This window comes from Schistocerca piceifrons, chromosome X, assembly GCF_021461385.2.
Source record: "Schistocerca piceifrons isolate TAMUIC-IGC-003096 chromosome X, iqSchPice1.1, whole genome shotgun sequence".
Taxonomy (NCBI): domain Eukaryota; kingdom Metazoa; phylum Arthropoda; class Insecta; order Orthoptera; family Acrididae; genus Schistocerca; species Schistocerca piceifrons.
In genome coordinates, this window is record NC_060149.1 from 291,249,652 (window position 1) to 291,826,367 (window position 576,716).

The 576,716-nt window shown below is 42.1% G+C and overlaps 1 protein-coding gene, 1 non-coding gene and 2 pseudogenes across 2 annotated transcripts; 2 read left to right on the top strand and 2 right to left on the bottom strand.

Annotated features, from left to right (window-relative positions):
- Positions 1–61,050: 61,050 nt before the first annotated feature.
- Trnat-ugu lies at positions 61,051–61,125 on the top strand. The gene has a single exon. It is a non-coding gene; the product is annotated as a tRNA-Thr (tRNA).
- Positions 61,126–135,186: 74,061 nt separating this feature from the next.
- LOC124721304 (facilitated trehalose transporter Tret1-2 homolog) lies at positions 135,187–448,871 on the top strand. Its single transcript, XM_047246213.1, has 9 exons — positions 135,187–135,228; positions 275,321–275,465; positions 361,544–361,679; positions 365,316–365,501; positions 366,967–367,065; positions 391,577–391,764; positions 403,295–403,498; positions 414,511–414,697; positions 448,457–448,871. The coding sequence occupies exons 1-9, from the start codon at positions 135,215–135,217 to the stop codon at positions 448,846–448,848; spliced, it is 1,551 nt and encodes a 516-aa protein (XP_047102169.1). The 5' UTR covers positions 135,187–135,214; the 3' UTR covers positions 448,849–448,871.
- Positions 157,604–157,721, bottom strand: LOC124723669 (annotated as a pseudogene).
- A 51,805-nt stretch (positions 448,872–500,676) lies between the features above and the next one.
- Positions 500,677–500,794, bottom strand: LOC124723657 (annotated as a pseudogene).
- Between the last annotated feature and the right edge of the window lie 75,922 nt (positions 500,795–576,716).

Genomic DNA, 576,716 nt, shown 5'->3' on the forward strand with positions numbered 1-576,716 from the left:
TCGTCATCTGTGTCCTTTTAACTTTATGTCGACTTTTCTAACTGCCGCCCAATGAACGTCCCCATGTCAGTGTATATTTTAACTTCCGTTTTCTCCATTTACTATGTTTTTATATGGCCACTTTTTCGCCCTTGCTTTATGTATAGCTTCCTCTTTTTATTTTTTGTAATGCCACTCGGCTGAAGAGCAGCGGATTGTGCCACTGCCCCATATGGGCAGGGGAATGAAATCACAATAAAGAAAAGAAAAATACAGCAGCGAGTCAGTCAGGTTGGAGCCCTTACAGTGTTTACTTGCAAGTATGTGCATGTCATTCATTATGGTCACGAGTGCTGCTCTGCATTGTTTAATAGTAGTGCATAGGTCTACTCTGATTTTTAGTTTGCCATCTAAGGCACCATTGTTTTTCATACATGTCCAATTCTACTGGGGAGTTAGTGTACTTTGTCTGCCAGGGCCCTGGCTACATCAGTAGGGCCAAGGCATATCATGTATAGGGCCAAGGATGGAAATCCGCTGCTAGGCGACTCTCCCACTGCCCCTTCACACAGCAATATGACAGCAGCTGATCAACGTTCATCCCAGCCAGCTGCCAGAGGCACCGATACTGACATCAACAAACAGCTAAGGACCAGGCGCACCATGCTTCCCACTACAAGTCACCAGTAATCACTGACAGAGATACTGATTCATGAGAACCCTGTCCACAGCCTCGCGTGAGAGACCAATCTTCCTCTTTGTCTTCCAACGACTTCCTGGTGATAGACATCTCACCCAAAGATGGTCATGCCATGTCAGCCCCCAACGTTGAAACAATCGACCACCACGTGAACACCCCATCATGTGCTGCTTCATCTACACCATCTCGCTGGTGTAACAGGCCTTCTGGGGACTTCAGCCTGGTTGCCGCCCCCCTCCCCATGGTCGAAAATCTAAATGGTCTTCCACTCACACACATCGCAGCAAGGGATTCGGATTGAGATGCCTCCACACCTGGAGCTGCCGCACCTGTAGGTCTTATGGAACAGAACATGGGTCCCCCCATCGACCGCACTTCTCAGAATCCACCGCCACCACCACCACCAAAGAAGAAAAAGATCCCTCTTATCATGGTTTACCATCCCACGAACTACATTAAACTGAACCCTGAACTGCAAAGCATTATTACAGGCCAACTGTGGGCAGTTTACTGGAAAGACCATATGAAGTATCTGTTTGACACAAAGGACGATTATTTCCAAGCCCTCAACTTTGTGAAGTCAAGGGCAATAGACTACTACACTCATCAGGCTTCTGGCAACAGACGAACCAAGATCGTCATCAAAAGCCTTCCATGCGAAATTACAGAAACAGACATCAGGTATGAAATGCTCTGTCTCAAGTACCTGGACCCTTTGGTCCACCAATACAGCGAGATGGATCCTGAGACCTGCAAGTTAATCCCTATGCCCACCCATGTTGTCTCCCTTATTAGGAGGGAGAACGTCGAACTCATTTACCAAATCAGGTATCTCCTATGCACCAAGGTGCATACTGAAGCATATGAAGGCTGCAATGGCCCCTCCATCTACTGTAGGTGTCAACATTTGCCACTGTCTTTTCGGTGTGTCAAGTGTGCTAGCTGACGTGCGTTAGAGGAATGCAAGCACTCAGCCTCAGAAAAACCCACATGCACCTGCTGTTCGTGCGCCACTCACGACCCCTACCATCTGGCTTCCTGGAAGGGTTGCCCTATACACCATAAGGCGATGAAGTCTTACTGTCCTCCAAGAAGGAAGCCAAGGACGAATCGGCCACACATGCCATCGTCGAACTGCACCCATTTCCCCATCTTAAGCGATAAGCCCAATAACCATCAAACCACAAAAGCTCAGAAACCTGACGTATCTGTGACCCAGGAACCCTCTTTGGCTCCATCTTCTACAACCGCCTCCTCTGCTGCAGCTCAGTCTAATCCTGCTCATCCGTCCCCTGTGACGAATACCAATGCCCACCAAACAGAAAGACTGTCTTAGCCTCCTCACGCCCACCCATTCAAGTGGCCCAGCCCTCTGTTGTGGCACCTTCTCCACCAGTCATTACAACCAGCCCTGCCAGCTGAAGGGCTAAGCTGCCCACCCAGGATATTTCCCCACTGGTGGAGACAGATGCTTCTTTCTAGGATGACATGAGAGAGATCCCCCAGATAATTTCTCTGTTCACGCAGCTCCACATCAGGGCTGCCATTCGTAAAACAGGTCAAAAGATCCGTCGATCAGAGGACGGGCTCAGAAGGTCATGACCTTTGTAAATAGGTTCAGGTAGATATTGTTATAACGGCGAATCGTCCACCACACGACCATCAGCCCCTCAGGATCTAGTTGTTTGTATTCTGAATGCTAAAGGCATTAAACATATGAATACTGAACTGAACATCTTCCTCTATGACCACCCTGTGGACATTTTACTTGTCTCCAAAATCCACCTCAAACCTGCAGACGATTTTCGTCTCCACAACATAGTTTTCTATCGCACTCACTGACTCCATTTCCAGGATTGGAGCATGGAACTTTTCCTGCATAAGACTCTCGAGCACAATCACAGGGCTCTCCAACTGCTAGAAAATATAGAGGCTATGGCAGTCACTGTTTCTACCTCCCTTGGTGCTATTACTTTTGCTGTGGCGTATTTGAGTCCTAACCTACCACTTCTTGAAGCGGACCTCCATATGTTGACATCATATTTTGACAAACTCATTGCAGGAGAAGATTTGGCTTGGCATACTCATCTTGCTAATCCCAAGAAAGACTCCTACTTGAATCGAAAGATCCTCGAAACTGTCGATTTATGGCCCTCACTCTCCCGCCCATATACCAATTCACTCTGACTGCCAGCCAGATGTTCTGGATGTGACCATCTTCAAGAACATTGAGGTGCAGGTTTCGTTGGGAACACTTCAAGAACTGGCCTCTGGCCTCTGACCATGTCCATGGTGCTGTCATTTGTCATCTAGTGAAGTCATCTGAAGATCAAAACCAATGGCAAAATGACTTAGATATGATACCCGCATGGCGCGATAAGTGGCAGTTGTCTCTAATAAGGAAACGTATAAACTTATCCACATAGGTACTAAAAGAAATCCGTTAAATTTCGGTTACACGATAAATCACAGAAATCTAAACTGATGTCGCTCTGTCTTTAGACATCTGTTCTGCCTTTACGATCACAGATTGGGAAAAATTTTGAAGGATCCTCAACAACACCAAATGGCAAAATCTCAACCTGACGACGCCTGCCAATCAGGTTGCCACTGTTGATTACCTGACCACAATAATCCAGAAAGCAATGAAGACCTCTACTTCCATTGTCTCAAGGGCTTTAACCCCACTGGATGACCGGACTCCCCTATTGCGACAACTGAAAATCCAGAAGAACCACTTCTTCAGGTGGTGGAAACTGTTTTGTGACCATTGGGATAAGCATTGCATGAGGCGTCTCCCATGGGAATTCTGCCACTGCCTTGCTGATTGGAAAACATAACAATGGGAGGCCGAGATGTCCGCCGGTCTCCTCCAACACAAATCAGAATGGGCTGTTGTCCAAGCCCTACGGCATTCCACACTTCGGGCCAACCATCCCATCCACACAGTGGGTGGCTCAACTTGTGTGATAGAAACTGTGGCTGATGCATTTGGGCCCAGAACCAACTGCTCGTCAAGGACCTTACACATGATGAACTCCAGGATGAACGTGAAATTCTGGTGGCCGTTACCTCTTTCAGACAGAAACCAATCTTTCTGCCCCTCAGCTTATGTACTCAGCAGAAGTCCAGAGGATCGTCCAGTAGAAGTGTGAGTAGTCGGCTACAGGTCTGTATGACATCTTAAATGAACACCTCCACCGGTTCCCACGCAAGTGACTGATGTTATTTATCAACATCCTGAACTGCTGTTTCAAAACCGGACTTTTCCCCCCATAGTGGAAGCAGGCCAAACTAATTGCCATCCCCAAACCCTCAAAGGATCCTACAGTCCCTACAAACAACAGTACCATTAGCCTTTTGATACCATGGCAAAGGTTCTAGAATCTTTGATCCTCCACTGCATTTCACAGTCTCTGCCGTTGGCTGGGAATATCTATCCATAACATGTCGGATTCGCTTTCCACCTGTTGCCTGAACCCAAAGTTTTTAGGATCATGGAACATGTCAGCAAGTGCTTTAACTCCACCATTTCGACGCCAGCGGTTTTCCTGAACCTGGATTTTCGTGGTCAGGTAATCAACAGTGGCAACCAGATTGGCAGGTGTCATCAGGTCGAGATTTTGCCATTTGATGTTGTTGTGGATCCTTCAAAATTTGTCCCAATCTGTGATGGTAAAGGCAGAACGGATGTCTAAAGACAGAGCGACATCAGTATGGTGCAGGAGCACCAGGACACAGTCATATATCTACATCCAGATTGTGGATGTTTCCCTCTACGATAGAACCTTCTTCGTTACTCATAAAGGAATATGCTCAATCTTATGCCACATGTCGATGGTTAAACCTTAAGGTTCTGTGTTGTCCATTAACATTTATGTTAATGATATGCCACTCATCCCACGCTGCCATATCATGTGCATACTGATGGGTTGCAGTGTTAGTGATTTATTTGTTGCCGTCATTGGCGATGAGATGTCACTCAGGATGCCTCGATTAGTCTCATCTGTTTTGACTCTGCAGGAAATAACTGTGCTGAATTCAGAGGAGAACGGTATTTGTAACATTCACTACAGGATACAACCGCGCCCCACCGTTGAATAGCTTCAGCCATTTGAAGAGGGTCGAATTGTGGGCCAGTGGGAAGCTGGATGGGTATATCGATGGACTGCTCCACATGTTGGGCACAGTGCATCGGCGGTGTGTCACTGCTTTCAGCAGTGGTCTTTGGAATATTCACATACCTGCAAACCATATTCGGGACGCCCATGTAATATATGATCAAAAGTATCCGGACACCTGACGAAAAATGACTTACAAGTTCGTGGCGCTCTCCATCAGCAATGCTGGAATTCAATATGGTGTTGGCCCACCTTTAGCCTTGATAACAGCTTTCACTCTCGCAGACATACGTTCAGTTAGGTGCTGGAAGGTTTCTTGGGGAATGGCAACCCATTCATCACGGAACGCTGCACTGAGAAGAGGTATCGATGTCGATCGGTGAGGCCTGGCACGAAGTCGGCGTTCCAAAACATCCCAAAGGCGTTCTATAGGGTTCAGGTCAGGCCTCTGTGCACGCCAGTCCATTACAGGGATGTTATTGTCGTGTAACCACTCCACCACAGGCCGTGCATTATGAACAGATCCTCGATCGTATCGAAAGGTGCAATCGCCATCCTCGAATTGCTCTTCAACAGTGGAAAGCGAGAAGGTGCTTAAAACATCAATGTAATTCTGTGCTGTGATAGCGCCACGCAAAACAACAAGGGGTACACGCCTCCTCCACGAAAAACACGACCACACCATAACACCACCACCACCAAATTTTACTGTTGACACTACACATGCTGGCAGATGACGTTCACAGGGCATTCGCCATACCCACACCTTGCCATCGGATCGCCACAATGTGTACCGTGATTCGTCCCTCCACACAACGTTTTTCCGCTGTTCAATCGCCCATTGTTTACGCTCCTTACATCAAGAGAGGCGTCGTTTGGCATTTACCGGCGAGATGTGTGGCTTATGAGCAGCCGCTCGGCCATGAAATCCAAGTTTTTTCACCTCCCTCCTAACTGTCATAGTACTTGCAGTTGATCCTGATGCCGTCTGGAATTCCTGTGTGATGGTCAGGATAGATGTCTGCTTATTACACATTACCACCCTCTTCAACTGTCGGCAGTCTCTGGCAGTCAACAGACGGGATCGGCCTGTACGGTTTTGTGCTGTACGTGTCCCTTCGCGTTTCCACTTCACTATCACATCGGAAACAGTGGACCTAGGGATGTTTAGGATTGTGGAAATCTCGCGTACTGACGTATGACACAAGTGACATCCAATCACCTGACCACAGTGGAAGTCCTCGAGTTCCGCGGAACGTCCCATTCTGCTCTCTCATGATGTCTAAAGATTACTGAGGTCGCTAATATGGAGTACCTGGCAGTAGGTGGCAGCACTATGCACCTAATATGAAAAACTTATGTTTTTGGGGGTATCCGGATACTTTTGATCACACAGTGTATATAAACGATGTAGAGACAAACTAAACAGCCGTCTTAGACTGTCTGCAAATGGTGCTGTCTTTTGTCATCTAGTGAAGTCATCCGAAGATCAAAACCAATGGCAAAATGACATAGATATGATACCTGTAAGATGCGGTAAGTGGCAGTTGTCTCTAATAAGGAAAAGTATAAAGTTATCCACATAGGTACTAAAAGAAATTCGTTAAATTTCTGTTACACGATAAATCACAGAAATATAAAGGCTATCAGTTCAATTAAATACCTAGGAATTATAGGTACGAATAATTTAAACTGGAGCTATAAAATAATTAATGTTGTGGGGAAGGCAAACCAAAAACGGCGTTTTATTAACGAAACTCTTAGAGGATACAACAAGCCTACTAAAGAGGCTGCCTACACTACGTTTGTCCATCGTCTGCTAGAGTACTGCTGTGCTGTAAGGGACCTTGCCAGATATGATTGACCGAGACATCGAAAAAGTCGAAAGAAAGGCAGCTCGTTTCGTATTATAACAAAATAGGGTAGATACTGTCATGGATATGATAAGCGAACTGGGATGGCAATCATTAAAACAAAGGCCTTTTTAGTTGTCGCGAGATCTTCTCACAATGTTTCAATCAACAACTTTCTCCTCTGAATGCGAATATATTTTATCCTAATCCAACCTCCATTGGAAGAATTGAACATTGCAATAAAATAAGAAAAAATAGAGTTCATAAAGGAAGATTTAAGTGCTTATTTTTGCCATGTGCTATTATAGAGTGGAGTGGTAGAGAAACCTTCTGAAAGTGATTTGAAGAACACTCTGCCAGTCACTTAAGAGTGAATTGCCTAGTAGTGATGTAGATGTGTGCATACAACATCAAATAATTACGTACTATACTTCCACTTCTGCCACACCATCATCATCAGTAAACTTCATCTCTCTGTAATGGTTACTTTAACGAGGCAAAAATATTATGTTACAGAGCGAATTAAAGGAAAAGAAACACATCAAACAAAAAATATTTTAGATACAAAATTTATTACAAAATGTTTAATATTTTCGTAAAATAAATCAGAGTTAACGTTGACTAGCCCTTACACACAATGGAGACATATGAATCTAGTTTTAATCTTCAATAGATTTTGGAATATTATCTATTGCAAATAGTAGTTTCTTACAAAGGTCCATTGTTTGCGATGTGATAGGAGGGACACATACAGCGCAAAAGCGTAGAAGCCGATCTCATCTGTTGGCTACCAGAAACTGCCGACAGTTGAAGTGGATCGTAATGTGTAATAGGCAGACATCTATCCAGACCATCGCACAGGAATTCCAGACTGCATCAGGATCAACTGCAAGTACTATGACAGTTAGGAGGGAGGTGAAAAAACTTGGATTTCATGGTCGAGCGGCTGCTCATAAGCCACACATCTCGCTGGTAAGTGCCAAACGACGCCTCGCTTTGTGTAAGGAGCGTAAACATTGGACGATTGAACAGTGGAAAAGCGTTGAGTGGAGGGACGAATCACGGTACACAATGTGGTGATTCGACGTCAGGGTGTGGGTATGGCGAATGCCCAGTGAACATCATCTGCCTGTGTGTGTAGTGCCAACAGTAAAATTCGGAGGCGGTGGTATTATGGCGTGACCGTGTTTTTCATGGAGGGGGCATACATCCCTTGTTGTTTCATGTGGCATTATCACAACACAGGCCTAGGTTGATGTTTTAAGCACCTTCTTGCTTACCACTGTTGAAGAGCAATTCGTGGATGGCGATTGCATCTTTCAACACGATCGAGCACCTGATCATAATGCACAGTCTATGGTGGAGTGGTTACATGACAGTAACATCCCTGTAATGCACTGGCCTGCACAGAGTCATGACCTGAATCCTATAGAACACCTCTGAGATGTTTTGGAACGCCGACTTCGTGTTAGGCCTCACTGGCCGACATTGATACATCTCCTCAGTGCAGCACTCCGTGAAGAATGGGCTGCCATTCCTCAAGAAACCTTCCAGTATCTAATTGAACGTATGCCTGCGAGAGTGGAAGCTGTCATCAAGGCTAAGGATGGGCCAATACCATATTGAATTCCAGCATTACCGATCGAGGGCGCCACGAACTTGTAAGTCATTTTCAGCCAGGTGTCCGGATACTTTTGATCACATAGTGTATGTAAGCTTCTAGATATGCATAATCGAGGAAACTCAATATCGAATATGTGTGTTTTATCTCAATTTCAAAGCAACAGGAATGTGCATATTCAGGGCTCTCAAATCCCTCCCTGCATCATTGTGCTGCATGCATTATACTGGGTGCGCACAGTTCTTTGGTTACAAAAGTAATGTAACTACTGCCCTTTTAAGATGTGCATGATAATCCAAGCCGGCACAACTAAAATGCCAAAACAACCATCGGAGGTCGCTGGAAAGAGGGCGTGATAAGATGAAGATCCAGCTGAATGCTGCATACTGCAACTCTGTTAAGTGTCCAGGTGGGGCTTGCAATATTGACACTATAATGTTATCTATATTTTCTATTCTTTTAGGTCTTATGTTTTATTTGCCACAATGACCATAAACTTTAAGCAATAACTGATGCTTTGCGAAGCTTCTCTTAAATAGATATTATTTCATTATCATGTGAATTATCACCCATTGCATTGAAAACTACCAAGAAAACCAATCGCTCCACCAATTAATTCGGATTATTCGATTGCGAACGTCAAATGCGTTTTCATTCTCTCTGCCCCATGGTTACACATAAAAAGGCACATACGTCGCTATTGTTGTCATATTACAGCAAAACTACTACTAACTGCCCTCCATGTTACAGGAAAAATTTCAACACTGTAAAATTAATTTGAGGTGTGTCCACCCTTCACCTTTATGATGGTGCAAATTCTACTGGGAAGACTTTCAACGAGGCATCTGAAAGTCTGTGAAGGAGTGACAGCCCAATCATCCTCAAGAACTGAAGCCATGGAAGGTAGTGATGTTGAATGCTATGGTCTGGAGTGACGTCAGCGTTCTAACTCATCCCAAAGATGTTCCATTGCATTCAGGTCAGGACTCCGGGCAGGCCAGTCCATTTGAATGTTATTTTCCACAAATCATCGTCCCACAGAAGCTGCTTTACGAGAGGATGTATTGTCATGGTGATACAAACAATCATCGTCTCTGAACTCTTCCTCTAATGCATGCAATACTCAATGTCGTAAAATGTGTTCATTTCCTTCCACATTTAGCATTTCCTTAATCACAATAAGTGTGTCACGCTCTGACCAAAAAAAACATTTCCACATAGTATCATCACATCCTTCTCCTCCGTACTTCATTTACGGCAGGTAACGTTCACCACTCCATTTCACTCGTTCTCAGCCATCCACATCACCACCTCAAGTGTTGCTAGAATTGACTTAAGAAATGTGTAACATATGAACAGCTGCTTAACCTTTGCATCCCAACCATATTAAATATCTACACGCAGTCACTGTGCTAAGTGGACTGCTGACAGCATTCTGCAACTCACAAATGATTCCTGCTGCTGAATTCTTTACATTCAGCCTCTGCAATAATCGACGCGTCTTGTCTGGAGGTTCATGAGGTTTGTCTGGTGTTCGTTCAGCTGTGGTTGTTGTTTTATGTTGACGCTGACATACTCTTTCTGCACTTACTCATGTTATAGTACAGGAACTTTTGTGTTTTCCCGATGCATTGCGTTTGTGTGTAATACATTTTCCCTAGGAAATAAATGTCAGTGTTGGACATCACCTTCTGTTCCACCTTAAGTCTTCTAACTGGTCTGACCCGGTTTGTCATAATTACCTCTTCATTAGTTTTGCGTTACATAAAATTTAAGGCATAGAGCGTGATGCCTCCTTTATCGGCTCGCTCACGTAGACTACAGCGAGAGGGTGGCGGTGTGCTGGTGAGCAGCAGCTGAGAGTGATAGGCGCTGTTAGCGGATCTTCAGAGATTTGCTCATGCGCTGTCGAGAATTAGACAACTGAGTTAATTTCACTGAGAAATTATAATTACTGCCAGCCAATGTAACATGCCAGCGCAGAGGTGAGATAGTCACGTCTACATTTTGAGTTGCTTGAATCTGTATATTTAATTCTCGTTGCTTGAAATATAGAACTGCAAATGGTGATAGCAGCGATGGAACATTCCTTGGTTATGCATATCTTGAGGGCACGAATGCTTTCAAGATTACATTCCTTTGAAATGAAGAAAGGGAATACGACGTATATGTTGACAAGACAGGACTTAACAGCTTTTTTGCCTGTTAAAACGTGTCTGGAAACTGGGGGAACTTGCTGAATAGACTTTTCAGACGAGATAAGAAATTACAAAAGTGCACATGTGCAAACTCTTTCCCTCACCACTTGCTGACTCAGCAAGGAGGTGGGTTAGAAAAGTGCAGCTTTCTCTCGAGGAAAGGTATTGATGTTGTCATCAAACCACCAACACCATTTAATGATTATTCTTAGAAGGTCACGTGTACAACCAAAAAATGAAAGTTGATACATATGTATTACTATTAACACTTCTACTACAGAGCCGAGCCTCACAGGCATGACGTTCAAATTTATTATGTCTTTTCTACTCTCTCCATTTGCTTCAAATTTTGCACAAATATTCACTTATACTACTGAATCCAAATTTTTCGGACTATCTCCACTATTATTACTGAATACTTATGATGTCGATTGGTATGTCACCTGATTATGTGCTGTAACTACTCTAATTTTTTTCTCAATGTTGCAGATTCTACAAACTGCTGGAGAGAGCAGTAACTGTTAGTCATTCGACATGCGTGGCTTACTGAAATATTTCTGCTTATTTAAGTCAATCTCAGCCTATCATTAGGTCGTTTGTTATACATGTATGAGAGTTGCATTCCTTGTCTATGAGCCGGCCGCGGTGACCGAGCTGTTCTAGGCGCTTCAGTCCGGAACCGCGCGACTGCTACGGTCGCAGGTGCGAAACCTGCCTCGGGCATAGATGTGTGTGATGTCCATAGGTTAGTTAGGTTTAAGTAGTTCTAAGTTCTAGGGGACTGATGTCCTTAGATGTTAAGTCCCATAGTGCTCAGAGCCATTTGAACCTCGTCTATGAAGGAAACCAAATGTACCCCCTTGCTATAACTCAGATGCATTTTATACAGTACTGCAGAATCAGCAAGCAACTGCCGTTAAGTACCCGGACTATCATTATAGAATCTGCTGCGATAGGATGACTGCAGCAGCTAATACCCAATCAAGGAAGAAGAAGGAGACGAATGAAGACCGTCAATGGAGGAGTCTTTTGATTGGCTGGACTTTGTTGTCATCGTCGTCATAGTCAACCTTGAGACTAAATTAGTGTTATAAGTGTATTAGTCTAAAGTTAACAATAATAGGTGAAATGGCACTAAAACACTTTACAATGGATACAATTAGTGTTCTTGCATGAGTTGCTGTTGAGATTGTCTTTAGAAATGGAATAAGCACAGGTACAATAGATAATGGGGCTCAGTTTAAAGAGCCTATTTTCAAAATTTTTAGAACAGAGTTAATGTAATTAGCAACCTCTTAGAATCAATATTTTGCTAGTTTGTAAGTTTCTCTTGCCCATATCAGGTGAAGAAAAACAAATGTATCTCAATACAAAGAATGCAAGTTCAATGGCATCCAGAATTAATGATGATCAGTACGCGAATAATGTCACTGATAACGTGTCAAAAAAACTTACGACTTTTCAAGAGAGATATTCCTGCTGGATGTTGAAGGAAATAATTAAAATGTGAGTCAAGCTAAATTAAAATAAAGAGTTTCATACAGGCATATACACGAAACAATATAAATTAATAGCAGATAAACACACAGTGATCAGTGATCAGTCATATAACAATCCCGGTTTTATGTGGTCAGTTTTATCCAGGCTGTACACAGTAAATTGGAACGCACAACGTGTTACTAGAATTTTCCATATGTAAATGAATTAAACTTTGCCAACATACCATTTTCTACATAACTGAAACATGCTCACATTTTCGAAAAACGGATTGAAGACCTTTCTGGTAACATCTACAGCATCCAATACTCAGGTTACGAATGGGTGACAGTGGAAGACAAGAGAAATGAGAAAGGAATACGAGTGGTACAGCTACATATCAAAAAGCACCATCGTGAGAAACATGTAAATCTACTGATGCTGCAGGTCGCTGATGCAGATGTATGTCATTTCTATTGCATAAAAAACTTGTCTATACTACTCATTGTGAGTCCATCCTGATGTCTGCAGGTTGTCTGTACTACATTCATTCCAAAGAAAAGTTTATAACGACCTTACACACATCTGATTTATAAGATGCCAGTTGCAACGCGAACTAAAGGCCTCACTATGGAATCTAGCCTATCGTACTTATTCTGTAGCATTTAGTGAAAAACTGGAGAGTCTTTCTAACTTGGAACAAAGTTTAACATTTAACTTCTCTCCTTAATTTTAAATATCGTTTTGATAATTAATGTTTCAAAGGGAAAAATGTGTGTCAGTGTATATCAATGAATCAAGAAGCAATACCAACTCACCCTGAGAACTTTCCTTCTCAAACTAAATCACTCTGCCATCCAATACCAGTCGCCAGTCCTGATGGAACAAAGTCTGAAAATAATTCTGTTCACCAAACTTGGAACAGTTAAACAATTTATCTTTCAATATTTGTAATTTTAGCTTTTAGTACCTGAATAAAATACAAAATTTGTTTTCAATAACTAATTTATGAAACTTCCCGAATAAATATTAAGTTAGTTATTCTTTCCAGACTGATTTTACTTTTGTCTTGAGAAACTAAGCAATGAATTTAACCAATAACTGCTACAATGCGACCCATAAAAGTCATATGTCTCCACTTTCTTACATAAATGGACCACACAAATATAGTATTATGTGACTCTTTCACTAAGCGAATTATAATTTTAAAACAGGATTTAAGTAAACTAAATATAAGATACTTGAAATAGCAAGTTAACACCTTTGATCCAAAATCACAGTCAAGACAGTTTGTGTTACCAAATGTCTGTCTTCCCTGTTACATTAATAATTTCGAAATAAATTGTCAGTAGCTTGCCTCAGAAACAGTGCAGTTGAGAATATGGTGCAAAATTGCTTCCACGCTATCTTCATGTCTCATATTATTTAGACAGACCAAACACACGACATTTTGCAGCTTTTGGAGCCATTCTTGAAGTAAGTAATAATTCGGTCACTTGTGAAAAGTGCATCATTGCGTGATCTCACTCAAACACTGCTAGCTGGTTACTTCTCCCGTTTCAGTTTTTCTGCATTCTCCTCGTTCCATAGAAAAGGACTACCAAAAACGAAAACGACAACCCCGGTTGCTAAGCCTATACCGATGGTGTACTCTGGGTCAATCCACTGCACATTGCTCCCGAAGAAAAGACGTTACAGAAACGGATATGATCAAAAAAGAGGCTTGTCAGTTCACAGATCTAATGGCTTCCCAGTTTCGTTAGCTGAATACCTCTCTTTGAAATATAATAAATTCAGGAAGAGAATAGACTTCTCAAATATGACTGTTTTTAAATGCGTAGGTGTATATCAATGAAATAAAGTGTTGAATTATTAATATCAAAAACCTTTTACAATTCTTTCATAACAGAGCTCTCCCCATATCCACACTGAAACAATCACTAATAATTTATATCAGATGCTGAAAACACACTACAGAAATGTAAATGTAACGCTGTTCCGTTGCAAGTTAGATGCACATTTAGTTGACTGGACACAGTCTAAACAGTCAACTGTATATTGCCAAGTGGCAAGATCAAACTCATAAAGTTTACCATGCTCAGAAACAAACTGAACTGCTATTTCTAATCTATGATGATATGGAATGCATGCTAGAATCTGTTTCTACTTGCAGTTGTAGAAGTGATTCTTGTTCGTATTCCCATCAGGTACGTACACAGTTCATCATAGCCAATTACATACACTGTGGCTTTAAAGAGGGATATTACGAGCTTAAACTGTACAGTGGTACCGATAGCACGCCATGGTTCACGGAACAATGGTATGTAATCACTCAGAGTATGAAAGACTTTTTATTGCAAAATAACATCTGGAAAGCTCCGAAGAAACATTAGTGTTTCGCTTGGCAGAAGTCTGCTAAATTTGTCAAGGACCGTTCCAGGAAGGCGATATTAAGCACAGAGACCACTGTCATCTCACCAGTGCATATCGAGGCACAGCACATGCCAGTTACAATGGGAATACAGGTTTCACTGTATAGTCTCCGTCGTATTCCACAATCTGAGCAATTATGATCGGCATTTCGTTATCATGAACATATGCAAACAAAAGACGATAGATGACGACAAAGACATTATATTAAATCCAGGTTACTTTTCTCCTCTACCATTTAATATGGAAAAATATAAATCATTCACAAAAAGTGTTGCAGTATTTCACCGAGAGATACACTGAAATATAAATTTCCGAATTATGAATTTGCTAAATTTCTTGACACACTTACTCAAAAAGTGTGCATCATACTCGAAATCGTATGAACTCTAGTTAGTGTGCACATATTTTCTTCATGATCAAGAATTTACTGTTAGTAATCACGAGGAATTTTTTATGAATGCGTATGTGAATCCCTTTTACTGGAAGAACACTTATACTCACGTGGAAAATTTAAGAGTGTTAACTGGAAAACCATAACAGAGGGCGAGTACCAAAGATCGAGCAATGTATGAAATGTATTCAAGTGTAAAAAACTTGGAGACTGTTTTGATTTGTGTTTAGAAATTGAGATGGTACTCCTTATTGACGTGTTCAAAAGCTTCCTCTGTCTATGCCTCAAAACACATGAAATGAATCCTGTGCATTACATTGCGTCATTTGGTTTAGCAGGGGACGTTCTACTGAAAACTACTAAAGTGGACTTGAAGCTTATTACCGCACTGAACAATTCTAATTTGCTGAAAGAGGCACTAGAGGAGGAAGGGACTTGCCATTACCAACAACAGATTTATGAGCTGTTATGACGATAAAATTGACGAATCTTACATCACATATCTTGATGTGAATGCCCTTTAGAGTCGGGCTATGTTGCAGTATCTTCCAGTGACCAATTCTGTATGGCTTTCACCAGAGAGTGTTGAAACTTTTGAACTGGAAAATGTACCAGACGTTTCCGACATAGGGTACGTCTTAGACATGGCTCTCGAATATCGCAAGCGTATTCGAGAGTTTCATGGAGATTTGGCCTTACGTCCGTAGAAAATGTCACCATCAGCTGATAGTATGGAGCCTAAGAAATTATTTTCGACTTTGTATAATGAGAAAAACTATGTTACTCACTATAGAAATCGAGAACAGTGTTTTTTTTTTAATTCACTGTATAGTGTCCTTTAGGCTAGCACCTTGGATGGAGCCATACATTGATATTAATGAACAAAAAATGCATGAGTGCAAATAATGATTTTGAGGAAATCTTTCTCAGACGGATGAATAATAGTGCATTTGGAGAAACCTTGCAAAAAGTGCGAAAGATATAGGAAATAAAACACCTGGAAAGGCAAATATGAAGCAGCTGCACTAATTGCGAAACCAAATTTTCAGACTAGTAGTATTTTGAACAAAAAATTAATTGGTACTGAAGTGAACATGCTCAATGTAGCCTTTAATAAAGTCATTGCCGTAAGAATGGCCAGTTTGGGTATTTAAAAAACCGTTCATATCGACTTTCAATATGGATACACGTTAAACAAGTTTCTGGACAAATAATGTAAAACTTAGCTACACAGACACTGATAGCTTAATCTGTCATATTATTACAATTACAAATATATACAAGGATTTCAGGAATGATATCCACACAAGATGTGATACTTTAGGTTTCCCTTTGAATAACAGATTCATTATTCCACTGATGGAAACAGAAACTGAATTAATTGAAAACGAATGAACTGTGAACGTATTACAGAATTTGCGAGTGCATAAGCAAAAATATATGTACTCAAGATCAAGACTGAATGCAAGCTGAACTCAGTAGTTGAAACAATTCTGCAATATACAATTCAATGGTAATACCATGCATTTTCTGCTATTAAACGACACAAACTAGGTTTATCAACACAGGATGATAAATATTTTATACTTCCAGATGAGACGAACAGACTGACTTGGGGTCAGTACCACATGAAAAATTATGTTGATGACTGATTTTGTTGTAAATACTTGAAAAAGGTAAGTAATGTGAAATGTGTATGTGTGTGTGCGCGTGTGTGTGTGTGTGTGTGTGAGAGAGAGAGAGAGAGGGAGAGAGAGAAAGAGAGAGAGAGAGATAGACAGAGAGAGTTTTTTCCTTCCCATTCGCTCTGTAGTATATAATATTGTTTGGACTTTATTCAAGAGAGATAGACGGAATATCACATAACATTACCAGAGTATACTAGTGTCGTCTGTGTTAGAATTCCAGCTGGGCATGTTATCAGACACTTCCACCTGGGAGACGTACCATTCCACCAACGTTTTGGAGAGGCTAAGGGGTGTTACTCATCCTGTCATGGCGTCGGAAGCCATCAGGAATGACTTGAGGTCACGGCTGGTGGTGACTAAGGGACAACTGTACGTAACAGGAACCTGCGTCCTCATGTGTATCGTGGTGCAATTTTTGAACAGTATAATGGTCGTCCACAAATGGCACGAGTTTCTATGAACTGTCTGGTGGTGCTGACGTACTGCCGTGGCCAGCAAACTCCTATATCTGCCCTACAAAACATTTATGGGACCAGCTCGGATGTCAACTCTATCCCAATGCCAGTATCCAGTATATCAAGGACCAAATATAACTGGTGTGGGCCAGCTTGCCTCAGGAGAGGAGGATACTACGGTTTTATGACACCCCAATGGAAACAATGCATTCATCTAGGCAAAATGGGTGCGTGGTCATACCGATAAGTGATCTCATACTGTCAAGTTCTTCGTAAATTTGACTCGATTTTGTAATCACTGAAATAACATCGCATACCCTCACAACCTGTATGTTTCATTTCGTTCCCTCCTTTTGTGGACCGAGAGAGGTGGCGCAGTGGTTAGCACACTGAACTCGCGTTCGGGAGGACGACGGTTCAAATACGTGTCCGGCCATCCTGATTTAGGTTTTCCGTTAGTTCCTTAAATCGCTTCAGGCAAATGCCGGAATAGTTCCTTTGAAAATGCACGGCCGACTTCCTCCCATAATCCGTTGGGACCGATGACCTCGCTGTTTGGTTCCCTCCCCCAAATCAACCAACCAACCGGTCAATCCTTTTATCGGTGCTTCTTCCCTTGCCCCAATCTGTTTCGGCTTCTAGTGGATTTTGACTCTGCATGGACAGGTTACGAACTAATTCAGTTGTTTTACCATGTTATTTTGGTACGTGAATAAATCTGGGTATTTGTCAAGCTCTGTGTGAAATACTTAAAAAATTACACTGTAATTCTTTATTTATTTACATAAACAGACTCTTTATAACTGCAACTAGTTTTATCGGCGCCATGACCCCAGCGACGAGATATACCTATGTAAAATGTAAAGTGCATTTAAATGTCTTCAATGGCGTTCAGAAGCCCGAAAGATAGCTAATGGAAGAATAAATGTTTTTGAAAATATTGTATAATCGGCGCGTCAGAGCATTAACACAAAGCATACGCTAAAGGATTGGACACACAGTTCCTTGGTAACAAGCAGCTGGGCATTAAATGCTGGAACATGGTACGTAGAAATACTGAAATACACGCAAGGGGACCAATATCTCGTGCTCTAAGACCTCCCTCAAGTGGATACTGCTGTGCAGTGTTTCCCTCAGTACTTAGGAGCCAAATTCTGTTGTGGTATCCATAATTTACCCATACCAGCATGGCTGACATTTGCTGGCTGTACTGCTAAACAATGCAGATTATTAGAATTCAGTCGCTTCAATAGCATCTTGTATGCTGCCACCACTGTTCGACAGGCTGAAGCTGAACAGTTTCTAGAAATCTCTTCTTCAGTATTCAGTATGGCAGTGACTTAAGTCGTGTGCCTATGGTAGACGAGGGTATTTGTAGTACCTAGAGAATGGAAATCGATACAATGGCGTGCTGGTCACAAGACCAGCCCGCAGAAGACGGCCAATAACGGCTGACACTGTCAATTCAAAATCCTTTGCAGAGCTCCAGAGCAAGCTGTCACTATGGACGACGCTATACAGTCCATGGTAGCCGCAAGGACAATATGAAAGTCATCTCGTCTAGTGGTCACATCGTGTGCTATAGTACCCACTCATCGATGAATATGACCCTGTTTTATCCACTGTTTCCATACCTGTACCTCTGTCGTAGCTGCAGTTCTTGTACCGGCATAGATGCATGACGACAACCCTTTCCTCCCAGATGACAATTAAGCTTCGTTCAAACTTACTTGCAGTCTGATTTTGATCCTTCTGACATCTACGAAACACTCTGGTGATTGGATTCACGTTTCCATTTCATTTGAAAAGGGCGGGCATAATGGCCACTGCCTCGAAATCGTCTCACAAGGGGACCGTGCTAACTCGTCATCACTGATTTCGCCAAAATTTTTGGGACATGCAGGGCTTGACCAGAAACGAAATTGATGAAAATTGGAGATCCAGACGACAAAAAAAAAAAAAAAAGGTTCAAATGGCTCTGAGCACTATGGGACTTAACTTCTGAGGTCATCAGTCCCCTAGAACTTAGAACTACTTAAACCTAACTAACCTAAGGACATCACACACATCCATGCCCGAGGCAAGATTCGAACCTGCGAACGTAGCGGTCACGCGGTTCCAGACTGTAGCGCCTAGAGCCGCTCGGCCACGCCGGCCGGCCAGACGACAAGGCGTTTAGAAACAATGGCATAGCGGAAATAGCACAAAACGGTAATCCGAGGGTCGACGGGTCGAGTCCTTATGAGCTAACTTCTTTTTAAGTTGCAGTTTATACGATGCTTACACTGCAAGTAAGCAGAAATAATGCTCAATATACTGCATTTATTAATATTTTCATAAAAGGCATGAAAAGAAAGGCAAAGGAAAATCTGTGATTCCAAGTAATTTTCCAAGAAAGGACTGTACTTACAGCGTCCACGAAGACTTTGCAAGAAGGGATTGTAATTAATGCTTACAGGACTACGTATTCCTTTAGTTTCAGTTTGACCCTCGAGCAGCCCTCAGCAGCTGCACGCGAACAATAGGTTCCTTGAGCATGTCAAATCGGCCCATCGGCCGTTGGGGACGCACGCTACGGCGACGGAGCTAAGTCACTTGCTGGCTCTCGACCGAATAACGCGAATTATTCGACGATATTGTGAGAGCACAGCGAGATTATTGTTTTTCTATAGAAACTTTAAAACAACCATGTAAGTACAAAAATGTGGCGTTTGTACACTGACGGAAAAAAATCGTAACACTAAGTAGGGGTCGTGCGACATAAACGAAAGTTGGTAGGCGTGTTTCTACATCTGAAATATGTCTATTCAGATTTCATGCCAGTCGCATAAGAGTGGCGCTAGTAGCGCCACTATGAGGATGCAATTCAGGTTTGCTTCAAATACACGCTGTAACATCCGTGAGCGTTAGTTACCTTCGAGATTGGACGTGGTGAGTTGATGTTAGTCAAGTTTGCCTTTGAGACGACAAAGATGGCATTATCACCACGTCACTGAGGTTCAACGACGTTTGTAATAAGTCTACGAGAAGCTGGATGTTCCTTCTGCGATATTGGCATGAATCTAGCCACCGTACATGATTGCCGGCAGCGGTGGTCACGAGAATGTAAGGTCGCAAGAAGAACCGGGCTCGGGACGCTCACATGGCATTACCGAGAAAGAAGACCACCGTGTTCGGCGTATGGCTCTTGCGCAACGTGCTGCATCTGCAGTATCAATCTGAGCAGCAGTTGGCACAACAGTGACGCAGTTAACTGTTACAAATCGGTTACGCCAAGGACAGCTCCGAGCCTGTCGCCCTGTAGCGCACAGTCCACTGACCCCAAACCTCGTTGTTATCCCACGCACCCTGACTACAAAACTGTATGTCAATCTGGTGATTCGACCTGTTGAGCTGCCATTCATGGACAACATCCCGGGGGGTGTTTTCCTACAGGAGAAACCTCGCCCAAATACCACTGTTGTAACCCAACATGCTCTAAAGATGTTGCCTCGGAAAACTGCTCCTTCCACAAACAGCATTAACCGCCCCTGTACTGGCTGACCAAGTACCACAGTATGAAACTCCATCCCATAAACTGATATCCGGCACCTGTGCAACACAATGTGTGCACGTTTGCATTCTTGCATTTTACATTCTGGCAGTCACACCGGTTATCAATGTACCAGCATTTCACATTTCCAGTTGCTTATCTCGTGCTTACATTAACCTGCGATCTTGTGATGTTAATCACTTAAATATGTTACCTAGAAAAATGTATTCCCGAAATTTCATTACTCTGCATTAATTATTTTGCGATTTCTTTTTTTTTTGTTCAGTGTTACTTTTGTAATATCGCGAGAAAATTGCTGCTACCACTGTTTTTACGATGAATGTACCCCAGCACCTGTAAATCATCAACCGTAAAATAGTAAATGTATTTACTTTTGTATACCATGTTGTAATGTACGGCTTGCAATCCCTTTCTGGAAATCTATTTGCAACCTCGAATTTTCCTTTGCCTTTCCTTTTACATGCTTTCTAGGCAAATATTAATGAAGACAATATACTGAGTATTATTTCGGTTTAGTTTCAGTGTAGTCAACGTAAAAATTGAAAGAAAAATTTCCGCATAGGATTTGACCCAACGACCATCGGTTTTCCGTTCTGTACTCTTTCAGCTGCTCCAATAACTGCCTGGAAACTGCGCGACCCGCATAATAAATGTTTTTTTCTAAATGCGTGGGCGTCTGGAGTTCCCGCTTCAGTCACTTTTATTTCTGGTTAATCTCTGCATGCACCATACATTTGGACAAATCGATGATGACGAGTTATCGCGCTCTCGTTGTCAGTTACGCACCATCATATTGAGAAGGCATTACCTCGCAGGCACGTTTTGTACGATCTTCTGATGAAAGATAAGTTCTCACTTCATGTAATGTGTTACAAACTTACATTACAAGTTAGCTTTTTCTAATATAAGCATGTTGAAATAGTGATTACTAAAGACTAAATTCCCATGTCGACTTTTTCATCTTTGGAGACTGTCTGCAACTAACAGCTTTTGTGGAAAGATGTCTAATGGGCACAATGCCCAGCCAGTAACCAATACACCAGCCCAGAATAAAAAGTTTTTCTTCTGTTTTAATTGTTATTTACGTGCACAAATATACACGATAAACCATAACAAATAATGGTATCATTAATAATCAATCAAAATACAATTATTACCCAATAATATTATTAAAAATTATTATAAGTGGTAAAAATGTTTTTTTTTTTCATACAGCGACGGTGTGCACATTATAGGGCGTGCTGAAAAGTAATGCCTCCGATTTTTTTTTTGTTCTTTTCTCAGTATCGATGGACGTATTACATGTCACGCATATTATCCGGTTGACTTTCCCGCTTCACTGATGCAAACAGCATTCCTTTGTCGCTAGAGGGCTCCGAATTGTAACGTCTAACTCAGCGGTGTGTAACGCAACTATGTCAGTGCGTGAGAAACAGTGTTCTGAAATCGAGTTTCTAACCGCAGAAAACGTGCCTTCAGTTGAAATCCATTGAATATTGAAAGCTATGTACGGTGATGAGAGTATCCTCATCAGTAATGTGCGACACCTGCAACAATTCAATGTCTTGAATTGAATGTCATCGATCATCCTCCATACAATACCGACTTGGCCCCATCCGATTTTCATCTGTTTCCAAAACTTAAACAACACCTTCGAGGACTTCGCTTTAATAGTGATGAAGTGATGCAAACAGAGTTGAGGCTGTGGCTTTGTCAACAAAGTCAAACATTCTACAGTGACGGTATCAACAAATTGATATCTCGTTGGGAGAAATGTCTTCGTCGACTGGGTGACGGTGTTGAGAAATAAATACGTAGACATGAAGAATAAAGCTGTAGAATGTTAACAAAATTTGTTTCATTTGAAATACTTTAATAGCTTTCACAGAAAAAATTCGGAGGCATTACTTTTCAGGAGCAGAGGAGACATTCAGTCATGGGATCCATATGACATGGAGAGAGCAATGCAGGCAGTGTCGGAGGACATGGCTTTCAAAACTGCTGCAACCACCTATCGGATTCTAAAAAATACGTTGAACAGGAGAGTTTTGTAGAAAACTCTACGTGCTACTGACAACCAGAAGGTATTTGGAGGGCACCAGTCACATTTGAAAAGGAAATTTACCATCGTTTCCTGTTATTGGAGACAAAGACATTTTGGTACGACAGTTAGAGCTCAGCGCGGCGCAGCATTTGAAGTGACCGAGACGAATAATCTTACCCATAAGAATACCTGTATGGTTGGAAATTTGTGGATTACTAATTTCCGTACGAGTTTTCCAATAATGAGATTGTGGTCAATTACTGTTTGTACCAACATTTTCTCTAAGCTTTTTTTAATCACTTTATTTTACTTTTCCTATGTAGTAATAATGATCTCTTTCTTGAAGAAGTATGTTATGTAAATATGTTTTTACTCTCAACAAATAATTTATACTGTAAATAAGTGCTTTTTTCTCTCAACACAGGTTTTCTAAGTTAAAACTGGTTTTTTACCACTTATTTCGTCTTTTGTAGCTCTGTGGGCATTATGTTCCACCCAGTCAGGCACAATGATCGCACACGTATCTTTTAAATTATATATTTTGTATTTATCATTATTAGATTACAGTTCTCCCTATTCTAAACAGATAATAATCGGAAAGTATAACTGTTGTTCCGAAAAAGGTTATGAAACAAAAGAGCCTGAATCTGGCAGTGCTACCGAGGAAGGTAATGCAGTGGTTGGCACACTATAGTTGCATTCGGAAAGATGAAGGTTCAAATCCCCATCCAGACTGAATTTTTCCGTGATTTCCCTAAATCTCTTACGACTTCTTTCGATAAGAACACAGCCAACTTCTTCCCCCGTCCTTTCCTAATCCGAACATGTGCTCCGTCTCTAATAACCACGCTGTCGGCGGGACTTTGAATTCTAATAATCCTTTTTTCCCTTCCAGCAATGGTGGAAATCCTTAATCAAATTTTCTACATTAGAATGGCCGCGACAACAAACCCAAGAAAACTGATACTGTACTTCTCGTTACTAATCTATGGCACTGACATTAGATGCCTGTGGAAATAATGTTTCTTGAAGTTCAAGCGAATAACTTAATCTGTGAATAAATATGAAAGTAAGCTAGTGTGGAAAGCATGTAGGATGAAAGTTAGCTGCTGAACTTCAAATTATTTATTGTTGTTGTTGTGGACTTCAGCCAGAACGCTGGTTTGATGCAGCTCCTCACGATTGTCTACTCTGTGCAAGCCTGATCATATCTGCATAACTTCTGTAGACTACATCAATTTGAAGCCGCTTACTGTTGTTAGGCCTTGGTCTTCCTTCACAGGTTTTACACTCCCCAGTTACATTATTGTGATCACCTGTCAGTCGGCCGCGGTGGCCGAGAGGTTCTAGGCGCTTCAGTCCGGAACAGCGCGACTGCTACCGTCGCAGGTTCGAATCCTGCCTCGAGCATGGATGTGTGTGATGTCCTTAGGTTAATTAGGTTTAAGTAGTTCTAAGTTCTAGGGGACTGATCACCTCAGATGTTAAGTCCCATAGTGCTCAGAGCCATTTGACCACCTGTCAAAAGGCTGAACGACTTCTTTTTGCAGTGTGGTCCACAGCGAGCAGTTTAGGCGAGGCAATGAGGTTCTACAAAGTACCGACAGGGATATGGAGACATGCTGACTCCAGTGCCGTGGCCAGTTGCCCTATGTTTATCGGTTGAGGATCCATGGGGCGAACACTCAGATTTAGGTGGATCCACAGATTCTCATTTGCGTTTAACACCTGACAGTCTTGTGGCCAGTAGAGTGCGGTAAACTCATCGTGGCCCACTTCGAACGACGCTCGTACACTGCAAGTTGTTCAAATGGCTCTGAGCACTATGGGACTTAACATCTGAGGTCATCAGTCCCCTAGACTTAGAACTACTTAAACCTAACTAACTTAAGAACATCACACACAACCATGCCCGAGGCAGGATTCGAACTTGCGACCGTAGCAGCAGCACGGTTCCGGACTGAAGCGCCTAGAACCGCTCGGTCACAGAGGCCGGCACTGCAAGTTGTGTGACACGTTGCGTTGTACTGCTGGTAGTGCCATCGCGACGAGGACAAATAAACTGTTTGTAGAGGTGGTCATGGAACCCAAGGACAGATGCATATTTGTATTGATCCATTGTACCTTCTAGAATGGCGAGAGCACCCAGGGAATGTCACGAAGATATTCCCCAGACCATTACACTTCCTTCTCCGGTAGGTATTTTTCCGACGATTGTTGCAGGCTGTTTGCCTAAAACGTGATTCATTTGAAAAGAACACCTGTCGACAAGTCAGCGGGCGCCCAGTTATGGTATTGGCGTCCAAATTCCAGTCTTCGTCCCCGATGAACAGCAGTTATGAACCATGCGCCTGCAGCGGAGACCCAAAAGCAGCAACGTTTGCTGAATGGTCACTATTGGTAGCCCCTTGGTTCATATGGACGGTCAGTTGCTCAACAGTTGCGCGTCTATTCGCCCATACACATCCCCGCAGCCGTTGTTCACCCCTGTCATCTGTGGCCCATGATGCACCACATTTGCCTTGGAGCCTGTTCTGGATAGCGCCATTTTGATATGCACGGAATACTTTAAGTATGGCTGCATGCGAATCGTTTACAAATTTAGCCGTTTCAAGAATGCTTCCAACCTTGGCCCGAAAGCCAATGATCATGCCCATTTGAACGGCAGATAAACTGCTCGGTTTCCGCATTACGTCAACAACTACATTGTTTTCCGCATTTCTCCTACGCGCTTTATATATCTTTCCGTGTTAGTGCGCCATCTGCCGTCTGTGAGTGGTCACTGCGCGCTGACATCAACCATAAGCAGCGGTCACATTTATGTGACTGGACCATATACATCCCTCGTTTCCCTCCATTATCAAATTACTCTAAATCTAGGAATGCAATAAACATAAGTTGCCCTTTCTGTAGTGTGTCTTCCAAGACGATAGTGTCAGTATTGGCTTGCATATTTCTCTAAGCAGCGATGAAAAAATTTATGTTCGAAGGTCACAATAACCCCTTGCTACATGTCGGTGCTTATATACCCGCATCGAAGTCGCACTGGGTTACACATACGCTGCAGCACCGGCCTCAAGCGGAAACTTTTCGATCGGCTCTTATACATTTCTCCAGAATTTCAAATGATTTTCCCAGAGGTCGACATCCACCAGTCTTTCCATACATCTGTAAATAATTCCTGTCACCATTCTGCAATTATGTCTGATTGACCTGATAATTCAGTAATTTACGAATGTGGCAGCGTCTGCCTTTATTGGAATTGGGATTAGTACATTCTCTTTTAACTCTAAGAGGATTTTGCCTGTTTCACATATCCTGCACATGAAGTTATTCAGTTCTGTGATGATTGTTTCTCCCGAGGATATTAACAATTCTGAGGGAATGTAGCCTACTCCAGGTGCCTTGTTTTGACGTAAGTCTTTCAGTGCCTGTCAAATTCTTCTCGCTGAACCATACCTCCTATCCTACCTTCATTCACTTCCTCTTTTCTTTCAATGATATTGTCTTTAATTGTTTTTTCTTTGTGGAGCACTTCTTATGTATTCCTTACACCTTTTCAGCGTTCCATTCTTCGACTAGTACTGTCCTGCCAACTGACCATTTTAAAATTCTTATAGCTCCTTGTCTTTTCTCGATAGCTTTCTGTAACTTTCCTATAGACAGCATAGTCATGCATACTTCAACAGTCTTTAGCCATTCCTGCTTTGCCATTTTACACTTTCCGCTAGTCATATCATTTCCTCTGTGCTGCTTCACTTGCCGCATATTTGAAAACTTTTTGTCACGTCAATCTAATTTAGTATCTACTGCCATACCCTAAGATTTCCACTGGACTGTCTTCTTGCGCACTCGATCCCCTGCTTCCATCACTGTTTCATCGCTCAAAGCTTCCCATTCGTCTTCTATCGCATTCCTTTCCCCTGTTTCAGTCAATCGTTGCCTAATAATCCCTTTGAAACTATGAACATAATCTGTTTGTTTCGATTTTCCAGGTCCCTTCCCCTTTATTTAACACGTTTCTGCAATTTCTACAGTTTCAATTTGCAATTCGTAATCAATTTTTTATGGTCAGAGTCCACATCTGGTCCTGGAAATAGTTTGTCGCTTAAAATTTGGATAAGAAATGTTCGTCTTGCCAGAATATTAGGAGGTCAGAGAAATAATTCGTAAGTAAAAAGTTCGATACTTTGCTCCGTTTCCGAGATAATTAGCGTTGGAGTTGCCGTTTTGCTCGCAAACTGTACCTGGCAGGCCACTTGTTCTCATAGCATTGTTGTCCTCATAGCATAAACGATAGCGTACAAGACTGTTTAGCCTCTGGCCCGAGTTCGATTCTTACTACAGTCCCATGTCCATATTTGTATCGCTCCTTTGTTAGGTTTTAGAAACCAAGCGAAGTACACGTCTGGCTACACCGCCTCTGCGCGGAAAGGCCTGATTGTTTAACTACAATACTATTTAACTCGGAAACGGTACAACATATCGACTTTTTTGTTAACAATTATTCCTCAACACAGCCTACCCTGTAACACTTTTGAAAGCTTCTCAGACTGTTTCTGACCACCCTGTATATTCTATCTGAAACCTCCAAGTCTCTTCCACGTACACAACCGTCCTTTATGAGTCCCCAAGTGCTAGGCTTGATTAAAACGCTTTTTGGAAAAATTCTACCAGGAGGCCTCCCCTTTCCTACCTTTCCCACAGTCCATGTTCTCATTCTATTTTTTTTCTCCTCTTCCTTTTCCTATTATTGAATTCCAGCCCCTAAACAATTAAATTTTCGTTGCCTTAACTGTCTGAATAATTTAATTTATTTCAAGTATATTATTTTAGTCTCTTCATCATCATCGGAGCTATTAGGCATACATGATACTTCGTTATTAACACCTTCAGTGCCCCCCCCCCCCACCCCCCGTGTGTGTACAAATAAGGTTCTCATTTTTTAGTAGATTCGAAACGGATGAAGCAAGTAACTCAAAAACTACAGTCCACTTGAGACATCCCTCAAAGAGAAGCGATCGCTACATCAAATGATACCATTTTGCCCTGGCCACATTATCCAGTGGCAGCCCATCGATCTACGTCTGTCGTTGCAGCTTAACGAATTGAGCTCTTAACGAACCGCGTCGCCTTCAATTGAGAAGCGCCGTTCTCCTTGACAAATGTTTGCTCTCGCAATGTCAACAGAGGACGCATCCCGCCTTTATAATTAGCGGTTATTGTCGTTATTGGGAAAGAAGATCCTATGATGAACACGATATTATAATTAATGAGTCTTATCGTGTTTCAGTATCAACTCACCAATTATGCTGTAAGCTGAAATTCTTATTATACTATGAAGATGGTATTACTACTCACGTGCATCAGAAGCATTTTCTCATTTCTTGAAGAATAATCCGCGGCAGTGGGTATATAGCGCACAAAGGTATGACAATAAATACAGCGACAATTGTATCAGTGTTTACAATAAAATCGACAATCATTTATAGTGACTGCTTGCAGAAAATATTGTAACGACTTAAAAATGTTACTACAAGCGCCAATAAATTGATGGTTGATGATATGCTACTGTAATCTTAGATTATAATCCAAGAATAAGGGATGTGGCGAAGATAGTGCCGTGCATTAAGCTGGAAGGTTAAATAATCCATTCGTTAAAAGGAATGAATAAAAATGTTACTGAGACATATAGAAACTTCAGTGATAATTTCTTGTCTATTGTGGGTAAACTGAACTAACACCAAAACTTATTGTATACCAACAGTCATGTATATATTACGCAGAACGTATCTTTCAGGAAATGGCAAGACATGGAGCAATACTAGAGTAACAGAAATTTCAATGATATCTTTTTATCTACTGTGGGTAATCTGAACCAATACCAAAACTTCTTGTATATCAGCACTCATGTTGATACTACGCAGGACATATCTTTCAGGAAATGGCAGGACATGGAGCAATACTAGTGTAATAACAAGGGTACTGAGGCAATTGTCAATCTTGTGGTATGTAAATATTGAAATGAATGGTATCAAAAGCGGGATAGAGAAGATGTCTGCGCCCTAAATTTGCTGTGAAGTTACATTTATGAGCAACTGAATTAGAGACTTCTACCTATTAGCATATATCATTTCCATTTGCTTTGACAATGGTGTTGTGACTTGGCAAGACAGCCAAGCCACTATGAGGTAGCCAAAAGGCACGCGTTTAAGCTCACGCAGGCTGGCGTGAGGTCTGGAACAGTTAAAGGAGTTGAGTCTAGTAAAAAAAAAGTACGTAGCTTCTGGAATACTTAACTTTAATCCATAATTGGTAAACATCGGTCTGACGGTACATGCATCACAAGATAAATAGCAAATGATAATGGCGCCTTGCTACGTCGTAGCAAATGACGTAGCTGAAGGGTATGCTAACTATCGTCTCGGCAAATGAGAGCGTAATTTGTCAGTGAACCATCGCTAGCAAAGTCGGCTGTACAACTGGGGCGAGTGCTAGGAAGTCTCACTAGACCTGCCGTGTATCGGCGCTCGGTCTGCAATCACTGATAGTGGCGACACGCGGGTCCGACGTATACTAACGGACCGCGGCCGATGTAAAGGCTACCACCTAGCAAGTGTGGTGTCTGGCGGTGACACCACAAATGGATTCCACCAGCCACCGAAAACCCTCATAAACCATAACCCTTCAGCTTCAAACCACAACTCTTGACGATTGGGTTTCGACGTATTCGTAACTCGACAACGGCATGCACCATGATTCAGCTGCCACTCTAGAGCCGTGTAGTGGTGGCCTACCTGCACCCATGATAATGCCTGTACCCTCTGTCGTGTGTTGACAAAGGTACACGTGTTGACGGTAAATTCTGTGGTTCAAACCGAGGAGGTATCTTATGAATGCTCACTGACTGTTACTATCTAACACTGAACTGCCAAATGCTTTGCTGCACTGCGGCCCAGCAGTCCACCTTTACGTTCCGCGAACGCTACTACTGTTATATGTCCATGGCAGTTGACGCGGGAGACGCCGGATTTACCTGAACAGAGGTACTCGCTGTACCCCCTTGACTTCGCCACACGTGGAAGACCAAAAGACCAAATGTATTTTTTGAACTGACCACATCCAAGTGACATGACACACTGAACTATGCCATTCGTCATGACGACAGGAGTGTTCTCCACTCTCTCTCTCTACCTATCTATTTTATCTCTCTCTGTCCCCAGGAAGGAAGAAAAAAGATTAGGGTTTAGCGACTTGTGCGCGACATCATTACAGATAAAACAGAACCTTCGGTTCATACCGACTGCTCCGCAAATTGCAGCTCCAGTGCATCGCTTGCAAAAATTGCCCCCTTTCTTTGGACAAATGAGTGCCAAGTAGCTTTTCAAAAACATAAAGATTCATTGCTCACTGATCGATGCTTCGTTCACATTGATCCTGACAAACCAGTTGCATTGCAAATTGACGCTTCCTTTTACGGAATCGGGTGCAGTGCCTTCGCACAGAATTGGTGATAAAGACAGACCTATTGCTTTCGCATCAAAAATGTTATCCAAACCTCAGAGTAACTATTCACAAATTGAAAAAGAGGCTTTGGCTATTGTGTATGATGTCACCTAATTTCACCACTATTTATATGGCAGAAATTCTACTTAGTAGTTGCATTTCACGACTTGTTATCAAATATACAGATCGGCTTTAGATGTCGTTTAACAACAGAAAATGCTATATTTTCTTTTCTCTGTGAGGTACTGGATGAGTTAAACAAAAGGTTTCTATCGCTAGGCATGTTTTTTGATTTACACTACTGGCCATTAAAATTGCTACACCACGAAGATGACGTGCTACAGACGTGAAATTTAACCGACAGGAATAAGATGCTGTGATATGCAAATGACTAGCTTTTCAGAGCATTCACACAAGGTTGGCGCCTGTGGCGACACCTACAACGTGTTGACTTGAAGAAAGTTTCCAACCGATTTCTCAAACACAAACAGCAGTTGACCGGCGTTGCCTGGTGAAACGTTGTTGTGATGCCTCGTGTAAGGAGGAGAAATGCGTACCATCACGTTTCCGACTTTGATAAAGGTCGGATTGTAGCTTATTGAGATTGCGGTTTATCGTATCGCAACATTGCTGCTCGCGTTGGTCGAGATCCAATGACTGTTAGAAGAATATGTAATTGGTGGGTTCAGGAGGGTAATACGGAACGCCGTGCTGGATCCCAAAGGCCTCGTATCACTAGCAATGAAGATGACAGGCATCTTATCCGCATGGCTGTAACGGATCGTGCAGCCACGTCTCGATCCCAGATTCAACAGATGGGGTCGTTTGCAAGACAACGACCATCTGCACGAACAGTTCGGCGACGTTTGCAGCAGCATGGACTATCAGCTCGGAGACCATGGCTGTGGTTACCCTCGACGCTGCATCACAGACAGAAGCGCCTGCGATGGTGTACTCAACGACGATCCTGGGTGCACGAATGGCAAAACGTCATTTTTTCGGATGAATCCAGGTTCTGTTTGCAGCATTGCGATGGTCGCATCCGTGTTTGGCGACATCGCGGTGAACGCACATTGGAAGCGTGTATTCGTCATCGCCATACTGGCGTATCACCTGGCGTCATGGTATGGGGTGCCATTGGTTACACGTTTCGGTCACCTCTTGTTCGCATTGACGGTACTTTGAACAGTGGACGTTATATTTCAGATTTGTTACGACCCGTGGCTCTACCCTTCATTCGATCCCTGCGAAACCCTACATTTCAGCAAGATAATGCACGACCGCATGTTGCGGGTCCTATACGGGCCTTTCTGGATACAGAAAATGTTCGACTGCTGCCCTAGCCACCACATTCTCCAGATCTCTCATCAATTGAAAACGTCTGGTCAATGGTGGCCGAGCAACTGGCTCGTCACAGTACGCCAGTCACTACTCGTGATGAACTGTGGTATCGTGTTCAAGCTCTGTTTAACTCAATGCCCAGGCGTATCAAGGCCGTTATTACGGCCAGAGGTGGTTTTTCTGGGTACTGATTTCTCAGGTTTTGTGCACCCAAATTGCGCGAAAATGTAATCACATGTCAGTTCTAGTATAATATACTTGTCCAATGAATACTCGTTTATCATCTGCATTTCTTCTTGGTGTAGCAATTTTAATGGCCAGTAGTGTAACTAAGGCGTTTGATTGTGTTGATCAAAAAATATTGCTCCAGATGTTGGATCATTACGGAATACGTGGAGTAACTCACAGTTGGTTCACCTCTTACTTCAGCAACAGACAGCAAAAGGTCATTATTCACGATGTTGAGAATGTCTGTGATCTGGGATCTGAGTGGCGTACAGTCTAATTGGGGGGGGGGGGGGGGGGTGAAGGGGGGGTGCCCAAGGGATCAGTGTTGTTGGGGCCACTCCTGTTCCTTATTTCTATAAATGATGTGACCTCTAGTATTACGGGTAACTCTAAAATATTTATGTTTGCTGATGACACTAGCTTGGTAGTAAAGTAAAGGATGTTGTGTGCAACAGTGGCTCAGTTTTAAAGGCCTAAGATATCATGGCTTGTAGAAAATAAACTAACGCTAAATCACAGTAAGACTCGGTTTTTACAGTTTCTAACACACAATTCAACAAACATCTTCTGATTGGCTCCGACATAGACTTTGACACTTTTGCTGCGTCTTGTGGTCACATCGATGTTGCTTCAGCCTTTTCCGCTGAACTACGAGGGTTGTCCAAGTAAGTTCCAATCTGTCGCTAAATGGATACCACAGTGAAAATCAGAAATATTTTATTCGCAAGAGGTACTTACACTTTCCAGATACTTCTCTACATAGTCACCACTCCGACTTAGACATTTGTCAGAGCGTTATACTAAATTTCCAACACCATCGTTATAGAAGGCAGCCATCTGTGCTTACCGATAATTCTCTACGCTGGTCTACAGCGCGTAGCCTGCCTCCAAGTGTTGTCTTCGTATCCAGCGTCTCATGTGAACAGAGACGATACTCAGGACGAGACAATTAGGGCTGTGTTGTGGGTGATCGAACACTTCCCATCGAAAAGGCTGCAGGAGCGTCTTCACTGACCCTGCAGAGTGCGGCTGAGAATTGCCATGAAGAACGAAGTGTGTGGCAGTTGTGTTAGATGGGCTGCATTCATTATGGCGAAGCCTCTCAGAGGGCCGTCCTGCTTGGCGGGAGGCATTGTTGTTCTAGGCACCTTTACTCGCTCACAGTGCGCTCACAACTGAAAGAGCGTCCTGATGCGACCGACAGTCATACTAGAGACACTACCCAACACATCTGCGCACAGCTTCATCGGGTTTTTACTTTCCGGACAACCCTCGTATAAGAAAATTGCACAGGCCACTGAAATGGATCCAGATTTGAAAATTATGCTAACATACGTTCGCACAGCTTGGCCTCGTTCCTTGCATAACATAAAGAACTCTGTAGTGCGCCGATACTTTGCACGTTGGCACAGCCCTGCTGTACAGAAAGGTTATTCTTGTTGATAATGACAGTGGACAGTCACGTTTGTTGATCCCTACAGCTTTGCAGAAAGGTGTGTTGCAGTTACTTCAGCAAGGACACTGGGGGATTGTTCGTACGAAACAGTTAGCGCGTCGACACTGTACTTGGCACGTTATGCACACCCAAGTAGAACAGATGACGTCAAATTGTCACGCATGTCCTGAAAATCAGTCCACTTCGCGACAAAAATTCTCTGCTTGGCCACAGTCACAATCACCATGGCAACGTGTGCACATAGACTTTGCGGGACCTTTTTGGAACACCCATTGGTTGATTGTGGTTGACTAGTATAGCAAGTTTCCTTTTGCTGTGCAAATGACCTCGACAACGTCACGTAGCAGAAATTCAATTGTTGTCATCGATTTTTTGCCTAGAAGGTTTACCTGAAGTAATAGTGTCAGACAACGGATCTCAGTTCACGTCAAATGAATTTGAAACATTCTGTGAACGCAATGTCATACAGCATTTCACTAGTGCACCGTTCCACCCACAGTCAAACGGTGAAGCGGAACGTTTTGTCAGAACCTTCAAGCAGCACATGGCCAAACTTCGCTCCGCACACACCAGGGATCAAGCATTGCAACTGTTTCTCGCCTCATGTCGTTCGCACCCGCGAGATGGACCATCGCTGGCGGAACTACTACGAGGCCGCTGCCGTCGGACACTGCTCCACCTGCTTTACCCTCCTCAGCACCCGGCGCCGAAGGAAGGCCGCAGGTATCGCTTCGCTCCGCATGATATCTTTGACAGGGTTTTTAGCGGCAGCAAACGGTGGGCGCGAGGCGAGATCCCCTGTCGACATATCACTTGCATGTATGTTCTTTCAGGTCCAGATGGTTTGTAGCGCGCCATCAAAATCAACTTCGCCTCTATCATGTACACAATGATCTTCCAGTTCTGTTTCCCCAGATTCACGGATCCAGAGGACAGCGCGGCCACAGCAGCCGCCAGAGGGTGTCATCGCGACACCGCGGGACGACGCCATGGAGACGGAACCTTCATCACCTCCGCCGCCTCTCGTCCTACCGATGGAGCTGGACCCGCCTTCTTCACCTGGTCCATGGCAGCAGGAGGTGGATGCGTACCCTTCTAGTCTTTTTCCCGGGGACGTTTCCGCCAGAGCGCACGCCGGATGGTGTACTACGGCCGGAAGCTTGACGTCCCCTGCAGCCACAGCTTCCGGCCCGGCTATGCGCCTACATTCCTGCCTCCCCCGCCGTGGGCGCACTTCCTACACGACGACGGTCCATCGCTCTGGGGGGGGGGGAGGGGAATGTTCTGGCGTAACCATAAGTTCCAGAACGAAGAAGAAGAACGCTAGACCAGACGACGTCCGCCAATAGCGCGCTGACCAGGACGTCACCATGATAAGAGTGGAATCTAACCGAAGTGAATATAAACGCCGCTTCTGCCAGCCTCGGCCAGACATTAGTGAACAGTATTCACAGAGTATTAGCACAGCCTAGGCTCTGAGCACTATGGGACTTAACTGCTGTGCTCATCAGTCAGCACAGCCTAGCAGAGAGTGCTATGATAGCTGTTATTAGTGATCCACAAAGTGTGTGTAAAACTTGCATGAACATTATACATAGAAAAGGACTCGGATTTATGTTGTATGTCACCCATTGCTTGTGACACCATTGCTATTTCAAAGTTAAGTATTGTCAATCTGCCTTATAGAAATAAAACTACTAATGTTATTTGTTTGATTTGTTGTATAGCATCCCAAGAATGCAGAATCCCTTAGGCACCCTATATGAGACGAGTGGGCAAGACCCCACAAAGAATATGAGGGATTTAAACAAGATCAACTTGTTATTAATGCTTTTGAAAAAGTTAAACAAAGAATTTAAGGTTTGGGAAATAACATGTTAAAGTCTATTGAAAAATAGGGAAGTGATAAACCATTAATCCATTATTACAGCAAAACTCATGTTCATAAGAACTCAGAAAAATTTGAAGATATACCATCAATTGATTATACAATAAGCAAATCAGAAATACAAGATGTATTAAAAAAAATATGAAGAAAAAAATAAAAACGAACTGAACAAAATGTGAAAAATAAGTATGACTTAAGGAATATGAGATATATTTACAATAGTGAAGACAAAGTTTTTGAATTAAAAACTGTTGATATATTTAAACATATTGGTAAGTTATCAGTAAAATGAGATTGTGATAAATTAATTATTTGTGAAAGACAACATGATTGTACCAGATGAATTAATGAATCTTTTAACTAAAGATATGTTACTATAGACGATAAAAATACAAAATTTGATTCTAACAATTTCCAAACTACAAAAATATATTATTTGACTTGAGAGATCTATTTTCTGAAAAATCCGAATTAAATAATACCAGGTAGAGGTATTAAATATAACAATTTGATAAAAGTAATTTTTGAAGTTTATCTTCAAAATTAGCACAGATACTAAAGAAAACGAGAATAAATGTGAGGTACTAATACAATATGTACATAAAAACCATTTGAAAATATTTGTGTGAATGATGTTAGAGATTTGATCGCCAGATTGATGATAAATTGTGGTGAACAGTTATCTGAAAATAAGAATTATCATAATGAAAATGTTGTTATATCAAAAATGCTAACTAGCAAGTTCAATGATGCAAAAAGTATACTTTATTTGTTTACATTTTTGAACAATTAGTTCATACATTTTGGAAAAATGAATAATATGGTAAAGGATTAGTTAACACATTAATTAGTAACTAGTATTTCAAATGCAGCTATCTGGCTATAATTATTGTGGTCCAGGACAAAATTAGAAGAAAGATTAGCTAGAGGAGATCAAAGTACAAATAAGCTAGATGAAGTATGTAACAAACATGATATTTCACATAAAAATCACGAAGATTTACAATCCAGACAGTAAGAAGCTAAACAGCTTTAAGAAATCACAAAAGAAAGAATGTTTTTTGAAGATGCATAATTTGTAGAAAAATTAACTGCAACCATTACAAAGTTTTATATTAATTTGTTAAGCTATGTGAATAAATAACTTCAGCATTGATTATATTTTTTTATCTAGTGGAAAAACTAAATCAAAAAATTATAGTTAAAGTAAGTAATAACGAGTGACATAGCATCGATACTTTTTAACTGATGCTCCAAAAATAAAGAGGGATAAACAAGAAATTGGTGGAAATTTGCTCATAACATTAGGTACTCATATTATGAAAAAATCACATAAAATTTAATGAAAAAGAAAGAACAAGCAAGTTTAACACAACGTGAGGGTGTTTTTTTTAGCAGTTTTACTATCATCATTAGGAGCTATAGATTCAATAGCTTAGAGAGCAGCAGCTGTCACTAACTCATGACAAAAAAGATGGAAAATTAGCAGAACAAGAAAGTTGTAATCTAGTACAAAATGGTTCAAGTTTAATAAAAAAGTTGGAAAAAAAACTTAATATACATTCTAATGCACTAGGTAAGTTTGATATAGAAAAACTGTTGAGTGTTGTTACGACTGACAAATTACCTAATAAACAAAAAAAAATTGAAGATGGTATAGTTAATTTAGACACTTCAAATCATATTGGTGTGCACTGGATATTTTACTATAAAACAAACAATAAAAATTATTTTATTTATTGGTTACAATATATCAGAACAACTAATTAAATTTTTAAATAAAAATTAATTATATAAAACACTGAAACAAGATTATGATGAGGTTATATGTGGCCATTTGTGTATATTTGTGCTAAGGCTATTGTCAGATAATAGAGAGTTCAATGATATTTTGAATATCATGAATGAATATTTTCGGAAATAAAATAAACATGCAAAGTATTGCAAAAATAAAATTAAGAGAATTATAAAAATAAAAAAGGAATTAGAATCACAAATTGAAAATTTTCATTGCAAGATTAATCAAGAAGAATTTGAAGAAATCAAAAATTAGATTGAAAAAATATTGACTAAAAATAAAAAAAATAGTTAAATAACTTCATAGCAAATTGAGTAACATTTTTGAAATAAATAAAAGTTACATTGATTTTAATGACAGAAGATTTGTAGATATAAACGATTCAACTGGTAAAAAAGACGTAGTGAAAAAAAGATATTCAGAATATGAATCAAATAATCTAGCTACAAAACTAACACAATTTAAAAACCATATCACTAAAACACATCTCCATGAAAAGATTAATAATCTGAACAGAGACTTTGTTGATTTAGTAAAAATGTGGTATATGATAAACAAATGCCTGAAATTTCATTTATGACTTGAAATAAACAAATAATGTACGAATTTGACTGTGATTTTTCACTGAAAAAATTATGACCAATGTTAAAAATATAAATAAAGAATTAAAAGTTAACCATTTAAACATTGCATTAGTTGTATAAATACTATTAAAACTGTAGATGAAAATGTGAAAATAATTTAACATGGCGAAGTTTTTCTTTAAGTTTTAGACTTGGCTGCGTAGACAGCGACTTTTTACAAATTAAAGTTAAAGCAGTTACAGACCTCACCCACAAAATTTAAGTCTATTGACCAGGTTTCAACACTCGTAAGAGTACCTTCATCAGAAATCGAATATTCATATTTGCCTATAACATAAGTACAAAATTGAGGGAAATTTTTTATATAAAAGTGTATGTACTGACTAACAGTACTAGAAAGAAACAGTAATTAAATGTCATGTATAAGATAAATATCAAGCGTTAAAGGCCTTAGTCACAAAAATTTTAAAAAGAATACATGGAAGGTGAGCCACTATGGGCTGCTCATACATATAAAGCCACAAGTAGCAACAGACTGAGGCAACCTCTTTAGCAAGTGTTGGCAGGTGTAAATTACAACAAGAGGGTCATCTAGTAGCTGTAAACATAAGTAGGCTACTTAACATTTAAAATATAGACTGATGAATGATAAGATGAACAGTATTTAGTGTATGAACTGACAGGCAAAGCTTTATTTGAAAGCAGCAGACATATTAACTTTTTGTTTATGCAAAAGCTTAGACATACAGTTTGAAGACTGAAAACTGATTAACAATACAAAAAAAACAGTACTTACATGTCACATATAAAATAAATATTAAGGAAAAAACTCTAGTCGCAATTTTTCAAACAGAATGTGTGGAAAGCAAGACACTATGGGATCTTTACATTTGTCGAGCTACTGGTGGTATCAGACTGAGGTGCCCGGGTTAACAACTGCGGGCAGGTGAACATCGCACCAAGAGTACCATCTAGTTGCCACAAGTACAACCTGGCTACGTAACATTCAAATAAGGACAGACGAATATTATGATGAAAACCATTCAGTGCATGATGTAAAATGCAATATTTTGTTTGACAGCAGCAGATAAGGTAACATTTTGTCTAAATCAGAACTTAAAAGTATAGTTTAAAGGATGGAAACACCATTATAGAAAATACAAACAGGGCTGAATGACACAGTCTGTAGAAAAACGATATAACATGAAATGCAGCCTATATAAACCGATTAATAAACGAAAAAATATGAATTGACTAAGACAGAAAACACATTTTAGTAACTGCATGAGGAAACCCAAAATCAAATATCAAGTAACAGCTTTATACCACTGAATAAGTTTTTATTATGTAATTGTAGCTGCTCATTGAGAATGAGCCTATCATGTCGATAACGATTTTAAAAGTTTCTACTTCATTGAGAATATCGAACCTACACGCTTTCTTCTCGGTTTGCAAAATGTTGATATCGTGAATAGTTTTTGGAGCAAACGATGAATTTTGGGTGCTATTGCCAATTTTTCTAAAAAGAAAATAGCCAACAATAAAAAGTAAACCATTAGATATTTATTAATTTAATTTAAACCTGACTAAAAGTGTATCTATTATTGTGTTTATAGACATTTTAAAATAGTATACAAAAAAGAAAAAGCAAAGTGAAAGGAATTTTTGTAAAAAGTTAGTTTTGCGAACTGTTCAACAGAATTTCTTGAAACAGAAGATGTTAAATTTTCAGTACCAATTAAATAGACTGAAAGATGTTAAAGAAAAATTATGAACAAGAACTACAAAGAACAAAGTTTCAGAATGTATATCCTGCAGAAAAAGCTGTAAAAAGGAAAGATGATAAAGCTAATGTCAAATGATTAGGATTTGATAATTCAGATACTAATAAGGTGAATGGCGATAAATTATTTTCTAAAAATTTTTGTATATAAATGGACAGAATGTCTAGAAACAAATTTGCATAATCTTTTTCATCTCTCTGTTTATCCTGATGATGATGATGATTATAATTATGATTATGATCATATCAATATTCATAAATGAGTTGACTGATAACTGTGTCAATTACTTATTTAATATGAAAGCTGATGAAATATGTGTTTCAGAAAACTGAACAAAATTTTCTTAACTAATTAATAAGATGGTGTGTAACAATTCAAAACATTGAAATAATTTGAAGGACAAACATTTTTTATATTTCCTTTCATTCTTTGGTATAAATTTCTAAGCAACTTGGATGACTATTTTTATTTCAGTTTCATTTCTTTGTGCTCTAATGAGATAACAATTGGCTTCACAGTTACCATCAAACAGCTTCAAAAGAACAACCATTCATTTTAATTTCTGATTAATGTTTGGGATACAAAATAAGGCTCTATTCTATTTCTTTTTTCAATTAAGTATTCTCCACACTCATTTTTAATTTCACTACATCCTCTTTTAATTTGATGATGTCATTATGTAGGGTATTTATTGTTTCTGTTTGATGTATACACTAAACTTTAGTGTGCATTTCTTTATCTGTTAATTCTACAGTTTGTTGCAGTTCTTACACACCTTATTTCAAACTGAAGGTAAAACATGACTAGGTACCTGCCTTTTTAAATTTTTGTACTTCTTCTGTTTTAGATAATAAAATAAAAGTATGTTATCCAGATTCGTTGATAAATATGGTATTCTGAAATATATGTTGCACCCATCTGGTAGAGGGGTTTAAATTTTCTAAAACATTTTTGGCATATGCAGCATTATTTTTTCTAATTGTAAGATTTTTAGTTTCAGATTGTGAAATTTCAGCAACATCATTAGCTTGAAACCAAGGGTTGCTTTTTCATAAACTAAAAAAAACTATTTATTTTTACAAACACATTTGTTGTGAATGACAATATCTATAAATGACTACATATACTAGAAAATTTTTTATTAGAATAAATAGAATTTTTAAATATTACTAATTTTTAATATCATTTAATTTTTCAACTATATCTTACAATAGTTTTAAAGAATACGTTAGGGAAACTTGTAAATTGATTACTATATTGATATTTTTTGTCTTATAAATGTTTTCTATTAAATGGAAGTGATTATGTGACTGTTAAAACAAATTTCAGAGCATGTCAAAACTAAAAATTATTAAATATGCAAAATAGAAAAATCAACTGATAATATTAATCTACAAAAATATAAAAAAATGGTTATAGAACATCATGTAGACAGTCTAATGGTATCATAAAAACTGTATCACAGTAATGGACCTGTATGTATGTGTAAAACATATTTCTAAATGTTATAGGACATTTAAACATTTTTCCAGTGTTGAACATCCAAGGATTTTATTGTGAACCCAAAATTTGAAAAGCTGAACATGATAAAAATAAAGAATGTATTAATTGTCAACAAAATAAATATTTTAGTTCGTTCTACTAAAATCCACCATCTAAAGACAAACATACAAACAAATATAGAAACTGTATTCAGAAATATACCAAAAAAAGATATATAGAATTAACAGAATTCAGTTCAAATTCAGCTTAGATAACAAAGAAATGAAATAATTATCAAGAAGTTAAAAATTTTGATTGTTTTGACTCAAATCCATCATAAAAGATACACATACAAGTAAATGTAAAAACTGAGTTCTAGATCATATCAAAAATAAGAAATTGGTGATATGAAGCAGTTTGATACCAGTTAAAAATAATTTAAAACATCATTTATACAATTAAAATCAAATATATTTTATCTCATATCCAATACATTTTTATTAATTCTTCATAAATTCTTAATTACAAGTTTTATTTTTCTGGTAACATTTATTCTCTTATAAGGAATAAAGAAATCAGGTGATAATCAAATCAGCTTGAACCCATTTCAAATTAATTTAAAACTGTAACTTTAAATTATCTTTATCTTGAACTCATATAATGATTAATTATTTCATCATTCATTTTGTTTTGTAATTTTTAACAATTTTGCTTGCTTGAATACATTTTGATTCCTAATTTTCAACACCACTATTTTTTAATTTCCTAATAATTTTTTCCCTTTCATAAGACAACTACATTGAGAAACTTCACAATTGCACATATGAATACAGAAATGAGAAATTAAGGAAAACGATTATGAAAAAGATTTTTCAAGCTCATGAATAATTCAGTATTCAGAGAAACGATACGAAATATTGGAAATAAAGTAGATATGGATGTAGTTTTAGATGCAAAAAAGATGAAAAACATATAGCAAAACCAAATTCCAAAGGAGAACAATATTCAATGAAAATCTTGCACCAATTCACATGAATAAGACAAAAATTATATTCTACAAGCCGATTTACATTGGAATGAGCATATTCAATTTATCTGAAGAATTCATATATAATTGTCATTCTAGAGTTAAGAAACCACAATACGGAGAAAAAATTTGATCTATGTTATCAATATACTGACAACTGCATTTATAATAAAGATAAAGAAGATTTTTTTGAAGATACAAAGAAATGTATTGATCAAATTGATACAAGTGATTATCCAATTGACAATCTTTATGACATTACTCTTGTAAATATAAAAGTATTAGATAAAATGGAACATGAATGTAATGGAAAAATAATGAAGGAATTTTGTATTTAAAGATCAATAATGTATGCTTAGAAAAGCGGTGGCATTGAGGAGAAAACTCAGAAGAAGTTAAGAAATATGTTGTAAAAATAATGGAAGCTTACTATATTATGAAGACTGTTTGTTTAATAATACTGCACAACATAAACATCATATTTAATTTGAAATAATAAACATGTAATTTAATCTGTTGAGGTTAATAAAAAACCACGTCCTCATAATGACAAAAGATATGTGTTTGGGTAATAAAACAGATATATTAGCTGTAATATTGCTTAATTAAATAATTCATATATGATTTTTAGGTTTAATACATTTTTAATTTTCATATAACTCACACTTGATACTTTTATATTCTCCACTAAAAATAGATCAGTTAAATGTTCTTTACTACACAATCATCTTTAAATGTATAACATCAAGAAATCTGAAAAAATTATCTTACAATACTTTTCAACATAGAATGTGTGTGATAGCTAAAATTTTGACATATTTATGAAATAACACTTATGATGTTTCATTAAAAATATTGTTAACATTTAAATTCTGTAGCTCTTCCAAAACTATAAAAACCCATTTATATTGGAAAAAATATTTTTAATGTAAAATTTGTAATGAAGTAACAGAGTGAAAGAAATGAAAAAACGTATCTTGTTTTATTGAATTCTTCAATTTTCTTCTCCACATTCTTAAGGAAAGAAGAGGTGACAATGAGTAGATTATTTGAAAATTTTAAATCTTTATACATTTTTTTCTTTTTGCTCAAAATTTTATAGTTTTTTCTTAAAATCCTTGGAATAAGTTCCGAAAATATTTGGACAAATGAGACAAACTTTCGGAATTAATAGTGGAAATTCTTGAATATTGATTAAAATACTCAAAGAAATTATTGAAATGTTTGATAAATCACTGATAATGCTTGAAAAAACCGTTACATTGATTGATAAAAGTACTATTGTTTTTCGTTATAATCGATTACACTTCATTGTTATTAAAATCCGACGTTTTTGTAAAATAGTGTTCTTTGATACCTTTTGTTTGAAATTCCACAATATTCTGTATTTTTTTCCATGATTTTAAAAAAGTTACAGAACTGCAACAGTAACTGTAATATATATATATATATATATATATATATATATATATATATATATATATATATATACTCTCAGCTTGCATATCTATAAAAGACTAGTACATGTACTTAAAGGCGAACTTTTCCCCATGATCATCCACTGCCATCCACTTGCAGTTGTGATGATATATAGTCCTTAGTCTCTTGTTGTTAGTAAGAGAGTTTCGTCATGATAGGTGGAAGTGGGTCAATGTAGGTGGTCAAATACGTTTTCTCACACACTGTATTTTTATGAAACTCATAAAATGTTTTGAGTGGCGTTTCAAGTGCCAGTGAGGGACAGAGATGTATTCGGATTCTTCTAGAAAGTATCTGTTGAACCGGATTTTTCCAGAAAGTTTCAAAAACTTTTAAGATGTGTGTCACTGAAAATTTCGATTTTAATCTCTTTTAGGATTTTGTAGCACGTTCCAGAATTTACTCTCATAGAAAACTACACACCTCAAAAAACGCTTTGTATCACCTCGGTTCCGAGAGTTCCGGAACCTGTACAGAAATTTGGAATAGAGATCAACATAAATATTATTTCCGCCCTTTTTATTGCTCAAGAAAACCAGACATTGCATGTTGTACCACCATACAGTGAGACCTTGCAGTACACACTGGTATCTCTAATACCTAGTACCACGTGCTCTTGCATTGATGCATGCCTGTATTCGTCGTGGCATACTATCCACAAGTTCATCAAGGCACATTTGGTCCAGATTGTCCCACTCCTCAACGGTAATTCTGCGCAGATTCCTCAGAGTAGTTGATGGGTCACTTCGTCCATAAACAGCCCTTTTCAATCCACCCCAGGCATATTCGATAGGGTTCATGTCTGGAGAACATGCTGGCCACTCCAGTCGAGCGATCTCGTTATCTTAAAGAAAGTCATTCACAAGGTGTGCACGATGGGGGCACGAATTGTTGTCCACGAAGACGAATGGCCCGCCAGTATGCTGCCGATATAGTTGCACTATCGGTCAGAAAATGGCATTCACATATCGTACAGGCGTTACGACGCCTTCCATGACCACCAGCGGCGTACGTCGGCCCCACATAATGCCACCCCAAAACAGCAAGGAACCTCCACCTTGCTGCACTCGCTGGACAGTGTCTCTAAGGCGTTCAACCTGACCGGATTGTCTCCAAACACGTCTCTGACGCCGCGCGGGATTAGCCGAGCGATCTCAGGCGCTGCAGTCATGGAGTGTGTGGCTGGTCCCGACGGAGGTTCGAGTCCTCCCTCGGGCATTGGTGTATGCGTTTGTCCTTAGGATAGTTTAGGTTAAGTGGTGTGTAAGCTTAGGGACTGATGACCTTAACAGTTAAGTCTCATAAGATTTCACACACATTTGAACATTTTTGAACGTCTCTGACGATTGTCTGGTTGAAGGCACATGCGACACTCATGGGTGAAGAGAAGGTGATGTCAGTCCTGAGCAGTCCAGTCGGCATGTTGTTGGGCCCATCTGCACTGTGCTGCATGGTCTCATGGTTACAAAAATGGACCTCGCCATGGACGTTGGGAATGAAGTTGCGCATCATGCAGCCTATTGCGCACAGTTTGAGTCGTAACACGACTTCCTGCGGCTGCACGAAAAGCATTATTCAACATAGGGGCGTTTTTGTCGGCGTTTCTCTTAGCCATAATCCGTAGGTAGCGGTCATCCACTGCACTGGTAGCCCTTGGGCGGCCTGAGCGAGGCAGGTCATCGACAGTTCCTCTCTCGCTGTATCTCCTCCATGTCTGAACAACATCGCTTTGTTTCACTCCGAGACGCCTGGATACTTCCCTTGTTGAGAGCCCTTCATGACACAAAGTAACAATACGGACGCGATCGACCCGCGGTATTGACCGTCTAGGCATGGTTGACAGACAGCCCGAGGCGTGTACCTCCTTCCTGGTGGAATGACTGGAGCTGATCGGCTGTTGGACCCCATCCGTCTAATAGGCGCTGCTCATGCGTGGTTGTTTATATCTTTGGGCAAGTTTAGTGACATCTCTGAACAGTCAAAGGGACTGTGTCTGTGATTCAATATCCACAGTCAACGTTTATCTTCAGGAGTTCTGGGAACCGGGGTGATGCAAAACATTTTTTGATATGTGTATATAACAATTAAAAAAATTCACATTTCCATTCTGGGGGATGCTTAGAGCTAAATACTCGCGAAATTCCTTCAATGTTTAATCAGAGATCTATTATTAACATTGTCAGGCGATTTTCGTCAAATGCTGCCTGTCATTCCAAAATTAATGACAGCAGATTAAATAAATGCCTCCTTAAAAGAGTCGTTAATACGACAGCATGTAAAAATAATGAATTTAACAACAAATATGAGAAGCATATCTCAGTAGACCACAGAGTGATAGAATTTTTCAAATATTTATACTATTAGGAGAAGGTACCTATCAAAAACACGAAAATTCTGGCCAAAACATACTGAGAAATAAATTGTGTAACATCGCTGAAACAACTGAGCAGCTCATCAGCAAAATATACCCTGACATTGTCGAAAATTATACCAATTCAGGAACGACAAAAAACGAAATTACCAATGACATCAGCAAGACCGTCCAAGAGATGATTCTAGGAGCAGTGAAAATTTACATGTTGATCGATACCATGACTGATGTAAACGCAACTGTATATTTTCTTACTGAATTGCCGGCCGGTGTGGCCATGCGGTTCTAGGCGCTTCAGTCTGGAACCGCGCGGCCGCTACGGTCGCAGGTTGGAATCCTGCCTCTGGCATGGATGTGTGTGATGTCCTTAGTTTAGTTAGGTTTAAGTAGTTCTAAGTTCTAGGGGACTGATGACCTCAGATGTTAAGTCCCATAGTGCTCAGAACCATTTTAACCAACTTACTGAATTCTTAATTCGTTGAATGTTTTGGGAATGCCATTAGACTGCCTCAAATTGAATGCTACTTTGCCAGTCATTTTACTGTGCAATCTGAATTTACTGAAACTGTGTAATGGTATAAGACTCTGAACCAAGCACCTGCAGAATAACATCATCGAAGTCAGTATAGTGACTGGCAAACGAAAAGGGCACACAGTATCTATACCATGAATACCTTTATGTCAACTGGATTGCCCTTCAGTTTAAGGCGATTGCAATTTCCGGCAAAACTGGCTTACAGCGTAACCATCAACTAAGCACAGGGTCAAACATTATGATAGTGTGGTGTTTACTTAAAGGAATCATGCTTGTCACATGGCAAACTGTACGCTCCAGTTCACGAGTTGGAACACTTCAGAATTTTTTCATTTATAATCTGAACAATAAAACTACAAATATAGTGTATAAGCAAGTGTTATGAGAAGAATGAAGATATAAATATGTATATAAAATTTTCGATTGTGAGCTATTTCATTTAAATAATAATTATTTTATCGCATCGTTGATTAGTTAATGGAATATGCGTCTGTATACATCTGATAGGGAGAATGGTCCTCATACCATCTATTATGCTGACCGGGGCACTGCCGAGTATAGCAACTAATACTATAATAAAATGCTATGTAGACATTTACTGTAAGTAATCCCATCACCCATTCCTATTTTCTATAATTTCCCCGATTTTGTTGGAATACCCATGCCTACTTTCTAAAATACATACAAAAAAGTGAAATGTAATGAAATCTTATGGGACTTAACTGCTAAGGTCATCAGTCCCTAAGCTTACACACTACTTAACTTAAATTATCCTAAGGACAAATACGCACACCCATGCCCGAGGGAGGACTCGAACCTCCGCCGGGACCAGCCGCACAGTCCATGACTGCAGCGCCTTAGACCGCTCGGCTAATCCCACGCGGCCAAAAAAGTGACTGTAGACGTTTAACCACTGCTGCAGTGCATTATTTTTAGCATCATAAACAAGTAGCATAGTACGATATTTTAAGAAATATGCCCACATATTGAGTAAAACAAGTCCACGATGCAGCAAAATGCGTAGCCTGCACTAACAATGTGTGACGACACGATAGGGCCATCCCTAGTAAACTCAAAAAAATATCTAGTCACAACATACGGATAAATCTATGCTTTAAATCTATTTCCCCATTAGCATAGGTAAGGAATGCACTTTTATTTAAAAACGCGAGGAGGAGATTTAGCGCTCACTTGACAGAGGCGACAACCACGGCCTGACCACCCAAGACTTGGTGCCCAACACTCTGTCGCGACCTACCGCAATGAAGAAGCTACCGGCAGCCACGTGTGTCCGTTAATATCACCAACAACCATGTGAGGCTCAAGTCGTGACACTGGCCATGATGCAGAGATCATTTCCCTCCCCTCCCCACTCACACACGCTACAATTTCAACCACACGTGAATGACACGAGGTGAGGTTACTGCACCACTATGATAGTCGTGGAATAGACGGTGATCTAGGTTGAGGTCACGCTCTCTTATCCTCTTATAGGCCAACAACAATCAGGCCACCCACCATTCCCCACTCCATTTTTTTACTAGAGCCTCGTCATTCTTGTTGCAGATTCGGCAGTAAGAGGAATGAGCAGAGTCATCCTACTTAGAAAAGACAGCAAATATTCAGTGATGATTTTCTACGTTATAATTGGAAGCATTAACTACCGTAAAATACTAGGAGTAACCATCTGGAGAAACTCAAAGCCTGTGCTGCGTTCGGATTTATTTGCCTGAATCCTAAGGGTACGTACTTCATCATCCACTAAAGGAGTATGTTTAAAAACACCTATTAAATCTTCCTTTGTGAGTTGAGTAGTTGCATGTCGGTCTGAGACCCTTTGTTTAATCGGCATACACGATGATTCAAGAGTAACTGTACACACTTAGTGTGTGTAATTTATGCATCAAAATCAGAGTAAAATGTTAAATACAGTTTTGTCTGAAATTGCGGGTTATGACTCAAAATTTCATTTCTGGTTGGCGTGTCGTGTTCGCCTGCATATCGACTGATGTAGCTTTCTACACCCTTCTACAGTGCTCGGTTGATTATATGAAATTCCGTCTTTACTTGACTTCGGTGTGGTCCGTTATACTCTATGACGCTGTTGTGGTTTAGTGGCACCAGATACACCATTCTGTCGGCAGTTCATAGACAGCAGTAACTGTGTACTGTATGATGGCGTACTCAAACATCAATCATGTGGATATGCACCTTCCTTACGGGGCACGAGAGGACAATGCACGAGCATCAGGACGATGGTATATGGAAATGTTTCCAAAAGAGGAGTACCAAAACATCAGACTTCAACAGCTGTGGACATGTGGACAGGCGTTTAACGGAATATGGCATTCGTCGTGCGCCATCGTTATGTCGGCTTCAACTGGGTGGAGTGGGTGTTGAGAATATACTTGAAATGGTAGGGAAAGACGCTACAGTAACTACTTATCGTATAAACGCCACTGTAGGGGTTCCTCAATCAACTGTATGGCGTCTGCTTCAGAGAAAGTAATTCCACCTACTTTAGCAACAGATGGTACAAGAGCTGACACCTGTAGATTACCCTAGACGTCAGAATTCTGTCAGTGTTTACTAGAGCGCCATACTGCTCATTCACGGTTCAGTCAACAGGTACTGTTTATGTATTGTGAATGTTCATAATATATATGTGTGCGCATATTAAAATCCTCGCACAAGTACAGTACAAGGATATCAACATTGTTTTGCAGTGAACATTTGGTGTAGTATAGTGGACAGTCAGTTACTCGAACTGCATTTTATTCCACAGCGCCTGCCTTGTAGAGTGTATCAACAGTGTTTGGAACGTGAATTGGGTGATCTGCTCAATGATGTCCCACTCGCTACATGAATAAATGTATGGTTTATGCACGACGGTGTCACTTCACATATCAGTCAGGAGGCAAGAGAGTATGTCAAAGTTGCTTATCCCGATAAGTGGGTAGGTCGAGCAGGACCAGTTGCTTGGCCTGCCATATCTTTGGATTTGAGCTCACTGGACTTCTACTTCGGGGCCGTCTCAAGTAGCTCTTGTATGGTGTTTCAGTCGAGAATGTAGCACAACCACAGCGTCGAACTGGTAATGGCTGTGCCACTGTGCAAACTGAGGTGAACGGAGCCTGCAACAATCCCGGAGTAGTAAGACGTTGAGCACCTCACTGTCTTTGTCTACATCGACATCATTTTGAACACGTTCTAGAGTAAACGTACAGTATGTAGTTGTTTTGAATTTCTGACCCTTTCCTGTCACTACTTTCTGAGAAAAATTAATTTTGTGGTGTTTTCGTTGCACTTGTTATCCCTACTCCACTGCATAACTCTGAGATAAATCAGTTTGAGACAAAACTTTATTTGGTATTTTCTTCTTATTTTCATTCATACATTACACACACGAAGTGTGTACAGCTACTTTCGAATCACCCTTTATAGTGACAGGTATCAGAAGGAGCCAATTAAATGAGACAAATGGAAAAAATTGGCCAAATTCAACTATGACTCACACACTCAGGGTTCTGTACAAACATAACTATGTAGGAGACGAGATACTGGCAGAAGTAAAGCTGTGAGTACCGGGCGTGAGTCGTGCTTCGGTAGCTCAGATGGTAGAGCACTTGCCCGCGAAAGGCAAAGGTCCCGAGTTCGAGTCTCGGTCGGGCACACAGTTTTAATCTTCCAGGAAGTTTCATATCAGCGCACACTCCGCTGCAGAATGAAAATCTCATTCTGGAAACATTCCCCAGGCTGTGGCTAAGCCATGTCTCCGCTATATCCTTTCTTTCAGGAGTGCTAGCTCTGCAAGGTTCGCAGGAGAGCTTCTGTAAAGTTTGGAAGGTAGGAGACGAGATACTGGCAGAAGTAAAGCTGTGAATACCGGGCGTGAGTCGTGCTTCGGTAGTTCAGATGGTAGAGCACTTGCCCGCGAAAGGAATAGGTCCCGAGTTCGAGTCTCGGTCGGGCACACAGTTTTAATCTGCCAGGAAGTTTCATATCAGCGCACACTCCGCTGCAGAGTGAAAATCTCATTCTGGAAACATCCCCCAGGCTGTGGCTAAGCCATGTCTCCGCTATATCCTTTCTTTCAGGAGTGCTAGTTCTGCAAGGTTCGCACGGGAGCTTCTGTAAAGTTTGGAAGGTAGGAGACGCGATACTGGCAGAAGTAAAGCTGTGAGTACCGGGCGTGAGTCGTGCTTCGGTAGCTCAGATGGTAGAGCACTTGCCCGCGAAAGGCAAAGGTCCCGAGTTCGAGTCTCGGTCGGGCACACAGTTTTAATCTTCCAGGAAGTTTCATATCAGCGCACACTCCGCTGCAGAATGAAAATCTCATTCTGGAAACATTCCCCAGGCTGTGGCTAAGCCATGTCTCCGCTATATCCTTTCTTTCAGGAGTGCTAGCTCTGCAAGGTTCGCAGGAGAGCTTCTGTAAAGTTTGGAAGGTAGGAGACGAGATACTGGCAGAAGTAAAGCTGTGAATACCGGGCGTGAGTCGTGCTTCGGTAGTTCAGATGGTAGAGCACTTGCCCGCGAAAGGAATAGGTCCCGAGTTCGAGTCTCGGTCGGGCACACAGTTTTAATCTGCCAGGAAGTTTCATATCAGCGCACACTCCGCTGCAGAGTGAAAATCTCATTCTGGAAACATCCCCCAGGCTGTGGCTAAGCCATGTCTCCGCTATATCCTTTCTTTCAGGAGTGCTAGTTCTGCAAGGTTCGCACGGGAGCTTCTGTAAAGTTTGGAAGGTAGGAGACGCGATACTGGCAGAAGTAAAGCTGTGAGTACCGGGCGTGAGTCGTGCTTCGGTAGCTCAGATGGTAGAGCACTTGCCCGCGAAAGGCAAAGGTCCCGAGTTCGAGTTTCGGTCGGGCACACAGTTTTAATCTGCCAGGAAGTTTCATATCAGCGCACACTCCGCTGCAGAGTGAAAATCTCATTCTGGATAACTATGTATGTACACTGACGCGAAAAAAAGTTGGTAGGTGTGTTTCTACATCTGAAAGATTATGTCTATTCAAATTTCGCCCCAGCTTTAAACAGATTCTGTAACGGTCGTGAGCGTTAGTTACCTTTGAGAATGAATGTGGTGAGTTTAAGTCACTCAAAAATGCGTTCAAGGCGACAAAGACACCATTATCAACACGTCACTGAGTTTGGCGAGGTCATTTAATAGGGACACGAGAATCTGGGTGTTCCTTCTGAGATACTGCAGAAATAGTTGGTGGGAATGTAGTCACTGTACATGACTGCTGGCAGCGGTAGTCACTGGTGTGTATGGTCGGAAGAGGATCCGTCTCCGGGCAGCCACGTGGCACTACCAAGAAGGAAGATCACCGTGTTTGTGGTATGGCTCTGTCACATCATACTGCATCTGCAGTAGCAATCTGAGCAGCAGTTGCCACCACAGTGACACAACGATCTGTTACAAATCGGTTACTCCAAGGACACATCCGAGCCAAGAAGCACTGTAGCACACATTCCACTGATCCCAAATCACCGCCATCTGCGACGTCAGTGGTTTCAAGCGAGAATTCGTTGGAGGGCAGGGTGGAGGTCTGTTGCGTTTTCTGATGAAAGCTAGTTCTGCCTCGGTGCCAGTGATGTCCTGGCGTTGGTTAGCCCGCATCTCGTGGTCGTGCGGTAGCGTTCTCGCTTCCCACGCCCGGGTTCCCGGGTTCGATTCCCGGCGGGGTCAGGGATTTTCTCTGCCTCGTGATGGCTGGGTGTTGTGTGCTGTCCTTAGGTTAGTTAGGTTTAAGTAGTTCTAAGTTCTAGGGGACTGATGACCATAGATGTTAAGTCCCATAGTGCTCAGAGCCATTTGGACCATTTGGCGTTGGTTAGAAGGAGGCCAGTTGACTGCCTGCACCCAATCTATCTGTCTTCTAGGCACACTGGACCTACACCTAGAGTCCGGGGTGCGATTTCGTATAACTGCATGAGGAAAATCGTGGTTATCTCACGCTCTCTGACTGCAAATTTGGGTCTGGTGACTCCACATGCTGTGCTGCCATTCATGAATAGCACTGCAAGGGGTGTTTCCAACAGGATAACGCTCGCCCACATACCGGTATTGTAATCGAACATGCTCTACAGTGTGTCGACCTGTTTGCCTTGGCCTGCTCGATCGCCAGATTTGTCTCCAATCGAGTACATGTGGGACATCATCGGATGACAACAGCAGCGTCTTCCACAAATAACGTTAACCGTCCCTGAATTGACCGACCAAGTGCAAAATGGTTCAAATGGCTCTGAGCACTAGGGGACTTAACATCTGTGGTCATCAGTCCCCTAGAACTTAGAACTACTTAAACCTAACTAACCTAAGGACATCACACACATCCATGCCCGAGGCAGGATTCGAACCTGCGACCGTAGCGGTCACGCGGTTCCAGACTGAAGCGCCTAGAACCGCACTGCCACACCGGCCGGCGACCAAGTGCAAGAGGCATGGAGCTCCATCCCACAGACTGCCATACGGCACCTGTACAACACAATGCATGCACATTTGCACGCTTTCATACAATATTTTGCCTGTTACACCGGCTATTAATGTACTAGCCCTCCACATTCGCAGTGGCTTATCTCACGCTTGCATTAACCTTTGATGTGCAGTTAATCACTTAAATATGTTACCCAGACAAATGTATTCCCGAAATTTTACTACCCTACATTAATTATTTTTTGTGTTGCGATATTTTTGCGTCAGTTTACATAGTTCATCCATCTCGGGACTTGAGAATCTCGAAGATTTTTGCCTGTTATCCATATCGATACTGACAAGATATCGCTTCCAGAAATTCCAAGACGGTATCAAAATCTTTACAGCACTTCTTGAGACTAGCTCTGATATAAAAGAAGAAGCGATCAAGTGTAGAGCGTAGGCTTTCCGTGGACTGCCACCAGTCTCTACTGCTGCACGGTACAGCTCCGTGAAAAAGGGAAAGCGCACTAATTAAATTAAATCAGTACCGTTGACACCAGATTTGGGTCGTTCAGATAATTACCTTTCGATTGATATGCATCTAGAGTTGATTAAATTGCTATTTCATTAGTCATCATAATTAATCTTTAATTGCTCTCTATCAGACTAATTTTCCCGACGATCTGAGACCACCTCGGCCTGCCTAACCAACGTATTATGGGCTCCTCGGGGCGGACGAATTTTCTAGGTCCAAATTTGATTAATTCTATAATATCGCAAGATGACGATTATTGGCAGAGTTTAGCCAGGTTTCGGACTCAGGCCGGGCTACTTGCAGCAAAAGGACACTAGAGCGCCCACCATTTTCACGGAAGATGCCGCCTATTCAGCAGTCCCAACCCCTGGTTCATGGCTTATCGACGCTGCACATGGAAGCTAACGGTAATCGCAGCGCTGGTTAGGTTAGCTACACGTTCCTCTTCTTGTCGGTGAAAGCCTATCGTGTCGAAGGCTCCTCGGCCACTGAAGTGACGAGAGACGCCACGATAGCCGGTTCTGACTAGTTAACGAGTTGAACGGAGGTGAGCAGTTACGACGGTCGTGAGTTCGGAACCAGCAGCCATCTTCGAGTCGGTGAGCATGCTTTGTGCGCAGTATGCCGAGCGTGATTCAGAAGCGTTCGTAGTTATGCAGCTAATCATTCAGTACGCAATAGACCGATGGCTATTTAAGGTGACACCGAACTACTTGTTTGAATTGCCCTGGCCGGGCTTCCGTTACCGTTCATATTAGTGAAGAAAGTTCTCTCTCTTTTCTCTCCTCGCACTCTCTCGAAGTTTAAGAGCTGGACCGTTTTAATTTAATGCCTTACATAAGGTAGAATGTTTGTATTTTATGTTCTTGTCCTGCAGCAAGAAGCAGTAGAAGCTGGATGCATAAATTTAAAGTTACACTCGTGTGTCAGGGTATCTCGCCAATTTATTATGTGTTTATTGGAATAACAATATTGTATATTTTACCAGAACAGACATTTTCTCATGCCTTTAGCTTCCCTGTGCTGTCCTATTGATCGTGGTAATTAACGATCAATTGAATCCCTGCTATACGAGAATTAGTTCGGTGCCAGTCACTGCTGGGACGGCAGCCGACAGTTAGGCGAATGAAAAACCTCACCGCATGCGTGGAAACAGAGGAATCGTCTACACATGTAGTTATTTAGCCACATCTCTGCAAATAAACCTTCATTTGTATTCGCGCCATCGTCTACAGGAGCCAACAACCACTACACAGGGGACTTCAGTTTATAGATGTAGAGAGAGAGAAGATTTAATAAAATACGAGTATATTTATATTTTTTACTTACTAAAACATCACTTCACCTTACATTTTATGTTTGCATACACCAATATTATTTAGTTATGGTCTTTGCTGCTACTGTGGAACCAGTGTGTGAGTCCTACTCGTACTTGGTGAGTTATTTCCATTTGTTACGTTTTAATTTGACTGCCTCTTATACCTATAAATACATACCTCTTAAATGAAGGGTCTCAGACCAACGCACAGCTACTCATAAAGGAAGATCGGTCTGATAGGTGTTTTGTAGCGCACTTCTTTTGCGATTGATGAAATACACTCCATTAGGATTCAGGCAAATGAATCCGAACCTAGCATTGGTTTTGACTCACTCCAGATGCTTACTCATAGTATTTTACGGTAGTTAGTGGTTCCAGCTACAGTGTAGAACGTCAGCATTGGACATTTGAAGCCATTTTCTAAGTAGGATGGGAGGGGTTGAGGAAAATTATTTTTAATAATACACCTGTTATTAAATTTATTATTATTATTTATAGAAATAAATACCTACACCCTGATCCCGAACAAACATATTCCTTTCGCTATGGCATACAGAGCAGAAATAACAATACTATTTATATTAAGATGGGCGAAGGTGAGGATGGGAAATCGCGTAACTGAGGAATCTGAAACTGTGACAGAGTCAGGCAAGGTGATGGTTTGTCCCCTATCCTTTTCAACTTTGCCCTCGAGAAGATCGTACGCGAGACCTTCCAAGAGAACGAAGGGATTGAAATCAAAGGAAAGAGACTGCCATACTTAGCCTATGCAGACGACATCTGTTTAGCTCTCTAGGTCCGAAGAGGAGTTGAAGCAAATGACCAGAGCACTAAAGGAGGCTGTCAGCAAATTTGGGTTAAACATAAAGCAAGCCAAGACAGAGTACCTCGTTATGATGTGTAGTCAAAGTCAGACTGCTGGTCATCTGCAGTCACTGCAAGTGGGAGACCAGTCCTACAAGAGATTGCATGAATTTAAATACCTAGGGGCACTTTTCACTGAGAACTCGTCATGTGAAGCAGAGATCAATGCCAGAATACATGCAGGAAACCGATCTTTCCACGGCCTAGCACAACTGCTTCGGTCCATATATCTCCCCAGACAGTTCAACATTCGACTATACAAAACCCTGATCAAGCCTGTTGTTCTATATGGCTGTGAGACATGGAATATTCGGAAATAGGACTTCCATAAGCTGTTCGGTCCGGTTCTGAATGCAGACACAGGGGAATGGAGGATCAGACACAACCTAGAGCTTGAGGAACTATACCAGCAGCCCAGCGTAGCAGGAACTGTCAAAGCAAAACAAATGCAGTGGGCGGCCATGTGGCCTGGATGGAAGATCACAGATAGCCTCGATACCTCTTGGGCCTCGGAACCTCATGGATTTCACACCCACGGGAAAGAGACCCCCCAGGGAGACCCAAGAAGCGTTGGAGGGATGGCCTCCATGGAGATTTGAACCAGTCATCAATAGATGTGGACGGATGCCGGGTAGCAGCAATGGACAGAATACAATGCAGGAGGAATCTTGTAGCAGTGTGCAGTCCGCAGGGCCAGATCATGTAGAAGAAGACGAAAGGTGAGGTGCAACTTGATTACTATTGACCCAGGAGAAGGTGACCCCATCCTAGACCCTCATTTATTTCAGAACTCTCACTGTGATATGATGACCTTGCCATATATCATGGATAGGGGGTGACATCGATCCACTATTGGTACTGTGGTTCCATGACTTTGCCACGTGTCAGATTTGGGGGGGGGGGGGGGGAGATTAGGTCATATCTTTCGTCTCAATGTCAAGGTCATCATATGCTGGTACTTTGACTTGATGACTGCATCCTGTGTTGGGGGAGAAAGAGGCTTTTATCTTATCAGTGACCTCTTATCTCAAGGTCAAGGTCATTTCGTACACATCCTACAACACTATTAAGGGACCTGTTTAATAGGCTGGGAATTCTTACGACTTAATAGTACATCTACTGACTTATCTACGTCGATACTCCGCATGGTTGAAGGTTCCCTGTACCATTACTAGTCATTTTCTTTCGTGTTCCACTTGCAGACACAACGAGAGGAAACTGACTGTCTATATACCTCCCTATGAGCCATAATTTCTCATATTTTATGTCCATGGTCCTTACACACACTGTACCCATCAGGTTAGCTCGAGTAGACTAATTGTTTCCCGGGCAGGTACGGGGTGGCGGCAGCAAGGGCATCCAGCCACCCCTTAACATTAACATTGCCAAATCCGTACCTAACCATGCCGACCCTGGGAAACCGCGGGTTAAGGCACAAGCAAAAGAAAGAAAGGTCCTTACGAACAGTGTATGTTGGTGGCAACAGAACCGCTCTGCAGTCAGGCTCAAATGCCGGTTATCTAAATTTTCTCAATAGCGTTCCTAAAAAAGACTGTCGCCTTCCCTCCAGGGATTCCCGTTTCTGTTACCGAAGCATCGCCATAACACTTGCGTGTTGTTCTAACCAACCGGTAACAAAACTAGCAGCCTGTCTATGAATTGCTTCGATGTACTTCTTTAATTTGACGCATCCCAAAAACTCGAGCGTATTGAAGAACAGGTGGCCCTAGCGTCCTACATGCTGTCTCCTTTACAGATGCACCACACTTTCCTAGAATTCTCGCAATAAACCGAAGTGATCCATTCATCTTTCCTACCAAAATCCTCACATGCTGGTTCAATTTCACATCGCTTTGCAACGTAATGTCCAGATACTTAAACGACGTGACTGTGCCAAGCAGGATACCAACAATGCTGTATCTGAACATTACAGCGTTGTTTTTTCTACTCACACTCATTAACTAACATTTTTCTACATTTAGAGCTAATTGCCTGCCATTCATCACACCAACTAGAAATTTTTTCTCAGTCATCTTGTATCCTCCTACAGTCGGCCAACTTCAAGACCTTACCGTACACCACAGAATCATCAGCAAACAACTGCACGCTGTTGCCCGCCCTGTCCGACAAATGTATCTAGAGAATAACAGCTGTCCTATGGTACTTCTCTAGGTCGCTCCTAACGATACCCTGTCTCTGATGAACACTCGCCATGGAGGGCAATATACGGGGTTCCATAACTTAAGAAATCTTCGAGCCACTCATATGCTCGTACCTTCTTTAATAGTTTGCAATGGGGCACTGTGTCAAACGTTTCCCGGAAATCTAGAAAATTGGAATCTGCCTGTTGGTCTTTGTCCATAGTTCGCAGTATATCATGTGAGAAAAGGCCATGCTGAGTTTCGCACGAGTGATGGTTTCTAAAACCAAGTGATTCGTGGACATAAACTCCTCGGTCTCAAGAACATTTATTGTATTCGAACTGAGAGTATGTTAAAGGATTATGCAGCAAACCGATGATAGGAAAAGGGATCCTTACTTCTGCTCTTCTTATACACAGGAATCAGCTTTGCATTTTTCCAGTCACTTGGGACTTCCTACTGAGCCAGAGATTAGCGATAAATACTAGCTAAGTAAGGGGCCAATGCCGTAGAGTTGTTGTTGTTGTCTTCAGTCCAGAGACTGATTTGATGCAGCTCTCCATGCTTCTCTACCCTGTGCAAGCTTCTTCATCTCCCAGTACCTATTGCAACCTACATCCTCCTGAATCTGCTTAGTGTATTCAACTCTGGGTCTCCCTCTACGATTTTTACCCTCCACGCTGCCCTCCAATACTAAATTGGTGATCCCTTGATGCCTCAGAACATGTCCTACCAACCGGTCCCTTCTTTTAGTCAAGTTGTGCCACAAATTTCTCTTCTTCCCAATATCTTTTCATTAGTTATGTGATCTACCCATCTAATCTTCAGCATTCTTCTGTAGCACCACATATCGAAAGCTTCTATTCTCTTCTTGTCTAAACTATTTATCGTCCATTTTCACTTCCATACATGGCCAACTCCATACAAATAGTTTCAGAAACGCCTTCCTGACTCTTAAATCTCTACTCGATGTTAAATTTGTCTTCTACAGAAACGCTTTACTTGCCATTGCCAGTCTACATTTTATATCCTCTCTACTTTGAGCATCATCAGTTATTTTGTTTTCCAAATGGTAAAACGTATCTACTACTTTAAGTATCTCATTTCCTAATCTAATTCCCTCAGCATCATCCGACATAATTCGACTACATTCCATTATCCTCATTTTGCTTTTGTTGATGTTCAACTTATATCCTCCTTTCAAGACACTGTCCATTCCGTTCAAAACTCTTCCAGGTCTTTTGCTGTCGCTGATAGAATTACAATGTCATCGGCGAACCTCAAAGTTTTTATTTCTTCTCCATGGATTTTAATTCCTACTCCGAATTTTTCTTTTGTTTCCTTTACTGCTTGCTTAATATACAGATTGAATAACATTGGGGATAAGCTACAAACCTGTCTCACTCCCTTCGCAACGATTGCTTCCCTCTCATGCCCCTCGACTCTTATAACTGCCATCTGGTTTCTGTACAAATTGTAAATAGCCTTTTGCTCCACCGCCGTAGAGTTCGCTACGGAAAACCGAATTGCTATTCCATCCAGACCTAGTGACTTATTTGGCTTGCTCTGAGCACTATGCGACTTAACTTCTGAGGTCATCAGTCGCCTAGAACTTAGAACTAATTAAACCTAACTAACCTAAGGACATCACACACATCCATGCCCGAGGCAGGATACGAACCTGCGACCGCACGGCCACAACGGCCGGCTGACTTATTTGTTTTCAACTCTCTACTCCAGGGATGCCCATTACTATGTCGTCTCTATGGTAGTCTGTTCGATGGTCAAACGACGGTATGTTTGTACAATCCTCCTTCGTGAACGATTTCTTGAATGTGAAATTTAAAACCTCGGCTTTTGTTTTGCTATCTTCAGCTGCCACACCAGACTGGTCAACAAGTGGTTGGATGGAAGCCTTATACCCCCATTGCGATTTTACATAGGACCAGAATTTTCTCGGGTTCTCTGCCAGGTCTTTTGCTAAGGTATGACGGTGGTAGTGGTTGTATGCTTCGCGCACAGATCTTTTAACAGACGCACAAATCTCTACTAACCTTTCCTTGTCATATGCGTGTTCTCTTATGAACCGAGAGTGCAACAGCCTCTGCTTCCTCAGCATTTTCCGAAACTCGTTTTTAAACCATGGTGGGTCTTTTCGGTCCTTGCTGGCCGGGGTGGCCTAGCGGTTCTAGGCGCTTCAGTCCGGAACCGCGCGACTGCTGCGGTCGTAGGTTCGAATCCTGCCTCGGGCATCGATGTGTGTGATGTCCTTAGGTTAGTTAGGTTTAAGTAGTTCTAAGTTCTAGAGGACTGATGACCTCAGATGTTAAGTCCCATAGTGCTCAGAGCCATTTGAACCTTTTTTTTCGGTCCTGAAACCACTTACTTGGCACATACATAATTCTCCAGACCACGATTTACAACATGCTTAAACTTTGTCCATAATTACTGAAACTAAGTGATGGCAGTTCACTGTCTATGTGAGATGCTAACAACTGTTTATCTCCTCTTTCTAAAAGAAACACTCTCCTAGCCTTCTTAACTGATTTATGAACTTTCATAACCATAGTTGCTATGATGACATCATGATCGCTAATCCCCGATTCTATACTGATGTTGTCGACAAGGTCCGGCCTATTTGTAGCTGCAAGGCCTAAGATATTTCCATTTTCAGATAAGGTGATCAAAAGTATTTCGCATGACTGTCTGCCTGTACCCCTGCAGTGAATCCATAGATATCCCAGCCTATACTTGCTAGGATAGGGTCGCCTCCAACTAGTAATGCATATCTGGATATTTACGCGCTACTGATCATTCTTTTAATTACTCTTGAACTGTCACAGCAGAATGGGTGGCCGGTAAAAACAGACAATTAACGTTTGCTGTTAATAACACGGACTTGTTTCAAAAACAAACAGCACCATCCTTCCAGTATACAGAAGGCCTTCATTTAACAAGAATATCTTTATGATTATAATGTGTTGGTCAGACGGGACGTCCAGCTGCCTGGAGATATGAGGAAAATAGATGCTCCTCGGTGTATAATGCTAGTCGAGAAGGGCTCTCAAATACCACAGCATAAATCTTGGATGCAGCCGTCCCTTAACCGTCACCTCCTTTCCTTCGTGTAGATAAGGAATGTACGAAGACAGTAACTTGTTCTCGAAAGAACAGTTACTGTTGATGACCGTGCAGCTTTTCCCTGGAATAAATGATGACTAACTGACAACCTCAGCTGCCGACAGTTGTTGTTGATATACCTCGATGTGTTGGGAATGTGAGTCTCACGGGAAGCGTGCAAGGGATAAGTCGCTGCAGTCGCGCTGTTCATCTGTGTCCTTGGTGGCTCAGATGGATAGAGCGTCTGCCATGTAAGCAGGAGATCCCGGTTTCGAGTCCTGGTCGGGGCACACATTTTCGGCTGTCCACATCGAGGTATATCAACAACACCTGTCGGCAGCTGAGGTTGTCAGTTAGTCATCATTTATTCCAGGGAAAAGCTGCACGGTCATCAACAGTAACTGTTCTTTCGAGAACAAGTTACTGTCTTCGTATATATAGTTAACGGCTACCCAGCCATTGACCTTCGTCTGTGCGAATGCGCACAGGTTGCCCAAACTCTTACAGGAATCGCCAAAGCGTGCGCGAGTAATGAGTGGGTGGGCAAATGTCTATAAGGTACAATACATATGTAGAATTGTGGACAGTCGGGAAGGTGAGTCTCACGAGAAGCGTGCAAGGGATAAGTCCCTGCAGTCGCGCTGTTCATCTGTGTCCTCGGTGGCTCAGATGGATAGAGCGTCTGCCATGTAAGCAGGAGATCCCGGGTTCGAGTCCCGACCGGGACACACATTTTCGGCTATCCACATCGAGGTATATCAACAACACGTGTCGGCAGCTAAGGTTGTCGATAAGGAATGTCTTACCTATAGAGAATCTCTCCCGTCACAATGACCATTGCAGCAGCGGGCTTTTTGTGTTACTGCAGATGTTTCAGATAAAACATGCTGTGTGAATACCCTGGGCCAGGTGGGACGGTTACTGACAAGAAACAGTTGAATTTTAACTTGATTTAGCTATATTCTTCAGTACCTAAGGTCAGTAGCTGGTGGTCTTGCAGTTAGCGTTACTGACTCTCGACCACAGATCCCCGGATTAGGTTCTCGGACGGGACGCATATCTTCTCCACTTAGGACTGGGCGTGTATGTTGTCCTCACCATCACTGACACGCAAGCTGCCTAAGTGGAGTCAAGTATAAAGTCTTGCACCAGGCGGCGAAATACCCAAATGGGGTTCCCAACCAGTAATACCATATGCACGTTTCATTTCAGCACGTATGAAAGTTGAGTACCTGGTAAATGAGAAAGAAAGACAATCGTTCGTAATTCAGATGATCTCGGAAAAAAACCACAGTAAGAGAGACTGGGAGTTGTTATCTAGCCATGAGAGTGCTAAGGATTAGTTGCAAGTGGCGACGTACACCTTACTACTTACCAACGTGCCAATCGCAAATGTGAGCGGCAAGTCGTAGCACTGATCCTACTTGTGTGTGGTTTCCATTCTGGTCTATGCCACATCTCTCGATGCGACGTAATTTATTGTAAGCGTGGACTCTGCAAGTTTGACTCCAGCGTAATGGAAGCGAGTGCAAGCTGTTATCTAACATGGTGGCAGACTGCTGCGCCAATGTACACATTTCGATGAAACGAGTGACTGAATTCCGCGAGTGAGCCGAGTGTTGCGGAGTGCGGTGTCTCCAGCAGTTCTATATCCTGAGTATTGTGCCTCCGCGGCTAAAAGCATAGTCCCCATTGCCAACCTTACAGGGTGGCTGCATTCCAATACCCTTATTGTGTCTTTATGGCGAGTACGAGGACTTTTTTAGCTCTAAGGTTGCCCTTTCCACGTGGCACAAACACTCAGATATGGAGATTAGCGTCTCCTTTCGCGACCCAGTGGGCTACTCACAAAATGAGAACACATACGACTTTTCCTAATTCCCACTGCCATTTCAGAATTTTCAATAAAGTGATTTATTGTAACCGCATAGTGCTTCTGACGCCACTGCCTGATAGTCCAATCCTTCCAAAATACATTGGTAGTTTCAGAACTTCAAGTATAACTGATTTTCTGGTAGAAATTTGCATATGAAATTAATATACTTGTTTACTAACCACGAAATCAACTCATGACTGCGGTCGTTCGATCTGTAAATTCACCAGCTGTCAGAATCTCTGATCTAAATTTAATTATCTGGATTTATAAAGGCACTTTCTTTGTTTAGGCTAGATGAAGCTGTTATTTCGACCTTGCCAACGTGAGTGTGAATCGCCCTTGGAAAGTATGATGGACAACACGACGGTGCGGATGGGCGCCCAGCGCATGTTACTGGTCTGCTGAGACGCACAGAAACGGCGCTAGGCAAAGGGACCTGACAGATTGAGGACGCAACAGAATATGGTGCCTTGCAGATCTGAAGGAAACTAAACAGCACTCAGCGCTACACAGCAATAAGTTTAGAGTGCAACATTCATGTCGGGCGCCTATCTTCTAGTGTGTGAAAAGAGTGCACCACACAAGTTCAAAGAAAATTGCTACCACATTGGAATAATTCAGTTGGTGGGATATAGAATCTTCACGTTTGGATGCAATACTCCATCGGTCTATGCAGTGTGTTAAGAATTTCTTTCAAACACTTCCTGGCCAACTAGTGACACTTGAGAAGAAAGCACAGTGTGCTGCTCCAGTCCTTCAACTGTATCAACAGAACTTTTGAGGTGCCCCAGACAGAATAATTCAGAGGATTTATTTTGCTCTACCTCTCCTGTGTGGTGTATTTACTGTTGCTGAGTCGGCCATAGTGCCAATTTAATCTCCACTGCAGGGGCAGTTTTTGTACATATGCTATCGACTGTACTTGTCACACTTATTATACAAATGGTTTAAAATCGGATACAGTTGTCTGAAGCTACTCTCCACCAAGAAATAAAAAAAAGATACTTCTCAATGCAACTTATGATGGAGTAGAACCATATGTTTCAATTATAAGACAAGTTGGAGACCTATTTCTCCCGTGCAGCATGCTGAGAGTTCATATACATTTACAAAATGATCCAGATGTTATGTTACGAAATTCAATGTCTTGGTCACATAATATTATACTGGAACCGATTACCGGTTTAGGCTTTTCAGCCATAATCAGATCAAGAAATGAGGAAATATAAATAAGCCGGCCGCGGTGGTCTCGCGGTTCTAGGCGCGCAGTCCGGAACCGTGCGTCTGCTACGGTCGCAGGTTCGAATCCTGCCTCGGGCATGGATGTGTGTGATGTCCTTAGGTTAGTTAGGTTTAAGTAGTTCTAAGTTCTAGGGGACTGATGACCACAGCAGTTGCGTCCCATAGTGCTCAGAGCCATTTGAACCATTTAAACCAAATATAAATAAAAACATATCAGTAGATTTACCAACCAAAAAATGAATTTTAAATGTGCGAATAAAATAGGCAAGTTACCTAAAAATCTATCAGCAGCTGGTAGGTGCATAGTCAGTACACAAAAGAACAAGAGCACGGAATGTATACTTACAGATTAAATAAAGCCTACAATGATCGGTGCTAGTGATGTTAGTATGATACCAGTTACACACAAGTGAAAGTATACACATATAAAAATATAGCATATACACTGTTCTGCTGTCGGAGGCTCGAATCCTCCCTCGGGCATGAGTGTGTGTGTTGTCCTTCTCGTAACTTAGTTTAAGTTAGATTAAGTTGAGCGTAAGCCTAGGGACCCATGACCTAAGCAGTTTGGTCCCATAGTCCTTACCACAAATTTTTTCCACTGTTCTGCAAAACATAAGGACGAGACACATAAAGTAACATAACATATTACCAACTCGGTGGAAATCAATAAAGGTACAGTAACATGTTGCCAGAGGTCTCCCTGTCGTGCACAGAAAGCTAGAAGTCACATGGGGTGAAGTCAGCGTGACTGTAGTGCCCTTTGGGGCTGGCCACACAACACGAAGCAGTTGAAGGAACGGGAAAAGACAGTATATGTCAATCACCGAGCAATAATGGTGCAACGTGGTGGCGTTTTCATTCCGACATGGCCCGGAAACGGCATTTGGATGGTTTCATATGGCGAAGATACATCGGTAAACTGAAGAAGGGTGAAGTGTGACGAGTGAAGCCCAGAAGTTTGGCATTGCTCACAGGATTGTTTCACATGTATGGGACGGGGGTGGGGGGCGTTTGGAACCCCAGGCACTGCTGCTCGAAAGAGAAGAGGTGAATGACCATGTCAAGTAAAGCAGCAGACGATCAGACGATCGCTTCATTGTGTACGAGACAACAAGGTACCCATGTCAAATAGCAGGTGCAGCTGCAAGCACATTTAACAGTACTGAATACCCACGCTCCATGCTCCACAGTGCCACGATGACTGCATAGGTGCAGTCTCTTTGCTTGACGATCAGTACGTCGTATTCCTTTGACAATCGAACGTCGGTGGGACCATTTGGTATGGTGTGAAGAGCATAGGGGCTTGACAAACGAGGAGGTCGGGGCACATGCTATCCTTGGATGAGAGCAGATTCAGCAGGAAGTGCTTCTGAATGTACACTCATATGGCGAGAGGTGGAACATGTGATGCATCAAAGAACATTGTCCAACATGAAAAGTTTGGTGTTTCAGGCCTTATAGTGTGGAGAGGCATGATATTGCATGTTCTTACTGACCTCCAGATCACTGAACACAGAATACTCAGCAGTTAATGTTGTTGTGACACTGTGCTCCATCCCCACATGCATCTTTTTGGGGGCGCATTCAGCCCTGACTTCAATTTTATGGGTTACATTGTGTGACTGCATCAGATTACACAGCTTCTTACCCCACCCCCTTTAATATAGGACAATTGCTGTATGTATAAAATGACAGTAAACTCAAAAACTGGTGGGAAATTCAAAATAGCCAGGGTTTTCACCCCCACTCCTATGGCATCACTGTGGAAGTGGGGCTGTTGTCGAAGTAAAAGCTAAGAGACAAATAAAAAAATCCAGTACCGTGCATTATCATACTGGGAAATGTAGGTTACTTGTGCTATGTATAGAATTCAATGGGTTTTCCCCTGATGTCTCTATGGAAGTAGGACGCTTGTGCTAAGTATAGAATCCAAGATGGCTAACCTGGGATACTAGCACAGTCTTTATGATCTCAGAATCCAAGTTGCTAGGTCAAACGGAAGTAATCAGTCTGTTTACCTACTTAATATGTTTTTCTCAAGCTATTATTCGTTCTGTATATAATGCAGATCAGTTATAGAATTTCAGGACGCTCCCCTCTGACATCACCATTTAAACAGTTGTCGCCCTAAGTTTAAGTTTGACAGGAAATTCAAAATGGCCTACACATATGTCATACAATATTGTATTATTTCAGTTGAAAAATCGGATGATCACTTTTCCTCCTAAGTTTGAGTGACTTCTCTTCTGATGTCACAGTTTAAACAAGTTGTTTTGGAGCTTACTTTAAAACTGTATGGTTGTCACTATCATGTTTTGCAGTAGGAAATATTGCATGTTTATTTAACACCAAGGGGAAAGGGCCCTCTATACTAACCCTTGTGCTACCATCGCCACCTACGCCATCGCTGCCTTCGCTGCCACCTGTCCACGAGCCTCCACACTGTCCATGAGCCTCTGCATCATGCATGACAGCAGACTATACCCATGGGTGCCGTGCTACTGGGCCGGGCCACAACAGGTCTCCGTGCCACTGGTTACACCCTGACTGAGGCAGTACTCATGCCCACCACAGTAAGTGCTACTGTTGCACCGCTTATGCTGCCACCACCACTGCTACCCATTCTGGTTCCAAGTTGTCCACTCAACCCGTCTACCTACCCATCAGTCTGTCCGTCTGCCAGCTCGTCCACCCACTACTGGTGCAGCACATGACGTTACACCAATGTCCGTTAACCCTCACCCTGCTACTGGCTAATAGCTGCTGCTCCAGCCACTGCCACTGGCAACTCACCTCTACAGCGGCTTAGAGGTGACTAAGCAGTACCCCAACTTGCTGCAGTGTTGCAGCAGCTGTTGTGTGATCGCGTGACACAGCCTTCTGACTCAGCGATGGCTGACAGCCGAACTTAAATGTCAGATCATCCCACTATCTGCTGAAGGCATTGATGCCACACCCCCCCAGCCAGGGTACATGAGTAAGTCAAGAGGTATTCCCTCCCATGCATGACTGGAATCTCAGACGTGTCACAGCCAGCCTGTTATTTGTGATGCTAGGGTTGCCCCCTGTTTATAGCTAGCCTACTTTTTCACGATATGAAAATACTCTTAGAAAAGTTTCTGTTTATAGCCAAGACAAAGGATATTTTTGCAAACTGCTAGATATATCCAAGATATTTAAATATATTTTCATCCTACAGTCTGCTGTGTCTCTGCTGCTCCTACTGCTGTCGTTGTATGCATCCCCAGTGTTATTTCTGGCCGTAAAAAACCATGCACGAGATTTTGATTTTCTCTCGCTCGCTATGCGCGAGCTGTTAGTTGTACAGAAAAAATGAACAATACCTTTTTGGTAGGAAATACAATGTAATTAAATTTTGGGTTGGGATACATTTTCACTTGAGACCACGGTTTTCGAGTTATTCAAGAAAAACGTCTAAAATTGACCTTCAAATGCAGCTCCACCCCCACATTCATCCCTCACCAGTCAGGATTTCTCGCATGTTGTTTGTGGCACTCCCTCCTATCACCGACCAGAAGTCAGAAAGAATAACTTAATGTTTCAACAAACACTTGACAACATAACTGAAGAGTAGTTTAAGATACGTTCACCATAGATTAATTCTCTCCATATTGCAGAGTACAAGTCACACAGATTCACCACACTTGAACGCTTAAAGTTGCTTGACAGAGGTATATATTCGTTCTCCCATTGCTTCATATGCAAATGGAATAGCAAAAGACAGCAACTAGCAGTGATATTAGATATTCTCCACAATGCGCTGTATGCAGGCTTGCTACACAACAAGAGTGTATCAGAGAAACGCAGTATCAACGTGTTTAACAACACTTATCACACACACCAGAGTTCACACATCTCATGAACTGTAATGGTGCTTGTACAGGAAAATATGCTAAATAGGTCCACATCAGCAGAAAACTGCTTCCCAGCCTCTAGATGCACAATATGGTCTTCTTATAACCCCACGTGGAGAATACTGTTACATAGTCTACATCACACAAAGCATACGGCAAAGGTTCTGGTTCTAGGGTGAAAAAATACTCAACAGGACTGGGCAGCTTTAAATGTAAGCTTAATAATGTATTCCTCTAGTAATGAAACTTTATAAATTCATCTATAAATCCCAACAACCTAGGTTGAAGACAGGTCACAACACAGCACAGAACTATATAGCAATCCTCTATGCCAGGAGGAATACGATGTAACTGTTGTGAGACCTATTTCCAGCAATACGTCTCTTACTAACGCTATTTGTCGTGCACAAATCTTCAATTTCCATAACTGTCTGACGTACTTTCCCGTTTGGTATTCGATGGCAATGATTTTAAGTGGAGGGAAGTAAAATCGTGAGCATATTCTAAGGAATTGCTGAAAACCAACGATAAAATGTATGAGAATGACTATTACACAACTCCATAGGAATATGTGAGAAACATGCTCCGGGAACTTAAACGGAATCCCATCGAAGAACGACAAAGTAGTTCCCCCAAAACTATTTGAGATAAAGAGTTGTGAATATCAGAATGTAAGAAAGACAATACCAACAGGAGTGACTTAAACAATCCAAAATTAAATGCTCGTACACAATATAGTACCAACAGTAAATCTTACTATAAATTTAAGCACTCTTATTGTGCCTCGTCTGTAATTCCGATGGTATTGTAGAGCATTACGCAGAGAGCTCTCAAAACTATTATCAATATGTACATGTGTAGTCATGAAACTAGAGGTGTAGGAGACAGATTTTCTGGTACAGCTTCCCACAGTTTCGTCCAGCAGATCAACAGATGGTTATAGTCGACCTCTTCTTTGCAGCGTGATTTCGAGCTACATGTAAAGCACCATCATTGGAATTTAAAGTTAGCCTTCACCTAAATTATAGACGTTTTACGTTATACGTAAGACTGTAAACACCAGAGTGAACCGTGATGCGTGATGTCAGAAAAAGTAGTCTCATACTTGTCAAAGCTATTGATGGAGACGTCATCTGTTCCTGCAAGGACATTGCCGCATTATTCACGCGAAAACGGTTGCCATACAAACCAGAGAACTGAATCTTAAGCTGGTAAATCTTACATAAGTCTGAGAGAAATCTTTGGGTGTGATATGAAACACCCATATACTTCGTGTGCTGCGTGTGGAATGAGTTCGAGACCTTCTGAACCATCCTACTTGAGCCACTCCACATCTTTAATTCAGAAACATTTAACTAATAGATTACATTGTATAATAACAGCTGACTATAGTCGAGATATTCTACGGAGTGTCATTTCAGATCAACAGTTAGGCAAACACTTGATCCTGTAAGTGTTAGTGCATCTGCTACCGTTAATAATCTGTTACCAGAACTAACATACCTGAAAGAGGGCAAAATAGGAGCTACGTGTCACACTCTACTATAGACGTATAGAGGTACCGTATCTTGTGTTACGGTAACGTACACAGGTCCATGATACATTGGAGCAGAGCACACAGAATTGTCGCCAGATTTTATTTATTTATTTATTTATTTTTTTAAAAAAAAGCATGCTATTTCTAGTCTGCCCCTATATCATCACCCTACCCTACAAGTAGCACCCAGCATGGCCATGTCTAAACCAGAAGCACATTCCATCAGCTATTTGTAGCTGCCCTATTTTCACCCCAATACTATTTCAAGTCTACAAACACGTTTCTCACCCGCCTGGAAAGTAACACAGTAAACCACGCGACAGGGTACTAACCATCACGAACCCGTCCCATCAAAGCGTCTTGTAGTATCCACTGTAATATCAGCGTAGTCCGCAGCTCGTGGTCTACTGGCTAGCGTTGCTGTCTCTGGATCACGGGGTTCCGGATTCGATTCCCGACTGGGTTGAGGATTTTCTCTTCCCGGGGATTGGGTGTTTCTGTTGTGTTGTCCTCCTCCACCATCTCCCGCTCCTCCTCCTCCTCATCATCAATCGTGACAGTGACGAAACTGGTCTGTGTAAAGTTGGGAACATCATCATCAACAGCGTAAGTTAGTCAGCACCAAGCGCACTTTAACTTGTAAGTTTGATCAGTAGTCCTACCATGTGTGCCTTGTAATTTTATAGAACAAATCTTTGAGTATTTTGATATATAATACCAGAAACCGTCACGGCTGATTTATTGTTATGAAACGAACGGTCTAGTAGTTAAATTTTCTGGTACAGGTTTTGCAGTTTCCCCAGACATATAACTATTACCAGGTGTCTTCGTATCACATTACTGCAGTGTTGGGAAGAGTCTGCGACACATTTGACTGTCAAGAGAGTAAATTTCCGACGAGAGAGCGAATAGATGCTTCAAATTCTAAGCAAAATAAGCATAGGTTACATGGAAAGTATTGTGATAAACAGGATGTAGAAGGAACTATTGGAATGTAGGTTCAAGAGCGAGTGAGATGGTTTGATTGCCAGGTTGTAAGACAATGTTACAGCCGTACGTACAGTTTGTCATGTTCTGATGGAGCAAATATCTGGAAAATCGCTGTAGCTTCCGGATCTTCGATGTACATGATAAACAGTAGTTGACTAGTGCTGTAACTTTGTCTTACCACATGTCAATCAAACCATCTCGCCCGCTCTTGAGCTTACATTCCAATAGTTCTTTCTTCATCCACTTTATCACAATACTTTCCCTGTAACCCATGCTTATTTTGCTTAGCATCTGAAACATCTACTCGCCCTCTAGTCGGAAATGTAACCTTTTGACAGCCAAATGGGTCACAGACTCTTTCCAACACCACAGTAACGTGATAGGAAGATACCTGGTAATGTTTATATGTTGGAAGAAACTGCAAGAAGGCGTACCAGAAAATTTAACTCTTAGATCTTTCGTTTCACAACAATAAATCGACCTTGACGGTTATCTAGATACTTTAAGAGGTTCTATAAAAGAGAGAGCAAATATATGTTTGAAATTGTAAGCAAAATAAGCATGGGATGCAGGGAAAGTATTGTGATAAACTGGATGAAGAAGGAACTATTGTAAGGCACACATGTTAGTACTACCGACCTAACTTAAAAGTTACAGCGCGCTTGTCGGTGACTGGCTTATGCTGTTGTTACAGTGGCAATTACAAGACACTTCGATGGAACAGGTCCATGCTGGTTAGTACCCTGTCACGTGGTTTCCTGTGTTACTTCCAAGGCGTGTGAGAAATAATAATGGGTGGAAATTAGGGCAGCTACAATAGCTGATGCAATGTGCTTTTGGCTTAGACATGGCCATGCTGGTTACTACCTGTAGGGTGACTATATAGGGGTGAACTAAAAATAGCATACTTTGTCAAAGCAAAGTTTGGAGACAAATATGTGTATCCTGCTCCAATGTATCATGGAGCCATGTGCAGAGTGACAGTTATTGAAACATATGAAATAAAACCGTCATAAATCGTGAGCGGTTTGCGTTAGAACGTTCAAACTGTACGGTTGTCCACGAGTCATGATGAGAATTAGCAAGCGCTGTATGGTTTGGTTTAACGACGAAGCCCACTTTCATTTGAATGGGTTTCTCAATAAGCAAAATTCTCGCATTTGGCGGACTGAGAATCCGCATTTCGCGATCGAGAAGTCTCTTCACCGTCAACGGGTGACTTTGTGGTGTACAGTGTCCAGTCACGGAATAATTGGTGCGTTATGCCTTGATGACACTGTAACTACCGAACTGTAAGTGAAGGTTTTGAAGGTGATTTCATCTCCATTATCCAAAGTGACGCTGATTTCGACAAGATATGATTCATTCAAGACGAAGCTCGACCCCATCGAAGCAGGAGACTGTTTGATGCCCTGGAGAAGCATTTTGGGGGTCGCATTCTAGCTCTGGGGTACACAGAGGCCACTTGCATGAGCCTCAATAGGCCGCCATATTCTCCGGATCTGAACATATAAGACTTCTATTTGTGGGGCTATAGTAAAGACAAGATGTAGAGTAATAACTCCAAACCGTTGCTGAGCTGATAGCAGCCATTCAGGAGGTCTTCAACGGCATCGATGTTCCGGCACTTCAGCGGATCAGGCAGAATTTCGCTATTCGCCTGCGCCACATCACGCCAATGCTAGGAACCATATCGAACATGTCATAACCTAAATCCGAATATCTGTAGTGACGTTTACATGTTGAATAAAGTGTGTGCACGCCAAAGTTTGTAACTAATTTACGTTTATTTTCATATAGTTCAATAATTGTCACCCTGTATGTTGCCATAACACTATATACGGTAATCCTATACGCTTCTAGTAGAGTGTGACACTTAGCCCCTATTTTGCTCTCGTTCAGGTATGTTAGTTCTGATAACAAAGATTATTAACGGCAGTAGACGCACTGACACCTATAGGACCAAGTGTGTGCCTGACTGGTGATGTGAAATTACACTCCAGAGAAGATCTCGACTATAGTCAGCTGTTATAACACACTGTATTCTATTAGTTAAATGTTAATGGAGTAAAGACGTAGAGTATTTCGTATACGGTGGTTCAGAGTACCACCAGCTCTTTCCATGCCCTGCGCACAGAGCACACAGACGGAAAAAATAGCAACATCATAACATCATTAATATAGAGAATGAAATTTCGGGAATTCTGTCTAGATAACATATTTAAGTGATTACATTGCAAGTTAACAGGTTAATGTATGTGTGAGATAAGCCATTGCAAATGCGAAATACTAGTTCATTAATAATCATTGTAACAAGCATGCAAATGCGCATTCATTGTGTTGTACAGGTACTGGAGTTTGTGAGATGGAGTTCCATGCCTGTTGCACATGCTCGGTCAATACAGGGACGGTTTATGCTGTCTGTGGATAAGGCTCGAGTTGTCGTCCTATGATGTCCCACATGTGCACGATTTGGCATAGATCTGGTGATCAAGCAGGCCAAGGCAACAGGTCGACACACTGTAGAGCATACTGGGTTACAACAGCGGTATGTGGACGAGCGTTATCCTGTTGGAAAACTACCCCTGGAATGCTGTTCACGTATGGCAGCCCAACAGATCGAATCACCAGTCTGATATACAGTTTTGCAGTAAGGATGCGTAGGATAACCACGAGAGTGCTCCTGATGTCATACGAAATTGCATCACGAAACATAACTCCAGGTGTATATATCCAGTGTGTCTACCACGCAGGCAGGTTGGTTGTAGGTCCTCAACTAGCCTCCTTCTAATGAACTCAATGCCATCACTGGCACCGAGGCAGAACCAACTTTCAGCAGGAAACAATAGACCTCTACGCTGACCTCCAACGAGCTCTCTCTAGAAACCACTGAAGTTACAAATGATGGTGGTTTGCCGGCCACGGTGGCCGAGCGGGTCTAGGCGCTTCAGTCCGGAACCGCCCGACTGCCACGGTCGCAGGTTCGAATCCTGCCTCGGGCATGGATGTGTGTGATGTTCTTAGGTCAGTTAGGATTAAGTAGTTCTAAGTTCTAGGGGACTGCTGACCTCAGATGTTAAGTCCCATAGTGCTCAGTGCCATTTGAACCATTTGATGGTGAAACTTCCTGGTAGATTAAAACTGTGTGCCGGACCGAGACTCGAACTCGGGGCCTTTGCCTTTCGCGGGCAAGTGCTCTACCACCTGAGCTACCCAAGCACGACTCACGCCCCGTCCTCACAGCTTTACTTCTGCCAGTACCTCGTCTCCTACTTCCTAAACTTTACAGAAGCTCTCCTGCGAACCTTGCAGAACTAGCACCCCTGAACGAAAGGATATAGTGGAGACATGGCTTAGCCACAGCCTGGGGAATGTTTACAGAAAGAGATTTTCACTCTGCAGCAGAGTGTGCGCTGATACGAAACTTCGTGGTAGATTAAAACTGTATCCGCTATATCCTTTCTTTCTGGAGTGCTAGTTCTGCAAGGTTCGCAGGAGAGCTTCTGTAAAGTTTGCGGAGTAGGAGACGAGATACTGGCAGAAGTAAAGCTGTGTGGACGGGGCGTGAGTCGTGCTTGGGTAGCTCAGGTGGCAGAGCACTTGCTCGCGAATGGCAAAGGTCCCGAGTTCGAGTCTCGGTCCGGCACACAGTTTTAATCTACCAGGAAGTTTCATATCAGTGCATACTCCGCTGCAGAGTGAAAATCTCATTCTGGAAACATTTGATGGTGGTTTGGGGTCAGTGGAATGCACGTTACAGGGCGTCTGTCTCGGAGCTGTCCTTGAAGTAACCAATTTCTAACAGTTCGTTCAGTCACTGCGGCGCCAACTGCTGCTCAGATTGCTGCGGCAGATGCAGTATGATGCGCCAGAGAGCCATTCCTCGAAGACGATGGTCTTCCCTCGCGGTAGTGCCAGGTGGTCGTCCGGAACCCGAGCCTCTTGCAACCGTACCTGCCATGTCTTTCTGCAGTATCGCAGGAGGAACAGTCAGCTTCTCCTAGCCCTATTACACCACTTCGTTCAAACTCAGTGAGGCGTTGATAATGGCGTCTTCGTCGCCTTAAAGGCAATCTTGACTAACATCAACTCACCACGTCCTATCTCCTTGGTAACGAACGGTCACGACCGTTAAATCGTGTATTTAAAGCAAACCTGATTTTCATCCTCATAGTGAAGCTACTAGCGCTACTCTTAAGCGACTGGCATGAAATTTGAATTGACACAACTTTTCAGATGTAGTAACACGCCTACCAACTTTCGTTTATGCCGCACAACTTCTTCGTGGTGTTGTGATTTTTTTCCGCCAGTGTATTTGCGTGTTTTAGATCTGCGGAGCTGCATTGTCGTCCGAGGTGATCACACACTCAATTAAGAGCTATGTTCGACCTTTTGTGATGTTCAAGGGACATTCATAAATCGCAGTGGCTTCATTGTAATTATTGTCTTTGAATAAAAGTGTCATTTCTGTTCGTTTCATTGTGTATTTCTTTCAGCTACCTTCTGTACTATATTGTAGCAGTTTTTTTTATGTTTGGTCAAAGTTTCATCGAGCTACGTTCTTGGCATTGACACGGCATGTGAAATTTATTTTCTTCCTTCAGCTTTGCACATCAGTGTATTAGAAGACGTAGAAAAGACTACTGTCTATACATTTCTAAAATGTTGCATAATCTATATCTTTAAAAACAGACTAATTTTAATAAATGTGAAAGCTATAGGTTAGATCATTTCACGTGTGATATTAGAACATAATATATTACATAAGAGAAAAAGCACAAAAACAATTTAAATGTTCCTGTGGGTAATATCTATACAGTCAAATGGTAAAGGTATGACATGACGAGCGGTACATTGCATCACAGCTACAATACAACTTTATACATGATACCATATAGTTTAGGATACTGAATCGAAAGTAAAGATTTAAAAAAACTTGAAAGCATTAGATGTGAATGTAAGATGATTTGAATAAGAATTTAAGAAAATAAATAGTGGTACAAAGATGGAATTAGAAAACGACGACTTTGAATGTAAGAGTACGCCTATTCCTACTCCCGTGTCGTCAGCAGTCCGATGCGATGAGGCTGATTGACAATTGGTGGCTGTTTGAAAGAATTCATAACTCACTGCAGAGATGGGTTCAATATTGCATCCATATGCTGTGACTACACTAGGAATAACTTCTTTAACAAATGTATCTGTAATATGTAACGTGTTGAAGTAGTATTGTATTTTTTGTTAAGGTATACCGTGTGTGGAACTTGAACCTATTAGATGGAGCCTTATTCGAAAAGTATACATTTAAAATGCATTTGTTATAGCTAGGGGAATATTTCGTAGTGAAGTCGGTGGCAACAAGTAGCCAAATTTTCGTAATTATCTCGCAAACGACTCGTTTTTAGGCACATGTCTACTGGGGAGTTTTTTCTTCTGTTATCATCTAGTGTACTTTCATCTGTGTCAGTTTTCGCTATTAATTACGATACACTATGTATATAAGTATTGTAGGTGTGTGTTTCATGCTGTTGTAGAAAACCTACTAAAATGTATTGAAAAGAAGAAAAAGCCATGTATGTAACGAGGTCATGCCATTTTAATTAGAAGTTGTTTTTTGTATCGTTTTCCCAAATCACTACAGGTGAAAGCTAGTTAGTTAGTTAGCTAGTTTCATGTTACATGGATAACTTTGCACAATAAATCGAAATGCTGTGGAACGAGTCACTTAAGATTCACGTCGCAAATACAAATATGGCTGCATGCTGACATTTATATATTTTTTTACTATACAAATGTGAGTTAACAGTTACTACCCACACATTTTACACATTACAGTAATAGAGATTCTCCTACAGAATAGAAGATCAAATTTTACTTCGCTGTCTGCCAGATATTTTATATCATTGGGTAACTAATCAAAAATTCCAGCATTGTGCATCCCTTTTTGTGCTAAAGATAACCTTAATTAATATGGAGTAATTAATGTCGTTTTTCCTTCTGTTATTGTAATTATATACATCATTGTTCCTTTTGAACTATAGTGGATTATATACAACAGACTTCAAGACAGAATAAATATATTGTGAAGCAGAAGTCAGAATGCCTAATTCCTTAAGCAGACGTCTACGAGATGATCATGGGTGAGCACCGCATATTATTCTTACAACACATTTTCCTGCAATTAAGGCTTTCTTTCTTAAAGATAAGTTGCTGCAGAACATAATTCCATATGACATTATAGAATGAAAATATGCAAAATACGTCAGCTTACTAGTTTCTCTCTCTCCAAGATTTGCAATGATTCTTTGTGCAAATGTGGTCGAATGACTTGTTTTGGGAAATCCAAAACGTGCTTTCTCCACTTTAAATTCTCACCAATATACACATACGAATTTTGAAGTCTCCACCCTCTTTATTACTTTATTACTTATCATTGGTGTAGTACCCCTAGAGGCGCAGAACTGAATGTGTTGTGTTTTACTAAAATTAAGGGTGAGACCATTCGCAGAAAACCAGTCGTGATAGTTTAAGAACATTATTTACCATTCCTTATGTTTCGTATATATGTTTGGATAGATTATAATACTAGTGTCATCAGCAAAAAGAACTAATTCTGCTTATTGTGTATTCAACGGAAGACCGTTTACATGTATGAGAATCCCAGTCAGAATTACGTATATTAGCTGAATTACTAAGTAGTACTTCGTGCATTCTTTTGGTTAGATGTGACATTATCCGTTGGTTGGCTATACCAACAATCCCATAAAACTTCAATTTTTGTAAGAGAATAATGTGAATCACTCAGTCAAATACCTTAGATAGGCCGCAGAAAATACGAACCACTGCTATTTTTTTATTTAATGCTTGTAAAATTTGATAAATGGATAAGATTGTAAACTGAGGCAAGCTCTTGTCCATATGTGTTTATTACTATTATTATTTTTTATTTTAATTAGTATTTTATTATGGAACATCATTAGTAAACATTTTATTATTCTGACTCCTATCTTGGCAACGGAACAAGTCATAAGAAAGAGTAATTTGGTGATTTAATGAAGAGGGTAGGTGCTGTATATCATTAATATTCACGTACTGGATGTCAGAGTCAAGGCAATTTACTGAAAAGCTGGAAACATATGAGGCGTCATGCCTGTTAACGCTTTTGAAAGGATAGACGAGGCGTAGCCCGGGTTGAAACTACGAGTGTCAGACGTATAGATGGGAATGGAATTAGTGGATATGCAGTGACATACGAAATGGCAAGAGTCCATACCGTTGTGATGTGCTGAACATGTAGTATAATGAACAAGTCGTGGCAAATGAAAATTTGTCCCAGATGGGAACTCATATCAGAATTCCCTACTTTTCGTGAGCAGTCACGAAGACTCTTTCTTCTTGTTTTCCTAATATTCTTCGTTTTTGAGAAAAATAAATTTTCTTCACCGTCTTGTCAACCAAAATTTGTTATTCCTTCAAAACTGAGAAGACTATTAACTCCTGCAACATTAAACTGAGGACTATTCTCTTATCACTGCAATTGTCCTTTTTTCGGGATACACATCGGTGCGAAAACTAGTTCAGAAGAACGACACACGTGTTAATTCACTAATTAAAGCAAGGAAAAAAAATAGACTCCTGAGCTAAAACTAGCCACTAAACAGGGGTTTATCAGCCAGTTAAGGAGGTTGCTTGAAGAAGGGTGAGGACAGTGAAGGATACTCGCGGGGCTATTTAGGCCAAGGTTAAGATGAGAAAGACGAAATTGTGGAACAGACGTCTATAATTCGACAGTGTTCTGTTCTGGGGAATGCCACATAACTGATGAAGCGTGGAAGCATAGTACCTAAACCATAATGGACGAATTCACCAGTCAACACGCGCACTACTAAACATATCGAAAACTCCAGTCCTATTGGACAAAGAACGACAAATCAAAAGTCGCTGGAGTCGACTTTTCCCTAGCCCAACTGTAAAGTGTAGGCTGGTCCCCGCAAACGAAGGTATGCCCCACGCAACATACAGGGTGATACACAACTGACCAATAAAATTGCTACACCAATAAGAAATACAGATGATAAACGGGTATTCATTGGACAAATATATTATACTAGAACTGACATGTGATTACATTTTCACGCGATTCGGGTGCATAGATCCTGAGAAATCAGTACCCAGAGCAACCACCTCTGGCCGTAATAACGGCCTTGATACGCCTGGGCACTGAGTCAAACAGAGCTTGGACGGTGTATACAGGTACAGCTGCCCATGCAGCTTCAACACGATACCACAGTTCATCAAGAGTAGTGACTGGCGTATTGTGACGAGCCAGTTGCTCGGTCACCATTGACCAGACATTTTCAATTGGTGAGAGATCTGGATAGTGTGCTGGCCAGTGCAGCAGTCGAACATTTTCTGTATCTAGAATGGCCCGTACAGGATCTGCAACATGCAGTCAAGCATTATCCTGCTGAAATGTAGGCTTTCGCAGGGATCGTATGAAGGGTAGAGCCACGGGTCGTAACACATCTGAAATGTAACGTCCACTGTTCAAAGTACAGCCAATGCGAACATGAGGTGACCGAGAAGTGTAACCAATGGCGCCACATACCATCACGCCGGGTGATACGCCAGTATGGCGATGACGAATACACGCTTCCAATGTGTGTTCACCGCGATGTCGCCAAACACGGATGCGACCATCATGATGCTGTAAACAGAACCTGGATTCATCCGAAAAAATGACTTTTGCCATTCATGCACCCAGGTTCGTTGTTGAGTACACCATCGCAGGCGCTCCTGTCTGTGATGCAGCGTCAAGGGTAACCGCAGCCATGGTCTCCGAGCTGATAGTCCATGCTGCTGCAAACGACGTTGAACTGTTCGTGCAGATGGTTGTTGTCTTGCAAACGTCCCCATCTGTTTGCTCAGGGATCGAGACGAGGCTGCGCGATCCGTTACAGCCATGCGGATAAGATGCCTGTCATCTCGACTGCTAGTGATACGAGGCCGTTGGGATCCAGCACGGCGTTTCGTATTACCCTCCTGAACCCGCCGATTCCATATTCTGCTAACAGTCATTGGATCTCGACCAACGCGCGATACGATAAACCGCAATCCGATCTTTGTCAAAGTCGAAAAGCATTGTTGGAATAGCCGCGTAATCATAATAGGTAATCTTCCACTGTGCACAATGGCTCTTTTCTTAAAGACGAGTGAATTGTGTCTAATGCATATTTGTATAGCTGAAAGGTGCCATAACTTCGGCTTACCTCTTTTCATTTATTCACCTTTAATTATTCAATAGGAGGGGAGCTGAATTAGATTAACGGGAGTCATGATAGTACAACGTTTGTATAACATGATTTCACTTACTCTTCTTAACCTTTTGTAATCTAACGTGGTACTGGATGTATTAGTTCGCTTTGTGGGCGAGCTTTGGAAGTGAGAAGTGCTATGAATATGAGACAAGATACTTGAAGTGAGGCTCGGCGAAACCAGCCGCAGGGAACCGTGCACACGCCAGCCTTCGCAGAAACATAGGGAGGAGAAGTACAGGTTTAACGTCGTTGCCATGTCTTGGGAAGGAGGGGGGGGGGGGATCGGTGAAGGTCGCTTTGCCGAATGGTGAGCAGGCGGAGAGACCATTGTCTGTTTTATAGCCCAGTCTGCGTGATGGCCGAGATAAAAAGCCTTCATTCTAAAAGACGGAACTCTGTCAGCGTGTGGTAGGCGCTAAGAGCTTGTTAAAAGAAATACATGAATAGATAACCATCTACGGCTTCCGCAAAAACATAACGAAACAGCTCTGGCCTACTTAATCTAAGTTCCAGCAAAGGCAGCAACGAGCCTCATCGATAGTTTTTGAACATTTTGACAGGAGCTGTAAAGCAAGACTAGCTGGTGGCTGAATGAGTACCGACTGGTGTGTCATAAATGACTTTAGGAGAATGTGAAATTTAGTAGGAAGTTTGTTTTAGAAAAGAGAGGATGAAATTCAATTCGTTGGTTTGTTGAAGTTTCGCCGTTTCTTGGCGCGATATTTTCTCAAAGAAACAGTTACGCCATTGGCGAGCTGTACCAACTTTTGAGAGAATTGGTGGATGCGTTTTGTTGATGGGAAGAAAGGAGCAAACTGCATTTTGGACACTTAGAAAATATCAGATGCTGACAAGTTGCGGACAGGCATAATTTTTTTGACTCTTTATAACAACAATTGTGTTTTATAGCAAACCACTTAGTACACTTAAACCTTGAGTTTCTTGTCACATTCAGTCCTCTTCAATGGCCAATATTATGCCAATATTATGTCAATTCCCCCACCCTCAGATTCACTGCTAGGGCCGAAATAAATTATGGCTTCAGTAAATCAGCACTGAATCTTAAGGATGTGCTTGATTTATGATTAGTTCAGATCCAGTTACATTTCACTTTCTTATTAGTGGGGTTTTGCAGCATGTAGGTGAGTGTAATGGATGTGCAGTGTGGTGTAATTCCTGTGTTGAGCAGTGGTGATGATGATGAGAGAAGGGAGAGAGTAAAACCCAGTGCTGATATGTAGTATACTGCTCTCAAATAACACCAAGGGTGCCACTGAATTTAATCCATGCCAGCTAAACTGATATTGGCTTAATGTGACCATCAGACGGACAGATCACCGTCAACATTGTCACCTGTCTTCACTTAATGAGACATTGCAGAGACATTTTGAATGTAGTCAAGGCACTGGGGTAAAGATAGGTGATGAGGACCCCTATGTCACTATCCCTGCTCCGTTTTCCCGCTAATTACTGGCAGTGAAAATTTCGTCCACTATCAGGATACGAAACAGCTTATCTCCAAGTCGAGTGCCAGTGTACACACATGTGTTAGCAGCCTCAGCAACAGAGGTAGATACGCCACAGGAAACAATGTCTGTGTGAAGACTATGCTGGTGGAGCACTGTGCTGTTAGAGTAGATGAGCGTGGCCCCAAGTGTGACTCAGACAGAGTAATTGACATTTAATCCTACTATTTCTGGACACTTCTACCAGAAATTTTCTCATGGGCTATGTGGGTATAGTACTACAATACGTCACAGCCTGGCAAGAGCAGTCATAGAACTCAAAAATACAATACTTGAGAAAATTCAACTTTAAGAATTAATTCTGTAAACGTTATATTGAAATAGTATAAGCTTTCTAAGTTATATTGAAGTAGTATAAGATTCCTTTAAGTTTGAAGTAAGTATTGTTGGCAATAAATTCCGTCATATTTTCCATGTACACTAGGGCACTTCACTTGTAGTTTTCAGTGACACTTTTCATGCCGAGGTGCAATATGTTCAGCTTCTCATATCAAAATGAAAACCTTATGATGTTCTCTTTAATTAATAACATTAGAAAATTCGATGGATGCATACTTACAGAAAGAAATTGTCGTTTAACTTACAAACTTATGGTATTTGGAAAAGGATGAGATTAAGCAACCTCATCCAAAGGTGACTGAAATGGTTTTCATATAATGTTGGTGATGGCGTAAGAATATCCTCAGAAATACCAAAGTAGGTATAAAAACCTTTATCTCGATGAACTGGAATCATACTAGCACAACTAATTTGTATGTTATATCATACAGTTGAATGATGTATGGCAGAATGACACTTTATAAGCAGGTTATCAAACCTGTTAGAAACTAAAGACAAGCAGTTGCGAAAAACTGTTACTCATTAGAATGAAAACAATATCACCATGGCCAAGCATGAAAGGAAATTGACATGTATTTGATAAGTAGACTATTTCCGAAATCGTAAAGAAAAGAAGACAGTAATAACTGGGAAAAACACTAACAAGCTGACAATAAAGTTACGTAGTTTGTTACCGCACTAGAAAACTTTCAGAAGACAACCCAATGAAACGACAGTTCTAACATTCTGCGTGGTGTCTGTTTGTTCTATATCGTGTTTCCCTACCACTTTCGCGCAACGACGCTCTGAGCGTGTTTTTTAGGGAATTGACTAGTTTGAACCTGGGACCTGTTGCTGGTAAGGAGACGCCAGACCACACATGACATGTAGAATTCAGAAGAGTTCAGTGAGACTAGCGATGATATAACCAAATACTTAATGATTTCAGCGTCAGCTCCACTGCACTCCCTGTAAAAGAATCTTAATACTAACTAAATTTAGTGGAAGGGGTTCAAGGCTTTCCTATTTTTAGTTAGCTGGTAAAATAACGTCGAAAAAGCAGTTAAGTTTACCAATGGAACTTTTATTCTACTTACAAAACATTGTTTATAAATTGCACTATTGAAAAAAGGAAATGATTTAATGCAGGATGGTAAAAACCAACTGCGTTCAACAAAAATGTGAACGAATATTCCCTGAGTGGGTTTCCAAGTTCTACAATGGATCGAAGGATGACCTATGCCATATCACATTTATAATCTAGGTTTAAATTAAGTTTCACAAGAGAGAAAACTATCAAAATGGTCTACAGTGACCCTCAATTATCGTTAATTACTTATCTAACTTGTTGTAAATTACAGTGGCAGATGTGGCTTCTCTATAACTATATAACAGAAAAATCATCGCGTTTCAGATTTTTACTTCAAGTGGCAAGTGTGAACACCATGAGCTTTAATTGACGATCGACACTAGTGTGTGGTGTAACAGATGAGACTTCTGCAGTTCTGAGTGAAGCTTCATGCGCTGTTATGCGGCATCGCGTGCGTTCATTACCTTGATGGTGTTCGTCAGGGGGCGGTGGGCAGCACAGCTCCGCTCACCTCGCCGTCTCGGAAGCAACTCTCTCCGAACTTCTCCTTACTACAATTTACCAAAGTTGGTTTAAAAAAACTATCTGGCTGTGTTTTCATCTGACCAGTCAGGGTCTCAATGTTAACCTTAAGCTCCGCCTACAACAATTCTGTCTATCCAATGAGAAACGTTATACTTTTCATGGTGGGGCAATGTTTTTAAAGTTTGCAACGTAACAGAGACGCGAAAAAGTCTCACGCTAAAACTTGCAGCTGGTGTGGTCCTTTTAGCGTTATCGTAAGATCTATACTGTTCTTCTGGAGGGCTCTAGCTTTTAACATGGGCTGGGGGGTGGTCCTGACGTAACAGAGACGCGAAAAAGTCTCACGCTAAAACTTGCGGTTGGGGTGTGGTCCTAGCGGTTACCTGGCGACGTGGTGTCCGTCCCTTATCGTAGGGCCTTCCAGCTTAACACAGTTCTGCTCTCAGCTTCTGTTCTCGTTTCTCCCCTTGGAACTGCGTCTGTCTCACGGTGGGAAGGTATGACATGCATTTAGGCATTCTTGTGTTAGACTGTGGCATTCCATCTGCTCACTCGTTACTCATATTACTTTGGTTAATTTAATGTCACGATTTATTCGGAGCTATGTGACATACTACTGGATTTGCTTATCACGTCAGGGTTTTCATAGAAGGTGTTGGACTTGCCTGACACCTTACTTATCACCACCCTTCGAACTTAATTTTTGCACTGAATTTAGGCAATGATTGAATCGTTGTCTAAGTCAGTCAAAAATTATTCCGTTATCTAAATTTTGTTGCCTACTGTTCAGCCACGTTGTTCTGTTCTATGCTAGTTTGTATTACTAATTCCTATTTTTATATTCTTCCACATTATTATAAAAAATATGTTTATATTGACAAAAGAAGAATATTTTTATTCTATTATGATTATTATTTTTTTAAATTATTTTCTTTCTTTATTTAATTGTGAAGTTTGTTTTTTTAAGAAGTTTGTTATCGAAAGTGAGGAGTCTTTCACATCGATTTTCTTAGAAATATTGTTTTTATAAATGTAGTAATTAAGTAAAATCTATTCCTAACACATTTTCTAAATATCATGTACAAGTAAAATGTATTTGTTTCTAGACACTCATTTCAACATTGTTACACTAACAAATAAGAATTATTTCCAAGAATTGCTTTGACAAAGAAGTATACATACACAGGTATTGAGATATTATCCTAACAAATGGTACAAATCTTTTAAAAAAAAAGGGAAAACAACTAACAAGATAATTTTTTATTCTTTGTTTTTATAAGGAGACAATAAGTAAACTATAGTTATTCTTTTATTTTTATGAGGAGGAAATAAGTGGCATATAGTTGTAGTGTTTATTATGCCTTACTTTTGTTCTTTATATATTGTCCATTTCAGAACTAATGACTTATTTTTGTCGACAGTCTATTTTTTACTTAAGTCCATAGTCAATGACTGTTATTTTGTAGTTTATTAGCTGTCTGGTGTGCTTAACTTATTTAGTTTTTCACACATTTCTTTTGCACAATTTCCACATCACATAATTTGATTTCACACATTCACACAATCCTATGAATGTTTAAGCATGAGGTTGGCGAATGTTTTTTTGCATGAAGGTGATGGACTTGAGCGAGATGGATGTGGGCAAGTATTTGATGTACAGCTTCGTTCATCGTTCCTTGTTGGCTTTGCAAGTGTGTGTTGCTGTTGTGGAGGACCCATAATGGAATGGATCTGTGAGTGCAGAATCTCATGGTTTACTGGCTTTTTATGCGTGAAAGTCATCGTGATGTGTCGCTGAAAGCGGTCGTTTTTGGTTGTAATACGTCGCAGACGACTAGTTTACAATAATATAGGGATTTGGGAAGGTATGTCGTCTATTCTTCACCCATCTTCTTTCTTGGTCTCAAACTTGTTAATCTTCAACTTCTGTTCTTCCTGCCTTTTCTCTGCTTCTTACTGGCTTCTTGGTTCTTCTCTGGGCAGGATATGGAAATATTTATTGATAACTAGTCGCTTCGAAGTTCTCCTCTTAGTAACAGTTTGATAAATTTTTTGAGCGTGTCATTTTTACTTTGTGGAAGTTTACTTCAGTTTCGTGCATCAGCGTGCTGTTTAATAGCAGTAGTGTGACTTTTACACATTTTTCTTTTGCCAATGGTGGCTTGCCCAAGTGGTCTTCTGGTCAGGCCGTTTTTTGCTCTCTCTGCCGAGTCGGAGACCCTTCCGGCGTTCGGCGTCCCGTCGTGCCTCTGCAGGGCTCCGCCACTGTGCGGCTCCGTGTTCCGTCCCAGCAGGGTTCCGCCTAGGGGGCAGATTTATTGCCCACTTTCGATACAAGGGCCTTCTGTTGGTCTCACTGTCCTTTCCGTTCTCTCGATGCTTCTGCCTTGTAGGAATCGTGTCTTGCTAATTACGTCCTTTTCTTTCTTGATACTTCTCTCATTGCAACTAGTGGGTCATTGCATCTCGTCCTTGCTGGAGTTTTTACAATGGTTCTTACAAATAGTTTTACTTGTAATCATCTAACATATGTCTAGTACCTACACTGTTTTACGCCTTCTTAAAAAGCTTTACAAATTTCCGCGCCCTTTCCATGTTACAATTCTAAGATATTTTGAGTCTTAACTTATACAAGAAACCTCAAATTCGTTTTTTATTTTTGTGTAGTGTCGTGGTGTATAGCATATTAGTATTTCATGCTGTTAGACTATCTGCACTTTATCCCTTCACCTTAATCTATGGTACTATTGGTGTTATTTTTGTTTTTGTTTTTATTGAAACTACTTTCTTTTTCCCACCTTCCTCTCTCTTCATTCTTCTTTCTCCTGTCGATCTTATCTGCAACATAATCTTGAAATATTGTGCTGATTATTTACCAGTAATAAAATTAATCTTCAAACTTTTTGATATGGCTCACATGGTGAAGTCCTAAAGTTTTGCCTGATTTTGGGTTCATTAGTTCCACAGCATTATCATGAGCAATTCGGCTAGTTATGACAGGTCCTTTGTATGCAGCGTAAAACTTACGTATTTAGTGTTTCTGTTTGCTGGAGAGTTGGTGTGTTTTTACAAATACTTTCTGGCCTACTGAGAATGTTCTTTTAATTGCTGTTCTATCTCCTCTTTCTTTTCTTTTAATGGCTGCCTTTCTGATGTTGGAGAGTGCTGTTGCTATGACTTGTTTGTGCTGTCTACGTGGTACAATAGGAAATCTAACATTTTCTCTGGTTATGTTTGGGGGTTCAATATTTTTAAGTACAGTAACTGGAGGTAGTAGTGTAGTGCTATGTGGCATTTCATTTATTACTTCTTGAAAATCTTTAAGGTATATATCCCAAGTGTTGTGTCTTTTGCCTGCATATAATCGGCATAAAGTGCCTATGTCCTTCATAGATCGTTCTGCTGGATTTACACTAGGTTTGTACTTAGATATGTAGATGGGTTTTATTTTGTGTTGTTTTAACGTGTTCTGCCATTGACTGATTTGTATTGTGGGCCATTATCCGAAATTATTCGTTCCACTCGACCTACTTGTCTGAGAAAATCTTGTCTAAATGCTTTACTTATAGAAAGACCTGTTGCCTGTTTTAATGGTGTCAAGGTAACATATTTAGAAGTAAGTTCCAAAACGACAAATATGAAAATATATCCATTTTTTGTGCATGGGAGGGGCCCCATCAAATCTGTTGCAGCTATTTGTTGTATTCTTTTAGGGATTATTGGAAACATAGGTGGTTTGGTTTAGAAAGTGACGTGTTTAGCCCTCATACATTTTTTGCATTTGACTAATACTGTTCTAATTCGTCTTTCCATATTAGGAAAATGGCTTGTTTGTTTTATTTTTAAAAAGCATTTCTTTGGTCCAAAGTGGCCATTACTTAAATGTGTATACCATATGTGCTTATTAATTATTTCATCTGGGATATAAATTAACCATTCATTCGTTGCAACATTTCGTCTAAAATATAAAACTTTGTTTTTTACGAGATAGTGCTGTCGAATGTCTGGAAAATCCTTACTTCTCCACTTTTGTTTGATTCCTAGTATTTCGGGATCCTTGTCCTGTTCTTTGCCTATGTTTTTCAATGCTGTCGTAATGTAGTTTTCGATAGGTACTTGTTTCATATAGTACATCTACATCTACATTGATACTCCGCAAGCCACCCAACGGTGTGTAGCGGAGGGCACTTTACGTGCCACTGTCATTACCTCCCTTTCCTGTTCCAGTCGCGTATGGTTCGCGGGAAGAACGACTGTCTGAAAGCCTCCGTGCGCGCTCTAATCTCTCTAATTTTACATTCGTGATCTCCTCGGGAGGTATAAGTAGGGGGAAGCAATATATTCGATACCTCATCCAGAAACGCACCCTCTCGAAACCTGGCGAGCAAGCTACACCGCGATGCAGAGCGCCTCTCTTGCAGAGTCTGCCACTTGAGTTTATTAAACATCTCCGTAACGCTATCACGGTTACCAAATAACCCTGTGACGAAACGCGCCGCTCTTCTTTAGATCTTCTCTATCTGCTCCATCAGACCGATCTGGTACGGATCCCACACTGATGAGCAATACTCAAGTATAGGTCGAACGAGTGTTTTGTAAGCCACCTCCTTTGTTGAAGGACTACATTTTCTAAGCACTCTCCCAATGAATCTCAACCTGGTACCCGCCTTACCAACAATTAATTTTATATGATCATTCCACTTCAAATCGTTCCACACGCACTCCCAGATATTTTACAGAAGTAACTGCTATCAGTGTTTGTTCCGCTATCATATAATCATACAATAAAGGATCCTTCTTTCTATGTATTCGCAATACATTACATTTGTCTATGTTAAGGGTCAGTTGCCACTCCCTGCACCAAGTGCCTATCCGCTGCAGATCTTCCTGCATTTCGCTACGATTTTCTAATGCTGCAACTTCTCTGTATACTACAGCATCATCCGCGAAAAGCCGCATGGAACTTCCGACACTATCTACTAAGTCATTTATATATATTGTGAAAAGCAATGGTCCCATAACACTCCCCTGTGGCACGCCAGAGGTTACTTTAACGTCTGTAGACGTCTCTCCATTGATAACAACATGCTGTGTTCTGTTTGCTAAAAACTCTTCAATCCAGCCACACAGCTGGTCTGATATTCCTTAGGCTCTTACTTTGTTTATCAGTCGACAGTGCGGAACTGTATCGAACGCCTTCCGGAAGTCAAGAAAAATAGCATCTACCTGGGAGCCTGTATCTAATATTTTCTGGGTCTCATGAACAAATAAGACGAGTTGGGTCTCACAGGATCGCTGTTTCCGGAATCCATGTTGATTCCTACATAGTAGATTCTGGGTTTCCAGAAATGACATGATACGCGAGCAAAAAACATGTTCTAAAATTCTACAAGAGATCGACGTAAGAGATATAGGTCTATAGTTTTGCGCATCTGCTCGACGACCCTTCTTGAAGACTGGGACTATCTGTGCTCTTTTCCAATCATTTGGACCCCTCCGTTCCTCTAGAGACTTGCGGTACACGGCTGTTAGAAGGGGGGCAAGTTCTTTCGCGTACTCTGTGTAGAATCGAATTGGTATCCCGTCAGGTCCAGTGGAGTTTCCTCTATTGAGTGATTCCAGTTGCTTTTCTATTCCTTGGACACTTATTTCGATGTCAGCCATTTTTTCGTTTGTGCGAGGATTTAGAGAAGGAACTGCAGTGCGGTCTTCCTCTGTGAAACAGCTTTGGAAAAAGGTGTTTAGTATTTCAGCTTTACGCGTGTCATCCTCTGTTTCAATGCCATCATCATCCCGTAGTGTCTGGATATGCTGTTTCGAGCCACTTACTGATTTAACGTAAGACCAGAACTTCCTAGGATTTTCTGTCAAGTCGGTACATAGAATTTCACTTTCGAATTCAATGAACGCTTCACGCATAGCCCTCCTTACGCTAACTTTGACATCGTTTAGCTTCTGTTTGTCTGAGAGGTTTTGGCTGCGTTTAAACTTGGAGTGGAGCTCTCTTTGCTTTCGCAGTAGTTTCCTAACTTTGTTGTTGTACCACGGTGGGTTTTTCCCGTCCCTCACAGTTTTACTCGGCACGTACCTGTCTAAAACGCATTTTACGATTGCCTTGAACTTTTTCCATAAACACTCAACATTGTCAGTGTCGGAACAAAAATTTTCGTTTTGATCTGTTAGGTAGTCTGAAATCTGCCTTCTATTACTCTTGCTAAACAGATAAACCTTCCTCCCTTTTTTTATATTCCTATTAACTTCCATATTCAGGGATGCTGCAACGGCCTTATGATCACTGATTTCCTGTTCTGTACATACATTGTAAACTGGTCTTCTGCTGCTTCCAAACCTATGTTATTGGATGCACCCTGTGGACATCGTGATAAAGCATCTGCCAATACATTCGCTGGTCCTGGTATGTGTGTAATAGTGAAGTCAAATTCTTGTAGTATTAACATCCATCTGGCTAACCTCCCATTGAGTTAGTTTGGCGGATAACAGAAATTCTAATGCTTTGTGGTCAGTGTATACTTTTGTTTTTCTTCCGAATAGGAAGTATCGAAAACGTTGGAAGCCCCATACAATGGCCAATGCTTCCAGCTCCGTGACTGAATAGTTTTTCTCGTTTTTTGTGAGTACCCGACTGGCAAATGCAATTGTCCTATATGATCTTAGCCCTGCCTGTTCGTATTCTTGGAATAAAACAACTCCTAAACCTGTTTTCGCGCTATCAGTGGCCATACAAAAATTTTGTGTTAGATCAGGATGTGCTAAAATCGGTGCCGTTGTTAGTGCCTTTTTCACTTTTCAAAATTCTTCATTGGCTAGTTGATACCATACCCATGGCGTGTTTTCTCCAGTCAATGCACATAGGCGTGGTGTTGCGAGAGAGTCGATCCAAATACATTTTTATAGAATCCGGCGAGACCTAGAAATCCTCTGAGAGTTTTCTTATTATATGGAGTACAGAATTCTTTGATTGCCGTTAGTTTTTCTGGGTCGGGCATTACCCCTTTCTCGGAAATTATGTGTCCTAGAAATTTGACCTCTCCCTTTCCAAATTTGGATTTTGTTATATTTACTGTGACCCCATGCTCTTTCATGATCTGTAAAAACTGATTTAATGTGTCGTTGTGATGTTCCCAAGAGGGCTCTGCTATAATCACATCATCAACATAACAAGTAATTTTTTGTAAAATTTCAGGACTGAGTATAGTATTAAATCCCCTAATAAACGCTGCTGATGATATGTTTAAACCAAATGGCAATCGTTTAAACTGGTAACATCTATCGAATACGATAAATGCTGTAAATTTTCTACATTCTGGGGCCAACTCTATTTGCCAGAAACTACTCCGTAAATCAATTGATGAAAATATCTTAGCACCGTGGAAGTTTTGTATCAAGTCCTCTAATTTTTCTAGGCGATCTGTCTCAGTGATTATGATTGTGTTGATCTGTCTGGAATCAAGCACTAACCTGATGCTCCCATCTCGTTTTTGTACAATATGGAGCGGGCTGTTAAATGTGGAGGTAGCTGGTTCAATAATATCGTCATCCAACATTTTAGATATCTCCTGGAATACTTTATTCCTGTAGCTTAATGGGATTGTATAGGGTGGTACTCTAAATGGTTTGTGCTGTTTTACTTCGAACTTATACTGAAACTGCTTAATACTGCCAGTCTTAGTTAAAAATACCTCTGCTTTATCTCGTAAAATACCCTCTAATTCTCTTTTACTGTGTTCCGAAATACCTTGAACTTCTTGCAATTTTTCGTCGATTTCTTTATGGACTTCTAACATGAGTAGAGGCGATTCCCCCTTTTGTGCATACCATTCTAATTCTTCATCCTCTTTATCTCGCGTCATTCTTAATTGTTTGTTTATAACTGGTATTTCTTCTAATTTTAGCTTTTGCTCAAAGAGAAGTGTGACATTCCCGAATGTTACGCTACCTTTCCCCATATCTATTATCGATCGTCTCTCATTTAAAAAATCTGCACCTATAATCAAATCTACAGTTAGTTTAGGTGTAACCACGAAGTTGGCTTCGATCTTTTGACCTTGACACGAAAGAGTTAACCTTGTTTGTCTCGTAACTTCCGCAGCATTGTTTCTCATAGGACCTCTTACTTTAATCTTACGTGTTTTCAGAACTGGCAATTCCTCATTGGCATTACACTGCATGAATAAAGTTTCTGAGATCGCAGTCAGTTCACTTCCGCTATCAATTACAATATTGACTGGGATATGCTTTGCCATGGCCTTCACAATTGGTTGAATTTGAAAGGATTGGTTCTGTTCTTCTTCTTGCATCAACGAATCCTCCACTGAATCATACATGAGTCTTTTTAGGAATTTCCCTTGTGAATTCGAACTTTCTGTAGGATAAGCTTCGACTGCTACTTCTCTCTTTTATTTCCTCTTCTCTGTTTCTTCCTTCATTTACGCTTTCTTCAACATCCTCTACTTTTTCCTCATCCTCGTCTATCTTCTCCTTCTTCGTCGCTACTTCCACATAATCGCATCTAAATGCTCTAATTATCGCTTCATAACTTCCTTCATTATGTACGTTGGGTTGTGTGCCCACTCGTAACTTATTTTCAACTTCTGTCGACTGCGCATTATCCTCATTGAATTCGCTTTCCCTGGTTTCCATCTCAAATAGCTCTGCAATACTCATTACTTCGTCCTTTCCTCCTACATTCGTTGTGCATGTCTCTGGTAATTCATCTTCCTCGTCAGTATTCTCCCAATTAATTTCGTCCCAACACGATATTGTTATTTTCTTGTCTTCGTTTTCATCTGGTCCCTGCGGATTTGTTTCTTCCTTCTTCTCTTCTCGTGATAAGATTTTTACTTCTCTGTTCAAGGTACTGCAATTGTCCTGGGTCGGTGCGTCATTCTCTTTGGCATGGGCGCTTAGCTGTCAATTCGAGCGTTTATGAGGGTTTGGTGGTCTTACCTCCACCTCTTCTATCTGTATTCTCTTTTCTTGTTCAGCTTGTTGATAGTGGTTTCTTTGTTGATAATTTGTCGATCTATTGGTTCTCCAGTACCCGTTCCGGTTGTCGTTATTCGCTCAGTAATAGTTGTTGCCGTTCCTGGGTGAATTATAGTTATTGCCATATTCTCTTCTAAATCCATAACCGGTTCTTTGTTGAAATCTATTGTCGTTTCTTGGTGCTAAGTTATCACGTGGTTCGTAATTATTGTTTCTTCGTACTGTCTCTCGTGGATTCCACTGCTTTTTGCTTTCGTTTTCACGTGCGCTTCGTCTTTTTCTTGCATCATCTTCCGAAAATATGAACTCTAGTTCCCTTAGAATACCTTTAAATGCTTCGACGTCATTGCCTCCGCGACCTACTAATGATTGCTGGTATTTCAATGGTAGCTTCATCGCGCATAATTTAATCAACTCTCCGTCACAGTATGGTACATCTAAGCATTGATTTTTCTTTGCCATTAATTCGAAAAATTTCACGAGACTCTTCTCTCCTGAATTTTCAAAATATGGGTTCTGTAATAATTCGTACTTCACTTTGTTCTGTGCTTCGCTGGACCAATATCGTGAGAGAAACTTTTCTCTGAAATCTTCGTACGATCGGCATGTCGCTGCAACATTCTGCATGGTTTCTGCGACTGTTCCTGACATGTGTGCACATATAAAGTCTAATTTGTGTGCTAGCGTCGAGTGTTCTGGTAATCCTACTCGGAATTGATCAATAAAAGTTCGAAGATGTAATGAGTTTCCTTCTTGAAAGTGTTGAAATTTTCTGACTGAGAAAATGATCGTTGTCGTACTTCGTCATAGTTCCATATGAAATTCGCGATTCTTCGCCACTTTTGTTTCTGATCATCTCTCCCGTCGTTGTTTCCGGTTGTGGTAGATCCATTGGATATTGTCCACTTAACTTTCGCCTACCCTTGCGTAGTATCGTTGGAGTGGTACGCAATAATTTTCTTCCAACGGTTGTGAACGTGTAGCTGAATGCATTGCACTATACTCTTCGCGACCTGGCTTTCCATTGTCAGGTATTGGTTCGGTATCTTGTCTGGCTAACCTTGCTGCTTCATTGCACGATCAAAACTGTCTTGAAACATATATTTGTGGTTCCACATGTGTTTGTGATGACGTTTGTTCATCAAGAATTTCGAAACGTGTTTGTTGCTGTGCAGGCTGTCTGATTTCACGTATGTTACTTTCCGCCTGTGATTGGAATCGCAAATGCGTAATATCTTCGTTAATTGCTTGTTTTTCCGGTGCTGTTCCCGATAGGGATGTGGGTGCAGACTCTGTGCTTGTTCGATCCTGTTCACTACGCTCTTCAATGGTTTGCAACAACTCTGTTCGCAATTTCTGAAATTGTCGCTTCGTTTGCGCTTCTATTTTGACTATGCGGTTATCACATCTTTTCAGAGCTGCTTTTGTGATACGTTTGTGTGACACACTGTTTTCAACAATTTCACGCGCTGTATCTGCTGCTTGTCTAGTAATTTCGTTTATCTTTTTCTCTAGTTTCTTGACTTCTCCGTGGGTGTTGTTACGTAATGTTTTGATCTCGTCCTGAGTGTCATTACGCAATGTTTGTACGTCCACTTGTACCTTGTCAATGTCTGTTCTCAATTGATTGTGACCTGTTATTAAGTTTCCTATCACTTCTCGAGATTCTTTGGCTTCGTCTTCAATATGACTTAGGTGTAACTGAATTTTTTTGTTTTGTTCTTTAATCGCACGCATTTGTCTCGTGGTTTCTGCAATTTGTTTCGTCGTTTCTGCATTTTGTTTCGTCATTTCTGCATTCTGAATTTTAATTTGGTTCGCAATTTCCTTATTTTGTTTTGTAATGGTTTCCGTCATTAATACTAATAAATCTGGCAGATTGGTGGGTTCTATTGCGTTTTCTTCCGACGTCCTACGCTCTGTGTTTTCGCCAAATTGTTGGTTTGCAACCGATTGCATTGAACTGTGCTGTGACACGTTTCTGCTCGCATTCCTTGTACTCTGTGGTGAGGGAGCTATGATTACTTGTACTATGGGTTCTACGTATTCAAGACGCAAGTTAGAATCCTCATCGACTGTCTTTCTCTACTTTCCTGCTCCTCTGTCGTATGCTGGCTTTTCTGTGCCTTGGAGTACATTATCCTCGTTATGGTGCGTTATATGTCCTATTTCTCGCGATACTGCATCGTCTGTTGTACTGGTCTCCATTCTCTGTCCATTTTCATGCAGGGTCTCTACCTCAATTCGGTCAAGGTCTCGATCTGCCATTGCCAATCTTTCCGAATCCCTTATTTTCTGTTTTAAAAGCAATTCACGCGCCCTACTTCGCGTCAACATGCGCTCATACGATCTCAGGCGTATCATAAACTTTTTTGTTCACACGACTTGGCACTACCAAGACTGACAATCCATTCACTTACTTGTTGGGTCAGAACCAACTTGCCAACGATGTATCCGCCACCTGTGCGTTTGCATTGGAGAGAAAACTTAATTCTAACAATATTAAAATTCACAACTTAATTATGCTATTGTCTCTGCCAGAATGTCTCACTTTTATTGAATACTTTCTTACTATCTATAGCTGCAGCTACTGTTTTCGACTATTTATAACGTTCAAAAAATTTTTTTTTATTACGAAAATTTTTAACAGGATATTTTTCTGACCTAGTTAGGCATGTGGTCAACCTCCAATCATGGTATTTTACCATCCTGGCAGGGTCGCCATTTTCTAAACATTCTGCATGGTGTCTCTTTATTCTATATCGTGTCTCCCTACCACTTTCGCGCAACGACGCTCTGAGCGTGTTTTTTAGGGAATTGACTAGTTTGAACCTGGGACCTGTTGCTGGTAAGGAGACGCCAGACCACACATGACATGTAGAATTCAGAAGAGTTCAGTGAGACTAGGGATGATATAACCAAATACTTAATGATTTCAGCGTCAGCTCCACTGCACTCCCTGTAAAAGAATCTTAATACTAACTAAATTTAGTGGAAGGGGTTCAAGGCTTTCCTATTTTTAGTTACCTGGTAAAATAACGTCGAAAAAGCAGTTAAGTTTACCAATGGAACTTTTATTCTACTTACAAAACATTGTTTATAAATTGCACTATTGAAAAAAGGAAATGATTTAATGCAGGATGGTAAAAACCAACTGCGTTCAACAAAAATGTGAACGAATATTCCCTGAGTGGGTTTCCAAGTTCTACAATGGATCGAAGGATGACCTATGCCATATCACATTTATAATCTAGGTTTAAATTAAGTTTCACAAGAGAGAAAACTATCAAAATGGTCTACAGTGACCCTCAATTATCGTTAATTACTTATCTAACTTGTTGTAAATTACAGTGGCAGATGTGGCTTCTCTATAACTATATAACAGAAAAATCATCGCGTTTCAGATTTTTACTTCAAGTGGCAAGTGTGAACACCATGAGCTTTAATTGACGATCGACACTAGTGTGTGGTGTAACAGATGAGACTTCTGCAGTTCTGAGTGAAGCTTCATGCGCTGTTATGCGGCATCGCGTGCGTTCATTACCTTGATGGTGTTCGTCAGGGGGCGGTGGGCAGCACAGCTCCGCTCACCTCGCCGTCTCGGAAGCAACTCTCTCCGAACTTCTCCTTACTACAATTTACCAAAGTTGGTTTAAAAAAACTATCTGGCTGTGTTTTCATCTGACCAGTCAGGGTCTCAATGTTAACCTTAAGCTCCGCCTACAACAATTCTGTCTATCCAATGAGAAACGTTATACTTTCCGTGGTGGGGCAATGTTTTTAAAGTTTGCAACGTAACAGAGACGCGAAAAAGTCTCACGCTAAAACTTGCGGGTGGTGTGGCCCTTTTTGTGTTATCGTAAGATCTATACTGTTCTTCTGGAGGGCTCTAGCTTTTGACATGGGGTGGTCCTGACGTAACAGAGACGCGAAAAAGTCTCACGCTAAAACTTGCGGGTGGTGTGGCCCTTTTTGTGTTATCGTAAGATCTATACTGTTCTTCTGGAGGGCTCTAGCTTTTGACATGGGGTGGTCCTGACGTAACAGACGCGAAAAAGTCTCACGCTAAAACTTGCGGTTGGGGTGTGGTCCTAGCGGTTACCTGGCGACGTGGGTGTCCGTCCCTTATCGTAGGGCCTTCCAGCTTAACACGATTCTGCTCTCGGCTTCTGTTCTCGTTTCTCCCCACGGAACTGCGTCTATCTCACGGTGGGAAGGTATGACATGCATTTAGGCATTCTTGTGTTAGTCTGTGGTATTCCATTTGCTCACTCGTTACTCGTATTACTTTGGTTAATTTAATGTCACGATTTATTCGGAGCTATGTGACATACTACTGGATTTGCTTATCATGTAAGGGTTTTCATGGAAGGTGTTGGATTTACCTGACACCTTACACAGTCTAAATGCGTTGTCTGATACATCTGCATGTTTAGCAGTAGGACTGCATTTGGGTCTGTAAAAATAAGAGAAGGCAGTACTGATAAACTCCTGTACCAAATCCTTTAGAGGCGTCATTTGGCAGATGAACTGCCGTCTAAAACCATTTGGATATCGGAGATACAAAATGGATAAAAAATCCTGAACATGTGGTTACATAACAGTCCATCCATTATTCATAATGTGATGCAATAAGTTCTAAACATAGGCTCGGAATCCAAACCCAAGCCGGCCAGGGTGGCCGAGCGGTTCTAGGCGCTACAGTCTGGAACCGCACGACCGCTACGGTCGCAGGTTCGAATCCACGGTCGCAGGTTCGAATCCTGCCTCTTGCATGGATGTATGTGATGTCCTTAGGTTAGTTAGGTTTAAGTAGTTCTAAGTTCTACGGGACTGATGACGTCAGAAGTTAAGTCCCATAGTGCTCAGAGCCATTTGAACCATTTTTTTCCAAACCCAACAAATAAAGCAAAGAGCTCCGATGTACTCTCGTAATCAGGGTTATGAGCTGCAAGCAAAGCGACCACATATTCTATCTAAACTACTGTCTGCCTTTGCAGCAAACATCAGAAGGGTAATAAGATCGAGTGGAATGAGCAGAAAGTAGATAGTGTCGGAAGTAAGGCGGGTACCAGGTTGAGATTCAATGGGAGAGTCCTTAGAAAATGTAGTCCATCAACAAAGGATGTGGCTTACAGAACACTCGTTCGACCTATACTTGAGTATTGCTCATCAGTGTGGGATCCGTACCAGATCGTTTTGACGGAGGAGATAGAGAAGATCCAAAGAAGAGCGGCGCGTTTCGTCACAGGGTTATTTGGTAACCGTGACATCGTTATGGAGATGTTAAGCAAACTCAAGTGGCAGACTCTGCAAGAGAGGCGCTCTGCATCGCGGTGTAGCTTGCTCGCCAGGTTTCGAGAGGGTGCGTTTCTGGATGAGGTATCAAATATATTGCTTCCCCCTACTTATACCTCCCGAGGAGATCACGAATGTAAAATTAGAGAGATTTGAGCGCGCACGGAGGCTTTCAAACAGTCGTTCTTCCCGCGAACCATACGCGACTGGAACAGAAAATGGATGTAATGACAGTGGCACGTAAAGTGCCCTCCGCCACACACCGTTGGGTGGCTTGCGGAGTATAAATGTAGATGTAGATGTAGATGTAGAAGTGACTTCCGCGCTATTTATTTTCCCCTTTGCAATCAATCAATAAGAGATTCCCTTTTGCGCCAAAAAAGTCTGTAAATACCTCAAACAACCGTTTTTGCATTACGACACAAAGCTTTGTAAACTTTAATTATTCTCCCAAAATGCATTATATTCTTTTTCTGATATCTTTGATCAGCCATTTTCAACTTTCGAATTGCATAGTTTCTCAATAATTTCATCTGTGCCTGCAAGTTGGGACATACCTTTTCTAAATCATTTTCAAGAGAAGTGCCATTCTCCCCATTAAAATTGAAATGTCACAAAGATGGAAGTAAGATGGTTTTGGGCATACTGACACAGACTCCACTGTTGTCAGATTTCCCCCAACGATCAACCACATCCTTCTTCATCCCCCCTCCCCTCACCTACCCCTGTAAGCCAATTGCCTTAAAAATAAATGCCAGGGAATTCAAAAACAGAAATGGTTGGGGATACTGGTGCACAGCCATTATGGTTACCGAATTCCCACCCCCAAAGTCACGAAGGTAGCGAGCCAAGATGGTGGCCATTATGACATCAAAGTACGAGATGATGATCCAAGATGGCGGTCACTCCAAGATGGAAGATGGCCAAATGGTTAACAAGATGACAGATACAGGAAGTGCAATATAGATTCACCAAGCCACGATGGCTGCTACAATAAAATCAAAATCCAAGATGGCAGAACTACCTCACCAGCTGTCAGGATCACCCAGCAGTGTGTTCTTGGCTCTCCTCACCTATACATTTTTATAGTGGAAGTATGGAGGTATCTGTGTGCATACAAGCCTCATCAGTTGAATCATCTAGCTAATTCATTTCAGAATGTTACCCTTCACCACTACTTGTCATGTGTGCATCAGTGTGTATCTAGCATTGGATCTAGATTTTGAAGATATATTGGAAGGTGAAAATAGTCTTCAAGGTATGAAGGTGATATTACCTGGCAAGAAATGTACCAGTAATTTAAAGCATATCGAGAATCAGCCTGACTACAGTGAATCACCTCAAAACATTGGCGTCAGGACGTTCATTACATCCATCGTCAGAGGTAGTTCCACAATGAAGCCAAGATGACAAGAATTGGGCAGAGTATATATTTAAAATGTGCTCTGTATGTTGCCATATGGACTGCTACGGATACACTGAGTATATGGTAGCCATCGGCCATAGTGCCATATGACGATGTTGGTGAGTATGTGATACAACATAAAGTTTGTGCAGTTGAGTAGTTGGACGTATGCATAAGTTCATTAAGACTATTAAATTCAGATCTCCTAGTTTACTCCTATACGTAGAAATTCAACATAAGGTGAATTTACTGGCGGTATTCCTGCAGCTATCGTTGTTCCAGAAGGCCTCAATGCATTACAGGCCAAATTTAAAGCTTACAAAAACCAGTTATTGATAAAATATTGCTGTGAATAATAACTATGTTTTAACAACATACAAATAATAATCTTGCCAAAACATATATAATAAACAATATTTTTTTTTACAAAATGGTAACAGGTTTTATTCCCCCCCCCCCCCCCAAAAAAAAACCCTGACTTTTTACGTCTAAAATGAGCGAAAAGTTTATAAAGATTGACAGTCACTGTAGCTCAGTCTGTAAGGTAATTTATTCTTAAACAGAGGTTTATACAAAAATAGAGTACTGATTAAGCTATAATGACTGCGCATTCTGATAATTATTTTATTAAAAAAACTGATAATACATTGAAAAAATTTTTAGTTGTTCCTTTTTACAACTATGACAAAGTGTTTTAATAGAAGAGTCTTTCTCTGGACATTCTCAATTCAAACCGTAACAACTATACTTAGAAGTAAGTATATCGCTGTAAAACACTTAAGGTAATTTGTGAAAGCTGTGTGAAATACTACATAAAAAGGAATTCAGCCGTTTAGTAAAAAAATAGTGAATTATATTCATATTACAACACTTTCTGTAAGTTTTTTTATAAATTTCAGAAATGAGTTTACGTACAATTTTAGATCTAAGCCACTTGAGTAAGTAGTAAGCATTAAAAGCATTAACAGTCTCTTTCTTATCGAATCCCTGGCTTGGGTGGTTGTCCTGTCGATGGTCATGACAGGGGTGAGCGTGATGATGTTGACTGCCCCAGTTGGAGTGATCATGATGGACTTTGAATTGATGGAAGACCGCTCCTGATGATTCCAAAAAAAATTCATTCGTTTGTTTTAATAAGTGTAAGTGCGCTGATGACATCGCTGTTGGGCACACATAAGATCCAAACACACACACACACACACACACACACACACACACACACACAGATTCCAAAATTGCTAGAAATAGACACAATACATAAGTGTTGACTCCTAAAAGTCATATACAAGTGCAAATCATTTTTACATTAACTGGTACTTATGCAACCAATCATCTCCATCTGTACCAGAACATATAAACTTTATCTCATCTTCTTCGAGTATTTACAACACCACCTCACCCCATTCCGACATATTTGTGTCTCAGGGCTTCCATAATCGTATTGCACCATCATCATTATCATCAGAAACCTGGCCATTGCTGATGTACCAGCCCATCACATACATTACATTACTGGCTTGAATTTTCTAAAAAAAGATGACAGCATGTAAGTAACAACTGCACACCTACACACAAACACACACACAAATACACTGTGTGTTTGTGTGTGTGTGTGTGTGTGTGTGTGTGTGTAGAGAGAGACATATTACTTACATGGGGGGTCAGCTGTATAACCAATGCAGTGCCTTCACCCTGTGGGCTCGTCCCATCATTCAACAGACCTGGGAAAGATGTAGCGGTTTTGCCTGTGATCGGATCCCAGTCCAGAGAGCACACAGTAGGTGAACCCAGCACACCAACATCATTCAAAAATGTCGGATAACCATTTTATGCAAGCATAAACTACACTGAGCTGACCAAAGTCATAGGACAGCGATATGCGCAAATACATACTGTGGTAGTATCACGTACACAAGGTACAAAATGGTAGTGCATTGGTGGAGCTGCCATTTGTAGTCATGTGTTTTATGTGAAATAGTTTCCGATGTTATTATGGCTGCACGACGGGAATTAACAGAAACTAGGGATTCGTTAGGGAATTCAGTATACCGAGATCCACAGTGTCAAGAGTGGGCCGAGAATACCAAATTTCAAACATTAACTCTCAACATGGACATTGCAGTCGTCATCGGCCTTCACTTAACGACCTAGAGCAGTGGCGTTTGCATAGAGTTGTCAACGCTGACAGACAAGCAGCTCTGCATGAAATAACCGCAGAAATCAATGTAGGTCCTACTACGAACGTAACCATTAGGAGAGTGCGGCAAAATTTGGCGTTAAAGAGCTATGGCAGCAGACGATGAACGCGAGTGTATTTGCTAATTGCACGACTACGCCTGCAGCGCCTCTCCTGGACTCGTGACCGTATTAGTTGGACCCTAGACGACTGGAAAACCGTGACCTGGTCGGATGAGTGACGATTTCACTTGGCAGGAGCTTATGGTTGGGTTCGAGTGTGGCGGAGACCCCACGAAGCCGTGTACTCAAGTTGTCAACAAAGTACTGTGCAAGCTGGTCGTGGTTCCATAATCGTCTAGGCTGGTAGGCTGTGTTTACGTGGAATGGACTGGGTGCTCTGGTCCAACTGAACCGATAGTTTACTAGAAATGGTTATTTTCAGTTACTTGGAGACCACTTGCAACCATTCATGGACTTCATGTTACCAAACAACAATAAAGTTTTTATAGATAACAAGGCGCCATGTCACCAGGCCACAATTGTACACGACTGGTTTGAAGCACATTCTGGAGAATTCGAGCGAGCGATTTGGCCACCCATTGAACATTTATGGGACATAATCGAGAGGTCATTTCATGCACAAAATCCTGCACCATCAACACTTTCGCAGTTATGGGCGGCTATAGAGGCAGAATGGCTCAGTATTTCTACAGGGGACTACGAACGACTTGTTGAGTCCATGCCACATAGGGTTTCTGAACTATGCTGGGCAGAAAGAGATCCGACATGATATTAGGAGGTAACCTATGATTTCTCTGAACTCAGTGTACTTTCAGCATCTATATACGAATTGGTACATATATAGGCAATAATAATTGCTTAGCGGTATTGGGTCCACCACTGCACCCATTTCCTATCTCTGGACTCTGTATCATCACCACTAACATGGCTAGGATATCATCACCCTTGAGTGGGGGTGGTATGATGTGTATATCAGACGAGGACGTCTACATCCCTCATCACCCTGTCTAGAATAATCAAATAAACATTTCATGGTAAAAGTCAGATTAAAACTGATGTAAATTCCACTTGTGAAGCTGTGACTTATCCATGTAGTCGCCAACGGTAGAATGGCTGGGAGGGTGTACTGGCACAGTCCTCCAGTTGCCTTCGAGACAAGGTTCACGTCCTGTGCCTAGATCTTTGGGTGGAAGTTAAAAAGACATATACGGCAGACATGAGGCCACAACCAGGAGCACATGGGACATTGTTGCGGCAGATGGGCGTCACGTCAGGCGCAGCAATGCACAGGAGTTTGTCACGGCTGGCATCTGGGAGCCAGTTCAGGTCCATTGACACGTAGGATATTCTTGTAGCTAAGGGAGACTGATGGCAGACATTTAGGTGTTAGATCAGGGCTGGCAGCGCACAGGAGATCGTCGCAGCTAATAGGGCTGGCAGCAGATCGTGGTTGGTGCTCATAATCATAAGATGCAGTTGTTTGCGGCGGACACATAGTCTGGAATTCCTGGTGGTGGGTATGGACGCTACAAATTTTCGGAAAGAAACGGCATTCCTTCCTGTTTCCATGCAGTACAGTTCGATCACTTAAAAACATTTTAACATCGTAATTGTAAGAGCTCCTTAATGTCTTGCATCACCTGCTTTATGTCTTTAATGTGTCTATAATTAAATACTGTTACTCACATGTCGAAGAGCGACCCAAAACGTTCCCAAATGCTTAAATAAATAGATCATGTAATATGTAACTGTTTAAAATATCTCAAACAAGCTATCTCACCATTTTAAACTTTGGTTTTTTTAACTGCCCGACATCTTACATCGGGATGTCATAGAGGTATAGGATATGCTTTAGGTGACTCTGAAGGCTAGTTCAGCCATCTTGACTTTGCAGACCAATACGACACTTCTCACATCCATAATCTTGGTGACCCTTTGACCTTCTACCATCTTGGTGTAGCCGCCATCTTCGAATATCATTCTGAATTGTGATATCATAGTGGCCGCTGTCATGGATCGCCATTTTGGTAACCTTGGGGTGGAGGAAATGTGGCAACTATGAGATTGCGCCAGTATCGCTAACTTGTAGGACAACAGCCCATCACTGACCTTGACGTTCCTGCCATTTATATGTAAGACAATTGGCCTAGACGAGTAGGGGTATGGAGGGTTGAGATGGGAGTGAGATGGGTGACCTTAGGGGGAGACCTGGTAATAATACAGTATGTACTATTATTCCTCAAAGCCCCTCACTGGTGGCAAGCAACGAAGTCAAATTCACATGAAGTGTACTACATGATTGGATATGGAACTGGTGAGCATTTCAATAAAACCACACAAAGTTTGCTGAAGTAACGTAATCTAAAACGAAAGATGGTGCAGCAGGCTTCTCATTTAGATATCACGTCTGATTGTTGTTTATGTTTTAGAAGACTGTGTTATGTCTTGCGTAATAAGGTGAAACGCCATCCAGAATATGACATAATTCGACAGCAGCAGGATTGTGGCCTTTTAGGATGTGACTTTAGTATCCCTAGCTATTGCTGCTCCAGTTAGTTGTGATAACTTAACTGACATCGGAATAGTTACTTAATTGGTTCAGGAATCATACTTAAAGCTACGCAGGTTCTCAATGGCCCACATGGCTAGCACATGAGAATACAGACATTGTTTCCTCAGCTGTGCAGTATCATACAACCACATCACGTACCAGGATGTGGGTTGGTGTGCAACAAGACAGGTGTCCAAATGGACAGTGCGCAAGAGATGGAGTGCTGTGACCTACCAGCATGGTGACCATCGTTGTAGCTGCTCTAGACATGGGAGGAAAGAGAGGTGCTCCCACAGTAGTGCACACAGCGACAAAACAACACAGGAATAGCAGATCAGTCCTGGTTCTGCATACCGTGTCACGATGGACACATTCGTATGTGAAGGTTCCGAGGAGAACAAATGTTGCCAGATTCCATTCGTAACTGTCATGAAAACAAACACCTACAAGATGGTATTAGGTGCCGTTGGGTACACTACACAATCACCTCTGGTTCGTATGGCTGGGAATTTGACAGCAGCCACTAGATTTCTAACCTGTTGAGGTCAGTGGCTGTGCCCTCGCTTCGAAATCTCCAAGACGATATCTTTCAACAAGAAGGCACAAAATCACATCTTTCCCATGCTAACCCGATCTCCATCATTACGAGAAGTGTGCAACTCTGGCCTTGGTCATAACGTTTTACAGATCTCACATCCATTGAAAACATTTGGTCATGGATAGGCTATAGACTGTTACACCAGTGCCGACCACCCAATACAATTTATTAACTGTGGCATAGACATGGAGTGATGTTCCCATATCTGTCATCCAAGCATAGCTTAACTCAGTGCCTAGCTGTTTTATAACCATGGCAGCTACCAGAGGTGACAGCTCTTCATACTAAAATTCACACACTGTATATCCCCATGGCACCTATAAAGATAGTTAGTTCGTCAATTAGTTACACATCTTGTGCATCACATGAATGATTCTTTTATCGAAATGATGTGGAACGGTATAGTTTACAGGATAGGTAGCCAAGATTAGTGTTAACATTGATAGGACCATATTAATTTTCAGTCCTACTCATGCAATTACTCTTAAAAACATTTTTATAGGGGTTACCAGATTTTAAACAGAAACTCGTCTGTGAAATCGAAGGAGTTGTCCAGGAGAAATGATTTTAGGTTAGCTTTAAAATGTAGTTTGTCACCTGTCAGACATTTTAGGTTGTTGGGCAAATGATCGAGGATTTTTGTTGTTACTTTCCTATCCACTGAGAGCTTTAATAATGGACAGTAAAGGTCACTTTTCTCTCTGGTACTGTAGGTATGGAACTCACTGTCCTTAAATTATGATGGATTATTTATGACGAATTTCATTAGCGAATATATGTATTGTGATGGCGCAGTTAAACCGCCTACCTCCCTGAAGAGGTGCCTACATGACCTCTGTGGGTGAACACCACGTACTATCCTTGCTACTCGCTTTTGTGAGTTATCCACATAATTATTCCATAAGAGAGTATTGAATGGAAATAAGCTAAATATACCAGGAGATTAACTGATTTGTTTACACGATTAACAGTTTTGTGAATAGCAAAAGTGGCTGAACTTAATTGTTTGAGAAGCTCAATAATATGCTTCTTCTAGTTCAAGTTTTCATCCATTTGTAAGCCCATAAATTTGAAGCATTCTGCCCTACTTACTGACTCCTGCTCATGTACTACACTACTGGCAATTATGACAAATATATTATACTAGAACTGACAAGTGATTACATTTTCATGCAATTTGGGTTCATAGATCCTGAGAAATCAGTACTCAGAACAACCACCTCTGGCCGTAATAACGGCCTTGATACGCCTGGGCATTGAGTTAAACAGAGCTTGGATGGCGTGTGCAGCTACAGCTGCCCATGCAGATTCACCACGATGACACAGTTCATCAAGAGTAGTGACTGGCGTATTGTGACGAGCCAGTTGCCCGGCCACCATTGACCAAACGTTTTCAGTTGGTGAGAGATCTGGAGAATGTGCTGGCCAGGGCAGCAGTCGAACATTTTCTGTATCCAGAAAGGCCCGTACAGGATCTTCAACATGCGCTCGAGCATTATCCTGCTGAAATGTAGGGTTTCGCAGGGATCGAATAAAGGGTAGAGCCACGGGTCGTAACACATCTGAAATGTAACGTCCACTGTTCAAAATGCCGTAAATGCGAGCAAGAGGGGACGGAGATGTGTAACCAACGGCACCCCAAACCATCACGCCGGGTGATACGCCAGTACGGCGATGACGAATACAAGCTTCCAATGTGTGTTTACCGCGATGTCGCAAAACACGGATGCGACCATCATGATGCTGTAAACAGAACCTGGATTCATCCGAAAAAATGATGTTCTGCCATTCGTGTACCCAGGTTCGTCGTTGAGTACACCATCGCAGGCGCTCCTGTCTGTGATGCAGCGTCAAGGGTAATCGCAGCCATGGTCTCCGAGCTGATAGTCCCTGCTGCTGCAAACATCGTCGAACTGTTCGTGCACATGCTTGTTGTCTTGCAAACGTCCCCATCTGTTGACTCAGGGATCGAGACGTGGCTGCACGATCCGTTACAGCCATGTGTATAAGATGCCTGTCATCTCGACTGCTAGTGATTCGAGGCCGTTGGGATCCAGCACGGCGTTCAGTTTTACCCTCCTGAACCCACCGATTCCATATTCTGCTAACAGTCATTGGATCTCGACCAACGCGAGCAGCAATGTCGCGATTCGATAAACCGCAATCGCGATAGGCTACAATCCGACCTTTATCGAAGTCGGAAACGTGATGGTACGCATTTCTCCTCCTTACACGAGGCATCACAACAACGTTTCACCAGGCAACGCCGGTCAACTGCTGTTTGTGTATGAGAAATCTATTGGACACTTTCCTCATGTCAGCACGTTGTAGGTGTCGCCACCGGCGCCAACCTTGTGTGAATGCTCTGAAAAGCTAATCATTTGCATATCACAGCATCTTCTTCCTGTCGGTTAAATTTCGCGTCTGTAGCACGTCATCATCGAGGTGTAGCAATTTTATTGGCCAGTGGTGTACATCAACTGTGGGTATGATTCCATTTGTTGTGTTTTTTCTATTTAAGGAGATTCCATTTTCAGAGACCCACTCAATAACTGTTTTGAAATCGTCATTTGCAATTTCTTCTGTTGTTTTCTCTTTGATTTACTTTATTATGACACTACTACTATCTGCAAAAAGTACTAATTCTTCTTGTTGAAGGTCATTCACATATACACGGAATAGGAGTGGACTCAAAATCGAACGCTGTTGGAGTCCCTTTGTGATTACTCCCCAGTGACTAAAATTGTCTATCCTTCCAACATTGTTTGAATTATTCAGCACAACGTTTTGCATTCTGATTGTTAAGTGTGATGCAGACCAGCCATAAAGCCATCAAGTCCATAAAAGTTTAGTTTCCTAAGAGAGTAACACACTCTGTATAATCAAATGCCCTGAAAAGATCACTAATAGCCAACAGGCGATATTTTATTATTTAAGGCACGTACTTTTGACGAGTGAATGTATCCTCAGTCAAGTGTCCCTTCTGGAAACTGAACTGTGACATGTTAAGTAAATCATTTCTATGTCTGAGAGTACTCTTGAGTATATCACTTTTTTGCCTATTTTGGAACAAGATGTCAGCAAGTAAACCGAATGACAATTGTTTTAAGTATTTCCTGACACATTTCTTATAAAGAAGTTTAAAAATTGCATATTTTAACCTGTCTTGAAATATCCCCTATGCCAGTGATGCATTACATAATATATCACTAAGGACATTATTTATTAAGTTGGAAGAACTTTTCAGAACTCTGAAATTCCATCTTCAACCACATGAGGGTTCATTTCTTTTAAGAATTTATTCATTAAATTAAGCAAAGGATGTAGGTGCTGCTTTTAGTTGCTTAAAGTTTTGTGGAGTGACATTTTTAATATATTTTCTTGCTTCTTCAACTGAACCATTTAATCTTATTTTTGCTGCTATATTCAGAAAGTAGTTGTGCAAAATTACTTGCAGCTTGTGAATTAGTGGTCAGAAGAATGTCACTTAGTTGAACTGGTGTGGTATCCTGTACACTGACTGGATGTCCTGTCTCCGATTTAACAATATCCCATTTAGTTTTAACTTTATTCTCCACATTATTTATTTCTGGCAGGCTTACTTGTCCTTTAATGGATCTCCTGGATAACTTTTTAGAAAAGCAACTTTCAAATTCTAACATAAATTCACTGTCAAATAAATTGAATTTGATGTCACCATCTGTTTCTATAAAATACCTCATCCCATATCAACACTTTTAACTTACTCTTAAAACATTATATCCTGTTCTCATTGATACGCCTCACTGCTTTGCATGAAGCTCCCTCAGGACCATATTCACCATATTGTTTATTTCCATTAAGTGTGCATCATGATCAGATAATCTATTAAAATTGTTTCAGCCTGAGCACTGTCTACAAAAATGTTATTGGCCAGGTCCTGCATCTTGCTATACAAGAGATGACTATTGAAATTAGATTGAAAGATCAATATAATGAGTCTAGTTCATTTTTCTGGTCTTTATCTTTTAAGAAATCTTCATTGAAATCTCCACAAGCTACAAAATATTTCTTCTTGTCTGGAAGGTAGCTCAATAATGCATCTAGGTATGTCATAAACAGCTGAAAGTTTCCTAGAGGGGATCTGTAGACTGTCACAATTATCAGAGAGGTATTCTGCAATAACAACTCACAAGCACATGTTTCTACGTTCTGATCAATGAAAAGCTATTTGTTTTAGTATCTGCGACTTTGTGTCCAACTCTTAAATATGTTGCAACCCCTCCTTTTGTCATGCTACGTCCACGAGAAAACGATACGTGGTATTTAAGATCTACATGACTTATTACAGGGGTTGTTGTTGTTATCTTCAGTCCAGAGACTGGTTTGATGCTGCTCTCCATGCTACTCTATCCTGTACAAGCCTCTTCACCTCCGAATGATTACTGCAGCCTAAATTCTTCTGCATCTGCTTAGTGTATTCATCTCTTTGTCTCCCTCTACGATTTTTACCCTCCACGCTTCCCCCCAATGCTAAATTGGTGAGCCCTTGATGCCTCAGAACATGCCCTTCTTCTAATCAAGTTGTGTCACAAATTCCTCTTTTCCCTAATTCCATTCAGTACCTCTTCATTAGTTACGTGATCTACCCATCTAATCTTCAGCATTCTTCTGTAGCACCACATTTCAAAAGCTTCTATTCTCTTCTTGTCTAAACTAGTTATCGTCCATGTCTCACTTCCATACATGGCTACACTCCACACAAATACCTTCAGAAAAGACTTCCTGGCACTTAAATCTATACTCGATGTTAACAAATTTCTCTTCTTCAGAGACGAATTTCTTGCCATAGTCAATCTACATTAAATATCCTCGCTACTTTGAGAGTCATTTGCAATGTCAGAGTTCCAAAGAGGGCATATTGTGGGAGTCCGATTAGCTGGAGCATTATTGACCAAGACAGCCAACTTAGTGAATGTTTCAAGAGCAACTATTTCAACAGTCATGACAATCTACAAAAAACATGGAAAGACATCATCGTGTAAACGTTAGAGTGGGCGCAAATCAGAACTAAATGACAGATGTCGTCGTACGCTAACACGAATTGTGTCAAAATAACACAAAACTACGGCGGCTAAAGTGACTGCAGAGCTCAATAGCCGTCTTAGATACCCCGTATCTATCGACACTGTCCGCCGAAAACTCCATAAAGCGGAAATTCATGGACGAGCTGCTATACCGAAACCATTAATGACGACAACCAACGCAAAGAAACGTAAAACATGGTGTCAGGAGCATAAATCCTACCCAGCTGATCAGTGGAAACACGTAGTATGGTCCGACGAGTCAACGTTTTCGTTATTTCCAACATCGGGCCGGGTTTACGTCTGGAAAACGCCAAAAGAAGCCTACGATCCCGATTGCTTGATTCCAACGGTTTAATATGGAGGAGGAAGTGTGATAGTGTGGATAGCCATATCATAGTATTCTGCTAGTCCCATAACTACTCTCAAAGACCGTGTTACAGCCAACAATTATGCGAAAATTTTAGGAGATCAGGTGCGCCTCACGATTCAAATGATGTTCCCCCAACAATGATACCACATTTCAGGACGATAATGAACCCATTCACATAGCCAGGACAGTACAATCGTGGTATGAGGAGCATGCAACTGAACTGCAGCGTCTTCCCTGGCCAGCACAGTCCCCGAACTTGAAAATTATCGAACCCTTGTGGCCGGTATTGGAGCGCTGACTCCGGAGCAGATTTCCTCCTCCCTCGTCACTACAGGAGTTAGAAGAGGTTCTGATCGAAGAGACTATACAATCATTATATGCCAGTATTCCAAGAAGAATCGCAGCTGTATTACTGGCGAATGGGGGCCCAAACTTTTATTAATAAACCATTCCCAATTAAGTACAACTGTTCACATTATTTTGCCTGTCCCCTATACATCGTGTTCAGAGAGGCACAAAATACCTGTCACTTCAGAAAACTAATTTTATTTTTCTGAAAACTGTGACACATATTATGGTACCATTCTGCTCCAGTTTCTTTCAATGCAGTCTGTGTGTAACATGATTCAAACCTAAAATTTGTGCCCGTTTGACTCCAATAGTCACAGGAGCGTTGTCCTATTTTCTTGTGGCTCCCTTTACACCTTCTGCAAGATGCTCAACTAACCTATATTTCCCCCTCCTATTCAGTTGCAGTCCACAGTTTGTGAATCCAATCTCCCAACTGCAGCAGCAGGCATGGCACAGCTATGAGACATTGTTGCAGTCAAAAGCAACCCGCTAAGCTCTTTGTTGACATAGCTAACAGCCGTGTTAACTCAGGCCTGGTCATGGCACTTAAACTTCCCCAAACTCTACACAAGAGTGTGCTGTTGCCGTTCCTATTTCCTCCAGGTTACCTTTTAGCGCTATATTCTAAGTTGCTAGTCGGTTTTTTTTCTGCTCCACCTATACAAGGTGAGTCAGGAGGAAAGGTACTTTCTCTGAGGCGTGATAGTAATAGTGATTCTGAACAAAAAACGTCATATAAACATACGTCCTGTTATTAACAGTTTCCAAAAAAAGTAATGGATACAGTGGAGAACAGGAACATCGTGTTTTAATGTTTTGTTTAATTGTGTACATTTCCTCAAAAAAGAAGTTTAAAAGATTCACCATCAACTGCAATGCATTTTGCAGCTCTTGAACACAGCTGTTATGTTGCTGATCTGAGTTCATTCCTACCGTCCTTTACTTGAGCACACGCTTTTAAATACGAACGAGAAGTTACTCCTTTGTGTCCACTCTGCGCTTGTAGACTTTGCTCTTAAGCCAAGATCGGTTTACCGCGGTGGCCCAGAAATAACTCCATGGCGACTAATCCAACGCCCATGATACGTATCAATGAGATACTGTGTCACTGGCCATATGGAATGTGCAGTAGCTACGTCGTGCTCAAAGTATGTACGACTCATGTTGCTAAAAGAATATCCCCCAGGTAGTCTCGTAACAGATTTTGATGGAAATCAAGATACGGTACTCCTTTAAGACGGTTATCTAAACCAAATGTATCGATGAATTGGTCATCAATAACATTGCACGGTAAGTGAAGTACGCTTTGAAACGGCCAATAAAGACAACACTGCGTGGCCTAATGTTGCTTTAGTTGCATTCACATGTAAGCACAGATGAAGAAGGACATTTGACTGACGCCCGCGATTTTCGAACAGCTGCATGTCTGATACGGTTAAGAAAAGGTCATATGCTCATTTGGAGTTTTTTGTTTAGGAGCACCAATACTACCACCCTTCAAAGCTCGTACCTTTCCTTCTAACTCACCCTGTATGGATACCTGATCCTTTGACCAAAATCTCTGCACAAGGCATCTATGTTCACTGTCACTGCTTGAGCTTGGAACTAGGTTTCACGATGCTTGTGACTTAGTATTCCAAATCTACATTTTCCTGTAGCAATTGGCTTTCACCTCACTCGTGAGGGTTGCCTAGCAGAAGAATTCTTTTCCTTCTACGTGACATTTCTTCAGACCTAGCCTTACAGTCGTTCCTACGACTCAAACCCAAAGAAGCCCCAAGCCCGCACGGAATTCACCCAGAAACAATCAGGAATACAGCACCGCAGATCATGCCATTTCTGACTGAATTACTAAATAGCGCCTTACAACACAAGATACCCACAACATAGAAATCTGAAAATGCAGCAATCATCAAGAAGACTGAGGACAGAGACCCGACTGATCTGAAGACATACAGATCTATTTGCTTGATAAACACGTTGGCCAAGGTTCATGAGAGACTGTTGTTGCACAGATAGCTCTTCAGCCTCAGCCCCCACCAATTCAGTTTCAGACCACGGAAATCTATAGATGACCGCATTAACAATGTAATAATTTTATTTAAAAAAGCGGATAAAATGTCACTAGAAGCCTTCCTAAGAGACAATCTCCAGTCCTTCCGAACTTACTATGCAAATGTAGACGAGATGTGGCTCAAATTCAAAGATATAGTAGCACCAGCAATTGAGAGAGTCATACCTCATAAATTGGTATGAGATGGAACTGATCCCCCATGGTACACAAAACAGGTCCGAACGCTGTTGCAGAGGCAACGGAAAAAGCATGCGAAGTTCAGAAGAACGCGAAATCCCGAAGATTGGCTAAAATTTACAGACGCGCGAAATTTGGCACGGACTTCAATGCGAGATGCCTTTAATAGGTTCCACAACAAAACATTGTCTCAAAATTTGGTAGAAAATCCGAAGAAATTCTGGTCGTATGTAAAGTACACAACCGGCAAGACGCAGTTAATACCTTCGTTGCGCAGTGCCGATGGTACTGTTACCGACGACTGTGCCGCTAAAGCGGAGTTATTGAACGCAGTTTTCCGAAATTTCTTCACCACGGAAGACAAATGGAATATTCCAGAATTTGAAACACGAACAGCTGCTAGCATGAGTTTCTTAGAAGTAGATACCTTAGGGGTTGTGAAGCAAATCAAATCGCTTAATACGGGCAAGTCTTCAGGTCCAGATTGTATACCGATTAGGTTATTTTCAGGTTACGCTGATACAATAGCTCCCTACTTAGCAATCATATACAACCTCTCGCTCACCAATAGATCTGTACCTACAGAATGGAAAATTGCGCAGGTCGCACCAGTGTTTAAGAAGGGTAGTAGGAGTAATCCATCGAACTACAGACCTATATCATTGACGTCGGTTTGCAGTAGGGTTTTGGAGCATATACTGTATTCAAACATTATGAATCACCTCGAAGGGAACGATCTATTGATACGTAATCAGCATGGTTTCAGAAAACATCGTTCTTGTGCAACGCAGCTAGCTCTTTATTCGCACGAAGTAATGGCCGCTATCGACAGGGGGTCTCAAGTTGATTCCGTATTTCTAGATTTCCGGAAAGCTGTTGACACCGTTCTTCACAAGCGACTTCTAATCAAGCTGCGGGCCTATGGGGTATCGTCTCAGTTGTGCGACAGGATTCGTGATTTCCTGTCAGGAAGGTCGCAGTTCGTAGTAATAGACGGCAAATCATCGAGTAAAATTGAAGTGATATCAGGTGTTCCCCAGGGAAGCGTCCTGGGACCTCTGCTGTTCCTGATCTATATAAATGACGTGGGTGACAATCTGAGCAGTTCTCTTAGGTTGTTCGCAGATGGTGCTGTAATTTACCGTCTAGTAAGGTCATCCGAAGACCAGTATCAGTTGCAAAGCGATTTAGAAAAGACTGCTGTATGGTGTGGCAGGTGGCAGTTGACGCTAAATAACGAAAAGTGTGAGGTGATCCACATGATAATATTGTGGGGAAGGCGAGCCAAAGGTTGCGTTTCATTGGCAGGACACTTAGAAGATGCAACAAGTCCACTAAAGAGACAGCTTACACTACACTCGTTCGTCCTCTGTTAGAATATTGCTGCGCGGTGTGGGATCCTTACCAGGTGGGATTGACGGAGGACATCGAAAGGGTGCAAAAAAGGGCAGCTCGTTTTGTATTATCACGTAATAGGGGAGAGAGTGTGGCAGATATGATACGCGAGTTGGGATGGAAGTCATTAAAGCAAAGACGTTTTTCGTCGCGGCGAGATCTATTTACGAAATTTCAGTCACCAACTTTCTCTTCCGAATGCGAAAATATTTTGTTGAGCCAAACCTACATGTAGATGTAGATGTAGATGTACTGCAAACAATACAAACGACACAAGACAAATATGTAGTTGCGATCTTAATTGATATAGCCGAAGCCTTTGCTAACTCTGATGGCCTGCACTATTCGCAAGATTTAGGGAAATGCACATACCCACATCGTCATATTACAGTCTTCTAGCCTACTACAAAAACAGAGTTGTAGAATGTCGTGCAGGCCATCAGAGGGTCGTCAAAAGAATTACGAAAGGCTGCCAACAAGGGTCTATATGCGGTCCCATATTGTGAAACATCGCTGTAGAACCTCCTTTAAACACTCTTGATGACGACAACAGGGTGACAGGAGTAATTGTGTATGCAGACGACGTAATGATGATTATATCGGCCACCTCAATAGCAAATCTTGAACTAAAGGCAACACAGATATTGGAAAAAGTAAATAACTGGTGTAACAACAACAAATTTCAAACAGCAGCCAACAAAACTGCGTACGTACTGCTAAAGGGAGCATTACAAAGAAACCGAAACAATCAGACTTGACAGTACCATCATACAACGAAAACTTACGACAAGATACCTAGGAGTATATGTTGACATAAACTCTCATTCAAAGACCACGCAAAACTCGCAACTGAAAAAGCGACGAAACTGATGCATAAACTAGCTAAACTCAACACTGCGTATTTTAGACTACCACTTCAGATGATACGAATCTACCATATCGCCCTGTTTGAGTCCATTCTGAGCTTTGCAGCCAGCACACGGGCCCATAGTCTCTGTCTCGCATAGCACAAAACCATAGTATGAAGCGGACAGAGAAGCATCCTTTTAAAAATATCATAAGTGTTTGGGACAACATCTATAGAGGCATTATGCGTCGTGCTGGGTGTATACCCAGTAGACATTCCTGTAAGTTTCAGAGCTGCAGTATACTGGATGAAAAATGGACGATAGGACAAAGTACAGCAAATTACTTGCCAACAAATAAGTGACAAGAAACAACTTAATGAATTGCGAAATGACACCCAGCCGACCGAATGGGACACAATAGATAAAGGACGCAGAGTATACACATATTTCCCGAACATCTGAGAACGAATGAACATGAAATACATAGATCCGACACACGGCATGATCCACTTTCTTACAGGACATGGACCGTATCTACAACATCTCCATCGCGTTGGACTAAGTGACACAGACACATGCAAATGTGGAGAAATCGGCACAGTGGAACACGACACACTATATTGCGACGTGTTTAAACACATACAACCACTCCATCACTTTTGTCTCTCACTTAATGTAATTAAATTAGTATCTCCTTTCTCCCCATCTCACGTAATATGTCTCTCACACTTCAATATTCCGTGACTCGCTCCAGTATCCCTGTACTGAGTAAATAGCTTTTAAAACAATCTTCTGCTCATGTGACAAGTGTCACGACCTTTACAGCACACTCTTTTGATGCAGTCCTCCCTCTCTCTTGGGAAAAATTATTCCAAGACCCAAACTTGCACCCTCACTTCCCCACATAATTTGTTCTAGATACTAGCTTCTGAATTATTTAGTTATCCAAATCAGAATATATCGTCTATCACAAAGCACGTTGCACCGAACTATCAAACCCAATGGCATACTAGTAATTATCAACTCTACTAATTCTATTTTACTCTTTCCACAGGTCAATTTGACAAGTACTTCTTTAACCACCCGTTCTTATACCTGGAAACGATAGTAGAGACACAATATCTCTCCTGTACCACCTATATAAGATTTTCGAAAAGATGCTCCTCAGCAGACTCTTCCTGGCTCTTGACGAACAGATCAGTTCACAACAGGCAGGCTTTAGACCAGGCGAAAGTGCTGGCGCACACGTTCTCATTCTCACTCGATTCAGTGAGGATGGATCTGAAATCTGACAAATCAGAGGTGTAGCTTTCACTGATCTCAGTGCTGCATTTGATACATTGAACTACGGCATATTATTACAGAAGATGTTGTGCTCAAGAAGGACTCCACACCTACCAGTTTTGTGTAAACTTTGCTACAGAATCGAAGGTTTGTCGTTGGCCTTCAAGGTCAACAACGTAAATATAGAATACAGAAAAATAAATTGCTCCAAGGAAGCATGCTGGCTCCATTATTATTCAGAATTTACACTAATGACCAACCACTGTCCAACAACACAAAAAGTTTTGTCTATGCAGGCAACCTGGTAATAGTTTACCAGAGTGCAACCTTCGAAGAGGCAGAACTCATTCGTCATAGCGCCCAGGAGGAACTTGGCACATAAGGCTAACCACCTAAGATCAAACCCATCAAAATCCCAGTTTTGCGCTTTCCATTTCTAGTACAGTCAATGGAAAAAACTGGAGTAGTCACAAATTTTTGAAATCCTGAACAACGCTGTGCGAGCGTTGGCGTGAGGGGGTGTTTACATATCACGTATATTCGTTTTTATTGAATAACTCGAAAACCGCAGTTTCTAGAGAAAACGTTTCCCAGTATAAAATTAAACTACATTAAATTTCCTACAAAAATGGTTTCATTCATTTTTTTCTAGGACTAATAGTTTCCATGTTGCAAGGGAAGGAAAAGCGCAGATTATTAAAAACGTGGTTTCAACGATATATAATAAATGTTTATCTTTAAATGAAGTGGGTTAAAAACAAATATTAAATGTCTGTACCACATCTAAGTGTCTTAAAGCCGTATTAACTGATGCACTGTGTTCCGACGATGTAACAGTGTATAAGGTGGGGGGAGGGGGATCTGTGACGTCACTATGTCACGATAAGTAATTACAGGGGCTTCTCAAAGTTATGCCGACCTTGCACAGCCCACTCTATCAATCACGGAGATGCGGTGCGCAGACGTGCCCGGAGGGTGTTTATTTTCAGCGCGCTAACACTACAGCATTCGTAGTGGGGGACGTTGCCTGTCCCGGAAGAATACTACAGCTGCCGTAAAGGGTGAGTAAGAGCCAGTTTTTCTTCTAGCAGTGTAGAACAGTGTGCAGAGATTTACAAAGAGTCTGCTTATGCGCATTAGTATTATTAGTAAGTCATATCTGCATTCCGTTTAGTGTTAACGCATTTTGCGGAAAATAAACATCCAACGGGCATGTCTGTGCACTGCATCACCACTCGATATTGATTCATAAAGCATGCTGTGGAGAGTCGGTATAGCTTTGTGAAACATCCTGTAATTGCTTCTCGTGACATAGTGAGGTGGACAGAGGGGGGGGGGGGGGGAGGGGGGTGAATCGCCTGATCGATCTTAAATTTGCGGAATTATGAAGGAGGGAAGGGCATGATCACAATCTGGTGACCTGCCTTCCCTCGCGCTCCTTACCCCACGCACCATCCCCCCGCCCTTCACTCTGTTACACCCACAGAACACATTTAATGTTTGTTGTTGACCTACTTCATTTAAAGATAAACATTAATTTTATACCGTTGAAACAATATTTTTGATAATCTGCGATTTTTCCTTCCCCTGCGATGCGGAAACTGTTAGTCCTAGAGAAAAAATTAATAGGAACTTTTTTTGGAAATGTAATTTAGTTTGCTTTTGTGCTGGAAAACATTTTCGCTAGAAGCCGCGGTTTTCGACTTATGCATGAGAAAAAAAGCAACCTTTAAATCCCAACCCCCCCATCCTCAACCGAATGCTCACATCCCATCGGTCAGGATTTTTAGTATGCTGTTCGTGACACTTCCTCCCTACCACTGTACAAAATTTTTCGACTATAATAAATTCTTTCCGCAGTCGACATTTTTTAGTCTTCGTTGACAGGGCTACTCAGGAGCAGAGAGAAGTCGAGGAAATTACATTTCTCTCGGAATGGAGTCCTCTTGGAACACTCTTTCACCCCAAAGCACCAAGGAGTAACACTGGATCTCTCTCACACTTTTAAAACACACTGCTCCAACATCAAGCATAAAGTCAGTGTCAGAAATAGCATCCTGAGGATGTTACAAGCTACAAATTTTTGTGCAAAACAGCAGGTTGTTAAAACCACAGAAGTGGCTCTGTGCTGCTCTGCTGGAGAATATGCATCCCCTGTGTGGTATAGGTCAGCCTATGGCCTGGCCGTAGACCCTTAAATGAAGTTTGCAGGTTAATCACTGTATGCCTGAAACCAATCCCTGTAAAAAATATATACTGTCTTGAAGGCATTGCACCTCCATGTATTCGTCGAGGAGTCACTGCTGATCAAGAACGACTAAAGGCTGAGAACGTTGAAGCTCACCCTGGACATCAACAGTCTCAACAAAGGCTGAAATCAAGGAATTATTTCCTCCAGACATCAAAATCTTTGGAAGTACCTACCTCCAGATAAGACAAGACTTTCATTGTAGACATCACCCTGCTGGCTGTAATGAGGACTGGTATGTTTGGGGGTCCCTTAACCGAGTAGCAACTGGTGTCGTCAGGGTTAAACCATCGTTTAAGTCATGAGACTTCACATCATAGGACAGCAATCGCGACTGTGGCCAAATTCGGAAGTCAGCCACATGTTCCGCCGTTTCTGCCGATTTTCACGCTGAGAACAAGATCTATTGTTTACCAGTGACGAAGTCCTAGCTGTGGCTCAGTTTTGGAGAAACGTTATCTGAACATGGAGTTGGTCAATTCCTTTGCTTGTTAATTTACTTTTTATGATCTATGTAGATATAATTATGATTGTTATGTAATCAAGTGTATATTTATCTGTGGAACTGTATATATTTAGCGTGCTTCTGTCACGAGAAAATAAATAAAAATCTACCTCTTTACATTTTACGCCGTATACTCGCTCCAGTAACTCCCCATGAATGGCTGTGGCTTCCAAACTCTTTTTGCATTTAGAGATTTTCTCTAAAAACATCTCTTACTACCGATCTTGTGCCCAACATTAATAAAGCATACACAGTCGTGGCGACAATACGTATTAACTTGCCTTCATGGATAGGGTTGGTGATATAATCACTTACTGCGTACTTTGCTACTTCAGAAGGAAAGAAGGAAAAAAGTTAGGACTTAACGTCCAATCGACGATGAGGTCTTTAGAGACTAAGCATAAGCTTGTATATGGCAGGAGTGGATAAGGAAAACTTTGTGACCTTTCCAATGGAACCCTCCCGGGATTCGACTGAATCTGTTTAGAGAAACCGCGAAAAACTTAAATGTGGATGGCTGGAAGGGAATTTAAACCCCGCCCCTCCCTATGCGAGTCCACTGGCTTTACCGAATTTTTTTCGGGCGATTTCTGAAATCTACCGGACAACGTGTGTACTTAACATGACTCAATCCGCGGCTAAGCGTCTGACTTGCGGCATATGGTTCTCTTTTATCAGCGAGCTCTCATTCTGTCTCAATAAAACTCTCAATTGTTCGTGCTCCAATTAGAGCTGTCTTGCACGTGGCTTGCGAGATTGCGCACAAAGTGCCCATAGTGTGAGCAAAAGAACTAACCTTTGTAGAATAAACTGCAGTAATAACACTTGTATTGTATCAATTAGGACCCACTAATTGTTTAAGGTGGTGGGTTGTTTATGTATCATATATTGAAGAATAAAGATTTTTTTTTAAAGTGCTGTTGTACTCCACACTCGGCAAATTTATACCAACTGGCTGGCAAGTATAGCTAAATTTGGAGCACATTACCAATGCTGCGATACTTGAAATAAGATAAAGTCCCATGAAGATCTTTGATGTCATGGTGCTTTACACCACCACTTAATAGTATATAGATAGATATTTCATACAGAAACTTTTATACGTGGCCCCATCGACGCATGACACAGCGCAGAATGCTACTTTTTCCTGATTGAGAACATACTGACTGACGAGCGAATTGTGTCGAACAGTAATTCCTTTTATTCTAAAACTACGTTCTTAGCACTGTAGTGAAGCTTTGACGATTATGCATAAATGTTGTAAAGGGTATAAGCGCAGATATTTCTATTCAGCACTGAGGGCGGTGTACTGAACAACATTACATCAGCATTTACGTTATTTGTAGACTAATAAGTATAGTCACTACAAGCCGTACGTTTTGGGGTTGGTTAGTGGGTCCTCGTACAGGTGACAAGAGCAAGCCGTTAATGCTTATTTTGTCCCGGGCAGCAGGTCAGATGGTGAAGTGTGGATGCGCGGACGCAAAACGGTTAGTCTATACTGACAGGTTGGGTTGATTTGACGGGGGATACCAGACAGCGAGGTCTTCGGTCTCATCGGATTAGAGAAGGACGGGGAAGGAAGTCGGCCGTGCCCTTTCAAAGGAACCATCCCGGAATTTGCCTGGAGCGATTTAGGGATATCACGGAAAAACTAAATCAGCATGGGCGGACGTGGGATTGAACTGTTGTCCTCCCGAATGCGAGTCCAGTGTGCTAACCACTGCGCCACCTCGCGCGGTCTATTGATAGGTGTAGTCCACTTAGTGGTGCAGTACAACCATGCAGAAAATATCAAGTCGTAAAATTTGTGACGCGTTTGTGGGAAGGCTGCTAGAAGCAGAGAAAAAACTATTAACACATCAATGTGTGCACATATTAAGGTACCATATACACAAATATATGCACTTATACACGTTACACATTGTATATTACGCCCATTCTTTGATACTGACAGTTATATCCAAAACCTACTCAGTACTATTTCCATATTCAATGATATACGTACTTTGTACCTCTTCTAAACGATGCTAAAAACTTATTAGAAAACTGCGGCAAACATCTAACTCATTTCTCTGAAGCAAAGATGTACTCTAACTTCAGCGTCACCAGTGATCTTCCTCATCTGTTCCCGAGGTTCGAAATGTTTCACGACCACCCTTCAATTGACAGCCTGCCGGCCCTAGAGGACTGCAACATCAGTCCCAATTGAGTCTTTCCTCAAGTTCCTCGTGCACTGTGTTTCCTAACTTCTCTCTCACTTGACCTCGGAACAGACATATGTAAGGCATAAATTTTAAACAGTAATGACAAACATACTTCTTTCACTTTTTATTAGTATTTAAATAAGGTTATATTCCTCCAAAAATCTGAAAAATAAAATCATTCAACATTTAAAAATATTATTGGATGTTTAAAACAGTTTTTGGAATTTTAAAATTGTACATCCTTTCAAGTTATGAATTTAGGATTGTTATACACAGCATTCCACATTATTACACATTTTAGTGCAAATTCAATCTAATAAAAATGACTGCCCCTTTTTGCGATACACATGTTACAGATCCGTATTTTCTGAGCAGTCTTCACATGACGGTACAGAATGAGACAGACAGCCACTTTCCGTATCTTTTGCATTTTTTTTGTTTTTTTTGTTTTGTTTTTGAATTTATGAAATCGATAACTCTGTTTTCTGGAACCACGTTTTCCTCAGTAGTAATCCAGGGTAGCCGTGCTCCCAGGTGACGAATATTCCTTCTGAGATTCTTCTGGTTATCTCCCTGTGCCGTGTGTAGTCTTATCAATGCCTAACCCAGCTGCTTGAGAAATAGCCGCTTTGAAAGTCTTTAGATATCCAGTCCTGTGTCTGCTTTGTGTACTACAAATGCATTTAAACCAGCAATGTTCAAGATGGCACGAAACACGTACGATGACTGGCCTGTTTTTTGCCTTCCAGCGTTATATTCTGAACACATGACATCAGCCACATCCCAGAAAATTTCGGGAATCGTTGGAGCAAGGACTGCTTACGGTTACTCAGGAGCTTCCACCAAGTTCAGAAAGTCGGCAGAACCCAGAAGATCACAGTCGGTGACATGGTCCTTCTCCAAGAAGACATCTTGCCCTAATATCCTCGTATATGGAAAAGTGCGAGGGTAAATGACTTACGAATTGGCCGGGACGGACTTTTTTTTTTCTTCCTCACTACTCCGGAGCGAAGAGAGATTATCAGGCCGATCCAAGTGGTTATATCGCCGCAGTTTGTCCGGGGTGGGGAGCGTTTCCGGGCACAGTAGTATTATGTATTATAATGGTTTTGTATGACTTTTCCGCCTTAGTAAATAAAAAAATGTTCTTGTTGTTGTGAAAGCAAGAGGCACGTCTTATTTATTTAACTTGGAATTACAACGAATAACTTGTAAGAAACTTGCCGGTTGTTGTCCGACATACAGTTCCAAATTTTTTACATAATATGTTTTTTCATCTTTCGAGATAAATAGAGATAAATATTTTCATGTCATACTTTCCAAGTTTTGAAGGATTGTACATTCTCAAAGAACAACGCTCGGTAATAGAATGTAACATTTCATCCACAGTAAGGTATTCACTTGTTGTGTAATGCAGTCTGCAGTTTTTTGGGAATCCCTCCTTGACATCACTAAGGGGCCCACATGTCCTTTTTAACGTTCTTCTCTCGTGTGAATATTATCTAATGTAACACATCGCAAAAGATAAAGAAATCTTCGCAATGAGATTCTTGGAGGGAAAGTATATGTTCCAAGTGTCTCAAAATTCTTCCATATTCATTTTTCCTCCATGAAGAACGCTAGAAATGTACAAAAGTCCCAAAAATGCCTTTAAGTCCTTTTTTTTCAAGTTTCTGGTGGTATTTTTGTCACTTTTTATTAAGAAATCTTACGTGATCTATGTACGTGTTTGTGCTCTCTAAAATCCAAGCCGAGCAAAGCATCGTCAACGAACAGTTTCCAGGCCTTGACAATGATATTAGCATTTCTGACTTCGCCATTCACACAAGGAAAATGAATACCGTAACTATATTGTGAAATGTGATGCGGACATTTTGGTTGGGAACATTTTTCAGTCATTTAGTTTGTCCATCTCTCGACACTTTACCGAGCGAGGTGACGCAGTGGCTAGCACACTGGACTCGCATTCGGGAGGACGACGGTTCAATTCCGCGTCCGACCATCCTAATTTAGGTTTTCCGTGATTTCCCTAAATCGCTCCAGGCAAATGCCGGGATGGTTCCTTCGAAAGGGCACGGCCGAGTCCATTCCCCGTCCTTCCCTAATCCGATGAGACCGATGACCTCGCTGTCTGGTCTCCTCCCCCAAACAATCCAATCCAATCCAATCCAATCTCGACACTTAGTAAGATGATGATTCACTGGAAGAGGGATCGCAATCAAACACACTAGTTAATAGAGAATATCGATTAGTGTTAGCATCAGTATCTATATCTCAATAGTCAATATCACATTTTAATAACAGTTTTTCAATGTCTTTCTGACTTAGTGGATGCTGCCAAGCCAATTTCGAACCGTTTTATTGCACGCAGTCCCGATAGCAAGAGAAGTGCAAAACTGGAAAAACCTGACTTAACGGACGAGCTGGGTGTCTCAGGCCCACAACACCTTCCTTCCCGAGTCAAAAATGAACTGGCAAAGAAAATGGACTGATAAGTAATCGCCTCTAGGTGCGTTAACTAACAGCTACGATGAAAGACTTACTCATAAGCAGCGTACCTTTGTGGATATTTTTAAAACAAAATGCGCTTGAGTCAGAGACGCAGCCCGTGCATTCCAGGGTTAATATGGCGGCATGTTTCTGGCTATTGTTCTCATTTCCTCAGGCATGTCAGCCCATCTCCCTGCTGCTTAGCAAGTTCTGCCACACTAGCTGACTGTTGCTTGTTGACAGTGTCAATTTCTCTGTCAGTAGCGTTTGCGCTTGTCGCCCTCACGTGAAGTGTAAGGTAACACTACAGTTGCTTGATCCTGCATACAATGTATATCTGCTGCAATGTTTATCGAGGATGAATCCGACCTCCACAGTGAAAATGTTGGAGGTTGTTTAGGAATACCTTCTGAGTATTTTGATGTAAGGTATCCATGGTTTCCAGCGACTTCTTACAGAGAAATTGCATTTTGTTTGATTTCTTACTCACTTTATCCTCGTGTCTGTATAGCATTAAAAATATCTGCACAAAAGTGCATATTTCAACAGGGTGTGCTATGGACCTTGTTCCGAAACAAACTTGTTCCGTTCACTCATTACACTTGGTGTTGACAGCAGTAAAGCTTACTCTTCGCCCAGGAGCTGGTATTCAGTACTGCTTGGTTCTGTCTCGGTTAGTTTTCAGATAGCGTTAGTTGCACTTTTAACAGTGATAAACAGCAGTATGGATAGGTTTACTGATAATGATTTGACCTGTATGCACCTCATTGTGGGTTTATTGAAGGCAATGGAAGAGTGGCACAACGACTCGATGCTGAGCTGTTTCCACGATGACAGCAACCATATTGGTTTTCCATCTGAAGGTTGTTATACTACTCTTTGTTTTTTGCTTTACATTTCGGTGACTACCGACTCTTTCACTATTATGAAGGTATTATCATAGAAGTAAAGCTAATTGGGGCAACAATGAGTCACCATTAAATTATTATTCCGTAACGAGCCACCCGAGACAGTGCGTCCCTTACACTAAAATATTCGGCAAGTATTCTTTAACAGCCTTCACAATATTATTGCTGGAGTTCGAGTTCAACCTGTATATTGCCGTTATCAGACACAGTTTCCTACTACTCCATAATGACCAAATTTTCCAAAGCATTATTAACTTTTTCTGAGACCAAAAGCAGAGTATTTTCTTTTGTACAAGAAATAACGTTCTCTGGACACAAAAGCTTGATCAACACTACAATTTATCCAACAATATAACCATCATTAGGAACAGACATATCAATACACATCGAACTTAACAAAACTGACTCGCACCCACGCTCTCCGTCCAATTGCCCATACTAAAACTGACATATGATGGAATAAAAACGTTACAGTCGTAATACGAACTCTGCCTCTCCGTACTGCCTAGCTTTTATAAAGCAAATCTTGCTTCTGCGTAACCACACTTCACTTCAGTTTCTCTAAGTTGTACGATGTCCGTCAATTTGTAATACATCGAACTGTATTAATAACGAATTGTCCATCGATTGTCAATTTCTTCCATTTTCATTGAGTGCCAAACTACAAAGAAGTAAAATCTTTAGTGCATCGTGCTCAGATAAACTTGTAACTTACGAACTGTTATTATTATAGGCTTCACTGATAGTCATCAGGCGCTTACAGGCACATTTAAGAAATGGTGTAATAAACGGTGTGGTTACATTTAAGACGAGTATCATTCAAGACAAAGTAACAATACGACAGGCATCAACCAATCTTAAGATAGTTCATAGAAACGAGAAATGTTTATCAGCAATTAACAATCAGAGCGATTTGCTTAGGTTTAGAAGACAATGGTGAGTACAGGGCGATGCAATACATCCGCGCATACGGCGGACTCATTAGCGGCGTCTTCTCTGCAGCTCCTTCACCAAAATCTGTATGTTGTTTGAGAATGATGCCACTGAGTGGTTGTACACACCTCACCTAACAGGTAACAGTTATTGGCCCTTAGGATGAGCACTTCGTTGAAGCTAAACAACAGCATTCAAAGTCGATTACTTCGGCCCTGATGAAGGCGTGACCGGGGGAATACCGGCATCTTAAGAGATTTCTCGTTTTATTTCGGAATCTGTCACTTCCACGAAAAAATTCATAGCACCCTGTGTGATCCAGAATGTTAGATACATAGCTGTACCAGAAAAATTGAAAAATGTTTAATACCTTCGAAGCGACATAAACATTTTCTTAAGCCTACAACTTGTCTATATTGCCCCGAGTACCTGGGTAATATCGACACCTTTAGTATGAAATACAGCCAGAATAAAATTCTTGTTCTAAGAAAATAACACATTTTATTACTTTAACAAGTATCAAAATACGTATACAGGTGTTCAAGTTGGAGAGATATAAATCGACTTCAGCGTTATTGAAGCCTATAACTCTGTTGATACTTATCGCTGATGATTTTCTTAAGCTTGTTTCAGGATTTCTCGGTAATATTATTGAAATAGTGCTTAAGGCTTAGTTTGCCGGAAAGGTCATAGGAAATTCTCAGCGTCTCAACCAGGGAAATGAAATATAATAATTGTGCCAATGTAGTCAAATGACATTAATTTTTGTTCTCGTTCAGGAGTAAGAAAATAACTTCTTCCTGAGGAATGTTGCATGTCGGAATTTGATTTTATTCTATCATATACTATAATTTTATTGTGTTCAGCTCCTTTAATATGATCTTCAGTGATTTCCCTGACTTCACTAAACTTAACTCAATTTCAAGTGTTTCTTCGATGTCATTAGCCCCCTCTGATTTTCTTGTTCTTGTCCTTGCCATCTGAAATTACGTGTAAGGCGTTACTTAACTGCAAACAACTTCTTTTCTGAAGTTCAGACATGGGAAAATATCGATGCCCGGTTGACATTGCCGCATATTCGTCTGTTGATATTACCCCACTCAGACATCAAGGCAGTGACCAGACTTCAATGGCACTGCTATTGCTCGAAAATTTACAAAATCAGTGCTGAAAGACGCACTAGAAAACATAATATCTACCTACATTATAATTATTACATTTAAAAAGTATTGAAATGCTTACCTCAGTTTAAGCGTAAGCCACAAACAACATCAATATTCAATAGAAACCAATTTTTAGCACCACAATAAGACTGTCGTTTACAAGGACTTGTCGCCTCTGCAGCCAACTTTTGTCATTGCCCGCTGTGTTCCAGTACTAACTCCCACTGAGGAAACGATGGTGTCGATATTGCCTGGGGTGTCGATATTCGCCCGTTCTCCCCTGGAGGATAATTGACCTTCTTCAGTTTGTGTGAAATACAGCTCATGTGTTAATCAGAGGCCGGCCGCTGTGGCGGAGCGGTTCTAGGCGCTTCAGTCCGGAACCGCGCTGGTGCTACGGTCTCAGGTTCGAATCCTGCCTCGGGCATGGATGTGTGTGATGTCCTTAGGTTAGTTAGGTTTAAGTATTTCTAAGTCTAGGGGACTGATGACCTCAGATGGTAAGTCCCATAGTACTTAGAGCCATTTGAACCATTTTGTTAATCAGAGTCGCTGCTTAGCTTCCTTTATCTGCCGCTGTGTAGCAAATACGAACAGGACCTAAAGGCACCTAGGCGCTTTCCTCAAGTGGCTGACATTGCAATGCCACGAAGCTTATGACTCTTCAGAAAACACGGGCCGCACTTGGTCAATAGATCGTCTTCTGCAAACGTCCTCTGCGTGGACAATAGTAAGTGCCTCATCTCCAGATCAGCTAATTTGGATCCGTGTCACGTCGCAAAGTCTCTCTGGCCTGGGAATGTATTCGTTACACTGCGCTGTAGTCAACGGCTACCACAGGTCGACCTTTGGGAAACATAACAGACTCGTATATGTCAACACAGTAAAGTCTTGATAACCGATTTGAAATACTGAAATGGATCTGAAAAGCGTATGTACACAACGTGAGAGAGAGCGACCACAAAAATAAAAATAGGATCACGCAATGTCAGCTGACAGACAAATTTTATATTTTCCTCGTTTTAATCTCTCATGTTCTATAGCATAATTTGAGCCAAAGCAAGCGCATAAGCGCATTCACAGAACTCGTCACAACATCTTGAAGTATTATAAACTCAAATCCTCCTTCACGGTTTCCTGTCTGTATACGAACATTAATCTCGAAAACTGTTGTAGGAATTATGATACGGTTTCCATTAATAGATAGACTGATCCAAGAATAAAATTTATGTATCTAGTTTATAAATATCTTAATGATGGCTGTATCATATGTTTATTGTTATCTGTTCCATATTTCACAGGCGTTTGGAGTGACACCTCGTGTTAATGATGGAAGCCGCGAGGTGGTAAGCTACAGAGGAGGTGGTAACTTGGCAGGACAAGCAGTGAAGTAAACAGCTCCCGCAACCCTATATAAAGGGTGAGGCAGAAAGGATGGACGTTTTTAGAACAGCTAGTATTCAGGCTCAGCCGGTCGGAGTGGGGGGGGGGGGGGGGGTGGTGATGTGGTAACGTGATCGGTAGCTCCTGCCATTTTGTTTAGTCAGGATTATGCAGCCGTGGACCGTGCAGCATCGCGTGTTTAGCACGACTGTGAGTCTATCGTTGCAGTGCAGCGTGAGTTTCGTCGACATTTCAATCTCGCTAGACATGATAGTGTTCCCACTCGTAACACCATTTTACATTGGGTAGAATCATTTCGAACACGAGGAACAGTTATGAACAAAAAACCACCAGGAGCTCTTCACACAGTTCGGACGCAAGAAAATGTGGAGAGAGTTCGGCAAGCCATATTCCGTAGTCCTGGTCGATCTGCTAGAAGACACTTGACTGAGCTGCGCCTCAGTAATCGCTCAGTAAGGTGTATTTTGCACACTAACCTAAAATTTCATCCCTACAAAATGGCCATTGTGCAAAAATTAAACCCAAGAGATTATGAAGAGTGGCTAAACTTTTCCAGAGAAATGGAGGCCATATTTGAGCAAAATGACAACATTATTTTGCTTATGAGTGATGAAGCTAATTTCCATTTGGATGGAATAGTAAATCAGTAAAACTGTCGTTATTGGGCACGTGAAAACTCAAAACTACTGCATGAGAAACCAAATACATAGTCCCAAGGTGACTGTTTGGTGTGCTGTGACAGGTACAGATGTTCTTGCTCCATACATTTTCCAAGACGAGAGCAAGAACACTGTAACCGTAACCTCTGAACGACATAGAGAGATGATCACTGAATTCTTCCTACCTGAATTAAGAAGAAAACGTACTCTTATCCGGCGAGTGTGGTTTCAGCAGGATGAAGGTACAGCCCACACCGCAAGATTGACTATGGAAGCAATTAAGACTGTTTTTCGTGGTAGAGTTATTTCCCAGTTCGGAGACATTCATTGGCTTCCTCGTTCCCCTGACCTATCCATATGTGACTACTTTTTGTGGGGTTACCTCAAATGACGTGTGTACGTGCATAAACCCCGTACACTTGAAGAATTGAAGGAAGCTGTTCGTGTGGAAATCGTCCAGATAGACAGAGGCATGTTTCAGAGCCAACTTCCGAGAGCACCTTGAGAAGTGCATCGCTGAAAACAGCCGTCACCTGGGAGATGTTTTCAAGCATTAATTTTGTTAAATGGCAACATTATTTGAGTGTTAAAAGTCCCTCGTCACGCGTTTCTGTCTGTGTATGAAGGTTAATCTCACGAACTACTGTAGGGATTTTGTTACTGTTTTCAGTAATAGATAGACTGATTTATGAGGAAGGTTTGTGTATATTATTTATTACAGCTATGCCAGACAAGTCACCTGGCCGTAGATGCTTACTGCCACCCGTGCCAAGCGGCGCAGGTTGCTTGTATCCAGGTTCCTTGGGGTTACTTTTTATACAAATCTTCTGTTTTATTCCGGCCTTGTTAATTTTGCAACTCAGATCTTCAAAAAAGGAGGAAGATCATCATCTGCATGAAATTTCTAAAAATCACCTCTAATTCACCTATCCCATCCCTTAAGCAAGATGGATTATACTTTTTAGTGAAACTGAACATACTAGACTTTCAAAATAAGAGAAAATTTGATTTCTCTGTTTGACTTGTAAAAGAAAACTGCCCTGTTCCTACTTTTCCAATGGTGCCATTTTTTAATATTCTTTGTAACACCTAGAATGATGGTGTTTTGGTCAACACCCTGAATTAATATTCGGGAGGAGAGTTGTTCAGATTAGGATTTTTCGTGGTTTCCCTCAGTCGCTTAAGGCAAATTTTGGAATGGTTGCTTTTAAAACGATACCACCTAATTCCTTCCCAATCCTTACGATCCTTCTACAATCCGGGCAACTCTCCGCCTCTAACGACCTCATCATCGACAGGACGTTAAATCGAAATAGTCTTTCCTGTGTCTCCAATGACATAAACGATGCCTGACTCTTCTTCGTGTTCTGTGTCCAATTATGTCCCTACACTGACACCGGCGACTTGGTCCGCGTCCAATGGGTTATGTACGTATTAAGAGCTTCATTTCCTTTTGCAGTGCACCGTACTAATATATTTTGGAAGTAGACTGGAAGATATGAAATGGCTTTGAAGCCAACTATTGATCTAATAATACGTTGATTTTATACCAGCAGCACGACATTGCTGTACTTTCTATAAATACTGAGTGAATTTTTGTATTTAGTCGTATCTCACTTAGTATTTTAACTAATTTTCATCCGAAAGTTGCATGTATGAGTTAACAGGTATTCCGTCTGGTACTGCAGACCTCGAGTTTGGTGATTAGCACGTTACCTAACATAACAGCTCTTCATTCACATTTGCAATCAGTTTCTGAATTTATTCTTCAAGTTTGGAAATTCGCACTTCTTTCAGAGCTGTTATTATCTTGTGCGAATAGTTACTTTCAGATCGAAGCCTATTACGGCATTAACTTTCTGCTACGCTTCCTATTTCTCACAGCTGGCTTATTTACGTTCTGTCAGTGGTTTTTAGGTTTTTTTTATATCTTTGGTACAGCGCGCTATCTTTCGCAGATTATAATACACAGATGTCTCTTCTCTCGCGATCAGGTTGGTAACTCTCGAGCATATTTGTATTTTTGCAACTGTTGTCATTTTATGGTCGCTTTGATTTCATTTTTTAAAGATAAATTATATTTAGTTACCGGCTGCTGGACTTTAACGGGATTTCCCAGCTTTCTAGAAATACAGCATAATACATTTAGGTGTTTGATTAAACCATGAGCTAATGAGTCAGTGATACAACTGGTACTGCTTATTTGTAACAACTATTTTTAAGGAATAACGAGTCAATGCTTAGTGCACCGTGATTGTTACCTAAAACTCCTTCTTACGAGCAGAAAAGAAAGTTAACTAACCACATTGAGGGCAGACACTTGTTGCAAAACACTTTTGCTGCACCACTCCTCCCCATATCGACTCTAGCTTCACCCACACCTCGCATCCCCATTTAAAATCAATCAAATTAAAGTGTGTGCACTATACTGAGGCTCACTGTTCGTAAATCACTTAATTGCTGGACTCCTTGCTTCTGAACTGATAAAAATTGGAAGACCTCTGGCTGCCAACGCTTTGTGTCTGACCATTGTCACTGATACTACTACTACTACTACTACTACTACTAATAATAATAATAATAATAATAATAATAATAATACAGTGCAGGCCCTACAGCAGTTTAGAAGTCATTCTGTATTTACTGTTGTTTTGTGGCGTCAGTTCATTTATCGCTGCAAAATCAATAACGAAGTAAGTTCTAAAGTGTTTCATGAACTACTATCAAGTGGAAGAAGGCATTTTCATCACATATTTAAGCATGTGTGATGATATGTCTCAATTTTGATGTTATGAATGTATGGAACAAAGTACAAAGCACGTTTGTAGTGGATGGTCTATGTGAGGAAGATATAGTTTAAACATTCACTTCACAAACCGTGGTAAACTCCATCACATTGCGTCACACGTTAATACCGGTACTAGTATTTGAAAAAAATGTAATTAGAGGTAAGTTACGTTATCAGTATTACAGTATTACGAAATAGTGATAATAGTAAGATACTTTAAAAGTTTCTGTCTCAGTAGGGCTGTAGCATGAACTACGTCGAAATACGACATTTCTTTAAGAAATCAGTTCCAGTAGATGCAATGTAGTATTTATTTGCATGTATTTATATATTTCTGCACGACAAGCTTGTCTGTTTCAGCTTACAATGCCATTTTCAGGTCCACATGTGAGAGTTGTGAATAATGAATCTAATTTACATCTTACTTATGATCAAGAACGTATTCTTAAAGATTACGTTTCTACTTACGTCTAGGTGTAGTTGACAATCGTATGGCATCCAGGGACCAATTGTGAGCTTTTTGTTGTGGAATATTGTTATTATAATCACATAGCTGTTATAATCTTGTTATATATAATTTGACACCTACTAGACAGTTGGGACTCTTAAATGCTACATATTTACGGATTTTTTTTTCTATTTTGGATCATGCATGACTTCCAAAGATAAAAAAAGCGTAGGTATATAGCATCTAAGGATCCGAGTTGGCAAATAGCTGCCAAACAATTAGTATTAAGAAAAATTTCATATTATAACAGCTGTTGTTGTTGTGGTCTTCAGTCCTGAGACTGGTTTGATGCAGCTCTCCATGCTACTCTATCCTGTGCAAGCTTCTTCATCTCCCAGTACCTACTGCAGCCTACACCCTTCTGAATCTGCTTAGTGTGTTCATCTCTTGGTCTCCCTCTACGATCTTTACCCTCCACGCTGCCCTCCAGTACTAAATTGGTGATCCCTTGATGCCTCAGAACATGTCCTACCAACCGATCCCTTCTTCTAGTCAAGTTGTGCCACAAACTCCTCTTCTCCCCAATTCTGTTCAATACCTCATCATTAGTTATGTGATCTACCCATCTAATCTTCAGCATTCTTCTGTAGCACCACATTTCGAAAGCTTCTATTCTCTTCTTGTCCAAACTATTTATCGTCCATGTTTCACTTCCATACATGGCTACACTCCATACGAATACTTTCAGAAATGACTTCCTGACACTTAAATTAATACTGGATGTTAACAAATTTCTCTTCTTCAGAAACGCTTTCCTTGCCATTGCCAGTCTACATTTTATATCCTCTCTACTTCGACCATCATCAGTTATTTTGCTCCCCAAATAGCAAAACTCCTTTACTCCTTTAAGTGTCTCATTTCCTAATCTAATTCCCTCAGCAACACCCAACTTAATTAGACTACGTTCCATTATCTTCGTTTTGCTTTTGTTGATGTTCATCTTATACCCTCCTTTCAAGACACTGTCCATTCCGTTCAACTGCTCTTCCAAGTTCTTTGCTGTCTCTGACAGAATTACAATGTCATCGGCGAACCTCAAAGTTTTTATTTCTTCTCCATGGATTTTAATACCTACCCCGAACTTTTCTTTTGGTTCCTTTACTGCTTGCTCAATATACAGATTGAATAGCATCGGGGAGAGGCTACAACCCTGTCTCACTCCCTTCCCAACCACTGCTTCCCTTTCATGTCCCTCAACTCTTATAACTGCCATTTGATTTCTGTACAAATTGTAAATAGCCTTTCGCTGTATTTTACCCCTGCCACCTTTAGAATTTGAAAGAGAGTATTCCAGTCAACACTGTCAAAAGCTTTCACTAAGTCTACAAATGCTAGAAACGTAGGTTTGCCTTTCCTTAACCTTTCTTCTAAGATAAGTCGAAGGTCAGTATTGCCTCACGTGTTCCAACATTTCTACGGAATCCAAACTGATCTTCTCCGAGGTCGGCTTCTAACAGTTTTTCCATTCTTCTGTAAAGAATTCGCATTAGTATTTTGCAGCTGTGACTTATTAAACTGATAGTCCGGTAATTTTCACATCTGTCAACACCTGCTTTTTTGGGATTTGAATTATTATATTCTTCTTGAAGTCTGAGGGAATTTCACCTGTCTCATACATCTTTCTCACCAGATGGTAGAGTTTTGTCAGGACAGCTACTTGATTATAACAACAATCTTTCCCAACAGAAGATTCGCAGTTGGCCCCTGGATGCCATATGATCGTCAACTCCATCTAGACGTAAGTAGAAATGTACTGTATAAAAATGCATTCTTGATCATAAGTAAGTTGTAAATAAGATTCATTATTCACAATACCCACAGGCGCACTAGAAAATGGCACTGTAAGCCAAAACAGACAAGCTCGTTGTGCAGAAATATCTAGATACAAAAAAAAAATGAGTATGACATTGCAGCTACTGGACTTGATTTATTGAAAAGAGATATTCTACAAATAGTAAATTTTCGTGCACCCTTTTGAATTTAGCTCTGAGAAAATTAGATTTTAATTACCGCCAGGTTGGAAACCGTCGCTATAGATGGAACACAAGAGTGGATTATGCAGGGACGTGGAAGGAAAGACCATCCTGGCACTTGTGTTAGGAGATTTAGGGACAGCACGATGTCTGGTAGCGTGTAAGGCGCCAGGAGATGCTGTAGCGACCGGCGCTCGGCCGCCCGGGTAAGCGTTTTTCATGCCTCGCCGCTGACAGGACGAACCGTTACTGAGCAAAAACGACAGTGAGCGCCCGTGCGGCTCGGGTGTCTCGGTGAGGAAGACGCGGCTGTTTTTAAAAATATGTGTACTGTCGTTTCAAGCAACCTTCGCTTTGCAACTGTTATGTTCATTCGTTCGGACTGTGAGAAAAACCAGGCAGCGCTCATTTTGCTTGTCCCTACACTAGAAAAAAGAAAATACACTATTGACCATTAAAATTGCTACACCACGAAGATGACGTGCTACAGACGCGAAAATTAACCGACAGGAAGAAGATGCTGTGATATGCAAATGATTATATTTTCAGAGCATTCACACAAGGTTGGCGCCGGTGGCGACACCTACAACGTGCTGACATGAGGAAAGTTTCCAACCGATTTCTCATACACAAACAGCAGTTGACCGGCGTTGTCTGGTGATACGTTGTTGTGATGCCTCGTGTAAGGAGGAGAAATGCGTACCATCACGTTTCCGACTTTGATAAAGGTCGGATTGTAGCCTATCGCGATTGCGGTTTATCGTATCGCGACATTGCTGCTCGCGTTGGTCGAGATCCAATGACTATTAGCAGAATATGGAATCGGTGGGTTCAGGAGGGTAATACGGAACGCCGTGCTGGACCCCAATGGCCTCGTATTACTAGCAGTCGAGATGAAAGGCATCTTATCCGCATGGCTGTAACGCATCGTGCAGCCACGTCTCGATCCCTGAGTCAACAGATGGGGACGTTTGCAAGACAACAAGCATGTGCACGAACAGTTCGACGACGTTTGCAGCAGCACGGACTATCAGCTCTGAGACCGTGGCTGCGGTTACCCTTGACGCTGCATCACAGACAGGAGCGCATGCGACGGTGTACTCAACGACGAACCTGGGTGCACGAATGGCAAAACGTCATTTTTCGGATGAATCCAGGTTCTGTTTACAGCATCACGATCGTAGCACCCGTGTTTCGCGACATCGCCGTGAACGCACATTGGAAGCGTGTATTCGTCATCTCCATACTGGCGTATCACCCGGCGTGATGGTATGGGGTGCCATTGGTTACATGTCTCGGTCACCTCTTGTTCGCATTGACGGCACTTTGAACAGTGGACGTTACATGTCCGATGTGTTACGACCCGTGACTCTACCCCACATTCGATCCCTGCGAAACCCTACATTTCAGCAGGATAATGCACGAACGCATGCTGCAGATCCTGTACGGTCCTTTCTGGATACAGAAAATGGCCAGCACATTACCCGGGCGGCCAGCACATTCTCCAGATCTCTCACCAATTGAAAACGTCTGGTCAATGGTGGCCGGGCAACTGGCTCGTCACAATACGCCAGTCACTATTCTTCATGAACTGTGGTATCATGTTGAAGCTGCATGGGCAGCTGTACCTGTACACGCCATCCAAGCTGTGTTTGACTTAATGCCCAGGCGTATGAAGGCCGTTATTACGGCCAGAGGTGGTTGTTCTGGGTACTGATTTCTCAGGATCTATGCACCCAAATTGCGTGAAAATGTAATCACATGTCAGTTCTAGTATAATATATTTGTCCAATGAATACCCGTTTATCATCTGCATTTCTTCTTGGTGCAGCAATTTTAATGGCCAGTAGTGTATGTATTTCCGAAAGAGGATCTAAGCTGTTGTCTTCTCGTATGCGAGACGAGTGCCTTACCACTACGCCACCATACGAAATCGTCAGCCGCCACGATTTCGCTGTGGCAGATGGAACACACGAGTGCTTTGTGATGCGTGGTGTCGGCAACAGGCGCGGTGCGGCGCTAGTGGCGGCTGGCGTCTGGGGGCTGCCGGCGACGCGGCGGCTGCGTTGCGTGTGGGCGACGCGCAGTCAGCTGGCCGCAGCGCCGGGACATGGACGCCGACAGGTCAGTGCCATTCGTACCTTCACTACACGCCTTTCTCGTGCCCACGTCTTGCTGTTTCGCGCTGGTTATCGAGAAGAGACCATTAGCAATTCAAAATTAATGATGCCTTTTTTCCGCCGACTCTTCGCTTCCTTTTTCTCTTTTACGAACAGGAAAACCCCGTTCTAGAACTCGTGCGACAGTGAAATCCTGGGCTCGCATTTGAGAGCGCCGGCTTCAAATTCCGAGGTGGTGGTACGCGTTTGGCTTTACATTTAATGTTTCGCTCACATCACCCAATGAACGCACTACACGAAGCTACTCTCTTCAACGACGTGGCGTTTCCTACACTTGCTAAATCCGAGCTCATGTTCGACTACCGGTTCGGTCCCAGTACTTAACCAGAAGTAAACTTATATCCTCCATTCCAGTCGTGGTTATAATAATTTAAATATATGGTTGGATTCTCGGTTTGGTTGCCACCACTTTTCAGCGTTGTTTGTTGCGCTTGTTGTTACTACTGGTCTGGTTCTGTGCATTGTAAGTGTGCTGTCTACTGACATCTTCCCAACTAGTACTTTAATAACGCACTAATTGTTCGGATATTTAGATATTTGATGTTTACAGTGTTTACAAGTACGAAAAGTAGCCGTATTTAAACGGAGGAAGTGACTAAGTACTCCATCGTTATATATCTTTATTCCTTAGTCGTTCTAATTTTTGCAATTAATTCTTACATCGATGTATTAGGCCTAGAGCTCAGGATTATTCGTCACATTTACATGCCTGGAAGTGGAGACCTAAGAAACAGTCGTTTGAAATACGTAAGTAATAATACAAAGATTTCACCCAGGTATCGACACAAACTTTAAGAAATAATTACTCATACTTGTCGTTTATCACATTAAAGAACATAACGTTCAAAGAAAGTTAACCACCTTCCACCAATTCCTCCCCCCCCCCCCCCCTATTGTCTTTCTCAGAGACAGTAACTAATTTATTCCACCAAGCACGTTAAAGAATAGTTATCCTTGTACTCTCTCCTTTTACGCTTTCAGATTTTCGCTTGATTTTTTTAATATACTATCTAGTAGTGGGCGTAGTAGAAGTTGACTTGGTAATTGTTCAGTATGCTTTTCACTTCACCGGGAAGTTAGACATCCAAACAATATATTTGACTGAGCCTTACCATGAACTACACATGTGCAGATGGTTCACGAACATTTAATGTTCTTATCAGTTAACTGAAATTTGCGCGTTAGTGGTACTCATATACTGATCTGTTCGAACAGCTTTACTTGAAACGCAATAGTTTGCTAAACAGAGAGATAAGTCAGAGAGCGAGCGAATCAGCCTGCCGAACTAACGACAGCTGGTGTGGTACACTGGCCTTCCCAAAAGTCTTTCAGGGGGTTTTCGATGATAGTTTAGACAGAGTCTGAAATGGTCCTTAGCCACCGCCTTGGAAAATATGATACACTTGCAGTTTATATACCGATAAGGTAACACGCAGAAGAACGTTAGATGATTGACAGACAGATCGAGCGCACGACTTCTCTCCCTGACGTTAAATGACGGCTGTGGTGACAAAAAGGACATCCAGCCCCAAAGGAAAATAAATCAAATAGCCTATGCTAAATTATGACTAACAGCACACGTCGTACGACGGGTTAAACGCTAGGAAAGACAGGGAGAGAGCTGCTTGTATGACACCGCGACAGAACTTGGGATTACCGACGGTAGCCCTTAGCAACAGCGCCCGCTTCGCTGCGATAATCGATAGTAGCATGAATTGCAGGAGTGCCAGCTCGACGTGGCTCGAGTCCAGAGTGGATGTTCTTTGATCGCAGTCTTCTTCTGCCAGCAGATTCTAAGACCAGTTTCTAACATCTTACAAATGTGTAATTACGTGCCACTTGCACTATGCGAATCGAGAGAGCTTTATGCACAAAGAGTTTTTTTTCATTGTCCTTATCCTGAATTGAAAAGATACTCTATTATATACGTAGTGACATTAAAACCGTCTATGTTAGGTAAGGTACCCTATTAACGAATTTCCAACCCGCCCTGGTAGCCATGCGTGTGGAAGAACCGTTTCGTGGACACTGAGGTACGCCGGCACCGGATCGAATCCGGCCGGCGGTTTAATGACAGGGGTCGCTGTGCCCGCCAGCCTCGCTGTGGTTTTTAGGCGGTTTCCCAGATTTCACTAGGTGAATATTGCGCTGGTATCCAAGCCTCGCGTCAGTTACAAGATACGCAAACATTACGAAAACTTGCGCTCACTTTCACATGAAAAATACAACATGCAGACAGTTGGCGTACACGTATTACATCCTGGGGAGTAACGGGGCGCTGCTGCTACGGTCGCAGATTCGAATCCTGCCTCGGGCATGGATGTGTGTGATGTCCTTAAGTTATTTAGGTTTAAGCAGTTCTAAGTCTAGGGGACTGATGACCTCAGATGTTCAGTCCTATAGTGCTCAGAGCCATTCGAACCATTTTTGAGTAACGGGGTGGCGAGAGGAAGGGTATCCGTTAATAAGAATGCCGAACCTGTCTCGATGTAGGGCAAAGGCACAAGGAAAAGAAGAAGATTTGAGACATTCCCCTGCATCTATTTCTTAGGGGTGAGTTTTAATTTTGTTCATTCACCAATCAGTCAACTACTGATAATACAGGAAGGTGCGCAACACTAAACAGCAAATTTGCTACGTGCAGGTACATATGCTATGCTTGCACGTCCAAGCGTCTACAACTTGAACACATTATTTGAGTTAACGAAACTTAAATATTGTAAATTGAGCTCAAAGTAGGAATGCTTGTTGTTCTTCAACTCTACGTGTGCTGCTTTACGTGTACTGGAATAACATTGCTATAGAATATTTGCAATGCACAGGCAGTCATTCTTGTATCACCTCCAGTAATTCAGTTTATTTCTTATAAAATCAGATTAGATTAATATGACTGGTTGATTTCTCGTTACAGAAAATGATGATATCTATTGATTCGTATTTTCACACATCGTTGACGTTACGTAAACATTTGATTTTCAGTACTTCGCAGCGCAGTAAACTAGAACCACGGGTAGTCTACATAGTCGGACCCGAATGAGAAGCCTGAGCTGCCTGCCGATGCCGGCCGGAGTGGCCGAGCGGTTCTAGGCACTACAGTCTGGAACCGCGCGACCGCTACGATCACAGGTTCGAATCCTGCCTCGGGTATGGATGTGTGTGATGTCCTTAGGTTAGATGGGTTTAAGTAGTTCTAAGTTCTAGGGGACTGATGACCACAGTGCTCAGAGCCATTAGAACCATTTTTTTGCCTGCCGATTCTGCATTTTGACACGCTATAAGTCTTTTCTGTTTGTAAAAAAAATTTAAACATTACGTGACTTGTGCGAGTTCCGTGAGCAAAATCCGTTGTTAATGATTAATTTTTCCCCATAACGGATCCAAGTCAACCAACAATGCTACAGCTTCTGTGATTTTTTTTCGGGTGGGAGGGGGGGGGGGGGGGAGGAAATTCATGTGACTGGAGGAATCATTCAGAGAGGGTCGATACGGAATTTGTCCACACTCTTTGCCTGTACGGAATACGACAGCTCGTGTGGACACATAAGTGGTTTCGAGAGTATAGTATCAACATCGTAAGAGTTTGAAAAACATTTTTCAAGACGCTCACTCCCGGTTGAGTCAGAGTTCCGCCTCCAAGGACCTCATTGCTCGCATCAGGTTTAACAGCAGCCATTTCTTGAGTTAGATGTTACATCAGATGTTTTAGTCATCAATTGACTATCCTGGGCAACTGATAGGCCTATTTGTTCATGCGTCTATGTTTGCAAGCTATTAGATACACAGCTTGGGGTGTTTCCAACCTAAATCAATAGTTACTTTACGTACTACTTTATGGAAAGGAAAGAACGAAAGTTTGAGTTCAACGTACCTTATAAATCGAGAATCATTAGGGACTGAATACAAAGTGTGCTGGACAATGACAGTGAAAGGAATCGACCTTGTCCGTCTTGAAAAAATAGGTTTGGCATTCCTCGAACGAGATCCATATTAAAAGAAAAAAATTGATTAAAGTCCGTTTACGAACTGAGCTCAGTGTGAGCATCTGGCAGTACGCCAGAGCGTGTGCTGCCGGTAACACCCTCTGTAGTCGCAGACGCTGAGAAGGACTTGCACGTGCTCAGCCGGTGTTAGTGCGGAGGTCAGCAGCTGACGCCTCGGGCTGCGCGGCCACTTCCTGGCCACTCGCCCCGGAGACCGGCATGCAATCTTTCCTATTTATCTGGACGAGTACCAGCTTGTTTGTCTCACTCCCACTTATCCACTCTGCAATCGCACACAAACAAGTAATGACGACTTTTGGGTTTGTATTAAACTAACCTGTCTGTAACAGATCGGACTTTTAGAAATAAAAAGGATATTTTAGCTACAACAGGCACCGTAGGAGAGCATATTTGGACCTAACTCCTCCCCCCCCCCCCTAGTCCCTCCCTCCGATGTCTCCCACAAATTACGAGGAATATCTAGATCTAGTACACACCAGACTCATACCTAAAATCTAGGAGACTGTTAAAACGTTTATAGAGTATCACTGCCTAGCAGTAGCTTACCGTACATGTGACGAACCTTGTGTTAGAATACATAGCCGGCCGGTGTGGCCGAGCGGTTCTAGGCACTTTAGCCTGGAACTACGAGACCGCTACGGTCGCAGGTTCGAGTCTTGCCTCGGGCATGGATGTGTGTGATGTCCTTCGGTTAGTTAGGTTTAAGTAGTTCTAAGTTCTAGGGGGCTGATGACCTCAGATGTTAAGTCCCATAGTGCTCAGAGCCATTTGAAGACATAAAACAAACTCAGTTGGTTCGTTCTAATAACACAGTATAACTGAACGGAATACGACAGCTCATATGGACACATAAGTGATTTCGAGAGTATAGTGTCAAGATCGTAAGAGTTTGAAAAACATTTTTCAAGGAGCTCACTTCCGGTTGAGACTGCTCTCTCTCTCTCTCTCTCTCTCTCTCTCTCTCTCTCTCTCTCTCTCTCTCTCTCTCTGTGTGTGTGTGTGTGTGTGTGTGTGTGTGTGTGTGTGTGTGTGTGTGAGTAGGTGAGAGAGACAGAGAGAGAGAGAGAGAGAGAGAGAGAGAGAGAGAGAGAGAGAGAGAGAGAGAATAAATAAGAGCGTTATCACATCCCTGTTCAAAAGTGGTTCAGGCACGCAAATTCCGACTCAAATTGATTTTGCTTTTTACAACACTCAGTTCAAATGCAGCTAAGGACTCGAGAGGGACGTAACAGTCAGAAAAATGTTGTGGTTTATAGCTGAATATCTGCTTCAAGTTCTTCATTTCTTAAGAATTTCCAGTGGTGTTTCGAGCCTGTTATCGACATTGTGGCTCATTCTTGGCTGTTTAACGATAGGCTGCTTTCTGTGTGAAACTTGTAACATATATTACACGTTTTAGGTTTCTATTTCATCCTGCTATCTTCAGGGAAAATTTCATCGTAGGATAATGAGCTCTTCGGCTTCATTTACTCTTCTCTTCGTGGTTGTAAAGAAAGCTATTGCTCACAGTAGGAAGTGGCGGCGATCTGTGAGCCCATCTGCCAGTATTGAAGCCACATAACTTTTGCACATTCTAACAAACAAGAGCGTCGTTTACGCTATCTGCCTATGCACAGCGCAATCCACGTTTTGATAGACTTTATTCTGATGACTTTAACTTTGGGGGAGATAGACAACTAATGATACTTGACTATAGGGATGTACAAAATCATCCACAAACCATTTCTAATTTGGCAAATTTGCTTGTCCGTGGAGTTCATCTATCGCGTGAATTATGTGGGTCTGGAGTCTTCTGTCTCTCGTCTCGAATGGCTTCGATGACGACAGTACGTCAAACAATCTTCTTCATATATGCAGAATGTAACAAAAATGTACAGCAGAAATTGCAGCACGCATTCCTCACACGTAGACTAAGAAATTATGTTACCTGAACATGGATCTGGAAATGCTTTGTTTCCATGTTACAGCTCATTTTCTCCAACCCAATCATGGAAAACACACAAGAACAGAACGTTACAATAATGGGGAACACGCACTCTGGTGACATCTGGTTACGTTGTGCATCGTTAGTGCTTTTGTTATACATGCCCTGTTGCTATGCGACGTCATTACTTCTTTACAGATAACATCAATTGTTTCAGTGATCAGTACGATCGTTGCAAGCACACAGGCTACTGCATAGAGCTAATCTTAGACTTGGCTCCTGCAATGGCAATGTACACAAATGCAGAGATGGCAGATGCCCATTTGCACGATGGAGCACCTCCTCATTTTAGTGTGAATGGCCGTCGGCTTCCAGATAAAAGATTCGGTGACATATGGATACGAAGAGATGTGCCAATCGCCTGGCCTCCACGCTCTCCGGACCTAAACACACTGGACTTTTATTTGTGGAGGCATTTGAAAGCGGGGAACCTCAATACAAGATATTCAGAGTCTCCTTGTCCGTATTATGGAAGGCTGTGAAACCGTACGCAATACTCCAGGGATACATCAGCGCATCCGAGGTTCACTACGACGACGGGTTGATGCATGTATCAATGTCCCCGGAGGGCATATTGAACGTCTTCAGTGAGAAAGAGTTGAATGTGGTATGCTGGTGCATTCTGATCGTGTACGTTTCCTGTGATTAATGAGTTGAAGAAAATGAGTTGCAACATGGAAACAAAGCGTTTACAGACCCATGTTCGTATAACTTAATTTCTTCATCTACATTTGAGGAAAGTCTCCTGCAGTACATTTTCGTTACGCTCTATAGTGTTTTCCAAACGATATAATCAAGGCGAGACTGGTCAATGATCCCTTCGGTCGGTGTAGATGCACATCACCCTCGAACTCTTACGGGAATCGGCGAAACGCCGCGAGCGATGAGCATATTGGGAAGGGGCACTACGTCTGTAGTGTGTGGATAAGCTGAGAATTTCGGTCTGACGGGAGGCGTGCTATAGTAGTCCGCGTATTTGCGGTGACCGCTCTGTCCGGAAGGCTTAGTGGTTAGAGCATCTGCCTAGTAAGCAGGAGATCCGGGTTGCAACCACAATCCGGCACAAATTTTCAACTTTTCCCTTGATATAAATCAATGTCCAGTACGCAGCTACATGTCGTTTATTCCTTTGTGTCTTGATTTTTGATGGCTGCAGGATCAAAATGGTATCTGTTCTTTCGGGCATGTCCGGAAAGACACCATATATATATATATATATATATATAGGGTGGTCCATTGATCGTGACCGAGCCAAATACTTCACGAAATAAGCGTCAAAACGAAAAAACTACAAAGAACGAAACTTGCCTAGCATGAAGGGGGAAACCAGATGGCGCTATGGTTGGCCCGCTAGATGGCGCTCCCATAGATCAAACTGATATCAACTGCGTTTTTTTTAAATAGGAACCCCCATTTTTTATTACATATTCGTGTATTACGTAAAGAAATATGAATGTTTTAGTTGGACCACTTTTTTCGCTTTGTGATAGATGGCGTTGTAATACTCACAAACATGTGGCTCACAATTTTAGTCGAACAGTTGGTAACAGGTAAGTTGTTTAAATTAAAATACAAAACGTAGGTACGTTTGAACATTTTATTTCGGTTGCTCCAATGTGTTACATGTACCTTTGTGAACCTATCATTTCTGAGAACACATGCTGTTACAGCATGATTACCTGTAAATACCACATTAATGCAATAAATGCTCAAAATGATGTCCGTCAACCTCAATGCATTTGGCAATACGTGTAACGACATTCCTCTCAGTAGCGAGTAGTTCGCCTTCCGTAATGTTCGCACATGCATTGACAATGCGCTGACGCATATTGTCAGGCGTTGTCGGTGGATCACGATAGCAAATATCCTTCAACTTTCCCCACAGAAAGAAATCCGGGGACGTCAGATCCGGTGGACGTGTGGGCCATGGTATGGTGCTTCGACGACCAATCCACCTGTCATGAAATACGCTATTCAATACCGCTTCAACCGCACGCGAGCTATGTGCCGGACATCCATCATGTTGGAAGTACATCGCCATTCTGTCATGCAGTGAAACATCTTGTAGTAACATCGGTAGAACATTACGTAGGAAATCAGCATACATTGCACCATTTAGATTGCCATCGATAAAATGGGGGCCAATTATCCTTCCTCCCATAATGCCGCACCATACATTAACCCGCCAAGGTCGCTGATGTTCCAATTGTCACAGCCATCGTGGATTTTCCGTTGCCCAATAGTGCATATTATGCCGGTTTACGTTACCGCTGTTGGTGAATAACGCTAAATCGAACGCGTGCAAAAAATCTGTCATCGTTCCGTAATTTCTCTTGTGCCCAGTGGCAGAACTGTACACGACGTTCAAAGGCGTCGCCATGAAATTCTTGGTGCATAGAAATACAGTACGGGCGCAATCGATGTTGATGTAGCACACTCAGCACCGACGTTTTTGAGATTCCAGATTCTCGCGCAATTTGTCTGCTACTGACCTGCGGATTTGCCGCGTCAGCAGCTAAAACACCTACTTGGGCATCATCATTTGTTGCAGGTCGTGGTTGACGTTTCACATGTGGCTGAACACTTCCTGTTTCCTTAAATAACGTAGCCATCCGGCGAACGGTCCGGATACTTGGATGATATAGTCCAGGATACCGAGCAGCATACATAGCACACGCCCGTTGGGCATTTTGATCACAGTAGCCATACATCAACACGATATCGACCTTTTCCACAATTGGTAAACGGTCCATTTTAACACGGGTAATGTATCACGAAGCAAATACCGTCCGCACTGGGGGAATGTTACGTTGTACCACGTACTTATGTTTGTGACTATTACAGCGCCATCTATCACAAAGCGAAAAAAGTGGTCCAACTAAAAAATTTATATTTCTTTACGTACTACACGAATATGTAATAAAAATGGGGGTCCTATTTAAAAAAGCGCAGTTGATATCCGTTTGACCTATGGCAACGGCATCTAGCGGGCCAACCAGAGCGCCATCTGGTTTCCCCCTTCAAGCTAGAAGAGTTTCGTTCTTTGTAGTTTTTTCGTTTGATGCTTATTTCGTAAGATACTTGGCCCGGTCACAATCAATGGACCACCCTTTATATACATATATATATATGGGGCGGGGGGGGGGGGGGGGCGGCAGGGGACGTTGATTTACATCAAGGGGAAAGTTGAAAATTTGTGCCGGATTGTGGTTGCAACCCGGATCTCCTGCTTACTAGGCAGATGCTCTAACCACTAAGCCATACGGACACACTGCTCATCGCAAATGCATGGACTACTCTACTACCTTAGCACGCCTCTCGTCAGACACTCCCCCCCCCCCCAAAAAAAAGGGTCAAATGGCTCTGAGCACTATGGGACTTAACATCTGAGGTTATCAGTCCCCTAGAACTTAGAACTACTTAAACCTAACTAACTTAAGGACATCACACACATCCATGCCCGAAGCAGGATTCGAACCTGCGACCGTAGCGGTCGCGCGGTTCCAGACTGAAGCGCCTAGAGCCGCTCGGCCACACCGGCCGGCGTCAGACCCAAATTCTCAGCTTATCCACACATTACTGACGTAGTGTCCCTGTCCACTATTGCGACAGAAGCAGGGACGTTTCAACATCAACGAGATAAATGGCTCTGAGCGTCATGGGACTTAACTTCTGAGGTCATCAGTCCCCCTAGAACTTAGAACTACTTAAACCTAACTAACCCAAGGACATCGCACACATCCATGCCCAAGGCAGGATTCGAACCTGCGACCGTAGCGGTCGCGCGGTTCCAGACTGTAGCGCCTAGAACCGCTCGGCCACTCCGGCCGGCTCAACGAGATAACTGGAGACGGAAAGCAGCTTCGGCTTTTGCAAGGATGGGGAAGAAAAACAGCTCTGTCTGTTTCAGATGAACTATCCTAGCCTTCACCTTAGAAATTGAAGGAAATGGTAATCTGTATGACCGTATTGGAGGTTGGATCTCGCTCCTCCCACATGTGAGTCCGGAGTTATCATTGTGCCACACCATTCTGCACTTTGTAGCTGAACACAGACGATACAGTCTGCATTCGCAGCAAGTTTGTTATTTATATGAGCTCGTATCTTCAAAAATGCTTTCTCTTCTACTACGGGCGTACCGTGTATTTCAGTCTACACAACTACTGCTGCTATTACTAATCATATATGAAAATCAAATAGGCCGAAATTCAGCATACAGGCAGCTGACATACAGCTTCGAGACGTGTACAGACCTGTCATCCGTCACAAAAGCATCCAAGTTCGAAAATAACTTTGACTGCACTGTTTCGACTGTGAAAGCAGTGGCAGTACTTTCGAGACTATCTTAACGAAATTCTAATTGGCAGTCGTGCCAAGACTTCGTTTGAGAGATGATCGCTCATCAGAGAACATTAGCATTAACTTGGTGTGTGAAATGCGCTTGGGAATAGGCTGAGGGGCGCTGGTCGAACATTACAATATACGAGAGTGGAAAACTATCGGCAAACGAAATTCAGACAAGTTGTCGAATGAGGTGACGCAGTAATTAACACAGTGCTCTTGTATTCGAGAAGGGCATGATTCAAATTCATGTACAGCCATCCAGACTGAAGTTTAAAAAATAAAGAAGCACTCAAGGCAAATGCTTGGACTGTACCTCTGAAAAGGACACGTCCGCTTTCCTTTCCCACTGCTGTCCACACCCGCGTCATCGACGGTATATTTATTCCTACTCTGCTTATCTTCAGATGAGCTGGCGTACTGCAGCATCTTCTGTTTTCAGACAACTATTGTCCGAGTCGTTCCCAGAAACTGCAGACTGGCAAGCAACGGTCGCTCTCTTCCCTGACACTGCTGCCACACCATCAGATGATGTGGGCTCTGCGAAGTCACAAAAGCTCCAAGTCAAGGACCGATGAAATTCTTTATATGACAGTTAAGACTGCAGGACGACCACTTAAGCTCCTATAACATTAAATACTTATTTCGAATGCTTTTTAAAGTTTTTGCAAAACAAGACCGGTAAGCCGTAATAGGTGATGCGTATTTCGGTGCGCTTCTGGCGGCAGTGCCAAATAACAGATTTAGGAATTGCGACACGGCGGTTACCCGACCTTCAGCGTGACTCTCGTCTGTGAGGGCAGTGAGCCGCTCTAGTTGAACTAGCGTGTTTCCTTCTGACTTCTGGTATCAAAACAAAAAGGCTCGCAAGCATTACTGATCTTTCGTTAATCCTTGCTTTTTCGTCTGTTCCTCATACTTTAATTCTAATTTCATGATTTCCTGAAGTTGCTAAACACATATTAACCGCCTTCCCCCATATTTTTTACATATGCAGTATACGCTAAATAAAAGCTCCTCCAATTAAACGGGAAGATTTTATGTATCTATGGGACACACTAGGGATGTGGTCGGAATGAAGGTTACTGGGCCCCACCATCTGCACGGCGTACCGTTTAGGTGCAATGAATCGTCGGTCGGATGATCGACGTGGTTACGCACTGAAAGATAGTATCTGAATGATGAGAGTTTGGTGAAGCCACGACGCAACTTTCGGAGCCATTTTTAAATTATGCGTAAGCAGCTTGTTCCATCAGACAATTCGACTGGAATGTTGATAAGCAACCTCTAGCGAGTCGAACCGACGTTCAAAGAGAAAGGCGGTAGTGTAAAAACTCTTCAGACCTTTGAAAACATCGCAGCAGTTCAACTAGCAGCGGTTTAAAAAATCCATGTCGATCAACCACGTGCGATGCCTTACACCTTGGAATAAGTGACTCGTAAGGGGAAGGGTTCTCCAAGAAGTCTTCAGAGTGTGTAATCTCTTAATTGGAGCGACTATCAGTAATGAACCGTATTCTCCGATCATATTGTCAAGATTCTTGATGAAAATCACATCAAAGTGAACAACACGTGGATTAGTGTCCAGAAAATCAATGAGCAGCCGGCCCTTGCAGTTAAAGGAAAAGGTAATCATGACTTTCCCGCAGTTGGCGTGGCTGTTGCATCGACTATGCTGCAAAAGTTTCACCCCCATACAGTCCAGATCTCTCCCCATGAAATTTCCATATTTGATAGAGACCTGAAAGGGAGACATTCGTGGCTGTCGATTTGCTTAGGACGAAGAGGTCGACGCCAGGGTACAATCTTAGTTCCGTAGGCAACCACAAACAAAAATGGCTCTGAGCACTATGGGACTTAACATCTGAGGTTATCAGTCCCCTAGAACTTAGAACTACGTAAACCTAACTAACCTAAGGACATCACACACATCCATGCCCGAGGCAGGATTCGACCCTGCGACCGTAGCAGTCGTGCGGTTCCAGACTGTAGCGCCTAGAACCGCTCGGCCACAAAGGCTGGCCAACCACAAACATTTTTCCACAAAGGCACTGACCGTCTTATCTTACAGTGGTATACACGTATTAACAGTTACGGCGATTACATTTGAAATAATAAACATTTTACTTACTTTTTTCCATCTGTCTGTTTTCACTTGACTGCCACTTAAATATGTAATAAAATAGTAAAAATTGCTTCTTCAGTAACCAACGGAAATCTTCTCATTTCATTCTCAGACCCTGTATTCTCAGTGTAAAACTGGATGTATTGCACATTCTCAACTTCAGAGAGGTACCATTTGCAGAAACCATGAAATAGTTTTTACAAGAACATGATGCAAAATATTTTTTCCTAAGGCCCATTATGGATGCAGCAACAATATCCGTGTTTAAAGACGAAAAACCAAATTTATGTTTCTGGCATCCTCTATCTGTGTGGAAACTAGTTACCGCTGTGTCTTCAATAATATTGCTGCAAAAATCAAGAAAATGCTGTCAGCAAACATAATAGATTTTTTTCACTTCATAGGCTTTACGAGGTACTGAAGATCAGTAGCAAGAGGTTTCCTGTGTTATGAGACTATAAACCTACACAAAAGATCAGAACGTGGTTGCTCAACTGCTAAGGCAGTGAAATTTCATTCGAGAGGAGTGGGGTTCAAATCCCGCCCTTCCATTTCAAAATTATATTTGCTGTGCTTACCCTACATTACTCAAGCCAACTGCACGGATGGCTCCTTTGAGAAGACAACCACTGATTTCTTGACCTATACTTGTCCAGTCTGTGTTTGTACTCCGTTTCCGATGACTTCGTCGTTCATGGAACTTTAAAGCTTGGTGTACCTTCCATCCATGCACAAGGACAAACTTACGTTCCAAACTGTTATCACTGTCCAGAGAAAACATGAATTTCGTCTGTACGAGGACTGTGGTACCCCATCGGACTATGCTTCATACCGTTGACGTTTCCCTCTACTAATTAAAGAAATCAGAATTTCCTGTGCTCATTGGAGATGTAGCTAAATACATGAGGCGTTCAACGAGTTTGAAAGCAAAATGCTAAGAAGTTTTGGTCTTATGTTAAATCAGAAAACGTTTCGAAGTCGCCTGTCCGACACTCTGTGACCATAATGACATCCCCAGACAGAGGATGACACAGAGAAGGCCAAAATACTAAAAGCTTTTTTCCAAAACTGTTTCAATGAGGAAGAGGGTACTGTGGTTCCTCCTTTAAATCGTCGCACGAATGTCAAAATTACAGATATCGAAATCAATAATTACGGGACAGAAACACAACTGAAATTTTTCAAGAGACGAAAGGACACTGGACCTGATGAGATAACAATACCATGCTACATAGAGTATGCGACAGAAGTTGCTCCTCTTCTAACAAAGGTGTACCGAAGGCCATTGTAAAAAAGTGGAAGTCATTTCCGTTTTCAAGCAATAGGCCTATCTCTATGACATCGGCCTGTGGTAAAATTTTCGAACATGGTACATGCTCGCGTATTACGACATTTCTGGAAACAGAAAATCTCCGCTGTAGGAATCAGCATGGGTTCTGAAAACAATAGAACACGGTATGTGATTCTCAACGGTGAGAGATCTTCAGACGTAAAATTAACTTCCGACGCGCCCCGTGGGAGTGTTATACGGGGTTCCTTTTCCGCCGTGTAAAAAGTCTAGGGACTAATCGATGAGAGGATACGGAACAAAAAAGGTCTAATGAACTTAAGTCAGGAAATGCATAGTTTCCGTACTAGAGACCATTTATTCAGTCATACTTTGTTAAAGAGACTGCGGTCTAATACCATGCAGCCACAGTTACATTACGCATGGGTTCCTCCTAGAGGGTGGTACGTAATGCCCTAGTGCCCTCTTCTGCCTTAGTAACTGCTAATGTGTCCGATTCACTCCTGTTGCTGACTCACCTTGTAGTGGATGCGATACAACGTTGTATGCAATGGTTCCGTATTCGAATCGAGAGTTTGCCGATATGGTGATTACTTACGGAAAGGCAAATGGCAACGGGCGGCGGGCAGCAAGGTTGTATTAGGAGACTTGTCCCCTCCGACAACAACCACAGAATTCAATGTTTGCAACTGTGTTTCACCGTTTGTCTCAGACAGGTTCGTTTCAGGAAGCAGGAAATCGTGAAGGACGTACCCGAAATGTTCAGGCATCCGACTTGGAGGAAAATCTGCCTAACACTGTGGAAGGCGACCGCAGTATCAGTACCAGGCAGTTGGCCCGCCAGTACAGGGTAACCCAGGCAAACGTGTGGAACGTTCTCTAGGACAATTGTTACTACCGTATTTTGGGACCAACCTTCCTTCCGCGTCACCTAACAGGCTGGAACTGTCTGCGTTCCATGCGGGTGACTTTGCCTCCCCTGCTGGAAGAAGTACCACTGGTGATTCGAAGGGTTATGTGGCTGCTACATGATGGTGCTCCAGCCCACTTCGCCATTAACGTCCGGACGCATCTCAGTCGTGTCTTCCCTGGTCAATGGATCGGAAGAGGGGGTCAAGTTGCACTGCCTGCTCGTTCACCTTGTCTCAACCCGTGCGATTTTTGGTTATGGGGCCACCTCAAAAATATTGTGCATGCAGAGCCCATTACAGATGTGGAGACACTGGAGCAGCGTATTCATGCTGCCTTTGACACTGTTCGGAAGCATCCTGTCCGATGTGAACGTGTGAGACAGAACATGTTACGGTGCGTACACACTTGCGTTGAGGCACGTGGAAACCATTTACAGCACGTACTGTAGCTGTGGCTGAATGGTACTGCACGTATTAGACCACAGTCTCTGTAACGATGTGTGACTGAATAAATGGTCTCTAGACCTTTTTTGTTCCGTATCCTCAAAAATGGTTCAAATGGCTCTGAGCACTATGGGACTTAACATCTCAGGTCATCAGTCCCCTAGAACTAACCTAAGGACATCATACACATCCATGCCCGAGGCAGGATTCGAACCTGCGACCGTAGCGGTCGCGCGGTTCCAGACTGAAGCGCCTAGAACCGCTCGGCCACCCCGGCCGGCAGACCCCGTGTATCTAGAAGTATGAGTACGGAGCGAATTAAAAACGCCACATAAAACGAATAGTTGGTAAGGCAGATGCCAGACTGAGATTCATTGTAATAATTCTCAGGAAGTGTAGTCCACCCCAAAAAAGAGATATCTCACAAAACACTGGTTCGACCAATACTTGAATATTGCTCGTCAATCTGAGATCCGTAACAGATAGAATCAATAGACAGACTAGAAAAGACTCAGCGAAGAGCAGTACGTTTCGTTACAGGTTCAGTTAGTAACCGCAAAAGCGTCACGAAGATACTCAGTCAACTACAGTGATAGGCGCTGCGAGAGAGGCGTTCTGCATCACGCTGTGGTTTGCTGTTAAAATTTCTAGAGCGTACGTTCCCAACAGCGTATACAGACTCGAATTCACGCAGAATCTTACCAACATTCGTTCTTCTCGCAAATTCACGACTGGAACAGGAAAAGGGGGAAGTGATAGTGACACACAAAATAGCCTCCACTACAAAACGAAGGTACACTATGTGATCAAAAGTTCCCAGACACCTAACTGAAAAAGACTTAAAAGTTCGTGGTGCCCTCCAACGGTAATGCTGGAATTCAATATGGTGTTGGCCCACCCTTAGCATTGATGACAGCTTCCACTCTCGCAGGCATACGTTCAATCAGGTGCTGGAAGGTTTTTTGGAGAATGGCAGCCCATTATTCACGGAGTGCTGCACTGAAGAGAGGTATCGATGTCGGTAGGCGAGGGCCGGCACGAGGTCGGCGTTCCAAAACATCCCAAAGGTGTTCTGTAGGATTCAGGTCAGGACTGTGCAGGCCAGTCCATTACAGCGGTGCACAGCCGTCGTATTGAAAGATGCAATCACCATCCCTGAATTGCTCTTCAACAGTGAGAAGCAGGAAGGTGCTTAAAACATCAATGGAGACCTGTGCTGTGATAGTACCACACAAAACAACAGGGAATGGAAGCCCTCTCCACGAAAAACACGACCAGGCCATAACACCACCGCCTCCGAATTTTACTGTTGGCATTACACACGCTGGCAGATGACGTTTACCGGGCATTCGCCATACCCACACCCTGCCATCGGATTCCGTCGCTCCACACAACGTTTTTCCACTGTTCAATAATCCAATGTTTACGTTCCTTACACCAACCGAGGCGTCGTTTGGCATTTTCGGCGTGCTGTATGGCTTATGAGCAGCCGCTCGACCATGAAATCCAAGTTTCCTCTACTCCCGCCTAACTGTCATAGTACTTGCAGTGGATCCTGATGCAGATGGAATTCCTGGTTGATGGTCTGGATAGATGTCTGCCTATTACACATTACAAACCTCTTCAACTGTCGGCGGTCTCTGTCAGTCAACAGACGAGGTCGGCCTGTACGCTTTTGTGCTGTACGTGTCCCTTCAAGTTCCCACTTCACTATCACATTGGAAACAGTGGACCTAGGGATGTTTAGGAGTATGGAAATCTCGCGTACAGACGTACGACACAAGTGACACCCAATCACCTGACCACGTTCCTTGTCCGTGAGTTCCGCGGAGCACCCCATTCTGCTCTCTCACGATGTCTAATGACTACTGAGGTCGCTGGTATGGAGTACCTGACAGTAGGTTGTAGCACAATGCACCTAGTATCAAAAACGTATGTTTCTGTAGTTGTCCGGGCACTTTCGATCATAGAGTGTACCTTGTGGAGTGAAGTGAAATGGATAGTAGGAGAGTTCTGTTACACAGCCTGAGGCATTCTCTGTGTTCAGTGTCGGAATTTTGTACTTTTACGGAGTTTCTTTTTCACAAGAACACCGGTAGCGTACTCAGTTATGCTGTTCTATGACTTCTTACCATTACTAACTGTACACGTAAATCATATACTGATCATCATTATTTATTCCTAGACACCTGTTTACTTAACTTAAGCACAGACATATATACTCGTGGACATTTCACATTTAATTACGTAATATCCTGTACAATAGGCACGCATATGATTGTCTCATTGTTCTGGCGGCAAGCGATGTTGCTTACTCGGAAGTTTAGAATTCAGTAACCAGTACATGCTCCATGATTATTACGAGACGGGCAGTCTGGAACTGAGTGCACTTATGAACGAGCTGGGTCATTTGAAGGAATGCTTGCATATGTACAGGCAGCGTCGCTGGTACCATTCTCACCGAACCAGGGTCACACCTAAAAACTTAAGCTAGGCTTGTTCCCAGTCTGCCGCTTGCGCGACAAAATAATATACTCTTTTTCTTATTTTTCTTCCTTTGTCTCTCCCACCCTTTTCCCTTTACCTTTTTCCTATATCAAAGTAATGGTCGCACTGCAGCGATTAGAATAAAATTTCTCACACATATTGTGATGAAAAACACGTTCGCGTCATTAGCTACAGTCAGTACCAGGAGTATTCCTTTGTTGTTACTTAGAAAAGTCTTCGAAACTCTGACAGGACAGTAGACAGGAGGGGGAGAAAGCAACTTTGGGAGTCGTCCCATAGGTAACGGCAGGGCTCTTATGCAACAGGTTACCATTGCAGACCAGTGTCCGTCACGCATTCCTCAATGTTGCGCGCTAGACTACAATCGCAGCAGTCATTATCTGCTCCTCAGTACTTTCGAGGTGAAGCCATGCGGGCTGGCCTTCGCGAGGCCCGTTCTGCACGCCAGTCTCTGCGCTTTGTTCGTGGCGGTATGAACGCACCGATAACTTGTGAAAACCTTTACATGTTTGGTTGATCTTTTAAGATATGCGTACAAGCGCTCTATTTGCCTTCCTGGTAGTAAGGCTGTGCTTTTGTTGTGAAACTGAACACATTTACTGCTTCAATAACGTTTATCATGTCGAGAAGACAATAGCTCGGCGAATTTCAACAGTAAACTCGTTGAGAGGTGTATTGTATTCTCTCCATAACCATGGCCCGCCTTCCTTCCTCCGGACACATACTTCACTCGACCGCCGTGTCCTACCAGGGCTCACTGCACCTACTCTGACGTCCCTAACCCTCCTGATCTAACAGTTCGTCACACCTCACGCCTCCACAAAACTAATCATCTCTGAGGTTGACTGGCTCTCTAAGAGTATAGTGCGAAGGGTACCAATGGATTTACTGGATTGGCGTGCGGTATTGTTGTAATGTGCAAGGGTTGGTGGTGGGAGAACATGGGAGTCTGAGTTTGTGTAAGAAAGGACGAGGTTGTCCCATAGTGACGTAGTTGCGAGAAAAGGGGAACAGCGCTTCAGAGCTCCCGTATAGAAAAGGGTAGATAGAGGGATAGGTTAGATCTGATAAAATGGATTGATGCTGTGTTCGATTTCATTTACTAGAGCTGAGAGCCTCTCACAGAAAATTGGAAGAAGTTTGGAGAGTACGTAGGTGTATGATCACAATGATGTTTTGGTGTAGATACTGCAATGTACCAGGACTGGGAATTAGTAAAGAAACGATGGAATTGTGTAGGTTTAGTTCATGGAATTCATAGGTGTTCAGTGCTAATAAGGATAGACGGGAATTTTATGAACCGATGATGGATTCGTTCAGGGAGGGACAATTGGATGGTGACTGCTAGGTGCAGTGATTAGTATTCAAGAGTATTCAGGGAGTGACAGAGTTTTATTGAAATGGAAATAGGGCGGATAGAGGATTTGTGGATATGTAGTCTGGTGGAGAGATACAATCCCCAGGCTCGGCCAGTTATTAGTTTTAGTCTGTTTCGGGCTTGCTATAGAAGAGTTAATATAGATTCCATGTTAGTTTATAGTTAGGGTTTAGTTCCCAGTATTTTGTTGTGTTTCTTAAGCAGGTTGGTTTTAATTGTTTTAGTAGAGTTCATGGGTGTGAAATCTATGAGTCATCCTTATCCCAATCGTAAAGAAGAGTGCGTGCACAAATAGGGATTTGTTTTTCAGGGAAGGAACGAATATTGTGGAACAGAATGATAAAATAATACCGTGCCATCGGACGTTTGCTCCACCACTGAATTGATGTATATATTAGTGTTTTATCGTTGTATACACTTAATCGCTTCTTTCTGTAATTGCATGTCGTTTTCACAGATAGTAGCCAATTCAAGCGAATTTTTAATAATTCATTCTGCATGGAGCACTGTCGTGGTCTGTTCCTTCCCTCGCCGTTAACAAACTAACATAACATTCCTTCTCTGATAAAAACCGTTCGACTGGTCAGTAGACTACGAAAAAAAATAAAAAATAAAAAAAATATTTTTCGATTCTATACGTTAAAAGACATTTTATCCGTGGAATAATGATTTATTTGCATACTGTGTGGACATGTATAACAATTTCATTGCACATTGGCACACGTATGCTATTCTTTAAATATCTGCTATAATAATAAAGTGTTTCACATTTCACTGCGAGAATACGCGTTTTCATATGAACAACTGTGAAAAAATAACACGAAAGGCATCGCCTAAATTTAATCATTGTCAAATATATCAAGAGCGGAGCTTTAATAACTCATCATAAGCGAAAAATATCATAGACTTCATTAACTGATTCATATTACAGGCCTATCGTGGAGATTTCGACTGTTTTTTATGTAACGTACAAGGGCTGAACACAAATGAAAATACCGGGACAAATGCATTCTCGAACATAAACGCAGATGCTAGCGAAACTTGCACGTTGAGTTGTTGTGTTTGACCACGAATGACACCTGTACAATGTCCTCAATATAGTGCAAGCGTCAATCGTGTTCAGAACAGTGTTCTGGGTAGATGTGAGTGCATTAAGACGAAGCTAAGTGAAATTGAACGTGGACACATTCTTAGTACTCGTATTTCTTCTGTAACCAAGGTAGCCGTAGTGTTTTATGTTTCAAGAGGCATCACATTGAAGAATTATACCGTATATAGGGAAAACGAAAAACATTATCTGTTAAGTGACAACACGGACGAAATTAGTTGAGTGATTATAACAAACGGTCATTGAAGAGGACTGTGACGAAAAATAAATGGACGGCAGCTGCAGAAGTCACTGCAGAACTGAATGTAGCACTAGCGGACTCCGTCAGCATCTATAAACCACGAAGGGAGCTCCATAAGCTGGGAAATGCAGGACGACTGGAATTCCAAAACCTCTCATCGATTATGTAAATGCCCACAAGATAATAACGTAGCGCCGTAGCCACAAAACCGGGACTATGAAGCAACGAAAGAATTTCATATGGTCAGATGAGTCTAGTCTCACACTATTACCAACTTCTGGCCGACTTTACGTCCCAAGAGTGAAACAAGGCGGCGGTTTCGGTTATGATTTGGGCAGCCACATCGTGGTACTCCATGGGCCTTGTGGGTACTATGCAAGGTCACATTACTGCCAAGGGTTATGTGACCATTTTGATTAATCAGATCCATCCCACGATACAAAGTTTGTTCCTCAATGGCGATGCTGTGTTCCTAGACGTCAGAAGTCCGGTTCACACATCCGGTCCAGAACTGATATTGTGGGCACGAGGATGAATTGTCGCCACTACAGTTACCAACATCTCAATATTACTGAGCCTTTGTTGTCTGCTTTGGACAGAAGGGTGGGTGACAACTATCCACCTCCATCATCGTTACCTAACGTGAAACTATTTTGCAGGAAGAAAGGTATAAGATTCTCTTGAAGACCATACAGGACCTATATTTATCCGTTCTGAGACTACTGGAAGCTGTTTTGATACCAATGGTTTTCCTACGCGGTATTAGGCATGCTATTATGTTGTGTTTATGGTGTTGCCAAATTTTTGTCCATACCCTGTAGGATTATTGATAATATTTCTTGAATTACGCCTGAAAGTAAAAGATAGTTTCTAAACAACTCACACTTCCATATATTTTCAACTTCACAAGGGATGATTTTAAATTTTTTTGTACAATTAAGGGTCAGAGGGGGGAAAGTCAAAGCATTTGCTCTTTTCTAATACTGATAATGACCGAGCTTCCACGTATTACCTTTAAACTTTTCACGTATTCCTGACCAATGCGGAACATATTTCATAGCAGTATGTAGAAGAACAATGTCCGTTACTAGACTACCTCTATGCTACACTAACCAGTTGCTTTGAATAACTTATTTGCAAGCTGCTGATAGGAATTGTTGAACGACAGAGATCCAGTTCTGCAGTTATTTCTGTGAAACAGAAATCATTTAAGGGAATTATATAATCTAGATGTAATAACTGAAACACCTTAAGACGTCATTTAACTGGAGTTTCAGTATTTCCTTCCGTTAGATTTTTTTTTTTTAATGTGTATATTCCGTTATTAGGGCGGAACACACTGGTGTGGTTTTGAACTGGACGAGAGAGAACTCTATCCATAACAGATGTCGTAGATTTTGAATATAACGAAGAGCCCAAATCAGACAATGGTTAATGTTTCGTTGCCTTATTCAGTAAGAAATTAAGAGACGACGGCATTTTAAACACAAAAAATAGTTACAAAATTGACAGTGTATGCCAGAAGGAGTATCGTAAGCATAAAACCAAATTATCACTAGTCTTACGTTTACTTGTAAAAGTGGAAAAAGTGTTAATTGTCTTAGCAATAAAATTCCCGTCTGAAAGACTAAATTTCTAGCAAAACAATGAAAGCGAGTCCTCCTCATATAGCTGGTTCTATGTCACACATGTACTGTATTACTATCACTAGATATTTTAGTACACATCAAAAATTATATTGTTAAATTCCTCTGTTTATCAGCACAAAATAAAACAGAGGTAATGCAGGTGTACTCCGTCTTCAGGCCACGAGTCGCCTACCGGGACCATCCGACCGCCGTGTCATCCTCAGTGGAGGATGCGGTAGGAGGGGCGTGGGGTCAGCACACCGCTCTCCCGGTCGTTATGATGGTATTCTAGACCAAAGCCGCTACTATTCGGTCGAGTAGCTCCTCAATTGGCATCACGAGGCTGAGTGCAGCCCGAAAAATGGCAACAGCGCATGGTGGCCTAGATGGTCACCCATCCAAGTGCCGACCCCGCCCGACAGCGCTTAACTTCGGTGGTCTCACGGGAATCGGTGTATCCACTGCGGCAAGGCCGTTGCCAATTACAGAATAAGAAAGTAGGAATGCGCGTGCGTTACTGAACTGCATAGTGAACGAATTATCGTAACCAAGATGGAAGCAATGCCAACACCCACTTCAGTACGAGCTGCAGCTTGAAAGTAAGTTCCGCTGACCGATAAAGAAAACGAAAAGAGCCCTAAGTAAGAAATATTTATTGGAATGTTGATATAGATTCACTGGTTACTTCTCAACATAGTCACCACCTTTGCTGAGGCATTTGTCAGAACGACCGAGCGCGGTGGCGCAGTGGTTAATACAATGGACTCGCATTCGGGAGCAGGACGGTTCGAACCCACGTCCGGCCATCCAGAATTAGGTTTCCCGTGACTTACCTACATCGCTCCAGCCAAATGCCGGGATGGTTCCTCTGAAAAGGCACGGCCGATTTACTTCCATATCCTTGCTACATTCCGAGCTTGTGCTTCATCTCTAATGGCCTCGATATCGACGGGACGTTAAACCCAATCTTTATTCCTTCCATCCTTGTCACAACGGTGCACCAGCAGTTGTATGCCCATGTCATAGTAGCCTACCGCCAACGTCTGGAGTCACTTCAGTCTGCACCTCAGCGTCGTTATGGAAGCGCTTCCTCCAGAAAACGCTTTATGAGACGGAACGGATGAAAGTCTGTTGGGGCATAGGGCGGATGGTCGAAGAGCTCCCTTCCAAGCTGATTCAACAAATTTTGTGGGGTATTGGCTGTAGGAGGTGTTGTATTGTCATGCACAAGCTTAATGAATCTTGTCAACATCCAATGTCCCTTGTTCTGGATCGCCCTCCCCAGATTTTTCAATGTCTGACTTACCGATCAGCAGTGACGGTGTCTCCTCGCTGTAAAAACTCACACAGGAGGACACCGCGTCGATGCCAGAAGACAGCGCACATGATTTTTTTTTTTTTTTTTTTACAAAGACTGTCTGCCAGAACCTGGTCTTCGCAGGTGAGCCACTATGCCGCCTCTGCTTTGACCGTTGTTTTGCTTCTGGTGTGGTATGCGACAACCGACAACCACATCTCATTCCCAGTGACAACATGACCGAGAAACTAGTCACCTTTCTCTGAGTACCACTGCATGAATGTCAATGCTGCGGCCGGACGTTTGGTTTTGTCTTCATCTGTCAGTTGCCTTGGCACTCCTCTTGCACTCACTTATGAAAATCAAGTCACCGGGAGACAGTGTTGCGCACCAGCGAGCGAGACATCTGGGGGAATTGACGAGAGAGTGAGAGTTCTGCAGATGTGAAGCGCCGGTTCTGTAAAACTGCTTGCCGCATAATTTCCATCAGTTGTGGTGTCACCGCGGACGGTCAGCCACTACGGTCTTCGTCGTGAATATTGGTCCGTTATTCATCGAATTGCTTGCACCATCGTCTGACCATACTGTCGCTCATAACGTCGTGTCCGCACATGCGGCACAGTTGGCGATGGATCTCTCATAGAGTGAATAACTGCATGAACCTCGCAGTTGGCGGGAGACAAGACCAGAGCGGCTACTGTGTGGTAACCGCTGTCTTCACAAGGCCGAAACTGCACTGCATTATTCTCACGTACCTCCTCTCTACTCCTGCGCATGCATATTCCTATCCGACTACTCATACCATCTTTGGATGCGATCGGAACTTACTTTCTGGGTGCACTTTGTCGTACAAGCATTTATGCCTACTAGCTCTGCCGATGACGAAGAGTTTTATAGAATGTAGATGAAATTAAAAAAAAAATAATCATAGTATTATGGAAGACAAATATTTAATTGTGACGGGGGACTAGAATGATAGTAGGAAAAGGAAAAGGAAAAATGGTAGGACAACATGGAGTGTAAACAAAGTTTGTGTCTGTTTAAATTGTACTCTGTAAGAGGATTCTGCTGGTTCGATATGAACAGTATAAGTTTAAATATTTATGACATGTGCTTTTTTATAGATTACTCTTCTGTAAAAAATGGCAATAGATTGGTCTCTATGTCTTTATACATAGCCTTCAGTCACTGATGTCCTACGATGTACACGGCGAATCAATTAAAATTTGCACTGCAAATATTGCGGAAATAGAAAGTGCTATTGATGTGCGGTTTTCACAGAATGGATTGGTAGTCGGGGCTCGTATCGTTAGCCAATCAACAGATTGTAATAATACTTAGAAAGTGTATTTTTTGTGCAGACATACACTTTTTAAAATGGAACAATGTCTATTGACATTAACAAACCAAAATTAGGTTAAATTATAGTGTCGGTGTTCTTTGTTGCAGAATGACAAATCAGTAACTGTCAGAGAAGAGATGCAAAGCTGTAGAAGCATACATGAGTATGGGAAAGACAGATATCGTCTATAAGAATAGAATACAGATCTTTGAAAAAAGGAGAAGCAACTGTATCAATAATTAGAGCTCAGATGATAGGCCAGTACTAAGGAATGAAGAAAAGGCTGAAAGGCGCAAGGAATATACAGAAGAGCTATACAAGGGAAACTAACTTGAATACAAAACAGGGAAGAGGAAGTAGATAGATATGAAACGAGAGCTGTGTCGATACATGGCACCTGGCGTAGATAATACTCCCTCAAAATTATTGTGATTCTTGGAAGAACTAATCTTCAAAAAAATCCACCTTATTTGCAAGATATACGAGACAGATGAAATATTCTCAGATTGAAAGGAAAATGTTACAATTCCATTTCGGAAGAAAGCGGGTGCAGACAGGCGTGAATATTATAGAACTGTTAGTTTAGTTAGTCATATTTCCAAAATACTGACACGAATCGTTTGCAGAATAATGGAGAGAACACTAAAAGGCAACGTCGGGTAAGGTCAGCGCGATTTTTCGCGGAAGTATAGGAACACAAGAGGCAATACTGACCTTACGACTTATCTTAGAAGATAAATCGAAGGAAAGCAAAATATGTGAATGGCTTTCTTATATTTAGAGAAAGGTTTTGACAATGTTGACTGTAATACAATCTTTGAAATTCTGAAGGTAGGAACGATAAAATACAGCGACTTAACGGTTATCTACAACTTTTACAGAAACAAGATTACAGTTAAAATAGTCGAAGGACATGAAAGAGAAATTGTAACTGAGAAGGAGGTGAGGCAGGTTTGTAGCCTCTACTTCATGTTATTCAGTTTCTCCGTGGAACAAGCAGAAAAGGAACCAAGAAGAAACTTCAAAAGGAAATTAAAGTCTGGAAAAGAAGCAAAAACTTTGAAGTTCCACTATGACGCAGAACTATGAAAGAAGGTACAGTTGAACGTAACGGATAGTGTTTTGAAAAGATGTTATTAGATGAATATCAGTAAAACTAAAACAAGGGTAATGGAATGGAATAGAATTCAGTCAGGCGATGCTGTGGGAATTAGATCAGGAAATGAGACACTAAACGTAGTAGATGAGTTTTTCTACTTGGGTAGCACGGCCGAAGTAGAGGGCATATAAAATACAGACTACCAACAGCAAAAGAAATGCGTTTCTAAAAAAAGAAATTTGTTAAGATCGAATATAAATTTAGGTGTCAGAATGTCTTTTCTTTGTGTATTTTTCTAGAGTGTAGCTGGTACGGAAGTGGTAGATGTACGATGAAGTATTCAGACGAGAAGAAAAGAGAAGGATTTGGAATGATGTGTTACAGAAGAATGCTGGAAATTGGAGGGGTAGATCAGATAACTAATGAAGTTGTACTGGTTCGAATTGGAGAAAAAAGAAATTTATAGCTCATCCTGACTAAAAGAAGGAAGCGACTGACAGCACACACCCTGTTACTTCAAGGAATTGTAAATTTGCTAATGGAAGAAGGTGTAGGTGGTGAAAATTGTAGACCGGGGCCACGGTTTTACTACAGGAAACAGGTACAGATGGATATAGATTGCAATGATTATATAGAGATGGATAGCACTGCACGTAATAGAATAGCGTGGAGAAGTTGCATGAAGCCTTTCTGCAGACTGGACTACAACAACATCATGTATAATATACAGTGACTGATAAAAAAAGGTGACTCACCCAGAAAGAGAGAAGGTATCAAAATGAAACTTCACGTGTTAAGAGGGTGTATGACGTTATTCCAGTGATTACAGTACCATACCAACTTAACAATGAACTTGGCAGTATGATTCCATTTATCACTATGACATTGCACCCCCTCTTGCCTTGTTGCATGTACTGGTTCGTTTGGGAAGGATATTATAAAGCCGTTATATCTTCTCCTGAGGTAAACAGGTCCACAGTTGTTGTCACTAATCCTTGATAGCCTGGATACTGGGACTGGGACGGAGTTAACTTTCGGGGTGGTTCACACATGTCCTATGATGCAGAGATCTGGGGGCTCTTACTGGCCATGAGAGTACCTCATGGTCACACAGACAGTTCATGGATACAAACGGCATGTTTAGACGAGCATTATCCTGTTGAATGGTACCACGATTTTGTCATATGAGAGGTAACACATGAGGACGCAGGATGTACGTGACGTAACATTGCCGTCAGAGTTCCGTCAATCACTACTAGCCGTCACGAAGCCATACCAGGTGGCACTCCACACCATCGTGCCAGGAGTAACGTCGTCGTGCCTCTCCAGAACAGAGGAAGAATTGGACCGCATTCGCCAGCGATGGCCATCGGGGGAGGGGGGCGGGGGGTGTAGTGCAGAACTGCGATTCATTGCTGAATACGAGAGTTGCCCAGAAAGTCTTGCGCCGCATTTTTTCTTCAACAATTCTTTATTGAACATAATGAGAATTACACTCACGAAAGGATGGTGTTTTATCTACACAGCCTATTTTTCCATGTGACCTCAATCCCGTTCTATGGCCTTCCTCCAGCGCGAAACAAGGACGTGTATGCCCTGTCGGTACCAATCCCTGTCCTGGTGGCGGAGCCAGTGCTCCACTGTGTGAATCAACTCTTCATCGTCCTCAAAATGTCTTCCACAAATGACATCTTTTAATGGCACAAACAAGTGGAAGTACGAGTGGGATAGTTCAGGGCTGTCAGGTGTGACACCAGTGGATGGTCTCCCCCGACCACTACAAATCGTGGAGCTCCGCCGAACCGCCTTCTGATGTCCTCATCCTCCGTGCCCAGCGACTAACTATACTTCCGTCGACAGCAAAGGCTCTATAGACTTTGCACAGGCATTTGTGAATATTCTCCACAGCTTCTTTCTCTGCAGTGAGAAGTTCAATGAGGGCACGTTGCTTGTAACGTACATCACCAACAGACGCCATTTTTAAACTGTCTTGCAGCTACGCTATCTGTCGGAAGTGACGGAAACTTGGCGCTCTCCCTCAGGAGACTTCAGATGATACATGCACTATGTATTCAAAGTATCCGGACACCCTCAAAAACATACGTTCTTCATACTACACTACTGGTAATTAAAATTGCTACACCAAGAAGAAATGCAGATGATAAGCGGGTATTCATTGGACAAATATATTATACTAGAACTGACATGTGATTACTTTTTCACGCAATTTGGGTGCATAGATCCTGAGAAATCAGTACCCACAACAACCACCTCTGGCCGTAATAACGGCCTTGATACGCCTGGGCATTGAGTCAAACAGAGGTTGGACGGCGTGTACAGGTACAGCTGACCATGTAGCTTCAACACGACACCACAGTTCATCAAGAGTAGTGACTGGCGTATTGTGACGAGCCAGTTGCTCGGCCACCATTGACCAGACGTTTTCAATTGGTGATAGATCTGCAGAATGAGCTGGCCAGGGCAGCAGTCGAACATTTTCTGTATCCAGAAAGGCCCGTGCAGGACCTGCAACATGCAGTCGTGCATTATCCTGCTGAAATGTAGGGTTTCGCAGGGATCGAATGAAGGGTAGAGCCACAGGTAGTAACACATTTGAAATGTAACGTCCACTGTTCAAAGTGTCGTCAATGCGAACAAGAGGTGATCGAGTCGTGTAACCAGTGGCACCCCATACCATCACGCCGGATGATACGCCAGTATGGCGATGACGAATACACGCTTCCGATGTGCGTTTACCGCGATGTCGCCAAACACGGATGTGACCATCATAATGTTGTAAACAGAACCTGGATTCATCGGAAAAAATGACGTTTCGCCATTCGTGCACCCAGGCTCGTCGTTGAGTACACCATCGCAGGCGCTCCTGTCTGTGATGCAGCGTCAAGGGTAATCGCAGCCTTGGTCTCCGAACTGATAGTCCATGCTGCTGCAAATGTCGCCGAACTGTTTGTGCAGATGGTTGTTGTCTTGCAAAGGTCCCCATCTGTTGACTCAGGGATCGAAACGTGGCTGCACGATCCCTTACAGCCATGCGTATAAGATGCCTGTCATCTCGACTGCTAGTGATACGAGGCCGTTGGGATCCAGCACGGCGTTCCGTATTACCCTCTTGAACCCACCGATTCCATATTCTGCTAACAGTCATTGGATCTCGACCAACACGAGCAGCAATGTCGCGATACGATAAACCGCAGTCGCGATAGGCTACAATCCGACCTTTATGAAAGTCGGAAACGTGATGGTACGCATTTTCCCTCCTTACATGAGGCATCACAACAACGTTTCACCAGGCAACGCCGGTCAACTGCTGTTTGTGTATGAGAAATCGGTTGGAAACTTTCCTCATGTCAGCACGTTGTAGGTGTCACCACCGGCGCCAACCTTATGTGAATGCTCTGAAAATATAATCATTTGCATATCACAGCATCTTCTTCCTGTCGGTTAAATTTCGCGTCTGTAGCACGTCATCGTCGTGGTGTAGCAACTTTGATGACCAGTAGTCTAGGTACACTGTGCTGCCACTTACTGCCAGGTACTCCATATCAACGACCTCAGTAGTCATTAGACATCGTGATAGAGCAGAATGGGGCGCTCCGTGGAACTCACGGATTTCGAACATGGTCAGGTGATTGGGTGTCACTTGTGTCATGCGACTGTAAGCTAGATTTCCACACTACAAAACATCCCTAGGTCCATTGTTTCCGATGTGATAGTGAGGTGGAGACGTAAAGGGACACGTACAGCACAAAAGCGTAGAGCCCCACTGTCTGTTGACTGACAGAGGCCGCTGATAGTTGAAGAGGATCGTAATGCGTAATAGGCAGACATCTATCCAGACCATCACGCAGGAATTCCAAACTACATCTTGATCCACTGCAAGTACTACGACAGTTTAGCGGGAGTGAGAAAACTTAGATGTCATAGTCGAGCAGCTGCTCATGAGCCACACATCACGTCGGTAAATGCCAAACGACGCCTCGCTTGGTGTAAGGAGCGTAAACATTGGACGATTGAACAGTGGAAAAACGTTGTGTGGAGGGACGAATCACGGTACACATTGTGGCGATCCGATGGCAGAGTGTGGGTATGGCGAATGCCCGGTGAACGTCATCTGCTAGCGTGTGCAGTGTCAACAGTAAAATTCGGAGGCGGTGGTTTTATGGTGTGGTCGTGTTTTTCGTGGAGAGGGCTTGCACCGCTTGTTGTTTTGCGTGGCACTATCACAGCACAGGCCTACATTGATGTTTTAAGCACCTTCTTGCTTCCCACTGTTGAAGAGCAATTCGGGGATGGCGACTGGATCTTTCAACACGATCGAGCAGATGGCTCAGATGGCTCTGAGCACTATGGGACTTAACTTCTGAGGTCATCAGTCCCCTAGAACTTAGAACTACTTAAAACTAAGTAACCTAAGGACATCACACACATCCATGCCCGTGGCAGGATTCGAATCCGCGACCGTAGCGGTCGCGCGGTTCCAGACTGTAGCGCCTAGAACCGCTCGGCCACTCCGGCCGGCCACGATCGAGCACCTGTTCATAATGCACGGTCTGTGGCGGAGTGGTTACACAACAATAACATCACTGTAATGGACTGGCCTGCACAGAGGCGTGACCCGAATGCTATAGATTACCTTTGGGATGTTTTGGAACGCCGACTTCGTGCCAGGACTCACGGACCTACATCGATACCTCTCCTCGGTTGGCCAACACCATAATGAATTCCAGCATTACCGATAGAAGGGGGCCACGAACTTTTAAGTCATTTTCAGCCAGGTGTTCGGATACTTTTGATCACATAGTGTACGTAATGATTCGCATTCGTAGCATTGTTTCCGGCTGAGAAAAAAAATGCAGCGCTTTTGTTTTTGGGCAACCATCGTACATTGGCGGGCGCAGATGTGAAGGAGTTACGTCGTGCTTGGTGCACAGTACGGCGATCTTCTTTTTGGGTAGTCAGACGTGTTCGGCCGGAACCTTGACCTTCCTTCACGTTTCCATGTGGTTCAACTTCGGGCCACTGTCACATATGAATGTCCCAGAAGTCTGAATATTGCACGATTCGATTAGCGGTAGGAAGGAAGATTAGTATTTAACAGCCTGTTAATATCTAGGTCGTCAGAGACGGTGCACAAGCTCGGGTTTTTTCAAGGATGAGGCAGGAAATCGGTAGGGCCCTTTCAAAGGAACCATCCTGGCAAGTGCATGGAACGATTTAGGGAAACCACGGAAAAACTTAAATTAGGATGACTTGAAGCGGGTTTGAACCGTCGTCCTCTAGTATGCGAGTGCTGTGTGGTAACCAATGCGCTACCTCGCTCGGTCCGGCTAAACAGAGACCCACTATGGGGCGCCTTTAAAACTCCAAGTGCTGATAACGATGTTTCACACGACTATGCGGCATCTCTGTGTCCTTCATAGAGTTAACTCAAAGTTTGACGCTGTTCTCGACACTTGTATACTCTACCATGCCCGGGAAGAACACTAAATACAAACGACACTAACGCACTGTGGTGGCCGTTCTACTTGCCACAGGAAACTGCAATTGCAATCATTTACATATCCGCCGATAGTGCGGACGCGTAAAGTTACATGTCATGTTAACCATGTCTTCTGTGTACTTCACTTTTTTTTCGAGCTATGTAGTTCGAAGAAGTTTGCCCTTACCCTTTCACGAGACGAACGAAGTTAAATGTCAAATTTTATCCCATTTGCAAATTCTGTTTAAGAGACCCCTTCGGGCTAAACCATAATCAAAATTAACATCAACCGAAGTTCCATTCAAAGATTATGTGATGTGATGACGTCGCTTAGCAATTTCGTTACGAATCTTTACTACATTTATTTCAGAATGAAGCGTAGTTCGTTTGGATTTTAGAAATGGAGCAGTAGTTTAGTTGAACTAGGATAAACGAGGAAATCGGCCGTGCCCCATTCGAAGGAAGTGAGGAAGACACATACACTCGGATTGGGGAAGGATAGAGTAGGAAATCGAACACGTCCTTTTCAGAGAAACCATTCTGGCATTTACCTTAAGTGCGTTTGATAAACCAGGAGAAATTTAATTTCAACAACCGGACGGGAATTTCAACGACTGTCCTCCCGAACACGAGTCGAGTGTTGATGACTTCTCCAATCATTGTAGAGTCTGGACATGTTCTCAGTCTGCGGGAGGTCGTATCTTAAACACAACTGGAATGGAATGAGGAAGGAAGGAAATATCTTGCACAACCAAGGACGACACCAGAAAGTGACAACGACAGGTCGGCCCTAGCAAAAGTGAGAGCAACAGCAACACGTCAGCAGATATCTACAGTGGGGAGGAGTGGAGACACACAAATCTTAATGTACGTTATCTGAGAGCGGTAGGGCTCGGTTGCCTTCTGACTGTTCGGTTTTAAAGCCGCTTCATTATTAAAGGTTAACAGACCTTAAACATCAGTTAGTTTTATTCGTGTATTCTGCAGACAGTAACTACAGAGCCTTTAATTTGTGACAGGACTATAAAGTATTTAAATTAAAGTCAAGAAAAAGATTTTACTTTTTTCCATGATGAAATTGCACTTCCCAAATCAGTAACGATTTCTATCAAAGGCTTCTTTTAGCGAAAGCTGTATTTTCTGGCACCAATCAAATTTTGAAGTCTGTTATGGAAACTGAGTGACGTTTCGAAGTATAATTCTCCCTGTTTAAGACTACAATCTCACAACGTTACATGAAAACAGTTTTTAGTTGTTTATTTTTTACAAATGGCTGTAATTATTATTTCATTTTAATTTCATTGCAGATAACCTGTTACCGCTGGTATGTGTGAATTCCAGCAGGTTTTAGTACATTGTATGAAAATATCATTTCCCTTTTGTATGTCACGCGTCTATAAAATTCAGCCCTCGTAGGTGAGTGGTCTGTGCGGCTGACTGCCTCTTAAGACCCGGATTCGATTCCCGGTATTACCCGGGATTTTTCCTTGGTTGGAGGACTGTTACGGAGTGGATTCAGCCTCGTGAGGTCAACTGAGGAGCTACTCGGCCGATTAATAGCGGATTCACGATCATTAAACACGACGACCGGCAGAGCTGTGTGCTAACCACATGCCCCTCAGTACTGCATCCATTGACGTCATTGGAAGAGGCTGACAAAGCGATCGGTCTGGCCCAATTGACCCGTCTATGGTCAGAAAGGGCAACTGTCCTTAACTTTCCTCACTTTACACCTGTAAAAATTTCAATAAACTTTTATTTGGCTTCTAGTCGATCTCTTGCTGAAATGAAAACATAGTATCAGATGAATACCCTCACTTGCTAATATGTATGTAAGATTGCAAGGCTGCTGCATTTCACGATCGAAATCATTTCTGAAAGCGCTGCCATTCTGGCCACGTCAAGAAAAAGAAAGGAACTAGGAATAGGAAAATCCACATTTCACCAGAAAACTATTTGCTTATATGCATCTGCGAGTGCAATAAGTGACGCAAAACTGGGTACCATTCCGGTATTATTGTCGATAGGCACAGAAGATATGCAGAAAGCATACTGTCAGAAACTCACTTCTCTCTACCATTGCTGCGTTGCTTTCGGCCCAAAGTCTGGTTTAAACCAAAATGTGCGTGGAGTATAGGCTTTCTCTGCGATTTTGGCTGATGAAATATTGTCAGGTTATCAACCAAGTCGTGACGTCGAGTTGTCGCGTTGTAGCAACCTTTCGACGAGTTTCTTACTCGTTATGTTCAGGTGAAGTGTCGGGTCCATGTCAAGCACGTTTCTTTATAGCAGCTGGACCGCAGACCCCTCTGCTGGAGGCCCACGGGTTGAGGAAACGTTAGCGACAGCCCCGAACATTTGCACAAGCCCCGCCCATTTACCCCCTCCACACCTACCCCCGCCACACCAACCAAGAGCCCATCAATATGATCTTTGGTTGTCCTCGTCGCTGTCGTGTTTTTGTTCGTCGTTTTTTTGTTTTACCGCGGTTGTTCATACTAGCAGTGTTGTGCTGTTAGTACTTCCTGGCATTTTGTGTAATACTGTCAAAATGAAACATAGATATGCACTCTCAATAAAGTTATCTTACACAAGGTACCTAATCTTGACTGTTGTGGCCAACTGCTGTCAAAACTGATCTCTAACAGACTGATATCTAACACATTAAAGTACAATAAGATGTGTTGGAATGACACTGACGAAATTATGTACATATGTTTAACAATAGGCAGCTGTAAAGCTCTCAAACACTGAAGAAGAACTCAAAGTAATCTCGTGTCTGCTATAAGCAAGCAGTCATAAGAGTTCACAAGTAAAAATTCACCCATTACACAGGCAAATATTAATGAAGAATGTCACTGTATAAATATCTGACTGCTTGCATTACGCATTTCTACATTATCCCACTCTTATATTCTTTAGTCTTCATGAGGTAATCAGAAACAAACCAAGACATCCACTTTGCCTTGTTTATGCACAACATTGACTTTAGACAATCGAGATAATGGACAGAATCCTTGGCGATACTATCAATTAACATTTCCCAACAGAATTTCTTACACTACACGAGGTGACGGAAATTTGCGCTCACTGCAGTTAACAAATATCAGACTTTTTGATATAGTGCAGATGAAAGCTCATGAAATAAAAAAGACAGTGTGGATACCATTTTTATTTTTCATTCTTATTGATGATTTTTCAACTCCCATATTCAATGAACATATTTCTAATTCTTTTCACAATGGTACCGGAAAAACTGTATTTCGTACTAACTACTGATTTTCTCCCTTGTTATGACTGGCATATCTGTGATACGAACAACTTTGATGTTGGAATTTGCGGCAGACCATGCGCGGAGCTTAGGATATGGATTGGTGTGGAGGGGGGTGATTGGGCGGGACTTGTGCACCGTCCGGGGCTGTCGCTAACGTTACGTCACGGGATGGGCCAGGCGCGTGCCACCGAAAGACATGTCCTGGCCGGTGTTGGGGAGCGGGGGCTGCAGGGGTGTTCGTGCATCGAACCCTGGCGCTATCGGTCTATTCCGTCCATTTCCTATACCGCTTTAACATCAGAGCGTTCCTGACGTATTTTTGCTAAAACCACATCCCATGCCGAGCTCAGTTAACTGCTGTCCCAGATGATAAGATCGTCAAGTAACTTATTTCCACTGCTTCTTAAACGACCTATTCCCACAAACGCATTGGCGCGGCTACCACCTTTGTGTGTTCAAAAAGAAACATGTGTCCTTCGTTGATGTTGTTCTCTGCTATTGCAGAGTTGCCGGTCTATCAGAGGTGAAAGCTCCTCACATGTGCTGAACACCGCTGCGTCTGGCAGATGTACTGCCTGCCACACTCGTGACATGCTGTAGACGCCAGGTGCCTGTAGCCCTGATTGGTCTTGGGCTGACACAAGCATATTCTTGATTTCAACCGTTAAGCAGAAAATTATTTTAATGTTGCGCTTCTACATCATTATGGCAGTTTTGGCTGTGGGCGGCCCTGCGTATGAAACGAGTGCCAAGTGTTCGATTTATTCTTCTGGGTTATTTTCTTTCTTATTCTAGCTCAGTTGGAAATGCATATTACTTGTACCTTCGTGTAGCCTTTCATACAAAAGTTTTCACACAGATGCTGTAACTTACAAGGCAGACTTGCCTCGTCGCATATGCCTTGCTGTCTATGTAGGGTGGTGACCACAGATTTGCGTTTCACTGGATGGTGGCAGCTATTGGCTGTTAGCTACATGTCCGTGTGTGTCTGCTTTCTGCAGACAGAATATCCCAGCGTAACATCATGGGTCTTCTTTATCAGAACGTCTACGAACGGTAGGCATCCGTTTTCTTCCACCTCTATGGTGAACCTGACGTCCTGTATTCTGTTATGTTGACAAAGGAATTCTTGTAGGTTTTATTTATTTTTTATTTATTTATTGTTCCGTGGGACCAAATTAAGGAGAAGTCTCAATGGTCATGGAACGTGTCAATACATGAAATTATAGCACGATATTGGAAACAGATAAAATGAAATATAAAAAAACATATTCCGGTGACAAGTCGTAAATTTAAATAAAGAAAATCAACAATGTAACACTGGAATTTGCTTAATTTTTTAGCTCTTCCAGGAGCTCCTCGACAGAATAGAAGGAGTGAGCCATGAGGAAACTTCAGTTTAGGCTTAAAAGAGTTTGGGCTACTGCTAAGATTTTTGAGTTCTTGTGGTAGCTTCTTGAAAATGGATGCAGCAGAATACTGAACTCCTTTCTGCACAAGAGTCAAGGAAGTGCATTCCACATGAAGATTGGATTTCTGCCTAGTATTAACTGAGTGAAAGCTGCCAACTCTTGGGAATAGGTTAATATTGCTAACAACAAACGACATTAAAGAAAATATATACTGTGAGGGCAATGTCAGAATTCCCAGACTATTGAATAGGGGTCGACAAGAGGTTCTCGAACTTACACCACATATAGCTCGAACAGCCCGTTTTTGAGCCAAAAATACCCTTTTTGAATCAGAAGAATTACCCCAAAGAATAATACCGTACGATATAAGCGTATGAAAATTTGCGAAGTAGACTACTTTTCATGATGAAGTGTCACTTATTTCAGATACTGTTCTAATGGTAAATAAAGCAGCATTTAGTTTCTGAACAAGATCCTGAACATGGGCTTTCCACAACAGCTTACTATCTATCCGAACGCCTAGGAACTTGAACTGTTCCGTCTCGCTTATAATATGCCCATTCTGTCTGATCAAAATATCGGTACTTGTTGAATTGTGAGTTAGAAACTGTAAAAACTGAGTCTTACTGTGATTTAGCATCAAATTATTTTCCACAAGCCACGAACTTATTTCATGAACTACGTTATTTGATACTGTTTCAATATTACACACAAGATCCTTCACTATCAAGCTGGTGTCATCAGCAAACAGAAATATTTTTGAATCACCTGTAATACTAGAAGGCATATCATTTATATAAATAAGAAATAGCAGTGGCCCCAGCACCGGCCCCTGGGGAACGCCCCACTCAACAGTGGCCCATTGGGACTGAGCATCACTACCACTCTCAATATTGCGGAGAATTACCTTCTGCTTTCTGTTCTTAAAGTAAGAGGCGAACCAATTGTAAGCTACTCCCCTTACTCCATAATGGTCCAACTTCTGCAGTAATATTTTGTGGTCAACACAGTCAAAAGCCTTCGTTAAATCAAAGAAAACACCTAGCGTTCGCAACCTTTTATTTAATCCGTCCAAAACCTCACAGAGAAAAGAGAATATAGCATTTTCAGTTGTTAAACCATTTCTAAAACCAAACTGAACATTTGACAGCAAATTATGTGAATTTAAATGTTCCAGTAACCTTGTATATACAACCTTCTCGATAACTTTAGCAAACACCGATGGCATAGAAATAGGTCTATAATTGTCAACATTATCCCTGTCTTCCTTTTTGTAAAGTGGCTTCACTACCGAGATACTTTAATCGGTCAGGAAACCGACCACTCCTAAAGGAAAAGTTACAGATATGGCTAAGTACTGGACTAACATACATAGATCAATACTTCAGTATTCTGCTAGATACCCCGTCATATCCATGAGAGTTCTTGGTCTTTAGTGATTTAATTATTAACTCAATCTCCCTCTTGTCAGTATCATGGAGGAGCATTTCAGGTAACAGTCTCGGAACAATTTTTTCTAAGAGCGCTATATAATTCCCTGTTGGGACTAGGTTTCTATTTAGTTCACCTGCTATATTCAGAAAGTGATTATTAAATACTGTACATATATGCGACTTAGCAGTAACACGGACATTCCCACTACGCACTGATTCTATATCCTCGACCTGTCTCTGCATACCAGCCACTTCCTTTACGACTGACCATATGGTTTTAATTTTATCCTGAGACTTAGCTATTCTATCTGCATACCACATACTTTTTGCCTTCCTAATAACATTTTTAAGCACCTTACAATACTGATTGTAATGGGCTGCTGCATTTAGATTTTGACTGTTTCTACCGTTTTGATATAATTGCCACTTCGTTCTACAAGATATTCTTATACCTCTAGTCAGCCACCCAGGCTGCCTGTTTGTGCCAGTACCCTGTATTGAACGTTCTAACGGAAAGCAACTTTCAAAGAGCACGAGAAAAGTCGTGAGAAAAGCATTATATTTATCGTCTACTGTATCAGCGCTATAAACATCTTGCCACTCTTGTTCCTTGATAAGGTTTACAAAGGTCTCTACAGCAACTGGATCAGCTTTCCTAAACAGCTGATGACTATATTTAACACGTGTTGCAGCACAAAAATCTTTTAGAGTTAAAATTTGTGCATCATGATCTGAAAGGCCATTCACCTTTTTGCTAACAGAATGCCCTTCTAGTAATGAGGAATGAACAAAAATGTTGTCTATGGTTGTTCTACTGTTCCCTTGCACTCTCGTTGGAAAGAATACGGTTTGCATAAGATTATATGAATTAAGGAGGTCTACCAGCATCCTCTTCCTTGCAGAATCACTTATACAATTAATATTGAAGTCACCACATATAACTAACTTTTTGTATTTCCTATAAAGTTAACCAAGAACCTCCTCTAGCTTTAGCAAAAATGTTGTGAAATCGGAGTCTGGGGATCTATAAATAACAACAGTTAGAAGTTTAGCTCCGTTAAATTTAACCACACCTGCACAACATTCAAACACCTTTTCAGTGCAGTACTTTGAAACATCAATTGACTCATATGGGATGCCGTTTTTCACATACATGGCTACTCCCCCACACCAAAGAGGTCCTCGAAAAGCTGCCAGCCAACCTGTATCCTGGTAAAGGTTCAAATGGCTCTGAGCACTATGGGACTTAACTTCTGAGGTCATCAGTCCCCTAGAACTTAGAACTACTTAAACCGAACTAACCTAAGGACATCACACACATCCATGCCCGAGGCAGGATTCGAACCTGCGACCGTAGCGGTCACGCGGCACCAGACTGAAGCGCCTAGAACCGCACGGCCACACCGGCCGGCTCCTGGTAAAGGAAGCCTCTGAATTATCTCATTTAAGAAGTGTTCAGATATACCAATAATTTCAGAGTCAACATCTATAAGCAGTTCACTAACTTTATCTCTAATACCTTGTATATTTTGATGAAATATACTAATGCCCTCATTACTCGCATACCTAAGCTTTGTCAAAAGTGGTTCCTTTGTTAGAGAGACTTCCCTTAAGCAGGAATACCTATCAGCTGACTTCAATCTAAAAAAGGTGCAGCTCTAACACCCACTACTGTAGGAATTTTCCCATGAGTGATACCACCAACCCCACCTATGCTGTCACCTATAAGCTTTGCCAACCTCCCCTTCCCATACCTGTTGAGGTGCAGGCCATGTCTAGTGAAACCCGTCCTGCTGATAGACTCCACCGACACCACTGAAATGTGACCCATGCTTTCTGTCGTCAGCGCACCCCCAAGTCTCATGTTATTACGCCTGACGGCTGTATTAAGATGAGGCCGATCGTGACGCTGAAACAGTTCCACACTATGCGGCCATAAAATGAAAGTGTCGTCCACATGTCTGTACAACGCCTCTGGCTTCAGGCGTGCTGTTTCTAGAGCATTTTCCTCGAAGTGTTCCATGTACAGGTTAGCAATGCCTGACGCTACAGGGGATGTCATGGCGACTCCATTTATCTGTTCATAGAATTTTCCATCAAACTGGAAGTAGGTGGCAATGAGGAGGTGTTGAAATAGTTTAATTGTATCGCTGTCAAAGCGACTCTCTGGCACTTCCAATCAGCCGGCCGGTGTGGCCGAGCGGTTCTAGGCGCTTCAGTCTTGAACCGCTCAACCGCTACGGTCGCAGGTTCGAATCCTGCCTCGGGCATGGATGTGTGTGGTGTCCTTAGGTTAGTTATGTTTAAATAGTTCTAAGTTCTAGGAGACTGATGACCTCAGATGTTAAGTCCCATAGTGCTCAGAGCCATTAGAACCATTTGAGCACTTCCAATCAAATCTTCTAGCGGCACCCATGACGAGAGATGTGGTGCCAAAGCTGACTATATCACCCTTGTCCAGAAGTATCTCGTAAAGCACTGTCACAAATTCTTTCGAATTATTGACCAGGTGTGGATAGTGACCCACGAGAAGTTTTACTAGTGTTCCAGGTGTTTGCCTATGTTCGAGAAAGTGTGGTGTTCACTATCGGATGTAGTGGAACTCACTCTTTGTGCTTTTGCTGGACGCCATCAAGCCGTGGTTGGTACCTTTGATCTGAGGTACAGAATTCTGATCATGTCCTTTTCCAGTCTTGTGCTTATAAGGTATGAGATGGTCATCTATGTCACATGTGGTGTAGGATCCTTCTTCATTTGTTTTTTTTTTTGCCGGATGCTGTAGTAGCATAAAAAAGTGCTCGGACGACTGCGTCATTGTCCTCACGAAGGTGACGTATAGCCCTGCATTCTACCGCTGGGACGTTACTGTTTGGCAGTTTTGTTTTGTCAAGGAGCCTGCAGGTCTCTCTTCTCATCTCTTTGCCAGTATTAAAGGTGAGCACACAGATGGCTTTCTCGACGCTGCGCCTCCCAAGTGGTGGGACGGAGGAGGGGTCCGGCCGTTGAGTCGTGGCGGTGCCTACTGTTCCTTCCGCTGCCTCCGCCGTTTTAACATCAAAGCGTTCCTGGTCTAAAAAAATGGTTCAAATGGCTCTGAGCACTGTTGGACTTAACATTTGAGGTCATCAGTCCCCTAGAACTTAGAACTACTTAAACCTAACTAACCTAAGGACATCACACACATCCATGCCCGAGGCAGGATTCGAACCTGCGACCGTAGCGGTCACGCGGTTCCAGAATGAAGCGCCCAGAACCGCACGGCCACACCGGCCGGCATTCCTGGTCTATTTTTGCTAAAGCCACACTCCATGCTGAGCTCAGTTGCCCCTTTTGACAACATCGTCATGTAATCTTATTTCCACTGCCTCTTTGATGACCGAATGTCAGAACCCGTTGGTGCGGCACAGCACCTTGATTGTCCAAAACAAACATGTATCCTTCGTTGATGCTGTGCTCTGCCACTGCAGACTTGATGGTGTTGCAGAGGCGAACGCTCCTTACCTGATCTGAACAGCACGGCGAGATGCATCTTTGTCTCTCGCTAATGTACTGCATGCCAAACTTGCCGTCATCGAGCAGGCGATCCGTGGACTCCCCTCTAATACTGCCGAAGAGATAAAAAGGGAGACCATTTGGGTCCTTGATAAAGCCAAAATACTGAACAATAACGTCTCACTGGCCAAATGCAGAACTACAATTGTCCTACATGAGCACAATGACACAGTCGTCCTAGCAGCTGACAAACGCAATTCGACGGTGCTGTTACGGTCAGACGACTATTGGCAGAAGATTGAGATGCTATTACAGGATCTGGCACACAAACAAGTATACAAAAATCCTACACTACATTTGGCAAGGCAGACCGTCTCAAGAACTCAGGACTGGACAAGGATATGATAAGACAGCTGTACCCCAGAGCACTGGTACCATAACAGTTTTACAGTTTTGCGAAAATACACAAAGAAGAGCTCCACTGCGCCCGATAATGAACACAATTTCTCCAACGCGTGGTATAGCCAAACACCTGACACGGCTATTTAAACTTGTCGTGGACAGTTGTCCACGCCATCTCAAGAACTAGACAGAATTTGTGGAAGTGCTTCAAGAGACAAGTTTGGACAGACCTGATCTCCTAGTCAGCTTCGAAGACACGTTTCTCATCACATGGGTACCGGTAGAAGATTTGATGGTATTACTAGAAAATCACTTCTACAGTGACATGGTATAATTGTTTCGACACGCACTCACCACCATCTGCTTCCACTGTGGTGGGAGGTTCTACGAACAGGTAGACGGAGTCCCCCTTGCAATCCCCTCTATCCTCAGGCAGCGCTAATTTGTGCATGCAACACTTCGAGAATAAACAGCCCTCGCGACCGCGTACCTTTTCTGCAGCTATGTAGACGGCACATTCATAGTTTTGCCGCAAAACCTAGACGAGTTTCCGTGCAACCTTAACAGCATAAGATAACGTCAGGTTCAACATGGAGACATAAGAACATCGATGCCGATCATTCCGAGACATGGTGATAGACGAGAATTCTGACGACACGAAGGAACAACTCGTCTAAAGAAAGAAGTCACACACAGACCTGTACTTAAACGCCAACAGCTGCCACCATCCAGTGCAACGTAAATCTGTGCTCACCATCCTGGCACACACAGCACGAGCTATATGCAGCAAGCAAAGTCTGCCTACCGAGTTGCAGCTTCTGAGCGAAATCTTTCGCAAGAACTGGTACTCGGAGTGAAAAATAAGACATGCTCTCCAGCCGAGCAAGAAGAAGAAAGAAAAGAATTCAGAAGAAGAAACCAAGCGCCTGGCTTTCCTTCCATTCGCAGGACCGTCCACAGCCAAGACTGCCAGCGCATCTGGCGCCTGCAGCATCAGCTGCAAGCGTGACATGCACAAGTCTGCAGTGGCAGAGCACAGCATCAACCAAGGACATACGTTTGTTTTTGAACACATAAAGTGCTGTGCCGCCTGAACGGGTTCTGATTCCGTAGACAAAGAGGCAGTGCAAATAACCCGTCGACAGAGGAGTCTGCGGCTAGCTACTATAAAGGAACGAACTGGATGTGAACCCGACTCTTCGCCTGTAGCTGACGAGTAAGAAACACGTCGAAATATTGAGACAATACGACGCCACGACTCGATTGAAAACCCGGGAAAATTTCATCAACTCAACGTTTTCAGCCCGTGTATCGCTTGCGAACACTATAGCGGCGTTTTGGTTTTTAACGTACGTATCAAGTAGAAGCCAACCTCGGCGAAGATCAGTTTGGATTCCGTAGAAACACTGGAACACGAGAGGCAATACTAACCTTACGACTTATCTTAGAAGAAAGATTAAGGAAAGGCAAACCTACGTTTCTAGCATTTGTAGACTTAGAGAAAGCTTTTGACAATGTTGACTGGAATACTCTCTTTCAAATTCTGAAGGTGGCAGGGGTAAAATACAGGGAGCGAAAGGCTATTTACAATTTGTACAGAAACCAGATGGCAGTTATAAGAGTCAAGGAACATGAAAGGGAAGCAATGGTTGGGAAGGGAGTGAGACAGGGTTGTAGCCTCTCCCCAATGTTGTTCAATCTGTATATTGAGCAAGCACTAAAGGAAACAAAAGAAAAATACGGGGTAGGTATTAAAATTCATGGAGAAGAAATAAAAACTTTGAGGTTCGCCGATGACATTGTAATTCTGTCAGAGACAGCAAAGGACTTGGAAGAGCAGTTGAATGGAATGGACAGTGTCTTGAAAGGAGGATATAAGATGAACAACAAAAGCAAAACAAGGATAATGGAATGTAGTCTAATTAAGTCGGGTGATGCTGAGGGAATTAGATTAGGAAATGAGGCACTTAAAGTAGTAAAGGAGTTTTGCTATTTGGGGAGCAAAATAACTGATGATGGTCGAAGTAGAGAGGATATAAAATGTAGGCTGGCAATGGCAAGGAAAGCGTTTCTGAAGAAGAGAAATTTGTTAACATCCAGTATTGATTTAAGTGTCAGGAAGTCATTTCTGAAAGTATTCGTATGGAGTGTAGCCATGTATGGAAGTGAAACATGGACGATAAATAGTTTGGACAAGAAGAGAATAGAAGCTTTCGAAATGTGGTGCTACAGAAGAATGCTGAAGATTAGATGAGTAGATCACATAACTAATGAGGAAGTATTGAATAGGATTGGGGAGAAGAGAAGTTTGTGGCACAACTTGACCAGAAGAAGGGATCGGTTGGTAGGACATGTTCTGAGGCATCAAGGGATCACCAATTTAGTATTGGAGGGCAGCGTGGAGGGTAAAAATCGTAGAGGGAGACCAAGAGATGAATACACTAAGCAGATTCAGAAGGATGTAGGTTGCAGTAGGTACTGGGAGATGAAAAAGCTTGCACAGGATAGAGTGGCATGGAGAGCTGCATCAAACCAGTCTCAGGACTGAAGACCACAACAACAACAACATCAAGACTACAATATCGAATAACGAAACAGTGCTATTTCCTTTATATGACATTGTGTGAAAGCAGATTGACACAAATGGTCGTATCTTTCCTCGCATCGACATTAATAAACTACTATGATGAAGTTAATAAAATTAGTACACTGTACGAACATAATGCAACGCACTTCATAAACTCTGTGAAATATGTATCTGAATATTATGCACAGACGATTAACTGCGTGTCATTTAACATTCACTGTGCGACGTACAACATTCCGTGTGAACCCGACCTCTGTCGCAAAAAATTCAGAGATTTTACAATAATTTCTGAGTATTTTGGTAGAAGGTTTTATAAACTCTCGTCGCCAGGTTTGTAAAGGCCTCGTCGCTACTACTGTGGAGGCCGAGTTGCCACTGCTGTTACGGTAGGTTGAGTTTGTGAGTTCGTGAAACGGCTTCTGGTGCAGTACACCGCTAAGACAGTTTCTAATCAAAAAGCCGCCTCAGTTGCGAAATGTTACTGGTCTTTACCCAGGTTTCAGCTAGAGTAATCTATCCTTCTTCAGGAGCATAAAATAAACTAATACATGCCAGAATAGGGCACGGTCAAACATAAAAAGCTAAAGTACCGTGGGGTACCATGGCAAGCTACGTTACTTAGCGACCCCAACGTAGCGTCCGCGGCTAACCGACCGCTTTCCATGAAGTGGGGGCCTGAGCTGTTCCTCAGCAAAGAAACGTAGTTTGACATGGTACCACGGTACTTTAGCTTTTTATGTTTGACCGAGCCTTATTCTGGCATGCATTAGTTTATTTTATGCTCCGGAAGAAGGATAGATTACTCTAGCTGAAACCTGGGTAAAGACCAGTAACATTTTGCAACTGAGGCGGATTTTTGACATATCAATTTATCACAGTTGCTGACAGGGCTGTAACATGTTAAAAATTCAAAGACAACTTCTCCCTGCCACTATTAACAGCTACGCCCCAGGGTCACGTAACAGGATGGGAGAACGAAGGTTCTACAACACTAACAAATTAGTAACGAAGTCACACAACTGAGTTGAAAAAGGCTTACTTATCTTTGTGACTCGTCGAATAATGAAGTCTCCAACACTGCATTTAATATAACACAAAAAGGCCCTCAATGGCTAAGTGCAAATAATCTTCGGTAAACTTCACTGTAGATAGCAAATGTAATTTACAATGACTGTTCACTTCTAAGAGTTCACAAAACGACGTTCCCTATCTAAGTCAGCCCTGGACGATGCTCTATAACCAAGTGGGCGAGAGCTGCTTTTCCATCTTCCGAGTAGGCTTCTGTCTGTTGTCGTCCCGTAATTGGCGGATTTTACTCGACCGGCAATTGGCCGAGGCGAAGTCGATATCTTCATCCTCAGCGCCGCCCGTGGCGCTGGTGGAACTCGCGCTAGTGGCGAGTCTCTATGGCACTGGCATCATCTCGCATCTTTGCACCTGTGATGCTTTTGCCCTGGCTGTGTCTTGTTCGGACGACACACAAGAAGGAACCTATAGTTTCCGAAGGTTCGTTACAGAATAATAATGTAATTATGATTTATTCGATTTGATGCCTATGGTACTTTTGTTTATGTGAAAAGAGCCACAATAGCTTGTAATATGCATGCATCACGGCATGCAAGTATCCACTTTCTCGTAGGAGTCAATGTGCAGATGCAAAACTCCTGTGGTGAGATTGCCGTCGCTGCAGTAACAGCTCAGCAAAACGTTGTTCTGCCGCTCTTCCATTGCTTTCAGTGATCCAATATATGAGGTGCACATTGGTAAGCCTATCCATGCTGCTGTGTATCGCTGTCAATGTAGTTAACTGCTGAATCGAGGTCTTTCCAGCGATTTCTGCCAGATCATCGAATTTTAAGCTGTGTCGGGCGTGGCCTGTGCTTGGATGGTTAGACGTCCGGGTATGCAACGAGCTGCTGACCATTTTCATGGTGCCTTTGCGGCAGAGAGGACAGGAAGGGTGGTGGCGTAAAGTTCCTGATCAAAAGGTTTGCGCTAATGTCCTGGATTAAATTCAAAACCTTTCCGCAGTGTCTCATGAAGAGAGGGAATGTGACAGTGTCGATGGTGATCATCTGTCAGATGGGGACATTAAGCTCAGTGGCCCCCTTGGTGCTCTCGGATGGGGACGTTAGCCTCGGCGGCCCCTCTTGGTGCTCTCGAATGGGGACATTAACCTCGGCGGCACCCTCGGTGCTCTCGGATGGGGACATTAACCTCGGCGGTCCCCTTAGTTCTCTCGGATGGGCACATTAACCTCGGCGGCCCCCTCGGTGCTCTCGGATGGGGACGTTAACCTCGGCAGCCTCCTTGGTGCTCTTGGATGGGGACATTAACCTCGGCGGCCCCCTTAGTGCTCTCGGATGGGGACATTAACTTCGGCAGCCCCCTCGGTGCTCTCGGATGGGGACGTTAACCTCGGCGGCCTCCTTGGTTCGATCAGATGGGGACGTTAAGCTCAGCGGCCCCCTTGGTGCTCTCGGATGGGGATGTTAAGCTCGATGGCCCCCTTGGTGCTCTTCTCTCACCGTCTTCAACACAAACATTACGTTACACTACACACATACCCGTTACAGTTACAGACCGACTTGCGCACACAGCTTTCATACTTCGCGAAGGATAGGGAAGACTTTTCTAATTAGGTTGCTGAACCTGCCCTTCGGGGTCTCCTAGCCTTTCGTGCTATACGATTTTACTTTTCTTACTGTTCACGTGAAAAGGATACTGCCAAATAAACAAACCAGAGAGAAACAAGCCGTGCTGAATCCAAGCACGACGGCGAAGGGTAAAGTGGGAATTACTGTCTCCACTAACAAGTACTGTGAGTGAATGGCGCAAGTTCGTTTCCAAACAAGGCTCACACTGCACATACTGTCGGCATTTGCGTTGTTGTCTAGGTCTTTTCAGTGCAATATATATGCAAAGTTTAATAATGGTAAAAACTCAAACAAAGTCCAAATAAGTAACAATGCGCCGCAGACCACAGATCTTGATACCAGAAGGTACAGAAAATATTCTTGAACAACCTCCGAAATTTTGTCTGTGGAGTTCGTTACATCTTGTATATATCGCAGTTAGACAAAATTATGGATGAGATAACAGACGACTAAAGTTGTCTAACAGCCGCAAAATTTGATAATTTGTTGCATTTAGTGATAGAAACAACTCGACAGTGGCTGGAAACGGTGTTTTAATACAGATGGTGTTTCCAGTTTGTGTCTGGCGGTCTCGGCTTAGATTTTCCACCACACGAGCCCACTTCATGTAAATTCTCGGATTGTTGTTTAAAAAAGACTATGACTGACCCATTCTACTATCCTTTCATATCCGAGTTTGTGTCCTACTTCCAGCGGCTTTCACCTCCCTCAAAAAAGCAATACTACTGACTTACAAAATCAATGACATTCGTGATTGAAATGCAAAAATGTGATAATTTCATGCTATGCTTTCAGTTCGTGCGTAATGCACTAGCAATCGGTTTTCAGTAACTACAATATCTGATTCTGTCGATCCTACAGAAATAATTCTCTTTTCTTTTCTATTTGAATTTATTTTATTTTCTTTGAACAAAATAAGATAACACTAACGAATAAATTTGCACGCTGATTGTCCTGCTAAAGATAGGTCGACATAAAGAAAATTTGTCTTTTTTGCCATCAATGCATCGCCTTTCGACGTTTTCACCGGAACATTTGTTACTTAATCAAATTTGTCTTCACTGTACCCGCTAACAGACACTTTCGCCCTATTCGTAGAGTGTGCACGTCGTCTCCCATAGTAGTCACGAAAGATATTTCTTCATGAATGTCTGGAAATATCAAGCCACAGCTGTGGGGGAGCACCTGGTGGCCATTTTGTGAGATAGGTGATCAAAGACAACTGGACTCGTCGTTGGAGGTAGAAAGCGGTTAAGACAGTCAAAGTATATTTGAGTGAAGCAAGTTTGAATTCCTTTCAGCTGTCGTAACGTACATATGGATATGATTCTTTTTTAGCGAAGACCGTTCCAGGTGGCGCAGCGGTAAACTCCTTGTCCGTAAACAAAGTTCTCTTTCAACACGAAATAAATTGAAACGAGGTGCCCCTAAATTGTTTGGCTCTTGGTTGTCCAGGTGAGCGACCACATACGGTCACTCAATCTTCCACTCAAGTTAAAAATTTATGCTTCCTAAAACTGTAATTATTAAAACATGAAAAGTGGGTAATCAATACCTTTAGGTGACACACGAGAATTGGGTTCACATTCCGTTCAATCAACAGAATTCGCAATGAATATCGGCAATCTGTTACACAGAGTGGGCACGTGAGTATCGTAAGTCCATCATGAGATTGCGTGAGAGTGAGGGTACCTTTCAGATTTAATTGCAGTCTTTTTTTCAGCTTTCATCCCTGTAAACTAAGCTGAAGACTGTGGCCAAAACTCCAATAAAGTTCAAGTTTCCGATTGTTCACTCTAAATTATTAAGTTTAGGTGCTACCACATGAAAACTGTGCTAAGTCGAACGCGATATGCCACACGAATAATTATGTGCCAATGCACGCTGATTTTTATTAAGTCTGAAACTTGCTGTTCTGCACCGAACTGTCTAAAGTTAAATGCTGCAGCATTCTGGCCGCCCAGAATCTATCTCTATTTGCACTTAACTTACCGACTCAAAATACAGATGAATCCAACTCAGAAAATCATTGGCTCATACACTACTTCTCACTCTGCCCTACTCTGCCTCCAAATCCCATACCTTTATTGGCCAAATACAGGAAGATTATGATAAAAACTACATATTATAACCTACATTAATACTAATGGCACCACACTGTGCCACTTTCAAAGCCGCATCCATCGACACCAGACACGGTGGTTTTTGCGTTTATTGCTTGACTGCAGCAGTCATTTATTAAATTTCAGTTATCGTAAGTTACTACACTTTGATTAATTTAAAATGAATCATTAAAACTAAGAATCCATAGGATTTTTTCTGATCTTACTCCTTGTGATGACAACATGACCTAACTTTACCATTTCTTGCTGAATATGAAAATTAGTGATATCTAAGATTTAAAAGCTAATTAATTCTAGCAAATAGGCTTTGCCCAGTTTCTTGATTGAGACACAATGTTTAATATTATTATTTTCTATGGTATGTTATAGTTTACTGTTGTGATAAGTTTTTATTTTACTCTGAAATCAATTACTTAACTATTATTACAATTATATGAAATAAACGCTTGAATTTTGAATATTAATCATACTTTTCCTATAGCATTGGCCACCTCGTGAAGCAGATCGTCGAATAGCACTTGCATTACAGCTGTGACTGTTCCTATTGGAGTTATCAATTTTCAAAGTAAATGTTGAAACAGGCTCTTTAATTTTTTCATGACTAGGTCATTTATCGTCGAATGAAAGGCGCTACTTTTTTAAACAGTCTGTATATTTTTTCTGAGTGGAAATGTTTTTAGACTAACAAATACTGTCTGTATTGGTGGAGGTATCGCAACTTTATACTGATAGATTATTGAAATGGCGGCAGTCTGGGAGCACCGAACTACAGCTATTAGGTACCGTCTTGGATGTGAAATTTCTGGGAATTGCTCTTGACGAGCTGGCCCGGCGCACACTGTTGTCAGTGTTGGCTCGCCCACTCAGGGTCCCTGGCCAGGGACATTGACGTTTGCTGTCACCTCGCTGTGTTAGTCGGCCACGCCCACCTTCGTTCAGGGTTCGCCTATCCTAAATCAGGACACACGCCATCATGCCAAGTCTCAACCTCACTTGCCTTTGGGAGTGCAGCAGATTAGATATCCGTCTAGCCATACAGATTTAGGTCTTCTGTGGTTTCCCTAAATCCATTAACGCAGATACCGAGATCGTTCCTTTGAAAAACACATGGCCGATGTCCGTCTTTGTCTTTTCTGTCCCTAATTACACTGTCGTCGACGTGCTTTTTTTTACAATATACCACTACAGTTGCAGCAAAGCAGTCTGTTATGTTGCACTGTCAAGAAATAAATGTGGTATTTCTTGCGAGTACAGATCCGGATGTCTTCGATGAAACAATGCTTTCCACGGAGAATGATTTATCTGGAAGTTTCTGATGGTATCTACCAAATGCTTCTGATTGCGCTGACGTGGAGTATGACTTAAATTGTATCGAAACAGAAACAAAAATGTCGGAACACGCAACGAGTAAATACATCATTTTCAGTAGCAATATATTTACTATGAATACGCTTCTAAAGGAAATTAAGTAGGGAGAATGTTATACTTTGGAACACTTTTCAAACTTTCGCCTCTACCCAGCCCTGTAATAGAAATTTAATATATTTTTATTCCATTTTTAAATGATAACATTCGCTTTATGTATGGTGCAGCATTTTTCTGAAATTACAAAAGTTACTCCGAAAAATTAAGGTTTTTTTTTTTTTCAAACCTGAAAACATGTTCCGTGGCTCGGAGTCTAATACTACAGTTATCTCGACGTCCTGTGATCAATCTCATGGAGAAAGCTTTTGACGACGCAGCCTTATCCGTGCTAGGGAAAGGTTTAAATTTTGCACCGACTCCCAAGCTTTAGCTGGTGGTTGATTTTATTAGTTCTGTTGAACATGCTGTATTTAAGCTACCTCCTAATGTTGTACAGGAGGCTAAGAGGGAGGCATGTTGCGTGTTTACTAGGGCACGTTCGCCCGAGAGTAAATAACTGCAACTGAGAGGGATGCCTTACGTTCACTTATAGTTGATCGGATATTATTATTTTACCTGTGGACAAGAGCAATGCTACAGTCGTTTTCGACAAGCCGGATTACATTGAAAAGATGCAGTGTCTACTATCTGATTGGGCGTATCGCAAGATCCGTGCTGACCCCACAAAAAGTGTTGAAAGAAAGACTGACAACCTTCTGAAGAAAAGTTCCTTGTCGCGGAAGACTATCGAGAGTCTTAATACTTATTGTGTCGTTCCTCATAGGTTATATGGCCCACCGAAGGTCCACAAGGATGGGGTTCCTCTTCGGTTGATTTTGTGTACCGCTGGTGTTCCAGCGTATCGTGTAGCAAAACAGCTTGTACTCTGTTGAACAGAGCTCACTAGTTGGTCGGTGTGAACATCACATTAAGAACTAGGCTGCTTTATTACGTCGATGACAGGGAATGCGTTTGAATGACGCCCATATTCTAGTAAGTTTTGATGTCGTCTCTCTCTTCACTCGCGTTCCTCTGTCTGGTACGTTACAGTTAATTGAAGCTGAACTTGGTGTTGTATTACCGAACATATTCCGACATGTGTTGACTTCCATTTATTTGTTATTCGATGACCAGTACGATGAGCAGACGGATGAAGCTGCAATGGAAACCCGGTATCACCTATTGTTGGCAATTTGTTTACATAAGTCTTCGAGGCTCGTGCCTTGGAGGCGGTGGCTTTGAAACCTGTGTGATTTTTCAAATATGTAGATGAGACTTTTGTTGTTTGACCTCATGGCAATGAGAATTTGGACGAATTAATAGAACATCTGAATTCAATCCAGCCGAATATTTTTTCACGATCGATGTGGGAATGGATGGCTGCCTTCCTTTCCATGATGTGTTGGTCAGGAGGAAGGTTGATGGTACGTTGGGACGTGCCGTTTATTGGAAGCGGTACTCACAATGACTTGTATCAACGGGGTGATAGTTGTCAGCATCCAGCTCAGCGTGATAGAGCACTTCGTACCTTGGTTCACTAGGCCCACGTCATCTCGGACCGAGTATTTGTCAGTTGAGTTAGCCATCTCGAGGTTACCTTTCGGCAGAAAAGTTATAGATGTGCGTAGCGTTATCGATCAACCGTGCACCGGGTGAATGATGATAATACAGTGGTGGCACCAAAAAAAAAAAAAAAAAAATGGTTAAAATGGCTCTGAGCACTATGGGACTTAACATCTATGGTCATCAGTCCCCAAGAACTTAGATCTACTTAAACCTAACTAACCTAAGGACATCATACAACACCCAGTCATCACGAGGCAGAGAAAATCCCTGACCCCGCCGGGAATCGAACGCGGGAACCCGGGTGTGGGAAGCGAGAACGCTACCGCACGACCACGAGCTGCAGACGGTGGCACCAACGTCTACGCCCTTTTTGCCATACACAGGGAGCTTTAGGTTCCGTAAGATGATCTCGGTTTGCATAAGGGGGGTGTCTATCGTATTCCATGCAATTCTGACATGCGATACACTCCTGGAAATTGAAATAAGAACACCGTGAATTCATTGTCCCAGGAAGGGGAAACTTTATTGACACATTCCTGGGGTCAGATACATCACATGATCACACTGACAGAACCACAGGCACATAGACACAGGCAACAGAGCATGCACAATGTCGGCACTAGTACAGTGTATATCCACCTTTCGCAGCAATGCAGGCTGCTATTCTCCCATGGAGACGATCGTAGAGATGCTGGATGTAGTCCTGTGGAACGGCTTGCCATGCCATTTCCACCTGGCGCCTCAGTTGGACCAGCGTTCGTGCTGGACGTGCAGACCGCGTGAGACGACGCTTCATCCAGTCCCAAACATGCTCAATGGGGGACAGATCCGGAGATCTTGCTGGCCAGGGTAGTTGACTTACACATTCTAGAGCACGTTGGGTGGCACGGGATACATGCGGACGTGCATTGTCCTGTTGGAACAGCAAGTTCCCTTGCCGGTCTAGGAATGGTAGAACGATGGGTTCGATGACGGTTTGGATGTACCGTGCACTATTCAGTGTCCCCTCGACGATCACCAGTGGTGTACGGCCAGTGTAGGAGATCGCTCCCCACACCATGATGCCGGGTGTTGGCCCTGTGTGCCTCGGTCGTATGCAGTCCTGATTGTGGCGCTCACCTGCACGGCGCCAAACACGCATACGACCATCATTGGCACCAAGGCAGAAGCGACTCTCATCGCTGAAGACGACACGTCTCCATTCGTCCCTCCATTCACGGCTGTCGCGACACCACTGGAGGCGGGCTGCACGATGTTGGGGCGTGAGCGGAAGACGGCCTAACGGCGTGCGGGACTGTAGCCCAGCTTCATGGAGACGGTTGCGAATGGTCCTCGCCGATACCCCAGGAGCAACAGTGTCCCTAATTTGCTGGGAAGTGGCGGTGCGGTCCCCTACGGCACTGCGTAGGATCGTACGGTCTTGGCGTGCATCCGTGCGTCGCTGCGGTCCGGTCCCAGGTCGACGGGCACGTGCACCTTCCGCCGACCAATGGCGACAACATCGATGTACTGTGGAGACCTCACGCCCCACGTGTTGAGCAATTCGGCGGTACGTCCACCCGGCCTCCCGCATGCCCACTATACGCCCTCGCTCAAAGTCCGTCAACTGCACATACGGTTCACGTCCACGCTGTCGCGGCATGCTACCAGTGTTAAAGACTGCGATGGAGCTCCGTATGCCACGGCAAACTGGCTGACACTGACGGCGGCGGTGCACAAATGCTGCGCAGCTAGCGCCATTCGATGGCCAACACCGCGGTTCCTGGTGTGTCCGCTGTGCCGTGCGTGTGATCATTGCTTGTACAGCCCTCTCGCAGTGTCCGGAGCAAGTATGGTGGGTCTGACTCACCGGTGTCAATGTGTTCTTTTTTCCATTTCCAGGAGTGTATATTGGTCAGACTATCAGGACTGTGGAGGATTAATGTGCTTTGCATAAGCGTCACACTCGTTTCCAACAGCCGAGCAGATCTGCTATGTATAACAACACGGAGACTCCGGTATGCATTTCCAGCTATTGAGATAGGCATTTTCGTAATTTATTTATTATTTTTTTTCGTAACAGTGTTTCACGAAAAGTACGCCGTCTTTCCTCCAGGAGTTCCCGTTTTAAATTACGGAGTATTTCCGTAATACTTGTGTGTTGATCGAATCTACCAGTAACAAATCTAGCAGCACGGCTCTGAATTGCTTCGATGTCCTCCTCTAATCCGATCTGATGGGGCTTCCAAACACTCGAGCGGTACTTGAGAATGGGTTGCACAAGCTTTCTATACGCGTTCTCCTTTACAGGTGAGGCGCACAGCCCCGTAATTCTCCCAAAAAACTGAAATTGAGCATTCGCCTTCAATGCTACCGACTTTTATGTGCTCATTCCGCTTTATATCGCTTTGAAACGTTACGCCTAGATATTTAACCGACATGACCGTGACAAACAGACACCACTAATGCTGCGGTTGAACGTTACAGGATTGTTTTTCGCACTCATCTGTATTACCTAACATTTTTCTACATTCAGAGCAAATATAAATTCTAATCCATCCTGTATCCTCCTACAGTCACCCATCGACAACACTTTCCCGTACACTACAGCGTCATCAGCAAACATTCGTAGATTGCTGCTCATCCTATCTGTCAGATTGTTTATGTGCATAGGGAACAAGAACGGTGGCATCACACTTCCGTCGGGTATTCCTGACGATAAATTTACTGTCGGCTCTTGAAGACAAAATTCGTAATGACTTCATTACGAGGAGAAACAGTACGGTGGATAACAATGAAATATAATGATAATTATTTCTCTGATTACAGATTGCGCGTCCACTCAACATCGTTTTTTGTGGCATTCAATTTCTCTTCAACAATCCTAGATCCGTCATGGCACTCATTGTTACCTGTGTCGGTACTAGTGTGTCAGAGGCCTTTAAGATACCTCTCCTCTGTTGACTCACTAGATATGAATGTCATCAAATTCAGCCCATCCTAAAATCTGTATCCTAACTAAAGACATAATCTTTCAGACAGCCGTGACCACTCGTAACTCTAAAGAAGAAAGACGCGTCTGGGTTACCTGATAATGTTTTATTGCGACAACCGTTTTCGACCTGCGATCCAGGTCATCTCCGATCCAAAATTCTAATTACTTCAAAGTGCAGCTTCTGAGCGAGGTGAAGATCTAGAGGCCAGTGTCGCTGCCCAAAACCGGTTATCCTAATAAGCCATACTATGTAACTCAGATTGTGTCCTCCTTTATGACCATAATTCATATCCAGTCATAACTCAATAATGAGCAAGGTATTGAGATATTACCCGTAAGGATATCAGCTACGATGCTGTTTAAGCGTTCTTGGAAAGGTTACTGGTTCAAGATGGTGCTTATGTAATTGTTATGTTAAGTACTATCTTTTCAGAATTTACTTCCCCACCCCCGGTAGCTGAGTGGTCACCGCGCCAGAAAGTCAATCCTAAGGGCCCCGGTTCGATTCCCAGCTGGATTTTATCCGCTCAGGGACTGGGTGTTGTGTTGCCCTCATCATCATCATTTCATCCCCATCGACGTGCAAGTCGCCGAAGTGGCTTCAAATCGAAAGACCTGCACCCGGCGAACGGGTTACCCGACGGGAGGCCCTAGTCACACAATATTTATTTATTTAGAATTTAGTTGCAAGTTAATTAGTGTTTGATTTCGGCTTAGTTCGCCAACGACAGTCTTACTGTGTATTCGTAGTTGTATTGTCTCTAATGACCTCTATGACGACCATAATCTTCTTTCCTTCTTCTTCTAAGCTGTAGAATTTGAAGAAAGTAGTATTGAAATTCATAACATGCATATTTAAGAAGAGTTGAGAGAACATTTGGTTGGTACAACCAACGGAAGAACAAAGTATTGGTGAGAGCAAGATCAACAAGTGTCCAGCGATAAGCGTAACTACAGTTTCAAGTTTTTTTGGCGCCGTTGGCTACTGAGGGAAATCTCAAACCCCATCAAACAGAACATATCTTTTCAGCTGATTTCACGTTGTGTTAACTGTGAAAGGTACTCTTGAAGTACTTTAGAACCATTAAACAATCAGTTAACAGACTTCGCACAAGACATTGTGGCGTTAAAATCAACTACAATAATAAACCATATTATTTTTGCAGTGTTAATAACTCAGTATTTTTCTTTGTAAAATACCGTAGAAGTTTTAATTTACTTCAGAAGAAAGTGAAAACAGGAATTATTAAAAAATCAGTCAAGTGTATGGATTCTGGACATCCTGAGGCGGTCAGGGAGCTCTGATTTACCGATGTTGAAAAACTGTTACTGTAGTCGTGGTTTACCCAATGATCCATATTTAACGTATAAGTGGAAACATACATATGTGGCTTAGCGTCCACAGATACCTCGGACTGGTGTCGTTTCGCCACGTTTACGCCATTTCGCATGCCGGATGTACCTGGCAGTGTAGCGTCGGAAACGGAAGGGAGGTAACGTACCAAAGTGACTCACTGACCGACTGCAGTTTGAAAGGAGTCGATAATCAAGTATTTGAGCTCCACAAATCTACCAGGTTCAACTCTGGTATTCATTCCGGGAAGAGCTCAGGCGACATTGCCTCAATAGCGTTATTTGTCAGAACGTGATGTGCATTGACACAATGCAGCGACAGAAGCTGTTCATTCTCTGATGCGTTTTTCCGATGTCATTTCAATGTCGCAGAGTTTAATTTAACGTAGTGGATTAGTTTCCAAATGCAGTAAAGCGTTAAAAAGATTATGACGAGGCAAATCACCGCAAAATGAAGATGTAAGTTACACAAGCTGTGGACAATAATATGGAAGGGAATCGACCTTACTGAACGAACAGTTCCACTTTTCAACATAAATGATATCCGGAAATCACGGAAAACCCGCATCAGGAGGCGGGACGGGGCGGGGATTTTAACCCTTCTCTTCCCGAATACGGGCATAGCCGCTTAACCAACACGCAACGTCCCTCTACGCCTCCACAAACAATGACTTAACTAACATTGCACCAGATTCGGAGGAAGAATACAACCAGACTTACATGCAGAAACGGAATGCCCTACATATAATTACACTGATTATAGTCATATTCCTGGAGGTGGTATTCACCGAGATACGTCCATAGTACACAATTAACAGCATAAGGTAGTAGTTGCCATTAATATCGGAGAGATATATGTCGAGTCGTGTTTCTTTCTGCAGTGAGTCACTAAAATCTGACGACGGACTCATTTATATCTCGTGGGGAAATGACACTATGACGTGGTACAAAGGGATGGTGAATATAAGGATAAACACGGGCTGATATACGGAGATCAACGTCATTTGAAATGCCTATGAAAATTTTGAGTTGCAGAGGACCTTCTATCGCTTATTCTGTTCTATGCTAGTGCAATCGGCACTTCCTTGAATTTCTTGGACGAAAATACTCGTCTCCGTAAAACTTATTAATGAACGGCACACTGCAGTGTGAGAATATCATTCGAATGCCGTGGGCAGATATTCGTGGGAAATAAAATCCAATGAATACACTTCAGAAGTATATGATGGATGTGTCGCAATTAGGTGATAAATCTGCGGAGCCTGAAGAAACTAAAGGTTTTTTCTACTCGTAACACAGTAGCCCACTACAGCTCGTCAGCATATGCCGCACTGAGATCACACAGTTTGATAACTCCCTGGCTATCCAGGTTTAGGTGTTTCGTGGTTTCTCTAAATTACTGAAGGAAAATGGCGAAATGGTTCCTTTGACGACAACACAGTCGAATTCTTTCCCTATTATTGCTCAGTCGGTCTATAATGGTCTCGTCGTAGACGGGGTATTAAACTCGCCGTCTTTTTACTTGCGCATGACTCTGCAGTTAACTCTTCTACTAAACACATATTTACCTCAAGTAGGTTACGGCAAGTGGTCAGGAATTACAGAGTTCCTCCATTCCTTTTCACACGAATATTGTACATATCTGAAACTTTATCCTTGTTTGTTTGATAGATGGTTCCAAAGCTGCCAAATTATTCGGCACGACCGCTAATGTCTTAAATAGTGTACTTAATCCTGCGTATGACAGACTGTTGAACTATGAGATTTTAATCCCAGTCTAAACATTTCTTGTGATACTCTCCAAGAGTACAGCTACAAGTATATGTTAGTATGGGACAGAAAAGAAATTTCCGGCTCACCTTGACTAAAAGAAGGAATCGGTTGATAGGACACATGATAAGGCATAAATGAATCGTCTGTTTGGCAATGGAGCTACGTCTGAGGGGTAAAAATTGTTGAGGGAGGTCGAGTGTAAAACCCCTTACTATATTACCATAATATCAAGTTAATGTTACAGTATTTATAACCATGATTGTGTAAATAATGAATTTTAAGCAATTGGACTGTTTATTTTGTATCAAAAACACAAAATTGTTTTATACAGGAGAATACAGATTAGAAGGAAGCAAGGAAGATTACAGTTTAACTTCCCGTCGACACCGAGGTCATTAGAGACGGAAAACAGGCTAGGATTGTTTCAAGTACGGGGAAGGAAACATGGCAGCATTTGAGTGGAACGATTTACGAAAATCACGGAAAACCTAAACCTGGACGGCCGGATGCGGATTTCAACCGTCGTTCTGCCGAATGCGAGTCCAATGTGCTAACCACTGCACTATCTCGCTCGGTATATAGACTCGAAAGCAGTATTGGAACAGGGAGTCGTTTGGCAGTTATAATTATTTGTACCCACGTAGAAATACATCCGCCAGTCCAAATAAGAGATATAATTTGGAAATAAGTGTTAATAATTCTATACTTCAGAGATTCATTAGATAAAATGGAACCTGCTGGTATAAATCTCAAGCGTGGAGAGATTCGCAAAATCAGTCACTGTCAACTGTTGCTACACTCCTGGAAATTGAAATAAGAACGAATTCATTGTCCCAGGAAGGGGAAACTTTATTGACACATTCCTGGGGTCAGATACATCACATGATCACACTGACAGAACCACAGGCACATAGACACAGGCAACAGAGCATGCACAATGTCGGCACTAGTACAGTGTATATCCACCTTTCGCAGCAATGCAGGCTGCTATTCTCCCATGGAGACGATCGTAGAGATGCTGGATGTAGTCCTGTGGAACGGCTTGCCATGCCATTTCCACCTGGCGCCTCAGTTGGACCAGCGTTCGTGCTGGACGTGCAGACCGCGTGAGACGACGCTTCATCCAGTCCCAAACATGCTCAATGGGGGACAGATCCGGAGATCTTGCTGGCCAGGGTAGTTGACTTACACCTTCTAGAGCACGTTGGGTGGCACGGGATACATGCGGACGTGCATTGTCCTGTTGGAACAGCAAGTTCCCTTGCCGGTCTAGGAATGGTAGAACGATGGGTTCGATGACGGTTTGGATGTACGGTGCACTATTCAGTGTCCCCTCGACGATCACCAGTGGTGTACGGCCAGTGTAGGAGATCGCTCCCCACACCATGATGCCGGGTGTTGGCCCTGTGTGCCTCGGTCGTATGCAGTCCTGATTGTGGCGCTCACCTGCACGGCGCCAAACACGCATACGACCATCATTGGCACCAAGGCAGAAGCGACTCTCATCGCTGAAGACGACACGTCTCCATTCGTCCCTCCATTCACGCCTGTCGCGACACCACTGAAGGCGGGCTGCACGATGTTGGGGCGTGAGCGGAAGACGGCCTAACGGTGTGCGGGACCGTAGCCCAGCTTCATGGAGACGGTTGCGAATGGTCCTCGCCGATACCCCAGGAGCAACAGTGTCCCTAATTTGCTGGGAAGTGGCGGTGCGGTCCCCTACGGCACTGCGTAGGATCCTACGGTCTTGGCGTGCATCCGTGCGTCGCTGCGGTCCGGTCCCAGGTCGACGGGCACGTGCACCTTCCGCCGACCACTGGCGACAACATCGATGTACTGTGGAGACCTCAAGCCCCACGTGTTGAGCAATTCGGCGGTACGTCCACCCGGCCTCCCGCATGCCCATTATACGCCCTCGCTCAAAGTCCGTCAACTGCACATACGGTTCACGTCCACGCTGTCGCGGCATGCTACCAGTGTTAAAGACTGCGATGGAGCTCCGTATGCCACGGCAAACTGGCTGACACTGACGGCGGCGGTGCACAAATGCTGTGCAGCTAGCGCCATTCGACGGCCAACACCGCGGTTCCTGGTGTGTCCGCTGTGCCGTGCGTGTGATCATTGCTTGTACAGCCCTCTCGCAGTGTCCGGAGCAAGTATGGTGGGTCTGACACACCGGTGTCAATGTGTTCTTTTTTCCATTTCCAGGAGTGTATATAGCTCTCTACAATGAGATATTAACAGACAAGGAAACCTCTCCCTCACAATAACGTTTGCTAACTGAACTTCTAGCTTTTTCGTGTGATACCCATTCAAGTAATGAGCAAACCTACTTCTAGAATATGGGGGCCATCTCAGTACAATAACACATGCCAAAAATTGTTTGGAACGCTGGCTCTCGTGAGTGTGGTACCAGAGATACCAGAGGTACCTAAAGTACTATTCTGTCCTGTGGATCCTGTCTCCTCTGCAGGAAGCACGGGATCTGTCATTAGTCGTCTACTCGACTATGAGTGGCATGTCACTGGTAAGGCTAGGTGTCCTGAACAGGAGAGACAGGAACAAGGGACAATTTGTCGTGTTACACCCATTCCCGTAAGCAACAATCTACATCTACATCTACATCTACATCTACATCTACATGGTTACTCTGCAATTCACACTTAAGTGCCTGGCAGAAGGTTCATCGAACCGTTTTCATACTATTTCGCTATCATTCCACTCTCGAACGGCGCGTGGGAAAAAGAAACACCTAAATCTTTCCGCTCGAGCTCTGATTTCTCTTATTTTTTTATGATGATCATTTCTCTTTTCTTAGGTGGGTGTCAACAAAATATTTTCGCATTCGGAAGAGAAAGCTGGTGATTGAAATTTCGTAAATAGATCTCGCCGCAAAGAAAACCGCCTTTGTTTCAGTGACTGCCACCCCAACTCGCGTATCATATCAGTGACACTCTCACCCCTATTGCACGATAACGTGAATCGAGCTGCCCTTCTTTGTACCTTTTCGATGTCCTCCGTCAAGCTTACCTGGTAAGAATACCACACCGTGCAGCAGTATTCCAGCAGAGGACGGCCCAGTGTAATGTAGGCTGTCTCTTTAGTGGGTTTGTCGCATCCTCTAAGTGTTCTGCCAACAAAGCGCAGTCTTTGTTTCGCCTTCCCCACAACATTATCTACTGACTTCCACTGACACTGGAAATGAGAGAGTGAGACTCATTTCAGCTGTCGTGAAACCTGCAGTGTCCCGTGCGAAAAGCAGGCCAGAGCAAAAGGGAGGAATCTATTAATCATCGGCAGCCCAAACGTACAGTGAATAATGGTGCCACTTAGGAAAATAGCAGCAAGGGGTGGGAAGGAATAGCAGGAATACTCAGTGTGTATGCCTGGGTGACTTCATTCAACATGTTGAATAGACTATTCCGGCAACCACTGAGAGAACAGGGTGCAACCAAGTGCAGATTGTGTCGTACGATAGAACAAACGATGCCTTTCGTCTGATCTCCGAGGTCATACTTGGATCACTCCAGCGATGGGCAGAGAAGGTTGAAACGACCACTATTGCTCACGGAGTTTCAACAACGCTCACACTTTGCACCATTGTACCCAGACTGATCATGGCCTCTAGGTTCTGAGACGAGAGAAGGAACTGAACCGGAGAAAAGCTAGGCTATGACTTCCTGGACTTTTGCCATTTTGTTGAGAAATGTACGGCCGCCCTAAATGTGTCAGGCTTGCACTACACATCAGAGGTAACTGACTGTGTGCGGGAGTGCACACAAGTGTTTGTTAGATTAAGCTATTCTTCATATAGTCCAGATGACGATAGATGTAGGGGACCCAGAAGAATCAGTATAAAAAGAAAAGAAATGCCTCCTACAGTAGAGGGTATTAAAATTATACTAATTTACTGCCAAAGCGTTCTCCACAAAGTGCCATAGTTTGAAGCACTATTAAAAAGCAGTGTAGCTCACATAATACTATGTACAGAAAGTTGATTAAAACACGGAGTTGATAGAACTCATATTTTAGGGGAAAATTTATACGTATATTGAAAGTATAGGAAAATGATAGATAGAGTTGATGTATTTGTCGCGGAAGACAAGAAACTCAACTCCGCCGAGATAAGAACTGAAACTGGGTGTGAGATTGTCTCGGCAAGACTCAATATCAACGGTGAGCATAAAGTTATAATCGGATCGTTCTATCGACCACCAGACTCATCTCCTCAGGTAACCTAAAATTTTAGAGAAAACTAAAGTTAACTAGCGCGTAAGTTCCCCAATCATACTGTCATCGTTGCAGGAGCCTTAAGTCATCCAACGAACAACTTGAAAAATTACAATTTTGCAAGTGGTGGGCGTGACAAAACGTCCTGAAAAACTTTACTAAATACATTCTCTAATAACAGCGTCGAACAGATTCATCGGAAGCCCAATAATGATGGAAATATATTGTAAATAATAGCAAGAAGCAGACCTGTCCTCTTTCAGGATTTCCCCATGGAAACTGGTATCAGTGACCATGAAGCAATCGTAGTAACAATGATTACAAAGTACACAGGGGCAAGTAAAACAAGTAGAAGGGTTCATATTTTAGCAAACTATATAAATTGGTGTTAGTGTCGTATCTGAATAAGGAACTCGAAACACTAAGCTCTGGAAAGGAACATGTAGAAGAACTGTGGCTGAGGTTTACAAGAACAGTTGATCATATACTTGATAGATACGTACATAGTAGAACAGTTCATAATGGGAGGGACCCTCCATGGTATGCAGTCACTGCAAAGAAACTTTTAAGGAAACATAGTCCAACTACGTAAGAAGTGTAAAACAAAGCATAGAGCTATACATAGGGCGATGCTGAATGAAACGCGTTTTGCTGTCAGCGACTACCGTAGCAGAGTATTATGGAAAGATCGGTCACGAAACTCAAATTTTGAACGTATGTAGAGGCTGTTAGTGGCACTGAAGTTAATGTCCAGACACTCATGGACGAGACAGAGGCCGAATTGCAAAAGCAGAAACGCTGAACTCCTTTTTCAAATGTTCATTTGCAAACGAAAATCCGGGGATATTGCCCCAATTTAATACTTGTAACATTATAAAGATGGGTATATAGATATTAGTGTCACTGGCGCTGAGAAACAGCTCAAATTACAGAGCTCTAGAGCCCGATGGAATCCCTGTCACATTCAATACCGAATTTGCGGCCGAGTCAGTCCCTCTTTTAATCATAATCCACCGTAGATCCGTCGAACGAAAAACCATGCCCAATATTTGGAAGAAAGTAAAGTCACACACGTCTACGAGAAGGGCAGCAGAAGTGAGACACAAAACTACCGTACAGATTCCTTAGCATCCATTTGTTGTAGACTCTTACAACATATTTTGAGCTCAAACGTAAAGAGATATTTTGAACATAGTGACCCTTATGCCAACCAGCATTGATTAATCATGTGAATCCCAAATCACACTTTTCTCACATGAAATCCTAAGCGCCTGTCAGCTATGTGCAGTATTTGTCGATTTCCGAAAAGCATTTGACTCCGTACCACACATACGCTTATTATCAAAAGTACGATCGTATGGGATATCAAGTGAAATTTGTGACTGGATTGAGAATTCCTTCGTAGGGAGAAAGCGGCGTGTTACCTTGCATGGAGAATCAACGACATACTTAGAAGTAGCTTCTGATGGGCACCGTGGATATGTCTTGAAATATTTGTTGTTCGTGTTTTATACTAATGACCTTGTTGACGATATAAATAGTAACCTAAGATTTTTCGTAATTGATACAGTTATCTATAATGGAAGCAGCACAGATTTTCAGTCGGATCTAGCTGAAATTTCAAAGTGACTTGCTTTAAATATACAGAAATCTAAAATTGTCCACTAAAAAAAAAAACGAAAAAAACATGGCATGCTACGACTACAGTATCAGCGAGTCGTGATTGGTTTCGGTCAACTCATGGGTGTAATACTTTGTGGGGATATGAAACGAACGGATCACAGGTTCACAAGGGAATGGTCAGTCCGACATGTCGAAACCTGCCCTGAAATTTTTTATACAGAAAGAATACACTGAAAGAAAAACACTGTCAAAATTGTAGATACTAAGGCACATTTCAAGTATTTTTTATAAATGCTGAAAATTGCCGAATTCGTACCTCGACAGGTGGCTGGAGAACCGTAAACTCTTACCGCAGCTGTAGCAGACAGCACATGCTCAACGCGGCAGGCGGATATCCTTGGTTGTCTGAGCGATTCTAATTTATAAAGCGAATTTCAGTTATCGTCGATTGTTTCTCTGTCACAATTGTTCACAGTTCCTATTCGCTAGAATTTTCAACTCATTTAATATTCATAATAATTAACAATTCCCTTTGCGATATCGCTAAGTGTTAACATTGGAGATGAAACTGAATTAACTTTCTTTGTGTTTTCTTCGTATATTCTTGCTAATAGTGTCTGTCCTTGTGCAGGTTCCAGAGGTTCACAGTAATGTGGGATCGAATAATATTTTAAACCTTGCAAAGACGGAATATAAGGAACGTGGTGTGCAATTGAAATCACGTACTTCTACTGACACTCTAAATATGTATTATTTATTAGTTAATTTCTCGGAAATTCATTCTAATGATGTCAACATTTCCTTAGAAATTGTGTAAACATTAGAATAAACAGGAAATAACTCTAACGATTACGTAAATTGTGAATGAAAGATGATTATTGTGCTATTTAAAGTCCGGAACAAAAATACAGTACCTTTCTACCCCACAGAAAACACGTACAATAATAGCTTTCAGTGACGAAGAAAAACCTGTAAATTATTTGGTTAAATGATGGAGGGAGAAAGCGCTTACTCTTAAGCAGTGTACAAAGCCTGTTTCGTTTCGTAAAATCTGAACGTTAATTTTACAAATGGAAGAAAGGTTTACATGAAGAACCAAATATGCGCCAAAATGAAATTTCGAAAAGTGTGAAAGAAAAACTATTCGCAAGATTTAGAACAACACATGACAGTCAGTGCACCGTTACCAAGGGATATCTACGAGACTGGGCCCTCTGGTTTCACAAATTCAGGAAATTATACGGGAAAGGAAGTCGCGTACTGGAAGTAAACGTGTAGATATTTCATGAATGAGTAATACGGTATGAAGATAAAGTTTCTTGTTATCACTTAAAATGCTGTGTATAAAGCCAATCAGTCAGGTTTCGTAAAAAAAACTGCATCCAAACCGCACTTTATCATTTCGAGCGAAAAAAAAGTCCCGCTTGTGCAGTCAATACATACATGTACATACATACATACATTAATCCTTGTTCCATAGATCATGAATACAACATTTCGTAATGATGTGGAAAGTGTCACTTTAACGTAAGTTTTCTTTAAACAAAATAATTAATTAATTAAACCTTTTACAGTTACTACTTCATATCTAAGAATTCATCTATTGAGTAGAAGGAGTTGTCATTCAGAAATCCTTTTAATTTGCTTTTAAATATTGGTTGGCTATCTGTCAGACTTTTAATACGATTTGGCAAACGACCAAAGATTTTTGTGGCAGCATAATTCACCTCTTTCTGTGCCAAAGTGAGATTTAATCCAGAATAGCAATGACTGCTATGACATATTCGTGTACAAGAATACCAGTGATAAGTATTAGGTGATTAACGTTTCCGCAGCTGTAGCCATCTTGACGGACCTCACTTCAAATTAGGACAAAAATTTAAAAAAAGTCTGTTTATTTGTAAAAATCTTGTCATCTACGTAGCAAAATCTAGAAAAATGGGAGAGAATAATGTTTAATTCTCACCAGTTGCAGATATTAATTCGTTGCTTTTGTTGGACTCTTCACTTGGATATAACGACACTTGTGTCTTTAGGATGATGACGAAAAGACTGTCAATGTAATTCAGATTCCACTCGGAACTAATAATGTGATTCAGCCTCCCAATAAAGAAATGTTTCCACAGTGTAGTTTTTTCAAAATTGTCAGACTGTTAATGTAATTCAGATTCCACTCGGAACTAATAATGTGATTCAGCCTCCCAATAAAGAAATGTTTCCACAGTGCAGTTTTTTCAAAATTGTCAGGCAGTATAATTTTCGCAAGTTTTGTTAAACGTCAGTCATCTGTTCATTGTCAATTTACATCACCACGTCTTACGAACTTGATCAAGTGTGCTCGGTACACATCAATATATGCAAAACAATGGCCACCACCATTTCTTACTCCATTCTAGTTCTCTCTCAATAAAAACTAATAATTATTTGAATTGCCTGAATGTCATAAGTTTTCTTTTATCATGTGTCCCTGATGTAAGGAAAAGTTTGTTTTTATCATCCAATACACACTTCGCACTGCAAGAAACAAACAAGGAATTGCTTCATTGTTAGTAAAAGATACATTATTTAAAAATTATTATAAGATCTGTACTGCTATGTCAAAAATTTAAAGTCCCGATTGATGGAAGTCGTCTGTAATGGAACGTCACACACTGCCTAGATTTTCTTACCTCTGTCAGTCACTTGTGTAACAATTACATCTCCAACAGCTTAGCTATCGATATAAACTGCAAGCTGTTCAAAAAGTTAATGATTTGAGACATTTTTTGTGGTTTAACTCCTAAAATTTTTCGTGTTTGCACTTTGGACATCACGCTACGCTGCGCCACGTTCTCTTGTCTCGGCTGCGTCTGCTTATTCGCTAAATCGTGCGCCAGTCAGGAATGGCTGTACAAACTGCTTTTACAAGCTGTTCTTCATGCGGAAAAACCGAGTAACTTCAAGGTTTTTTGAACACTCGCAATGCGCCTTAGCAGCTAAAATTTTGGCAGTGTGTTTCTTTAGGTTATTATTCCCGCGGGAAAAATTTGAATGCAAGTTTCGACATGGGTTGGACCATTCTCCTGTCAATTAAGGTAAAGCAGGTAGCAGTTTTCAATTGATTGGTACAATGCCATCGAAATACAGTCAGTCTACAAACAACAGTTATTAAAAATTACTCGTGCAACCCTTCCTAGAGTACTGCACAAGTGTGTGGGGCACGCACCAAATAGAACTAACAGGACATATTGAATGTATTCAGAGAAGGGCAGAATGAATGTTCACAGTTTTGTTTGATACGTGAGAGGCTGTCATAGAGATGCGCAAGAAACTGATTTGGCAGATACTTGAAGATAGAAACAAATTATCCCGAGGAAGCATACTTACAAAGTTTCGAGAACCAGCTTAAAATGATGGATCTAGGTGCATTGATCAGCCAAAACATTATGACCATCGCCCACCGCGACGTTGGATGCCACCTGGTGGCGTTGTGGGCACGTGACACGGTAACAGAAGTACGTAAGCAGAGCAGACGGGGACGGGGGATAATCCTAGAGGAGATATGGGCTGCAAATGGGGAAATCCATTGAGACAAGCGACTTTCACAAAGGGCGTATTATTATTACGCAGAGCCTATCAACGAGTACCTTGAAAATGGCGAAGCTGGTCGAATTTTCACGTGCTACTGTCGTAAGCATTTACAGAAGGGGCTAGAAGAACAGTGAAACTACCGCTAGGTGCTGAATGGTTTGACGATTCTTCACAGAAAGTGGGGTTTGGAGGCTTGTCTGCTCTGTAAAATAGAATAGATGGTGATCTGCCGCATCTCTGCCGAAAGAGCACAATGCTGGTGCACGCACAAGTATTCCGGAGCACATGGTTCATCGTACATTGCTGAACATGGAGCTCCGCAGCAGACCACCTCCAGGTATCCACAAATTCACTCGACGACATCATCAATTACGATTGTAGTGAGCACGGGATCATCGGAATTCGACCGTCGACCAGTGGAAGCATGTCGGCTCTTCGGGTGAATCACATTTTTGATGGTCGTCTCCACAAACGCCGTCATCGAAACGTGCACAGCGCCACGACGCAGACTGTTGGGAGCATTATTATGCTATGGAAGGCATTATCCTGCACTTGCGTGGGACCTGTGGTAGAAATCGAAGACACGATGATAGCTGCGAACCACCTGTATCCCTTCAGGCTTGATGCCTTCCCGGATGGCAGTGTCATCCTTCAGCAATATAATTGTCCGGGTCTCGGAGCAAGGAGCGAGCTACAGTGGTTTGTGAAGCATTAAAGTAAACCCACGTCGATGTCTCGGCGACCATACCCTCTTGATGTAAATCCTATGGAACCCACCTAGATCGCTATCGCGCATCGTCACAGCGTACGCATATCGGGGATCCGATATTTATGCGAATTGCATGACCTGTAAGCAGAAATCTAATGCCCCATACCTCCACAAACCTACCAACAAACTGTCAGATCCATGATAGTGATGTATTTCGTTCCAAGGACGACAAACAAGCTATTAAGCAGGTGATCACAATGTTTTGGCTCCTTCGTGTACATACTACTAATCTTCACGTATCGCTCTAATAGGGAACGTGAGGACAAGATTAGATTAATTACAGCGCTCACAGAGATCTTTAAACAGTTGTTCTTCTGTGTTCCACACGTGAATGTAGCGGGAAGAAGCCGTGATAGATGGTAAAATGGGAAGAATCGTCTGCCATGCACTTCACTGTGATTTTCAGAGCCTGTGTGCAGCTGCAGAAAGCTTAACTGCATTATACAGTATTCACCCATTGAATCGCTTATTTATTTAAGAATGGCTTCAAAACAGAGTGGAATCGGATGCTAGTTCTTTTCTGCTACAAGCAAATGTTTTCTTTTGATTATGTAATGTAAGAAGTGTAGTCATTCTTTAACGTAACTAGTTATTTTACTCATTTTTAGCTCTCCAGTTGTTGTTATTCACAAAATTAGTCTTTTATAATTAAATTCAACGTTATTGACACTCAGATAACTTTTGGGATTAGGGATAGTACGTAACATAGGTTGCGGGACGAAGGTCTCGGAACACATGAAGATTAAATTCCGCTAATGTATTATATGATAGCAAAGGAGATACGGATTCATGTATTTTTACAAATCCAGTGGAAAAGTACATTGCCTAGAGCGACGATGTGTTGAGCTACGGCGGCGATAGCGTTGACTAGTATTGCGTAAGCGTAGTTCAGCACACAAATTGCTCTACTATAATTCTTACTTCCATATCCAAACACCATAGACACATTCCACACCGGAGTAAGTTGGTCAAGCGTCTGTTGTAGGCTTATTTCCTGTAAAATTGAAGATAATTTAGCCTCGCTTCCTGCCAGCATTTCCTTTCCTGAAAAAAACAATTCTACCTATCAATCCCTATGCATGGATCAGTAAGACTACCAACATTTTTTCATCCATAAGTCAAACATAAAAATATTTCTCATTACGACATATAGTGAAAAAGTGTATATACTAACCAGCCAGAACATTATGACTACCTACCTAATAGCCAGTATGTCCACCTTTAGCACGAATAACAGCTGTGACCCGTCGTGGCATGGAAGCAATAAGGTCTTGGTAGGTCGCTGGAGGGAGTTAGCAGTTAGCACCACATCTGCACACACAAGTCACCCAATTTCCGTAAACTCCGGGGAGGTGGGCGATGAGCTCTGACGCCTCGTTCAATCACATCCCAGGTGTGATCGATCGGGTTCAGATCTGGCGAGTTGGAGGGCCAGCACATCAATTGTAACCCGCCACTGTGTTCCTCGAGCCACTCCATCACACTCACAAGGCACATAATCTTGTTGAAAAATGCCACTGCCGTTGGGAAACATGGTCGTCTTTAAGGGGTGTACGAGGTGTGCAACCAGTGTATGATACTCCTTGGCCGTCATCGTGTCTTGCACGAGCCCCACTGGACGCATGGGTGCCCACGTGAATGTTATCCAGAGCATAATGGAGCCGCGACCAGTTTTTCTCCGCCCTGCAGTACACCTGTCAAGGAGCTGTTCCCCTGGAAGAGGACGGATTCGCACCCTCCCATCGGCATTATGAAGATGGGTTGGGATTCATCAGATGATGCAGCACTCTGCCACTGCGCCAATGTCCAGTGCCGATGGTCAAATGCCCATTTCACTCATTATTGCAGATGTTGTGGTGTTAACAGTGGTACGTGCATAGGTTGTCGGCTGCGGAGGTCCATTGTTAGGTGTCTTCGGTGCACTGTGTGCTCAGGCACACTTGTACTCTGACCACCGTTAAAGTCTAAGGTTAGTTCCGCCACAGTTCAAATGGCTCTGAGCACCATGGGACTTAACAGCTGAGGTCATCAGTCCCCTAGAACTGAGAACTACTTAAACCTAATTAACCTAAGGACATCACACACATACATGCCCGAGGCAGGATTCGAACGTGCGACCGTAGCTGTAGCGCGGTTCTAGACTGAAGCGCCTAGAACCGCTCGGCCACCGCGGCCGGCCCACCGTAGTTGGCCGCCTCTCCTGTTTTACTAGTCGGCCCAGCCTACGTCGTCCGACGTATGTAATGAGGGGTGGTCGCCCAACCCCAAGTTGTCTGGGTGTTGTTTCACCTTGGTTTCGCCACGGGTTGAAGACACTCACCACAGCACTCCTCGAGCACCCGACATGTCGTGCGGTTTCCAAAATGCTCGTGCCGAGCCTCCCCGTCATCACATTCTGCCCTCGATCAAACTCATATAGATATCGTGCCTTTCCCATTTTACAAACGGACAGCACACTCACTGACGTTACATGCACCGTGCGTGTGTCTGACTAGCAGTCATTCCTCGCCAGGTGACTCTGCTGGACGGGTTTATATCGATAGTACGTCGATGGTCAAATGTTCTGGCTGATCAGCGTACATTTATGAACAGACAATAAAAAGACAATAATAGGCACAAAGTGTTGGTGTTACAAGAGGGCCGGCCGGGGTGGCCAAGCTGTTCTAGACGCTACAGTCTGGAATCGCGCGACCGCTACGGTCGCAGGTTCGAATCCTGCCTCGGGCATGGATGTGTGTGATGTCCTTAGGTTACTTAGGTTTAAGCAGTTCTAAGTTCTAGGGGACTGATCACCTCAGAAGTTAAGTCCCATAGTGCCCAGAGCCATTTGATCCATTTGTTACAAGAGGGCGTTATATTATTCTTTGGACTGAAGACCAGAACAACAACATAGTGCTTACAGCGGCATTGTATACCGGTGTCTCATTTAAGTTTTGAGTTCTTGACTAGTAGTTTGTTCGAAGTCTATAGCCACGACCTATTTGGATATGTGTTCGTGCGACATACTTTGTGTTATGCGTCAAGGTTGTACTTGTTCGTTACTGTGTATGTGATGAGTGCTTGTGAGTGTAGCATAACGTTTCTGTTCTTATGACAGATTGTGGAAGTGAAAAATGAGGGTGCTGACTTATTACGAAGGAAATCAATCATGGTCTTCTTGACGGATACTTCCCAGCAGTCACGTGAAGGGATTTAGGGAAATCGCGGGGAACCTAAATTAGGATTACGTTTGAAGATTGAACATTTTTCTCAACGAAATTTTTAATTCGCCTGACTCCTCATAAAAAAATTATAAAGCACTACTTGCGTTTCGTGGAGTAAAAAGTTTTCTCTTCTCCTGTACATAGTTGTAAATTAGTGTCACGTGATCAAAACAGCGCGTTTGTTCCGAATTACTTGCGCTTCTTCAATGGGCAGAGGGAGCTGAACTGGCAACGTTGTTTACTGCGGTTGATATTATCTAGGTAGCCTCCCAGAAGGTGCGCCTCACATCCACTCTGTCATTTATCTTTTCTAGGCTTAAATTTATTCTTCTTCTTGTCCTTCAGAAAGTTTTCCTGGCGCGAAACGCGGTGTTTCCTTTCCGTCACTGTTTTCTGGTTGGTTCATGGCTATTTCTGACCACGACAACAGAACAATAAGAGAGCTGATTGGTGTAGCTGCGATTCGTTGACCCTGTCTATTGGCGGGAGAGCAGAGACCAGAGTGAGTGGCGTGTCTGGGCGCTGCAGCTTGCCCAATGACGCTCACAAAGCCTCCAGCACAATAGCAGAGGCCGCGGACACTGACGCTTGAGGTTGATTCTCGGAACGACATGTGTCGCGCAACCCAATTCGTTCTGCATGATATAAACGAGCCTGTTGCTCCATAAAGCGGACATCTGTGTGAATCTCCCTCTGAATTAGGTGTCTCGGGTGCGTGCGTGGAATGTAGCGCTCTTCAGCCTGAGTATGTTATTTCACAGTTCTTTGTGTTGCTCCGATAGCTTGGTACAGCTTCCTGTATTACCTCACATAGTCTGATCACAAACTATTAGCAGTTATGCATCTCATAACTGAACAGTGAACAATAAACGATAGTTAAGTCTGTGAGACTATGATGGAAACTGCACTGCAACAAGCTTTACGTAGAAACACCCCCGTTCTCCATACCAGTGTTTCATAAAGAACTGATGATACCGTGTTTCGATAACCGTTACTACTTACCACCGCATGAAATTACCGTAACTGTTAACGTTTCTGTATACAAGAAAAATGTTTGGAATATTGTAATTGAAGGGACATGGAAATGAACCCAATCTAACAATACTTTTAACACGGTTCTCAAAAATATACGACAAATACAATAAGCATCCGACAATTACATCGAAAATACAAAAACTATGTCTTAGGTACAAGCTTCTCCCTGCCTCGAATGAGTGCAACAACTCCACTAAATCAGCAAAAACAAATTTGTCGTTTTCAAAAATGGTTCAAATGGCTCTGAGCACTATGGGACTTAGCTTCTGAGGCCATCAGTCCCCTAGAACTTAGAACTACTTAAACCTAACTAACCTAAGAACATCACACACATCCATGCCCGAGGCAGGATTCGAACCTAAGACCGCAGCGGTGGCGCGGTTCCAGACTGTAGCGCCTAGAATCGCTTGGCCACCCCGGCCAGCTTGTCGTTTTAAAACATTGTATTTCAGTATACGCACACAAATACTTGATCTTTTTAGATGGTAGGAATGGTCCCATAACTGCAAAAAATGTAATATTTTGGCGAACAATATGGTTACTTTATTGCTTGAAAGTCTCTACAACTATATCAAACTGATATTTGGCATAATACCTCCAATAAGCAAGTTCATTGCCTTGAGATTAAGTGAACAAAATGAAGAGCTGAAAATTAACTGCGAAGTTTCTTATGAAACCAGCATCAGCTAAATTGTATAAATACACTGCTCTGCAAAACTTAAGAACGAGATAGATAACGTATCGTAACATAATTAACTAGTCAGCGGAAAGAAATCAAAATGTGGGAGCATGTTGTAAAAGGTCTCTCAGTCGAGCGCAGAAAGTCGGACGTTAGGTGGCGTGAGGTCAGCGTGACTATAGCGGCAAACGAGACAGGCCCCGCAACACACGGCAGCTGAGGGAACGCGAAAACCCAGTGTGTTTCAATCAGCGAGCAGTCACGTTGCACTGTGGTACACTCACTCCGTCTTCAGGCCACGAGTGGCCTACCGGGATCATCCGACCGCCGTGTCATCCTCGGAGGAGGATGCGGATAGGAGGGGCGTGGGGTCAACATACCGCTCTACCGGTCGTTTTAATGGTATTCTTGACCGAAGCCGCTACTATTCGGTCGAGTAGCTCCTCAATTGGCATCACGAGGCTGAGTGCATCCCGAAAAATGGCAACAGCGCATGGCGGCACGGATGGTCACCCATCCAAGTGCCAACTACGCCCGACAGCGCTTAACTTTGGTGATCTCACAGGAACAGGTGTATCCAGTGCGGCAAGGCCGTTGCCACGTTGCACTGTGGCGGTGTTCTTAATTACAACATAGCCCGGAGGCAACATTTGGATGACTTCACACGGGTAAGAAACATCGGGAAACTGGAAGAAGGACGAAGTATGACGACTGTAGCCCAGGAGTCTCTACTGCCGCTGACAATGAGAAGCGAAATCTTGTTTACTTTGCTTACTTTCGCTCTGCTGTTTCCCGTAATATGACGCTGTAAAATCGCTAAGGACTTACTCAGCCGAGGAAAGGGCGGTGAGAACATTCTATGGAGCCTGGATGCGAGCTTCGTGTCGGTTGTTGTTCATGAGACTCCGAATTTTAGCTTTGCCATTGCTTTTTGTATAGTCCGTTATGATGTTCGTTGTTAATAATATCGACTCACTGCATCTTAGCCGGCCGCGGTGGCCGTGCGGTTCTGGCGCTGCAGTCCGGAACCGCGGGACTGCTACGGTCGCAGGTTCGAATCCTGCCTCGGGCATGGGTGTGTGTGATGTCCTTAGGTTGGTTAGGTTTAAGTAGTTCTAAGTTCTAGAGGACTTATGACCTAAGATGTTGAGTCCCATAGTGCTCAGAGCCATTTGAACTAACTGCATCTTACACTCAGTAAATACGCGTCATAAAAAGATTTTTGCCTGAATAACACTTCCTCGTCCATAATAATGAAAGGGGAGTACTTTTCTTCAGTTCTCTTTTTAGTGGGCTCTCTGCAGAATGTGATGTCCTTAGGTTAGTTAGTTAGGTTTAAGTAGTTCTAAGTCTAGGGGACTGATGACCTCAGATGTTAAGTCCCATAGTGCTCAGAGCCATATGAACCATTTTTTTGTTATATCTCACTAAGCGAGGTGATAGTGTCCATGTAAAACGCTCGGGATGAGCGTGAAGTACCACGGCACTTGGCGCCCGCGAGAGACAGTGGATGTCAGCCTAACCGGCGAGCAGTGAGTCTAAACTCACAGCCAGAGACCAATACGGGAAGTATAAGAGTGCGGCAGCGCGAAGAATTCAACACCTATGAAAAAGCGAGCAAAGGACGAGTAAACAAGATCCGGGCTCGCGCTAGCATGCGACTGACTTCGGAGTCCACGTGTTCGAACCAGAAAACTACGACTCCAGAAGCACGGTCCAATGTGTGCGACACTCACGCCGCTTACGGTGGAGTCGCGAATCACTCCGATTGGACTGCGAAAAACTTCTCGACTGACATACATGACTCTGGTGGGGAATTATCCCAGCACTGGCCTTCTTCAGTCACGAAAACAATGTTAAACATAAATTATGATGGAAGTACGCCGACGTGAAAGTCGTTCGTCTCGAATGCGAATCCAATGGGCAAACTACTTATCCACCACGCAAGTTAGACTCAATAACATATATTCTCCCTTATGCTGCCATTTTCACATCCGTTACGGATGCGTCATTAGATGAAATCTCGGGTCTATTTACGATGATAAAAGTTCGTCCCACGTCTTTTTACGTATTCATACAGATGATATGAGTGACCTACCATTTCTTCTTGAATGGTACCATTACTATTTTGAAAAAAAAAACAATATTGTTTATTGCACTGAGCCCACAAGGAAATTGAAAAACTAAAAATTTGGGGTGTTTTTACTTACAAGCACCAGAGATCAGACTGTTGCCACGTGAACGTGACCTAAAGCTGCAACCTCAGTGTAGCACCTTGCCGACGGAACCATACCCGTATTCGTCCATTTCCACCTACGAATGGGACAGATCGCGAGTAGTCTGGTTAACAGATCCATTTGTCAGACATGTCAGTTGGTAAGTTCGGTTTAGTGGGCAAGTCGGGTTAGCTAATGATTCAGCTTGAGAGTGGACTGCTATATTTTCTAGATGATCACTGTCGTAATGCACTCTTCATCAAAGCTGATGCCATCGTCGACTTGCTATCTTACGCCACCGTACACAGTCTTCCTGAGACATCAGAGTTTTCTCGTGTGACAACTTCAAGTAGCTCCAAATATGCAGCAATTTCCGAGATCGAGGTAAAAGTCTCCCTTTTCCTATAATTGGTCCTTAACGAAACGACATACATCTTGTAGCCCCACTACAGTTGAACTCTCACTCCCTATTTGCTGTCCAGTCACATGTATATATATACCACAAGATTTCGTAACGACTGGCCAAGAACTTCACATGACCACAATATAGGTTACTGTCTGACAAATTGGCCTTTATGCAGTGTTCACCTAATACAGTGCTGCGCTCTAAACGTGTTTCGTTTCCGTTTCTTGTCTCACTCCCTATGAATATTTGATGTCACTTATTCCTTTTGACCAAGAATTCTGTAATTTTTTATCGGGTAATTTTTTTCAGTTCTTCTATAGTAAAATAATGAACTTGGATTGTACACTACAGAGCTTTACTAGACATGACCAGAGTTTTATTTGGTATTTCATCAGGATTACACAGGCAGGGGCATATACAGTTTAGCGCGGACTCCAACGCACAATGTATGTTGACATTGTTCACACACGCAAAGCACTGCCGGAGACGTAAGTAATGATAACAGCCAGAAACGACTAACCTTGAATCAAATTTCGAACATCTGCATGTGTAGTCTGACACTTGTTAGCCAAGCCAGTTTATACTGCCTCTAACACAACTGCGATATCTAGTGTAATAGTGCAGTGAGCTGTAAAAAAAAAAAAAAAAAAAGAATAGCTGAACAGCTATAGATATGGATAATATCGCTTGAGAGATATTTACACTGTGAGGCTAGGGAAGCTCATAGATGAAACATAATACAAAAAGACATTATTCAGCAAAAAGTTGTTTTAGGTGTGGGAATAGGTGGAAGTCAAACGGTGACAAATCTGAGGTGATTCTTCCATTCATACTTAAAAATCTCTCAGTGTTTCCATTGCATACTCCTGATGAAAGTTAAATTTTATTTCTTTTAAAATATGGACCTCTTTTCACGTGTTGTTTCATCCACTTCATCGAAAAAGCTAGCCTATTATTCGCCAGTTATTGTTTTGCCCTTGCAAGTTAATCAGTAAGAAAATTCCCGTACACAGCACAGGAAACACTGGCCACGTTCTTTATGGCGTGTGAAATCGTCCTCGAATTTTATGATTATGGGTCACCGGCCTTCAGCCACATCTTTGACTGCCGTCTTTTTGCAACAGTCCAAACACTGTTCATATATATGTTTTCGCATTTGCTTTTAGTCAATACTCAACAAATGCGGCAAAAATCTTGCAAAACGCTTTCTCATGGTTAGTTGTACATATAAAAAGTATTACACTCTTTTTATCCATTCCTACGACGCCAGATATTACAGACGTCATTAATTACGATTCATCAAGTTTGGGTGAAAACAAACATTTATATGAAAATACAGCACATTTTTTCACGCGGACAAAAAATACACAAACGAATATTTCCAAAAGCCTTATAGAAAGAACAACTAATCAAGACAAGCTGACACTTGATTTCCACGTCATGCACGAAAATAACGAAGACAAAATCGTCTGTGGAAGACTAAGGAATTTCCTCCTTTTCCTCGTATAATATTCAAAGAGACCGGTGTGCAAACTGCTTTTCGGAATAAAGGACGTTGTTGGACTAGTCAGCCTTGCAGTGGGTTCAGTGAAAAAGATTACAGCATAAGAACAGGCAAAGATAAAGATTAGAATGCGTAGCCTATATGTCAAGGTGAAGAGACTGGTATAACTCAAGGAGAAATGCAGGAATTCGACAACCTGGCTAGATAATGCCCAAGTTTTCAGGATTTGGGTAAGGTCTCGTACATCGCGTGACAGTGGAAAGCACTTATACTCTACACAAGTTCAGTCTCTAAGTGCTTTGTAGCAAGTACTGATAACAAAAACAATGCACAGTTTCGTTTGCAGAAAAGCATGTCAAGAAAGCTCAACACACACGTTCGACCAGTGCCAAAAGTATTTAATAAACTCGACACCGGAAGACGAAAATGCGACAAAACAGCTGCAATGAACTTCTTATCAGCTATATGGTGTCTGTCAATGGGAACGAAAGCTTAGCAACGATCGTAAGTGCTGCTGGCGGTGTAAAGCGATACGATTGTTCTCTGTGTCCATTACTTTCGTATAGTACTTAATCTTTATGGAAGTGACGGGAGCGTAACAAGGACAACACACGCGTATTCTAAAGCGTATAGGTGCAGGCTATTTGTCAGGCATTCCTTTCACCCATCATCGTTCTTATTCATGTTGGTATCGTTACTATCGAAGTAAAAACGGTTCTGTACTGTGGTCAGACTTTATAGGCTTTTAGGACGACCTACATTCCTGTTTCTTGTACGATACGTGTGAAATACAAGCTGGCCGGTGTGGCCGAGCGGTTCTAGGCGCTACAGTCTGGAACCGCGCGACCGCTACGGTCGCAGGTTCGAATCTTGCCTCGGGCATGGATGTGTGTGATGTCCTTAGGTTAGTTAGGTTTAAGTAGTTCTAAGTTCTAGGGGACTGATGACCTCAGATGTTCAGTCCCATAGTGCTCAGAGCCATTTGAACCATTTTTTTTTTTAAATACAATATTTGCCCAAATATCACTCGACATTAATTGGTGTTTATTCCAAAGACGCCAGCAAAGAACACACTAGCACGTAAGATCCTCATTGCCTACCACAGAAGAGTCTAAAGTTCGAGGATAACTTTCCACTATGTTCTGGTACACTAAAGCTAGAATTTGCATCTGTAATTCGAGAAATATAGTGAATAATTTTTTGTGGTAAGTTCCTACAGGACCAAACTGCTGAGTTCATCGGTCTCTAGGCTTGCGCACTACTTAATCTAACTTAAAGTAACTTACGCTAAGGACAACACACACACACACACACACCCGAGGGAGGACTCGAACTTCCGACGTGGGGAGCCGCGCGAACTGTGGCAAGGCGCCTGAAACCGCGCGGCTACTCCGCCTGTAGTGAATAGTGTCGGCCCGTATGCGATTATTTTATCCAGCCACCGTGCAAAGTGACGCAGTGGTTGCAGTTACCTCTGTTTTTCCTACACCTGTTAAAACAAATGACGATACGATGGTATCTTAAAAAAAGTCACGGTCATTTTCTTTCTCCATCCTTGCCCAATTCGAACTAACACTCCACATCTATTAACTTTGTCATCGACATGAGTTAAACCTGAATCTTTCTTTTTTATAGTTCATCACACTATTCTATGGGCTCAAACCAGGCTATGAGCAGGCCAGTCAAACACACTCTATTAAATCTTTTTTTGTTAGGGGACCCTTATCATTTTGTATTGGAAAATGTTTGAATCCCAACTGTAGCGTATGTTATGGCGACTTGAGAGCCAAGCCATTAGTTCTGGCCGATGTTAGGATTTTATTAGTTCATCTGAGACCCACATAACGTACTGTAAACCACCATTCCATGTACTTTCCACTGGTTCATGGATCAATGCCGAGTTCGTTTTCAGCAATCTAAACTACATTACGTAATTGTTCTTCTACTTAGCGGATTCTAGAAAGCAGCACGACCATGGAAATTGAATTCTGTCATCAAACTCCTGTAGTCCGTAATCGATGGTCGAAGGTTCTACGTGACGTAAGTATTCGCCGATACCGGAGAAGACGCTATCTATAAAAGTATCGACATCTCTATAGTAACGCTGAATACCCTGAATACGGTAATGCATCAGTCATGGAAACAGATTTGTGTCATCGTGGTGCTGTCCAGTTGAATACTATTGTCTATAGCGTGCCGTAACTACCGCTGGCCTCGCTATCTTGTAAACGGCAGTATTGCTGGCGTCAATGACGTCCTCTAGGGGAGAGCGCTAATAGCGCCGGCAAGCAGATACCTGAATCAACACAAGTTGATAGCCAGAAACCAACATCACCACAAACACCTGTGTCAAATTATACAAATTCGGGGTCTTTGGTAACAAGACGAGAGGAATCCGTCAACAAACAAGATATGAGAAAAGTCTTACAATGACACTCGTGACTGGCGGAGTGACCCATACTACCATCCAGTCGTTAAGAAACGCAAGCTCTGTTTCCAGAGGAAGGGCAGAGTGAAGGGAAAATGCAGAATGACAAACATTTGGACTTGGAGCGGGACTCAAGGAATCATTTAGAAACAGCTGGACCTGGAACAGATTTGCAGCAGCAATTTGACTGATATTTGTGAATCAGTCACCACAGTCAATCATAAATGTTTGAAAACCACAAAAGACAGTCATCTGTACTGACTGATGTGCGGGTGACAGCACCAAGTGGGAACTACCCTCTAATTCAGGCCAACTATGTAGTGGACTGACATGGCAACTTTTTTCCTGCATGTCAGCACTGCAAAAATCTGATGAGACACGAGAATACATAGCTAACAGGCCTGTATATTTGACGCTGTACCATATAATAGTGATAGCTGCCGGACTTTTGAATGTGTCATGATAATCACTGCACTTGGAGGTGCACGGCTGTTTATCACAGCAGCGCTACCCACCAGATTCTGTTCATTTCTTATATCAAATAGGGTGCTAAGATGTCGTTACACTTGCTGCTAATGCCGTAACGCTGAATTAAACTTCACGGAACTTGTGTCCTCGGCTACGACCAATTGAGAGGGTCAGAAACAAAGAGGTACAGTGAAGTTTCCCAGAAAAATAAGTTATCTGAAGTCTATTCACCGAGAGCTGGGACGAAACATAAACAGTGTCACATGAGCGACTACGCTCGTTTCCAGAAAAAGCATTCGGTGTTCGCGTGATGCGTAGGGGTGTGGAAAATCCTTGGCGCACGCTTTGCAGCTGGCGGCGTTCGGCTGGCTGCCGAGCTGTCACAGCGGACCGTGAGAAACCTGGGCAACAATGTACGAAATAAATTTAACAATAATGTTAAAATAACGTTAAACTGAGTTGATTCTGTCGAAGCAGGTTTATTTTCATTCAGGTTGCTAACAAAACGCTCCATTCAAACACAATTAATTGTTAATTTTAATAACAATACCAGTAATAATAATGATAAAGGACGAAACAAGGTTCACTCTGTCGAACTTGAACTGTTTTCATTGAGGTTTATAACAAACCGCTCCTCTCTCTCCTCTATAATGCAGTCTAATTTCCACATTTGAGTTTCCACTTTTTCTACGACATGGAGGACGCACTTGTTCCAATCCTTTGCAGTCACTGTTCTTACTGCTTCTTCTAGCAGTACTTTAACTTCCAGCATTTTGTATGTTTTGTTTTTCGCTGCAACATAGCCTTTGATTCTGGCCCACACTAACTCGATGGCGTTTAATTCACAGTGGTACGGAGGAATCCTGAGAACAGTTTTCCCTGCATTCTTCACCATTTCATCTATTGCGTATTCGTTGTGCGCTGTTCTGTGATTTTTAACTATATCTAAAAGTTCTTTCTTCAACATACTGTCTTCGAAATCGATGTTTTTAGATTTTAGCCACTCTGATATTTCGTGCTTATTGGAATCCGCATTGGGAACTTTTTCTTTTCTCCGAGAATGGTACGGTGCGTTATTAAGAACAATAACTGCATTTTCCTGAAGCCGAGGAAGAACATCTAGAAACCACTTCTCGAAGGTTTCGGCGCACATCTCCTCATGATAATCTCCACTTTTCTTGGATTCGAAAGTCCGCAAACATCCTTCAACGACCTCTGCTTTGCTGCCAATGTGTGCGATAATCAGACGTTTCCCTTTACCTGATGGGTCCTTGCTTCCGGTGGATAATCCGGACAGAAACGCTTGTTTTGAGGAATTTATAGTGTCACCTACCCAGACGTAACTTCGCGTATGTCCTGCGTTCACCCAGTCTCGTCCAAATAGTAAATGGGTCTGCCTTCATCTCTCAACCGTTTAATGGTTCGAAGATAACGCCGCCTCCATAAAATGTCATCCCTGTCTATTAGCATGTTATCGCGCCCATGCCGGACATATTTGAAATTCATTTCTCTCAATAACTTATAAAATGTAGTTCTCCGAAAATTGCCCAGATCTGCATCTTCGTTCACGACTGTAAGCACTTTGTCAATTGTTGGCAATTCGTTACGAAAAAGAAAATTGGTGTACTTTCCTTCGTATCGCATTTCTATCGAAGTCATCAACACTTTCAGAAAGTTTCTGTCGTAATTTTCCTTTCTTGGGAGACTGCAAAGAGTGTGTGGTCTTGTACTCACTTATCACACGATACACTGAAGAACGTCCAACACCTGTAGCTGCAGCTGTTTTCGAAACAATGTCACTCATTGACTGCTCTGGATGTAACAGTTTCGTTTTATACACATTAACACCAGAAGAACTTAATGATTTCTTCTTTGCTCGCTTCTTTGGTGGATTCAGTACTGACACTTCGAACTCGCTCGCTGAATCCGTGGATGACATAATGAGGACACCCGTATGTGATGCTAATGAAATAAGTGAATATATAAAATAAGAAAGCATGCTATGCTATTGGATGCGCTCATAAACAGTGAATGCTCAGCGTGACTACAAACACATATACTTACTCTAATAATAAACAACTATTCTTTCAGATGAACTTCAGATATCCTGAAATCGCCGCTATACAACACCCACTAACGAGCTCACACCTGCAACTGAGACGGCCACACTGACTGAGCGCCGCGCCTGCGAACCGCACAGTGCATCGCTCATAAAGGACAAACGGTTGCACCCATCGCATTCGAACAAACTACAAAATTAAATTCAAACCTTTCTGAAATTTTTCTCGCTTACCCCTCCACAAAAAAATTTAAAGGAGAAAAGTCTCTCGCTTACTATATTTCGGATGATGATTTGGTGAAAGTTCTTCATCAGACGTGAGATTTTAATTTATTACTTCACTATTACTGACTATTGGGCAGAAAATTTGCAGACGTCATCAACATATAGTACTGAAGACAATTATAAAATTATTTTGCTGTGCGACACACAGCTTAGGAGATATGGCGTGATAAATATAGAGTAACACGAAAAAACAACTTTTCCTGAAAGCTTAAATATTTCTCTTTTTCAGTGACAATAAGTTTTAATGTAATGTAAAAAAAGGTGTCAGAAGGTAATTCTCGGATCAGTTTATCATGTTCAGGTGCCAAATTATAAAAAACACGACTTTCATTTTTTAATTTCTGACGCCCCTGCCTTGTACACCCCTCGAGGGCAGCGCTGTGGTCACGCGCCTTGCCGTCAATGGTTTCGGTGAATGGAGTTATAGAGCATGGTAAAGCGTGTAAAATTGTTGTGGCAAAGGGATAAAAGTGAAAGCCCACTCTATGCTGTTCCCTAGTGAACGAAAAGAAAACTAGCTGCAAGATGTCACGAAACAGTTGGCACTAACGAGGTACATTTGTACTTGTGTCTAGAAAAACCTGACAGAAAAGGCAAAACTCCCACGAATGTCGTCTTGTCACCTCTGTAAAACCAATATCCAGAGATTAAACTTCCTGAATATGAGGGGCGTTTGAAAAGTCCGTGCAAAAATAAAAACTACTTACGTGTTTGGGGTAAACCTTTCTTATTTTGCGACATAGTCTCCTTTTAGACTTATACACTTCGTCCAGCACTGTTCTAATTTGTTGATTCCTTCCGAATAATAGGAATTAGCCAAGTCCGTAAAATAGCTATTAGTTGCCACAATCACCTCCTCGTTTGAATAAAATCTTTGTCCCGCCAGCCATTTCTTCAAATTGGGGAACGAAAGGTAGTCCGAGGAAGCCAAGTCTGGAGAATAGGGGGATATGAAACGAGTTGGAATCCTATTTCCATTAATTTTGCGACCACAACTGCTGAGTTGTGCGCTGGTGCATTGTCGTGATGGAAAAGGACTTTTTTGCGGTCTAATTGCCGGCGTTTTTCTTGCAGCTCGGTTTTCAAACGGGTCGATAACGATGAATAATATGAACCTGTAATAGTTTTACCCTTTTCCAGATGGTAGATGAGGATTATCCCTTACGAATCCCAAAAGACAGTCGCCATAACCTTTCCTGCCGAAGGAATGGCCTTCGCCTTTTCTGGTGCAGATTCTCCCTTGGTAACCCATTGTTTAGATTGATGTTTGGTCTCAGGAGTATATTAATGTATCCATGTTTCATCCACAGTTACGAAACGACGCTTAAAGTCCTACTGATTCTTCCTTAACAGCTGCAAACCATCCATGCAACACTTCACACGATTCCGTTTTTGGTCAAGCGTGATCAATCGCGGAACCCATCTTGCGGATAGCTTTCTCATGTACAAATGTTTATGCAAAATATTATGTACCCATTCATTCGAGATGCGCACAGCACTAGCAATCTCACGCACCTTAACTCTTCTGTCATCCATCACCGTATCATGGATTTTATCAATTATTTCTGGAGTCGTAACCTCCACAGGCCGTCCAGAACGTTCAGCATCACTTGTGCCCATATGGCCACTCCGAAAATTTTGAAATCACTTATAAACTGTTCTAATCGAAGGTGCAGAGTCACCGTAATGTTAATAAGCTTCTCTTTAGTCTACTGAGGTGTTCTGCCTTTCGTAACGTAATGTTTAATCACCACACGAAATTCTTTTTCGTCCATTTTTTGACAATCACTCGACTTCCTTGATTCACACGAATGCGAAATTTAAAGAAATAGACCAATATGGCTGAAAATTGGTGTGCGTTCTTTCCAACGATGCTACTAACTAAACATGACCTCGATACGCGCCGGTGGTGCCATCTCTCGGACTTTGCACGGACTTTTGAAACGCCCCTCCTACAAAAATTCTGGGCTTGCTTCCATTTATCCTCCCTATCCATCATGAATTCTTCTGTTCACTCCCGCATGAAGAAGGACAATAAAAAGAGCAACTACAGACGACCCACTTGAAGAACATAAACCAGATGGTGAGAAGGACTTTCTGGAATCAGATTGTGAGTGGGTTTTGTTGCCAAACTGTGGGGAATAATATGGTTACTGGAATCCTGAAAAAAAGACACATGCTTTCAGAAAGGAAAAAAAAATTATCGAACGTGCTTTATAATTTCGGAAGAAATAAAAAGAACCATGGCATTAGGCGTACAAATAGCGTCCTTTCAAATGTATTATGAAATATCAGTAATATTTTGGTTGTAGGATTGCAAGCTATTAAAGAAGTATAGGTAAGGCTGTCCTCTATCTGAAATTTGGTATGAACACACAGCGCTTTACTACACATGGTCTTGCTGGAAGTGATATGCTCTTGCCTTCTCCAACCTTTGAACTGTCTTACTTTTTCATTCGCTACTCTAATGGAGCTGGATGGGCCATTGAGAGCGACAACTGAACTGGGCCTAGATGCTAACTACACTACTGGCCATTAAAATCGCTACACCAAAAAGAAATGCAGATGATAAAAGAGTATTCATTGGACAAATATATTATACTAGAACTGACATGTGATTACATTTTCACGCAAGTTGGGTGCATAGATCCTGAGAAATCAGTACCCAGAACAACCACATCTGGCCGTAATAACGGCCTTGATACGCCTGGGCATTGGGTCAAACAGAGCTTGGATGGCGTATACAGGTACAGCTGCCCATGCAGCTTCAACACGATACCACAGTTCATCAAGAGTAGTGACTGGCGTATTGTGACGAGCCAGTTGCACGGCCACCATTGACCAGACGTTTTCAGTTGGTGAGAGATCTGGAGAATGTGCTGGCCATGGCAGCAGTCGAACATTTTCTGTATCCAGAAAGGCCCGTACAGGATCTTTAACATGCGCTCGTGCATTATCCTGCTGAAATGTAGGTTGGTTGGTTGGTTGGTTTGGGGAAGGAGACCAGACAGCGTGGTCATCGGTCTCATCGGATTAGGGAAGGATGGGGAAGGAAGTCGGCCGTGCCCTTTCAGAGGAACCGTCCCGGCATTTGCCTGGAGTGATTTAGGGAAATCACCTGAAATGTAGGGTGCAGGGATCGAATGAAGGGTAGAGCTGCGGGTCGTAACACATCTGAAATGTAACGTCCACTGTTCTAAGTGCCGTCAATGGAACAAGAGGTGACCGAGACGTGTAACCAATGGCACCCCATACCATCACGCCGGGTGATACGCCAGTATGGCTATGACGAATACACGCTTCCAATGTGCGTTCACCGCGACGTCGCCAAATACGGATGCGACCATCATTATGCTGTAAACAGAACCTGGATTCATCCGAAAAAATGACGTTTTGCCATTCGCACACCCAGGTTCGTCGTTGAGTAGGCGCTCTTGTCTGTGATGCAGCGTCAAGGGTAACCGCAGCCATGGTCTCCGAGCTGATAGTCCACGCTGCTGCAAACGTCGTCGAACTGTTCGTGCAGATGGTTGTTGTCTTACAAACGTCCCCATCTTTTGACTCAGGGATCGAGACGTGGCTGCACGATCCGTTACAGCCATGCGGATAAGATGACTGTCATCTCGACTGCTAGTGATACGAGGTCGTTGGGATCCAGCACGGCGTTCCGTATTACCCTCCTAAACCCACCGATTCCATATTCTGCTAACAGTCATTGGATCTCGACCAACGCGAGCAGCAGTGTCGCGATACGATAAACCGCAATCGCAATAGGCTACAATACGACCTTTATCAAAGTCGGAAACGTGATGGTACGCATTTCTCCTCCTTACACGAGGCATCACAACAACGTTTCACCAGGCAACGCCGGTCAACTGCTGTTTGTGTATAAGAAATCGGTTGGAAACTTTCCTCATGTCAGCACGTTGTAGGTGTCGCCACCGGCGTCAACCTTGTGTGAATGCTCTGAAAAGCTAATCGTTTGTATATCACAGTATCTTCTTCCTGTCAGTTAACTTGCGCGTCTGTAGCACCTCTTCTTCGTGGTGTAGCAATTTTAATGGCCAGTAGTGTACTTAATGTTGGCTCTGTTTATTTCTTGACAAGTGGAAGGGCTTCATTTTATTTCTCCTAATTAGCAATTTATTTGGAAGGGCTTGTGGGGACAGCTCCGCCATTTACCTCACGACCAAGGGAAACCTCCAAAAACCGCGATCGGGGCTGCTGGTGTCTCCACCGTAGGTCGCTACTTTACTGCGCGCAGCGCAGTCTGCATAGCGTTACACATTGCCGCCGTAAACTGTTCCATCAGTCGCGCCACGATAGGCTGTTGTAGTGAGATGTTGGTCATGGTGACGCGACATGACTTTGCAGTTTGCAATCGCGCGCCCAGTCATCTTCGGCGTTAGACGAAGAGATGTCTCTTCAGCGCGGGGGCGAATGTCGCTTCAGCTCGCTCGCGGCTTCCCTTACCATTCTGACTGGCAGGTGCGTGCGGCAGGTCGCTCGATTGGGCGCGTCCGTACCGGCGGAGCGTCGCTTACCCAACAAGTTATAGGGAGACCTACGGTTTGACATGGACTCCAAACCACGTTGGAGCTTGGTAACAATAAGTGGTATAAAAATTAACATATCATTGCCAGAGGTGAAAAAACTGGTAAGTGACTAGGACTAACTGGGGATTGGATCCCGGAACTTTGGAACACACTGAGCCACCAAGTCACACTCCACGCTGATGAAAGATTCAGTTCAACGTCCCGTCGGAGCGCAATCTCGGTTAGGGCACGAATATGAAAAGGAAGCGGCTGTTTGCTTTCAAAGGAGCCATCCTTGCATTCATCTCAGTTGCTTCGAGGAACCCACAGAAAGCCTCATTCTAAGTGGTTGGATAGTGATTTCAAGCCCATTTCTCTCGTATGCGAGTCCAGTACCTTAAGCATTGCGCTACTGCTTTCAGTTCATGCAGCTGATATCTTCTCTGGGAACAGGCTCGGAAACAGAATAATTAGTTGTTTGCACAGGTGATTCGCAACAGCCATGGTGCTAGCCGTGGCTAAACCAATTCGCTACAATCTATTAAGCTGTCCATTTCGCTAGGTTTATGGTACGCTGTACTTACATTGCTGTTGTAGTGAGATGTTGTTCATGGTTGTCATTGCGGACTGTTCGTGCTATCTCACGGCTTCCCAATTAATTCCACGCTTCTTTGAAGTGCATACTTTGTTTTGCTCACGCTTTCTGTCAAAATTCGAAATTAGATCGTTGTCGTTTTCACACTTGCTTCAAAATACGAAGTTGGAGCTTTGAGAAGGTAAGAGATTGTAATGTCAGTGCCAGCTTCATTCCACTTATATGTGTCATATGATCGAACTGTGCTTATAGAGATACGAAACCGCCCCTTTATATAGGTGACCACACACGTGGGTATTATGTCGCTCAAGTCCAAATTGCAGCTCCCTGCAGCTGCTTCAAGAGCCTGCTACTATAGAATTGTAGGTGCGTAGGTAAATGACGGTCGGTGACACACGATAATTTTTAATTTAATGTTTATTCACTGTAAATCACGTTTAACTTACAATTCTTAGCTATTGTCGCGCTTTGTGGACATGGTGCCGTATCTAAGTATTCCGTAGGAGCGACTGAAGAAAAAAAGCACTCAGTCGGTACCAAACTCCCGGCTTACGCGTGTAAAATAGCAACCACAGTCTATTTCAGTAGGACGGAAATCGACGTTCCGAACCAGAGCAAAATCGTGAAGTTCACTGAAATTTTGTTAAAGTCCTCCAGATACAAATAACTTTAGAAATTAGCTTTAGCTCCTATGAAAAATAAGAATTTTTCTAGCATTCCGTTGCTTATAATGTTAAAATTCTTAGTTCACAAGATTCCGCACTTTGAGTTTACTCTATCTACTGCTAAACAAACGTGCAACGCCTAACTGAATAGCTATAACTCATCACTGATGGAGAGCCGGATGGCACACACCTACATTTGTCCTTCTTCTTACAAGCAGAGCCATGTAATCTGCAAAATAATCTACTTGCTTCGTTGGATCTATTCTACAAACAATAGTGCACAACGTGTAAGCCAAGGATAAGCTGCGTGAACAGCTTGATGTAATAATGTAATTTATTCATTAATTGAATAACTGCAAACAATTTTGCCCATTTAAACGTTATTGATTACATAAAGCTGCAAGTTCTCAAGTAGTAGTTTGGTTGTATTATATCGTATTCCGATTACACAGACTATAAAATTCCTAGTGAGCGTAGGTTTTGTCGCACTGTAAAATGTTTCTGATGTAGTCATGGGACAGAGCTTAAGGTATAGTATCGTACAAGCTCACTCTCACCGTTTTTAATGTAGCTCAGTCTACTAGCACCTAAGAAGCACGTTAACATTAACAATAAAGTCGCAAGACACTAGAACTCACTTTTTGTTTCCTGGCATCGAATATGACCAAGTACAAATCACTCCCACAGATTACAAAATATCACATATCGTTGCAGACTGTTGCACATTCTAGTGAAAGTTTGAGAGTCTAGCAATCACACGTCTAAGTCCAAGGGTGACACTTGGGAAGATTTCTAAGATAGACTACGCAGCTCTTGCCTTAAGCGGTTTATTGAAATTACGGCAAACCTGAATCTCGATGTCCAGACGTGAAACTGAACCATCATCTTCTAGAAAGGGGTCCAGAGTCTTAGCACTGCGCTATCAGCACAGGTCGTAGGAAGCGACGTTTTAGTAGAGAGACCGGCTACCACTGACTGGGCCGTGAAAACATTAAAGAACATGTTTGTGAACCTAACTGTGACGGCTTACAAGGATAAAAGTCTGGCTGTCGGTGCAACAAACTTAATGTAACCGGACTTTGAGGAAACTATCGCGGAATTTTCCGTTGTGTCACGGGAGCAAGAGTTGGGGTTGAGTGCTGAAATGCTCTGTACAGAAGTTTTTGGTGGCTGTAAGACTTGTAATGGCAGAATTAAAGGATGCCCTGGCGCAAAAGGCGCACGTGACAGATTTTGTGAAAGGGGCGTATTTTTTTATTGGTTTTCACTGAAGAGGACTGGTCGCTCACATATTAAACATGCCAGTGAAGCACAAATATAGTAAAGGCTCTCACGAATCTCATAGTTACTAACCCAACTGATGAAATTATCCAAAACCAAGCACGTATTGATCAACAGCGTCAAACTGACTTCGAGCGCACTGAAAAGATAAACTCATAGACACAGTTAACGAACAGCCCGATAATTTTAACTTATGTTGTGGATATGATGATAACAGCTCTGAAAAGTTAAGTGAATTGAAATGCAGAAGATTGCATGTTTTGCACCAATAAAGAGATAATCCTTTCAGACCATCGAGGTTTTACAATTCATCTTGTCGTTACCCAACAGGTAGCCATACAATCAACTGATAAGAAAAGTAGAAGAGAAGATTCTCACTACACGAATTGGCCTCTACCGCCCGAAATGGAAGGTGAAAGATATTAGGTAAGAAGCAATTTCATGCCATGGCAGAAATGAATTTTTTGGAGTGAACATATGTAGCAGTAGTTATGCAGTTTAGAACTAGAAATGAGTGTAGCGTAGTGAAAGTTTTCTGTGATTTGTAGTCTGGTGTCCTAGTAGAACTGCTTAGTTTCGTGTTTATTTTGAACCTCAGGAAGGGTGAAACAACAAGAGATGGATGGAGCTGTACGCCTAAACATTTATCGCTTACGTTATTCTGTGTTGTACCCATTGCAGTTTGTTTTGTTGTAGTAAGACATGTAGTTTGATTAAGAAGCATATGTCAATATTTTGTGTTATACTGCTGAAGGAATGAGTAAAGCGACACTCATGACGTCTCGCAATGGCAGTTTAATTGTGGCGAATGCACCACAATGCTTCCGGTAGTTTTGTGAGAAAAAGTAACGTTATAGATAAATTTTGTGTTAATTCTTGTACATTTATCCATGTAACTTTGGCAAAGGACTCACAGTTGCGCAGAATGAAGAAGCTATTACAGGCACCCTAGATACATTCAGAACAGATGAATATATCGAGATGCGACTTTTGGTAAATTAAAAAGGACAGTTCACTATTTTTATGATGTTCGCAACTAATTTTTAAAAATTTATAGCTGACCAATTGTGTTACCAATATTGTTTTTTAATGAAATTATATAGACTTTCTGTGATATTGGAAAGAGCCTTCAACGACCGCCCGTAGTTACGAGAACAGGTCATACAGAGAACTGCCCTAATGAACCACGTTACTCACAAGGTAACGGTCTAATCTCACATGTCGAAACTTGCCCTGAAATTTTTTATACAGGAAAAGTACACCGACACAGACACAATGACAGAATTTAAGCTGCTAATTTTTAAAAAATGTTGAAAGTTGTCAAATTCTTAGCTCACCATGTGGCTGCAAAAATGTACACCCTTACCATAGCTGTAGCAGGCAGCACATATGCAACACGGCACGCACATATCCTTCATATCGGTAAAGAGATAACATGGCACAATGCGATCGTAATTGGTAAAGCGAATTTCAGTTTCCATTGATAGTTTCACTAATACAGTTGTTCAGTTACTACTCGCTGGAATTTACAACTCATTTAATATACATAATAATCAGAAGTTGCCTTTGCAGTATCGCTAAGTGTTAATAATGGAATTTGCATAATTTCAACGTGCTGGGTAATGCGGGACAACAACTCGTTTTAGATTGTGATGCAAAAAGAGACAGCCAGAATTGTAGCTTGTTAACGAATATTAGTTGGGACGATACACATACGTATCTACGTTATTTACTGCCATTTTGGATGGACATTTTGCTTGACAAACATTGGTTGGTTTGAGAATGAGCATAGCCCGAAACCGGCCACCGACAAAATAAACACCCATTTAGTTGCAACAATGGCTGCATCATTTGCACCATAAAACTGAATTAATTTTCTTTGTGTCTTCTTCGTATATGTTTACCAATAGCTTCTGTCTTTGTGTAGGTTCCAGAGTTTCGCAGTAATCATCATCATCATCGTCATCATTTAAGACTGATTATGCCTTTCAGCGTTCAGTCTGGAGCATAGCCCCCTTAAAAAATCCCATGATCTCCTATTCAGTGCTAACATTGGTGCCTCTTCTGATGTTAAACCTATGACTTCAAAATCATTCTTAACCGAATCCAGGTACCTTCTCCTTGGTCTGCCCCGACTCCTCCTACCCTCTACTGCTGAACCCATGAGTCTCTTCGGTAACCTTGCTTCTCCCATGCGTGTAACATGACCCCACCATCTAAGCCTGTTCGCCCTGACTGCTACATCTATAGAGTTCATTCCCAGTTTTTCTTTGATTTCCTCATTGTGGACACCCTCCTGCCATTGTTCCCGTCTACTAGTACCTGCAATCATCCTAGCTACTTTCATATCCGTAACCTCAACCTTGTTGATAAGGTAACCTGAATCCACCCAGCTTTCGCTCCCATACAACAAAGTTGGTCGAAAGATTGAACGGTGCACAGATAACTTAGTCTTGGTACTGACTTCCTTCTTGCAGAAGAGAGTAGACCGTGGCTGAGCGCTCACTGCATTAGCTTTGCTACACCTCGCTTCCAGTTCTTTCACTATGTTGCCATCCTGTGAGAATATGCATCCTAAGTACTTAAAACCGTCCACCTGTTCTAACTTTGTTCCTCCTATTTAGCGCTCAATCCGTTTATATTTCTTTCCCACTGACATTACTTTCGTTTTGGAGATGCTAATCTTCATACCATAGTCCTTACATTTCTGATCTAGCTCTGAAATATTACTTTGCAAACTTTCAATCGAATCTACCATCACAACTAAGTCATCCGCATATGCAAGACTGCTTATTTTGTGTTCACATATCTTAATCTCACCCAGCCAGTCTATTGTTTTCAACATATGATCCATAAATAATATGAACAACAGTGGAGACAGGTTGCAGCCTTGTCTTACCCCTGAAACTACTCTGAACCATGAACTCAATTTACCGTCAACTCTAACTGCTGCCTGACTATCCATGTAAAGGCCTTTAATTGCTTGCAAAAGTTTGCCTCCTATTCCATAATCTCGTAGAACAGACAATAACTTCCTCCTAGGAACCCGGTCATATGCCTTTTCTAGATCTATAAAGCATAGATAAAATTCCCTGTTCCACTCATAACACTTCTCCATTATTTGCCGTAAGCTAAAGATCTGGTCCTGACAACCTCTAAGAGGCCTAAACCCACACTGATTTTCATCCAATTGGTCCTCAACTAATACTCGCACTTTCCTTTCAACAATACCTGAGAAGATTTTACCCACAACGCTGATTAAAGAGATACCTCTGTAGTTGTTACAATCTTTTCTGTTCCCATGTTTAAAGATTGGTGTGATTACTGCTTTTGTCCAGTCTGATGGAACCTGTCCCGACTCCCAGGCCATTTCAATTATCCTGTGTAGCCATTTAAAACCTGACATTCCACTGTATTTTATGAGTTCCGACTTAATTTCATCCACCCCGGCTGCTTTATTGCACTGCAATCTATTGACCATTTTCTCCACTTCCTTAAATGTGATCCTATTTCCATCATCATTCCTATCCCATTCTACCTCGAAATCTGAAACATTACTGATCGTATTTTCACCTACATTGAGCAACTCTTCAAAATATTCCCTCCATCTGCCCAAGGCCTCCACAGGATTCACCAGTAGTTTTCCTGACCTGTCCAAAATACTTGTCATTTCCTTCTTACCTCCCTTTCGAAGACTGCTAATTACACTCCAGAATGGTTTTCCAGCAGCTTGACCCATAGTCTCCAACCTGTTTCCAAAGTCTTCCCAAGATTTCTTCTTGGATGCTGCAATTATCTGTTTGGCTTTGTTTCTTTCTTCAACATAACTTTCTCTGTCTACCTGAGTTCTAGTATGTAGCCATTTTTGATACGCCTTCTTTTTCCTTTTACAGGCTGCCTTGACTGTGTCATTCCACCAAGCTGTTTGCTTCACCCTACTTTTACACACTGCTGTTCCAAGACATTCTTTAGCCACTTCTAGTACTGTGTCCCTGTACCTTGTCCATTCCTTTTCCAATGACTGTAATTGACTACATTCAACTAACTGGTACCTTTCTGAGATCGCTGTTATGTACTTGTGCCTGATTTCCTTATCCTGAAGTTTCTCCACTCTTATCCTCCTACATATGGACCTGACCTCCTGCACTTTCGGCCTCACAATCCCAATTTCACTGCAGATTAAATAATGATCAGTGTCATCAAAGAATCCTCTGTGTCCCTCACAGCCTTCCTGAATTCCTGATCTGTTATTATATAGTCAATGACAGATCTGGTTCTCCTGCCTTCCCAAGTTTACCGGTGAATGTTCTTACGTTTAAAAAAGGAGTTTGTGGTTACTAAGCCCATACTGGCACAGAAATCCACGAGTTGTTTCCCGTTCCTGTTGGCCTCCATATCCTCTCCAAATTTACCCATAACCTTTTCATACCCTTCTGTTCGATTTCCAATCCTGGCATTAAAATCACCCATGAGCAGAACACTGTCCTTGTCCTTTACTCTAACAACTACATCACTGAGTGCCTCATAAAAACTATCCATCTTGTCTTGATCTGTCCCTTCACAATGCGAATATACTGACACAATCCTAATTTTCTTGCTAGACACTGTCAAATCTATCCACATCAGTCGTTCGTTTACATACCTTATTGCAACTACGCTGGTTTCCATTTCTTTCCTGATGTAAAGCCCTACACCCCATTGTGCTATTCCTGCTTTGACTCCTGACAGGTAGACCTTGTATTCTCTCACTTCCTCTTCTTTCTCACCCCTTACCCGAATGTCACTAACAGCTAAAACGTCTAGCCCCATCTTACTTGCATCCTCTGCCAGCTCTACCTTCTTCCCAGAGTAGCCCCCATTGATATTAATAGCTCCCCATCTCATTACCATTTGTTTGCCATGTCTTATCTTAGGAGCCCCTGGTTTGTGAGTTAGAGGTGGGACTCCGTCACCTCCAAAGGTCCGAGGCATTTTGCTCTGATTGTTGCCAGCATCATATTGAAAGTACCAGGGAAGCAGGTTGCTAGCCTTACTTGCCCCGAGTCCCATTGAGTTTTACCCCTAACGGTTGAGGGACTAACCGGTGGATTTGGTAGTCTTTGCCGCATGAGCACAAAGGTGACCACGACTCAGAATATGTCCGAGATGCCCAGCCTTATTCCAAAGTAACTGGTATCCCGACTGTCGGGACCACTTACTTGGCCACTCATACGTTGCCCGTGGTTCATGAACTAGGACATGTCTACAGGAACCCACACCATGAACCACTCCGCAGTAATGTGGTATCCAATTAATGTTTTCAACCTCGCAAAGATAAAATAAGAAGAACGTGGTATGTAGTCGAAATCACTTACTTCTCCTGACGACCTGCATATGTGTTACTTATTATTTAATTTCTTGGTCATACATTCCATTCCGTTAGAAATTGTGTAAACAGTAGAAGAATCCAGAAAGAACTCGAACGATTCCGTGAATTCCGGTTCGAACGATGATTGCTGTACTAATTGAAGTCCACAACAAAAATAAGGTACCTTCCTGGCTCAAGAAAAACGTGTATAATAACAGTTTTCAGATAGAAAAGCCTGTAAAATTTTTGGTTAAACAAAGGAGGGAGAAAAAGCTTAAACTTGAGCTGTCTGCAAAGGCGGTTTCGTTTCGTAAAACCTGAAAATGAATTTTATAAATGGAAGGAAGATTTATACGCAGTAAGAAATACGCACCATAATGAAACTCACAAAAATCTGAAAGAAAAACTGATTGAAAAATCTGAAACTGCTCGAGGGAGTCAGTGTACCGTTACCGAGGTATATCTGCCAGACTAGGCCCTCTGATTTGCAAATGAGCTGAACATCACTGATTTCAAGGCTCTTCGGCCTGGTTAAACACAGGCAGAAAATTATACGGAAAAGGAAGTCGCAATTTTACGAAATTTACTTCAAGTAAATGTGTAGAGGAGATGTCATTAATACGTAGTGCTATAGGCAAATTCGTAGCTTCCTGTTACCCCTAACATTTTTGTGTATAAAGCCAGCTAGTCGGGTTTCCTGTAAGAACTGCATGCAAATCACACATTATCATTTTGAGGAAAAAAAGACAGAGTCGCTTATCCAGTCGATGAATGCTAAGACACATTGGTAAACAACAAATCCAGAGATACGTATCAGTGAATTACTGTTTCCGCAGCTTTATATCTGTCTTTAAGAACCTCAAGGCAAATTATGGCCGAAAAAGACTGATTAGTGGCAAAAATCATGTAATCGCTGTCGCAAAATCTGGGAGAATGAGAGAGAATAACTTTCCCTACTACATCCAAAATGTCTTCTTACTAGTTGCAGAAAATAATTCATTGCTTTTGTTGGACTCTGCGCTTGGACATATCGACCCCTTTGTCTTTAAGAGAAATACGAAAAGATTGTTAGTATAATTCAGATTCCACGCAGAACTAGCAATCCATTTCATTATGATTGACCCCTGACTTTGAGCTCATATCCTGGTTACATCGTCTGACAAACATCGATGTGTTTTACCTTGCCAGGAATTTTGGAAATGTCTACTTTTATTTCATGTACGAATATTACACTTTAGTTGAAAGGGGGGCGAAATACGATGTAATATTTGAGAGAGAGTGCTTTTTTGAGCATTTTTTGGTGAGTCTCAGCTTTGAGGAGTCATAGAAATCAGACCGTAATTAGGAGAAACATTTCCTTTGCACAATTTAAAGATACAAACTTGTTACATTTGCATGAGAATTTCCGTTATTTTCTGGTTATAATGTCAGACGCAAGACGCTGAGACTGAGCTCACCTTTGTAGCTATTGTGGCAGAGAAAGCACGGGCGCAGAACTTGAACTTTTGTTGATTACAGTGTATATCGTTACTAGTGAATACTCCCCGTGTTTCTCAGTTATGAGTTTGTAAAGCAGTTGCGTTATTAGCTGCAATATATGTGAGGATGTGTTGGAGCATAGTTGTTACACCAGCGCGCTGCCATTGTTGTAATGTGCGATGAGCCCCTATTTACTAGCAAAGAATGGCAAACTTTGTACTACTATTCCAATACAGCATTGCCGCGTTCAGTTGTAGATGCGAGTAGAGTGAAATAACATCGGTAGAGCACTTGATCGCGAAAGGCAAAGGTCCCGGGTTCGAGTCTCGGTCCGTCACAAAGTTTTAATCTGCCAGGAAATTTTACATCTGCAGCAGTTTATCTATCGCTATGAACTGCAAGTTACACAAAAATAATGATTTGACACATTTTCTGGTATGTGTACATTGTGTACATTGGTCTTCGCGCTATGCGGCGCTACGTCCTCTTGTCACGGCTACATCTGCTTATTCGCCGATTCCCGCACTAAGCGCTGTTATAAGTGGTTCTTCGTGCGGTAAAACTGAGTAGTTTAACGTTTTGTAAACACTTGCAGTGCTTCATAGCAGCTAATATTTTGAGAGTGCATTTCTTTCGGTGTATTCTTCGTGTGTGAAAAATTTCACAATAGGTTTCGACATGTCCGATCGGACCATTCCCTTGTCAGGAACGATTCGTATGTTTATTATTATGACTGCATATCAGATGCTCAAAATGTTGACATTTACAATTGATTAATGCTCGAAATGTCGACCTTGAGCGATTCCGGGAGGACAATACTGCACGTTAAATTCCGTCTGGACTTATTGCAGCGGGAGTCGATAATGTTTCCTTTTACACCTCTTGTTTTCAGTTTTCCCACATACAAAAGCCCAGAAGTATTAGGTATAGTGAGCCGGCCGGTGTGTCCGAGCGGTTCTAGGCGTCTGTCAGGAACCGCGCGATCGCTACGGTGGCAGGTTCGAATCCTGCCTCGGGCACGGATGTGTGTGATGTTCTTAGGTTAGTTAGGTTTAAGTAGTTCTAAGTTTTAGGTGATTGATGACCTCAGATGTTAAGTCCCATAGTGCTCAGAGCCATTTGAACCATTAGGTATAGTGAGCGTGCAGGACATTTTGTGTTCCCAAACAATCGATCCAACCATCTCCAAATGCTCTGCTAAGAATATCTGTGTAGAATAGCGGGGTAGTTGGTCATATTGGTACCGCATGGATTGCTTTATGCCTCATAGGATGTCTACCAATAACTACGGCAGCATATCTGTTAGGAGACGTAAAGACTTACAACTATTTAGAGTCCCATCAATTAAACAAGGACCAGTTGGTTGCATATCTCTTGCTTTATTTTTTCATTGAGCTATTTTATTTCTCACTCTTCCAGCTTTTTGAGTTTTTATAATGCTCGCCAAGAGAGATTGTGAGTACTTGGCACGATCATGGTTCCTTTCAAAATACAGTTTCACCAGTTCTCTAACAGTAAACATGTTTAAACATTGTGAAAGCCTAAATAGCTTCATGAACAAGTTTTATCTTCGCTACAACAGCAGAGGCACAATTTTGTGACTCAAGCTCATTGTTAAAAACAGTAACCTTACCTGAGTTACATTTGGAACAGTAAGATAGACGTTCGTGATACCCCTTCTCCTTATGGTGAGACTGTGGTCTACAAAATGGTTCAAATGGGTCTGAGCGCTATGGGACTTAACATCTGAGGTCATCAGTCCCCTAGAACTTAGAGCTACTTATACCTAACTAACCTAAGGACATCACACACATCCATGCCCAAGGCAGGATTCGAAACTGCGACCGTAGCGGTCGCGCGGTTCCAGACTGAAGCGCCTAGAACCTGTCGGCCACATCGGACGGCGACTGTGGTCTGAGCCGCTGTTAGCTTCGAAAACTCTTTCCAACGCCACATAAAAAATATACTTCCTTTATCAAGAAATGATCGGTGTCACAAATTGGCAGCTGTAAACGTTCAAAATTACTTTCGTTACTCAGAAAATTAGTGAATTGTCCGCTTAACTTAGGAAAAATAGCACCATGTTGTGCTATCTTATCGAAAGTATCCGGACACTTGTTGTTGGACATTAATATGGGTTCTGCGCACCCTTCCCTTTATGACGGCTAGAGTTCAACTAGGGACACTTTTAATGAGTTGTCTGAATGTGGAGGAATGTCAGTCCATTCTTCGTCAAGAGTCGAAACCAGAAAGGTAATAGTATTGAACGTTGGGGTCTGGAGCGAAGTCGACGTTCTAATTCCACATCTCTTCCACTGCGTTCAGGTCGGGACTCTGGGCAGGCCAGTCCATTTCAAGAATGCTGTTGTCTACAAACCACTGCTTCACAGATACCACTTTATGACAAGGTGTATTGTCATGCTGACACAAGCAATCATCAGCTCCGAACTGTTCCTCTGCTATACACAGTGCACAAAGCTGTAAGACGTTTTCATATCCTTCCGAATTTAGCGTTTTCTTAATTGCAATAAGGATACTATATCCTAACCAGGAAAAATACCCCAAACCGTAACAGCACCTTCTCCGTACTTCACTGTTGGCACTACGCACGATGGCAGGTAACGATCTCCAGGCATTCGCCGAACACAAACCCTTCCATCGGTTTCGCACAGTGTATAGACTGATTTACCATTCCCGGTCACTTGTTTCCAGTCCTCTGATGCCTAGCCGCATCGCTGCTTACGTCGCTTAGCGTTGACGACAGAAATGTGTGGTTTATGAGGAGCTGCTCGACCAGTGTACCTGATTCTTTTTAACTCCATCCGCACCGCCATTGTTCTACGCGGCCTGCCGGTAGTGCTTTGAAACTCACGCGTGACTACTTCAGCTGATTTCATTCGATACTTTACAGCCACCTTCCACAGTTCTCGACGGTGTCTGTACGGTCAGTACTTGAAGTCTGCTGGTCTTCGTTTAGTTGGGATTGTTCTTTCACGTTTCCACTTCACAGTCACGTCACCAACAGTCGATGTCGCCAGCTATAGATGGGTTGAAATATTCCAGACGGATCTGTTAAACTCGTGACATCCAGTGGCTAGTCCACTTTCGAAGTTACTGAGCTCTCGTGACCGACCCATACTCCTGATACTGCTTTTCTACTGGCAACACAATACATCTATCTTCCTTTTATACTGACGAGTCCGCTTCTAATGACATCTAGTAGCCAACTACGCATTACGCGGGGGTCCTGAATACTTTTAGTCAGGTAATGCACACTACTGGCCATTAAAATTGCTACACCAAGCAGAACTGCAGATGATAAGCGGGTATTCATTGGACAAATATATTATACTAGAACTGACATGTGATTACATTTTCACGCAATTTGGGTGCACAGATTCTGAGAAATCAGTACCCTGAAGAACCACCTCTGGCCATAATAACGGCATTGATACGCCTTGGCATTGAGTCAAACAGAGCTTGGATGGCGTGTACAGGTACAGCTGCCCATGCAGCTTCAACACGATACCACAGTTCATCAAGAGTAGTGACTGGCGTATTGTGACGAGCCAGTTGCTCGGCCACCACTGACCAGACGTTTTCAATTGGGGAGAGATCTGGATAATGTGCTGGCCAGGGCAGCAGTCGAATATTTTCTGTATCCAGGAGGGCCCGTACAGGACCTGCAACATGCGGTCGTGCATTATCCTGCTGAAATGTAGGGTTTCGCACGGATCGATGAAGGGTAGATACACGGGTCGTAACACATCTGAAATTTAACGTCCACTGTTCACAGTGCCGTCAATGCGAACAAGAGGTGACCGAGACGTGTAACCAATGGCACCCCATACCATCACGCCGGGTGATACGCCAGTATGGCGATGACGAATACACGCTTCCAATGTTCGTTCACCGCGATGTCGTCAAACACGGATGCGACCATCGTGATGCTGTAAACAGAACCTGGATTCATCCGAAAAAATGAGGTTCTGCCATTCGTGCACCCAGGTTCGTCGTCGAGTACACCATCGCAGGCGCTTCGGTCTGGGATGCAGCGTCAAGGGTAACCGCAGCCATGGTCTCCGAGCTAATAGTCCATGCTGCTGCAAACGTCGTCGAACTGTTCGTGCAGATGGTTGTTGTCTTTCAAACGTCCCCATCTGTTGACTCAGGGATCGAGACGTGGCTGCACGATCCGTTACAGCCATGCGGATAAGATGACTGTCATCTCGACTGCTTGTGATACGAGGCCGTTGGGATGCAGCACGGCGTTCCGTATTACCCTCCTGAACCCGCCGATTCCGTATTCTGCTAACAGTCATTGGGTCTCGACCAACGCGAGCAGCAATGTCGCGATACGATAAACCGCAATCGCGATAGGCTACAATCCGACTTTTATCAAAGTCGGAAATGTGATGGTACGCATTTCTTCTCCTTACACGAGGCATCACAACAACGTTTCACCAGGCAACGCCGGTCAACTGCTGTTTGTGTATGAGAAATCGGTTGGAAACTTTCCTCATGTCAGCACGTTGTAGGTGTCGCCACCGGCACCAACATTGTGTGAATGCCCAAAAAGGCTAATCATTTGCATATCACAGCATCTTCTTCCTGTCGGTTAAATTTCGCGTGTGTAGCACGTCATCTTCGTGGTGTAGCAATTTTAATGTCCAGTGGCGCATATTTAGTCATTACCCTCCCGTATAGCCGTGGGTATTAAAGCACCGCTTCAAGGGAAGTGCGCCCGCTACGGCTCGAATCCACGCGGCTGATGAACGACGAGAAACGGTGTGTCAGCCAGTCTGGATTTGGTTCTTAGGCCGTTTCCCACATCCCACTAGGTGAAAATCCTGCTGGTACCCAAGTTACGTCTCAGTTACACGATTCGCAAACATTTAGAAAACCTCAGCTCACTTTCCCATGACTGATACTACTCGCAGTGCGTTGTGGCACACAAATTCCGCTCAGGAGCCATGTCGACCCTGCACTGATACAAGACAAAGGTACAAAAAAAGGAGATTTTGTATTTAGTCGTTCTGGATTTATTTGGAGTGGCCTCCCTCAGCTGTCTCACCCTTTATATACAGGATGTATCAAACCGATTTATACTAAATTCGAAGGATTTTAAATGGTATCTTCGTAAAGAAATTATGTATAGGAACCGTTGTCCAGAAACGTCACCGAGCGAGGCGGCGCAGTGGCTAGCACACTGGACTCGCATTCGGGAGGACGACGGTTCAATCCCGCGTCCGGCCATCCTGATTTAGGTTTTCCGTGATTTCCCTAAATCACTCCAGGCAAATGCCGGGATGGTTCCTTTGAAAGGGCACGGCCGACTTCCTTCTCCGTCCTTCCCTAATCCGATGAGACCGATGACCTCGCTGTTTGGTCTCTTCCCCCAAACCAACCAACCAACCAGAAACGTCATCCAACGATAATATAGAGCCTCGAAGATACAGGGGCGAAGACCAGCTTATTGGTTACCCTTTTTGCACCAAATGTTTGTACTGTGACGCACAGCTTAGCAATCTCTGCAGTGTTGTAACAGGCAGAGTGGTGTTCGTTCCGAACCACTGCGAGAACTTCCGCTCAAACTTACATTTACTGCGAAGTCGCCTTGCAATAGGCGTCGACCACTATAGCTCCCACACTTTGCAGTGTCGTTCGATTACGCTTCTGGACATGGGTTCGCGTCCTCATTTTGTTTCTGAAGACAGCCTGTACTACACCTTCAAGGTGTTATTTTTATTTTATTTTATTTTATTTATTTATTTTTTTTTTACGCACACGCGCTGAATACTTAGGTTTCTGAGCGCACGTGGGTGTTTTCCAACATGAAATACGTTCATGTAAGGTGATTTGCATAACTCCTCATTAAGATTTGGTATATTTCTCGAAGGTTCCTCCTCGCAGTGTTTCTTTGGTTGTCATTGTCTGATGACCACACAGGAATACCTCCGCCGGCACAGGAATACGTGAGAAGAATTACAGGTATTTGATTATCGAAATTTCGTAGCAGATTAAAACTGTGCCGGACCGGGACACGAACCTGCGACCTTTGTCTTCAGCGGGAAAGCACTCTGTCAATTTGTAGATTTTATTTTTTATCGACTGAGCTTGACTCGCGACTCACCCTTACAGCTGTACCTCCGCCAGTATCTCATCTTCCACTTTCAAGGCAGTTTCAAATCAGCACACATTTCAGAGCAGAGAGAAAATTAATTGTTATTCTTTATCATTTGTCTAAAGTATATTACTTCCTTTGTGAAGGAAGTATTGTTGTTGTCATTGGTTCAATAATTTTTGTTGTCAATGAAGTGAGTAGCTGCAGACGGAACGCTAGTAAATGAATAATTCTATAACTAAAACAATAGCCATGTTTTCTGCTCCTGACTGTATATCAGAGAAATGTTTATTGTTTCGCATGATGTCTGTAGTAAACTAACTATTCCTTTAGATGTGTCACATGGTATACCATTTGTTTTTATATTTCTGGTGTGAGAACATATAGATGACAATGATTCTCGTAAATGTATTCTTGTTGCGAATGTTCATAATTACTTTCGGATTGTTGTTAGTTTCCTTGTATGTGTAGGATTTTACCTCTGGATTAGTTGATACCTGCATGTTTCTGTTCTACAATAAAATGTGGGTGAATCTTGATGATCATGCACGAGTAGCTTATAAAGCACCAGTCTTTAGAATGATGTTTCATCTTCTCCCCACGTCTTCTATTTATCGAATATTCCATATTATCGTTCTGTGTTTATGACGATGACAGTTTTTCATTCGTTTCTGGCATGTCTGTGATATTATTGCATACAATGTATGATATTTTCAGAGCATGCAACTACTGATATAAGTTAGTCGGTAACGAGCCACTGGAGACCACGGGTCCCTCATACCAGACTTAAAAATTTTGGAGGTTATGCAGGGATATTTTCTGCATATTTTGCTAAAACGAACCCCTGGTTTCCGGTAACTCGTTGAAAAAATGTTCAAATGTGTGTGAAATCTTATGGGACTTAACTGCTAAGGTTATCAGTACCTAAGCTTACACACTTCTTAACCTAACTTATCCTAAGGACAAACACACACAACCATGCCCCAGGGAGGACTCGAACCTCCGCCGGGACCAGCCGCACAGTCCCTGACTGCAGCGCCTAAGACCGCTCGGCTAATCCCGCGCGGCTGGTAGCTCGTTGAAGAGTAATTATGACTTACTCGGGTTGTTACCCCAGTCTGTGACAGTACCATCACAACACTAAAAAGCCTGTGATATGCAACTCACGAAAACGTACAACACTAAATACAGAGTAATGCAACAACACTCAGACAGATACTACAGTACTGTGTTGTGATTTCCGTGGCCGCGGGAACAGCTCGCCCATTGCACGCAGTGAACCCAAATACGACGTGCATATCGGCTAAACCCTCATTAGCAAACCTATCGATAGTGCTGCGTGTCACTATTAACGTACAACTAATTGTGCTGGAGAAACAAACCTGAGACCGAATGCAAGTTTGAGGAGTGAAGAGTGAAGTGGATATTAATGTCGTCATCAGCAAGCACCGTGAGTGAATGGAACAAATTTGGTCCCAAGTAAGGCACAAATGGATACCGTCGTTCAAAAATGGTTCAAATGGCTCTGAGCACTATGGGACTTAACTTCTGAGGTCATCAGTCCCCTAGAACTTAGAACTACTTAAACCTAACTAACCTAAGGACATCACACACATCCATGCCCGAAGCAGGATTCGAACCTGCGACCGTAGCGGTCTCGCGGTTCCAGACTGTAGCTCCTAGAACCGCTCGGCCACCCCGGCCGGCGATACCGTCGTCATATGCACTCTTGTGCAGATGATTTTGGAGCGATAAAAATTCAGAATTAAACCGGCGTAAGAAATCAAACGAATTGTAATTAGTCTGTAACGAGCCATCGGAGACCACAAGTATCTTATGCTGAAATACTCTGACATTAAACTACATACAAAATTTTGTCGGTGGAATTTGATTTTCCGCCGTATACCGGACGTCAAACCCCAATTTCCACTTCCTTACTCATGTCTTTTCATTTTCATATTTCCATATTACATAATAATACTCCTTACAATATCATGTCGATAAGATATAAAAGCACAAAATTAGTATCACATCTCCTGCTTTTTACTATAAAGACTCACAGTACATTACAAAAAAGTACTTTCTCTTCAACATATAATGTCCATCCTTTCTCATTTGCCAAGCCAATCCGGTTTATCTTGAAGATAAGAATAACTACTGATCGCCTTTTCTAACTGAATTTTTATTGTTGTTTCACTTAAGTGCTTTGAGCATCTTCAGTGGTCTACAAAGAAATATTTGTTTGCTTTCAGATACATAACATTTCATAGGAGCACGTCAAGTTACCTTAATGTTCAAATTATTTACAAATAAGGAATATAGACTGCGCATTTACTTTTGCGTCTCCTGTGTCTTATAAACGGCAATTGGTACTCTCGTACTGCTCACTGCACTTTACCTTCCTGCTAGGTTAACTTAGGAATCATGGGAACTATTGAGGATAGTGATGGAGTGGGATGTTGTAGTGGGGAAGGAGCGTACCTGGTGTGGTAGTACAACCACTCAGGTGACGATCATGCGTGTGTGTGTGTGTGTGTGTGTGTGTGTGTGTGTGTTCATTTCTTTCTGGATACATACAGGGTGTTTGTAAATTTCTGTTACAAACTTCTAGGTCTTGTAGAGCGGAGTGAGTACATGAGTACACAATACTTTGAAGAGGAACCCACGACGGTCTCAGTTCAGATGTGTAACTCAGCCAGAATTACGCGTGACGTAGTACAATTATTAGGTAACAATCCGAAAGGAAGTGTAACGAAACATCCATTTGTCACTTAAGCACATTTATTTGTATTAACACTTAAAAATCAAGTGTTTACATCATTTGAAAACTGAAAAGAGCCCAGAATACTGTACATACATAATGTAATGTTTAAGTGGTAATACAAAAAAATGTGCTAAGTGATAAATGGATGTTTGGTCATGTTTCCTTTAGAATTGTTATCCCTGATGAACGTCATCTGCCAGCGTGTGCAGTGCAAACAGTAAAATTCAGAGGCGGTGGTGTTATGGTGTGGTAGTGTTTTTCATGGAGGGGTTTGCACCCCTTGTTGTTTTGCTTGTCACTATCACAGCACAGCCCGATCTCTTTCCCTGTGATTTTTACCTGTGAGGCAAATCAAAGTGTCCTCACACACTGGAAGCACTGCAGCAGAACAGTGAAAACACTACTGCTGCTACCGTTCAGGCAGAGCCACTATGTGTCTCACACAGTTTCATAAATCGAGCACAGCGCTGCAGCGACGTCAACGGTGGGCATTTCCAGCATCTCCTGCGATGTATATTAACAAAGGTCAATCGCGAGCACTGTATTATTGTAAATATTTTTCGGCCACTTTTATATTCATTATATAAGTTATTTTATTTTGCCAACAGTGTAGACGCCTCGCTTGATGTAAGGAGCGTAAACATTGGACGACTGAACAGTGGGAAAACGTTGTGTGGAGTGACGAATCACGGTACTCAATGTGGCGATCCGATGGCAGGGTATGGGTATGGCGAATGCCTGGTGAACGTCATCTGCCAGCGTGTGCAGTGCCAACAGTAAAATTCAGAGGCGGTGGTGTTATGGTGTGGTAGTGTTTTTCATGGAGGGGTTTGCACCCCTTGTTATTTTGCCTGGCACTATCACAGCACAGGCCTCCATTGATGTTTTAAGCACCTTCCTGCCTCCCACGGTTGAAGAGCAATTCGGGGATGGCGATTGCGTCTTTCAACACGATAGAGCACCTGTTCATAATGCACAGTCTGTGGCGGAGTGGTTACACGACAATAACATCCCTCTAATGGACTGGCCTGCACAGAGTTCTGACCTGAATCCTATAAAACACCTTTGGGATGTTTTCGAATGCTGACTTCGTGCTAGGCCTCACTGACCGACATCGATACGTCTCCTCAGTGCAGCACTCCGTGAAGAATGAGCTGCCATTCCCCAATAAACCTTCCAGCACCTGGTTGAACGTATGCCTGCGAGAGTGGCACGTGTCATCAGAGGTAAGGCTGGGCCAACACCATACTGAATTCCAGGATTACCGACGGAGGACGCCACGAACTTATAAGTAGTTTTCAGCCAGGTGTCCGGATATTTTTGATCACATAGTGTATCTTTACCCATCTATGTATACTTCTTCAATTTTTGAAGGATTTCATTGAAATTATTTCGCGCTGAAGTGGACACGAAACAGCGCAGAAACTATCTCGGTTGTTACGTGACGGGTGAGATTATTGACCAAACGTCAACGTGATTTGATAATAAAATGGAACATATGCTGCTCCAAATACATCGCTTTCATTTGAATTTCGCTTATATTCCGTCACGCGGCGCCGCATGAAGTGAATGGCACGTGTCGGAACAACCGGAAATCGTACGCCGTGATAGAATTGGGAGCTTAAATGTAAGAAACGAGGCAAAACAAACGCAGAGAGCTCGAAGCCATGAATTGCTCCCGCAGACGTCTTTACTGCGGCCGTTGCCGTCGACGGGACGTTAAAAGAGGAGAGAAGAAAGGCCGCAGTCTGGAAGCGTTGTTGCCGTTCTTGCTCAACTATCGACCGAGGCTGCGAGTATGCTGCGGTAAGAAACGTTTATCTTCCTTGTTTTATTTAGGTGGTCCGCTTCACAGTTTCATTTGTGGCTAGCCGTCCTCCCAATTTGCAACTTCCGTCGATATTCTTATCACATAGACAGAAAGACGACTGCCATAAATAGCATACATAAAAACGAATTATCTATTCAAATGATGTAACACTTATATGTACATCAGTTCAGCAGTCCATGAGTATATCCCTTAGTGAACTTTAGGTCCCGAACTCATACCCAAGTACTGCAGGGTCAGCAGATGCTCTTATGTGTTATCGATCTACACAACTACGACGGTGGATTAGTTCATAAAGGCTATAACGATGACACATAGATAAGAATGGTCGTGATCAATTTACAACTTTAAAGAATTACTGCGTTAGCTAATGTTCACGCAGAAAAGATTACAGTTCATTAAATTCTTGGATTCACAGTGCTAGCAAAGAGAAAGTTAGTGAAAGCAGGAGAAAATGGTAGCTGGCAAAATTTGTCTGATGACCTGTAGTGGCGGACATTTAGAAAATGACAAGCAGAGAAAGACTTCAGTCAGCTATAGGGTGGGAGAGTCACGCTACTGAAAATGCTGCCAGACACGGATTAACGTGAGATTGTTCTAAATATTTATTCCTGAAAGGCATTTACTTAGGGAACAGGGTCGCGCAGGCAACTTCTTCGGTCTCTTGGCAATTAGCAGACCCGAACTTTCCGAAACAGTTAACGTAGATGAGGGAATTACTGACCTTGAGGTTGTTATAGCATCAACGATTACATATGTGAAAAGGAACATTAAGACACATAGGAAAATATTTTTGCTTAGAAAGAGTAACAGGCAGCAATCTGTAGAGTATCAAAGTAATCAACATTATTCAGCTCTGAGGACGAAGATGTGGAGCTCAGACGTATAAAATACATAAGCATTGTATAATACCGCGGGCGAGGTTGTGAGGGATGGAAAAGACCCATGTCAAAAAGTTGCTACGAAAGCAAACATAGCTTCTCCATAGTTTTAAGCGTTGTTGACGGACATCTGAAAGAGCCAGAATGAGCGTAACGAGAACAGTGCGAAGGACGTTCACTGAATTCGACGGTAAAAGTTTGTCAACCGATCTAACGAACAAATGCCAAGAGGCTTTGGTCTTATGTAAAGTCGATAAACGGATTAAAATAGTCTATTCAGTCGCTGTATCCATACTCGTACCGAGGCTGGAAATGACAGAGCGAAATACCGAATTCGATCTTCGGACACTTTTTCACAGCGGAAGGTCATAACATGGTTTCTTCTATCCATGGTCGCACGAGTGCCAAACTGGAAGACGTTAAGAAAAGTGATCGTGAATCAGAAAATCAGTTAAAATCACTCAGTGGTGAGAATGCGTTTGTACCTGATAAGATACCTGTAAGATTCTATAAAAAATGTACGAAAGAACTATCTCTCCGAGATACAACAGTAGATCACCGTAGGTCGCTGAAGCAAGAAATGGCGCCAAATGATTGAAAAAAAAACGGAGATCATTTTCCGTTTTCCAAAGGGCCGACAGACAAATGTACATAATTATAGGTCATCATCATTGACGTCAGTCTGTTGTAGAATTATGGAACATGTTTTATGCTCACAAATTTATGCACTTTTAAATAACGAATATCTCCTTTTTAGAATGTTTGTGCAAACAGAACTCTTATGGGACTCAGCTCGCTCTGTTCATCTATGAGATCCAGAACACCATAAAGAAGGACATCCATGTTGATGCCGTCTTCTTTGACTTCCATAAGGAAGACACATTTCCGCACTCCAGTTAGTGAAAAGAATATGAGCTTTCCAACTATCAAAACAGGTTTGTAACTGGGTTCAGGACTCAGTAGCAGACAGAGCTCGAACGGTAGTCCTTAAAAGGACGAAATCGCCGGCTGTAAAAATAATTTCGGGTGTACTCCAAGAGAATGTTGCGAGGGTGTCAGTCTTTATACGTACAACGTGATTCAGCTGCCCATATCGCTGTCATTTTATGCAACCCGCAATGTTATACTCGATATTCAAAAACCATGTGCGTGATTGCCATGTTCTCTCGCTCACTACATGCCAACTATTACATCTACATAAAAAAGGAGCACGATCTTTTTTTGTAGGAAATTTAAGGAGTTAAATTTTTTAGTGGCCGTAGTTTTCGAGTTATTCAAGGAAAACGTACAAAACTGACCTTCAAACGCAACCCCCCCCCACCACCCCCCTTCTACAGTCCTACAATAAGCCCCCACCGGTCAGGATTTCGTATGTTGTTCGTGGTACTCCCGTTTACTACTGTACAAAAATCTGCGACTGCACGAATTATTTCCCACATTCGACCTTTCTTTAGTCTTCATTGACTGGGCTTATTACGAAATCGGCTAAGTCGAGCACTTACAAATTATAAAATTGACATTGGTGTAAATTTTACCTAACAGTTTTGTGAATTTTTAAAGAATTACACTGTTGTATCTGTTAGACCTTCTGACTACGAAATTACTGTGCTTGTAAGGGTTAAGTTTGGATTTTTTGTCAACGTAATTAGTTTTAGCACAGGTTAGAGGATGTGCCGCGAAAAAGATACTACAAATTCTCACTGTTGGAAGATGAATGTGAGCGTGGGAGCGCATTTGAATGCCACTTTTGTACATTTTTCTCGAATAACTCGAAAACCGCCGCCTGCAGCGAAAACGTTTCCCAGTACAAAATTTAACTACACACATCAAAAAATGTTTTGCATCACCCCAGTTCCCAGAATTCTTGAAGATAGGCGTTGACTGTGTATATTTTATCACAGACTCAGTGCCTTTGACTGTTCAGAGATGTAACTAAACACGGCCAAGGATGTAAAAAACCATGCATGAGCAGCGCCTATAAGACGGAGGGGGTCCGACAGTCAGTAAGTTCCAGTCATTCCACCAGGAAGGAGGTACATGGCTCATGTTGTCTGTAGTTCAACCCTGCCTAGAAGGTCAATACCGCGGTTCGACCGCGTCCGCATTGTACTTTGTGCCAGGAAGGGCTCTCACCAAGGGAAGTGTCCAGCCGTCTCGGAGTGACCCAATGCAATGTTGCTCGGACATGGAGGAGATACAGACAGACAAGAACTGTCGATGACATGCTTCGCTCAGGCCACCCACTACTGTAGTGGATGACAGCTACCTACGGATTATGGCCCAGAGGAACCCTGACAGCAACGCCACCGTGTTGAATAATGCTTTTCGTGCAGCCACAGGGCGTCGTGTTAACGACTCAAACTGTGAGCAATAGGCTGCGTAATGCGCAGCTTCACTCCCAACGTCCATGGCGAGGTCCATCTGTGTAACCACGACAGCATGCAGCACGGCACAGATGGGCCCAACAACATGCCGAATGGACCGCTCAGAATTGGCATCACGTTCTCTTCACCGATGAGTGTCGCATATGCCTTCAACCAGACAATCATCGGACCCGGTCAGGCTGAATGCGTTAGACACACTGTCCAGGGAGTGCAGCAAGAAAAAAATGGCTCTGAGCACTATGGGACTTAACATCTGTGGTCATCAGTCCCCTAGAACTTAGAACTACTTAAACCTAATTAACCTAAGGACATCACACACATCCATGCCCGAGGCAGGATTCGAACCTGCGACCGTAGCGGTCAAGCGGCTACAGACTGAAGCGCCTAGAACCGCACGGCCACACCGGCCGGCAGTGCAGCAAGATGGACGTTCCCTGCTGTTTTGAGGTGGCATTATGTGGGGCCGAAGTACGCCGCTGGTGGTCATGGAAGGTGCCGTAACGGCTGTACGATACGTGAATGCCATCCTCCGACCGATAGTGCAACCATATCGGCAGCATATTGGCGAGGCATTCGTCTTCATGGACGACAATTCGCCCCCATCGTGCACATCTTGTGAATGACTTCCTTCAGGATGACGACATCGCTCGACTAGAGTGGCCAGCATGTTCTCCAGACATGAACCCTACAGAACATGCCTGGGATAGACTGAAAAGGGCTGTTTATGGACGACGTAACCCACCAACCACTCCGAGGGATCTACACCGAATCGCCGTTGAGGAGTGGGACAGTCTGGACCAACAGTGCCTTGATGAACTTGTGGATAGTATGCCACGAAGAATACATTCATGCATCAATGCAAGAGGACGTGCTACTGGGTATTAGAGGTACCGGACCACCACCTCTGAAGGTCTCGCTGTACGGTGGTACAACATGCCAAGTGTGGTTTTCATGAGCAATAAAAAGGGTGAAAATGTTGTTTATGTTATTCCAATTTTCTGTACAGGTTCCGGAACTCTCGGAACCAAGGTGATGCAAAACTTTTTTTGATGTGTGTACATTAAATTTCCTACAGAAAAGGCCCTACTCGTTTTCTCTATAGGGATAATAGTTTGCACGTAGCGAGCGAGAGAATATGAACATCTCGCGAGTGGTTTTTGAAAGCCAGTTATAACATTGCGGGTTGTGTAAGAGGACAGCGGCAGGGGCAGCTGAATCACTGTGTATATATATGCCTCTAGCGGTTATCACCGGAAGCTCGGTGAGAGTGTTAGCGAAATATGCTGTTGCCTGTAGGAATATTGTAACGCCAGAAGATTGTGATGAAATACGGAAAGACTTGCAGATAATCGACGACTAGTGCAGTCGGTCACGAATTTTTGCCAACTGTTTATAAATAGCCTGAAAGTTCTACTACTGTTTGATTAAGCTGTTGAAGACAAATTACTTTAAACATTAAGAGCCGTAAAGTACCTAGTAGCAACTGGCCTGAGTGACCAAAAGTGGAACCACCGTGTAAAGCGAGTTACAGGGAGAACAGATGCCAGGCTGAGACTCACTGTAAGAATCCTAAGGAAACGTAATTCATCCACAAAGGCTATGGCTAATGAAGTACTCATTCGAGCGATGCGCGAGAGTGTTATGGAACAGCACATCAAACTGCAGTAGCAGACGTTTCAAGAGAGGCGTTCTGCATCACTGGGGACGTTTTCTGTCAAAATTCCAAGAACATACGTTCCAAGGATATTCAGGCAACATATTACTTCCTCCCATGTACATCTCGCGAAATGACCGCGATTAGAAAATAAGAGGGATTCGATTTCATGCTGATACTAATCAATAGTCGTTCCCAGGAACGACTGGCGATTGAAACGGCGAAATGGAGAAATCTTAGAGCTACCGGAAGCCCCTTCCACTGCACACCTCACTCATAGTGTCATGCATTCTGGAGTACATAAATGCAAGCGCAATGTGTCAGCAGCACAGATGCGCTATCTATCAGAATGAGTTTAGGAGGAAACTCGAGCGATTTGGACCAAGCCATGATTGCAGGAAGTTAGAGATCTCAAAGGTATTACATATGCTCCCCTTCACTTTTAGCGATGTTAATCTGATAGGAAAGAGCCATAAACAGGAAATGTGCTAACTGCCCAAAAACCTACCAACTAAAGAACAGGCATCCACATCTGCTTGAGATATTGAATTAGGCGTGAGGTGGCCAGGAGATTTCATTGTCTCTGCTGATTGTCCTGTCCTCACCGAACACATCATGACAAGGTTTCAAGGCTGAAATATCAATACAGTCGTTAGACTTTTGCGAGTTGATGCACGTTTGAATAAAACAGTTTGCGGACAAACAAGTTAACATTAAGAGATTGGTGAAAGAATCGTGTTTAGACACCAGAGACTGCGCACCATACGCCAGTCCTCAGTTTATGCAGTGGCTCTTCAAAGTACTGATGGGGATTTTTCAGCGGATAGTGGCGCATGTTCTGTGAGTTCACATACCCTGATTAGCTGAACCAAGCCACATCTGTAGAAATGAAAAACCGACAAACCAAAAATCCTGACTCCACTTCACTCAGAAGCTAACGGCCGAAGTCAGCACGCTAAGAATGTTCAAATGTGTATGAAATCTTACGGGACTTAACTGCTAAGGTCATCAGTCCCTAAGCTTACACACTACTTAACCTAACAAACACACACATCCATGCCCGAGGGAGGACTCGAACCTCCGCCGGGACCAGCCACACAGTCCATGACTGCAGCGCCTTAGAGTCAGCACGCAAAAGTTCGTCTGGACGCTTTAACTCATATACAACAGTAAATTTGCAAGTATACAGATGCAGGTCCTTTTTGATACTCGTCCCCACGACTATCTCCAAATTTCCACTTGCACATATAAATGATGTTGATGATTTGGTGGATTTTTTTCCGCGCTTTCCTTCATTCGTACTCCAACTCTTTTCAGATAGTTACGGTTTTTATTCGCTGCAGAACCCGTTTAGTGCTATTTCACCACAAAGTTTTCCACTGCAGACTTTGATGGAGGTTTTCGACGAATTATGCTCCGCATGAACTCGGGTTGATTTATCGTGAGCATTCAACTCGTCATTAAACACGTACTAAAAAGGTCTTCTGGTAACCCATAAGAAGGCCACTGTAACCGTGACAGACACGTTGATTTCTCCAACACAGTTTTATTAAATTATGACGTGATACCATACTTAGAAAACTTTTATGTCAACTGACTGGCCATGGAAGCCTACGCAATTACAGTATACATTTTCTCCTTTTAAGGCCAGAGCTTATTATCTGCCCCATTCTTGTCAAAACAGATCTGTAAGTGTGTAAAATATCTATAATTCAGTGAGGTGACAAAAATCATGGGATACCTCTTAATATCGCGACGGACCTCCTTTTGCCCAACATAGTGTAGCAACTCGACATGGTGTCATTGGAAGACACCTGCAGAAATATTGAGCTATGCTGCCTCTGCAACTGTCCATAATTGCGAAAATGTCGCCGGTGCAGGATTTTGTGCACGAACTGACCCCTCGATTGGGCCCCATAAATGTTTGATGAGACTCATGTCGGTCGACCTGGGTGGCCAAACCATTCGCTCAACTAGTCCAGAATGTTGTTCAAACCAATTGTGAACAATTGTGGCCCTGTGACGTGGTGCACTGTCATTAGTAAAACGTGAAGTACATGAATGATTGCAAATCTTCTCTAAGTAGCTGAACATAAACATTTCCAGTCAACTATTGGTTCAGTTGGATCAGGGGACAGGGTCCATTCCGCGTAAACACAGCCCACACCATTGTGGAGCCACCAGCACCTTGCATAGTACCTTGTTGGGTCCATAGTTCGTGGGGTCTGTATCATATTTCAACCCTACCATCGGCTCTTACCAACTGAAACCGGGTCTCATCTGACCTGGCCACGATTTTACAATCGTCTAGGATCCAACTGATTTGGTCACGAACCCAGGAGAGGCGCTGCAGTCGATGTCGTGCCATTAGCAAAGTCACTTGCGTCAGTCGTCAGCTGCCATAGCCCATTAAACGTCAAATTTCGGGACACTGTCATAACGGACACGTTGGTCGTACGTCCCACATTCATGTCTGTGGTTATTTCACTCGTTGTTGCTTGTCTGTTAGCACCGACAACTCTACACAACAGACGCTAGTAGTGGAACAAGCTTTGTTGTGGTGCATTTTGTTAGTGCAGGTTGCCTACATCTGGGACAGGTATGCACTCAGGGGCAAATCTATTGTTCTCCTTTGATTGATAGGTACTTAACCTATTCTTCTCCTTTGATTGACAGGTCCTTAACCTGCTAAAAGGATCCGTCCTTTTGATTGACAGGCACTTAATCTGTTGTTCCCCTATCCCCTCCCACTCCCCTCCCCCCCTCAGGAAACCTTCCCCCTTGCTGCTACAAGTACACTTTTAGGTCTGAGTTACTGGAATAGCCCCTCTCACTCTTATCAATTTGATTGACTACATACTTAAATTAATCAATTAATTAACCTCTCCCCCTCTGGTAAACCCCCTTCCTTCCCACCCTCCCTCCTGTAAATTGGTGGGAAAAGGTTTCAGTTGATGGGTCATTTGGAGGGAATTCGATTGTAGTGTATGGAATATTGTTTAAACAATTTAGACGATGTATAGAATATTTTTTAGTTATTTATGGCAGTGTATGGAATATAGTTTATTTACTTAGTTAAGGAATTTGTCTGGAAACCGATTGCTGTGTATGAAATATTGTTTAAACAATTCAGTCAATGTGTGGAATATTGTTTATTTAAACAATTTATGGGATTTAAAGCAGTGTATGATATATAGTTTATATATAAAGAAGTTTTCAGGAAATTGATCACCACCCTCGCCACCTTATCCCCACACCCCCTTGCCACCTGCCCTCTCCCCCTCCCCTTCTCCACCTGGAAATTGGTGGCTCTGCGGTGGAGAGGAAGGATCTCACAAAGAGGAAATTCAAGAGTATATGTATATTATTTTATAAAAGAATCAGTTTGCGGGACTGGAATTTCTCTTGCTCATCATTCTATGCTGTTTGGAAAGATGCAGGTCCTGTAAGAAGTAATTAGATCGATCGCCCTTCTTTTTATTCCGATCGCGCAAGGAATACCGTCATGCAATACACGTCACAAGTAATTACACAGTTAAAAATCGATCGTGAAGCATGCACCGCCCGCCGCCCCTGTCCACTAGACCGCACACGCTGCCAGGAGTCACCGTGCACTGGTTGCCCCCGTGGAGTGATGATGTGGGCATCAGCAGCTGAGCCATGCACAAGTGTCCGTTAACGTCCCGCAAACATGAGGTGGAGGCATGCCTCTCATACATGACACCTGAGGAATTCCTGTCGAAATACGTGTTCCAGTAGACTGCCAATGCCAAAGAAAGCGTTTCTGAAGAAGAGAAATTTGCTAACATCGAGTATAGATTTAAGTGTCAGGAAGTCTTTTTTGCAAGTATTTGTATGGAGTGTAGCCATGTACGGAAGTGAAACATGAACGATAAATAGTTCAGACAAGAAGTGAATAGTGGTGCTACAGAAGAATGCTGACGATTAGATGGGTCGATCACATAACTAATGAGGAGGTACTGAATAGAATTGGGAAGAAGAGGAATTTGTGGCACGACTTGACTAGAAGAAGGGATCGGTTGGTAGGATACGTTCTGAGGCATCAGGGGATCATCAGTTCAGTATGGGGGGGGGGGGGAGCGCGGAGGGTAAAAATCGTAGAGGGAGACCAAGGTATGAATACAGTAAACAAATACAGAAGGATATAGGTTGCAGTAGTTATTCGGAGATGAAGAAGCTTGCACAGGATAGAGTAAAACGGAGATCTGCATCAAACCAGTCTCTGGACTGAAGTCCACAACAACAACAACGTTCGTTGGTAGAGGTCTTCCAGCAGGAAGTGTGGCTCCATTGCCATTAGTGGACAAGCTCAAGTGTTTGTGGATCACCTTCAAGCGTGATGTACAGCGCACGATCTCATTTAACTATAAACGCCGGCTTCAAGCTATCCGCCCGAACGTTCGTGGCAACCTCGTGAGAGCACTGGACACGTTACAACGGGCGGATTTTGTTAACACTCATCTGGCCTCGCGACTACGCTATTTAACACAGATTTTACCGATGCCAAAGGCAATGGCACACAGAGTTCAGGCGGCATTCGGCTACTTTGTAAGTGCGGGTCTTATCTTCAAAGTCCGCTACGACACGCTGACACTACCATCTCGAGACAGTGGCCTCGGCCTTGTCAACGTCCAAGCGAGAGCAGCTGCCCTTTATGTAAGTTGGATGGTTAAATCGTGGACCCGCCACCGAACCGGATTATCGGGAAGCCTGGTTGATGAACTGGTCCCTCCCACCCGAGTGGTACCCATTGCAGTAGCACATATATCTTCCTCTCTCTCACTTATTAGGATCTTTTTCATCGAATACAATTACGTCCCTGCCGACTTGCCAAGTACCAGGAACCCTACGGCACCTGATATTTACCGCCTAATGATGAGAAATCATACTCGGAATGTTGTGGAAAGGCGATACCCTACGATCGCATGGCCCGTGGTTTGGCGTTCTGTGCACCATATCCTCCTCGACACGAACGCTCGTGTGACGTGATATCTGGTTCTTAATGGAAAATTCATGACAAAACTTCGTCTACATGCCATTAACATGACAGGTTCGCCGCTATGCCCTCGTTGTCAAATGCTTGATACGGACGAACATCGACCGATGTGTGGATCTTCAGCAGAGGTGTGGCACCTGATTCAGAAAGTGCTTGCCTTTCTTCTACGTACAGATTCCCATGCCATTACACCGAAGACATTTATGTTCCCAGATGAGACTTATTCCCAACATATGAAGACCAACGAAGTGAACAGCATAAAAGCCCTATCGATCTCTTATTTGTTGCAAGAAGGCGATAAGAGTGTTCTTGAATTTTGGAAATTCCTGGAAGATCGCCTTACTTTTCTCATGCACCATCCGCGATACCGACTGTACTATGACAACTTTTTGGGTAGTGCTTTTTTCGATCCCCCCTGCAGCTGGGGTGTCCCGGATATGAGGAGAAGATTTCAGTATGATTGCGTAATACCAGGACTCGGTCCATTGTATCGGCAAAATGGAATATTCATCGCGAAGACGTGCCCAGAACATGCCTGACTGCCTTGGATTCTGAGTGCGTCTACCCAGCAGTTGGCGGGGCGCAGGTGCCATTTTGTTTGTTCTGCCAGGAGGGTGTTTTTTAATTCCATTTATTTGCTTGTTACTGGTGCTATTATTTTTCGCATAGAGGGCGTCCTGTGTGATCTAAACGAATAAAAAAACGAAAAAAGGGATATGATACATGCTTTAAAAAAGTTATGTTGAAAAAGTATACTTATTTAGATTTCAAGAAATATTTTTTTTTAATTTTACAGAGAACAGCGTCTTTTATTTTCAAACAACAGAGATTTTTTTATAAAATAAATAAATAACACAAAAAAGAATGTAGGGTCATATCTCAAAAAAATGAGTAGCATCAATTTTAAAAAGCGAGTAGCGTCTAAAAAAATTGCCGTGTAGAAGGTCGAAGGTTCGTATCTCGCCGAATACATCAAATTTATTTATTTTTTTAAATTAATAAAAAGACTCTGATTATTATTTTTATTCAGTTAGTCGGTTAAATGGTTTTTATTTCTGATAGTTTGCCGTGTCACTTTCAATATCGTATTGAATTTTTTATTAGCTCTTTATTTTCTTTCTCCCAATCTTTTTTCGTTTGGATTTTGCTAATGTCGCCAACCACGACTTCTCATCGATTGGTAAGACAGCATCCCATGTAGCCAGTGCTAGGATAGTTTCAGGTAACCAGTGATAGTGAAAAATTACAGTCTGCTTTTACCGCTAAAATTGAAATATTGCTGCAGAAGATGGCCATGCAAAGAAACATATTATGAATTTTTCTATCTTGAGTTTGCTCGTAGAGGTTAGCCCTATACGTAGTGAACACAGCAATCGAGATTTTAGTTCTGCCGCAGATGTATGATCGCCGCTTTCTCAGCTACATCGTACATCACGAGGTTGCGGCCAGGTTAAGATATGGGTTTAAGTTCAGTGCTACAAAACCCGTCGTCTACCGCAGTACAATCATTGATCATTCAAAATCAGCTGTCGACAGACCATCTCCCATTTCCGTCATACTTGTCGATGGCCGCTTCCTACATTACTCTACGTTACACATTAACAGCATTTGTGAAGTGGCCCGCGGTGTTTTGTGTCGCCTATAAAGGAGCGGTGGCCGGCAGCGGATGTGGCAACACTGTAGCGGCAAGTGACAAACGACAACTATCAAGTAATTTTAATCGTTCGAGAACAGTCCTTTCAGTAGAATACATTGTAGGGAATTTAGAAGAATATCTATGTCAAAACGAGAGTCACAATTATTTTGATGAGTACAATGATTCATTTGTGGACAATTTGAGTGAAATCAGGATGGAAACAGTCCTCCCTGAAGAGTTTCAAAAAATATCAACAATGAAAAGTTTTGTTTTGCGATGCTTATGTAACTACATTTAAATGAAAGCGCACTTTTGTTTTATTATATACTCTGATTGTTGGTCAGTGGCCTCATTTTTTTCCGCAAAGAGACTCACGTAATTCACTGTGGCGCGCTCGATTTAATTAAGAGGGCACGGAGACGCGTTGTCTCTGCATTACGGAGTGGAAAGGGTTAACGTCCCCACCGCCAGTTCCGGCGCGGCAAGTCGACTTCCGATCAGGATTCGATCACTCGTTCTTTCGCTTTCCATGCACGCGCTTTACGACTAGATCACCAGGCCCGACTGCTTGATGCGTAGCTAAACGTTCCAGCATTGCCAAGGTATCTTGCATAACACGTTGACTAAACATTGCGCGGTCGATTGCCGAGTCCGTAACTTGTCTGGCTGTCCTCTACTCGATGCTTCCACAAACGTGTAACTGCAGTAGCACTCCATTGCGCTCAATTTTCCGACCTTACAAACGCCATTCACCAGGCCAGCTATTTACTTCAAATGTCGTGAAGAAGTCGCTCATTCTACGAACGATCCTTTGTCCGTGCAGCCACTATCGTTGTGGTACTATAATTATTTACATCTCACATGTTACTTAGACTGTCTCTGAATTCCAAGTCAGTTTCACGCTTCCGCAATTTTTGCGCACTCTAGTGTAAATATCCCTTCTTAACGTTTATCTGACTACCCGACTTTTATCCAGAGCCACTTTTGCCCCATAGCTTGTCATCTGATGTCAACAAACTGAACTATGTTGTAAAATGATGATGCTTGATACACTGAGCGCCTGCATTTTACCTGTATTTTTGTACTTTTGATATGAACGAACCATCCTGCCATGGTATATTGATAGTATTTGACAAACTGGTGATAATTTAAAATCGAAATTATACGAAAATAATAAAAATTATTATTAGTAGTATAACAGCTTTTAACGGTTTTAAGGCATATTTGCTGACTCTTTATTGGAACGGGCGGATTCAACTATGGACCATAGGAGACACTAAGCAAAACAAGTGTTAACTGTAGTGGAATATGAAAATGTAGAGCAACTGAAGGATGAAACTTTTTGGATGTCTGCCACTTAAGTATGCTTCGGCTTCAGTAGCCTACTAACGTAGCGTGTTTAACTTAAAGTAGTATTGTTAGTTCTGTCTGAATGAATTTAATACTCACAAGAGGTAATTATAAAAGAAGTGTTGATCATTTCACATCTTATACCAACCCCCGCTATTGATAACTTTCAAAGTGACCCTTGCAGTGTCACATAAAATTTCATATGACTGATACGTATTTTATGATATATCATCGAATTTACGTATCTTTGATTCAGGAGACAGTCAGATATTGCACGTAGCAGAGGCAATATAAGGAACAGTAAGTTTCACATTAATTTGACGTTTGTAGCATGTCATTTTCACGGTGTTGCAATCTTAGTGGCCAGTAGTGCAAATAATGAATTTACGCCAATTTAATTAAAAACAGTTTCACTTTTAAACATAGGTGTCTACAGCAGTCTCGTGAAATTGATACCGTGCTTCATTGAAGACTGTGAACATGGACTCCGCTCGCAGATTCAGAACTAACGCCTAGTTAATGGAGGGAAGGGCGCAGGAAATAAGGTTAAAGTCCCGTCAACGTCGATATCATCAGAGAAGGAGCACTAGCCATGGCTTAACTACGCCATGGCCTCGCTTAATGGCAATCGCGGAAAACCGAACCATGCGGCCGAGTGAGGATTTCGATTCCGCTCTAGTCTTTTAACCACTACGCCACCCCGCCAATGGTTGACGACATGACTTGGCAGATTTCTATCTAAATAAAAGTAAGGATGTCTTATGCTTATGAATGTCACACTGCATTGCGCTTTAGAAACAGCGTATAGAGTTGATTAGTTCAGAAGGCGATGGTCAATCGATGGTATATTGTGCGATTCTCCTGCGTGAACGATTTCTTAAATGCGAAATTTAAAACTTCGGCTTTATTTATCTTCTACTGCCACACCGTAGCGGTCAACGAGTGACTGGATAGAAGCGTTAGGCGCACTTAGCTATTTTACATAGGGCAACCACTACCTGCCAAGACCGGAAGTCATACACGATGGCTCCCATCACCTTGAAGCCAGGAGTAAGCCCGCTCTGCCTCCCCAAAACATTTGAAGAATTTGACCTCTCCCCAGGTCGCCGCCATTCGCACAGACGTTGATCATCTTGGGTAGTACAGAACTACCATTCATCACTTAACACAGTGCGACGCCATTCATCACCATTCAATATTTCCCGGTCACTCAGTACTCCAAACGCAGCCGTATGTATTGTGGTCTTAATAGCAGCCTACACATGGCACCGTAATTCCCTAGTCTACTGAGCAAAGAAATGTAAAGCGTAGATACATCTACATCTACATTTATACTCCGCAAGCCACCCAACGGTGTGTGGCGGACGGCACTTTACGTGCCACTGTCATTACCTCCCTTTCCTGTTCCAGTCGCGTATGGTTCGCGGGAAGAACGACTGCCGGAAAATATGGTTCAAATGGCTCTGAGCACTATGGGACTTAACATCTGAGGTCATCAGTCCCCTAGAACTTAGAACTACTTAAACCTATCTAACCTAAGAACATGACACACATCCATGCCCGAGGCAGGATTCGAACCTGCGACCGAAGCGGTCGCGCGGTTCCAGACTGAAGCGCCGAGTACCGCTCGGCCACACCGGCCGGCTCGACTGCCGGAAAGCCTCTGTGCGCGCTCAAATCTCTCTAATTTTACATTCGTGATCTCCTCGGGAGGTATAAGTAGGGGGAAGCAATATATTCGATACCTCATCCAAAAACGCACCCTCTCGAAACCTGGACAGCAAGCTACACCGCGATGTAGAGCGCCTCTCTTGCAGAGTCTGCCACTTGAGTTTGCTAAACATCTCCGTAACGCTATCACGCTTACCAAATAACGCTGTGACGAAACGCGCCGCTCTTCTTTGGATCTTCTCTATCTCCTCTGTCAACCCGACCTGGTACGGATCCCACATTGATGAGCAATACTCAAGTATAGGTCGAACGAGTGTTTTGTAAGCCACCTCCTTTGTTGATGGACTACATTTTCTAAGGACTCTCCCAATGAATCTCAACCTGGCACCCGCCTTACCAACAATTAATTTTATATGATCATTCCACTTCAAATAGTTCCGCACGCATACTTCCAGATATTTTACAGAAGTAACTGCTACCAGTGTTTGTTCCGCTATCATATAATCATACAATAAAGGATCCTTCTTTCTATGTATTCGCAGTACATTACATTTGTCTATGTTAAGGGTCAGTTGCCACTCCCTGCACCAAGTACCTATCCGCTGCAGATCTTCCTGTATTTCGCTGCAATTTTCTAATGCTGCAACTTCTCTGTATACTTCAGCATCATCCGCGAAAAGCCGCATGGAACTTCCGTCACTATCTACTAGGTCATTTATATATATTGTGAAAAGCAATGGTCCCATAACACTCCCCTGTGGCACGCCAGAGGTTACTTTAACGTCTGTAGACGTCTCTCCATTGAGAACAACATGCTGTGTTCTGTTTGCTAAAAACTCTTCAATCCAGCCACACAGCTGGTCTGATATTCCTTAGGCTCTTACTTTGTTTATCAGGCGACAGTGCGGAACTGTATCGAACGCCTTCCGGAAGTCAAGATACTTGTAAGAAGACGACACTTCAGTTCTTGAATGTGTATATGTGTTATGCACAAACTTTGTACAGGTTTATTTTTGAGTATGTGCATGTATTACGGTTTCTTTTCCCTCATTCTCTCCAGAAGTGTCACTCTGTCGACAGATACTGCAACCGGCCCAGAACGGTATAAACGACATTGGTAAGATGCTGGGGAACTGTACAACATCCAAGAGAGCGAGAAGTGTCTGACAGTAGCATCGCTGCATGAAAACGCGTTTTAAGAATTACATTTGCTCATGAGTGAAATAGCTAACTGCGTGCATTTGTTAGTAGCAACGAAACTAGTCACAGGTCTCAAGTAAAAATAATAATTTTATTGTGAGATATGTGATTAATGCAAGTACGTGGACTTAAATTCTGTGGTTTCAATAGACTAAGAAAAATAACAAGTGTGATGATAACTTAAAGAGTGATGCGTCAAAATAGTAATGAAATTCAGCAAAAATGTAGAGAATATACCACCCCATAAATGGAACATGAATAGATAGGTCTATACAAATAATTCATGTCCCAACTTTATAAATATGCTTTCCATTCTCTATCCAGAGCCTGCAGTTCGAGTTGTGAATTTGAGTCTTTTCAGGCCAGTTGGTAGTTCAGCAGGGGGGAATCTCTGTTGAGAATATTAAGGAGGGGACTTGAAATTCTGGCGTTTACCTTACAACTAAACTGCGTAGCCATGAGCTCCACAGGTGGTTAATACCATTGTTTTTGTAAAGCTACTCTCAGCACTGTAATGGTCTATTAAGGAGGAGTAGAAGTAATAACAAGCCGCCTAACAACAACAACGAACTGCCCACTGCAGTTACACATCTGTTTTCTGTTGAAACCGTTTCCATGCTGCAATAAGAAATATATAACTTATCACGTACTTAACCTACCATTAAACGACGACGATGTTCAATGCTAATCGATGTTTTAATAATGGAACAAGATGCGTAATATCACTGGAAAAAGAGGCATGTGGAATACTGATCGTTTTTGTGTACCTGGGAAGTAGTCGTTATTTATCTATTTATTTATTTAGCGTATGGCGCATCTACAGAATCATACGATACAATTAAAATTAATATAATATTATGTACAAAAATCAGCAAATTTTGTTACTAGCAGATATTAACACAGTTCATTCCAAATCTGTAAACTACACATAGATGTAAAATCATAGAATACTGAAAAGATCAGACAGAGCAGGTCGGATATTTACAAACGTCAGAGTAACTTAATCTTACTATCACAGTTGTGTGTCTAGGGACTTCTGACTGTCACGGAAAAAGCATCGATGAAATCCTTCATGGTTACTCCAAAATTTCTCGTTGGGAATTCGTATATGATGTGCGTTAGTGACTGTTATTTGATTCCACATTGGCACTGGGAGTCATAAGCCATTTCCAACCAATGTAGAGTTTCTTTGGTTCTAGCGTGTGCATTTCTGATGTGATTAAGGGCACTTCTTATGTTTCTTGCGAAGTTCATTCCTGGAAGGAGCGGGGTGGGATTCATTTGTGCTCCTCACTCATGCTCGTGATAGCTGTCCCATTGTTTTTTTTCATTCATCTTGTTGGTTGATGACTGTCGGCTGTACTCCTGTTGTTCCGCCCACATTGGCTTCTGAGACTTTCATCGAGTTTTTTTATAAGTTATTAAGTATTTCGTCGATATGTAAGTTTTCTGGGAAAGTTGAACTGTTTAATTTCTCCATTTCATGAAATGTAGTCGAGATGGAAGTGCTGTTGTAAGGTGGCTTAATTATTCGTGTCCATTCGCCATCCTACATATTAATGCATATTTTTATGCTCTAATAGTGCTCCCTAGGTTTATTAACACAATGAATGGGTAACTGAGATTCACTCCCTTTTCTTCTTAAAACTTATAATCTAGCTTATATTCCGATGAAGTGCATGTCGTACGTCTCTGATGTGACCAGCAGTACTTTCTCATCATATTAATATTCCAGCGGTACTCATACCGTCTTCCCATCGCTTTGATGTTTTCATGAAAGTGTTCTGTTTCTCACGGACATCAGTCAAATTTTCAGGTTCAAAAACAAGATGATTAATCAAAAATTGAATGTTAAGGTTCCTCAAACAGTCCAACTTCTTGAAATTTTCCTGTGTTTTAGCTGCAAGATAAATATAATATCGGTCTTTTTTGATGCCTAAAACCTCTCCATGAACAATACTCGAGTCTTTCTCTCAGTCAAGTCATTTTTGATTCAGAATTCAAACTGAGCATCATTTTTCAAATGTCAGGCCCAATAACGACTTCGGTTTATTGGGAGAATTTTAGGAAAGGGTGGCTGATCTGTAAAGAAGACTAGGACACTAGAGCGACGCATTGTTGAGTACTGTTCGAATGTTTGGGATCGGCACTAGGTGGGACTAAAGGAAGACATCGAAGTAATTCAGAGGCGGGCTGCAGTTTGTTACCGGTAGGTTCAAACAACACCCAAATACTACGGAGATGCTTCGGGAACTGCAGTGGGAATCATTGGAGGTAAGGATACGTTCCTTCCGAGGAGCATAGAAAATTTAGAGAACCGGCAGAGCGATTCTACTGCCACCAACGTAGATTTCGCGTATGGATCATGAAGATAAGACCAGAGGGATTAGGGCTCGTATGTAGGCATATAGACACTTGTTGCTCTGTTTTCGAGTGGACCAGGAAAGGAAATGACTAGCAGTGGTACTGTGTACCCTCCACCACGCACCATACAGTGGCTTGCGGATATGTGTGTAGATGTAGCTGTAGATGTAGATTGAGGGAACTCACACGGCAAAATGGTAAATCACGGACGTCCTACGTCCTCATATGTTAGCTCTCACGTGAAAGTATCGTGGTTTCAATTTTCGTCAGGACAGTACTCGTTCACACGTGGCACGTGTCTCTACGAACTGTCTGCGAGACGTTGAGGTACTCCCTTGGCCAGCAAGATACCCAGATCGGACTCCCATAGCACATGTGTGGGACGAGCTCGGACGTTAACTCCATCGTAGAGCCAGTGTCCAGGATATCAAGCACCAGTACAGCAGTTGTGGGCCATCTTGCCACTGGAGAAGATGTAACAGCTTTGTGACAGCTTCCCAACAGAATTAGTGCATGTATCTGGGCCGGAGGAGTAGCAACGTTATAGTGATATGTGGGTTCATACTGTAAAGTTTCTTATAAATCTGACTCAATCACTTAGGTAACATCACATACTTCCTCATGCAGTAAACTTCTTCTACTTCTGGGTGCTTCACTTTCTTTATCAGGCAGTGTATATTATTTTTCTTGCAAGAGCACTTCTTTCTCCGTTTTCTACGTATATTCCATAGAATTACAACAAGAGAGGGATCGAGATAGAGACAGAGAGAGAGAGACGGAGACAGAGAGAGAGAAAGACAGGATTGGAAGGGGATGTTAGTATGGTTCCTTCGGAGTGAACACGGCAGACATCTTTCCCCGATGCCAGTTTGTGTCGCGCCTCCAGTGACGTCGGACGTTAAACCTGCATCTTCCTTTTTCTTTTGGACAGGAGTATGCGAGAATAAAATTTAACCAAAGCTCATCATAGGAGTCATCTACGTAGCTTTCTACGTTTTCAAAACCCTTATACAACGTTGTAGCTCATATGCATGCTCCTCCCTGTGGTGAATTAAAGCCACGAGACAACCACAACACGCAACGGCAAGCCATTTCACAAACAGCGAGACATTCAAAATTAAGTGTCTCTTTGGTGCATGACTAATAATAAGCAGCGCATCGGGAAAACATTAAATTATACATGACGCACGTGAAAACAAACACACATTGGGAACAATCGTCCACTTGCAGATTTATGGACTCCCTAGCTGGTGCGCGATCCCCATTTAAAAGGCAAGTATCAACTCCAACAGGAATCCGGTGTTCCAATTGTATTATTTTAGAAGCCTTACGTACCACTATGACCAGGATGGTTAAGGCATTTGGTTGTGTTCCTCTTAGTGCGCCCACTATCGGACTTTAAAAATGTATGTGAGGTTCCTCAGCAATATGGATGAAACGATATGCAGAATTACAGTAGGGACATTCGGCGAAAGCATTACCTGGTTAGTTCTGATTCACATTCTTGAGCTGCAAAATCAAATGAAGGGCTTATTTCAATAGTGGTACAAGTCCATTTTTGTTCATTCTGAGATACAGAGTCGTAAAGTTAAATGAGCGCTGAAAAATCTGCAGTTGAGATACCAGAAATAATTAAGTATATATACTTGAATATTTCTGGTATCTCAACTGCAGATTTTTCAGAGCTCATTTACCTTTAGGACTCTATATCACAGAATGAATAAAAATGGACTTGTACCACTATTAAAATAAGCCCTTCAATTGCCACTTTAATCACATTCTTGAACTGAGCAACATGAGCAGGAGTATTCTACCCAGCCGCTCACCAGGAATGTTTAAACATAAGCTGATACACTGGAGCAGACAGCTGGTTATGAATAATTGAATGCGTTTTCATTATGAAAATTCTGTTTCCTAAGTTAGTGCGAAGTCACTGGGGAGAGTCGTTATAGAGTCAGTTATACTTCTTGCATATAGTTGATATTGACGGAAGACGTATCCATCCAAAACCTGTACCTGTTTTGTTGTGTATGGCGGAATGATCATGCATTCAGTACCTTTACCCGCAAATGAATCATTTACTATTGTTGTGTCCTTGTGAGTACCCCAGGAATCACAAAGTTGTACAAACCTTTCGTTATTTGCGACGTTGCCATTAACAGCTTTCACGAAAAATTATTTTAAATGGTCTTTTGACATTTTCTCGCTTGTGCTAGTCTCCAAATGTATATTTGGTGGAAGATTGTCTTTTGACTTTCGGGCGGAAACATTTTTTCCTGAACACAAATACACAGTTTTTCGCTAGCTGTCCACTCATTGGAAGTCCAACATCTATTGTACGAGTATATCTAAGAGTTGTAATGTGTGCAGAGTGAACCAAGGCAACTGCTGATTTTTTCCCTTTTTTATATAGTGTCGCACCAGAAGTTAGTTCAGTTCATAATTAAATCCACGTTGAACAGTGCTCCAAGTACAGTGTGGCCGTATCTGGAACCTTGCAGTTTTCTGGCTTACTCCTTCAACAAAACGAGTCCGAAACTGGCAAATATCTTGGTCATCTCTAGCTGTCATGAAAGAAGTGATATGTCTAAGGCACATTCTGTATTCTTCATTGAGAAGTGCTATGACAGCTGCAGAACATTTAAGCTTTATGTTCCCACTGTCACTAGCATTGCTCAAAATTTCAGATACCAGTAATGGCATCATTTTCCTTCATTCCTTGCCATGTCAGATTGGGATACAATGTGTTGTTTTAATTTCCGTTCTTTGTTTGCTTTGTTTTCTTGAAATAGATGTTCGTTACATTTTTTTTCCACGTAGTCATATATTACTTTGATGTTCGATCTGCTTTTTATGGATGGATGTGTCTTCAATAACGAACTGTAGGTCGCAACTTTACGTGGAGGTGTATGATAATCACCATAAATACGTTCAAGACGTTCTTCCTAAAATCTGGTTAAGATACTAACAGTACTGGATTTCTTTTCTAGTGAAGGTTCATTGTCACGAGAACTGACAGCTTCTCTTTGAGGAGTACTCTTTCCGCCACTGTCACTAGCACACAATCTTGAACACTATTAATCGCGTTGTCGTCCATAAACACGTTTTCTTCATCGACTAGCCTATCCAATGTATCTTCAGTTGAGCAGTCAAATGAATATTCATGTTACTGAATAATCAGATCCACAAAATACATTGCGGAAGTGTGATCATACTGTCCTACAACGTCTCCTGTTGGCTAACGCCTTCTTACGAGTAACTTGGATGCAACATATTTAATACGTTTCCAACATTAACGGTTTTGTTCATCTTTGCTGCATATGTATGACAATACTAACACACATATTCTAAACGCGTCAACTACTTGCTGAGGTAACCGACTGGCAGGCGTGTTGCCCCCCCAATCTCCAACATCTCCCGCCTCTTCAAAGACTGCAAGCGGTGTTGTGTACAAACAAAGAGCAACACAATCACGATCTGTTGCAGGCGTGGTTAGATATGTGAGATGTCTCTGGATACAAATGTTTGAAAACAAATTCCTGTTCTAGCCGAGAGCCGGCCGCGGTGGTCTAGCGGCTCTAGGCGCTCAGTCAGGAACCGCGCGACTGCTACTGTCGCAGGTTCGAATCCTGCCTCGGGCATGAATGTGTGTGATGTCCTTAGGTTAGGTAGGTTTAAGTAGTTCTAAGTTCTAGGGGACTGATGACCACAGATGTTAAGTTCCATAGTGCTCATAGCCATTTTTTCTAGCCGAGAGGCGTCCTTTGCTAGGAGAGAGTGTGTGACATTTACAACAACACGCCTGGAGATTTGTAAATCTTTCGCGATCATTTAGTTGAATCCTTGCACGACAGTTAATTTGCTGGCAAACGTGTTTGTCACGCATTACTTTTTGTGAACGTTTCATTACACTCGATATTCTTCAGTTATGTGAAATTATGTTCAGCCATGTTTCTCCACTTATATCGACGAAACGTTATAACGAAGGACAGTCATAAAAACGAAACCTACCTGACACGACTAACTTTGCAGACTGAGTTTCTATGTGAACTACAGCCACGAATAGTTCTTTGTGTTCTCCGAAGAGAATCAATTTTCTTGTTCTTCTGCCACTCAAGGGTTAGGTCTAGGGCCAGTTCCGGTCTCACCATCTCATCCTCTGTCTTCCCAGTTCTCTTGCCTCATGGTTTATAATCAATTGCTAGTTTAGGAATTCCGTGTGGTGACATACGGATTACACGTTCCCTCCATTTTCCTTTATACTGGATTGCCTTTTGAAGCCTTTCACAGTTTCTTAGAAATTCCATTTCTGATGTTTCTAGTTGCCGTAAATCTTTATTTCTCGGTGTCCAACTTTCTGCCCCAAAGAAAGTAGGAGTTGCCAGGACATTTCAGTTGTGTCTCTTTTTTTGTTTTAGCCTTAATTGTTCTTCTTATTGTCCCACATATATGCTAGTAAGTGTTAATTTTTTTCTGTACATCCGTATCTTGATCACACGATATGACACTTCGTAAATACTTGAAATGGGCTACTTGTTCTAGCGGTTTATTATTGAGGACTATTTTGGTCATACTGAGTGAATATCTAAAAGGCCGCTGTTTTCGTTTTATTTATGGATATAGTCAGATTGTAGCTTACACTTATCTCGTTTAGCTTATGTAATGCTATTTGTGATTTATCTTCGCTATCTTGTACGAAAGCATGATCATCCGCAAGTAACTAGTTTATGTAACCCTCCAAGCATTTATGCCTAATGGTGTTCTATTTTTTATTCATTCACTGATCGTGTCATCTGTATAGATATTGAATAATGTTGATGACAAGCTGAACCATTATTTTACACCTTGATTTGTTTGTATCTCAGGTGTTATATCTGTAACCGGGTCATTTGTAATTCTAGTGTTCATTTATAGGCCTTTTGTGACTTGGATCATATGTTTAGGGATTTCTCTTTTTTCGATTATTGCCAATAGTTTGTCTCTGTGAATTCTGTCATATCATTTTTCATAATCCATAAATGCTAGGTGAGTATCCAGATTAAATTCTCGTGTTTTTTGAATCATCTGTTTCAGTACAAAAACGTCGTCTATGTATGATCTTCACTTTCGGAAACATGCTTGCTCCTCCGTTAAAATTATATCCGAGATATTTCCTAGTCTTCCGTTTATTATTTTGCTATAGATGTTGTAAGAGGTATTGAGGATACTTACACGACTTTTTACAACTATAATTTATTTTGCCACACTTATTATATCTCTGAAACAATCATGTTATCAAGATTTAAGGCTTCAATGGCATTATTTACGTTAAGTACACCGGAAGAAAGAAAGCCACCCAAAGGTGACATCGCCGGCCGGGGTGGTCGAGCGGTTCTAGGCGCGACAGTCTGGAACCGCACGACCGCTACGGTCGCAGGTTCGAATCCTGCCTCGGGCATGGATGTGTGTGATGTCCTTAGGTTAGTTAGGTTTAAGTAGTTCTAAGTTCTAGGCGACTGATGACCTCAGAAGTTAAGTCCCGTAGTGCTCAGAGCCATTTTTTGAAAGGCGACATCATGCTAATACCGCGTAACACAACGTCTAGCGTCAACTCCGCAAGGGAGAGGCTGCAAGTTTGTTCAGTATGCCATATCCAGTTCAAGCCATCTTTTTATTAGATGCCAAATTTTAGGAATGTTGTTTGCTGCGTTTCATCGTCTGAGCATTGACGTACGCAAGCGGCCTGTACACATGGATATTGTCAGTTTACTTCTTGGAAGACGGGTATGCCAACACCATGCTCGTCATAATATTGTACAAGATACTTGGTCACCAAGCCTGTTGAAACAAACATCCTGGTTCATGTTCATGGTAACATGATGGTCTCGGTGCAAATCGTGGTGAGAAAACCAGCGCCAAAACATAACAGAACCACGTCTGGCCTGATCTACACTCTCCACACACTACGGGCTGAACACCTCATTGGACGTCCGCCCCCGGTAGCTGCGTGGTCAGCGCGACAGAATGTCGATCCTGAGGGCCCGGGTTCGATTCCCGGCTGGGTCGTAGATTTTCTCCGCTGAGGGACTGGGTGTTATGTTGTCCTGACCATCATCATTTCATTCCCATAGACGCGCAAGTCGCCGAAGTGGCGTCAAATCGAAAGACTTGCACCCGGCGAACGGTCTACCCGACGGGAGGCCCTAGTCACACGACATTATTACCTCATTGGACTGTCAGTGCAGTCGACCCCTTGCAACATCTGAAAAACAGCAGAATCCCGACCCGTCAACTACACTACACGGCTCCAGTCAGCTACTGTCCAGTTTCCATACTGACTGTCTTACTGAAGATGTGTGCGGTTCTAGGCGCGCAGTCCGGAACCGCGCGACTGCTACGGTCGCAGGTTCGAGTCCTGCCTCGGGCGTGGATGTGTGTGATGTCGTTAGGTTAGTTAGGTTTAAGTAGTTCTAAGTTCTAGGGGACTGATGACCACAGTAGTTAAGTCCCATAGTGCTCAGAGCCATTTGAACCATTTTGAACTGAAGACGTGCATATTTGTGTGTCGCTGTGAGCAATGGCCTTTCGTGAGGTACTGACTCCAAATGTGTATCGAATGCAGTTCCCTTCACAACGAACGCTCGGAAGCCGATTAAGATGGACCTAGATTCACTGACAACAGTAATTCCAGTCGCGTTTGAAACTGTCACTGAAAAGACCCGACACTCATATCCAGTATTTGTCGGTTAGGATCTTTTACGAGCACTGCTCCTACGCCGTGTTACGTGGCTGCCAGTGGTAGACCACTCGTTCTAGAAACGTTGTACAGTCCGCACTGATACACCAACAAATCAGGCAACTTCATTCACAGTGTTCTCGTGGGCACGTCTGAATGATAGTTCCTTTCTGCGATTCTGTCAAGTCTCTATGTCGACCCATCTTAATGCGCTTTTTCTCTATAACTGACTGGCACTTACACACTTACGTCCGTTGTGAAGGCTAACATAAGCGCCTGGTATAAGTTCTACACTACCGACGACCAAAGTGAAGAATGAATTCTTTTAAGGGGGCGGCGAGTATTCTGTCCAGTGAACATTTGTTTCCGGTATCTATGCTTGTGGTCGATTATGTTTTGAATATTAGGAGTGTTCCACCTCGGAACACTTTACAGACTTCTCCTGCTAGGAAAGCCTGTAATAGAAGTTTAATATACACTGATGGAAAAAAAATAGCAACACCAAGGAGGAGTTCTGCGACATCAGCGAAAGTTGATAGCCGTGTTTCTACATCTGACCGGTGATGTCTATTGAATTTTTGCGCCAGTCGCATGACAGTGACTCCAGTAGCGCATATACGGGGATGCAAATCAGGTTTGCTTAAAAGACACACTGTAACTGTCCTGAATGTTTTAAGCTGACAAAGACGCCATTATCAACACCTGACTGAGTTTGAAAGAGGTCGTGCAACAGGGCTACGAGAAGATGGATGTTCCTTCTGCGATATTGCAGAAAGACTTGGCAGGAATTTAGGCACTGTGCATGACCGCTGGCAACAGTTCAAAAATGTTCAAATGTGTGTGAAATCTTATGAGACTTAATTGCTAAGGTCATCAGTCCCTAAGCTTACACACCACTTAACCTAAATTATGCTAAGGACAAACACACACACCCATGCCCGAGGGAGGACTCGAACCTCCGCCGGGACCAGCCACACAGTCCATGACTGCAGCGCCTAAGACCGCTCGGCTAATCCCGCGCTGGCAATAGTGGTCACGGAACTGTATGTTCGCAAGAAGACCCTGCTCCAGACGGACACGTGTCACTACCGAGAGGAAAGACAATCGTATTCGGCGTATGGTTCTGGTGCATCGTACTGCCAGCAACAGCAATTTGAGCAGCAGTGGCCACCACAGTGGCACAACGAACTTTACGTCAGACGTCCTGTAGCGTGCATTCCACTGACCTCAAAGTACCACCATTTGCAATTTCAGTGGTGTCAAGCGAGAGCTCATTGGAGGGCAGGGCGGAGGTCTGTTGTGTTTCCTGATGGAAGCTGGTTCTGCTTCGGTGCCAGTGACGACCGTGTGTTGGTTGGAAGAAAGCCGGTTGAGGGACTGCAACCAACCTGTCTGCGTGCTAGACACGCTGGACATACACCTCGAGTTATGGTCTGCGGTGAGATTTCGTACGGCAGAAAGAGCACTCTCGTGGTTATCTCATACACCCCGACTGCAAATGTGTACGTCGGTCTGGTAATTCGACCTGCTGTGCTGCCATTCATGAGCAGCATTCCATGGGGTGTTTTCCAACCGGACAACGCTCGCCCACGTGCGACCATTGTAACCCAACATGCTCTATAGGGTGTCGATATGTTGCATTAGTCTGTTCGATTATCAGATCTGTCTCCAATCGACCAGTTATGGAACATCATCGAATGACAACTCTAGCCTCATCCATAACTAACATTATCCGTCCCTGCACTGACCATCGAAGTGCAATAGGCATGGAACTCCATCCCACAAACTGACTTCCGGCACCTGCACTACACAATGAATGCAGGTTTGAATGTTTACATGCAACAGTCTGGCGGCTACACCGGTTATTAACGTAACAGCATTTCACATTTGCAATGGCCTATCTCGAGCTTACATTAAACTATGATCCTGCAGTGTTAATCACTGAAATATGTTACACAGATAAATTTATTCCCGAAATTTCATTACTCTACAGTAATTATTTTTTGCTGTAGCGATTTTCTTTTCTTCAGCGTGTTTTCTTATTCCATTTTCAATAATAGCATTCATTTTATGTATACAGCAGTCTTTTTCTAAAATTGCAAAAATCCTTCAAAAAGGAAGCTGGAAAACTGTTACAGGTACAACATGGTTATGTACCTAGGAATATAAATTATATTCAAATTTTAATAAGTTACTATAGGAAAATCTTGTCAATACTGTATTTAAGAATCTATACGTTACATTATTACTCTACTATACGCTAATAATCAGTAAATGAAATCTAATTAAGAATGAATATAATGAAAAACCATTTACAATTTAAAAACATTTTGAAATAGGAACTACTGGCAACTAAGAAAAATTTCCATTTTTATGAGGGGGAAAATTTTTTAAGACTTTAATGAAACTCAGTTCATTTGCAAATATCACGTTTTCCGTGGTAGAAGACATTCCTTTTCAAGGTAAAAGGTGGTACATGACTGATGAATATGGCTTAATCGTCCATACGCTATGCCGGTAGTTTTAAAAAATATTCAAGATTTTACTCACTATAAAACTCTGTAACTGAAGAATTAATAATATCCTCAAATAACTTCAGTATATTATACAGCACTTAAATATGTAGAACTCGTAGTATTTACAAACGCTGCACTAAACACAACCTCATTTCTCAGAACAGGGACAGTAGAAAATGCTGGTAACTGTTTATGGCGGTTTCTGGTGCGCATTACGTTGTGTGATTCTAAAATCAGTAACTAGGTAGAAACACCGATCTGGAAACATCACGTGTTCGTAGGTACACTATCCTTCAGGTACAACACTCTCACCTACAATATTTCAAACACAAAAGTTTTATCTCAAGTACAGATAGTGTTGAGGATCAGTGGACAAAGTTCAACACCATCGTACAATATGCATTAGATGTGTATGTGCCAAGCAAGATCGTAAGAGATGGGAAGAGCCACCGTGGTACAACAACCGAGTTAGAAAATTGCTACGGAAGCAAAGGTAACTTCACAGCAAACATAAACATAGCTAAAGCCTTGCAACCAAACAAAAATCACACGAAGCGAAATGTAGTGTGAGGAGGGCTATGCGTTCAAGTAATTCGAAAGTAAAGTTCTATGTACTGACTTGGCAGAAAATCCTAAGAAATTTTGGTCTTATGTCAAGAGATGGGAAGAGCCACCGTGGTACAACAACCGAGTTAGAAAATTGCTACGGAAGCAAAGGTAACTTCACAGCAAACATAAACATAGCTAAAGCCTTGCAACCAAACAAAAATCACACGAAGCGAAATGTAGTGTGAGGAGGGCTATGCGTTCAACTAATTCGAAAGTAAAGTTCCATGTACTGACTTTGCAGAAAATCCTAAGAAATTTTGGTCTTATGTCAAAACGTCGAGACACTCTGTGACCAAAATGGTACTGGACCGAAGATGACAGACTAAAGGCCGAAATACTAAATGTCTTTTTCCAAAGCTGTTTCACAGAGTAAGATTGCACTGTAGTTCCTTCTCTAGATTCTCGCACAGATGACACAATGGTAGATATCGAACTAGATGACAGAGGGATAGAAAAAGAATTAAAATCGCTCAAAAGAGGAAAGGCCGCTGGACCTGATGGGATACCAGTTCGATTTTACACAGAGTGCGCGAAGGAACTCCCCCCCCCTTCTTGCAGCGGTATACCGTAGGTCTCTAGAAGAGCGTAGCGTTCCAAAAGATTGGAAAAGGGCACAGGTCATCCCCATTTTCAAGAAGGGATGTTCATCAGTTGTAGAATTTTGGAACACGTATTATGTTCGAGTATAATGCCTTTTCTGGAGACTAGAAACCTACTCTGTAGGATTCAGCATTGGTTTCGAAAAAGACGATCGTGTCACACCCAGCTTGCGCTATTCGCCCACGAGACTCGGAGAGCCATAGACACGGGTTCCCAGGTAGATGCCGTGTTTCTTGACTTCCGCAAGGCGTTAGATACAGTTCCCCACAGTCGTTTATTGAACAAAGTAAGAGCGTATGGACTATCAGACAAATTGTGTGATTGGATTGAAGAGTTCCTAGATAACAGAACGCAGCATGTCATTCTCAATGGAGAGAAGTATTCCGAAGTAAGAGTGGTTTCAGGTGTACCGCAGGGGAGTGTCGTAGGACCGTTGCTATTCACAATATACACTCCTGGAAATTTAAATAAGAACACCGTGAATTCATTGTCCCAGGAAGGGGAAACTTTATTGACACATTCCTGGGGTCAGTTACATCACATGATCACACTGACAGAACCACAGGCACATAGACACAGGCAACAGAGCATGCACAATGTCGGCACTAATACAGTGTATATCCACCTTTCGCAGCAATGCAGGCTGCTATTCTCCCATGGAGACGATCGTAGAGATGCTGGATGTAGTCCTGTGGAACGGCTTGCCATGCTATTTCCACCTGGCGCCTCAGTTGGACCAGCGTTCGTGCTGGACGTGCAGGCCGCGTGAGACGACGCTTCATCCAGTCCCAAACATGCTCAATGGGGGACAGATCCGGAGATCTTGCTGGCCAGGGTAGTTGACTTACACCTTCTAGAGCACGTTGGGTGGCACGGGATACATGCGGACGTGCATTGTCCTGTTGGAACAGCAAGTTCCCTTGCCGGTCTAGGAATGGTAGAACAATGGGTTCGATGACGGTTTGGATGTACCGTGCACTATTCAGTGTCCCCTCGACGATCACCAGTGGTGTACGGCCAGTGTAGGAGATCGCTCCCCACACCATGATGCCGGGTGTTGGCCCTGTGTGCCTCGGTCGTATGCAGTCCTGATTGTGGCGCTCACCTGCACGGCGCCAAACACGCATACGACCATCATTGGCACCAAGGCAGAAGCGACTCTCATCGCTGAAGACGACACGTCTCCATTCGTCCCTCCATTCACGCCTGTCGCGACACCACTGGAGGCGGGCTGCACGATGTTGGGGCGTGAGCGGAAGACGGCCTAACGGTGTGCGGGACCGTAGCCCAGCTTCATGGAGACGGTTGCGAATGGTCCTCGCCGATACCCCAGGAGCAACAGTGTCCCTAATTTGCTGGGAAGTGGCGGTGCGGTCCCCTACGGCACCGCGTAGGATCCTACGGTCTTGGCGTGCATCCGTGCGTCGCTGCGGTCCGGTCCCAGGTCGACGGGCACGTGCACCTTCCGCCGACCACTGGCGACAACATCGATGTACTGTGGAGACCTCACGCCCCACGTGTTGAGCAATTCGGCGGTACGTCCACCCGGCCTCCCGCATGCCCACTATACGCCCTCGCTCAAAGTCCGTCAACTGCACATACGGTTCACGTCCACGCTGTCGCGGCATGCTACCAGTGTTAAAGACTGCGATGGAGCTCCGTATGCCACGGCAAACTGGCTGACACTGACGGCGGCGGTGCACAAATGCTGCGCAGCTAGCGCCATTCGACGGCCAACACCGCGGTTCCTGGTGTGTCCGCTGTGCCGTGCGTGTGATCATTGCTTGTACAGCCCTCTCGCAGTGTCCGGAGCAAGTATGGTGGGTCTGACACACCGGTGTCAATGTGTTCTTTTTTCCATTTCCAGGAGTGTATATAAATGACCTTGTGGATAACATCAGAAGTTCACCGAGGCTTTTTGCGGTTGATGCTGTAGTATATCGAGAGGTTGTAACAATGGAAAATTGTGCTGAAATGCAGGAGGATCTGCAACGAATTGACGCATGGTGCAGGGAATGGCAATTGAATCTCAATGTAGACAAGTGCAATGTGCTGCGAATACATAGAAAGAAAGATCCTTTATCATTTAGCTACAATATAGCAGGTCAGCAACTGGAAGCAGTTAATTCCATAAATTATCTGGGAGTAGGCATTAGGAGTGATCTAAAATGGAATGACCATATAAATTAATCGTCGGTAAAGCAGATGCCAGACTGAGATTCATTGGAAGAATCCTAAGGGAATGCAGTCCGAAAACAAAGGAAGTAGGTTATAGTACACGTGTTCGCCCACTGTTTGAATACTGCTCACCGGGGTGGAATCTGTACCAGATAGGGTTGATAGAGGAGATAGAGAAGATCCAACGGAGAGCAGCGCGCTTCGTTACAGGATCATTTAGTAATCGCGAAAGCGTTACGGAGTTGATAGATAAAATCCAGTGGAAGACTCTGCAATAGAGACGCTCAGTAGCTCGGTACAGGCTTTTGTTGAAGTTTCGAGAACATACCTTCACCGAGGAGTCAAGCAGTATATTGCTCCCTCCTGCATATATCTCGCGAAGAGACCATGAGGATAAAATCAGAGAGATTAGAGCCCACACAGAGGCATACCGACAATCTTTCTTTCTACGAACAATACGAGACTGGAATAGAAGGGAGAGGCGATAGAGGCACTCAGAGTACCCTCCGCCACACACCGTCAGGTGGCTTGCGGAGTATAGATGTAGATGTAGATTGACATACGTGTTTTCTCCGTCTTACGTCTACTCGCTGCTGTGGACTCCAACCTTTATTCTGCGAAACTGAAAAGGGAGGGGTGGTTAGGGTTCAACGACCCGATGAAATTATTTGGTCCTTAGCAACAGAATTTTCGTTTTTTTAAATATATCTCTAGCATTGGAAGTGTTGTTTTTTCGACCTCCCCATTGTAGGGAGTGTTCGAAATGACAATAATATAGATCGTAGTGGGATCGTTGATGCAAAGTATTTTTTTTTTTCTCGTTTAACATACATGGCATGCAAACCGTGTGAGTGGCGGAGGCCAACAGCGTGGCCGTAGCCAGTCACGACAGTTCCCACAGCCGTTTGTCACGCAAGGTCGCCTGCGCAATAGCGCCTTTCATTTGGCGTTGAATCAAGTTCAACAGCGTATGCGGCATGACAAGTCAACTATATTGTAACTAAATGAAAATGGGATCCCGAACATTCATAGCTCATAAGCAGTAATTAGACACAGAGCGAGAGACGGAGTAAATACTCCAGATTTAGAACCAAGAACAGCTGACAAGACTAGTACGTTAGAAGCACATACCCTAGGTATAACGAAGTAGCTTAAGTCACTTAACAAAGGAAAGTCTTCCGCTCCATACAATATACAAGGGATGTTCGGAAAGTAAGTTCCGATCGGGCACAAAATGGAAACCACTGTGAAAAGCAAAAATATTTTATTTGCAACAGTTAGCTACACCTTCTACAAATTAATCTGCATAGTTGACGCTCCGACTTCGACATTCGTAATAGCGTTGTAGCAACTTTCCAATATTCTCGTCATAGAAGGCAGCCGCCAGTGCTTGCCGCCAATTCTCTACAGTGGTCTACAGCTCGAGGTCCGTGCCAGAATGTTGTCTTCACAGCCACCGATTCATGTGAGGAAAGATGAAACTCAGAGGGAGCCAATTCGGGCTGTATTGTGGGTGATCATACATTTCCCAGCGAAAACGCTGCAGGAGCATCTTCATTGCCCCTGCAGAATGCGGCTGAGAATTGTTTTGAAAGGAGATACGCATGACAGTTATGTGATGTGGGCTGCATAGCTTCGGGGTAAATTTCCCACCGGGGCCTCGTGCTTGGTGGGAGACACTATTTTCTAGGCATATTTACGCGCTCACAGTGCACTAACGCCTTAAAAGAGCCACGTGACGCGATCGACGGGCGTATTAGAGACATTGCCCAACACGTCCATGCAAAGCTTCATCCGGTTTTCACAGTGGTTTCCATTTCGCGACCGATCGGAACTTACCTTCCGGATAGCCCTAGTAGTAATTAGGTTCCTTTAAGAGTATACTGATACAACAGACTTATTCTTAGCAGTCATACACAACCCCTCGCTCGATGAAAGATCCGTACCTAAAGACTGGAAAGCTGCACAGTACACCAGTACTTGAGAAAGGAAGGAGGAGTACGCTCAGACACACTGTACCGTGACATTTTCACGTGGAAATGGCCGACGAGAATAAGGCGCGTGCGCTTGAGCATACTAATTCCCATCATGCCCCGCGGCCAACCGTGCAGTTTGAACCTCCTAACACAAACCATTCAGAAGTTATGACGATTTTATTTCATATAGTTCAATAATTGTCACCCTGTACCTACCTATACAATGTACAGTGGTTTCTGGAGCAAACATATGAATGTATAACAGCAGCTTATACTTTCTTCGTTTCAAGAAACACGCAGTGTATTACAAGGAAGGGCCACATAGCAATGTAATATTCGTGAGAGTGATTACATTCCGAATTGCTGCCCAACAGTTTCATTAAAATTTTGCCTTCACGCACATAGTGTGAAAATATATCTTTCTAGTGTACTTTTGGGAACATGTAGCCTTCGTTGAACATGCACTTTATTTTTGTTATAAAGGCTATTTTACACGCTGTGTATTATCTATCAAATTCACAAGCATTTTCTCTTTATCTGGTTGCAGACATGATGAACGTAGCTGCTGCATTTCCGACCCACAGAAAGTGGAAGTGCAGGCGGTTGTTGTCAACTGCCAAGAGCTGAAAAGTCTCAACAATGTATATGAACCAACTACAGTACAAGTGGAAACGGCGCCTGCGTTACCTCAGGTATTTGTCCATACCACAGCATATAAAGTCAAACAATTCATTATTTTTAGTAATGTATGAACAGTTTGTTCAGTTTATTTATTAATTATGTATTTCTTTACTAATGTTTCTGAAAGCAGTCTAGTTACTTAATACATGTTTTAATGTTTGAAATCTGCAAAATATTCCCATGGTTATGAAGTAATATAGAACGAGGTAAGGCGTTTCTGTGTACTGGTATCCGGTAGTTTAGTGTATTTTTTGAGTCAGAGTTCAGTTTTATGTATGCATTCAGTTGAAGTTCGAAAGCTATAGCTTGAGGAACAATGACAACAGTAATAACAAGGATATCTACAATGGCGACACGGTACTAAATCCTCCTTAGATAGACCGGTAACAAAAATAGGAGAGTAACAAAATTTTCTTGGAATAGATACTTTCAGTAATCGCAACAGTGAATAATGAGGACACTGACAGCCACACACGCGCTATTCTGACAACGACTCCCCTTGCCGCTGTCGGCTCCTATCTATCTGCTCAATTTCTGCCACGCCATCACCTCGCTCAACGCCAGACGCTGGCAGCCCGAGAGCTATATTTGTAAGTTATGTTTCAATCTATCGTAGGGCTGTTCATAAGAGACAAGGACAAGGTCTAACAATTAAGTTTACTGAAATACAGGTTGTATCAAAACTTTGTGGTCAAACACTTATGACACACTGCTGACAGAAAGTCCGCCTCTGTGGCTGAGTGGTCAGTCTGCCTGCAGCGGTGATGGCGAGTGATTTTCCCGTCGTGCTTCGCGCGGTGGCTGACTTTATTCACATCCACACCGTAAAGCCGTCGGCACACGGACCTTGCACTCGAACGTTGAGCGTTGAGCGTGCCGAGTTTATGACGTCATAGCGTGGAGTGTTTCCGAACGTGCAGAGCAATATCTGGCATGTCAGATACTCTGAGCGTTCGTCTGAGCGTTGACCAATGAGATGGCACAACGCCACCTACGACACACATAGGCCGTCCCCCTTCAGTACAGACTTGTGAGGCGCCATGTTGGCATTTCATTTCATGCCTATATGTATATATGCTGTTTCTGAGCACCAGCAAATTGAGAATCACTAGAAAACCCGTTGTTACCTGCCTGATTCGTTCCAATAAAATAATGAGAAACATCATATTCGTGGCAAAAGAATTATTGTAACTTGCGTATTATAAGAGTAGGCTATTTGAAGGCAGCGACGCAGTGAAATTTCACCTAAATCGTATTGTTCTTGGCACAATTTGTTATAGTTAAATTTCAATTAGTAACATATTTACGATTAAGGTTTTCAGCAATGGGTAACATACTATGATTAGAAACACTCGGCGTGTTGTTGGTATAGTGTAATGACTAACGTGCCGGCACGGTAGCTCAGCGTGTTCGGTCAGAGGGTTAGCTGCCCTCTGTAATAAAAAAACTGAGATCATGGATGAACAATGAACTCAAACAAGATTCATTGAACGTCCGCCCCGAACAAATATAATGAGCACTAACGAACAAAAAAAAGTTAGCTGCCCTCTGTAATAAAAAGATAGAGTTAATGGATCAACTACGAACTGAAACGGATATCTTGCGACGTCCGCCCCGAGCAGATACAACGAACGAAAGCGAACAAAATGAGATTTAAAAAAAAAAGCGTCAGTATCTGCTACTGAATTGTGTGTTGAGGTGATAGTTGCCACTTCCTATTTTTTTTTCTTCCTAACATTCGCGTTTTTATTAGGTTCTGATACTTTATTATTAGTTCAATATAAGTATATACTATAATATTTGATGTTATGTAAATAAAAGTTCAACTTTTTTTGAGGGATGACTTTGTTCGATTGGCTTAATCTACAGCACAGCTTGCGCTACTTGTATAAAGATATTTTGCTCCTTTCTCTTTTACACTTCGTAATTCATATGTTGCAAAGATTCTGCTACTGGGTAGGAACAGTGATCAAGTAAGACTGACCGGGTTTTACTAAAATGTGGGAATGATGAAATAATGTTTATCTTATGCGGAGAAGTATTCCAAATTTGTACCGCAATGTTTGTAATGGAACTTTTACAAGCCTGTGTCCTTATTGATTGGACATGGTACTTCCCTTTTCGTGGATAATGGAGGAAATGTGCGTTTTAATAGAGCTAACGTGGGAATTTTACGCGCGCCCGTTCAGTAAACAATGTGATTTACGAACTAGAAACATCCCTCAGCTGCCACTGGAGTGCGTTGCAATCGCATATACCACGTTGGTGCCCACATACCGTATGCACAAGTCGCATCGTTCCTGAGCGTTCAGCAGCGCGTTGAACTTGGCACGCTCAACGTTAACGTTCGACAGCACGGTCCGTGTGCCGACGCTTTACGCCAGCGTTTCGCCGTAGTCTGAGTCTTCTGTAAAGAACAATCAGTGTTGGCTAAACTTAATAGAAAAGACACAATGTAATTTACTTCCGATCAGTGTTTTGCCCGACCCAAGTCTTTTAAAGTCAAGCATGGCTAGAAGTCAAAGTTCGATCTGAAGATGCAATCAGACATCACTTCTTACTTGTCATGTATCTTCGAATCATACGAGAAAGTTGTGGAATCCACTGGTCGTTCGCTTCAGTTCAATCACAATGATGGTGAGGTTACTGCTAACCATACAGGACTAGCTATTAGAACTATTAGGATATATGAATTACCTTTTGCAGTTCCTGCGGAGCAAATAATATAGTGATAGCCCCCTGTGGGAAAGCTCCATCTAAATTCGCCGACAAATGGTCATATGCCCATAAATTTCCAGTTTTGAACGTTGTTAGGCAGTTGAAGATGGACCTTCAACGACATATACCGTCATACATTAACGTTTGTGGATATAGAGGTTTCGTTATTATGGCGGCCAACCAAGGACGTGAGCGATCTGCAATTCGCCAAATCATTTTCGTGTGCATCAACAGACGAGTTGCACAGCTGCAAACAGGAGAAACAGTGGAGCATCCGGAGATGACAATTTTGTTCACTACTTACGCAGCGGCGGCACTTCGTCAAATGACCGAACAACCGACTAGAGAAAATAATGTAGAACCCCGTCCCGAGAATAGCATTCAGCAGCACCCTGAGACCCCTATGGCTAGTCCTGAGAGAAAAGAAGAGCCGTCAACTGATACTGAAGTAATTGAAGTCATATAAAAATCTCAGACTTCGTCAACAGAACAAACTTCCTCCAACAAAGCAAAGAGCAATAACCGACGAACGCATGTCAACACAAACCCAACAAGAAATTCCAGATACCAAAGAGAGTCAAAAAACTGCTAAACCCCCAAGGATCGAAGATTGGCGAACTAGGATACTGAGAAGACAGCTACAAGAACAGCAATAACGTCACAGTATTACGTAAAAGGCTGTTACCACCAGTGACTGGGCAGCAGAGGTAGAAGATGGAAACATGGACGCTGATATGAGGGAGATTCCAGTGAATTCTAGAATTACTGAATATCTTTCGAAGACAACTGAAGCGGCAGTCGAAGATACGAGTCTGGGTACATAGGAACATGATAAAGAAGAGGACTCTGACGTAAATTAAAATGTAGAATATTCATCGTCACTACAGTACAACCACAAGCGAGTGATCTGAAAGTATATAAAATTACTACATTAAATATAAATAAGATCTGAAGTTCCCTCAAGCTTAACAACATCTAAGACCTATTATACGCTGCTGACACTGATGTCCTGTTGCTTCAGGAGGTATCAGAAACCAATTTAGAACAAATACCTGACTACAACGTGATAGCCAACCCGTGACGTGGCTCTGATACGCAGAGCGGAATTCCTTAAAGAAGAGATGCTTCCGCTATTTGCGGTCCAACTAATCCTGGCGGGAGATTTTAGCTTTGTAATTAAGGCCAAAGCTCAGACGCCACATTTTAACAAATCGCTGGAACTAGGACACATAGTTAAGGACTTTGTTTCAATCGATATGTGGGAGAACAAGTTTGGAGCGTCGCCTGGTTTAACTCACGTGGCAAATCACTCTACAGGTAGATTAGACCGAATAAGATAACCTCAAACACCAAATTTTACAAACTGAGATTTAGCCATCCAGCTTCTGAGACCATGCAGCTTATATTTGTGCACTGAATTTGAAGAAACAGGAAATGTACCGACGTAAAGGACAATGGAAATTCAGTGTTGCACATATAGAAGATCCATAATGTAGACAGCGGTTCACTCAGGCGTGTAATGAAAGTGATGCTAATTTCAGTACGTATGATTCGACAATAAAATGACGGACAGCATGCACTAAACTAAAAATTCAGCAATCCACGGGATATGCTATAGTTATTGAAAACTACTCCAGAATTAAAACAATGCTAACCAAAATGTTAATTTCAAAACGGAAACAGATACAATGCTTCAAAATCAGAGCTAGAATGGATAATACGGCAAAAGATGAAGAGACGTCCATGTGCCACCTGATACTCGAGAATAAAAGAGCAAGAACAAAGATATTACCTTAACTAAAATCCCACGAAGGCACTATTTGAACAAGGTGAAACTGTATTAGAAATGCCACTCAGAACCATTACACAGAACTGATGTCCAATAAAACGATCGACTCAAATGCACCTGACGGTTTTGAAGCAACTTGACGACCAGACTTAGCTTTGCGGATATAGACGACCTCGTTACAGATGTGACAGAAAATGAGCTGGAAGGTGTTATGTTTCAGGGTCTAAAAACCAAATTCCCGGATATGACAGTATCCCAATGGAACTTTATAAAGTCTCCTGGCCACAACTGAAGACGAAACTGAATGCGATATGCAACGAATTAATGAAGCCTGATACGAATATTCCTGAAAAATTTAGAAAAGGGCTTTTGTATTAGCACGACAGAGAGCAAGTAATAACACCATAACGAATTTAAGGCAGATTACATTGTTAAATAGCGATTACAAAATTTTTACCCGTATTCTGTCAGTAAAGATGAAAACTGTGATGAACACCGTCATTGGATCACACCAGACGAGTGTCGGAAAAGGCAGATCCATATATCAAACACTAGCGGACTACATGGATAAAATGTCTGTCGAAGATGCCTCCAAGATGAAATGTGCTACATAAGCTTAGATTTTGAAATAGCTTTTGACAGGGTGAACCACTTCTATCTATTCAAAATCATGCAGACACTGTGGTTTACCCTGCAATTCATCAGCATAACACAGAATTTGTTACGGAGTAGTACATCAAGGGTCATAACACACTGTCCGACAGGTGGTCTATTCCAATAAACAGTTCAGTAAGGAAGGGATGCCCTATGTCGATGGCATTTTTTGTCATCGCCATAGAACCACTGTTGGTCACCTTGACGGAACGTTTAAAAAGACTGCAGATAAAGGGACAAATGTTCAAAATGTGTGTGAAATCTTATGGGACTTAACTGCTAAGGTCATCAGTCCCTAAGCTTATACACTACTTAACCTAAATTATCGTAAGGACAAACACACACACCCATGCCCTAGAGAGGACTCGAACCTCCGCCGGGACCAGCCGCACAGTCCATGACTGCAACGCCCGAGACCGCTCGGCTAATCCTGCGCGGCACATCAAGGGACAGAAGAGTGTGTAGAGCTTAAGCTGGCGATATTGCCTACCTTGTCATGAATGTCAATGAGATAGAGATGGCTCTCCAGGTAATAAGGGAATATGAAAAAGCATCAGGTGCACAGCTGAATGGGACGAAATCAGGAATCATGTACACTGGGCAAGGAATAGGGGTGATACATCACAGTCAATTAAAAGAAACTGTTAAGGTAAAATGTCTAGTAGTTGCTTTTAGGAGCATAATACGCCACACCATAGCCGCCAGTTATAAGCAGTTGCTCACCAAGACTTGCGCTTGTACACAGATACAGTGTCAGAAAATTAGATGAGCTTCAAAACGTTCGATTGATGAATTTATACATCACTGAAAAAATAAGTAGTGGCCCAAGTTCTACCTATACGTTACGATTTAACGAAAAGTGTGCTGTAAACTCTTGGACATTTTATATTTCGTGGCCACATTTCTAAAGTACAATATGACACGTTGACTCTCCCGACACTAAAATGAGGACCACATTTCATTGACGTGCACAAGAAGACACAAGCCCTTTACGTGTGCAAAACCTACAAGATGTGGAGAATGTCACCGAACAGTCTAATCGCTCATCTCCTGGACGAAATTACGCCGGCTTATCTCCGGCCACCTATTGACGTACACCACATACCTGCTGCTCTCCATCACTTCAGGTATTTTCTCATAAAGTACAGTTATATACACACGAAAGTTCCTGAAATGAAAATGACTAAAGTTAACGAATTCTACGAGAATATAATTGAAAATAAATCAAGATATGTAATAGACCACATTTCCGACCAACAATTGGCGCTCGAGGCGGGAAAACATCCATAACTGCCTCTTTCCTACACGGGTAAAAGCTCTGTGGTACACTGCCGTAAACATAGAAACCGCGACGAAGTCTAGTCTCCATGCAATACATTTAACAGACTCACCAATGTGCATAACATGTAACCTAACTGACAGCGAGGAACACAGACTCGTCTGCAATATCACAAAAGATATAAGGGGCTACATAAGGCAGAAACTGGCAAGCATCAGGAGGACTTCGCCGAATGCGATAACACCAGCCGATTTTCTCAATCCTGATGCAAACCCATTTCCAAAGGTTAAATATAATGCTGTGAACTGTTTATTAGGACTCAGGATGTACTACACTACCAACAAAAAAGATAAGAACAAAGAGGATTTTGTGATAAACCTAACCATGCAGCACCACATGATACAACGGAGTAAAAACTATAAGAAAAGTGTTTTGCTAGTTTCTTGTGTAAGACTAATATATAAAATACAATTGGACATCTGAAACAGCGGGATTCGTCAAAGATGGAAAAGGCGCGTATGTGCGGACGTATGAAGAACTATTGAGCTCCATTCAGTTATTTCTATAATTATTTTACCATTTTCAGAAAAAAAAACATTCAGAACAGTCATCGCAAGGCCGATGAGGGCAACAACGAAGAAAGCTCTTAGGCCCTACGTGCAGATTTTCAAATTTTAAATTTGTACTCTTTTGTTTGCAACTGATGGGAAAGCAATTTTAATATTCTTTCAAGTGTGTGAACGCTTAAGCCGGAGGGACGTTTATGTTACATGCCGTATGTGAAAGGTTGCCAGTGTATAGTTTTCTTATATTCCTCAGTTTCATTTTAATAGTATAATCAGTACCGAGAACAACCTCCTCTGGCCGTAATAACGGCTTTGATACGCCTGGGCATTGAGTCAAATGGAGCTTGGATGGCGTGTACAGGTACAGCTGCCCATGAACCTTCAACACGATACCACAGTTCATCACGAGTAGTGACTGGTACATTGTGACGACGCAGTTGCTCGGAGACCATTGACCAGACGTTTTCAATTGGTGAGAGATCTGGAGAATCTCCTGGTCAGGGCAGCAGTCGAACATTTTCTGTATCCAGAAAGGCCCGTACAGGACCTGCAACATGCGGTCGTGCACTATCCTGCTGAAATGTAGGGTTTCTCAGAGATCGAATGAAGGGTGGAGCCACGGGTCGTAACACATCTTAAATGTAACGTCCACTGTTCAAAGTGCCGTCAATGCGCACAAGAGGTGACCGAGACGTGTAACCAATGGCACCCCATACCATTACGCCGGGTGATACGCCAGTATAGCGACGACGAATACACGCTTCCAAAGTGCGTTCACCGCGATGTCACCAAACACGGATGCGACTATCATGATGCTGTAAACAGAACCTGGATCCATCCGAAAAAATGACGTTTTGCCATTCGCGCACCCTGGTTCGTCGTTGAGTATACCATCGCAGGCGCTCCTGCAGCGTCAAGGGTAACCGCAGCCATGGTCTCCGAGCTGATAGTCCATGCTGCTGCAAACGTCGTTGAACTGTTCGTCCAGATGGTTGTTGTCTTGGCAAACGTCCCCATCTGTTGACTCAGGGATCGAGACGTGGCTGCACGATCCGTTACAGCCATGCGGATTAGATGCCCGTCATCTCGACTGCTAGTGATACGAGGCCATTGGGATCCAACACGGCGTCTCGTATTACCCTCCTGAACCCACCGATTCCATATTCTGCTTACAGTCATTGGATCTTGACCAACAAGAGCAACCTTGTCGCGATACGATAAATCGCAATCGCGATAGACTACAATCCGACCTTTATCAAAGTCGGAAACGTGATGGTACGCATTTCTCCTCCTTACACGAGGCATCACAACAACGTTTCACCAGGCAACGCCGGTCAACTGCTGTTTGTGTATGAGAAATCGGTTGGAAACTTTCTTCATGTCAGCACGTTGTAGGTGTCGGCACCGGCACCAACCTTGTGTGAATGCTCTGAAGAGCTAATCATTTGCATATCACAGCATCTTCTTCCTGTCGGTTAAGTTTCGTGTCTGTAGCGCGTCATCTTCATGGTGTAGCAATTTTAATGGTCATTAGTGTACTACCAGGAGTTCTAACATTGAAATAAAGCCTTTCCGGGCCTATGACCATGTAACATGATACCAGCTCCGCGTTCTGGGCATGACGGGCCATTCAATCAGGACAGGCCGCCATGTCATTTCTCTGTCAATGATGTCATTCTGATGCGGCACGGAGGCTGTGGGGTCAGACCACTGCTCTCCCGGTCCTTATCAGATTTCCAGATCTTGCAGCTGCTACCTGTCATTCAAGTAGCTCATCAACTGGCATCACGAGGCTGAGTGCTCCCTGCCAAGGAAAAATCCTTAGCAGTACCGGGGACTGATCACGGGACTTCGGCGTGGCAGTCAGATGCGCTAACACTCAGCTACGGAGACAGACAAGGAGTCATTTCTTTTTTACTTAAAAGGGTCGGAGAGAATAGAGAGTGAACCAAACAATTGCTTTATTTCCGGCAGTAACACTCAATAATTCACTGTTCCTCTCGCTTCCATCTTTCATTACTTACACTCCATACAAAGAATACGTTAAAATACACAACTCGCCGCACACAACATATAAACCACTATTGCAAATCAACAGAACACAGTTTTCGATCATGATCAGCTGAAAGAATAAATAGAACCTTAAGGCTAAGAAGATTAAAATCATATGATTACAATCGAATAAGTACGATTACATTTGATTTTCTGGAAAAACACAGATAGCAGTTTTGTGATGGAGCCAAGATGGTGACGACGATGATCCTTCTGGAAAGTTTGTGGATGTCATCTCCCGGTGAATGCATGAGGGTAGGAAAAAAGAATGGAGGAGTGGGAGGCAGTAGGACAATACAAGTAGATGAGCGGGTATGTCTGACAGCGGGGACGATGATCTTGGGTTGAAAGTGGGTTGTACGCGGTCCAGTCATACACTACTGGCCATTAATATTGCTACACCACGAAGAAGAGGTGCTACAGACGCGAAATTTAACCGACAGGAAGAAGATACTGTGATACGCAAATGATTAACTTTTCAGAGCATTCACACAAGGTTGGTGCCGGTGGCGACACCTACAACGTGCTGACATGAAGAAAGTTTCCAACCGATTTCTCATACACAAACAGCAGTTGACCGGTGTTGCCTGGTGAAACGTTGTTGTGATGCCTCGTGTAAGGAGGAGAAATGCGTACCATCACGTTTCCGACTTTGATAAAGGTCGGATTGTAGCCTATCGCGATTGCGGTTTATCGTATCGCGACATTGCTGCTCGCGTTGGTCGAGATCCAATGACTGTTAGCAGAATACGGAATCGGTAGGTTCAGGAGGGTAATACGGAACGCCGTGCTGGATCCCAACGGCCTCGTATCACTAGCAGTAGAGATGACAGGTATCTTATCCGCATGGCTGTAACGGATCGTGCAGCCACGTCTCGATCCCTGAGTCAACGGATGGGGACGTTAGCAAGACAACCACCATCTGCACGAATAGTTCGACGACGTTTGCAACAGCATGGACTATCAACTTGGAGACCATGGCTGCGGTTACCCTTGGCGCTGCATCACAGACAGGAGCCCCTGCGATGGTGTACTCAACGACGAATCTGGGTGCACGAATGGCAAAACGTCATTTTTTCGGATGAATCCAGGTTCTGTTTATAGCATCATGATGGTCGCATCCGTGTTTGGCTACATCGCGCTGAACGCATATTGGAAGCGTGTATTCGTCAACGCCATACGTGCGTATCACCCGGCGTGATGGTATGGGGTGCCATTGGTTACACATCTCGATCACCTCTTGTTCGCATTGACGGCACTTTGAACAGCGGACGTTACATTTCAGATGTGTTATGACCCGTGGCTCTACCCTCCATTCGATCTCTGCGAAACCCTACATTTCAGCAGGATAATGCACGACCGCATGTTGCAGGTCCTGTACGGGCCTTTCTGGATACAGAAAATGTTCGACTGCTGCCCTGGCCAGCTCATTCTGCAGATCTATCACCAATTGAAAACGTCTGGTCAATGGTGGCCGAGCAACTGGCTCGTCACAATACGCCAGTCACTACTCTTGATGAACTGTGGTGTCGTGTTGAAGCTACATGGTCAGCTGTACCTGTACACGCCATCCAAGCTCCATTTGACTCAATGCCCAGGCGTATTAAGGCCGTTATTACGGCCAGAAGTGGTTGTTCTGGGTACTGACTTCTCAGGATCTATGCACCCAAATTGCGTGAAAATGTAATCACATGTCAGTTCTAGTATAACATATTTGTTCAATGAATACCCGTTTATCATCTGCATTTCTTCTTGGTGTAGCAATTTTAATGGCCAGTAGTGTATTAATGTGACCACCACCTATGTTCGATGCCAACGTTCAATAACCACTCACAGACGGCAAGTGGTAACACTGGCAGTGGAAGTTATATAAAGCGTATCGAGGGATGCGGAAAACAGCAGTCGTTGTCGTAATGCGTAAACGGAGCGATTTATCCGACGTCCAAAAGTGTACGACCATTGGCTTTCGGGCCAAAGGTGAAAGCATTTTCGAAACGGCTAACTCGGTAAACTGTTCACGTGAGGCAGTGATTAAAGTACACTAATCTTGTCAAAATGGAGCTATCGAACACCGGCGCCGAGCCAATTGTGGTGCACCATGTGCCAAAGATGACAGAGGTGAACGACGGCTGCGGAGATGTGTACGGACGAACAGACTTTGCAGATTTTGAGCAGCTGAACCTCCCACCCCTTCAACCCCTCAGATGAACCGACGGGCTACCAACAGTGTCTTCTAAACAACCGTTCAGCGAACGTTGTTGCGTACGCACCTCCGCAGCGGATTCCTGGTTCAGAGCCGGCCGCTCTGACCGAGCGTTTCTAGGCGCTTCAGTCCGGAACCGCGCGCCTACTACGGTCGCAGGTTCGAATCCTGCCTCGGGAATGGATGTGTGTGATGTCCTTAGGTTAGTGAGGTTTAAGTAGTTCTAAGTCTAGGGGACTGATGACCTCAGATGTTACGTCCCATAGTGCTTAGAGCCATTTGAACCATTTTTGAACCATTTCCTGGTTCAGGCACCCATACTGACTGCTGTTCATCGCCGACGAAGGCTGTAATTTGTAGGCCATCACTGCACTGAGTGGTGACAGGCAGCCTTTTCACATGAATCACGTTTCATGCCCCATCGGACAGATGGCCGTTGGCGTGTTCGGCGTGAAATGCCTGAAAGCAAACACCCTGCAACAATCGTCGGAAGGAGCCAGGCCGGAGAAGGCAGCGTTGCGGTCTGGCGAATGTTTTCGTGTCATTCCGTGGGTGATCTGATCATTATGGAAGGCACAATGGATCAACAAATGTATGCGTCTATCTTTGGGTATCATGTTCGCCTCACAAGCGACTTCTAATCAAGCTGCGGGCCTATGGGGTATCGTCTCAGTTGTGCGACTGGATTCGTTATTTCCTGCCAGGAAGGTCGCAGTTCGTAGTAATAGACGGCAAATCATCGAGTAAAACTGAAGTGATATCAGGTGTTCCCCAGGGAAGCGTCCCGGGACCTCTGCTGCTCCTGATCTATATAAATAACCTGGGTGACAATCTGAGGAGTTCTCTTAGGTTTTTCGCAGATGATGCTGTAATTTACCGTCTAGTAAGGTCATCCGAAGACCAGTATCAGTTGCAAAGCGATTTAGAAAAGATTGCTGTATGGTGTGGTAGGTGGCAGTTGACGCTACATAACGAAAAGTGTGAGGTGATCCACATGATTTCCAAAAGAAATCCGTTGGAATTCGATTACTCGATAAATGGTACAATTCTCAAGGCTGTTAATTCAACTAAGTACCTGGGTGTTAAAATTACGAACAACTTCAGTTGGAAAGACCACATAGATAATATTGTGGGGAAGGCGAGCCAAAGGTTGCGTTTCATTGGCAGGACACTTAGAATATGCAACAAGTCCACTAAAGAGACAGCTTACACTACACTCGTTCGTCCTCTGTTAGAATATTGCTGCGCGGTGTGGGATCCTTACCAGGTGGGATTGACGGAGGACATCGAAAGGGTGGAAAAAAGGGCAGCTCGTTTTGTATTATCACGTAATAGGCGAGAGAGTGTGACAGATATGATACGCGAGTTGGGATGGAAGTCATTAAAGTATGGGAAAATTCCGGTAGTTGTGGGTGTTAGAGCTGTACCTTTTTTAGATTGAAGTCAGCTGATAGGTATTCCTGCTTAAGGGAAGTCTCTCTAACAAAGAAACCACTTTCTACAAAGCTTGGGTATCCGATTAATGAGGGAATTAGTATATTTCATCAAAATATACAAGGTATTAGAGATAAAGTTAGTGAACTGCTTATAGATGTTGACTCTGAAATTATTGGTATATCTGAACACTTCTTAAATAAGGAGATAATTCAGAGGCTTCCTTTACCAGGATACAGGTTGGCTGGCAGCTTTTCTAGGAGCTCTTTGCGGTGTGGGGGAGTAGCCATGTATGTAAAAAACGGTATCCCATTTGAGTCAATTGATGTTTCAAAGTACTGCACTGAAAAGGTGTTTGAATGTTGTGCAGGTGTGGTTAAATTTAGTGGAGCTAAACTTCTTACTGTTGTTATTTATAGATCCCCAGACTCCGATTTCACAACATTTTTGCTAAAGCTAGGGGAGGTTCTTGGTTCACTTTATAGGAAATACAAAAAGTTAGTTATATGTGGTGACTTCAATATTAATTGTATAAGTGATTGTGCAAGGAAAAGGATGCTGGTAGACCTCCTTAATTCATATAATCTTATGCAAACCGTATTCTTTCCAACGAGAGTGCAAGGGAACAGTAGAACAACCATAGACAATATTTTTGTTCATTCGTCATTATTAGAAGGGCATTCTGTTAGCAAAAAGGTGAATGGCCTTTCAGATCATGATGCACAAATTTTAAGTCTAAAAGATTTTTGTGCTGCAACACATGTTAAATATAGTTACCAACTTTTTAGGAAAGCTGATCCAGTTGCTGTACAGACTTTTGTAAACCTTATCAAGGAACAAGAGTGGCAAGATGTTTATAGTGCTGATACAGTAGACGATAAATATAATGCTTTCCTCAAGACTTTTCTCGTGCTCTTTGAAAGTTGCTTTCCGTTAGAACGTTCAAAACAGGATACTAGCACAAACAGGCAGCCTGGGTGGCTGACTAATGGGATAAGAATATCTTGTAGAACAAAGTGGCAATTATATCAAAACGTTAGAAACAGTCAAAATCTAAATGCAGCAGCCCATTAGAAACAGTATTGTAAGGTGCTTAAAAAAGTTATTAGGAAGGCAAAAAGTATGTGGTATGCAGATAGAATAGCTAAGTCTCAGGATAAAATTAAAACCATATGGTCAGTCGTAAAGGAAGTGGCTGGTCTGAAGAGACAGGTCGAGAATATAGAATCAGTGCGTAGTGGGGATGTCCGTGTTACTGATAAGTCGCATATATGTACAGTACTTAATAATCACTTTCTGAATATAGCAGGTGAACTAAATAGAAACCTAGTCCCAACAGGGAATCATATAGCGCTCTTAGAAAAAAGTGTTCCGAGACTGTTACCTGAAATGCTCCTCCATGATACTGACAAGAGGGAGATTGTGTTAATAATTAAATCACTAAAGACCAAGAACTCTCATGGATATGACGGGGTATCTAGCAGAATACTGAAGTTTTGTTCCACGTATGTTAGCTCAGTACTTAGCCATATCTGCAATTTTTCCTTTAGGAGTGGTCGGTTTCCTGACCGATTAAAGTACTCGGTAGTGAAGCCACTTTATAAAAAGGGAGACAGGGATAATGTTGACAATTATAGACCTATTTCTATGCCATCGGTGTTTGCTAAAGTTATCGAGAGGGTTGTATATACAAGGTTGCTGCAGCATTTAAATTTGCATAATTTGCTGTCAAATGTACAATTTGGTTTTAGAACTGGCTTAACAACTGAAAATTCTATAGTCTCTTTTCTCTGTGAGGTTTTAGACGGATTAAATAAAAGGTTGCGAACGTTAGGTGTTTTCTTTGATTTAACGAAGGCTTTTGACTGTGTTGACCACAAAATATTACTGCAGAAGTTGGAACATTATGGAGTAAGGGGAGTAGCTTACAATTGGTTCGCCTCCTACTTAAAGAACAGAAAGCAGAAGGTAATCCTCCGCAATGTTGAGAGTGGTAATGATGTTCAGTCCCAATGGGGCACTGTTAAATGGGGCGTTCCCCAAGGGTCGGTGCTGGGGCCACTGCTGTTTCTTATTTATATAAATGATATGCCTTCTAGTATTACAGGTGATTCAAAAATATTTCTGTTTGCTGATGACACCACCTTGGTAGTGAAGGATCTTGTGTGTAATATTGAAACATTATCAAATAATGTGGTTCATGATATAAGTTCGTGGCTTGTGGAAAATAATTTGATGCTAAATCACAGTAAGACTCAGTTTTTACAGTTTCTAACTCACAATTCAACAAGAACTGACATTTTAGTCAGACAGAATGGGCATGTTATAAGCGAGACGGAACAGTTCAAGTTCCTAGGCGTAGGGATAGATAGTAAGCTGTTGTGGAAAGCCCATGTTCAGGATGTTGTTCAGAAACTAAATGCTGCTTTATTTACCATTAGAACAGTATCTGAAATAAGTGACATTTCAACACGAAAAGTAGTATACTTCGCATATTTTCATACGCTTATGTCATATGGTATTATTTTTTGGGGTAATTCTTCTGATTCAAAAAGGGTATTTTTGGCTCAAAAACGGGCTGTTCGAGCTATGTATAGTGTAAGTTCGAAAACCTCTTGTCGACCGCTATTCAATAGTCTGGGAATTTTGACACTGCCCTCACAGTATGTATTTTCTTTAGTGTCGTTTGTTGTTAGCAATATTAGCTTATTCCCAAGAGTTAGCAGCTTTCACTCAGTTAATACTAGGCAGAAATCAAATCTGCATGTGGAATGCACTTCCTTGACTCTTGTGCAGAAAGGAGTGCAGTATTCTGCTGCATCCATTTTCAATAAGCTACCACAAGAACTCAAAAATCTTAGCAGTAGCCCAAACGCTTTTAAGTCTAAACTGAAGAGTTTCCTCATGGCTCACTCTTTCTATTCTGTCGAGGAGCTCCTGGAAGAGCTAAAAAATTAAGCAAATTCCAGTGTTACATTCTTGATTTTCTTTATTTAAACTAACGACTTGTCGCCTGAATATGTTTCTTATATTTCATTTTATCTGTTTCTACAATCGTGTTATAATTTCATGTATTGACTCGTTCCATGACCATGGAGACTTCTCCTAAATGTGGTCCCACGGAACAATAAATAAATAAATAAGACGTTTTTCGTCGCGGCGAGATCTATTTACGAAATTTCAGTCACCAACTTTCTCTTCCGAATGCGAAAATATTTTGTTGAGCCCAACCTACATAGGTAGGAATGATCATCAAAATAAAATAAGAGAAATCAGAGCTCGAACAGAAAGGTTTAGGTGTTCGTTTTTCCCGCGCGGTGTTCGGGAGTGGAATGATAGAGAGATAGTATGATTATGGTTCGATGAACCCTCTGCCAAGCACTTAAATGAGAATTGCAGAGTAATCATGTAGATGTAGATGTAGATGTACGTGCAGTTTGTTTTTCCTCGGCATGGTTGTGGCTATCAACAGAACAATGCAACGTGTCACACAGCTTGCAGTGTACCTTCGTGGTTCTAAGAGAACAAGGATGAGTTTACCGTGCTCCTCTGCCCACCAAACTCCACCGATTTAAACCTAATTGAGAATCTGTGGGACCGTCTCGACCGGGCTGTTCGCGTTATGAATCCTCAACCGAGAAACCTAGCGCAGCTGACTTCGGCACTGGAGTCGGCAGGGTCCCACATCCCTGTCGTTACCTTCCAGAACCACACTGACTCTCTTGCTGCACGTCTCGCGGCGGTCCGTGTTGCAAAAGATGGTTACTCAGGCTTTTGAGAAGTGGTCGCATTAATATGATTAGGCAGCGTATAAGTGGAGGCTGGGACAGGAAAGAGCGGTGGTGGATCATTAGGAGGGCAGACGTACTAGAGCCTTGATCTAAGGAAAGGATATAGGGGTTACGGAAAGAACTGGTATGATTTGCAGACGTTATGGCAGATTTATGTGTCAGGAAGAGGGGATCTGTTGCAATTTCCTTGGGATAGGATATGATAGCGTGTGGAGATGTACAGAGGGTGAACATGTTAATTAAGGTGCGGCAGCAGTATGGGATCAGAGATGATTCGAGGGACAATTCGGTTTTGATCTTCCACTTCATGGAAGACACAGTATTTTGCGAAAATGATAGAGGAATTTGAGACAGATGTAATACTCTGCCGGACAGGAAACAGCGCTGCGAGTACGTAAGTAAGTGAGAAAATTCTGAGGACGCACAACAAAAAGTCAGTTGCTGCTAACCTCTGACGCTGATCGTCTCGCACCGGAAGGTTAACAGTATACCGACCCTGCTTTACCGAGGATTTCCTGGAACAGTGACTCGAGCTTGGGTTTTTACAGCTCTCAATGATGGTTTTCGCTTTGCAACGGAGTCCACTATGCAAATCTTTAAGTTCACGAACCTAGCGCTAAGTACTGCTGCAGCAGGCGTTGCGTTGACCATTTTAACAGACTTTAGTATTTTGTCGATTGAAGACAAGCTCATGAAATATTCTGATGAAGATATCAGCGTCAAGAGGTTAGGTACATAGTAAGTAGTAGTATTGTGGTATCATAGTACGGTACCAAAGTCAATCACGAGTGACTTGATCGTCAGGGCAACGAGTGTTCGTCGATGAATCCAGAATGCACAGAACTTGCAGCTGGTGTTGCACCAAAGCAATAAACGCAGCAGGACCAGCTGCTGCTGCAGAAACAGACCACGATCGCACTCTCGCAGCAGCTCCCAGTTCCAAGGGATGTAAAGAGATATCGGCAAGTTCTGCAGTATCTTCTGCAACACCACAAGGCAAAAGGTATCACGGATCCAAACTGTCAATGTGCGTTCTTTTTCCCTCCAGTAGCAATTTACATGAACTAGTACAGAACTTACACCTATTACGAGAAGCAAGAAGCTTGCCATTTTCTGTAATTTCAGTCAGTTACTTAGTTAGTTAGTTGCTTGTTACATAGTTCATATTCACGACAAAAGTTATGATGTAGAACTTGTTGCTAGAACAAATATATATATTATTTGAAAAAATATTTACATGCCTACGTGCAGCCATTTAAAAGCTTTTTTATGTAAAAACGTCTAATTCTTTCTAGCCAAAAGTTCCTCTACGTAGTAAAAAGAGTTTTTAAGCAGGTACATCCTTAAGATACATTTAAAAACGCTTCTGCTGTGTCAGACTTTTGTTTCCGTGAGTAGATTTCCAAAGAGTTCCACTGCAGTACATTTTACTCCTTTCAGTGCCAAAGCTAGATTCAGTAAGGAGTAATGTAAAACATTTTTCTTCCTAGTGTTATACTATTTAGTATCTATGTTACTCTAAAATTTGCCGCGCGGTCTAGAGCGCTGCAGTCATGGACTGTGCGGCTGGTCCCTGCGGAGGTTTAAGTCCTCCCTCGGGCATGGGTGTGTGTGTTTGTCCTTAGGATAATTTAGGTTAAGTAGTGTGTAAGCTTAGGGACTGATGACCTTAGCAGTTAAGTCCCATAAGACTTCACACACATTTGAACATTTGAACTCTAAAACTTAGATGGATCGTTGATAACAAATTTCATAAATGAATAAATGTTCTGTTAAACTGTGGTTAATATTTCCAACAGTTAAAAAAGATACCTGAAAATCGTACGTGTGTGAATCCCGCATATAATTCTCATTACTTGTAGCCGAACGTAAACATTTTAGCAAGTATAGTACATGGATTTTCCAATTAGTTTTCATCAATATGCACACCTAAGAACTAGCAATTTTCTATGCTGTTCCTTTTTTTTGGGTACTATGTTAAAAGGATATTTTTGTCAGAACCAAAATGGATCTACTATGTCCCTTTTTAGAAAAAAGAAAAGCTGGACCATTTGTGCAGAGGCAGTTAGTAACTTTCACAAAAACATCACTTACTATTTTCTCTGTTTATACTTCTTTGCTCGGTTTCACAACAGTGAATTATCATTTGCAAACAGAACTGCTTCTGTCTCCTGGTTCAAATAAAATCACAAATCCTTTAAAATAAAACAAGGACAGTAGTGGGCCAGTGATCGAACGCTAAAGAACTCCCATTGTAGCTTCTACCCATACAAATGGTGTGGCATCCCTCTTTGTGTTACTCGAAGAGCCTAGGGTAACTTTATAAATACTGTCTCTTAAATAATAACTAAACCAGGCATGTGTTGAACTACACATTCCACAAAAACTTAAGTCCTCGAATAAAACGCAATCAAACGCCTTCGATAAGCCAGAGAAGATCCCAAAAAGTGAAATTCTATCTTTAAGGATGTCATCATGGGCTCAATAAATGTATAAAAAGCTGACTCACTGATGGCCCTTTTAAAATCCAAGTTGTGATTTACTAGGCACCCTATTACTGCATAGGTGTATGACAAGTCTAGAGCACACTACCCTCTCAAAAATTTTGGAAAAATAATATAACGAGTGATACTGGTCGGATCTTATTCACGTCTGAGGAGTCACCCTTCTTAAAGAGATACCTCAAAATGGTATATTTCAGCCAGTCTGGGAAAACATCCTGAGTTGATGATGCATCGCATAAGTGATTAAGGGCAGAACATATTATAGGGCAAAGTATTTTCAGTATGTTACTGATCATATTATACACATCATACGAAATTGTACTTTTTATGGTCATAATTATCTTCCTTATTTCAGATAGGGATATGAAAGTAATTTTTATTTCACTAAATGTCCTCTTTATTGTTTCTTCGGTATACTGTTTGCTTTCCCTTGTGAACTATTTGCACCAATTTTCTCGCCTATTTTTAAAAAGTAATTATTAAAAATGTATGATACACATAAACTGTCTCACGTTACTCCCGTTCACTTTAACACATATTTCATTTGCAATTTCCGTGGCTAGCAAACTTACACAGCAGCCACAAGGACGACATTTAATCAATCTTGAAAGCAATCTGCTTAATTGTACGTAGCCTAGGCCTCGTCAGTGCAATTTCGCATGTAAACACTGCAACGAATCTTATGCTGAATAACTTATTAGGGATTTAATCGTTCGTTTAGCTACCGGTCGAGAAGCATGATCAAAGTGCCTTCGCCACTTGATCATTCTCTCAGTGAAGTGTTGCACTTAGATAAATCACTTGAAATTGCACTGCACAGCATGTTTTGTAGTCGATGTTGTAAGCAAGATCCAGCCAAAATACACTTTCCTTTTCTCAGAATCCAACGCAAGGTATTTTGGCAACACTTGGTAGATTAAGATGTAGGTTAGCTCCGGATGCTTCCTCCGCTTCGTCGGATAGTGCTTCCAAACCTAATTTAAAAAACCACTTTCGGCCTCCAGCGCAAAGTTGTCAACTCCCCCTAAGGCCCGAGAGTTAAGATAAACAACGTGCGGCCTTACTGCGCGCACCAAGACGCCAAGTGTTTTTCCTGCTAGACGCCCGGACACCTGCCTTCAACGTTTCTTCACAAACAAGTGTCTACCTCAAGGTCTGGAGCACCTCTGCACGGTGTCACATCTGTGCCAGCAGACGACAGAAGTCCAAACAATCTAGAGACCACATTAGTAATCAACAAATGGTTCAAATGGCTCTGAGCACTATGCCACTTAACTTCTGAGGTCAGCAGTCCCATAGAACTTAGAACTACTTAAACCTAACTAACCTAAGGACATCACACACATCCATGCCCAAGGCAGGATTCCAAACTGCGACCGTAGCAGTCGCGCGGTTCTGGACTGAAGCGCCTAGAACCGTTAGTCATCAACAGCCAGCATGTTTATAGCCACTGTGTCCCCTTTGAGTCAGGACATATTTCATGGTGTCGGTTCGTTGTCTCTCAAGTGGCTGCAAAGGGAAAATAATTACACTTCGGGTTTAACTCAGCACACAAGTAAAGTGTCCGAACATATAGGAATAACTAACATTTTTGGTTGTAAACCCATTAGTAGTCATTAATATTTTTGGAATAGATACTTTCATAGCATTTGGTTTTAGAGCAGATGAGAGAATCAATCTATTAGCCATTATCATTCAATTTTAACACCAGAATAAGTTGTATAAACAGTATGAGAAACTTTTCAAACCATCATACGGCTGTACTACAAATTTACAATCATATACATTGTTAAAACAAAAGGAAAGAAGGAAGATTAGCATTTAACGTTCCGTTGGCAACAAGGTTATTAGAGGCGGAGCACAAGCTCGGATTAGGGAAGGTTGGGGAAGAAGACTGGCCGCACTCTTTCAGGGGAACCATCTCTGCATTTTTCTATTGAGATCGACCACTTCCATTTGCTTTGGAGGTGCTGTTAAAGCACAACTAGATAGAGTCAATACGTTTGGCGTCATTACGCCAGTATCATTAAGTTAACGGGCAACACCTCTGGTTGTAGTTAAAAAATATACAATGCGGTTTCTAAATCTTGTTAACATACGATGTCAAAGCGACCTGTCCAAAGCAGCACCCAAGAGAATCACAGGAAAAACTGACAGTTGGCCAGTATTTTTCTAAGATTTATCTCGCAGACGCATATTTACAGTTGCCACTAGAGCAGCAGAGACTGCAAATCTTTATTCTCAATACATCTCAGTTCACCTCATTTACATTTCAGCTGTTCTGCCAACGAAATGTCATCGAAAATCTGATCAAAACTCATTTTCACCCATCGTCTAATTCATGAGCAGATGGGGAAGGCAATGATTACATTATCTGCCGAGGTCCTGACAAGTTTCCTCACAACTTATGGAGCCGCTCCCATCAGTGTTAGCAAGCCGGCCGACCCGCAGACCTCGCACAAAAAACACTGCTCGACCAATTGCAGCCAACTCTGCAACTTCACAGTCTGTTTTAGAACTCCTATTACAGTGCGGGCTCCTACATCTAGACTCACTTTTGGAACGACCCTGTTGTCACAGGAGGTACCAGCTTCTGGACATCGCAGCTGGGCACAGGCAGGAGGTCCGTCATGAGAACCAGCTTTGACATTGGCAACAGGTACAGCCCATGCCCTTCTCAAACCTACGAGGACCTCAGGAACCACAATCATAGATCTACCCAAAGGTCTAAATCTGGGAGCGCTACGACCCTATCAACAGGAGAACATCAATCGCGTCCATACTTCTGTCGCACCATATGTAAACCTTAAGCTCCACTGTAGCCCACTGGAGCCTGTGGGAGTGTAAGCACAGCAGTAACTACAATTGGAAATTGAACGTTTACTCCCTCACACGCCACTTCTGCGACATGCTGCTCCACTAGTAGGATGTCTATCATATAGCTCATCACTCCCCGCTGTCCACGCTATTGCCTAGTCCATTACCGACCCTGTTTGCCGATTAAAGGGAAAAGGTATTTAATATCACAGCATACCTTTCTCAACAGTGTGTAAGAGACAAACGTGCTATCGAGCAGATGTAAGAATGGCCATCATTCTGGCTGACCAGTTGCTGCAAACCTATAATATAACGGAGTTCACATTGTGAAACCCATTGGTCACGAACCAAGAGCTACATGTCACTGCAGCTGGGCTGTACTAGCTGCATTAACAGACTTCAGTTCTTCAATATCAGAGTAAGATACCGAAGATGTAATCCCCAGGTCTGTTAATAATTTTATTAGAAACAGCCAAATGAAAAAACAGAAAGACGTAAAAAAGTAAGTAAACTGTTTATTACACTACTGGCCATTAAAATTGCTACACCACGAAGATGACGTGCTACAGACGCGAAATTTAACCGACAGGAAGAAGACGCTGTGATATGCAAATGATTAGCTTTTCAGAGCATTCACACAGGTCGGCGCCAGTGGCGACGCCTACAACATGCTGACATGAGGAAAGTTTCCAACCGATTTCTCATACACAAACAGCAGTTGACCGGCGTTGCCTGGTGAAACGTTGTTGCGATGCCTCGTGTAAGGTGGAGAAATGCGTACCATCACGTTTCCGACTTTGATAAAGGTCGCATTGTAACCTATAGCGGTTGCGGTTTATAGTATAGCGACATTGCCGCTCGCGTTGGTCGAGATAAAATGACTGTTAGCAGAATATGGAATCAGTGGGTTCAGGAGGGTAACACGGAACGCCGTCCTGTATCCTAACGGCCTCGTATCACTAGCAGTCGAGATGACAGGTATCTTATCCGCATGGCTGTAACGGATCGTGCAGCCACGTCTGGATTCCTGAGTCAACAGATGGGGACGTTTGCAAGACAACAACCATCTGCACCAACAGTTCGACGACGTTTGTAACAGCATGGACTATCAGCTCGGAGACCATGAATGCGGTTACCCTTGACGCTGCATCACAGACAGGAGCGCTTGCGATGGTGTACTCAACGACGAACCTGGGTGCACGAATGGCGAAACACCATTTTTTCAGATGAATCCAGGTTCTGTTTATAGCATCATGATGGTCGCATCCGTGTTTGGCGACATCGCGGTGAACGCACATTGGAAGCGTGTTTTCGTCGTCGCCATACTGGCGTATCACCCGGCGTGATGGTATGGGGTGCTATTGTTACACGTCTCGGTCACCTCTTGTTCGCATTGACGGCACTTTGAACAGTGGACGTTACATTTCAAATGTGTTACGACCCATGGCTCCACCCATCATTCGATCCGTGCGAAAACCTACATTTCAGCAGGATAATGCACGACCGCATGTTGCAGGTCCTGTACGAGTCTTTCTGGATACTGAAAATGTTAGACTGCTGCCCTGGCCAACCCATTCTCCATATCTCTCACCAATTGAAAACGTCTGGTCATGGTGGCCGAGCAACTGGCTCGTCACAATACGCCATTCACTACTCTTGATGAACTGTGGTATCGTGTTGAAACTGCATGGGCAGTTGTACCTGTTCACGCCATCCAAGCTCTGTTTGACTCAATGCCCACGCGTATCAAGGCCGTTATTACGGCCAAAGGTGGTTGTTCTGGGTACTGATTCCTCAGGATCTATGCACCCAAATTGCGTGAAAATGCAATCACATGTCAGTTCTAGTATAATATATTTGTCCAATGAATACCCGTTTATCATCTGCATTTCTTCTTGGTGTAGCATTTCAAAATTTTTAATTATAACAGTGAACGTATTTTTACCACTGTGAGACAGGACGGTCAGTGCCTTCATGGAAAAAATGTCTGCAGTTGTCTACGGAATCGTGATTGTACTCAGGCGAGCAACTGTGCGACGGAAGCTAATCGACGATCACAAATGTCTTCCTTCAACGATCCAAAAATACGGAAATCGCAGGGGGAGATATCAGGACTCTATGGAGGAAGTGTAAGGGCTTCTCAGCAAACTTCTGCAACGTTATCGAAACAAACTTGACAACATGTGAGCCCTGGAAAGACATTCGTGGCCGTCGATTTGCTTTCGACGAGGAGGTGCACTCCTGGGTACAGTCGCGGTTCGTATGCAATCGCAAATATTTTTGCGTGAAGGCATTGACCGTCTTGTCTCACAATGGGAAACGTAGTCGTAGTTATGGCGATACTTATGAAATAACAAACAGTTTACTTACTTTTTTTACATCTGCATAGTTTTCATTTGCCTGCCCCTTACAGTAATTACAGTGTATCGTGGACCTTTTGTTGGATAGTCAATAGATGGTACCATGGTAGCTTGATGTAGAGTGTTAGTCAAATATATTTCTGGTATGGATGGCAAGGTGGCTGTCAGGAGACTAAATTCCATTGCACATTTATTACATAGTTTTTTACAAGACTGTTCTTGTGGTACTAAATGTACAGGAGGAGAAGCTATTGAGGCTGGTTAGAAGGGACCATTAAACAGTTTGGAGAGTTGGGTTTAGGGTAACGAAGTCTGCGTCATCAGCATGGTGAAGCCGAAGGATTGGAGCTTGTAGCTGTGGAATACCAGCCGTGTTGAAAGGAGGCTTACGACAGATTGTTGGGCCTCTCCTGTAGATGGGCAGAAGATACTGAATTGAGTATGGTTGATGGTGACAAAGGGGGGTGATGTGTTACAAACGAAGCTACAAGACAGATAGATGTAACTGATTGGAAGTGCTTGTGATTGTTGCCGGTAAAGGAGACTGGAATGCCATACTCAGTTAAGGACCTGTTCGATGTCGAGGGAGACAAAGATAGCTATGTATGTTACATACAGCATCGGGGTTAGGGTTGTAAAACTACCGTAGGCTACCATGAGTAAGCGTAGACTACTGTAGTTTTCCCAATAGACTTGCCGGCTGGGGTGGCCGAGCGGTTCTAGGCACTACAGTCTGGAGCCGCGAGACCGCTACGTTCGCAGGTTAGAAATCCTGCCTCGGGCATGGATGTGTGTGATGTCCTTAGGTTAGTTAGGTTTAAGTAGTTCTAAGTTCTAGGGGACTGATGACCTCAGAAGTTAAGTCCCATAGTGCTCAGAGCCATTTGAACCATTTTGAACCAATAGACTTGGTCAGTTAAGACCCTACCCACGTTACATGTACATGAAGTGTATTGCGCGCGTATGGGGCGTTTACCTCATTTCGATCACTTTGTTGGCATATGTGATCGGTGTCCTACTAGAGTCTCCTCGAAACTGGAAGCGTTTAACCGAGTAGAAACAGAGTGTGGATATTCAGGATGATTTTTTGATAATATATTACAGACTTTCAAGGACGATGGAGAAGGATAAATGTGCCAATTTGAGACAAGTGAATTTGGCCCGGAAACTATCTAATTGAAAGTTTTAAGCGAAAATCGTTACTATGCCTTCGACGGTGGACCTCTTCTACTGCAGCCGCTTTCCTTTCCATATTCTGGCAGACGGTAGTATGGACCAAAACAGCAAGGAATTGTCTAGTAAACATGGGCTCTAAAATGTGTACCTGCTGAGCACTTGCTCAGCAGAAGACATGTGTTTCACAATAGCAAGGATGAATAAGTGCTCGTAGCTCTTGAGGTACACACTTTAGATCCCATATTTACTGGACATTTTTTACTTTTTTTGTTCCCTACTACCGCTTCTCAAAATATGGAAAGCAAAGAGCTTGCTGTAGAAGAGTTCCACAGTCAGAGGCATCAAAACGATTTTCGCTTACAACTTTCGACTCGGTCGTTTCCGAACCAGGGTCCTTGCCTCAAATTGATACATTTATCTTCCTCCATCATTCCTGAAACTCTGTAACACCATCACGTAATAATCCCGTATATAGGGCCATGTAGCTTACAGAACATTAGTAAGCGACCAACGTTCTTCAGCATGTCTCATCGTTTAGAAGTGTGGGAATTAAACAATACAGAGACTATCGGAAACAAGACACAAGTCAAATATGAGTACTATGTAACAATACGTATATCATAATGCAGTGGCTACACGTCCACGAAATAACCACCAGAAAGATAAACTCTGACTACAATCTATCAAACATATGGAACATTTACACAGACTATGAAAAATGTCGAAGACCACTTCTGAAACAACTAATAAAACGTTGATGTCTACTATGTCTGCGACCTCACCTGATGAGCAATCTAGTCTCTCGAACGCCAGATGTGCTCATCAGTTTCAACGAGCTTTCCTACAACAATTTCTGTCAGACGTAGACGAAGTCGTCGCTAGAGTTGTGTATGCTTCACGAGCCTCGTTATCGATGTTAGACATCCAAACTGGAGGAAAACTTTTCATTTAATTTTTCCTGGCTACGAGCCACTTAACCGCAATGCCATGGACGCCACGTTGCTCAACGGTGAATATCAACGTGTTCACGCTGTTACCACAGATAAGATTAAGCGTCCAAATGCCCTCCCCTCGCTGATGGATGGCCATATGTTTCCGAATACCAAGTGATTAATTTCATTGTCACGACAATAGAACAAATTTTCTTCAACACTATTCGCCCTGGTGAGTGCAGGAAAACAGCACAATTAATGATATAAAATATACAATGGACGAACACTGAACGATAAGCTGTTCTAATTATGTGCAAAACAATTAAACAATAAAAAAAGACAAAGAGAAGTCGTCGGCTCGCAGTTTCTCTCTTACACATTCAGTTTCTTTCCCTACCAATGCTACCAATAGTGCCGGTAATCCAACCATTTACTAAGTCATTATGTGCTACACCACAACTACCCAACTGTAGTTTCGGTACATCGCAATTGCAGTCAGGGGTGACTTTCCGATGGGCATAGGAATCACAATAACGACGTAACTGCACGACATATCGGGTGATGTAAAACTTTTGTTGATGTATGTAGTTAAATATACAGATACAAGATGCACAACCTTGCTTCCGCCGTTTGCCGATAGGTGGCGACAACGATAAGTAGCTGTCGAAAGAAACAGATCGCAGACGTCAGGAAGTTAGCTTCTACCTCGGTCAACATAACCTCATTCAAACATTAGTCGGTTTCTATCTGCATCATAAAATTGTTCTGGATTGAAAATATCAGTTTACGAGCCTAATTCTCGTCATTTGCGGGAGGTGTTACTGTTTTGTTTCAATATGAAGAAAAAAGCGGCTGAGTCTCATCGAATGCTCTCAAGTACGTAAGGAAAGGACGCCATTGGTGAAAGAACGTGTCGTGAGTGGTTTCAACGCTTCAGGAACGGTGATTTTAACGTCGTAGACCGGCATAGTGGTGGAAGAGAGAATGTTTTCGAAGATGCAAAATTGGAGACATTGCTGCGTGAAGACTCGCGTCAAACTCAAGAAGAATTGGCACGGTTCGTGGGAGTGACACAGCAAGCCATTTCAAAACGTCTAAAGGCTATGGGCATGATTCAGAAAGAAGGAACTTGGGTCCCGTGTGAGCTGAAACCAAGAGACGTTGAAAGGCGTTTGTGTGTCTGTGAACAGTTGCTTCAGAGGCAAAAACGGAAGGGATTTCTGCGTCGCATTGTGACCGGGAACGAAAAATGGGTTCATTACGATAACCCTAAATGCAAAAAATCATGGGAATATTCCGGCCATGCTTCCGCGTCGACGGCCAAACCGAATATTCACGGCTCCAAGATCATGCTCTGCATTTGGTGGGACCAGCTCGGCGTCGAGTACTATGAGGTGTTAAAACCAAGTGAAACAATCACACGTGCTCATTATCGAATGCAATTAATGCGTTTGAGCAGAGCGTTAAAAGACAAACGGCAACAATACAGCGACAGGCACGATAAACGATAAAGTGATTTTGCAGCACGACAACGCTCGACCCCACGTTGCAAAAGAGGTCAAAACGTACTTGGAAACGTTAAAATTGGAAGTCCTACCCCACCCGCCGTATTCTCCAGACATTGCTCCCTCTGACTATCACCTATTTAAATCAATGGCGCATGGCCTGGCAGACCAACACTGCCGATCTCATGAAGAAGTCACAAATTGGATCGATTCGTGGATCGCTGCAAAAGATGAACAATTTTTTCGACGCGGGATTCGTACACTGCTCGAAAGATGGGAGAAAGTAGTGGCCAGCGATGGGAAATACTTTGAAAGATACATGTGTAACCAATTTGTTTCATTAAAGCCTCAAATGTTGGGGAAAAAACGGCGGAAGCAAAGTTGTACACCTTGTACTATTTACTTCTTCACAGTACCACATGAGAGCAAAGGGTAAGCTAAATTCTGTGTAGAAATAGAAATTGCTCCTACTGCTAGCGCTTGCGTTCGCCTCTAGATAACGTCTTTTCATCTGGCGATACTGAAGTTACGCTAACTGTGAAAAAAGCAAGTACTCTCTCAATCGAATTGCCACTTGCGATAGAAGGCGTACCGTGTCTTACGCATTCAGGGAAATTTTAACATTCTCCACCATACATTGCAGGTCGATAAATTTGCAGCCAAACTCATCACTGACTCGAGGTCTCGGATTTAGACCCTCCACCAGTGAAAGCCGATCAGCTCTCGAAACAGTGCTGCAACTCAAGAGCTGTGTTGAGTCAGTACGAGTGAAGTTACGCTGTCGTCACATTTCCGCCAGTTTCCGGAAAGAACCAAACATAATTCAGGTCACTGGCGACAGACATAGTGGAAATCCTCGTGAATATCAATCAATATGTAGCAGTGTTTTCGATTTTTCTCGAAATAGTCTCTTCCATCTGACGGATTATTCTTGCCAGGATACACATCCAGACTACACTGTATTATCCCTCGCCCTTTTTCCAATGACGCCATTACCCTAAAATTATGGAACGCACGTTTAACTTCAGAATCGCCTACTAATAGCAACCTCGTCTTTCCCCTCCGGCTTCCCCGACATCGAGGAAGGAAAGGCCGCTTCTCAGCTGGGTGAGGTAAGAACAGCTGGATCTGTCTCGTTATCAGGGGAGGAAATCCCTAAAACCTATTCGTTTGCAAGTACTGCGCTAACATTTCTCCCAGAGACTGGCGAACTCTGTAAAAGAATGTAACAGAAGACAGCCATACCATTATATCACCAACGCACTCTGTAGTAGCCTTGTAAATCTGATCGATAGTTTTCAACGCAGCTTTCAGCTTCCAGTCAATTCGTCCACCAAATCCCTGCAACGTCCACTGTTCCTACCCATGTTTTAAGAGTGAAATGATTTATATCTGCGTACTTTCGCTACATTTACGAGGTTCGAAGAAAGCAGATAACTTTATATACAGATATTAATGAATGTACGGCACTAGGTACAAACACAACCGACCTCCTCGTATAGTGTAAAGGGCAGCGCGCGGGTGCCCCACAGAGGAAGATTAACAACCTTGGGCTGGTACACTGTCCGTATTCAGTGTGGTTTTTATGCGGTTTCTATGACGAAATCGGCTCTTAAAAGATTTAAAATATCTAATTTTTACAGCGAATGTGCCTACATATTTAATAATGTAATAATATTTATTGATTTTAGAGGTGGAGGAACCGAAGTTACTCGTTTGCACTTAGCAAACAAAACCTCGAAAGAAAGTACATTACAGAAATCCTAAGAACACATTTGTTTGAATAAGTCAAACAAGTAGGAATATTGTCCAAATATATTTGCAAAAGCAAGCAAGCTCATTCGTTACGTCGAGAATGCTGCAATATGACGAGTTCCAGAACGTAAATGTGTATTACTATCACCGCACAGCTGTCAAATTTAAAATTCCCATGGTGTTTACACCTTGCACTAATGAAAAATAAGCTCCTGAAATTCACTTCAATTCGTGGACTGTGAAGTTACACTTCATCTGTTTTTGCCACTCGTGTCACATCCGCGAACACACAGTGTGGCGAATAACTTCCACATGTATAAAACAGCTTTAATGTTTTAAATCCACTTTCATTGTTTTATAGCGAGTGAACTCGCATTAGGATACAAATGAAATATTTTAGAATACATCAGTATTTGCAACCCATGACACAGCAGTGAAGTCAGTCCAGCCAAGCAACAATCACGGCTCACCAACGTACGCACTGTCAACACAGGTTGACAGGCTCACACTATTTAAAACGGTTTGATTCTTCGTCACACAACGTTGATGGTAATGTTAAGCTTACACCGTACTCAGAATGTAAGTGTTCGACACTACTTGGTATACATTTTATTCCGACACAAGACCGACCCATCAACTCTCTCCATTCCACGCCAGCTCCCACTCATACGCTTCTTGTTCGACTCTCTGAATATCGATGTATCACTCGCTCTTTCCCTTTCATAAAGCCCCACTTAACACAGTTATTATAAAAAAGTGTTACATAGGACTGAAATATTGCTTCTCAAAATTTTAATATTAAATAAGTAACATAACTGTGATGAACGCTAAAGAGTTGATGCTAATCGAGCAATGAAGTTAGTCGCATGTCAACACAAGTAATGAAGTTCGTCTCATGTCGACACAAACAATGAAACAGGACAACGTAAGAGATTAAGTGAGTCATATATCAGTATTGCCTTCGTTCAATGGGAACAACAAACACCGAATAACAAGTTACTATACATTCTGACTAAAGGTAACCAAGGACGTATTTCATGTTTCTCACGAGTAATGTGAAGAGGAGTAGGAAATGAGCTCTCTAACAAGGAAATAAAGCGTTCTCCGGCCCACGTCCATATAACACATTTTACTCCTCTATGTACGAGGAATGTTTCCTGAAAGTTAGAACATATCACTTTGTTACGCCCTGTATATAGCATACACACTAGCTGATCAAAAGTATCCACTCACTCCCATATAATGCGGAACTGACCAAGAGGCGGAGCCGCCAGTACAAAACTAGGCGGGGAGTACTGTGTTGTCACTAAAGAAGCAGTAACAGCAGAATGGTTCGATCAGGAGAACTCAGTGACTTCCAACATGGATTAATCATTGGATGACAGCTGAGTGACGTATCCATTACGGTCATATCAAACTTTCTAATGTTGTTGGTGATGTGACTGTGAATTGTAAACGCAAAGGAATAACCACAGCTAACCAAGTCCAGCAGACCGCATGTACTGACGGACAGGGATTATTGAGCATGGCGGAGGGTACTGGTTAAAAGTCGTATAAAATCACCAGAAGGAATCACTCTTGAGTTTCCAAGTGCTACCGGCAGTCCAGCTAGCACAATGACTGTTCGAAGGGAATTAAAAAGAATGGGGTAAAATGGTAGAGCGGCTGCTCAAAAGCGATACATTTCTGTAATAAATGCCAAGTGACGCTTGAGGTGATGTGAAGAGCAACGCCCCTGGATAGAGGATCGCTAGAAACGTGTGATGAACACGCTATATCCTTTGGGAGTCTGATGCAAAGGTTTGGGTTTGGAGAATGCCTGGAGAACGTTACCTGCCATCATGTGTAGTGCCAACAGCGAAGTACAGACGATGTGGTGCTCTAGTGTGGGTATGTTTTTCGTGGTTAGAGTGTAGTGCCCTTACTGCGCGTAAGAAAACATTAAAAGCGGAAGGATATGAACACATTTCACCGTACTGTATATTGTGTACAGTAGAAGAACAGATCGGAGATGATGACTGATTCTATTAGCGTGACAATGCACCCTGTCATAAAATAGTATCTGTGAGCCAATGGTTTGTGCTCAATAACTTTTCTGAAATGGACTGTCCTGCCCAGAGTCCCGACCCGAACTCAATGGAACATCTTTGGGATGTGTTATAACGTCGATTTCACTCGAGACCCCAGCGTCCAACATCACTACCTCCTCTTGTTGCGGCATTTGAGGAAGAAAGAGCTGTCATTCCTTGACAGACATTCAGACAACCCACTGAAAGGGCCCCAGCAGAGTTCTAGTGGTCATAAAGGCGAAGGTGGATCCATGCCATATCAATGTTCACTACTAAGAAGTCCGGATATTTTTGATCAGATACTGTATATACACTGCCCGCAAAATTGCAAGGATAGTTTTCAATGGCACCGTGATATAATAAGTGCATATTGAGGGGTGTAGTGTTAGTGATTCATTTGTCACACAGATAGGCGATCATACGGCTCTCAGAAGGCACGTCTGTGCACCATCTGTTTTGACTCTGCAGGCAGTAACTATGCTGAGTGTAGAGGTGAAGAGTATTTGCAGCATTCATACAGCTTCAATCATTTGAACGGGGTAGCACTGTGGGACTGCTGGAAGCTGGATGGACGTATCGACGGATTGCTCCACATGTTGGGCACAGTCTATCGGTGTGTTGCTGCTTTCAGTGGCGGCCTGTGGCACATTCGGACATCTGTAGACCAGGCTATGGATGTCCGCGCAGTAGCAACGCACGCTAAGATCGACGTATTTTGCGAGCAACGATGACCAACCGTACATCATCCAGAGTCGAAATCTGGGGACATGTTGCCGCTGCTGCGTCATCAGAGACCATTCGGAAGCGTCTGGTTGCAGCAGGATTAAGATCACGCGTGCCTCTGACCAGGCTAACACTGACACCACGGTACTTTGGTGCCGTGAAAGAATTAACTGCAGAGTGGAATGTTGCACTGTTGTCTTCAGTGATGAGAGGAGGTTTGCGAATGATAGGCCCGGCGAGCTACCTATTCGAGAGTGCATTCGCAAACGACACTTAGGTCCCACCCTAGGCTTCATAGTGTGGGCGGCCATCATTCACAACTAGCTGTCAGGTTTGGTGTTTCGGCAGGGTAAAGCGACCAGTGGCCGCTACGCTGCACAGGCTGTTATCCCCGTGCGACTACCATTTCTTGGATAGGAAGCTGAGGTGCTTATTCAACAGGACAATGCACGTCCACATGAGGCTGCTGCGACGCAACGTGCTCTTCGTTGTGTACAGTATCTGCCCTGGCCACCAAGATCACCAGATCAATCGCCAGTTCAACACGTATTGGACAGGATGAATAACGAATTTACTCGATCTCTGGTACTTATTAGAACCGTTGCCGAAATATAACAAAAGGCGCAAGGCGCTTGGGACAATCTATCGCATGATGCCATTCGGCAGCTTTACGATCGTTTGCATGCGAAAATATACGCCCGCTCTGCCGCCAGAGAGAGATACACGGTGCTGTAATGCTACTGCTTAAGCACCTTTCACTGCGACGTTTGTGTTTCATTTGGTCTGAGTTTGTTGTCATGCTACTATACTGATGAACTACCTATCACCTCACTTGTCAATAACAGCAGCTTGTGTCCCTGACGGTTTTTTTTTTTTTTTTTCATTAGTGTTCTGTCTGGTTTGATGCGGCCCGCCACGAATTCCTCTCCTGTGCTACCTACCCTCTTCGTCTCAGAGTAGCACTTGCAACCTTCCTAGTACCATGGAATTCATCCCCTCATGTCTTAACAGATGTCCTATCATCCTGTCCCTTCTCCTTATCAGTGTTTTCCACATATTCCTTTCCTCTCCGATTCTACGCAGAACTTCTTCATTCCTTGCCTTGTCAGTCCACCTAATTTTCAACATTCGTCTGTAGCACAACATCTCAAATGCTTCGATTCTCTTCTGTTCCGGTTTTCCCACAGTCCATGTTTCACTACCATACCATGCTGTACTCCAGACGTACATTCTCATAAATTTCTTCATCAAATTAAGGCCGATATTTGATATTAGTAGACTCCTCTTGGTCAGGAATGCCCTTTTTGTCATAGCTAATATGCTTTTGATGTCCTCCTTGCTCCGTCCGTCATTGGTTATTTTACTGCCTAGGTAGCAGATTTCCTTAACTTCATCTACTTCGTGACCATCAATCCTGATGTTAAGTTTCCAGCTGTTCTCATTTCTACTACTTCTCATTACCTTCGTCTTTCTTCGATTTACTCTCAGTCCATACTCTGTACTCATTGGACTGTTCATTCCGTTTAGCAGATCGTGTAATTCTTCTTCACTTTCACTCAGGATAGCAATGTCATCAGCGAATCGTATCATTGATATCCTTTCACCTTGAATTTTAATTCCACTACTGAACCTTTCTTTTATTTCCATCATTACTTCCTCGATGTACAGATTGAACAGTAGGGGCAAAAGGCCGCATCCTTGTCTTACACCCTTTTTAAAACGAGCACTTCGTCCTTGGTCGCCCACTCTTATTATTCCCTTTTGGGAATAAATAAACACCGACAGGTAGAGTAAATTCTTATCCAAAAATTTCGTAAATTAGCACTATAAACTGAATTAGGATGCCCTTCATACGTCTAAAGAGTGGAATCAAACAGTCATCTCGCTTAGCTGCAGCCATACTGACGCTGCTTTCAGCAGAGCTGCAATTGTAACGGTCGCTAATTACTACAGAATAACTCTGCCAGATGCCTAAATTGCAGTACTCTAGGCGCAGAGTGCTATACAATACAGTAGGTTTCAAAAACTTTATCTGGTTTGATATATCTATATCGTCTGCTGAATAAAGATAGAGATTAGGGGTCATTTTTAAGTTACACATGGGGCTTCAAAGTTTTTATTTCTAAAGGAACCATCCGGTATTATTATTTTATATCTTTTACATGCCTGCGCATACAGCCTTAGTCTACTTTTTTCCAAAGTCGTTTAGGATAAAAGTTTTCATTTATTTTTCACTACCGTTCAAGGTGAACTCCACTGGTCGCACGACAGACGTCAAGACGATAGTCAAAATCGTTCCATACATTGAGGAGCATATCTGGTGTTACTGCATTCATTGCTGTTGCTATACGTCTTCGACATCACCCAGTGTTGTTGGAAAGAAATTCACACACACACACACACACACACACACACACACACACACACACACAATACATAAAGCGAGATAAGACAACCTTGGAGAACTTTACTGCAATACGAGATCCGTACTCCTCTTACGGTCGATCCATCGTTGAGGCAACTCATTGTTAAGAAATGTTCTTACATGCAGATGTCAGTGCGTCCTCCTGAAATATGAAACTTTTGGGATGTTCTGGCAACTGTGAAAAACCCAAATCTGTGACATATCGAATTACGTGATTCTTGCAAACGTCCTTTCCGTATAAAAGAATGAGACCTAAAGCTTATCACTGGGAATTGCGTAAAACACATAAATCTTTGAAGAGTTTCGTGCTCGACTACGGTATGTATCTGCTATATTCCGCATATTCTTATGTTGTGGCCGATAACTTTCCCACTTACATGAAACATAGCTTCAGCAATGAACACTAAACGTCAAAGGAAATAATCCTTCAACTACAGTTGATTCACGAAGCTCTACATGTCATTTTTTGTCACCATCATGAAGAGCTTGTGGCGACTAAATCCTTTATGGCTTGAAACAAAAACGTCGCCACAAATCACTCCAGAGAGACGCTTTAGGAATGGCTATATCTCGAATACACTGTTGAATGCGATCTACATCTTGACTGAGCGCACGGGACCTGTGCCGTGGCCAAATGCTTTGAACTGTAGGAGGTGCGATATCGTACTACTATCGACAAAAAACCATTTCGTTCAGCTGTAAATGAACTGCCCCAGTGGAAACGTAGAACAATGCAAATAGCCTTTTGTTACTGTTTTACAGACATTTCGACTCCACTCACATTGTTTAGTCAACTCCTTAGCGAGCGAGATAACTGCAGCACGGAAACCGCTGCCCTCAACTACATAGACCGCTAACTCACAAATGACGCCAAGGTGAACTTACAGTTTCTATACGTCAGTTAAAATTCTAATTTCATTCGAGTAGAAGACAGTCTTTTCTGAAACATCTTGTACTGTGCTTGTATGGAAAGTCAGAATCGAAAGTATAGTTAAAGCAAGTTGATGTTAAATGTTGTTGTTGTTGTTGTGGTCTTCAGTCCTAAGACTGGTTTGATGCAGCTCTCCATGCTACTCTATCCTGTGCAAGCTTCTTCATCTCCCAGTACCTACTGCAACCTACATCCTTCTGTATCTGTTTAGTGTATTCATCTCTTGGTCTCCCTCTACGATTTTTACCCTCCACGCTGCCCTCCAATACTAAATTGGTGATCCCTTGATGCCTCAGAACATGTCCTACCAACCGATCCCTTCTTCTAGTCAAGTTGTGCCACAAACTTCTCTTCTCTCCAATCCTATTCAATACCTCCTCATTAGTTCTACCCATCTAATCTTCAGCATTCTTCTGTAGCACCACATTTCTAAAGCTTCTATTCTCTTCTTGTCCAAACTAGTTATTGTCCATGTTTCACTTCCATACTCTATACAAATACTCTCAGAAACGACTTCCTGACACTTAAATCTATACTCGATGTTAACAAATTTCTCTTCTTCAGAAACGCTTTCCTTGCCATTGCCAGTCTACATTTTATATCCTCTCTACGTCGACCATCATCAGCTATTTTGCTCTCCAAATAGCAAAACTCCATTACTACTTCAAGTGTCTCATTTCCTAATCTAATTCCCTCAGCATCACCCGACTTAATTCGCCTACATTCCATTATCCCCGTTTTGCTTTTGTTGATGTTCATCTTATATCCTCTTTTCAAGACACTGTCCATTCCGTTCAACTGCTCTTCCAAGCCCTTTGCTGTCTCTGACAGAATTATAATGTCATCGGCGAACCTCAAAGTTTTATTTCTTCTCCATGGATTTTAATACCTACTCCGAATTTTTCTTTCGTTTCCTTTACTGCTTGCTCAATATACAGATTGAATAACATCGGGGAGAGGAAACAACCCTGTCTCACTCCCTTCCCAACCGCTGCTTCCCTTTCATGCCCCTCGACTCTAACTGCCATCTGGTTTCTATACAAATTGTAGATAGCCTTTCGCTCCCTGTATTTTACCCCTTCCACCTTTAGAAAAAATGGTTCAAATGGTTCTGAGCACTATGGGACTCAACTGCTGAGGTCATTAGTCCCCTAGAACTTAGAACTAGTTAAACCTAACTAACCTAAGGACATCACACACATCCATGCCCGAGGCAGGATTCGAACCTGCGACCGTAGCGGTCTCGCCGTTCCAGACTGCAGCGCCAGAACCGCGCGGCCACTTCGGCCGGCCCACCTTTAGAATTTGAAAGAGAAATATGATGCACATTTCATGGGGTCGCATGTGGGCTGTAGAAGTCTCACAGAGTTCTTGTGCGGCAGCGCAACGGTCTGTGTTTCACGGTTGCCGATTACGCAACGGCGCGAGTGGCGGCTCCAGAAGGTGAAGCGAAGCCGTGATTGGCGCAGTGCACGGGCTGTCTGGTGCCTGCTGCGTCACGCGAGCGACTGCGGCCGGCGGTCGGCTGACGCCCGGGGCGCTGCGTGGCTGTGCGGCCGGCGACGGAGGCGAGCGTGCAACTCCACGGTCACGAGACTCTGTCCCGCACAAGTTATTTCGCAACTCGGCGTGGACGAAACACCGAGCAGTTAATGGGAGGCCACGCGAAATCGCTTGCAGACAGGGTCCAGTCCGCGAACAGGGCATAATCATACTTCCAACGGGTCACCGATTTCGCTCATCTTCCGCACGATTGTAACACGATGCCCTTCTCAAGATTTTCGGGCAAAAGAGGTTCAAAGTTTTACGTGCCCGTTGAATGCCGAACGAGAACCATAGTCTTTCTTTAGTTTTTTGTAAGACATTGTTCCATTTTTATGTGGGATTATTTTCCTCCACTTACAGCGAGTCTTTGAGCAGCGGAGTTAGCGCAAACAACAGAAGTACTACACTACACTCTGCGCATACTGCGTTCGAATCTCACCCAGCGAATTGGCGCAGTTTTTAGTTCAATGGACTAGCAATCAGGAGGACGACGATTCAAATCCACGTCCCGCCATCCGGATTTAGGTTTTCCGTAATTTCCCTAAATGGCTTCAGGCAAATGCCGGGATGGTTCCTATCGTAGTGCACAGCCGATTTCCTTATCCGTCCATGAATCACTCCGGACTTGTACTCTGTCCCCAATGACCTCGATGTCGACGGAACGTTAAACCGTAGTCGTCCCTCCTCCCTTTTTTGCGTGCGAGTCTGATCATTTCTTTTTCGTTTTTTCTAACCTTCAAATGGCTCTGAGCACTACGGGGCTTAACTGAGGTCATCAGTCCTCGAGACTTAGAACTACTTAAACCTAACTAACCTAAAGACATCACACACATCCATGCACGAGGCAGGATTCGAACCTGCGCCGTTGCAGCAGTATGGTTCCAGACTGAAGCGCCTAGAACCGGTTTCTAATCATCCACCAAACATTTTTATCGCTAAATGAATCATTTTTCTTCGGAAAGTTCCTGTCAAGATATAATCGAGATATCATAAGGAATAGTAATGAAGTGACCATTTACCTATCGATACATCCAAGTGCGTGTCGCAAATACGGTGTACGTTATTCAAAACAGGTATAACCAGTCATGACATCACTGTGAATGTGCGTGCTGTGGTGGTGGTGGGTAGTGTTTAACGTCTCGTCGACAACGAGGTCATTAGAGACGGGGAGCAAGCTCGGGTTAGGGAAGGATTGGGAAGGAAATCGGCCGTGCCCTTTCAAAGGAACCATCCCGGCATTTGCCTGAAACGATTTAGGGAAATCACGGAAAACCTAAATCAGGATGGCCGGAGACGGGATTGAACCGTCGTCCTCCCGAATGCGAGTCCAGTGTGCTAACCACTGCGCCACCTCACTCGGTAATGTGCGTGCATGTATCGATAAACAAATGGTCATTTCAGCACGATTCCTTGCAATATCTTAGCTAGCGACCCGTCACGACTTCGCACGAATCTATGGTGGGAGGACTTATCTGGCATAGCGGTAACAAATCATCTACGTAAACCTTTCTCATAAATCAACGTATGTGTTAGTGAAAACTCTATCATAACTCCTACTGTAGTTCCTGAGATTAGCCTTCACAAGCAGACAGAAAAACTTGGTAGGGAACTTTAATGTACAACACGTATAGAACAACAGATTATATCCCGCCGCGACTGTACCACACTGATTATTATTATTTCTTTACTTTCTCAGACGTTAAGTCTGGTTAAAAATGGAAAGTGACGCGGACCTTGATCAAGCGTCACTTCCTTTTAACTGTACGGTATATGTTATATTGCATTTAGGAACTTTCGGGTAATTGAACATGTATCAATAATTACGGATTTCTGTAGTTGTATATACAAGTTAGGATGTAGCTGTATTGCATTGATGTACTGGTGGATATTGTGTGGTATGACTCCTGTAGTTGATAGTATAATTGGTATAATGTCAACTTCATCCTGATGCCACTTGTCCTTGACTTCCTCAGCCAGTTGGATGTATTTTTCAATTTTTTCTCCTGTTTTCTTTTGTATATTTGTTGTATTGGGTGTGGATATTTCGATTAGTTGTGTTAATTTCTTCTTTTTATTGGTGAGTATGATGTCAGGTTTGTTATGTGGTGTTGTTTTATCTGTTATAATGGTTCTGTTCCAGTATAATTTGTATTCATCATTCTCCAGTACATTTTGCGGTGCATACTTGTATGTGGGAACGTGTTGTTTTATAAGTTTATGTTGTAAGGGAAGCTGTTGATGTATTATTTTTGCTACATTGTCATGTCTTCTGGGGTATTCTGTATTTGCTAGTATTGTACATCCGCTTGTGATGCGATCCACTGTTTCTATTTGTTGTTTGCAAAGTCTGCATTTATCTGTTGTGGTACTGGGATCTTTAAGAATATGCTTGCTGTAATATCTGGTGTTTATTGTTTGATCCTGTACTGCAATCACGAATCCTTCTGTCTCACTGTATATATTGCCTTTTCTTAGTCGTGTTGATTGCGTCTTGATCGATGTGTGGCTGTGTTAGATGATACGGGTGCTTTCCATGTAGTGTTTTCTTTTTCCAATTTACTTTCTTCGTATCTGTTGATGTTATGTGATCTAAAGGGTTGTAGAAGTGGTTATGAAATTGCAGTGGTGTAGCCGATGTATTTATATGAGTGACTGCTTTGTGTATTTTGCTAGTTTCTGCTCGTTCTAGAAAGAATTTTATTAAATTGTCTACCTGTCCATAATGTAGGTTTTTTATGTCGATAAATCCCCTTCTTCCTTCCTTTCTGCTTAATGTGAATCTTTCAGTTGCTGAATGTATGTGATGTATTCTATATTTGTGGCATTGTGATCGTGTAAGTGTATTGAGTGCTTCTAGGTCTGTGTTACTCCATTTCACTACTCCAAATGAGTAGGTCAATATTGGTATAGCATAAGTATTTATAGCTTTTGTCTTGTTTCTTGCTGTCAATTATGTTTTCAGTATTTTTGTTAGTCTTTGTCTATATTTCTCTTTTAGTTCTTCTTTAATATTTGTATTATCTATTCATATTTTTTGTCTGTATCCTAGATATTTATAAGCATCTGTTTTTTCCATCGCTTCTATGCAGTCACTGTGGTTATCCAATATGTAATCTTCTTGTTTAGTGTGTTTTCGCTTGACTATGCTATTTTTCTTACATTTGTCTGTTCCAAAAGCCATATTTATATCATTGCTGAATACTTCTGTTATCTTTAGTAATTGGTTGAGTTGTTGCTTTGTTGCTGCCAGTAGTTCTAGATCATCCATGTATAGCAAATGTGTGATTTTGTGTGGGTATGTTCCAGTAATATTGTATCTATAATTTGTATTATTTAGCATGTTGGATAGTGGGTTCAGAGCAAGGCAGAACCAGAAAGGACTTAATGAGTCTCTTTGGTATATTCCACGCTTAATCTGTATTGGCTGTGATGTGATATTATTTGAATTTGTTTGGGTATTAAGTGTGGTTTTCCAATTTTTCATTACTATGTTTAGGAACTGTATCAATTTAGGATCTACTTTGTATATTTCCAATATTTGTAGTAACCATGAGGGGGGTACACTATCAAAAGCTTTTTGGTAATCAGTGTATGCGTAGTGTAGCGACCTTTGTTTAGTTTTAGCTTGATATGCCACCTCTGCATCTATTATCAGTTGCTCTTTACATCATCGTGCTCCTTTGCAACAGCCTTTTTGTTCTTCATTTATAATTTTGTTCTGTGTTGTATGTGTCATTAATTTCTGTGTAATGACTGAAGTTCATATTTTGTATATTGTTGGTAGGCATGTTATGGGACGATATTTTGCTGGGTTTGCTGTGTCTGCTTGATCTTTAGGTTTCAGATAAGTTATTCCATGTGTAAGTGTATCAGGGAATGTGTATGGGTCTGCAATGTAACTGTTAAATAATTTAGTTAGATGTGAATGTGTTGAGGTGAACTTCTTTAGCCAAAAAATTTGCTATTTTATCTTTTCCAGGGGCTTTCCAATTGTGAGTAGAATTAATTGCTTGGGTGACTTCATGTTGCAAAATTATCACTTCAGGCATTTGTGGTATCATCTTGTATGTGTCTCTTTCTGCTTGTATCCACCGTGCATGCCTGTTATGTTGTACTGGGTTTGACCATATGTTGCTCCAGAAGTGTTCCATGTCTGTTACGTTTGGTGGATTGCCTATTTTAATGTGTATGTTATCTATTGTCTGGTAAAATTTCTTTTGGTTTGTGTTGAATGTTTGGTTTTGTTTCCTTCTATTTTCACTTTTTTTTGTATCTTCTAAGTCGTTTGGCCAATGGTTGTAATTTCTGCTTCTTTTCGTCTAATTGCTCTATCGCTTCTTGTTGTGAGATTTTACCTAACCTTTTTCGTTTTTTTTCTGACATTTCTTTTCTTATAAATTGTGTTAGCTGTCCGATGTCTTTTCTCAGTTTTTCTATTCTGATCTGTAGCCTGTGTTGCCATGCTAGTTTTGTGGGTTTCTTCTGTGTGTTGGTTGGTTCTGATCTCTGCCTAGTGTGTATATTTAGTGTAGTGAGTGCTCCTATATAAACCAGTAGTTGTAACTCTTCCATAGTTGTGTTTTCATTTATTTTGTTGCGTTTGATTGTGTTGATAGTTTTTATTGTTGTTTCGACTTGTGGGTTATTTGGCAGTCTATGCAAGAATGGTCTAATGTTTGTATTTGTATCTTTGTATTCTATATATGTCAGCTGAAATTTTTTTCTATATCTATTTGTGCTTGTTCTGGTGGCTGTCTTAAGATTTCGTTTTCCTCTGATTGTTTAATTGATGCGTGTTGTTCTTTGTTTGTTTGCTCTGGGATGTTTGAGTCCATTACAGTATTTTCTTCTTCTTCTGATTCAACATTATTTTATTCCAGTATTTGTTGTACTTGTTGTTTGATGTTTTCTAATTCTGACCGGGGTATCCTGTTATTCTTGATTATTACACGGATCTGATCAGCCAGTCGTTGTTCTGTTAAAAATTTTAATTCTGGGTATCTGGTAATAAATGTTGTGTATACTTCTGATCTGTATCCAGTTGTGTTGGTTCCTAGATTTGTTGCTTGGTAATAACAGAACATGAGGTGTCGATTAACTTCATCTGACCATCTCATCCTCTGTCTTTGTTTTCCTTCTAGGGTGGTTGCAGGAAGCATATCCTGCAAAACACCTCTATTTGGATTTAATTCATTTTCCAGTTGGCTAGCAGTGTCGTTACCATTGTGGGCGGGCATAGGGTTCAAGCGTCGTCCCCGACCATGACGGCGCTTGTCCGAGGCTTCTTTAGTTCTGTCCTGAACCAACTAATCACACTAAAAGGGGGGTTAGCCCTATTAGTGGTTTGTTCTTTTCGTCGCCTTTTACGACGGGCAGAACATACCGGAGGCCTATTCTTTTCCCAGGCCTCCACGGGGTTTATTATTATTACTATTATTATTATTATTATTATTATTATTGTAACTGTTTTTGTTCTTCTTTCCGAAGAAACATGATTTGTCGTAGCGACGCAAGCGTTTGACTGAAAAATAGCAAAAAAAGAAAAGAAAATTGCGAAAATCGAACGTTGTACAGACGGACTTCTAGCATTGCCACATAAGCTGGTGACGCTGACGCCGCTACAAGAGGGATGGCACTCTCCTGCGGCATTCAAAAGGCTTCCAAAACTTTGAATTTCTTTTCTAGAAAATGCTTGAGAAGCGCATCGTACTGGAATAGCATTTGTTGCATCTAAAAATGTACTACAACTGTGCGACGGATGAGCAAAATCGGTGACAAGTTCGGTGAATGCTTCCTTTGTAAACCAGTGTATCAGATCCTAAGGAGGGATTACGCCAAAGGCGAAAGCTAAGGCAAGTCAGCTCACCAGTTATTAGAAGCAGGATAGAACAGCTTGTAGCAGAAAATGCGAAATTAAAAAGTGTCTCAGAAAGATCAGTCATTTCCTATACTGGCATGGCTGAGGCAGATCCCGGTGGTGCAATAGCAAAAATGCAAACGGCTGCAATGATGAAGCAAACCTCTGTTACGCAACATAACATCGTGTTCATTAGAGCTATACGAAGAACTGACACTAAAGTTGTTCGTGAGAACATAACTCGGGAAATCACCGCCATCAAGACCGACCATGAGGACCACCGCAAATGTCGTAATAAGAGAGGCTGAATAGCAGCAACATCAACAGAAACTGGTGGCATACACAAACAAAGTTAACAATATTTAATGAGATCTCATGAAAAAGAGAAAACTAATTGGACTGAATCACGTACAATACAAGATCTTCGATGGGAAATACGCTGATGTGCAAAACATGAGGACGGAATTAACTTTTGCAGCCGGCCTGTGTGACCGTGCGGTTCTAGGCGCTTCAGTCTGGAACCGCGTGACCGCTACGGTCGCAGGTTCGAATCCTGCCTCGGACATGGATGTGTGTGATGTCCTTAGGTTAGTTAGGTTTAAGTAGTTCTAAGTTCTAGGGGACTGATGACCACAGATGTTAAGTCCCATAGTGCTCAGAGCCATTTGAACCATTTTGAACTTTTGCACGATACGTCTCATCCAAGGAACATAGCTCGATGGAACTTGGACCATATACAGAAAGAACTGCTACAGTTTAGTACAGAAGGTAATAGGGAGACATACACAATGAGACAAACAGAGATACACTTTTGGTCAAAGACAATATTTATACTGAAGTCATAGCGATTTATGATCGTCCCCTGGACGTTAAATAAGGCGGAACATGGTTCTTGCTAGCGTGTGTGATCGCCATTGTCTGGAACGTTCTCCTAAGCTGGTCACAAGCTTGGTGTGGACTTCTTGTGGAAGGTGTTCCATTCCGCCACAAATGCTGGACGTAGCATCATATGGCGAGAGATGGGAATACGTAATGCACCCAGCAACATTGTCGAAAACTATCGTTTTGGTGGTCCAGGTGTTAAGACGTAGAGAGGCACTATGTTGCATGTCCTACTGACTTCCAGATCTTTTAACACGGCACGCTCACCGATGAACGTTATTGAAACACTGACTCCTTTCCTATGGCGTCTTTTTAGGTGTGCATTCGGCTCTAACTTCATTTTTATGCATGGCAAGACGCGACCGCACCGAAAAGTGCAAGGTGGAGGAGCTCCTGGAAAGAGAAGATATTCTGCGAATGGAACGGCCCGCCCTTTCCCCCGACTTAAATCCCATAGAGCGTGCGTGGGTTGCGTTGAGAAACGTATTGCCGCACTTCCACAAGCACGAACGACCATCCAGCAGTTGTGTACCTCGCTGGTGGAGTAATGGAGCGTCCTACCACAACAACACCTTACCAACCCTGTGACCAGCGTGGGAACGCATTGCAGAGAATGCATTGCCGTCTGAGGTGATCACACCCTATTAAGAATGACATCATAAATCGCAGTGACTGTCATTGAGTAATAGTGTGATTTGTATTCGTCTCATTCCATATTTCTTTCAGTTACCTTCCGTACTATACTGTAGTAGTTTTTTCTATGTATGGTCCAAGTTTCACCGAGCTATACTGCTTGGTGGTGACACATCATGAAAAAGTCACTTGCGTCCTTAAGTTTCGCACACTAGTGTATATAGACGGAATGAACCCAAATTAAATTCTGTTGTATAAGGAATTTAAAGAGGAAGTGAACTCTTGGCTTAAGAGTGGTTTTTGTGGTAAAATTTCCGCCATTCACGTTTTGGAGGTAAGCCCGAGAGTACGCAGCCCCGTCGTTTTAGAACACCAGATGTATGCAGGGTTAGAGACCATGTGGCAGTGTCACGGTGCTACAAGTGCTGCAATCTCAGTTGCACCACTACTTCTGTAAAACGGACGAGGTTATATGTACGCCGTGTAATGATGAAAGTTATGAGCTCTAAACTATGGAAATAAAGACAAAAATGGTGTAAGCGTTTCTAGCACGTTATGTAAAAGGTAACAAAATAGGAAATACAGATCTCACATTGTATCGCACTCATCTGGAGCGGATGATAGCTTGACTGATAATAGATCTCCATAAAATTAAATTCGACCTGCGTCCACCTCCTGAAACTCCTGTCTGGCCGGACATGGGGATTGCATCCTTCCACCATCTTCCACACCTACAAATCCCTCATCTGTCCTATCCTCTGTTATGCCAGCGTTGCCTGGATCTCCGCCCCCCCCCCCACCCCGCTTTTATAAGGCCCTCCAAATCCTGGAACGCCATGCGCTCCACCCTGCCTTCCGTATTTGCCTTCCTTCCCCCACACAACTCCTGTATGACCTCATCCCCTTCCATCACCTCCTACTTATCCACCAACCTATCCACATCGTTTACACTATCTGCAGGCTTGATACTCCCCACCCCCTGGTTTCCTCCTTCCTCTCTACCCCTGCCCATTGCTGGGCATCTATCGCTGTCTCCCTAAATCTCTCCACCTACTCACCCTCAATCTCCTTCATCAAGGCAAATTCCAGCACCCCTCCCCCCCATCCTGGATGATGAACTTCGTCATGATATCTACCCCTCCTACCAACTGTAGCCTGGCCTTGTGCCCCCTCTCCCCAGGGCCCCCATTTTCCTCCCCCCTCCTTCTCCCAGAGCAGTTTTCCTCCTACCGCCCCCCCCTGAGTCTCTGCACCCCCTCCTAGGCTGTTTCCCTCCCCTGTCCTTCCCTCTCCAGCCCCCTTTGGCACGCACCCCACCCATCTCCCCCTCTCCCGCCCCCCCCATCCCTCTAGCACCACCCTTCCTAACTTTCTTCCCTTCTCCCTTATCACCATTCCCCTGGCAGATCCTCATCGTTTGTTCATCATCAACAGTGAGTTACGTCAGTGTTGTGTTTGGTGCTGTTCTCCTGTGACACCAAGAGCTGTGATTTTAATCATGTGCCGGACTTGTACATAGTGTTGCTGTCAGTGATTGTTATGTGCTACACCGCCCATCGCCACTTTTATGCTCCGGCCTTACTTCACCTTGTGTTTCTTTTAATCGTCACAGTGTATGGTTTTTTGTGTACAGTTTTTAGCTTTCTATCACAATTTTTACAGATACCCCTTTGTTTACGCTATCTTCCATTATGTTTCCCCTTTTATCAGTCTGTTTCGCCGTATTTCCATCTTTCTGTTGTGTTTTTAAATGTCTCCATGTTCTGTACTTACTCTCTGTCTCTCGGCTGAAGAGCAGCGCCTATGCTGCTGCCATTCCACCCCATATGGGGCACTGAAATACGGTGTCATAATAGGAGGAGAGATGTACTCCTACATGGTGCATCCCAGGTGGCGGATAGGGGGGGTCCTCATCAGCTTGCTGGTGGACTTGAGCAACATAAAATAGCTCTCGCGGACCAAACACTCATCCCATCAATCTCATTTTTTACCATCCATAATTCAGCCATCACCTTTCCAGATAACATCTGGAATTGTAAACCCTGAACTTGGTCAGACACTTGATCAGCGATCAGACAATCAAACAAGTATGAGGAGTCTTCTATTGAAAGAATCCACCAGTTTGGACAGTCACTATGAGATTATCCAGAGGAAGACGCCATTCGGATACAGTGGGGTGTCACATAGAGGACAAAGGTGAGTCGGAGTGCCTAGTGATGCACTGAATGACCAAACAAACATGCAACACGTTCCACATAAGAAGGTGCTAAAATTTAACAAACCAGGAAGATTTTCGTGTTTTGCTACAGTAAATATTAATTCTTTAAGGAAAGTTGGTAAATTGAAATATTTAACAGATGTCTTAGATCAACAGAACATAATTATCACAGCCCTTCAAGAGTTGCGCAATACTGACCAGGAACCTATCGAATCAGGAGGATATCGACTTTATAACGAACCATTAGGAGAAAGGGTAATAGAAAATGTTCCCCAATTCGGTGTGGTTTTCTTGGTACATAATAGAATATTGGATGCCATTGAGGATTTTTCGTCCAATTCCTCAAGAATGGCATTGTTAACAATTAAGGTGCAAAGCAAAATACACGCACTGATAAATATCCATGCTTCAACTAATGTTAAAAATAGAACTGAAAAGGATGGAACGGAAAAATTCTGGGATGAACTTGATCAACTATTAAGGACCATACCGTATATTAACATTAAAATTCTGCTTCGAGACTGTAATGCGAAGACAGGACGAGAGAAGAAATTTCGAGGTGTGATGAGGCGATGGCCAGCGCATAAACTTACAAATAAGAACGAGGAACAGTTAATTAAATTTTTACTACAAAAGGATTGGTTTTGAAGTCCGTAAGGAGAGTTCAAGATGTGGCCATGTATCAAAAATTCCAGAAGGAAATCTATAATGATGAAGTGCTGCGTGGCGTCGATGTTGATTCAGACCACTACATTTCAAAAATTAAAATCAGTGTGACGCCTAAAAGAAAAAGCAAACCTCAAAAGTTAGATACAGCGAGAACATTTGACTCTAGGTATAACATTAATAATCAGGTATACTACGAGAGATGAAGAACACATTTAAGTGACAATCTAGACGTCACTGTCAATCGATTAAAAGCCTTGGCTGAAGAAGTAGCTCCTGTACCAAAACGCAAGAAACACGCTTGCTGGAATGAGGAATGCGATGTAGCGATTCAACGTAGACATAAGGCCCGGTTAAATTACCAACAAAAGAGAACCGAAAGCTCCAGGGAGGAATTAATAAATGCTAGACGATCAACCACCAAAGAAATTGGAAGGGTCAAAGGGATTCGCTAAATGCTTTCAATCGCCACAAGACAAGAGATTACTATCAGACATTCAAACAGTACCAGTCGAAATACACTCCACCTACTCTTATGATGAAGGATGCAAACGGAAAGGTAGCACATAACAATTATGACAATTCAATGATACTGGCTAAATATTTCAAACATTTACTAAATAGCGCGGAACTTGAACATCATTTGGAATTTGACCGCTATCCAAGAAATAAAACGCATTTAGAGTTATACCACCACATCCAGATGAAGTACAAGCAGGGATTAACTCACTTCGAAATTATAAAGCAGCAGGTGAGAACCAACTAGTGGAAGAACTTTGGAAATACGCAAACGTACAAACTATTCTGAACTTACACAAAAATCTTACTGACATTTGGGACACTGAGAAGTTTACAGAGGAATGGAATGTTGCAACAATCCATCCACTACACAAAAAAGGAGATAGAACGGATCCAAATAATTATAGGGGTATATCCCTGCTTGATATTACTCATAAAAAATTTTCATAGGTTCTGTATTTCAGAATTCATGAACAGCTTGATGGTGAACTAGGCGAATATCAAGGAGGCTTTCGTCCAGGACGAAGCTGTCCTGATGAAATTACTAGTCTCAAATGGATAATGGAACATCAAAGGGTCAGGTACAGGAAGCTAGTGATCACCTTTGTCGATTTTAAAAAAGCCTGCGATAGTATCCATCGCGAGTCTCTACTGTCAGTTCTTAAAGAATTTGGTTTACATCAGAAACTTGTCAACCTCGTTGCAGTCACCCTTCGAAATACCAAGGCTAGAGTAAGGTTCAGAAATGAATTCTCTGAATCTTTTGAGATTCACACTGGTCTTCGACAAGGCGATGAATTGTCTTCATTATTGTTCAGTTGTGTGCTAGAGAAAATCATGTTAAATGGAACAAGATATGCCCACCATCTGTTAAGATTGGGAGAAAGATTCGACTTAACTGCCTTGCATTTGCAGATGATTTGGCGCTGTTAGCAAACAATACTAATGAAGCAAAGGTTCAGATAGAACAAGTAGTACGAATAGTGGCAAAGGTTGGACTGCAAATTTCGTTTCGAAAACAGAAATGATGCCCTGCTTCCCAGTTGACACATCCCATATCATACTCCATAATGGTCAAAAAATTACAGTATTAAAAAATTTAATTACCTTGGTGAGATTATTATCTGGAATGCTAATGAAAGAGCACCAAAAGCGAGTAGAACATTAAAACTACAGCGAGCGCTGGGAACCATATGGCCAGTGTACAAGAAACGATCGCTCTCATTAAATGCTAAATTTCGACCTTACTCCTCCGTCGTTAAACCGGAAGCAACATACGCAAGTGAAACACTATTCAAACCAAATATTCAAGCAACAACCGACAAGTTGCAGAAAGTTGATAGAAGAATACTCTGAACAATTATCAGTAAAAGACATCAAGTGAATGGGCAGTGGAGACTTTTGCCCAATTCAGTAGTGTATAAAGAAAGTGAATCCATTATTGATACAAAAAGGAAAAGAAGGACTGCATCTTTCAGCCACATATCTCGTCTTCCAAATACTAGAATCCTGAAGCAACTTTTTGACTACTTCTGGAACAGTAAAACCAAAAACATCTAGTTTAAAGAAGTACAAAGTGATCTGGATGAATGGAACATCACCACACACCAAATTCAACACAGAGAAGAGAAACTGCTTCTGAAGAACAAATACACACGGCTGACATTCAGACCATCAGAACGGAAGAAGTCTGTCATATTTGCAGAAGAACGAGCAGCCAGATCACAGCGAATGAAGAAATTTTGGGAAATGAAGAGATTGCTGACTGCTAAGACCTGAACTTCATCATTGTAGACTCTATTGCATTATGTTTCATTTTACTGCTCCAATGTGGGCGTAAACTATGTAAATAAATAAAGAAAAAAAGTAAATACAGCTCGTCGTTATATTGAGATACACAGTCGCCACTCGACTACCCCAGAGCATACTAACACGTTGCCGCCGCATACTAGGTAAAAATCGCCATCACGTTGTCTTTCTCAGCCAGTTGAACTAATATAACGCTCTCACGTTGACATCTGAGTGAGTTCGTCGTAATAGCGAAGATGGAAATGGTATTCATTGAAACGTCACACCATTTCGACAAACTCACTCGATACGATACAGGAGAGCTTTATATTAAATTATCGTCAGTTAAAAGAAGAAACCGGTAAAGATCAGCTGCTATGAGAAACAAGAAGTAATGCTTTCACTTAGCGAAGAACAATCAGAACCGTTGCCATCACTTACAGTTGTCGGTAATGATGCTGACAGTTTCTTGGATCCAAAAAACTTTATGAAATAATGTTGTATCAAGTCCTCACTAACCATCGCTCGCCAGAAACACAACACACCGGTTCTGTCACTGGCTAACACTGCAAACATAGTTCCTAACGCATGTGGGTTAGTTGAAGAGTGTATTTAGAGGTAAGAAGTGGACGAAATGGCTCAAATGGCTCTGAGCACTATGGGACTCAACTGCTGACGTCATTAGTCCCCTAGAACTTAGAACTAGTTAAACCAAACTAACCTAAGGACATCACAAACATCCATGCCCGAGGCAGGATTCGAACCTGCGACCGTAGCGGTCTTGCGGTTCCAGACTGCAGCGCCTTTAACCGCACGGCCACTGCGGCCGGCAGAAGTGGACGAAGTACAAAAAAAAAAAAAAAAAATGCATATAACTATATGTTGGGCACCCTTCAACCACACTCACACACACTCACACACACACACACACACATTAATTATCGATTCGTTAAGCACTTTGTCGTCGTCGTCGTCCCCCTCCCCCCCCCCCCCCTCCCCCCAACAGACGAGCAACCGATTCAGTGTCAAAACATGACAAAAGCGAATAGAAAATAATGTTGCACCACAAAGAACAGCTCTTTGTGAAATCTATGAAATTTTTATCAGCTGGAACGACACATGTTGGTAGGGGAGAGGCATCGAAACTCAGTAAATATCTCAATTTAGATCAGGACTTCAGCAAGATATGGAGCTGTAATCCCGACATTTAGTCCTTTTATGACACCTAGTGTGAAAATAGTAACGTAAGCACAACATTATGTGATGCGTGAGGAGTGTAGATGAGTAGCCTAGGTGCAATCTCAAAAACAAGAAATAAACTGTCACTGTATTTCCTCTGAAAGAAACTGGAAAAGCTTCACGATACGAACGTGAAGGAACTTCACGACACGAATGCGAATAAGCTTCAAGACATGAATGTGGAGAAGCTTCAAGACCTGACGAAACTGCGGTAATTTACGCTACTTTGTGTAAGAACATTAAATTAAATAATCGGGAGAAAGGCTCTATTTTCATGCAGCAGAACAACTTGTGACAAGTTTTGAGTTCCAAATGGTGAAAATATCATTCACCTCTCAACACAATGGCCTGATGACATGACCTTAATCTCGGGTTATCTATCTACTGACTTGACTGAATTTTGTGATAACTGAGGCAGACCTGCTTCAGGGAGAATGAAACGTCCAACCTTAAAAAAATCTACAAAGACTTGCGGATTAGGTTCTTATAGAGGAACGAAGCGCGATGCACCTTGATGGAGGCAGAACTGTTGACAATCCAAGAGGAACTGCGTGTAAATCTTGTATACCTACCGAAACCGAACATTAGGTCAGCCTGCTGTCTCCATCTCCTTCCAGGAATCAAAGCAGTATTTGGGAATTTCTAACCCATGGCTGCAATAATTACATTTAATGACAATCTCTTAGTCCCAATACTCACTCAGCTCTCCTTCCAACATACCTCTATAATAGATATCATTGGTGCCAATGGAATGTGGACCATCGCTTCAATTTACGCCAAGTACTCGTGTAGCACAGAGTATTATGTGGATGCAGTAAGAGACATTGGTGTCTAAGAACACGGAATTAAACTACTAGAAATGGTCGCCATAAACGTTAAGATCCGTCTTTTACCATAGGCCACTGACACCAGAGGCTCTCAAATAAAGGCGTTCAGGCGTAAGAGAACTTATTTTTAATTAAGAGACCATTTAACCATCCATTAAATCCAGAAGAGCAGGCCGAAGTGGCCGAGCGGTTCTAGGCGCTCCAGTTTGGAACCGCGTGACCGCTGCGGTCGCAGGTTCGAATCCTGCCCCGGGCATGGATGTGTGTGTTGTCCTTAGGTTAGTTAGGTTTAAGTAGTTCTAAGTTCTAGGGGACTGATGACCTCAGCTGTTAAGTCCCATAATGCTCAGAGCCAAACCCAGAAGAGCAGGCAATGGCAGCAACACAGAAACAACAAATTCCCACTGGATAACACTCTCCAGATTTAGAAACTGGACAGTACTTTTTGGGTTGATAAGCAGTGGTCAAAATTCTCTGTATAAAGAGACAGTAGGAGACACGATGTCTAATGTGAAAACAAATCCCAAAGCACAAAGGTTTAATTTTCGCAGGATAGATGACATTTCCCATTGATTAGATAGAGGGAAACATGGACTACAAGGCACACTTCTTGAGACTCAATACAGGGGGCACAGAGAACAATGATTCCACGTCCACATCTCTCCAATCACAAACTTACCCCATTACCACGTCACTTAATCAGACTAAGGTAGGAAGGTTTGGAGTCTGCGAAGACAATACCATAGAGTATCAAGGGTACAATGGTGATCCGGCTACAACAGTACAAAGACACGAAAGCAGCCAGTAATTTTGGTTTAACAACAATGGGGCTAAGTAACTGCAACTTACTGGCAGATTAAAACTATGTGCCGGACTGGGACACGAAAGCGGCACCTTGCTTTTCACCGGCAAAGGTGTGTCGACTGAGTAAGGGTCTGCGATCATGTCTCAGTTCGACACACAGCTTTAATCTGCCAAAACGGTTCAAAACAGCGCACACTATGCTAAAGTGAAAATTCATTCTGTGGGCTGGGAACATCATTTAAAAGCTCCAATAGAGCGTGATATATGGTAAAGCTTATCAGGTTCCTGAGAGAACAGATCAAAATAGTTAATACGATATTGCAGGGCCTGTGTTATTCTGAATTACGATGCAAAGGAACATACATCACCGGTACGGGAATATACATAATGGATGTACGAGTACAGGTTGCAGACGCATGGTTTACAACATATGGAAGTTTGCGCCTTGCAGTGAGTCGTGCACGGATAGCCAAATGGTAAAGCGACCACTCGCGATAAGCGCGAAATCTGGTCCGAGTCCCGGTCCGACACAAATTTTCATTGTCGTCATTCCATTCTACAGCTCATGGTCGTCCATATCCGCAATTAACATACTTACAAGTTTTGTAGTGCTAATTGTACGCAGATCTATGTCCAACTGAGCTTACCAACTGATAATTTCTCTTCCATAAACTTTATCGAAATTTATGAACACGTGGTAGGACTAAGTTAGGTGCAAAACGTAAAATTCGTGAGGGACACCGTCGATGTCAGCCTCACTAGTTATCGCGAATTTTATTTTCTGTATACTGAATTTACGCATTTTGAGAAGACACAATGAGCGATCTGTTTAGCTTACTAAAAACATTTTAAAGCCAAGATAGCATAAATATATCTTCATTTAAAACAACTGGTTTCGACAGGCTTTTCTGTCATCTTCAGATCCTTCAGATCTTAAAAAAAAAAAATTTATAACGTGTTCATTTTAAATTGGACCTCACGCCACGTTGTCGTGTGGATAAAAAACACCACATTATATTTCTGCATATTATCCAGGAAATTTATAATTCCTACAACCAGATCTGTTTATATCAGTCTTATTAAGTGTTGAGCAGAAAAGTTGACGTTCTGTTCTGGACCATATTCAGACCTCACGAAAGTTAAAGGCCCTTCAAAAGTTAAAATTTTCTAGCGGCCGTTCACCGCCCAGTATCTATCACCTACGTGACCGAATATCACACAGTACATCAGGCAGTTCTGCCTTCTTCCAGAACACGACTCAAAGTGTCCAGAATCGCTCCCTGGAGCTCTCCACTCAGAAAAGTGTGTGTCTCCATTTTATTTCAGTAGAGTTTGCCACTGCCTACTTCTCCATTGGCTGAAGGCCGTTCCCACCAAAAATACATCATTCTTACGTTCTACACACATGATTTAACTAAACTCGACCACTTTCAGTACTAAAATAAAATATTACGACAATATTTAAATAAAGAAATGCTGTAAACATTCTGCTACCCTCAGACCATTTACAGTAAGTATAAATATTAGTTTGTTCATAAATAAATGAGCCAGTATTCTTGCGAATGTGCGCTCATGTTAAATGACAATAAAATATTGTTAAAACAATTATTTATGTCTGCTTGTCAGAATCGTCTTTTGGTACTCTTTTCAATAGTGGTGTCAGATAACACTTGTGACTGACCAGTTTTAGATTACCATTGTTTTTAATATCGATTGTAATATATTTAAATAAGGTTATTGGCAAAAATAATAACATCCCTTAAATAACAACACAACTATGACGAGATATGTGATATTCATGCTGCTTTCAGTTGCTGTGTTATTGTGGAAATTAAAATGTTCTGACAAATATTTTCTTAATGAAAAATATATAAAAACTGTTCTTTCTTCTGTTATGAAGTGAAATAGAGGTGTTCTTCAGTTTCCGTAAGTCATTTGTTTACCTTGCACTTACTTTATTACTTAGCTGTATTTCGTCTTAATACAGCTAGTTTTCCTGTAGTCCTTTTAATATTTTTTATATACTATGTAAAATTAAAAGCTCTTTCGTGTAGGCCCCTTAAACAGCAGAATTAATATTTAATTGTTTTTTTTATATCTGGAAACCATTTCTTTAGCAAGCTGTATTATAGTTTCTTGGTTTTCTCAGTAAGCAACACATCACCCCATCTTAAATTGCCTGCTTTCGCTCCATCTTACGAAATGGTGAACTGCAGCCATCTTCCTCGATACAGATCCTGTGACGAGAGATTGACCCAAATATGGTAATCACATGATGGCCGAAAACACAAGAGCTATATTTCGACCTCAGTAATGTATGGTAAAAAAGCCGTGGTTACGTAGAATCCGTCTGGTCGCTGTTATTGAGTTTGCGTAAGTGTATACATATGTATTGACGTGTGGCTTTGCCATTCCTAAAAACAAGACAAATAGACCTGGATAAATGCATAATGAATTTCAGCTGCGACAGATTTGTAGGTAATCCCAAATTTGCTACAACTTCCTCTGTCGCCATCGTCAGGAGTTATCCGTAGGCCGTGTAGCACTTCACGAAGTCAATGGACTTCCATAACATAATTCCGCCAACCAAAATAAAGTACCACGCGGCCTACAGACAACACATGACAATGAAGACAGAGGAAGTAATCGAAAATTTGAGAATGCATACAAATCTGACATGGCAAGTAATCCGTGAAGCATTTATCCAAGAATACCGTCGTGGAAAACTACACTACCATAAATTTACATACCCGGTAATTTTCACTAAGGCGACAAAAGTCATGGGATATCGTTATGCACATACAGGGTGAAAAGTATTTAAACCGACAAACTCTGGGAGGTTGTAGGTGACATCAAAACAAATAATTTTCCCTAATGTCATTTTTTCCTATGAGGATTATTTAAATCGGTGGAGGCCGTATTACGATCTTCAGTTGTTAGAGGGCGTATTACGCTCTTCAGTTGTAGGCAACTGCTGTCCACCAGTGTAGTAGTGCATTGTCAGTGTTTACTAATGGAGCGATACACCTGGAGTGAGTACACTGATATGGTTGGTGCATACTACGTAGCGCACCACAACGGACGAGCTGTACAGCGGGTTTATCAACAACAATATCCTAATCGCCGTATCCCGCATCATACGACCTTTGCTGCTGTGTACCAACATCTGCGTGAGACCGGGTCATTTTGAAGATTACCTGGACAGGAACGCCGATGCACGGTAAGAACGCTGCAATTCGAGGAAGCTGTCTTGCAGCATGTGGAGCGGGATCCTTCAATCCGCACTCGTGCAATTGCACGTAACATGGGGACGAATCAGATGAATGTAAGAACAGTCCTTCGAGAGCAATTTTTACGTCCATTTCACTTACAGCGTGTCCACAACCTGGAACCAGTTGATTACCCACCCAGAGCACAGTTTTCGCGGTGGTACCTGGCACAGTGTGAAATGTATCCTACATTTCCATCCTCTGTGTTATTTACTGATGAAGCAACGTTCGGGCGTGATGGAGTCTTCAACATGCACAATTCGCATGTTTGGAGTGAGGATAACCCACATGCCACTGTTAATAGCGCTCATCAAGTGCGGTTCTTCGTTAATGTGGGGGTCGGTGTTGTTGAGGACTGTTTAATTGGGCCGTATCTGCTACCTAGGCCATTAAATGGCAGGCACTATTGCAATTTTTTCGCCAGAGCATTGCCAGAATTGCTTGCATGCTCCACCTCAAATATAATCTATGAAAAAAAAAAGAAAATGACGCATGACGAAGAAATTATCCAAATTGGAAGGAAATCGGCAGATGTGATGTACATGTACAGACTAACAAATCATTGCAGTTTCAGAAAATTGGATTATTTATTCAAGAGTAAAAGCTTCACAAATTGACCCAGTCAACAACGCGATGGTCCACTTCTGGCACTTATGTAAGCAGTTATTCGGCTTGTCATTGATTGAGTTGTTGGATATCGTGCAAAATTCCGTCCATTCGACGCGTTAAATCGTCATAATCCCGAGCTGGTTGAGGGACCTGCCCATAACGCTCCAATCGACCTCGATTGGGGAGTGATCCGGAGATCTTGCCGGCCAAGGTAGGACTTGGCAAGCACGGAGAGAAGCAGTAGGAACTCGAGAGTGGACGGGCGGGCATTATCTCAGAGTGTATTTGACACATTAATTCATTTGTAAAGTAAGCAGAGGGTTGAATCTGGTTTATATATGGGATTTCGGGGTTTATTGGTAGTTATTAAGGATCGACATCTTTCTGAGAGTTTACTCCTTTTTCATCGACTGGGATTAGAGAGATTTCGTTTGTTAGTCGAGGTGATACCCTTCGCCAATCGGTGTCATTACTATGGAGTCATATAAGTTGAATTTCCTGTACTACATCCTTCTTTCACACCAAGTACCACTCGTGCAGTTATAAGACAAGGCACCAATATTCCTATCTGGTTCGCGGTGCTTACGTGCAAATTCCAGCTTTTGTCGCCGATGAACAGCAGTCAGCATGCACCAGTGACACTTCATATTATTCACGCGACAGGCTTGAATATACGTAACTGGAACGTCGAAACTAGTTGCCTAATAAAGCAATATCAAAATAACAGCTGTCGGAACAGTATTATTACATTTCATCGACTAGTCGCCATCCCCCATTTCTGAACCCAGGATACAGTTACAGTACATTTATAGATGACAGGGGTTAACAACGGCTGTGGAGATGTGTACGGACGAATAGTCGTGCAATTGTTGAGTAATTAGTCAGATGAACCGAGGAGCTAGCAACAGGGTCTCTTCACAGTGAACGTTGCTGCGTATGGGCCTCTGTAGTAGGCAACTGGTTCATGCACCCACGCTGAATGTCGTTCATCGGCGACGAAGGCTGGAATTTGCACGTCATTGCCGCAATTGGACGTCCACTGAATGGTGATAGGTGTCATTTTTCAGATGAATCACGATTTATGCTCTATCGGACAGATGGCCATTGGCGTGCAAGGCGTGAAACGTCTGAAAGAAAATATCCTGCAACAATCATCGGAAGTGTCCAGGCCAGAGGAGAGAGCGTTATGGTCTGGGGAATATTTTCGTGGCATTCCCTGGATGATCTCGTTATCCTGAAAGACACAATGGATCAACACATATATGCATCTATCCTTGGGAACCATAGTAAGGCTTTTGACAGGTGGTCACATTAATGTGACTGGACATTGTAACACATGAAATAATGAGTGATTGAAAATCCCGGGTCCTAGTGGTTCCACAGCGAAACCACATCCTTTAAACAATTAATTGGTTACTTGTTGCCGATTTCTTCTTGCATTCGTTATCTAGCATGATAACAAAGCTTTGTGAAAAATTTTGCCGGCCGGTATGACCGAGCGGTCGGCGCTTCAGTCCGGAACCGCGCGACCGCTACGGTCGCAGGTTCGAATCCTGCCTCGGGCATGGATGTGTGTGATGTCCTTAGGTTAGTTAGGTTTAAGTAGTTCTAAGTTCTAGGGGACTGATGACCTCAGATGTTGAGTCCCATAGTGCTCAGTGCCATTTGAACCATTTGAAAAATTTTAATATTACATGCCGAAGTGAAATCACCTCTATAAAACTTTACTTTTTGCCAGTTTCTTCTTGTATTCGTAGCTTAATACGACAATAAAGGTTAATTTTGTGAGAAAATTTTAAGATTTTTTTACAAGTTCTTGGGGCTCAAAAGGTTATACTCTACCCTAATTTAATGGAGTTTTGCTTCTTAATTTGTAAGTTGTTTCTTGAGTAAGTACTTTTTCTCCTGCTCTGCGTACATGTTCACGGCATTATCTTGTATAACTATACTCTCGTATGAAGTATGAAGGGCAGGCAAACGACAACCGACCACGCGTCACAACAGGACCAGAGAATGGCTCCAGTCAAAAGTTATCACGACACACGTTAAGTCATTTATCCCACTGAGAGACACGACGGCTAATTCCTCTCTCGCAGAACGGGGTCGGCCGCTGACGAAACTACAACCGCACCCTCTCTTGCACTTCCTTGTCCGACTGAAACTGACGTCCAAGCATGTCTTTCTTCAGGTCACCAAAAATATGAAATCACACAGTGAACGATCGTAGCTGCACGGAGGATGCTGCAATTTTCCCAGTCAAATCGCTGATGCGTAGTCTTCGTCCAATTGGTAGTAGGGGGGGGGGGGGGGGGGGGGGTGGGGGGGGGGGAGGGCTGGTAGGCGTAGCGTGTAACACGATGAAGCAGCCCGACAGCATTGCGGGGAGTTTTAACTTTATGGCGCATCACAGTTTCGGCAACGTGTCTTCACAGCTATGAACATTGATTGTGTTTCCATGCCTGAGAAACTCGACGGGTCCCTGCAGTTGAAGAAGGTCATCATGACCTTATCGGAACTTGAATGAACTGATATTTGGGCCTCTTTGGCGGAGAGGCTTGGGTGGTTTCCAGTTTGGCTTTGCCGTCGGCCCTTGAGCTTCAAATGGTGGCACTATGTACGATCATGATGACCTTCTTCGACTGCAGGCACCTTCTCCTCGTCGAGCTCCTCGAGCGTGGAACCACAATCAATGCGCAGCGCTATGAAGACACTTTACAGAAACTGCGTGACATAAAGTCAAAACGCCCAAGAATCCTGTAGGACGGAATCATCCTGCTGCACTATAACGCCCGCCCTCACACTGCCAATCTGACGAAGACTACGCTTGAGAGATGTGGTTGGGAATCACTGCAACATCCTTTGAACAGCCTGGATCGTTCATTGTGTGATTTGCACATCTTTGGCGACCTGAAGAAAGACATGGGTGGACGCGGTCTTCAGTCGAACGAAGAAGTGGGTGCGGTTGTGGTCACATTAGTGACCGACGGAACAGGAATTGATCATATCGTCTCCCAGTGGGATACATGTGTTAACGCGTTTGGTGATTATTTTTAATTGGAACCATTCCGTGGTCCCGTTGTAGCGGGGCTCTGTTTTCATTTGAATACCTCTTAAAAATTTTGCCTATATCATTATTACCTAAGCTGTTTCCGAGGAGCGGTCTCTTTCGCGTTGTTCTGTTTATTGTGAACATTGTACAGAAGTAGTCTATCGAACCACAGTTGGCACAAGTCCACCGCTGGCCATCAAAAACCAGCATTACTCTGGAACCCTGCACCATCATGTTTAAAATTATGTGCATTTTTGCATCAATTTTAATGTTCCTGACTCAGTTTTCTACGCTGAAGTGTTTCTTATTAATTTTCACTTTTTTTGTAACACCTTCAAAATTGTTCTTAAGATTGTGAAATATTTGTCGGATCTGCTTTGCGGAATAGGCTGATTATTAGCACTGTTCTCAAACCCATAGCATCATTTATTATCGTCATAATGGTAATTTTGCCTCTTGATGGAATAAATTACTCCTTACTGGCTGTTATTTGCGCGGTTTTTCGTAGGTGTCATCCTCTTTAAATTTTACGTACCACACATTTGTAATAAAGTAGTACAGGCTCCAAGCGAAGCAACTCAGCCATCGCAACCTTGAGTCGTTCAGATCCAGAGAAGAAAGCCAACTCAATGTGTATTTACCAACTGCCCGCTCCATTTCAAAAACACGAAATCTCACGAAGCTCCGTTGACTAAATTGTATGTATACAGGGTGTGCCATTTATCTCCACCACCTTAAATAACTGTTTGTCCAGATGCAAATTACAAAATGTTTCAAGCAAATGTTCTTCAGTCGTCAGGGGGACATCAATCAGCATGATTGCCTTCGTTGTAGCTTTGTTTTTTACAAAGATATGAACAGCGGTATGACTTTTTTTAAATGGCACCCTGTAGTTCGTATTCGGTAATTCATTTCCTCTACCCTAAAGACCCTGTTCAAAAATGTATCACATTGTACCATTCACTGAAACACAACGTTATTAATTACATAACACAACATGGACTTTGAGCCCGGGATCACAAACTCGTCCACTTGCTGGGGTTGTCAGAAAGCAAATGAAAACCGGGTAAAAACATAACACAAAATTGACTTTGACTCTCCTGTGCCATTGCCCAGAAGTAGAACATTCAAAACTGCTCAAAGTGGTGACCCTAGACACCGATACACTGGTGCACTCGTTGAATGAAAGAATTATTTACTGCTTCCAGTGTTGCCTGCTGAACAGAATTACAAGCAAGCACGATACGTTCCTGCATGTCCTCTGGAGTTGTTGGAATATCGCGATAGACCAACGCCTTTAATCCATCCCCAAAGAAAATATCCAGAGGATTTAAATCAGGAGACCTAGCAGGCCAAGTAACTGTTTCTCCTGGACCAGTGAATCTGGCAGGATACCTTCGGTTCAGAACACGACGTGCACGCAAGGCATTATGTGCTGGACATCCATCGTGTTGATACCATGTAAGCATCCTGGTTCTTAGCGTCACTTCATCCAGAAAAAATGGTTCAAATGGCTCTGAGCACTATGGAACTTAACATCTGAGGTCATCAGTCCCCTAAACTTAGAACTACGTAAACCTAACTAACCTAAGGACATCGCACACATCCATGCCCGAGGCAGGATTCGAACCTGCGACGTAGCAGCAGCGCGGTTCCGGACTGAAGCGCCTGGAACCGCTCGGCCACAGTGGCCGGCTGCCTCCCAACAGCACAACGCCTAAACCACCAAAACAATCATGATCAACGATTTTCCTGAGTGCATTACATGTTCCTATTTACCGTCATATGCGGACACACGTCGGCGTTATAGTGTTCCGGAGATCGTCAACGAACTCCAGTAGCATGCAGCAGACACTACAATAGGGGAGTTATGTATTACGGGCAGGGTTGATGGTGGAATTCCGAAAGAGAACTTCCGGGAAGAGTCGGGCTATATATTGCTTCCTCCGACATTTATCTCGCAAAATGATCGTGACGAGAAAATCGGAGGAAACGTTAGCTCATGCGGAGATTCACCGACAGTCATTCTTTCCACACGCCATTCGTGAATGGAACAGGGAAGAGGTACAATATAGTCTTTCTAGGAAGTATCTTCAACCATACACCGTAAATTGGCTAACGGAATGTAGATATTGATGTATATTCCAGACAGTTCACAATGAAAGTACTAGTCATATTCGAGGAAGAAACATTTGGCATGCAACTCGTTTGGATACCCCAAGTCAATTAGTCAACTGGAAACCGCGAATCGATACTTAATGCTAATAAATCTGTCTTCAGAGTTCAGTGTGGATCATACAGAAGCATTTTGTTTCGCGCTAACGGGTCCCTAAGCCGGCCGCTGTGGCCGAGCGGTTCTAGGCGAATCAGTCTGGAACCGCGCTGCTGCTACGGTCGCAGGTTCGAATCCTGCCTCGCGCATGGATGTGTGTTATGCCCTTCGGTTAGTTAGGTTTAAGTAGTTCTAAGTCTAGGGGACTGATGACCTCAGATGTTAAGTCCCATAGTGCTTAGGGCCATTTGAACCGAAAGGGTCCCAATCCTGTCTAGAGCCGATTATGGTAGCGCTTTATATCGAATACAGCAACATCTGTCCAAGGAAGTTAAATTATACTTCAGTATACCTTTATAAGAACACGTCTTTGACCAGCGAAGAACACATCAATGCATTCACTGTTAATAGAGGCTTTATAGAAACCTTTGAGCCTAGGAAGAAAGTTGCTTTCTGATACACATTTCCTTGAGGATTGTCAGTCATAAAACATCCAGTGTACTTTAAAAAAAGGTTTTTAAGTATGCCAAGTTAAAGAAACGTTCGCAGGCGTCTACTGCCATTATAGACGGTCCAGTATCATTAATGTGACGGCCTGACAAAAGTCTGAATAGCCACCTTTTGCAGCGCGGACGTGCAGGAAGAGAGTCAGTGAGGTTCTGGAAGGTAGCGACAGGGATGTAGAGCCATTTCTACTCCACTGCCGTTTCCAGCTGCGCTAAGTTTCTCAGCTGAGGATCCGTGGCACGAACGGTCTGATCGAGGTGGCCCCACAGATTCTCCCTTGGATTTACATCCCAGGAGTACGATGGCCAGGAGAGTACGTTCATCCTCGTGCCCATCGAACCTCGCCCGTACACTGCGAGCCGTGTGACACTTTGCTTTGTCCTTCTGGTAGCTGCCATCGTGCCGAGGGAAAACAAACTGCATGTAAGGACTGCCATAGTGCGCAAGGATAGATGTATACTTGTATTGACCCACTATGCCTTACAGAATGACGAGATCATCCAGAGAATGCCATGAAAACATTCCGCAGACCACAACGCTCCCTTCTCCGGCCTGGACCCTTACGACGATTGTTGCAGGGCCGTACACGCCAACGGTAGTCTGTCCGATGGAGTATAAAACACGACTTAGCTGAAAAGGCCACCCTGTCACCACTCAGTGGACGTTCATTTGCGGCGTTGGCGTGCAAATTCCAACCATCGTCACCGATGACTAGCTGTCAGCATGGGTGTATGGTCCAGGCACCTGATGCGGAGGCCCAGACGCAGTAACGTTCGCTTAACGATCGTTGAGGAGACACTGATGGTAGTCTTTTCGTTCATGTGCACAGTCAGTTGCTCAACAGTTGCACGTCTATTCGCCCGTACACATCTCCTTAGCCGTCGTTCATCCCTGTCATCTATAAATGTAACTCTATCCTGGGTTCAGGAGTGTGGGACAGTGGCTGGTCGATGAAATGTAATAATACTGTACTAACAGCTGTTATTTTGATATTGTTTTATTAGGCCACCAGTTTCGACGTACCAGTCACGCCATTTCAAGCCTGTCGCATGGGGGACATCACGTACTACTCGTGCATGTGTAAGACAAGCCTTGTCCGTGCACAACATGCTGACTGCTGTTCATTGGCTACGAGGGCTGGAATTTGTACGCTGCCACTGCTAACCAGACACGAATATTAGTGCCTTGTCATTTATGTGACAGGCCTGAAGATGACGTGATTGGAACGCCGAAACTGGTTGCCTAATAGAATATCAAAATAACATCTGTTATAAATAAATAAATGCCGTGTGGCTAGGGCCTCCCGTGGGGTAGACCATTCGCCTGGTGCAAGTATTTCAAGTTGACGCCACTTCGGCGACTTGCGTGTCGATGGGGATAAAATGGTGATGATAAGGACAACACAACACCCAGTCCCCGAGCGGAGAAAATCTCCAACCCAGCCGGGAATTGAACCCGGGCCGATAGGTTTGACACTTCTTTTTTTTTTTTTTTTAATCTCATTTTGTTCGTTTTCGTTCGTTGTGTCTTCTCTGGGCGGACGTCGAAAGACATCCGTTTCAGTTCGTTGTTGATCCATTAACTCAGTTTTTTTTATTACAGAGGGCAGCTAGCCCTCTGAGCGAGCACGCTGAGCTACCATGCCGGCGTCCACTCAGCTACTAGGGGCGGACATAATATTATTACATTCCTATCACCTATGGCCTGTGGTATATCACAGTTACCTCAGCCCCAGTTTTGTACAGCATAATTTTGCCATGCACGGTGTACTTTAACCACGGCGGCACTCGACCGGGTTACAGACTTAGTCATTTCGAAAGGACTTCCACCCTTGTTCCTAAAGCCAGTGATCATGCCCTTTTGGATGTCAGCCAAATCGGTCCGTTCCCGCATTCCGCATAACGACAACGCTGCACTGTTTTCGCGTCTCCCAACACGCTTCACATACCCTCCGCTATTAGTGCTGCTGTCTGCCATCTGTGAGTGGTCATCGCGCGTTGACGTCGAACTTAGGCGGTGGTATCGCTGATGTGACTGGACCGTGTATCTTAAATATATGGCGCGACACCATCTAATAGATTCAATTCCGAGAATCTTCACAGCCATGATGATTGATCTGGCATTGTAAAATTAGCTAACATGGCCTTACTAAGTTCTTAGTGCGAACAGCATGAGCAAGGGAAATTACAACTGCTATATTCTCAAAGAACATGCAGCTCTACTGTATGGTTTACACAATGGTAATGGAATATAATCAAATAAAACCATGTGTTTCTGAGGAAATTAGATTAGGAGATGAGGCAATGAAGAAGAAGATTTGCCGGCCGAAGTGGCCGTGCGGTTAAAGGCGCTGCAGTCTGGAACCGCAAGACCGCTACGGTCGCAGGTTCGAATCCTGCCTCGGGCATGGTTGTTTGTGATGTCCTTAGGTTACTTAGGTTTAACTAGTTCTAAGTTCTAGGGGACTAATGACCTCAGCAGTTGAGTCCCATAGTCCTCAGAGCCATTTGAAGAAGATTTTTGCTCTTTGACGAGTGTAATAACTGACCCACAATAAATAGAATTTCTAATATGCCTTGTAGATATCGTGTACGGTCCCTATATTGTCACACTTTCTTGTAGTGCTGTTTACTATGCGGTGCTAGCGGAACTGTACTGAAGGCGTTCTGGAAGCCAATGAACGTGACTCCAACCTAGGCACCGTTATATACAGTCTTCGGGAAATCATAAACCGACAGAGCAGGCTGGATATCACATGATATTTTCTTTCGGAATACACATTGTTTTCCATAGATGAGCTGACAGGTCACGAGAATGTACTTGTACACGAGTACAAAATACACTATGTGATCAAAAGTGTCCGGACACCCCCAAAACATACGTTTTCATATTAGGTGCATTGTGCTACCACCTATTGCCAGGTACTCGATATCAACGACATCAGTAGTCATTAGACATCGTCAGAGAGTAGAATGGGGCGCTCTGCGGAACTCACGGACTTCGAACGTGGTCAGGTGATTGGGTGGCACTTGTGTCATACGTCTGAACGTGAGATTCTCACACTCCTAAACATCCCTAGGTCCACTGTTCCCGATGTGATAGTGAAGTGGAAACGTGAGGGGACACGTAAAGCACAAAAGCATACAGGTCGACCTCGTCTGTTGATTGACAGAGACCGACGACAGTTGAGTAGGGTCGTAATGTGTAATAGGCAGCTATTTATCCAGACCATCACATAAGAATTCCAAACTGCATGAGGATCCACTGCAAGTACTATGACAGTTAGGCGGGATGTGAGAGAACTTTGATTTCATGGTCGAGCGGCTGCTCATAACCCACATATCACGCCGGTAAATGCCAAACGACGTCTCGCTTGGTGTAAGGAGCGTAAACATTGGACGACTGAACAGTGGAAAAACGTTGTGTGGAGTGCCGAATCACGGTACACAATGTGGCGATCCGATGGAAGGGTGTGGGTATGGCGAATGCCCAGTGAACGTCATCTGCCAGCGTGTGTAGTACCAACAGTAAAATTCGGAGGCGGTGATGTTAGGGTGTGGTCGTGTTTTTCATGGAGCGGGCTTGCACCCCTTGTTTTGCGTGTTACTATCACAGCACAGGCCTACATTGATGTTTTAAGCACCTTCTTGCTCCCCACTGTTGAAGAGCAATTCGGGGACGGCGATCGCATCTTTCAATACGATCGAGCACCTGTTCATAATGCGCGGCCTGTGGCGGAGTGTCTACACAACAATAATATTCCTGTAATGGACTGGTCTGCACAGAGCCCTGACTTGAATTCTATAGAACACCTTTGGGATGTTTTGGAATACCGACTTCGTCCCAGGCCTCACCGACGGACATCGATACCTCTCTTCTGTGCAGCACTCCGTGAAGAATGGGCTGCCATTCCCCAAGAAACCTTCCGGCATCTGATTGAACATATGTCTGAGAGAGTGGAAGCTGTTATCAAGGCTAAGGGTGAGCCATCATTATATTAAATTCCAGCATTTCCGATGGAGGGCGCCACCAACTTGTAAGTCATTTTCAGCCAGGTGTCCGGATAGTTTTGATCACATAGTGTATGTTTAACAGCTCGACAAGCAACTAGCGTCACAGAAATAGGTCTTCAGTGTTTGGTGCTATTCGAGAGAAGTAAGCTATATGCCGGCACCTTCCCTTCATCCATAACATGACTGATCGGACACTACACTGTACAGCCGGCCGGAGTGGCCTTGCGGTTCTAGGCGCTACAGTCTGGAACCGCGTGATCGCTACGGTCCCAGATTGGAATCCTGCTTCGGGCATGGATGTGTGTGATGTCCTTAGGTTAGTTAGGTTTAAGTAGTTCTAAGTTCTAGGGGACTGATGATCACAGCAGTTAAGTCCCATAGTGCTCAGAGCCAGCCACTACACTGTACAAGCACTCGTCATAGTCACCCACATGACACAGATACACACTTGACACTTCAAAGCAGGTCGGAGGAAGGCAACGACAAACCCGCTTCACTGGGACCTTATCTAGAACTGCGATTCTGAATTCCTGCACCTGCTCCCCTACGCTCATTCCCTGAGTATGGTACTACTTTGACTTGACTTGGCTCTAATGCGTGTAATCGGCACTGCACGTTCGGCGTTAGTGCCTGCTCAGATCGCGTGACTCGCTCTCGCGTCGCATTAAGCAGATACCGAGCGCCCCGAACGCGCACTTCACTTCGGTAGGCTCTACCCAGATAGGTGGTCTACTCCGAGACACGGATCGAACTGCAGGACGCCGCATTGACACAAGTCCACAAACACATCTCCGCTGGATGACGTCAATACTTGTTTACCTTGGCTGTCGTTCGACGCCCAAGGTTTCGTGTTGTGGGACGCTCCTTGTGTTACACAAAACTGTTGCCATTCGGTCAGAACCTTATAAGGTCGTCGACTGACCTGCCTGTATATCTTAACTCTCTTGTTACTTTGCAAGGCTGCGGGGTGGACCATTCGCCTCCTCTACTACCGGTCTTACGCAAACATTGCATTTCATTTATCTTTGCGACGTTTCACGTGACTGTGCCAAGCAGTGTTCTAATTGTGTTCTATTCGAACATTACGAGATTGTTTTTCCTACTCACCTGCATTAACTCACATTTTTCTGCAATCACTGCAAGCCGCAATTCATCACATCAACTAGAAATGTTGTCTAAGTCACCTTGTATCCTCCCACAGTCACTCAAAGATACCTTCCCGTACACCGCAGCGTCATCAGCAAACAGCCGCCGACTGCTGCTCACGTTGTCCGTCACCTCAGTTATGTATACAGGAAATAACAGCGGGGCACTTCTCTGGGGCTAGCCTTGCAGTCCAGTTCTGAGCGATAAAGGCTCTGAAGTTTCTACCACTTAGTAATTATTTCTTTACCTCGTTCATAAGATCGAAGAAATTGCAACCTCATTATACATTTATCTACAAAATCAGTGAGATATTAATCGTGTAAACTTCGCTTCTTTTTCTTTGCGGTAGATACACGAACACCAGTGTACGTTCCTCCTGCACAATATTGACTTATTCATCTTTAACGTTTTGATTCCACTTTAAAAAAAAAAAAAATCTTTATTCAAAACATTACATTACATTATTCATATAACCCACTACCTAACTACATTAGTGGGTCTTAATAATGATACAGTTAATGCAGCTTTTATTCTACGCTACAGGTACTTCTATTAGTTTTACTCTAGTCTTACCGCTATGGGATTCTAAGCTACTTAATCTAAGAGTCTACATTCTACCTGCAGCGTTACAGGTGTGCCAGTGCTACTATAAACCTACTGGTGTTGGCCACGGCCCACTGAGCTAATCCCAGTGGGCGTGCCCCTGGCACTGGGCTGGCCTTTAAATTGGTGTCGCTGCAGTCTACTCTAGGTATTATCCTATCTACATCTAATCTAATCTAACTACATGTCATAATTGGTGTGCGGTCAAATCCGGTGTTTTGTACCCCCCTCCCTCCTAGTCCAAGGTAAGGCGGATTCCAGCCGTATGACGGCTGGCCAGGTTCCCACTTGGCGGTACAGGAAGGGTGTACGAAGTCTAAGTCGGTGAAAGTGTTAGTCTTTTACTGATGGTTGTCCCTTAGAAAGTTCTTAATTACTTTCTTTGATATTACATCAGTGAGAGTATTTAAGATGTTGAAGGTGTTTTCGTGTCTTAATATGTGGTACGTGTCATTGTTCGGTAGCTGTTGTCGTAGATCATGGGCTACGTCATCGAAGAGGTGGCACTCATACACCACATGTTCTGGGGTACCTTGCACAGCACCACAGTCGCACGCTGGTGTAGCCTGCTTCCCAAACCGACATAGGTATGTCGGGTATGGTCCATGTCCAGTAAGAAAGTGCAGCATTCCTCTTGTAGGTGTGAAAAATGTAAATTTCAACCTTTCCTCTATATCTGGTAGCAGTTCATAAGTTCTGCGTCCCGTATCCTCACTACTCCATTGATTCTGCCAAAGTTCAATTCCTCTCTTTTTGATGGCATACCTGTCCCCCGCGTAGACCCCAAGTATTTCCCTGATTTTATCCCTATTTTCCTTCTTCGCCCAGTACCAGGCGGCTTGCTCCCTGATTTTTATGTCTAATGGACAAATCCCCATTAGTACTAATAGCGCTCCTCCTGGTGTAGTCCTGTAAGCCCCCGCTGAACGTAGAATCATATTCCGCTGCACTCTTCTTACGGCCATGGCAGGCATGACCCTCGTGAGTCTGTGTGCCCAGACTCCTGATCCGTATCCTACTATGGAGGTCAGAATACTATTATGATATAGTTTTATTAGGTTTGGTGGAAGGTGGAATCGCTTATGACCAATTCCAATGAGATTATTTAGTAAAACCAGTGACTTTTGGGATACGGTGTCAATATGTGATGCAAAGTTCCACCTCTCATCGATGATTACACCCAGGTATCGGGCCTCACGGCGCCGAAGAACTGGCATGCCGTTGATTCTTACGGTGAGATTTCTGACCAATTGGCCTTTAAGAAGCAAGTATGTTGATTTGTTGGGCGCAATAGTCATTTTACTTCTGTGGCACCACTATGTAAGCACAGTTACGGCTCTCTCCACTTTCGGTCCTAAATCCTCACGGCTTCGGCCGCCGACCAGCAAGAAGAGGTCGTCTGCGTATGCTATGACCTCTAGCACATCGTCACAGTTCTTTAGATCTTCAAGTAGAGGCTCCATATTGATGTCCCAAAAGAGAGGTCCCAGGACAGAGCCCTGAGGACATCCTTTGGTCACAATCTTCCCGACCGTGCCGCTAGGGGCCGATAGCCAGACCTCCCTGTCTACACAATAGCTCCTCAGGCAGCCGTATAGTAGCCCTGGACAGTTCTTTTCCCGCAGGCGGGAAAAGAGTGAGGGCCACCACAGGTTGTCGAAGGCGCCACTGATGTCTACCATGATGCCGACAACATACTTGTGCGGGGCAGAGCCACAGACCTCGGCAGCCAGGGCGATTGCGTCAGACGCAGAACACCCAGACCGAAAACCGAATTGTCTGTCGCTCATCCCACACAGCATGCGGTGTGCTGTCAGTCTGTGTGCTAGTAGCCTCTCAAAAAGTTTGCCCAGTACATCTAGCGAGCAGATGGGTCTATAGGACTTGATTTCTGTAGGATCTTTGTCTGGACTCTTTTTGATTATTATTACGTTCGCTTTCTTCCACATTGCTGGGAATTTCCCGAGTTGTAGGCACTCGTTGTACAACTTAGTGAGAGGAGCTACGAGCTGGGGGGCAAGGAATTGCACCACTTCCGCAGTAATGCCGTCCGGGCCAGGAGCTTTTCCCTTTTTAAGGGCCTTTATCTGGGCAGCGACTTCCTCTTCAGAGAAGGGGTAAGTTCTTGTGTTGTTGTTGTAGTCCCTTTGGTCTTCTCTTCTTATTCTTTTCTGTTCTTCTGTCTCATTTTCCTCCACATCGTCAGGTAACAGGACCCGGAGGAGGGCCTCGGCAGTTTCCTGCCACGTGCCCGTCATCCGGTCCCCCGTCCCTGACGGTGGATAGCACCATAGGTGATCTTATTTTCTCTCATACTAATTTGTATGGGACTCCCCAAGGGTCCATAGCCAATTGGCTTTTCACGTAATTTTCCCAACTTCTGAGTCTGACAGCCCTGAGCTCCTGTTGGAATTGATCCTTACTCTCTCTGTAGATCTGTAACCATCTTTGTTTTTCTCTCCAGACGACACTCCGCTGGTAGTAACTCCTCGCCCTCCTTACAGCCTGGCGCATCTGTTCTAATTCAGCCGACCATGGTGTGCGGGTGGCCGCAACGGCTCTCCTCCTGGTTGGTACTGCGGCTCGTACCGCCCTGGTGATAGCCTGTACCAGTTCTTCGGCGTATTCGTCCACGTTTTCATCACCCTCCAGCAATGTTGGGATGTTGCACTCTTCCGCGAGACGGTCCCAGTTGGCTTTGTTATAATTGAGCTGCAGCTCCCACCCCATGTCCCAGTGGCACTCCCTTTCCCCAATATTGAAAGAAATTAGGTTATGGTCACTGGTGGTTGCTCTGTCCCACACTTTCCAGTTATTGACTTTTGTGATGAGGTTTGGTGTTACTAACGTTACATCTATATTTGTGCCATCTCCCCCGCCGCCTGTATAGGTGGGGGGGGGGGGGGTTCCCTTGTTGGTTTGCAACCACCAGTTGTAATGCCATTATCGTCTCTTCGGCCTTTAGCCCTCGATCATCGTGAGTGCCACTGAACCAAAGGGGGGACTTTGCATTTATGTCTGCCGTCACTATCGTCCTGCGTCCCCGCAGTGCCGTGGTAACCAGTGTGAGTATCTCCAAGAACTCATCTATTTCTCGCCCATATTGGAAATATATGTTGGAGATGTAGATCACTCCTGTCGATGTTTGTAGTTCCACGACATTGCAGTGTTCGCTCGAGAACTGCGCTAGGACCGTGGCCCTGAATGATCTGTTAGTGATTACTATTGCAGCTTTTGGTTCTGCTCCGGTGTATATTATTTGCCAATTGGCAGCCATGAATGAGATCCGTCCCGCTTGGGAGTACGGTTCCTGTAAACAGAGTACATCTAGACTCTTCTCTTCCACCACCCTCCGAAGTTCCTGCAAGACTAGTTTACTGTTGTGTGCGTTTATCTGACCCACGTTTATTTGGTTCACGTGGGAAGTAAGTGTGAATGTGTGATTCTGGCCAGTTTTTGGACCAGTCGTGAGCTACTCTACCATTGGTTATTACTGCTTGATGATATAGTTCCTCTATGTTGAAATTCTCATTGCGTCTTTCAAATACCTTTTTAACTAGATCTCGCAGGGCTCCGAAGTCGGTGGGGAGATTCATTGTCTTGAGCTGGATTCTATCCACAGCCTCCATTACTGGAAAGGTGACATCTCTGCCATATTCATGGCCGACACGTACCACATGTCTTAGTGCCGTAGTGAGGATTGCCGGCTCCTCCAATCTGGAGAGTTGCAGTGCATGCTCCAGGTTGGGGTATATTCGTTGGGGGTCTATTCCCATTCCTCTCTGGGTTGGTGAGTCAGGGGATGAGTTTGTGCTGGTCACTTCATCATACTGGACTTTTTCGGTATTTATCGATTCTTTGCTGTGTGGAAGTGAACTCCCAGGTACAGGATGCCTTCGTGGCCGAGAAGGTTCTTGGTTCGACCCAGGTCCCCAGCAGGGAGGAGAGGGAGCTTCTTCTTCACACGGATCTGTTTGTATACATACATCTTTCATTATTATAACCATAGATCTTGGTTGCGTGATTTTTTGTAAAAATTGTTTAAATTTGCTTGCTCTCAGAGCGTCCCTCAACCTCTTGCTTGGGGATTTCCTTTTAGGCTTCCTGAGTTCAGTTATGGCCTCAGCCATAGTCAATTCGCGAAATTAGCCTTTGTTCCAACATCCTGTACGTTGGGCAGTTCCTTCCGGTGGTGTTGCACGGTTTCCTTCCTCTTTTTATGCATGGGATGCAGGTTACATTTTTGTTACAGTTTTTCCTTGTATGGTCTTCTGCCCCACACCTGGAGCAGGCCGGCTTCCTTTCACAATGCTTATGGACATGGTCCAGATCGCCGCAATTGTGGCACCGGGGGACTACTAAGTAGTCTCTGACGTTAATTGCGTGGAACCCTATGTATACCTTGCCCATAGCGGTTATTTTGCACCACATCTTACCAGAAACCTCGGCGACGTGATGGACAACATCTCGCTCCCGAGGCCCAGTTTTAAAACGCAGCTTAAATTCATTTTTGAAAGTTTCCCACTCACAGTCGTCAAAATTCTGATTATACAGGGTTTCGTATATGTCACTTTCGGTCAAGGCTACAGGTACATCATATAAAATAACTAGTGGATTTCTCTTTTTGAGTGGTTCACATTTGACTGCCTTCTTTAGTTTGTTATTATTTAATATCTTATCTCTATCTTCCTCTGTGGCAAGATCCACGATTACCACATTTTTGGTAGCTTTCACTTTATTGACTTTAATTTTGTCTCTTGCCGGGTCAATGGTAGTTGTAAAAATCTCCTGTACTTTTTTAATGGTCTGTCCAGGTAGTGGTCTTAAAAAGACTGCCGTGTCTGGTTTCTTTGAAACCTTGGCAATCGTTTCTTTGGTTGTTTGGGCCTTCGTGGCGGTTTGCGCCACCACTCCAGCCCATGTCTTAATCGGTTGTTGTCGAAGTCTGGTGTTCTCCTTCTCCAACTCTTCGAGCCGCCCTTCTAGCTTTGCATGTGCTATGGCCCAGGCAGCGAGCTCATTCTTTATTGCCAGGACCGCAGCCTGGCTAATTTTTCCGTTTTTGACACTAGGATCAAGGATCTGACTGATACGACAGTGTCTTTCATATACATTTTCATCTTCGTGTCCCACTTCCTCCTGTGAGGTAGGGACAGCGGACATACTCGCCCTCGATAGCGCACTCGAGTCACTCGTCTCTTGTTCAGCCATATTGTCGACGAGTGAAAGAAAGTTGGGAGCCCGTCTCTTACCCCGGACCGGCTCCTCTGGCATGGGGGGGGGGGGGGGGGGGGACTGTTGCAGCTCGCCCACCGACCTCGCCCCTAGGTCAAGGGCACTCCAGAGCTGCAGGGTTCAACGCGCCGTTGCCAGCGCACTGGTCCCCGTCGAGGGCCTCGTCGTCGACGATTTCACGCGACGCTCCTCGGCAACTGCACCCCGCACTCCGGAGAGGCGGATGCACCCCTCGCCCTTCGCGCCTACTAGCCCGAGTTTCCACCTGAAGGCCAAGGACCCACTCCTACTCAGGTGGTGGGTCGGTCCCCCAGTCGTTTGGCGGTCTGGGCCCATCTAACCTAGCCCAGGCGGTGTCACCACCTCCTGGGTTTGGCAGAACACGCCCCGGTTACCCAGGGGCGCGGCGAAGCACCCTTGCCGACTCGCGCCGCGATCCCACGCCGACAAACGAGGTCGCCGGCATGCAGAGCACCTGCTGGTCTGTGCCCTGCGAACAGAAAGGAACTGGTGTTCGGTCCCTTGACACAGCTCCCCTTGTGCCACGCACCCTTCGCTTTCGCATCGGGTTGGGTCGCAGCTCTCCCTTTCCTCGCAAGGCACAATGCCAAGCTTAACGTCTGGCACCACGGGAAGGCGGAAAGAGCCACTTGGGAAGGAGAGGCTATAAGAGTCGCTTCACTTCCCCTGTGAGGACTGCCGCGGCACACCCGACTGAGAAGCGATACGCCCCAGTGCGAGCCTCCGTGCCTTACGGCGCGCCGGCACGGGCGGGCCCGCGCCGAAACGCGCCGTCAAGCGACTGACCTCACGCCAGACTGATTCCACTTCTTGTCTCGTTTTCTGTCAGCATTATAACTCCTTTCTCCTTCTCATCTTCAATAAATTTGGTGACGTTAGCCGGCCGAAGTGGCCGTGCGGTTAAAGGCGATACAGTCTGGAACCGCGTGACCGCTACGGTCGCAGGTTCGAATCCTGCCTCGGGCATGGATGTTTGTGATGTCCTTAGGTTAGTTAAGTTTAACTAGTTCTAAGTTCTAGGGGACTAATGACCTCAGCAGTTGAGTCCCATAGTGCTCAGAGCCATTTGAACCATTTTTTGGTGACGTTAACACAAGTGGTGGCAAACACATCATTTCTCCCTTATGTGTTTCTTCATAAAGTGATTTTTGCTGCTCTGTCACGATTTTCTTCTTATTTATCTCTTTCTCGACGCTTTTCGGGAAACGATTCGATTTTCAAGTGTGTTTCTCATGTGCTGTGTCATTTATTCGTGGTGTTTTCGAAGCCCGAAATGTTGTACTGTTCTGTTGTTTCTTTTGTACTACATAAAAACACGCATAAATTTTTAATTAATGGTCGATCTTTATACAGATTGTCCTAGGAGGAATGGTCAATATTCAGGGATATGACAGGAACGTTCACTTGAAGTAAAAAAAAAAAAAAATGTATAGACAAATGCCTTATTCCGACTGATTTCCGAGACAGAACATATTTAATGTACATTGTTATTTATTTTCTACATTATTCAATACATTGTCAGGTTTACACATCTACAGCAATCAATAAACATAGCAACATGCGTGTTACAAAGTATCAATTGAAAAAAAACGTATTTTTAACACATTCACCTCTAAGAATTATCGGCCGGCCGGTGTGGCCGTGCGGTTAGAGGCGCTTCAGTCTGGAACCGCGTGACCACTACGGTCGCAGGTTCGAATCCTGCCTCGGGCATGGATGCGTGTGATGTCCTTAGGTTAGTTAGGTTTAATTAGTTCTAAGTTCTAGGCGACTGATGACCTCAGAAGTTAAGTCGCATAGTGCTCAGAGCCATTTGAACCATTTTCTAAGAATTATCGTACATGTCCGCCCCCGGTAGCTGAATGGTCAGCGTGACGGATTGTCAATCGTCTGGGCCCGGGTTCGTTTCCCGGCTGGGTCGGGGAATTTTCTCCGCCCAGGGACTGGATGTTGTGCTGTCCTCAGCATCATCCTATCATCCTCATCGATTGCAGGTCGCCGAAGTGGCGTCAAATTGAAAGACCGGCACCCAGAGAACGGTCTGCCCGACGGGGTGCCCTAGTCCTACGATTAAATAAAATTATCGTACATGTCACATTACAGCTCTTGTACTGCTAACAATAAATGTGTTGTGTTGCTTATCTGAGTGCGGCGAAGCAGTTCTTCTCACGTATTTGTCATTCGTTTGTACACCTCAGACTTCATCCAACCAAATAAGCAAAAATGCAGTGACGTATGGTTTGGTGACCTTGATGGACAGTTAATCGTACTAACTAATCCTGCAATTAGGGTAAGTACGGTTGAGATGTTCCCTCACACTTCTGGTAAAATGTGGAGGGGTTCCGTCATGATCGGATTGCACGTCAGTCCGCGTGGCCAAAGTGACACCTTCAAAGTGTTCAACAAACGAATTTTCTAAAAAATGCATGTAATTCTGTCACGTCATTCGCTCTTCTAAAATAACTGGACTAATCAACGTGTTACCGATGAAGCTGCATCAAACATCATCAAAAACGAAGTTGGAAATCGGTTTCCACTTCAGCGTGCGACCATCGATGATTATTACGTGTACTGTTCACTCCATTCCAGTGTAAACGTAGCTTCATCAGTAAATAGTACGAATGGAAGCAAATGACGACTGTCGTTTAACCAATGACAAAATTTAAGTCGTATGGTGTTTTTGCCAATGTGAAGACTGTGGACACGCTGTATGTGATACATGCAGAAAGACTCCGTGTGCCGGCAGCAGGACTACGCTGCACAGTTTCAACTATATGTTGCTGTCCCTGCCCAGGTAGTTAAACTAAATCTACAGAAGAAAAATAGGAAGTGAGAAGGATACCTGTTTCATGCAATGAGCTGAAAACTCTAGTAAACACTCTACGATCAGGAAGTCGACGAGTCGGATAGTGCCGGTGGTATTCTTCGACAGCAGCAGGAGCACTAAATTGAGTGTTCTTGCCATGTCCCTGAATATTGACCACTGCTACTCGGATACCCTGTATAGAGATAATGGCGAGTTTGGAATGAGTGTTTTCTTACGATTTTCTTGTTGTCTACTTGAGCAGAAAATCAGCATTTCATACACGGAAAAGATCACGAATAAATGGCATACCACACGGAGAAAGCACTTCATAATTGGAACCATTTCCCGTAACGCGTATTGCGAAATGTCAATAAAAAGAAAATCGTGACGGATAGCAGAAAAGGTTATTTTATTAACAAACCCACTATTTCTACAGATACAGGCTTTCCCCAACCATTTATAATGAACAAAATCACATTCCTCACTCAGGTAAACTGACATCTGTGGCTGACACTAGACACGGACCGACTTTTCCGAAGGTGGATGTCTCGCGCCATGTCAGTGGGAGGCTGCGAGCTCCTCCGGCTGAACAGGAAAAAAGGGAATTTCAAATAAATGGTCGAAAAGATAGTGATCTGTTCCGTACGAGGTTTTTTATGCTGTTCTATACAGAAATCTTCAGGAGTGTTGTTGTTTATGTCTACATCTTTGCCCGCATCTCGTGGTCGTGCGGTAGCGTTCTCGCTTCCCACGCCCGGGTTCCCGGGTTCGATTCCCGGCGGGGTCAGGGATTTTCTCTGCCTCGTGATGGCTGGGTGTTGTGCGATGTCCTTATGTTAGTTAGGTTTAAGTAGTTCTAAGTTATAGGGGACTGATGACCATAGATGTTAAGTCCCATAGTGCTCAGAGCCATTTGAACCATCTACATATATATGATTACTCTGCAATTCACATTTAAGTACGTGGTAGAGGGTTCATTAAACCATTTTCATACTACTTCTCTACCATTCCACTCTCGAATGGCGCGTGGGAAAAAGGAACACGTAAATCTTTCCGTATGAGCTCTGATTTCTCTTATTTTATTATGATGATGATTTCTCCCTACGTAGGTGGGTGTCAACAAAATATTTTCGCATTCAGAAGAGGAAGTTGGTGATTGAAATTTCGTAAACAGATCTCGTCGCAAAGAAAACCGCCTTCGTTTCAATGACTGCCACCCCAACTCACGTATCATATCAGTGACACTCTCACCCCTATTGCGTGATAACACGAAACGAGCTGACCTTCTTTGCACTTTTTCGATGTCCTCCGTCAATCCTACCTGGAAGGATCCCATACCGCGCAGCAATATTCCAGCAGAGGACGGACAAGTGTAATGTAGGCTGTCTCTTTAGTGGGTTTCTCGCATCTTCTAAGTGTTCTGCCAACAAAGCGCAGTCTTTGTTTCACCTTCCCCACAATATTATCTATGCAGTCTTCCCAATTTAAGTTGCTCGCAATTGTAATTCCTAGGTATTTAGTCAAATTGACAGCCCTTAGATTTGTGCGATTTATTGTATACCCAAAATTTATCGGATTTCTTTTAGTACCTCGCACTTTTCTTTGTTTAGTGCAAATTGCCACTTTTCGCACCATACAGAAATTGTCTCTGGATCATTTTGTAATTGGAATTGATCGTCTGATGTCCGGGTCAGAGGAAATAGAAATGTAAGAGAAAGAAAATTTTTAAAATCTACTGTCATCTTCGGATCGCATGAAAATTGAACGACCAAGTTCATAATAGTGGATTCTATACAAAACTATTTAGCAGTATATAACCGGGTGTTGTGTGCTGTTCTTAGGTTAGTTAGATTTAAGTAGTTCTAAGTTCTAGGGGAGTGATGACCATAGATGTTAAGTCCCATAGTGCTCAGAGTCATATAACCGGGTGTTAATGTTTATGACAACGAAACTGCTAGAACGGGTGGAAAGATCAGATGATCACGATTTAATTTTTCTTTATTTTTAATTTTGACTTGGAATGCAGAAGAAAGATACTCGAGAGGCACGCTGCGAAATACGTATTTTTATCCCAACCAAGGAAAAAATTATCGGCCTGAGCAAATACATTAACAGAATGTTATGCTGTCATTTAACTAGAAGTAAATAATAAATAATCATCATTACCGCTGTGAAAAAAGCTAGTTTTTGATCCGTTGGTCTGAAAAACTGCGACACATCTCACCTTCGCTTTGACTTAACTACACTCCTGGAAATGGAAAAAAGAACACATTGACACCGGTGTGTCAGACCCACCATACTTGCTCCGGACACTGCGAGAGGGCTGTACAAGCAATGATCACACGCACGGCACAGCGGACACACCAGGAACCGCGGTGTTGGCCGTCGAATGGCACTAGCTGCGCAGCATTTGTGCACCGCCGCCGTCAGTGTCAGCCAGTTTGCCGTGGCATACGGAGCTCCATCGCAGTCTTTAACACTGGTAGCATGCCGCGACAGCGTGGACGTAAACCGTATGTGCAGTTGACGGACTTTGAGCGAGGGCGTATAGTGGGCATGCGGGACGCCGGGTGGACGTACCGCCGAATTGCTCAACACGTGGGGCGTGAGGTCTCCACAGTACATCGATGTTGTCGCCAGTGATCGGCGGATGGTGCACATGCCCGTCGACCTGGGACCGGACCGCAGCGACGCACGGATGCACGCCAAGACCGTAGGATCCTACGCAGTGCCGTAGGGGACCGCACCGCCACTTCCCAGCAAATTAGGGACACTGTTGTTCCTGGGGTATCGGCGAGGACCATTCGCAACCGTCTCCATGAAGCTGGGCTACGGTCCCGCACACCGTTAGGCCGTCTTCCGCTCACGCCCCAACATCGTGCAGCCCGCCTCCAGTGGTGTCGCGACAGGCGTGAATGGAGGGACGAATGGAGACGTGTCGTCTTCAGCGATGAGAGTCGCTTCTGCTTTGGTGCCAATGATGGTCGTATGCGTGTTTGGCGCCGTGCAGGTGAGCGCCACAATCAGGACTGCATACGACCGAGGCACACAGGGCCAACACCCGGCATCATGGTGTGGGGAGCGATCTCCTACACTGGCCGTACACCACTGGTGATCGTCGAGGGGACACTGAATAGTGCACCGTACATCCAAACCGTCATCGAACCCATCGTTCTACCATTCCTAGACCGGCAAGGGAACTTGCTGTTCCAACAGGACAATGCACGTCCGCATGTATCCCGTGCCACCCAACGTGCTCTAGAAGGTGTAAGTCAACTACCCTGGCCAGCAAGATCTCCGGATCTGTCCCCCATTGAGCATGTTTGGGACTGGATGAAGCGTCGTCTCACGCGGTCTGCACGTCCAGCACGAACGCTGGTCCAACTGAGGCGCCAGGTGGAAATGGCATGGCAAGCCGTTCCACAGGACTACATCCAGCATCTCTACGATCGTCTCCATGGGAGAATAGCAGCCTGCATTGCTGCGAAAGGTGGATATACACTGTACTAGTGCCGACATTGTGCATGCTCTGTTGCCTGTGTCTATGTGCCTGTGGTTCTGTCAGTGTGATCATGTGATGTATCTGACCCCAGGAATGTGTCAATAAAGTTTCCCCTTCCTGGGACAATGAATTCACGGTGTTCTTATTTCAATTTCCAGGAGTGTAATTAATACATTGGTGTGCAAACTTAAGGACAAAAGTAAATTTCGGATAATGTGTCACTACTACGTAACATAGCTCGATGAAACGTGGACTATGTATAGAAAGAACTGCTGCAGTATAAAATCGAATAGTAATTAAATGAAATATGCAATGAGGCGAAGAGAAATGATACATTTATTCAAAGATAATAACTACACTTACGTCACCGGATTTATGATGCTTCGCTGGACATTGTAAAAACACACACACCCATGCCCGAGGAAGGACTCGAACCTTCCCCGGGACCAGTCGCACAGTGGCAGAAGATTGATAAGGAGCTCATGTGGCAGGGTGTTCTATTCCTCCACCAGCGCGGTTGGGACCTCTTGGATGGTCATTGTCGCATGTAAACGTGTTGCATTACATCTCCATAACACATCCCACATGTACGCAATCGAGTTCAAGTCGGGGAACGGGCAGGTCAGTCCATTCGCTGAATATGCATTCTTTGCAAGAGCTCCTCCACCTGCGCTGTTCGATGCGACCTCCCATTTTCATCCATAAAAATGAAATCAGAACCGACTGTACCACCTGAAAAGCCACACCTGGAGAAGAAGTACAGCGTCACAAAAACGCTGACCGGTGAGTGTGCCGTGTTCTAAGATTATGCTTCCCCGCCATAACACCTAGACCACCAAAACGATCATGTTGGATAATCTTTCTGGGTGCACTACATGTTCCCACCTCTCGGCATATGAGGGTACGTCCAGAATCACTACCCAGACTGATTCTTCTCTCATCTGAGAAGAGCACGAGACCCCACTCCTCGTTGGTCCAGTCCCTATGTTCTTGGCACCATATCAAACGGTGCCGCCGATGTGCAGGTGCCGACGGAACGCAATTTCCTGGCCGTCGAATAAAAAGACCACCCCCATGCAATCGCCGCGCCACTGTGGAGCGTGAGATTGCTTACCTTGCAGTCTCGTTAAATGTGGTTGCAAGTGTACCCGCTGTTTGACCTGCGTCCCTTCCTGCTTGCGCATTCGGGATGGTTACTTTGAAAGGGCTCGGCATATTTCCTTCCCCATCCTTGACACAATCCGAGTTTGTTCTCCATCTCTAATGACCTCGATGTCGACGGGATGTTAAACCAAATTTTCCTTCTTCCTTCCTTCCTTCCTGCCGGCCGGAGTGGCCGTGCGGTTCTAGGCGCTACAGTCTGGAACCGAGCGACCGCTACGGTCGCAGGTTCGAATCCTGCCTCGGGCATGGCTGTGTGTGATGTCCTTAGGTTAGTTAGGTTTAATTAGTTCTAGGCGACTCAGAAGTTAAGTCGCATAGTGCTCAGAGCCATTTGAACCATTTTTGAACCTTCCTTCCTGCCTGCTGCACAAAGTCCAGAGATACCACCTAATATCGTGTAGGACCTGCTTTTTCCCAGCGTTAGTGCAGCAACTCGACGTAGCATGGACTCAACAAGTTGTTGGAAGTCCCCTGCAGAAATACTGAGCCATAGGCTTCCGTATTTGCTAAAGTGCTGCCGTTGCAGGATTGTGTGCAGGAACTGACCTCTCGGTTATGTCCCATAAATGTTCGATGGGTGGCCAAATGTTCGATGGGTGTCCAAATCATTCACTCGAATTGTTCAGAATGTTCTTCAAATCACTCACGAACAATTTTGGACCGGTGAATATGAAGTCCATGAATGGCTGAAAATGGTCTCCAAGTAGCCGAACATAACCATTTCGAGTGAATCATCGTTTCAATTGGACCAGAGGACCCAGTCCATTCCATGTGAACACAGCCCACACCGTTATGGAGCCACCACCACCTTGCACAGCGCCTTGTTGACAGCTTGGGTCCATGGCTTCGTGGGGTCTGCGCCACACTCGAACCCTACGTTCAGCTCTTAACAACTGAAATCGGGACTCATCTGACCAGGTCGCTGTTTTCCATTCGTCTAGGGTCCAACCGATATGTTCCACAGTCCAAGAGAGGCGCTGCAGACAGTGTGCTGTTAGCAAAGGCTCTCGCATCCCTCGATTGCTGCTATAGCACAGCAACACCAAGTTTTGACGCACTGTCCTGACGGATACGTTCGTCGTACGACCCACACTGATTTCTTTGGTTGCTCTACGCACTGTTGCTTGTCTGTAAGCGCTGACAACTCTACGCAACCGCCGCTGCTCTCGGTCGTTATGCGAAGGTCGTCGGCACTGCGCTGTCCGAGGTCAGAGGTAATGTCTCAAATATAGTATTCTCGGCACACTCTTGACACTGTGGATCTCAGAATATTGAATTCCTTAACGATTTCCGAAATGGAATGTCCTATGCGCCTAACTCCAACTACCATTCCGCGTTCAGAGTCTGTTAATTCCCGTCGTGCGTCCACAATTACGTCGAAAACCCTTTCATATGAATCGCCTGAGTAGAAATGTCAACTCGTCCAGTGGACTGCCCTTTTATACCTTGTGTTCGCGATACTACCACCATCTGTACATGGTGCGCGGGGTAGCCGTGGGGTCTGGGACGTATTGTCTCGGTCTGCGCGGCTCTCCCCCGTCGGAGGTTAGAATCTTCCCTCGGGCATGGGTGTGTGTGTTGTCCATAGCGTAAGTTAGTTTAAGTTAGATTTAGTAGTGTGTAAGCTTAGGGACCGATGACCTAAGCATGTTGGTCCCATAAGAGCTTACCACAAATTTACAAATTTTTACATCTGTACATGTGCATGTCGTTATCCCGTGACTTTCGTCACCTCATTGTATAGCGGTCCTCTGCTGCTATAGCTGACCATGGTCGACAGCCTCCTCTCCTTTGGGCAGCAATGCCTCCAGTTCGGAGCACTCCTCATTCATGTCACACAATACCAAACTCCTGGGCTACACTCGCCACGCTTCGGCCTTCTTCCAGTTCCCGATGATTCTTCACTGTACTAAGTAATCCAAATGTTGTCTCCGGCCTATTTTGTAATAAAGAACAACACCACAGTACACCGTAACTGCTCGCTGATTCACACACTGTCTTCTCCACTTCCTTCAACTACCTCTTGTTGCGGGGCGAGCCCCATTTCGCGCAACACTCACGCTGACCTCATGCCATGTGACGTCTAACTTTGCGTGCATAACTGGGAAGCCTCTGATAACATGCTACCGCACTTTCATTAACTTCCACGGCGAAGTTAATATGTTACGTTACTTTATCTAGCTCGCACTAAAGTTTTGCAGAGCCGTGTAATTCATTTTCCGTCTTCAAAAACAATTTTACTCTCAGATAAAACGTGATATTTAAAGATACTGAAACACACAACGTGAAAATCTGTTGTTTTTCACAAAATGAGTTGCTGCTCTATTTTCTCATCGCCTCCTACAACAGTACTGTAAATAAGCGTAGGGCGCACATTAGTCGGTAACTTGAATTGGCTGGCCAGCCTCCTACAGGCCTCCGACTTGCTCTTCGCCTTCTACGGTATTACCAGAGTAACCGGAGAGAGCCCACTAGTATGAAACGCCGACTGGTTCGTCAGTTAACCCCACCCGCTTACCAGAACTAACTGTGACAGCAGCAAGGGGATCTGGTCACATAGTTTGAAACAAATAGTCATTTCTAAATCATGAAATAAAGAAAAGCGAACGATGTGACTTTGGGACGGTTGCCAGGAAGAAGAAGAAAATTATTAAAGGAGCTATAAGCACCAAAAAATGAAAGAGAGAAAGAGAAGAAAGGAGGGTAGGTTAGAGTATAGCGTTCTGTTCCAAAATGGTTCAAATGGCTCTAAGCACTATGGGACTTAACATCTGAGGTCATCAGTCCCCTAGACTTAGAACTACTTAAACCTAACTAACCTAAGGACATCACACACATCCATGCCCGAGGCAGGATTGAAACCTGCGACCGTAGCAGCAGCGCGGTTCCGGACTGAAGCGCCTAGAACCGCTCGGCCACCGCGGCGTCCTGTTCCCTTAGTGAGGTCACTAGAAAAAAATTCAAATGGCTCCGAGCACTATGCGACTTAACATCTATGATCATCAGTCCCCTAGAACTTAGAACTACTTAAACCTAACTAATCTAAGGACATCACACAACACCCAGTCATCACGAGGCAGAGAAAATCCCTGATCCCGCCGGGAATCGAACCCGGGAACCCGAGAGGTCACTAGAGGCAAAGTTCTAATTCAGTTGGTCGAGTAGGGAACCGGCAGGGCCATATCAAAGGAGTCATCCGAGGGTGATTCAGAGAAGCCGTGCAAAATCAAATCTGGATCCCGAGCGCAGTTTCAACGGCACATGCCGTTCGGTCTCGTGCAGTTTAGTTACATGCTGTTAAGTAATATTATGAAAATGAAAGAAATGGAAAGGAGAGGGCAAATGTTGGTGTCCATTTCTCTCAACCCTCTCGAAAGGGACCACGTTGTCAAACGTCTCCATCTGACAGACGGATCAGTAATCTCTGACATGTTTTCAGTCCACGGCACACCGGGCCGAGTTTAAGGACTTGAACTGGAAGAGATCAGGATACCGATTCGCGTCCGGATATTATTATTTTCTCATTTAAATTCCATGTGGTTTCCCTCAATCACTTAAGCCGAATACTGGGACGGTTTGTTGTATGAGGCCACTGCCAATTCCATCCTCAATATTTTTCCAACTGAGCTATGGCGGAGTCTCTGAAGACCTCAATGCTCTAACCTTCCTTCCAGTACTGCACGCAACTCTATCAATGTATTATTATTATTATTATTATTATTATAAGCGTATAGCTCAGCAACTCTGCTCTGCTGATGTTGTGTGTGTGTGTGTGTACGTGTGTGTGTGTGTGGTTCGCCAACTCTCGCCTTTGTTAGCGTCGGGAGACAAGGTGCCATACTGAATCTTGTACATGTCATCCCAAGCCTAAAAATTGGCGATCTCATGAATGCAATGCTCGGTAACTGATGTTCCCAAGTATTATTAAGCAAAAAGATGATCAGCCACAAGGATCTGTTCTCGTCCCTCTCTTGTTCAGCTTGCGCATTTCAGGTATGCCTGAAACTTCATCAAGAAAGTTCAGTAATTCTGACAACTGGACACTCGCAATAAGACATCGCGATCTTGAAATTGCCGAGTCTGTTTTGGCCAATGATTTATCAGCTGCTGGTGAATGTTTCCGCAAATGGAGGCTGCAGCCAACTGTCACTAATACAGAACTTTCAAGGTTGTTCCCCGGCTTCTCAACCATACTATGCGTCTTATAACTGGTGCAGTCAGACCTACATCTACTTTCTGGATACCCATACTTAGCCACATACGAGCTCCATCTCTGCAGCGGGAAAGTGCACTTGTACAGGAGTACAAAAAGTACAGAAATGTCCTCACCTCCCTGCTCACGCAGACATTCCAATAATTAACAAAGGAAGGCTTCGTTCTCTTCATCCATCCCTGAAAACAACAAGGATGTTAATTGACAACAGCTTTAATATTAATGACGCAGGAGACATACATGGCGGATTAATGTTACTACGAAACCAATAAAGATGCCATGCATGTCGATCATGTCATCTGGCTTTCAATTGCCACCCATGATCTGATTAGGACCAACACTGGAAGGTGTGCCGACTTTCTGTACACGTGGAAGTCAACAGCTTTCTAAGTCGCGAGTGTGGCGCTGAAAAGCGGACTGTTTGCCATGTATTTCGAGAATGTCCTCTGAGAGCTTTCCCTGGCGATCCAACAGAGTTACTGGTGGCGACGGAGGAATCAATAGCCCACATTCGTTGCCTGGATATTAGTGTGTAACTGAGACAGTCGTAAACATTTTTTGCGATATAGCCATACGCTGCATAAATAAATAAGCGTTAAAGGCGATGATATTAATAATCACTTATTCAAGAAATATTCTGTTGTTATTGGATGGTATATGACGTTACTTCTGATAGTTACTGTCGCCGTTGGATTATTCTGTCTTATGACTGTCCAGTGGTTCTCATCACTAATCAACACGTCAGTCCAGACTTGTAACGCTACTAAATTTTTACGAAATTTTCTACTTTCTTGATAGAAATTTTAAAAAGATCTCTTTCTTGTTGTCTGGTCTCGTTAAGAAGGAAATTAATGAAAAATGAATGCAGCAGTAGGAGAAGCCATGGGGTAACTGCTAAATACGCATTCGTGATAAGTGTGATCTGTATAACTGAACTGCAATTTATCAGTTACACCAGTTCTGTAAGTGAGAATTATGTGTTTTTTCTACTTGTGCTGATATCTGCGGTCTTCTTTCAGATATTTGCTACAGCTGCCGCTATGTCGTTCCACATAGTTGTCGGTGTTTCACTGGCATTTTCTGCTATACTAGTGCCAAGTATTATGAAGGAAGCAGACGAACTTAATATCTCTAAATCACAGGCGTCGTGGCTTGGTAAGCATTGTCTTTTTCTCTCGTACTACAATAGAATCGTAAGTAGTAATAGAAAATAAAATATTTCATTTAGAGAACATTAGCCTCTTAACTAGACATTGTTATGGCGAAGAACATTTCAAAAATTCTAAAATATCCTTTAATTTTTTTTAAATAAATGAAAATTCTTCAAGGCGGCATTAGCTTTATATAGGCAGCTGTATATAGGCAGCTAGTGCAGCCTTGAAGAATTTCCATTCACTTTCGAAAAAATTTTTGAAGGATTTTTTAGAATTTTTTGAACCTTCTTCCCGGTAACAATGTATAATATAAGTTGTGGTTCCCTAACTGCAAAATAGCGTGCTTCTAACTACAGTTCCTGGTTATTAAAGAGATAGTTAATTGTAACGCCTTGGTACTTAATACAGAAAGAGAATTGCAAATCCTCAGTACAAACGAGGGTTGTAACTTTAACAGTGACAGCTATTTATTTAAAATTTATACAGGACAGATACATTTTTCAAAGTTTTGCTGTCCGTCAAAGTAGTCACCAGCATTTTTTATAGCCCGTTGCCAGTCGAAGTCGTAGGACACTCTTAGCAGCTCCAGTTGTGATGATAGTTCGAGTGGACGATTTACCGCCCGATGAATCTCTGTAACAGTTCTGAAGCGAATGCCATGAAGTGCTTCCTTCAATTTAGGAATCAAGTTGAAGTCCCAAGGACGTATGTCCTAGTGTGTGGTGAGTGGTACAGCACTTCTCAGCTCCATCGAGCGAACAAATCAGTCACAACTTGGGTACCGGTATATGCCCCCGAGCATTATCCCGGAAAATGGTGGGCGAATCCTGCAGAAAGTGTCGTCGCATCTTTCTTAAGCCGTTTGTTTTTGGAATACAGCCTGCGACCAGCTTAGTGAAAAAGCGGCTACACTTTCTGCATCATTTTGCAGCAAAATGCTCGGGCGCATATGGCGCAAGTTGCGACTGATTTGTTCCATCAGTGGGGCTGGGAAGAACTGTGCCTCTCCTCACACTCCCCGGACTTAAGCCCTTGTGACTCGGACTTGATTCCTAAATTAAAGGAAGCACTTCTTGGCGTTCGCTCCAGAACTGCTAGAGATTCGTCGGGCAATAGACCGCTCCACTCGAACTATCAACACAACTGGAGCTGCTAAGAACATGTATCTGTTTTGTAAAGTTGTAAATAAATAGTTGTCATTATTAATATTCCAACCCTCGTATTTTCTCAGCTTTTTGGAGAAGATTTCTGCTTTCAAATGCAGTTTATGAACTGGGACGTAGCAGAATTTGCACATGGTTACGTCACACTGGTTCCTTTAAACAAGGTCTCCGTGCAGCTTCACTCAGTGAAGTAGGTTACCTTTGCCTGTTGTAATGCTTTTTCTCATTAGCAGCAGCCTGTTTTGACCGTCGCTGGTTCGTGACTGCTTTCCTACTTCCCAAAGATTACGATCATTACCTTTGTGCAATCAGAATTATGCTGCACTTTTCCCGCTGTCGTCTGCATCGTTTACATTAGGCCAGGGCTTCCCAACCTTTTCAGCTGGCGGACCCCTTCTTCAGTCGAAAATCCACGGCGGACCCCTCGTCAGTCAAGAGCACAGTAACTTTAAATTTCAGAGCGGAACCCATGGGAACTGAAAACTTCTTCAGGCACGTGCTACGTTGCCAATTCGTCTAGCATGCAAGAAACAATATCATGAACACACGGCTTTATGAGATTTTCTGCAATGGTATGAGCTTTGCCTGTTTTTGCCACTCGATAACTAACCAAGAAAGAAGCTTTTAATGAATTTTTATTAATTGTTTTTGCATGAGTTTTCATGCAATGCTGGGAAGCATCTAGTTCAGCACTATTCCTTTTGAAAAAATCGATGTTTTTAGCCTGGAAATCTGGGTGAGTACCTTCAAAATGACGGTGCAATTTAACTGGAACCATTGAACTGTTCGGAAGGATTCGACCACAAATTACACGCTGAGCTTTACCCTTCTTTGTCTCCATAAAGGCCATTTTTAAATAGCGTTCGTTGTACTTACGTTTCTTGGTTATTCCACTTCCACAGGATATTGCAACATTTTTATTCAATAATTTTAGTCATTATTTTACACGATTTGGTGAAATGTGGCCGCGGACCCCCTAGAAAGAGCCGGCGGACCCCTAAGGGGTCCGCGGACTACACGTTGGGAAGCCCTGCGGATTAGGCTATCATGTACATGGTTTCATATCGTGGGGTATCCATAAAGAATTTTTTTAACACCGTCTGCCCTCAGCTCGTCTAGTTATATGCCCAGGCTATTTTTCATTTTTATGGGTCTCATGTCTTTTCTGCTGAGGGACGTGGCGTAGTGGTTCCGACACAAAAAAAGCATTCAGAATGAACGGTGTTCAAATTCACGTGGCTGTTGACATAGCGATGAAATCGGACCATCTCCTTCATCTTTTTCTTGGCTCATTTGCTGATGTACCTCTCTCTTCTTGTTACCTTCAGTAGGATGACTCCAAAAAGTTTCGAGACTGGATTAATAAAAAATAGAGAGAAGTTAAGATAGCGGTTTTAATGCTACATACTCTCTGGCCACTTGCTTGCAACTCACAGAACGTTCATACAACCATGTGAAAGTATCAGAAAAGTTCCTCTATGGGATGTAGTTCAACTTGGGCTCACACTGGCTTAAATGTCTGGTATGTCGTCAAAGCATTGGCCCTTCATCCGAATTTTTTCACTTCGTCACTTTGTGTTCGGTTCGTATTGATAATAAGTCTCATCATCCGTGACGGTCTTTTCGAGAAAAGAACTGTCCGCATTTTGCAGTTCAATCAAGTCGCGGTAGCCGTCCACGTGTTGTTTTTATTCGGAATTCAGTGTTCGCAACAAACTTTGCACACACTTTTCTCGTCTTGAACACTCATGTTCACAACTGACTGGTCTAACGCACATTTATTGTTGACAGTTCTTATTTCAAGCTGACACCGTAGTTACTGAGCTGTCGTCGCTTATACGCCAAGATTGAAATCAGCCTCAGAACTTTTTGGTCAGATGGTGTACTTCTTTCAATATTTCGTAGGTCTGTTGTCAATTTTCGATGCTTTTCGAATTTAAGGTCGATATATCATTGCTGTAAATTAACACAGACTGTGTTCAGTGGTTGTAGGCTTTCCATTTCATGCATAGAGAAAATTTGCTTTTGAATTCGCCATTCAAGTTTTCAAATGAAGTCCAACTTATGTTCATTCTTTTTACGCTTCTGTTACCACAAAATTTTAACGTACATTTTATCTTGCATATTGTCACTTTGACAGTTCATAACAACATAAATTTTACAATGATTCAGCACTTGCGTTACATTAATTACCATTTCTGTACTAAATTTTGTTTTATAATTAGAATGCTCTGAAGATTGTTTTTATTATGTTTTCTCATTTGAAAGTCCAAATTTGATGGAAATTGAATAAAAAGAACGAAATAACAAAATTAAAAGTACTAAGAAACGAATTTTGCGTTTGAAACTATCCTGTGTCATGGAAGTAACTTACGTGTAACCTGTTCGAGGTTTGCATTGCATTCTATCCCAATCTACTTGGCAAATCTACCAAAAATCTGCACTATTGTTACTAATCTATTATAATCTTTCAGCCAGTTCTTTAGTACTGTTTGTGCCGGTTGGAACAATGACTGCTGGCTGTCTTATGGAATCATATGGTCGTCTCAACGCAATCAAAATGGCAGCTATACCTTCTATAGTAGGCTGGGCCTTAATCGGAAGTGGGCAGAGTTTCGTGCCTCTACTTATTGGAAGAATGTTAACCGGCATAGGCACAGGTAAGTCGTAGTACGGTAATATTCGCTATACTTCATGTATTTCCCTGATTTTCCTCCAAAACATACCATCGTTGAAGAAATTCCTTGCCGAATTTATTATTGCTTTCGTTCCAGAGATAAATTCAAAAACATGTTTGTCTACTAGTATTTTCTCACATTAACTTATTTGTTCAATATGCTACCAGGTGCTACAGGCTGATAATAATAGCATATTTTCATTGCCAGGGTAAGCGCGCTCCCGGACATAAATCATTTTAATATTTCTAGGACTAGATTGTAATACAATTTTAGTTAGATCAACTCTTCCCGTGGCTGTAGGATGACTTTTCTTGATGACAGACAAAAATGTCCCTCAGGTGTTCAATAATCCCACAGTATTCGTACTTCACAGATGATAGGCAGCGTTAGAAGTTCAGGGCGACCATAGCCATATTACTAGATAATAATTACAGTTTATTTGCTACTCTACTGTTGCCAAAATCCTCTTCTAAGTCATGACATAGAAAAAAATAACTGCGGAGCAACTACATAAGTATATTGCCATGCGTTATACTCTGAAAATAAATCATCTTATGTATGATAGCATACGGAAATTAGAAGCTACAGTGTGAAACATCCTGCGCCATCTTCATATTTTTTTGACTCTTAAAAATTACAACAAATCAATTTACAACTAATTTAGTCCACCCTGATCTAGTAAAGGAATTTTTCAATGCCACGTAAAGAGTATCGTTTTAATATTTACGCCTGTAGACTTTAAACTTACAATTGTTTTCTTGAAAGCGGACTTTACTACGCAAGAGATAAAGATCTCACAAAGATTACGTTGCTCTTCTTTCACGTTGTTACGTACGTTTTATCATAATTAATATTATGTGTTACGGGATAAGTTGTTCAGTCACTTCAATTCCCGCTCTAAACATACCAATGAAGTACTGAAACTGCTGCAAAGGGTGGTTATTTGTAACTCCAAATTGTGTGTGTAATCCTACTTCATTTGAAGAACTGTCTCTTCATAATATATTCCCTTCTGCACTGGGACACCTAATTTCCTGAACAATATTAGCTTCTGTCCCTCTCTCTCTTTCTCTTTCGCGGTATTAATTAAGATGCTTGTAATGGTCTTACAGTGGTTCTCAGATTGAAGCTGCTTCTCTCTAGCTGTATACTGATGAAACGTCAAAATTTGTAACCTGCAACATGCTTAACGTAAGGCTTCCGACCATCAACCTCGCATCACTACCTTTCTCGGACTCATTTATTTCAGCGAGCACATTACTCTAAATGAAATATGTCATTCTGAAGTAACACGTAGCAAAAGTGATAAGGTGGCAGCGTATCGCAGTGCTAATTGATGTACGAAGCTCTCATATCCCAGACTGCAAAATTGTACCCTTGTACGCTAAAAAAATAATTCCTTTTATATTGTTCTTACTCAGTATTTATGACTGGTCATGAATTTCAGGTATGGGATCGAGTCCAGCTGTTGTATACACGACAGAAATTGCAAAGCCAGAGATCAGGGGAGCTTTGACTTCGGCGGGAGCAACGCTTGCATCACTTGGTACGATTGCGCACGCATTTCTGTAATTATTTCCTTGTACCTTACGTTACACGCACTTACGTAACAACATACTACATGAAGTTGTTAAAAAATAAGTTTAGGATGTGACTGACAGATGACAATGTGAATATCCTTAACTTTATGTGCATTCTCTCATAAGTACTAGTAACAGACAATTGAATAGGCTGTCTTCAGTAAAGCGTTTATTAACAGCGTCAGCAGACCTTCTCAGAAAATTACTGTAGCTGAAAATACATATCTGTAAACGATCCAATAAATCTACCTGACGATTAAATGTTAGACTAACAGAATGACCCAGATTAAAGGCAAAAGGGAAACAAAATACTGCGATCCAGTTTTCATTACACAACAGACAAAGCGTTAGGCTCGAGTAAAATCTGCTAAGAGTTTGCCTAAGACTAGAACTGACCACATTTAAGTGAGTATACTTGGTGAACTCATTTAATGCATCACACATGCTCTTTCCGCTGTTGTTGTTGTTGTTGTTGTTGTTGTTAAGTTCTGTCCGAAGACAGCTTTCCACGCTCATGTATTCTATGCAAGGCTGTTCATCTCTGCATAACTACTGTAACTACTTAACCGATCTACTCATTGAATGTCGTCTTCAGCTCACTTCTACAGCGCAAAATTTCAGTAACTTCTACTCTCTTCTTGTTAAAACTGTTTGTAGCCGGAACTTTTTATCTGTACAATTCTTAACTACAGACAAATATCTTCAGAATAGATTTTCTGACTCTTTTATATTCTGTGTTAACAAGATTCCCTTCTTTAAAAACTCTTTCCTTGCTATTACATTTTAGAACCTGTCTACTTGGTCCATCATCAGTTATTTTGCTCAAATCCTAAACTAATTTCCTAGGCATCACATTATGTAATTTGAGAACATTACTCTTGTTTTATTTTTGATGATATTTATCTTATAATTTTAATTAATATTGTGTTTATACTGGTTGCTGGTGAGAAGGAAAGTTAGTTATTAGTATTTTATTAATGATCTCATTCATAAGCAGCCGTATCACAGTCATCACAGCCGCTCAAGAAAGTTATAATTAAGCTTTACTTGTTTAATCAGAATCGGACCATGACTCTCCTCGTCCGCAGTCTCGATGATTCAAAGCGATCTGCAATCCTGTGTAAATAAAATGTCTTGGTTTTCTTGCGTTGCGTAGTCAGTCGAAAAACCTCAGATCAAGCGGAAAGTTTGCTTTGATAGAGTTTAATTATCCGATGAAATAATGGAGCTCTTGGATCTAATAATTGCAGGTTCGTTTCCAATTCATCGGAAGTTCCCTTCTGATTACCAAGGAAACGACACCTCCGTGCAAATTTCCAATTAGAGAATACACATATGTAATGAAATTCCTTACACGCCTTTGATGTAAATGCTCAGTATATATTCTCTTGATTAGCATACAATATATTTTCAATCTCTTTCTTCCAGTAATCTCGATAGCAAAATTACAATTATTCAATGCGTATATTCGGCACGGAGAAGATCCTAGAAGTCCTCTCAACACACTCCAGAGAGAATATTACAAAGAGTAATTATGAGCTCATGGAATAGTAATAGTACTGTACTACTTTGCCATCGATTCTGCGAGTATATAGATGGTCGAGTAGGAAACGTAATTCACTCATAGAATTGTGCCGGGATAATTAGTAGAATATAAAGAGATATTACAATCTTATAGCCTCTTTTCAAGATAGTATCCGTTCAACAGCTGTTCCAAGTTTCTTGCCGTCACTGACAGAATTACAGTGTCGCGGCAAAACCCAAAGTTTTATTTTTTCTTCTTGAACTTTTATTTCCTTTCAAAATTTTGCGTTAATTCACTTTATTATTTCCTCAATGTACGGATTTAATTGAGTAACATCGGGAATAGTCTACAAATGAACTGCAACTACTACTTCGCTTCTTGGTCCTTCGACTCTTACAAACGCAGTCTGGTTTCTTACACGTTTTAGATAATCTGTCGCTCTTGTATTTTACCCCTGCAGCCTACAGAATTTCATAAAGTGCATACCGTCATCCAAATAAAGATACGCGTAGATCTCGGCAGAGTAGCTTCCTTCTCGACACATCTCAGCTGTGTTATATTTGCCCAACGTCGAACTATGCTTTCTCTCATAATGTCAGTATTAAGGTGTGTCCACACGATGCTTTTTTTCTGTTAAATTGACGTATGCACTTACATTTCCAACAGCGCAACTACGCAAGCGCATTTTTGTATGGGTAATTTCCTCGAAATGGAGGCCGTGCGTAATTGCGCATTGCTTCCCGCCTCAGGTGGTAATGTCTTGCGTTGTTTAGCAGACGACGTGCAACTGGGACCCATGGATGTTTTGTTGTGTAGTATATTGAGATTATGTTTTAAGGTGATTTATGTGCAGTAAGATCTGCTGATTCCAAAGAAAGCGCTCTGAAATCTGTAGATAATTACAGAAGTGGTACGCCACTTCTGAAGATTAGGCTTATTTGAACAAAAATTTCAGATGTGATGTCCTCAGCGTCAAGTATTAGACAGAAAGACTCCGATCATATTACTGTAAAAAGTAAGACAAGTCTCGAATAAGTAAGACAGAGAAGAAGTCCGCAAATTCTTGAAAAATGTATATTATAATGTTCGACAAATATTCATGCTATTGCTACTTAATAGAACAATGAGGAGCCTGAAATCTGAAGAAAAGAAAATATGAGGTATTTCTAACTCCTCAACAAACTACTACAAACTGAAATTAAGGACATTGATGATGCAAAACATTCAAAATTGATAATGCAGCCTCCACTCTAATAGATTCTGGGGTTTCTGACGATCCCGAATTCGAGGCATACAGTGCCGAAAGAGGCATCGTGTGGACATACCTTTAACCCTATATTCCGCAACCTACTCTATTTCTGCTTTCTCTAGGATGCTTTTGCAGTGTGAGTGCCATTCAGGGCGTGAATCGAACTGGATATTATCTCTCATAGGACGAGTTATTTATGACATAAAATCCCAGATCGGCACAAAGAAAACGATCTTAACATCGGCGACAAATCTTAGTTTCCTATGGTAATCTAATACAGACGAAAAATACGTTTATTAAAATCATTAAATGGGTCAGCAAGACCACCTCTCGGGGGAAACGTTGGATAAGATGTCTGAAACTGACGAAGAAATGATACCAATGGATTGACCCACAATCCATAAAACTCAGTGTCACATGCCCGCTAAGAATTTAAATACTCCGATAACACCCGATCCAAAGAAACACTGTCATGCATGTGGGGATTCGCTCTACTCTGGATCACAAATACCACGAGTTTAGCTTGGATCCTACGAATGGATATTTTTTCATTTATATATTTATTTAACCTGATCTGATTAGGGCCATCTGGCACTCTCTTACATATGATCAGGGTTTCACACATACATTACCACTCTTTACATCATAGTTACCTAAGAAATAACAGTTTTAATATGAGAAGTAGTATTCAAATGATGTCCAACCCTGGTAGCCGAGTGGTCAGCGCGACGGAATGTCATACCTAACGGCCCGGGTTCCATTCCCAGCTGGGTCGGAGATTTTCTCCGCTCAGGGAGTGAGTGTTGTGTTGTCCTTATCATCATTTCATCCCCATCGACACGCAAGTCAGCGAAGAGGCGTCAACTCGAAAGACTTGCACCAGGCAAACGGTCTACCCTACGGTAGGCACTAGCCACACAGCATTTCCATTTCCATTCAAATGATTTGAGTGTCTGTAGAGGCTGTGTGAGAAAATAATACTGACTATGAACTAATAAAGTTAACATGGCGGTACTTGTGCTACTGCTGATGCTGCGACTAATAGTGGTAATAATAATAATAGTAATAGTAATAATAATACGATATTGCAATGCCTGTGTTATTCACAAATGCTATGCGATGTTCCTTTGGACATGCATGCATGTTCGAAGGAACGTAATATCATATTTATCCGCCGACACTGGGCAAGTGACTTTCAATTAAAAGTCTCCCCTGTACGAGAATATACATAATGGACGAACCAGTGAAAGTTGTAGACACATGGTTGACGACATACGGAAGTTTGGGTCTGGTTGTGAGGCGTGCTCGGATAGCCAAGTTGCAAGGCTGCCCTCTGGAAGACCTTGACTGGCTACGGTAGAGGCGTGGCGGCATGAAGGCGACATTCCACGGACTTCTATTACAGCATTCTACGGGAATGTTCCACACTGCGGCATTCGCCCGCACGGCAAACGATGGTAAATCGCGCCAAGTCTCAGATCATCACCCTCACACGCCGCCATCTTGAGGGGCGGTCGTCAGAGCGCGCTCAAGACATAGCGGCTGAGGAGGGATCACCCATTATTGTATCATTTCAGAAAGACGACGCCGACGACGGACCTTGATCCATGTTGTCACAATAGGCGACGGACGATGCCTAGATACTCAGCGCAATATAGGGAAAGTCCTTCACGCCCACTACACTAGGCTGTATTCGGAAAATCGCCATCCCACAGAGGTGATACCGGAGGTCTCTCAGCTCACTTTTGGCAGGATCACCCTGGCTGCGGAAATGGATTTGATTGAAGAACAGAGGTGGAGATCCTTGAAGCGATACAGATGGGAGCCTTCTGGAGTTCTACCGGGCTTCTCAGAAATTGCTGGAGCCATCCTGGACATCTGCCAGATCTACTGTCTCCCAAGGTGCCGCTCGCTGGAGCCTTCCTTGAAGGACTGATCGTATTAACACACAAACTACGAGGAGGATCAAGGTTCTGCGATTATCGCCCCTTGATCTTGGTCACCTGTGACATGAACACTTTAGCTCGAATGCTGGCGGCACGTCTCAAGCAGATGGTCCGTTATGTCGTTTCACAGGACCAGGCATCATTAGGAGGCGATCATAACACCCACACACTGCACTTTGTCGGTATCATGACATGTCTGCACCTGCCAAGGCTCGCCAAATGTCTGGGGTTTTGGCCTCCCTCGACTTCAGCCAGGCCTTTGGCGGGATTGACCACGCGTGTTTGACGGCGGTACTAGGACAAATGGGCTATCCAGACACTATCGTAGAGGCGCGGCGTCTAGGCTGTTGTACAATGGCCGTCTCACGCTGCCGGTCCTTAGCGATATTGTACGCTTCACAATGGAACCACTGTTCTGCGACCTCCGACAACGCCTGGCTTGGATGACACTCGGCAGACACACTTTCTGCTACACTGCCTATGCCAACGATCTGGTACTCCTCCTTCGTAACAGGAGATGATCTCCGCGCAGCACCGGCGTGGGTGGCGACCTACGGAGCGACATCGGGCAGTAGTCTCAAAGTCCAAAAACCGCATGCTCTATCTATAGGTAAGGGCTGCCTGATAGGTGCATCGTTCCCCTACGAGTAAGTGACATGTTACGTTGTTTGGGCATTGATTTCACAATTGACCTTCAGCGCTCGATAGCCATCAACAGCAGGCGTCCATTAGCCCAGATCAGAGCAGGGCTAACTGATCACCGTCTTAGGACTCGAGACATCCTGCAACGGATACGACTGCCAACGTCTATTTGGCGTCCCGCATTCCCCATGTTGGGCAGACATTTCCGATCCCGTCATCTCTGGACCGCCGCATGCTGGCAGCTTTGGGATCCTTTGTTACTACGGGGAAGCTTTTTAAGATTGGCAACGAATCTGTCACCCTCTCAAGGGACAGAGGGGCTTAGATCTTTTTCATATTCAGGACAGAGCGAAGGCCCTATTTGCAAGCTCCCACATGAAGATGTGTCGAAGTTGCCCGACTCATCGCACAAGCTTACGCTGGAGGCTTTAGTGCCGATCTCTCTCTCTTTCTCTCTCTCTCTCTCTCTCTCTCTCTCTCTCTCTCTCTCTCTCTCTCTCTCCACCGGTGCTGTTATCGGGTATCCCTATGCCTCTCTTCTACATTGACCAGTTCTTCCTTGAACTAAGACACATCGGCACTGCACTATTGCCCACAATCTTGGCACCAAAGAGGGCGATATATAACAACCTTCTGCAGAGTAGGGCACCGAATGTGATTGAAAGGAAATATCGCGGTGAGCGCCGCCACACTTATACGGACGTTCGATCCCCTTGGTACATAATAGTGACCGGGAAGCGGGTGTGTCAGTCTCGTCTACATCAAATTCACCTCACGGACTCTCCATTGTATGTCACCTACGGAAAGATGGATACAGATGACGATGGCGTTGCCTCCGGATCGGCGAATGATGTTTGGCATTTGGTGTGCCGGATGTTGACTTTCGTCACAGGCGTGTCTCCAGCCCGGATAACTGCACAGTTATTCCTCTTCCCAGATGGCGTGGATTTTCCGAGGGCAGAAACGAATTCTGTAACATAGGTATGCGGCCACCCCGTACACTACTTATTTGGTGACTATGAGAAGACAGCCCTCGATTTTTGGCACTACTTAAACGAATGACACTGTGCGATCTCACAGAATCCCAAGTACCAGCAATACTGCTCAAATTTATCCAGAGTTCGTTTCATAACACACCTCACAGGTGGATTATCAATGACAGGAGAAGTTGAACCACGAACCTTTTTATTATTATTATTATTATTAAGATTGAACTAGCAAATGCAACCACAGCAATTCCGCAGCGAGTAGCACCATGGAGCGCCCTCACGTCGCAACGCGATAGCCTCTTATGTCGTTCTTCCTGTTTGGTAGCCGACGATGGCCGGTATTCATTTGTCTTCCTCTCGGTATTATGAGGCGTGCCATAACACGAGATTTTGCAACACATTGGTGATGAAAAAAATTCTTTCCTCCTTTTCCTTGATGCATTTTGGCTCCCTTGGTTTCTATGCCTTCCAACCTTCTTAGTTCTGAGAGGGAGAACGGGATATCGTGGCCAGGCCTCGGGTTGCAACCTCTGCCCACTTTGACCCGACGCCCGCCCCCCTTAACAATGACTCAAAAAAATTCATCGTCCTCATTTCATTATACAGCTGATCGTTGCCCATATTTGCAACTGCGAATACAATTCATGTAAATAATAATAATGGTATAACAGTAACAATAATGATAGTGGCAGATATAAAAAGACTTTAGAGGTGTACAAAATATATGTTTTCTGACATAGAGAGTTCTGGGAAAAGAAAATTTAATGAGCACTGGTTCCTAAAATTTCCTTTTCATAGAACTCGCTAAAAATACTGCGAAATGGGGAACATGTTTGGAAAGAGGGATGTACAAGGGTAACGAATGTGTACAGGGACAACAAGAAACAGGACAAAAACGTGGAAGCAAATCACGTTAAATCTAGTAAAATTCTTTATAAGAAACTGAAATTTATGATAAGGGTATGACCTGTTCATTGAATCGAGCTCTCTTTGGTATAAGTGATCATTTACCATAAAATATAGATTTGGCGCCACCGGGTATCCAGTACCACACAGAGGAGGGGCGTGGTTCTGCCAATCGTATTGTTTCGGCAACTAAATTCGCAGGCCGGTGTGAAATATAATAATTTTTGCTGAATATGATGGAAAGAAGAAGCAATAAATGAAACTCAGTCACAAAAAACAACAAATGGACTATCGCTCGTGAAAGAGACCAAATCCTCTACACTGGAAAAATTTCGTTATCGTTAAGTATTCTGCACAATTAACACCCCGCAAAACCAATAGTATTGGATAATCAAAGCAACACATGGAATACGGAGCTTACCATGAAGCAGTGTGATACAACCACATGCATACACACATCTGAAGCACAGTGCATGAACATAAAATTTTAAGTTACACACGAATCATGGCGAATATTAGAGATAAAGCTTAACAGATCATTAACTGAACATGAAAGCACTGATGCTTTCATACCTAATAACACCCTAACTCACACAAAGTGACCCGACTTATACTAAAAGCATATTCCAGGAGAACAGCCATGCTGACACATCTGAGCCTGCAAGAAGAGTGAGTCTAAAAACCAGCCTCTGGGCGTCCGGTGAGGACGGCGCATCGTATTTTGCAAGGGGAGGTTATAGCGCCGTTCGGCTGACCAGTCGAGTGAAACATAAAAACCGGGGAGGCTCAGGATTCACGGCAGGCTGTTTTACTGGACGTCTATGAAACGCAAACAGGGATGTTGGAGTGCAAATTGGGAGACTGGCATCATTACATTTTGAGGGAAAGAAATTTTTCTAATCAACCACAGGAATATCGAAAATACGCCCCCTTGTTTCCGTATCGTACAGGCAGACAATCAGGACTTGGTAATGGCAAAGGAAGAGACTGCTGATCTCAAGTAAAACAAAAATGTCCCATCCTATTCATCTCCTAAGCATCGGCGTGTTCAAAATATGACATTGAGAGCTTCAAAACTGTGACATAAGCAAGTCATAAAATCATACATTATGATTGGGGGAGAAATACGTACCCTTTCACCATATATTCATTGCTACACTACTATTACTGTTATTCTTATTATTAATATTATAATAATTGTTGTTGTTATGTAAACTCATATACTACGTACATTGTAACGACGACTCACTAAGGATGTCTGATTAGATCTAAAAAAGTTTATAAAGGCCCTAATCGATACTGATCTACATCTGCATTTAGAGCTACATACATACTCCGCAAGCCACCGTATGGTACATGTCGGAGGGTATCTTGCAGCACTACTACTCATTTGCTCTCTTGTTCCACTTGCAAATACAGCGAGAAAAATCGACTGTTCATATGCCTCTGTACAAGCCCTAATTTCTCTTATCTTCTTAATGGTTCAAAATGGCTCTGAGCACTATGGGACCTAACATCTGAGGTCATCAGTTCCCTAGAACTTAGAACTACTTAAACCTAACTAACCTAAGGACGCCACACACATCCATGCCCGAGGCAGGATTCGAACCTGGGACCGTAGCGGTCGCACGGTTCCAGACTGTAGCGCCTAGAACCGCTCGGCGACACCGGCCGGCTTTATCGTTTTATCCTTACGAAAAATTTACGTTGACTACAGCAGAATCGTTCTGCAGTCAGCTACAAATGTCGGTTCTCTAAATTTTCTCAGTAGCGTTTCGCGTAAAGAACGTTGTCTTCTCTCCAGTGACTCCCATTTTCGTTCAAGAAACATCTTCACAATAATGGCATGATGATCGAACCTAGTGGTAACAAATTTAGCAGTACGCTTTTGAATTGCTTCGATGTTTTTCTTTAATCCGCCGCGGTGGGGATCCCAAACAGACAAGCAGAACTCAAGAATGAGTCGCACTAGTGTTCTATACGCGGTCTCTTTTATAGATGGGCTACACTTCTTTAAAATTCTCACAATAAAGCGAAGTCGACCGCTCGTCTTTCGCACGACCGTTCTGGCGAGCTCGTTCTATTTAATATCGCTTTGCAACGTAACGCTTGGATATCTTCCCGTTCACCACAGTATCATCAGCAAACAGACGCATATTGCTATTCATCCTGTCCGTCAGATCATTTATGTATACTGTTAATAACAGCGGTCCTACCACACTTCTCTGGGACACTCCTGACGATACCCATGTCACTGATGAACATTCGCCTTCGAGGACAACGTACTGATTCCTATTACTTAAGAAGTCTTCGAGCCACTCACTTATTTGGAAAAATATTCCGTATGCTCGTACGTTCGTTAATGGTCTGCAGTGGGGAAGCGTGTCAAACGTTTTGCGGAAATCTAGGAATATAGAACATGCCAGTTGCCCGTATCCATGTTTTGCAGAATTTCGTGCGAGAAAATGGCTAGCTGTGTTTCGCTCGAGCTATGCTTTCCAAATTCGTACCGATATTTTGTGGAAAGAATCTTTTCAATCTCAAGCAAATTCATTATATTCTAATTGAGAATATGTTAAAGAAATCTGGCTACTTACTTGTTTTTACTCTTTCAGCTTCTTTTCTTCGCCAGGGATATCTGTTACTATGTCCTGCTTGCGAAAGACGCGACGGTCAACCGACAGAAATGTTTGTACGATCCTCCTGGTGATTACTTAAACGCGGAATTTAAAACTTCAGCTTTCCTTTCGCTATCTTCTATTACCACTCCAGACTGGTCAACGATTTAGTGGACAAAAGCCTCAGTCCCGCTTTGCTGTTTTAAGTAGGACCAAAATTTTCTCAGGTTCCCGTCATGTTCTTTCTCTCAGGTATGCCGATGGAAGATGTATGCTTCGCTCGTCGATATTTTTAGAGGTAAACCTGAAAATAAACTATAATAATACGCACGTTTTGTACGATTAAGAGAACAGTCCTGAACAAAAGCAGGAAAGAGGCGGTACTTAAATTCTGTATCACTATGACTGTACATTTACTGCTCTATGGATCAAAAATAGAATTTAACTACCAAAGTATCACAGACAATTGAAACGCCAGAAGTGAGACTTATAAGACCTTTTGCAGGATACAATTAGAAGACCAAAAGAGTAGCAGTGAGATAAGAGAGGAACTCCATGCTTTAGAAATAGTAACAAGATCCCACAGTATAGAAAGGAATGGCATCACTATCTACTACGTATGGATGTCAGCTGTATATCAAGGAAAACCTTCGACGTCAGCCCCAGGAGTAGAAAAAGGATTGGACGATCACGAAGAATATGGAGCGGTTAGTTTCCAGTTGCTTGGTTTCGGAACAGGCAAAGATGTCTAACACGAAAATGTACGTAGTAATTGCTGGTTGGCGGGCTGGTTTGGGGGAGGAGACCAGACAGCGAGGTCATCGGTCTCATCGGATTAGGGAAGCACGGGGAAGGAAGTCGGCCGTGCTCTTTGAAAGGAACCATCCCGGCATTTGCCTGGAGCGATTTAGGGAAATCACGGAAAACCTAAATCAGGATGGCCAGACGCGGGATTGAACCGTCGTCCCCCCGAATGCCGTAGTAATGATAACGAGGAAATAATCTGTTAAGACAAATATAGTGAGACTGAAAAAGGGATGTTACGTAAGACCAAGCTGACAGAATTGTAGAGTCTAAAGCTGTAAAAGCAATGAAGCCAAAACTGTTAATGGCACGCTGCAGAGTAACGACTAAAATTTATAGCTTGTGAAAAATGTGTTTATAAATGAATTCCAAAAAAAATTTAGCCGTGGCGGGAATTTGGTGGTTATCATTTGAGTTTAGCCAGTGATGGACAAATGACAGCGTGAATATCCCTAACTGATTGAGAATTGTTCAAAAATGTTCAAATGTGTGTGAAATCTTATGGGACTTAACTGCTAAGGTCATCAGTCCCTAAGCTTACACACTACTTAACCTAAATTATCCTAAGGACAAACACACACACCCATGCCCGAGGGAGGACTCGAACCTCCGCCGGGACCAGCCGCACAGTCCATGACTGCAGCGCCCTTAGACCGCTCGGCTAATCCAGCGCTGAGAATTGTTCCATAAATTGAGGTGTCAGTTCCGTCCGTGCAAGAGTTGGACGAAAATATGGAAATACCGTGAGAAATGTACGCTTGAACATAAATGCAGATGCTAGCCAACCCTACAGGTTGTGATACTGTATTTGACCACGAGGGGCACCGTGCAATACCCTCAATGCGTTTCAAGTGTCAGTCGTGGTCAGAACAGTGCTCTGTGTGCTCGTAAGTACATTATGTCGGAGCTAAGTGAATTCGACCGTGGGCAAATTGTTGGTGGTCGGATGCTGGGTGCTTCCGTAACCAAGGCAGCGGAAGCGTTAGTTGTTTCAAGAGGCACCATGTCGAAGATTTATACCGCTTAGGGGGAAAGCGGGAAAACGTCAGCTAAGACACAACGCGGACGAAAGGGCGTGCTGAGTGATCGTGACGAAGTGTCGTTGAAGAGGATTTTGCCGAAAAATAAGAGGACAACAGTTGCAAAAGTAACAATAGAAGTGAATGTCGCGCCCGAGAGCTCTGTCAGCACCAAAACAACACGAAGGATCTCTACAAATAGGGAAATAAAGGGCGGGCTGGATTTTCAAAACCACTCGTCAGTGATGCAAATACCGATGAAAGGAAAAGGTGGTGCGGAAGCCATACAACCTGAACTGTGGAGCAATGGAAGGAGGTCATGTTGTCGGACGAGTCTTGCATCACACAGTTTCCAACTTCTGGAGGAGTTTACGTCCCAAGAGTGAAACATGGCGGGGGTTCAGTGATAATTCGGCAACCATTTGTGGCATTCTATGGGCTTTATAGATACTCGTCACGGTCACATTACTGCTAAGGATTGATTTACCACTTTGGCCGATCAGGCCGATCCCATGGTTCAATATTTGTTCCCCGTTGGTGATGCTGTTCTCCAAGAGGACAGGGAACGTATTCACACTGCTCGTATGATCCAGGACTTGTTTTGTGAGCATGAGGATGAATTGTCGCACCTCTCTGGACAACAAATTCACCACCCACAGTCAACAAACCTCAATATTATTGAGGTTATGTGGACTACTTTGGAGAGAAGGATGTGTGATCGCTATCGACCTCCATCATCGTTACCTGATCGTGCCTCATTTTGATGTAAAAATGGTATAATATTCCCTTGAAAACCATACAAGCCCCGTATTTATCCATTACGAGACGACTGGAAGCTGTTTTGAATGCAACGGTTTTCCTACTGCTTATTAAGCACGGTAAGGTGTCGCGTTAAAGAGGACCTCATGGTTGTTAACGTGGAATGTAATGGAAAGTGTTAAAGGTTTATTAAATCCATTATAATACTAACAAACTAAGTGCGTGACCTAGAACTCACGTCTCACGAATATGTGCTTAGAATATAAATAGCTCATCCTAAAAAAAGTGGTATGAGCCAATCGCAAGCGAAACTGCGTGTGTCACCACGAGAGGCAATTGGATGATAACCCACTCAAGGTCTAAGAAAGTAACTTTGGTAACGTGAAGAAGCAAAAATACACCGAACACAGCAAATATTGATAATCTTTTGATGTGTAATTGTTTGGCATTGTAAGCTCTAAGTGAGGAGGACAATCTATTTTGTGAGACTATAACGTCAAAAACCATAAGTAACGTTACACTGTCATCATTTCATCATCAGACTTCATTCTGTACTATATAACCAACCTTTCTGCTCCGAAGTACAAGCCTATGTTACAATATGCTTGGCAAAAGGCAGTTTATGACAGTGATATACCTATATCATCCTTTAGAAATGTAATTATTTTAGCGTTTGATATTGGACTGCTTGAATGCAGAAGCGATGTTGAATGTCAAAAAATGGCCGTGCGTATTGTTCTGCTCATCTTTGCTTTGAATACTCCATTGAAATCCTTCTGCTACACATTGAAGACTGAACAGCTGTGCAACAGTATCAGATCAGTTGAAAAGGTTTGTTGTTCTGACAGAGTAATTATTTTAAGTAGATGGAAATATAGTAATAAATAATAACCCTGCAATATGTGTGCCTTTTGCACTTTTATATCGATATTTTGGTCCTTCGCATTACTAATTTACCTCCATTTAACCTTGTGTAGGTGATCACTGAAATGCCACTCGAGGTAAGACGCTCAGTTTTCCGTGCGACTGGTTCATACCACTGTTTCTGGGACGAGCGATTTACACTACTGACCATTAAAATTTCTACACCACGAAGATGACGTGCTACAGACACAAAATTTAGCCGACAGGAAGAAGGTGCTGTGGTATGCAAATGACAGCTTTTCAGAGCATTCACACATGGTTGGCGCCGGTGGCGACACCTACAACGTGACATCAACAAAGTTTCAACCGATTTCTCATACACAAACAGCAGTTGACCGGCATTGCCTGGTGAAACGTTGTTGTGATGCCTCATGTAAGGAGGGGAAATGCGTACCATCACGTTTCCGACTTTGATAAAGATCGGATTGTAGCCTATCGCGATTGCGGTTTATCGTATCGCGACATTGCTGCTCGCGTTGGTCGATATGCAGTGACTGTTAGCAGAATATGGAATCGGTGGGATCAGGAGGGTAATACGGAACGCCGTGCTGGATCCCAACGGCCTCGTATCACTAGCAGTCGAGATGACAGGCATCTTATCTGCATGGCTGTAACGGATCGTGCAGCCACGTCTCGATCCCTGAGTCAACGGATGGGGACGTTTGCAAGACGACAACCATCTGCACGAACAGTTCGACGACGTTTGCAGCAGCATGGACTATCAGCTCGGAGACCATGGCTGCGGTTACCCTTGACGCTGCATCACAGACAGGAGCGCCTGCGATGGTGTACTCAACGACGAACCTGGGTGGACGAATGGCAAAACGTCATTTTTTCGGATGACTCCAGGTTCTGTTTACAGCATCATGATGGTCGCATCCGTGTTTGGCGACATCGCGGTGAACGCACATTGGAAGCGTGTATTCGTCATCGCTATACGGACGTATCACCCGGCGTGATGGTATGGGGTGCCATTGGTTACACGCCTCGGTCACCTCTTGTTCGCATTGACGGCACTTTCAACAGTGGACGCCACATTTCAAATGTGTTACGACCCGTGGCTCTACCCTTCATTCGATCACTGCGAAACCCTACATTTCAGCAGGATAATGCACGACCGCATGTTGCAGGTCCTGTACGGGTCTTTCTGGATACAGAAAATGTTCGACTGCTGCCCTGGCCAGCACATTCTCCAGATCTCTTACAAACTGAAAACGTTTGGTCAGTGGTGGCCGAGCAACTGGTTCGTCACAATACGCCAGTCACTACTCTTGATGAACTGTGGTATCATGTTGAAGCTGTATGAACAGCTGTACCTGTACACGCCATCCAAGCTCTGTTTGACTCAATGCCCCGGCGCATCAAGGCCGTTATTACGGGCAGAGGTTGTTCTGGGTACGGATTTCTCAGGATGTATGCACCCAAATCGCGTGAAAATGTAATCACATGTCAGTTCTAGTATAATATATTTGTCCAATGAATACCCGCTTATCATCTGCATTTCTTCTTGGTGTAGCAATTTTAATGGCCAGTAGTGTAAATTCCGAGCGTATCTGTATGTGGTTCTGAGCGTTCGAGGCCACGCTCTTCCCTTGTCAGTCCACAAGAACTGAAAATCCTTCACGAATTGGTCCTGTTTTGAGGTGTTGAACTCGGGCTGCTCTGTCTGGTAAAGGGAGTAAAACGAAGTGGTCAAGCTCGCATTTCACGGCCCGTGAAACAGTCTCAGCATGACAGACAGAGTGGGTAAAACTAAGATTAGTTCATATGGGCCAAGAACGCTGTTGTGTTGTGCGGCGGTATTAGATCTCTGCCGGACAGCACGTTCTTCGTCACACACACACACACACACACACACACACACACACACACACAGATACACTACTGCGCGCGCACTGGGGCTGTACGGCAACGGTGCTTGCAATGAAACACTACTCGTGGTCATTGTTTCGTCAGAAAGTTGCAATGAGACGTTGACGTGCTACGCGAAACTAACTTGAGGAGTTCTGAAACTTACGCGTCTTCCTGTAGCTGTCCATCTAATCAATTATTTATTTTCCAGTCATACTTCAATTAGTTTAAAAACCACAATTTGAACGTCACCTAAATATCACAACACTAATCACTTTGACAAGGTCAGGAGGGGCTTTCGTCTCTTTATATCGATAAAGCACGGAAAACGTAAATCACCGTCGTTATACAAGGATTTGAATTCGATCCATTCTAACCACTGGAACATGATTTAACTGCAATACTACCACGCTATGAGTACGTCGCAGTTGTTATGAACAGAGGTCTGACAGGTAGCTTGATACCCACTCTAAGAAAAAAAATTGAAAAACAATCGGTTAATGTTGCGTGAAATGACTCGCCTAAAAGTTAGAAATAAAATAGATTAGAGAAACATTTAACACACGTCATTTGCTGTAGATGATTTCGGGCATCATTCAAACACGCGTCAAAGGTTTTCTAATCAAATTCAAATGGCTCTGAGCACTATGGGACTTAACATCTGAGGAGGTCATCAGTCCCCTACACTTAGAACTAGTTAAACCTAACTAACCTAAGGACATCACACACAGCCATGCCCGAGGCAGGATTCGAACCTGTGACCGTAGCAGCACCGCGGTTCCGGACTGAAGCGCCTAGAACCACTCGGCCATAGCGGCCTGCGTTTCTCTAATCTATTTTATTTCTTACTTTTAGACAAATCACTTCACAAAACATTTGAACGATTGTTTTTCAAAAATTTTATTTATTTTCGAGTTTTGTTCAGAAAGTATGATCTTATTAACATTTCATTTGCGTTACTAGGATCTTCTCGTCTCTAAATGTCCTGAATTTAGTACTTGATTCGAAGGAAAACATTTTCACAGTTAAATATCACACCACTGTAACCTTTTATGCGCAAAACAGCTAGGCCTTGAAAAGATAAACTGTTCGACACCTCAAGTGTTCTCCTAGTGGCTGTTTTTTTTCAAAACGTCCCTTTTTACCCAAAATAACCGGGCGTTGAAGACATAAGTCACTGCATTTACATAGCTAAAAATAGTTGTTCGTGAAATATTTCAGTTGTTCCTCAAGTCATTAATAAAGTTCTTCTTAATTACCATAACTACGTCAAGCAATTACATATTTTTTGCAAAACTAAGCCTTACGCTGGCCAACGTGAGACCTCAGTTATCCAATTCGCGTTCTTCATTTAGCTAGGAGAATTCGGATAAAAACCTATTATGTAATTTATAGGGAGTCTGAAACGTTCGACCAAAGAAAAGAAATTTGTACGTGAAATTAAAATGGATGAGCAATACCGTTTTAGCTGAGGCCAACTCTCCTCATCCATGGTGTCCATAGCGAAGTAAATATCAATGAAGACTATACAAATCAGGCATAAATAACTGTAATTTTCAAGTCACGTTACATTATAACAATCCTTCGGGCTACACTGGTAACCGAATGCATATTCAGAGAAGAACTTTGTAACAGTCAGATGTAAGACCGTTCTTAGCTAATTCATTGCATAGAGAAAAGAAAAACGCAACAGTTACCCCAAGCATCTGAATAGTGGTTTCACTGTAACATAGGGGTCAGACATACGGGGTATGTTCAAAATTGCTCTGGGTGCTATGGGACTTAACATCGGTGGTCATTAGTCCCCTAGACTTAGAACTACTTAAACCTAACGACATCAGGTATATTACAGGAGGCGTTGTATTTCAGTTTGTAGATTCGCTAATTCCTTCATAGCGCAGAAGCAAGGAGTGCAAAACAATGTAGACAGTGGTGATGCGATATAACCATACGTCCGGCTATTCAACAATTAGTAGCTTTTAAGGAAAGAACTCACGTTTACATTAAACGACGAAAAGCGTAATTTCACACCTGAATCGTTTAGAAAATAGTGTGACCAAATGGAGGCAAAACGAGCTTTCTTGGCGACGAGTGAATCTTTCTTAATGGCATATCTTGCTTCGAAACAATATGCTAGTCAGCAGAAGGTTATTGGTCTCCACTTTTACTAAAAATTCTAGAAAATGATTTGCGAATTTAAATAGGGCATATATGCCGCTGTGATTTCGTTATAGAGCCAAAGAATCACTAATGCACACACTAAGCTCAACTGAATTGTATTGACGAAACAAAGACAGACGCAACGTAAAAAAAAGTGCAGTAAAGAAAATGCATTTACAAATAACAATGGACTATTTTATATTGTACTAGCGAACCGCTAAACACACTATGTGATCAAAAATATCTGGACACCTGGCTGAAAATGACTTACAAGTTCGGGGCGCCCTCCATCGGTAATGCTGGATTTCAGTATGGTGTTGGCTCACCCTTAGCCTTGATAACAGCTTCCACTCTCGCAGGCATACGTTCATCCAGGTGCTGGAAGGTTTCTTGGGAAATGGCAGCATATTATTCACGGACTGCTGCACTGAGGAGACGTATCGATGTCGGTCGGTGAGGCCTAGCACGAAGTCGGCGTTCGAAAACATCCCAAAGGTGCACTATAGGATTCAGGTCAGGACTCCGTGCAGGCCAGTCCATTACAGGGATGTTATTGTCGTGTAACCACTCCGCCACAGGCCGTGTTTTACGAACAGGTGCTCGATCGTGTTGAAAGATGCCCATCGCCATTCCCGAATTGCTCTTCAAAAATGGGAATAAAGAAGGTGCTTAAAAAATCAATGTAGGCCTGTACTGTGACAGTGCCACGCAAAACAACAAGGGGTGCAAGCCGCCTCCATGAAAAACACGACCACACAATAACATCACCGCCTCCGAATTTTACTGTTAGCACTACACACGCTGGCAGATGATGTTCACCGGGCATTCGCCATACCCACACCCTGCCATCAGATCTCCACATTGTGTACCGTGATTCGTCACTCCACACAACGTTTTTCCATTGTTCAATCGTCCAATGTTTACGCTCCTTACACAAAGCGAGGCGTCGTTTGGCATTTACCGGCGTGATGTGTAGCTTATGAGTACCCACTTAATCATGAAATCCAAGTTTCCTAACCTCCCGCTTAACTGTCATAGTACTTGCAGTGGATCCTGATGCAGTTTGGAATTCCTGTGTGATGGCCTGGATAGATGTGTGCCTATTACATATTACGACGCCCTTCGCCGGCCGCGGTGGTCTCGCGGTTCTAGGCGCGCAATCCGGAACCGTGCGACTGCTACGGTCGCAGGTTCGAATCCTGCTTCGGGCATGGATGTGTGTGATGTCCTTAGGTTAGTTAGGTTTAAGTAGTTCTAAGTTCTAGGGGACTGATAACCACAGCAGTTGAGTCCCATAGTGCTCAGAGCCATTTGAACCAACGACGCCCTTCAAATGGTTCAAATGGCTGTGAGCACTATGGGACCTAACTGCTGAGGTTATCAGTCCCCTAGAACTTAGAACTACTTAAACCTAACTAACCTAAGGACATCTCACACATCCATGCCCGAAACTGGATTCGAACCTGCGACCGTAGCGGTAGCGCGGTTCCTTCTTTTCTCCCATCCCTATTTCTATTTCCTCCCTTCCCACTCTCTGTCCTCTTACCCCTCTCTCTCACGTTGAGCCTTGCTTACTGTTATTGCGAACGGGATCTTGATTGGGAATTGTAGTCGCTTAAAATGAATTGGTAAATCTTTTGGTATCACTGGTATACGAGCATAGCACACATCTATCTTACCAACTGCTGTATATGTGAGGATAGTAGTTTCGGTGACAGTATTTCACATAGTTTTAATGTTTTAATCTGTGAATAGATAGGGTTAGAAAAATTCGGACAATTCAGATTCTGTAGTAGTATTCCAATTTTAAGCCGATAAGCCATAAATACAACATTCCTGTTTTCTATAAAATCGATGGCGAGGAAGGAAACAGTACAGCACATTGTTGTGTATACCATTTCTGTGTGAATCACTGTATGAGGAGAAACAATACATATAGGAAAAACAATTTGTCTAATGGTTTACATACCCTTCTACCGTAGTTGAAACTGACTGCGAGAAAGAAATCAAAATCGGGCATTTTCACAGAACAGCACAGTATTTTCTTTCTCCCAGTCGGGTTTAACAGAAAACCTGTACATTGTCGTTTAAAAAAATATATAGCCAACGTCTTATGAATGTTTATTACAGTATTGTGTAAAAATTTGAAGTAAATCAGTCAAGAACTTTTCGAGCTTGTTAGTAACAAAGAGGGGCATTCAATAAGTTCTTTTTTCTCGGCCAATTTCGGTTGAAAATATGTGGAATCTGTTGTGGGACATCGTCCAACATTCCCGCTTCAGTCCCTACAGTTTCATGATGTTCCGGTAGGTGACGGCGCAATACGTGGCCTAGAAAATGGCATCTGTATAGGAGATGCGCTGCAAGCAGAGAGCTGTCACTGACTGTCTTTTGGCGGAAAACCAGAGCATCGCAGATATTCATAGGCGCTAGCAGAATGTCTACGGAAGCCTGGTAGTGAACAAAAGCACAGTGAGTCGTTGGGCGAGGCGCCTTGTCATCATCGCAACAAGGTCGCGCAAACCTGTCCGATCTTCCGCGTGCTGGCCAGCCGCACGCAGCTGTGACTCCCACAGTGTTGGAACGTGCGGACACTCTCATTCGAGGTGATCGACAGATCACAGTCCAACACCTCGCTGCTCAGCTGGACACCTCTGTTGGTAGTGCTGACACACTCGTCCACTAGTTGGGGTACTCAAAGCTGTGTGCCCGCTGGGTTCCTCACCGTCTAACAGAAGACCATAAGGAGCAACGATGATCCATCTGTACGAAATTGCTTACTCGTTACGAGGCTGATCGTGACGATCTTTTGTCGAACATCATCACAGGCGATGCAACATGGGTTCCTCACTTAGAACCGGGAACAAAAGGACAATCCATGGAGTGACACCACACCATCTCTCCTCTGAAGAAAAACTTCAAAGCCACACCCTGAGCCGGTAACGTCATAGCGACGACTTCTGGGGCTCTGAAGGGATTATTCTGTTTGATGTCTTCCGTCATGGAGCAACGATCAATTCTGAGGTGTATTGCGCTACCCTTGGGTATGAAGAAACGACTTGAGCGTGTTCGCAGCCACAAAAATGCAAACGAACTTCTCCTTCTCAATGACAACGCAAGGTGTCACCCAAGTCTGTGCACCCGAGAGGAGCTCACAAAACTTCATTGGACTGATATTCCTCATCCGCCCTACAGCCTGGATCTCGCACCTTCCGACTTCCATCTGTCTGGCCCAATGAAGAATGCACTCCGCGGGAAGCAGTACGTGGATGATGAGGGAGGTTATTGATGCGGCAAGAGGTTGGGTCCGACGTCGACCAATAGAGTGGTACCATGGGGCAGACAGGCCGTCCCATAAGGTGGCGCTCGCATTAAACGGAGATTATATTGAAAAATAGGATTTTATAACCAGGAGAAGTACATAGGTCAAGTACTTTTCGAGGCTATTGGTAAAAACGTTCCAAGACTTGTCTTTATGTTGGAGTATACACTAATGGCCATTGACATTGCTACACCAAGAAGAAATGCAGACGATAAATGGGTATTCATTGGACAAATATATTATACTAGAACTGACATGTGATTGCATTTTCATGCAATTTGGGTGCATGGATCCTGAGAAATCAGTACCCAGAACAACCACCTCTGGCCGTAATAACGGCCTTGATACGCCTGGGCATTGAGTCAAACAGAGCTTGGATGGCGTGTACAGGTACAGCTGCCCATGCAGCTTCAAATCGATACCACAGTTCATCAAGAGTAGTGACTGCGAACATTTTCTGTATCCAGAAAGGCCCGTACAGGACCTGTAACATGTGCTCGTGCATTATCCTGCTGAAATGTAGGGTTTCGCAGGGATCGAAAGAAGGGTAGAGCCACGGGTCGTAACACATCTGAAATGTAACGTCCACTGTTCAAAGTGCCGTCAATGCGAACAAGAGGTGACCGAGACGTGTAACCAATGGCACCCCATACCATCACGCCAGTATGGCGATGACGAATACACGCTTCCAATGTGCGTTCACCGCGATGTCGCCAAACACGGATGCGACCATCATGATACTGTAAACAGAACCTGGATTCATCCGAAAAAATGACGTTTTGCCATTCGTGTTCCCAGGTTCGTCGTTGAGTACACCATCGCAGGCGCTCTTGTCTGTGATGCAGCGTCAAGGCTAACCACAGCCATGGTCTCCGAGTTGATAGTCCATGCTGCTGCAAACGTCGTCGAACTGTTCGTGCAGATGGTTGTTGTGTTGCAAACGTTCCCATCTGTTGACTCAGGGATCGAGACGTGGCTGCACGATCCGTTACAGCCATGCGGATAAGATTCCTGTCATCTCGACTGCTAGTGATACGAGGCCTTTGGGATCCTGCACGGCGTTCCGTATTACCCTCCTGAACCCACAGATTCCATATTCTGCTAACAGTCATTGGATCTCGACCAACGCGAGCAGCAATGTCGCGAAACGATAAACCGCAATCGCGGTAGGCTACAATCGGACCTTCATCAAAGTCGGAAACGCGATGGTACGCATTTCTCCTGCTTACACGAGGCATCACAACAACGTTTCACCAGACAACGCCGGTCAACTGCTGTTTGTGTATGAGAAATCGGTTGGAAACTTTCCTCATGTCAGCACGTTGTAGGTGGGAATCTGTAAGAGCAAATGTATGAGTGAAACACTACGTTTACATGCGTCACATCTTCCGAAAGACGAAAACCAAATTTCTCAAACAGTTTTTCGCTGTGGTGTTTACATGTTAAGGTCTGAAGCGGATTTGCTAGCTTAGTTAAATACGGCGTCTGGAAAACAGCTGTTCCAGCTTCTGATTTAGTCAGGACAATCGCTGTTTCTCTTCACTTAAACGTTAGAGATAGATTCGTGCTGAGTCTAATATTTCTGCTTTTCCTTCACTGCACAATAAGTCACTATCTCCATATTAGCCGTATACTTTGAAAAAATGGCGTAACCTGGACAACTCAACCACGTTCAAAAACGGTTGTGCGTTTACGTGGGAACAAAAATCGATTGAGTAAGTGGAAAACCAGCACCTAGAAACGGATTCCCACGATAGATTCTGGAATGTTCACATGACCTACCAGAAACGGTAGCTTAAAATCGGTTTACGAAACCCTGTTTTGGGAGCCGCATAGTGAATGAGTTTTCAGATATGCCAGTTGTGTAGTGATGGGGAGCTCGTGAATGAGTCGTTCAAATGAACGCTTCACTCCAGTGAAGTGTGAACTAACCACTCAATTTCAATGAACTGGTACTTCAAACTCTTCACAGATAGCACACTCGACACTTTTTCTAGTTCACTCACTCTCTTTCCCTCTCCCTCTCCCACTACATCGACGCTACGTCACTCATCCTCCCTTCACTTCAATCCTCCATGATAACGCCCCATCACACACAGCAAAACGAATCAGGGAACCGATCGAGGCGTTCATTTGGGAAATACTAGAGCATGCGGCTTGTTCTCCAAACTATGCTCCGTCCGATTATCATCTATTTGCGTCACTGGTTCAAAAATGGCTCTGAGCAGTATGGGACTTAACATCTGAGGTCATCAGTCCCCTAGAACTTAGAACTACTTGGACCTAACTAACCTAAGGACATCACACACATCCATGCCCGAGGCAGGATTCGAACCTGCGACGTAGCGGTCTCGCGGTTCCACACTGTAGCGCCTAGAACCCCACGGCCACTCCGGCCGGCTGCATCACTGGGACACGCTCTCAGAAATGTATAAATAACAGTGGGATTATTTTGAATAAAAGATTATTTATCAGTTTCAAACAACAGAGTGTAATTATTGCAACCAAATTCTGGTTTCATACTTTTACACCTGGTATTCTACATAGAATTAACTCCTTTTCGCGTGGTGGAAAAGAGATTTAAACGAAGTTATTGAATTTATTGACTTTCTTGGGAAAGTTCTGATCTCTGATACTATCCCGCTGTAGTTCAATTCCTCTGTCTTTGCCAGTATGGTTTTATGGCATTGGGCTGAGATCATGAAGCTCTTAGAACCTCTTTGAGCACTTAATTGCACAATTAAAAACTGAGTTATTTTCCCTTTTGTGACATTTGCTAGTTTCAAAAACCACTCCCAATTCACGAGTGCCAACGTTCCCATTCAATCTTGACTGATTATAATCACTACATGCGTCGAGGGACCATTTTTGCTTTTTATATGGATTCAATAATGTTGTGTATACTTTGTGATGGTATTCGTATTATTATAGTGATCATAATTGACTTGTGAATATTGAACCCTGTCACGCATTTTCCACACCCTATGAAATCTCCAGAATGGTCAACAATCTTGCTTTTCAAGAGATAAAGTAATAAATTCTCGTGTATTCCTCACCATTAATAAAACCGATTGTTTGATGTGAACTGCGTCTACGTATGTTCGTACCATACCCGTAGCATCCCTCTATTGGGCAATCTTAGTAAAGAATGTATGCTACCAGGAACGTGTGACACTGTAAGCACGGTACATGAATGTGGTATGCAAGAAGTAAGTAAATTACTAGCCTCCTCCCGGTCCCCTTTCAAGTCCACGGGGAAAAGAAATTCTGTAGTTATGTGGGAAAAGGTGGGTCCACCAAAGTAATAGCAAATTAGACAATTAAAACTGATTGAAGATATAATCGGAAAAGGTAGCACCTATCTGGATTACTCTAAATCAAAACGAATAGACGACTTTTGACCTCTAAGATTTTTTAGTGAATGTTGATGTCGCGTTTTGTGCATTGTGTCTGAATCCGACTTGCAATGTCAGTTTCCATTCACTGCATGTTCATTGGTACACAGCTCACAAGTAAATCAAAATGATATTATCTGCAAACTTGACTTGGTCAAAATGACAGCTGCAGGGGAATGATTTCGTAGTTCATCAACGCACAGTACTTTCAGAGTTTCTTTAAATTTTTAATTTCATTTTATTCTAAACAGTTTACGAGTTATTTTGAATGCAGAAATATATTGACCTCCTCCAAAAATTGTGAAATCTTATGTGTCGGATATATTTCTCGTAAAACAGAATGAAACGTTGTTCGCTCTTTTTTCTAGGAATGCTTATAATCTACGGCGAAGGAGCATTACTACATTGGCGAACCTGTTCCTGGCTGAGTATGATATACATAATTGTACCAATAATTCTCGTATGGACGTGCATTCCCGAGAGCCCTGTCTGGCTCATTGCAAGAGGAAGAGTTGACGAAGCAGAGGCATCGCTCAAATGGTTCGGTGGCAAAAACGTAAGTTTAGTTTAGTACTTGCCATTGAATTGAATCTCATGTGCTATTTTTAACCATTTTAGATGCTAAGATTAAAGAGATGGCTCTTTTGGTTGCTACTTTTAGTTCATTTTCCAGACGAGTTCGAAGGCTGAGAAATGGTCAAACGCAGAGCTGTGTTTTATTCTTATAACATGCTTAAAGTTTTCATCATGGCTGCGTGGTCAGCGATCGTTTACAAATTAAAGCAATTGCTTTAATTTTAACTTATAGCATGCTCTGAGTATCTAAATATTTTTGACCTGGTATCTTCGAAGCAGCTCTCACGCATAAAGAACTTGATTACACTGTCAATTAAAGACTGCCATACACTCCTTGCAGAGATAGGAGCTCTTAGAATGCTATTCCTCTTCTTTCTATAATCTTCTTGAGATGAGATGCAGAACTTCATATAAGGCCTGAGCGTTGTCTCTAACCAGCCCTGGAAGACAGTGAGTATAGATGTCAGTGAATAAACGTTGAACACGCACTAGTGTGCAAAATTATGGCCGAAAGTAGTTTCCTATGATGTTCCATTGCCACGCAACATAGCTCGATGAAACTTTGACCATATATAGAAAGAACAGCTACAGTATAGTAGAGAAGGAAACTGAAAGAAATATCCAATGAGACGAAGAGAAGCGATATTTTTGCTCCAAGAAATTACACTACCGGCCATTAAAATTGCTACACAACGAAGATGACGTTCTACAGACGCGAAATTTAACCGACAGGAAGAAGATGCTGTGATATGCAAATGTTTAACTTTTCACAGCATTCACACAGGGTTGGCGCCGGTGGCGACACCTACAACGTGCTGACATGAGGAAAGTTTCCAACCGATTTCTCATACACAAACAGCGGTTGACCGGCGTTGCCTGGTGAAATGTTGTTGTGATGCCTCGTGTAAGGAGGAGAAATGCGTACCATCACGTTTCCGACGTTGATAAAGATCGGATTGTAGCTTATCGCGGTTGCATTTTATCGTATCGCGACATTGCTGCTCGCGTTGGTCGAGATCCAATTACTGTTAGCAGAATTTGGAATCGGTGGGTTCAGGAGGGTAATACGGAACGCCGTGCTGGATCCCATCCCCTGTCTGCTCCGTATGTATTTTTATTCGCTTCATCATCCCTCTGTTGTTTGTTTTCATTTCCCCATTTTCTTTTCACCTTGTTACTCAATGAGTCCCCGATTTTATCGCCTGTTTTTTATTATTATTTATTCTCCTGCTCTTTGTCAGAAAACCTGTAGGCTGCAGAGCGGCGTCCTAAGCTGCTGCCAGCCCGCCCCCTTCGGGGGGAATTGAAATTCAATAAAGGAAAAAAAAAAAAAAAACTGGATCCCAAAGGCCTCGTATCACTAGCAGTCGAGATGACAGGCATCTTATCCGCATGGCTGTAACGGATCGTGCAGCCACGTCTCGATCCCTGAGTCAACAGATGGGGACTTTTGCAAGACAACAACCAGCTGCACGAACAGTTCGACGACGTTTGCAGCAGCATGGACTATCAGCTCGGAGACAATGGCTGCGGTTACCCTTGACGCTGCATCACAGACAGGAGCGCCTGCGATGGTGTACTCAACGACGAACCTGGGTGCACGAATGGCAAAACGTCATTTTTTTCAGATGACTCCAGGTTCTGTTTACAGCATCATGATGGTCGCATCCGTATTTGGCGACATCGCGGTGAATGCACATTGGAAGCGTGTATTCGTCATCGCCATACTGGCGTATCACCCAGCGTGATGGTATGGGGTGCCATTGGTTACACGTCTCGGTCACCTCTTGTTTGCATTGACGGCACTTTCAACAGTGGACGCTACATTTCAGATGTGTTACGACCCGTGGCTCTACCCTTCATTCGATCCCTGCGAAACCCTACATTTCAGCAGGATAATGCACGACCGCATGTTGCAGGTCCTGTACGGGCCTTTCTGGATACAGAAAATGTTCGACTGCTGCCCTGGCCAGTAAATTCTCCAGATCTCTCACCAATTGAAAACGTCTGGTCAATGGTGGCCGAGCAACTGGCTCGTCACAATACGCCAGTCACTACTCTTGATGAACTATAGTATCGCGTTGAAGCTGCATGGGCAGCTGTACCTGTGCACGCCATCCAAGCGCTGTTTGACTCAATGCCCAGGCATATCAGGGCCGTTATTACGGTCAGAGGTGGTTGTTCTGTGTACTGATTTCTCAGGATCTATGCACCCAAATCGCGTGAAAATGTAATCACATATCAGTTCTAGTATAACATATTTGTCCAATGAATACCCGTTTATCATGTGCTTTTCTTGTTGGTGTAGCACTTTTAATGGCCAGCAGTATAGTTCCACTGAAATCGCCGCGATCTATGATGATCCGCTGGACATTATAAAAGGCGAGACATGGTCCTTCATTGGATGTGCGATCACCGTAGGCGGCAATTCATGGTTTTCAACATCCTGCCATTCTGGCCATAAGGTTGGTAAGGAGTTCCATTCCTCCAGCAACGCGCTTGACAGCCGCTGGACACTCATTGATGCATGTGCACGTGCTGCAATACGTCACCCCCCAATAAATCCCACACGTACTCCATGGGATTTAAGTCGGCGGAATAGGCAGCCCAGTCTATTCACTGAATATCCTCTTGTTCCAAGAACTCCTCCACCTGCGCTGTTCCATGCGGTCGTGCACTATCGGCCATAAAAATGAAGTCGAGACCGAGTGAACCCCTGAGAAAACACACTTGGGGAAGGAGTATAGTGTCATAATAACGATGTCCGGTGATTGTACCGTATTCAAAGATGTGGAAGTCAGTACGCCCAAGCAACATTTTGCCTCCCCACACAACTGGATCACCAAAACGATCATCTTCGACCATGTTCCTGGGTGCATTACGTGTTCCCACCTTTCGCCGTATGAGGGGACGTCCAGAATAACTACTCAGACTGAATCTGCTCTCATTGAAGAACCGCACATGATTGCACACTTCGTTGGACCAGTCTCTATGCTCTTAGCACCATCGCAAACGGTGCCGCCGATCTGCAGGTGTCAACGGAACACAGTGTACTGATCGTCCGGCAAAAAGACTAACCCCATGCAGTCGCCGTGCCACTGTGGAGCACGAGTTTGCGTGCCTTGCAGTGCTGTTAAACGTGGCTGCAATTGCACCCGCTGCTTCAACTAAGTCCCTTCCTGCCTCTTCGACAAGGTAGCGCAACACCAAACTCCTGGGTTACACTCGCCGCACTTCGTCCTTTTCCCAGTTTCCCGATGATTCTTCTCCGTGAGAAGTCATCCAAATGTCTGCGGGTCATGTTGTAATGATAAACACCACTACAATGCACCGTTACTGCTCGCTAATTGACACACTTTAAGTCTTTTTCCCGTTTCTTCAACGGTTTCGCGTAGAGGAGCCAGCCCCCATTTGACGCTGTACTTACGCTGACCTCACGCATATTTCATCCAGCTTTCTGTGCTCCACTGAGAGACCTCTGTCAGCATGCTGCCACACAGCGAGTTATCAGTATTATACCGACTCTGTCGCTGTTTTTGTAAGTATTCTTTTTGCGTCTGTTTTTACGAGTCTGGTAGCGTCTGTGAAATAGCGTGACCTTGCTAGGACTTTGTCGGTCTTCCGTAGCGTCTAAATTCGGAACTCGCGAATACAAGCAACAATACCGACACTTTCAACACTATGTTACACTATAATGCCCTCTTTGACCTGACTGAATTTTAAGTACCGAACTTTTTCTTAAGCGTTTAGCAGGCAAAAAACTATTGGGTCGTTGTATGTAGCAACAAAATATTCGCCGCACTTCATTGCTTACCGTCAATTATCGTTTTGATAATTTCTATTTTTCACTAAAATAGTGATTGCATTTATCATTGGAACAGGAAACTTGACTAAACTCACCTTGAGCAATTCCTCCTGAAATTCAACTCTGCTACTTTGTATTTACTATCGCCACGTTCTGATGGAAAGAATTTTGATAATGAAATCTATACATTCAACTTTTATGTTTTATTATTGTTAGAATTTGCGTTGGAGAACCAGAACCAAACAGGCAAGATATTTATCGACACCCCTTCGTTACATCAGATCTTTTAAAAGACAATTTAAGTTGATATTTGTCATCTAAAAAAAGTTAATATACTCTTAAAATTTTAATGATTGATTTTATGCAAACAGAATTTACCTAAGTACTGCAACCAACCAAGAAAGACGTGTAATACTCTGTCTCAATGAACTGACTACAACGCAGAAATTATTGTTGCTGCTGTTACATTCAGCACTGATAAATTTTGATGTGGAATTTAAAAAAAAGAATGAATCCCGTACTTGAAATGACACAGTCATAACCTTTGGATATGACTGTCTCTATACTGGCAAAAAACACGCTCGTTCACAGTATGGGTTGAAATAAGTCTGGCTGTCCTTTTTCAACTATAACAAATAAATAGTTGGTAGCTTGCCTTGTTATGAACAGTGCAGTTGAGGATGTTGTTGTTGTTGTGGTCTTCAGTCCAGAGACTGGTTTGATGCAGCTCTCCATGCTACTCTATCCTGTGCAAGCTTCTTCATCTCCCAGTACCTACTGCAACCTACATCCTTCTGAATCTGCTTAGTGTATTCATCTCTTTGTCTCCCTCTACGATTTTTACCCTCCACGCTGCCCTCCAATACTAAATTGGTGAACCCTTGTTACCTCAGAATATGCCCTACCAACCGATCCCTTCTCCTAGTCAAGTAGTGCCACAAATTTCTCATCTCTCCTATTCAATACTTCCTCATTAGTTATGTGATCTACCCATCTAATCTTCAGCATTCTTCTGTAGCACCACATTTAGAAAGCTTCTATTCTCTTGTTCTCTAAACTATTTATCGTCCACGTTTCACTTCCATACATGGCTACACTCCATACAAATACTTTCAGAAACGACTTCCTGACACTTAAATCTATACTCGATGTTAATAAATTTATCATCTTCAGAAACGCTTTCCTTGCCATTGCCAGTCTATATTTTATATCCTCTCTACTTCGACTATCATCAGTTATTTTGCTCCCCAAAGAGCAAAACTCATTTACTACTTTAAGCGTCTCATTTCCTTATCTAATTCCCGCAGCATCACCCGATTTGATTCGACTACATTCCATTATCCTCGTTTTGCTTGTGTTGATGTTCATCTTATATCCTCCTTTCAAGACACTGTCCATTCCGTTCAGCTTCTCTTCCAGGTCCTTTGCTGTCTCTGACAGAATTACAATGTCATCGGCGAACCTCAAAGTTTTTATTTCTTCTCCATGGATTTCAATACCTACTCCGAATTTTTCTTTTGTTTCCTTCACTGCTTGCTCAATATACATATTGAATAACATCGGGGAGAGGCTACAATCCTGTCTCACTCCCTTCCCAACCACTGTTTCCCTTTCATGCCCCTCGACTCTTATAACTGCCATCTGGTTTCTGTACAAATTGTAAATAGCCTTTCGTTCCCTGTATTTTACCCCTGCCACCTTCAGAATTTGGAGGAGAGTATTCCAGTCAACATTGTCAAAAGCTTTCTCTAAGTCTACAAATGCTAGAAACGTAGGTTTGCCTTTTCTTAATCTAGCTTCTAAGATAAGTCCTAGGGTCAGTATTGCCTCACGTGATCCAGCATTTCTACGGAATCCAAACTGATCTTCCCCGAGGTCGGCTTCTACCAGATTTTCCATTCGTCTGCAAAGAATTCGTGTTAATATTTTGCAGCCGTGGCTTACTAAACTGATAGTTCGGTAATTTTCACATCTGTCAACACCTGCTTTCTTTGGGATTGGAATTATTATATTGTTCTTGAAGTCTGAGGGTATTTCGCCTGTCTCATACATCTTGCTTACTAGATGGTAGAGTTTTGTTGGGCCGGCTCTCCCAAGGCTGTCAGTAGTTCTAATGGAATGTCGTCTACTCCCGGGGCCTTGTTTCGACTTAGGTCTTTCAGTGCTCTGTCGAACTCTTCACGCAGTATCATATCTCCTATTTCATCTTCATCTACAATCTCTTCCATTTCTATAATATTGTCCTCAAGAACATCGCCCCTGTATAGACCCTCTATATACTCCTTCCACCTTTCTGCTTTCCCTTCTTTGCTTAGAACTGGGTTTCCATCTGAGCTCTTGATGTTCATATAAGTGGTTCTCTTTTCTCCAAAGGTCTCTTTTATTTTCCTGTAGGCAGTATCTATCTTACCCCTAGTGCGATAAGCCTCTATCTTTACATTTGTCCTCTAGCCATGCCTGCTTAGCCATTTTGCACTTCCTGCCGATCTCATTTTTGAGACGTTTGTATTCCTTTTTGCCTGCTTCATTTACTGCATTTTTATATTTTCTCCTTTCATCAGTTAAATTCAATATCTCTTCTGTTACCCAAGGATTCCTATTAGCCCTCATATTTTTACCTACTTGATCCTCTGCTACCTTCGCTATTTCATCTCTCAAAGTTACCCATTCTTCTTCTATTTCTTGAGGATATAGTACCAAAAAACTTCTGCAGTTTCTTCACGCCTATGGTTAAAAACCATATGACAATGGCGTCGTAATGGCTAAAGCCTTCTTGAAGCCAAGTTGTACAAATGTTGTACATGTTTGATGCGGCTGTCTTTCAAGAAAGTCTGACATAATGTCCTCAATGACTGTAGTAATCTGCCTTCTCATTTCCAACAGTGTCGCTGGTAGGGGTGCAAAACTTGTCCTTGACGAGACTTCACAGGAAGTAAACATACACTAGGTTATAATATAGGTAAACTACCTATTGTAGTACATGGAGTGCTGACTCACTCAACTGGGGTAAATAACAACTACAGCGACTGCAAGATTGTCAAAAAAATTCCTAATGACCTTTAGCCAATACTAACCGTGTCATTAAAATTACGTCACCTGTGACCTCGAACAGTATTAAGATTCGCCCGTAAATTGTAAAAAACAGCCTTCTTTTCGGTAAGTGCGAGAAAGCTTCAGAAAGTACAGAGGGTGGACAACACCAAATACACAACATAATACCATTAATAATAGGATATAAGAAAACCGTTGACATTCAAAACAGCTTCTAGTCGTCACAGAATGGACAAATACAGGTCCTATATAGTTTTCAAAGGAATCTTACACCATCCTTCCTGCAAAGTAGTGGAAACGAAGATGGAAGTTGATAGCTATCACGCACCGTCTTCTCCAAAGCAGACCACAAAGGCCCTATAATATTGAAATCTGGTGACTATGGTGTCCAGGGGAGATGCGGCGGTTCATCCTGCTCACAAAACTAGTCCTGGTTGACCCGAGCTGTGTGAATGGGACCCCTGTCCTCCTGGAAAACAGCATCTCCAGTGGAGAACAAAAACTGCACCATAAGATGGTCCTGATCAACCAAAATGAACACATAATCTTGGCAGTAATACCAATGGGGCCCATGGAACACCTCAACATGGCTGCCCAAATCATCACCAAACCTCTGCCATGTTTCATTCTTGGGACGTTAACTCCGCCAGAAACTGGATACAGTGTTACACAAGACTCATCCGACCAAATGTTTTTCTTCCATTGCTCCACAGACCAAGTTTTATGGCTTCGGCACCGTGTTTTCGTGTTACAGGTTTTGAATCTCTGATGTGTGGTTTTGGAATTCCTGCCCGCCCTGATATTTTCGGTGTAATACGGCAGACGTTTGTGGAACCTCTTCTCCTGGCGAAATTAGAATTATATATTAATACCTTCAGCTGCTGATGGGCGTTGATATATATCCACGGGGACAGGTGAAAATACGTGCCCCGACCGGGACTTGATCCCGGGATCTCCTGCTTACATGGCAGACGCTCTATTCGTCTGAGCCACCCAGGGCACAGAGGATACAGCGACTGCAGGGACTATCTCGCGCACGCCTCCCGCGAGACCTACATTCTCACCGTATATGTCCACATACTACATTCGTAGTGTCCCTACCCAACACACTCATTACTTGTGGAAGACATTCTTACCAAGTCCCATAAGAGTTCGGGTAATACGTGTGCATCCGCACCGAAGACGAAGGTCATGGCCGGTATTGCCAGAACAGACACCATATCCACATAAATATATCTTCTCCTGGCCGCAGGACAGCGGTTTGCCGAGATGTTATCTTGATACTATTTGATCACGTCCTATACATGTTATGCCGCGGAAGTTGTCTTAGAAGCGTCATTCAAATGCCACAGAAAAAACTTTACCGTTCCCTATGAAAAAACAGTCGATGTCTTAATTCTGCGAACATAAACAGTAAAAATTACAAGCAAACGTCAGGAAATTCGCCTTATAGTCCGCTATGATTTGGCGAAAACCGCACATCGATATATTTATTCATTCTCGATATATCTTGAGTGGCCTGTCTTAGCTGCTTCACCCTCCATACACAAACCTTCCCCATGACTCAGTCTATCTGTTAGTGAAAAACGTATCTAAAGACAGAAAAACGCAGTGATGGACTTCAACTTATAATATGTACAGATACAAATATGAGCTCCTGTGATCTCATACACTCGATCAAATTGTTCACGCCCCTACCAATACAACGCTACTCTGTAATGTAGCATGATATAAAACCGGCATATCCGGGGAATCACCAGTAAACCATCGACAGGCGTAGTTCGAAAAGCAGCGGTGAGCCTCCGGTGTACGCTCCGCTGATTTCGTCGCAGAAAGGCAGTGTTTTGAAACTGCTGGTGCGGTCATCGAATTCTTGGATCTGCAGGGGGTGCAGTCACCTACTATGCCGCACAACTGTAGCTGAATTGCACCTGTCGAAACGGAGAACCCAAAACGTCTTTCGGTGCCGGCTTTTGTCATCTAGACTCGATGCACACTGGGTAATGAAAGAGCGAGGTCGCGACCTAGCTGCACCAGGAGACCCCTACCGGCAACCACATAGATCGACAAATTGTAGTGTTGAAAAATGTGAACTTTTAGTTTCAATACGTAAGTTAAAATTCATACCAGGTTTCTGTCTTCCTTCATATTGAAGACGTGGTCTTGAAAAATTGGATGAAACTATTTGAAACAGCACGTGAATTCAGGGTTGAGGAACATGTTTAATTCCAGTATATGGACTTAGTTAAATAGTAGTTAACACTGTCTGTCTGTAAAACGTAACCTTTCAATAGTCACGGTTTTGTCGCTCTCAGTATTCGATGCCAATATATTTATAGAAAAATTGTTTGGTAGTCATATGATTTAATTCGTAAGTTTTAATTCATTCTGAAAATTCATTTTTTTTCAGAAAACAAAGCGATGGTATCAATAAAAGACGCATATGAAAGATAACAGGAACCAACACATCACTCCAAAGCGAGCCTTCAAAGTACCTTAAGCAGACCTTCTGAAGAGATCATCTCCGCACCTGTGAATGCGACGAAGTGCTAGGCCCAAAATATCAGGTTCAGAGCTGAAAAAAAATTGACAAAACACGTTTAAGTGTTTCTGGGAATACTGCGAAGACATACAGCGTGAAAAGTATTTAAACCAACAAACTCTGGGAGGTTGTAGGGGACCCCCAAAACAAATATTTTTCCCTAATGTCATTTTTTCCTATGAGGATTATTTAAACCGGTGGAGGCTGTGTTACGCTCTTCAGTTGTTAGAGGGCGTATTACGCTCTTCAGTTGTAGGCAACTGCTGTCCACCAGTGTATTAGTGAATTGTCTCTGTTTACTAATGGAGCGATACACCTGGGGTGAGTACACTGATATGGTTGGTGCGTGCTACGTAGCGCACCACAACGGACGAGCTGCACAGCGGGTTTATCAACAACAATATCCTAATCGCCGTGTCCCTCATCATACGACCTTTGCTGCTGTGTACCAACGTCTGCGAGAGACCGGGTCATTTAGCAGATCACCTGGTCAGGGACGCCGTCGCACGGTAAGAACGCTGCAATTTGAGGAAGCTGTCTTGCAGCATGTGGAGCGGGATCCTTCAATCAGCACTCGTGCAATTGCACGTAACATGGGGACGAATCAGACGAATGTAAGAACAGTCCTTCGAGAGCAATTGTTACGTCCATTTCACTTACAACGTGTCCACAACCTAGAACCAGTTGATTATCCACCCAGAGCACAGTTTTCGCAGTGGTACCTGGAACAGTGTGAAATGCATCCTACATTTCCATCCTCTGTGTTGTTTACCGATGAAGCAACGTTCGGGCGTGATGGAGTCTTCAACATACACAATTCGTATGTTTGGAGTGAGGATAATCCACATGCCATCAAGTGCGGTTCTTCGTTAATGTGGGGGTCGATGTTGTTGGGGACTGTTTAATTGGGCCGTATCTGCTACCTAGGCCATTAAATGGCAGGCACGATTACAGTTTTCTCGCCAGAGCATTGCCAGAATTGCTGGAAGACGTCCCGCTCCCTTAAAGACAACGCATGTGGTTCCAACATGACGGGGCGCCGGCACGTTTCAGTCGTCGTGTGCGTCGATTCCTGGACCGACGGTTCCCAGAAACGTGGACTGGCAGAGGTGGTCCTGTACCATGGCCTGCTCGATCCCCAGATATGTCCCCTCTGGACTTTTTTTGTGTGGGGAGAGATGCGCAACCTTGTTTACGCAACTCCTATTGCATCAGAAGAGGATTTGGTTGCCCGGATAGTAGCAGCAGCAGGAACAATTCAGGATAGTCCTGGGGTTTTTGCCCGTGTGCAGACAGAACATGATCCGACGGTGTAACCTTTGTTTACGTGTCAATGGAGGCATTTTTGAAGATCTACTGTAATTGAAATTGCGTTGTGTTAATGTGTTGTCTCTTGGTAAAAAAAAAAAGGAAAAGTATTTGTTGGTTTAATTCATTTGCCGCCAGAGAAATCTTCCTCTACCGGTTTAAATGCTCCTCATAGGAAAAACTGACATTAGGGGAAAATATTTGTTTTGATGTCCCCTACAACCTCCCAGAGTTTGTCAGTTTAAATACTTTTCACCCTGTATGTTTTGTAGGTGCCTTTACATTTATTCGTGGAGGAAAGGGGGAGGAGGAGATTAGTTTAACGTCCCATCGACAGCGAGGTCACTAGCGACGGAGCACAATCCAGTGTGGTAACCACAGCGCTACCCCGCTCATTACATTTATTCGTGTTATACTTCTTCTGGCCACAGTATGGAAGCCCTCTGCAAGACATAAGACGTATATACGGAGTACTGGACCCCTACAACGTTACTAAAAAAGTGAGAGTTTAAAATTTTTATAAAATGATGTACTCAAAATTAGTTCCATTTCGTGGCAAAGGTACTGATATATGTCGATTAGCTATAACAGTAGTTACTGGCAAGCATGAATCTGGAAGATCGCTGATAAAATGAGTCGATTGGATCGTCTTAAATTCCTTTTCATTAATCACACTAAAAAAAAAAAAACTTAGGCATCTGTCCAGTCACAATCTGGGCTAGCGCCTTAATAATATTTCCACAAAAATTATTGCGGAGACACAGCTAAATACAGTAAATTAATCGATCTTCCCTTTTTTTACAGAAATCGCTACACAAGAGACAGCTAGCTGCGATGGTTAGATCGCAGGACATGCGGGCGCTCGCCGTTTCAAGCTTCCCCATGCGCATGAAGTCCTTCCTGAAACCCACTGGCTACAAGCCATTGGGAATCATGTTTGTGCTTTTTATCGTTCAGCAGTTTTCAGGAATTTATATAACACTGTTCTATGCAATCAACTTCTTCGAGGTAAGTTAACATTGCATTTAAGGCACATACATGCTCATAAATTAATAAATGTATTCAAAGAAACAGTTCTCGTCTTTAATATGTGGTCAGAAAGAAATGTGAGAAACTGGAAATGACACTAAGAGAGGTGAGGTGATAATTCTACGGAAAAAATAAAAATAGTCAACAAGTGATTAAAATGACGGTGCTTTGAAGATTTTGTGATAATTGTAACTCGTAATTCACGCATATAATTACTAGCTAAAGAATATGTAGAAACAGAAAGTATTAATTCAACAGTTCAAGCCTGGATGAAGATATTTTGATGTGTCAGACACTATTTCTATTGATTGTTAGTAAACGTCTGTATTGAGCTCTAATTTCTTTGCTGTTCTCGTTGTGGTCATTTAGCGGTACGAAAGTGGGAGAAGGTAATATGTTGCCCAATTCTTCCCAGACCGTTCTCTCTCGGAATTTCAACAGTAAACCTCACCGTGATGCACAATGACTCTCTTGCGGCGTCTGTCACTGTGAAGTTTGTTGAGCATCTCCGTAACACTCTCGCGCCATAACAAAACACCCCGCTCTTCGTAGAACACTGTCTATCTCTTCCATTAATCCAACCTTATAAGATTGCTAGACGATTAGCAACTCTCATGAATTGGTCTAATAGTTGTTTTGCAGGTTATTCCTTTCGTGGATGAATTAACTTTCCGTAAGATTTTTCCAATGAATCTCAACCTGGTATCCGCTTTTCCTAAAATTCGTTTTATGTGCTCATTCCACATTAGGTCGCTCCTCATGGTTACTTCTAGATATTTTACGCTAATTACTGTTTACAGTGATTTGTCGCCAGTAATGCAATCGAACAGCGGTCGATCTCTCCGCCTTGGCTCTAAATTGTATTCATGCGTTGGTTCTCTCTCAGCAGCTATGTGTTACTTTTGGAAGTGAGAGATCATAACCCTAATTGTTTACCATCAAAATTCAAAAAGAAATTGACCAATAACGGAAATTAGTTTCTACACGTTAAACTACATATTTTATAGCTTTAGCACGTATTAACTTTTACACACAGGGTAAGCTAAATAAAATTGGCCCGGAAAATATTTCATGCACTATAAAAAAAGGCAATCCAACTTACATCATCTGCCCCAGGAGGCCCTCATGTAACTTGGATTGCCTATCTTAAGATACATGAAATATTTGCTGGTCCAGTTTTATTTTTCCCGCCCTCCAGACCATCGCAAGACACTGTAAACATATAGACCTAAACCACAACACAAATATTCACACGTATAGTCAAGACAGTAGAAAGATCAAATATGAACTTTGAATCAAAGACTATGTACAGTGTGGTCAGAAACAGTCTGAAAAGCTTATAATGGTAGGTTGCGACAATAAATAACTCTTAAGAAAAAAATTCGATAATTGCGCTGTTTCCGAGTTAATAAACCTTGAAGTTAGCCAATCAGGCCGTTGTGCGTGAAAATTCAAGCAGCCTGCCAGATACAATTATTGTCAACTGTTATCATAGTGTAGATGATAATGCACGAGACTGCTCAGCTTTTGACTCGGGTCCGATCCTTACTGCTGTCCTATGTCCAATTTTTGTATCTCGCTCTTGTTCGATCTTAGGAAACCAAACGACGAACGCGTTTGGCGACGCCGTCTCTGGCCGGCTGCTTGAATTTGTGCGCACTACGTTCTCATTGGCTAACTTCAGTGCTAATTAACTAGCAAATTGCGCAACGTATCATATTTTTTTCTTAATAATCATTTCTCAGTACAGCCCACCCTGCAACACGCTTACAAGCTTTTAGGCTGTTTATGACCACCCTGTATATCCCTAAGTAATTTAAGTAGAAATAGCAGCTGTGTAGCGAAATCATCTCTCCTGCCATTAACGTGAATGGAGTAGTTAGGAGTGCCACGTGACTTCCACAACGTTAGAAATGTTACCTGCAATCGCCATGACAGCAGAGCGCAGAATCGGCCAAGACACACGTTAGAGTGCATATAACCAGATCACTGTCATGAGTTCCCGGCGCATGGGACATTCCATCTCCATATGGGTCGTGCGGCACTGAGATTTCATGCGCCACCGTGTCAAAGGTGTACCGGTACCATGAATAACTGGATTCGAAGAAAATTGATGCCAGACGCAACTGCAGGGGGCAACATCATTTTGAGGATAAGTTTCGTCAAGTGTCGTGGGTTGTAACGTCGGATACTTGGGTAACAATTCAGCAAATGACTCGTCAGTAACTCACAAGGGAACCTCCCCATCGCACCCCCCTCAGATTTAGTTATACGTTGGCACAGTGGATAGGCCTTGAAAAACTGAACACAGATCAATCGAGAAAACAGGAAGAAGTTGTGTGGAACTGTGAAAAAATAAGCAAAATATACAAACTGAGTAGTGCATGCGCAACGTAGGCGACATCAAGGAGATTCTGAACTCAGGAGCACCGTGGTCCCGAGGTTAGCGTGAGTAGCTGCAGAACGAGAGGTCCTTGGTTCACGTCCTCTCTCGACTGAAGATTTTACTTTCTTTATTTTCGCAAAGTTATGATATGCCCGTTCGTTCATTGACGTCTCTGTTCACTGTAATAAGTTTAGTGTCTGTGTTTTGCGACCGCACCGCAAAACCGTGCGATTAGTAGACGAAAGGACGTGCCTCTCCAATGGGAACCGAAAACATTTGATCGCAAGGTCATAGGTCAACCGATTCCTACACGGGAAAACACGTCTGATATATTCTATACGACACTGGTGACGGCATGTGCGTCACATGACAGGAATATGTTGTCGACCCACCTAACTTGTACACTTGGCGAATGGGTAAAAAGATTCTTCTACCTTGCCCGATTTAGGTTTTCTTGTGGATGTGATAATCACTCCCAAAATAGTGATGAAAACATAAGAGTTTGCCACATAAACTGAAAATAAAAAATTAAACTTTTCACTCGAGGTAAGACTTGAACCTAGGACCTCTCGTGCCGTAACTGCTCTCGCTAACCACGGGACCACGGCACTCCTTGACTCCCAGCGTCCTTGATGTTGCTTATCTTCGCATGGACTACTCAGTTTGTATATTTTACTAATTTTTTTCATAGTTCCACACAACTTCTTCCTGTTTTCTCGATTGATCTGTGTTCAGTTTTTCAAGGCCTATCCACTGTGCCAACTTATAACTAAATCTGAGGGGGGTGCGATGGGGAGGTTCTCTTGTCAGTAACGACAAGCGGTGAGCAGCCACACCATCCAGAAACACCTCGATACGGATAGGGATGACACTCGTATACCTCTGCTCACTCCATGTCACAGAGCACAAACTACGCGTATGTCGAAAACTACACGAGTGGATGTATCCAATTTGCCAAAAGAACACTGTTCATACGATACTGTAGTGCCTATGTTGTTCAGAATCGTGCATGCCCCTGTACGGGAATATACATAATGAATCTAAAAGTGCATACTGAGAAACATGGTTGACGACTTGTGGAAGTTTGGGTCTGGCCTTGAAACGATCTTGGATATCCTAATGGTGAGGTGACCGTTCGAGATAAGCGGGAAATACAGGTTCGAATACCGACCCGGCACAAATTTTCATCGTAGCCGTTTCATTTTATAGTTGATGGTTGTCCATATTCGCAACTGCGAATAAATTTACATAAAATGAAATGGATCTCTTGCAGTGAATCCACCGTACCTCACCGGTGAACTATTCATGAATCTAAAGTCTGATCATGTTCAGCTTACAGTACCCCACAGGCGAGCTTCATTAAAACAATGCTACTCTTGTTGTAGTCTAAAGTCCTTCAACTCTCCATGCTAGTTTAATCTGTGCAAGCCTTACCATCTCTACATAACTACAACACACATCCATTTCAATGTACTGTACTCAAGCCTTGGCCTTCTCCTACAAATTTGCCCTTCACACGTCCTTACATTACCAAATTGACGATTTCTTGATGCCTCAGGATGTGTCCTAACAGCCGATCACTACTTTTAGTCAAGTTGTGCCATACATTTATTTTTCCCCAATCTGATTCAGTACTTTCTCATTTATTATTTCTGCTAGCTATCTAATCATCAGAAATCCTCTGCAACACTACATTTCAAAAACTTCTGTTCTCATCTTGATTAAATGAGTGATTGATTTGGGGGGAGGGGACCAAACAGCGAGGTCATCAGTCCCTTCGGATTAGGGAAGGATGGGGAAGGAAGTCGGCCGAGCCGCTTCAAAGAAACCATATTGGCATTTGTCTCAAGCGATTTAGGGAAATAACGGAAAACCGAAATCAGAATGGCCGGACGCGGGCTTGAACCGTCGTCCTCCCGAATGCGAGACCAGTGTACTAACCACTGCACAGTCTCGCTTGGTTTTCTCATCTTGTCTGAACTGCTTATCGTCCATATTTCACTCCTGCGCAAGACTACATTCCAGACAAATATGCTCAGAAAAGGCTCTTTCTCCTTTAATTCATACTAGATGTTAACAAATGCCTCTTTTTCAGAAATGCTTTTCTTGCCATAGCCAGTCGGCATTTCATATCCTCTCTACTGGGGCCATTATCAGTTATTTTACTGCCCAGTTCCACCGGTATCATCTGCTTTAATTCGATACAACTACATTTTACTGGTTTTTCTTTTGTTTAAGCTCATCGCATAACCGCTTTTGAAGACATCTGCTCCGTCCAACAGGTTTTTCAAGTACTTTACATGAACAGACTGACTATGTTATTGGCAAACCTTCTTTCTCAACTTAAGCCCCCTTTCAGACTTCTCCTTTGTTTCCTTTACTGCTTGCTCAATTAGTGCCTTGAATAACATCGGCCAGACGCTACAACTTTGTCACACTCCTTTCTCAATTAATGCTGTCCTTTGGCTCTTATAATTGCAGTCTTTTTAGAATTATTCGAGATCTTACATGGTGCTTGAACGGTTATTAAGCGTAGTGTAGGATGTTGTAGAAATAGCAAGACATTTCCATAAGAAGCTGTTCGTCATAGTTAGGTGTCAGGTGCTGATACGATAGCACATCTACATGTATATATCTTCATCCTCACTCTGCAAACCACTGTGAAATGCATACTTCCCATTGCACTGTTGTTTGGTTTCTTCGCGTTCCATTCGCGTATGGAGTGCGCGAAGAATGATTACATCAAGCATGGGAAGTGATTAATGTTGTCTTTGTGGTATCTGTGTGAGCGATACGTAGTGTGTTCCTAGATTCCTCATTTAATACTGGTTCTTAAAATTGTGCAGGTACGCTTTTGCGGAATAGATACCGTCTATCCTCAAGTGACCACCAGTGTAGGATTTTCAGGATTTCCGTGACATTCTTCCGTGGGTCAAAGAACCTGTTAGCATTACTGCTTCCCTTCTTTGCATACGTTCAATATCCCTTCTTACACACTCGAGAAATATTCTAAGGTGGACTGTACGAGAGTTTCGTAAACATCTACTTTATATACTGACTGCATATTCTCAGTAACCTAACAATTAACTGATGACTGCCACCTACTTTACCTAAGCCTTTGCCTCCACCCAGTAATCCCGTGAATTGTGACAAGTAGGTATTTGTATCAGCCGTTTCATTCCAGCTGTGACTCGTCGATATTAGAGTTTCAGGATACATTGTTTTCGCGATTTATGAAGTTCACGGGTGTACATTTCTGAACATTAAAACAATCTTTGCACCACTATGAAGCCTTATCTAGAACTGACTGAATATTAGTGCAGCTTTCCTTTCAGTTGAGGACTATTTTTTTAACCTCCTATTGGTCGTGTCATTAAAATAACAGTGAAAACCCAATGAATCTTGGCACAGATGTGTCGTGTAGGGTCTCTAGTATGCCCATCGATAGCGTCATGTCGCACTATTCAATTCTGAGATCACAGTGAGCACGCAAAAATGCACACAACTTTTAGTGTCTCCCTCCAAGTTCGAAGTGTCTACTTAGGTGTTCCTCCTGATTTCACGCAGCCCACATAACGTAGCTGTCATGCATTTCCTTCACACTGCAGGTGCAATAACGAAGCTCCTGCAGCGTTTTCGACGGGAAGTGTCTCAGATGAGCCGCTAGCAATTAGAACAGCATTGTGGCACAAACAGCGAACTACAGACACGTATAGGTAACTGGTGGAAAGCACAGGTGGCTGCCTTCTACGACGAGGGTATTGCAAAACGTTTATGCCACGCTACTACAAATGTCTAAGTCAGAGCGGCGACTATTTGGAGAAGTAGCTGGCAGGTGTAGCTAAATGTTGCAAATCAAACCTTTTTTTTATTTTCACTGTGGTTTCCTTTTCACAGTAGATCTGAGATTGAAAAAAATATCCTTCTTACATCTACATCACCTACAAAAAGCAAAAAGTGTGAGGTTACTACACTGAAGAGCCAAACAAATTGGTACACCTGCCTAATATCGTGTAGGGCCCCCGCTAGGGCCCAGAAGTTCCACAACACGACGTGGCATGGGCTCGAATAATGTCTGATGTAGTGCTGGAGGGAATTGACACCATGAATCCTGCAGGGCTGTCCATAAATCCATAAGAGTACATGGGAGTGGAGGTTTCCTCTGAACAGCACATTGCAAGGCGTCCCAGATATGCTCAATAATGTTCATGTTTGGGGACTTTGACGGGCAGCGGAAGTACTTGAACTCAAAAGAGTGTTCCTGGAGTCGCTCTGTAGTAATTCTGGACGTGTGGGATACCGCATTGTCCTGCTGGAATTGCCCAATTTCGTCGGAATGCACAATGGACATGACTGGATGTAGGTGATCAGACAGGATACCTACGTATGTGTAACCTGCCAGAGTCGCATCTAGACTTATCAGGGGTCCCATATCACTCCAACTACACGCGCCCCACACCATTACAGAGCCTCCACCGGCTTGAACAGGATCCATGGAGTCGATACCCGTACGCGTCCATCCGCTCGATACAATTTGAAACGAGACTCGTCTGACCAGGCAACATGTTGCCACTCATCAACAGTCCAGTGTTGGTATTGACGGGTCCAGGCGACACGTAAAGCATTGTGTCGTGCAGTCATCAAGGGTACACGAGTGGACCTTCGACTCCGAAAGCCCATATCGATGATGTTTCGTTGAATGGTTCGCACGCGGACACTTGTTGATGGCCCAGCAATGAAATCTGCAGCAGTTTGCGGAAGGGTTGCACTTCTGTCACGTTGAACGATTTTCTTCAGTCGTCGTTGGTCCTTTCTTGCAGGACCTATTTCCGGCCACAGCGATGTCGGAGATTTGATGTTTTGCCGGATTCCTGATATTCACGGTACACTCGTGAAATGGTCATATGGAGAAATCCCCTCTTCATCACTACCTCGGAGATGCTGTGTTCCATCGCTCGTGCGCCGACTATGACACCTCGTTCAAACTCGCTTAAATCTTGATAACCTGCCATCGCAGCAGCAGTAACAGCTCTAACAACTGCGTCAGACACTTGTTGTCTTATATAGGCGTTGCCGACCGTAGTACCGTATTCTGCCTGTTTATATATCTCTGTATTTGAATACGCGTGCCTATACCATTTTTTTTTTTTTTTGGTGCTTCAGTGTATTAATATCGTCCGCTGGATTTTTAATATATAACACGAAAATAAGGGATCCAAACTTCCCTGGGGCACTACTGAAGCTATTCCTACATCTGAGACCGAGCGAGGTGGCGCAGTGGTTAGACACTGGACTCGCATTCGGGAGGACGACGGTTCAATCCCGCGTCCGGCCATTCTGATTTAGGTTTTCCGTGATTTCCCTAAATCGCTCCAAGCAAATGCCGGGATGGTTCCTTTCAAAGGGCACGGCCGACTTCCTTCCCCGTCCTTCCCTAATCCGATGAGACCGATGACCTCGCTGTCTGGTCTCCTTCCCCAAAACAACCAACCAATCTACATCTGCAGATCACTCGCCATTCAAGATAGGATAACATGCTGCGTCCTTCCTGCAAATAGATCCTCAATGTAGTCACAAATTTCGTTATTATCGTTCGTGTGGTACTGAATAAAATGCTTTTCGAAGTCAAGAATTATTTCATCTACGTGTTTGCTTGATCAGTGGCTTTCAGGATATAATGTGAGAAATTGCACGAGCAGGGTTTTGCATAACCGATGGTTTCGGAATCCATGTTGGTTGGCTTGGAGAATGTCATGCTGACGGATGTACTGATTATTTTCGAGTTCAGAATATGTTCTAAGGTCCTACAATAGGTGAATGTCAGTGATATCGTAATACAGATTTGTATGAAGAGACGCACGTAGATGCTGAATAAATCAAAGCACCTAAAGAAGCATTCAGAGTACTCAGAATTTCTACATTCATCAGAATTTATAAATGTTTATGTCTGTAAATATCAAACATCCCAATACATACAGTTGTGTACAAATTATTAGGTAGTTTACATTTTTAGATTTTGAACTAGGCCATGACACACCATGTTAACAAATCCAGACCATAAACGTAAAATTCTATGATGCTTATTCCTTAAAACACTGATCTCAAATATAACTAAATTATGAATGATCATCCACACGTGATATGCAAAACTTATCCAGGTAAGGTACTGAAAAAAATTATTCGGCGACTGTTTTACAATGGAGTCAGTTTAAGGACAATTTATTGGTCTAACGGTAACGAAATACACTCCTGGAAATGGAAAAAAGAACACATTGACACCGGTGTGTCAGACCCACCATACTTGCTCCGGACACTGCGAGAGGGCTGTACAAGCAATGATCACACGCACGGCACAGCGGACACACCAGGAACCGCGGTGTTGGCCGTCGAATGGCGCTAGCTGCGCAGCATTTGTGCACCGCCGCCGTCAGTGTCAGCCAGTTTGCCGTGGCATACGGAGCTCCATCGCAGTCTTTAACACTGGTACCATGCCGCGACAGCGTGGACGTGAACCGTATGTGCAGTTGACGGACTTTGAGCGAGGGCGTATAGTGGGCATGCGGGAGGCCGGGTGGACGTACCGCCGAATTGCTCAACACGTGGGGCGTGAGGTCTCCACAGTACATCGATGTTGTCGCCATTGGTCGGCGGAAGGTGCACGTGCCCGTCGACCTGGGACCGGACCGCAGCGACGCACGGATGCACGCCAAGACCGTAGGATCCTACGCAGTGCCGTAGGGGACCGCACCGCCACTTCCCAGCAAATTAGGGACACTGTTGCTCCTGGGGTATCGGCGAGGACCATTCGCAACCGTCTCCATGAAGCTGGGCTACGGTCCCGCACACCGTTAGGCCGTCTTCCGCTCACGCCCCGACATCGTGCAGCCCGCCTCCAGTGGTGTCGCGACAGGCGTGAATGGAGGGACGAATGGAGACGTGTCGTCTTCAGCGATGAGAGTCGCTTCTGCCTTGGTGCCAATGATGGTCGTATGCGTTTTTGGCGCCGTGCAGGTGAGAGCCACAATCAGGACTGCATACGACCGAGGCACACAGGGCCAACACCCGGCATCATGGTGTGGGGAGCGATCTCCTACACTGGCCGTACACCACTGGTGATCGTCGAGGGGACACTGAATAGTGCACCGTACATCCAAACCGTCATCGAACCCATCGTTCTACCATTCCTAGACCGGCAAGGGAACTTGCTGTTCCAAGAGGACAATGCACGTCCGCATGTATCCCGTGCCACCCAACGTGCTCTAGAAGGTGTAAGTCAACTACCCTGGCCAGCAAGATCTCCGGATCTGTCCCCCATTGAGCATGTTTGGGACTGGATGAAGCGTCGTCTCACGCGGTCTGCACGTCCAGCACGAACGCTGGTCCAACTGAGGCGCCAGGTGGAAATGGCATGGCAAGCCGTTCCACAGGACTACATCCAGCATCTCTACGATCGTCTCCATGGGAGAATAGCAGCCTGCATTGCTGCGAAAGGTGGATATACACTGTATTAGTGCCGACATTGTGCATGCTCTGTTGCCCGTGTCTATGTGCCTGTGGTTCTGTCAGTGTGATCATGTGATGTATCTGACCCCAGGAATGTGTCAATAAAGTTTCCCCTTCCTGGGACAATGAATTCACGGTGTTCTTATTTCAATTTCCAGGAGTGTATATTGGCACGGCTATGAAGAAAGCTAATGCTCACAAATTTTTTCCTGTAGGGGTCGTATGAGGAATTATGAATGTTATCTCAAACGCACAGAGAAAGCTGGATAGCGCAATTACTGCCACTCTCATTATTTGCGTTAAGTAACAAAAACTGATAACAGTTTAAAACTTAAGTTATCAACAGTTGTTTAATTCTTGTTAGCAAAAATTATCTGAACCCTTCACAAATCGATTGATAATGTACTAAACAGCACGACGAGAGCTATGCTCCGAACACATTGTTTCCATACTATAAGTCTTATGTACACACTACACTTTTGGTGCTACCGCACCGTAAACACCGCAAAGCCTTTTTCTTTTTTTGTTGACAAGGGCTCAGTTTTCTAAATTAATTGCCGTAATGCTTAAGACACATGCCTCGCATTCAGGAGGAACATGGTTCGAACTGCCGTCAGACCATCCTGATTTTGGTTTTCTGTGCTTTTTCCGTATTAATAGATGTGAATGGCAGAATGATTTGTTAAACAAGACCACAGTCGATTTATTTCTTCAACTTCATCTCATTCGAGCCTGTTTTTCATCTTTAATCACAGGTTAAAATGGGTTGTCTTTAAATTTTCTCGTGCCTAAATACATTTTACATGTCGAGAAGAAACAAAATTTATAATTTTGGTGTCAGTGACGAAATTGATATTGTGCTTTTAATTTTTATGTACCTGATGTAATACAGAAATACCACATCATCTGAAATTTACAATCTACGTCTTTGTTAATGTACTGATTCACATCCGGACACGTTTCACAGCCAAAATACGGGAGTCTCCGAAAACGTTTTACAATGACTGTGCATTAGGCATCTGTAAAATGCAATGCATTCACGATATCTATTGTAACTCCATGTAAATAAAGCGAATCTTGTAAAGAATATTTTCTTCCACAGGACATTGGAACTGAGATAGATCCAAACTTGGCGACTGTATTCCTGGGGATGGTGCGATTTGGTATGAGCGTGGCAAACACAATTTTATTGAAACACTTCGGTCGTCGAACACTCTGTTTCTTCAGCTGCTTCGGCATGTCCATTAGTATGATACTGTCGGGATTTTCTACAATGTACATAATGAATGGTAAACATCAAACTATTTCAACCTATTTCTTAATTCACTTAATTATTATTATTATTATTATTGTGAAACAATGGAAAATACAGGATGGAATGTAACAATTGTTGTATTATTACTGTTATTACGATTTCTGCTATTGTTATTAATAAAATTATAAACAGCCGACCAGTTGCAATGGATAAAGAAATTCTTTACCTAGGTTTCGACAAATATAAATTTGTCTACTTCAGAAGGCAACAATTTTACATTAGTAAGGACTAATGTACCATCGCCGTTACATTATCAGTATTAATAACGTCCTTAGGTAAAGTAACACTAAAAAGAGGAAGGAAATTAACACTCCCGTTATAACAGTATGGGAGCATTGGTACAAATGTTCAAGAACTCAACACACATTATTTGTACCAATGCTCCCATACTGTTATAACGGGAGTGTTAATTTCCTTCCTCTTTTTAGTGCTCAGAGCCATTTGAAGAAGACAAATTTATATATGTCGAAACCTAGGTAAAAAATTTCTTTATCCATTGTAACTGGTCGGCTGTTTATAATTTTATTACGTGAAACCGTTGCTGTTGTGCAGCTATGTTTAAAATATTGCTATTGTTATTATTGTTGATATTAATGTTATTATTAATTTACCTGCCACCGCAGCCGAAGTCGCAAAGAAAGTCGCTACTGCACATTTGTGCTATGGCGTTCGACTCGAAGTTAAGCCAGTTCGAATCCTGATGGTGAATGAAATTTTCACTGCCAGTATTTGGCCGGCAAGGGGAGGAGAAGTGGTGGTGTCAACTTCTTTGCGCCAATGTCTTAGATTAAATTCCAAACCTTCCCTGCGATGACTCATGAAGTGAAAGACACTGTTGATGAACTCTGTCGGATACGGACGTTACGCTCGACGCTATTGAAGCTCATCAAGAGGAGCAGGCTATGTGCCGACACTGGATTTCACACACTCCCTTCCCTTCATGTGTAACAACACAATCCCGTAACTGCACTGTACAAGCACTCAACACTGTCATCCACACGACACATATACACACGTCACACTTCGTTACAGGAGGGCAACGGCAAACAACCTCCACTAGGACCTGGGCCAGAAAGGAGATGTAGAATCCCTGCATCTGCTCCCCTCCGCTCATTCCATGAGTATGGAACTACTTTGAGCGACTCTGCTTATTAATGCTGAGTAAAAGTTCATTTAACTGTCGAAGAAAGGCCACAATTGTTAATATTTGCAGTACCAATGACGTCGTGGTCAATAGGAGTGGAGCACACGGCCAGAGTGGACAAGGATGGGACAGAAAATTGGCGGTTACCTTTGCAAACTATCCAAACGGACGTTCGCCTTAAGCAAATTAGGGAAACCATAGAAAATCTAAATCATTCTAAGTAATCTTTCGTACATGTTAGCCCCCTCATTTCCTTGACTTTACTACGTTTATAATTTTATTAGTGAACCACCCCGGCTCCACATGGATAGCATTAAGCATTGACAGTCGGACGAATTGTCTAGAGTAGCGGTAATTTTGTTTAAGGGCCACTTCTTAGAGTTGTGGTGAAAATTCAGAGAATAACTTTAAGTACGGTAACTGAAGATAATCACTATCATGTCCGCCCCCGGTAGCTGAGTTGGCAGCGCGACAGAATGTCAATCCTAAGGGCTGGGGTTTGATTCCTGACTGGGACGGAGATTTTCTCCACTCAGGGACTGGGTGTTGTATTGTCCCAGTCATCATCATTTCATCCCCATCGACGCCCAAGTCGACGAAGTGGCGTTAAATCGAAAGAATTGCACCTGGCGAACGGTCTACCCGACGGGAGGCCCTAGTTACACAACATTTTATTTTATCACTTTCATATAACTTAAATGATCTAACCAGCAAATGCCAGGAAAGTGCTCGTGGGGCACTAATGCTATCTGTTACATATTTAACTGGCATTTGGAGCGACACCTTGTCTCCCCTCTGTCCATCGGCTCCCCCCTTTTTTCTTTTCCTCTCCTCCCCTTTTTTCCCCCTCATTGGTCGGGATCCTCCCTCCCCCCATCTGCCGCCGTGTCGCCTCTATAGTGCTGTTTTAAGTGAGTGTTCAGTGTTGTGCATTCCCTGTCAGTATTGCGAACAGCCACTATACTGTCGCTAATTGTGTTTTTTATCTCTTGCGAACAGAAACCAGACTGTCATGGTGTTTTTTACTTGTGCCTGCCTATTTACTATGTGTTTTAATCAGCATCACCGACCGTTTGTTTTTATATTTTCTTCACATCTTTTTCTCCATGTTTCAGTTTTTAACAGTGACGGTTTTATTGTTCTCATATCTCCTAATTCTGTTTTTTAACTTTTCTGTAGGCTGCAGAGCGGCGTATTATGCCGCTGCCAGCCCGCCCCCCCCCCCCCCACCCCCTGAGGGGAAACGAAATACAATAAAGAAAAAATAAAGAAAAGAAAAAGAAAAAAAAGGTACATCTTGTGGCAATGACAGGCGCTGCGAGCTACCACATCGACCTTTCCACCTGACTTCAGCACTAGCTATGGCCACTAGTTGAATATGCAATATCAGCGCCAGTCTAACAACAACTACATTTTCAGTGTGACCTTTTTGCGCATTTCCCGTCACACCCCTTAAACATTAACTATATACCAAAAATTATGTTCTTGTCAGCTTTATATTTGATACATCCAACATCACAGGGAGTTTAGAAAGTCTTTAGTAGCTCACACTGTCCTCCCGGTAGCAGCAGCTTGCGCTAGTTTGGCACAGCTGCAGGCGGACTTACTTCTATTCCATGTGCCCGCAAACCTTCCTTCAGAATCAGTCTATTAGTAAAAACCATATCAAAATCACTACAGTTACTGAGATTAGCTTGAACATACAGATTGAAACCATGATGGGGATGGGGGTGGAGACTTTAATTTGTGTATGTGTAGAAGATATACACAAGATATTCAGACGGTAAGTGTACACGAGCAGTAGAAAAATCAACAAAACCATTTTTTCACAGGTGACCTCATCCACAGTGGCCCTTGTTCCATTGAAATTTACCAGACCTACTTTGCATTCATGTCTGAAGAATATTTATCAGTTTTCAGTCCGTTACATCAAGTCTCCAAGTAGGAAGAATTAGTCTTCTTAGATTGTTACCAAAAAAGTTTTTCTAATGTTTGGGTGTCAAGAATCTTAACTGACAATCGTGAGAAAATTTAAGTAGCAGACATGTGACCTTTTGCTGTGTAATCAAGGCAAATAATTTTTCAACTCCTTTGTAATGTTTATATCAATATCATATTTTATAATGAGCCCCACTAATGCAGTAATCCATGACCAATACCAGTCAGAGAGAAGATAAGTGATGTGCAGTGGTATATTTCATACCTTTTGTTCTGAGTAGTATAAATATGTGAAGGTGGCCACTTTGTATGAGATTCTCCAGTCTTGTACACTTTTTTTGCATGATGACCTTGCTGCAGTGCAAACTGTGTTGGAGATTGGACTCGTTTTTGGAAGGAGCTTTTCATTCAGGCTTCCACATGTGGATTTCCTGTAGTTTTCCTAAATAGATTAGGAGGAATGCTATCATATCCCCATATCCCCTTTTAAAAGGAACAACCAGTTTCCTTCCCCTAACCTGGTTATCTCTGAGCATGTGCTCCAACTATAATGGCCTTATCATCAACAGGAAATTCAATCATATTCTTCCTTATTTTGTTGGCAGATGATACAAATATTATGAAAAAATGGTAAGACAAAAACAGTATTAGAAGCAGCTATTTATGAAGGATTCTTGGACATTAATAAATGAATTGTAGTCAGTTTACTTTCATTAAACTTTGGATATGCTCACTATTTGCAGTTAAAACCTGTGACAAATTTCCATCCAAATACAAAGTAAGAGGCTGTGCAGATAAAATTCTTGGGATTGCAACTAAGTAAAAATTAAGTTGAAAGGAGCACAATCAAAAAATGGTAAAACACCAAAACAAACTACTATTTGTTATGTAAATATAAACTGAGAGACATGACAAAAAGTTAAAAAGCTGGAGTATATAGCAGTCTTAATTGCATGAGGTAACACGATAACGTATTTTGGGTATCTTATTAAGCCAAGATAGAGTTTACTGAAACCCAATAGGATTTATTTCGAATTACTTGTGTGAATTCAAAAATTTCCTGCGGAAATCTGTTCAGAGAACAGGGTTTACTGATTACTGCTCCTCCTTGTAGTTATTTCATAGTTCCCTTTGCTGTAAGTTATATATTCATTTCATTAATAGCTTAGTTCATGAAAATTGGTACTAGGAATAAGAATAAACTATATAAAGATTTTAAGCAGTTACTTTGGTCCAAACGGGTTCATTATTCAGGAGCAAACATTCTGAATAACTTCCTAGTAACAATAAGTAGTTTAACTACTATTAGTGTTTAAGAGGTGCTGGATAACACATTGGTGGCCATTTCTTCTCACACTAATCACATAATTCCTTGCAGACTCAGCTGACACATTCTTAACCTTCCACATAAAAAAAAAGTACACAAGATGAGGAGGGAGGGGGAGAGGGTGTACCAGAGTACCACAAAGCAAAATGTATTGTTAGACATGGTAGATGTATAGAAACAAAAGTAATCACATATAATAACACACTAATGTCATGTCTATTTGTAATTCCTCATGTTTCAGTTTGAATAAGTGTGAGGGAATATGGTATAGCTGTATGTAAACAACTAGAATTCTCTCATATACGGATTTATTCACGCTTAGCGTCTACACAGATACAAGTCCGGAGGCTAACTGCCGTTAGCGTCCAACATGCTCTCCAAAGCCCTCTCCTCAAAGATAGCCCACTTACGCACAGAACAAATATCGATTCTTATGACGCTCTACACCACATAGCCCCCCCCCCCCCCCCCGCGCAGTATGGAGTACGTCCCTGTGAATTGGGGGGGGGGGGGGGTGAGAAGTTAGGAAGGTAACGCACAGTTCTTCTGCGTCAGGCGGAAGCAGTCAACTGGTAGGAGACCGGGGGGTGAAGCCCGGTACGTCGATGGTGAAGTCAGCAAGCGACGCCAGCGGCTGAAGACGACGTCCCGTCCTGGAGTGAAGGTGTAGCACTTTGTCAGCCGGCAGGCGGAGAATCACCTTGCCAGAAGACCTAACAAAGGCACGCAAATTGCCACATGCAGCACTTCTGCTCAATTTAAAGCGGTGCACCACACGAGATTCTGCACTTCCTCCCTCAATATTGTCACACGCGAGTACCACACACACTTTATCGCCATCTACGACAACAGATAATTTATGTATGTCATCAGGGTGCACATGTGTTGTGAGTTCTTGGATGGCACCTGTACGAGCAATGGTAGGGAGGCAGGGAGGTGTGGGAAAGCCATGGCAGGGGGAAGCATCTGCTAAGAGGGGGGTGGCAGGTGCTCTAGACTGTGCAGGAGACAACCTCGGGCGATCAGCTGACAGACGAGGGAGCGTGACCGAAGGCAACGAGGAGCCAGCGTGGGTTGAACGGCGTGACAAAGAGCTGTCACACGAAGATGGTAACACAATGGTAGAATCCGAGTGGTTGGCAGTTCGACTGCGAGGGCTGTGAGGAGTGAAGCCCCGAAAAGATTGGCCACTCGAATTAGATGAACGCGGAGAAGGAGCAGTGCTCGGCAGAGAAACACGCTGTGGAAAATCAATACCCAAATGCATGGTGTGGGAAGATGGATGGCCGCTCGAAGCAGGAGTGGGAGAAATAGGGGCAGAATCAGGGAGGTTCACCTGAGGCTCAATGAAAGCTGGTTTCACTTGGTTGAGTGAGACCGTGGTTACAGAGTCTTTTATGAGGAGATCCATGTTATTCTCAGAGCGTTTGACGACCTTGTAAGGACCTGTGTAGGGTGACTGAAGCGGGGCTTTGACTGAGTCGTCTCTGAGAAACACGTACTCACAAGAGTCTAGCGTGCGCGGTACGTACACGCGCGGAGGTGTATGAGCAGCCGGAGGTGGCGGCTGAATTTTGCTGCAGTGCAAGCACACCTGCTCGAGAAGTGAAGGGAGTTCAGAGGGCCGTGGAAGTGGGGTCGGAGTGACTAATTCTCCAGGCAAAACCAGAGGTTGTCCATATACAAACTCGGCTATGGACCCCTTGAGGTCTTCCTTGAAAGTCGCACGAAGGCCAAGAAGCACGAAGGGCAGTGCCTCTGTCCATAGTGAGTCATGGCAATGCAGGGCAGACTTCAGGGTGCGATGCCATCGCTCGACAAGCCCATTGCTTTGGGGGTGGTATGCAGAAGTATGAATTTTGACAATACCACACATTTTACATAAGTCAGAGAAAACTGAAGACTCGTATTGTCGCCCCTGGTCAGTGGTGAGGTAAACAGGTGAGCCAAATCTAGAGATCCACGAATCTAAGAATGCTCGACTTACTGTCTCAGAGGTAATGTTTGGAATAGGCACAGCCTCAGCCCACTGAGTCATCCTGTCAATAGCTGTAAACAAGTAACGAAATCCCTCGGAGGGGGGCAAAGGGCCTACGAGGTCAACATGAACATGATGAAACCGGCCTGGAGGTTGGGCAAAACAGCCAAGGGGTGGAGAAGTGTGCCTGGAAACTTTGTTCTGTTGACACACCACGCATGCCCTTGCCCAAGACTGACAGTCACGGTGCATGTTTCTGCAGACAAACCATTCAGCTACCAGACGGGTGGAGGCTTTGACACCGGGGTGTGCTAATGTGTGTAGTTTGTCAAAGACCTGGCGTTGAAGGGGCTTAGGAATGAATGGCCACAATGTACCAGTCGATTCATCACACCACACTAAGTCAGATATGCCAGGGAAAGTAGAGCGTACCGGTTGGAGAGAGGAGCTGTGGTCTGAAATTAACTGCATGGTATCGGGGTCTGCCGATTGCAACCGAGGTAGGTCCGTTAAGTCAATTAAGGTTGTGACAGCACCAACACGTGAGAGAAAATCAGCGACCACATTGTCCGCTCCTCGGATGTAGCAAATGTCATTTTTAAATTGCAAGATGTAATCGATGTGATGAAAGCATCGTGGGGGCGGATCAGCCGCAGGATTTTTTATGGCAGGAACCAACGGCTTGTGATCAGTGAGCACATAGAAATCTCGTCTCTCAACATCAGTTCTCAAGTGTCTTATGGACTCATAAACTGCAAGTAGTTCTCTGTCGAATGCTGAGTATTTCTTCTGCGCATTGTTTAGCTTTTTTGAAAAAAACTGCAGGGGAGTCATAACATCGTTGTATGTCTGACTCAGTACTGCACCGATAGCATTGTCACTAGCATCAGTAGTGATAAACATTGTGGCATCCGCCCGTGGGTGAGCAATAGTGACAGCAGAGGCCAACAGCTGTTTGAGTTCATTAAATGCCTTGTCCATGTCTGGTGTCCATGGTACCTGGCGGGTGCCAGAAGTTTGTGGGCCAGCGAGAGCATCTGTGAGAGGAGCCTGCATCGCAGAAGTGGCTGGCAAATGTTTGCGGTAATAATTAACTGTTCCAATGAACCTGCGTAATTCCCTGTAGGTCTGTTGGCGTAGCATCTCGAGAACAGGCTTGATCTTGTCCTGTGGTGGTGTCAGACCATCCGATGACACAACATAACTTAGGAATGTGACGGATGACTGGTGCAATTGAGTCTTTTTATTGTTCAGTTCAATACCAGCGGCTGCTAAAATATCTGTCACGACTTAAACACGCTCCTCACTCTGTTCTAAAGTAGAATCAAAAACCAATATGTCGTCCATATATACGAAACAAAAGTCTAGATGAGATAAAGTTTGATTGATGAAACGCTGCCACGTTTGGGGTGCATTTTTCAACCCAAACGGCATAAATTTGTATTGGAACAGCCCATAGGGAGTGGTTATGGCAGTCTTTTCAATGTCCTCCGGAGCCATAGGAATCTGATGAAATGCGTGCTTACAGTCCAAAACAGAGAAGTACTTTGCACCTGCGAGCGCATGATTGAAGTCTGCGATGCATGAATTCCGGCTTGAGGCGGCGTGGACGTTGCGATATGGGCAGCCCATCGGTTAGACGTAATCGATGAACTGTGCCGTTAGTGACTACTACAATACGTGGCGTGGCACGATAGTCAGATGTCCGTGAAGCGGAGCAGGCAGTGGTGGACGGGCCAAGCTGTGGCACTGAGAGCACGGAAGTACAGGTGTGCCACCCGCTCGTAGGCTGTGTAAAGGCCGCACACATGTTAACATGGGCGAGGTTGGTACACTGGTTCTTGGTAGCGGGCCGTGCCGCTAAGAGCGCTGTAGGCACGAGTGTGCGTGGCCGGACAGCAGATGGCCGTAGTTCATTGCCACAAGCTTGGCAAGTTAATTTTCCATTCAGAACACAAGGAGCATGAGCACTCGGGCATACCCTATCATTACAAAAGGGGGTGCTGATACAGTTTACAGAGTTCACAACATTGTCGTTAATGTGCGCAGGCACGGGAACACCAGATTGGCACGGACTGACCTTGTCTGTAGCCGACGAGTCGTCTGCTTGTAGTGCCGCGAGGCGTTGTTGTGTGGAGGCCAACTCGTGGTGTATGTCGCGGAGATGCAGCAGCATTTCCATACGTTCCATCCGCAACTTAGAAGACTTGGCACACTCCACTAGCCACTTGTTTGTCCAAGATTGCAGCTCCAAGGATAGGTTTACACACTTCTTAGCACAGCACACAAGTTTGGTGTTAGCCGAACTGTCACTCGGCGAAGCGAAAGGAATATGTTTGTTAAGGGAGGGGTAAAACACAGTATTTTGCACAAAAGCTAGTGACAACTGATAGTGCTTGAGGAAATCAATTCCGAGAATAGGTTATTCAATTGTTGACACTAGAAACGTCCACTCCAGCTTGCACTCGGGCGAAAGTTTCACTGTATACAAAGTGGAACCCGAACACTGTAGGGTAGACAAGTTCACTGCACGAAGTACTGATTTGTGTGGTTGTACTTTATTGGTTGCTAGGTGAACTGGCAGCAAAGAGACGTCTGCGCCAGTGTCTACCAGAAAACATACACCTGATCATAAATCGCGAACACAGACTCGACCACACTTACTGTTATTGTCCGAAACGGAGTGCAACGTGGGATGGTGCCCATTGTTTACATCACAGGAGGTGGCACCATAGCCTACCTGCGGTTGGAGTTTGGGTAATAACACGGTGACTGGCATTTGCGAGCTTGCTCCCCGAATCTCGCGTGGAAGAAACAGTAAGGTTGGGCGGGCCTGTGCCCTTGTGGGTAGTTGCTAGGTGACAGAGTATGTGTCCCAGAGTCTTCCACAGAGGCCGATGCACTGTCGTTGCGAGGAGTTGAAGGTGCAGGCAGGGCGGCTAGTTTAAAAAACTTGTTATCAGCAGCACCAACAAGGGCGTGGCGTCAGAAAGCGTCTTAGTGCGGTCACATCCAGAATGCAGTGCACAGAGCTCACGTTGCCTGGCGGAGTATGCTCTGTCGGCGGCGCGTAAACGTTCATTTACTGGCCTATCTTCATATGCAGAGATTGCAGTCTGGACAGGCAAAGGCAGCTTTTCAGTCTAGATTTCTGCAAGCGTGTCATCAAGCATAACCTGCTCATCAACGAGAAGACGGATGCACCGCCACAGCTGGGATGGAGACCTGTCGCCGAGACGCTCTTCGTAGATGAGCTGTCGCACATTTTCTCTCCTGGTTTTAGAGAAGCGCTCCAGTATCGTTTGTTTCGCCACAGCATACTTCCCTGCTAGGGGGGGTGCTTTGACCAGATCATAAATTAAATCGACACGGTCGTGAAGATGGTTCATGAGGCAGGCAAAGCATGCGTCATCGTCCAAAGCACAGACATTGAATGTTTGCTCAACCAGGTTAAACCAGAACTCCGGGTGAGCGGGTTTGAAGTCTGGTAATTTCGGCAGATTCGGCACTGCAGTCACTGCAGAGGTGCACCTCTTACTTCGGACGGAAGTAGAGCATGCAGAAGATTGTGAGTCCGGATCATTGGCGTCCCTTAATGCGGGAATCGCGAAATTCACTTGACGCCGGGGGGGCGGCTGAGAAGCGACGGACGCTCGAACGGTGTGAGGATCGTAGTCAAAATGTGCATTCTCATTGACGTGGTAGCTCAGAGAGAAGCCACAAGTGCCTAAGTACGCCAGTGAATGTCCGTTATGCACACAGTATTCACTCGACCGTGAGTGGTGGGGCTGGTTGTAGATGTTGGAGTAATTACTATCCAGCACAGAATTGTTGACCTGATTAGAAGCAACACAAGGATCCCACACACGTCCACTAGGATGCACACTCGGTGTGATATTTGCTGTTTGGCGAGCATTGAACACCTGTTGACTAGCCGGCGCGGAAGGATACACACGTGGAGGGAACTGATTTGAGTTTGAATTTACTACTGGATTTTCCAAAGTAGCAAAACCTCGCTCAACGCCACAAACTGTATTGAATTGTGTGTTCGACACAGGAGTAGAAATGTTCCAACCAACACTCTGTGGAGAACACGTGGGAAGGTCCAGGCTAACAAAGCCAGAGTCCACGACCGTTGGCGGTTGGAAGAAACTGGCGGCACCCGATTAATTCCACTGCATGTTCTGGCTGAAGGATTCTGAAGATTCTTGCGGCATGTCCACTACGACGGCAGGAGTGCTGGAGAGATGTTGCTGGAATCCGGGCGGCGGTGAATGCTGAAAGGCCATTGTCTGGAGCTGAACAAAGGCCCTCGCGATTGCGGAGAAACCCGATGCGATAGGCGCGTAAATAACCTTCAGGCGGTAACTCGGACGCGTATTACACAAAAATGGGGTCACCAGTGAGGGAATATGGTATAGTTGTAGGTAAACAACTGGAAATCTCTCATATACAGATTTATTCACGCTTAGCGTCTACACAGATACAAGTCCGGAGGCTAACTGCCGTTAGCGTCCAACATGCTCTCCAAAACCCTCTCCTCAAAGGTAGCCCACTTACGCACAGAACAAATATCGATTTTTATGGCGCTCTATGCCACAAGTGCAATTTCTTCATACGTTTTGTTTTCATAACTGCATGTTGACTACACATACAACAATAGCACTTGCCACATTTTGTTCTACGTCTCCGGTCATTTTTCCTAGAACACAGTTTGCAAAGTCCAACATGGGAGTCACTTGCAGAGGTGCCATTGTACTTGGACTTGCATCTTCACCAACAAATATTTTCTTAATTTTTGTTCTTGTGTTTTCAGGCATTTGATTTGGCTTCTGCATTCTTTGCTTCACATGAGGCTTAATAAGTTCTTGTCCTAGATATAACAAAAATTTTCTCCTTCTGTTGTGTGCATGAGCCTTCCAGTCAGGACATTTTTTGTTCCTAATAGCATAGGCATTTATGGCTGCTGCATCAATCACATTCAAGAATAGTACAAATGTCCATAGCTTGGTAGTCCTGTTGCATGAATGCTCATTTGCCATTTTGTTCATGGTATCAACAGAACTTTAAGTTTTCCTCTAGTGTAGAATAATATTGGGCTTAAACTCCTCCTTTTCTGTGCCACAGTTGGCATTATGGTGTTCAGAACTCAAAAGAATTACTGCCTTGTCCTTTTAGGCACTTATGATACTAGGGTTAGATTTTCATTGGATGCGAACATAGATAAAAATTGTGTTTGAAAAGGCATTAGTTGGAAATACAGATATACCAGTAAAGGTTGGCCCTTGCTTCAATAGCTCCTGTGCAAGTGGAACACTTATGAAAGGAGATGTAAGGTCCATTACAACTCTAGCATCTTGATTCTTTTACATAGATCCTTTTATCCCTGAGTATACCTGTAAGTTGAAAGCATGTGAAGATGAAGCACTGCAGAGGGCCCAAATTTTTATGCCATATCAAGCTGATTTGGACTTCATGTAAACCATAAAAGGGCATTTCCCAAGAAAAGCTACCAGTTTCTCATCCCATCTCAAACGACTATTTAGGTAATAGTGTACACAGCGTTCATGTGTGAAAGCTGTAAATGTTTCTCTAAATGCACAAAATTTGTCTATTTGTCTCTGCTCCTCTCTAATGGTCACCTCGTCAGATCTGATGTACAAAAGAAGTTCAGAAAACCTATTTCTTGAAAATAAAGCTGGGAATATTTTCCTTTGTTGTATATGGTTATCTTTTAGCTTTCAGTGCTTCCATAATTACAAAGAGCCCTATGAAACTGAACATTTCTGTTGTACTTGTTGGGATCCAATTACATATATTAAAAAGAATAGTCACATTCCATAAATTGCAGACTGTCTCTGCTTTTAGGTTAGTGTATTTTACAACTTTTTCTACTATATTAGTTCTAATGAACAACATGAAAGTCTCCATAATAGAAGACACACTCCTGAAAGTCACTAAAAACCACTATATTTAGACAAAATATCCTGTTTCTGATTCCTGCTTGGTTATTTGTACATTGACTGTCATATCATTCCATTTTTCATCACGTATGTAGGTCTCTTTAGCATTTGAATCTCATCAATCACTTCTTCATTGTCCCTTCCTTCAATAACATCTTCAGCCATGTCCATTCCTTCCACATTATTTTCTATTTCTGAACACACAGACTCCACATTATTTTCTATTTCTGAACACACAGACTCCACATCACTATCTCCTGGTTCTGATATTGCGACTATTATTTGTATTACTTCTTCTATCTCTCATTCACTGTGTAAACCATGTTTCTTCTCTAACTTTCATTTTTTTGACAAGTTTATTTCGAAACATAATATACTCTAGCAACAGAACTGAAGGAAATGACTAACAGCGAAAAATATCTGATGGACCATTATTACACACAACAATGCATTAAAATTTAAAATATTCATTTCACACTTATATCAACATAACTTTCTACAGTGTGCATCTTTTCTCATCAATTGGAAGTGGGATCCCTAAGGACCCGCATAAACATTACAATTATCTATTGTATAGATAAATTTACATGAAAAAATTCAAAAGTTGCAGTATTTAGTGGGGACATTTTAACAGTCTCACATTGTCTGAAGAGTATAAATTATTTCCACCAGCTACAAATAATGTAGTAGCTATATTGGGGTTCTGCAGTACCCTGCTTGGTATGCTGTAGGTTAGTATCAGATGATATCAGTACTATAAAATATTCAACTTACTCTCATCTGAAATAGGGTCATTGCAAACAAACATTGTTAATTATTTCCACTTTAGAGGTAGATACATAATGAGCATATGAGGACAGTTCTTCACTTTTCTATTTCACACTTCAAATACTCCTAATGCTTTAATTACTTGTATCTGTCATATTTCTGGAAATCTCACAAGGTAAAAGTTAAAATGAGAAATAAAATCATACAAAAATATACATTACTCGTGTTTTTCATCTTGTTTTCTTGAAATTTTCAAGCTTTTCCATGTGACTGAGTAAAATAATTCACATTATGCAAATATCTTATGTGAGGAGTTCATACCACTAATAGAAATAGGTAATATCTTAAAAACATGTTTTGAGCATAATTTTGCACAGTAAAAAAGAATTATAGTGAGGGAAAAGATGAAAAACATGCATACATCTACATGACAATTTTATACACAGTGAGTTATTTAGTTAGATAGATAGTTTAATGTTCCACAGATAATTTGGACAATAAATTATAATAATGTGGAACATGTAATTTTACATTCAAGTAACAAATTAATTTGTAAATATGGCTACATGCTGACCATTCACAAGTTTTTTTTAAAATATACAGATACAAGTTAGAGATTTCTACCCACCACCATTTACACACAAGCTCACAAAATTGAACAGAACACAAGTTCTTGAAGCGGGAACGTGTTGTATCTCCGCTTACAGTCGCTCATGTGCAATGAACCGGCTTTATCGCCGCGCCCACACACTATGCTCGAGGGAGAGGCTTGTGGCAATAAACGACTAGAGCGGTATTTTTTTCGGGACAGGACACATTTATTTTTCCTACCGTTACAATAAATGACACATAACATTCTTCGCTAATGTCCGTCTATACGGGTGCGTTGCACTGGCGGCACGGCTCGGTCACCGATCCAGGAGGGTGTACACTCCAGTGACGAGCCGTGGCGCGACCGCGTGGACCGAGCGGAACAAAAGGCCGCGTCACGGAATGTTCTGCTCCTGGCGCGACCGGAGGCGCCGTAACGTCCGCGAAGAAGCGAAAGACACTTTAACGGCGACTGCGTTTACGACCGCGCGTACGCATTTACGGCGGAGTCACGTTGACTCGACGCACGTGGTCCGCGGCGGAAAAACTGGGGAGACGTGTTTCGCGTCGCGTCGACTAGCTCGCACTGCCCGCCTGCTTTGTTCCCGTCCGGTCCGGTGTGCGAAGCACCATTGCCGAAATTCTACGTAACGGTACAGCTGCCCCTACTTGTGTCGGCAGTGCCGTAGTTCAGCCCTTCGTGCTTTGGACGGTGCTGCCGCCACATTCTCAAGGACGAACTTTTTCGCTTTGTTTTCAGATTTTACTTTGTTGTCTGTCAGACAGTTTCTATCACTGGGTAAACGATCAAATATTATGGTTGCAGCATTGGGCATCCCTTTTTGTTCTAAAGGCAACCTTAATGTGCAGTGACGAATGATTTTTTTTCTTCTGGTATTGTAATTATGTACATCATTGTTCCTTTTGAACTGCAGCAGATTAGATACATCATGAGAGAATAAATATTCTGTCAAGCAGTAGTCAAAATGCATAGCTCCATAAACAGATGTCTACAAGATGATGGTGGGAACCCTATATTATTCTTACAGTAAGCTTTTGAGAAAGGAACACTTTCCTTCTTAAAGAGGAGCTAATCCAAAACATTATTCCATATGACACTGAATGAAAATATATAAACTGTGCCAACTTACTAATTTGTCATTCCCCAAAATTACACTGATCATTGGTAAAGTATTTCTAGATGTACAGAACTGAACATGATGTGTCCTTTTGAAATTTGGTGTGAGACCATTTGCAGAAAACCAGTTAATAATAATTTTAAGAGTACTGTTTAGCATTTCATCCATTGTTGGATGTGTGTGTGGTTTCTTTACAATACTAGTTCTACCTGCAAAAAGAACTGATTTTGTACATTGTATATTAGATAACAGATTGTTTACATAGAAGAGGAACAATAGTGGACCTAAGATTGAGCCTTGATAACCACATACATTACTTCTGCCCAGTCAGAAGTATCTCCCCTGATCACATTGGCTGAATTACTAAATTCAACTTTCTGCATTCCTTTGGTTAGACATGACATTATCCACTGGATGAGTAAACCATCGATTCCATATAACCTCAATTTATCTATTGTGATTCATATAGTCAAATGCCTTAGATGAGTCACAGAAAATAGTGACTAGTACTTTTTGCTATTTAGTGATTGTAAAGTTTGGTGACTGAATGTGTAAATAGCATTCCCCATTGAGCAACTCTTCTGAAATCCATATATTTACTAAGGATATTATTGCTGCTCACACTGGATACAGTTCAAGAGTACATCACTTTACAAAAATGTTTGAAAATGATGTCAATAGTAAAACAGGTCAGTAATTTTCTTATATCTTTTAAAGGGGTTTAAAAATGGCATGTTTAAATTAGTCTAGTAAAATGCCTTGAGTTAGCTGTTGGGAACACCGTCAAATGTAGATGAACATTTAGTTTTAAGAGAATTTATAATTTTCTTAATTTCAGGAGTTGGTGATACATTCCTATGTCTGAATTTTGTACAAGTTGCTTTTTCAACACACTGCTGCAATTTTTCTCCTGAACTGTGTGTCCCTATATTTTCTATTAGATATAAGAAATGGTTATTAAACATGTACGCTAGCTGTGCCTGATCATTTATAGCCATTCCATCTAATGTTGTCATGCTCTGTACCCTGTTATCCTGTCTCTTCTTTCATTACATTCCATATGGCCTGAAGTGTGTTGTCAGAATTATTGAGTTCTGACATAATGTGAATCTTGAGTAGTTTCTGTAATGAGCAACTACTACATTATCTCTACTTGTTCTCAGAAACAGATGCATTTCCTTTTCCTTTCATATGATGCATTAATCCCTCTACAGTTCCATGTTAACTTATGCAGAAAGCTATTTTCAAATGAGACTATATTAATTTTATATCAGCCTTTGGGTCATTATAAATTTCATCCCAGGTCTTCTCTGGTAAACTATTCTGAAAAACATTTATCCTGGAGTCATCAGTTATTTTGATTTCCATTGAAAAGTATCTATACTGTAAAGCACTATCTTATCTTCCTAACTGTTCATCATCAGCGACAGCATTTGTTACTGAGTATACAGTTATTTTTTTGTTTTGAAAAACAATCTTATGCTACTGTCTTTGTTTACCCATGTTGGAAAGTTAATTGCTGAGGTCACATTGTAGGATCCAAATAAGATTTTGTGACCATTTTTCCTATCATAATCCTTTAGAAACTCATACTATTATAAATAATAGTGTTGCAGCTACTTACAAGTCTTTGTGCCTAAAAGAAAAAGGAAATTATGCAATTTATTTGCACCAGAGCCCACAGCATTTCATATTTCCTTTAAGATTTTATGACACAAAGAAGCTCAAGAAAATGCAACATACTGATGCCATTTTCAGAAAAGAAGTAGCTTTTATGCTAAATTTTGGTAGGCTATTCTATAGCCCTCTCTGAAAAATTTGCATGTAACTCTTAAGAGGTAGGTTTCCAAATCAAAATTATACTCTACTTTGCTCAAACTATAGCCATAGAGAGATAAAACCTGTTCTATTCCTCTGGAAAACATGATAGACATACCTCTCAATTAATCACTGAAAAAGTTAACATTTCAGAGCTTAGTTATTATAGAGCTGAAGCCATAATATAGAAAAATGTTTGAAATGTTGTGCTGTAAAGGCAGTGGTAGGAGTGATCTATATGCTTCAGTATTTTCAATTGATGAAATATCAAAAACAATTTTACAATGAAATTCCACAATTCTAAAAATGGCACTTTTTTAAAATTTGCAACTTCTAAGAGTATTAACAGACTGATAATCTCTAAAGTAGTCCAAATTTCCAAGGGATTACAATAAACATTAAAAAATTCAAAAACAGTAACAGACTGCAAGGATAGACACCTAATGTTCAAACAACTGGAATAATTGAATTACACAGGGCTGCCCACCAAAATAAGTCCATTAATGAAAATAGTCTAAAATGCATCACTGACTCAAAAAAACTATTGTACCTAGGACATAACACCCCATACATGCTTGCTATAATTGTGAGAATTCTTACATGAAAGCTTGCTTGATATAATTGCACATACAGTCTGGCCAATGAAACAATTACCTAAATTTCTTGACAATATTACCAAACATAACCAATACTGAAGCAGTTTGGAAATAAAAAGATGATAAAATTCTTTCACAAGCTCTCACAATAATTTAGACTTTGTGCTTAGAGGACATTTGTAATGAGAGCATTAACAAGGAGAAGCAAGGCTTATAACACATACATTGAAAGAGGAAACCAGATTGAGATACAAGCACTCTATAAGAAAATATGCCAATATTTGTCTCAATTATACATGCTCACATCACCTGGCACATGTGTGGTTCAATAATTACTATGGAACAAATGCAGTGAATAAGTGCACTAATTTTATGACCAAACTTAGTGGCACTGACTAAAACTGTATGTACACAGAAATAGATCTCTCTGTTATGAGCACATTACCCATAATAGCAAGAAGTTAGTTAATAACAACTTGCACCAAGAGTTTAGGGAAGCACTGTGTAACACACACTCACATTGGTCAAGGCACTGTCCCAAGTTCCGCCTTCCAAGAACCAACAGGCAGACAGCTCTATAGTAAACAGAGCATGGCATACTGCAACTCCACTGCACAGCCAGCACATGCTCCCTATAGGCCACCAAGTACACAATGGCTACCCATGTGTTCCATCAAATCCAGCCTGCTTGGTGGTGCTTCCTGGGTGCCTCTGATGTGCAGTCTTCTGTGCTGCTCCATGTTTTCTCATGTCTTCCCATGTCAGGCAGGACAGAAATCACACTGGGTGTGCAGTAATGAGACAGATCCATCAGCACACTCTACTTAATAGCAGCTGACTCGATCATGGCCACTCAGGCATGCAGTCGAATCAATCAAGCCCACGCATTCAGCATTGCCTCCAGGTTCCTTTTGATGTGTCCATTTTCTGTGATGCCCTATGTTCTCACTTGCAGCACAGCCATGACCTCTCTCCTTGGCTCTGGAGGGTGCTGCTGTAGTGTCACACCTCCTGTTAGGGCCATCACTTTGCAGCGCTAGTGCCACCACAGCTCTAGTCACAGGGCCTTTGAACTTACCATGGATGGTGAAGTCTAGTGATGGCACTTCCTCCCCACCACAAAACTGCAGCCACCCAGTAGGGGTGATGTGGCTGGGAAGCTTTCACATGCCTGTTAATCAACATGAAGGCTGCCATATGAGCTTAAATAGACTTGGCTTTAAATACAAAATCTTCACTTCATGGGCCTGTACCACTGTAGAGATCAACAAACCTAAATAAAATAGACTAACATACACAAACAATCTCCACTAAAAACACATACATCAATAATTATTTTGCACCCTACATCTTTGTCATGACTACTCTTAAATATCTGTCAGTCCCTTAATTCAAATCCAGTTAATCACATATGAGTTATGTTCAGGCATACTAATCCCTTAAACAAATGCCAACTAGATTTTAAGGTATATGGGATGTAAAAATTTATTTTACAGCTGTATGTCACCACCAAGGATACGAACAATAAGAAAACTCTTGAGCAACGCATTACAAAATAATGCCTCCACCACAGATACAGCGTAGTCTAAAATTACATTTACTCTTTGGATATCTTACCAATGCAGTAACTGGAGTGATGAACTATATTATTAGAACATAACCCTGTAAATGAGATTAGCTTTGCCAAGATCTCACTGCCCTTAACATTATACAAACATTGGTTGGATCCACTCGCTTTAATGACATGGGCCGCCTCCCCACTTTATAGCACTAAGCTCTCCTTACGTAACAGCCAGATGCCAGATCCAAGTTACTCGAATTTACATAGCTCAAGAGCCGTAAGGTGTATACCATTTCAGCATTGCCTATGGTCTCCAAATATTAGATATTCATGAGCATAGTCACCTCCCATTTAAGGATTAACCAACCTAAGGATACTAATTGACTTATATCCATATATACACTCATGTAACTAGTGCAGTCCAGTTTCCCTCTTAGCACAGCCTAAAATACCACAGTCCCCCTTGGTAGGATTTGATCAACAAATCACATGCATGCCTCTATGCAACTGGATGTACATAGGTCACTCCCCTCCAGCCTGGCCAAAAGACAGTCAAAACAATTTCCATTAGCAAGGCTTAACTAACAAGATGCATACATACATCTGTGCAAACCCACACGAAATGATCTCCTTCTCCCTTCAACATGGCCTACAGATAGTGATGATTTGACTCAGACATTGATATCCATTGGTGCCCTAACTGTGATAGTGGGGAACAACCAACAAAGAAGCACACATGCATCCACACAATCCCAAGAAAAGTGGTTCTCCATCTTTAACCATGAAATGAACTGACAACAGCAATGTACATTAGTGAATATCTCCTACATAGCGTTCCATATTGCCTGTTCTGATTGGCCAGAGACCATCAGTAGCAACAACCAATAAGCTTTAAGATCCCTAACACTTTTCTACTCCATTGACACTACTCAAACCATAGAATCTAATCATGTGACAACTGAAGATAACTATAATATGAGTGACTATATATGGGAGATGGCACATTTACCAGATGCATGTCTGGTGGGGTGGCCCACTGAGCAAAAGCAGACTGCACAGAGTCATTGCACCATTCCACCAGCACTTCCCCCAGTAACTGTTTTTTTTTCGTATTTGAAGGAATATACCACTTGTCCTCATACAGGTCCATCCCAGTCACCTTTGTTGTGGAAACACTGAAACAGACCACCAAACCATAATATCTGCCTTGGTGGGGCACCGAAACCATTACATCGAAATATGTTATAAACTAGTTCTACCTATCACTCACAGCTCTCCATGTCCATGACCGTGCTCTGCCACCAAAATGTGACATTATATGGAGTGGGAGGACTGGGTTGAGTTGTGAGTGATCCATACTCTTCAAAATTTTCAACAATAGAAAGTCAAAAACAATTTTTCAGTGAGGTTCCACAATTCTAATAGAGTTGTAACATTCAATAGTATTAACAGAGTGGTAGCATCTAAATCAGACAAAAATTCCAGGGTGTTAAAATAAACATTGAAAGATACAAAAACAGGTAACAGAACCCAAGGGTAGACACATCATGTTAAAACAAGTGGAACAATGGAAATACATAGAGCCACCCACCAAAATAAGTACAATTTATAAAAAATACTAAAATGCATAACAGACTCAAAACAAACCATTGTACCTATGCCAGAGCACTACATACAAGCTTCCTATGATGGTGACAATCATCACATGAAAGCCCTTTCAAGTGGCACACACAACCTGGCCAACAAGACAGTTATAAATTACTGATGAAGTTACCAGACATAAACCGTATCAAAGCAATTTGAAAACTCAACAAATAATTTAGACTTTCTACTTAAGGCAGGTTTGTGACAACAACATTAATCAGAAGAAGCAAGGTTTTGAACACAATCATCGCTAGAGGAAATCAGATTGATACCAAGTGCCCTAGCAGAAACTATGCCAAGGCTGGTTTCAATTATACATCCTCATGTGAGTTGCCAACAGGTACTGCAACGTAAGTGGTTCACTGAGTACTACAACACAACTGCACTCTGTAAACAAAATGCCATACTCAGGAATAGGAGTAATTTCGTAACAGGATTGAGCATGCACACAATAGCATTGATCGCTCTACCACTGAATAGAACTGTATGTATACAGAAATAATCTGCTCTCTCCTGTGAACAAACAACCAATCATACTGGTGAGATAATTAATATGCACAAAGAATTTAGGGAAGTGCTGTATGACTCAAACACTCATATAACTCAAGACACTACTCCCAGTTGTGCTTTCCAGGAACAGACAGGACAGACAGCCTTATAGCAAACAGAGCCAGTTGTGCCATAACTCCACTGCTTGCCCAGCACACTCTTCTTATTGGCCACCAAGTGTACAGTGGCTTCCCAGGCATACTGTAAAATCCATTCTGCTGGCTTGCTTGCCTGATTCCCTCCAATATGCAGTCTTCTGTGGTGCTCAACATTCTCTCATGTCTTCCCAGACCAGGCACGACACACAGCTCTATAGCAAACCACACCAGACGTACCATACTACAACAGAGTGGCCAGACAGTCTTCTTAATGGCTGCCAACTCAACCACAGCTGCCCAGGCATGTGGTGAAGTCAATCCAGCCCACTTGTTCAGTGGTGTCTCCAGGTTCCTTGTGGTGTGTCTTCTTCAACATCTTACATTCTGCATTGCAGCACACTGCATGCATTGCATCACACTGCAGCCTCTCCACTTGGTTCCAGATGGCAGTGCTGTAGTGTCATACCTGCTGTCAGCACTGTTGTTGGAGTACTAGTGCCGTGATGGCTCTAGTTGTGGGGCTTTTGAACTCACTGTGGACACTGATGTCTAGTGACGACATAAATGTAGTAATATAATAGAAGGAAACATTCCACGTGGGAAAAATTATATATAAAAACAAAGATGAGGTGACTTACCAAACGAAAGCGCTGGCAGGTCGATAGACACACAAACAAACACAAACATACACACAAAATTCAAGCTTTCGCAACAAACTGTTGCCTCATCAGGAAAGAGGGAAGGAGAGGGGAAGACGAAAGGAAGTGGGTTTTAAGGGAGAGGGTAAGGAGTCATTCCAATCCCGGGAGCGGAAAGACTTACCTTAGGGGGAATGTCTGCTTGTGTCTGTATGTGTGGATGGATATGTGCATGTGTGCGAGTGTATACCTGTCCTTTTTTCCCCCTAAGGTAAGTCTTTCCGCTCCCGGGATTGGAATGACTCCTTACCCTCTCCCTTAAAACCCACTTCCTTTCGTCTTCCCCTCTCCTTCCCTCTTTCCTGATGAGGCAACAGTTTGTTGCGAAAGCTTGAATTTTGTGTGTATGTTTGTGTTTGTTTGTGTGTCTATCGACCTGCCAGCGCTTTCGTTCGGTAAGTCACCTCATCTTTGATTTTATACATAAATGTAGTAAATTTATTAAGATGATGATCTCTGAAAAATAATGATTTTTCAGTAGAATTATAAGTGGTTATGCACTGCCTTATAAGAAAGGAGTTTCTCCTTCCATTAAAAACAATTGTGAAGTGTACAAATGTTTGCTCAACATTTTCAGACTCCAGTATATTCAGTGTATTACTAAACTTCGGGCAAGGTGAAGATGCTTAGTATTGCTAGATTAAATATCAGTTTAAACTGACACTGATGCAAATTAATTACTATAAATAATGGAGAAAAATATATCTGCGATAAATGTAAACTTCATTTGAAGTCCAATTCAAAACTGAGTGTACTGGGTGAGGAAGCTAAGACAAGCCATCCCAGATGGACTTCTGGCCACTAAACTTGCAACATCAAGAAGGTGGCTTGTAGGGAATATCAAACAGGCACGAAGTGTACTTTGGGCTTGCATATGCAAATAATTAGCATTTCAGGGCAACTGCACAAAATAAGTAAGTGTAGTGCCAAGTAGATTCTGTATATAAGGAAATATTGTGTTGATTTGTCGTTCAGAAGTCCAATTTGAATATTTGTTGTTTGTCAGAAGATCACATTATGCTTTTCAGTGGTTGGAAGCCCATCAGTGTCACACAAATATGGAATCTATAGCTTGAGGAGGGCGATAATCACTGCCGTGCAAGATCTAAAAAAATGGTTCAAATGGCTCTGAGCACTATGGGACTTAACATCTGTGGTCATCAGACTCCTAGAACTTAGAACTACTTAAACCTAACTAACCTTAGGACATCACACACATCCATGCCCGAGGCAGGATTCAAACCTGTGACCATAGTGGTCACGCGGTTCCAGACTGAAGTGCCTAGAACTGCACGGCCACACCGGCCGGCTGCAAAATCTAAATGGCTCTATGTGCTTAGTGCCTGAGAGGATACGCATACTGTTTGCGCGCTCCACAGGATCATGCAGACCCATCACATACTGTGAGTCAGGAAATAGGCCTGTTTGTAACAAGACAGAAATCTACATGGACAGTGTGAGCACATCTGAAACACCACAGAATTTCATCACAGTAGCCATTGTTGCAGTTTCCTCTGAAGCAGCTGCAGAGAGAGGCATATTAACAAAAGTGTGCTCAGTGACAACAATGGGCACAAGGGTGGTACCACTAAGTGTTTTGAGACTAGTCCTAGTTCTGTGTACAGTCTTATGATGGTTGAATACATGTGTGCACGCTCAAAGGAGAACAAACATTGCCTGACTGCATTACTCATCATATAAGCTCAGCACATGGTGTGATTGTATGGAGGTACCATTGGGTTCACATCATTGTCATCTATTACATTTCTGATATGTTTAAGGCTGATTACTGTGACCTAAGATGGAGGTATCCTTCAATGAGGTAATGCAAGACAGAATGTTGCTCATACTGCTCTTACCTAACCTGACTAGCCAGCAATTTCTCCTAATGCCTCACCTACTGAAACATCTGATCCCAGGTAACCAACAGACTAGCCTCCCACCACTCACCATCCACTGATATTGAGAAACTTTAGCATAGAGTTGGAACAGCATGGAATGATGTCCCCATATTTATAATATCATCCAAGTTCATATTGACTCTATGGCATGCTGTATTCCCTGAAATCACCTACAATATTAATTGCGTACTCTGCCTGATACACTATACAAGCATAATAATTAAAATTTTATTATTAGCTATCTTTCCTGGTGTTTCAGTTTTCATGGCCAAAAGTGAATATCCAGAATGGGTAAACATATCAAGATGCAATTTTTGCTAAGATACACGCTAGTTTACAAACAGGATGTCAGTGAGTGAACATGAGTGGAACTTGCGTCTGCAGTTTCTCTCAGTGTATTTCTTGCTCGAACAGTCCACGGGTGAACTGCCAGTCCATAGTGTCCAACGGGCACAATATTTCGGCGATCAAACATTTTGTTCTCTTACCGGCTGACAAAGTCAATGCTACGGTCGTTCTTTCCCATAAGGACTGCATTGAGAAGATGCAGAGCCTGCTATATGACATATCTTACAGGAATATCAACGCTGACCCCAAAAAGAAGGTGGAGAACAAGAATAGAGCTCTTCTCAAGGCCGCAAATTGACACCTCAAGGAACTGTACTGCCAAGACTTTATGGACTCCCTAAAGTCCACAAAGAAGGGATGCCGTTACCCCCAATTGTCAGCAACATTAGGGCACCTACATATTTGCAGGCCAAGTACGTGGCAGAATTACTAAGCCCTTATGTGGGTAAATGCCCTCATCACATTCGTAATTCCGTGGATTTCATAAAACGTTCAACAACTTCAAGCTGAAAGACTCAGATATTCTGGTGAGTTTTGACATTGTTTCATTATTCACCTGGGTGCCTCTTTGAGAGTCAGTTGAGCTTATTGCACAGAAATTTGATGAGAAAACGACTCACCTTTTCAAGCATGTTCTGACCCCCATGTATTTTCTCTTTAATGGAGAATACTAGGAACAAACAGAAGGAGTTGCAATGGGGAGCCCACTCTTGCTGATGGTCACGAATTTCTATATGGAGCACTTCGAGGAGGAAGCTTTGGTGTCATCCAAATGGAAACCTACTTGTTTTCTACGTTATGTGGATGACACATTCATGATCTGGCCCCATGGAAGGGACAAGCTTCTAAACTTCCTTACACACCTGAACTCCATACATGTGAACATAAAATTCACTATGGAGACCAAAGCAGAATGAGGATTACCATTCCTGGACACCTTGGTCAAAAGAAGAGCAGATGGCACCCTGGACCACGGGGTATACGGGAAGAAAATGCACATCCACCTGTATTTGCATGTTGATAGCTGCCACCACCCTGTGCAGAGGAATGGGGTGCTAAAAACACTGGTGTACAGAGTGCGCACCATCTCTGATGCAGAGAGTCTGCTCCAAGAGCTGGAACACCTCAGAACTGTATTCCGGAAAAACGGGTACTTGGAATGGCAGATCAGACATGCTCTCCACCCCACTTCTACAGTACAGTGTGTGGAAATGGAAGAAGTCACAGAGAAAGAGATAGCCACTGTCTATATACCATATACTGTCACACTATCAGGGAAAATAAGATGAATATTGAGGAAACATCGAGTGGGAACTGCCTTTTACCCACCACATAAGATATGAGCATTATTGGGAAGTGTCAAAGACAATCTCGGTTTGCAGAAGGCTGGTGTATGCCAGATTCCATGTCCATGTGGGAAGACTTATATTGGACAAACAGTGTGCACCATCGAAGATCATTGCAGAGAACATCAGGGACACACTTGACTTGGATACCCCAACAAGTCGGCGGTCTCAGAGCACTGTTTGTCTGAAAATCATGAAATGGACTACCAACATACCAGGGTATTGGCATAGACATCTAAATACTGGGACAGCACCGTTAGAGAGTCTATCAAAATTCTTACCAACTTCAGCAGGGCATGGAAACCAGCATTGAGTCTAATTAAAAAGATGCTCAGCAAAGGAAACGAACAGGCGACTAGGACAGATGAGGCAATTACACCGACGCCACCACAGACGCCGACGCCAGCGTCTCAGCAACCGCTGATGCGCGGGCATGGACCACAGAGAGAACGCCTCACGAGGAGAGGGGATTTAAGATGGATGGATGCCTGCCCCCAGGAGCTCAGTTCATCAGTGCACCTAATGATGGTGACATGTCTGATCACCAAAATGTTGTGCCCGTTGGACACTATGGACTGGCAGTACACCCGTGGACTGTTCGAGCAATGAGTGGAACGTGGTCTAACAGTAACAAGGCAACAGCAAATCAAACCACTGCCCCACCATCAGCCCAAAAGGTCCCACAAATTTCTGGCATACTGTACCAGATGTAAGCAAATACATTGCACAGCCAAAGTTCATGTGTTTAGCTGTACATTTAAAGCTCATCAGTCTGTCTACTGTTGTAAGGATCAGTTTGTTGCAAAGCTACTCAGATTTTAACAATGTACATGAAAGTTGAAAAGGTGGATATAGTTTTCATTTATGGCAAGTCTCACCAAACTGTTAGAGCAGGAATACGGCTGTATCCTGAACGGTACCATGATTGTGCCAGGCCCTCTCAAGCTGTGTTGCAAACATTATAAAATAATTTTGAGAAACTGGAAACAAAATAGAACATTAACTGAGGGTATAAATGCAACTATCATTTTAGCAGTGGCAATGCATAAGCCATATATCTCTGCAAGACATATAGTATGTGTGAGTAGGATTAGCCAAAGGAATGTTCAGTGACTACCCCATTCAAACACATTTAACCCTTCTTACTTTCACTCCATCAATAGCTTCATGGCAATGACTTTCAAAACCAGTTACAGAACTCAGGATGGTATCTACGAAAAATTATATGTAAGAGTTTATTTCTGGATGAAGCATCGTTTAAAAACCATGAGGAAATCAATGTCCTGGCTACTGGTCAGTTGATAATCCTTGATGGCTGAGAGAAGTGCCTAAGCAATGTCCTTGAATTGTAAAGCCAGCTTCTCAAGGATCACATCGTTGGTCCTTGTTTCATTTATTGGCCTATAAATAGCCACACGTATCTTGACTTCCTAACGAGCATGCTCCTGTAGTTATTGGAATATGTACCACTAGATATAAGGGTACCCATGTAGCACCAACATGTTGCAGGTCCTGCTCATTAGGCATAGAAAAGTATAGACCTTCTTGAAAGAAAATTTGGAGATGATTTGATCCAGTAATTCAGGATATCTCTCTCTCTCTCTCTCTCTTTGTACTTTTTTACTTTGACTTCTTCCATTTCCAGTTTTCTTTTGAGTATACATAACACATTAGTGACACCTAAAATAATAATTTCTGTAATGGGGAATGGTTTAAATGTGTTTGATACATTTATTCTTTTTCTTAAAACCTTTTAATAGCTTTTTCTTATTTTGTGTGGAGTCATCAATATGATGGCTTTTTCAAATGTCAAGTACAGTTACAAACATAAAATACATTTAGATCTTGGCCTTACAGTAGTAGTTAAACAGTAAATTGATGCTTGTCAAAATAATACATTACATCTTACACATATTAACTCAGCCAATTTTTCTTAGACATTATTTTACAGCTCTTAAACTGAACCATTTAAAAATTGTTTAGTGAATAGAGACACTTTTCAATTAAGAATTCTTTTAATTTTGATCTGAATTGCTTTTTATTGCTGTTTTTCATGGACTCTGGCAGTTTATTATACCAAATCAGTCCATTAGTACATGGACTCTGGTCCGTCATTTTTAATCTTGTTCTTTGTTGGTAGTAATTCTCTTTAGACCTGGTGTTGTGATCATGTATATCACTACATTTAGTTACTTCAGTTTCCTAAGAGACAAAAAAGTAATTAATTTATAAAGATACAAAGAGTATATGGTGAAGTACATGTGTTGTCTGAAAACATCACAGCAAGAGTCTTTATAGCCTAGTTCGTGTATAATTGTTAATCCTCTTTTTTGTAGCAAAAGTACTCTGTTAAGGTGAATGTCTGCAGCACAACCCCATATTTCTACACAGCAGCTAAGATGGGGATAGATTGTCCCATAATACATAGTTTTAAGCGTGTGGGTGGGCACCATTTTTGACAGTTGGCCAAGAAGATACAGCCCATTGCTGACTTTTTTACATACAGTGTTAATGTGGCTAATACTCCAGAGGTTTGAGTCTAGATGGACCCCTAGAAATTCACACTCATTTACTTCCTCTGCCACTATACTGCGTATCTCATTTACACATGAGTGGTGTGAGCTGCCAGTTGTAAATTTTAGCATCTAGGATTTATTTACATTGATCCTTAATTCTTGTGCATGAAAATATGAACTTAATTCTAGTATTCCATTACTTGCTGAAAATTTAAGTTCCTCACAATCTTTACCATGAAATAAAACTGAGGTGTCATCAGCATAATTTACAATGTGCAATTTAATGGGGTGTACAATGACATTAATATATGCTAAAAAGAGGAAAGGTCCAAGAATTGAGCCTTGAGGGACTCACTGTATCACTGTTTCACTTGTGGATTTAAAAGTTAAGAACTTATTGTCAATTTTATGTGTAAGTTTGGTACTCTGTCTCCGATTCACCAGATAGGTGGATAGAAGTTTCATTGATGCCTCACTGATATTGTACGCCCACAGTTTTTTAAGAGAATCTCATGGTTTACAGAGGGTTTACAGAGTCGAAAGCTTTGCTCAGGTCAAAGAATATTCTGGCTGTGTGCATACCCCACTGTTATTGCTATACACTTCATGGAAGAAACTGGTAACAGCAGTGGCTGTGCTTAGGTCTTTCCTAAACCCATGCTGTGATTTGGTAAGCATTTTGTGTCTTTAGAGAAATGTGAGTTGTGATAGGATAACTGTTTCAAATATTTTACTGAAAGTAGGGATGAATGATATTGGTCTACAATTTGAAACTTCTTCTTTACTTCCCTTCTTATGGACTGGCTAAATTACACTTATTTTTAAGGCATTTGGGTATACATTTTCATTAATACTACAGTTGATAAGATAGGTAAGGGGTTTAGTTATTTCATTGGCACATTTCTTTAACACCACACTTGAGATACCATCCCATCCAGATGATTGCTTATTCTTTAGCTTTTGTACTGTGTTAAATATTTCTTGTTGATTCACCTCCATAAATTCCAGCTCTATACCATCCGTGACATCATTTGGTGTGCCAGCCTGTAGATCTATAATAGGGGCTGGTTGGTCAAAAGGAGAGATAAAATGCTTATTGAATAAATTACATACTTCATTTGCATCTTTCAGTAGATGGCGCTTGTGTCTAATGCTAATCGGTTCACTCTGTCCCTTGCTGGTGGCTTTATGATGATTATTGATTAGTTTCCAGGATGCCTTTCCTATGTTGGCTGAATGCTCTATTGCTTTATCTGTTTCCTCAAGTGTAAAAGGTCTGTCTTAAAAGATTTTTTGGCTTGATTTTACTTTTCCTTAAATATGTGTAGCTTTATTTCCTTACATAAATAGTCAAGATGATATATATTCTGCCTTAAATTAATCGGCCTAGGTGTAAGTTTCAGCCTAGTATTACTTTCAAGACTAGAGTTGGTTCATACCCTGGTTATTTCTTTGAGAGGGCAGCAGCAGTCAAAATGCTTCAGCAATGTCCTATAAAAATTTTCCCATTTGTTTTCTGACCCTTTAGGTTGGTAAATAGTTACCCATCTCTCCTCAGCTAACTTAGTTTTGAAGGCACTGATGTTCGTGCTCTTCAGGATCCACTTCTTCTCAATTATCTTAGTTGCTGTTCTTACAGCAAACATTAAATATTCTAACATCTGACAATAGTAATCTGAGTAATGAAAATCAACACTTTGAAAGTTAATACTATTTTTACATTTTTGTCGACTATTACATAATCTATCTTACTGGAGCTTGACTCTGTTACTCTAATGTCACAGTTCACTATATTTGTGAGATTATATGAGTTTAATATATCTATTATTTTCAAATAGGTTATACTACAGGAGTTTGCATCAATATTTATGTCTCCAACTATGCTAAGGTCAGTGGGGCCTGTTTGTCTAATTGGCCTGTTAAGTCTATCAAGGCAGTACAACACATCTGTATTTGGTGGGTGGTACATACCAATAACTTTATGTTTAGCTAACAAGCTTGAATGAGTGTTTATGTGGACCACAACACCAGCCATTTCAATTGTTCCTTCTTTACAGTATTGTTCAACAAATGAGATTTTCTTAAATGGAAGATGTTCATTTACAAATATTGCCACCCCATCCCCTTTGTGTTGTTCCCTGCAGTAACTATCTGCTAACACATAACCATCTAATTTGTAATACTATCCACAAATACTTGCAGTAAATTGAGTTGATTCGTAAGATACTGCACATTTAGATGCATTATCCTAAAGGGCATTGATATTTTACAACACTTTGTGACATGGTATTCTGGATCAGTCAAATTATTACACAAGTTTGTAACACTGCACTGTAATAACAATTTACTCAATTCCAAGTCAGTTTCTTCAGCATGTGAACAGGATTCATTCCAATCCAGGTGGTTTAGTTCAGTAAAATCACGTTGCTTGAAATTGAGCCTAAAAAAAAACTTGTTGATTATAATCTAAGATGATCGGGTCTGTGGTTTTATGCAGCTCCTTACAAATTTCAGTTATCTGGTTCACTAACTTGAGCATTCCATTTCTGTTTAAGTGAAGTCCATGCCTGGTATGTTCTACATGTTTCAGTTTGCTAATGTCTAGCAAGCACCCATGATTTAGTTTTTTACATAGTGTCTGTAGTTCTAAATTATGGTGCTCAATTAGCACACGACCAGTTTTAGTTCAGCAATATCAATATTGACAGTATTGTGAAGAACAATGTCCTGATTTTGAGAAAAATATACACTTATATATAATACTCAGGTAATATTTATGGGAATCTGTGTTAGTTTCCACATAGTTCACAGGTAAACAATTAAAATTACAGGCAGATATAACATAGTTTACAGTCCTTCTTATTTTGGATTGTCTGGAAAGTTTACTTGTACCCCAGTCACCTATCATGCAGGCAAATCGAGAAATACTGTTAATGCAGCAACTGTTCTTTAAGTTATCGAATAGTTTGTAACATAGAAGTGATTGGCACAGAGTACAGTGGAGTGTATCATTCATACTTTTCGTTGGCATTTGAAATACTTAGTCTTCCACAGGATCAAACACACCATCCAGTCTATAGTTATAAATCATAGTTTGCAGTCTGGTAATTGTGTCTTCTTTAGCCAAGGAAGACATAAAATGTTATTGTAGATTATATCAGGGCACTTCATAAAATCAATAAGATGGTAACCACTATCGTTGTCCACTCCTGGGCTTGCATTTGAACATAATATCTTTATCCTAGAATTGGAGTTGATGCACATTAAACTCCATGTTCCAACCATTGCTCACAGTCCTACTGCTGTCCCTTGGTAATGTACTTACACACAAAGGCTATGGTTTGATGTTAGGAGATTCAGTATCCCAGATAGCCCATCTGTTTGTACAGCTATTTTAATGTCCGTCAGTTCTACTTTATGTGGTACAACCACAGCATTTTATATTTTCTCAGAATGGTTTATAGTGCTTCCTTACCAATTTTTTGTAATGTGCCTCTTGCTGTCAAAATGCCATTCTCGTGTAGGAGAAATGGTAGCTTCATCTCTATGCCATATCTTGCAGAGATGAGCTTGAAGAATTTATCACATTCATCACTGGTCTCATTTTCTTCCATAATAATTGAGGGATGCTTAGCACATTGGAGGAAGCCATGTTGACACTATCCACTACCAAAGATTAATGATCAATTGTGGCCATCAAGGCTTGTTATATACCCTACAAATCCAAGATGGTGACACTTTCAATCACATAACCATGATGACCCTTCCAGTTGTGTCTATGATGTCCCTTCCAGTTATGTCTCCTAAATCTAGAAGGTTGCTGTGTGTTGCCCCTTGAGTGCTCCTGTGCACTGGAGTAGGTATTTCCCCTTAAATATGCTAATGATTATTCATGAGTCTTTGTTGTTTAATTCTGTGTATGCCTTTAATTTACACTCCATGCATCTCTGCATAACTAAATATTATTTATAAATATTATATGTTGATATGGTGTCTTATGCATATATATTTAACTCTTGCTGTTAACAGATATCTGTAGGCATTGCTTGTACTTTTACAACAATTGTCAAACATCATTTTCACTGGAAATTTTCCTGTATCCATGATGTGCATACAAAATGAGTGGGAAAATGGTCTTTGACCATAACTACTTAAAGTGTTACATGATGTCCTTTGCACAATTTAAACATGTGTTTTCACAAACATATCAAGGGCAGACTGTAGTCTTCACCAGCTACAACTGTATGAGTTGGATACCTATTCAAAATGAGACTCAAATATTCCTTGAAACTTTCAGAAACTGTATCATCTGAACCATGGGTCACTTAAAGGAATCAATTATATATTTGTTTCAATTGTTGGGTATAACATCAATGTATCCTAACTCACAGTAACTGCCTACTTCAATTTCACTATAAGATAAACTGTTTCTAACAATAACACACTCACTACCATCGACTGAATTTTGTCTATCTTTTCCATATAACATTAAGTCCTTGGTAACATTTTTGGCTGAACTTGTCTCTGGCTTTAGCCAGCTATCAGTACCATTAACAAATTCTGTACCTCCTCTGCAGCCATATCCCCTAGAGACTCCATTACACACTTAATATTAGAGCTCCTAAACATTGATAATCTCACCGGCTGTGAATACCCTGACCCTGCACAGCAAGAGGCTTCCTCTGAAACTGGGCAAGCAACTGCAGTTGGCTCAGGATCATTATCATCTGCAGACACTGCCTGAAACATGTTCATCAGACTAACCAGGGAGGACTTTTCATCAGTCTCCCTGGAAGTCTTTTGCCAATTGCCACACTGCAAAATGACCTGTCATTCAACTGCAGGTGAGAGGTTAACATCCGTGAGGGAAGTAACCAGGCCAACTGCAGCAATGAAACAATCAGAGGTCATGTGGGATGTGCCGGACATCCCTTTGAACCCCACAGTGATGCACACTGGCCACAGCTTCAAGCTGTTTGGCTGAAGCCAGCACTGCCTGAAGCTGTGAGAGGAGGGTCTCCTTCTCAGCTCACATCCAAACACTGCATTCACAGTCCCAACCCATATTAAAGACAGCGTAAATTTACACAACACCACTAATATTCACAAGTCTGGGCCTCATAAATACACAAACACACAATTAATTACCAGAATGAGATTATCACTCTGCAGTGGAGTGTGTGCTGATATGAAACTTCCTGGCAGATTAAAACTGTGTGCCGGATTTTGCGGGTAAGTGCTCTACCATATGAGCTACCCAAGCATGACTCATGCCCTGTCCTCACAGCTTTACTTCTGCCAGTACCTCGTCTTCTACTTTCCAAACTTTACAGAAGCTCTCCTGCGAACACGATAAATTATATATCAAACTACAAAATTATACAGATAAAGCTAAATAAGTGACTCACTTCTATTTAAAAGCTCATAATATAATGAACAAAGAATTATCTTTTCTGTGTTCAGCAATAGTAAAACAAATAAGAAATTGATATAGAAAAAGTATTAAACCATTCACTATTCTCTAAATGATTGAAGTACTGTTTTAGCCGCATTTTAGTTAAGCAGTCATTCCCACTATGTAGTGTTTCTGAGAACATATGAGGTACAGTAAGGCAACTTGCTATGAGATTCTGAAGACTCCCTTCACATAATGAGGAAAATAAAGTGTTGTAAAGAAATGAATAATAACAACAACAACAACACTTATTATTATTATTATTATTATTATTATTATTATTATTATTACTATTATTATTTGTAAACTATTATTTGTTAACATATTAGCATTTGTTTATTCTTTTTTCCTACAGGAGGAGGTTTAACTTGGATTCCTGTAGTTTGTGTGCTGGCCTATGTTTGCACAAGCATGTCAGGATTGTTGAGCATCCCATGGATCATGACTGCAGAGCTTTTCCCAACTGAAATAAGAGGAATTGCGCATGGTATTGTCATGTCATTTGGGTACCTCGCTATGTTTGCCGCCATCCAGTGCTACTTTGACATGCTCTACTATTTTGGTGGAGCACATGTGTTGCAGTGGTTCTTTGCTGGCATGTCATTATTAGGAGCAGTACATGTGTGGATTTTTCTGCCTGAAACCCATAGTGTCACATTGTCAAGCATTGAACAGTACTTTAAAGAAAATATATTTTACTGCAGGTATCTAAGAAAACAAGCCAGAGAGGCAGCACCAAATTTATAAACAGAAACAAGTCTTAGTACAAATTTCTTTCTATTTTTCTGTGGTATTTTGTATTTAAAAAGCCAGTATTATTTATGTTGAAACCACTCAGAGGAGTTGCATTGCCTAAGTAAATATGTCAATAATACAATTACTGATAACAAGTATGAGAAGAGAATTCTTCATGAAAAAAAATGAAAAAAATTATACATTTTGCATTCCAACCTATTATCATACCAATACACCTCTCTTTACCCAATAAATCAATTATTAATTGAAAGAACATACCTTAAAGGAAGTGTGAAATGAAATATTTCTCGGAATGCTAAAAACAAAACAACAGAAATTGTCATACTGAAAATGACCTATTGTGCGCAACTTCCGCTCACAGTATTGCTGCAGCCTTTGATGACATTACTCAAAAGATTTTTAGTCTTCTTAATTTTGAATTATATAATTACAGTATTTCATAGAGCTCTCTGGAAAATTTCAGCATATTTTCTACTTTATTAGAATTATAATGAAAGGCTGTTACCACCCAAGGAAGAGGTATGCTCATAAATACTTCTGATAATTCAAAGTAACAATAATTATTGTCAATGATCTAAGGCCTGAAAGAGAAGCTTGTGTGAAGTATCAGAACCAGTCTGATAAACAAAGAATACAAGAGAGTAAAATAAAATTAACTGTAATGACACTGTTGAGAAGCTCTAAGTAAAGTTGTTATCATGTCCCTCTAAACAGAAAATCTAATTGTTCCACTGATATTTTTGGTTTCATTTCTAGAATGCAGGAGTGGCATTATGCTTGATATTTGGAGTGTGTGGAACCAGTTTACAATTCAGTATTACTAGTGAAAGTTTGGCTTGTCTTCCTTCAACCATTATATCTTTTGTTTAATACACACTGTGCAGTATAGGTGATTGTGATAAGAGTGTATTGAAAGTGATAGTGACTGTACTACAAATGAGTTCAGGAATAAAGGAAGAGTGGATTAAATGAGGAGGCAGCTCACAGTCTGCTTCTGTTTCAGAAAGAACAGTGAATTTTCCAGATACATATTAATTTTAATTCAGTATCGTGATTTTATTGAATTATATACAGGAAAACAGTTTTAATTATAGTACAATTTTGGTGAACAGACAAAAATTTTGAGATGAAATTTGTGCAACCTTTTTTAATGACTGGTGTCTTCAAATGCAATTAACATCACCTCAAATGTGTTCTAATTACTCACCAGGAAAATGAAAGGGTGAGGATTTTATTTATGTAAGATATGGCCAAATTATGACATGCACTAATTTAGAATAAATGTATAAATTCAAAATTTAACATCATATTAAAATACCTGGTTATCATTACTGAAAAACAACATAGTTAAGTTCACATGCCCTATATTGATCTCATGTAATGATTACACAATTAATATTTACTGTATTATCTTTCAGTATACACCTTACTTGCAAATCATACAAAACAACAAATGAGTAGCCTTGATGCAAAATCTGCTAACTGCATGATAAGTGAAACTCAAATATTTCTGAAAAACTCATCCCATCCAAACTATTAAAACTAAAGACTTTATTTCTTTTTTTAAAAAAAAGTAAAAATATAATTAATGACTCAATATTAATGGCTGAAATCTGCACTTATGTTTTATACATTGAAATCTTCAGTGAAATATTGGCTTAGTGGTTTTTGCACCAGATTTATGCAGTTAGCAGGCTTTGCAAATGTATCAGTCCAATTATGAAACAAACATTCAGTTATAAAACACGCTATTCAGCGATATGTAAGGAATGATAGGAGGATGGAATTTAATTATTGAGAATGCAAACAGAATATGTTTTATTTCAAAGAGAAAGCTGAAAATTCTGCAAAACTGGCATATAAAGTGACAATATTTTACCAGGAAAAACTGATTTCTTTAACTTCAAAATTTTTTTTAACACACTCATGCTTTTGACATCACAGGATACTGTAGGGAAGGAAATAAACTCCAAATTGCGTCTTAGTAAAACATCAACAAAATCTTAGAAAATGAAGAAATTGATGGGAAGTTGCATCTTAGTTAAAACAGTCACAAAAAGATCTAGGAAATGAAATTGGACATTTACCGAGCTTTGCACCCAAAGAAAACGTGGAGTTAGTCACTTTTGCAACTGAATATCATTTTCTACAGACATTTTCAACAGTTTATAATGGGTTTTTCACCCTGAAAGCTATTCCATTGTGTAGGTGCTGAAAAAATCTATACAGCAGTGTGTCCAACTCAAAATTGACAAAAAATGCAACTGTTGCATCTGAGCTACTCAAATATAAGAGTTACTATTATGTTGCAAATAGAGGGCTAGATGATTCATCAAGAAAGTGTAATATATGAAGTGTACTTTGATCTGAAGTTTTTTTTCAGTTTGTGGCTGTAATATTTTAACTGCACGCAGAATGTTTTATTTTCAGTTTTGAAATACTACATTGATTTACCATACAACAAATTTGTTAAGTTTTTCCTGAAGGTGCAGTATACATGAAAAATACTCTCCACAAAACCAAAACAATTTTCTACTGATGGAAAATGAAAGAAAGTAGGTGTGGAATTGAAACTAGTCATAATATTCGTAGAACACAGATCAATGGTTCTGTGGTGCAAGCACCCATCTTGATTGGAGTTAGTTTCAAGAAAAAGGAGTTTTATTAAGTTCGAATGTTTTGTAGAAACCTGTATCACAGAATTTTTATTTATTTATTTATTTATTTATTTATTTATTTATTTATTTATTTATTTTTTTTTTTTTGACATTGTAGTACAAAATTCAGATCAAACTTTTACATATAAATGAATAACGTTCTGTATCAATTATTTTTGAGTTAATTCACTCTTTGTCACCTTTTGTTTCTCCCACATAAAAGGAAAAATGTTTATCAACTGAAGATTCTTTCTTATATCTGCAATACATTAGTTTTATAACACAAAAAGGATACACAAAATAAAGAATGTATCAATAATGAAAATTAAAAAACATACATGTCATTTAAACATTAGTTTCATTAGTTTTTAGGACCATGTCAGAATCAACACACTCTGCTTTGAGATTTTTGTACAACAATTTATACATATTATTGTTGTTGTTGTGGTCTTCAGTCCTGAGACTGGTTTGATGCATCTCTCCATGCTAATCTATCCTGTGCAGGCTTCTTCATCTCCCAGTACCTACTGCAGCCTACATCCTTCTGAATCTGCTTAATTTATGCATAGTATGTATAAATATCATAAGGCACATACCAGTATATTTTGACTCTTAATTCATCTGTGAAAAGGGAATTCTGGCAGAAAGGTAATATTTTTCAGCCCTGGGAAGTCTCCTTTACATCCTACAAAGTATTGGAAAAAGACAAAGGTGTATGTATATTGTCATCTATCCCTCCCTCCTTTGTTGTCACAACTGTCCTCGATGGTAAAGTCATTTCAGAAAATTCAAGAGGAGTAAGATTTACAATAAACTTTTTACTTACCTTTTCTTTCATAGTTGGCTCCAGTTCTTCATGTCTAGGGGTCTGATTCTTGAAGCTGAAATTTTCACATTTTAGGTTCTCATGTTCCATTGAAGAATGCTTGCACAGATTTTTTGTTTTCTTTTGTGTTTGTGTCACATTTTACTGTCTCACACTGTCTTTTGAATTTTCACATTAACAAAGTTGAAATTACATTGTTCTTCAAAAATACAAAAGCATGTCTGATCATATCAGAGGCATGCCCACTACTGCTACTATCTCACTTTGCAGTAATAACAATATTCCAAAGGGTTTACAAATTTTCTTGACAAATGAATTTCTATTAATTTATAAATGAATCCAGAAATAAAGATAATAAACAGTACCAGATTGCGCAATTAACAATAGAAATTATGTGTGGGCAAAATATTTTGAATTTTCAAATGTTTCTAAAAAAATTAACCGTACATACAGAGCTTGTACATATCAATTGTAGCAACAAAAATAAAGTATTTACTATTAAAAAACAGTCTTCATCACAATTTATGTACTATGGTGACTGGTTTCAACCACTACTGTCATCATCTTCAGACCAATGAGTAAGAACCTCCTCCTGCTAGAGAATCACTGCTGTGAATGTGAGCAGTGATTCTCTAGCAGAAGGAGGTACTTACTCATTGGTCTGAAGATGACCACAGTACTGGTTGAAACCGGTCACCATACTAAATAAATTGTGATCAAGACTGTTTTTAATAGTAAATATTTGTAATGTATTGATCACTGTCACTCCCATAATGTATTCAAAAGTAATTAAAATAAAGTAATTTAATTTCATAGTTTTTAGGTTGAAATACAACATATTGTGTATAAAATTATATAAATTTTTTCAGATAAGCAGTTGAGATAATATTGACCTGTCCCAAATTCGAAAATAAGTTCTGTTATCAACTACTTCTGTTCAGGAAAAGTAAATCTAGAGGAGGGTGTTCCTTTAATATACCCCTCACAAAATTTGGAAACAATGTGTTTATGATATTTTGTGACCTACTACAAGGTTTGCTAAAAGGTGTAAAAAATGATGCCAAAAGAGAAAATACAGATGTATAGAAGTATCTGATACATAACATACTACAGAAAACATAAAAAAATATCTACTATACAAGTCATAATTTATACATATATCGGGACTCAGCATTCAGATTTCCCAATCTGTGGAACATTCTGTCACAAGACAAATGATACAAAGTCAAAACTACAACATTCAACACTAGACTATAGAAAAAAATACAGAAACAATATAAATTACTAAAATTACAAATTGCAAGCTTAAATCTGTAAAGTCACACCTTCAAAAATCTTCAAAAGAGAAGAAAAAAAATTCAGAGCCTAAGTGTACGACGAGTGAGCTGACTTGGAAAGCTCACAGAAACGGGTACAGACCAGAAGAATATACTCAATCATGAGTAGGAATATAGCACATAATCAATCAGCCACATAAATCAGAGTATGCAAGGATATGTTGACTCATGAAAGGACAAAATAATGAAAAACTATTAGGGCCTAAGCTTATAATGTAGGGACAAACCCATGAATCCAAACCACACAGGGCACACACCAGCAAAATATGTTTTGACACAAAAAATGAATAAAGTTCATAAACATATCAATAAGTTCAATTATATGTAAAAAGTAATTATAGAAAGCATCTAGCCTCAATTAATAGCTGCACACTCCCCTTGAGTATACACACATGGTCACGACAACCAGGGGCATCCAAAACAGAGTTAAGCATGAGTTTGCCCACAACTCAAGTTCCAATGAGATACAATATTGCAGTACTCAGGATAAATACAGGTAATCAGTCATAAATACCTTTGAATAATGACATAATCGAGTAGCTTGAGGATCAAAATCAGTGAGTGAAATCAAAAATGAATACATCTTGTTATACTGTCTATACTTGCAAATGTCTTCCACACTAATTGTTAATTGTTCACACAAACTAACCTACGTACAGAGAGGCCTAGAAGATTCATTTACAATTGATAATAAAAAATACATACTGATTTAAAGTTACATAATGTATTGAGAAGTTAATCCATCTACTTGCAAAAACATACATTTATGTGGAATAACATATCCATGCCAGTGACAATTTTTCTAAACAAATAGTTCCATGAATTCTTCATATAGAATAATTTCTTGGCTAACAATTTACAAATCTCAGTCACAACACTGACATAGTTGACAGATGCTTGAGTACATTAACCAGCACCTATGATCTCTTGTAAGTCGACTGGACCAGCACAGGCATACAGCCATAGAGCAGTATGGGAATGGAACCACCCACATCTTTCAGTCCCCTCCCCCCCCCCCCCTCCCCCCCTCCGAGATTTCTCATTACTCACTCCAACAGATAGGTTATGTCCGGTCTAGCATTCACATCTAATCCTGCAACATTGTTTTGTGTACTAAGTATGTTGTTCATTACCTCATGCTGTTAAATAGAACAGATTATGCAAGCAAAGTAAAGGATTTTTTCCAATCAGTGCAGCTATGGAAACTACAGAGATACTCAACAGCTACTTAAAATGATCAGGCTAAGCAGGTAGTAAACAAGTGCTCCAATATCTTTTCTGAATATGCCTGTAAGAGCATGCTGCAAATGAACCCTAGGGCACCACAGCTGTATGGTTTACCAAAGCTCCACAAACCAGAAGTGACAATCCGTCCTGTGGTATCTGCAATACAAGCTCCAGTACACAAGACTTGCGGGAGAATCAACACCATCTTGAAGAAGAATCTGAACTTCATAGGGAAATATAGCATTAAGAACAGTTTAGATTTAGTTAACAAGTTAACAGATGTTAAGGTTCCAACAGATGCAAAATTAGTCTCTTTTGATTTGCATAGCTTATTCACATGAATTCCAGTGAAAGATTGTATAGATATTGTGTCACAATCACTATATTCACATAACATAAATCCAGAAGAGCAGCTGAGCATTGTTAGTAAAGTGGAATGTTGTTTAACCCAAAATTATTTCTGCTTGCAAGGGAGCTATTATCAGCAAGCAGGTGGTCTGGAGAGTGGCTCACCTTTATCCTCCTTACTCACAGAAATGTTCATGGACAAGTGGGAGACTGATTTTCTGAAGAGAGAACCACTGGCAAAACATGTTGTGTATTGGTACAGATATGCAGATGATATTCTTTGCATGTAGAGAGGTTCCAATAGACAACTCCATAAATTTGTGGAAAATATGAACCAGTGGCACACTAACATAAAGGTCAGCAGGGAGTTAGGGACCCAGCATAAATTTCCTGGACGTTAGCTTAAAGATAGAAGACAGTAACCATAAATTTAAAATTTACCAAAAAGATTCCTTCACTGACACTTTCATCCCTGCTTCCTTGAAACATCCTACAACCTACAAACACGCAGCATTCCATTTCATTATCCATCGTCTCCTTCCTATCCCCATGATCCAAGAAGACGTTGACCAGGAACTTAACTCAATAAAAACAGAAGCCATAAATAATGAATTTGACCCCAACACCACTGATAAAATTTTAGTTAAAAATATGAAGAAGCAAGCCAGATCCCTACTGTCCCCAATGAAAAACACAGACAAACAGGGAAGGAAATGGTGCAGATTACCTTTTATAGGGAAAACATCAAATGGCACAAGTAACATCTTGAAGACAAATGGTTTCTCTGTGTTTTTCTATGTCCCTCAGACAATAGGTAGTTTCTTGTTCAATGCAAAAAACAAACAACCAGCTGTCACAAAAAGTGGGGTTTATAAAATCACATGCCGTGAGTGTGTCTTGCTACATCGGACAGAGGGGGAGGTCAATCTGTACCAGGCTTAAAGAACACCACAGAAACTGGAAATTGAAGAAGCCTGATTCAGCCTTTGCAGAACATTGCCTGAATAATAATAACAACAGATACACAATATATGTACAAGACCTACACACAGAGGAAAGGGGGACCAAACTCAACCAATTAGAAATTTTAGAAATTAAAAAACAGATGTGTATATCCCCACACCTATTATTAAAAGAGCAAACCCATTTCAATTATTCACCTCTCTTAGATGTAATCACAACCCCAGGATAGCAGCAAAACTTTGGGCCCCAGTCTGTTGTAGTTAAAAATATCTTGGCTGATGCATAACTTTAGTCTGGTCAGTGTAGTACAGTTGGTGAATGTGTAATAATGTATGTAATTTGTTAGAAAAATATGGTCATTGACATAATTTTACATTAAGCTATGGGTCGATACCTTAAGAAGTTGAGATGATATTTTTGCTTTGTCATCATGTTTATCTGTGGATTATCATCTTTGGGAATAAGTAATGCACTTGAAAATGGGCTTATAACCTGAATCCTATGTTGTGCAATAACATGAATAGTAAATTATGAAACAAGGCTAAAAAACAGTGTTTTTTTAGTTAATTTACAATATTTCACCAAGAACCCCCAGTTTATTCAATTAAAATATTGTTATCTGCCTTCATTTACTCTAGTTTTGCCAAAATAAATTGCAAAATATCAGATTTTACTGTTTCTTTGTTGACTACAATTTCACTTGGCTCAGATATGTCCTGGCTGGATCATACAGCTTCCAATTCTATCTCACTCCTACCCTCATCCCTATTCATTTAGTTAACAAGCACACAAGTCCACAAACAAATTAACTTCACAAATAGTTTATACTTATCTTTCCTTTTTGATGTCCCTGGTTGTAGTTGTAAAGTTCTCTTTCATTTGATCCGCACTGTTATTGTTGGCAGTACATCATCACTGTTGATATGACTTGCTTTGTTGGGCAGCCCTGGATCTTCTTTCTTTGTCTCATCAGAAATTCATTCATACATAAACTGTAAATGCAATAAAATACTTTCTCTTTTCTGCAACAGACAAAACTTCATTATCAGTCAATTGATCCCAGATGACGCCACCACTTGTAATCCACCCCTCCCTCCTTCATTGTCACTACTGTCATTGATGGTAAAGTCATTTCTTAAAATTTGAGAGGAGTAAGATTAACAGTACACTTTTTACTTATCTTTTTTCTTGTGGTTGGTACTGTGTTGATGGTAAAGTCATTTCTGAAAATTTGAGAGGAGTAAGATTAACAGCACACTTTTTACTTATCTTTTTTCTTGTGTTTGGCTCCAGTTCTTTATATCTAGGGGTCTGATTCTTGAAGCTGAAATTTTCACATTTTAGGTTCTCATGTTCCAACTGATGTAAATAAAGTTGAAGAATGCCTGTGCAAATCTTTTTTTATGTCTGTTTGCATCATATTTTACTGTATCACACTGTCTTTTGAATTTTCACATTAACAAAGCCGAAATTACATTGTTCTTCCAAAATACAAAAACATGTCCGATCACATCAGAGGCATGCCCATTACTACTTCCTCATTCTGCAGCAATAACAATGTTCCAAAGGCTTTACAAATTTTCTTGACAAATGAATTTCTATTAATTTATAAAAACGAATCCACGCACTGTCAGGTGGCTTGCGGAGTATGGATGTAGATGTAGAAACAGTACCAAATTGTGTAATTAATAATAGAAATTTTAAGAGTGCCAAATATTTTGTAACTCCAAATGTTTCTAAAAAATATTAATATTAACTGTACATACAGAGCCTGTACATATCGGTTGTAACAAAAATAAAGTAATTCAATGTCATAGTTTTTAGCTTGAAATATAACATTTTCTGTATAAAATTATATGAAATTTTTCAAATAAACAGTTGAGATAATATTGACCAGTCCAAAATTTGAAAATTAGTTCTGGCATCAACTACTTCTGTTGAGGAAAAGTAATTCTAGAGGATGGTGCCTGCTTCACCTTTGCAAGTAACATTTTAAGCATGAAACATGTAATCAATGATATTAACAGGCTAACATTTCTTTTTATTTCATTTGCACTAGACCTACTTGAGATTACATACAAAACAAATTTTTGAGTAAGGCTGCAAAATTTAGTAACTGGAACCATAGTGTCAAAGCTCTCTAAAGCACTTGTAGACTGTATTTCCCTTAATCAACTACTTAATAACACCAAAAATCTCATTGAAATACCTGATGTAAAAACAGCCACATACCCAAAAGAGACAAGAACTAACCAAACACCATTTTAGGAAGGAAGGAAGAATTGTGATGTACCACTTAACTGCATATTTTCATAATGAATACGGAGAACTTCATAATAATAAAAAAAAATTTACACGCAAGATTGTCAAACACAGTGGATGAACAAGACAGAGGTGAAACAAGGGAATTGTCAGGTTCACAAAAGGGCAAAATCAGTGACCAGACACAAATGAAAGGCCAATATCTTGAAAATACAAACTTTGCCACAAAAATAAAATTATTTATCAAAATAAGAATGATTTCAGGTACAAAAGAAACACACATGCATCCGCGTGCCATGCTCTACACACAATCCTTAACCTCCACCCCCATGCCAATGCCCATGTCTCATTCCCACACCCAATCCATGCGTATAGCAATCCTCACTTCATACCTAAACAAATTTGTATTACTACTGTTCAGCATGACATTTTGCCAAAGTCTTACATAGAGAAATTACAATCTTAGTTAAATAATTATGATGGAAACTGAAAGTGGAGGGAGGAGAAAGGAAAGGAAAGGGAAGGGACTAATGATATCAGCTGCATCAGGACCTTATGTGGAATCAGCAGCAACAAGTGAAAATGTGTGCTGGACCAGTTTTTAAACCCAGGATCTCCTGTTTACCAGCAGCTGCATTAACCATTGTGCCACCTAGACACAGTATTTATTACGCCTGTGCAGACTATCTTGACATGCATCTTGGCTGACCCAGGGACTGCAGATAGGTGGAGCTAGGTGGGAATGTGGGTCACGCAAGAGGCATGCCAACATAGTCTACAGTTGCAATAACCACTCTGTCTGGGTGGCACAGTGGTTAATGCAACTGCCGTGGATCCAAATCCAGCACACGTTTTCACTTGTTGTTGCTGATTCCCTGTAAAGTCCCAAAACAGCTGATATCAATAGACATGTCCAAAAAAACAGACACAATGCATTTGCATAAATAATTATGAACTTCCTCCATTAACCTCAATCTTTGTTAAGTTTCCAACTGTATCAACACCACACATGTGTATGATGATGATGATGATGATGATGATGATGATGATGAGGTCCCATACTCCGAGGAGCGTAGGGGCAATACAGGAGACCTGCACCGCCGACTAGGCAAAGTCCTAGTGGAGGTGGTTTGCCATTGCCTTCCTCACACATGTGTATAACTAAACTCATATAAAATTGACAAAAAAAATAGTGATTTAAGAAATGCAGAAGAATAGCAGATACAGTGACCCATTCTGCTATGTTTCACCGCCACTACATTGACTTATATAGAGAGATAGTTACAAATACCTGACTACATAATTCAGTGTAAAACAAAGAGCAAATCACACTTCACCTAAAGAATATTGAAGTTAAGCAAAAGTCAAACACAGAAAATTTCAAATAATATAAATCTACAATATCAAGTATGCAGCTGTCTCTGAAACCTTGTCATCATCTTATATTGCAAAAATTAAAATTCATTAAAATATTCAGTATACATGTATATTAACTTTTAAACAATTCAGCTTTCCCTCTTGAAACATTAAACGAGAAGACACAGACCATTTTTACAATTTTGCTCACTCCTTCCATGGCAAAATCTTGAGAATACACATACTTCTGATTCCAAATTGTCCTCTAGCCTCAAATAATTCTGGCTGTGGATTCATTCCCCAATTACTTTTCTCCAATTTCTCTGGATTTCATGATTGTCCATTTCCATATATGCACAAAAAAATATACAAAATATTCCAAATTAGCATAATAATACAATTTTTCCCTAAAGATGAAGGAAACTGGATTAATCATCCTAATAAGTAAAATGTTAATAATATGAACATACAGAATTTTACATAATTAAATTAAAGCAGATGGAAGCTAATTTTGAATTTAAATGATTCTGAGATTAAATCCAATAGTTAAAATCCTCCACTTTTACTTATACCAAAACTATTTCACTTGCGTCAGTCATTCCTGTCAGATATTTTATGTTTTTCTTATTTGTTTAACAGATTAATTATTGGTACATTTTTAGCATATTATTATTGAAATTATAAAAATAAAATCACCTATACACATAATTTATTTCATGAATGAATCAAGTATTATATTTATCTGAAAATAGGATATGCAGCAGTATATACAGGGTGTTTCAAAAATGACCAGTATATTTGAAACGGCAATAAAAACTAAACGAGCAGCAATAGAAATACACCGTTTGTTGCAATATGCTTGAGACAACAGTACATTTTCAGGCAGACGAACTTTCGAAATTACAGTAGTTACAATTTTCAACAACAGATGGCGCTGCGGTCTGGGAAACTCTATAGTACGATATTTTCCACATATCCACCATGCGTAGCAATAATATGGCGTAGTCTCTGAATGAAATTACCCGAAACCTTTGACAACGTGTCTGGCGGAATGGCTTCACATGCAGATGAGATGTACTGCTTCAGCTGTTCAATTGTTTCTGGATTTTGGCGGTACACCTGGCCTTTCAAAAGTGCCCCCACAGAAAGAAGTCACAGGGGTTCATGTCTGGCGAATAGGGAGGCCAATGCACGCCACCTCCTGTATGTTTTGGATAGCCCAAAGCAATCACACGATCATCGAAATATTCATTCAGGAAATTAAAGACGTCGGCCATGCGATGTGGCCAGGCACCATCTTGCATAAACCACGAGGTGTTCGCAGTGTTGTCTAAGGCAGTTTGTACCGCCACAAATTCACGAAGAATGTCCAGATAGCGTGATGCAGTAATCGTTTCGGATCTGAAAAATGGGCCAATGATTCCTTTGGAAGAAATGTCGGCCCAGACCAGTACTTTTTGAGGATGCAGGGACGATGGGACTGCAACATGGGGCTTTTCGGTTCCCCATATGCGCCAGTTCTGTTTATTGACAAAGCCGTCCAGGTAAAAATAAGCTTCGTCAGTAAACCAAATGCTGCCCACATGCATATCGCCGTCATCAATCCTGTGCACTATATCGTTAGCGAATGTCTCTTGTGCAGCAATGGTAGCGGCGCTGAGGGGTTGCCGCGTTTGAATTTTGTATGGATAGAGGTGTAAACTCTGGCACATGAGACGATACATGGACGTTGGCATCATTTGGACCGCAGCTGCAACACGGCGAATGGAAACCCGAGGCCGCTGTTGGATCACCTGCTGCATTAGCTGCGCGTTGCCCTCTGTGGTTGCCATATGCGGTCGCCCTACCTTTCCAGCACGTTCATCCGTCACGTTCCCAGTCCGTTGAAATTTTTCAAACAGATCCTTTATTGTATCGCTTTTCAGTCCTTTGGTTACATTAAACCTCCATTGGAAACTTCGTCTTGTTGCAACAACACTGTGTTCTAGGTGGTGGAATTCCAACACCAGAAAAATCCTCTGTTCTAAGGAATAAACCATGTTGTCTACAGCACACTTGCACGTTGTGAACAGCACACGCTTACAGCAGAAAGACGACGTACAGAATGGCGCACCCACAGACTGCGTTGTCTTCTATATCTTTCACATCACTTGCAGCGCCATCTGTTGTTGAAAATTGTAACTACTGTAATTTCGAAAGTTTGTCTGCCTGAAAATGTACTGTTGTCCCAAGCATATTGCAACAAACGGTGTATTTCTATCGCTGCTCGTTTAGTTTTTATTGCCGTTTCAAATATACCGGTCATTTTTTAAACACTCTGTATATTTGCTTAATGATTAAATAAGTCAGGACTTCATTCATCATTTTACTTACCAAGCCATAAATTTCAGGGGTATTACTCCAATGCTGCCACAAGTAGTATAAGTGGCTTTTCATATAAAAAATCATCTTAGCCTTTATATACTCAGATTAATTACTCATGTCTGCTATCCATCAAATTCTTTCCTCACAACCTTGTTGACTGTAGAAGTGATTTGCAGAATTAAACTACCACAAAGACAGGGTCACTAATCATTGCTGCATCACATAATATCTCTCATATTCATAAGTAGTAGCTCCATTTTTATTAGTTTGGTGCATACGTTCATAGCGCTTTTGTTTTGCACGTTGGTGTTCCAATTCTTATGGGCTTATTTATCAATTGTAATTTTTATTTGTAGTTCACTGTTGCTGTTTGTGTTTAAATGTTGTCATTTCGTTGTTTGGAGATAGTGAGTGAAGCTATGGACTCTAGAAAATGGAATGCCAAGTGTAGAAATTGGAACATGTCCAACATATTCTGCTGTTTCAGTGCAACAGAGTGGAGACAGCAGTGGAGGCAGCCAGAAACATTTGCAATGTGTATTGAGTTAATGCCATGGGACAGACCATGACAAGAAAATGGTTTTCTCATTTTAAGGAGGATCGTTTTGACATTAGTTATTCTCCACGTTCAGGAAGACCATCAGGATTTTATGAAGACCATTTGAATGTATTAATCCACTATGATCCATGTAAGTGTGCTAGAGAACTGGCAAATGTGATCAACTGTGATCGTTCCATCATGGTGCCACATTAGAATGCAGTGGGGAAGGTTAAAAAATCAGGTGTTTGGGCATCACATGCTCTAAGCCAAAATTACAAAAATCAGTGGATGGCCATATGCGCATCTCTACTTGCTCATCATCAACAGGTTCATCAACAACACTAGCCATTCTTATCCTGTATCATTACTGGTGATGATAAATTGAGTCTTTATGCTGACATAAGGAAAAGAAATGAATGGTTGAGGCCAAACAAAGCAGTAAACCCCATACAAAGATCTGTGTGCATCACTAAAAGACAATGTTATGCAACTGGTGGAACAGGAATGGTGTGGTGTACTACAAATTGCTTCCAAAAAGTGTAACCATCATTGCTAACATGTATTGTGAACAACTGAGACATCTTGCAGATTCAATCCAAGAACAATGATCAGGAAGACGGCATGAAGTGATGCTACTCCATGATAATGTCCCCCTGCATTCTGCTAGACTGATAAAAAACATTCACAGAAACTGAGTTTGGAAGTTATTCTACCCCCATCTTATTCACCTGATCTTGCACCCTCAGATTTTCACATTTTCTGTTCTCTGTGAAACAACCATCAAGCAACTTCATTTCTGAATGAAAATGCACTCTGGACATGGCTCAGTGGTTTCTTGTCCTCAAAACCACATGATTCCTATAGTCACAGAACTGAAAAAGTTACTCCAGTGTTGGCAGACTATTGTAAACAGGGAAGAAGTGTATATTATTGATGATGAAAATCTCTGTTATGTGTATCTGTTGTGTTAATTAAACTTATGGGAAAATGCTACAAATTTATGCAACAACTCAATAAAAATACCAAATTATACTCCATCACTACATATAACACAATATACCATGAATTCATAACATCATTATACCTCACTGATATCATCATTACTTGATTACTCCATACCTCTTCACTACAAAATTATTAAATATGAAATCGCCTATTCACTTTTTGTACATAAAATGACTCTACTAAATGTCACTCCACAGCAATAAACAACAATTACATTTTACATTCCTTCACAAACAGACAAAAATTAATCAAGTCAAGTTTCACTTTACTTTGAATAAAAGAGTGTTCATTGCACAAAAGCGTGTAATCAGAATAATTGCTGGAGCTCATCCAAGATCATCCTGCAGACATTTATTTAAAGAGCTAGAGATCTTCACTGTAGCCTCACAAAAAAAAAAAAAAAAAAAAAAAAAAAAAAAAAAAAAAAAATATATATATATATATATATATATATATATATATATATATATATATATATATATATATTCACTTATGAAATTTGTTATTAACAATCCAAATGAATTCAAAAGTAATAGCAGTGTACATGGCTACAACACTAGGAGAAAGGATGATCTTCACTACCCAAGGTTAAATCTAACTTTGACTCAGAAGGGGGTAAATTATGCTGCCACAAAAGTCACTTACCTAATAGCATCAAAAGTCTGACAGGTAGCCATATGGCATTTACAAGGAAATTAAAAGAATTTTTTAGTGGCAACTCCTTCTACTCATTAGATGAATTTTTGGATGTAGTAAGTGGGTAATTTCCCCAACCCCCCACAAAAAAATATTAAAAATATTGAGTGTCATGTAATATTTTGTGTAATGTAACATCTTGTATAGACAACTTTTATTAACCTGATACGTTTCACATCATTACGAAGTGTCGTATTCATGATCTATGGAACAAGTACTAATCTAATCTAATCTAATCTACTTCAGACAACACATTTTTCTTGATTTCAGCCAGAAGGGCTATACATAGACAAACTTTAATTTCCATAAGCATTACTATAGGTGACATGACTTTACGATGCAACTTTTGTTTTCTTCTATCATAAAAAATACACTTGTTGACACAATGTTAGTTTCTTTGGTTTGCTCCAGGATGACACTGAATAAAACTTTCAACATATAAAATATTAGTTCACTTTATTACAATATAGATATGAATGTATGCCAACCAGCACGGATTTTGAAAACATCAATCATGTGAAACCCAACACGTACTCTTCTCACATGATATACTGAAAGCTTTGGAACAAGGCAGTTGGGTAGATGCTGTATTTCTTGATTTCCAAAAAGCATTTGCCTCAGTACCACACCTATGCTTGTTGTCAAAATACAATCATATGAGGTACCAAGTGAGATTTGTGACAGGATTGACGACTTTTTGGTGGGGAGGACTCAACCTCTTATCTTAGATGGAGAGTCATTGTCAGATGTAGAAGTAACTTTGGGTGTGTGCCAGGTAAGTGTATTAGGACTCTTGCTGTTCATTTTGTCTATTAATTACCACACAGACAATATTAATAGTAAAATCAAGATTTTTGTAGATGATGCAGTTATTTATAATGAAGTACTACCTGAAAAAAACTGCATAAATGTTCAGTCAGATCTTGATAAGATTTCAAAGTGGTGCAGAGATCTTGCATTAAATGTTCAGAAATGTAAAAGTTTGCATTTCACAAAATGAGAAAACGTAGTATCCTGTGACTATAATATCAATGAGTTACTGTCAGAATCGGCCAACTTGTACAAATACCTTGGTGTAACACTTTTTAGGAATATGAAATGGAATGAAACTTCCTGGCAGATTAAAACTGTGTTCTGGACCAAGACTCGAACTTGGGACCTTTGCCTTTTGTGGGCAAGTGCTCGACCAACTGAGCTACACAAGCATGACTCACACCCCGTCCTCACAGGTTTAATTCCGCCAGTACCTCGTCTCCTACCTTCCAAACTTCACATTCTATGAAATGGAATGATCACATAGGATCAATCATGGGTAAAGCAAGTGGTGGACTTTTGTTTATTGGTAGAACATTGGAGAGTGCTTACAAATCACTCATGCAACCAGTTCTAGAATACTGATCAAGTGTGTGGAACCCGTACCAGTTAGGACTAACAACAGATACTGAACATATACAGAGAAGGGCAGCATGAATGGTTACAGGTTTATGTAATCCATGAGAGAATGTCACAGAGATACTGAAGGAACTGAACTGGAAGGCACTTGAAGACAGACGTAAACTATCCATAGGAAGCCTATTAACAAAGTTTCAAGAACCATCTTTAAATGATCACTCTAGAAATATACAGGGAGTATCAAAAAGAATCATCCAATTTGGCATGTCTGTATTTCTGAAACTAATAAACATATACAATGAATTTTGTTTTTTGATGAATGGGAAACTCAAGAAATTTTTTTTCATACGTTTTCATGGGTGTTCAATATGCCCCCTTTCAGATGCATGGCATATGTCAATGCAGTATTAAAACTGTTCCAACACTGCAGCAAGCGTGTCTTCAGTTACAGCTTCCACAGCTGCTGTTATTCAATGTCTCAGTTTTTTCATTATTGTCAGTAACAGAGGCACATAAAGAGAGTCTTTTATAAACCCCCACAAGAAATAATCACATACAGTCAGGTCCAGTGACGTTGAAGACCAGTAAAATAAGTCTGAATCATTTGGTCCAGAGTGACTGGTCCATCTTTCAGTAATCCTTTGATTTAAAAATTCCTGCACTTCCAGAAGCCAGTGCAGTGGAGCCCCATCTTATTGGTAAATGAAGTCATTTGAAGCAGTCTCCAACTGTGGCAAAAGTAAGTTATCAAGCTTATCGAGATATGTGCTTACTGTAACTACGTTCTTGGCAAAGAAAAATTGACCATACACCTTTTCCCATGAAACTGTACAAAACACATTAAATTTTGGAGAGTCCTTCTCATGTTGTACAACTTCATGTTGTTGTTCCATACCCCATATTCTCACATTATGACAGTTCACTTTTACATTTAAATGGAATGTTGCCTCATCATTGAACACTAAGCATGGAAGAAAACTATCAACCTCTGTCTAGCCAAGAATGAAATTATGGAACTCCATACATTGTGTTTGTCACCTTCACAAAGAGCTTGCAGTAGCTGAATTTTGTAGGGTTTCATGTGTAAACATTGTTGCAACACATTTCAGATGGACATCGGGGGCATTTTGAGCTGTCGAGCTGCATGGTGAATGGATTTCTGCAGACTTCTTGTGAAACTATGGTGGATGGATTCATTGCCTGTGTCAAACACTCAGGGATGGCACAGTGATTTGCCATTATGTAAACAACCTGTTTCTCGGAATTGTTCATGACATTATCTAATGCTCTGTACTGTAGGACAACCCACACCATACCTAGTACAAAGGTCATGCTGAACAGTTATTATTGACCTAGACTGCATAAAACGTAGAACACAAACACTTTCTGTTGTCCCAACACCCTTTTTACTATAACTGAAATGGGTGCACACTGCTGCTACCTAGCAGGAACCGTGTAAAAATCGAGAGTTTGCTCTTTCCAGCAGTATGTTGTTCACACACACATCTCAAATAACATAATAGTTATGATTTTTTGCAATCATATGATTCTTTTTGATACACCCTACATAATGCTCACATAGGGATCATGAAGGTAAGATTAGAATAATTACTGTATGCACAGAGGAATTCAAACAATGATTCTTCCTCTGCTCCACATGTGAATGGAACAGAAGAAACCATAATAACTGGTACAATTGGACATACCTTTGTCATGAAGCTCATGGTGGTTTGCAGAGTATAGATGTAGATGTAGAGATAGATTTACTTAACTTTGTACAACCCATTTGCACAGGAATGTTATGAGTATTTACAACTGTCTCTGAATATTAAAGTATTACTTAATACAGACAAATTTGCACAGTGATCACATTAATTTCCATCTAAGAAATTTAATTCTCTGGTGGCCTATCTAAGACATTTCTGAAATCTTAACCATTGACTACAAACTGGGCAAGTGTCCCTCTGCTCAGATGTAAGCAACCAAGCCATTGCAATAACAAAGAGAAGCTCTAGGAGGCATGGCTATGCCATCATCTCTCATTCATCAGTGCAGTATACAGTGACTATACTTTTTTGTGGTTTTGTTTTGAGGTGCCAACCTTACTTTGGCAGCCTGCTCTTTGGATGAATCCACATTCCTCACCCTCAAAACTCCACACTACCATCATGCATGGTGGATGCATGTAATGATGGCAGCAGAGAAAATGCAGTGTGGATGCATATGAGGAGATGGAGAGTGTAATTGTAGAGGATGACAGCCATCTGTCCGCACCTGGTATCAACCTTGAAAGTGACTGGGAACACCAGACAAAATACCAGTCACAGAGGACACACCCACATCCGGAGACGTAGATGGTGTGGTCAATTGAAGAGCAAAGTGGTTTTCTAGAGTGGCATGAAGACTGTCCAGGCATAGTGCATCCACAGACATTGATTCAGGCTACAGGATGGGAGCCAATGGTGGTGTCATCAGTAGCACCAGTTGAGGTGGCTGAGCATCAACCTCCATGGGTTCCACTGTGGATGGTGCCAGTCTTGACTGTTGGAGAGATGGAAGCAATTGCTGCTGTGAACCCCAGAGATGTGTTTGGCCTATGGACAAACATTCTGTGGCAGAATCAATAACATACTCAGAAGCACACCAAAGCTGGTTATGGTGGCACCACTGCGGCCCTGCAGAATTTTGGATGACATAAGAAGAACGTCTGACAGCTTTGGTAGTGATTCTATGCTCCCAATGCTGTTTCTTTCTGAAAACTTTGTAGAAGACTTCATCTTGCACCTGAAACTTTGTCTGACCAGGTGGGAGAAATTGTTTCTGTGGTGGCTGCAGAAGATGCAACAGGGTACAGTGTCTACAATCATGTAATAATTCTGCTGCTGACTTCCTGTCACATGGCAAGGAACAGTTCAAACATTTGAATGAACTGTTCAGCTTCACTGTTAGACAGAGGGTAAAGAGGTGTGATGGTTACAGAGTGTACTGTTGGAAATCAGCTGACATGAGTTGTGGTCCACTGTCTGAGATAATGACCTCAGGAAGATGTTAAAGACAAAAATAGAAAACAAAGCCTATACTGTACAATCAGTAGTGGAGGATGTCAGGGGGACAACAAAAGAAAAGTTACTGCAAGTGTCTTACACTAACAACCACCACATGTTCCAGAATGGACCTGCAAAGTCAATATGAATGAGTATTCATAGTCTGGACAGATGCAGCCACTCAAACAAGTATTGCAGTGGAGCTGACTGATGTTCTGCAGAAACTTCACAAAGAGAGGTCATTTGCTCCATTCACTATGAAGAAAATTGATGTCTTGTGATTTGCTTCATGCAAACTACACCCCAATGAAATTGAAGCAATAAAGATAAAACTTACCACTGAAGAGAGTGAGGGATCATGACACATGCATTGTCATTCTGTGTATGCAACAGCAGAACACCTGATGTAAAAAATAGTGACACACTACTGGGTGGTGAATTTCTTTCAAATTACAGAACCACCCATGGCACACATGTGGCAAAACAACCTTAAGAGCTACATCAGAAGCATTTGCAATGGCAACACACCAAAAATTGAGAGGAAAATTTTGAAGATTTTCCAAATTCTGTGAATCAATTTGAAAATACAATTCCTCAGATGAATCAAATGCTGTGTCAGCACAGACCAGTAATCAAAACAATAAGTCAGCATTTGGATGTTGGGCAGTGAGCCTGTACAATAACTCACATCAATCATGAAACAATACCAAAGGCCAGCATTGCAATATCTGCACTCTCAGAGGTGGGACAGGCTTGGCAGGATTGAACAAGGCTGTCAAAGGCCAATAATCTGTCTGCAAATCCAACCATAAAAATATTGGTGGAATTTTCTAACACCATGGATAATGGTGAGTGCCTCTTTTTTGAGCTGGCTGTAGTTACTCTGAACTTTAGTAACAGTTTTTGAGACCATAGCAATAGGTTTATCAGAAGAATCAATTTTATTGGAGAAAAGAGCTCTGATACCATAAGAAGATGCGTCCACACTTAACACATTGGGCTTAGCTGTGTCTAAATGAATCAAACGTCAACAACAACTTAACAATGTGTCCTTTAATTGCTGAAATACATTCTGGCATTCCTTGGCCCACACAAAAGGAACATTTTTCTGGGGCAGTCAGTTGAGCAATGCAGCAATTTCCACAGCATTATGAATGAATTTCATATAATATGAAAGCTTACTCATGACAAATAGGAGCTCCTTAATCATACAGAGTACTGGCAGATCTCTAATTGCAGTCAAATGTGAAATTGTAGGATGAACACCCTGTGCATTAATTATGTGAATTAAGTAGTTCAGTTGTTCCTGGAAGAAGGAGCACTTCTCTTTATTGCACATTAAGCTGGCCACAGATAGAAATTGAAACAAGCAATCTAAATTTTCTAAATTTTTAGCAGGTGGGTGACCCGCAACTACAATATTGTTCAAATAGTTTGTACAAGAAGGAACTTTTGCTGTTAACGGTTCCAGGAACCACTGAAAAATTGCAGGAGCTGAAGGACTTCCAAATGCTAGTCTTTGAAACTGGAACAAACCTAGGAGAGTGTTTATCATGAAGTATTGCTTGGATTGCTCATCCAGTGGTAACTACAAATATGCCTCATGCAAATCAATCTTTGAAAAGTATCTGCCCTGTCCCAGTCTGGCTATCAGTTTCTCTGGACATGGAAGAGGGAAGAATCTATTACTATTTGTGGGTTTACTGTTGCTTTAAACTCAGTATACAGATGTAAACCACCTGAAGGCTTCTGTCATACATGTCTCTATTAATTAGGGCAATAAAAACACCAGTGTCCAGCTGTCACTTAATTGTCTGTTGTTCCACCCATAACTGAACAAAAAGTTTGTTAACCTGCCTGCACATTGCCTCAAAAGATTTCCACAACGTGGAAGTGTGAATGGCTTCACTGTAACTGTATGCACCTGTTGACAGCTGTGTGGCAACCACACATTCACCTGGTGGCAATTGTTTCCTGTGTCTCTGTTGCTGCACAAACACATGGTTTGATTGGGACCATGCCATCCACACTGATAGCATTCACATCACAACAAGGACAAGCTTTCCACACATGATTCAAAAAATGCTGAGGACAAAACTTCCTCACAGAATTTTGTAGCGGATATTGTGTACCACAAGGTAGTTTTCACTTCCATGCTTACTGTTTGTCAGAGCTTTATTTTTCATCACTTCACCATGTACTTTAGACTGAGTGTCTTCTGCACTTTAAGTAATGGAAATATATGGAGCCTCAAAATCAAATTATGTTAGTTCAACAATAGTTAGAGATTTCAAAATAGATAGAATTATTTTTAAATGAGGATCTGCTGGTTTTAGAATTGCAGTGTGAATGCATGCATCTGATACATTCTGTGTCACTGGATCACATAAAATGATGTCACTATAATTCATACCAAAGGACATTTAAACTTCCAATGCCTTGTAAACCCACAGAGTTCAGCAGTCCATTGTTTTAGCGATTTTGCAAGCTGCTGCTCAAGACAAAAAATTTAAACTATGCTGCAGCAACATGAACCTATCACCTACTCCAGATGAAAAAAATTTAAACCTTGCTGCAGTGACATGAATCTGACTATTAAATGTTCATTAAGGAGCTGAACATGGCTGTCATATTTGACAGACTAGTGTCTGGACACAGTTCCACACGGATGGTAGACATTCACACCAATTCAAACTTCCTGGGAGATAAAAACTGTGTGCCGGACTGAGACTCGAACTCGGGACCTTTGCCTTTCACGGGCAAGTGCTCTACCAACTGAGCTACCCAAGCACAACTCATGCCCCATCCTCAAAGCTTTACTTCTGCAAGTACCTCGTCTCCTACCTTCCAAACTTTACAGAAGTTCTCCTGCGAACCTTGGAGAACTAGCACTCCTGAAAGAAAGGATATTGCGGAGACATGGCTTAGCCACAGTGTGGGTGATGTTTCCAGAATGAGATTTTCACTGTGCAGCAGAGTGTGAGCTGATATGAAACTTCCTGGCAGATTAAAACTGTGTGCCAGACCGAGACTCAAACTCGGGACCTTTGCCTTTCACGGGCAATTTAGTGAACAGATGATAGCCACTAGCTGCAAGATGAAGGCTGTGAGAGGGATGGCTTAAAACATCCCAACCAAATCAAGTCAACAACTCTTGTGTTGCATGAGCGGTGTGTGGACATGCATTGTCATAGAGACAGATTCCTGTGGTCAGCATCCCGCGACATTTGTTTTGCATGGCTCTGTGAATTTTCTTCATGGTCTCACAATATCTTGCAGGATTTATTGTTTCACCTCTTTCCAAAAAGTCAATGAGCAGAACCCCTTTTCTTTCCCAAAACACTGACACCATGATTTTCCTCGCTGTTTGCTGAGTTTTGAATTTTTTGGCTGGAAGAGAATGAGTACAGCACCACTGCACTGATTGTCGTTTGCTCTCTGGAATATAGTGATATGCCCAAGTTTCCTCTCCTATCACTATAGAGCTGAGAAAAGCCTCCCCTTCAGTCTCAAATTGTTTAAGAAATTTGCAAGCGGAACTGGCTCTGTTCATTTTGTGTGCTTTGGTAAGCATTTTGGGCACCCATCATGCACACAACTTGCAATAATTTAGTCAATCAGTTATGATTTCATGAACAACAGTTCAGGAAATGTTTGGAGAAAGTGCATGCAGGTCATCAATTGTCGAATTGAGAGAAGATGTTCTTCAATTTTTTGCACCACATCAGCAGTTACAACAGTCTTCTGTTTCTGTCTTCATCATGAATTTTTGTCTTTCCAAAATTGAAATTCTGTACCCATTTTGTCACATGCTGCCTTGACATTATGTCCTCTCCATAAACTGAAACAATTTCGTGATTAATCGCAGCACCATTCATGCCCTTAGTATTTAGGTAGCGAATTATAATGTGCACTTCGCACTTAGTGGGAGTCTGAATGAGAAAGCTCATTTCTAACAGTGACCACAACACTAATCGGTGAGCTACTGATTGCTGAGAATGCTCATTCCTTCCGCTGCCTTCCCACTACATGGCAGTGGTACCAATTCCCTACTGCACATTCCATGCTAAAGGTACATGTCTTGAAACCTTAGTTTCTGGATAATCCTCACAAATTATCATTACTTGAACATGCATGCTTCCTATTCATTACTGAAAGGAATTTTACAGATGTCAAAACAGATCAATGAGCAGCTAACAGTTGCCCAGTAGAAAAGGCATTGTTCATTTGAGCCATGACACCTGCAACACTTGAATATTTTTATGTACTTCTGATAGGATTACCATATTCTGAAACCCCAAAATGAGGACACCTGCAACGTAATTGATCACAATGCTTTTAGGATGGTTCTAGTCTGTATCTCAATAAGAGGATAGAATAAAGCAAACATTGCTGATGTCATATCATATATATAGCTGTTCTAGAATGTTCTCTTTTTTTCTTTTTTAAATAAAGAAATATGACTTCCATACTTCTTAGCTGTTTTGTATCCCAGGTAATCAACAGTGATTGAGATGTTCCTATTGAAATCCAGGCTAAACCCTTTAGGGCTGCCAAATGAAACAGTGTTAGTTCAATTTTATAATGCCAGATGACTATATTAGATGTGAAACAAACACAATAAAAGTATTATATCCTACACATCATGCATACTTCCTTTACTTTACATATGATACCCCTTGTGTATTTTTCACTGGACTGAATCTTGTTTGAAAGTTCCTTTGCTGACATAAATTAAATTATATCATTTGAATTCATTTTACAGATTCAGCTGTTAGTCTATTTCTCTCCCTTGTCCACTGTGCCTGTATTAATAAGAAAAACTCTCAGCACTTCAAAGAAAAAACACACAGTTTTAACTAATTCATTATACTGTTCTCCATTACTAGATACTGAGTGAGGTGGCGCAGTAGTTAGCACACAGCACTCACATTCAGGAGGACGTCAGTTCAAACCCACATCCAGCCATCCTGATTTAGATTTTCTGTGACTTCCCTTGCTGTAGCCACCAGAAAGATCGCGGGAGGCGCACATTGGCACGGCGCGTCACGGACGGTAGTTGCTGCAAGTAGAGTCCCGTCCACCAGAGGGCACGCGAGAATTCGGGCGCGACCTCTGCCGGCATAACAACAACGACAACAACAACAACTCCGGCAGCACGGGCCGGGCCCAGTCAGTTCACATCGGGCAGGTCTAGCAGACAGTTCCCGGTCTACACTAGGTGAAGTGCGACGGAAACGTGAATCGTGTTACTACACAATTGGCGACGAGTAGGGTCGTTCTTTCGCGTGTTGCGTCCTTGTTCCGGTTTCGCAGCTTCTCCACGGCATGGAGGATTTGGTGCGGGTTTTGGTTGCTCAGCAGACGGAGCTCATGGCCACCATGAAACAAGTGCTTCCGGCGTTGCTCTCCACGCCGTCTGCTCCGGCGCAGTTCCCTCCTCCCTTTCCCCCGTATGACGAGACGGCGGAGGATTGGGACGCATATGAACATCGCCTTCGGCAGCATTTCCAGGCGTTTCATGTTGCCGATGCGGAGGTATGTCGTGCTCTCTTCTTGTCTTGGATATCTCCCTCGCTGTATCACGTTTTGCGGCAGCTAGCGCCGTTGCAGGAACCCTCGTCCTTGTCTTTTGACGCATTGTGTTCCTTGCTGTCTTCATATTATCGCCGCCGCACGCATGTTGTGGCGGCTAGGGTCGAGTTCTATCAATGCAAGAAACAGCCCCATCAGTCTTACCGGGCGTGGGCAGCTACCCTGCACGGTCTTAGTCGCAAGTGTCATTTTGTCACGGAGCAGTCGCGAGAGTCGTATGCCCACGTTATGGTACGCGACGTCATTGTTCGTTCGGCCCCTGATAGGGAGGTCCGGCAACGGGCCCTGCAGTTAGAAGACCCTTCCCTCGAGAAAGTCCTGTCCATTGCTCAATCGTATGAAGTCTCTCACGCAGCAGGTCAACAGCTGGAAGCGTGGTGCGACGTTGCGGCGGTTCAGGGCGGCGCGGCCGCGTCCACTGTGTCCGGGGTGGACGACGTGCGAGCGATACAATCCGGCCGTTACGGCCGCTCCCGCACGGCGCGTAAACAGAATTCCGGCAGCCGGCCCCTGTTGCCGTCCTGTGCGTCGTGCTATATACATCATGATCGGTCAGAGTGCCACCAGCGTTGGGCCGTTTGTCGTAAATGTAATAAAAAAGGTCACATTGCTAAAGTTTGCCGCTCAGCCTCAAAAGAATCGAAGAAAGCAGGTGCAGACGACATGGACGTTGACATTCAGGAAGTTTCATCGGGCCAGGCTCCCGACGCATCGGCACGCAAACTCTCTATCGAGGTGACGGTTCGGTCGCGCCGGTTACAACTGCAAGTAGATACGGGCGCGGCAGTTTCGTTGTTGAATGCACAAACTTATTCCGACCTTGGATCGCCCCCGTTGGCGCCAGTTTACCGGCGTCTACGCGGTTATGGTAAACAGTTCATTCCCCTGTTGGGTCAATTCACTACCGACGTGACTTACAAATCAGTCACTCGGCCTATTACTTTTATTGTTGTCAGTGATGCGAGCTCCGCTAACCTTTTTGGCCTGGATGCCTTTCAAGCTTTCGGTTTTTCTATCGCTGACACCATACAGTTGGTCTCCGAAGACGTTCCCTATCAATCATTGGAATCTTTGATCTCAGACTTTCCAGATATTTTTGAGGAGGGCCTGGGGCGTGTTTCAGATTTTGAAGCTCACTTAACATTGAAGGCGTCGGCTCGCCCGCGTTTTCTACGCGCGAGGCAGATCCCCTTGGCTCTCCGCCCTCAAGTAAAGGAAGAGCTAGACCGGCTGACAGCCCTAGGGGTCGTTCTTCCCATTTCTTCCAGTGAGTGGGCTTCGCCCCTCGTTATTGTAAGGAGGCCCTCGGGAAAATTGCGTCTTTGTGGCGATTTCAAGGCCACCAATTGGTGGTGGACACCTATCCTTTGCCTCGTGCTGGTGAATTGTTCTCCGCTGTGGCGGGAGGCCAATATTTTTCGAAAATCGATCTGTTGGAGGCTTATCATCAGATACCACTTGATGAGGATTCCAAACGGCTGGCGGTCGTCAACACTCCGTTTGGCCTTTACCAATACCAGCGGTTGGCCTTTGGAATATCCAGTGCCCCGGCGATATTCCAGCGTTATTTTGAGCATGTCACGTCGACAATCCCTCGTTGTATTAATTACCTGGATGACATAATTGTCACAGGCCGCAGCACGAAGGAACACTTGTGCAAACTTCGCACCCTCTTTCTCAAATTCAGGTCTGTGGGCTTGCGTTGCAACCTGCATAAGTCAACCTTCTTCCAACCGTCCATTGAGTATGTGGGCTACACCATATCTCAGCACGGCATCCAGCCGCTAGGAAGTTTGGTCCAAGGTATCGTCAACCTTCCTCGGCCCGCTTCGCTGAAAGAGTTACAAGCTTTTTTAGGCAAGATAGCCTATTACCACCAGTTCATTCCCAGGGCTTCCACTATAGCCCACCCCCTGTACTGCCTTCTGCACAAGGGTGTTCCTTTTGATTGGTCGCCTGCATGCGAGCGAGCGTTCACCTCGTTGAAGGGCCTCCTCACGTCAGCCCCTTGTTTGGCTACTTTTGATCACCATAAGCCGTTGGTCCTGGCTACAGATGCTTCGCAGTATGGGGTGGGGGCGGTCCTGGCCCATCCCAACGCAGATGGTTTCGAGCAACCCCTGGCGTTTGCATCTAAAACGCTTAGTCCCGTGCAGGCCCATTACTCCCAGGTGGAAAAAGAGGCTTTGGCCATTGTCGACGCTGTTACCAAGTTTCACCCTTTCTTGTATGGCACGAAGTTTCAGTTAATCACTGGCCATAAGCCGTTAATATCGTTATTTGGCCCCGCCTCTCAGATTCCGGATAGGGCGGCCCACAGACTACAGCGCTGGGCCTTGTTCCTCTCTAAGTACCATTATGACATTCATTTTCGCCCTACAGGACAGCATGACAACGCCGACGCTCTTTCCCGTCTTCCGGTGGGCCCGGATCCTACGTTCGATCGAGAGGAGATTATGTGTTTTCATTTGGATGTGGCGTCCTGCCACGCGGTTGATGGCTTCCCGATCACTAGTTCTCGAGTCGCCAGGGAAACGGCAGCTGACCCGGTTCTCTGGCAAGTAGTTCGCCTCATTCAGCAGGGGTGGTCTTCCCGCCCTCCAGGCCGGGCCTCGGACCCTCTTCGTAATTATTTTCTTCTACGAGACCGCCTCTTGGTCTTGGAAGGAGTTCTCCTTCTGGCTACCGATGATACAGCTCCTCGCGTGGTTGTTCCTGCAGGTTTACGAAGGGAGATCCTCACGTTATTACATGCGGGGCACTGGGGTGTTTCCCGTACTAAAACCTTGGCTCGCAGACATGTGTACTGGCCCGGTATTGACAGAGAAATTGAGCACTTGGTGGCCGCCTGTTCCCAGTGTGCAAGCCAACAAGCATCTCCCAGGGCAGCGTTCTCTTCATGGCCGCCGGCAACCCAAGCATGGGAACGTGTTCACATCGATTTTGCGGGCCCGTTTCTCAATGGCTTTTGGCTCATTGTCATTGATGCTTATTCCCGATTCCCATATGTGGTTCGCTGCTCCTCAACCACTTCAGAAGTTGCAATCCAGGCACTAGCAAAAATCTTTTCTGTGGAAGGTCTGCCAATCACCCTGGTCTCGGACAATGGACCGCAGTTTATATCGCAGACCTTCCAGGATTTTTGTAGGCGCTTCGGTATTTGGCACGTTTGCTCTCCCCCCTTCCATCCACAATCGAATGGGGAAGCTGAGTGCATGGTGCGCACATTTAAGACGCAGATGAAAAAGTATGTGCACGAATTTCCTGCAGAGGAAGCATTGACGATTTTCTTGACGGCATACCGGACCACACCAATGGGAGAACGCAGCCCTGCAGAGCTCCTCCATGGGCGTCAACCTAGGACTCTGCTGCACCTCCTCCGGCCTGGTCCTCGCCAGTCTTCACGAAACGGCGTGCCTGGCTTTCCACAGGGTATGTCAGTCTGGGCCTGTGGGTTTGGTTGCAATCCACGTTGGATACCAGCGGTGGTCCTGCGCCGACATGGCCGCCGGCTCTATACCTTGCAGGCGGGGGACCGGGTGGTACGTTGTCACCAAAATCAGCTATGTCCACGTTCGGGCACCCACCTTCCGACCTCTCGGACACTGGCTTCCCCATTGCCGGCACCTGTGTTGGTTTCACAGGGGACGTTACCTCCTCTCCCCGCTGTGACTCTGCCGCACTGCGATGGTTCTCAGCCTTGGCAGCCTCCAGTAGCTCCAGCACCGGCATCACCATCGTTCGAGATGCCACAGCGAGAGCCGGCCCCCCTAGCAGGCCCGGTTTCTCAGGAGGCTGGTTCACCTGGGGTCGTCCCTTCCCCTTCGTCCCCTCCACTGGGTCTTGCCGCCCCCCCCCCCCCCCCCCCGAGGTGGAACGGGATCTGGCGTTCGACAGCTTGTCGCCCGTTCTGTCCCGGGCTCCGGTTGTGGGACGACGGGGGCCTCTTCGTGTGGGTCACTTCCAGCCATATTCGAAGGTTCCGGCTCGAGGGTTGGCAGATCCCCTCGACTCCGGCCATCCAATGGATGTGGAGGTCATCACTCCGGCCCGACGCTCCACCTTCTGACGCAGTGGATCACAGTGGCTGCACCCCCCGAAGGAGGAGGAGTGCTGTAGCCACCAGAAAGATCGCGGGAGGCGCACATTGGCACGGCGCGTCACAGACGGTAGTTGCTGCAAGTAGAGTCCCGTCCACCAGAGGGCACGCGAGAATTCGGACGCGACCTCTGCCGGCATAACAACAACGACAACAACAACAACTCCGGCAGCACGGGCCGGGCCCAGTCAGTTCACATCGGGCAGGTCTAGCAGACAGTTCCCAATCTACACTAGGTGAAGTGCGACGGAAACGTGAATCGTGTTACTACATCCCTAAATTGCTTCAGGCAGATGTTCAGATGGTTTGTTCTAAAGGACATGGCCAATTTCCTTCTCCATCCTTGCCTTGTCAAATGGGACTGATGACCTCACTGTTTGGTCCCCTCCACCAAATCAACCAACCAACCAATTTCACTACTACACGATTCAATGCACTTGCACCATTTCTTCTGGCTTGGCTCATAAGTGGCAATAATTTCTGTTTTAAATTTCTATGATGATTTAATTCAATAACTGAAGTAAAAAGGACATACAGTGTTGAGAAGATACAAGAAAACGAAACTCAAATTATCTTAATTCCCAGAGCTAAAAAATATTAACATTAGCAGAGTACATAAAAATGTATTCAGACATTACATTAAAGAACAAAAATGCAGAAATGTCCACATAAATGGAGATGAATGCCAATTTCTGATGTAGCAATACATTTATAAAGATTTGATGTAGCACTCTGGCTGACAATGAAGTCACTTATATAGTTTTGTGTTTTCTTCCTAAAGTTGTGTGATTTTTCTTTTAGCAGTAGCTATATTGGTACACCCAGTTTTTACATTTCTGTCTTGTGTATTGCTCTTGCTGTTTTATAACTCAGTTCTGTAATGAAACTTCTAGACTTGGCCATAGTGTGCAAAACAAGAAGTGTCTCTGGCAGATAACAGTTGAGGAATGCAAGAGTTTAGATTAGTGAGTTTTCCTAGCTTAGACCTAGCCTGGTCCTGAAGTTGTAACTAAGCGAAAGCAACAGTCACTAAGCAGTGACTGTACTATTTATATGTTACAAAGTATGATCAGTAGGCCTATAATCAATGTTCCAGAGTCTATGGCGTTCTGCTTCAGATACTTATATCTTTGCTGTGTCATGTTATCTTCTTTAGAAAAGCTTGAATTTTCTGAAGTGTATGTATTACTGTCTTTTATGGATTACACCTTCCAGTACATACTTTGAGGTTTAATGGCTTCTATGCTGACTTATTGCAGCCTCTGATCCTGTTCTTGCTTCTGGCACACAAAACAGATTCCTTCACATTTCAGTGTAGGTGCGCATGTGTAAATCTCATCTAGAACCTACAAGCTACAAAAATATCTATATCTCAAAAACTTGATACATCAGATCTTTTTTATGTAGACCTGTGGACACAAATCAGTGATCTACACATGGGTAATTGCAGGTCTTCAGTTTCTGTTTTTGTTTTCAGTTTCTTGTAATTCATAATTGGTTGCACATTTAGGTAAGAAACTAAGAACTAACAACTATCACATGTGGGTGGAAGAACAAGGACGTGTTGGCAGCAAGTGCAGGTAGAGGAGACAAATAGGTGATAATTGCTTTCAAATACTTGAGTTCATAGTATTTTCTGTTGGAAGTGAGCTGCCACTTGATAGCAGATTCATATGTAGGACAAAAATTCCCATGGAATTAAATCTGATGAAGATTCTTATCTGTCAGAAGCTGTGTGCAGCTGCAAGATTTCATACAATCATGGGCTGTCATTACTTTGCCATTACATTTGGTTGATCCCATGTGGCTCCACTGAAAATATTGTGGGTTTTCTGGCTGTAGCAACTGACCACACACAGAAAACTCCACCAAATTACAATCAGGTGCTTTTATTAAGTTCATGTAATTACACAAAACACAAGAAAAACACTACAGAAATTCACAGCATGTACATTGCAACCAAAGTCCATAAGACCAACCAAAGAACCACAAGTCCCCAAAGACCATTTACTCTGCACTTCATAGGTGGCAGTTACTCGCGGTCGATGGTCGCCACAGAGCCCCCGCCCTCCAGGAGCGCGGAGCACTGGAGGAAGGACATGGGCGTCTTCCTGTGTAGTGGTGTTGTGGGACACTTGCTGGTTGATAGAGGCATGTGCGAAGAGTCCATTTTGTCTGTGCAGGGTGGGCTGGTGCTGGTATAGTCAGCCATCCAGTGGGCAGGATAGACTGGTCGACCTGCACCCGTGAACTGGACTGGTACGGACAATGTCAGTGTTGCAGTACAGGAGGAGAGGGGGATGCGGAGCTTGAGCATCCCATCAGTGCTAAATGTTACAGTTATGCCAGCCGTATCCACCCCATTTAGGATGGGGACTGTGCCCAAGATGGTGATATGTGATGTGGGGGTGGACTCACATGAAGTGTCCCCTATGCGGAGGACAAAGATGGATCCCTAGTGGAGCTGTAAGGAAAGCTCATCGTGTGGGCACTCAGAGGCATTGATTGAGATGCAGATTTCATTGACAGTGGACATAGAGGGCACTAGGGGAGGTGGTGAGGAAAAATACATAGTTCAGGAGAAACACTGGAAAACACTGTGGGGGGCACTGGCTGCCGACACTTGCGACGGGTAATGGCACATGCAACATGTAGTTGAGCCTGAGGTTGTGGATTGTCACATGCAGTGCCTGAGTGAAATGAGGGTACAGTATCATCACATGCAACACCTGAGCTGCCCACAGGTGTAGGCTTGATGCACATATGATCATGGTGGGTCACAGGGGAGTGGGAGGTCTGTGTGAGATTGGAGTCATCACCTGATGGAGGAACATTTGACTCAAGAGGGTGTGGTGCAGATTCCTCGATCAACCAGGCTGGTTTCACATGTTGAAGGGAAACTGTCTGCTGATGGCCACTGACAAGAACATCCATAGTATTGTCCATGCGAGCCACTACTCAATGCGGGCCAGAGTAAGGTGGCTGTAATGCCAGTTTGACTTTGTCATCCTGTAACATAATGAACTACCAAAAGTCCAGTGCCAAATCCAGAAAGACCCAAGGACGGGTGTGTGGTCATGGAAGGGGCATGTGGATCACAGCTATGTGTGTCCGGACACACATGTTGACGATTGCTTTGTCATTTATGAACTGCGAAGGGAGAACTAGGGTCTCACCATACAGGACCTCTGCAAGTGAAGCATGGAGGTCTGTCTTGTAAGCCGTGCATTCCTAACATTACCCAGGGAAGGGTGTCAGACCACTCACCACCTTGGCACAAGAGGGCCGCTTTCAGATTCCTGTGTCACCGCTCGACCAGTCCGTTGCTTTGTGAGTGGTAAGCCACAGTACGGAATCTATCCACCCCACAGAGTGTGTTAAACAGCAGGGATTCAAACTGCCTTCCCTGGTTGGTGGTGGCGGATGTAGGGTAGCTGAATCAAGCTATCCAGGAGGATATGAATGCACATGCTACGGAATCCACTGTGATGTCCTGCAGGGTATTATCTCCACCCAACATGTAACACGGACAGTGACAGACAGGATATACCTGAAACAATCAGACACGGATAACAGTCCTATGAGGTCCAGATGCACATGTCGGAAGCGGCCTTCAGGGATGTTGAATTTACTTTGACGGTGTTGTGTGAGCCTGCCAACTTTGCTGTGCTGGCACTGTAATCATGCACGAGCCAAAGTACGACAATCCCTCTTCACAACTGACCACACAAAGCATTCTGTAACAAGGCACATAGTGGCCTTAGCACCAGGATGTGAAAGGTTATGTAATGTAGTGAATACTAGGTGATTCAGCAGGGGGGAACAAAAGGTCAGGCAGTGCTCATGGATGTATTGCACCACAGTGGCCTGACCAAGTCCGGTAGGTTGTGGGAAACGATCTGGAGGGAAGTATCCAGATCCTGTTAGAGGTAGTGCAATTCAGTGTCATTGTCCTGTAATGGGGCCAATTCATCAAAATTAATGTGGAATGAAATTGCCAAGATAGGTAGTCAGCCACCACATTTTCAGAATCTCGGATGTAATGAATGTCTGTTGTGTATTGGCAAATTAAGTCCATCTGCCAAAACCTGCGTTGGGGGAAGGTCAACAATGGTGTTATGGATAGCCTCCGTGAGGGGGTGATGGTCTGTGAAAATTGTTATGTTCCTTCCTTCGATGTCTGTGCAGAAATATTTTACAGCTTCATAAGCCGCAGGCAATTCTCTGTCAAATGCTGACCATTTATGTTGCGCTGTAGATAGTTTTTTGGAAAAGAAATGGAGTGGTTGTATCGCGTCACCGACATGCTGTTGGTGGACTGCACCAATTGCAAAATCACTTGCATCTGCTGCAATAGAGATGCAGGCATCTGGCAAAGGGTGGGTGAGGGTGACACTATGTGCTAATGCTAGCTTAAGGTCTTCAAAAGCTCTCAGACCACTGTACTCGGCGATTGCCCGAGGTTTGTTTCCTGGCCAATGAGTCAAAGGGGCTTGAATTGCTGCTGCCATTGGCAGGTTACAATGGTAGAAATTGATAGTTCCTAAAAACCGGTATAATTCACGAACCAACACTATACCTTCCGAGGAGATGGTGTACCCCAAAAAAGTGACAGCGGTGCAGCAGCATTGTGACTTGTCATTATTGATCTTGACTCCGTTACATATCAATAAGTCCTGTATTGTGGCCAGGTGGTGTTCATGTCCTCTGTCAGAGAAGGAAAAAATGAGTATGTTGTCAAGGTATGTATAACAATACGTGCAGTTAAACAGAAATGAGTCTATAAAACGGTGCCAAGTTTGGGCCCCGTTTTTGAGACCATAAGGTATGTAACATAATTCGTAGAGGCCAAAAGGTGTGATCAATGCTGCCTTTGGTAAGTCACTCTGTTCCATGGGTATCTGTAAATATGCCTTGCAGCAGTCCAAAACACTGAAGATGCCTGCTCCGCTAAGTACTTGTGCAAATTCTTGTATATGAGGTATCGGATACTGCCCACACATTGAGGCAGCAATCGTTGCTGCAGAGGTGCACTGTGCCGTCCTTTTTGGGAACTAAATGTGTGGGCAAAGACCAGTTACTGTCCAACAGATGAACATTACCAGCCTGCAGAAGTTCCTCCACTGTGGCCTTAGCGAGGCTTAGTTTATGTGGCGGCAGTCGGCTCGCTTTGACGCACTGGTGGCCCGCCTATTGTGACAATGTTGTTTGTCGTGCCATTCGTGATAGCGTTCAGCTAGGCTGCCGAACTTGCTTGGGGGCCATCACAAATGGGAATCAGTAGCATGCAAGAGTCACTAACCTGATGTGCCAGGGAAGCTGTCCGCGTCGGCGGCGACAAAGTTCCGTGAGGTGCGTCTCCAGTGTCAGGGGGCGGCAGCGTGAAAGTCCTACGTTGTGCGTCGCTGGTGTCAGATGGTGGCAGTGTTGACAGGCATTGTATGAGGCATCATGCCTTGGCGAGGGCTTGCGTAGCTGATGATATTGCATGGTTCAGTTTGGAGTAGTGAACACGGAGATCATCGACTGCAGCGGTCTTGGACTGAAGCTGGGCAACGGAAGTTGCAGGACTGTCCGTCAGTGAAGAGCACTTGATGAGAGCCATGTTGAAATCATCGGGAAGCTGATGGGGAGGGGGGCGGCTGAGGAGGCAACTGAACACACAATATGAGTGGATGAGGTGTGGTGCAATAATGAAGGCAACTGGAGGTCTGGAGACAGTCTGAAATGGGAAAGGAAGTCAATGCCTAAAATTGGGTCTCCTTCATCAGCCACGTAGAAGGACCAAGTGAACTGTTTGCCAGGTATGAGTTCAATAGGTAACTCAGCCAAACTGTCGACAAGAAGTGGTGATTTATTTGGTGTTCGAAGGAACAGTTTGGCTGGTGTCGTATCCTTTACAGTAAATGTGGGAGGTATAACACTAATGTCTTCTCCGGTATCGACAAGAAAATACAGGCGCGAACCTAAATCCAAGGAGTACAGATGTCCTCATGAAATGGGGCATCTGACAGAATGCAACGTCTGTGGGCGCCTTTGCATACATCTGAGAGCCGTGGCACCTGCTGCTGCCCATGTGCGGCATTTGGGAATGTGAAGGGTGGGCGGTGTTTGCAAGCGGCATCCATGTAAGTCGAGTGGAACCAGAATATACATGAGTCATCTGTACTCGTCCCACCAGCTGAAGCGTCAGGTGAGGGGAAGGTGGGGCAAGCAGGCACTCATCCGGTTGGGGAAGGGAGAGGCTGCTGCCATCCTGCTTGTGATTCTCAATCTTGGCCACTAGATGGCTGCTGTGTTGTGATACGCATGTGCCCGGCCTCTACCACCCGACGGTGGAAGTATACTCACAGGATTACCAACCTTGGTGGTATTAGGCACTGTGCTGCACGGAGGGAGGTGGTGGTGCCAAATAATGGTATATGCCTGGTCTGCCAGCCATAGTTTATCCTTGAGTGAAGCTGCAGCGTGTGGGAGCCAATGTAATTGTAGTTCCTGCAGCAGTTTCACCAACCAAAATGCCCAGAGTGCTAAGTCCAGCAAGATCTGGGTACTTACCTGAGCACACAAGCCTCGCCACAACTGTGAGAGGGTTCTGTCACCTAAAGTCTCGTCATAAATAATGTTGTGAATCACATCAGCTCATCAGCTGGCGGATGAGAAAGGCGTTCGATGAGTAGTGCACGGGCAGAGGCATATTTGTCGCTCTTTGGTGGGTTCAGCAACAAGTCACTGATGAGATCAGGGTGGTCATGCAGGTAGTTCACTAAACACACAAAACTAGTGCTGTCATCTGCAATACCGTGTATGTCCCACATGTTGTTCACCAATGTAAACCACATCACTGGGTTGTCTGGTCGTAACGGCGGCAGCTTCGGAAAATGACCAGGAACCAGTGCTTGCAGGGGTGTAGAAAAGGCACGTATCATATGGGGATTTTGCACGGTGTTCACTGATGTGAACTGTACCTCAGTGACAGGTTGCGATGGACATCCATTAGCTGTGCAGGCAAGACATGATATCCAGTCCGTGCAGGAGGAAATCTGTAGGCCACACAACGAGCACGTCCCGGCAGGCACGGAAGGATCAACGGCCAATGCATACAAAATCACGAACAGAGTGATAGGGCGGAACCAAGGCAGGTACGTTGCCCGAGGTGTGCATGGGGCGGCAGGATGGGTAGGCATATACATGGCCCTGTGTGGTTGACATGAGTGTCCCTTTGACTGGCATGGAGGGAGAGACATTAAATGGCTTACCGCTCTGAGGAGAGGGTGACCATGCATGTGGACCCCAAAAATGGACAGCCACATGGTCCATGTTGTGCAGTAGAAACTCAGGCAAGGGGTTTACTTGATCTTGTGCTGGAGGAGCATTCTATCGAGCATAGAATGCCATAGAAGGTGTCCGCCCCCATGTGTACAGTGCCCGGTGTGGTGTGCCGGCAGAGGTTAGGGTCGTCTGGCTGGTCAAAGCAAACACCAGAGATACGAATATTCACAGTGTATTATTAGCACATGGGGTGAAGCATTGCACTTCAGTCAAATGCCCATTCTGCGATCGCGGCGTCCTGCACTGTCGAAAAAACTGGTGGTTGCGACATGGCCTATTGGTGCAAAACTGGTGGTACACAGTGAGTGGATGCAATGACTCAGGATCACCAATATGAGTTTTCTGGCTGTAGTGACTGACCAGGCACAGAAAACTCCAGTCAGTTACAGTCAGGCACTTTTACTAAATTTGTGTAATCACACAAAACACTACAGAAATTCACAGCATGCTCATTGCAACCGAAGTCCACAAGACTGAACCAAAGAACCACGAGTCCGCAAAGACTGTTTACTCTGCACTTCATAGGTGGCAGTCACTCCTGGTTGATGGTTGCCACAAGATCATATAACGTATAGTTGTTTTATCAGTTGAAATGGAAAGCTTGCTAATCATAGGTCACATATTATACCAAAGTCCGAGCGTGATGGCACACAGGTTTACAGTGGCTGAGGATTTTGGCATTTAAACATTGCTTTAGAAGCAACAATGAAACTCTACCAGATGCCGTAAGCTTGATAGGTGTTGTTTTTGACTGTAAAGAATGAAGACATCTCATATCTGATGTTTAGTATGGTCATATTGTTCTTTTGAAAGTACTCTGCTACTTAAATGGAAGCTTTTATAGATTACAGCGTAGGGTTTTGCTTATAGTCCATAAATTGTAATATGCCTGTGTTGTGAGAATGTTAACTGGTGGCAGTTTATGCAGACACAATTTGTTCTCATTATGTAGCTCTCACAATAAAAGAAATACGACATTGCTCTTCCCCATAAACCTTATACCATGGCATGGTCTAAGTATGATTGGCAGAGAACTTGATTTTGAGACTCTCAGACATGATCTTCCATAGGATGGTAGTGGTGGTGGTATGTGTAGAGCAATCAACAGTGACATCATTAGCACCTGTATTCAACTAAAAGAGTACAAGTATGGTTATCAATCGTGAGAAGCATGCAGCAATATGTAAATTAAGAAATGGAAACTGCAACCAGCATGGGACTCCCTCACCCACATTGTGACACAAAAAAAATGACAAACAGCAGATGCCTCAGGGTAGTACATGAGTAAAACACATAGACTGTAATCACACAACATTTAAAATAGTGTAACAAGGAAATGTGTCTACACAATCAATTGGAAAATAAATGATGAAGCAACCATCCTATAAACACATTAAAACCTTCTACCTAAGACACTACTAACAAGACCAGACATCACACAGAATCTTAAAAGATGAACCACATTCAATTCATCACCTAAAATATAGGGCAGATCAGCTGGTAAGTGGGTTGTAGCTCACATGGCTTGGTATAAAACACATTCAGTTAAAATGTGGTGTACAGAAACCTGTACACCATGAGCACTGCATACTGACGGGTCTTCCTGCCAAAATAGGAATCCATGCATCAGGGGACAGTGTCATATCTGGAGGTGCATTAAAAGTACTTTCTTCTGTCACTGTGACCAGAAGGAGGAATGCTATGTGTACGTCATTGGTTTTATGGGCCTCAGCTTGTTGTTCTCTGACCCTAACCATTCCTTCTCCCACAGGATGAGGAGGATGTGCAGTAGATGAGGATGTACAGCAGGCAGTTATGGACTTCTTCACACAGCAGGACATAGTGTTTTACCAAACACGTATGTTGAGCATGGTGTGTCAGTGAGATGATTGCCTCAATGTTCATGGTAATTCATTGGCATAATGATTCTGGAGTATATGGCCTTAGAATGGAAACTTTTTGATTGCCCCTTATATACACACATCAAAAAAAGTTTTGCATTATTTTGGTTCTGAGAACTCCGGAACCTATACAGAAAATTGGAATAGAGATTGACATAAATATTATTTCCACTCTTTTTATTGCTCATGAAAACCACACATTGCATATTGTACCATCATACAGTGAGACCTTCAGAGGTGGTGGTCCAGATTGCTGTACACACTGGTACCTCTAACACCCAGCAGCATGTCCTCTTGCACTGATGCATGCCTGTTTTTAAAATGGCATACTATCCAAAAGTTCATCAAGGCACTATTGGTCCTGATTGTCCCACTCTTCAATGGCAGTTTGGCATAGATCACTCAGAGTGGTTGGTGGGTCATGTTGTCCATAAACAGCCCTTTTCACTTCATTCCAGGCATGTTCGATATGGTTCATGTCTGGAGAACATGTTGGCCACTCTAGTCAAGCAATGTCATTATCCTTAAGGAAGCCATTCACAAGATGTGTATATGGGGGTGCAAATTGTTGCCCATGATGATGACTGCCTTGCCAATATGCTGCCGATATGGTTGCACTATCCGCCGAAGGATGACATTCACATATCGTACAGCCACTACGGCACCTTCCATGATCATCAGCAGCATATGTTGGCCCCACATAATGCCACCCCAAAACAGTAGGGAACCTCCATGTTGCTGCACTCACTGGACAGTGTGTCTAAGGTGTTCAACCTGACCGGGTTGCCTCCAAACACTTCTCCAACGATTTTCTGGTTGAAGGCATATGCAACACTCATCAGTGAAGAGAAAGTGATGCCAATCCTGAGCAGTCCATTCAGCATGTTGTTGGGCCCTTCTGTACCATGCAGAATGGTGTCGTGGTTGCAAAGATGGACCTTACCATAGACATCTGGAGTGAAGTTGCGCATCATACAGCCTATTGCTCACAGTCTAGATCATAACACGATATCCTGTGGCTGCACGTAAAGCATTATTCAACATGGTGGCATTGCTGTCAGGATTCCTCCGATCCATAATCTGTAGATAGCGGTCATCCACTGCAGTAGTAGCCCTTTGGCGGTCTGAGCGAGGCATGTCGTGGACATTTCCTCTCTCTTTGTATCTTCTCCATGTCCAAACAACATCGCTTAGGTTCACTCTAAGACATCTGGACACTTTCCTTGTAGAGAGCCATTCCTGGCACAAAATAACAATGCGGATGTGATCAAACTGCTGTATTGACCGTTTAGGCATGGTTGAACTACAGACAACACGAGCCATGGTGATGCAAAACTTTTTTTGATGTGTGTATTAGATCTAATACCAATAAACAAATCTGACCTATTTGAGGAAGTCCACATAGAAAATGGTGTCAGTGACCATGAGGCAGTTATATCAAGAATGAATATCAAAGTACAAAAGACAGAAAGATTTATATGTACAGCAAACTAGACAGAGAAACAGTAGTGTCATATCCCAGTCAGGAACTTGAAATGTTCAGCTTAAGGTAAGAGCTTGTAGAGGAGCTATGGCTCAAGTTCAAAAGAATAGTTCATGATGCACTGGATAGATATGTATCCAGTATGACAGTTCATAATGAGAGAGATCCTCCATGGTATATAGTCACTTTTAAGAAATTTCTAAAGGAACAGATACTATTGCATAATGCATATAAAACAAAACCTAAGGCTATAGATACTATTACTATTATTATTACTAAGTCAACATTGTTCACTAGTCATGACCAGACAGATTGCATCACATCTTAGAAATTGTATATCAAAACGACTACTAAAACAAAGATAATAGACAAGAAGATATGCAACACTGATCTTATAAACAATGGTTATAAACAACACTTTATAGCTCTTGAATGTTTCAAGTTTGTAGCTTCACAAGTGATGGTATTATGTTGAACAGTGTAAAGTTCCACTTGCAGAGAAAAATTCATTTACAGAATATAGTGGCTGTTGCCTGAGCATATGCAACGCTCTAGCTCTGAACATCCTCCGTAGCCATGTTTGAAAATCCAGTGGTATGTAGTTGAACACCTTCAGGACTGTTGTGAGAAAACTGTCCAGTGCCTTGCTTAAGTGACAGCCTGGAATATCAACATCAGCCTTATTTCTTGTGTTGTAGTTGTGAATCTCTTATCTCTTCCAGGAGGATCCTTAATTTTCTTTTATCCCTTTCAGTTATTATTTTTTCTTCGCCAATGAAAAATTTTATTTTTGCATTTTTGTTGATCAAATGATTTACCTCCACATGTTTGCTGAAAAAAAAAAGAAATTTCGAAAATGGTTTTTGAAAAATATATTGTCATTTGACGCCATTGTGTTGCTACAGGTACATATAATGCAGTCAACATATTCTTGTTACAGAAATAATTAGTACACCATTCAAGTGATAATATTAATTACAACAGATTATTTAATATGAAATTTAACAAGATAATTGTTACTTTTGTTCAAACAAAGTGTTACATGGCATTTGGGACATGGAACTTGGCTTCTGCCAGTGAATTTTTCTAATTTGCATATTTGCTCCCTCCCTTTAGTCTAATGTGGTGAATGAGAAAACTTGTCATATCTGGCATCTGAAACTGGCCTCACCACATCTGACGTGGATTCTTCATCTTCACACTCATCCTCAATCAATCACAGATGTCCTCTTTTCCTCAGAGTAGAGCTGTTTTCCTTCTCCATTAGAATTAAAGCTTCAGCTTCCTTATTTCTGAACTCCAGCAGATCCATTTTCTCTTTATGTTCTTTTCCTTTGGCATCCAGGTCTCTCAGGTGTTGTAGCCATGAGTTGCATATAGAGAGATTGACCAAGTGAAAAATTACTTTTACAGGCTACTTCTTAGTTTTCATGTGTATTCTGTACAGAGAGATCAAAGAGCCAATTTTGTCAATAATGCCCATAAATGCACAGTAATCCTTTATGATGGCTGGTCTTGTGATCTCCAGTAGTTGCTTCTGTGCTGTACTCCACCTCTTTACTTTATAGATAATGTCTGCACCCACGTATGAGGAATTGAGGGTGACAGCACTATTATTGAGCCAGCAAATGACACAGAGATCTTCTTCTATGTTCACACAAACATCAACAGATGCTCTTCCTTCCTTCTACAGTTCAGACTCAGATTTCAGTGGGCACTTTTGTAACCAGCTACCTCTGATGGTCCCAAAGGAAAAGATCTCATTTTTTAACAATTCATGCACCATTGACATAGATGTAAAATAATTATCGCCCACAGCCTTGTGGAATGTTCACACTCAGTCACATGACAGTGAAACCACCAAGGCTCAAATGCTTGTGCTCACTTCGATTTCCTGTACTTTTGCCCTGATATATTTCAAAATCATATACAATTCTGGAAACTCCACAACAAACAAATTTTTTAGATCAACAGGGTTTGGTTTACCATGAACAAATTGCATCATTACAGTCCTTCCTTTGAAAGGGAGCATTTGCTCATTAATACCTTGCCTTTCTTCTTGTTTCAGACTGAGATAAGTTTCCCTGAGTCTTTTTAGCAGTGGTCTCACCTTCAAAAGTTTGTCTTCTGGAGAGCCACTTTCCATATTGTCAAGTAAATGAAGATGATTCCTCAGTCTGAATATTCTGTTTACAGAAAATGTGTCTGCAATCAAAGGTTTTCAGAGTCTGAGGCTCCCAGTACATATTCAGTCTGAGAAATCCTAATGTACACATCAAAATATGCACTCCAATCAGTTTTTTTTTTATTTCAGAGCTGGTATGTTTCACTGGCACTCCATTTTTCTGCAATGAATACAAATTTGTTTGTTCCAAAAGCAATTCCAGAAAATCTTTGGTGAAGTATTCTGAAAAATATTCAGCAGGACTTCCTACTTCTTCATCAGCTGTAGTATCTGGACTACTGAAAGTAGTGTCAAGGCACATGAAAGGCATTTTTTTTTCATTTGACATTACCCTGCGGCTGTTAATTTTCTGCTTGTGAAACTTCTTTTTCAGGTTATAGAGTATCTCTTTCACGTTGTGAGGTCCAGCACTCCCATGGTGCTTCTTCACTCCTTGTATCTGCTCCATCTCCAACAGTTTCAGATCCACACTCTTCGCTGTCTGACAGCTCTGAAAGCTCACTGTCATTGAGCACTAATTGAAACTGCTCAATTTCTTTGTCAGAAAGTTTCACCATATCAGAGCCTGAAAAATTAAAATATTTACTGAAATGAGCTATGTGATGAGTGAAAATAATCAGAATATCCATTAAATATATTAAGAATTAGTATCTTTCAAAATTATTTCAACTGATCATCAAAAGTATTACCTAAAAATGAGAATATCCATGCAACATGAATGCATGTCATCATAATGGTGTCAAATGACAAAAACCAGATTTGAAACAATATAGCTAACAACTTCCACCAAAATAACACACACACAATAACCTTACCTTCAGGAAACTTCTAACACCTTTGTCTTCTATAAATCCTCAACAGGCTTGAAACAGAAAGGAAAAAATGTGAAGCCACACACTACAGCACATGTAACACAGCATGACAAAAATTTGACTGTTGACTTCCCTATTCAAAGGAGATGAAAGTTCTCCATGTGGAACACTCCTGTACTAGATTGTTGTCATTTACCACCAGCGTGATCAAATGCAGACATTCTGTGTTTCCACTCTGCAGTCGGTGAAACATAATGGTGTCAATTGACAACACAGTGATTGTAAGTGTTATATAGACAAGAGAGCTGGAAACATATTGGCTAAATGTTGAAATTATTCCAAACTGTTTAAAAATGGGTCTGCTGTGGTCAGATTTCTTGCTCAAAAATATTATTCTTGCAGACTTATTTTGTAGGAGCAATATGGTTTTACTTTCAATAGGGTGTCCCCACAGCAGCAGTCCATATGTGACATGACTGTGGAAAAGTGTGTATTATGTTGTGATTAAGTACTGATCTGTCATCACATCTATCAGCTTCCTCAGGAGATAAATTACTCTTGAGAGCTTGGAATACACACGTGCAGTGTGTTCAGTCCATTCAAGCTTATTGTCTATGGGGAATTCTAGGAGTTTCACACCTATCAACATTTGCTGCGGATCCATGGTCACCAATGCTGCATAATATTTCCTGGGTTTTACCTTCATTTAATTTAATTTTTTTTGCTTTGAACCACTTTCTGGCTACTTCAAACAAAATATCAGCATCCTTTAGTGGCTCAGCTGAATTTCTACCCTTATTCATTAATGTTGTATCACCTGGAAAGAGTGCTTAGATCACAAAGAATTAAAGCCTTCCAGTTCTTTTCTTCCAATGCTTCCATTAATTTTGTTATCATATCAAGTATTGCAGTAAATGTAGATTTCTCTCTTCTAAATTCATGTCGGTTATCCACAAAGAGATTTTTGTCCTCAAAATAACATAATAGTTTTAATCACTTTTGATAGGTGATATAGAAATTGTCTGTGGCTTAATGGATGGTTAAGCTCACCTTCTTTATACACTGGTACTGTCTTTGCCAGTTTTAAGAAGTCTGGAAAAGTACCAACCTCAAGGCATTGGTTAATGACAGCAGTCAAAAGTTTAGCAATATCAGATACAGTTTCCTTGAGAACACCACATGAGTTACCGTATGTATCTGCACTAACAGGGTGTTTAAAACCTTTCACACTTTTCACTATGTCATCTGGAAATCCTTTCTTCCACCTCGTCAATGTGCAAAAGTTGTTAATGCTTATATTGCTTGCTACCATACACAAGGCTGACATTAACACAAACCAAACAAAGAGCCATAAACACCTTAGTTTGAACTTTTATAACAAACTCTCAAAGTCTGTGAGCGAACTACCAATGAATAACTTTAAGCAAACAATAGAAGGGTGGCTCAAATGTATGCCATATTACTCACTTGATGAGTTTCTAAACACTGACACAAAAGAGATATGCTACATGAAACAAAACGCTGCCATATGAATTATACCTATAAGTTTGTGATAGTAATTGTTATAACCTTTAATCACCAATAATTGCATGGATATTCAAACACACTCACTTAGAACAATAGCTCGATACATGATAACAACTCAGTCTCTCTTATTCGGCTGCCGTGCCATGACATGCGGCTGGCGCCGTTCGTAGCTAGGTGGTGCTCTCGCATTCAGCCGAGTTGCGGAGCGCCTCTATCGCCATTTGCGCGTACTGTCGTGGTGGCACTGTTAAATGTCGTGGCACTGTCACAACACTTTTCCCCCCTTTAAAAAAAAAAAAAAAAAAAAAAAAAAAAAAAAAAACAACACTCACTTCCTTGGAGACATGGACAGTGCGGAGACATCCATGGCCTCTTGTGAGGCCCCGAGAAGATCCTGCGGAGAGACGAGAGTATGGTCGAAAATGTCCAGGACTGAAGCTCGTGTGTCAAACATGCCTCCTGGACGAGATGATGGGTGAAAACTCCGGAGCAGCATCCATAGGTGTCGTGGACCTGGGGGCATGCTCCAGCGAGATGGGTCCCGGAGAAGGCGGTGTCGCGACAGGGGCCGGTTCCAGTATACTCGGAAGCGGTAGCGACGTCGGCTGCATCAACACGTACGGTAGATCGGCAGCAGCGACAGGACTGGCTCTCGGGCTGGTGGAGGCGAAGGAAGGGGTGGTGGCACCGGCGTGGCCACCACTCGTGGGCGCATCTGGTCGTAATGGCAAACAACCATGCCGTCGTCCGTACGTATTTCACAAAGCTGCGAAGAGCCTTGATCACCCCTGGAATCCATTTAGGGCGAGATCCATACACTCGTGCCCACACGTCGGCGCCCACTGAGTATTTTCCCGCACTAGGGGACACAGCACAAGGCCTGACAGGGTGAAGCAGGTGCAGTAGAGTGCGCGGTTGGCAGCCATGCAAGAGTTCAGCAGGGCTGCGATTACCCAGAGGCATGAAGCGATAGGAACTCAGAAATTGCAGCAGAGTGTCATCTGTGGAAAAATCACTAAGGAATTTTTTCATCTGGCTTTTGAAAGTGCGGACAAGGCGCTCAACCTCACTATTCGATTGTGGATGGAAGGGCGGTGCTGTAACATGATGAATCCCTTGTCCAGTACAAAAATCACGGAAGGCCTGCAAAGAGAACTGAGGGCCATTGTCCGTGACGATCGTGGATGGAAGACCTTCTAGCGCAAAGATTTTGGACAAAGCCAGCGTCGTTGCTGCAGTGGTGGGCGGCGGACATCGAACAACAAACGGAAACTTTGAGAAGGTGTCAATCAACAGGAGCCAATAAGTACCGAGGAAGGGGCCGGCAAAGTCAGCGTGCACCCGTTCCCATGGCTGCACCGGATCAGGCCATGGAGAGGGCATTGTATGAGGTGCAGCCAGTTGTTGAGCACACTGACCACACGAAGCAACCATGTGGGCGATGTCCGAATCAATACCGGGCTAATAAACGTTCCTGTGGGACAGGGACTTAGTCCGAAAAATACCCCAATGGCCTTCATGCAACAGTTTGAGAACATCTTTGCGAAGAGAGGCTGGCACCACGACCTGTGGAGATGCGCCATCCATGGCCAGAAGAACAACACCATCATGAACAGACAGACAAAGGCGCAAGGCATGGTAGTTGCGAAGGGGATCCGATGACCGGCCCTTGGTCCTGTCCGGCCAACTCCGTTGAACAAAACAGATCACCTGACGCAGGACTGGGTCCCGCGCAGTATCCGAAGCAACCTGCGAACCTGTAAGTGGAAAACCCTTGACCGCACGACATTCTTCCTCATCAATGTGGAAACAGAGTAGTTCATCACGATCGAAAACCGGGTCGGGGCCCATCGGCAATCGCGACAATGCGTCAGCGTTGGTGTGGTGGGCCGTGGGGCAATAGTGAATCTCATAGTGAAAGCAAGACAAGTATAAGGCCCAACATTGCAGGCGGTGAGCTGCCTTATCCAGAAGCGACGCCGATGGGCTGAATAGAGAGACCAGCGGCTTGTGGTCGGTGATGAGGTAAAACTTAGAACCATACAAAAAAACGCTGAACTTTTTTTGAGCATAAATAATAGCGAGCACCTCATTTCGATTTGAGAGTAACTCCGTTGCGCATCGTTGAGGGTCTTGGAAGCATAGGCGATGGGTCGTTCCAACCCATCCTCATACCGATGGGCGAGAACAGCCCCTAGGCCATACTGTGATGCGTCAGTCACCAGAACCAAGTGCTGACCCGGACGGAATGTGGCAAGACAAGGTGCCAACTGCAAATGAGCCTTCAGGTGGACAAAAGCCTGCTCACACTCATCGGACCAACAGAAAGGGACGTTTTTGCGTAACAGCTGATGCAGATAATGAGCTACCACCGCCACTGATGGAATGAATTTGTGATAATAAGTAATCTTGCCTAGAAACGCCTGAAGTTCTTTGACCATAGACAACCGGGGAAGAGCGTTAATGGCTGCAACGTGCTGACGTAGAGGATGTATACCCTCACGGGACAAATGGAAACCAAGATACACAATGGAGGGTTGGAAGAACTGTGACTTGTCCAGATTGCACCTCAACCCAGCAAATGCAAAACCCGAAACAGTGATCGCAAATTGCGAAGGTGCTCCTCAGTGGAGGCCCCCATGACAACAATGTCATCCAGATAGTTTATGCAGCCGGGAACGGAAGCTGTGAGCTGTTCCAAAGACTGCTGAAAAATGGCCGGCGCGCTAGCAACGCCAAATGGTAACCGCTGGTACTGATACATCGCACAAGGAGTGTTGATGACGAGAAATTCCTTGGAAGAAGCATCCAACAGCAACTGATTGTACGCCTCCGATAAGTCAAGTTTGGAAAAGAACTGGCCCCCAGCGAGCTTGGTAAATAACTCCTCAGGACGGGGCAGAGGATAAGTGTCAATGAGGCTCTGAGCGTTGACAGTGGCCTTAAAATCACCACACAGTCGCAGACTCCTGTTTGGTTTAGAAACCACCACGATTGACGATGCCCATTCGCTGGAGGTAACAGAAAGGAGAATCCCTGAAGCTGTTAACCTGTCTATCTCAGCCTTGACAGGTGCACGCAACGCCACCGGAATAGGGCGTGCCCGGAAAAACTTATGGCGAGCTGTAGGTTTAAGAGTAATATGGGCTTAAAAATCCTTGTCACGACCCAGACCAGCAGAGAACATGGACGAAAATTCAGTACACAATCCCTCCAGCTGTTGATACGGAATGTCCTCAGATATGAGGTGCACATCACATCAATGGAGAACCCGAACAACTGAAAAGCATCATAACCGAACAGGTTTTCAGTGCCCGCATGGTCCACCACATAAAACGTGAGGCGCCTAACAACAGACTTGTAGGCAGTGGAAGCATCAAACTGGCCAATGATAGGAATTTTCTGTTTATTATAAGTTCTCAGATTTCGCGTAACTGGAGACAAGGGAGGGGAGCCCAACTCCAAATACGTGCGACAATTAATGAGAGTTACTGCAGACCCAGTGTCCACTTGCATGCGAATGTCTTTATCCAGAACACGAACAGTAACAAACAACTTATTTGTTTGAGAAAGCACACAGTTAACATCCATGTCCAATGCCTCGTCCTCGTCGACAGGAACTTTAGGGGACTGACACACAGAAGCAATGTGGCCTTTTTCCCTACATGAATTACATGTGGCCCAACATTTTGGACACGCGGCCCTGTCATGCTGTACGAAACAACATGGACAAGAAGGAAGTGCGGAACGAACCTGCTTCTGTGATTGCTGTTTTCGCTGTGAGCGTTGCGGCCCAACGCGACGTTATTTACACGAGTGAACCACTGCCACATCTTCATTCTCCTGTGAAACAGGCAAATTGTCCGTGTCGAAAGTTGACTGTACAGTGCCTACATCACCCCATGAGTCTATTTGCGTGCCAGCAGCGTGAGACACTTCAAAGGATTGACTGATGCTTAGAACTTCCGACAACGACGGGTTTGGCAGTTGTAGGGCACATTGTTGAACTTCTTTATCAGGAGCAAGCCGTAGAATAGCATCCCTAACAATTGAATCAGCATAAGACACATGATGAGTGTCCATGACAAACTGACATTTCCTACTCAGACTGTGTAGTTCTGCCGCCCAAGCCTGGTAAGATTGATGGGGCTGTTTACGACACCGGTAGAACGCCACGCGGCCGGCAATGTCGTGGGTGTTTTTTCAGTAATAGTTAGACAATAAGTCACACATTTATTGGAAGGACAGAGAGGCAGGTTCCCACAGAGGGGCTAACTTAGATAGCAGCTGATAGATCCGTGGGGAAATCCAAGATAGAAATAACGACTTACCCATAGGAGCATCGACAACGCTGAAAGCCAAGAAGTGTTGCCGCAAATGCTTCTCATAATCCTCCCAATCTTCAGTGGCCTCGTCGTAAGGAGGGAATGGAGGCAGAGAAGAGGAAGACAGATGATGAGTAAGCGACGTCGACAACGTCTGAATAGCAGCTTTCAGCTGTGTTTGTTTTTCAATGAGCGCTTGCATAAGCTGTTCCATGTCTGCCCCATCACGAACACACAAATCCACAATGCAATGAAAATATCCCATCCTCATCGCCAAAAAGTGTTATAACCTTTTATCACCAATAATTGCATGGATATTCAAACACACTCACTTAGAACAATAGCTCGTTACATGATAACAACTCAGTCTCTCTTATTCGACTGTCGTGCCGTGACATGCGGCCAGCGCCGTTCATAGCTAGGTGGCACTCCCGCACTCAGCCAAGTTGTGGAGCACCTCTATCGCCTTTTGTGCGTACTGTCGTGGCGGCACTGTTAAATGTCGTGGCACTGTCACAACAGTAATGTACCAACGAAGACTTTTTACATGGATAAATAAGATGTACCATAAATATATCTGGATACTATTGTATATTTAACTGTTATGATATATTTTTATTATTATTATTACTATTGTGAATGAATAATTGTTGTATTATCAATATTACTTTCACAATTATGTACAATAACAATTATTGTAATTAAAAAAAATGTATTGAACACACTGACAATGCCAATTGTATGGAAAACATACTGAAAGGCAAATAAAGATTCTATTCTATTCTATTCTATTCTATTCTATTCTATTCTATTCTATTCTATTCTATTCTATTCTATTCTATTCTATTCTAATATCAGTTTCTAAATCTGGTACTTCAGGTAAAGTATTCCCAACAACATTAATAAAATCATCAGTATTTCAAAGATTTAATGAATCAGTGAGTCTTTTACTGTGTTAACCAGTTACCAGGATGCTTTGAATGGGTTGCAGGCTTCAGAAATGAACTTAACATTATATGCCTTCTTGGCTGTTACTACTTACTTTATGTAGATTCTTTTACCTTTCAGATAATCATAATGAAACATATCTGTGGCCCTAGCATAGACAGAGATATGCTGAATGAAATGCATTTGGCGGTCAAGAGAGCACTGCCTGAAGCCTTCAATTACTACCATAGAACAATACTGTCAAAAGATCTTTCACAAAACCCAAAGAAACGCTGGTTGTATATAAAGGCTGTTAGTAGCACCAAAGTTAATGTCAAGTCACTCATGTACAAGGCAGGTACTGAAATTGAGAATAGCAGAAATGCTCAACTCTGTTTTCAAATGTTCCTTTGTGAAGGAAAATCCAGGAGTATTGCTCCAATTTAATTCTCATACCACTGAAAAGAAGAGTGAAATACATTAAGTTTTCACTTCCTCTCATTTGGTTTCTCTTTCTAAAGCTCTTTCCTTTGCCTTTTCGTATAGTGGCTGCAACTGTCCCTCTTTTGCTAGTATCTTTAATATTTCAACAATTAAAGGCAAATAATTACACTTTCTTCTAATATTCTCAGCCTGATATCTTTTTATTTTGGTTTCTTCCTCTTCTATGAGCACTTTTAATCTTGCAATTTCACTCTGCTGAGCATCAGTTTCCATTCCATTCTCCTCCACTTGTTTTTGTATCTCTTGAATTTTCCTCTCAAATATCATCCTTCTGCCTGATACAATTGCCATAAGGTTAAAATGAATCTCTCCTACACTGTACTTTTTAATTCTTTTTTCAGTTATAGTGTCAGTGGCATTGAGAAACGCCTGAAGTCGTTAAAACTTAACAAAGCACCAGGGACCCTTGCAGTCCCTATCAGATTCTATAACCAGTGGCTGAGTTAGCCACTCTGTTAACTATAATCTACTATCATGGATTTCTCGGACAAAAACTGTTCCCAGTAGATGGAATAAGGCATAGGTCACAAATCTTAACAAGGAGGGTAGCAGAAGTGATCCACAAAACTAATGTCCAATATACTAGACACCCATTTGTTTTATAATCTTACAACATGTTCTGTGCTCAAACGGAATGAGCTATCTCAAAGAGAACGATTTCCTCCATGACAACCAGCAGGGATTTTGAAAACATAGATCATGTGAAACTCTGCTCAGACTTTCCTGATATGACATTCTGAAAGCCATGGATGAGTGTACTCAGGTAGGCACAGTATTTCTCAGTTTCTGAAAAGCATTTGGCTCAGTATCACACCTACATTTATTATAAAAAGTACTGTATGATTGTACTGAGCATCAAATGAAATTTGTGACTGGATTCAGGATTTCTTGGTAGGAAAAAAAAAACCTCCACCTGAACAGGTCATGAAGGTCCAATGGTACAGACCAGCCACTGCGTCATCCTCAGCCCACAGCCATCACTGGATGCAGATATGGAGAGGCATGTGGTCAGCATGTTGCTCTCTTAGCCATAAGTCAGTTTACAAGACCAGAGCCACAGCCAATCAAGTAGCTCCTCTGTTTGCCTCACAAGGGCTGAGTGCACCCCTCTTGCCAACAGCACTTGGCACACCAGATGGTTACCCACCTGAGTGCTAGCCCAGCCCAACAGTGCTTAACTTCAGTGATCTGATAGGAACTGGTGTTACCACTGTGGCAAGGCCATTGACCTCTTGGTTGGAAGGTCATGGCATATTATCTTGGATGGATTGTCATTGACTAATGTAGAAGTAACTTCAGGGGTACCCCAGGGAAGTGTGTTGGATCCCTTGCTGTTCATGTTGTATATTAATTATCTTGCAGACAATATCAACAGTAACCTCATACTTTTCACAGATAATTCAGTTATCTAGAGTGAAGTACAGTCTGAACAAAGCTGTACAGATCATCAGACCTTGATAACATTTCAGAGTGGTGCAAAGATTGGCAATTTGCTTTCAGTGTTCATAAATGTAAAATTGTGCACTTCATAAAACTAAAAAACACAGTATCCAGTGAATATAAGATCAGTAAGTCATAGTGGTAATCTGTAAACTCATACAACTATATGGCTGTAACACTTAGTAGTGACATGAAATGGCTAGATGGGTGAGAACAATGACTAATGAAGGTTGAGGTCAGGATGGTTATGGGGATGTAGGATATATTGCAGGGAGGGTTCACAGCTGTGCAATTCAGAAAACCTGGTGTTGGTGGAAAGGAGCCATATGGCACATGCTGTTAAACAGTCATCCAAAGTCATCCAACTGAAGAATGTCATGTTGGGCAGCATGCTCAGCAACATGGTGGTCCAGTTGTTTCTTGGCCACAGTTTGTCAGTGGCCATTCATGTGGACAGAAAGCTTGTTGATTGTCATGCCCGCATAGAATGTAGCACAATGGTTGCAGCCTAACTTCTAGATCACATGACTGGTTTCACAGTTAGTCCTGCCTTTCATGAGATAGGTAATGTTTTTGAATGAAGTGGAGTAGGAGGTGGTGGGAGGATCTATGGGACAAGTCTTTCCTGTAGGTCTATTACAGGGATATGAACCATGAGGTAAGGGGTTGGGAGAAGGGGTCATGTAGGGATGGACAAGTACATTGTGTAGGTTTGATAGATGGTGGAATACCACTTTTTGAGTGGTGGGAAGGATAGTGGGCAGGACATTTCTCATATTTCAGGGTATGATGATAGGAGCAACTGAATTACATTCTCTGCGAGATTTAGACTACCTCCAACAAGCTGTGGCAAAAAAAACTGGAACGCCCTGTTGCTGTGCACACCACCCAACATGAAATTCTTCATTTCAATGACTGCTTCACAGCCTGTGCCATATGGATCCTTCCCACCAACACCAGCTTTTCTGGTGCAGGTGGGAACTCTCCCTGCAATATATCCTATGTTCCTGTAACCCTCCTGACCTCAACCTTCATTAGTCATTGTCCTCACCCATCTAGCCTCTTCCCTGTTCCCATTCCAGCACTATACAGCCCTCTATTCCACCAATGCACCCAGTCTTTTAGTTTCCTCCTTTTACACTAACCCCCCCACCACCCGTGCATGCTGTCACCTCCCAACTGCACCTAGCTGCCCTACCCTCTCTGCACCTTATTCCTGCATGCTCCCCAGCAACACTTCATCACCTCCCACCCCTACCCTGCTATCCCTCCCCCTCCTGACCCAGACTCCTCCTTACCCCCACCCAGTTGCCTCTCCCATCATGCACTGCTGCTGCTTCTAGTAGTCTAACTTCAGCTGCCAGTGACTGTGGTTATGTGGGTGTGAGTTATGTTAGCGCGCGCATGTGTGTGTGTGTGTGTGTGTGTGTGTGTGTGTGTGTGTGTGTGTGTGTGTGTGTGTGTGTGTGTGCGTGTTTGACAAAGGCTTTGATGGACAAAAGTCTTTTTGCTGTTGCCTATCTGCGACTCACCTTATCTTCGTCAGCCTTACGCGAAATGTACTTTGGGGGCAGTAGAATCATTCTACAGTTAGCCTCAAATGCTGATTTTCTAAACTTCTGCCATTCTTGTGAAAAGGGCATCATCTTATCTCCAGGTATTCCCATATGAGTTCCCGAAGTATCTCCATAAAACTTGCGTGCTGACAGAACCAACCAGTCACAAATCAAGCAGCGCATCTCTGTAGTGCTTCAAAGTCTTCTTTTAATGTGACCTGGTGGAGATCCCAAACACTTGAACAGTACTAACATTGTATTCACCATCTCCTTTATGGATGAGCAATACTATCCCACAAGTCCAGTATTCACCTTCCCTACTACTATCCTGACATGATCATTCCATTTCATATCGATTTGCAATGTTACATCTATATTTAATCAATGTGACTGTGTCAAGCTGTACCCTAATAATGCTGTGTTTGAATATTACAGGATTGTTTTTCCTATTTATCTGCATTAACTTGCATTTTTTTCTACAGTTAGAGCAAGCTGCCATTAATCACACCAAATAGGAATTCCGTCTAAGTCATCTTCTATACTTCTACAATCACTCAACAATGAAACCTTCCTGTACACCACAGTGTCATCAGAAAACAGCTGTAAAATGCTGCTCACCCTGTTCATCAGGACATTTATATACAGAGAGAATATAAGTGATCTTATCACACTTGCCTGGGGCACTCCTCGTGGTACCCTTGTCTCTGACAAACACTTGTCATTGAGGACAACATACTTGGTCCTATTACTTAAAAGGTTTTTGAGCCACACACATATCTGGGAACATAAACTGTATGCTTGGACCATTGTCAAGTCAGCAGTGGACACTGTGTCACATGCTTTCTGGAAATCTAGGATTATGGACTTCGCCTGTTGCCCTCTATCCATGGTTTGCAGGATATCATTTGAGAAAAAGACTAGCTGAGTTTTACACAAGCAATGCTTTCTAAAACTGTGCTGATTTGTGGATGGAAGCTTTTCTGTCTCAAGGATATTTATTATATTCAAACTCAGAATATGTCCAGGAATTTTGCAGCAAACCACTGCTAAGGATAATGGTCTGTAAGTATGTGGGTCAGCTCTTTTACCTCTCTTATATACAGGAGTCAATTGTGCTGTTTTTCAGTTGCTTGGTACTTTTTGCTGCATGAGAGATTCACAATAAATGCAGGCTCAGTAAGTATCCGACACTGCTGTGAAAGCAAATTGGGATGCCATCTGGACCTGGTGACTTAGTTGTTATCAACTCTTTCAGTTGCTTCTGTACACCACAGATGTCAATTTCTATGTCCCCTATGTGGAAGTCTGTACAACGGCCAAACAATGGTACATTTGTATGATCCTCCTGTGTGAATGATCCTACGCCTCTAGGAATATCCTGCAACCCTTTACATATTGCTCCCATAGGAATCATAAGGACAAGGTTAGACTAATTACAGAATACACAGAGGCATTTGAACAATTATTCTTTCCACAGTCCATACATGAATAGAATGGGAAAAGCCATGATAACTGGTAAACTGGGATGTACCCTCTGCCATGCACTTCACAGTGGTTCTTAGAATATATACATAGACGTAGATGTAGATACTTCCTGCACATGTGCCCATGGTTCTACATACGAAACAATGTGAAGTATCCCATATGCCACTGTGTTCCAACAGCTCCATAACACACAACACATTTTTCATCAAGTCAGTACCCACTCTCACCCAGAGTAATTTTCCTGTGCCTTACCTATTTTATCAAGCAAATTGAGCTTCAATAAATGTGTATGCAGTTTAGTGAGTTTCACTTTCATGATCAGTGAACCTTATAACATTCCCTGCTGGAACATAACACTGAGAGTGACAATGTGCTGAAAAAGATCATTTTTTGGGTGATGCTTATTCAGAAAATCTAGCCCTAGGACTGCACAGTACCTCACCAACTTGGGAAATACTTCCACATACTCCCCAAAATTCCCTGCTCCAGTACAGAAACTGAGCAACGTTAATACCAAATATTCCACATCACTGACACCTACTCCACATCATAAATATCATGGAGCATTCAGTCCCTACCTATACAAGAGGTCGAAACTAGTCACCAACACATGAGCCTCTGTGTCTTATAAAAACATAAGTTTGTTTCTGTTCAGCATGCCCATCAAGTAACAGTTCACCACCGCACCACCTTGGAGGATAATGCCTCACTGGGAATGCCATTTGGTGGTTAGAGAATTCCCATTCACATTTAATGAACACTTACCCTGATGGCACTCATTCTGTCGTTTACCCTGGTAATTTTGCACCCAATGACCCTCCACCCCACACTCATAGCATTGTGGCTGCCATGTGGCCCATACATCGAAATAAAAGGGAGAACAGGACATTACTAACACATAAAATCACTTAACCTCTTGAGGTCATCATTACCCCACTGTTTTCATCCCAAAATCCACTGTCATGACTGCACACTGAAAGCCACTAGAAGCATAAAACGTGTAAGATTCAATAAAGGTAGGAAGATAAAGTGCAAATTGTATGGAAATACTTACATAAATTCTATAGGAACCTGTCTCTTCATCCCACCCAACTGGGATGACTAACAGGAAAACTATACAGTAATTAATAAATGCTTGCTCACCTTGAGTATTGAGGACACATGACTCATAACATAGGCATGGTATGACTCAGATATGTGATTGATAAACTGTTTAGAACAGGAAAGAAGGAAGAAACAGCAGAAATGAGATGGAATCATCACAACATTAGCAGTGAAGAGCATGTTTTGTGATACAGCTCAGTCCATTCATTAATGGTATCAAGAGGATTGGAATGGAGACTTCTTAAGATTTCAATTTCTTGTAGGACTTTGAGTATCTGACCTTTCTCTCCAGTGAGTAAGATGGTTAAGTGATGTCTAACCTGATGCAGCTGATTTTGGTTGTTAGTCAAATGCAATGTCAAAGCTGACAAACTGGCCAGGCCTTTCTGTTATTTAAATCTCGTATGAAAAGCCCTACAGGTCTTGTAAATATATTTGCTCTTACGCATCCAGCTTGTACTGCACTCAGTGCAATACACACCAGGATATGAGAAACGATCATATTTAAAAACTTCATGTTTTCTTAATCTACTGCCCAAATTTTGTGGTATAAAAAAATTCCAGAACTATATTGGCTGACAACAGTGTCTTTCCATTCCTCTATGTATCCATGACACAGAATCTTAAAAACTTGCTCTTTTTCTCTTTCTCCACTATGTTCAAAGTGGTTCCCTTCCTTGCTCTCCCCAGGCAGATATGGTGTGTATGTAACATAATATTTTTCTTTGTTTTTAGAGTTGCAGGTTCTCTTTCTTCCTAATGTTATGATGGTTACAGCTCCTTTCTGCTGTTACTTTTCACTTTTCTAGTATAAACAGTTGACCAATCACATATCTGATTCTTACTGCACCTGCATTATGGGTCATGTAGGTCCTTAATCTCATGACTGGCATGTATTTACTATTGCACAGTTTTCTGTTAGCGATCCTAGTTGGGTGGGAGTGTGGAACTGTTTTTATGGAATTCGTGTCACTAATTCCACACTATGTGTGTTTTAGCTTCCTGTCTTTATTACATCTTCCATGTTTTATGGTTCTGGTGACTTTCAGTGTCTGATCATTATGTCAATTTTCATGACTTTTCTAGATCAACTTTTTACTCTTTTGACATGGAACTTTTGTTCTGTTGTAAAACTGGGACAAAGATGACCTCAGATGATTAAATGATTCTATTTAGCAGTAACATCCTGATCTCTCTTTTATTTTATTTTAGACATTTTAACGGTATAGTTCTTTTTCTGACTCTAAATAAAAAATAACAACCCTTGAGGATCCTCTCCCATTTTCTTGTGACCAAATATTATCAATATTATAGTTTACACCAGATGGAAGTTTTCAAAATCCAGTTGTGTACAAAATAAAAGATGGTTGATTCAGCAACTGTTGTGCAGTGTCTTCAATTTACAAAGTGGGCTTGTACAGTTGCAGGTGCTCCACAAGAGGAACTCTTTGTAAACTTAGTGGCAGCAGCCAAATACTTTGAATTCTCCATCTGTTCCCTCCTCGACATTTTGGGTGTGAGTCCTCTTAAAAACAAATCTAGCTCCATGTATTACGCCACTTACAGAATAATTTTATCTGGTTTCTCATTCTGCTTTAAATTACACATTCATGCATTGATTTTCCTAATTATAAGAATATTTCCTCTGACTCATTTCATTTCTGCAACATCCTATTAAGTTATTCCCTGAAGTATCTGACACTATTCTGCTTGTGGTAGCACTGATAGAATCCCATCTCAAGTTGTTAAGATGTGCACACCTTATTCAACCCCTCATGATATACGACATACACCTGCCAATTGTAACTTGGTCTTATGCAAATGGACATTGTCCAATCAATTAACTGGACTAGCAGCAGCTTCCACAGTATCAATAAATGCTGACACATCCTCAGGCGCTTTACCCAAAATAGGAGCCACTAGACTAGCCACAATGGGATCCATAGAAGGAAAAGGTACACAGGGTGAAGCTTTTCCCTCTACTGTCCCAGCTAACTCATGCTGTCTATGTGCATTAACTGCCACTAAAGTGTCCATCTGTCTTTCTACTGCAGTACTCTTGTCCAGCAGTTTGGCCATCTGCTTCAACAAAGTTACAACCAATTCCTGCACTGCCACAGCTCGTGTTTCTGACATTTGTGCAACCTCTATCTGCTGACAATACAGTATACCTCTTAAGTGAACCACACATCAACAAAGCAAGTACAGTAATCACAACAACTCTGGCATAAGGTCAAAAGAAAAAAAAAAGAAAAGATATATCATCCTTATGATGGACCATCACACATCGAGACTGTGAGCAGTGGTGTGACTCATGTCCACAATGTCAGCAAGTACTACACATACCTGGTACTACCTGCATACATGGCAATTTGTGACCCACTAAATTACCATATTCGCACTTCATTGGTTATAAATAGTGTTGTTGTCATGGTCATCAGTCTGAAGACTGTTTTGATGCATTTCTCTGGACTACTCTACCCAGTGCAAGACTCTTTATCTCCAAATAACTACGACAATCTACATCCTCCTGAATCAGCTTATTGTATTCATCTCTCTGTCTTTCTCTGTGATTTTTAGCCTGCATACTTCCCTTCCTTAGTAAACTGGTGGTCCCTTGATGTCTCAGAATATGTTCTACCAACTGATCTCTTCTTCTAGTCAGCTTGCGCCACAAGTTTCTTTTCTCTCCAACTCTATTCAATACCTCCTCATTAGTTACTTGGTCTACCAATCTAATCTTCAGCCTTCTTCTGTAGTGCCAAATTTCAAAAGCCCCTATTCTGTTCTTGTCTAAAGTATTTATTGTCCGTATTTCACTTCCATGAATGGCTTAATTCCAGACAAATACCTTCAGAGAAGACTTCCTAACACTTAAATCTGTATTTGATGATAACAAAAAATTTCTCTTCTTCAGAAACACCTTTCTTGCCATTGCCAGTCTACATTCCATGTCCCCTCTATTTCAGCCATCATCAGTTATTTTCCTGCCCAAGTAACAAAACTCATATACTACTTTAAGTGTCTCATTTCCTAACCTAATTCCCTTAGCATCACCTGATTTAATTTGATGCATTCCATTATTCTTATTTTGGTTTCGTTGATCTTCATCTTATATTTTCCTTCAAGATACTGTCAATTCTATTCAACTGCTCTTCCAAGTCCTTTGCTATCTCTGACAGAATTACAATGACATCAGCAGACCTTAAAGTTTTTATTTCTTCTTCCTAGACTTTAATTCCTAATGTAATTTTTCTTTGGTTTCCTTTAACACTTGATACACATTGAATAAAACTGGTGTAGACTGGAACCCAGTCTCACTCTCTTCTCTGCCATGCCCCTTGACTTGTATAGCTGCCATCTGGTTTCTGTACAAGTTGTAAATAGCCTTTCACTCCCAGTACTTTCCACCGGCTACCTTCAGAACTTCAAAGAGAGTATTCCAGGTCAACGCTGTCAAAAGCTTTCTTAATTCTGAAGCTGCTGCATAACATAGGTTTGCCTTTCCTTAATCTATCTTCTAAGAGAAGTTATTGGGTGGTATTGCCTCATGTATTCCTACATTTTTCTAGAATTCAAACTGATCTTCCCAAGATCAGCTTCTACCAGTCTTTCCATTCTTCTGTAAAGAATTGGTGTTAGTATTTTGCAATCACAACTTATTAAACTGATATTTCAGTAATATTCACACCTGTCAGCACCTGGTTTCTTTGGTGTTGGAATTATTACACTAAGGTAACAAAAGTCATGGGATAGCAATTTGCATATACACAGATGGTGTAGTATCATGTATCCAAGGTATAAAAGAGCAGTGCATTGGCAGACCTGTCATTTGTACTCTGGTGATTCATATGAAAAGGTTTCTGATGTGATTATGGCCACACAACGAGAATTAACAGACTTTGAACATAGAATGGTAGTTGGAGATAGACACAAGGGAAATTCCATTTTGGAAATCATTAGGGAATTAAATATACTGAGATTCACAGTGTCTAGAGTGTGCTGAGAATACCAAATTTGAGGCATTACCTCTCACTATGAACAACACAGTGGCCAACAGCCTTCACTTAATGAGTGAGAGCAGTGACTTTTGCTTAGGGTTGTCAGTGCTAACAGACAAACCACACTCTGTGAAATAATGCATAAATCAAAGTGGGATGTACAGTCAGTTCTACGAGAAAGCATGCAATGTTTTCTGTATGAAATAAAAGACACTATTATGAATATATGTTTACATGAAAATACATGTTATTACTAAGTACACAATTATCTAACAGTTAATCCAATCACTGTCATTATAGATTATAGCTTGGCACATTGTTTATCTATACACTGTGCAGAAGCACATTGAGTACAGATTTGAGATGTTACTGCAGATGCTACATTTAAAATTATGGTGTACACTTTCTTGTGGAACTGATTGTATAACAAATGTATATGTTAGGGCAGTGCAACGAAATTTGTCATTAATTGGCTATGGTAACAGACAACTGATACAAGTGCATTTTCTAACAGCACAACATTGCCTGATAGTGCCCTTGCTGGGCTCATGACCACATCAGTTTTACCCTAGATGACTGAAAACCTGGTCAGATGAGTCCTGATTTAAGTTAGTACGAGCTGAAGGTAAGATCTGACTGTGACACATACCCCCACAAGGCCATGGACCCAAGTTGTCAACAAGTCATTCTGCAAGCTGTGGTGGCTCCATAATTGTGTGGGCTGTGTTTACATGGAATGGACCCAGTCCAACTGAGTTGATCATTGACTGGTAATGGTTATTTTTGGTTACTTGGAGACAATCTGCAGCCATTTGTGGACTACATGTTCCCAAACAACCATGGAATTTGTATGGATGACAATGCACCATGTCATGAGGCCACAGTTCTTCACAACTAGTTTGAAGAACGTTCTAGACTATTTGAGTGAATGATTTGGCCATCCAGATTGCCCAACTTGATTCCCAGAGAACATTTATCGGACATAATTAAGAGGTCAGCTTGTGCACAAAATCCGGCACCAGTAACAGTTTTGCAATTAAGGACAGCTATAGAGGCAGCATGGCTCAATATTTCTGCAGGGGACTTCCAACAACTTGCAAAGTCCATGCCACATCAAGTTGCTGCTCTACACTGGGCAAAAAGGTGTCCAACATAATGTCAAGAGGTATCCCATGGCTCTTGTACATTCTTCTTGAAGTCTGAATGTATTTGACCTGTCTCATATATCTTGTGCACCATATGCAATAGTTTTGTTATGGCTGGCTCTCCCAAGGCTACCAGCAGTTCCGATGGAATGTCATCTACTGCAGGGGCCTTGTTTCGACTCATGTCTTTTAGTGTTTAATCAAATTCTTCTTGCAGTATCACATCTCCCATCTCACGTTCATCTACATCCTCTCTTTCTATAATTTTGCCCTCAAGTTGATCTCCCTTATATACTGCTTCCAATTTTCAGCTTTCCCTTCTTTACTTATTACTAGCTTTCCATCTGAGCTCTTGATATTCATACAGCTCCTCCTCTTTCCTCCAAAGGCCTCTTCAGTTTACCTGTAGGTGGTATCTATCTTTCCCCTAGTGAAGAATGCTTCTAAATCCTTAAATTTGTCCTCTAGCCAATCCCTCTTAGCCATTTTGCACTTCTTGTCAATCTCATTTTTTTTAGATGTTTGTATTCCCTTTCACTGGCTTCAATTGCTACATTTTTATATTTTCTCCTTTCACCAATTAAATTTAATGTCACCTGTGTTATCCAAGGATTTCTACTAGGCCTTGTCTTTCCAGCTATTTGATCCTCTGCTGCCTTAACTATTTTGTCTCTCTGCTACTGCATTCTTTTCCCTGTTCTAGTCAAACATTACATTATGATCCTACTGAAATGCTTACTAATCTCTTGTCCTTTCAATTTATCCAGGTCCCATCTCCTTAATTTCCTATCTTTTTGCAATGTCTTCCATCTTAATCTACGCTTCTTAACCAATAAATTGTGGTCAGAGTCCACGTCTGCCACTGTAAATGTCTTAAAATATAAAATCTGGCTCCTAAATCTCTATCTTACAATTATATAATCAATCTGAAACCTTCCAGTATCTCCAGGTCTCTTCCACACATATGTACAATCTTCTTTCATGATTCTTAAATCAAGTGTTAGCAATGATTAAATGCTATGTGCAAAATTCTACCGGGCAGCTTCCTCTTTCATTGCTTTGCTTCAGTCCATATTCAACTACTACTTTCCTTCTCATCTTTTTCCAGTCCCCTATCACAAATTTTTATCTTCCTTAGCTATCTGAATAATTTAATCTTACATTTCATTCTTTGGAGCTACTTGGCATATAAACTTGTACTACTGTGGCGTATGTGGGATTAGTGTCTATTTTGGGTATGATACTGTTGTGACAGTGCCACGACATTTAACAGTGCCGCCACGACAGTACGCGCAAATGGCGATAGAGGTGCTCCACAACTCGGCTGAGCACGGGAGCGCCACCTAGCTACGAACGGCACCGGCCGCATGTCACGGCACAGCAGTGGAATAAGAGATACTGAGTTGTTATCATGTAACGAGCTATTGCTTCTAAGTGAGAGTGTTTGAATATCCACGCAATTATTGACGCAATTATTAATGATTAAAGCTTATAAAACTTTTTGGCGACGAGGTCGGATCTTTTCACTGCGTTGTGGATTTGTGTGTTCGTGACGGGGCAGATATGGAACAGCTTATGCAAGCGCCCATTGAACAACAAACACAGCTGATGGCTGCTATTCAGGCACAACAAACACAGCTGACGGCTGCTATTCAGGCGTTGTTGACAATGCTTACTCATCATCTGTCTTCCTCTTCTCCGCCTCCATTCCCTCCTTACAACGAGGCCACTGAAGATTGGGAGGATTATGAGAAGCGTTTGTGGCAACACTTCTTGGCTTTCGGCGTTGTCGACGCTCCTATGTGTAAGTTGTTATTTCTATCTTGGATTTCCCCACGGATCTATCAGCTGCTATCTAAGTTAGCCCCTCTGTGGGAACCTGCCTCTCTGTCCTTCCAAGAAATGTGTGACTTATTGTCTAACTATTACCGCAAAAACACCCACGTCGTTGCCACCCGTGTGGCGTTCTACCAGTGTCATAAACAGCCCCATCAATCTTACCGGGCTTGGGCGGCGGAACTACACGGTCTGAGTAGGAAATGTCAGTTTGTCACGGACACTCATCATGAGTCTTATGCTGATTCAGCGGCTAGGGATGCTATTCTACGGCTGGCTCCTGATAAAGAAGTTCGGCAACGTGCCCTACAACTGCCAAACCCGTCGTTGTTGGAAGTTCTAAGCATCGTTCGATCCTTTGAAGTGTCTCACGCTGCTGGTGCGCAAATAGACTCGTGGTGTGATGTAGGTGCTGTACAGTCAACTTTCAACATGGACAATTTGCCTGTTTCACAGGAGAACGAAGATGTGGCAGCGGTTCACTCGCGTAAACAACGTCACATTGGGCCGCAACGCTCGCAGCGAAAGCAGCAACCACAGAAGCAGGTTTGTTCCGCACTTCCTTCTTGTCCATGTTGTTTCATACAGCATGACAGGGCCGCGTGTCCAAAACGTTGGGCCACGTGTAATTCATGTAGGAAAAAAGGCCACATTGCTTCTGTGTGTCAGTCCTCTAAAGTTCCTGTCGACAAGGACGAGGCATCGGACATGGATGTTAACTGTGTGCTTTCTCAAACAAATTAGTTGTTTGTTACTGTTCGTGTTCTGGATAAAGACATTCGCATGCAAGTGGACACTGGCTCTGCAGTAACTCTCATTAATTGTCACACGTATTTGGAGTTGGGCTCCCCTCCCTTGTCTCCAGTTACACGAAATCTGAGAAATTATAATAAACAGAAAATTCCTATCATTGGCCAGTTTGATGCTTCCACTGCCTGCAAGTCTGTTGTTAGGCCCCTCACGTTTTATGTGGTGGATCATGCGGGCACTGAAAACCTGTTCGGTTATGATGCTTTCCAGTTGATCGGGTGGCGTTGCGTGCACCTTTCAAGGCTGAGATAGACAGGTTAAGAGCTTCGGGGATTCTCCTTCCCGTTACCTCCAGCGAATGGGCATCGCCAATCGTGGTGGTTTCTAAACCAAACGAGAGTCTGTGATTGTGTGGTGATTTTAAAGCCACTGTCAACGCTCAGAGCCTCATTGACACTTATCCTCTTCCCCGTCCTGAGGAGTTATTTACCAAGCTCGCTGGGGGCCAGTTCTTTTCCAAACTTGACTTATCGGAGGCGTACCATCAATTCCCATTGGATGCTTCTTCCAAGGAATTTCTCGTCATCAACACTCCTTGTGGGTTGTATCAGTACCAGCGGTTACTATTTGGCGTCGCTAGCGTGCCGGCCATTTTTCAGCGGTCTTTGGAACAGCTCACGGCTTCCGTTCCCGGCTGCATAAACTATCTGGATGACATTGTTGTCATGGGGGCCTCCACTGAGGAGCACCTTCGCAATTTGCGATCACTGTTTCGGGTTTTGCATTTGGCTAGATTGAGGTGCAATCTGGACAAGTCACAGTTCTTCCAACCCTCCATTGTGTATCTTGGTTTCCACTTGTCCCGTGAGGGTATACATCCTCTACGTCAGCACATTGCGGCCATTAACGCTCTTCCCCAGCCATCTACCGTCAAAGAACTTCAGGCGTTTGTAGGCAAGATTGCTTATTATCACAAATTCATTCCATCCGCGGCGGCAGTAGATCATCCTCTGCATCACCTGTTACGCAAAAACGTCCCTTTCTGTTGGTCCGACAAGTTTGAGCAGGCTTTTGTCTGCCTGAAGGCTCATTTGCAGTTGGCGCCTTGTCTTGCCACATTCCGTCCGGGTCAGCACTTGGTTCTGGCAATTGATGCATCACAGTATGGCCTAGGGGCTGTTCTCACCCATCGGTATGAGGATGGGTCGGAACGACCCATCGCCTATGCTTCCAAGACCCTCAACGATGTGCAACAGCGTTACTCTCAAATAAAAAAGGAGGTGCTCGCTATCATTTACGCTCTAAAAAAGTTCAGAGTTTTTTTGTATGGTTCTAAGTTTCGCCTCATCACCGACCACAAGCCGTTGGTCTCTCTGTTCAGCCCATCGGCGTCGCTTCCGGATGAGGCAGCTCACTGCCTGCAACGTTGGGCCTTATACTTGTCTCGTTTTCACTATGAGATTCACTATCGCCCCACAGCCCAGCACGCCAATGCTGACTCATTGTCGCAATAGCCGATGGGCCCTGACCCGGTTTTCGATCATGATGAACTACTCTGTTTCCACATTGATGAGGAAGAACGTCGTGCGGTCGAGGGTTTTCCACTTACAGGTTCACAGGTTGCGTCGGCTACTGCGCGGGACCCGGTCCTGCGTCAGGTGATAGGTTTTGTTCAACGGGGTTGGCCTGACAGGACCAAGGCCCAGGCATCGGATCCCCTTCGCAACTATCATGCCTTGTGCCTTAGTCTGTCTGTTCGTGATGGTGTTGTTCTTCTGGCCACAGATGGCGCATCTCCACAGGTCGTGGTGCCAGCCTCTATTCGCAAAGATGTTCTCAAACTGTTGCATGAAGGCCATTGGGGTATTTCTCGGACTAAGTCCCTGGCCCGCAAGCACGTTTATTGGCCCGGTATTGATTCGGACATCGCCCACATAGTTGCTGCGTGTGGTCAGTGTGCTCAACAACTGACTGCACCTCGTACAATGGCCTCTCCATGGCCTGATTCGGCGCAGCCAATGGAACGGGTGCATGCTGACTTTGCCGGCCCCTTCCTTGGTACTTATTGGCTCCTGTTGATTGACACCTTCTCAAAGTTTCCATTTGTTGTTCGATGTCCGTCGCACACCACTGCAGTGACGATGCTGGCTTTGTCCAAAATCTTTGCGCTAGAAGGTCTTCCATCCAAGATCGTCACGGACAATGGCTTACAGTGTTGTGCAATCAGCAGGCGATGATGGCACCAATTCTGCAACAATGTTGATTGCAGCAGTGGGTGGCAGCTCACAGTGCCAACTACCGACTGTCTGGTAGGACAGAGGTATGTTGAATCACATTGTGGGCCCAGCACTGGTAAGATGGCTTGTGGCAGCAGCAGCAGCAGTGTCTGTCCTCATGAGTAGAGGCAGCCAACAAGGAGTTTGCCACACAGACATGCCAGCTGAACGGCTGCATGGGCCCGGGCTCAAATGGTAGACCTGTAGGATAGAAGGCTAGCAGTAGTTGAGGTAGGCCAACAGGTAGCCCACTAGATGTAGGACATTAAGTCCACATCACTGGACATGGCATAAGCAACAGGGCTGCAGCTAGCAGTGGGAGAGTCCGAAGGTGGAGACTTGTCAATCCCGTTAGACTTATAGACTCATGGGCCATCTTAGGACACCTCTCAGAGCTGGTTGCTGGTACACTGCAACACTTCTGTCTAGAAGGACTTTTTATACTGGCTTAGTCCATCCTTATTTTGCTGAAGCATGAGTTTCCGTAACAGGACCATGCCTCAGACATGAAGCAGTTAGGTCACCTATGCCACAGTGACTATTCTTTTCTGTTGTGTCAATGATATTATGATTATGGTCACTCTGCTAAGCCAGGCTATGTGGTAACTGCTCAGCAGTTGCTGACAGTGCTTATCATAACAGCAAGTAGCCACTGATGTAGCTTCACCTGGCTGGCACAAACTTTCCTGCTTCCAAGACCTTTTGCATTACCATGGTAGGTGTCCCAGTTTTATGTAGTCATCCCCAATAAATTCTTTGCTATGCAACAACAGCTTCCATCCTCTTTTCACAATACTTTTCAATTTTATCTTTCCTAGACTCTCATTCATAACTGACAGTATTTTCCTTTACATTCAAGTTTTCATTAATTTTTCTAACTTATTGTCTGAACAATCATTGAAAGATTCCATTTTATCATCTAAGTCTTTGATATATTTACTCAAGTCTGATTTTAAGTTAGTAGTGTTCCCATTAGTTTGGTCCAATTTCAAATCCAGGTCATCCATATTACTTTTAAGTTCATTACCATTTTTGTCCACTTTTGTATTCAGACTTGAATCTAACTTGCCAATGTCCCATTTGAGATCTGGCAATGACTGTAATAATAATGAACTAATGCTCTCAGTTTAAAACTTTCATTGTATATCTTCATTTTTTTTTAAACAATTCACATTATCATTATCATTTCCACCACTTCTCAATTATTCTTTTCACACTTCACACTACCATAATCAGTAGGTGAAGCCCTTGACATTTTATAAGTAACTTGACTGTCATTCACTTCATCAAACAGGGTTGAATCTAACTCTGACTTAAATTCAATGGATGGATGGATATGGTGTTATGGGCGCTCAACAGTGTAGTCTTTAGCACCCGTTAAATTCAACACCTTAGTAAATTTCACCTTTAAATGTTAATTTTTCTCCATTAATTTTTGTCCCCCGTTTATTAACATTAGTCACAGTGTCTTGCACTGTTTTAACACTCATCTTAAAAGGATAGTAAACAACACTTGAAAACAAAAACACTTTGACTTAATATTTCTTTGATGTTAGTTGGTATTGCATTTCCATTCCCACCAATTTGTTCATGGTTCTATGTTGGGCTTATTTGTTCACATGTGGGCTCCAAGCTGTTTCCTTATTGGCTGAAACCCTTACATGATGGTGTCAGTTTTCTTCATATGCCCACTGACTGATCCTGATTGCAAAACATGGCAACTGATTTCTTAATTTTCAATTAGTAGATCCTCAATTTGGTTCCATCTCTACCGTTTCATCTGTGCAGCATCCTAACTAATTTTGTCTCTTTTATTAGTCTTCTGTACACTATCCACTTTTTCATGTAAGAATGGTCTCTGCACTTTAATATTTTCAGCTGAATTTCTAATTCAGTGTTTCACTGTTACTGTCACTAAACATTCACTTTTCATTAACACTGGATTCCAATTTTGCCAGTTGTAAGATCTTGTTCTTAGTGTCAAGGACCAAACCTTACCTAGAAAGGCCCTGTGTGTAATGTTTACTTACTTGGTTGCAGGCTGAAGTCCCTCACTGGCGTATGCAGAACTGAAGCCTCATAATCTGAAACTGCTTTTGTTGTAAGCCATGTAGTTCAATGATGAACACAAAATAATTCGGTTTAATTTTTCATGAATTCACATTTACTCTTATCAAATATTTTCATTGCAGTGGTGATCAGTCTCTATCAATGGAAAGTTCTTTGTATATTATCCTACAGGCATATGTACCAAAAACAGTCCTACTAACTTTAATCGAAAAAATTTTATTAAGCAATCAAGTAAAGCAACCTTACTCAATGTTATAAACAACAATGACACTTAGTGGTAGCTCATCTACACAATCCATTCTTGTTACCTATAATCAGTTCACTACAGTACATTGTAGATTTCAAAGTTGTGTATAACTCAATAAATAAGTGTACATGGTGTAAATAAACTAATTGGTGTGTTACCTTTCTGTACATGTTTGATTGTATTTATTGGGCACCACAACTACCAATAAAACAGAAAATTGTACAGATGAATGATGAACTAGCTGAAACTGCTTCTCATGAGCATAAGGTGATGTTAGTGCTAACAGTGAGAATAACATTGTTTACTTTGTAAATTCTCCTTGACAAGTGCACTTTAAACTGTAAGTTAGATCAGCATTTGTGCCTATTGGGTTTTGCAGTGTTTTGATAAATTTCATATGTGGTGCAAAGATTGAATTATGTTCATCAACTAACATATAATTTATTTCAATGGTGCTAATATGAAAGCTGTTTATATTTATTTTTCGATGTTGCGGAATAGTGAAGTTATGATGATAGTGCTATTTTACTCAAAATTTTACATATTTTGAGAGATAATACAATTTTATTTTGGCATGAAGTTCAAAATTTTGGCTCTAGATCCATAAACTTACATATTATGATAAGCGATGTGTGCACACAGGCCTCTTTTTGTATTTGAAATCGTTACTTAAATGACAAATAATTTTATTTTGGTGGTCAAGATTGTATTTTTAAAAAAAATGACCTTTCATCACTGTCTTGGTCCACAACTGTCTTTGGTCATGTTGTTTGTAAACATTTTGTATTGAGAAGTTCTCCTTTCATGCTACAACAATATGCAGCTAAAGAATTACCTTGCATTCTCATCAAAACACATTTTTCCTTCTTTACTAAAATAGTGTTTTGTCAGTTCATTTTTTTTTGGGTATTCTGTGTGTTTCTTCATCATGTATTTTGGTTAGAGTTTTTTGTGTTATTTATTAGCTGGGAAGTACAGTCTGTGAACATTTGAGAGAGCCTTGACACCACAGTGCTGCTTGGTAAATATTGTAACCTTCCTCAAGTTATTTTGCTTTGCATTTCTTAAAATTTCTCAAGTGAGCCTTGCAAGATATTTGGTGTCGTTCTTTGAATGCCTGTCAGTTGAGATTTTCCAATTTGGATCTGACTTTCTGGCAAATAATTTCTATGTGGTTCTTCCACCTCAAATCACTCCAGACACTGTGACTGTTTACAGTATCTGACTGAGACAGTTGTGCCTACTTACGCACAATACCGTACATGTGTACCTGCACCAACTGTCATTTCTCTGCACAGTTTCCTGTATTTCACTACAAGTTTTTGGATATGCAACTTCTCTATGTTCAAAACCATAATCCCCAAACTGCGTAATGGAGCTTCTGATATCATCCACCAGATCATTTATGTTTGAATTGTCAATAGCAATGGTCATATAATGCCTCCTTGGGGTACACCTGAGACTTTCATACCTCAGAATTCTTTCCCAATGAGAATGATGTACTGAGTTCTCTCCAGAAGACCCTGCCTTGTTGAAGCACTATCCATGCAGGCAAGGGAGGTTTGCATATTCACAAGGAACTGAGGGCTATGCCATAAGTAGCACAGCTACTGGCAGTGTCTCCCATGGCAGAAAGGCCTCAGTGGTTAAGATGAAGAGTGTCCTACTATGCCCCATTTCTCCCATATCCAACCCTACAGCTGTACCTCATTTACCCTGATATGCAACCAAAGTTGTCATGTGATCCATGCTGATGGGTGCATGGCACATGGGAAGATGTGTTACTAATGGAGCGGCAGGGATACCAGGTGACTTCTCTGAGTAAATTGTCTTGTACTGCATGGGGTTCCATGGTGTTAACTGAACATTTCCACAACTTTTGCAAAACCAAAATGGAGAGCACAGAACATGAAAAAACAAAAAAACAAAAAATTAAATCATTCTCAGGGGCTCAGAGGAGAAAACTTCTCCAAGAACAGAAACAAAAAGGAGGTAAAGAATGGTTTCCTAAACAAAATTGGGGGAGGGGGATCTAAAAATTCTTGAACCTAACGCCACCAAGAAAGACTGTCATGGAGAGAAGGAAACAAGAGAACAAGGGAGGAGTCTGACACTTCCACTTCTCAGGATAATCACATCCAGAAAAAGCCAAGACAGGAAATAGGGAAACAGACTTATAATACTGCAGTCTCAGTGTTCAAGAAGGTGGTTATCCATGATGGATAGCCACTGCTCGACGTCACTTCACAGCAGACGGAACTTGTTCAGATAGCTCTCTTTGAGATGACTGGGGATGATGCAATTCCAGGACCCAAATTCAGGAGGGTCCATCTGGATAAAAGTGCTCCTATCTTTGTCTCTGAGGGGTTGGGGACAGTGGATTAGCCTAAGCAGATGGTGTCCAAGATACCTCCAGATGCACAGGTGCAGCTTCTGATCAAGCCAGTGCCTGAGCCCTTCAAGAAACAAAGGTTTCAGTATGGGAACCAAAACTTTTTAAGGATAGTCCTCCAAAGACTCTGTCCAAGAAATTAAGGGTCCAGAAGCAGATGGTCTCTGTGGTGTCGATAGTTCTGATGCCACAGCGTAGGTTGGCATTACGAGAGCAGAATATCTTTTCCGACCACAGCGCCCTCTGGCCAACGCTGTGCAGCTCTACGAGCGCCACTCCACTTTTGCTCAGTTCATCAAGAGCAGACGGCCGGGACACTTTGCTTTAGCTTCGCTTGGAATAAAGACTTTGCACTACTTATAACAGGTCTAAGGCTTTGCACCTACGCGCTCATCTGTACAAAGTTGTATATGCCTCTGTATTTATTCACGCACCAGTAAACCCCTTTTACTTAATTGCAGTATGTCACCTGCTCCTACTTGCTTCCTTCATTCGGCCAACCTTTAAGTTTTCAGGAGCAAAGCCATGTGCCGCCTTCCAGGTGGGATACAAAAATATTGCCAATGAGGATGCTGTTTTTGTTCCTCTTTTTTTTTTTTTTGATAGCCCAATGTGACTGCATGTACGAGTGCTCCCACCTTTCGCTATAAGACATTTTGGCTAATCACTGGCTTCGCCACAGGAACAGGCTTTGCTGTCCGATCTTGTACAGTTTGAGGCTCAGCAAATGACATACCTGCTTCCTGCTGTAAATGGACTGGTCACACTACAAACTGCAGCAACTACAGCGCCTCCGACAACTCCGCCTGTACCACTGCTGACGATGCCTCTGGCGCCACCATTTCGTGCCTTCAATCTTGACGTTCAATACTGGTTGGAATACATTGCGCAGCTCTAGGCACACTTCGCAGCATACAACATACCAAGTACAGAGCGGCTTGCCTTTTTCATTGCCAGTGCGGGTGTTGTGTTATACCGCGTGCTCATAAAATTGATTCCCACCACTCCCCCAGAAACTAAAACTTACAACGAAGTGACTAATGCTTTGAATTCCCACTTCTGTGACAGCGTAAGTGTGGTAGCTGCATGCTACAAATTCTTTCGTCTCCAGCGTGGCCCTACTCAGTCCAATAAATGTTGGTTAGCAGACCTTCAGGGACTAACATCTGATTGTGACTTTAATTGCTCATCTGGACGCTCATATGTGGATATAATGATTATAGATGCTATTGCGCAGAATGTGCTGGATCACCGCATCTGCGAGCAAATCTTAAAATTTAAAAACCCTTCATTGCAGGAAGTAGTGGACTTGCTAGACAGACAAGATACATTAGATATGTCTACTTCCACGTTCGACATGACCCCGGGTATGTGTACTTTTAGTGAGGCACAACATGTGCCCTCCCACCCTGCCCCAGCACAGCGGACCACACCGCACCGCTCATGCACAAGTAAACAAGTTTCAAGCCAGGCACCCACTAAGAAACTGAAATCATGTCCAAACTGTTTTCCTACCCACCCACAGGACAATTGCCCATGCTGTCAAGTACTGCGTTATTTCTGTAATAAGAAAGGACATGTGCAAGCTGTATGTAGTAAGAGAAGCTATAATTCACAACTTGTCTCCCATTCGCATGACTCGCATGGGCGTCACTGCAATGGAAACTGCTGTGATCATGATTCACATCAGCCTATGGGTGTTAATGCCATTTACTCACAGTCTTCTGCTTCACGTGCTTCTACAGCTCGTCGTGTGAATAAAGAAGTTTTGCCAGACACTTCCTCTCGTATTCAGCACGATGCGAGGAAACTTTTTGTGACTTTGAATATTTGTGGACTTTCTGTTCACATGCAGCTGGATACTGGTGTGTCAGCTTCTTTACTGAACAGATCAACATATGACTTGCTTGGTTCGCCCCGCTTTGTCATTCACATTCCACACTTATTGCATTTACTGGACAAGAAATCTCTGTGCTCGGCGTGTGTAGTTTGCAAGACATGTACAGTGTCTTTCCATGTGCTCCAATTTAGAGATGCTATGAACATTTTTGGCATGGAAGCATTTGAACTGTTTGGCCTTGCAATTTAGGACAATGTACTTTGCATCAACACTAGTGACCATGCAGATAGTGTTGCCGCACTATGCGATAATTTGCTGAACTCTTTTCTGATGATCTTGGTTGTCCCACAGACTTTGTAGCATATGTTGTAGTTAAAGACAATGCCATGTCTATTTTCCGGCATGCACGCCTGGTACCGCACACACTGCATGACACCGTAGCTTCTGAACTTAAGCATTTGCAAGACAGTGGTGTCATTGAACCTGTTTCTGATTCACCATGGGCTTTGTCTACAGTGTGTGTGAAGAAACCAAATGGTCGTCTCCGTATTTGTGCTGATGCTAAGTCTTCAGTAAATCCCCAGACAGTGGTAGCTATGTTTCTCTTACAACTTCCTGAAGACATTTTTGATAAGTTCGGTGCAGGAAAATTCTTTTCCAAGATTCACTTGCGGGATGCATACTTTCAAATTCCGCTCGACAAACAGTCACAGCACTATTTTGTGATCAACACCCACCTTGGATTGTTCAAGCTTCACTGCCATCCGTTCAGTTGTGCTTCAGCTCCTGCTATTTTTCAGTGTTACTTACAGCATTTGTGTGCCACTGTCCCTGGTTGTTCCAGTTATCTAGACGATATTGTTGTATCAGGTCGCACCCCTGATGAACATTTGCAGAATTTGCGTGCCTTATTTAGTGTAATTTTGCAGGCAGGACTCAAGTGCAACAGAGACAAGTGCAATTTTTTTCAAACTGAGATTCAGTAATTAGGACATATGATTAACAGACACAGTACTCACCCCTCGCCATCACATTTCAGTGTGATTAGAGACTTTCCAGCACCCAGGAACTTGAAAGAACTTCAGTATGTGTTGGGCAAAATTACATATCATGTTCGGTTTATACCAAATACAGCGCAGATTTCAGTGCCTTTGCATCGCCTTAGGCGTAAGAATGTTCCTTTTGTTTGGTCTTCGGAATGTGACGCTGCTTTCCACACTCAAATCTCCTTTGTTGAGTGATCGCTGTTTGATTCCTTTCAATCCCTCCAAACCAGCTGTTTTGGCGGTCGGTGCATCTTCTCATGGCATCGGAACAGTTCTCTCGCACCGCATTAATTATGTCGATCACCTGATCTCTTTTGCTTCTAAATTGCTCAATTCTGCCCAGCAAAACTATTCTCAAAGAAAGAAGCATTAGCTGTTATATATGGAGTGACAAAGTTTCATGATTTTTTGTACAGTCGCAAGTTCTATTTGGTCACCGACCATAAGCCTTTGAGGTCGTTGTTTCACCAGTGAAAGCCAGTTCCAGCCTGTACTACACAAAAGTTGCAATGTTGGTCTTTTTTTTGTTTAACTACAATTACGTAATTTTGTTTCGGCCTACCGCCCAGCATGGTAATGCCAATGCTTTGTCTCGTCTACCGATCAGCCCTGACGAAGTGTTTGATTCTTCCGAATTGTCTTGCATGTTTATTGATTCACAAGACAAGGAATTAGCTGATGGTTTTCCAGTAGATTTTTGTTGCATTGCTTCAGCGACAGCCACCGATGCTTCTTTGCAGATTCTTTTGCAGTATATTCGTACTCAATGGCCTCTGTCTGTTATGCAGATTTGTGATCCACTTGTTCGACGTTACTTTGCGCACTGTCACAACTTGTCTGTCCACCATGGTGTTATTTTGTTATGAATTGACAATGATCAGTCTTGTGTGGTTGTACCTCGTTCGTTGCAGGCGGAAATCCTCCGATTGCTGCTCGCTGGTCATTGGGGTATAGTGCAGATGAAGCAATTAGCGCGTCGTCACTACATTTGGATCAGCATTGATAAACAAATTGAGAATTTGCTTGCTAATTGTCGCTCTTGCTTGGAGCATCAATCTGCTCCCCGCCAGTGCATCTTTTTGTGGCTGACTCCTACTGAGCCTTGGCAGTGCGTTGATATAGATTTTGCGGGTCCTTTCTGGGACACCCACTGATTGTTAGCTATTGATGCGTACAGCAACTTTCCTTTTGTTGTAACTATGTCTTCTACTACATCTGCCAGTACTATTCGGGCTTTGACGTCTATTTTTTGCATTAAGGGCCTTCCTGAAATTACTGTCACCAACAATGGCCCCCAATTTGTGTCCTCCATGTTTGAAGTGCTCTGTGATGCTAATGGCATTCACCATGTGACCTCAGCTTCATTCCTACCCCAGTCGAACAGCGAGGCTGAATGCTTTGTGCGTACGTTTAAGTCGCAGACAACCATGTTGTGCGCCATGCACTCTCACGAGTGCACGCTATGGACTTTCCTTGCTTCCTATCGCTCTTACCTGCGTGGCACCCATTCCCCAGTGGAAATGCTACATGGCTGCACCCATCGGTTGCTCCTGCAGCTATTGCACCCACCGCTGCAAGCTCCCACTGATTTGCCTCGTTCTGGCTTGGCGCCACATACTTTGGTGTTCTGTCGCATTTTCTCTGGCAGGCAGCACTGGGAGCGGGGGCGCATTCTTTGCCAGCTTGGCTGCACCTTGTTTTTAATTACTGGTCCCTCCAGCACTGTCAAGCGACACCGGAACCAGATCCGTTTGTGCTGTCCTTGGTTTTCTGCCGCTGGTTCTTTTCCGGCAGAACTGGAGGCTTTGCAGCTTCCAGGAATCCAGCTCAGGAATCCATCGCCGGCACCTCCGCCACGGCCGTTCCTGCCACTGCTGTCGTCACTACCACTGCCGCCGGTCTGGTCTCCTGTGCCGGGTGGGCGCCTCTCACCACTGCCATGGCCCCACCTCCAGCCACTGCCATCGCCACCGCCACCGTGTTCCTCCATGGTGCTCGAACTGATGGATGCTGAGGCTGCCGTCATGCCGCCACTGCCACCACCGCCACCACCCATGGAGGCCATTGCTCCGCCTCCTCATCTGAGCATACCCAGTGGTGGTGCGTGTCCTGGCAAGGTTTCCAATGGGGCATTTTCTTCACCCCCTCGCAAGCAATTCAGGGCGTGGGTGGGCAGCACGCCCCGGCAATTCCGCTGTCCGCCCCCTCAGTTGCGCTGCCCCTGGGTCCCTCCACCCGCCGTTGCAAGCTCTACTCAATGACGGTGCGTCATTTCAGGAGGGATGGATGTGGTATCGATAGTTCCAGTGCCACAGCATAGGTTTGCACTACGAGAGTAGAAGATCTTCGCCAACCACCGTGCCCTCTAGCTGACACTGTGGAGCTCTACAAGCGCTGCTCCACTTTTGCTCAGTTCATTAAGAGTAGATGTATGGGACACTTTGCTTTAGCTTCACTTGGAAAAGAGACTTTGCACTACTTATGAAGGGTCTAAGGCTTCGTACCCAAGTGCTCATCTGTTCAAAGTTATGTATGCCTCTGTATTTATTCATGCACCAGTAAACCCCTTTTACTTACTTGCAGTATCGACTTGTTTTACCTCACCTGCTCCTACTCACTTCCTTCATTCGGCCAACCTTTAAGTTTTCAGGAGCAGACTCATGTACCACCTTCGAGGCAGGCCACAAAAGTCTCAACAGAGGATTGCAGAACAATCAACCAATAAGTTGTAGCAGACAGCAGATCACCAAACCATATGGTGGAAGTTTTCAGGAGCAGACTTATGTACCACCTTCGAGGCAGGCCACAAAAGTCTCGACAGAGGATTGCAGAATAATCAACCAATAAGTTGTAGCAGATCACCAAACTGTATGGTGGAAGTTGTTGAAAAATCCCTGAGTGCAATTCCAGAACAGGCTCTGAGATCGTACTTAGAGATCTCACAGGTTACCATAACAATAATCAAAGATACTAGAAGCAAGCATGGTGACAAAATAGAGACTTCGAGTATTGCAGATAAACCTGCAAAAAGTAAAGGGGCAATTGCCACCCTGAGAAATCTTCCAGGAAGACAGGATCCAATAAACCTATCTGTGTATAAAGGGTGCATTTCAGCCTTCAAAGAAACTGGAGGTAAGTTGATTTATGCTAGAAATCTAAAGAACTCCAGATCATGTGTTTATGTCAAAAATGGAATTTCATTCCTGCTAATGGTAGACTTCTGTTCCTGGTATTCAGTGACCAGGAGGAGGAGGAGGAGGAGGAGGAGGAGGAGGAGGAGGAGCTTAGTGTTTAACGTCCCGTCGACAACTAGGTCCCTAGAGACGGAGCGCAAGCTCGGGTGAGGGAAGGATGGGGAAGGAAATCAGCCATGCCCTTTAAAAGGAACCATCCCGGCATTTGCCTGAAGCGATTTAGGGAAATCACAGAAAACCTAAATCAGGATGGCTGGAGACGGGATTGAACCGTCATCCTCCCAAATGTGAGTCCAGTTTGCTAACCACTGCGCCACCTTGCTCGGTATTCAGTGACCAGTGTGAGGAAGGAAGCACATGGGAAGTTTCATTGACCTCTGCTTACCTTCCTTATGAGGACAGTACTACTCCTTCCCAGGAAATGAGGGGACTGGTAGACAGCTGCTCACAGCAGACTTAACAATTGCTGATTGGTTGTGATGTCTACATCCACAAACTGGTGTGATGACGCAGTGACACCAAGAGAAGAGGTCAGTATATTTTTGTATTTTTACAATTTTTACAAAGCAACCAGGAGGTCCTGAATATGAGCAAGGAACCTATGTTCAGGAATATAAGAAGTGAAAAAGTAATTGACATACATTGTGTGTACATTTAAATGGGCAACAATTTCAAATTATGGCATTGAACACTGGAGCATCCTTAACTAACCACATGTGCATTAAATTTGAGGTTGAGATGGGTGTTAAACAGATCATGACCTATAGGAATCCTAGAAAAACAGGATGGAACTCACACTTACCTGAAGTCATAACTTTGATAAGAAACCCAGTAGATTTCTAGGAAATGTCAGACACAGTGATGTCTGCCATTATGATCTCATATTTATAAGACTGTCCAATCACCAAGAAGTACACAAACGGGAATGTATCTTGGTGGAAGAATAATCTGGAATTGCAAAGCAAGCAGGTAAAAAGACTATTCAACCTTGCAAGAAGGAAAGGACAACAGGCAAAATATCAGGAGACCCTTTCCTTGCAATCAAGCAAGCAAAACTATCATTCTGGAAGGTGTTTTGTGAGGAAGTAGAAGTACGGCTTCTTGTGTTAGATTTCACAAAGGACTTGCCAGAATACCATCAAATCACAGAGGTGCTCTAAAGAAGGGGGATGATGAGTATACCTTTCAGTGAATGAGATGCTGGATGTGCTCCTCAAGACTCACTCCCTCACTGCACTCTGGAACTTGTTGGGAATGTCTAGAAAGCACTACACTTTCAGGAAATAGCTTCTGTATCTTCCTAAATGTCGAAAGGGCTTTTAGCACTATAACCTTCAGATACATGGTTAGAGCTGCAGAAGAGCAAGGCATTGAGACAACCATACATAGGTGGATTAAGAGCATGTGGAGCAGAAGAAATGTGGAAGTCACCATGATGACTAAAAAATGGGTAATCATCACCACCAAATGGCACCTGCAAGGAGCAGTTTTGTCCCCACTATAGTGGAGCCTAGTGCTGAATGAACTCACATTTGCCAAGGATATACAGTCAACTTAGTCATAGTAATACTTGGCAAATTTACTAGTACTGTTAGAACAATGGCACAATGTGCACTGAACATTGTGCAAAACTGGTGCAGGAAACAGGATATAAAGGTCAGCACCAAGAAAACTGTTGTAGTGCCATTCATGAAGAACCGTATCCAGCACATGTTCTGGAATCTTAAGCTTCTTGATGACACTCTACCTGTAGAGGGATAGTGAAGTATTTGGAAGTAATCCTCAATGTGAAACTATCATAGTTCCCTCACAGAAGGAATATAGAGTTCATGGCAAAATGTGCTCTTATGAGCACCAGATGAACCTGGGGAAAAACCTGGTGTCTAAACCCCAAGAGCATGTACTGGATATATGACACAGTAATAAGACCTATGATAATTTATGGGGCTATAGTATGGTGCAACAAAGTGAAACAGAATGTGGCAGCTAAGGAGGCTGGTAAGGTACAGATACTGGCCTGCTTAGCAGTAACAGGCAGAATTACCAATACCTCCACTATTGGGATGGAAACCATGCTGGACATGCCCCCATTACACCTACCAGTTAAAATGGAGGCAGTGGCAGGGAGATACAGCCTAAAACAGGAAGTAACTGGATACCTTTACGATATCATGACTCCCACTCCAATACAGGGAACTTGGTAAATATAGGAATGATTGGGGAAATGCTGGCTGGCTATACAATTACTTTCAGCTGCCTCAACATGCCTTTCAGTGGAACAGTTGGTAGTATGGATCAGTGGGAGACTGAATGACTACATCATACAGGTCAAAGACAGACAAAGGTGCTGGGGCTGAGTTATATGGGGTACAACATAGACTAGAGTGAGAAATCTTTCTAGTGAGCTGGCCATGGTAATGCAGGCAGAAATACCCACTATCAGGGTGTGCACGGAGGATAATCTTAGCATCTATATTTATTCAGCCACACAATCAGCTCTTAAGTCTCTATCACATGCTGAAACAAGATCAAAGATCATTGCAGAATGCCATAAAGCCCTTGTGAGATTAGGGGAAACAAATAGGTGAAATCTGCTGTGGGTTCCAGGTCACTCAGGAATCAGTGGCAATTAACAAGCTGATAGGCTGAATAGCACAGGTCTGATGACTCCATTTATTGGGCAGGAACCTATCCTAACCATCAGTAAGGTGATGGTTAAATCAAAGCTACAAAACTGGATAAGAAGACAGCGTGTAGAATATTCGACTATGATCCAAAAACAAAAACAAGGCAAGCTAATGAAGCCAAAGCCATGTTTAAAGAGAAGTTCTGTAATCTTGAACTTGAACAGGAAACAGATTAAACAAATGGTAGGACTAATGATAGCTCAGGTGAACTTTAAGAAATACCTACACATGATGGGTATAGAGGAAAAAAGTCCTAAGTGAAGACTGTGTGGTGAGGAGGATGAAACACCTAATCTCCCTGTGTGAAGTGTTTGAGATCAAGAGACACAGAATATTTGGGTCATTAAGTCCTAAACAAATTATGACTTATACAGAGAAAGTAAAGGATCTCCCACTACTCTTTAAGGGTATTGGTTGGCTTTACTATAAGAACAGGGAGTGAAACACCACAATAAACACGCGACACGACTATACAGGAACTCGAGACACTCGAACAATCCTTTCATCCTTACTCTGGGAAACTATGATCACAGCCATAGGTGGAAGCATAAGCAGCCAAAGACACTACTAGCTAGGGCATAACCACCTATGGCAAGATAACATACTCCAACAAGCGACAAACATCGGCAAGCCCCTGCATATCAGCAACATTGACTGGATATACCAGCTGCTTTTAAAGCCAACCAACAAGCTACAGCAGGGAAACCAACGAGCTTGCCCACTGATGCACAAACAAATAGCCAACATCACCCTACACTGTGCATCTGATATATGACCTATCGGACACAAAACAATGATGAAGCTAACTGTTACAGGTATGCTGATGCTCACCGAGAGATCAACACCAGCACCCAACGGCAGCCGCCGAGCAATAGCACTGCTCAACATCAAAGGTATCAACATGCATGATACCCACGATTAACAAAGCCTACACTTGCATGACCTGTCACAGGCAGTAAGACATCTGCTACTGCTCTTACTACCTGACCTGACTACCGCAGAGGTTTTCTTCCCTTGGTTCTTGCCTTGGCACTTTTTTCCCTCTGCCCTTTAAACTGCTACCCTTCGTTCAACTTTGACCCAATAAATCTCCAGATGAGTGCATATTAATGGTTAACCTTAACCAGATGTATGCAAACATCCCAGTACCCACATCCTGCGACACCTCACTTTAGTAAAAACTGACCCTTATGCAGAGATGGCAGTAACTTTACAACAGAACTGATATTTAGTGTTTGAAAGCGGCTTTGTTGTGGATCTCCATTTAGCAAGATGGTCAGATCATGCAATACCCAGATTTGTGGGTCATTCAGATGTGACAGCAGCCTGAAGTTGGGCTTCATGGGAATGTGAGGACAGGCATATTTGCTGTCAAAGTTTAAGTCAACAATCTCTGAGCACCACGAGGAAGGTTCTTCATACTGCACACTAAGGACATTGTAACCCCTTCACATCTGTGCCTGCCACCTGAGAACAAGTAATGGACTCCCTGTAACATTCTGTCTAATCCCACACCATGGGTCTTAGACTAGCAGCAGCCAGATTAGGGAATTGCCATCCAATGTGTAGGCTGTGATTGACACCATAACATAAACAGTTGCTTTGGAGTGATGTCTTGACTGGCAAGCATGGACTGCTGATGAGTAGCATTGCATTGTGTTCAATGATGAATCGTAAACCAGCACTAGCCAAGATGACAATTGTCATCGAATATGACCTGTGGAGAGGTCCCATTTTTCCAATGTTTTGGAGAGGCACAGTGGTGTTACTCTTGGCATCATGGTGTGGGAAGCCTCAGGTATGGCTCCAGTAACAGGGAAACCTGATGGCACAACTGTACATCACAGACAACCTGTGTCCTCATTTGTTACTCTCATGTGACAGTACTGTGGTATCATTTTCTAGCAAAACAACACCCATCCCACAGGTGGCATGTGTGTCTATGTGATGTTCAGGGACTCCTGTAGCAAGTAAGGCCACAGACCTGTCCCCAATAGAACACACTTGGGGCCAGCTGGGATAGCAACTTTGTAACAGTGCTAGTATCCAGTGTATCAAGGACCAGTTCAACAGTTGTGATCCGGCTTGCCTCAGAGAGTACACAATCACTTAATGACACCCATGTGAACAGAATCAGTAAATACATTTAGACCAGACAGGTTTCAACATCATACTGATAAGTGGGTTCATACTGCCAAGTTCTTTGTAGATCTGACTCTATATTTTAATCACTGCAGTAACATCACATGCCCTCTCAACCCACAAAGTTTCATTTCGTTTTCTTCTCACTTTTCAAGTGTTTCATTTTTTGTGCAGGCAGTGTAGATCCATAGTTACGTTCATCTGTCATACAGCTCTTCTTGGAAAGTAGTTTCATTTCGTCTTCTTCTCACTTTTCAAGTGTTTCATTTTTTGTGCAGGCAGTGTAGATCCATAGTTACGTTCATCTGTCGTACAGCTCTTCTTGGAAAGTCATGACTCGCATTTATCATTATTTTTTTCAATCATTTGAAATGTTTAATTGCTCCAGTGACCTCCAGTACCCAACTTCTAGAAGTAAACAAAGTTCTTTTGCATAATCTACTGTACACATACCTAAAAATGAACTTACATGCTCACTGCACTTTGTACTCCCAAGTGCTATTCTCCCCATTAATTTGATTGTATTTACTGGCCCCAGATGTGACTCATTAAATGTCTTGTCAAAGGCTAGTATATTTTCATGTTGCATTAATTGTGCACATTCACTGTTCTCTATATTAAGATGTAACATAACGAATATTTAGGCAAGTTAATCAGCTGCCCAGTATTGCTATGAGGTAAGATGAATTTGTTGTACAGCTGAATGCTAGTGGGCATAGGTCTCAGGGTGTGCCACTGCAGTTCCAGCTTCCAACAAGGTAACTTGTACGAGCCAGTCCGGGTATAAAGACTAGCTGCATCACCAGAAATGGGGAAAATCCCAAAGCTCGAAATTTAGATGACTGTTCCTCATGAGGCCTTTATGTAGAAGATGCTCCAAGAAATGGTGGAGTGTCAGAGAATCTTAAAAATGACTAAGTCACACTTCTTTCAGATTTTACAATAACTCACAGTCAAATATTAATGCAGATCTAAATACATCAGCAATCCCAGAAAAATGATGTGCATACAATGACACAACAATATTTCACTATTTTTAAAACTACAGACATTAATATTTCACAATGAATAAACACATTCTCAATGAACTTCTGAATTAACTACTTTTAATCACTTCGTGCGATTTCAATAAAGGATATTGTATATGAATATTGTAAAATGTGTTGAGACATTCGTTAATTTATTTGTAGGAAGGGAAATGAATGATGGCATGAATGTTTGTTTGAAGAGGGATTCTGAGATCAGAACAGAGGCAAAGGTGGGTGGAGGTGGAATGTATGATGAACCTAATGAGGCACTAGTCAGTATGTAATCTTACCCTCCCACACATCATTATTAACGTCATCATTCTTTGCACAAATTTTTGAAAGTTGCAAGAGGAGTAAGATAACAAAAGAAGAACTTTTTTACTTAGCTTCATAATCTCGTTGTTGTTGGCGATGGCTCAAAGTCTTGTGTGAAGTACTTTCTTGCAGCTGAAAATTTCGATTTCTTAGGTTTGTGATGACAAAATAACTGTTGAAGAGTTGCCTGTTGCTATGAATATTCTTTTTATTTTATCCCATTCCTCTAAATCACACTGACTTTACAATTGCCACATTCAAAAAACCAATAATTACATTGTTGTCGACAAGTTTAGCAAAATACGAGCATTTCCATCAAAGGCATGCCCACCACTATCTACATTCTGCAGTACTCACATTATTCCAAAGAGTTTACAAAGAAAAAGAGTTTACAGAACAAAAGATGAATCATTGCTAAAATATATCATTATTTCATAAATTAATCCGGAAATGAATTCAGTAATTAATGTTATATTAAGCAATTAATAATGTGAATTTTAAGTATGCCACAAATTTTGTAATTTCAAATATTTTTAAAAGAAGAGTAATTTTAATTGTTAGTACATATCCATTGTAACACATTAATTTCTTTTTATACATTTTAGCCTCAAATATAATAGATCATATACAAAATCATATGAATTCTTTTAATGAAACAGCTGAGATAATTTTAACCTATGCGAGTTTCAAGATAATACATGGTATCGGTTATCTCTATAAAAAAAAGGTAATGTTTGAGGAGGAGGATGATTCATTACAATATCCCCCTCACAAAATTTGGAAACAGAGTGTTTACAATATTTTGTGACAGACTATAAGTTTGCCAAACAGTGTACAAAATGATGCCCAGGATAGCAGATGGATGTATAGAAGTATCTGATACATAAAGTATTACAGAGAACATAAGAAAAATATCTACTATAAAAATCATAATCTATATATATATCAGGATATGGCATCCAGATTTTCAGATCTGTGGAGCGTACTGTCCACAAGACATATAATACAAGGTCAAAACTACAACATTACACAACTAAACTATATAAACAAACACAGAGACAATGTAAATTACTAGAAATTATAAATTTTAAATTATGATCCATACAATGAAACCTTCAAAATCTTCAAAAGAGAAGAGAAAAATTTTCAGAGCCTAAGAATAGGACAAGTGAGCTGACTCAAAAACTCACAATGACAGTTGCAGACCAGAAGAATATGCTCGATCATAAGTAGGAATCAGTCAGCCATATAAACCATAGTATTCGAGGATATGTTGACTCAAGAAAGAACAAAATAATGGAAAACTATTAGGGCCCGAGTTTAAAATATGGGGTCCAACCCATGAATCCAAACCACACCAGGTACAAACCAGCAAAAACTGTTTCGACACAACAAAATGAATAAAGTTTATAATCATATCAATGAGTTCAGTCATATGCAAAGAGTAATGGTGACAAGCATCTAGATTCAGTCAAAAAATCTATCCAATTGGTATGAGTCTTACTACAATATGTTCTAAACAGTCTTCCAACAAACAGCTCAGTTCATACATTGATAACAGGAACAAAAATGATCTGCACAAGGACTTAAAAGCACTTACTTTAGTTCAAAAAGGGGTCCACTATTCAGGAACACTCATCTTCAATAATTTGCCAGCAAACATAAAAAATTTAGTTACAAATAAAGATCAGTTTAAAAGGAGCCTGAAAGACTTACTAGTGGCCAACTTTTTCTACTCCATTGACGAATTTTTTAATAGAAACAAATGATGTATTGTATATACTCATACTATTAGTATTGTTATTTCAGTTTAAAAAAAAAAAATGACATGTTCAACATCCATGAGGATTTCCTCAGCATGGATCTACGGAACGAAAAACTAATCTAATCTAATCTTCCAATCACTCTCATATAACTTTCAGCAGGGTTACTCGAAGGATGATACACCGAGGTTAGAATATGCTTTATTTTTGTGTGATCAACAAAATCTTTCCAAGCTTGTGATGTAAACTGAGAACCATTATCAGATAAAATTGTCTTAGGGATAAATGTCTGATGAAAATATGTATTTTCAAACTTAGAGGTGATTTACTTACTGGTAGCTTTCATGAGAGGAAACAACCTTATGAACTTTGAAAATACATCAACCGCCACAAAAACATAGCAAAATCCATTCTTAGACTTAGGTAAAGGTCCATAAACATCAACAGACATGAGATCAAGGTTACTATTAGGCAATATGTTTTGTATTTGGCCTCTATGTGTTTGGTTACTTACCTTCACAATTTGACTCTTCTTCCTATGTTATAAAAATAGATATTTTCCTGAATCTTTTGTGTGCATTTGGTTGTTGCACAATGACCAAAACTCTCATGTGTATAAGTAATTAAAGTATCAATACACTGTTCCAGCGAACATAGTTTCCAATCCTCTGAGTCAGTCTTATGTTCCCTGAATAAAATACCCTTGTGTACCTTATAATACTGTTCTGTCTTTTCTCCTCCTTTCTTACCTATCATGCTCTTAACCAATTTCCAGTTTTAATCATGATTTTGGTACATACAGATGTCTTTGTAAATTTAAAAGATCTCTTTTTCCTCTTTCGGCACCTTTCAAGTACATAATTTTAAACTCTTTTTCTCCTTCTCCAATGTTGTCAGATAATTCACACATTGTCTGTGCCCTTAATGTATCTGATTTCATAATTGAACTGCTGTAAAAACAAGGCCCAATGAGTAATTTTGTTATGGTACAGTTTACACACCTGGAGATGACATAATGTTTTGCGATCTGTATAGCTGATGACTTTGTGACCTATTAAATAATTTTTCAATTTCTTGAATGCCCAATTTACACCCAAAAGTTCTTTCTCAGTAATAGTTTATGTCTTTTCAAGTTTCTGCAGTACTCTACTATCAAATGTAAGAGATCTATGTTCAATAACACCATCAACTTCATCCTCCTGCAATAAATGAGCACCCAATCCAACGTCACTACTGTTTGTCATAATACAAAAGGGAACAGACAAATCTGGTCTGAACAATATCTGACTTTGACACAACTGTTGTTTGATTTCATCAAAAGCATCTTGAAACCGCCGATTCCAATCCCAAATGGTATTCTTCTTCAAAGGTTCACACGAGCATGGAGCATTCAAAGCTTGGCTGCTACAAAATTTTCTATAAAATGCAGTTAACCCAAAAATGATTTAAGCTGTTTCTTGTTATGAGGAGGAGGAAAATTAGCAATAGCATCAAGTTTTTCTTTATCAGATGCAATTCCTTTTCAGATATAACATGTCCTAAAGATTTAACTTCTTCCATACCAAATTTACACTTACCTATTTTCAAAGTCATGCCTCCTGAGTCTAATTTTGAAAATACATCTCTTAACAGATTCAAATGTTGTTCCCAAGTCTTTTCTGTGACCAGAATGTCATCAACATACACAATTAATTTTGAATTCACTTCACTTCCTAAAACAGAATAGAGAGCTCTTATGAATTCAGCTACAGATAAATTTAGACCAAATGGCACCACACAATATTGAAAACACTTACCTCCATACAAAAATGTTGTATACTTCCTAGAATTAATTTCGAGTGGGATCTGGTGAAATCCAGTGGTCAAGTCCAAACTACTCATGTATTTTACATGATCAGATTTGTGTAACAGCTCATCCATGTTCTCAGGTTGATCATTCTCTCTGATAAGAAATTTATTAGGATGTCTAGAGCCCAAAACAACTCTCACTCCACCATTTCTCTTACTTACCACATCTAAAGGATTATTGTAAGCATTCCTACTTCTCTCTATTACACCCCATGTTTCCATTTTCTGAATTTCTTTTTCTACATCTTTCCTTTTTGAAAATGGTATATTATATGGCTTGAGAAAGGAAGGTTGATAATTTTTAAGGTAAAGCATGCACTGATAGCCTTTCACTCTCTCTGGTGTTTCACTAAATACATTTCTAAACTCCAATAACAAATTTCTAAGTTGTTCCTTTTGTATGTCATTAAGAATCGCAGCTTCCCTTACTTTAGATTCCACTATACTTTCAAAATGCTGATCCTCAATCTCATCAACATCTATATTATCATCAAACATGTGGTACTCATCTTGGTTCACAATGTCTTGCAAATAGTTAAAACTTTCCCACGGTTTAAGATACAGAAATTAGTTTTCACATAAGTATTACTTTTAGGTTCCAAAATAAACAATTCTTTAGCATTCCATCCAAAACACACCTCAACTTTCACTATCTAATCCATACTGAGAATTATATTTTCTTCCAGACTATGGAACACTAAGCATCCAGCTTTTGCATTCTATACTAAACATTAAAAGTACTTGAGATTTTACCAATTTGCTTTGCTTACCTGTAGCTCCTCTTATGTATACACCTACAATGGGCATTTCCACAAAATTCTTACTATACTGGATTTTGTCTCTAAGTTGTTCAGATATATCACAAATTGGGCTACCTGTATCAATCAGACAGTTCCCTTCCCACTGATCAATCTTAATTTTAATGTAAGGACATCCAAAACCTGAATTATCATCTCTGCTATTAGGTGCTTCATGTAAAAGATCACTTTCAATTTCATCAAATGCTACATCTCTACTGTTTTTTCAAGGTTTTAACAACTTTACTGGTATCTTAGCATCACTTTGTTTACACATGTTGTCAGGTAAAGATTGAACACACTGAATGGGTTCCATAGCACAATCAACATCACTTATTACACAACGAACACAAAATACATCATGCCAGCAATTTGGATACAAATTTTGACTAACCACAGCTAACTTATTCCAGAATGCTAATTTATCTATGTTGACATCAGTATGGTCCCAAAAAAATTTCAAAACATTTTAATCCATTATTCTCAAAGCTTACAGATAACTCACCTTTACTGTTTGGATCATTTCTCTGCATGACATTAACGAAAAACTGCTTTGGACTGGTGTTCCACGGCTCTCACTTACATCATCACAAATATCACTTACCTTACTTGTATTTGCAAATAGCTCTAGAACTTCATTATTCTTAACCTTCACAAAAACCTGATACTCATCATCATCATCATCATCATCATCATCATCTTCATCCTGATCCTCATTATCATCAATATGATCATCATATTCTTCCACTACTTCATCAGTAACGTCATTAACAACACAGCTCTCATCACTATCAAAGTCACATACCTCACGTACATTCATTTGCAATAAGCTATCAGTCTCAGACTTACCAACCCCAGTCATTTCACAGCTCTCATTCACATCTACATAAAAAATACAACCTAATTCATATCCAATACAGTCATCACTTGTTTTACATATATGAATAACATTGTTTTCTGACCAAAAGAAGAAATCATTAGTACATACTACATCATTTTCTCATTACTCTCACATTCTGGTTTGTGATTAGTATCTACATCACTGTAATTGAACATAGTATTCCAAAACTTTTGATCAAAACATAAATGAGAAATCTGATGTACCTTTGTTCAACTTCAGATACCTGTGTTACATTGTTGATACTATTATTATTCTCTAAATGTGTGTGTAACTTGGAGTTCCTGTACTTGTGGTTTTTCTCGCCCCAAAAATGTGAACCTTCATTGAGGCGACCACTGTTTCCTGAACAGTTGCCTCAATGATTATTTCTCCTATTATATTGCCCATGGATATCCCCATTATTCCTGTTCTGCTGAGGTTCAAAATTTCTGTTGACAGTGATTAAAGTTACCACCATCTCAGTTTCTGTTGCTCTTACCATTTTGATCTCTATCTTTATGATTGTTATGGTACATGTTTCTTTCTACTGCCCTATCCAGCCTGTTTACATATTGTAAAAATTGTTCTAGACAATCCTCAGGTCTGTGTACTAAATCCCACTGCAACCTTTCTGGCAATCTCCTTCTTAGTGAAGCAATTAATGTCATTTTGTCAAATCGCCTGTCAAGGTGTGCTAAATTCTTAAGTTGATTCTTACAAAATTCTTTTAGTGTATCTTCCTATTACTATAATTTGGACCATTCAGAAATTCGTTTTTAATTCTCCCTTGTTAATTTTTTGAACAAAATTTATTTAAAAAACTTTTTTTGAAACTGTGGTATGTTTTCCACTGACTTAAATTTAGATTTACTCATGACAGAGTTTCGCCATCAAGACATCTTTCAACGAATTTTATCTTTTGGTCATCATTAATGCCCAACACAAAAGCTATCCCTTAGCTGTGTATAAAAACCACTGAATGTAAATTGTTTGACAGGAATGTTGGACCACACAATACCATTATTTGAATATACATTTTTATGAATACAATTTCCCTGAACTAATGAAATTTTTTGGTCTGAAACATTTAGATTAGTTACCATACTGTTTTCAACATTTAATTTTTTTTTGTCTAAACTACTACAGTTCTGTTACATTGTTTCTGTTACGGTTTTCTATTCAACTTTGACGTCATCAACATTCTTTGTTTGTTGTGCAGATTGGGCCATGAACTCATTTTCCAAATCAATAAATTTACACACATCAAAAAAAGTTTTGCATCACCCCAGTTCCCAGAAGTCCTGACGAGAGATGTTGACTGTGGATATTGTATCGCAGACACAGGCCCTTTGACTGTTTAGAGATGTCACTAAACTCCCCCCCCCCCTTCCCAAAATATGTAAACAAAACAACCTTGCATGAGCAGCACCTGTTAAATGGAGGGGGTCCAACAGCGGACCAGTTTCAATCATTCGACCAGGCTGGAGGTACACGGCTCATATTTTCTGTAGTTCAACTATGCCTAAACAGTCAATACCATGGTTCAATCACGCACACATTGTTACTTTGTGCCAGGAAGGGCTCTCAACATGGGAAGCATCCAAGTGTCTCGTAGCGAACCAAAGCGATGTTGTTCGGACATGAAGGAGATACAGAGAGACAGGAAGTGTTGATGACATGCCTTGCTCAGGCCACCCAAGGGCTAATACTGCAGTGGATGACCGCTAATTACAGATTATGGCTCAGAGGAACTCTGACAGCAATGCCACCATGTTGAATAATGCTTGCTGTGCAGCCACAGGACGTCATGTTACGACTCAAACTGTCAGCAATGGGCTGCATTATGGACAAGCTAAATGGGCAATTTCAGCATAATGCAGAATTAGTTTTAAAGTTTGTAATTAAATATGATAAAATTGTGGAGAAATGAGGAAATGTTAGTTGATTTATGGTGTTCAACAAATTGCATAGTGCAAAAGAGTGTTTTTTAGTGGTAACATGGGCAGAGTGTTTGAAATGTCAAGCCAAATCAGGTGTTCTGCCTATGCTACAAATCAGTTTTTTCTTACTATCCTGTCTGTGAATATATTTATTCCAGTGGGGAGGGTGTTCAATGCCTGACCTATGGGGATTTGGAAAGTCATATCATTATTGGTAACTAAACCACAGTCATATTTTGACAGCTATCGTCCTTCAGCACAGACAGTGACTGTGGATTGACAAATGTTCAATGCAGTACTTTGTCAAGAGCATCATGAATTTCTGTGGTGGTGGCTGGACTGTGACTGATCTAATCTTTGATGCCAGAACACTGATCATGTGTTGTGATGGTGAAGTGGTACAATGTGGTCAAAGCAAAAACGGTGCAATCAAATAAGCACAAAACCAGTAAAAACTTTTGCAAATAATGAGCTGACTAGAGAGTTTATTCAAATTTATAAATTTATTTTTGCATTTAATTAATATGCTGTGATTTTATAATTTGTGACACACAAAATAAATTTAAGCCGATAACACCAAACAATGGAAACTCCAGATAGGAATATCAAGAACGTAGGCAAAGATAGATTTCTGCTTACTGTAAAGAAGACAAATCAAATTGCAGTCCCCACCCCCTCCAGATCGCTGCTTGCATCCCACATGATGCTGCATTCCAGATGAGATGATGGAGTTGGCGGATGTGTGTGCGTGAGGTGTGCTTGCTTGTCTGTGTGTGTATGAATGTTGTGTGTATGTGATTCTCTTTACTGACAAAGGCTGTGGCCAAAAGCTGTATGTGAGTGTCTTTTAATCATGCCTGTCTGCAACTTGATGTGTCTTCTTTTTTTCTACATTGTTAAGCTGATAATATGATATTTCTCTTGAGATACATACTGTTTCACACACCACCACAAGAATACTTACACTAGTGTTCTGACACACAAGTAGGTTATTCCATTTATTACATTATGTATGTTTTTACTATGTTGTGTGTGTTAAATTTGGTGCTACTTAATGTGCCAAGTTATTGAGCTAACAAGCCACGTTAAGTGGAGGTATGTAACATTACACGTATTTAGGTGAGCTAATCAACCACCCACTATTGCAATGAGGTAATATGAATTTGTTGTACAGCTGAACACTAGCGGGCCCAGGTCTCAGGGTGTGCCACGGCAGTTCCAGCTTCCAAATAGGTAACCAGTACGAACTAGTCCAGGTACAAAGACTAGCTGCATTGCCAGAAATGGGGAAAAACCCAAAGCTTGAAATTTGGATGGTTGTTACTCACATGGCCTTTATGCAGGAGATGCTCCAAGAAATGGTGGAGTGGCAGAGACACTTAAAAATGACTGAGTGACACTTCTTTGAGATTCAACAATAACTCACAGTCAAACATTAATGCAAATCTAAATACATCAGTAATCCCAGAAAAATGATGTGCATACAATGACACAACAATATTTCACTATCTTTAAAATTACTGGTGTTAATATTTTACAATAAATGAACATGTTATCAATGAACTTCTGTATTAACAACTTTTAATCACTTCATGCAATTTCAGTAAACGATATCTCAGATGATAGCGTTGCACTATAGCTACCATCCCTGAGAGCTATGCATCTCTATCTATTTTACTTATTGATTTACAATGCCTTTTATATCTGTTTCATTATGCAACAGATGTTCTGTTTGTCAGAACATCGTGTATGCCACAATAACACAGCAAATGAATACAGGCATGAATACCTCATATTTTGTCATACTTCTGTATTTATTTAATGAACAGTTTTCTATATTGTCAGTAACTTTATTCAAATGTTGACTGTAAGTGCTATTAAAGAGTTGTGCTAATTTAAGAGTGGTCAATCACATGTGTTAGTGGACACCAAAATTGAAAAGAGAACTGAAAGATGGTTCTGTTAAAGAGGTACAAATAATAGTTTAAATAACATTTAGCAACAATCTATCATCATTTATCATGAGCTCACTTGCACATGAATACTGACTTATTTACACACATCAAAAAAGGTTTGCATCACCCAAGTTCTGAGAGTTCCAGAACCTGTAGAGAAAAACAGAGATCAACATAAATATCATTTTTGCCCTTTTTATTGCTCATAAAAACCACACATTACATGTTGTACCACCATACAGTGAGACCTTCAGAGGTGGTGGTCCAAATTGCTGTACACACCAGTACCTCTAATATCCAGTAGCACGTCCTCTTGCATTGATGCATGCCTGTATTTGTCATGGCATACTGTCAAAAAGTTCATCAAGGCACTGTTGGTCCAGATTGTCCCACTCCTCAATGGCAATTCAGCATCGATCCCTCAGGGCATGTTAAATAGGGTTCATGTCCGGAGAACATGCTGGCCACTCTAGTCGAGCGATTTCGTTATCCTGAAGGAAGTCATTCACAAGATGTGCACAATGGGAGCATGAATTGTCATGCATGAAGATGAGAGCCTCGCCAATATGCTGCCGATATGGTTGCAGTATTGGTCGAAGGATGGCATTCACGTATCGTACAGCTGTTATGGCACCTTCCATGACCACCAGTGGCCTATGTCGACCCCACATGATGCAACACCAAAACAGCAGGGAATGTCCACCTTGATGCACTCGCTGGACAGTGTGTCTAAGGCATTCAGCCTGACCGGGTTGCCTCTAAATACGTCTTTGACAATTGTCTGGTTGAAGGCATATGTGACACTCATTGATGAAGAGAACATGATGCCAGTCCTTAGTGGTCCATTTGGCATGTTGTTGGGCCCATCTGTACCACACTGCATGGTGTCATGGTTGCAAAGATGGACCTCACCATGGACATTGGGAGTGAAGTTGCACATCATGCAGCCTATTGCTCACAGTTTGAGTCGTAACACAACGTCCTGTGGCTGCACAAGAAGCATTATTCAACATAGTGGCCTTGCTGTCAGAGTTCCTCTGAGCCATAATCCATAGGTAGCAGTCATCCACTGCAGTAGTAGCCCTTGGGCAGCCTGAGTGAGAAATGTCATCAACAGTTCCTGTCTCTCTGTATCTCCTTCATGTCCGAACAACATTGCTTTGGTTCACCATGAGATGCCTGGACACTTACCTTTTTGAGAGCCCTTCCTAGCACAAAGTAACAATGTGGACATGATCAAACCATGGTATTGACTCTCTAGGCATGGTTGAACTACTGACAACTTGAGCTGTGTACCTCCTTCCTAGTGGAACGTCTGGGACTGATTGGCTATCGGACCCCCTCCATTTAATAGGCGCTGCTCATGCATGGTTGTTTACATCATTGGGCGGGTTCAGTGGCATCTCTGAACAGTCAAAGGGACTGTATCTGTGATACAATATCCACAGTCAACGTCTGTCTTCAGGGGTTCTGGGAACTGGGGTGATGCAAAACTTTTTTTGATGTGTGTATTTATGGACAAACCTCTATTTATGTTTATTAAAAATGGTTTGAGATTGACTGATTGTTTATAACATTTCTTTATTTAAATATAGTCATAATATGTTAGTTTAGTCCATGAAGTGGTCAAGATGAATTAAATTATGTTTGCAGTGTGTAAGAATGATGTATTTTTGGTGGGGATGGCCTTCAGCCAGTAGAAAAGTAGACAATAGCAGAACACTACAGGAGTCAAGTGGAGACTGGGACTTTTTTTCAAGTGATGAACTCAAGGGAGCGATCATGGACACTATTACGTGAGTTCTGGAAGAAGGCAGGCCTGCCAGTGATAACAAGTGGTACTTGATTTTGGAGATGTTTGATTCTGGGCAGTGAATGACCACTGCTGTACTTTAAACTTCTGAAGGGTCTTTATATTTTGAGAGGCCTGAATGTGCTCCAGAGTATGAGTCTCAACTATTTCTGCTTGATTTATGGGACTAAGAATAGACAGAGTATGAGTGACTATTCTTTGCATCACATGTGTTAATTTGTGAATCATGTTGAACTCTGAACTGTTTTAATCTGGTGAATATTTTGTGTGTTGTGATTATGAAATTGACTTTGTTTTTGCATATCTTTGATGACTGTTTAGTTTGGGGATTTTGCTACCCTTCTCATATCACTCTCAATGTAACTTAACTGCATTTGATGAAGGTATTTTCCATTGCAATTTAACTGAATATCATAGGACCACTTTCTGTTTATTTAAAATGTCTTTTCTTGAATAAAACTTATTCAACCTAATTCTCTATCATCTACATCAGTTACAGATGTTAGAATAGAAGCCTTGTTATTAAATTACTCATTTAATTTCTATTTCGTATTTCTGTGTACTTTATTAACTCACAATTCTAGCCAATGCATCAACTATTTGATTGCAGGATCACAGTTACAAGCTATGTAGAGAAAGTTAGTTGGAGGGCATGAGAGTAGACATGTGCAGCTTGGCCTATGTCTATAATTAATTATCCTATTTAAACAGAAGCATGCATAGCCTAAGTACCTAAAGTACAAGTAACCACAAGTAAAAATGCAACTGGTTTGCTCGTATGGGATGCTGTTTAGGAATGACAGTCTTCACACCATGCTTTATATTTTATCAACATCTGCATGCATATTACTTCAAGATTTGTCAAAGAAGAATTCTTCGTGGATCAGCTGTGACAAGTTGGAAGTTATGACTAGTATTATCAGCTGAGCCATTGATATGCAACAGGTACATGAATGGTCCTATTACATTCCCCTGAAGCAAGTCACAAGTCAGATACTTCCAAATTGAATTTTTCATTCTGCAGTAGTGTGTGCACTGATATGAAAGTTTCTTGCATATTAAAACTGTGTGCTGGACTGAGAATCAAACTTGGGAAGTGTGCCTTTTGTGGGCAAGTGCTCTACCAGCTTAGCTATCAAAGCATGACTCATGGACCTATCCTCACATCTTTGGAAGTTAGAGGATGAGGTAGAGGTGGAAGTAAAGCTGTGAGAATGGGTCATGAGTTGTGCTTGGATAGCTCAGTCGGTAGAGTACTTGGCCATGAAAGACATAGACCCCAAGTCTGTGTCTCAGTTTGGCACACAGTTTTAATCTGCAAGGAAGTTTAAAGCCAGATATTAATTATTTCCCTGTTTCTTCTTTGCACAGACTAGGAAGCTATATTCTACATAAAAGTTTCATCCCAATCCAACCTCCGCACAAACATTTTCTTAAGTAGATACATGTATGGAAATAAAACAAAAATTTTTCAAAACTGTAAAAACGTCACGTTCATTTCCATCAGTGACACTATATTTTATAAAATGTAGGGATGGAAAGTTATCTCATGTAATGCAAGTCAAAGGAGTTGAACTGTGCTGCCCTGTATTACAGTGTTTTAACCTAGTTGACATAATCTGCCTCTCTGATCAACATATGACCAGTGGTATACATGTGTTAACTGTTACAGGATTTATGTAAGCATCTAACTTCTGTAGAGCAGAAATGGAGAAAGTAGGAGCTGTCACACACATCAGGAACTGTCATTAGTTTAAGAACACAGATAGTCATTAATTTTGTGACAAAAGTAGAATTTCACAATAAATCCTTCACAATAATAAGTGTTTGCTGAGCACCTCCAGGTAATTTTCATCTATTCATAAAACACCTTGAAATTTTATTGGCCTGTTTAACAGAAAAAATAGTGGTTGCTGGTGATTTTAAAGTCAGTTTTCTTAAAAATACTTCCAGTAAAAATTTGTTGCAGTCAGTAATAGTATCATTTAACTCCATTCCTACTGTTAACTTCCCAACCAGGGTAACTAATTGTTCAAAAAATAGCCACTGATTGTATCTTTCTATAAAGGTCTAACAAACACAGTTATATCACAAAAACATAGTCAATATGTCACAGACTGTGATATGCAGTTTCTTTTGTTAAATGTTAGTACTGATCAGGATACAATCTCAAATAAATCTGAATTCAAGGGACAGTCAGTAAGACAAATACTGATTATTTTAGTTAACTCCTGGAAGACATGAACTGGAGTGAGGCATACAGTGCTCATGGCATGAATGAAAAACACAATAACTTCATTAATAAAGTTCTTTCCTCATTTGAAAGCTGTTTTCTCCCCAAATTATCCCAGATTAGACTAAATTCTACAAACAGGCAATAAGATTACCTTTTAATAAGGAACCTTTTGAGTGCAAGGTCACAAAAGGCCAACAATATTTACAGCATTCCATGCTCCACATATTATCTACCATGCAACCACAATATTGGCTGCTAAAGGCAACAGGTAGTGGACTGGAATTAACCAACGGTGAGCACAGCATGAGGCTGTAGAGCATAGTTGAACTCCTTAGTCAACAAGTAATTAACAACACTGCTACAGTGTTCACACAAAGCAGAACAATGCTAACAATAAAAAAAGCAAACATTGCATTATATCTACAACAACAGTTGCCAAAGTTGACATTTTGTCAGAAAGCAGCCCAAGGAATTTCAGAGTGAGAAAGAAGTGGCACATGAAGTATTAGCATTTCTGCAAGATGAGTCAGTGGAATGTGTGGTGTTGTATATGCCTGACTGTGCAGACAGTGTACATGAGGAGTACAATGATGACAATATGTGCATAACAAGTGAAAGTGATATTGAAACAGGTGTCAAGCTATGTACTTCATCATTCTTGTTGGATAGGGAGCAACAAATCTGTTCTCCAGTGAAATGTAGTGAAGGACAATTGTCGTCCAAGGAGCAGGTACAAACAAAATTACATGCATGGAAGATCATACTGGCATAGTAAAAAGCAATTATGAACAGATTTTGAATAAAATGACCATGTAGTGCATAAGAAAAACCATGCATATTCAAGGGAGGACAAGGCACACTTATTATGAAAACAGGTGTTTGTGTATATCAAGGCTGCTTGATATAATTTACAGGATGTGCATGATAGTGACCTACTACATTATGCACATCAAATTGTCTGCAGCATAGATTATAGTGAAGCAATAACTTCAAATAATGTTGAATAACTTCAAATAGTGCTACAGAATTGGAAGATGTAAGGTAATAAAATTTCAAGCAAAGCATCAACCTGACAATGCACAGAAAACTGTGGAATTGCCTAAAAATTTGTAGATGAAATAAACAAACTTATCCCATAGTTCAGTAGAGAATCTGTTTTCAACGCCAGCCAATCGGATGTGAAGAGGAAATGCATATGAAAGGAACCATGGAACGTAGAGGTACCAAGAGAACTGTATCAAGGTCGACTAACATCAATGCCTCAATGCTTTTGTATACAATTATGCTGACTGTGAATGTGGATGGTAAATTGGCTGGAAAGTTATTTATTGTGTTGCAAGAAGTTTGAGATGCTCTGCCCTCAAAGATTCTTTCTTGTGTGTATGATCTTGCAAGGGTAGTAGATAATATTTGTGTCACAGTAAGTAAGAATGGGAAAATGGGCATAAGAGAACTAAATTATGGTATGAACACTACTTTTGGCCAAAAGTTGGTCAAAATAACTTGCTTTTGCTTGATTCCTGGTCTGTGTATAAATAGTATAAATATCATACTCCTTTAGGGCAAACTGTCCCTCTTGAAAAGCATGTGACATTGCAATTAATTCCACCTGGAACCACTGGACAAATGCAGCCTCTGGATGTTTGTCTTTTCCATGGCTATAAAACATATTATCACACTACCTGCAATTATTCCATAAAAAATAACCAGTCTTAAGTTAAGTTCTGTGACAGACTGTTCCACGTTTGGTTTTGTCCCATCACATTCCATCAGTTCACATTGCCCTGTTACACCAGTATGATTCTATATGCATTCTTTAAGAGTGGATTTCTAGCTGAACGTCTTGCGTTGTTTGTAACTCACTAAGGAGTTTACCTTTAATCCTGATGGTTTAAACCTTGTGATCACTATGTAGTGCCATTTTTAATTCAGTGTTCATGGTGCATGTTAATGGTTGGTTTTGAACATGAATATCAACAATGTCCATTTTATGAAGTGCAACACATGCATCCCGTGGAAGATTGATCTTTGCACCAAAGACACTCATTTTATGTCATCTTCCTGACGCACATGGTGAGTCATTGGCAGCTAATATGTTTTCCTGTCATAATTCTTAACACAACCCTTTCACATGAGCTTTACTAAAGATTGAATTTGTGACCTCACACTCATGGGGGTTCCTTGTAAGGAAAAAAAGAAACTGTCTTCAGAAACAGTTCTGATGGTGATGCTACTACGTTATGCACATCAAATTGTCTGCAGCATAGATTATAGTGATTTCAATGGAAGCAATAACTTCAAATAATGTTGAATAACGTCAAATAGTGCTACAGAATTGGAAGATGTAAGATAATAAAATTTCATTACAAGAAATATTGCAAAGTATTGAAGGTAACAACATGAGCATCAAAGAAACTGCATTACAAGAAAAAGATAATCATATTAGATAACAAAATAAAAATGAGGAAGTTGGTAGAACCAGAGATGAAGAGGAAAAGATAGGATTAAGAGTAAATGATACATTGATAAGAGGTGTGTAGTGTTGTACAACTTTTTAATAATCATTCCATAACAGTTACTGAAATGATAGAGTTGTCAGATTCAGTAGGTGCTGCCATGGAATATCTAAAATAGTCATTACAAATAACTTCAGCAACATGAATATTAGATCCAAACACAATAATGCTGACAAGGAAATGTACGTGAAAGTGAAAAAGATTTACAGGTCTGCAATCAAGGCAGCTAAGTGCAAAGCAAATGATACATATATATACTGAACTCAGTAAATAAATGCAAAGCTGCATGGGAAATTATTAAAACAGAAAGTAACTGTGATGATAAAGTATACCAGACACCAATTCCACCAGATGTTCTAAATGCGCATTTTGTCAGTCCTCAGTCAGATAACAGCATTATGGAGAATGTGAGTAAGGCAGAGGCACTGCTGCCCAAAAATGAACAGTAAGCAGACAGACAGCTTTCACTGGATTTGTGTAACTGAGAAGATGGTCAATAAATCAGTAGCTAAGCTCAGTAATTCTAGAGCAGAGGATTACTATGGCCTCTCAAATTATGTTACTAAATATATCAAAAATCAAATTGTAATGCCACTGACTAAAATAATCAACAAAATTTTAAATGAAGGTAATTATCCAGAATGCTTAAAAATATCTGTAGTTAAACCAGTACATAAGAAAGGAGATATAGCATCACCACATAACTATTGACTAATATCACTTATACCCATAATATCAAAAATAATAGAATACCGCATGCATAAACAGATGAGTCAATATTTTGAACACAATGATATACTCACCTCCTCACAGTATGGTTTCAGATCCAGCCTTTCTACAGTCAAAGCAGTTGAAAGTATGGTAGCAAAAATATACAGTTGTTTTGAAAATAAATATATTATCTGTGCAATACTGTTGGACCTCAGGGATGCTTTTGGTACAGTCTCACACAATACTCTCACAAAAAAAACTCTACCACTACAGAGTGAGAGAGAGAATGCCCTATGCCTAATGCAGTCATACTTTTACTATAGAAAACAGTCAGTTAAGGTAAATAATCAAATGTCAGAACGTCTCCCAGTTGTAAAGGGTGTACCTCAAGGATCTGTTCTTGCATCTTTCCTTTTCATTATTTATATAAATGATTTACCTGCAGTTGTATCCTGTGATGCTGTGCTATATTCTGACGACACAACACTTGTCACATGTGATTCCAATATTGAAAACGTGCAACACAGTATGGCAGTGGCAATGGAGAGGTGCACTACTTGGTTTGAGGCAAATGTACTGCAGAAGAATGGTAGTAAAACTGAAGCTATTGTATTCAGACTGAATGGTCCCAGTCATGATAACAAAACAGTAAAATTATTAGGATTTCATATACCCACACAGGGAAGAGGTGTGGCAAATTGGTACATGCCATATATCTGCTGTACAAGCTGAGCAAAAGTGTCAGTTAAGAACTTCTGTTATATGCATATTTTGCAGTCTTTCATTTGCACCCAAGTTATGGAATACTATTATGGGGCAATTCTGTAGGCTCAAAATTAGTGTTTAAATGGCCAAAAGAAAGCCATAAGGTGAATAGCAGAACTTAGCCCTTATGCATCATATTGAGATTATTTTAAGAAACTGAATATAATGACAATTCCTGGCCTGTGTATTTACAACTGCCTAGTCTTCATTAAAGAGAATCTGAGTAAATTTGACTTAAGGAGAACAGTTCATGACCATAACAAAAAAAGTGGACATACAATTAAATACCATATGCCAGGCTTGCAAAGGCTCACAACAGCTACAAAAATCTTGGTCCTGTCTACTTCGACATATTACCTGAAAATGCCTACTCAGTGCCAGTAAATAAATTTAAAACCACTCTTCAAGGTGGAGTACTTTACTCTGCTAAAGAGTTCCTTGAGTATGTGACAATTGACCCATTTTCCCTATGAGAATGAACCATAACTTAACTGCAAACTATACATATGCCACACTGTGCAACTATTTTATTACTGTTTCATGTACTTATTGTTAATTATCTGTTTGATTATGTGTTTCTCAGTCACTGAACTATGTAGTTCACTTATCTTGTAATTGATCTATTAGGAAACTTCTTGTTATTGACATTTCCACAGTTATGTATTGTATCCATCTTGGATTATTATATTGTAGTTAATAACATTTGTCATGTCAAAGTTTATATTATTATTGTTATTATTATTAAGTTAACACTGATAACACCAATTTCATGCTCAATGGTGAAGTAAAACATTTGTATTTGTACTGGGTCAAGTTACCTGATCGTTAACAGCAGAAACTACACCAGTAGTAATGTCCACCACGAAGTCTTTAAAATTGAAAAATTAAAGTGATTAAGATAAAATAAGAACAAAGTTAGTTAAAGAGTGTTTTTCTGAGTTTGGAACATTTCCCCAACTGACTCAAATAATGTGCTACAGAGTGGCCACAGGTGTATGTTCTACCAGATATGGTGGACAGCTGTGAATACAGAATAAGAAGTCCTGGACCAAGGCAAAATAAAACTAAATTTGCTTTGCATCTCTCTTATAGCAAGCTGCAAAATGGTCAGTGTCTGTTCATCAGTGAGATGGCTGAAATTAATATTCTGGAACTAATCCTTCCAGTCTTAACACTCTGAGTTCACTCAATGAGTCTATTCAACCCCACCCGATTACGGGTCCAATCATCATGGAGCATTTTGATAATCACCATATTACCACAGGTGGTCAATCCACCACCAGTATTACTGGTGTAACTGGTCTTTTGGATTCTGCGGCAGCCACGTTAAAATGCAGTGTGATTCAACAGAGGAAGTCAGAGTCCTCTGACCAACTTAAAACCAAAACAAATACATTTTTTGCATCATTTAACATAAAAACACTTTTTCAACAATGTAAACTTCATAAACTGGAATATACATTAAAGGAACAGACAATTCAAATTTTGGCACTTTAAGAAACATGAATGTCGGAACCATGGATTTATGTAATTATCGTCTATTTAAAAGTAAAACTGCTAAAAGAATATTTAATAATACAGCGCATCTGGGAGTTGCTTTTCAAGTTCCCAAAAATATTTTAAATTCAATAACAGAGATAAAATCTGTTAATAATACACTAATGACAATTTCTCTTAAATGTGCAAATAAGGCATACACTTTAATTAATACCCATATGCCAGTGAATGAGGTTAACTGTAAAAAACCTGAAGAAGTTAATGAAGTTTGGGAACCATTAGAAAGCATTGTCTTGAAAATTTCCCCAAACCATGTTAAAATTTTAATCGGTGATTTTAATGCTCAATTAGGTTAAGACAAAAAATATAAGAAAATGTTGGGTGGATTTCCTGCACATAAATGGACAAACCGAAATGGCCAAAGACTTGTTGGAACATGCAAACATTTTAACCTTAAAATCATGTCTACACATTTTAAAAAGAACCCTTCAAAACAAAAAACTTGGCAGGCACTCGATACATTTATTGGGGAATTTCAAATTGATCATGTATCAATTTCATACCCTAACTACAAAGATATTTTAAATGTCCAAGTTAGGAAAGAGGCTAATGTAGATTCTAACCATTATTTAATGTGAATAAAAGTAAAACTTCAACCTCAAAAACACTTTGATACAAAAAATGTTATCCCAAACAAACTTGACAAAAAAACAATCCAACAACTGGAAAATCCTAACAGAAAAGTACACCACAAAAGCACAAAATTTAATTCCTCTTTGAAAGAAACAAAAACACCATTGGTAGAAAGTGGATTGTGAAAGAGCGGTTAAGTCTAGGCATGAGGCATTCAAAAATTGGAATAGTAACAAAACTAAAAATACATACAACACCTTTCTAACTGTAATCTGACAAACTAAAAGAAACTACTTAAATGCCCAACTTTTAGAAATCAGAAATGATTTTGAAAAGAACAATACAAGAAACTTTTATAAAACATTTAAAACAAAACTAACTGATTACTGATCTCAAAGTCTTTGCTTCAAAAATGGAAATGTCTGTTTGGCTCTTAACAACCAAGAAAATTGTAAGGTACTTGCTAATTATTTTGAAAAACTATTAAACTGTCGAGAACTAGCGATAAATTCCAACCACAGCAAACTAATAACACCAAACCTAACTCTAAAGAACCTGATGAAATCAAAATAATTAAACAGAGTATAAGACTTAAAAACAATAAAGCATCTGAAGAAGATGGTATAACAAAATCAGTTGGTTCTAACACTATAAAAGAGATCACTCAACTAATAGGACATATCTAGCAAACTGAGAAAGTACCTAAGGTTTAGAAAACTGCCCTACTTCATCCATTGGATAAAAAAGTGGATGGAACCAATTTTAATAATTACCAAGAAATCTCTCTTCTCTTGGCCACATACAAAATTCTGTCGCATTGTTTACTTGATCGAGTCCAAGGACAGTTAGAACCTAAAACTGTTGAATACCAAGCAGGCTTTAAACCAAACAGATCCTTTGGGAACAAATTCTTAATTTAAAACTAATCCTTAGGCACCAAAGGATTTCTGGTAAGAATATAGTATGTGCATCCCTAGTAACAAGTCTCATCTTCCTATACCCAACAGATGAACAGGAAATGCTAAAAACAATAGGGGAGCTAAAATCAAAATTTTCCTCTGGTACTGACAACATACCTGACCATATCATTAAAAAATGTGCACCTTTAGTAGTTAGGCCCATGGTAGACATATGCAATAGTTCACTTTCTCAGGGAATCTTCCCAGAAAGGTTAAAAATAGCTAAAGTGAAGCCATTATACAAAAAGGGTGAAAACAGATATAACAAATTATAAGCCAGTCTCTCAACTATCTGTTTTTTCTAAAATAATTGAAAAAATCCTTTATAAAAGACTCGTAGATTTCATTGAAAAAAATAAAAGTTTTCTCGGCTACACAGCATAGTTTCTGAAAATATAAATCCACTGAGAAAGCTATTATCGATTTCTTAAATGAAGCTTCAAAAGCATTAGATAAAAAAGAACACATAGCAGCAATAGTCCTAGATCTTTCTAAAGCATTTGACATCATTAACCATGGTCTATTGCTTAGAAAGCTAGAAAATGTTGGGTTCAGAGGCCCAGCCTATGAGTGGGTAAAGTCATATCTACAAAACAAACACCAAATAGTTCTTGAAGTCTTGTACAAAGAGGGAAAAAATTTAACTTCCTATCAATCAGAAAAACAGTGTGTTAAATATGGTGTGCCGCAGGGTTCCGTACTGGGACCAATCTTGTTCTTGCCGTTTGTAAATGACCTGGAACCATCCAGCACTAACTATAAGTACATTAAATATGCTGATGATACAAATATACTCATCAAAGGAGAGGCCCCAGAAGAGCTCCAAAATGAAATAAAAAAGAGCACTTCACATGTATCAGAATGGTTCGCAATGAACAACTTAATAATAAACACACATAAAACAAACACTTTGCATCTACACACAGTGCAAAATAAACAGCCTTTAACTGCAACCATAGACCTGTTAGGCAAAAGACTTGAAGTTGAAAATAGCACCAAATTTTTGGGAGTTTGGATCCAAGATGACCTAAGATGGTAGAAACACACACAAAACCTATGTAGTAAATTAAATACCATTTGTTATAGTATAAAAATTCTTGCTGGATGCACATCAATGCAAGCCATAAAAAATGTGTACTATGCCCAAGCAGAATCATTACTAAGATATTGTTTAATTTGCTGGGGAAATTCACCACCCAGCAAAAGCTGTTCTATTGCACAAAAAAGAATTATAAGAGCCATGGAAGGCTCAGCACCTTGATCTTAATGCAAACCCTCATTTAAAAAGCTTCATATTCTTCCATTACCAACAATCATGTTTATAAGGAAAATCATAGATGAAAATATTGCTCCAAAAAAAAAAATCCATTCATATAACACAAGGAATAATCAAGATTTACATATGCAGTTTTCACATACAACACTAAAACAAAAAGGACTCTTTAAAGTAGGAAAAAAACTGTATAACAAACTACCTAAAAAAAATTAAGGCAATAACTGGCATGCATAAATTCAAAACTGCAGTGAGTGACTACTTGCTACAGAATTGCTACTATAGTGTTGACGAATATTTATCTACAATGTAAATATGTGAAAAATTTAAATAGTTTATACCATTAAGGCCAAAATAAGAAATGTGTACATGTAGATTTATCTGTGCATTATATGTTGTCTATTACATTAATGTGTGTGTCTGTATAATCAAGGCCGAAAGTATGAAATGTGTGCATGTAAAATTTATTTGTGTATTTGTGAAATGTTATTCCCATATGTTAGAGTTATATTGCTATATACTGAAAACTATACAACAGTTTTTCTTTTAACTTTATTGCAAATTATTTGACTTGTCCTATATCATTATGTACCCCTGTACAGTGTATGATTCAAAGGACCAATAAATATACAATACATTTGTGGCTTTTAAAAGGACTACAACTCAGTTGATCATGAATCTCTTTACTAAATTTTAAAGGAGCAAGGGCTAGATAATAAAACTCTAACACTGATTAAGGAAATGTTAACTGACACTACCTCTAAAGTTAAATTCATGGGAGAAATTTCTGGACCATTTGATATAAAGACTGGTGTTAGACAGGGAGATGGACTCTCCCCATTAGTGTTTAACTGTGTTTTGGAAAAGGTGATTACAGAATGGTGAGAGCAAAAGTCGAGTCAAAGAATAGATGAATCAATCAAGTTAGGCAGAGGTAATGTTAGAATAGATAGCCTCACCTTTGCAAATGATCTGGCAATTTTAACTAGGGGTATTACCACAGCTCAAAAACAAATTGAAATTCTTAAAGAAAAATCAGAATATGTGACATGCAACAAGCAAGCACCAGAGTTTTTGAACACAAAATAAGGAACAATAAAAGGGTTTCTCAGTTTAAACACTTGGGAGAAACCATATGAGAAAACAGTATGGAAAAAGCTGCAAACAAAGATCACTGTTGAAAAATGGCATCTGCATTCAGATTAACACAAAATATTTATAATAAAAAATCGCTTTCTAAATTCAGTAAACTTAGGCATTACAACACTGTAATCAAATCTGAAAGTCTTTATGGAGCAGAAACTTTAATTTTAAATAGAAAGAGGGATATTGAAGAAATTCTAGAGAAAGAAAGAAAGATTAGTAGGAAAATATTAGGCCTCAAAATCACTGATGGAGAAACTTTTAGGCTGAGAAGTAATAAGGAAATAGAAGAATACACAGATATACATGGTGACATGAGAAAACAAAGACTTAAATTTTATGGGCACATTAAAAGAATGGCACCCAGTATGTTGACAAAACAAATGATAGAATTCTACGAAAACAGAAGTAAGGGCAAAACTGAGCCAATTAAATGGATTGCTGTGATTAAGGAGGATCTTAAAGTAACCAGTATAACTCAGGCAGACATTACACATAGAATAACATTCAGGCAAAAGATATTTGCTTGGAAAGCTGGTCAGAGGAAAATCAGAAAACAGACTGTAACACAATGGTCTGATGAAAGAAAGAAACTTCATTCTGAAAAGATGAACCAAATTTGGACACAAAGGAAGGCCAACCATCAAAAGTGACATTGATGGATTGTACCTCACATGGTCCTATTGGGCCCATCCATGAATAGTAATAATGTGCTATAGTTAAACCTCTGTATAGGAAAGGAGATAAAGAAAGACTGTTAAATTTCCATTCACTTCCACTTTTCCCAGAATTCTCAATTTTCCCTAAAAAAAAGGTAATACACAATCTGCTTCTTAACCACCTAATTAATGACATATTGGTAAAGACACATTTCAGATTACTTAAGTGTTCTGATATTGAGAAGGCTATCTATGCATATAGTGAGAATGTACTTAATTCATTAAACAATAAGTGACAGGCTACCGCTCAAAGACATTTGACTGTGTAAATCACAATATACCTTTGAGTACATTGGAATATTGCTGTGTAACAGGAAATGCTGCAAAATAATTCAAATTGTATTTTTCTGGCAGGAAATAGAGAGTGTCAACATGTGTTAAGCTATCAGGCATGGTCTCCCACAAGGTTCCATCTTATGGCACTTTTTCTTGTGTATATCTGTGACCTTTCATCAGTAACATTACCACATCAAGTTCGCTTGCTTTGTAGATGGTACAAACATTGGCATAAAAGACACCCTCATCCTGCCAACAGCCTTGTCAAAGAGGACAGAGGAGCTGACAAAGGCTCAAGACAGTTTCTTGCCTTTGTGGTGGAAACTGCCACTAAAACAGTAGAAAAATCAGCAATGACCAATGGCATCTGGTAGCAGAGGGAAATGGAAACTGCAGCATTATAGACACATAGTGTGTATCCACAGGACATGTGGGCTGTAGTTGAAAAACTGTCATGATCTATGCATTGGCAAAAGATTCTGGATTAGTCCCCTTTTCAGACATCCAGGGGCTGTCAAGAGGGAGGTGAGCATGAGATAAAGATGGAATAACCAACAGTGGGATAACCTCCTGTGAGTCAGAGCTTGGAATGTCAGAAGTTTTAACATAGTAGGAAAGCTTGAAAAGCTGAAAAAAAAAAAAATGCAAAGACTCAATATACGCATAGTTGCGGTCAGTGAAGTGAAATGAAATGTAGATAAGGATTTCAGGTCAGACGAATATCTGGTAACATTTAAGCCACACTAAACTTCATGTGAATGGGACTCAGAAGGTCGAACAGCACTGACTGCCTCCCATGTCATCCTCAACCGATAAGCGTCACTGGATGTGGATATAAAGGGGCAAGTGATCAGCACACCACTCTCCCAGCCATATAAGTAGTGGCTCTAATCACAAAAACTGACAAGTTTTTGTGACTGGAGTCACTCAACCCTTGTGTTGACAATTGAGGTGCTACATAACTGTTGTCAGTTTTTGTGACTGGAGTCACTACTTCTCAGTTGCCATCACAAGGGATGAATGCACCCTGCTTGCCAAAAGCACTTGGCAGACCCAGGCAGTCACCCATCCAAGTGCTAGCCAAGCCTGTCAGTACTTAATTTTTGTGATCTGGGTAATATAAACAGCAGCAGAAATGGTATACCAGGAGAAGGATTCATTATGAATAGGAAAGATGGGGAGAGGGTGAACTACTGTAAACATTTCAGTGATAAGGTTGTTCTCACCAGATTCAACAGTAAATCGATGCCAACAATGATAGCCCAGGTAGTGGTGCCAACATCACAAGCAGAAGATGAAGAGCCAGAGAAAGAATATGACATTACTGAATGGGTAATTCAGTATGCAAAGGAAGATGAAAATCTAATAATCATGGAGGACTGGAATATGGTGGTAGGGGAAGGAATAAAAAAAAGGGGGTTACAGGAGAATATGGACTGGGCAGTAAGGATGAGAGAGGAGAAAGACTAACTGAGTTCTGCAATAAATTTCAGATGGTAATAGCGAATACTCTGTTTAAGACTCTCTTAAAAGGGCAGTTACAGATACTGTATGGACAAACGTAGGTACAAGGAAGGTAATTTATGAAGGAACCTTGAGCAACAGAGGAAATCCTTCAAATTATTGGTGAAAGAAGGAAGCACAAAAACATTCAGGGAAAGATACAAATACAGCAATAAATCATTTAGGAATAAAATAAATAGGAATTGCAGGGCAACCAAGGCAGAATGGCTGCAGGAAAGGTGATGAAATCAAAATACAAATGATCATTCGGAGAAATGACCCAACATATAGAAAAGTCAAAATACTCTCGGTGAAATTAAAAGCAAGGGTCGCAATATTAAAGAGTGCACTGCGAATTCCACTTTTAAATGCAGATGAGAGTGGATATGTGGGAAGAGGATTTGTCTGATGACATGATAGAAGAAGAAATTGGAGTCAATATGGAAGACATGGGCTCTCCAGTATTAGAGTCAGAATATAAAAGAGCTCTGGAAGACTGGAGATCAAATAAGGCAGAAGAGATAAAAAACATTCTATTGGAATATCTAAAATCACTGGGAGAAGTTGCAACCAAATGATTATTCAAGTTTGGTGTCGAATCTATGAGGCTGCTGACATACCATTACCAAACTTTCAAAAATATATCACCCACACAATTCTGAAGATAGAAAGGGAAAATAAGCACAAGAACTATTTCACAATCAGCTTAACAGCTCACGCATCCAAGCTGCTGACAAAAGTAAGTAATGGAAAAGAAAATTGAGGATATGTTAGGTGGCGATCTGTTTGGCTTTAGGAAATGTGAAGGTACCAACGAGGCAGTTCTGTTGTTGCACTCAATAGTGGAAGCAAAACTGAAGAAAGAAAAAGACACACTCATAGGATTTGTCAACAATAAAATTTATATGACAATTTAAAATGGTGCAAGATATTTGAAATTCTCAGCAAAATAGGTGTAAGCTATAGGGAAAGATGGGTAATATACAATATGTACAAGAATCAAGAGGGAACAACAAGACTGGAAGACTTAGAATGAAGCGCTCAGATTAGAAAGGACGTAAGACAGTGATGGGCTCTTTTGCCCCAGATGTCCAATTTATATATCAAAGAAGCAATGAAGGAAATAAAAGAAACGTTTGGGAGTGAGATTAAAATTCAAGATCTTCTAATGATATTGCTATCCTCAGTGAAAGTGAATAAGTATTATAGGATCTGCTGAATGGAATGAACAGTCTAATAATTACAGAATATGGACTGAGAGACAAAAGTAATGAGAATTAGCAGAAATGACAACAGAAAGAAACTTATGAAAATTGGTGATAATGAAGTTGACAAAGTTAAGGAATTCTGATACCTTGAAAGCAGAATAACCCACAACAGATGAAGCAAGGACAACATAAAAAACAGACTAGCCCAGGCAAAGATGGTGTTTCTGGCAAAGAGAAGTATACTGGTATCAAACATAGGCCTTAATTTGAGGGAGAAATTTCTGAGAATGTATGTTCTGAGCACAGCATTGTATGGTAGCTGAAAGAGAGAAAAGATCTGCCGATTGTGGGTGCATTTCTCTGCCAAAGATCAGGTAGATATGTACAGCAGAGGAAGGTCCTAGTGAGGGTACAATAACTTCTTTATTATTTCTTTACTAATTTATATAGTTTACAGTACACCATGTAACTGATCTGAAGTGGCAATTGGCAGGCATAAAGATGAATACAAGTCTTTAATTAATCCAGCCAACTCACACAATCATTTGAGTGCATTTGCATCATCATGTAATATTCTGGTGCTGTAGCAGCAGGCAAGACAGCACAGAATAGGGTGGATGCATGCTGCCTGGGAGACAGCACTAACAAGGGAACCTCCCCATCGCACCCCCCTCAGATTTAGTTATAAGTTGGCACAGTGGATAGGCCTTGAAAAGCTGAACACAGATCAATTGAGAAAACAGGAAGAAGTTGTGTGGAACTGAGAAAAAATAAGCAAAATATACAAACTGAGTAGTTCATGGCAACATAGATAACATCAAGGACGCTGGGACAGCACGAGCTCCGTGGTCTGGTGGTAACGTGAGCAGCTGCGGAACGAAAGGTCCTTGGTTCAGATCCTCAATCGGGTGAAAATTTTAATTTTTTTATTTCCAGTTTATGTGACAAACTCTTATGGTTTCATCACTTTTTCGGGAGTAATTATCACATCCACAAGAAAACCTAAATCGGGCAAGGTAGAAGAGTCTTTTTACCCATTCGCCAAGTGTACAAGTTAGGTCGGTCGACAACATATTCCTGTCATGTGACGCACATGCCGTCACCAGTGTCGTATAGAATATATCAGATGTGTTTTCCTGTGGAGGAATCGGTTGACCTATGACCTTGCGATCAAATGTTTTCCGTTCCCATTGGAGAGGCACATCCTTTCGTCTACTAATCGCACGGTTTTGCGATGCGGTCGCAAAACACAGACACTAAACTTATTACAGTGAACAGAGACGTCAATGAACGAACGGACAGATAATAACTATGCAAAAATAAAGAAAGTAAAATTTTCACTTGTGGGAAGACTTGAACCAAGGACCTCTGACCTCTTCATCTTCAGCTGCTCACGCTACCACGAGACCACAGCGCTCCTGATCCCACGAACTCCGTAATGTTGCATATGTGACACATGGACTACTCAGTTTGTATATTTTGCTTATTTTTTCACAGTTCCACACAACTTCTTCCTGTTTTCTCAATTGATCTGTGTTCGGTTTATCAAGGCCTATCCACTGTGCCAAGTTATAACTAAATCTGAGGGGGGTGCGATGGGGAGGTTCCCTTGTAAGATGGTGTCTCTGGTATGCTGAGCTGAGGTGGGGTGGGGTTGCACCACCTGTGGCTTCTGTGGCACTGGGCAGGGTTGACCAGCACTGCAGAAGGTCGTAGTGTCCCAAGGCATTGCCTGGAATCAAAGTCTGGACCAACACTGAAGAACAGAGCCAAGTGGGAGGTGCAGTGTCAGCTGTCCAGGCTGGCTGAAGTTAAATGAAGTCTTCTCAGTTACCGCATGACCATGAGCTGCTGACTGGTAGGTATCCCACACCTGTCTGGGGAGTCTCCAGACATGTCTTTGCTGATCATTGGGACTCATCACTGAAGACAATTCTACTCCAGTCAGAAAGAGTCCAGGTAAGAGACGATGAGAAATTCTACTGCTTGTATTCATGCCTGTGAAACCCCACTTTGGCAGCTAGGTCACAGAATCTCTCCCCAACAGAGACTCTTTGGAACATTATGGGCAGGGGCCTCCAGCCACCTCAGGATTTTGATGATCTAACGCATCAGTTGGGCAGAATTTGGCACAATATCCCTCACGAGGACATACAACAACTCTATCAGTGCCAAGCTGAATAACTAACTGCTTGTGTAAGGGGCAGAAGTGGGTCAACATGTTACTGGCTTGCTCAATTTGTGAAGTTGTTTCTTTTGAATCAATTATCCTATTTTTCTGAAATTGTAACCATTTATTTGCCTGTACATGCACATCACATCTACAAATTTATGTCAAATTCAGATAATTCCTTCATGGTGTGTCTTCTTCTTCTTCTTCTTCTTCTTCTTCTTTTTGTGTGTTCACCGGCTATATCCTGACATATTGTTATTTTGGGTCCCACTTTCTTGGTACATATGACCGGTTCATAGTAGACATAACACAAACTGATGCCCTGAGATTTTCACTGAACTTTGAGCATAATGGCATCTTTCAAATGACGTAACCAAGTTGCAGCAACAGTGAAATTCTGATCTAGGAGTAAGATTTAACTGTGTATGTTTTGCTGTGTATTCCTAAGTATTTCAATACATGATGTGTAACAACTGTTGCTCCACGAGGTAATTCAAGGAATTTTCAAGTGAGTAGGTATACCTTTTACCCTTTAGTGCCCAGTTAGCCTTATTAATCTGTATTCCTTCCACTTACCCTGGAAATTAATATTTTGCATGTAGCATATAAGGTTTCTATTTCATACCATATTTGAATTTCACTGTTTAAGATATGGGTACCAGACTACTACTACCTTTATGTTTGGTAATTTCTTAGGAATTCTAATATTAAAACTTTGATGGCACAAATCTAGGGGACAGGTTTGCACCAAAGTAGTGAACTACTATGATGTGACATTAATATACACTGAAGTGTCATATTTTGTAGAATGATTACTGCATTGGGAATAATTGTGTTCTATTACAAGAAGTTGCATATTTTTCCCATAGTGAGAACCACAATATTTGGCATACAGGAATTTTATTAAGGGAAATAATAATTAATGAGGTACTGGTGTGTTCAGACTCTGCTTGTATCAATGACTCTGATGTCATTTACAATCAGTGTTTATTTTCAGTGGAAGCACTCATTAATTTCATGCTTTGTGTGAAACAGATACTGGAAAGATTATTTTGTTTCTGAAATTTCACACTTAAAAGTAAAATCCTTGTAACAATTCTTTCAAGAAACCTCAACAATATAACCATACACCGTTTTCCCCTAAACAACACTACAAAAACAATTGTAACAGAGCTCTCCATAGCAGGGCCATCCTAGCATGCCTTTCAGGGCAGAGGCAGTTCAATCCAGCATAAGTTTCTGAATTCAGTATCATGCCACTTTTCCTGTCTCTCTACTGAACAGACTTGCATACCAAAACCACTATTTTAACAAACGGGGAATATGGTATGAGCATCACACGCTGGGTCACAGAAGGGTCTTGGAGAACAGTTGCTTCTCTCTCAAGTTCCAGACCTGGCCCTGCTTGTTAAAACCAGCCATGAGCTGCACCAATGTGAACCACCAATTTCCTGTTTCCTATTCCTTTATTATTTTTGACCAAATTCCTAGACTGACAGTCAGTCTTTACCTGTTGCCCCAGGGTATTCCATCACTGAAAATATATCCCAAATTTTCTTCAGTTGTCTCTTATTTTGCTGTTTCCCTTCTGATGCACACCTGTTCCATTCCACATCCTGTACAAAACATCAGTTACAGCTATCATAGTGTATTAAAGATGCTGTTTGAATTATCAAAAGCAATTCCAATGTTTTTGGAGAAACTTACTCACTGGAATTTTCTGTTAGTTAAAACAAAGTGTAAGTTAGTCTGCGATAACAATTTAACCAACATATTGGAAAATATTGACAGAAATCTTCATATTATATTTTAACAGCATTCTTTTATATTCTCTATATTGGGCCCATTTTCCAAAACATATTGATCCAACACACACACACACACACACACACACACCAAAAAAATATAATGTTTTTCAACTTGATTTTGTGATGTATTATGATGTTTTCTCCTGCTTGAAATAAAAAGTAACATCTTTATCTAAGTTTCAACCCAAATTGGTTTTTATTTGTTATCATAATAACCAAGTTATTTTTACAATTTATAAGTACATCAACGTGTTCATTTTATTGACTAGTATTTTCTACTATTTTTGTAATTATTGGAAGTGAACTTGAATTTTTTCTGTAACATACCAGCACTGTAAAAGGATGGAGTAACCTTCACCCATCTATTTTTTTGCCAGCCACTATAGATCAAAAATGTTCAGAGGGAACTGCAAGGTACTTGAATGGCCAAAGAAATGAGGCATGAAATGGAAGTGGCTTGGTACTCCACATGAATATTGCTCCTGTAATTGATGTTACTTTGATTAGTGAAAGAATAATTCAAGCCGGAATAAACATGAGCAACAGTGGCTTTAAAATAATCCAAATGTAATGTCCTCAACAAGGGTGGGATGATGATAAGATATCAGAATTTTTTGAAAACTACAACAGCAGGTACAACAAGAAAACACTACAATAATAGGGGATTTGAATGCACACATTGGGACTGATAGGTCTGGTTATGAGGTGGTGATGGGAAATTTTGGCTCTGGAACAAGGAATATTGAGACAAAGTTTTCTGGATTTTAGTTTGTAAAATATACTTTTCATAAATAATACATTCCTCAAAAGGCAACACAGTCATAAGATATAGTTTGGATGGAAAAGTTAAGATACTTACTGATTATGTGTCAACATACAAACATTTGTAAGAAAAAGTTGGAGATACAACTAAGGGTAAAGAGGGTTAACCACTTCTGTCACTAAAAAATTCTTTAATTTACACCAGTTGCTAAAAAGTTATCTATTTTACTCCACAACCATTTTTGGATTTTATATCTTTATTTTAATCCATGAGTCATTTTCACTATTATAAATGCAATTAAACAGTGTACATAATGATATAATGAATATTTAAATAGTTTACATAACAGGAATATAGGAGGATGACATGGACACATTGTCCATTGTAACTATTTATAATTTCATTAAAACTAATGAACTACCTTTAAGTGTGGGAAACCATCAGTACATGGAACACCTCTTTGACTCCAAGCACAATATTGGATCATTCCCCAAAATGTATCAATCCAGCACACACACACACACACACACACACACACACACACACACACACACACAAAGATCAACAAGGATGTGCAAAGTCTTCATGAAACGAAAAGTATGAAGTGAAACAACATGGGCATGCATGGTGTAGGGGTTACATCTAAAACAATGCTTTTGCAACTACCATGCCATGCAGGACTACTAATTTTTAGAGTTGTAGGTATTTTTCTATTAGATATTCATTCAAGGGGAGGATTTCTTCTTGCAATTACATTTCCATTGACAATATCTACTTTTAGGCATTGTGTTCTTACATTCCTTCAGAAGAAGTCACATCTGAAGACACTGAGGAAGATTATAATTTCTATTAAAGTATTGATTATTTGTAAAAATTTATATTTGTGTTTTGGAGTACTGTTTGAAACATTATATTACAAAAATGCACAAAGAAGGAGCAAGAATTAAATTAGTGTTAACATTTGGAAGAGCAATATCAAATGGAACAAATAAAAGTGTAGCTATATAATGGGTATGTGCATGTTGGTTTGTATTGTGTTTGTCTTGGCCATCATGGTGACTCATTTCACATATATCATCTCAGATCACTTGAGCACAGATCTTGTCGTACTGAATGGTATAATAAGGGGTTAATTTATGAAAAGCACAGATTTTATAATTATGACACACCCATTTTCCCTATGTCATTAATGGGTACATCACTTTTAAATCTGCCTGAATTTAAAGTTTAATCATTTGACTTTACCTTGTCACTGCATGAAAATGTAAGTTTTTGATGTTGAAGTTTCTACACATTTTTCCTGTAAGTATTCATTACTTTTCAGCAACTGCAGTATCAGTTCAATACATAGCTGTGATAAGATATCATTCTCCATATATGGAGAAATTTTCATGGCATACCTAAATAAGACAGACAACTTCCAAACTCGAAGTCCAAAGTCAAACTTTATTTCATAAAATTAAAATAACTCATATAAAGTTATAGGCATATGGTAAACCACTCTGTTAATTTGTTAAACAACTTTGTATCATCCCTTATTAAAGCCATAAATACATTTGAAGCTCATTTTATGACAAAGTTAACACTGACCCATTCACTGATTTGTACATGTTGAACATCATGCGAACAAACTAGTCGACTGAATCAGTGAGTCTTTCTCAGTTGCTGTTTTGTGTTTGCTCATGTGTTTTATAGTTTGCATCAAAGGTTTAGTTCTCATGATCCAGAAAGTGAAGTAGACAAAATTGTGGTTAATGATGATGAAATGGAAGTAAAGAAGATTTAAAATAGATGGAAAATGAAAACTGCACAGTGAAAATAATGGTAAAGATTTATTTTCTATTCCTAGTAGTAACACAAACAGCACTAATCTATCTGCTTCAGTTTGTGATATATCTACAAAACAAACTGATGAACTAAAACTATCTATATTAAGATATTTTCCTTCTCACTTGTATGGAGACAAAAAAATTTCTAGCCAAATTGGTACAAATTTTGTGTATGGCTGGAATATAGTATCACAAATGATGCTTAGTTTTGTAAGTGAGGGTTTTGTTAATTGGAAAAGAGCAACATAGTCTAATTCCAGTTTTAAGCAGCATGAGCACCAATTCATACACAAAAACTCTGTAGTGAACCTGTGTATCTTGTCTGGTCTGAGAGTAGACCAGTGTGACTATAGTAGTATGGTGTTCTGCTGCCTATCACCCTGTTCCTCGTGTGGTCTGTGGACAGACCAGCGTGACTGTTGCGGTATGATGTTCTGCTGTCTATCACCCTATTCCTCGTCTGGTCTATGGACAGACCAGCATGACTGTCGCAGAATGATTTTCTGCTGCCTGTCACCTTTCTCTGTCAGACAGGAAGTTACACTCACCTGCTGTCTCTGGACTCTAAAGGCATCAGACTACTTCTCTCTGCGGGTGTTTCATAGCCTAAGTGAAAACTTCAGTTAATATCAGTGGGACAGAGGGAGAGTTTGAGAACATTACATGATGTAATGACATAAATTAGGCATATATTTTGCCGTAAGTCACATGAATTGGAGGTAGTCCTGTAACAAGTTTTCTAACATGTACTCCCTAATCAGAGAAATTTGACATGAAGCTATAGGAGAAGGAGTAATACATGAAATTACATAAAAATAGTGCCTTATGCTAAATGATAATACATCCAGTCCCTAGAGAGAGAGAGAGCAAGGAGTTGTTGAAAGAGAGAATGATAAGATGCTAGTCATGAGATCCAAAATTATGAAAACAGGTGCAGGGTTGAATGAAAAAGCTTACTTCATTACATAATGTAAGGTTAGGATTCATGGCGCTGACAGTACAAATGATGTAATGGTGTGGTAGCAACCAATGTGACTGGGCTTCAAGTTTCTGAACATGAACCATGCTATCCCACATGTATGGCCCTAACACAAGGCTGCTCACAAGGGAATATGAGATATCACCTGTATCACAAAATGGTGACAACTTCCGCAGTATTACTGTTAATGTGAAGGTGTCTGAGATCAGAAATCAAAGACCCTCGAGCATGGCTGGCTATCCTATTTGTAAACTCATGCATTGAACTGTATGCGTGTCCACAGATAACAAATAATTCCCCGCAGCCAACGTAACAAAGGGAGGGAATAAACTGTAGATGCACCTTCGCCCCAGCAGGTGGCCAGGTCTCTTGAACTCTCAGGCTGGGACACACGTTTGAGTGCAAGTTCTCTGAACTAGGGAGAAATGGTAATCCTAACCACCACGGCTTCAGCTAACGTTCAAATGTAGCGGCTAAGAACTGTAAAGGAAACTTGCCATTCATGCAATATCTGCATTAAACAAATGGAGAATGTAACAATTACTCTGCTTCCTGCATCTGATAGTCCTCCATGTAGCTCAAATCTGTGATTGAAATTATCAAACTAGTTTTATTTTTGTTATCTTTATTTGTGATGTGGACTGGCTGGTACAGACATCACAGCTGCACCATGCACATAATGTGTCCTCAAAAAGTCTCTGCATTACACCTGTACATCCAAATTATTTCAAAAATTTAAAATGTAATTTCAGAGAGAATGCATCAGTTGCAGCTTTGGTAGATGAAACACATGCTCTAGATGTTCAAGAATACACAGGATACACATAAACAATTGCCAACGTACTTTGATATACTGCCCTTCAAGGAATAGCTCAGACTGGCCATAATGAATCGAAAGATAATGCAAATACGGGAAATTTTTTTATCATTAATGGATCTTATAGAAAAAAAAAAAGAAAATTCCAGATGTTGGGAAAAAACTTGAACTAAATGGAAAAATACACACCTCATGATACACAAAATGAAATTTTTAGCATCATGTTCAAAAACTGAGCAACTATTAATTTTCATTCAGCATTATTTGAATGATAGCATACACGATGGGTTTCTTGGCTTTGAACTTGCAAAAAAAAAAAAAAAAAAAAAAAAAAAAAAAAAAAAAAAAAAAAAAAAAAAAAACTGATGTACTTCTCTTGTAACTCAGCAACAAAGAAAACCAGTGTGGAGTTAATTTAAATTACCATGCTGCACAAACATGTGATGGAGCTCCAGTTACCAGTGGTTCTTGTGCAGGTGTTCAAGTTCTTTTAAGCAGGCAAGTCCCACAAGCCATCTACACACACTATTTGAACCACAAGTTGAATCACATCACAGTAGCAACAGGTAAAGGGATCACGTTAACTACAGATTTTTTTATGACACTGCAGGGATTCTATATTTATATCAGCATAGTGCATCAATTGTTTATTGATACACAAATAAAAATGAAGGCTGGAAAAGTGGAATGAAAAAAGTTGAGTGACACTAGATGATCCCATTAGTATGCTTCGTGTTTGTTTATGAAAAAGGCAACTGAAGCTGACATTGTAACCCTAGCAAATATTCAAGGAGAAAATTCAGAACGAGCTGCAGAAACATCAGGATTTAGAGCAAAGTTAAATTCTTCTGTTATTTTTTCATTTAAGCCTGTTCATATGTTTTCCAGGAAAGTGCAAGTTACTATCTAATTTCCTTCAAGGCAAAAATTGTGATATTGTTCCTGCAATCAACTTAGTGGAAGGGATCATTTCAGCCAAATGAGTGGATCAGACTCAGGTTTCATTTACGTATGGAAAGAAAGTGTAAATGTGGCAGCAAAACAGGTACTGATATTTCCACTGATTCCTCTTCTCATATTAGGATTTAAAAGTTGCCAAAACATCTTGGGAAATATGTTTGTGACTGGCTGAATAAAGGCAGCCTGGAACCTGTACAACCAAATGATTTAAATTCTTTTGTATTTGATATTGTTTTACATATAATAGATAGAGAACTTGAGAGATGATTTATTTCATACTCTAGAATATTTAAAGGAATCACTTATCTAAACCCAAAAAGCGAAAATTTTATTGGTAAGCAAATTTTACTGCCACTGGCACAAAATTATTCTCACAATACTGAATCTTTGGAATCAGAAATTAAGATGTTGAAAAATCTTATCATAGGACATGAACAGCAAACCAGAGTGAAGACTGACATTTTGCTTGCTTTGCTCAAGTCATTAGAACAATATAAACTTGCATTACAGGTTTTGTACAAAGTAAGTCAAATAGCAGTAACTATTCCAGCATCCTCTGCATTATTTGATAGAACATTTTTGCGAATGGAACATGTAAAAAGTTATTTAAGGAGCTCAATATCTAACGAATGCCTAAGGTATTTATCTGTTCTTGCAATAGAAAGGACTGTGACAAAAGACTTTACACTTGCAAATAGTGGTTGATTATTTCGCCATCAGTGACAACAACAGAATTAGTAGGCTTCTACAGTCAGTGTCGTGATGATAAGAATTCTTCTGGGTATTGTATGTATCATCTGTAATTTAATTAAATTATCAGACCAATGTTCAGACCATATTACAATGGCCTTTGTCAGAAGGATTAACCTGTTTTAAAAGTAAGTAAATATCTGTTTATTATTTTGTGTTTCACAGTTTTTTGCTTTCTTCTCAGTGGTAACAATTTTGCAGTTTTCTAGGAGAAAATAAAATTAATGTGCCTCAAAAACAAGTGTTTTGAGATATAGTTTATTTTTGTGGCATGACATGCTGAGAAATGAGTGCTATTCATGTCGGTATGTTATCTTTCAAGATTTGCTTACATATACAGGGTGATTCAGGAGGAATATCACATACTTTGAGAGGTGATTCTACGAATCTAGTCCTATGAATATGTGTCTGACTTTTGATCATTACAGAAATGGAGCAGGTTGAAGACAACACAAATCCATGAATGATTATGAAGACAAGTGTGAATGTTATTTACCGAAATGCTGCGTGGGCACTGGGTGGACACAATAATGGCAGAATGGATGACTGATCCTTCCTACAAGAGGTGTTCATGAAGCCCCACCCATCTCAATGCATTTGCCAATGCATTGGAGGGTGTGTTGTGTCAGTGGGGTTTAATTGTGTCAGTAATGCGAGCGCCAACTTCCACACATGCATCCGCCTTCATAGCATACACATCCCCCTTTAAACAGCACCACAAATAGAAGTCTAATGAGAGTAGGTTGGGTGGCCCGGCAGGCCAGTTAATGGGTCTGTCACAGCCAATCCACCATTGAGGAAACAGTTTATTCAGATACTGGGATAAATGTGTGTTACAGGAATCAGTGATCAGTTATGTTGTAGGTACATTTGCCATTGTTACTCTAATGTCAGGTCTTACGAAAGTGCAGGTAGGTCTTCTATCCAGAAATATGTGTAGGCTGTAGCTGTCATGCAATTTGGCAGGAACACAGGCCCTACACCAGGTCATCAGTCATAACACACTAGACGTTCACTGAGAAACCACCTTAAAATCTTGTTTCCCTAGTGTCATTTTGGTTCTCCATCACCCACGCATGACAACTGCATGTAAATGTGGCCTCTTCTCCAACTCATTAATCATGGGAAACACACACAAACAGAACACACCAGCATACCACATGCAACTCTTTCTCACTGGAGATGATCAATATGCCCTCTGTGGGCATTGGTACAAGCATGAACCCACCATCATAGTAAATCTTGAATGTACTGATGTATCCCTGGAGTATTGCACATGATTTCCCAACCTGCCATACTATGGGCACATAGACTATGAACATTTTGTACTAGATTTCCATACGCAAGACCTTTCAAATACCCCCACAAATAAAAGTCCAATGGGTTTAGGCCCAGAGGGCATGGAGGCCAGGCAATTGGTCCATCTCTACCTATCCATCTGTCACCAGATCTGATATTTAGAAGCCAACAGACATTATCACTAAAATGAAGACCTCTATTATGCATGAGGTAAATAAAGTGTATTACATGATGCCTCTGTGTACAGCCAACCACTCACAAAATTGTTCAAACTTGTTGTCTGCTTACTGAATCACCTGGATGCAGATGTTGCACGGTCTGCACATGGAATGTGTACAAGCCCTCAGAATATAAGATATGTCACACGCACATTTGTGGAATATCGAGTTGATGGCATGCCATGTACTGGTGGTCAGACTCCATTCACTCACTCACTCACTCACTCACTCTCTCTCTCTCCCTCTCTCTCTCTCTCTCTCTCTCACACACACACACACACACACACACACACACACACACACACACACACACACACACACAGAGCCTTACGACTGCTCACTGATCCAACCCATAATTGTGCACTGAGTACACTTGCAGCTGTTGCCTCTGTGCAACGTCACAATGCTTTCATTTGTTGGAGAACTCCCACACATCTTGTAGGATTAATCATTCATCTGTCCCATCATTATTCTGTCCACCACAGCACACACAGCATTTCATATTCATTCATGGATGTATGTAGTCTTCAACCCAATCCAGTTCTGTAACCATTGAAAATCTGACATGTTCTTAGGAATTTTTTGGTTTATTTTCACATGTAGACTCGACTCACAAATTATGTGACATTCCTCCTGAATCACCCTGTATAAGTGTACTTTAGCTTCCAATGTAAGAATGGAAATGATTTGCAATATTTCTCTGTTACTAGAGAGTGTGTGTTTTGGAAAATACAGTTTATGTATACAGGTTTACTGAAGCTCCTGATAGAGGAATGGAAATGTTTATCAGTATTTTGCTGTTAGGAGGGGTAGCTTCTTATTTTATATTGTTTACATCATTCTCGTTCAAGAGCCCAACATTTTTTCTCCTCTCCCCGTAGTTTGTTTTTAATGCAAAGAGAATATCAGGCTATAAAGGTTTATGGGAGGCTGGCATACGAAGTGATGCAAGTGAGGTAGCAACAAAGATCCTTGTATTTATGGCTACAGCAATAAACAAAAATTGGAAATGATGTAGAAATGAAATGTTAATTATTACAGTGTCTCTTAAGCCATATTATTATCATCATCATCATCATCATCAAGTTACTTATGTAAATTAACAGTCACACATATTTTTTTTAAATATCCTTGGCCAAGGTGGAACAGTTTCGAGTCTGTTACTGTACACTTAAAATACCAACAAAAAGATAGAATCCGTCTTTGGTTTTGTTATACAACTACTATGCATTTTGATGGGTACTACATAATCTTCAGATAATACATGCTCAAACTCCATTGATTTAAATTCCATTTTCCAGTAACAAGTGAAGTCATCTTGATGTTTTGAATCTTCTTGCAGTTTTGTGAGCATCAAAAAGGTTATCCATATTTATACTAAAACTTTACTTGTTGTTGTCACTGTACATAGAAATCAACACTGGTTACTGTTTCTCTACAACAAATAATGTTAGCATGAACTATTTCTAGTTAGCGAAAGACAATGAGATAGAATTTTCAGGTGAACATGACAAACAAGATGATGGTCTTTACTGAAGAAGAAATAAAAGACAGAAGTTCAGTTTGCTGTAAAAAGTTATGGATGTATATTCACTCTATGAAATTTTATCTCGTTGATGCTGATACATAAATGCACACAATAACTATAAGTTTACAGTGGAAATAAGCACAAAGAACATAGAAATAAATTCTATCTAAATTACAAATCAAATTTAGCACATTATGTCTGTTATAATGAATTTATTGGTGGAGTTGTGTAAGGTCAATAAATTGCTATTTTAAATTATATTTTGTCCTTCATATCTATCCACATGAACTCTAGTTAAAGCCCACCCATTTTATAATTGGCCCACACATGTGACACATGCGAAAGTCACCACTGACCCAAAGCTACTGATGTTATCATAGAACAACCACCATCAGTCGTATGGACAGAAACAGAAAATGCTGTGGAGCAGATCAAAGGAGGTAATTATATTTCTTTTATTTATTTAGTCAATCATTTCATTTATTTCAGTTGATAAATGTTGCATCATTAGATATACGCCTTGGCATTTGGATTATACAATAACATTTACATTGGGTATTCTAATATGTAGTATACATACAGGGTGTAACAAAAATGTACAACATAATTTGCAGGACACATTCCTCGCATGTAGATAAAGAAATTATGTTAAATGAATATGTGTCTGAAAATTCTTTGTTTTCTTGTTACAACTCATTTTCTCCAACTCATTAATCATGGGAAACACACACGAACAGAACACACCAGCATACCAAATGCAACTCTTTCTCACGGGAGATGATCAATATGCCCTCTGTGGGCATTGGCACAAACATGAACCCACCATCACAGTAAATCTTGAATGTACTGATGTATCCCTGGAGTATTGCACATGATTTCCCAACCTTCTATACTACGGGCACATAGACTATGAACATTTTGTACTAGATTTCCATACACAAGACCTTTCAAATGCCCCCACAAATAAAATTCCAATGGGTTTAGGTCCAAAGGGCACGGAGGCCAGGCAATTGGTCCATCTCTACCTATCCATCCATCACCAGATCTGATATTTAGAAGCCGACAGCCATTATCAGTAAAATGAGGATGTTCTCGATTATGCATGAGGTACGCATTTTGTTGCACAACTAAAGGCACATCTGCTAACAGATATGATAGAACATTCTCTATGAGAATATTATAATTTTGTCTGTTGAGCCTGGGTGGAAAAAGTGAGGCCCTGCAAAACAGTCACCAACAAAGCTGGCCCAAACGTTGACAGAAAATCTTTGTTCACGAATTGCTTTAACAGCTGAGTGAGGATTGGTGTTTGCCCACACATGCAGATTGGGAAAATTTACAATTTGATCTCATTGAAATGATGCCTCATCTGTGAGCTGCACTGTTGCACTAAAATTTAGGGTTCACATTTTGTTGAATAAACCATTCACAGAAGTGTTCCCATGCAGAAAAATCAGCTGCTGACTTGCCCACACATGCTGTAAATGGTACGGATACAGATGTTCCTTGTGTAACACTCGCACATGTCACATGGTCAACGTTCAGTGTTGCAGCTACATGTGTTGTACTGACAGTAGGGTCATTGTCAACTGCATGAAAAATTGCTGCCTCCCGTTGTGGTGTCCTCATCTTTTTAGGCCTCCCCCAGTCACCAGTATCAGGCTTAAGTGCCCCATGTTCCTTAAGACAATTATCAATGGCTTCAAACGTTTTCCTGTCCAGGCACCTTCGTCCTGGAAATCCTTCCCGGTACAAATGTTGAGCATGAGTGCCATCAACGTCAGCTGATCCATACTTCAAATTGGCATCTCGCATCTCTGCCTTTGCGTACTTCACCATTGCATGAGCCAAGTCTGTGGTTAACTCTACACGGATAACCGATAGCTGTCAATGGTTGTACAGATTGCTGGAACAGTTGATGATACCTGTAAACAGGCAATGACATACATCACATGGCAGCAATGACAAGTAAAACAAAACACTGGAGGTGCACAACATAACCAGAAGTTACAAAGAGTGCATGTTCCCCATGATTCTAATGTTCCATTTTTGTGTGTTTCCCATGACGAATGAGTTGGAGAAAATGAGTTGTAACATGGAAACAAAGCATTTCCAGACCCATGTTTAAGAAGCTGAAATTGCAGTCTGCTGAGAATGAAGACGAAACCAGTTGTGATGGTGATTATACCATACTTCAGGAACACATCAGCAAAGATTGGCAGAGTCCTCTGGGAACACAATGTCAAGTGTGTGTTTCACCTTCCATCCAAGGCCCGCCTTATGAGGATCAGTCAAGGACGACTTAGGACTATGGAAACCAGAAGCTTACCAAATTCCTTGCCAGCACAGGAAAATGTAGCAGGTCGCACTATCTGGATGGAACAGGAGAGATGCACTGAGTGTACATACAGCCAATAAAGTCAGCTGTGGCAGAGCACTTCATCTCCCACGGACAGGGCGTGAACTATGATGGCATGAAGGTGTTGCAGCTACTGAATATCTTCTGGACCTGTATTCTCGAAGAGACAATGGAGATCCAGCTGCATGATGAGCTAATAGATAAGAACAGTGTCTTTCAGTTAACTAAGTCCTGGGATCCAGCCTTGAGTATGATCGAATCACATTGGCAGTCTTTACAGAAATCTGCTGTTGTAAGGACATCTGAAGAACACACACTGTCACCATGGCAGCTGAGATCTGCATGCAGCTGGTACCGTGGAATGACTGCGGTTCATGATCTGTTGTAGGGTGCTGTGCATCCCTCATCACCCGGTGCCGTGCTTCCCCCACCATCAGCCACGGATTGCATGGAAGCGCCCAAGACGGAGGCTGTGGGAGGGGAGTAAAGACTATAGAGAGTCAGCATCCATCAGATTCCAGGAATGCCTGAAGATGGCAAGAAGTCAGCTTGCTGAAATATCACATCTTTTGGATGATGCCACCCAGCAAATACACAAGAGAGATTCAAGATTTCCATACACTGGAAAAACCTAAAATCATAGGTTTTGAGTGCATTAAAAACAGTAGCAACATCTCACAAAGCATTTGTGAATTTTGCAGCTGCATCTATTTTACATAAATAATTTATTACTAATTTTTCTTTTTTGAAGCTTGTAATCCTATTTCTTGCTTTAAATTCTTTGTTAGTATCCTATGCACTTGCTATTATTTTCCATGTGGAAGCTACCTCCATTTTGTCTATGCCATTGTTGGTATCCCTAGAAGATTCTTCTAATTTATTATCGTCTGTTTGATATCTATCATTTCATCCAATTCAGTTGCTATTATTTTAATGGTGGAAGCTACCTCCATTTTGTCTATACCATTGCTGGTATCCCTAGGAGATTCTTCTAATTTATTATTAGTCAGTCTGATATCCTTCATCATGTCATCTAATTTTTTGTCAGTATTCCTAGAAGCAGGTCAGTCAGTTTTCCTTATTTTAGATAATTTGCTTTTAAACATTTGCACCATTTCCTTCATACTGCTGTTTGTACTTTCATTTCCTGTGGCTACATATTCACTGATACCAACAAGGGTATTTTCTTCAGCAATATTATCTGTTGAGTCAACAGTTTATGACACCACATGGCTGAATACCTGAAAAATATTCATGACTGAATATCCAAAAAATATTCAAGAAAACACTCAAAATCTGATATTAGTCTTGAGCACTGTATTTATTAATTTTATATTGCCTTACATATTTCAGGCTTACACCATCTCAAAGGCCCTACAAGAGAAATACATGAAAGGATATCAGTGAAAAAATATTTACATAAAACGTCCGTCATAAAAATGGAAGAAGCAAGCACTCAGTGAAGAAATTTTGATAAAATACGTGAAGTAAAGATCATAAAAAAAGAAGACAGATAGAACGCACCACAATACTTATAACATATTCTTAGGTAAAATAAAACTGAATTTGTCAAACATGGGCACAGAGTGAAACTTCCTGGCAGATTAAAACTGTGTGCCCGACCGAGACTCGAACTCGGGAACTTTGCCATTCGCGGGCAAGTGCTCTACCATCTGAGCTACCGAAGCACGACTCACGCCCGGTACTCACAGCTTTACTTCTGCCAGTACCTCGTCTCCTACCTTCCAAACTTTACAGAAGCTCTCCTGCGAACCTTGCAGAACTAGCACTCCTGAAAGAAAGGAGTACTCCTGAAAGAAAGGAGTACCAGGCATGAGTCGTGCTTCGGTAGCTCAGATGGTAGAGCACTTGCCCGCGAAAGGCAAAGGTCCCGAGTTCGAGTCTCGGTCGGGCACACAGTTTTAATCTGCCAGGAAGTTTCATATCATTGCACACTCCGCTGCAGAGTGAAAATCTCATTCTGGAAACATCCCCCAGGCTGTGGCTAAACCATGTCTCCGCTATATCCTTTCTTTCAGGAGTGCTAGTTCTGCAAGGTTCGCAGGAGAGCTTCTGTAAAGTTTGGAAGGTAGGAGACGAGGTACTGGCAGAAGTAAAGCTGTGAGTACCGGGCGTGAGTCGTGCTTCGGTAGCTCAGATGGTAGAGCACTGGCCCACGAAAGGCAAAGGTCCTAAGTTCGAGTCTCGGTCGGGCACACAGTTTTAATCTGCCAGGAAGTTTCATATCAGCGCACACTCCGCTGCAGAGTGAAAATCTCATTATGGGCACAGAGTATCTGTGTCTACATCATCTGATGGCATTTGAGTGCAATCTCAGTCACTGTACACATGAAAGTATTAGGTGAAGATCGTCAGATGGCAATACTATATGGCATTTATGAAAATTATATGTTTTGAAATATAGAAGTACTGATGGCACTACTGTATGGTATTTATGAAAATTTACGTTCAGAAATACAGGAGCACTGATACAATTGATTGATACAATGCACTTTTAAATGACAACTGTAATGACTTACAGGTGCTTTCAAAAATATTGCTGCATGACAAAAAATCGTTGATATACAAATTGCTCACTGTCACCTAACAGTTGAAGTACGCAGGAACAATGAAATACCATAAATATCTTCTCATGAAAGCAAATGTTATGAATAAGTA

Coding starts and splice junctions, on each gene's coding strand:
- LOC124721304 (XM_047246213.1), top strand. Junction 367,066..391,576: donor AGCAACGCTTGCATCACTTG/GTACGATTGCGC, acceptor TCTTTTTTCTAG/GAATGCTTATAATCTACGGC. Junction 403,499..414,510: donor ATGCAATCAACTTCTTCGAG/GTAAGTTAACAT, acceptor TTTCTTCCACAG/GACATTGGAACTGAGATAGA.